Genomic DNA, 576,716 nt, shown 5'->3' on the forward strand with positions numbered 1-576,716 from the left:
CTGCAAAGTCCTCCTCACTAACATCTGGTGCCAAAATTGGGAGAGCAACAGCCTGACATATTCCTACTCACAGAATCATATCTTTCAGCCAATGTCCCAAACTCCTCCATCACCATCCCTGGGTATGTCCTGTCCCACCGACAGGACAGGCCCAACAGAGGTGGCGGCACAGTGGTAAACAGTCAGGAGGGAGTGGCCCTGGGAGTCCTCAATATTGACTCTGGACCCCATGAAGTCTCATGGCTTCAGGTCAAGCATAGGCAAGGAAACCTCCTGCTGATTACCACCTACCGCCCTCCCTCAGCTGATGAATCAGTACTCCTCCATGTTGAACACCACTTGGAAGAAGCACTGAGGGAAGCAAGGGCACAGAATGTACTCTGGGTGGGGGACTTCAATGTCCATCACCAAGAATGGTTCAGTAGCACCACCGCTGGCCGAGTCCTGAAAGACATAGCTGCTAGACTGGGCCTGTGGCAGGTGGTGAGAGAACCAACACGAGGGAAAAACCTACTTGACCTCGTCCTCACCAATCTACCTGTCACAGATACATCTGTCCATGGCAGCATTTTAGTAGTGACCACCGCACAGTCCTTGTGGAGATGTAATCCCGTCTTCACACTGAGGACACTCTCCATTGTGTTGTGTGGCACTACCACTGTGTTAAATGGGATAGATTCAGAACAGATCTAGCAGCTCAAAACTGGGCATCCATGAGATGCTGTGGTCCATCACCAGCAGCAGAATTGTATTCCACCACAATCTGTGACCTCATGGCCTGGCGTATCCTTCACTCTACCATTACCATCAAGCCAGGGGACCAACCCTGGTTCAATAAGGAGTGTAGAAGAGCATGCCAGGAGCAGCACCAGGCGTACCTAAAAATGAGGTGCCAACTTGGGGAAGCTGCAACACAGGACTACATGCATGCTAAAAAGCAGAAGCAGCTTGCTATAGACAGAGCTAAGCGATCCCACAATCAACAGATCAGATCAAAGCTCTGCAGGAGGTTCCTTGAATATCCGCATCCTCAATGATGGCAGAGTCCAGCACGCGAGTGCAAAAGACAAGGCTGAAGCGTGTGCAACCATCTTCAGCCAGAAGTGCTGAGTGGATGATCCATCTTGGCCTCCTCCTGAGGTCCCCACCATCACAGAAGCCAGTCTTCAGCCAATTCGATTCACTCCACATTGTTAAGTCCGTGAATGATTGAGACATGAACTAGCAGGAGTGAAAACAAACAGATCTTTACTGCTGAAAGGTAATAACGAAACTAAACAACAGAGGCTCTCTAGCGCCTTTTATACAGGGGTGGTCACTGCCGGTACTGCAGTCTGAGACCAGTTATTCTCTTAAAGGTACATACACAACAATTCCTCCCGTTTTAGATAAACAGTACATAACATTCATTTAACAACTAAATGATAACGAATTACAATCACAATTACTGTTGCTAGATACATTGGTTAAGTTTAAGCAATTATAAGTTCAGTCTTTGAGGAGGCTTCCTGATTCTGTCTGGATAACGCCTCTTTGGGGTATCAGGTTCTTCTGGCAATGTTGAGTCGGGATCAATGTCGTTGTTTGGTTCATCTGCTTCCAATATTACCGATTCTGCGGTAGCTGCAATTGGAACGTCGATTTCATTACCAGGTGTATCAGATCGTGGTGTGGAGTTGACGTTTTCCAGTGACTCTAGAATCTGGTCAGCATGGCGTCTTACAATGCTCTCCCCAACGTCCACGGTATACATGAGAGGTCCTTGTGTACAAATCGTTCCTTGTTGCCATTTCTCAGTGTGGTAGTCCCGGGTCAAAACTGGTTGACCTATCTTAAAACTCCTGGTCGGCCTTTCATTCATATTCTGAAACTGCCTGTTCTCCACATCTCTTCGGACGTTTGGCTTAACCAAATCCAAGCGACATCGTAGTCTTCGATTGAAGAACATCATGGCTGGAGTTTTGCTGGTAATCGCATGTGTCGCATTCCGGTAGGCAAACAAGAAGTTGTCCACCTTGTGTTGTAGGGGTATATCTTCATTACACATTGCCTTGATAGCCTTCTTGAATGTTTGGACGAACCTCTCGGCCAATCCATTAGTGGCTGGATGATATGGGGCAGATGTGTAATGCTTAACACCATTGTTCTTTAAGAACCTCCGGAACTCTTCAGACACAAACTGTGGTCCATTGTCAGAGCAAATCTGTTCAGGCAGCCCATTCCTAGCGAATATGGTTCGTAAAACTGTGATAATTTTTTCCGTGGTGGCTGAGAACATTTTTATTACCTCTGGCCACTTTGAATGTGCATCCACCGCAATTAAAAACATCGAGTCCATGAAAGGACCAGCAAAATCAATGTGCACCCTTTGCCATGGAGATGAGGGCCACTCCCATGGATGCAGAGGAGCTTGTGGTGGGGCGTTTTGGACCTTCTGGCATCCTGCACAGCTCTTGGTCATCTCTTCGATTTCTCTATCGATTCCCGGCCACCACACAAACGCTCTGGCTAAGCTCTTCATTTTTACCCCACCCAGATGACACTCATGAAGCTCATTGAGCACTCTATCCATCAACTTAGGTGGAATTACTCCTCTGGATCCACACATCAAGGTTCCTCTGCACACTGACAGCTGTTCTCTTCTCGGCGAGAATGCTGGCAGCAGTGGTTCGCCAGGTGCTGGCCATCCCTTCACCGTTGCCAGTGTTAAGTCCGTGAATGATTGAGACACAAACTAGCAGGAGTGAAAACAAACAGATCTTTACTGCTGAAAGGCAATAACGAAACTAAACAACAGAGGCTCTCTAGCGCCTTTTATACAGGGGTGGTCACTGCCGGTACTGCAGTCTGAGACCAGTTATTCTCTTAAAGGTACATACACAACACACATGATATCAAGAAATGGCTGAACGCACTGGATATAGCAAAGGCTATGGGCCCTGACAACATCCCGGCTGTCATGCTGAAGACTTGTGCTCCAGAACTAGCAGCGCCTCTAGCCAGTTCCAGTACAGCTATGACACTGGCATCTACCTGACAATGTGGAAAACTGCCCAGGTATGTCCTGACAACAAAAAACAGGACAAATCCAACCTGGCCAATTACCTCCCCATCAGCCTACTCTCAATCATCAGCAAAGTGTCATCAACAGTGCTATCAAGCGGTACTTACTCACCAATAACATGCTCACCGATGCTCAGTTTGGTTTCCACCAGGACCACTCAGCTCCAGGCCTCATTACAGCCTTGGTCCAAACATGGACAAAAGAGCTGAATTCCAGAGAGTGACTGCCCTTGACATCAATGCAGCATTTGACTGAGTGTGGCAGCAAGGAGCCCTAATAAAATTGAAGTCAATGGGAATCAGGGGGAAAACTGTCCACTAACTGGAGTCATACCTAGCACAAAGAAAGATGGTTGTAGTTGTTGGAGGTCAATCATATCAGCCCCAGGACATCACTGCAGGAGTTCCTCAGGTTAGTGTCCTAGGCCCAACCATCTTCAGCTGCTTCATCAATGACCTTCCTTCCATCATAAGGTCAGAAGTGGGGATGTTCGCTGATGATTGCACAGTGTTCAGTTCCAGTTGCTACTCCTCAGATAATGAAGCAGTACATGCCCGCATGCAGCAAGACCTGGACAACATCCAGGCTTGTGCTGATAAGCGGCAAGTAACATTTGCGCCACAAAAGTGCCAGGCAATGACTATCTCCAACAAGCGAGAGTCTAACCACCACCCCTTGACATTCAACAGCATTACATCATGGAATCCCCCACCATCAACATCCTGGGGGTCACCATTGACCAGAAACTTAATTGGACCAGCCACATAAATACTGTGGCTATGAGAGCAGGTCAGAGGCTGCGGCGAGTATCTCCCCTCCTGATTCCCCAAAGCCTTTCCACCATCTACAAGGCACAAGTCAGGAGTGTGATGGAATACTCTCCACTTGCCTGACTGACTGCAGCTCCAACAACACTCAAGAAACTCAACACCATCCCAGGACAAAGCAGCCCGCTTGATTAGCACCCCATCCACTGCCTTAAACATTCACTCCCCACAACACCGGCACACTGTGGTTGCAGTGTGTACCATCTACAAGATGCACTGCAGCAACTCGCCAAAGCTTCTTCGGCAGCACCTCCGAATCCCGCAACCTTTACCACCTAGAAGGACAAGGGCAGCAGGTGTATGGGAACACCACCACCTCCAAGTTCCCCTCCAAGTTACACACCTTCCTGACCTGGAAATATATCGCCGTTCCTTTATCGTCACTGGGTCAAAATCCTGGAACTCCCTCCCTAACAGCACTGTGGGAGTAACTTCACCACAAGGACTGCAGAGCTTTAAGAAGGCGGCTCACCACCAGCTTCTCAAGGGCAATTAGGGATGGGCAATAAATGCTGGCCTTGCCAGCAACGCCCACATCCCTAATGTGGAATGAATAAAAAAATGTCTTGGATGAGCCACAGTTTCCTCCAATTAAACATTGGGAAGACTAAAACAATCATCTTTGGCTCCTGTCAGATAATCCATACCCTCTGCACCAACTCCATATTCCTTTCCAACCACTGGTTCAGGTTCAATCAGACTGCTTTTAACCTTGGCATCCTTTGAGACCCTGAATTGAGCTCCGACCCCCAAATCCTATTCATATTACAAAGATTGCCTAATTCCACCTCCATAACATCACCCACCTCTGCCCCTACCTCAGCCATCTGCCATTGAAGCCCTCATATATGTCTTTGTCACCTCTAGATTCAATTACTCCAATGCCATTCTGGCCAGCCTCCCATCCTCCATTATTTTCAGCTCATCGAAAATTCTGCTGCCATATCCTATCCTATCCTGCACTAAGTCCTGTTTGCTCATAAACTTTCTTCTCAGTAACCAGTCCACCTCCCCAAATTCAAAATTCTCATCATTCTGTTTAAATCCCTCCATGACCTCACCCCTCCCTATCTCCATAACCTCTTTCCAGCCCTACAATCTCCACCCCACCAACTCTATTCCTCTGAATCTGTCCTCTTGTGTATCCCTTCCCCTCTTCATCTCACCCTTGGTGGACATAACTCCCATGCTCTGGAAGTCTGTCCATCTCCATCTCCCTCTCTTTTAAGACCCTTCTTAAAACCCATCTCTTTGACCAATCTTTTGGTCACCTCTTCTCATCTCGCTTTCTTTGGCTTGGGGCTATTTTCTTCTTATAGCACCTTGGGATGTTTTTTCTGTTTGACATACTACATAAATGCAAGTTGTTATGTTAAATTAGTATGCAGAACTAGGTTATCAACATTTTTCTCCAATGTGAAATGAAATGAGAGGCCTGAATTTTCTGTACCTGGGCAGGTTGAGTACGGGCGGTTGGCGTGGCGGGTCGCGACCCCATTGTGGCTTCCATCCCGCTCCAGAAATTGACTTTGCACTAATGGGGCCTATTAAGGCCGCCCTGCATGTTACCCGGCCCTATTAAATGGTGCAGGTCTGATGATATCATCCATGACGCGTTTTCAGCCGGGATATTTAAAGGAGCCATGGCCACATTGCATTTGAAGGTTCATCTATGAGTTTGCAGGCAACACACTGGACAAATTGACTGCAGCAAACAGTTCCACAGATGATGCACAGATAAAGAGGGCTGCACCAAGGTTCTCCGATGAGTTCCTCCATACGCTTGTGGAGGGAGTCAGAGCATGCAGGGAGGTCCTCTTCCCTTCCAATGGGCGGAAGAGACCTCCCCAGGAGACAAAAAGAGCCTGTCTCCAAATTGCAGAGGAGGTCAACAGGGATGTGTTCAGGAGGACCTGGGTGCAGTGCCGGAAACTTTTCGATGATCTCATGAGATCAGGAAAGGTGAGTACAAAGCCACACTCACCTTCATCCTGCTGTGCCGCTCAACACATCCCCATCACTCTGCCTTCCCAACCCTACCCCTGCCCATCCTTACTCACACCAACATACCTTGCACGTCCACCCATCCCTCTCTCTCTATCTACATTATCACATCTCCATCTGACTAGCCACCCCTCACACTCACTCTCATCCTAATGCAATCATACCAACTAACAACACACAAGGAGGCCACTTGGCATTGGCACCCCACTCCATCATAGTCACCCTCTAAAGATCTAATCAATCCATTCCTTACACTCAATCCATCACTCTCACTCAAACTTCGCTTCTTTCCCTCCTTGCAGGAAAAGAGAGCCTACAATAAGAGGGAGAGAACAGGAGGTGGCCCTCCATCATTTGCAAACCTTACAACAGCAGAGGAGGCTGCTTTAGAAATATCTGGAGTCCCCGAGCAGCTGGAGGTGGGAGACGGAGAGAGGGAGACATCTCAGCAACCTGGTGACAAAATTATCATACAGTTACATGGCATACATCAGTAACTCATATGGGGACTGATGTCATCAGCCATTGAATGGTCATCATGTGCATAATGGTATCTGTACCCATTCTTCACATGACATATCTAACCCATCTCTTTATTCTCCTACAGGTCCATCAAGAGCCCCCCCCCACCCCCCCCCGCCAATGTCCAGGAGGAAGAGGAAGATGACTCCTCAGAGGAGCCTCCAGACACTGAGGGCACACCATCACCAGACATAAGTGCACCCAGCACCAGCACAGAGACTCACACCACGGTGGGTCCCACGCGAGATAGAGTAGTGTTGTCGCCAGGTCCGTCACAAGTCACAAGTGAGCAAGAACAGATGGTGGAGACTCCTCGCTGGAGGGCGCAGGACACTCCCAGCTCTGCTCAGTTACACGCAGACGCAGAGCCTCGGGGGCCATCCTGAAAGAGGGCGATCCTGGAGGTGCAGAAAAAATGCAGGAAGCTTTGACAGGTTTTGTGAGCGCAATGTCTGTAAATGTGCAGAGAATGGAGGAGTCCTTCTCCAACATGAGAACCACCGTGTCGCAGGCGATGACGACTGTAGGCTCTTCCATGGATAGGATGGCCACCTACATGGAGCAGCTAACACTCCACTCATAGGAGCACATGGTACCTATGGAGAATAGATGGCAGAGGCTCATAGACCTCCTCTCTAGGAGGGATGTAAACATAGACTTGGGTCCTCATGGCCCCAGTGTTGTGCAGCAAGGTGCTCTCCAGCTCCTTCCTAGTAGGGAAGTGCGCGTGGTCCATGAGAGGGATGATGGTGAGAGGGGATATGGAAGTGTGGGTCCTCTCAAGGTGCTCACACTTCTCCCCCGTTGCCACCCCCTCAGTCAAAGCCCCAGATGCCTCCTCGGATCGCGGTGGCTGAGTCTGCCCTGCACAGTCGCAGGAGGAGCAGACTATGGCTGGGATATCAGAGGCTCCAAAACTCAAAGGTCTCCGCCAAGAGTGTCTAAGCAGTCGCAGCAGGGAAGTGAGCAGGCTGCCTCTACCTCTGCTGAAGCCATAGGGGTAACACCTCGTAGACGCACGCATAAGAGAAAGATGACACACAAGTAGATTCACAAAGGTAGCCACTTGGGTGTTTTATTCAATGTTTATGTAAAGTTTCCGTTAATGTGGTGTCAAACATAAAAATCTTTATTTTCACCACTTTCCGGTCTTGGACAAATTTATGTGCCCCTTTCGAAGTGTCTTAGTGAGTTGGAGTGAATGGTGAGACATAACGGTACCTCCAGCAATGATGGTCAGTGTGAAAGCAATGGCTTGGTCATTGTAGGAATGTTTTATGGTGTTGCTGTGGGGTGGTGCTAACCTGGCGCAGCATGTGGCAGCCATATGGGTGTACTGCATAAAGTGAAGTAAATCTGGCCATGATGAGCCCATCTCTGGCCTCCTGGGCAGCAATGTGCTCAGGTGCTGGTGGGATCTGGCCCGCCAGTTTCTCCAGCTCCTGCTCCTCCTCCTCTGAAGAGGCTGTGCGCTCAGTGCCTTGCTCCTCATGCGGCGCTAATCCTCGCTGCTACACTATGTTGTGCAGGGCGCAGCAGACCACGACGATTCTGGAGACCCTGGCTGGTGCGTACTGAATGGCTCCTCCAGATCTGGCAAGGCATCTGACGTGCATTTTGAGCAACCCTATTGTCTGCTCTATGATACAGCTGGTGGAAATGTGGCTTTCATTATATCGCTCCTGGGCCTCAGTACTTGGCCTCCTCAAGGGTATCATCATGTGCCATGTCTTCAGTGGATAGCCCTTGTTTCCAAGCAGCCAGCCAGAAAGTCTGTTTGGAGGAGCGAAGAGCTGAGGGAGGGTGGACTGGCTAATGATGAAAGAGTTATGGCAGCTGCCAGGGAATTTGGCGCATACATGCATGATGATCTTCCTATGGTTGCAGATGAGCTGCACATTGAGGGAGTGGAAGCCATTGTGGTTGACAAAGACTCCTGGGTTATGATGGGGTGTCCTGATGGCCACATGTGTGCAGAAAATGATGCCCTGCACCCATGGGAAGCCAGCCAGAGTGGCAAAGCCGAGCGCCCGCTCAGTACCACTGGCTTCATCAGTGGCAAAGTTGAAATAATTGGCTGACTTGTCAAAGAGGGTATCAGTGACCTGTGTGATGCATCTGTGGGCGGCCGATTGCGAGATGCCGCAAATGTCTGCAGCAGATCCCTGGAAGGAGCCTGAGGTGAAGAAGTTGAGGGCGCTGGTGGCTTTAACAGCCACTGGTAAGGCATGTCCACACTCTCCTCTGGGCTGCAGGTCTTGCTCGAGCAATGTGCAAATGTCTATGATGACCTGGCGTGATAGCCGAGCCTCCTTTGGCACTGCTGCTCAGTCATGTCGAGGAAGCTCATCCTATGCCTGTATACCCTGTGTTGAGGGTATTGGCTATGGCACGGTGCAGCCCTGCACTGATGTCCTCTGACCTGTGCAGCATCAGGTGGAAAAGGTTGGTGTTGTTCTTGTTGGTACTGCACTGCTGGTGTGCCTGGTGCTGCTGGTATTAGGGCTCATCGTGGTCCGATTCTGAGGACCAAGCTGAGACAGTATAAACGGCTGATGTAATAATGGCAGGTCAAGTAGAGATGAGAGAAGCAATCTGTCAGTGTTGTGATAGGTTCTACCAATGAGGTGACATAAGAACGTAAGACATAGGAGCAGGAGTAGGTCATTAGGCCCCTCGAGCCTGCTCCGCCATTCAACAAGATCATGGCTGATCTGATCTTAGCCTCAACTCCACTTCTCTGCCCGCTCCCCATAACCCTCAACTCCCTTATCGTTCAAAAATCTGTTTTTTCTCCACCTTAAACATATTCAATGACCCAGCCTCCACAGCTCTCTGGGGAAGAGAATTCCAAAGATTCACAACCCTCTGAGAGAAGAAATTCCTCCTCATTTCTGATTTAAAAGGGTGCCCCCTTATTCTGAAATTATGCCCCCTAGTTCTAGATTCCCCCACTGGATGGCGACTTTGCTGGAAACACTTGCAACCTGTAGAAAGCGAAATCTGTGCTGGAAATGCAGTCAGCTTCTGTCTGAGGAATGTGATTAGCTGTGAGGTGGGAGCTTTTATAGTACATTTCATGTTGTCAACTAATCAGCTGGATCAATGGCCACTCAACATCCAGCTCAGGTTGACAGACGGCAGCTTCCCGACCCGCTCCAACATATTTCAAATTTCCCACCTGAACCGCCTCCGATCGCGGCCACAGAAAATTCCGGCCAGTGTCTTTTCTTCCTACAGTCTGTCATATTGGGACTTGAAATAATTTATCAACATGTGGCTTGCTAACTTTTAATTAAATGCATATCTAAAATATCTTTAGAGATTAATCGGACATTTATGTATAATCTTACCACTGATCCTAAAGAGATACTATGAAACAAAAGATTCCTCAGACAAAGGAGTCTTCTTTTCCCTGTTTTTGGAAACAAGTGAAAACAGCTATTTCACCCAAGTAACATATACCTTATTAACCTTTTGTTTATACTGATGTGTTTGTGCAGGTTTAATTTGTATCTTAATTCTGATGGGGATTGGTGATTGGTCCGATTGCTTGAAGTAATGGTTTAATTTTGATAATTGAAGGTACTTAAAGAAAAGGTTTTTGTCTTCGTAGTTAGAAGGTTATTAGAACAGGAAAAGAGATCAGAAGAAAAAAATCATGAGGAGCAGGATTTTACAATATAGAAAGTATGGCTCCAACTTTAATTTGGAGACGGGGATGGAGTGTGCGAGGGGGGCAGCGGGCGACAAGCCCCCAACGTCGTGTGAAGTGAAGGCCTGTCCGATTTTAATGGCCAGGCCTCATTTAATGAATGCTTCCAGGTTTCTCGGCCAATTCACACGTCTGCAGGTGTGCCGCCCAACCGCATGCCACAATTACCCAGCCACTATTGAAAGCCTCAGCCCACTGCTTCAAGGGCGGCGCAGGGATAGCATCTGTTTTAGAATGTTAAGATAGATGTAGAAGTACATACTGTTATCAAAGAGTAAATTTGATTGTATAAGTTGGTAGAAGCGTGAGACATATCATGTACCTATGTAAACACATGCAAGGTGCAAGAAAAAGGTGATGAAACAAAAAGCTAAAAGATTGCTGACAACTAACTGAAGCGTATCCTGTAGTGAAACCACTACCCAAATCAAAGAGGCTGTATGGGGGCGATTTTTGAGGTGGCCCAGATGGGGTCTTGAGCTGAAACACTGGTTTAGCCTGCACACACTAGGACCGGCCGCCAGGAGGATCGTTAAGGGGCAGGTTGCCAATTTAATTGCCTGCTAGTCATGAACAAGGTTGTAGGGCATTTTGGTGGCTAGTGCTTCAACTAACGCCCCCTCCTAACCGCGACCAGCTGAACAGGAGTAAACAAGTTGTTGCTGAGGATTTCGAGCGCTACTTAAAGCCAAGCTCAGCTTTCACTGTTGGAGGTTTGAAGAGGATTTTTGAGACACATCGGGAGAACTTTCCAGGACAGTTTGTCAAGACTTCACCAACACTCTATCAACATTTATTCTGGAAGTTCCCTGAGGACTTCACCTAAAAAGGGTGAGTGCTGTGCTACTCCACCTTACTGGACACCTCCTAGGAGTCACCAGGTGGAAGGGACTGCTTGGTCATCACCATCTTGCATGGGGTCTCCCTTGGTCTGGAGTAGGAATGGGAGGAGGACATGAGGCCAGTCAGAGCAGCACCAGCTGCTGCAGGAGGAAGGGACATGAGGGTGAGTTGGGTTCTTTCCCCCTGTGGGTACAGGACACCCTCCTCCTCTGGACCTCCTCCACCAGGACCTCCAGTGCCAGGTCCAAGAACCTGTGTGCCCTCTCCCTCCGTCTCTGAGCCATCCTGAAACCTGCCGTTGTGTGTCAGCTAGCGCACTCCACACCTTCAGTGGAAGAGGGTGTGCGGAGCCCACATATACTGCTCCACAAAATGTTATTCTAATCAGCGCTTGAGTGGTAAACCTGCAGGTGCTTGTTTTGGCGCCTCCAGGCAAGCTCAAATGATGGTAATTAGCAATTAGGCCCAAAATTGTGTGCTAAAACCAGACTTTCAAACAGGCCTGTCTTATTAGCACAGCATCCACTTAACGCCTGGTCTCGCCCTTTTACCAAAATAATCCCCTGTATCATTTTGTACTAATTTCATGCAATTATAAACCATGAGTATGATTTCTGCCTGTTACCTTACTATATAAGCTGAAAAACTTTGTCAAGTGTGAATTGCATTTTTCAAAATTGAATTCCAACGTTGCACTATATTACCTCTCTTGACCCTCCACTACCTCTGTGTTGTCAGACTGCTTGTCCGACCTCCAGTCTTGGATGAGCCACAATTTCCTTCAGTTAAACATTGGGAAGAGCAAAGCCATCATTTTCAGTCACCACCTCAAACTCCATACCCTTGCCACTAATTTTAGTCCTCTCCCCAGCCACTGTCTCTGCTTGAACAAGACTGCTCACAACCTTGGTGTCTTACTTGACTCCGAGCTGAGCTTCCAACCCCTCCATCAACAAGACCATCTACTTCCACCGCCATAACATTGCCCATCTTCGCCTTTGCCTCAACTCATCTGTTGCTGAAACCCTCAGTAATGCCGCAGTTGGAATGTTGCAAAGCATGCTACAGCCAATGGATTACTTTGAAGTGTAGTCACTGTTATGTAGGAAAGGAAAAATTAAACTGCATATGGTGCTAGGCACTTGCGAGACTTGGTTGAAGCAGACCACTCTGAATTGAAGACTTACAAACAAAGGATGAGAAAATAGAGACAACTGCATTTTTGGCCATTGAAACAGCCTATGGTAACAACAGGTTGAACCATTTTGTCAAATGCTGTTAGTGCAATGTCTTCTATTGTGATTTTAACAATTTTATTCCTTCATTTATGCAACAGATGCTTAATATAGAAAAAATATATAATAACACTGTCCACAAGCACAAGCAACATGTTGAGACAATTTTGAACAGCAACTATGTTTAATCAGTCTGTGGACTGAAGAGTGATTGTAACTCACTCAGCATCATTAAAAAATGAGATTGCAGTGTGTAGCTAGATATTAAAATGTCACCTGCTTGGGTATCAAGTTAATGAAGTTTCTGTCATTACCAATGAAAGAGAACTCGAATGCAAATCTGAAACCAAAACCATTCACAAAAGATGCAGACAGTTAAGGATCTAACATGGAATAAGGTTGTCTACTGATTGCCTTCATGCTGGATATCCTCGCCCTTAGTTATACTTTGAAACTTCTAAATAAATCCCGTTGCCCTGCATTTATTCTAGTCTTATTTGCATTACTCATCCAGCTCAGGGTGCACTGAAAAGATTTCAAGTGCTTTCCTCCATATAGCTTCTATCCTTTTAAACAAATGTTCTGTCTGCTTGTTCTGGTAGCTCAAGTGGATGTTAGCGATGCTGTGGCAATACAGGAAGAAGAAAAGGGTGTTCCCCAAGTGTACGAGCTAACATTTCTCACTTAACAAATGCCAGCAAAAAAAAAATCATTGGTAACTGAGGTCCCCACCTGAGGTCCCCACCATCACAGAAGCCAGTCTTCAACCAATTCGATTTATGCCACGTGATATCAAGAAATGGCTGAGCGCACTGGATACAGCAAAGGCTATTGGCTCCGACAACATCCTGGCTATAGTGCTGAAAACTCATGCTCCAGAACTAGCCGTGCCTCTAGCCAAGCTGTTCCAGTACAGCTGCAACACTGGCATCTACCTGACAAAGTGGAAAATTGTCCAGGTATGTCTTGTCCACAAAAAGCAGGACAAAGCCAATCCCATCAACCTCATCAGCCTACTCTCAATCATCAGCAAAGCGATGGAAGCGTCGACAGTGCTATTAAGTGGCATTTACTTACCAATAACCTGCTCACCGATGCTCAGTTTGAGTTCCGCCAAGTCCATTTGGATCCAGACATCATTACAGCCTAGGTCCAAACATTGACAAAAGAGTTGAATTCTTGAGATGAAGTGAGAGTGACTGCTGTTGTCATCAAGGCAACATTTGACTGAGTGTGGCATCAAGGAGCCCTAGTAAATTTGAGGTCAATGGGAATCAGGGGGAAAATTCTCAACTGGTTGGAGTCATACCTAGCACAAAGGAAGATGGTTGTGGTTGTTGGAGGCCAATCATCTCAGCCCCAGGACATCGCTGCAGGAGTTCCTCAGGGCAGTGTCCTAGGCCCAACCATCTTCAGCTGCTTCATCAATGACCTTCCCTCCATCATATGGTCAGAAGTGGAGATGTTCGCTGATGATTGCACAGTGTTCAGTTCCATTTGCAACACCTCAGATAATGAAGTGGTCCGTGTCCGCATGCAGCAATACCTAGACAACATTCAGGCTTGGGCTGATAAGTGACAAGTATCATTCGTGCCACATAAGTGTCATGCAATGACCATCTCCAACAAGAGAGATTCTAGACACTTTCCCTTGAAATTCACCAGGAATACCATCGCCGAATCCCCCACCATCAACATCCTGGGGGTCACCATTGACCAGAAACTTAACTGGACCAGCCACAGAAATACTGTGGCTACAAGAGCAAGTCAGAGGCTGGGTATTCTGCAGCGAGCGTCTCACCTCCTGACTCCCCAAAGCCTTTCCACCATCTACAAGGCACAAATCAGGAATGTGATGGAATATTCCCCACTTGCCTGGATGAGTGCAGCTCCAACAACACTCAAGAAGCTCAACACCATCCAGGACAAAGCAGTCCGCTTGATTGGCACCCCATCCACCACCTTAAACATTCACTCCCTCCACCACCGGCACACCATGACTGCAGTGTGTACCATCTACAAGATGCACTGCAGCAACTCGCCAAGGTTTCTTCGACAGCACCTCCCAAACCCGCGACCTCTACCACCTAGAAGGACAAGGGCAGCAGGCGCATGGGAACACTGCCACCACCTGAAAGATCCCCTCTAAGTTACACACCACCCTGACTTGGAAATATATCACCGATCCTTCATCGCCACTGGGTCAAAATCCTGGAACTCCCTCCCTAACAGCACTGTGGGAGTAACTTCAGCTCCCGGACTGCAGCAATTTAAGTAGGAGCCTCACCACCTCCAAGGGCAATTAGGGATGGGCAACAAATGCTGGCCTTGCTAGCGATGCCCACATCCAATGAATGAATAAAAATAAATATGGGATCTTACTATGAACAAAATGCCAGGTCAACAGTGGCAACAAATGTTGTCGGAGGCCGGAGAAGAGGGAGTTGGGAAATTAGGTTAGCGAGTTTGTGAGGGAACGGAGCAGAGTTTTTTCTAAGGATGGCGAGGGAGGGTAGTGGAGTTGGTGAAAGGGAATGGGTTGTGGGTAATAAAGGAGACCAGGACATGGTAAGAAATAGGCATTTATTGGTGATCAGGACCTCAAAGGATGAGAGGCCATGCGAGATGGCAAGGTTGACGGGGTGGCTGTGGCTGTAAAGCGCTTTGGGACATCCTTTTCTTTCATTCTGATATTAGAACTAATTTTCATTTTTTCAATACTCTGAAGGTTTCTTCAAGTTGGATTGTGGCCAAAAAGCTTCTTTTCTTCAACAACATCAAAGTATTTTGCATCACAGAGCTTCATATCCTATTATCAAAACACTGACGAAACTCATTAATTGGTACATCTGCTGTGGGTCTCTTCTGTAACCCAGTGTCAGACGAGCAAGGGGAGGAGAAAGAATGGTATCAAAACTGAATACTACTGAGAAATGCCTACGTTCATTTACAGGCAGTAATTTAGACTTGCGTTAAGGGAGAGACTGGTGAATTCCTCCTGTGTCCCAAGTGGTATGAACCAGAATTTTGTGAAATTTCATTAATGAATACTTCCAAAAGGTTCACAGTCAGTGTACTACAAAGGGACAATTTTAGTTCCTAAGATTTACTTCCAGATAGCTTAAATTTTACAATTCCTTCAAAAGCCTCTTAAAAACCTACATCTTTGACTGTTCATTCTTTTCCTGGCTTAACCTTTCCCATTTCCTGCTCAATATCTTCCTCTCTCTATTTGCAAAGTGCTCTGAGATATTCTTTTATAGGAGAGGTGCTATATAAATACAATTTGTTGCAGTTATTGTTGTATACGGGTAACAGGCAGAAATGATTAAGGAATCTTAGGAAATCATGCTTCAATTTATCTACCGCCTGTGCAACAAAATATGCAACACTGACTGTGGAAAGGCTATAAAACTGGGATGCAAAGAGGGGCATATAAACGAGTTCAAGAACTAACGTAGAATTCACTTTCTGTCTATCCCTAGTAAAGCCCTTATGACTCTCTTGGCCAAATGAATTACAAAAAAAGTTGATTGATTTTTAGATGAAGAACAGAATGGGTTCAGAAAAAATGGGGAGCACAGTAAACGATTTGTTCACCCTCAGGCAATGATCTAAAAATATTATGAAGGGGACAGACCCCTCTATCACAGTTTTGCTGACTTTAGACAAACTTTCAACAGCACTCAGAAAAACAGATTGTGAACAGTACTATAAGGCTACAGACGGTTTGAGAAAATGTGCAAAAGTCCTGGAGAGTTTATGCAATAGAATCTCTCTGACAGTAGAGCCAGAATAAATGGTGGGCTATCTGGTGGGTTTAAAATAGACAAAAAATTAGACAAAGCTCTTCAATGTAATATTGTAGGCAATTATCAAGATCTTGTTAGATGACACAAGCGTAAGCGGAAAATTTAAAAAGCCATTCTGTAAACAACCCAAGATTTTAATGTTAATGTTAGTGCTGAAAGTACAGATCACCTGCAGGTGCTAACACAATCTACAAAGCAAGCTTGGCTTAAATATCAATACAATTAGACAAAAGTCTTAGATGTGTCCAGTAGACTGGAAAACACTAAGATTACCATAAAAATAGAGCAGCTGGATAAATCTATATATCGAAGAGATCTGATTTCTGAAAATGAAGTCCCAGTGGTGAATTCAAAAGAAGAACCCACCCGGCATCTGCTAATCGCTTCAAGTTGATGAAGAGATGGAAAGGAGTGCACCTCTGTGCAAACCAAACTCCGTTTGTATGAAACTTTGACACTACCTGTTTTATTGGACAACTGTAAAATAGCGTGTCTTAAGGCAAAAGACGAAGAAACATTGTTAGTGGCAGAAACGGCTTACCCGAGTTAAAGTGTGTGTTTCATGGTTTCAAAGGCTTAGAAGTAACAGAATATGAAAGGGAGCTAAAGTGAGCAAAACTGTAGTGGACTGAACCACTTAAAGATAGTTCAGACATGCAAACAGAATGAGCACTGACAGAGTAATGAAGACTTATGCATTGCTACTAGAATGACCAAAACTAAAAGGATGATTCTGAAAATGCAGTTTAGATAGTATATTAAGGATATTAGGCCAAACATCGGTTTATGAAAGCGGTACATCTGATAAAAAGGGCTGGCATAATTTTATTTAGTTATGACTCTTCCGTTGATCTGATAGTACAAATCATTTGGCTTCGTCATTGGCTTCTTTTTTTGGACGTTTATGAAATAGTTTTTACCTTATCTAGAAACTTAAGACTTTCTTTTTAACATTTGCTAAAAAGATGAGGCATTAGAAAATGAAGCCCAGAAAATAATTACTGTGTTGAACCTTTTCATTATGATCTCATTTGTATTGTGGCTAAACTCAGCATTTCCCTGAAAACCTATTGTATTACTGCACTGTACTTAAAGCTTGACTGACAAAGCCCAGGTCTGTTTGCCCCACACTGTCCTTCCAGGTCTCTGTAACCAGCAGGTAGCATCCTTCTGGGTGACAATATCAAGTATGCAATGTCCCTCCAGGAATCTACAATCAATGTCCCATGCCTTAATGGGTTTCAATATCCAACATGAAGCGTTCCTCAGGTCTTGGTATCTGACCCTGCAAGACTGTCCAATCAGCATATTGTACCTCTCCAAAGAGGTATCAAATGTGTAAAACCTCCAGGTCTCTGTAACCAATAAATAGTACCAAACTGATTCTATGTAATGAACAGGTAGCCCTAGAATTTCCCCATGGGTTACATTTATCCCATAGATAAATCATTGTGGGAGAATTGGTAGCACTTCAAGCCTCTGTGACCACTACGCAATGCTCATCTGCTAATTATTATATCCTTCCATCATGGTCTCTGTATCCAACAGCAGCATATATTGCCCTTCAGGGTCTCCGTTACCACTACGTACTGCCTCTCAGGGTCTCTGTTACCACACTTGCTGTCCCTTAGAGGCTTTGTAATCAGCATGTATACATTAGTAGATGTAGATGTAGTGTATATGGATTTTCAGAAGGCATTTGATAAGGCTTGTTAAAAATACTAAGGCACATGGTGTAAAACAAAACGTAGCAGCATGGATATAAAGTTAATTGATGGAGAGGAAATGAAAAGTTACAGTAAATGGGTGTTTCTCAGACTGAAGAAGGGTCAGAAGTGGTGTAACTCAGGGGTCAGTGTTGGGTCTGGGCAAACAGTGAGGAGGATTGTGAAAGATGTCAGGAAGATATATAGAGAGTAGCCAAATGGGAAGGCGTCGCAGATACAATTTAATGTGGATAATTCTTAGGAAGCACGTTTTGGAAGAAAAAACAAGGAATGGGAGTATACAGTTAATGATACGACACTGATCAGAGAGACCTAATGGTTCAAATCCTAATTTCCTGAGATGTGAGTGCAGGTAGAGTAAACCATAAAAAAACATAGAATTTGTGGTTTTATAAATAGGGGCATAGAGTACAAGAGTAATTGAACCCTTTAAGCCCGGTATCATTTTGGTGAATCTCCGCTATACCCCCATCAAAGTCAAAAGGGGAGAAATTCATTATAGCCCAAGAATGGGCGGTAACTTTTGAAAAGTTTGAGAATTAGGGCCAGGTGCTAATGTTTCAGATTGCACGCAAAATTCAATCTCAGTGCACAAAGAAAGGATTGGAGCACTAAATCAAGTGCTAATGACCTAGCTCAGTTACATTAAATGTGAAGCACTGACCAAAATAAGTGCAGTCTAATCACAAGTTATCATTGCCACAGGCTCTTTCCAGTTGTTAAAGGGGAGGTTCATTGATGCTGCAGAACCTCATTCTCATCATTGCTGGTTCTGCAGATGTCTCAGCCAGCAGCAGCAGGTCAAGGAGAAGGAGCCTTAATGATGGCAGATCCATGTCCCAGGGAGAGAGCCCATAGATTCTGCGACCATGCATTTGAGGCATTGGTGTTCGCAGTGGAAAGACGGAGGGCGGTGCTCTACCCGGCAAGTGGCAGGAAGCCCTCTTCCGCACCATGTGGAGGGAGATAGCCCAGCATATCTCGGGCAGCACTGTGGTCCCCAGGAAGAAATTTAATGACCTCACTCGGGAGGTCAGGGTGAGTTAATGCTTCAACAAATGCTACATACCACCATCTGAACCACAGTCTGCACACGCTGTCCAAAACACCCACCAACAATCTCCACCTACCAACACTCACACCCACATCTCACACCTTGCACATAATGAAACCTATTCAACTAAGCCAGGCACATCACCCAAACACATTGCTCCACACTCAGTCACACACTTTTGTTTCCCTTGCAGGCCAAGTTGGCTCACAACAGGAGGGAGCAGGAGCGGGGGCAAGCCAATACCCAACCATTGCCTGAGCTACAGACTCAAGTGCTGCAGATTATTGTATGCCAGGTGGTGGGCGCCATGGCCAGCAGCCACGTTGACCCTCTTGGGGACAACAACGGTATGTTCATCCCTACTCCTTCTTCTAACATCCCACTTCCCCCTCACCTCACAAACCTTTCCAGCTAATCATGCTGTATGCATGCATTTCTCCCTTCCTGCCCACTCCCTTTACCCGAATCTTGTGCCTTTATGCTTTCAGATAATGAGCAAGCACCTGAACAGCCTGTCCCCGAGGGTACCGTTGAGAGCGAGGCAGGAGAAGAGGAGGATGAAGAACACACCGCATCACTGCATGTCTCACTTGCACACACCAGCTCAGATACTGGCACTACACGCTCTTTAGAGGCTAGTATATTGGTGGGATCTGCACAGGGCTGCAGCAAGGTCAGGGAAAGGGTAGCTTGAGGGCCAGCTCTCTGGAGGGCGAGTTCGCACGCTGTATTGATTTGTATGTGGGTTCAATGATGACACAATCATGAAAGAGAATGTCTTTCAATCTAAAGCTTGTTCAACAGCATTACAGGAGACACCATCTTAGTGATTCATCTAAAACGAAACCAAAACTAAACTGCTTGTCTCTCACATGCCCTCTGCTGGTCAGGCATAAGTAATCAATCAGGCAAACATGCTGGTAAGGCATCATAATCAAACAGGCAACTACCATCACTATTTGCTGATATCATTACATCTCCCTTTCTTAAAACAAAAGTATTTTACTTTTATCTAACAACATGTTTTCTTTGTATTACTCTGCATTTTAACTGTAACACTTAATGAACTTACATTATCATTATCATGATCAAGGTTTTTTAACCTTGCTTTGTGTGTTCACATGAAATATGTAAATACACTAGAACTTGAAGAAAGAATAAGGTAACATTACTTCCTTCTATAACAATAGTCCTTAAATTTGCTCAATGAGTCTCCCAGGAGGCTTCACGCGTCTTGAGGATTTTCTGATTGATTGTCCTTGAATCTGAGTTGTTGCCTCCGATGATGGTTTCTCAGCTGTGTGATCAGGTTGTTCAACAGTATCAGTCTTTTGACCTGCTGTGTGATCAGGTTGTTCAACAGTATCAGTCTTTTTTTTCTTTTTTGTTTTCAGACACAACATCCACATAGAACTCCTCTATCTCGCTTTCATCTACTGCATGGACCTTGCTTTGTTGCGCTTGGTTCTTGCAGCAACGGGCATAATGGTTGCTTTTGTTGCAACTATTGCATTTCTTACCATATGCTGGACACTTTTTTGGTGGATGCTGTGTACCGCATCGACTACATGACTTTCGATTGCCCCTTTCATTTTCGTTCGCTGGCCACGCCTCTTTTTTCACATTGGCGCTCTTTTTGTTAAACGGTTTATATCCGTTCATTCTCACTGCATCCACGTTGCAGCTACTGTCACTGAACAGCTCCTTTGCCTGCAACTTCACAGTCTCTGTAGCCCTACACAGTGCTATGGCTTTTCCCAGGTCTAGATCTTGCTCTCTTAGCAGTCTTTCCCTTAGACCATTATCTGGAATACCACACACCAGTCTGTCTTTTATCAGCGAGTCTGTCAGTCCCCCAAATTCACATGTTTTGCTTCAGTTTCTCAGTTCAGTCACATACTGATCAATAGTCTCTCCCGTTTTCTGTACACATGTGAAAAATCTGTGCCTCTCAAAAGTCACGTTACGTTTAGGTATGCAGTAGGCCTCAAACTGTTCCATTATTTTATCTAGCTTCATTTTGTCTCCATCAGCAGTGAATGTGAAGTTATTATACACCTCCAGCGCTTCGCCACCCACGACATGTAAGAACACTGATGATTTCTTTTTATCACTTTTCTCGTCAGCTCCGATTGCCGCTAAATACAACCCCACATGTTGTTTGAACCTCCTCCAATTTTCAGCCACATTACCTGTCAACTGAAGCTTCGCCGGTGGGAGTAAACCTTCCATTTTTTCACTTCGTTAGCTATTCTCCAAAGGTAAGTAACGATGTTCTCTTTTGGCTTGCTAATATGTGGAGAGCTGATTTAACTTCAGATTTTTCCTCTTCATCTCTTTCAATCACTTCTGACACCATGTATTGATTTGTATGTGGGTTCAATGACGACACAATCATGAAAGAGAATGTCTTTCAATCTAAAGCTTGTTCAACAGCATTACAGGAGACACCATCTTAGTGATTCATCTAAAACGAAACCAAAACTAAACTGCTTGTCTCTCACATGCCCTCTGCTGGTCAGGCATAAATAATCAATCAGGCAAACATGCTGGTAAGGCATCATAATCAAACAGGCAACTACCATCACTATTTGCTGATATCATTACACATGCAAGTTCTGCTGCACAGGACTCAGATGAGGACCTCGATGGGGAGGCCTTTAGAAGAAGGGTGATGGGTGCAATGGCAAGGGTGCCTGAGAGCCTCTTGGCAATGATAATGAGCGTGGAGGAGTCTGCCTCTAACATTGCACAGAGCTCTGCACACACCATGGGGCCCATCATTTCCAGTCTGCAAAGGATGGTAGATTCCCAGAGAGACCGTGGCGACCCAAACCTGATGCCGCGTGTGATGGGCGATCCAGCAGCTTCCATTGCAGCACAGGCAGAAGTGACGAAATGTCTTAGTGCTGTAATGCAGCCTATGGTTGGTGGCATCCAATCTCAGACTGCTCTCATGCAGTCTCAGCTTGATGCCACACAAATTCTGATTGCTGCCATCATGGCTGGGTCGACCACCGTCCACCGGGGCTTTCACAGTATCGCAGCAGGCCAGCAACCTGTGCTCCAACAGATTGCAAGGGATGCTGAGGTGCTGCCCCGGGGGAGTGGCAGTGGGTCAGTGGAGCAGGAAGCTGCTGTCCTCTCTCATGATGACAGCATTCCTGCTCTCACCACTGCCACTCTACCATTGTCCTTGTCGTGGCGTGTCATCCAGCCAGCCCAGACTACTGCCGCCAATGCTGAGGTGGTGCAGTCTACAGCCAGGCCTTCCAGGCCCAGAACTGGTCGAGGGCATCCTGCAAGGCCATCTGAAGTCTCCCACACGGACACTCAGCAGCCTTCCACCAGCCCTGCTGCAGCCACTGGGCCAACACTTCGTAGGAGCACTAGAGTAGGCAAAGGCACAGTAACGAGGCACTAAGGCATTGCACAAGGGTGAATAGGTAATATTGTTGTTGCTAATATGTGTTCGCAGATTATTGATAAATTTATTCATTCGGTTTGGATGATTTTGTGGTGTCTCTCATTTCAGCTTTGCTCTGTGATATGGCCTGTGACAGGGATGGAATGATGGGAATGTGGTGAGCAACAGGGGTCTGGGGTTTAATTTATTGGAACCGCAGTCTGATGAGGCGGTCACGGACTGCCCTTCCAGAAGGCTGATTGAGTGGCTGCCTCCTCCCTCGCTCCTCCTCCTCCTCGTCCTCCTCTTCCTCCTTCTCCTCCTCCTCTCCCTCTTCCTCCTCCTTTGGTGGTGCCCCAATCCCTGGTGGCAAGGGCTGGGCACTCATGGTGGCCAACTTGTAGAGCATGCAGCAGACCACCACAAAATGGGACACCCGCTCAGCCAAGTACTGGATGGCTCCTCCCGAGCAGTCAAGGCAGTGGGACCGTTGCTTGAGCACTTCAATGATCTGCTCGATGATGTTCCTGGTGGCAGCATGGCTCTCATTATATGAGTGCTGGGCAGAAGTGTTGTGGTTGCAGAGGGGAGTCATGAGCCAGGTGGAGAGCGGATAGCCCGCAAAGCCACATGGGTGCAGTCAATGGCGCCCTGCACCATGAGGAAGCCCACTATGCTGGCAAAGCCACATGCACGTTCATCCTGCTTCTCTCTAGTGATGGGGAAGGAAATGTAGTCCCTTCTCCTACTGTAGAGAGCCTCTGTGACCTTCCGGATGCAGTGATGAACGGCAAACTGTGAGATGTTCACTATATCTCCTGTGGCAGACTGGAAGGATCCGCTGGCGAAGAAATTGAGGGCGACGGTGACCTTGACTGCCACTGAGAGAGCTGTGGTCGACCTGATCTGAGGTTCGAGGTCTGGTTGCAGGAGGTGGCAGAGTTCGGTGACCACATCCTTGCTGAAGCGGAGCCTTCTAATGCACTGCTCCTCGCTTAATTGGAGGTAGGAGAAGTAATCTCGGAATACCCTCGGAGGGTAAGGCCTCCTGTTGAGAGCCCTCATGGCCCTCCTGCTCCCTCTGATCCCATGTTCCAATCTTTCTCGCTGCCTGCGCTCCCTCGTCATAGATCCTGAAGGGCGAGGTCAACTGCCAGTACAGCAAGTGTAGCACTTTGATATGTTGTGAGAATAAATGTAACTAATTATTAGTAGCCACAACACTCCGGAGACTAAACAACCTTTAAATGACTGAATTAAACTGTTGCACAACATCAAACTGAGAAGGAAGCAGTGAAACAGCACTAACATGACAGCTGCGACTCATTACTCATGATCCCTTTAAGTAGCGCCCCTGGAGCCGCCATCCGCCTGCTTGACGAGGGCCGCCTTTCCCTGTCGCTGGCGGGGTGAGGCGTTAAGGCAGGGGGGCGACAATGAATTTTGCAGATCAGGCGCCCAGTGAGCAATGCACGCTAGGCGCTAACTGGAGGCGCTAACCAACTGAATTTTTCCCCCAAAATATCTTTCCTGTGGTGCGGTGGCCAAAACTGAACGCAATACTCCAGCTGGGGTCTGACCAAGGCTCTAAACAACTGAAGCATCACTTCCTCACTCTTGTATTCCAACTCGTAATAGTGAGACACTGCCAATTTAGTGCCAAGTCTGAGGCTAATTTTGTGCTGTGCAGTGACTAGAAAATGAATTGAAACTGCTCAAATGCACGGCAGCTTTTTGAGAGTGAGGACCTTCGTCCTTTCGTCTGCACTGGATCTAAGCCCAGATCCCAGAGGTGAAAGGACAGCTCTTTTAACACACATTGCTGCCGACGTTCCAGACAGCTTTATTTTGACTTTGTTCTGAATTTGAGTCACTCAGCCTTTCTTTGCTTTGGAACAAAATCAGGATCACTTGAGAGGAATGACTGGAATGCTGCTGAATCATTATAGGATGGAGGAGAAAACCATTCTGATTTTTTGGAGCCATGCAGCTTTAATTATGTTTCTTATCATTGGGGTTTATGATTATTTCCACATATCGCCAAATAACCCTTCAACAACAACAACAACAACTACTTGTATTTATATAGCACCTTTAATGTAGTAAAACATCCCAAGGTGCTTCACAGGAGTATTATAAGACAAAACATTTGACACTGAGCCACATTTGGATAAATTAGGGCAGGTGACCAAAAGCTTGGTCAAAGAGGTAGGTTTTAAGGAGTGTCTTAAAGGAGGAAACATGTGGTAGAGAGGCAGAGAGGTTTAGGGAGAGATTTCCAGAGCTTAGGGCCTAGGCAACAGAAGGCACGGCCACCAATGGTTGAGTGATTATAATCAGGGATGCTCAAGAGGGCAGAATTAGAGGAGCGCAGATATCTCAGGAGGTTGTGGGGCTGGAGGAGATTACAGAGATAAGGAGGAGCGAGGCCATGGAGGGATTTGAAAACAAGGATGAGAATTTTGAAATCGAGGCGTTGCTTAACCGGGGTTAGGGGAAGGAAGGGAAGTGGCAGAGGCAGCTGAACGGATGGTGTCAATCTTAGAGACAAAGAAGTCCATGAGCTCCTCACACTTGTTGTCGGAGATGAGGGTGGGGGGGAGGGGTTAAAAAGATCGTTAGCAGTGGAGAATAGAAGCTGGGGTTTATCTTTGCATTCCAGAATGATTCTGGAATAGTGAGCAATTTTGACAGATGAGAGCAGGACCCGATAATGCTTTATGTGGTCCAGCCAGATCTGGCGGCGAATGGATAAACCAGTTGTCCGCCATATCCATTCAAGTCTGCGTCCCTTGGACTTAAGGGAGCAAAGATGAGGGCCATAACAGGGGGAACAGCCAGGGTGAGAGAGAGTAATTGTTTTAATATGGACTAGGGCATGAAAGGTGGTGGTGAGGGTGTGGTTGAGCAGATCGGTAGCTGCAGAAATGTCATGGTGAATGGAGGGCCAAAGGCTGGACAATTGGGATTTCATAAGTGCAGCTGTAAGAGAGTTGGGAGAGAGTTTTTCCAGGGGCAGACACAGAAGGAAGTAGGGTTGGGGGGGTGGAAGGGGGATGTGGGTGGAGAGCGATACGAGGAAGTGGTCAGAGATGGTCTTATCTGTGTTTGACACGATGGGAGTAGTGAGGCCACGAGAGATGACAAGGTTGGGGGGGTGGCCGTGAATATGGGTTGGGGTGTTTACATGGAGGGAGAGATTAAGGGAGGATAGGAGGCTAGTGAACTCAGAGGAGCGAGAGCATGATGAATTGAGAAGGAGGTTGAAATCACCGAGGATGAGAAGTCGTTTGTTGCAGAGGCTGAGGGAGGAAAGCAGTGGAGATATCTCAGTAATACAATTTTTATGGTACTTGGTTGGGCGGTAGAGAATGAATCTTCAAACAAATATCCAAACTGGTAGGGTGATCTTAGATGGACAAGCAGCAGGAAGTGTGTCAATGGTCCATGCTGGTACACTGAATGTTTTTACTAGCTAAATGACAGCACTACTCCTGTGAATACTTGGGTGTCCCAAAATCTTGGCTTTACCAACCTGTACTTAGGTTTTCTGGATTTAATTAACTGGGGAGAGAGTGTGGACTTCATATCAAGCAAGCAGAAACTCACCTCTGCGCATTTCTCCACACAGGTAGAATGTGTTTGCCTGAGGTAAAGAACATTAAACATGGTGATGGATTTTCTTGTGTGTCAGACATTAGCTGACCAGAAATATGATGCATTTTACACTTTTTGGCACAATAAAGCCAGCGTTGGTTGAATCCCTTGCTATCTCCTTTATTCTTATTGGTCTGTACAATTATCACCCAATCAGTGCAAATGACTTTGAGTGATGGATGACCATGGGAATCAATCATTACCTTTCCGTTATCATGCACTTAACAGCATTAGCCAGTGGGATGCTTTAGTATATATGATGCGAAATTGTATCATGCACACATCATAGATGTTGCTGTAACCATTCAGGGTACAGTAAACAAATAACCACCAGCTCATTTGTGCTCCTGCTCTCATATATCAGTGCATGTGCTCTGGTGCATGTACAATCTACCCACTCTATTGTGTCCATCAACAGAGGAGAGATCAGTTGGCTCCAAGAATGCATGACCAGATGTAAGTGGATTGACAGCTTGTAACCGTTATATGCTGCACTTGTGCCTCTCTATCATTGTTAAATGAAGCATCTAGAAGGGAATGGGTTAACATAAAAGAGAAACCAAAGGAAGGTACAAATTTATGTTCACTCATTACTTCTTACAATCCTAAACAAAAGCACAAATAATTCGTCCAAGCAATCTGTTCCCCAATCTGTTCGGTCTGTGAGCCGATTCTGAGTGTTAATATCCTGCGAGTCTAATGAGGAGCAAAGGAATTATTGTGATGTAGAGCTGCTGAATAAATACGGCCTGTCTGTCATCAGGTCATCCAACTTATTAATATCCTGATCAAGTCAAGACGAATAAATATAACAGATCAGAACTGCTGCTACCGTCAAACAAAACCCCAGCGGAAATAAAGCTTTTACTGCAGATAAACATGGCACAGAGATACAGTAAACACACGTGTGTCCACATGCAAAACCAAACACTTGCTTAGGTCGTCTCAATTCAGTTCCTAGTGGGAACAGGCCCAGTACAAAACTGCCCTAATTAGGCTCTAATTGACATTAAATTCACAACCTGAGGCCGCAACATGTCTGGTGCAAGAAAAGGAAACATGCCACAGTAGTACAGTGTGGACAGTTATTTTGAGGTTGGTTCTAAGGCACATCATTGAGGCAACGAGGAACCTTTACTCTGCATATATATATGCCAAGGCTGACCTGGGAGTGCTTGAGGGTGACTCTGGCTGCTCAAAATGAGCAGCACTAATGTTTCTCAACTTTATGAGCACAAAATTTACAAAAAGCAAAACAAATACCACAGCATTTATATGGAAAGGTTATGCCATTCATACTGTACCTATCCTAGGTCCCAGATTATCAATTCCTTCTTCACCAGCATAACACACCATGCTCTTAATTACCGGCTCCCTTGCAATGTTGGGCGCACAGCTTCCCCAGATTACTGCCAACACCTGCAGGCATTGTATGTGAGCTTTACAGTGCTAGATGTGAGTAACTGCTCAACTTTTAACCAATGCAGCTAAGACTACTATAAGGAAATGTATATGGGTAACTCTGACGGGTTTGATTTTTATTCCGTTTTTCTCTCACACTTTTACTCTCCCCCTCCCACAATTTGTCTTTATCTGAACTTATCCAAGTCAAACTGGTATAATGCATGACTGCACAGTTAAATCCACATCTTCACATATTTTTGTTGCGGTATAGGTAATGCAAATCGAATAGGACCAAAACAAATAATTATGTACAAAACCATGCACAGAAAGGACATGTACCTTCCAGTTTCTAATGAAGAAAGATTTCTAAGAACTGATAAAATAAACATATGTCCACTGTAGCCATACTAATTCTGGATGATCTTCCAGTTCTGACAAAAGGTCATCGACCGGAAATGTTAACTCTGTTTCTCTCTTCACAGATGCTGCCTGACCTGCTGAGTGTCTCCAGCGTTTTCTGTTTTTACTCCACTGAAACAGCCTGGTTTAGATAGTGAGGAAGAGCAGTGGGATTTGGGTTCACAGACAATTAAAGGCAGTTTCTCAGGTTGATAAGGCCTTAAATGTGGCTAATGGAATTCCAGGTTTTATCACCTGGAGGTATAGAATATAAGAGCCAAGAGGTCAGTAATGATGAATCTAAATAAAACCTTAGAGTATAAGTATTGGAGTCCACAATATAGGAAGGTTGCTTTGGAGAGAGTATAACACAGATACAGTAGAATGTTGCCTGGTATGCGAAAATGCAAATATGAAGAAAGACTGGAAAAATTGTAGCCTATAAAGTTGGCCAGGTAGCGCCCATTTTTCAGGTGCTAACCAGCCTACTACACCAACAAATATGGCAGGCAGGAAGCATGCGTGTATTTCCAGCTGATGAAGGCAAAGGCTGCATTGTACAAAGCACCATACTACTTCACTGGCATAAATGGTTAGTGTAAAGTCTGTGTGTTCTAGTTGTAATTAATAACACACAGACTACAAGATTAAAGTTTAACAGGTCTTTACTGGTTGGAGGTCAGGACTATATGAAATACAATCTTACTACACAGTGCTTATATAGCGGTGGTCACCACCGGTACTATGTATACAGCAGCCAGAGAAAGTAGTACATCTCTTAAGGTGGAACAGGCTTAAGTTCTCTTAAGGTGGAACAGGTTACATACACCACAATCCTCCCTTTTTAGCTTAATAGTCATAATAATTTTGTATGCGTTCTACATACATAGCCCAATCTTCGATGTCGCTATCAAAGGTATTAATGTTCCCATGTTTAGGCATCGTTGCAATTTAATTTCTTTTTATTTTTATCCAAGATGGCGGCTTCCGCGCTCTTGTCTTCGTCCTCCGCCTACAAAATGGCGGTTTTCCCGCGCTTGGCGGTCTTCACCCTTCCCCCGACGCTGTCTCCGCTTCACCGCGGCTCTCGCGCCTTCAGTTGCCCCCAGACGCTGCGCCTTTTTAGCCCGAATGCGGCCCGGCCCTTATCACCAGCCGCGATCGATGTCCCCGCGCTGCACCTTTCGGCCCGAATGCGGCCCGGCCCTTATCTCCGGTCGCGATCGATCTCACCGCCCTTATTCCTCCGTCTTCCCTCCCCGTCTGTACAGCCAACGCGGCCGATTTTCTGGTCGCGTCGCTGCCCGGCTTACCCACTACCGAGGTAGAAAGAAGATAGCTGACAGCCGCTGATGGAGGCTTCGAGTTCAGGATGTCTTCTGCACTCTGGTTTCTCGATGTCTGCCGCGCGACGTGTCTTCCAGCAGGGTGATGAGGGTGGAAACCTCTCTTCGACGTCCGTTCTGTGGATGAAGCCGCCGTGGATATAACTGCCGCAGGGTAAGAATCCCATCCTCGCCGCCACTGTAAAGTCTGTGTGTTCTAGTTGTAATTAATAACACACAGGCTACAAGATTAAAGTTCAACAGGTCTTTACTGGTTGGAGGTCAGGACTATATGAAATACAATCTTACTACACAGTGCTTATATACCGGTGGTCACCACCGGTACTATGTATACAGCAGCCAGAGAAAGTAGTACATGTCTTAAGGTGGAACAGGCTTAAGTTCTCTTAAGGTGGAACAGGTTACATACACCACAGTTAGCAATTCAATTAGTTTAACAGAGTATAAGAGGGAGGTCATTCTAAATGGCTGGCATGCTTAGTATAGTCTTGAAAGGTGTATCTGGCTCCTATTTCCTTGACTGACCTGGTAAGGCCATTAAAGTTTTTCCTGCACCGAGTGGCTGTGCGTGGAGTTATTGAGTTTGCACTCATTGTTATGGCTACCTCCTTTCATTGGCCCTGGGCAGCTCTGCTGAGCAAACCTCCTCTGCCCGACTTCTTCCGGCAACATTTCCACAGCTGCATCGAGAACCTGGGGACTCTTTTTTTTTGCCAATTTGCCAGACGTTACTTGAAAATCAAGTTTCTGTTGTGCCCCAAGAGTGAATCTGATTGTGCGTTCCTTTTTGAGGTGCTGAAGGCCATTAAATTCTACAGCAGAAATGCTATTTCAAACTCCTACCCCCAATCAGAGGCATTTTTGATGCTTGGAGTTTGCCCAAAACATTCAAATGAATCTGACCCGAGAAATAGCAGTGGGGTCAGCAATGGTTGAAGTCAGGTGGGTTCAATTTTTGCTTCGCTCTAACTCTGATTGGGATTGCACCCCGAGGATCTGGGTTGCCGCTTGCAGTTTGCAACTATTGGACTGCTTGTTGTCAGGAAGGACAACAAATAGCTTCTTTCACTTGTAAGAGGAAAGGAAAGAATATCGGCAAGGAGTCAAACACGCAGAGCAAAAACAGAGGGGCAGAGTTGCCAACTGCAGTAGGATTCAAGGGCGAGGGACCCTCCTGCCCAGTTTAACATTCAAACCCCGGTCGGTCTCACTCTCATTAAATTCGAAGCCTATTGTGACATCAGTCTTGGGTGACCCACATTGAAAACTTTCTCTGTTGAAGTCAATCTGTTGGAGGGGTGCGGGTTAAAGTGTGCCCCTGAGCCCAAGTAAACCGGGATTTGCATTCTATCATTTTCTGTGAGCTTCATTCATTAATAAAATGGGGGATTGAGAAAAAAAATCTTACAACGTGAAGTTTTATAGACGGTGGCTGGCATGACAAAATAGTTCTTAGCTGCCCATCAACGCGTGCTTGATATGAGTCTACAAGCAACCTGCTGTGAATTTGTCACCTACTTGGTACTTGAATCCTAACAGGGGTGTGATAAGTAAAGAGGGATACAACTAACTTCAACTTGTAATTGTAAATCTGAGGGACCAGCTAGAATCAGGACTTGTGTCTGTTTCTGGTTTCCATTAGGAGATAGTTAACCTAGTGAAATTTTCATGTTAACTTTGGTTATTTAAAGGTACAAAATGATTGTAAAAGATTGTGCAAAGCTATCAAAACTTAAAAAAATAAGAGAACGTTAGGGCGAGAAACAGCACAGGCCTAAAACATAGACTGAACAGTCTCAATAAAGGCTGGAAGGGCAAAATTGCACTGTGTGATATTATGCATACAAGCATTTAAATACAATTCCTTTGTGTGCAAATTTAATGGAGACATTAACCCATTTACATTTACATTAAAATAGCAGACAATGGAATTTTATATGAATGCATTCAGTGTTGCACATTAGTGCTGTGCTAAACTTAAATATTTCTACTCGGAGCTCCGACACAGCAAGAGAGCCACAGGTGGGCAGAGGAAACGCTTCAAGGACACCCTCAAAGCCTCCTTGAAAAAGCGCAACATCCCCACCAACACCTGGGAATCCCTGGCCCAAGACCGCACAAAGTGGAGGAGAAGCATTCGGGAAGGCGCCGAACACCTCGAGTCTCTTCGCCGAGAGCAAGCGGAAGCCAAGCGCAAACAGCGGAAGAAGTGCATGTCAAACCCAAGCACCCCACCAGCCCCTTCAACCACCGTCTGCCCCACCTGTGACAAAGACTGTAGGACCCGCATTGGACTCATCAGTCACCTGAGAACTCATTTTTAGTGTAGAAGCAAGTCATCCTCGGTTACAAGGGACTGCCTAAGAAGAAGAAGAAACTTAAATATTCCAAAGCTTCCCCAATGATTTACTGTGCAGTAGCCTTTGAGTTGGTCGACCACACCCTTCTCCTTCAAACCCTCTCCGCCTTTGTCCATTTCAGTAGGATTGTGCTCACTTGGTTTAACTCTTACCTATCCAATCATAGCCAGAGCATCTCCAGCAATGGCTTCTCTTCCTGCCCCTACACTGTTACCTCTGGAATCCCCCAAAGATCTATCCCTGGTTCCCCCTACTCATCCTCAGCTGCATGCTGCCCCTTGGTGCCATCATCCCAAAACATGGAATCAGGTTCCAAATGTACATTGATGGCATCCAACTCTGCCTCCCCACCATCTTTATTGACCCATCCACTGCTTCTGTGTTGTCAGACTGTTTATCCGGTCCTGAATGAGCTACAATTTTCTCCAGTTAAATATTGGGAAGACCAAAGCCATCATCTTGGCCACCTTGCCACTGATTCAATCCCCCTCCCTGGCCACTGCCTCAACCTGAAACCAAACTATGTGCAACCTCAGCATCCCATTTGACCATAAGCTTCCTACCCAATATCCTCTCCATCACAAGAGGACCTACTTGCACATCTTAACATCACCCACCTCAGCTCGTAGCTCAGTCCATCTGCTACCGAAACCTTCATCTGTGCCTTTGTCACCTCCAAGCTCAATTATTCCAATGTTCTCCTGGATGGCTTCCAATCCTTCACCCTCCATAAACTTAAGATCTTCTAAAACTCTGCTGCTCATTGACTATTCCGCAACAAGTCCCGCTCATCCATCGCCTTTATCCTCACTGATCTGCATGGGCTCTCGGTCTCACAAAACACCTCAAATTGAAAATGTCCGTTCTCATGTTTAAATACCTTCATGGCCTCACCCCTCCCTAGCTCTGTAACCTCCACTAGCCCAACAACCCCTACAAACTCTCCATTCCTCTGACTTTAGCCTCTAGTCACGCCCCCCCCCCCTTTCTCCCCACCATTGGTGGGAGGTCCCACACTCTGGAATTCCCTCTCTATACCTCTCTGCCTCTCTACCTCCTTCCTCCTTTAAAACCCTCCATAAAACCCACCTCTTTGAACAAGTTTTTGGTCACCCTCTCCTACTTTCTCCGCATTTGGCTCGGCGCCATTTTTTTGATTATACCTTAGTAAAGCACCTTTGGACATTTTGCGCTTAAAGCCCCTATATAAATGCAAGTTGTTGTTGTAAATGCGCTGGCCATTGTGATACTGAGCCATGTAGGCGTGCGAAGCCAATGTGTTCAGGAGGAACGATGAGGAATTTGGGGGAAGAAAAACAAAATATTCTGAACAAGGCTGAAAGGCTGAAAGAATCTTTTAAAGCTGTGGATTTCTCGATTGTCTATGTACTCAGATAGACAGACCTGGCTGTTTAACATCACTTTAATATCATGCCATTGACACCTGCTCTGCTGCTGCCAGCACATTAAATAACAAGAGGTGAACTCCATGCCTCCAACAGCATCTGGGACCCAGTTGCCCGGCCTTTGGAAACATGAAAAATACAGAGGTGCTTCCTATTGGCCTTCTAAGAGGTCCAGCAGGGACTGGTAGCACACTACTAAATGGAAATGGAGGAGAGCAGCACTTCAGGGTCATACGTCTGCACTTGAGAATAACACCAATATAAAATTGCCTTACGATTTAAATAGAAACGAAAACAACCTACCACGACATCCCAGCTGAACAAAAAAAAATTAATTTCCAGCAACAAGGCCATTTCTCACACTATTGCTGTATTACATCTTCCGGGTGTTTCAAGAAAACTCAACAAGTTTTTTAAAAATTACATAAATTTAGAAAATGTATGTGAAAAGAATAAAATAGATTACCAAGATAAAGTGTATTGAAGATATTCTGGACTTACCCAAGCTGAGTCTTAAGGTAGCTGCAATCATTGTAATATTATCTAGTTGACATTCAGGTCTTGCACATTTTCTGGTATGCACATTAATCTTTTTAAATAGCTTCTTCAAGGTATTCAATCCTCATTTTATTTTGAATAACCATTTGAAACAATATGGGAACTCAAGCAAAAGCTCTGAGCGTCCCTTTTAGTTTTGTGCAGGCAGAGAAATTGATAGAACAAAAAACCCAAGTTGTTTGTACTGTCAGACCTTTAATTCACATATACTTTATTCTTTTAAAAGAACTGTGGAAACCATGTCACAAAATGCGCCCCAGCTAACAGCAGATTCCCAAGGGACTGTCTGTCTGTGCTATTCACTGTACCCTAGCTTTAATCTTCTAGGTTTTTCAATCAAATTAAGTAATTGCTTAAAATATAAAAGAACGTATTGGACGTACATAGAGCATAGTCAGTCCTTACCGTAGTATATACACTGCATCTTAAGAAAGCCATTATTTGCCATTTTCTTAGTGCTATTTACTAATTGCAACACATTGTCTGTACATACGTGACCCTGTGTCTTCTGTGTCAATGCCTGTATGCTGGAGAATTTCATGGCAATGGGTGATTCAATGCAAGGACCTGGAAACTGGGGTGAGAACTCGCCAAGCACTGCAGGGAGTGAGAGCATTTGGGGTACGGCACTGAAGGAGCCTTTAATAGCTACTGAACCAGGAAAATGGAGAGATCATGCCGCTGACAGTGTTTGAGATCTTAAATCTGCTGGAGTAATGAGGCAGGGATCGGGAACAAACCTGTCACAATACACTGAATGAAATCATTTGCAGCATAATTACAGGTCTGCTGCATTACGCACGGGCCATGATCTGAATATCTCTTTTGTCATGTGCACAGCTTCGCATTAACACATCACCAATTTATCTCCATTCTGAAAAGGGGATCACATCGTAGGCTTGTCACATAATCCTTTAGAATCAGACTGACTGCAAGCACATCACCGTGGCTTTACTGGAGAACTATGTGCAAGAAATAGAGAATTTAGTCCAAAAGAATGCAAAGAGGGAGTTCCTTGCCTCAGGTTAATGTTACTAATGCCAGCTAATTAGAGATGAGATCACTCTAGATAGTGAGCTACACACTAATTGTGTGAATACATGGGTACATGACAGAACCGCCCTCAGACTTCATTGTCTTACCTTACTGACTGAGTAGATGGGTACTGATATGGCATGGACTTAAATGTCCGTCCTACCTAGTTTTGGTCGCCTTATCTGAGGAAGGATGTTCTTGCCATGGAGGGAGTGCAGCGAAGATTCACCAGGCTGATACCTGGGATGGCAGAGATGACATATGAGGAGAGATTGGGTCGATTAGGCTTATATTCGCTAGAGTTTAGAAGAATGAAAGGGGATCTCATTGAAACTTATAAAATTCTAACAGGACTAGACAGACTAGATGCAGGAAGGATGTTCCTGATGGCGGAGGAGTCCAGAACCAGGGGTCACAGTCTAAAGGATAAGGGGTAAGCCATTTAGAACTCAGATGAGGAGGAATTTCTTCACCCAGAGAGTGGTGAACCTGTGGAATTCTCTGCCACACAGGGCAGTTGAGGCCAATTCATTAAATATATTCAAGAAGGAGTTGGATATATTTCTTGAGGCTAAAGGGATCAAGGGATATGGGGAGAAAGCAGGGACAGGGTACTGAATTTGGATGATCAGCCATGATCTCATTAAATGGCGAAGCGGGCTCGAAGGGCCGAATGGCCTACTCCTGCTCCTATCTTCTATGTTTCTATGTTTCTATGACGTCCCGTAGCTGGCTTCATTGAGAACTTCTAATATGAAGGCCTATTGCAACAAAGCAGAAAACTCGCCGACTGACAGATCAATTCATGTTGAAAAATGAAGCTCAAATTCCTAACTACAAAACGGCAATAGCGGTTCACTAACCCTTTCCCATATAAAGATTGATTATCTGACTGTACAACAAATTGATGGACACTCCAGAAACTGTCATAAATGGAATTCCGTGAGTTTAGGAATAAATAAAGTCGGTGAGGGGAGGACTGTTAGCGTGGGAATGATGGTGGCTCTTCTCTCATACTGTCAGGTGAAGTTGGTAATTAATGGCTGAAAAACACCCACAGTGCTTCTTGCCTGCCCAAAGATTTGCTACTCACGATTACTCATTCATTCAGAGGGACAGCTTGAACATCTCTGCCTACAGCTGGGATCACACCATCTAACAGTATGGACTGACCAGAATCATATATGACAAGTGAAGTCGAAGCCTGCTGAGGCAACTGGAAAACAGTTAACAGGGAACACATGGGAGATGCCAGACACACACGGATTTGTTTCCCCTTAACGTAAGAGGGATGGATTACGGAATGGTCTGGGAATGGTTTTTCATGTTATGTGTAACATCATTCTCTTATAATATCAAATCAACGCAGGTGATAGTCCTTCACCCATGATACTAACATTTGTTCATTGGCATTCTCAAGATAATAAAATCATTTGAGAAAAAAGCAGAATCAGTAGAATGTCCTTTGGAAATGTTATCATTGTTAAATCAGAAGACTGGCACTTGGTTATTAGCATTTAAAAAAAATAACTATTTACAACTTTACTTTCAAACATCCTAGTAGAACTTGGAAAACTGCCTGCTTTATGACCATTGCATCAAAATTGATACACTGTGCTTTTAACATCTATTTATATATATTTTCACAGATTTTTGTACAATGTAAATATTAAGAAGATTGCACATAATTTCAAATGACTAAAGAAATGGGTGGACATTCTACTCCACTGTTATTACAAAAAATGCTTCTTGCCTTCCAAAACTGCAAATCACCATGTTTTCCCCTTTAAGCTGCAGTGGGCCTTTAAATCCTGCAGCAGCACTAGATTTCCCACCCACGACTGGTCAAGTTTCCAATCATTTTCAACCCTGTGAGCTCACACTATGTTATAGGGTCGACTCTGGAAGTACAGATAAAGTACAGATAAAGTGAGGCAGATGCTGCTCCCTTGCCACCTGACTTCCAGTCAAGCATATACCCGGTCAAAAGTCCTAAGCTATTGGGATTGAAATTGGACCTTGTTGCAACCGTTTTAGGCATTAAACAGCTGCAGCAAAGCCCAATTTTAGGGACCAAGTTCTTGCATCCCAAGGAGGCTTGAAAAAGTGCAATCCGAAATTGGGTTGGGCAAATTTAGGCTGCCTAAAATAGGCGTTTGGTCTCTTACGTATGTAAATGAAGGGCCTAATACCTGTTTGAAGAGTCCTCACAGAGATTGGACAGCAAAGAGTGAGGCACCTTTCTGTGGAGCCAGGAGGAGCAGGAGTGCTCCCCCGACTCCACAGTTGTCCCGATCGCCCCGATGCCCGCTCCAAATCCCCTCCCACGACTTAACTTTGGGCCACAGCTGGCGAGGCAAGTGGCCGATATTCGTCATCTTCAAATGCACGAGCTGCTTATGGTGGCATGACAGGCAAAAATTTCGGCTGGCCTCGGGCTTCCTGGTTGGGACGTGTGCTGCCTGCACAGTGCCCAGTATGGGCCCAGAAAGAAACCGACCCCACTGAAACTCAAGCCACCTGTCAGAAGCACACGTGAATGCTCTCCCCAGCTTCGCACCTTAGCCTTGAGCCGAACCCACTATGAAAACAGAGGCCTGGAAATTAGATCATTCCCGGAATTGGGGACACACTGCATGTGTATAATAAGACCGGGGGCAGAAACACAGCAAATTGGTTGGCTGGCCCCATTCAGATAGTATTGACCAGCTGCGGGTGTGGGTCACAGCGCCAGAGGCAGCTCGAGGGGCCTCAGAGTCTGGAGGGGTGTTAAGGATCACTGGTTAATCAGCATGTAGACTTGATAATCCTGAACACAGGCAGCAGGCGCAACACCTTCTACGTTCAGGGTAAACCAATGTCTGGTTTGGGTCCTAAAACAGGCTTTAGGCCCATTATTAGTATATTCAAGGGGCTTAATGTCTGTTTTAGTTGGAAATCGTGCCATGGAATCTTTTACATCCACCTGAGAGAGTAGATGGGGGCCTCAGTTTAACGTCTCATCCAAAAGGTGGCACCTCCAACAGTGCAGCACTCCCTCAGTACAGCACTGGAGTGTCAGCCTAGATTTTTGGGCTCAAGTATCTGGAATGGGACTTGAACCCACTGGGTTAGCAATCCAGAGGCCTGGATTAATTATCCAGAGACATGAGTTCAAATCCACCACAGCAGCTGGGGAATTTAAATTCAGTTAATTAAATAAATCTGGAATAAAAAGCTAGTATCAGTAATGAGACCATGAAAATATCGGATTGTCATAAAAACCCATCCAGTTCACTAATGTCCTTTAGGGAAGGAAATCTGCCATCCGAACCTGGTCTGGCCTATATGTGACTCCAGACCCACAGCAATGTGGTTAACTCTTAACTGCACTCTGAAATGGCTTAGCAAGCCACTCAGTTGTAACAAACCACTACAAAACCACTACAAAACACAATAATAAGAATAAAACCGGACGGACCACTCGGCATCGACCTCGGCACCAGCTACGGACACAGCAATGGCACACCCAGCTCAGTCGACCCTGCAAAGTCCTCCTCACCAACATCTGGGGACTTGTGCCAAAATTGGGAGAGCTGTCCCACAGACTAGTCAAGCAACAACCTGATATAGTCATACTCACAGAATCATACCTTTCAGCCAATATCCCAAACTCCTCCATCACCATCCCTGGGTATGTCCTGTCCCACCTGTTACGTCCGTGAATAATTGAGACACGGACAGCAGGAGTGAACAAAATAAGTCTTTACTGGTGGAAGTCCATAGTGAAACTAAAAACAGAGAGGCTCACTAGCGCCTTTTATACAGGGGTGGTCACTGCCGGTACTGCAGCCTGAGACCAGTTATTCTCTTAAAGGTACATACACAACAATTCCTCCCCTTTTAGATAAACAGTACATAACATTCATTTAACAACTAAATGATAACTAATTACAATCACAATTACTGTTGCTGATACATTGGTTAAGTTTAAGCAATTATAAGTTCAGTCTTTGAGGAGGCTTCCTGATTCTGTCTGGATAACACCTCTTTGGGGTATCAGGTTCTTCTGGCAATGTTGAGTCGAGATCAATGTCGTTGTTTGGTTCATCTGCTTCCAATATCACCGGTTCTGCGGTAGCTGCAATTGGTACGTCGATTTCATTGCCAGGTGTATCAGATCGTGGTGTGGAGTTGACGTTTTCCAGTGACTCTAGAATCTGGTCAGCATGGCGTCTTACAATGCTCTCTCCAACATCCACGGTATACATGAGAGGTCCTTGCCGTGTACAAATCGTTCCTAGCTGCCATTTCTCAGTGCGGTAGTCCCGGGCCAAAACTGGTTGACCTATTTTAAAACTCCTGGTCGGCCTTTCATTCATATTCTGAAACTGCCTGTTCTCCACATCTCTTTGGACATTTGGCTGAACCAAATCCAAGCGGCATCGTAGTCTTCGATTGAAGAACATCATGGCTGGGGTTTGGTTGGTAACCGCATGTGCAAGAAGTTGTCCGCCTTGTGTTGTAGGGGTATATCTTCATTACACATTGCCTTGATAGCCTTCTTGAATGTTTGAACAAACCTCTCGGCCAATCCATTAGTGGCTGGATGATATGGGGCAGATGTGTAGTGCTTAACACCATTGTTCTTTAAGAACCTCCGGAATTCTTCAGACACAAACTGTGGTCCATTGTCAGAGCAAATCTGTTCAGGCAGCCCATTCCTAGCGAATATGGTTCGTAATTTTTGACCGTGCAGGTAGTGATTGAACTTCTTCACCCCCAACACTAGGCTGAGGGCCTCTCTGTCAATCTGGGCGTAGTTACGCTCGGCAGAAGTTAACGAGCGTGACGCAAAAGCTATCGGCCTCTCTAAACCATCAAGGAATTTATGTGACAGTACCGCCCCAATGCCATAGGGAGACGCATCACACGCCAGTCTGATTGGCAGTGCTGGGTTGTAGTGAGCCAATACTTCCCTTGAAGTGATTAAGTCCTTACTCTTCTGAAAAGCCGCTTACAATCATCGCTCCATTTCCATGCTACCCCCATTCGTAGCAGGGCGTTCAGTGGGTGCAGAATTGTCGACAAATTCGGCAAAAACTTATGATAGTAATTCACCAATCCGAGGAATGACCTCAGTTGTGACACATTTTCAGGCGCTGGGGCCTTAACAACCGCTTCAATTTTGTCAGGGGACTTATGTAACCCCTCTTCATCAATCACGTGGCCACAATACGATATCCGTTTCTTAAAAAATTCGCACTTGGGGCGGTTGGCTCGCAGCCCATGTTCCCGTAGTCTAGTGAGCACCTGTTCTAGGTTGTTAAGGTGTTCACTGTCATCTTCACCTGTTACAAGGATGTCGTCCAAGTAACACTGAGTCCCCGGAATCCCTTGCATGACTTGTTCCATCGCTCTTTGCCATATCGCCGGAGCCGATGCTACTCCGAATACCAATCGATGATACTGGTAAAGACCTTTGTGAGTGTTTATCGTGAGATACTTCCTAGAGGACTCTTCAACCTCCATCTGCAAATATGCTTGTGCTAGGTCAATTTTTGTAAAACGCTTCCCTCCAGACAGTGAGGCGAAGATGTCTTCTATCCTTGGAAGAGGATATTGTACTGTGTGAAGGACTGGGTTCACCATCACCTTGAAATCCCCACAGATGCGAATCTTCCTTGGCTCCCCGGACTTATTGCTTAACGTTTTCTTCATGACAGGAACGATGGGTGTCGCCCACTCACTCCAGTCGACCTTAGACAACACGCCCACCTTCTCCAGATTCTCCAGCTCTGCCTCGACGGCTGGGCGAATTGCATATGGTGCCGGTCTTGCTTTGAAAAACTTGGGAACTGCATTCTCTTCTATTTTTATCGAGGTGGTTACGCCTTTAAGAGTGCCCAGTTCTTGTTGAAATACCTCTTTGGCGTTAGCTAAGATTGTTGACAATCGTCCAGGAGTCACGTCTTCATCTTTTTTACCGTCCACCATCATTGCATGAATGGAATGCCAATCTAAGTTTATCTTCCTGATCCATTCCCGTCCCAATAACGGTGGTCCACCATTTGGCAGTATGTAGAGATACAATTTCCGTATTTTCTTGCCATTGTATTTGACAGGCACCCTTATTTTTCCTCTGGGGTATACTTTTTGCCCCGTATACGTCGTCAAGACGATGGATGTCTCTCTCAAGGGTACGTGTGAAAATAGCCGCTCGTAGTCTCGTCGATTCATGACGGTTAGCGCTGATCCTGTATCCAATTCCATTTTAACTTGGGACCCTGCTATCGTGAGGGTGACCCAAATGGTTCGGTGATCCTCTTTTGCGATTACATTGTGAAGTTTGAGACAGCTTAGTCTCCTGTTCCCGGATTCACTATCGCTCATCTGGTCTTCGGAACTACTGTCCGTCATCTTTTGTACTTTCTTGTACGGTTCCTTAGTAGCCTTTTTGTTGTCGCTGGTCTTCTTCCCAGACCTGCAAACTCGTGCAATGTGTCCCATCTTCCCGCATTGCCTGCATATTTTGTCTTTGGACCAGCAGTCCTTCTGGTCATGGTTAGTTCTGCCGCAGCGATAACATTTTGCAAATCCCCATGTCATTTCGTGGGTGCTGTATTCCTGTGGTTTTTGTTGAATTTCTGCAGCTCCCCTGGCTGCTGCTTCATACGATACTGCCACGCTGAAAGCCTTTGATGTGCCTCAATAATTCCGAGACTCGATGTTAGCGAAACAAAACAAGGCTTTTATTAACTTAGAAGGTAACACGCAGTGGAGAGAGGTATCTTCCATCTGGAGGTCTGCAGTACTGGATATGAGGCCAGACTGAGCTTGCTTACATAGGGGCCAGGTATGGGCGGAGCCCTACACACAATACATTACAATATACAATACAATGGTGAGGAGACGGAACTGAGGTAAGGGAACTGAAACCTGAAACCAACCACAGTCACAGGCAGTGATGAATGGAATATTTCATCACATTCACCCCTTCTATAGATTTAGTCTGCTCGGGGGTTTGATAGTCCTCTGCGACCGACGTGGCTGTTGTGGTATCGCGGGTGTCGGCTGGGTGTCCCCGGTGGCCTCCTGGGTCTCTGCCGGGGGTGCCGCCAGGGTTGTTGAAGGGGTAGTTGGTGGGGGTGCCGTTGGTCGATGTTCTTCCGGGGGTGATGAAAGAGTAGTGGGTGGGTAAGAGTTGCTGTGATCGTTGTTGTTGCTATTGCTGTGGTTGTTGTCGTTACCGGCTGGGGCGACGTCTTTTATGGACACGGTGTCCTCCCTTCCGTCGGCGTGCCGGACATACGCGTATTGGGGGTTGGCGTGGAGTAGGTGCACTGTCTCCACGAGAGGGTCCGTCTTGTGGCCCCTCACATGCCTTCGCACGAATACCGGACCTGGGGTGGAGAGCCATGACGGCATGGATACGCCTGAGGTGGATTTCCGGGGAAAGACAAACATTCGTTCATGAGGCGTGGCATTAGTGGCAGTACACAATAGCGACCGTATCGAATGGAGCACATCTGAGAGGACTTCCTGCCAGCGGGAGATAGGGAGGCCCTTGGTCCTTAGAGCTAGAGTGACTGCTTTCCATACTGTCCCGTTCTCTCGCTCCACTTGACCGTTACCCCGGGGGTTGTAGCTGGTGGTACGGCTCGTGGCGATCCCCCTGGACAGCATGTACTGGCGTAGCTCTTCACTCATGAAGGACGCCCCCCTATCCGTATGGATGTAGCTCGGCATACCGAACAGGCAGAACAGGCTGTTGAGGCATTTAATGACCGTGGCGCTGGTCATGTCTGGGCAGGGGAAGGCGAATGGGAAACGGGAGTATTCGTCCACAATGTTCAGGAAGTAAACATTGCGGTCGACTGACGGGAGGGGGCCCTTGAAATCTAAGCTGAGCCGCTCAAAGGGCCGTGTAGCTTTGATTAAGTGGGCTCTATCTGGGCGGTAGAACCGAGGCTTGCACTCAGCGCAAGTGCGGCAGTTCCTGGTCAGAGACCGAACTTCCTCAATCGAGTAGGGTAAGTTGCGGGACTTTATGAAGTGGAACAGCCGCGTGACCCCTGGGTGGCAGAGGTCGTTGTGGAGGGTCTGTAGCCGATCCCCGGTGGCGCTGGCACACATCCCTCGTGAGAGGGGGTCAGGGGATTCGTTAAGGGCCCCTGGCCGGTAAATGATGTCATACTCGAAGGTGGAGAGCTCGATCCGCCACCTAAGAATCTTATCATTTTTGATCTTCCCCCTCTGTTTATTATTGAACATAAACGCTACCGACCGCTGGTCGGTAAGTAGGGTGAAGCGTTTGCCGGCTAGGTAGTGGCGCCAGTGGCGCACTGCCTCCACGATGGCTTGGGCCTCCTTTTCCACGGAGGAGTGTCTGATCTCGGGCCCTTGGAGGGTCCTCGAGAAGAAAGCTACGGGCCGCCCCGCCTGGTTGAGGGTGGCCGCCAAGGCAAAGTCAGACGCATCACTTTCCACTTGGAATGGAGTGTTCTCGTCCACTGCCTGTAGCGTGGCCCGCTCAATATCCTGCTTAATGCTTTTGAAGGCGGCGTGGGCCTCAGCAGAGAGCGGAAAAGAGGATGCTTTCAAGAGGGGGCGGGCTTTGCCGGAGTAGTTGGGGACCCATTGGGAATAATAAGAAAATAACCCCAGGCACCTTTTCAGGGCTTTGGGAGTGTTGGGCAGGGGCAGCTCCCTTAGGGGGCGCAATCGGTCGGGGTCTGGTCCGATTTCCCCATTCTCCACCACGCTGCCTAGTATGCAGAGGCGCGTGGTGTTGAAAACGCACTTGTCCTCGTTATAGGTGAGGTTGAGTTTTTGTGCGGTTTTCAGGAACCTCTCGAGGTTCGAGTCGTGATCCTGCTGGTTGTGACCGCAGATGGTGACGTTGTCGAGGTAGGGGAAGGTTGCCTGCAAGTGGTGGTCATCGACCATGCGGTCCATCTCCCTCTGGAAGACCGAGACCCCATTCGTCACCCCAAAGGGGACTCTGAGGAATTGGTAGAGGTGTCCGTTCGCCTCGAAGGCGGTGTACGGGCGGTCCTCTGGTCTGATAGGGAGCTGGTGGTATGCTGACTTGAGGTCGATGGTGGAGAACACCCGGTATTGGGCGATTTGGTTCACCATTTCTGATATGCGGGGTAGCGGGTAGGCGTCTAGTAGGGTGTACCTGTTGATCGTTTGGCTATAGTCGATCACCATCCGTTTCTTCTCGCTACCCCTTACCACTACCACTTGGGCGCGCCACGGGCTGTTGTTGCGTTCAATAATGCGCTCTTTTAGGAGCCTGTCTACCTCGGTCGCGATAAACCGCCTGTCCTCCCAGCTGTACCTCCTGCTTTTGGTCGCTATTGGCCGGCAGTTAGGGGTAAGGTTCGCAAATAGCGAAGGCGGCTTTACCTTCAGGGTAGCCAGACCGCACACTGTGAGGGGCGGCTGGGACCCACCGTACTTGAGCGTGATGCTTTGGTGGTTGCACTGGAAATCCAGGCCCAAGATCACACTCACACATAAATTCTTCATGATTAATACTTTAAAATTATCGTATACAGTTCCGTTAACGGACAATTGTACCGTGCAGTAACCCAGAATGGTCGATGTCTGGGTTTTATCAGCCATAGAGATGGTACCCTGAGTAGGGACCACCTTTAGGGAGAGTTGTTGTGCCAGTTCAGGGTGGATAAAACTCTCCGTGCTTCCACTGTCAATTAAACATTTAACCCGGCACCCGTTTACCTCGATGTCCACCATTGATTTGGATAGCGGGTGCGGCCTGGTCTGGTCCACTGTGACCGATGCCACTGTAGGGCCCTGATCGAGACAAGATGGCGTCCACGCTGTCTGCTCATGAGATGGCGGACCCCACGAGGTCGGGCAAGATGGCGTCCAAGATGGCCGCTCCCACGGCGCACACGCGGCGGTGGCGGGTTTTCCGGCGGGGTTCCCTCTGCACACCTTCCCGAAGTGCCCCTTCTTACCGCACTTAAAGCAGGTGGTGCCTTTCGCCGGGCACAGGTTTCTGGTGTGCTTTGGCTGCCCGCAGAAGTAGCAGTTGGGTCCCCGACGCGTCGCGGCTGTCGTAGGGCTTCTGGGGGGAGAGCGGGGCCCCGACGGTGTCGGGCTGCCGGGTGGGGAAGATGCCTTCCAAGATGGCGGCGCCCTTGGTGCACACGTGGCGGCGTGGACGGCGCAGGCTGAAGAGTAGGCGTCCGAGTTTCTCTGGGCCACATCCAGGGATTGCGCGGTGTCCGCAGCCTGTTTCAGGTCCAATCCCGTTTTTTCCAGCAGTCTCTGCCGGATGTAAGTGGAGCTGAGGCCTGTGATAAAGGCATCGCGAACAAGCTCGTCAGTGTACACTGCGGCTTTTACATCTTGGCACTTGCAGTCTTTGCCAAGCATTTTCAGGGTGCCTAGGAACTCCTCCACCGATTCCCCAGGTCGCTGTGCGCGAGTAGCGAGCAGATGCCTAGCATACACCTCATTCGTAGGCTGCTGGTAATGCGCCTTTAAGATGTCGCAGGCGGCCAGGTACGTGTCGGCGTCTTGGATGAGGGGGTAAACCCGGTGGCTTACCCAATTCCGCAGAATTCCGAGTTTCATACTCGCAGCGTCCGTAGCGTCTTTGACGGCTGCGGAATTGTCCAGGAAGAAGTCCATACACATAAACCAGTGTCCGAAGCGTGCCGATGCGTCCGAAGCATGCTGGTCCAAATCCAAACGTTCGGGTTTTAGGAGTTGATCCATTGTGTTGAAAAATAAGTTAATAAAATTGATGTGCCTCAATAATTCCGAGACTCGATGTTAGCGAAACAAAACAAGGCTTTTATTAACTTAGAAGGTAACACGCAGTGGAGAGAGGTATCTTCCATCTGGAGGTCTGCAGTACTGGATATGAGGCCAGACTGAGCTTGCTTACATAGGGGCCAGGTATGGGCGGAGCCCTACACACAATACATTACAATATACAATACAATGGTGAGGAGACGGAACTGAGGTAAGGGAACTGAAACCTGAAACCAACCACAGTCACAGGCAGTGATGAATGGAATATTTCATCACAGCCTTATCTAGCGTCAGCTCTTTCTCTGAGAGTAACTTCTTCTGTGTTCCTTCACTCAGGAGTCCACAGACAAATTTGTCCCGTAGGGTATCTGCCAGTCCTACTCCGAACTGGCAGTGCTTTGATAGCTTGCGTAGTTCTGTAAGATACTCAGCATTGCTCTCATCTTTGTGCTGAGTTCTCCTGTGGAATTTAAATCTTTCTGCTATCAACAGCGGTGCAGGGTTTAAGTGTTCCTGTAGGACAGCAACAATTTCGTTAAAACTCTTCGCCTTCGGTTTGGCTGGAGTAATCAGGTCCCGCAATAGGCCGTACGTTCTAGCGCCCATTAAGTTTAGCAATATCGATGCCTTTTTCCCCTCCGCTATTTCGTTTGCCTCGAAATATACCTCGACTCTTTCCACATACGTGGTCCAGTCTTCTATTGTATTATCAAAAGCAGTGATACAGCCAGTCTTCGGCATCTTGCAAATCTAAAATGGTGCCTCCTGCGCTTTGCCTTCTTCCCCGATTTAACAAAATGGTGCCTCCCGCGCTTTGCCTTCTTCCCCGCTGTTGTTAGCTCTGCTTTCCACGGTTTCTTGCGCATTTAATATTGATTTTTTTTCTTTTATTATTTTCCCGTCGTGGAGCGGACCCTCTGGGACACTTCCCTCCCTCTTCTTAGGTCCGAACGCTGCCCGGCTTCGAAGCACCGGCCGCGCCCTGTGTGCTCCACCCTCTCTCTCTCTCTTTGCTTCCCGACTCGCTGCCCAGCCCCGTTGAAAAGCCACCCGATCGAGCTCTAGCCCGCCGCAGCCCAGGAAGGATCAGTGCACTACCTGCCACCAGCCCGATTAGCTGGGAAACCACAGACCGAGGAACCAAGCCTGGCTCTGGACAGTCTCTCCTGCAAGTTTTCAATCCGACGATTTGGAGGGCAGTTGCCCACAGTCGACGCCCGTTTCTCGAGTTTCTTTCGATTTTATTTATTATTTATTTATATTTTTCTTTCTTCTGGCTTCGACCTTCAATAACGTCGTCTGAGGTGCTGCCGAGTTGCAGGTAAGTTCGTTTCTTACTCGTCGCCAGTGTTACGTCCGTGAATAATTGAGACACGGGCAGCAGGAGTGAACAAAATAAGTCTTTACTGGTGGAAGTCCATAGTGAAACTAAAAACACAGAGGCTCACTAGCGCCTTTTATACAGGGGTGGTCACTGCCGGTACTGCAGTCTGAGACCAGTTATTCTCTTAAAGGTACATACACAACACCATCGGCAGGACAGACCCACCAGGGGTGGCGGCACAGTGGTATACAGCCACGAAGGAGTGGCCCTGGGAGTCCTCAGCATTGACTCCGGAACCCATGAAGTCTCATGGCTTCAGGTCAAGCACGGGCAAGGAAACCTCCTGCTGATTACCACCTACCACCCTCCCTCAGCTGATGAATCCTCCATGTTGAACACCACTTGGAAGAAGCACTGAGAGTAGCAAGGGCACAGAATGTACTCTGGGTGGGGGACTTCAATGTCCATCACCAAGAGTGGCTCAGTAGCACCACTACTGACAGAGCTGGCCATGTCCTGAAGGACATAACTGCCAGTCTGGGCCTGCGACAGGTGGTGAGAGAACCAACACAAGGGGAAAACCTACTTGACCTCATCCTCACCAATCTACCTGTCGCAGATGCATCTGTCTATGACAGTATTGGTAGCAGTGACCACCGCACATTCATTGTGGAGACGAAGACCCGTCTTCACACTGAGGACACCCTCCATCGTGTTGTGTGGCACTACCACCGTGCTAAATGGGATAGATTCAGAATAGATCTAGCAGCTCAAAACTGGGCATCCATGAGGCGCTGTGGGCCATCAGCAGCAGCAGAATTGTATTCCACCACAATCTGTAACCTCATGGCCCAGCATATCCCTCACTCTACCATTACCATCAAGCCAGGGGACCAACCCCAGTTTAATAAGGAGTGTAGACAAGCATGCCAGGAGCAACACCAGGCGTACCTAAAAATGAGGTGTCAACCTGAGGAAGCTGCAACACAGGACTACATGCATGCTAAAAAGCAGAAGCATCATGCCATAGGCAGGGCTAAGCGATCCCACAATCAATGGATCAGATCAAAGCTCTGCAGTCCTGCCACATCCAGTCATGAATGGTGGCGGACCATTAAACAACTAACGGGAGGAAGGGGCTCCATGAATATCCCCATCCTCAATGATGGTGGAGCCTAGCACGTGAGTGCAAAAGACAAGGCTGAAGCAGTTGCAACCATCTTCAGCCAGAAGTGCCGAGTGGAAGATCCATATTGGCCTACTCCTGAGGTCCCCACCATCACAGAGGCCAGTCTTCAGCCAATTTGATTCACTCCACATGATATCAAGAAACGACTGAGTGCACTGGATACAGCAAAAGCTATGGGCCCCGACAACATCCCGGCTATCGTGCTGAAGACTTGTGCTCCAGAACTAGCAAAGCTGTTAGAGTACAGCTACAACACTGGCATTTTTCCAACAATGTGGAAAACTGCCCAGGTATGTCCTGTCCACAAAAAGCAGGACAAATCCAATCAGGCCAATTACCACCCCATTAGTCTACTCTCAATCATCATCAAAGTGATGGAAGGGGTCATCAACAGTGCTATCAAGGGGCACTTACTCACCAATAACCTGCTCACTGATGCCCAGTTTGGGTCCCGCAAAGACCACTCAGCTCCCGACCTCATTACAGCCTTGGTCCAAATTTAGACAAAGGATCTGAATTCCAGAGGTGAGGTGCATTTGACTGAGTGTGGCATCAAAGAGCCCTAGTAAAACTGAAGTTAATGGGAATCGGGAGGGAAAACTCTCCACTGGCTGGAGTCATACCTAGCACAAAGGAAGATGGTTGTGGTGGTTGAAGGTCAATCATCACAGCCCCAGGACATCGCTGCCCGAGTTTCTCAGGGCAGTGTCCTAGGCCCAACCATCTTCAGTTGCTTCATCAATGACCTTCCCTCCAACATAAGGTCAGAAATAGGGATATTCGCTGATGACTGCACAGTGTTCAGTGCCATTCACAACTCCTCAGATAATGAAGCAATCCATACCCGCACGCAACAAGACCTGGACAACATTCAGGCTTGGGCTGATAAGTGGCAGGTAACAATAGTGCCACAGAAGTGCCAGGCAATGACTATCTCCAACAAGCGAGAGTCTAACCACCGCCCCTTGACATTCAACGGCATTACCATCGCCGAATCCCCCACCATCAACATCCTGGGGGTCACCATTGACCAGAAACTTAACTGGACCAGCCACATAAATAATGTGGCAACAAGAGCAGGTCAGAGGCTGGATATTCTGCGGCGAGTGTCTCAACTCCTGACTCCCCAAAGCCTTTCCACCATATACAAGGCACAAGTAAGGAGTGCGATGGAATACTCTCCACTTGCCTGGATGAGTGCAGCTCCGACAACACTCATGAAGCGCGACACCATCCAGGACAAAGCAGCCTGCTTGATTGGCACCCCATCCACCACCTTAAACATTCACTGCCTTCACCACCGGCGTACCGTGGCTGCTGTGTGTACCATCTACAAGATGCACTGCAGCAACTTGCCAAGGCTTCTTTGGCAGTACCTCCCAAGCCCTCCACCTCTTCCACCTGGAAGGACAAGGGCAGCAGACGCATGGGAACACACCATCTCCAAGTTCCCCTCCAAGTCACACACCGCCCTGACTTAGAAATATGTCGCTGGGTCAAAAATGGAACTCCCTCCCTAACAGCACTGTGGGAGTACCTTCACCACACGGACTGCAGCGGTTCAAGAAGGCGGCTCACCACCACCTTCTCAAGGGCAATTAGGGGTGGGCAATAAATGCTGGCCATGCCAGCGATGCCCACATCTCATAAATGAATTAAAAAAAATATCTGACACAGACGCGAGGATGCTACCCACTGATTCACTGGATTTAGTGAATATAAGTCATTAGGGCCAGTCTCACTTATGTAATTAACATTATATCCATCCCATTCCTATCAAGTATCTTCATGCATAATCTAAATATAACTTCAAAGCACCAATTCTATTAGCAATATTGGTACAGGAGTAGGCCATTCGAAAGAGGTCCTACTATTACTGTGCTTGCTTATCAGGTTTCTGCATTATTTATTTGTCCATTGCGCTCTTGTGTATATTACATCCATATTGTTTTCTTACTGACTTTGACCCTGAAAATTTGTGAGCTGCGTTCACACCCACTGGTTCCCTCCAGTGCTGACCTCACTGGAATTTGTGGGGGGGTCATTGTGAGGGCACTTAATTTGCATGTTGCAGGCAGGCTGAAGCCCCACTACTGGCAAAGCTCCACTGCAGCTGAAAAATCTGGCACCTACCCACCATTTGAGAGGGCTTGCCCAGACCCTCCCTGCAGACCCAGGCTATGTCCACCTTCAGCCAAGCCTGGATCCTCGCAGTGGGCCCACCTGTAGGCTGGTACCCCTCATCTCACTGAGCATACCGGCCTCCGGTACTGCACCGTGTCCTGAATCAGCTGGAGAAGTGGGAATTCCTGGTGTACAGAGTCCCCAACAACTGGTACCTGCCCTTCAATGATATTTACCGTGTCAGGGGAGGGCGGAGGTTGTGTGCCTTACAAGGAAGGCCAGAAATCCTGGAAAATACCAGAGACACAGCGCAACCAGATTCCAACTGTTAGATCCGTGTATCTTGATGTTGTGTGTCCTTCAATAACTAGACACGAGACTGCAGGGAACAATCAACAGGTGTTTACTGGATGAGGGTTACTCTAAAACTAAACGTACAGATCCCTGCTCAGGGTTTATATACAGGTGTGGTCACTGCCGGTACTACAGTATACAGGAGCTGTAAAAAGTAGTTCTCCCCTTAAAGGTACATACACTACACCAACATTTTCCGATAGGCTGTGTTACTCTCCCGTTGGGAGTCCCGTGGAACCCCACGCACTTTTTTGCCCAACTATTTATTAATACATTTTATTAAAATCCATATCATTGCTGCTAAAGGTGCAAATTTTGGCCTGTAAAACTGGTAATTTAAACTGAATTAAACAGTGCACCACACACTTTTGACACTTTCTTTATAATGAAGAATAAGCTACACATAGCTTTTTTTGTAAATCCATGCTGTAAGTCAGTGGGCAGTGTGATGTTTTAAAGCGGCTTCTGCATTCTTACCTTTACTGCACAACATTTCTGTTAACTATTTCTTTACGTTGCATTGTATGAAGAAAGAAATGAATGACGTGAAATCCAACATGTTTTTTTTTTAACTAAAATGTTCCACTGCAACAGGAGCAAAGCAACACTATCAGATCGAAATTTAAGGAAAATGTTCCAGATGCCAGTATTAGCCTGGAAACCAATGGGACTGACAGACATACTGATGTGAGGCTTAATCCCTTTAATCCTTTACTACCTCCAATTGGTTCCCAAAATGGAGGAGAGATTAGAACCTGAAATTGCAGAGTCTATAAGGCCACATTACAGCAATCTCCCAATGCGATCTTATCTTCAGCTTCATGAAGACTGGTTATCAGTCAACACATCCTGGTTGGATCACTTTATTTCCTCCTTTGCCCCCAGCTAGCTGCTTCTGTGCTGTTTTCCCCAAGGTACTGTATATTGGCAGCCAGTGTAGTTCTATATTCCTTACGCACTGGAGTCTAGTATTGAGTCTGATTGCCAAGTCAAACACCAGGTTATTGCTGCAGTTACTGAATTACAGTTGTCCCTCAGTTGAACTCCAAAGGATTAAGAAGCCCATGTATGATATATCAGCACAACCCAATGGAAAGCAGAGCATTTTAAAATGACTTCTGCATTCTTAACTTGACCAGAAAGCATCAAGTTCTTACTCACACAGCAAGAAAGAAAGGCAAACAAGTATTGACAATATTTATTTCAGATCAAAATAGGAGGTATTTCAGTCCCCTATTCCAGGCTTAGTATTAGTCTGCATAGGTACATTGAGTTGCCCAGTTTATCAGACGTTGTCAGCAAGACAACAGAGGGACTCAATAGTTAATTTGCATTGCATATATCTGCCTATGTGTGAATGCCCAACACAATTTTTTTCCCTTATAAAAAAAATAGAATTGAAGTGAACAGACTGACCCGAGTAGCTAAACCATGTAGATCAAGAAGGTCCCAAGTTCGATCCATGGTCTGTGCTGAGTTAAGCTGTTCTCAGCCAGAATTAACTAGGATTGTCAACTCGGGCTGGAGGTGTTCTTGGAGGTTTGATCAAGGGACGTCTGACCATGTGACGGCTGACCATGAGACATCTGATCCCGTGACACCTGCAATTGTTACTGCCTGTACCTTATAAAGGTTGGGTCGCTTTTAGTTGGGTAGTTTCGCACCAGCAGGTGTTGTACGAGATGTTCCGAGAACCAGGAGGTTACCTGTGAGCAGGCAAAGAAGAGAAGCCGAGGGTGGGGTAGAGCGGAAAGTGAAGGTGGGGGAGGGATTCGTAGGGGAGAAACCAGAGGTGGCAGGAACTTTGATTCCAACAGTAACGAATAGTACCTGTAAGGTTCTCAAAATTCCCACATTCCTCCAAGGTTATTAATAAAAGGGACCCTGTATGGACAATTTAAAAAGGGTACCCAAAAGATGGCGTCCGCACCTCGTGACCAAAAGCCTGTAAGATTTTTAAAAGCATGGACTCTGTAGCACAAACAGGCCGCTTTGGGAAATCGAAACTTAAAATGCATTTCTGTGAAAAGGACTTTGTGTTTGAGAAAGCCAGACAGCTAGGCAAACACTGAATATGCATTGCGTCAGATCGTAACAGATCAAGCCCAGTTAGGCCTAAGCATAAGGCCATTAGTTTGTCCGCATAAATAATCGGAAACAGCTCAAGGGAGCCACCAAGGCTGGACAGGCCGATTAAAATGCATTAATGACAATACAACCCGGACATCAGGGACATTAGGTGCAATAAATGGCCATCTAAAGCCAGTTAACTTAGATTGGTGTAATCATTTAAAACAGCCCGCCAAAAGTTAAACAATGGACTGACCTGATTTGGTGCGCAGATAGGAGTTGAAGGAACGGGTATAATTGTAGGCCCTCAGTAGCAATCGCTCTCTTCCCTTGACCCTGACCTCTTGTTTGGTCTTGGGCTGCTGCCGCTCGTACTCGTGCCCTGGCCTCGTGGCAGGTTCTCTTCTCGCTCCCCGCACTATTATTATAACAGCCAAGGACATCCATACCAATCGCGGGTGGGAGAACGAGACCCGAATCCAAAGTCATATGGGACACACGGGCCACGAAAAAGGGGCAGATGAAACGAGATGAGACAAGGCGAGACGAAGAAGGTAAAACCCGACAAGAGCAGAGAAGGGCAGTGAAAGACGCATTGGTAAAAAACCAAACGCCTAGTTATAAGCTGGCATTTGGGGAAGAATTTAACAGTGTACGTATGTATTGGCAGTGAGAATAATTTGGCGTTTGAACACTGCGAATAAGCTGGCATTAGACGCGGGTGTCCACGCCACAATGAATATGCTGGCATTTGACGCTTGGGTAGTAAAATCAAACCAGCAGTAAGACCGCCAACCGCCCCATAACTGCAACGTTACCGCCGACGACCGCCCGAGGGGGAAGAAGAAGAGAACCCATCGCGACGGGACGATGACAGTAGCTGAGGAGAGGGAAGGTGTGTCGCAGCAACAGCTCCAGCACCGCGCCCTGAGACCACATGGTGACAGAATACCCCAAAGGACAGAAGACCAAACCTCAAAACTCGCAACTGTTAAAACAACAAGCTTTGGATTGGTGAGCATGAATTCCTGGCCCCTCATAGCTTAATCTAGTTAGGTATAGGGGGGTGGGATAAGGATAAGGGGATTGTTAATGTAGTTGTTTTTCCCTCGATGTGCCGTGTGTTCCCCATTCCCTGTATAAGTATAATCTTTGTTTATGCCTGTATTTTATACCAGTGAGCTTCTCATAAGACTGTGTTTTATTTCTGTTTTAATAAAATCTTGGTTTTCTTACACCAAACCACTTGTCTACTCGATTTTCTGTATCGCTGCCTGTACCTAAGTCTGGTGTCTAGAACCCAGGGGTGTGGGAACGATTCGAACCGCTCACAGGCAGTCAGGGGCATAACTGACTGGGCGCACGCGCCACCCGCCACCCCATACAACCTCACTGAAATCTACTGATAACTAATAGTAAAACTGGGAACACTCAGAATCCCCTCATAAACAACAGTTGTTGGAGTCGCTAGAAATCAACAGGCTCTGAGATTTTTGTTGCAGCAAAGGCAAAACGCGTGTTACTTTATTCACTCTCGATGAGGACTGAGGGGCTCAGCCTCGTTGCAGGGCTATGACATCATCATGCTACCGATGCATGATGTCATCACGCTACCGACGCTCTTAAAGGGACCCTGCCCCGATAACCCAACCAAGTACGTACATATAACAACATTGGCTATACATAGTGAATTGTGTTTAGGTACATATAACAACATTGGCTATACATTGCGTTATTGTCCCTATGTGGTCTCCGCCACATACGTCCCCCCAGAATTCACTAGCACTGGCAATGTCAGTCGTTGGGGGGGCCGGATCACACGGTCAGAACGGCACCTCAATTCCGGGGCAGGGACCGGGGGGTTCATCGGAGGGACCTCGGGCGCTCGGTGGTGGACTGAGGGCGCAGAAACCGGAGGTCGGCCCCACCTCGGGGGCTGTGCCAACTCAATGGGTCGGTCCAGATCCAGGTGGGCCGGCTTAAGACGGTCCACGGAAATGCAGTCTGGCTTACCGCCGACATCCACTATGAAGGTCTTGTCCCCGGTTTTCAGGACGCGGAATGGTCCATCGTAGGGTGGCTGAAGAGGTCCCCGGTGGGCGTCGTGGCGGACGAAAATGTACTCCGCCGCACGAAGGTCGAGCGGAACGTGGGACTGCGGGAGGCCGTGCTGTGACGTGGGCACCGGTGCGAAAACCTTGGCATTGTCCAGAAGGTCGGACCGCTGACGAGCTGCGGACCAAGGTTCCATTGCGTTGGGGACGAAATCCCCGGGAACCCGCAGTGGCTGTCCATAGACGAGCTCGGCGGACGAGGACTGGAGGTCCTCCTTGGGGGCGGTCCTGAGTCCCAGCATGACCCATGGGAGTCTGTCGACCCAACCGTCGTCCCGAAGGCTGGCCCGGAGCGCGGCCTTCATGGAGCGATGAAACCATTCGCACAGTCCGTTAGCCTGAGGGTGTTATGCTGTGGTGCGGTGGAGTCTCAACCCGAGGCCTCGGACGACTGCGTTCCAGAGCTCCGACGTGAACTGGGGCCCCCGGTCGGAGGAAATGTCAGATGGGGCGCTGAACCGGGCGACCCAAGTGCCGATGAACGCCCGAGTCACATCGGCTGACGTCGTTGAAGACAGCGGGACGGCTTCCGGCCATTGGGTGGTTCTGTCAACCATTGTGAGGAGGTGGGTGAACCCGCGGGAGGGCGGTAGGGGCCCCACCAGGTCCACGTTAACATGGTCAAACCGCCTCTCGGGCACCGCGAAAGGCGCCAACGGGGCCTTAGTATGGCGATGCACTTTCGAGCGTTGGCATACCACGCAGGTGCTGGCCCAGTCGCGAACGTCTTTCCTGAGCCCGTGCCAGACGAACTTAGCCGCCACCAGCTTCTGTGATGGCTTCCTGCCCGGGTGGGAAAGATTATGGACGGCGTCGAAAACTTGCCGTCTCCACCCGTCAGGCACGACGGGACGTGGCTGCCCAACGGAAACGTCGCACAGGAGTGTGGTGCCGGCATCGTTGAACGCGACGTCTGCTAGTTGAAGGCCCGTGACTGCCGTCCTGTAGGCCTGGACGGCCGGGTTGGAGGCCTGGTCGGCCGCCATGCGGGTGTAGTCGATGCCGAGGTGTACGGCGCTGGCGACGGCTCGGGAGAGACAGTTGGCGACGGGGTTGTCTTTCCCAGCCACATGCTGGATGTCCGTTGTGAACTCTGAGATGAAGGCCAGCTGGCGTTGCTGACGGGCCGACCACAGCTCGGAAGCTTTGGCCATGGTGAAGGTCAACGGTTTGTGGTCCACGAACGCTGTGAACGGGCGAGCCTCCAGTAGGAAACGGAAGTGTCAGACGGCGAGGTAGAGGCCGAGAAGCTCGCGATCGAAGGTGCTGTACTTCCGCTCGTTGGGGCGGAGCTGCCGGCTGAAGAAGGCGAACGGCTGCCAGGTGCCGTTAGCCCACTGTTCCTGGACAGCGCCGACCGCATAGTCCGAGGCGTCGGTGGTGAGAGCGATCGGCGCATCAGGTAACGGATGCGCCAGCATGGTCGCGTCAGCCAGGGCCCTTTTCGTGTCCGTGAAAGAATTGGCCATCTCCTCGGACCAGTCGACGGCGAGCTTCTCGGGCTTGCCTTCGAGGGCCTCGTAAAGGGGCCGCATAAGCTGGGCTGCTCGGGGGACGAAGCGATGGTAAAAGTTCACCATGCCCAAAAACTCCTGCAGGGCCTTCACGGTGAGGGGTCGCGGGAAGTCCATCACGGCTTCCACTTTCGATGGCAGTGGCACCGCCCCGTCCTTCGTGATGCGGTGCCCGAGAAAGTCGATCGAGTACAGCCCGAACTGGCACTTGGCCGGGTTGACGATTAGGCCGTGCTGGCTGAGGCGTTGGAAGGGAGTCCGAAGGTGCGACACATGCTCCGTCCTGGAGGCGCTGGCGATGAGGATGTCGTCCAGGTATACGAACAGGAATGTCAGGTCCCGTAACACAGTGTCCATTAGGCGTTGAAAAGCCTGTGTGGTGTTTTTGAGGCCGAATGGCATGCGGAGGAATTCGAACAGCCCGAACGGGGTGATCACCGCGGTTTTTGGGACGTCCTGCAGCCGGACAGGGACCTGGTGGTAACCCCGGACGAGGTCCACTTTCAAGAATACCACTTTCCCGGCCAGGCGGGCGGAAAAGTCCTGGATGTGTGGAATCGGGTAGCGGTCGGGGGTCGTAGCGTCGGTGAGGCGCCGGTAATCGCTGCACGGGCGCCACCCGCTGCCTGGTTTCGGAGCAATGTGGAGGGGCGAGGCCCACGGAATGTTCGACCGGCGGATGATGCCGAGGCGCTCCATGGTGTCGAACTCGGCTTTAGCGATGGCGAGTTTCCCCGGGTCGAGGCGCCGAGCGCGGGCATAGACGGGCGGATCGGTGGTCGAGATGTGGTGTTCTACCCCGTGTTTGGTGGCGGCGGACGAGAACGTGGGCTTCGTGAGGTCCGGGAACTCGGCGAGGAGGCAGGAAAACTCGTCGGAGGCTGAGAGTGCGCTTGACAACTTCGTCGTGCTGGACCCGCTGAGGGAGCACGGGAGCGAGCTAAAAGTCTCGGCATTGATGAGACGTCGGTTCTTGACGTCCACCAAAAGGCCATTGGCGCAGAGGAAGCCAGTGCCGAGAAGGGGGGTAGACACTTTTGCCGTGACAAAGTCCCAGGTGAACCGCTGCCCACCAAAACAAAGCGCCACGCTCTGTTTCCCGAAGGTGCGGATGGAACTGCCGTTGGCGGCTTCGAGGACGGGGCCGTGGTTCCCCCCTTGCATGTCTATGGCCGCGGGCAGGACGCTCACCTGGGCACCCGTGTCGCAAAGAAAACGCCGTCCAGAGTCGGTGTCCATAATAAATAACAAACTGCCTGAATGGCCGACAGCCATAGCAGCCAACGAGTGGTCTTTCGTTTGTTTCGACGCGGGAAAACTGCACGGGGGCCGGCACTTCCTGGCCTTGGGGCCGAACTGCGCGTGGTAGAAGCAGAGGCTTGGGGGCTGCCGCCGTTGGGCCGTATCGGTGGGGGCAGGGCTCCACGTGGCCGCGCAGTACTGTTGCCCGGCGGAAAAAAATTTGTCGGCCTCCTTGGCCAGGTCGCGGAAATCGGTACTGGAAGAGTTGGCTAAAGCCGACCGTACCTGACCTGGCAGCTGTTGAAGGAACAGTTCCTTGAAGAGGAAGCACGGCCTGTGTGTGCCCAGGAGGGCCAGCATGTGGTCCATCAGCTCCGAGGGCTTGGAGTCGCCAAGCCCGGTAGAGAGAGAAGCCGGCGTGCGCGCTTGGCTTCGGTGAGTCCAAAAGTTTCTAAGAGGTGCGTTTTCAGCGTTTCGAATTTGTTGAGCTCCGGGGGTTCTCGAGCAGGCTCACGACTCTGGCCGCGGTGGAGCTGCCGAGAGCAGAGACGACGTAGTAGTACCTCGTGTCGTCCGCAGTGATGTCCCGGAGTGCAAATTGAGCCTTGGCCTGGGCGAACCAAGCGGCAGCCTGTCGTTCCCAAAACTCAGGTAATTTGATAGAAACGGCGTTCATCGCCATTTCGGATGAGGTCTTTGGAATCGTCCAAAAGAGCAGCGGGGTCACCAATGTTGGAGTCGCTAGAAATCAACAGGCTCTGAGACTTCTGTTGCAGCAAAGGGAAAACGCGTGTTACTTTATTCACTCTCGATGAGGACTGAGGGGCTCAGCCTCGTTGCAGGGCTATGACGTCATCACGCTACCGACGCATGACGTCATCACGCTACCGATGCTCTTAAAGGGACCCTGCCCCGATAACCCAACCAAGTACGTACATATAACAACATTGGCTATACATAGTGAATTGTGTTTAGGTACATATAACAACATTGGCTATACATTGTGTTATTGTCCCTATGTGGTCTCCGCCACACAGTAATACAATAACCCACTGATACTTTTATTGCTACCAGTTACATATAGACTAACACCCAAATATCCTACCTGTAACTAGTAGTAATCCTATAACCTGCTGATATTCACCCCGTAACTACAGCCAGAATCCTGCTCAAGGTCAGGCTCCCCAGTCAATGCCACTTTGAACAAGATCCTGTGAGGAAATACGCCATATTTCAGAAAGATACACCATACTATGAACAGAATACTGATATTATTAATACATAATGGGCCAGAAATTAGGATCGGGGGCTTGCCGCGCGTGCAAGTCCCCAATGTGCACTCACCCGGCGCGCCAACATCTGAAGCTGGGGCCTGCTTGGAATTCCTGTCACTGGCCCGGTTCAGAGGTCAGCGCGATGTGCTTGCCTGATCCAGCGGCGTAGTTAGTGCGATGTGCCGGCTGGGATCAGGTGAGCACTGTGCAGCCAATCAGGGGAGGAGAAACTTCATTCATGAGTTTGATAGTAAGAACTGTCAAACTCATGAAAAGTACGGGCGCCCAAAAGACTAGTTTAACTTTAAATAAAAATTTTAAAAACATCCCAATAATTAAATAAACTATAAATAACTTTAAAAAACTATTTTAAACAATTAATCAAATTTTTGAAAAAAATATTTTTTTAAGAAATCGTGTCTAAAAATAAACTTACCTTACTGTAAAGTCCTTAAAAACAATAAAGTGGTGCAAAAAATGTTATAATTTTAAATAATAGACCACTTACCTTCAAGAATCAAGTCTTTACGCCTCCTTTTTATATGTCTAAAAAATTCAGGCCCTTGCACACAGGCAAACCTGTCAAAAAGAAGGAAGTTCAACGCGTGTGCGCAGAGTCCTGCGCGCACGCGTTGGACCTCTGAACCCCTTGGAGGAAATGCCGGATTCCTGCGCATGCGCTGTGCATGCTGAAATCCGGCACTTCCAACGGGCCCACGCGTGAGTACACCGTCCGTACTCATGCGTTGGGACCGGAATTACTGGCCCAATATACTGGCCTAGAAATTGGGTATAGCCCCGCTTGAGGCGTTAGAATTGGCGCTGCGCAAAGTTTATAGCCAGATGCAAAGTTTATAGCCAGACGCAACTTATCGCCGCCTGGCGCGATATTGGGTTGCATCGCCCCCAAAGGTGATTGAGGTGCGAATTCAGGCATTGCACGGGGCTCCGAAGGTGCTAAACTTCCGGCGCAACCCAATATCAGCGCGGACGGGCGCAGCGCAGGTGCTCTCAATTACCGATAACCACGAGACTTCCAGGCGCCGGCCGGCTCTTAAAGGGGTGGGTCAGTCAGCCTCAGCTTCCACACTCTGTGCCTTGTAGGCCTCAGAATTGGCGCAGGCCCTTCTCTGGCGCTAAAAACTTGGACCAGATGGAGAAGGTGAGGCAGAGAGCAGAGCGCTTCAGCAATGAGGCTCTGGAGCAATTGGTGGCCGCAGTGGAACGCCGTAGAGATGTTCTGTACCCAGACAATGGCAGGAGGCCGAATCATAAGGACTACCGACGAGCTTGGAGGGATGTATGCCAGAGGGTCAACTCCAGCAACATGGTGACCAGGAGCCCTGTCCAATGCAGAAAGAAATTCAACGACCTCACTCGGGTCGTCAGGATGAGTGTTGTTTCTGCATACTTCTGCATCCCTTCATTTGCACCTGTCTTTATGGCTACAGGGTGGCCTGTGCCCCATAGGCCATCTACCAGCAAGCACCGATGGCCCTTTCTGGGCACACACATCCACATTTGACTCAGGGCATGGGGGGCATGAGGTGATCACTCAGGGCATCATGTAACATAACTTCCCCTCCATTCCCCTGCAGTCCAAGCTGGCGAAGATTCGCAAAGACCAGCTTCGAACCGGTGGAGGACCTCCACAAGTGGTCACTCTCACGGATCTCGAGGAGAGAGTGCACCAGATTCTTGGAGGACGTCTGAGTGGTCCTGTTACCACCGCAGCTGCCGACCCCATTGTCGACAGCGATGGTAAGTTTCTCACCTTTTACAACTGTCTCCTTCCACTTGGCCCCCCCGCCAGCATGCTTTCTCACTGTGGAGCCATGTCATAGCCTTGCCGCAATCTGGCATCCCTTGCTGCCAAGCTGTCCTTTTGCTAAAGCCACTCTTCCACCTCCCTGCTTTCAGATGCTGCATCACCAGCTCAGGATCCGGGCCCTGAAGCTGCCAGTGCCAGTGCCTCCGGAGCCAAGGATCAGGAGGAAGCCGGACCATCCGTTCCAGCCTCAGGGGAGCCTACACATCTGCAGACTGGGGATAGTAGTTCCCTGGAGGGGAGGGGGGTGCTCTGATGAGGAGCCAGTTGCCGGAACAAGCGGCCTGCAGCAACGCAAGGGGGGTAGGCAAGTTCGGGGACCGACTCCCCGGAGGGCAAGGCAGGGCATGATGAATGCTGCACAGAGTGCAGAGGAGGTGCGTAGCCTTGCTGAAATGAGCAACCAGGCCCGGCTCAGGCACACTGAGCTTATGGCTGCAGTGGGGAGGATGCCTCAGTCGATCGACACACTGGCAAAGAGTGTGCTGGACTTTGGGGCAGCAATGGAGAGGACTGTCCAGGGCTTCGAGGCCGCTATGGAAAGGACTGTTCAGAGCTTCGGACAATCCCTGGAAAGGGCTGTCCAGGGCTTGTCCGAGGCAGTGGAACGGACTGCTCCAGCCTTGTCCGGAGCAATGGAAAGAACTGTCCAGGGCTGCTCCGAAGCACCGGCACCTGCCACACAGGTCCTCACTGCTGCCACGCAGTCACTTGCTGGCCTCGTCCACACCCAGATTGAGGCAACGCGAACTCTCACTGCTGCCACCCTATCTGCATCAGCCAGGATCACCCCGGGCCCTTCCAGTACCACAGGAGGCCATGAATCAGTGGAGCAGTCGATTGTGGTGGATGATCCGAACCGGTCACCTCAGAGAGCCAGTGTGTCGTCCGACCATGGTGCAGGTGTCCTCTCTCGGCAGGTGAGCATTGCTCATGCCACCGCTGGAACGTCTGCAGTGCAGCTGCCACCACCTGCAGTGCACACTGCTTCCAGCCATGCCCAGTTCAAGCAGCCAGCTTCCGCGCCCTCCAAGCCCAGAGGTCGTCCAGGCCATCCCTCAGGGGCTTCTGCGCTTCCAGTCAGCAGGCGTCCCCCAGCCTTGACGCCGCCACTGGGGTTCAATTACGTAGGAGCTGCAGTGGGGGAAGGGGCTGACCGCGAAAGAGAAGTCGGTCTCCATCAAGGGGCCAGCAGTAGAGGGAGGTGCTGAGACGTATCTTTCTCCAAATTCAAGGACACCCTCACCTGTTGTGATTATTTGTGATGGTTTGTTTAGTTTTGCGGCTTTGCCAGAGAGTTATCTGTTATTTTGTTAGTTATGGTTTCTGTTGACATGACGTTGTTATGCTGGAAGGAAGCACTTTTTTGACAATAAAGATTTTTTTTTATTTACAATGGTACTCATAACTATTTACAATCATGGTGGCCTTCATAGGCTTTGTACGAGCCGAAGTGCGCGGTACGAATGACACCCATCATTTCGTCAGAGGGGCCTAGAACCGAGTCCTTATGAGCCTCTGACGGATGGCCCTTCCAGTTTCAGGAGCCCTCCCATCTTCCTCCTCCTCCTCCTCCTCCTCCTCGTCCGCATGCTCCTCCTCCTCCTCCTCGTCCGCCTGCTCTTCCTCCTCCTCCTCCTCCTCCTCGTCCGCCTGCTCTGCTGGACCTTGAGGGTCGGCTGGCATTGGCTGGGTTCATCGAATGGCCAAGTTGTGGAGCATGCAGCAGACGACGACGATGCGACCCACTTGCTCCGGCGAGTACTGCAGGGCTCCCCCCAAATGGTCTAGACAGCGGAAATGCTGTTTGAGCACACCAATAGTGTGCTCCACAATGTTCCTGGTCGCCTGATGGCTGCTGTTGTAAAGCTCTTCTGCCGGGGTGGCAGGCAAACGGAGTGGGGTCATGAGCCATGGGCAGAGAGGATAGCCCTTGTCGCCAAGAAGCCAGCTCGTGGGTGAGCCAGGCCCTCAAAAAGGTCAGAAACTGAGGTCAGCCGCAGGATGAATGCATCGTGGCTGCTCCCAGGGAATTGTGCGTTGACTGCCATGATCATCTGCCGGTGGTCACAGACCAGCTGGACATTGAGGGAGTGGAACCCCTTGCGGTTGTGGAACTCCTCAGGATTCTGCAATGGCACCCGCAAAGCCATGTGTGTGCAATCAATGGCACCCTGCACCATGGGGAAGTCCGCAATAGCAGCGAAGCCCTGCGCGCGCTCCCCCTGCTTCTCCAGGGTCACAGGGAAGGTGATTAATTCACGCCTCCTTCTATAGAGGGCAGCTGTCACTTGCTGGATGCAACAATGCACTGCAAATTGTGATATATTCGCGATGTCCCCAGTGGCTGACTGAAAGGATCCGCTGGCGTAAATGTTGAGGGCAATAGTCACTTTGACAGCCACCGACAGAGAGGTCCTGCACCGTAGACGCGGCTGCAGATCTTCAGCAAGCAGTTGGCACAGCTCAGTCACAACCTCCTTACCGAATCTGAGCCTTCGCAGACACTGCTCCTCCGACATGGTAAGGTATGACACCTGCTGCCTGAAAACCCTCGCAGCATATCGTCGGATTGGGCGACCTCCATTGCCCCTCCTCCATCTGGCCAATCCCGGCCCTCTCTCCCGCCGTCTCTGTGCCCCTTCCAAATGTCCGGCCATGAGGACATTCCCCTCCAAAGCAGCTCCCATTGCTATGCCAGACGGGCAAGACGCAGTAATGTCTAGCGCTCCAACTGCTCCGGACAGGGCTGCAGGTCCCAAGTCTCCGAAGACTAAATCAGAAAATTACTGTGCAACAGAAGGTCAGCAACTCTCTCCAGCAACGATCAGAATGAACAGGCTGCAGCTTTTATACTAGAGCTGTCCCCTTTAAATAGCGCCCCCCCGACTCCGAGAAGGGCCAGGTGGAAAGGTTGCGGGCACCACCGAATATCTGGTCAGGGGGGCCAAAAAGGTGTTGCACACTGAAATGACGTCATGATCTGCCTGCGCACGCGGGCGCACGCAAAGAGTTAGCGCAGGCGCTAAAAGGATACTCAATATGGGAGGTGGCGCTATCTTCATTGCGCCCGCCCGAACATTGGGTAATGCCCCAATTCTCGGGCTCTTTAGGCGCTAATCGCTGGCGCAACCAACCGAATTTCTAGGCCACTAAATGGGAATTAGTTAAAAATACTAAAACAGTGAAAGATTGAAGCAAACCATTGGTGCTTCCGAAAGGTTTGCAACCAACACAATGAGAAGACCCAGTTTAAAGGGGGAGAAATTCGGTATCGCCCCATTTGGGGCGCAATTATCGGCCGGGCGCAAAGATTAGCGCCTGGTGCTAATTATCGCCTCCGACTGCAAACTTGGCTTTTATCGCCCCTGGAGGTGATTGGAGCGCTAAATCAGGCGCTTGACATCTGTCTTAAGGCGCAAAGGCCGAGGAGCGAGGCGCTAACTCACAGCGCTGGCGAAGCTCATGTGATGTCAGTCAGCAATGGAACACAGACACACTGGCACCGGCCAATTCTTTAAAGGGAGTTCTGATGAATGGTTATCGACCTGAAATGTTAACTCTGTTTCTCTCTTCACAGATGCTGCTTGACCTGCTGAGTTTCTCCAGCATTTTCTGTTTTTATCTTAAAGGGGAGAGTTTATCTTGGTCTTCATTTACATCCTGTTCATTGCAGCCTTGAGTCTCGGCCTGGAGAGACCTGTACATCAAATCTGCTGGAAAGAACAATGGAGAGACCCAGGGAAAGAGCTCAGAGTGCAGCCCCCACAGTCTCTTCTAAATAGATACAAGGAAGGGCAAATCAAAATGAACCTGCAAAGTGCTGCTCAGTATCCAAAACTCCTTCACACAGTGTAGAATCTCTCCAGAAGTCTCTCTCTCTCTCTCTCTCAGAATGCATGGTGCAAAAATGACACCAACAAAAAAAGGCAGGAAGCGGTCGCCATTAAATAGCACTCCCCCAGTCCCTTCCTGACTGCAAAACACTCCCCTCAACCTGTCGTTGCTAGCGGCAGGCGTTAAGGCAGGGGGCGCCACTCAATTTCCAGTCCGGGGCGCTACCAGGGCGTTGCGCACTTGACTGACGTCACGATCTGCCAGCGCAGGAGATCGTGGCAGTAGTGTTTAGCGCTGCTGCAAAATGTCCGGTCAATTTCGCGAGAGGCGCAGATATCGCCGCGCCCAGGCGCTAGTTGGTATGCGCCCCACTTAGCACCCTCTTAAGGCACTAACGGGTGGCGTTACCAACTGAATTTTCCCCCCAAAGTGTTAAGAGCTAACATGTAAAACAGAAACACAAACATTAAAAGAACCATGTGCCTTTGAAACGATGACATCAAGTAAAAGAAACACCTGCTGGTCAAATAGTTTTTATGTTAAACTTGGAAGACAGGAAACACGATTAAATATGCAACCAATTGAGATAGCTAGAAATGCATGAACCACTCTGGTCAAAGTGTCTTTAATATAGACATAGTAAAAACCATACCAACAAGAAGACTTTGAAGATATGACTTCAATAGATACACCAAGCAATTACATTGTGTTTGTATTGAACTTGGAGCAGTAAGGAGAGTCACAGGGCTGGATTTTCATTGGGCCATGGAGTCGGGATTGGAGGTGTGTGGGGGTTTAAAATCCTGAAATCGGGGGTCCCGACCCCATCCTGCCCCCAACCCGCCTCCATGCCAGTTTCAAAGGAGGCGGGTACCCGCCCCACACTGGGACCCGCCTCCCTGAGGCAGGAAGGGGATTAGTGCCAATTAACTGCCTGTTAACAGGTAGTTAACAGGCAGTTTTTAGCCTAATCCCTATTTTCATTGTTGAAATGTGGGATTTCCGACGGCTCCAAACCACACCAAGTTAGCGAGGCGGGCCGTCGGGATGAAGGGCTTGGAGGGGTCAAGATGTCTGGTGTTCAGGTGAGTGATGGGTACATGAGTGCAGAGGTAAGTGTGTTTGGTCTGTGTAAAGTGTTTAAAGAAGTTCTACTAACCTTTACTTACCTTTACAGCCTTCCTTCCTTCAGGTCTCGGGAGTCCCTCATCTCACCGGCACAGAAAGCAGAATGGCCGCCAGCTGTCAAAATCTGCAGCCTCTGCTTTCTGTTCCAGGGAGATCTCTAAATCATCCTGAGAGGAAGGAATTGACCTGGAGTACAGATCGTCAGTGTTTGACAGCTTCAAGCAGCTGTCAAACACTGATATTTCATCTGTCAAAAGGTCTTGACAGATGAAATTTCAATCTGTTGCTGCGTGGCCCTTAATTGGCCTGATGAGTCTGCTGGGCGGGCTCAACAAGGTCAATCATGTCAAAATCACGTGGGTTTGCTAGATCTCGATGGAGGAGGGACTACAACCCCAAAAGTTGTAGTCCCGCCTCCTACCCACCTCCTCAATGAAAATCCAGCCCACAATGTCTGCTAAAAACCAGTAAAGCTGATATTAAGAATTGAATGAAAGCATTTTGAAAGAATGACATCAAATAAAGTCTACTGTCATTGTTTTTATGATGGTTTTTGGAACACCTAAAGGTAGAGACATAATTATGCATGCAATAGTTGAATTGACAGGAAGAATAGAAAGCATTCGAAAGAGAGAATCAATAAAGACAATTAGCTGACATCAGCAGAGAACTTCAAAGAAGAAACCAATGCAAAAAGAGTATAAAACATAGACCTTTTCAACAGAAAGGCAGAACTCGCTGAATGGGCAAAGCATTTCTCAACTCTTCAGAGGCATCTCTGTAAGTCTTTAACTATGAGTCTCGGGAAGTTAAAGTAATTGATTTTGGTGGATATTCTGGATTTAGAAATAAGTAAGAAATAAGAAATGTAACAAAGTAAAGATTTGAGAATAAGGATCTCTGAGAAATAAGAAATGTAATGAAGTAAAGATTTGAGAATAAGGATCTCTGAGAAATACGAAATGTAAGCTAATTGTATTTTGAATTGTTAATGTTGCGACTAATTCAACAGCTGTTAACTGAATGTCGGCTCTTAAATAAAACAATACATTTCTAGAATTATCTCAAAGAGTAATTCTGTATAAACTCACGAACCCAAATTCTGTACACTCTTTTGTATGGAGTTGCAGAATTCTGAGGGGTATTCCGGACCCTCATAATATCCAGAAGGTTACAGTCTAGTTCAACTTATTAAAAGTACTATCTGGAGGACGGTAACATCTTCAGTCATTCCTTTCCTTTAGGGAGAGATAGCCTGAGCTTTAGACCCATTTAAGCATCTTATGGAATTCAGCTATCTCTAACTTAAGTTGAGGGTGAACGTCTGGGGAATACGTCTGATCTGGGATAGCCCAAAAGGGTTAGGACTGTAATTATCCCTTCGACCCATCTCTCTCTCCCTATCTCCGTGGACTCTGGTTTGAACTTGGGTTCCGTGTGAAGTTGACAACTCTGAAGTTGGAGCTTAAATCAGAGCCAATCTGTACTTGGATTTCACATGTCAAAACCAGCTGGCACAGACCGACCTGAACTAAACGGAGAGATTGCACAAAGGTCAGTGGTCTCGGTGTTTGGGGCATTTACTTTGACCCAGCGATGATGAAGGAGCAGCGATATATGTCCAAATCAGGATGGTGTGTGACTTGGAGGGGAACTTGGAGGTGGTGGTGTTCCCATGCATCTGCTGCCCTTGTCCTTCTAGGTGGTAGAGGTCACGGGTTTGGGAGGTGCTGTTGAAGAAGCCTTGGCGAGTTGGTGCTGTGCATCTTGTAGATGGTACACACTGCAGCCATGGGGCACCAGTGGTGGAGAGAGGGAATGTTTAAGGTGGTGGATGGGATGCCGATCAAGCGGACTGCTTTGTCCTGGGTGACGTTGAACTTCTTGAGTGTTGTTGGAGCTGCACTCATCCAGGCAAGTGGAGAGCATTCCCTCACACTCCTTACTTGTGCCTTGTAGGTGGTGGGAAGGCTTTGGGAAGTCAGGAGGTGAATAACTCACTACAGAATACCCAGCCTCTGACCTGCACTTGTAGCCACAGTATTTATGTGGTTAGTCCTGTTAAGTTTCTGGTCAATGGTGTCTCCCCAGGATGTTGATGGTGGGGGATTTGACAATGATAATGCCATTTGAATGTCAAACGGAGGTGGTTAGAGTAAGTACTGCTTGATAACACTGTCGATGACACTTATCATTTGCTGATAATTGAGTATAGGCTGATGGTACAGTAATTGGGTGGATTGAATTTGTCCTGCTTTTTGTGGACCGGACGTACCTGGGCAATTTTCCGCTTTGTTGGGTAGATGCCAGTGTTGCAGCTGTACTGCAGCTTGGCTAGAGGTGAAGCTAGTTCTGGAACACAAGTGTTCAGCACTACAGCCAGGATGTTGTCGGGGCCCATAGCCTTTGCTGTATCCGAGAAACGCGAGGGTATACGTATCAGGAAAGGATGAACAGGCTGGGTTTCTTTTCTCTTGAAAAAAGAAAGCTGAGGGGTGACGAAGTCTTTAAAGTTATGAAAAATGTTGATAGGGTGGATACAGAGAGAATGTTTCCACTTGTGGGGAAGAGCATAACTAGAGGCCATCAATATAAGATAGTCACCAAGAAATCCAATAGGGAATTCAGAAGAAACTTCTTTACCCAGAGAGTGGTGAGAATGTGGAACTCGCTACCACAGGGAGTGGTTGAAGCGAATAGTATAAATGCATTTAAGGAGAGGCTACACAAGCATATGAGTGAAAAGGGAATAGAGGGTTATGCTGATAGATTTAGATGAGGAAAGACGGGAGGAGTTTCGTGTGGAGCATAAACGCCGGCAGGGACTGGTTGGGCCGAATGGCCTGTTTCTGTGCCGTATATCCTATGTAATCCTAAGTAATCCAGTGTGCTTAGCTGTTTCTGGATATCCCCAAGTCCCAATCCCCTGCCCTCTAGTCCCTGTTCACCCTAGTCCGCACCTCTTCCCACTCTGTCTGTCGCTGCCAGTGCATAGGATAAAACTCTGCTGGTTCTACAGCAGGAGTGCTGTTGCAGCACCAAAAGTTTGAGTGAGGGACCTTAAAGTGACAGAAGCACCCTAAAGATCAGTTGCTAAGACTCACTGAAGACTTCTGTGATGATGGGGGCTTTCAACAGGTAAGTCATCGGGTCAGAATGGAGGCCGCTACGAAGCTCTCTCCTCCATGCGGACACGCAGGGCAGTTACAACCACATCCTGGAGCCCACTGCCCACCGCCACCTTTCACCTTTAAAGGAAATAGGTGAGCACATTGCAGATGCCCTAACTATAATCTTCCAAAGTTCTCTTGATTCAGGAACTGTCCCTTTAATTTGAAAATTGTGGACGTCACTCTGCTTTTTAAGAATGGCGAGAGAGGAAAACCAGGGAATTATAGACCAGTTAGCCTAACATCTGTTGTCGAGAAATTGCTAGAGTCTATAATTAAGGATAGGGTGACTGAACACCTCGGAAATTTTCAGTTGATCAGAGAGAGCCAGCATGGATTTGTGAAAGGTAGGTCATGCCTGACAAACCTGATTGAATTTTTTGAAGCGGTGACTAAAGTAGTGGACGGGGGAATGTCTATGGATGTTATTTATATGGACTTCCAGAAGACATTTGACAAAGTCCCACATAAGAGGCTGTTAACTAAGGTAGAAGCCCATGGAATTGAAGGCAAATTATTGACCTGGTTAGGAAATTGGCTGAGCGGCAGGAGACAGAGAGTAGGGATAATGGATAGGTACTCAAATTGGCAGGATGTGACTAGTGGTGTCCCACAGGGATCTGAGTTGGGGCCTCAACTATTCACAGTATTTATTAATGACTTAGATGATGGCATAGAAAGTCATATATCCAAATTTGCCGATGACACAAAGATAGGCGGCATTGTAGGCAGTGTAGATGAAAGCATAAAATTACAAAGGGATATTGATAGATTAAGTGAATGGGCAAAACTGTGGCAAATGGATTTCAATGTAAGCAAATGTGAGGTCATCCACTTCGGATCTAAAAAGGATAGAACAGGGTACTTTCTAAATGGTGAAAAGCTAAAAACAGTGGAGGTTCAAAGAGACTTGTGGGGTCCAGGTACATAAAACATTAAAATGTCTTGAACAGGTACAGAAAATAATCAAAAAGGCTAATGGAATGCTGGCCTTTATATCTAGAGGACTAGAGTACAAGGGGGTAGAAGTTATGCTGCAGCTGTACAAAACCCTGGTCAGACCACACCTGGAGTACTGTGAGCAGTTCTGGGCACCACACCTTAGGAAGGATATATTGGCCTTGGAGGGAGTGCAGTGTAGGTTTACCAGAATGCTACCCGGACTTCAAGGGTTAAGTTACGAGGAGAGAGTACACAAATTTGAGTTGTATTCCCTAGAATTTAGAAGGTTAAGGGTGATCTGATCAAAGTTTTCAGGATATTAAGGGGATCAGATAGGGTAGATAGAGAGAAACTATTTCTGCTGGTTGGGGATTCTAGGACTAGGGGGCAGAGTCTAAAAATTAGAGCCAGACCTTTCAGGAGTGAAATTAGGAAACACTTCTACACACAAAGGCTGGTAGAAGTTTGGAACTCTCTTCCGCAAACGGCAATTGATGCTAGATTAATTGTTAATTTTAAATCTGAGATTAATAGCTTTTTGTTAACCAAAGGTATTAAGGGATACGGGCCAAAGGCGGGTATATGGAGTTAGATCGCAGATCCGACATGATCTCATTGAATGGCGGAACAGGCTCGAGATGCTGAATATTCTACCCCTGTTCCTATGTTCCCTATGATGCCCCAAGGAAGCAGTGGTAAAATGGGCAGAGAGAAGGAAAGTTTGCTGAGACCTGTGCCCTCCACCACCACTTGCATCTGGCAGATGAGGAGGGAGAGGCAGAGGTGGTCCCGAGGTCGGGGCGGGGATGGTGCGGGGGCCCAATCACTAATTCGAATTCCAGGCAAATATTCCAAATTGGGAGGTTAAAATTATGACACAGGAGTGGATCTCTACTATAGAGCAGGGCCTTGTTGGTGGTCGGAGCACTTTGCAGTGGCTGATTTGAGGGGGTGGTGTGGCGGGGTGGGAGGCGGGGGGGGGGCGGGGGTAATGAAAGCGAGCCCATACTGTAGGCATGTGCAGATCTGATTTAAATAGAATCATTTAAAACCTGTCCTACATCGAATCTCACATCTTCAGGTTAGGCTCCACAGCTTGCTGATATAATATGGCACATGAGGAGAGCTGGAACTTGGCCTGTTCATGTAGGCTTCTTAAAAGTAGACGACAGTTTTAGTTGCTGGTAAAATTGGTTTTTTTTTGTGTGTTTTAGATTATATTTTGAGGCACTTTGCTCCACGCTCCATGGTTTTCCTGCGCAGTCTACCATTTTTACATTTTGGGGGTTTATTTTGGCCAATAATTTCCTTCATTTAAATTGCAGCAAAGTGGTGAGATTAGGTATCCCTTTGGGGGCTCCAAATATGTTGTATGTTTTAGATAAGGAAGAGGTGTTCCTAAGGGACCAATGAGTACTGGTGCAATGACACTCAAGCCGTTTTGGATACCACCTTAGAATCCACATTTATAGACATCTTCACACATACCTGCACATGTCAGAGGAGACCTTTCTTTGCCATCTCTGCTTCACAAGCCTGGCAGTCACAGAGTTCTACCATCTGCTGCAGGATGTCCTTCAGGCAACATCTGGAACAGAGATGACCCTGTTCCAGAGAAGCCAAGGTTACTATATCATTAATATTTCATGCCACTGGATCCTTCAAGTCGTCCCAGAGGACATCTGCTACACCAGGCAGTCTGCAAGGCAATATTTTGTAAAGAAGTTGACAAGTGCTCCATTTGTAAGGGACTACACTTTCATCACTCCCTGTGGATGGTGGGGGTGGGGGAGGGGCGGGTGGCGGCAGGGTGGGGGGGGGGTTTCAACTGGATAGGGAAGGTTCCTTGAAGTGTAAGGTATTGTAGATGGCACTCATGTGAGTATGAGGGCACATCATATTAATTCCGTGGTCTACATGAACAGCATCTTTAACCCTTCCACCCAGAGACAGTGAAGCAAACATTTTTTGATTGGCTCCTGGAAAATAAATAATGTTTTCTTTACCCAAGGCTACTGCATAAAATAAATCTTCAGATAAACAATTGAAGTTTATGAAGTCACATTATAAACATAAAAAGTACACATACTGTAATCAGCTAACCCTGTCTGTCAATCTGACCAATCATCTATGCCAGCCTCTCTGATGTAAAAAATAATCACTTGATAATATTATTACAGCCTGAGGAGTGACGCGCTTCAGATAGCCATTGATAAAAAAAATCTTTATGTAAATAGTCACTAAATATTCTTTATAAACGCAATAAGGCATGGGTGCTCTAGCCATCCTTTCTCTTTTTCTCTCTTCTCTTCTCTCTCCAAAATTCTGATTTAGCTCTGTTTTCTGAATTTGAAATGAGCTGCAAGAAATTTGCATTTAAGAATGTGTGACACTAAAACATGATGATAAGTGCGATGCCTGATAGATGATGAATAAGGAATGGGTGTGAAGCATCATTTTCACAGTACTTTTAAAATGTTGTCACTGTTTGTAGGAAAATGCAACAGCAAATGTAAGCACAGCAAGGTCCCACAAACAGCAATGTGATAATATTGATGATAATCAGGTAATCTGTGTTTTTTAGTGATGTTGGTTGAGGGGTCAATATTGACTAGGGCACCAGGGAGAATGCTGCTGCTCTTGTTCCAATGGTGCCATGGGATTTTTACATTCCCCCTGGTTTAACGCCTCATCCAAAAGACTCCATCAGTGCTGCACAGGAGTGTCAGCTTAGATTGCGTGCGCAGGTCCTTGAGTGGGACTTGAATCCACAAACTTCTCGACTCAGAGGCAACAGTGCTACCACTGAGCCAAGGCTGACACCGCCCCAGGAATATAGCTAACAGTGAGGCAATCCAAGCAGCTGGCTTGATATTTTTTTCTGTACTGTGTTGGCGGGCAGACTGAAGATGACTAAGTAAATAAAATAAACCTTATTGCATGTGAATATTAAAATAATGCATTTTTAACTTAACATACTAAATGGTGCTAACATTTGGGATTGGACTCTACAGGGCAGATTATCCTGGGCCCATTCTCAGATACGTTGGGCAGGATTTTCATTGGGCCGTGGAGGCGGGATTGGAGGCGTGTGGGGGGTTAAAATCTCAAAATCGGGGGGCACGAACCCATCCCACCCCCAACCCGCCTCCATGCCAGTTTCAAAGGAGGCGGATACCCGACCTGTGCTGGGAGCAGCCTCCCCAAGGCGGGAAGGGGATTAGTGCCAATTAACTGCCTGTTAACAGGTAGTTAACAGGCAGTTTTTGGCATAATCCCTATTTTTATTCCTGAAGTGTGGGCTTCCCGACGGCTCCAAACCACGCTAAGTTAGCGAGGCGGACCGTCGGGCTGAAGGGCTTGGAGGGTTCGAGATGTCCGGTGTTCAGGTGAGTGATGGGTGCATGAGTGCAGAGGTAAGTGTGTTTGGTGTGTGTAAAGTGTTTAAAGAAGTTTTACTTACCTTTACTTACCTTTACAGCCTTCCTTCCTTCAGGTCTCAGGAGTCCCTCATCTCACCGGCACAGAAAGCAGAATGGCCGCGAGCTGTCAAAAGTTGCAGCATTCAGCTTTCTGGTCTGGAGAGATCGCTAAATCAGCCTGAGAGGAAGGAATTAACTTAGTGTACAGATTGTCAGTATTTGACAGCTTCAAAGAGCTGTCAAACGCTGATATTTCATCTGTCAAAAGCTCTTGACAGATGAAATGTCAATCTGTGACGTCACCTGTTGTCGGGTGGCCCTTAATTGGCCTGCTGAGCCCGCTGGGTGGGCTCAACAAGGTCAATCAAGTGAAAATTGAGTGGGTTGGCCACAACTCAATGGAGGCGGGACTACAACCCCAAAAATTGTAGTCCTGCCTCCTACACGCCTCCAGTATCAAAATCCAACCCGTTGTGTCACCTGGGCATAGCAAACATTGGAAAATCAAACGTGTCAAAGTGTGCTCCTGTAAAGCAACCAGCCCAGATTTCCTCTGGATAGCTAATTGGATAGCTCTATCAAAGAGCTGGCACAGGCACATTGGGCCAAATGACCTCTTTCTCTGCTGTAAGATTCGATTCTATGATAAGCCCTTAAAAGGCTCAATGGTACACTCATTAGCTCAAAGCTAGTGTGAGTTCTGTTGAGGCCTCAGGAGAGGTCCTCAAAAGGTAGCAAGAGTAAGCTAATTGATCTTGGAGGAAATGTACACTCCTTCAAATAAGATTAATTACCTTATAAATCATTGCCCCGAGCGTTCTCAGGAGCTGAAAAGAAAATGAGTTTAATTTATCTTTGGCCCTTCTTGGGCCACAGGGTTTCCCAACCTAACTGCACTGTGAGAGCGCCTTCACCACATGGACTGGAGCGGTTCAGGAAGGAGCTTCACTACCACCAAGGGCAATTAGGGATGGGCAATAAATGCTGGCCTTGTCAGCGACACCCACATCCCGTGAATGAATTAAAAAAAACAGAATGGCTGTGTGCAACTCCGACTTGCATCAGAGGGAGATGGCGGGTGCCTCTGACGAACCCTTACAGGTCCCTTGCCTTGACTATGTTAATGGGGTCTATAGCAAGTTCCATGGAAAGATGGGAGTTCCACTCGACTGCACATCCACTGGGCAGAGCGGGACTCCTGGAATTATGGCACAAATGTCTGTATTTTGGAGCTACTGTAACAACACAAGCTGGGCCATTTTCTGCAATTTTTAATCCTATATATATTATGGCAGAAAGAAAAAAGCCAATACCTGAATACAGGAAACTTTCGATTAACCGGCCACTAAATAACCGGAAATGTCGGTTAACCGGCAAAATTCAGGAGTCGGTTCAGATAACTTTTTTTACTTTTAGTTACTTTTTTTTACTCATTTCTGGCTGTGCAAGCGTCTAACTGAAGCTGTTTGTAAGCTACAGAGATGCTTGCAAGCTGTGCTGATTGTTTTGAAGCTGTTAAGCAACAGGGTTTGTTGCTTTAGACAGAGCGCTGATCTCCGTATCTTTTAACTATAGCGCTCGATTCTCCGGCATTGTTGATAGACCGGCTCCAGCTTGGTCCCATCCGTGCCAGATACCAGAAAGTTTCCTGTACATTATAAACAGAAATGCTTGACAAAAATCCTTTGTTTTGTCACGGTAGGATTGCATAAAAAGTGCAGACATTCGCTGTTCTTAAATTGAGGCCTAAGTGCAGAATGGCATCCTGTGCACTTTGGATGAGACCTAAGACCTGATCAATTGAGAATACACCCCCATTCGCTCTATCTGTGCCAGTGTTACCACCACACCAAATTGCCTAATCAACCCCTCTATCTTTTAATAGTTTGGTTTTGTATTAGGATAGCTAATTCTGGTCATCCAATTGAAATGATCTAGATTAGCATTACATACTCGAATGGAATAAAACAGAAGTTCTCTGGTTGGGTATTTTGATTTCAAAGAAGTGTTATTTTTTTTTACCTCCATGTTATGCAGCTCCAGGGAATAGGAGCATTAAAAATTATATATATATGTTTGATTTGCTTTCATTCTAGAATAAATACAAATCTCTGTAAACAATGCTAACTTTATTAGTACTTATTCCTGCTGCAAAAATAACACTGCTTATATAAAAAAAATGACAACATACAAATTTGAAAAATCATGCTACAAAAGGCTAATGTCCCAGTTCTCCATCGTGAGGGGTGTACTAACTGCAGACGTGTAATTGCATTCACCAAATATGTGCTTTTAAATTTACAAAGCCAGGTGAATAGAAAGATATATAGGGTACGTCATTGCTAGTCGTGTGATATGGAAAACCTTTTTAAGTAAAGAAGACTGGATAAATCATCAGTGACAAAGACAGGTAGATTATTGACAGCCTCTTAAGTAGAGATATTTATCATAGCATCCTGCAGGCATGATGAGACATTTCCTATTTCTCTGCCTCTGCAGTGTAAAATTTCATTCCGTTTACTTTCTCCTATTCCCACTTTACGAATGATTTTCTTCCACTCCTTAGGTTTCTGACCGAGAGGGAGGTTCAAGTGAACAATTCCCAGGGATCTGTCATTGGTCTTCTTGAACCAACCTCCAGGAAATGCACAAAAATGATGGGGATGGATGTCTTCAAATTTCTGTTCCCTTCCCTGGGGAAAGTGTCTCACCTTGGTGGTCTGGCTCAGATTGTAAACTCATTGTGTTATGAATCACTGAGGAAAGGGGAAAATAGAAACTTGTGTCATATCACACTGACGATGTGAAATGCCGTTATCATTCTTTCATAAGCACTTAGTAGTTCAAACTGATATTTAGATTAATGTTGGCCTGTGAAATGTTACATTCAAACTCTGTTTTGGGGATACCCAGAGAATTCAACTTTAAGTCTAAACAATCAAATCTCAGCTCAAATTCCTATAGTTTTTACTCTCAATGTCAAAATTAGAGTTGAAACTGAACCAGGCTTTGAGGTTACAGGAGCGAGTAGTGCTGAGGCATCTTAGGACACAAACCAAGTCACCACCCAGTCCAAGGCTTTTCCCTCCCCCTGTACCGAATGTCAATGAACGGTTTGAGTTTCCTTCAGCTGAACAGCCAAAATGCTTTGCTTCAGCTTTGTTAACATTCTTGCTGTGTACGCCAAACCTAACCCAATTAGCCCAGAAAGAAAGAGATGAAGATGTCAGCATTAGTGTTAGATTGCCCAAGAAATTAAAGCCATGGTTAATTGCTGTCTAGGCAGATTAATCAAACTGTATTCCAGCAGAACCCCTGATTGTTTTAGTGCAGCAGATAAATAAGAAAAACCACTGCTGCTTTCTAAATGAAACATGAAAGACTAACGTGGTTATACAATGGGTAAGTTATATTAATGGTGCGACAGAAAACAAATACAGATGTTAGCTCCCTCACAGCTAATTGCACCAGAGGCTGTGCCAATTATTCTAGGACTTAACAGACTTACATAGATTTTCTTTAAAAAAAAATTTGTAGCTGCAGTCTATTTGCTCATCACAAGGAAGGGCACTAATGCAGGAGATTTGGCAGTTTGTGCTGAGTGGCAGCATCAAGTACTTGTGGAAACAGATGGTGACACTGATCAGATGGAATGCACAGTTTTTCTTAAGTTCTGTAACCTATCTGCTGGTGTGCTGTGCAGTGATCCAGTTTTCCATCAGCAATGTGGACAGCACCTCCTTGTTAAAGTGCCTTCTGAGTGCCTTTATTGTCAAAAAAAGAAACGGATGATAAGACAGTTTGGGGTGTACAGTGCCACTGTGTGATTCATTGCTCAGAAGTGACTGTGTATCCCCAGCATTCGACAAGCTGGTTTGTATCTGTCATTTTGCTTGGAGGGCTCATTTGATTCAGTAATCTGGCCAAAATGATGGAACTCACCCAACAGAAACAAACAGTTGGACTAAAGGACCACCTTGATTCTCAAATCATTCACATACCACATGGTCTAATTTTGGCAATCATGTGTGTTGTTCCAGAAGCAGATTATGTGGCCTGCAGAAGATTGGCCATAAATGAAACAGCTCATTACCAATGCTTTCAGGTTGCTTTAACTCGTGCAAGTTGCAGATTTAATAAAGGATATCAAAAGTTAGTCATAATTATAACCATTGATTTTTAAATAGGATACCCTTTGTGAAACTCACTCTTTAATGTAGCTACACTTGGTCTTTGGGGCTTTCTAAATGCTGCCTCTCCTATTTATATTCTCCTCAGTTCCTCCCATTGGGTAATTTGATGGGTCATTCTGACTGGCTTGCCTTTTTTCCAATAGACTGCTTCCTGTTTTCTTCCTTGGTTTTTACAACAGCAAAAAGAATACAGGTGAGGGATGTTGACCAAAGCACTTTATTGTCAAATACTCTTACAAGATGACTGAAGAGAATCTTGCTTTACCAGTATCCTCCTGTGGGACATTTTTTTATTGGCATTTAAGTATGTGGGGAAGATCTTTGATATAAGTCAGCCTATTAGATAAAAGGAAATCTGAGAGCTGTTCAAGTGACCCAGAATGAGAGAGGAGAAGATAAAAGTTGCATAGAATGGTTAGATTCTCCAAACTGAAAGGTAAGTGCCGATTTTAACCTGGAGTGAAAATGGAATAGGTGGGGGAGAAGCCCCCCGTCCGCCCCAGGCCCCGCCCCCGCACCCTCCCCTGTCGGCCTCAGTAGCATGAGGCCCAGGCTTTTAACATTCGAGTCTGATTGCATGACTCCAGTCAGCTGCCTGCCTGCAACGGGTGGGAAGAGGCAGCTGGCCGGTGTGCGGGAGCAGAATTACGGGTAGCAGCAGGCCACTGGCTAGAACCACCTCCCTTCCCACTGTCCAGGGCCCCAAACACTCCATCCAGGTGAAACAGCGATTTACTTGTGTTAAGTCCATGAATGATTTAGACACGGACTAGCAGGAGTGAAAACAAACAAATGTTTACTGGTGGAAGTCCATAACGAAACTAAACAACTGAGGCTCTCTAGCGCCTTTTATACAGGGGTGGTCACTGCCGGTACTGCAGTCTGAGACCAGTTATTCTCTTAAAGGTACATACACAACAATTCCTCCCCTTTTAGATAAACAGTACATAACATTCATTTAACAACTAAATGATAACTAATTACAATCACAATTACTGTTGCTAGATACAGTGGTTAAGTTTAAGCAATTATAAGTTCAGTCTTTGAGGAGGCTTCCTGATTCTGTCTGGATAACGCCACTTTGGGGTAACAGGTTCTTCTGGCAATGTTGAGTCGGAATCAATGTCGTTGTTTGGTTCATCTGCTTCCAATATTACCGGTTCTGCGGTAGCTGCAATTGGAACGTCGATTTCATTACCAGGTGTATCAGATCGTGGTGTGGAGTTGACGTTTTCCAGTGACTCTAGAATCTGGTCAGCATGGCGTCTTACAATGCTCTCCCCAACGTCCACGGTATACATGAGAGGTCCTTGTCGTGTACAAATCGTTCCTGGCTGCCATTTCTCAGTGCGGTAGTCCCGGGCCAAAACTGGTTGACCTATCTTAAAACTCCTGGTCGGCCTTTCATTCATATTCTGAAACTGCCTGTTCTCCACAACTCTTCGGACGTTTGGCTTAACCAAATCCAAGTGGCATCGTAGTCTTCGATTGAAGAACATCATGGCTGAAGTTTGGTTGGTAACTGCATGTGTCGCATTCCGGTAGGCAAACAAGAAGTTGTCCACCTTGTGTTGTAGGGGTATATCTTCATTACACATTGCCTTGATAGCCTTCTTGAATGTTTGGACAAACCTCTCGGCCAATCCATTAGTGGCTGGATGATATGGAGCAGATGTGTAATGCTTAACACCATTGTTCTTTAAGAACCTCCGGAACTCTTCAGACACAAACTGTGGTCCATTGTCAGAGCAAATCTGTTCAGGCAGCCCATTCCTGGCGAATATGGTTCGTAAAACTGTGATAGTTTTTTCCGTGGTGGTTGAGGACATTTTTATTACCTCTGGCCACTTTGAATGTGCATCCACCGCAATTAAAAACATCGAGTCCATGAAGGGACCAGCAAAATCAATGTGCACCCTTTGCCATGGAGATGAGGGCCACTCCCATGGATGCAGAGGAGCTTGTGGTGGGGCGTTTTGGACCTTCTGGCATCCTGCACAGCTCTTGGTCATCTCTTCGATTTCTCTATCGATTCCCGGCCGCCACACAAACGCTCTGGCTAAGCTCTTCATTTTTACCCCACCCAGATGACCCTCATGAAGCTCATTGAGCACTCTATCTGTCAACTTAGGTGGAATTACTACTCTGGATCCACACATCAAGGTTCCTCTGCACACTGACAGCTGTTCTCTTCTCGGCGAGAATGCTGGCAGCAGTGGTTCGCCATGTGCTGGCCATTCCTTCATGGTTAAATCATAGACCCGTGATAGTGTCGGGTCATTCCGTGTTTCCCTTTCTATGTTTGCATTCGTCACAGGGAGACATTCGACTATGGTCGAGTGGAATAACTCCATTGGATCCACTGCAAGGTCTTCTTCTTCCACCGTCGGCAACGGTAGACGTGACAATCCATCAGCATTTCCATGCTGTTTAGTTCCTTTGTACTCGATGTCATATTGGTGTGCCCCGAGGAAAAGGGACCATCTCTGCAGCCGTTGTGCTGTCATTATCGGTACGCCCTTCTGAGGGTTGAAAATGGAGACAAGAGGTTGATGATCGGTTAGTAGAGTACATTTTTGACCGTGCAGATAGTGATTGAACTTCTTCACCCCCCACACTAGGCTGAGGGCCTCTCTGTCAATCTGGGCGTAGTTACGCTCGGCAGAAGTTAACGAGCGTGACACAAAAGCTATCGGCCTCTCCAAACCATCAAGGAATTTATGTGACAGTACCGCCCCAATGCCGTAGGGAGACGCATCACACGCCAGCCTGATTGGCAGTGCTGGGTTGTAGTGAGCCAATACTTCCTTCGAAGTGATTAAGTCCTTACTCTTCTGAAAAGCACGCTTACAATCATCGCTCCATTTCCATACTACCCCCGTTCGTAGCAGGGCGTTCAGTGCGTGCAGAATTGTCGACAAATTCGGCAAAAACTTATGATAGTAATTCACCAACCCGAGGAATGACCTCAGTTGCGACACATTTTCAGGCGCTGGGGCCTTAACAACCGCTTCAATTTTGTCAGGGGACTTATGTAACCCCTCTTCATCAATCACGTGGCCACAATACGATATCTGTTTCTTAAAAAATTCGCACTTGGGGCGGTTGGCTCGCAGCCCATGTTCCCGTAGTCTAGTGAGCACCTGTTCTAGGTTGTTAAGGTGTTCACTGTCATCTTCACCTGTTACAAGGATGTCGTCCAAGTAACACTGGGTCTCCGGAATCCCTTGCAGGACTTGTTCCATCGCTCTTTGCCATATCGCCGGAGCCGATGCTACTCCGAATACCAATCGATGATACTGGTAAAGACCTTTGTGAGTGTTTATCGTGAGATACTTCCTAGAGGACTCTTCAACCTCCATCTGCAAATATGCTTGTGTTAGGTCAATTTTTGTAAAACGCTTCCCTCCAGACAGTGAGGCGAAGATGTCTTCTATCCTTGGAAGAGGATATTGTACTGTGTGAAGGACAGGGTTCACCGTCACCTTGAAATCCCCACAGATGCGAATCTTCCTTGGCTCTCCGGACTTATTGCTTAACGTTTTCTTCATGACAGGAACGATGGGTGTCGCCCACTCGCTCCAGTCGACCTTAGACAACACGCCCGCCTTCTCCAGATTCTCCAGCTCTGCCTCGACGGCTGGGCGAATTGCATATGGTACCGGTCTCGCTTTGAAAAACTTGGGAACTGCATTCTCTTCTATTTTTAACAAGGCGGTTACGCCTTTAAGGGTGCCCAGTTCTTGTTGAAATACCTCTTTGGCGTTAGCTAAGATTGTTGACAATCGTCCAGGAGTGACGTCTTCATCCTTTTTACCATCCACCGTCATTGCATGAATGGAATGCCAATCTAAATTTATCTTCCTGATCCATTCCCGTCCCAATAACGGTGGTCCACCATTTGGCAGTATGTAGAGATACAATTTCTGTATTTTCTTGCCATTGTATTCGACAGGCACCCTTATTTTTCCTCTGGGGTATACTTTTTGCCCCGTATACATCGTCAAGACGATGGATGTCTCTCTCAAGGGTATGTGTGAAAATAGCCGCTCGTAGTCTCGTCAATTCATGACGGTTAGCGCTGATCCTGTATCCAATTCCATTTTAACTTGGGACCCTGCTATCGTGAGAGTGACCCAAATGGTTCGGTGATCCTCTTTTGCGATTACATTGTGAAGTTTGAGACAGCTTAGTCTCCTGTTTCCGGATTCACTATCGCTCATCTGGTCTTTGGAACTACTGTCCGTCATCTTTTGTACTTTCCTGTACGGTTCCTTAGTAGCCTTTTTGTTGTCGCTGGTCTTCTTCCCAGACCTACAAACTCGTGCAATGTGTCCAATCTTCCCGCATTGTCTGCATATTTTGTCTTTGGACCAGCAGTCCTTCTGGTCATGGTTAGTTCTGCCGCAGCGATAACATTTTGCAAATCCCCGTGTCATTTCGTGGGTGCCGTATTCCTGTGCTTTTTGTTGAATTTCTGCAGCTCCCCTGGCTGCTGCTTCATACGATACTGCCACGCTGAAAGCCTTATCTAGCGTCAGCTCTTTTTCTGCGAGTAACTTCTTCTGTGTTCCTTCACTCAGGAGTCCACAGACAAATTTGTCCCGTAGGGTATCTGCCAGTCCTGCTCCGAACTGGCAGTGCTTTGATAGCTTGCGTAGTTCCGTAAGATACTCAGCATTGCTCTCATCTTTGTGCTGAGTTCTCCTGTGGAATTTAAATCTTTCTGCTATCAACAGCGGTGCAGGGTTTAAGTGCTCCTGTAGAACAGCAACAATTTCGTTAAAACTCTTCGCCTTCGGTTTGGCTGGAGTAATCAGATCCCGCAATAGGCCGTACGTTCTAGCGCCCATTACGTTTAGCAATATTGATGCCTTTTTCCCCTCCGCTATTTCATTTGCCTCGAAATATACCTCGACTCTTTCCACATACGTGGTCCAGTCCTCTAATGTATTATCAAAAGCAGTGATAAAGCCAGACTTCGGCATCTTGCAAATCTAAAATGGCGCCTCTCGCGCTTTGCCTTCTTCTCCGATTTAACAAAATGGCGCCTCCCGCGCTTTGCCTTCTTCCCCGCTGTTGTTAGCGCTGCTTTCCACGGTTTCTTGCGCGTATTCTTTTTCTTTTATTATTTTCCCGTCGTGGAGCAGACCCTCTGGGACACTTCCCTCCCTCTTCTGAGGTCCGAACGCTGCCCAGCTTCGAAACACTGGCCGCGCCTTGTGTGCTCCACCCTCTCTCTCTCTCTCTGCTTCCCGACTCGCTGCCCGGCCCCGTTGAAAGGCCACCCGATCGAGCTTCAGCCCGCCGCAGCCCAGGAAGGATCAGAGCACTACCTGCCACCAGCCTGATTAGCTGGGAAACCACGGACCGAGGAACCCAGCCTGGCTCTGGAAAGTCGCTCCTGCAAAGCCTTGAACCCGATGATTGACGGCCGACGCCCGTTTCTCGAATTCCAATGGACTCTATTTTTTTTTTTTTTCTTTCTTCTGGCTCCGACCTTCAACAACGTCGTCGGAGCTGCTGCCGAGTTTCAGGTAAGTACGTTTCTTCCTCGTCGCCAGTGTTAAGTCCGTGAATGATTTAGACACGGACTAGCAGGAGTGAAAACAAACAAATGTTTACTGGTGGAAGTCCATAACGAAACTAAACAACCGAGGCTCTCTAGCGCCTTTTATACAGGGGTGGTCACTGCCGGTACTGCAGTCTGAGACCAGTTATTCTCTTAAAGGTACATACACAACAACTTGTACTTCTTGCAATTTAGTATACTGTATTCACTGCTCACGATGCGGTCTCCTCCACATTGGGGAGACCAAACGCAGATTGGGTGATCGTTTTGCGGATCACCTCCATTCAGTCCAAAAGAGTGACCCCAAGCTTCCGGTCGCCTGTCGCTTTAATTCTCAGTTCCACTCCCACTCTGACCTCTCTGTTCTCGACCTCTTACGGTGTTCCAACGAAGCTCAACGTAAGCTCGAGGAATAGCACCTCATCTTTCGATTAGGCACTTTACAGCCTTCTGGACTCAACATCAAGTTCAACAATTTCAGACCATAACCTCTGCCCCTATTTTTTCAGACGGCGGCTGTTGATGATTCTGCCATCCTCATTTGCAACATTTAACCACTCCTGCCTTCCACCCTATCACAGACCGTCCCTTTTGCTCTTTCCTCCCCTCCCCCTCCCCACTACCCCCTACCCCCTACCCCTTACCCCTGCCTCTGCACCTGGTCAAAATCTGCTACATCTCCACGGATGCTGCCTAACCTGCTGAGTGTCTCCAGCATTCGCAAGTGCTCAGGTAAGTCGCAGGGATGGGATTTCGGGAGAGTCTTGTGGGAGGAAACAGGGTAGTGAGGCCTAAACTCCTGCTCCTCCTGGCCCCACAGGAAAGTTAAAAAAACTACCTGTTTGGGCCTCTTCCTGTTCCAGAACCCCTTCCTGCTGTCTTCACTTGGCTGAAAAACTACAACAGCTTTCTGCTCAGGCCACAGATAAAATTGCAGTTGGGCCCGATGATGTCATGTGGCCCCAATCTACATATTTAAAGAAAGACCCCATTGGCTTCAGGCCCAGGTGAGTCCTTTCCCCTTACTCAGAAGAGCAAGTTAAAATTGAAGAATCCATGTGAGACGTCAGCAGGTAAATCACCTGGCCAAGTTTAACTGCCTGCTGGTCTGGTTTGCTGTGGGGTCAGTAGGGTTAAAATTGGCCCTTTAGCTTTTGACTTGTACAGATTCAATACCTGCTAACAATTTAGATATTTTGTCCAGTCATTTTACTTTAATGATGTTTTGTGTCATTTGAGGAGTGAAATTGCATAAAAAGTTGTATCACAAAATCGTAGGTCATCGGCAGGAATTTCCTTAGGGTTCTCACGATTGGCCTTTGGCAGAAGATCGCTGGAAATCCCAATTACATGGCTTATCTGGGATTTACGCTGAAGTTGCGCCGGCTGATATGGACAACCTCTGAGGAAATTCCCAGCATATATCTTTTTCATTAAGAAACCTAGATGAAAGACCATGGGGGAAAAATTGAGTCGCCCCCCCTTTGGGGCGCTAACTTCGCCAGGGCGCTACGTTTAGTGCCCCAAAAAAATTAGCATTCCCGCGGCCGAAATTCACCGGTAGCGCCCCAAGAGGGAGGCGGGCCGCTACTGGAAGCACCCCGCCTCCCTCTTGGGGTGCTGCGAGTGAATACCACAGCGCTACGTGCCGCGGTACTGCAGGCCTTCCTCCCCTTATTAAAGGGGAGGGGCCCAGCGCAGTGTGACCCGGGGCCCAGCTGGGCCACCAGGGATCGGATTGCCGGCAAAGAGCCTAGCACTCAAGAGAAGTGCCGGGCTCACGGAACGCGGCTGGCACTCCGCAGGGGCGGGGGGAGGTTGTTGAACAGGCCGGGCGTGGCAGAGGGGGCAGGTGCTGGCAGGCGGCCAGCAACAAAAATGGCTGCCTGGCACCTCCCCTTTAATTTGCGCCGCCCCGGCTGCAGGTAAGCCCCCCTGACCCCGTCGGATATAGCATCCGGCGGTAAGTCGGAGGCACTACCAAAGATCGTGGCCGGGGTGCGAGCGGGGCGCTACGCACGGCGATGACATAATCGCTGGTGGTGCAGCGCTGCGGGGCGCTAACGGTTACCGTCGCCGCTAACATCCCGCTGAATTTCGCGGGAGGCGTTGGCGGCGCCGCACCCAGGAGCGAGTTGCTTTGTGCCTCTTAGGGCGCTAACAGGAGGCGCAAAGCAACCAAATTTTTAGGCCCATGTCTCAAATACAGGGCACCAGCAAGTTGAATAGAGAAAAATAGATTAATTAGGAAGTCGTGATTAGGGGACACCAACATTGGATTTTAAACCATGTAAACTGTCGGAGGAAGGAAAGACTAATGAAGATAAAAAGTTCCACAGCCTTAAGGTCCTGGGAAAGAATGAGTTGGAGTAGAAGTCTTGAATTCAACAGAAAGAAAGAACTTGCATTTGTATCGTGCCTTTCACAACCTCAGGACATCCCAAAGCGCTTTACAGCCAATTAAGTACTTTTGAAGTGTAGTCACTGTCAGAACGTAAGAAACGCGACAGCCAATTTGCACACAGCAAGGTGCCACAAGCAGCAATGTGATAAAGACCAGATAATCCCCTCTCCCTCCACTGAAATAAAGCCACATTGTGTTGCTCCGGCCACCATTTTTAATTCTGCTTTCACTGAAGCATCATTGCTTCGCGATACAATGCTGCTGTATTTTGTATTTATAAAACGATGTATCCGTTGTGTTCAGAGCTGATCAGTAGGCATAGGAATATAGTGATAGATAAACAAATAGAAAGAAACCATTTGTCCTGCTACATGTTGGTGAATAGCATGCAGCATGAGCTACATTACATGCAAAAAAAAAGTAGATAAACAAAGGTGACACTGTAAAAAGGATGATTTAACACCAGAGCAACATTTATATATAAAACAGAAATAGTGAGTAACTGGTAGAAATTGAGAAAAAATTGACTTGTTTTATCTCTGCTATTTCAAACATTATCTCAATGCTTTTTCTCAAGCTAATTACATTTAAAATAAAGGGAACATTTAGTGTAGCAGTGAGCACTCGGCATGGTGTGTACTCACCCTCATGTAAATCTAAGCAATTACTTTCTTTTTAACTGCTTTTCCGATAATCGTAGGTGATAAGAACTCCTTGTTTATAGACTAACCTCGGCTAGCTTTTTCTCAGTCTTTGCTGCTGTATTTGAGCGACTGTTCTTTAAGGATGGGGATTAAAGCAATCCACAGTAGTGCTATAAACAAACCACGGGCACGTATATACTATCGCCTTCGATGATACCAAGTGGACACATTGCAAAGGAATTCCCTTGTCCTGTGCCGCCCCAGCTTGTCCACTCTTCTGAAACGAGTGAATGCAGGACTTTATTGGAGGGGATTGAGGGAAGGGGAGTGGGCGAGGTTCCTTCTTATACAATTAATAACAAAAAAAACTACAGCCTGGAAATGACTGTAGCTGTGCTAATCAGGAGCTAGCTGTGCTTCTAATAGTTTTCTGGAGAAGACTTGCCTGCCCATTAGCTCCCAGTATTACTATTTGTTTTCTCATCCTGTGCAAATTTTGCAAGCTCATGCCCACATAGAAGGCTGGGCATTGAAGTGTTCACACCTATTAAGCAGCTGAGCAGCTTGTCTTGAGTAGCCATTTACACTGCTGCGCTTGTGCATGGAAGCGTAGGGCAGGGGTTTGTGCTATAAAATCCTGAAGAAATTGGAGCCTGTTGAGCGTGTGCTTCAGTGATGCAGCACAGGTCACACTGATAGGGCAGTGCCATGTGTGATAGAATGGCACCTTCCTTAAAAGTGGCCGGCATAGCAAACCTGGCAGAGGATTACAGAGAGCTAAGGCTGTCTGACTGACCCAAAGGTTTGGGATACAGAGAGGGGCGGACTGACTGTGGAATCATTCACGGTGATTCTTGGGAAACCTCCCAATTTCTCATATGGCTAGTCCACCCCTGGATACAACCCAGAAAGATGACTGATTTGAAAAAGGCTGTTAAGATAAGTCTACAGAATAACTTTCTTTGACAAATACCTGGCCCAAGTATACATGCTACAAAGTGAACCCTCCTAACCTGTAATACAACCAGAAAATGCTGGAAACACTCAGCAGGTCAGGCGGCATCTGTGGAGAGAGAAACAGGGTTAATGGGCTGGATTTTGTCAATGGGGACGTGATGGAGGCGGGACTCCCACTTTTTGGGTTGTAGTCCCGCCTCCATTGATTTGTGGCCAACCCACACGATTTTCCCTTGATTGACCTTGTTGAGCCCGCCCAGCGGGCTCAGCAGGCCAATTAAGGGACACCCGGTTACAGGTGACGTCAGGGATTGACATTTCATCTGTCAAGAGCTTTTGACAGATGAAATATCAGCATTTGACAGCTCTGTGAAGCTGTCAAACACTGACAATCTGACTTCTAACTTGAGTCCTTCTCCACAGACTCAATTAGAAATCTCTCCAGAACAGAAAGCAGAATGCTGCAACTTTTGACAGCTCGCGGCCATTCTGCTTTCTGTGCCGGTGAGATGAGGGACTCACGAGACCTGAAGGAAGGAAGCCTGCATTAGTAAGTAAAGGTAAGTAAAACTTATTAAACACTTTACACACACCAAACACACTTACCTCTGCACTCATGCACCCATCACTCACCTGAACACTGGACATCTCGAACCCTCCAAGCCCTTCAGCCCGACGGTCCGCCTCACTAACTTGGCGTGGTTTGGAGCCGTCGGGCAGCCCACACTTCAGGGCTAAAAATAGGGATTAGGCCAAAAACTGCCTGTTAACTACCTGTTAACAGGCAGTTAATTGGCACTAATCCCCTTCCCGCCTCGGGGAGGCGGCTCCCAGCACAGGTCGGGTACCCGCCTCCTGGGAAACGGGCATGGAGGTGGGTTGGGGGCGGGAAGGGTTCTTGCCCCCCGATTCTGCAATTTTCCCCCCACTCCCGCCTCCAAACCCGCCTTCACGGGGCTTGGCAATTCGAGCCCAGAGTTTCAGGTTGCTTAGATTTCCACTGCTACACTAACCTGTAACTCATTTACTGCTCCCCCATCCTAAGTATTCATACTAGCTTATCATATGCAGTCTTGCCAAGAGATAACTCTTCACCATACTGAGATCCAATAGAGTTAAAACTTAACTAAGCATTTCAGCAGTCATTAACAATAATAGGTGCCTGTTCTTCGGAGGCCGAATTTGTGTCAAAAATTCAGAAACGAAAGGCAATGGCCTAGAAATTCAGTTGCTTGCGCCACCAGTTTGCGCCCAAAGAGGCCACTCAGAGGCTTTAGCGCCACTGGCCACAACCACCGCGATATTTAGCGGGGTGCTAATGGCGGCGTTAGCCTGTAGCGCTGCGCCGCCACCGATGACGTCATCGGTGTGCGCAGCGCCCCACTACCGCCCCGAACGCCATATTAGGTCACGCCCGCCTCTTCCGCGCCGGCCGCAAATAGCGACCGGTACACAGGGGCCAACCTGTGGCGGTAGTGGCGCGAGTTAAGGTGGAGGTGCGGCCGGCCGCTTTTTCGGCGGCCGCCTGCCCGCACCTCCATCCCCGGCCTCCTACTCCCCCCCCCCCCCCGCGGCATTGCCGGCTGTTTCCCGAGAGCCCGGCACTTATCCTTGGTGCCGGGCTCATTTGCCGGCACTCGCGAGCGGGGATCGCGCTGTTGCAGCCACCTCCCCCTTAACAGTGGGAGGAAGGCCTGCAGTACCGCAGCATGCCGTGCCGCAGCGGGTGGCGCTGCGGCACTTTGCGCGCCGATATTCAGTTTCAGCGCCCCAAGCGGGGTGTGGGAAGCCTCGTTTAGCGGCCGGCTTCCATTTGGGGCGCAGAAACTGAATATCCCGATGGCGCAAGTGGCTCCGCGCGCAGCGGTAATTCCGGCGCCCAGGCGAGCTTGGCGCCCCAAACTGAATTTTTAGCCCAATGTTTTTAAAGGATGAGAATTATTTCAACTTACATGTTCAATTTGTTTTTTTCAATGGAGCCTTTTACTGATGTTTAGGAAACACATATCTGGGCATTTAACAGTTATTGTCATAGAACACTGAATGTTCACCATACTGCAGTTCGACACGAATACAAGCAGGAACTTAGAAGTGAAACTTTTGTCAGACAAGATAAGCATTATATGACACAGGTTATGCTTTCTACATCTCAAGGATTGTGAGTGGGAAAAATGGCAGATACTTGGAAGGGGAGAGATTGGAACTGGAGGATATCTCAAACAGTACAAGGCTCTCCCCCTCGTCAACCACAAAAACATTGGCCCGAATTTTCCGGGGCCTATGACCCCATATGCACTCGCAAGTGCCCCGCAAGTATCGGGTTCCCGCACGCGATGCGTGTGCGTGAAAATCTGGAACTTGCGATCTGTCAATCTTCTTGACAGATCCTCCGCATCCCCGGGAAATGGATATTCGCTGGCGGAGAGTTGGGCTATTTGCCCTCCTACTGCCCAGCGAATGTCCATGAAACTCTTATGCCTGGTAAAAGTAGGTGTAGGGCCATCTTTTACCAGGCGTAAGAGTTTAAATAAATATTAAAATAATTTTTTAAAATTATTTAAACATAAAATAACTTTGAAATTCGATATAGGTTATTTTTAGCCCCTTTAAAACATTTAAATAGGTTTTTCAAAAAATTTAATTTTTGTTTTAAATGTTTAAGTTTAAACATGTAATGATTTTTTTTTTATTTCGTAGTTCGGTTCGTAGTTTTATTGCGGTTCGGAGGCATCTGCCCGCAGGAAGCCTCCAACCGCAAATTCAGGCCCATTATGTACAGTATATTGCAGTGCAAGCACGGTTTGGAGGTGCTTCTTGGAGCCAGCATTGCAACATCTTCCTCTTCAATATTTGTAAGCCAAGAAGAGCCAGCATGGCTGGAGTCTTCAATCAAGCCAACACCTCACAGCACCCAGATTCACTCCCCTAACTTTATTAAGCACCAGTACATACCATGGAGGATATAGTTGAGGTGCTTCCATGGATTAACACAGAATGAGCCACAATGTACAGGTGAGGAATAACAAATGGTGGTGGCAGAAAAGGAACATGCACCTCCTGCCCAGAAGATTAGGATGATTGCTTCTTGAGGTGCCAGGTCAATGGATCCTGACCTCAATGGCCCTGCTTATCAAAAGTTAGTGTCTGAGCAAGGTCATCTACAGATGTCATTTGAGTCCATCCAAAAATACTCTTCAAAGTTTTGCTAGTTGTGTGGAGAAGTCTACTAGACACCTAGTTCACTAACATCTGTGAACTCATGGATGAATAGGTATATGCATTGTAGTGGCACCTGCAGCAATCCTTCAGTGGCACAGATCCTAAGCCCAGTCGATGTATGTTCATGAATGTTCAGACTGCAACACGACTTGGACTTCAATACACAAGAGCCTATCTTGTCTGGCTTCAGCGAATCGGTTGGTCAAAGAGCAAGAAGGGGTGGTGTAGAATAAGATAATACAGAAAATGATGGGCTTTGAGGGTAATTGAGGAAATGCAGAGGACAATATTGCAGAAAACACATTGAGCCACTTTCTTGGTTCAATATGGACAGGAAGGTTCTTTAAAGGGGCAGTTCAGTATCTTGGATGAACACTTAGTGCACTAGTCTACCTGGCTGTATTAGTGTTTGTGAAGCTACATACTCTTGGCAAGTGTCTACAACCTGCTCTGGGCTTTATTCCAGGTTGGCCTCAACTTCATCCATGGTTAGGCCTTTTTGTATAGCGAAGTTTTGGAAAATGCAGTAGACAACAGTCATCTTGCAGAACCTGGGAGGTGGGGCCTGTACTGTAAGGCATCCCCTGATCTCCTCATGTTTCAGAAGCACTGCTTCAAAATGCCAATGGTGTGCTCATTAATAATGCAGTATGAGTCTTTGTAGTACTTGGGCATAAGCATTTAAACTGTGTTTTTTGTATTTGAATCCTTATCTTCGCCTTACCAAACTCATCATTGGTAATGCTTCTTTAAGAATGTTCTGAGATCATTACATCCTCTGTAGGTGTTACATAGGTAATCTACATACTTGGCTAAAATACAAAATGGGAGAGTGCAAAAGGCATGGAGTAAAAGATCCAACCTTCACAACTTGCAGCGTCTTTAGTTTCTTTATTAATATGTTTCTATGAAAGACACATGTGTATTACATACACAGACAGTACAGTGTTGGGACAAACAGCACTTGGTAAATAGTTTAACCGGATGCATTTCATATTTAATATCACTTCTGCCTACATATGGGAGTTAATGTGCATAGGTCCCTGAAGGTGGCTGGTTAACAACGCATATGGGACCTTGGGCTTCATAAATAGAGGTATTGAATACAAAAGTAGAGAAGTTATGCTGAACCTTTATAAAGTGCTGGTTAGGCCACAACTGGAGTATTCGGCTCGGCTGCCCATGTCCTAACTCGCAGCAAGTCACGTTCGCCCCCTCCTTATCTCTAATCTCCTTCAGCCCCACAACACCCCGAGGTATCTGCGCTCCTCTAATTCTGACCTCTTGAGCATCCTTGATTATAACTGCTCAACCTTTGGTGGCCGTGCCTTCTGTTGCCTGGGCCCTAAGCTCTGGAATTCCCTGGCTAAACATCTCCGCCTCGCTACCTCTCTTTCCTCCTTTAAGATGCTCCTTAAAACCTACCTCTTTGACCAAGCTTTTGGTCACCTGCCCTAATTTCTCCTTATGTGGATCGGTGTCAAATTTTTTGTCTTAAAATACTCCTGTGCAGCGCCTTGGGACATTTTACTACGTTAAAGGCGCTATATGAATATAAGTTGTTGTTGTTGTTATTGCATCCAGTTCTGGTCACCACACTTTCGGAAGGATGTGAAGGCCCTTGAGAGGGTGCAGAGGTGATTTGCCAGAATGGTTTCGGGGATGGGGGATCTTAGGCACAAGGACAGGTTGGAGAGGTTGGATTTGTTTTCATTAGAGCAAGGTTGAGGGGCGATTTGATAGAGGTGTACAAGATTATGACGGGTTTGGATAGGCTAGACGGAGAAAGGCTGTTCCCACTAGTTGATGGTACAAGGGCTAGGGGACACAGATTTAAGGTTGTGGGCAAGAGATATGGGGGGATGGGAGGAAAAACTTTTTTATGCAGCGAGTGGTGAGGACCTGGAACTCGCTGCCGACGGAAGTGATGGAAGTGGAGACACTCAATGTTTTCAAGGGGAGACTGGATAGGCACTTGAGGGAAATAAACCAGCAGGGCTACAGGGATAGAGCGAGGAATGGGACTGACTGGATTGCTCTACAGAGAGACGGCACGGGCTCAATGGGCCGAATGGCCTCCTTCTGTGCCATTATGACTCTATGGGCTCAATTTTGCCAGGCCCGAGGAGGCGGGTTTGGAGGCGTGTGAGGTGTTAAAATCCCAAAAAATGGCAGGCGGTTCCGATTCCGCCTCCAGCCCGCCTCTGATCAATTTTCCCACAATCGTGGTTTCAGACCCCATTTCCATCCCACCTCCAAGAGGCGGGTTAGGCCATTAAGGCCCTTAACAACCAGTTAAGTGCCTCTATAATCCCATTTTCAGAGGCCTTTCTGAATTTAACACATTTCCCCCATCCTGCACGTCTCCTCTGGAACACGTCAGTTAATCCTGGTGGCCTCACAAGTGGATTGCTTACTAACAGCTGCAGCTCCACCATTAAAAAGGAGTTTTCAGCAATCATCATTTGCAAGTGGCAGAACATTGTTGTCTCAGGCCTGGGGGAACTTTTAGCAGGCCTACTCATTGTTGTGGAAGCATGAAGCCTGAGACCCATCTCCAGTGTGACCTCCTGGGAAACCCCTCTCGCCACTTTGACTGAGCGCTTCCTCAACTGAAGTATATACCAGAAGAATGGGGACCATTTATTTCCTTTCCTCCTGGACATCAGATTCGGACAAAGACCAGCCGTGGCAGCAGCAGAACCCTGAACAACAGCAGCACCAACAGCAGGAGCAACAACAGGAGCACCAAGCTGCTGCTCACCCACCTGAAGCTGCACAGGCCAGAAGGCGCCAGCGCATGGAAGCACATCGTCGCAGGAGATATCCCCAAAACAGGGTTTACAGACAGAGGATCAGCTACCTCAACATGATTGAGCAGCAGTGCCAAAGGAGGCTCTGACTTTCGCGAGAGGTAGCGGGTGACATCTGCGCAATGCTGCAGCAAGACCTGGAGCCCAGAGGAGCGGGTGGACACCCCTTACCTGTGGCCGTCAAAATCACCACCGCACTCAACCTTTTTGCTTCAGGCTCATTCCAGGGATCAACAGCAGACATCAGCGGCATCTCCCAGGCGGCCACACACACTTGCATCACGCAGGTAACCGATGCCCTCTTTGCCATCGCGCACAATTACATCAACTTCTCCAAGGATCAAGCAAGTGTAACCGCGCGTGCGGTTGGGTTTGCGAATCTGGCAGGCTTTCCAAGGGTACAGGGCATCATTGACTGCACACATGTGGCCCTTAAGGTACCCCATCACAATCCAGGTATTTTTGTCAACCACAAGGGATTCCACTCCCTCAACGTACAGCTGGTGTGTGACCACAAGAAGGAAAATTTGCATGTTTGCGCCAAGTACCCTGGCAGTTGCCATGACTCCTTCATCCTGTGGCAGTCTAGTGTGCCTCCGCTCTTCAGTCCGCCAGACCAACTTTTCGGATGGCTACTTGGAGACAAGGGCTATCCCCTGAAGATGTGGCTAATGACGCCATTGAGGATGCCATCCAACGAAGCTGAGGAGTTCTACAACTCCAGCCACGTGTCCGCCAGAGCCACAATTGAGCAAACCATCGGCTTGCTGAAGATGTGATTCAGATGCCTTGATAGATCAAGTGGAGTCCTGCAGTACTCAGCAGCCAGGGTCTCCAGAATCGTCATGGTCTGCTGTGCACTTCACAACATGGCACAGCATTGTGGCTTGCAGCTGGCTGAGGTATAAGTGGCTGATCGCATAGCCTCCTCAGATGAAGAGGAGGAGGAGGAGGAGAAGGAGGAGAGCGACAACGAACAGCTTGCGGAGGCGCATCAACCAGCAGCAGCAGCACGCGAGCACATTGCTGCCCGGGATGCAAGTGGCGCACTCATCTTGGCCAGACTTGCTTAGCCTGCCCAATCAAACACTTTTGCCTCGCACCTTCTTACCAGAGCATCGACAATGGACAAGAACCTACAGATTCCTATCACTCTGACCACCATACTAACAATTGCAAGTCACCCTAAGCCCTCAACATGGAAGTCCCATTTGCTAAATGACACAGGCCACAATTTCAACAGTTTGTCATCAAATTTTTTTATCATCACAATTCACGGATGGCTTTTCAAAAATAAACACAACAGAACACCCAAGTGACTACACTTGTGACTACTTGTGCTTTATCTTCCTCTTACACGTGCTCCTACATAGTGCTTCCCCTGTGGCTTCAGCAGATGTGGAGGCCCCTTGCTCACTTGCTTGCTGTTCCTGCCTTGACACCTTTGGCGGGTGTCCTCTGGGGTTGCGAGCCTGTGAGGGCTCGGCAACAATCTGCTGCTCCTGCGGCTGCGCAGGGGTTGAGACGCCGATCTCAGTTGGGTGGGGACTCTGGTGGGGCTCTGACCGAGGGCTCTGCAGCAACATGGGAGTGTGAGCGCTTGGAGAGGAGCCCCCACTTCCTTGTTGTCTGCCACCAACATCCCTCTCATGGGTCAGCCCCACTTCAGAGCCAGCAAGTGGCTTGACAGCACCTTTCTGCACTTCTCGGGGCCCATGAGGACCTGTTTATACATTGGAAGTCCTACTGCAGAGGACTTCGATGAAGGCCTGGTTTCTCTGCTCATTAGCTGACCATCGCTCCTCAAGAGATGTCAGTCTATTCTGAACAATTACTATGTTTTCAAGACCCTGGCGACTAAGCTCCTCCATGGCCGTAGCCATCCTCTCCTCTACCATAGCCATCCTCTCCTCTACGGTAGCCAGCCTTATCACAGAGATAACCATCTTTTCCACGGAGGTTGCCATCCTTTCCGTGGTGATGCGTTTATGCGCCAATGCCTCCACAAAGGCTCTGCTCATGTAAGCAATGGACTCCTCCATTCGCTCCACACTCGCAGCGACCCTGGAGACAAAACCTGCCAGAGACTCCTGCACCTGTTCCTGGAGTTCAAGCACCGCTCTCCTTCTGGATGGACCCGGAGGCACAGGGCCGACATGCAGCTGAGCCGAGCTGGGAGAGTCCTGCGGCCTCCGACAAGGACTCTCTCCTGCTGTCCCTGTCTCCACAATCTGCTGATGCTCACTTGTGAGCTGTGATACACCAGGTGACAACACTACTCTATCTCGCGAAGGTCCCACCGAGGTGTGAGTTTCTGTGCTGGAGCTGGGTGCGCTAAATTCTGCTGACGCTGCGCCCTCAGAGGTTGCAGCTTCCTCTGAGGAGTCTTCCGGCTCAGGCTGTTCCTCCTGGACAGTGGGGAGGGGGGCTGTCGATGGTCCTGTGGGTCGGTAAAGGAAAGAGTTAGACATGTGAGATAAACGTTGCATGCACATTGAAGCATCATAATCCATATCAGTCACTCATGTAATGTCAATGAGAGAGATGCAAAACTATTCTGTCACCAGCTTGCTGTGATGCACCTGTCTGTCTGTCCCCCACTTGCACATCCTCCTCCACTCCCACGATCTCCAGGGCCACCTCCTCTGCAGAGGTGAGCTGGGCTATTGAGGGTGGCCCTCCTCCTGTCCTCACCCTCTCCCTCTCATTGTGGGCTCTCTTTTCCTGCAATGAGGGACACAAGTGGAGTTTGAGTGAGAATGAAGGAGTGAGTGTAGAGAATCCATAGCATAGATGCTTAGAAGGACACAAAGATGGAGTGAGGTGCCAAGACCAAGGGCCCTCCCTGTGTGTTTTAAGTTGTGGTCATAGCATCACAGTGATAGGGAGTGTGAGGGCTGCATAGTCGAACAGTTAAGTGAATGTGAACGTACAGAGAGAGGGAATGGGTAAGGGTGCAGGGATGTAAGGGTGAGGTGGGATGTGGAGGAGGAGGTTGACAAAGCAGAGTGCTGGGGATGAGAGGCGATGGGGATCAGATTGAGCATCATGGGGATGGAATACTCACTTTTCCTGTGCAGAGAAGGTCATGAAACCTCTTTCGGCATTGCAGCCAGGTTCTGCTGCACATTGAAATCGCATTCACCTCCTGTGCCACTTGCAGCCACACAGCTTTGGTCTGTTGTGGAGGCTTTTTCCTCCCTGAAGAAGGAAAGAGCACTTCCTTATTTGCTCTTGCTCCCTCCACCAGAGCTTGGAGGGAATCCTCATCAAAGTGGGGTGCACACTTTGGTCTGGTGCTGGACATAGTTGCAGTAGGAATTCCTCAGAAGTATGATGCTAAAGTTGAAAGGCTGAAAATGAACCAAGACTACTTGCAGGCCTTAAATGCAGCTGCATAGATGACGTCATCGGAGGTGAGCTTCAGTATCAAAAGACTCATTGGGCCAGGGGTTCCCACACGCTGCAAATCAAGTACCCAATTAGGGCAAAATCGCACTTTTGTCCCGCCTCACATCGGAGGCGGGGTCCTGACACGCCGACCACCTGACACGTCCCCATCCCGCCCCCAATGACAAAACCCAGCCCAGATTTTGCCAGGCCTGAGGAGGCGGGAATGGAGGCGTGTGGGGTGTTAAAATTGCAAAAAGTGGTGGACGGGCCCGACCCCGCCTCCAAGCAATTTTCCCAAATGCGTGGTTTCTGATCCCGTCTCCGTCCCGCCTCCAAGAGGCGGGATAGGCCCTTAAGGCCCTTAACAACCACTAAATTGCCTCTATAATCCCATTTTGAGAGGCCTTTCCGATTTTAACACGTTTCCCACGTGATTCACGTCTCCTCTGAAACACAACGGTGAAACCTAGCAGGAGCACAATTGGATTACTGACTATCAGCTGCAGTTCCAACCATTAAATTGGAGATTTGATCAGTCATCATTTGCAGGTGGAAGGACTTTGTTGTCTCAGGTCTGGGGGAACTTTTAGCAGGCATAACCATAGCTGTGGAAGTTTGGAGCCTGACACCCATCTCCAGTGTGACCTCCTGGGAAACCCCTCGCCCCACCTTGACTGAGCGCTTCCTCAACTGAGGCATATACCAGAAGCAGGGGAGCCATTTATTTCCTTCCCCTCTGGACATCAGATTCGGATGAAGACCAGCCGCGGCAGCAGCAGAACCATGAACAACAGCCACACCAACAGCAGCAGCACCAACAAGAGCGCCAAGCTGCTGCTCACCCACCTGAAGCTGCACAGGTCAGAAGGCGCCAGCCCATGGAAGCCCGTCAGCATAGGAGCTACCCCCCAAACAGGGTCTACAGACAGAGGATCAGCTACCTCAACATGAGTGAGCAGCAGTGCCAAAGGCGGCTCCGACTTTCGCGAGAGGTAGTGGGTGACACCTGCACAATGGTGCAGCAAGACCTGGAGCCCAGAGGAGCAGAATGACACCCCTTACCAGTGGCACTCAACTTTTTTGTTTCAGGCTCATTCCAGGGATCAGCAGCAGACATCAGCGGCATCTCACAGGCGGCTGCACACACTTGCATCATGCAGGTAACTGATGCCCTCTTTGCCATCGCGCACAATCACATCCATTTCTCCAAGGATCAAGCAAGTGTCACGGCGCGTGCAGTTGGATTAGCTCATCTGGCAGGCTTTCCAAGGGTGCAGGGCATTGTTGATTGCACACATGTGGCCCTTAAGGCACCCCATCATAATCCAGGTATTTTTGTCAACCGCAAGGGCTTCCACTCCCTCAACATGCAGCTGGTGTGTGACCACAAAAAAGAAAATTTGCATGTTTGTGCCAAGTACCCTGGCAGATGCCATGACTCCTTCATCCTGTTGCAGTCTAGTGTGCCTCCGCTCTTCAGTCCGCCAGACCAACTTAACTGATGGCTACTTGGAGACAAGGGCTATCCCCTGAAGACGTGGCTAATGATGCCGTTGAGGAGCCCACCCAACGAAGCTGAGGAGAGCTACAACTACAGCCACATTTCCACCAGATGCATAATCAAGCAAACCATCGGCATGCTGAAGATGCACTTCAGATGCCTTGATAGATCAGGTGGAGCCCTGCAGTACTCAGCAGCCAGGGTCTCCAGAATTGTCATGGTTGGCTGTGCACTTCAAAACACATCACAGCATCGTGGCTTGCAGATTTCTGAGGACCAAGTGGCTCCTCACATATCCTCCTCAGATGAGGAGGAGGAGGAGGAGGAGGAGAGCGAAAATGAACATCTTGCAGAGGCCCATCATCCAGCAGCAGCAGTACGTGAGAACATTGCTGCCCAGGATGCAAGGAACGCACTCATCTTGGCCAGATTTGCTTAGCCTAGGCAATCAAGCACTTTTGCCTTGCAGCTTCTTACCAGAGCATCGACAATGGCCAAGAACCAGCGGATTCCTAACACTCTGACCACCATACTGACAATTGCAAGTAATCCTAAGCCCTCAATGTGGAAGTCCCATTTGCGAAATGACACACGCCACAACTGCAACAGTTGCCATCAGAACTTTTACTTACAATAACCAACTGATGGCATTTTAAAACTAAACACAACATTTCACCCAAGTGACTACCCTTGTGACTATTTTTGCAGTATCTTTCTCTTACACGTGCTTTTATGTGGTGCTTCCCCTGTGGCTTCAGCAGATGTGGAGGCCCCTTGCTCACTTTCTTGCTGCTCGTGTTTCGACCCCTTTGGCGGGCGTCCTCTGGGGTTGCGAACCTGTGAGGGCTCTGCAACAGTCTGCTGCTCTTGCGGCTGTGCAGGGGTTGAGACACCGATCTCAGTTGGGTGGAGACTCTGGTGGGGCTCTGACCGAGGACTTGGCAGTGGCATAGAAGTGTGAGTGCTTGGAGAGGAGCCCCCACTTCCTTGTTCTCTGCCACCAACATCTCTCTCATGGGTCAGGTCCATCTCAGCACTTGCAAGAGGCCATGAGAGTACCTTGCTGCACATCGGGGGCCATGGGGACCCGTATCTGCACTGGCAGTCCTACTCAGAAGGACTTCCATGAAGGTCTGGTTTCTGTTCAATAGCTGACCATTGCTCCTCCAGAGATGTCAGTCTATTCTGAACACTCACCATGTTTTCTACACTCTGGCGACTTAGTTCCTCCATGGCCATAGCCATCCCCTCGTCTACTGTAGCCATCCTTTCCACAGAGGTTGCCATCCTTTCTGTGGTGCTGCGTTCATGCGCCAATGACTCCACAAAGGCTCTGCTCATGTTCGCGATGGACTCCTCCATTCACTCCACACTCGCAGCGACCCTGGAGACAAAACCTGCCAGAGACTCGCGCACCTGTTCCTGGAGTTCCAGCACCGCTGTTCTTCTGGATGGACCCAGAGGCAGAGGGTCGACATGCAGCTGAGCCGAGCTGGGAGAGTCCTGCGCTCTCCGACTAGGACTCTCCACTGCTGTCCCTGTCTCCACAATCTGCTGATGCTCACTTGTGAGCTGTGATACACAGGTGACAACAGTACTCTATCTCGTGATGGTCCCACCGAGGTGTGAGTGTCTGCGCTGGTGCTGGGTTGGCTGAATTCTGCTGACGCTGCACCCTCAGAGGTTGCAGCTTCCTCTGAGGAGTCTGGAGGCTCAGGCTGTTCCTTCTGGATAGTGGGGACGGGTGCTTGCGATGGTCCTGTGGGGGAGTAAAGGAAAGAGTCAGAGATGTGAGGCCAAGGTTACATGCACATTGCATATTGCAAATGATCATAAGTCCATCTGTTAGAGCTTCAGAATCATTATCAGTGACTCATGCAATGTCAATGAGAGAGATGAAAAACTATTCTGTCACCAGCTTTCTCTGATGCACCCATCTGTCCGTCCCCCACTTGCGCATCGTCCTCGAGTCCCACTATCTCCAGGACCGCCTCCTCCCAAGGGGTGAGGTGGGCTACTGAGGGTGGCCCTCCTCCTGTCCTCGCTCTTTCCCTCTTATTGTGAGCTCTCTTTTCCTGCAATGAGGGAGACAAGTGGAGTTTGAGTGAGAATGAAGGAGTGAGTGTAGAGAATCCATAGCATAGATGCTGAGAAGGAGACAAAGGTGGAGTGAGTTGGCAAGACCAAGGGCCCTCCCTGTGTTTTGTACGTTGTTTTCATAGCATCACAGTGATAGGGAGTGTGAGGGCTGCATAGTCGAATAGTTAGGTGAATGTGAACATAGAGAGAGAGGGAATGGGTAAGGGTGCAGGGATGTCCATGTCAAGTGAGATGTGGAGGAAGAGGTTGCTAAAGCTGAGTGCTGCTGAGGAGAGGTAATGGGGATCAGATTGAGGATGATGGCAAAGTCATACTCACCTTTCCAGTGCGCAGAAGGTCATGAAACCTCTTCCTGCACTGAAGCCAGATTCTGCAGCTAAGTGATAACCTGCAGATTCTGCAGATAACCTCCTGGGCCACCTGGATCCACACAGCCTTCGTCTGCTGGGGAGGCTTCCTCCTCCCTGAAGAAGGGAAGAGCACCTCCTTACTAGCTCTTTCTCCCTCCACCAAAGCTTGCAGGGCGACGTCATCAAATCTTGGAGCAGACTTAGGTCTCCCGCTGCTCATTCTGCCTCCAGGTCCCTCTCACTGCAAAGGCCAAAAGGTTGGCAGTCTGCAGAAGAAGCAAGGCTTCTTGCAGAATTTAAATCCAGCAGCAATGATGACGTCATCGGAGGCGAGTTTCAGACTGAAAAAACTAATTGGGCTATGGGTTCCCACATGCTGGAACTCAATTGCCCAATTATGTGAAAATCGCATCAATCTCCCACATCGATTTGGAATCGGGTGGATAACACGAAAAGCAGATGACATGACCCCAGCCCGCCCCAATGACAAAATCCAGCCCTATGACTCTATATTGTTAGATTTCTGTCATGGTGATTCTGTCACATCGACAGGGCAGTTCCTTTAAGACACAATGAAGGGACAGTGGAAGAAAAGATGAAGAACTGAAACTTGAGAAGAAAAGTTTTTCAGTGAAAATAAAGCATAATAAAGCTAAGGGGGCTTCTAGGTCTTGCAAACAAAGGGAAACCTAGAGAGATGCAGGAAAGGAAACAAAGAATGAGTTGACAAAACAAAGGATGCCAAACCAATTTTGTCTCTGAACGTACGCAACTTCTGTCACAGCTAATTTCACTGTATAATACAGGTAGACTACCCTTTATCCGGACTTCTGAAAACCGAAACCCTCTAAAAACCGAAGGTTTTTTCGGTCAGCATAAGTCGTGCGCACGACATGACCAGAGTGGCGCACGACTTACAGGCCTAGCCGGATAAGGGATAGTGTAGCATTTTTCCGCACTTCTGAAAACCGAAATCTTTATCCGCACATCCGAAACCAGAAAACCTCTGAAAGCCGAAAGTGGAGCAAAGCATGACTTCTGAAAACCGAAATCTTTATCCACACATCCGAAACCAGAAAACCTCTGAAAGCCGAAAGTGGAGCAAAGCATGACTTCTGAAAACCAAAATGCGCACGACCACGACCCCCGCCGACCCCCACCCCCGACCCCCCGGCCGAACCCGACCCCCACCGACCCCCGACCCCCACCGACCCCCGACCCCCCCGCCGTACCCCACCCCCGCCGAACCCCACCCAATTTCGGATAAGAGATAGTGTACCATCCTTTATCCGCACATCCGAAACCAGAAAACCTCTGAAAGCCGAAAGTGGCGCAAAGCATGACCCGACGCTGCCGATGCTTGACCCACGCAGGTGTTATGCTGCTCTGTGTGATATTTGCTGTTCTCTTAGATATTTGCTGCTCTCTTAGATATTTGCAGCTCTCTTAGATATTTGCAGCTCTCTTAGATATTTGCTGCTCTCTTAGATATTTGCTGGCTTTTAACAATTTGTGAAAATGCTAAAAAGAGCTGCAGATACCCCAATGGGTAACAGTGAGAAGCAGAGAAGGAAGCATCGCTCATTATCGATATCGCAGAAAGTGGAGTTATTGCAGAAGCTTGATCATGGTGTGTCTGTGCGACATCTTACTGAAGAATATGGTGTGGGAAGTACCACCGTATATGACTTAAAGAAACAGAAAGACAAGTTGTTGAAATTTTACACTGACAGTGATGACCATAAACTAATGAAAATTAGGAAAACATTGCATAGGGCAAAAAATGAAGATCTTGACCGTGTGCTGATTGAGTGGATTCGACAACGCAGAGGTGAACGTGTGCCACTGACTGGTTTGATGGTCATGAAGCAAGCTAGAATATACCATGAAGAACTGAACATTGAAGTTGAGTGTGAATATTCAGAAGGTTGGCTGCATAAATTTAAGAAGCATCATGGTATAAGATATCTGAAAATCTGTGGTGAAAAAGCTTCTGCTGATCACGAAGCAGCTGAAAATTACATAGATGAGTTTGCAAAAATAATATCGGATGAAAACCTCGGTCCTGAACAAATTTACAATGCTGATGAAACAGCTCTGTTCTGGCGCTACGTTCCTAGAAAAACATTAGCAACGGCTGATGAGAGTGCACCAGCAGGTTTTAAGGATGCTAAGGACAGGTTGACTGTTCTTGGGTGTGCCAATGCTGCAGGCACACACAAGTTAAAGTTGGTAGTGATTGGAAAAAGCCAACATCCGAGATGTTTGAAAGGTGTATGCAATTTACCTGTGCATTATTATGCGAGCAGGAAAGCATGGGTAACCAGAGGAACATTTTCTCACTGGTTCAATAACCACTTCGTACCAGTGACACGAGCTCATTGCAGGCAAGTTGGACTGGAAGAAAACTGCAAAATGTTATTGTTTCTGGACAACTGCTCCGCACATCCCCCTCCTGAACTTCTTGTGAAAAGTTATGTTTTCGGCATTAACTTTCCCCCTAATGTGATATCTTTAATACAGCCTTGTGACCAAGGAATTTTACGCTCCATGAAGAGCAAGTATAAAGACGTTTTTTTGAACTCTATGCTTGATGCAATCAACAGAGGCGAAGGAATCCAAAGCTTCCTGAAAGAATTCAATGTTAAGGATGCCATTTATGCAGTTGCTAATGCTTGGAACGATGTTGACAAACCAACATTAAAAAATGCTTGGCACAGACTTTGGCCTTCAACGATGTTTCATGAAGATGGACCTGCAGATGACGAGTTTGAAGGATTTCCTGTCAGTCAGGAGAAGATGATGATATCAAACCTCCTCACTTATGCCAAAGGTTTATCATCCGAAAGTGTAAATACGTTAGAGGAAGCTGACATCGAAGAAGTGCTGAACATTGACAATGATGCACCTGTTGTGAATTCGTTGAGTGATGGGGAAATTGCTGAAATGGTGTTAAATAAAGACAAGCATGAGGACAGTAGTGATGATGATGATGACATTGTGAACACAGGTGAAAAAATCCCCATAGATGATATGGTGACAATGTGTGATCAGTTAATTGCTGGCCTTGAAAAACATGCATTTATCAGTGAGCAAGAGATTATGCAAGTTTACTCAATTAAAGAGGGACTGCTTAGACAGAAACCAATGTTAATGAGACAGATGACACTGGAAGAAGTCTTTAAAAAGGCCGTCTGTCGTAGTCATGCTTCATCACTTGCGAATCCTGTTCCTGGCCCATCTTCAGATGTCCAACTCCAACCTGATGACAATGATGCCAACACTGATGTATCCTCTTCTCCAAGATCCTCAAGCCAGATGTAATGCTGCTTCATCACTTGAGAATCCTGTTCCTGGCCCATCTTCAGATGTCCAACTCCAACCTGATGACAATGATGACAACACTGATGTACCATCTTCTCCAAGATCCTCAAGCAAGATGTAATGTACCTTTATTGCATGTTTATGTACAGGTATTTAGCTTAGTTTGTACCTGTACATGTTTGAAGTTTTACTGAATGTTTTCCTTACAAATAAACTGTACTACAGTATTTATCCCTGTAACTACAGTATTTATAGTCGTTATTTTCGGATAAGGGATAGTGTATCCTTTATCCGCACTCCCGAAAACCGAATTACCTCTGAAAACCGAAGTGTTTTCGCGCACCTTCCGAAAACCGAAATTTTCCTAAAACCGAAGCACGGCTGGTCCCGAGGTTTTCTGATAAAGGATAGTCTACCTGTAGTTTGAATTAATGGCATTGAAAAATATAGCAGGGAAGCTGGTAAGCCTTGCTTATAATAATTCTAATTTTATCCTTTTTTAATATTGTAATTCTCAGTATTGTCTTTTATTAAATGCATCTTTTGATGTTGGTAAGTACATAGGATTACAGAGGATATATGGCACAAAAACAGGCCATTCGGCCCAACCCGTCCATGCTGGCGTTTATGCTCCACATGAGCCTCCTCCCGTCTTTCCTCATCTAAATCTATCAGCATAAACCTCTATTCCCTTCTCCCTCAACTCGTCCAGCCTCCCCTTAAATGCATCTACACTATTCACTTCAACCACTCCCTGTGGTAGCGAGTTCCACATTCTCATCACTCTCTGGGTAAAGAAGTTTCTTCTGAATTCCCTATTGGATTTCTTGGTGACTATTTTATATTGATGGCCTCTAGTTATGCTCTTCCCCACAAGTGGAAACATTCTCTCTCTATCCACTCTATCAAAACATTTCATAATTTTAAAGACCTCTATTAGGTCACCCCTCAGCCTTTTTTTTTCAAGCGAAAAGCGACCCAGCCTGTTCATCCTTTCCTGATATGTATACCCTAGCATTTCTGGTATCATCCTTGTAAATCTTCTCTGCACCCACTCCAGTCAGTGCCTCTATATCCTTTTTATAATATGGCAACCAGAACTGTACGCAGTGCTCCAAGTGTGGTCTAACCAGGGTTCGAGACAGGTTTAGCATAACTTCCCTACTGTTCAATTCTATCCCTCTAGTCCAAAGATGTGCGGGTTAGGTTGATTGGCTATGATAAATTGACCCTTAGTGTTAGGGGGATTAAATACGTGGGGTTACGGGGATAGGGTGGGATATGTGTCGGTGCAGGCTCGATGGGCCGAAATGGCCTCTATCTGCACTGTGGGGTTTCTGTGATTCTGTGATAGACGATAATTAATCATTATGTTGCACTTCACAGAATCCTTATATTTGTCTGAACCTCCTTGCTTCATTTTTTTTTACTTAATAGCTTTATTGCACCGATTTCCTACTTTTGAATACAGACAAACCTCACTGGCACAAACTCGCTGGGACAGGCCAAATTGCTCTTGTTAGCACGCGTTCAATTTGACGGAGATTCTAAGAGCTTGTCGTGTACAAATCCCTTCTCTGCAACCTGCTGTGCTTGCAACTAGAATATTGTGCGAAAATGAAAAATATAACTGAAGACCTATGCTCTTTACCAATGCTGATAAATCTGTTGTGTATTTCCAGTACTTCCTGTTCTCATTATTGTGTGAAAGTGTTCACTGTTGGAGTGCATTTTCACCATACACCCAAATACTTTACACCAACTAAGTGACAATCCTGTTCGAAAAGCACTGTGGAGGCATAAATCTAAAACACATCTGCCGTTTCCCTCCCCACACCAGAATGATTCATTTGAGTTAACAATCATCGGTTTCGTTGCAGCCTTATTCTGAAAAGTGCCCTTTAACTTTTAGTTTGTGATACAGTTATTTTCCACTAACAGTCAAGTAGTTTGAAGAATAACAATGAGACTGTGAAAAATACCTTTACCAAGTGCAGTATAAAAAAAAAACATAATTGGGCAGATTAAAAAGCCTTTAGAAAAAAATAATTGCCGCAATTAAATGTTTTAACAGTCATTTTTGATGAGAGATTTTTCAGAACTTCACTCTGTTTTAAGCAGGTGTTTATTTAAATGGTGTTTTAAATATTCATGTGCTGTTTAAACGTCAGTAGTAGCCTCTTGGAAGTGGGAAATAGAACAGTGACCAGCAACCTTGCTTATCCCAGCAGGATGTCAGTATAGTACTATTTATTTCAATTATTTAAAAAAACGAAATATATTTACCAGCATGACTGTAGAATATTTAATATGAACAGAGGATAAAAAAAATGTAGGTCAAATAGAACTAACATTCTTCCCTGAATTACTGTCAGACTCTGTTTGTTGAAAGGAGTCTCTAATGATCTGTGCCTAACAGGCGAACAATCACACACACGTTAATTTTCAGCCTGTTTTGTCCGTTATTGATTGTATACAGAGGGACTCAGATGAGCCCAATCACACATTTGGTAGCTGTGGTATTGTCGAAACAAGGAGGGGTGGCTTCTCCAATTTGCAGCTCTGCTGAAGCTTTGAAAGCAGCAGATTTATTTGATTATGATGTGTGGTTTATACAGCCCTCCAGACACCACTGCGTACCCTCTGTCTAAGAAGTGCTACTGACAGTCGAGCTGCAGAGGACAAATATACTTCCCCTGGGTCCTAGTGTCCAATGCTTCATTATGGTCGTTGGCTGTTACAACATGGACTTCCACAAAGTAGTCTACAACTTCACAGCAAAAAGTACTTGTAGATGATTAGGAATACTGAATATATAGGACTTTCAGTTAAAGGTTTAACATTAAGTATTTTAAATGCACAGAATTGTGGATGCATATCAAATAGTATTCAATAATGTTTGTTATGTAGTAAAAGAGCAGTACCATTTTAACAGGACAGAATAGCGCATGGCTAACTTAGTGAAATACAACAGGAAGGCTGTAATAATTTTCATAATTTTATTTCATGAAGTGATAATATCCCTTCTCTAAGACTAATAATGACATATTGACCTTTACAACAAAAGTCAGTTTGCTCACCATCTTTATCCTGATAGGTGATTCATTCATTGGCACAAAGACAGAGGCTAAATGTAGCTGAGTAATGATGCCTCAGACGGAGGCTGTCTTTACATGATTAGGCAGAGTCAGCATGGTTTTATGAAAGGGAAATCGTGTTTGACAAATTTATTAGAGTTCTTTGAGGATGTAACTAGCAGGGTAGATAAAGGTGAACCAGAGGATGCAGTATATTTCGATTTCCAAAAGGCATTCGATAAGGAGCCACATAAACGATAATTACATAAGATTAGGGCTCATGGGATTGGGAGTAATATAGTTGCATGGATAGAGGATTGGTTAACGGACAGAAAACAGAGAGTAGGGCTAAATGGATCTTTTTCAGGTTGGCAGGCTGTAACTAGTGGGGTGCCGCAAGGATCAGTGTTGAGGCCTCAGCTATTTACAATTTATATTAATGACCTAGATGAAGGGACATAGAAACATAGATGATAGGAGCAGGAGTAGGCCATTCGGCCCCTCGTGCCTGCTCAGCCATTTAATGAGATCATGGCTGATCATCCAAATTCAGTACCCTGTCCCTGCTTTCTCCCCATATCCCTTGATCCCTTTAGCCTTAAGAAATATATCTAACTCCTTCTTGAATATATTTAATGAATTGGCCTCAACTGCCTTTTGTGGTAGAGAATTCCACAGGTTCACCACTCTCTGGGTGAAGAAATTCCGACTCATCTCAGTCCTAAATGGCTTACCCCTTATCTTTAGACTGTGACCCCTGGTTCTGGACTCCCCCACCATTGGGAACATCTTTCCTGCATCTAGTCCATCTAATCCTGTTAGAATTTTATAAGTTTCAATGAGATCCCCTCTCATTCTTCTAAACTCCAGCGAATATAAGCCCAATCGACCCAATCTCTCCTCATACGTCATTCCTGCCATCCCAGGTATCAGTCTGGTGAATCTTCGCTGCTCTCTCTCCATGGCAAGAACATCCTTCCTCAGATAAGGCGAACAAAACTGCACACAATACTCAAGGTGTGGTCTCACCAAGGCCCTGTACAACTGCAGCAAGACATCCTTGCTCCTGTACTCGAATCCTCTCGCTATGAAGGCCAACATACCATTTGCCTTCTTAACCCCGGTCTCGTTGCACTTCCCATCCTCCCAATCTATTGCCGTTCAGATAATAATCTGCCTTCCTGTTTTTGCCACCAAAGTGGATAACCTCACATTTATCCACATTATACTGCATCTGCCATGCATCTGCCCAATCACACAGCCTGTCCAAGTCATACTGGGGTTTCTCTGCATCCTCCTCACAGCACACATGCCATCCCCCCAGCTTTGTGTCATGTGCAAACCTGGAGATATTACATCTAGTTCCCTTGTCTAGATCATTTATATATATTGTGAATAGATGGGGTCCTAGCACCGATCCCTGCGGTACCTCACTAGTCACTGCCTGCCACTCGGAAAAAGGCCCATTTATTCCAACTCTTTGCTGCCTGTCTGCCAACCAGTTCTGTATCCAAGCCAGTACCTTACCCCCAATCCCATGTGCTTTAACTTTACACGCTAATCTCTTATGCGGAACCTTATCGAAAGCCTTCTGAAAGTCCAAATACACCACATCCACTGGTTCTCCCTTATCTATTCTACCAGTTACATCCTCAAAAAAATTCCAGATTAGTCAAGCACGATTTACCTTTTGTAAATCCATGTTGACTTTGTCCGATCCTGTCACTGTTTTCCAAGTGCTCTGCTATTACATCTTTTATAATGGACTCTAGCATTTTCCCCACTACTGATGTCAGGCTTACCGGTCTATAATTCCCCATTTTCTCTCTACCACCTTTTTTAAATAGTGGGGTTACATTAGCTACCCTCCAATCCATGGGTACAGTTCCAGAGTCTATAGAATTTTGGAAGATGACCAGCAATGCATCTACTATTTCTAGGGCCACTTCCTTAAGTACCCTAGGATGTAGATTATCAGGCCCTGGGGATTTATCGGCCTTCAATCCCATCAATTTCTCTAACACCATTTCCCTACAAATACTGATTTCATTCAGTTCCTCCCTCTCATTAGACCCTATGTTCCCCGACATCTCTGGAAGGTTATTTGTGTCCTCCTTTGTGAAGACAGAACCAAAGTATGGATTTAATTGGTCAGCCATTTCTTTGTTCCCCATTATAAATTCCCCTGATTCTGACTGCAAGGGACCTACGCTTGACTTCACCAATCTTTTTCTCTTCACATATCTATAGAAGCTATTACAGTCAGTTTTTATGTTTCCTACAAGCTTACTTTCATACTCTATTTTCCCCTTCTTAATTAATCCTTTTGTCCTCCTTTGCTGAATCCTAAACTGCTCCCAATCGTCAGGTTTGTTGCTTTTTCTGGCCAATTTATATGTCCTCTCCTTGGATCTTATGCTATCCCTAATTTCCCTTGTTAGCCACGGTTGCACCACCCTTTTTGTTTTATTTTTATGCCAGATAGGGATGAACAAATTCTGTAGTTCATCCATGCGATCTTTAAATGTTTGCCATTGCCTATCCACCATCAAACCTTTAAGTAATGTTCCCCAATCCATCCTAGCCAACTCACGCCTCATACCATCGTAGTTTCCTTTATTTAAATTCAGGACCTTAGTCTCTGAGTCAACTACTTCACTCTCCATCTTAATGAAGAATTCTATCATATTATGATCACTCCTCCCCAAGGGGCCTCGCACAACAAGATTGCTAATCAGTCCTTTCTCATTACATAATACCCAGTCTAAGATGGCCTGATCTCTAGTTGGTTCCTTGACATATTGGCCCAGGAAACCATCCCATATACACTCTAGGAATTCCTCCTCCACAGTATTGTTACTAATTTGGTTTGCCCAATCTGTATGTAGATTAAAGTCACCCATGATAACTGCTGTGCCCTTATTGCACACATCTCTAATTTCCTGTTTAATGCCATCCCCAACCTCAGCATTACTGTTTGGCGGTCTGTATACAACTCCCACTAATGTTTTCTGCCCCTTGTTATTTCTCAGCTCTACCCATACAGATTCCACATCATCAGAGCTGATATCCTTCCTTGCTATTGTGTTAATCTCCTCTTTAACCAGCAATGCTACCCCAACTCCTTTTCCTTTCTGCCTGTCCTTCCTGAATATTGAATACCCCTGGATGTTGAATTCCCAGCCTTGGTCACCCTGGAGCCATGTCTCTGTAATCCCAATTATATCATATCCATTTACATCTATTTGGGCAGCTAATTCATCTACCTTATTACGAATGCTCCTCGCGTTAAGACACAAAGGGGGAGAAATTCGGTTGGTAGCGCCAGCGATTAGCGCCTAAAGAGGCCGAGAAGTGGGGCGTTAGCCAATTTTCGGCCGGGTGCAGTGAACCCAGCGCCTCTTGCCATATTGAGTGGCTTTTAGCGTTGGCGCTAAATCTTAGCGGCCGCTCGCGGGCGCAGGCAGATCATGACATCATTTCAGTGTGCAACGCCTTTTTGGCGCCCCGGACCAGAAATTCAGCGGTGCGCCCCTTCGATCCGCCTGGTGCTAATAAGGACAGCTTACTGAAACGTTCCCCAGTCGCTTTTGGGCTTAGGGGGGCGCTCTTTAAAGGGGACTGCACTGGTATAAAAGCGGCAGCCATTTTGGGAACACAACTTCTTTGGGATTTTCACAGAGTTGCAGAGTTGCACTCTGAGAGCCATATCACTAGTGACCCAGTGCTGCCAGAGGACCTTCAGCCTTCAGACCATCACCCTGCTGCTGGTGAGCCTTTACACCCTGTATAATTTCTTGTTACCTATTATTATGGGGGCTGCTTTGGGGGGGAACGTCCTGCTGCTCGACCATCTGGAAAGGGCACAGAGACGGAGGGAGAGAGGGCCAGGAATGGCCAGACGGAGGAGGGCCAACAGACGTCGCCACACCAGACCTTACGCTGCCAGGGTATTCAGGCAGCAGTTCTCTTACCTCAACATATCGGAGGAGCAGTGTCTTAGGAGGCTGCGATTCAGAAAGGAGATGGTGACTGAACTGTGCCACCTGCTTCAGGCAGATCTTCAGCCGCAGATAAGGTGCAGGACCTCTCTGTCGGTGGCTGTCAAGATTACAGTAGCACTGAATTTCTATGCGACCGGCTCCTTCCAGGCAGCAACTGGGGACATTGCCAACATCTCCCAGTTTGCGGTGCATAGCTGCATCCAGCAAGTAACAGATGCCCTGTTTAAAAGGCGGCGGCAGTACATTTCCTTCACTGTGACACCGGAGAGGCAGCGGGAGCGCGCAGAGGGCTTCGCGGCAATAGCGGACATCCCCATGGTGCAGGGCGCTATTGACTGCACGCACGTGGCTTTGCGGGCGCCTGTTTTGAATCCTGAGGACTTCCGCAACCGCAAGGGGCTCCACTCCTTGAATGTGCAGCTGGTCTGTGACCACCGGCAGCTGATCCTCGTGGTCAATGCTCAGTTCCCAGGCAGCAGCCACGACGCATTCATCCTGCACCAGACTTCAGTAGCAGACCTTTTTGAGGCCCCGGCTCACCCAGAAGGCTGGCTTCTCGGTGACAAGGGCTATCCTCTGTGCCCATGGCTGATGACCCCGCTCCGTTCGCCCAGCACCGCTGCAGAAGAGCACTACAACGTCAGCCGTCAGGTGACGAGGAACATTGTGGAGCACACAATCGGCGTGCTGAAGCAGCGGTTCCGCTGTTTGGACCATTCGGGAGGCACCTTGCAGTACTCACCAGAGCGAGTCTCCCACTTCGTCGTTATCTGCTGCATGCTCCATAACCTCGCCACCCTGCGCACCCAGCCAATGCCAGCAGACATTGAAGGACCAGCAGAGGAGGAGGAGGAGGAGGAGCAGGAGGAGGAGCAGGAGGAGGAGCAGGAGGAGGAGGAGGAGGAGGAGGAGGAGGAGGAAGACCAAGACGGGAGTGTCCGAGAAACTGGAAGGGCCGTTTGTCAGAGGCTGATAAGGAGTCGGTGCTAGGCCCCTCTGACGGAATGCTTGGTGCCAATCGAAGACCAGGAATGGAACCATTCGGATAACCCAAAGCCTATGAAGGCCAGTATGAATGTAAAGAGCAGACATGGCCAATGTCAATAAAGTAATTTGTTTATTTTGAAAAATGTGCTTCCTTCCAACATGACAAAGCAATGGCACCAGAAAGCTTAACTAGCAAACTAACACATAAGGGACTCGCACACCCGGGAGACTATCCAAAACATTACTAACATTCAGACCAAGTGGCTCGCACACCCGGGAGACTATCCAAAACATTACTAACATTCAGACCAAGTGACTCGCACACCCGGGAGACTATCCAAAACATTACTAACATTCAGACCAAGTGACTCGCACACCCGGGAGACTATCCAAAACATTACTAACATTCAGACCAAGTGGCTCGCATGCCCGGGAGACTATCCAAAACATTACTAACATTCAGACCAAGTGACTCGCACACCCGGGAGGCTATCCAAAACATTACTAACATTCAGACCAGCATCCACGGCCTTGATTTCTAGACGTCTCAGCAGCACCTTCTACTCTTTCCCCTTTGATGGTGATCTACTTCTCTTGCGAGAACGGCCCCTTCCTTCCCTGCAGCTCCTCCGTAATGGGACCCCAGTGGCTGCATGAAGGCTGGGGGATGCCTGCTGACTGTTCAAAAGCGCAGATGCCCCTGAGGGATGGCCTGGACGGACTCTGGGCTTGGAGGGCCCGGATGCTGACTGCTCCAACTGGGCATGGGTGGAAGTAGTCTGTCCTGCAGGTGATGGCAGCTGCAGTGGAGACGTGCCAGTGGTGGCATCAGGAATGCTGACATCCTGAGAGCGGACACCTGCTCCGTGGTCGGACGACACACTGACACTCTGACGGGGCAGCACCGCAGCATGCAAACCAATCGGCTGGTCCACAGATTGCTGGCCTGCTGTGGTGCTGCAAGGGCCCCGGGTAATCCTGCCTGATCCATCGAGGGTGGCAGCAGTCAGTGCTTGCGTGGCCTCAATCTGCCTCTGCATGAGGCCAGCGAGTGACTGCGTGGCAGGCGCCAGTGCTTCGGTGAAGCCCTGGACAGTCCTTTCCAGTGCTTCAGTCAAGCCCTGGACAGTCCTTTCCAGTGCTTCGGTCAAGCCCTGGACAGTCCTTTCCAGTGATGCACCGAAGCCCTGGACAGTCCTTTCCAGTGATGTACCGAAGCCCTGGGCAATCCTTTCCTGTGCTGCCCCGAAGTCTTGTACACTCCTCTCCTGAGCTGCCCCGAAGTCTTGCACACTCCTTGCCAGTGTCTCGATGGATTCAGGCATCCTTGCCACTGCAGCCATCAGCTCAGTGTGCCTGAGCCGAGCCTGGGCGCTCATTTCTGTGAGGGAACGCACCTCTTCTGCGCTCTGTGCAGCAGTCATCGTGGCCTGATGCGCCCTCCGGGGAGACGGCTCCTGAGCTTCCCTACCCCCCTTGCATTGCTGGAGCCCGCTGGTTCCTGCAACTGGTTCCTCCTCAGAGCCATCCCCCCCGCTCCCCTCCAGGGAAGCACTATCCCCACTCTGCAGATGGGCTGGCTCGCCTGAGGGTGGTACGGATGGTCCGGCTTCCTCCTGCTCGTCGCCTCCGGAGTCAGTGTCCCTGGCAGCTTGATGGCCCGGCTCCCAAGCTGGTGATGCAGCATCTGAAAGCAGGGAGGTTGAAGAGTGGCTTTAGCAAAAGGACAGGGTGGCAGCAAGGGATGCAAGAGTGCTGCAATGCTCTGACATGGGTCCAGAGTGAAAAAGCATGCTGGTGGGGGGAACAAGTGGAAGGAGGCAGTTCAAAAAGGTGATGACCTTACCATCGCTGTGCACAATGGGGTCGGCAGCTCCAGTGGTGACAGGACCACTCATCCGGCCTCCAACAATCTGGTGGACTCTTTCCTCCAGGTCCGTCAGTGTCTGCAGCTGAGGAGGGCCTCCTCCGGTACGAATCTGTTCCCTCCGGTTCCTGGCCAGCTTGGCCTGCAGGAGAAAGGACGGGAAGTGATGAAACATGCTGCCCTGAGTTGTCATCTCATGCCCCCCATGGTGGAACAGCCCTTACAGTATGCCCTGAGTGGTCATCTCGTGCCCCCCATGGTGGAACAGCCCTTACAGTATGCCCTGAGTGGTCATCTCATGCCCCCCATGGTGGAACAGCCCTTACAGTATGCCCTGAGTGGAATGTGTGTGTGTGTTCCCAGAAAGGGACATGGGTGCTGGCTGACAGATGGCCATTGGAGCATCGCGCACCCTCTGGCCATAAAGTCAGGTGCAGATGGAGGGATGAAGAAGATTGCCAAAAAGCCACTCACCCTAACGACCCGAGTGAGATCATTGAACTTATTCCTGCATTGCACAGGAGTCCTAGCCACCACACTGCTGGATTTGACTATTTGCGAAACTTCCCTCCAAGCTCTGCGGTACTCGTTCTGATGAGGCCTCCTGCCATTGTTAGGGTACAGCACTGCTTGCCGGCGCTCCACTGCGCCAACCAAAGCATCCAATGCCCCATTGGTAAAGCACTCCGCTCTCTGCCTCACCCTCTCCATCTGGACAAAGTTTGTAATGCCACAGGATGAACAACGCCGATTTTGAGGCCTACAGGGTGATGAGTGTGGCTGCTGATCCTAAATGACCCACCCCTTTAAGAGCTGGCCGGCGCCAGCATGTCTCGTGGCCATCGATTATTGACAGCACCTGCGCTGCGCCCGGCCGCCCAGATATTGAGTAGCGCCGCCAGGTTAGCGTCTTAGGAGTCCCGTGCAGTGCCTGATTTTACGCCACAATCACCTTTAGGGGCGATGCAACCCAATATCGCTCGAGGTGGCGATGAGTTGCGCCTGGCGATAGATTTTGCGCACCGCCAATTCTAGTGCCCCAAGCGGGGCTATACCCAATTTCACCCCCAAAGCCTTCAGGCTTGTTTTTTTTAACACTCTTAGTCCTTTTAGAATTATTATTTACTGTGGCCCTGTTTAATTTACACACTTGATTTCTCTGGATTCCACTTTTGCTTTTCGCCTTCCTGTCTTTTGCTTCTATCCTTGCTTCCCTTTCCTCTGTCTCCCTGCACAGGTTCCTAACCCCCTGCCATTTTAGTTTAAACCCTCCGAGTGTAATATATCCAAGTTTGCTGATGATACAAAGCTAGGTGGGACAGTAAGCTGTGAGGAGAACACAAAAAATCTGCAAAGAGATATAGATAGACTAAGTGAGTGGGCAGTAAGATTGCAGATGAAGTATCATGTAGGGAAATGTGAGGTTATTCACTGGTAGGAAGAATAGAAAAACAGAATCTTTTTTAAATGGTGAAAAACTTTCAAATGTTAGTGTTCAGAGAGATTTGGGTGTCCTTGTGCAAGAAACACAGAAAGCTAGCATGCAGGTACAGCAAGCAATAAGGAAGGCAAATGGCATGTTGGCCTTTATTGCAAGGGGGTTTGAGTATAGGAGTAAGGAAGTCTTGCTACAATTGTACAGGGCCTTGGTGAGACCACACCTGGAGTACTGTGCACAGTTTTGGTCTTATCTAAGTAATTTGCCTTAGAGGCGGTGCAACAAAGGTTCACTAGATTGATTCCTGGGATGAGAGGGCTGTCCTATGATGAGAGATTGTGTAGAATGGGCCTATACTCTCTGGAGTTTAGAAGAATGAGAGGTGATCTCATTGAAACATACAGGATTCTGAAGAGGATTGACAGGGTAAATGCTGAGAGGTTGTTTCCCCTGGTTGGAGTGTCTTGAACTAGGGGGCATAGTCTCAGGATAAGGGGAAGGCCATTTAAGACTGAGATGAGGAGGAATCTCTTCACTCAGAGGGTTGTGAATCTTTGGAATTCTCTTCCCCAGAGGGCTGTGAATGCTGAGTCTTTGAGTATATTCAAGGCTGAGATAGATTGATTTTTGGACTCTAGGGGAATCAAGGGGTGTGGAGATTGGGCGGGAAAGTGGAGTTGAGGTCGATGATCAGCCATGATATTGAATGGCGGAGCAGGCTTGAGGGGCCGTATGGCCTACTCCTGCTCTTACTTCTTATGTTCTTATGCTCTTTAAACCCATGCAATATTCTTATTCAATGCTAAGGCCCTTGTGCACACTTTCATACATACAGAGATATGTGTATGATTGCTACCAGTATGAAAAGGTTCAATTTATGTCTGCAAATGTTATTAAGTCAGCACTCAGATGTCAACAGAAAGTCATGAATTGCATTTTATGGTAAAGAACAATTCAGTCACCTGTGAGCTTTATTATAATCATAAATTCTTCAGTATGGCTAACTGACCTACAAAAGCAGAAGAGAAATAGCCAGAGAGGAAGGGATAAACCCTATGTGATGTTCAAAATGTATTTGTTCATGGGATGTGGGCATCGCTGGCAAGGCCAGCATTTATTGCCCATCCCTAGTTGCCCTTGAGAAGGGGTGGTGAGCCTCCTTCTTGAACCGCTGCAGTCCTTGTGGTGAAGGTACTCCCACAGTGCTGTTAGGGAGGGGAAGAATGTGAGGAGCTGTGACCTTGAACGCTTCATAAACCTAACTGAAAATGATGCTACTGGCACAGCCATAGACAGGCCCATATGGACAGCTCTGTGAAAGTGGTGTACATGGAGGTATTTCCAATTCACTAGCTGTAATCTGTTAACTATTTGCTTTAATGCAATTAATATACCCCACTTTTTGTTTTCTTTTGCTAATTTTCTGTCTTTTTCTGCTTTTCACGACATCTGCTGGCAAAGTACAAAATGCCAAGTTCTAAGGGGTTTTTTGAAGTTGGAGAGAGGGTCGACAAGAGAAAGAGGACTAGGAAGACAATTCCAGAGGGCAGCGGCATAGCCGCAGCAGGCCGTGCCAACGATAGAGTGAGGGGATCCATGCCGTAAGCCAGAGTCAGGAGAGTGGAGGGTGTGTGCTGGGCTGGAAAGGGTTATAAGATATAGTGGAGCAAGGCCATGGACAGACTTGAAGATAAGGATTTTGAAGTCAATGCTCTGGGGACTGGAAGCTAATGGAGTTCAGCAGGGACAAACGTGAAAGTTGAGCCATCAGGGGAATCTCACTCCTTTTCTTTTAAAACAGACATTTAAATTGATTTATTGTGAAATGTAATACTAGCCAGCTCTTTCATCAAAGGTTGAGAGGAATGAAGAAATCTATTGTCACAGCATCTGTGATGCACTGCAGCAACTCGCCAAGGCTTCTTCGGCAGCACCTCCCAACCCGCAACCTCTTCCACCTAGAAGGACAAGGGCAGCAGGCGCATGGGAACACCACCACCTCCAAGTTCCCCTCCAAGTCACACACCATCCTGACTTAGAAGTATATCGCCGTTCCTTCATCATCGCTGGGTCAAAATCCTGGAACTCCCTACCTAACAGCACTGTGGGAGTACCTTCACCAGATGGACTGCAGCAGTTCAAGAAGGAGGCTCACCACCACCTTCTCAAGGGCAATTAGGGATGGGCAATAAATGCTGGCCTTGCCAGCAACGCCCATATCTCATAAATGAATTTTTAAAAGGGTGTTGATGCCCTTGATTGCTGATTGGCCCAATGCTTAGGTTACTCTGCTCTACTTCCTGTTGTGATTGGTGGGAAAAGAAGTGTTTGTATGAACTAACCTGGAAGTTAAATACCTATTTATAAGTTTGGTAAAAAAATATTTTTATTAGAGACAATATTAGAAGTTGAGGAAATTGAGTCACATGGGGATAAATGTTTTAATAAATCAACATGGCACTCTAAACTTGAACTGATATAGTTAGAAACTCTAATGCAGTTTTTCTAATGTTTGTACTTTAAAAAAATAACATTTACTTATATTACATCTTCCAATCTCTCAGTTTTAAAACCGAAATCAGAATTGCTCGGAATATAGCGAATCTCCACAGTGACCCCCTTGACAAGTTAATCTCTGCAATTGAAAGATAGCATGAACTCCCAATTAACATTGTGCAATGACAGGACTATGATAGGTACAGACTTCTGATGGCCTATTGGGAAAAACCTTTAAACAAGCATCTTATTACAATCAATTCTTGACATCGTGAATCTTGTCACAAACTAAGGAGCTCCATTTGATAGGTTGCAAGAATGCGCTGTTTTTTCACCTTTCGATGTAAACTGGCTCTAATGGCTGGGCAGACTGCTTTAGCCAAAGATCCGAGCTGTACAGTTTGGCCCTCCCAATACCACCACATTGCAGGGCTTTTCCTTTGACCTAATTTAGTTTTTTTTCTCTACTTTAGTCAAATGGCAAACAGAACCAAACCTAGGATTTTTCTATCATTTGAAAGGATATTTTTAAACAAAGAATTTTATGGTGTAGCAACAGACTGACAACATATCTTTTGTTGTATTTTAATAGTGTATGTATACAATTTCTCATGATTCAGCTTGAAAATAAGGAAATAATAACGGCAAGTATTTCACTGAATTATTCTCATTGCTTTCCACCCCCTGCATTGGGTATCTTCTCATCCTCGGTGATTTCAACCTCCATCTGAACTCACCTTTCCCTCTATCCATTCGGCTGGATTTTGTGAATGGAGACGTGCTGGAGGCGGGACTGCTGCTTGTCGGGTCGATGTCCCGCCCCCATCATGTTCTGGCCAACCAAAGGGATTTTCCCCGGGTTCAGCAGGCCAATTAGGGGGAAGTCACTGACAGAGCACGTCAATGTCTGACGTGCCATCTGTCAAGACTTCTTGAAAGAAGAAATGTCAGCGTTTGACAGCTCGGTGAAGCTGTCAAACACTGACATTCTGTGTAGTTTCATGAGTCCTAGTGTTCAGGACTCATCAAGCCTTTCAACTTTGTAGAAAGCAGATGACTGTTGGTTCGGAGGATCCAACAGCCAGTCTATGAAATCTACAATATAGATGTCAGGACTCCGGAACCACCGTGGCTGAAGGCTGTAGGCAGAAACAAAGGTAAGTGAAGATTTTATAACACTTAACACTCACCTCACATACTTACTACTCCACACTTGCACCCATCACTTTACATCTCACTTTCAGGCCCCTCCGACCCCCGCAGATCTCCTACTCGACTCCTCCAACCCGATGGGGTTCTCCGAGGCTGGGAAGCCTTCACCTGAAAAGGTAAAATGGCACTATTCCTTTTTTCTGCCTGTTAACTACCAGTTAAAAGGATTTAATCTCTTTCCCGCCTCGAGGACCCAAAGGAGGACATCTTCCCGCCTCCTGGCAAAAGGGCACGGAGGCGGGATGGGGGTGGATTTGCCATCCGCCCCCACTTTCTGCAACTTTACTGGCTGTCCCGCCTCCATACCCGCCTCCTCGGGGCTGACAAAATCCAACCCTTTGAGTTCACTGCCCCCCTGTCCTCTCTTAACATCTCTCTCCATATAAACTCCTAGCCAAATTCATGGCCACCTCCTCGGCCTCTCTCTTCACAATGTCTCAATCACAGACAAGGTCATCTCTGATCACTCCCTTGTATCCCTCACCACTCACACCCCCCTTCCCCCTTTAAACCCCACTTTCTTCTGTGTCTGTCCCTGGACAGCCTCTTCACCAAGTCACGTACAATGGCACTTTCAAATTCCCAGCTGTTTAACCTTTGGCCCTCCATTCACTACGATACGCTCTGCACAATGTTCCCTTTAAGGGTGGCCGCGCAGCCGGTGAGCCGGCTTTTAAATTGTAAAAAACGTGCATGCGCGGACTTTTGAGTGGGCCACGCAGCTCGTTAAAGGAGTGGCCCCCAAAAAATGACAGGGAACATTGACCCTAACCCTCCATCTTTGACACCTTTGTCCCCAGTAAAACCCTTACTCTCTCCCACTCTGGTCATTCTCTTGGCAGGGCCCATATCTTCACTACCTTAAATCCAAAGGACACAAATTTGAAAGTTTATGGCACACAACTGATATAACCAATCATCGCCAGATCTGGCTGGACCACATCAAGCACTATCGGTCCCTGCTCCCCACTGCAAAAACTGCTCACTACTCCTGGGCCATCCTGGAATGCCAAGGTAGCCCTCTGCTCTCTCCACCCAATCACAACTAAACTAAACTGCTGACCACCTGACTTCCTTACTGCCGCCCATGCTAGCTGTAATATGTTAAAAGGATCCCTCTCCTCAGGTACTGTTTCCCTCCCTTTCAAATCTGCCATTATAACCCCCTTCTCAAAAAACCACCCCTGACCACTCTGTCCTTCCAAACTACAGTATCACCCCCATCTCCAATTTCTCTTTCCTCTTCAAAGCCCTTGAACGTGTTGTCAGCTCCCAAATCATTGCCCATCTTTCCTGCCAATGTTCCCCCAATTTTAAATTTGGGTGCGCAGTCCCTTTAATGGGCTGGGCGGCCCATTCAAAGTTTCGCGCATGCGCAAAATTTCACCTTGAAAGCCGGCCCCGGAATCGTTCTTTCCCGCAATTCCATTTTTTAATCTCTCCGATCAGTTTTCTGCCCCTGCCGTAGTACTGAAAGGGCGCTAATCAAAACCATGAATGATATCCTTTGTGACTGTGCCCATGGTGCACTATCCTTCCTTGTCCTTCTTCACCACTCTGTAGCCTTTGACACTGTTGACCACACCATCCTTCTCCAAAACCTCTTTTCTGTTGACCAGCTGAATGGGATTGTCCTCACCTGCTTCCACCCTTACCTGTCCAGTTGTCCTGCAATGGCTTCTCTTCTCACTGCCACACTATCACCTCTGGAGCCCTGAGAGCTTGTCAACTTCTTGAAGAAAATATATGTATATTTCAAACTATGATGATGCCTTGCATAAAATACAAAGTCCAATAAAAAATAAAATGTGGCTGACAATCTCTCATTTAAATTAGTAGATTTGAACAACTTTCAAATGTTAATTTACAACGAGTAGATCTACTTTATTTGTCAAGGGATAGCCAAGTCTCTGAAACTTTTTGATTAAACAAAGATGTATTAATGAATTCTTTTGAATATATGTAAATAATCTGAAACTGACTAGATGATTTCTGAATAAAACAAACTAGCCTCCCATCCTGAGTTACAAAACATACCAGCGATTCAACAGTCCAATAAAGCAGTACTGTGAAGGGTTGAAGCTTTAAGCAACAAGGACATAGGTATATAACAAATTATTTGCTTTTTTTTTAGTAAGAATTATGTTCATCAAGATGTGAGTGCCGGTATATGGCATATTTTCAGCATTTTTCACCCAGTGTCAGAATTGATAACTCCCAGGTCAGATATAGCCCAGATTAGATACAAGGTAAAAGTCCAACAAGTACAGTAGTGTGTTTTCACCCCAATCTCAGAAGAACAACCTTTACTGCACAGTTAATAGAGGAGTTCATAGTTAGATAAGATAAACCCCTGATAAGACCTTTGGTCTTTGCGAGTTTACAACTTACAAGGTAGGCAAGTCACAGTAAAAAATTCCCATATTAATTTAATAATGATTTTGTGATGAAATTATTCAACTTAAATATTGCTCTCCTCCACTGTTTACCAGAGAGAGTAACCCATTTAAAAATCAATGGGTCAATGCCTCTCTTAAAATAGTGAAAGGACACATTTCATATGAATTATTATGTCAGAAATATAAATTAGGTATGAATCACATAACAGGTTTAGGAAAAAGATGGGCCGAATGGCCTCCTTCTGTGCTGTAAATTTCTATGATTCTATGAATGTGCTAAATGTTTATATACAAGTACCCCACAACATCATTTTAGTGTCAAACATATTTAGAACAATAAAGCAACATTTTGACTAAAAATCAACCAGAAGCTGGGAGCCAAGCTCTCAATACTCTTGACATTATTGTACAGATTATTCTTTGTTTCAAAAACTTTTGTGCAACCCCGTGTGGAAACCTTAAAATGAAAAGAAATAAAAGCTGTAAGATAAAGTTTTGATGAATTATAGATGCAATGCAATGTACAAAAATGGAGTCAGAAAGAAAATCTTCACTTGTTGAGATGATTTGATTTAATTAATGCTTTAATTACAAAAAAAAAGTGTTTTAAGAATCCAAAACATGTTATGTAACCTAATTTATATTTCTGACAGACAATTGTGGCGAGGAACAGAAAGCTATTATTTAAAAAGAAATGTTTTAAACAGTGCACACTTATAATGAAGCACCAACCAGTATCAGAGAAAACTGAAAATGTCCCTTGCTTTTCCCAAGTGGGCTTCATCTGTGGAGAAGGTGAGAGTAAAGAAAGACAGCTCAAGCAGTTTACAAAAAGAATAATAAATACCTTGGAGAGAGTGAGAGCCTTGAAGCCCACTTTTTGAAAATATACTGTTAAAGGTTTGTTTTAAAATACATTGAGAGGGAGAAATTCGGTATCGCCCCGTTTGGGGCGCCATTATCGGCCGGGCGCAAAGATTAGCGCCTGGCGCTAATTATCGCCTCCGGCTGCAAACTTGGCTTTTATCGCCCCTGGAGGTGATTGGAGCGCTAAATCAGGCGCTTCACATCTGTCTTAAGGCGCAAAGGCCAAGGAGCGAGGCGCTACCTCACAGCGCTGGCGATGCTCATGTGATGTCATTCAGCAATGGAACACAGACACACTGGCGCCGGCCAATTCTTAAAGGGGATTTCTGATGAATGGTCATCGACCTGAAACGTTAACTCTGTTTCTCTCTTCACAGATGCTGCTTGACCTGCTGAGTTTCTCCAGCATTTTCTGTTTTTATCTTAAAGGGGAGAGTTTATCTTGGTCTCCATCCACATCCTGTTCATTGCAGCCTTGAGTCTCGGCCTGGAGAGACCTGTACATCAAATCTGCTGGAAAGAACAATGGAGAGACCCAGGGAAAGAGCTCAGAGTGCAGCCCCACAGTCTCTTCTAAATAGATACAAGGAAGGGCAAATCAAAATGAACCTGCAAAGTGCTGCTCAGTACCCAAAACTCCTTCACACAGTGTAGAATCTCTCCAGAAGTCTCTCTCTCTCTCAGAATGTGTGGTGCAAAAATGTCACCAACAAAAAAAGACAGGAAGCGGTCGCCTTTAAATAGCGCTCCCCCAGTCCCTTCCCAACTGCAAAGCGCTCCCCTCAACCTGTCGTTGCTAGTGGCAGGCGTTAAGGCAGGGGGCGCCACTCAATTTCCAGTCCGGGGTGCTACCGAGGCGTTGTGCACTCGACTGACGTCATGATCTGCCGGCGCAGGAGATCGTGACGGTAGTGTTTAGCGACGCCGCAAAATGTCTGGTCAATTTCGCGAGAGGCGCAGATATCGCCGCGCCTGGGCGCTAGTTGGTTTGCGCCCCACTTAGCGCCCTCTTAAGGCGCTAACGGGTGGCGCTACCAACTGAATTTTTCCCCCTGAGTTTCTTGACTGAAATGAGTTATTGTGGCACTGTTTCTGAGCTGTGCACTGGAGAATGGTATATTAGGAAATGCATTCCAATGTTCAGTTATGCAAGCTTCAAAAGATTAAACCAGCAGGCGTAATGTGGCTCTGCTGAAAGGTTGCTTTCTGATAATAGTTTATTGCGTTATAAGTTCTGGCATTCTTGTCTTGAGTATCAATGGTAGATGCACAATTCCCCATTCCCTTCCCATTGATGCTGCTCAAAATATAAAGGACCTCATCTCTGGAGACCCGAAGAAATTGCAGGACCAGATTTTCCTGGGTCTTGGCACTTCTGTCAGATTAGGTACCTGCTATACTGACCCGTTAAACCCATGTAGCAGGTTTCAAGTGCCCGCATGCTTGTATCACCATGCTGTTTCACATCAGGATGCAAGTATGCAGATGCACATAATGAGCTCGGCATCGATTTGTATGTGAGCCCTAATATTTACATGATGATGTCTGTGATCTAGGCTGCTCATCCTCCAGCTGAAGGAGGCTGATCTAAAATTAAATTATTTTATATATTAAATGAAAGAGAGAACACCAGAGATGCAAAAAAAACGAAGTTTGCCAGATATAAAACCTGGAATATAACAACACGAAGAGATACAAAGGAACAGACACGCAAAAGATGCAGGTTCATGTTCGAAAATTAGCCTTCAAACATGCCATGTTTTGGAGCTGTGACTAACTAAGGTAAATAGGAGAAGGAGGCAAAGTGAAGTAAAGCAATTCCATTTGAGCATTGCTCTCCATGACCTCAAATCAAATGTAAAAGTACGTACAGTCTCAAAAGCTCTGTAATTTCACTTCTCAATTACACAAACATTTCCTTATTATGTCCTATTGTGAATCTCATGATAACATTATTCTATAGTGATTAGACCATAATACTCTCCCACAGGTTTCAATCAGCATAATTGTACTGTTATTATTTTATTACTACTGTAATAAATATATAAAAACACAAAAGGTGGATAATGAGTAAATGAATTTTATTATTTGAAAGATGAGCATATGCCACTAGTTCATGGTATGTTTTGAATCTCTCATAAAATTCCAGCCTTCATTTCATGATCTTCAGTCAATAATTTCACAATATATTAGTGGTATATGTTTTACATAAAGTCAAAAGAAAATGGGAAACTGAGACAAATTTTTGCTTTTCTAATGCCATTTACTCTTTGATTTAATACAAATATTCAACATTACAACGTCTAGATTTTTTTTCATTTAAATTTTACGCTTAAACTGTTTGTATTTTGCAATTATGCATCAATAAAATGTTACCATTTGAAGGGATAAATATGGCATTCCAACCTTCTGCACCACACTTTACAGAAATGATATTGTATTTGCAAATTTAGAGAGTTTTTCAAACAGCAGCTACTGCATTCTTCCGATTTGTAGTAAGGATGCTGACGCACTCTTATAGATCAAACTAAAGTACAACAGATTCAGTGGAAGTAGCAGAAGCTTCATGCGTCACACAGGGCACTCTTTCAAAAATAAGAGCCTGCGTGGTTCCAAAAGTTTATGTTACTGACATCTATTAAATTGGTCCATTTAAAGGTCCATTTATCTTGTGCTTGTACTCTTTTCCAATATATTACCAGTTAAATCTACTTCCTTCCAGATTGATTGATTTCAATTATCAAGCGAATGTTATAAAATGCCTGTCCTTATGCATTTCAGATTGCAATCTTTCTAAAAGCAATGTATTTAAATCATTTTGAAGTATTTTAACCAGTTATGTTACAATACATGTACAGTGCCAATATTTCAGATCTCAGTAACTAAGGCTGTAGTCAATTTACTCTAGCTGGTATTATGCTGGGTTGGAAAACAGAGATGCATCAAGTATCAATTAAATGAGTATAAATTCTCAATACCAGAGTGGATCATTCACTACAGTCATACAGGAAATGTTCCCAATTTGACCTTTAACTTTAAATAATTATTTTTGTCATGTTTTTGAATTTCAAAAGGTATTTTAGACTGCTGCATCTTTTGGTTTCCTGTTAACAGTTAAGAATTTGAAATGGGATTCATCCACAGAATGTCACTTTTTTATTCCGTCTTTTTTTATCTTGTTGCTTAAGAACTTAAGATTTGTCCTTCAATCCCAATGTCTTCACTGAGTAATAATTATTGCTAGCCAGTAGCTTAACTATGCATTAGCATGATTCTAATGAATGTTCTGGTGCATTTAATGCTGAAATACAGGATAGTGAGCTGATTAAAGCACAAAGTGCAGCACAGTGCTTTAATCAGCTCCAGATTCCAATTCCAGTATGACAAGCTTAAACATTAATTATTACTTTGAGTCGATGGATAGGGGGAAAGGGAGAAGGGAGACAATAGTGTAAATTTAAGACCTGCTATAGTACCATCTCCTAAATTCCTAAGGATGCGTGCTTTCATCTCCACCACATTAGACAATAGAATTACTTGATTGCAATGACTTATCTACTAATGGCAGGTACAGTCATTCGACTAAGCAACTCACTATTGAAGAGTAAAAGAATGGGCACGGATACACACTAATAACTTATATTCTAAAAGGATAGTAAGTAAAAAGCAAGATTGTTTTGGAAGCATTAACAACAACTTGCATTTATATAGAGCCTTAATGTAGAAAAACATCCCAAGTCGCTTAACAGAGGATTAGCCAGTCAAAGGTGGGCATCAAGCCAAAGAAAGGGAGGTTGGAGATCGTGTAGTAGTTTGCAAGGACTTAGGGGTTGAGGATAGGTTTTGAGGAGGGGTGTGATGACAGTGGATTTGAAAGAGAGGGGGATAGTAATAGCAGAGAAGAAACCATTCACAATGTCTGTTAGCATGAGGGCCAGGAAGGGAAGTTGGGTGGCCAGCAGTTTAGTGGGAATGAGATCAAGGGAGCAGGAGGTACGTCACATGGATAAGATGAGTTCAGAGAGGGCATGAGGAGAGATAGGAGATAAACTAGAGAAAGACATGGGTTCCGGTCTATGGCAGGGGGAGCTTAGGGGGAGGTTTGACTTTGTGGGCATGGGAAAGGGAGGGAAGCAATAGAGACAGCAGAATGGATGGTCGCAACCCTAGTAACATAGAAGTACACAAGTACCTCACTTTTGTTGTTAGAGTTGAGGGTGGAAGGACAGGGTAGATGGGTTTAAAGAAACCATTGGGAGGGTGGCGAAAAGAAGCCGGTGGGTTATCTTTGCTCACCAGAGTGACCCTGGAGTAGTGGGTAGTTTTGACTGAGGAGAGTGAGGCCCAATAGTGCTTGATGTGGTCCAGCCAGATCTGATGATGGACGGTTAACTCAGTTGTGTGTTCAAGTCTGTGCCCTTTGGACTTCAGGGAGCGAAGATGGGGGCCATTGCAAGGGAAAAGACTACAATCGGAGAGAGTAAGGGGGAGAAATTCGGTATCGCCCCATATGGGGCGCCATTACTGGCGGTGCGCAAAGTTTAGCGCCTGGCGCTAATTATCGCCTCCGACAGCAAACTTGGCTTTTATCGCCCCTGGAGGTGATTGGAGCGCTAAATCAGGTGCTACACATCTCTCTTAAGGTGCTAAGGCCGAGGAGCGAGGCGCTACCTCAGAGGGCGGGCGCAGCGCAGGTGCTGTCAGTTAGCGATTGAACACAGACACACTGGCACCGGTCAGTTCTTAAAGGGGAGGGTCGATCTTGCTCTGCAGCCACACCCTGCTCAGTGGAGCCTTGAATCTCGGCCTGGGCAGACCTGTGGCTAAATCTAGCAGCCAGACACTATGGAAAGGGCCAGGGAGCGAGAACAGCGCTTCTGTGAGCAGGCTTTGGAGGCTCTGGTTCGCGGGGTGGAGCGCAGAAGATCCATTCTGTACCCAGAGAGAGGCAGGAGGCCTTTGCCACAAGAGTACAGAAGAGTGTGGAGGGAGTTGGCTCAGAGAGTGTCCTCAAGCAGCATGGTGCCAAATGTTATGTATTGTGTGTTCTCCTCCCACCTGTGGTGGCGCTGTCACAGGAGATAAATGGTTGGGTGTTCTCTGTTAAGTTTTAGCTCTCTTTGTTCGGAACTTGCCAGAACTTCCTTTCCTTCCAATAAAGCACTTCATGTTTGAATCTCTGAGTTCTGAGTCCTAAATTGTGTCTAGGTAGAAAGGTAGCGACACAACAAGTGGCAACGAGGAGCGGATGAATCTGCGTACGTTACGGGTGCAGTGAGTAAACAGAAAATTTAATTTGAAACGTGAGATGGCTACTATATTAGGAAACATCGGTGATTTTGATGAAAATGTGGAGCAATGGAGCGCTTATACAGAACGTTTTGACTATTTTGTATTGGCAAATGCGGTGGCAAATGAAAAGGTCGTGCCTACCTTTTTGAGTGTAATCGGGCCAAAGACTTTCAATTTACTTCGCAGCCTCGTGCAGCCAGATAAGCCAGGAACTAAAACATATAAGCAACTAGTGGAAATTCTTGGAGCACATTTTTCATCAAAACCTCTGGTTATTGCTGAGAGATTTAGATTTCACAAACGGAATCAAGAGGAGTAGGAATCAGTGACGATGTTTATTGCTGCTTTAAAAAGGTTGTCGGAACACTGCCAGTTCAAGGAGGTGCTGAATGACACCATTAGAGACAGACTTGTGTGTGGTCTGCAAAATGCAGCCACACAGAAGCGCCTTCTTACTGAGGACAACCTTACTCTTGAAAAGGCCATTGAAGTTAGTGTCTCCATGGAGATGGCGGAAAAGGAGGCTCACCAGTTGAGTTCAACAGGGAGAGTTCACAAGGTGTCGTCTGAGCCTAAAGGTGCGTGGAACGGCTCATGTTACCGTTGTGGGAAAACGGGCCATCACGCTAATGACTGCTGGTGTACGGAGCTGGAATGCCGAAATTGTGGCAAAAAGGGTCACATTGAACGCGCCTGTAGAGGTAAAAAAAGAACAGACAGAGCTGGGAAGCATGGAAGCAAAATGTCTGTATTTGGACAAGAGAGGAAAAAGAGTGTTCATTCAGTGCAGTATGATGGAACAAGCAAAACAGAGGGGAGCGACACCTCTGAGGAGGAAGAGGTGCACATACTGACGGTTGCAGGTGGTTCAAATGGCTACTGGGTGTCACCACTGGTGGAGGGACAATCAGTGCGGATGGAGGTGGACACAGGCGCGGCTGTGTCCCTTGTTTCAGACACTGTCTACAACAAAATGCTAAAGCATCTTACCCTTCAGCCAACAAACATTGTGCTAAAGACGTATACCGGCGAACCTGTGGCCATGAGAGACGTCATTGAGGTGACAGTTAAATTGAACGGACAGACTGCAAAACTGCCACTATATGTGGTAAAGGGAAATTACCCATCGCTACTGGGACGTGCGTGGCTAGAGAAAATCACGCTGGACTGGCCTGCAGTCCGCATGATGTCAAAAGGGGAGTCAGGTCTGACTGCAGTGTTAAACAAACATGCAGAACTCTTCAATGGGGAACTTGGGAGCATGAAAAAGATCAGCGTGAGACTGGACATTAAACCTGACAGCAAGCCGAAGTTTCACAAAACCCGACCTGTACCCTATGCAATTAGGCCAAAAGTTGAGGCTAACTTGGAGGCCTTAGTCGAGAATGGAGTCCTGGAGCCTGTGAGCGTGAGCAAATGGGCCACACCCATTGTTCCTGTCCTGAAAAAGGATGGATCTGTTCGAATCTGCGGGGATTTTAAAGTGACTATTAACCCGGTGCTGTCTGTGGAACAGTACCCTCTTCCCCTCATTGATGATCGTTTTACGGGCCTGGCCGGAGGGCAAAAGTTCAGCAAAATAGACTTATGCCAGGCTTATCTACAAATGCATGTCGATGACAAATCAAAGGAGCTGCTGACAATTGTGACACACAAGGGGCTATACAGGTACTGCCGCCTTCCGTTTGGAATTACGTCGGCCCCTGCTCTATTCCAAAAGGCAATGGATCAGATTTTGAGTGGACTGCCAGGAGTCCAGTGCTACCTGGACGACATCCTTGTCACTGGGACAAATGAGGAGGATCATCTTCTGAACTTGGATGCGACACTACAACAACTGAAAGAGTACGGACTCAGAGTTCGTAAAGACAAATGTGAATTCTTTCGGTCTTCAGTTGAGTACCTGGGGCATGTGATTGACGCTACTGGCCTGCATAAGGCGCCGCCAAACGTCAAGGCGATCGTGGAGGCCCCAGCACCCCAGAATGTGAGCCAGTTACGTTCATTTCTGGGGCTACTTAACTACTATGGGAAGTTTATTCCAGACTTAGCAACATTGCTGAAGCCGTTACATCAGTTGCTATGTCAAGGCAAAACATGGAAATGGACTGAACTGTGCAACGAAGCTTTCGCCCAAGCAAAGAAAGCATTGCTGAAATCGGAGGTCCTGACACACTTCGACCCAAAGCTACCCGTGCAGCTAGCATGTGATGCATCACCATATGGTGTGGGAGCAGTCATATCCCACATCATGCCTTCGGGTGAAGAGAAACCTATCGCCTTCGCATCACACACCTTGAACAAGGCCGAGAGTAACTATGCGCAGATCGAGCGCGAGGCTTTGGGAATCGTTTGTGGAATTCGAAAATTTCATCAGTACCTGTTTGGGAGAAGGTTCACACTCCTGACGGACCACCGTCCATTGACTTCAATCTTCAGGCCCCACACCAGAATTCCGTCTCTCGCTGCAAGCAGGATGCAAAGGTGGGCTTTACTGTTGTCAGGACACACATACGACATCAAATATCGCAAATCAGACTTGCACGGCAACGCAGACGGTCTCTCGAGGCTACCCTTGCCTGTTACTCCCCCAGAGCCTCATCAGATAGACATCTTCTACTTTAGACAAGTGGAGGGAGCACCTGTCACTGCAGTTCAGGTGCGAAGGTACACCCGCAACGATCCAGTCCTGTCTGAGGTAATGGACGATGTCATTCGAGGGAGAGCGATAGGAGATTCTCCTAGTTTGAAACCTTACGTTTCAAAAAGAAATGAGCTCTCCATCCAGGCAGGTTGTCTTCTTTGGGGATGCCGTGTCATCATTCCGCCACCTCTGAGGGAACCTATACTGCAACAACTTCATACAGGCCACAGTGGGATGGTTCGGATGAAGGAAATGGCAAGAAGCTACTTCTGGTGGCCAGGTCTCGATGGGAATATTGAGGAGAAAGCCAAAACATGTTCCCCATGTCAAAGGGTCCGGAATGTTCCACAGCTGGCAACCCTACACCCCTGGGATTGGCCTGCAGAAGTGTGGCAGCGAGTACATATGGACTTCGCCGGTCCTTTCGAAGTGAAGATGTTTATGGTGGTTGTGGACGCTCGTAGCAAGTGGCCGGAGGTCGCTGTGATGAGGTCTACCACGGCAGAGAAAACAATTGAGAAACTTGGTGAGATGTTCAGCCGTTATGGCTCACCAGAACAACTCGTAAGTGACAACGGTCCACAATTTGTATCACAGGAGTTTGCAACCTTCCTGCATGTGAATGGTGTCCAACACATCAGGTCTGCGCCCTATCATCCCTCTACTAACGGCCAGGCAGAAAGGTTTGTGCAAACTTTGAAGCATGCCTTGAAGGCATCGCAAGGTCAGGGCTCAATCCACCAACGTCTGAACAGCTTCCTGTTGTCCTACAGGAACGAGCCGCATGCCACAACCAAAACTTCCCCTGCTTCGCTCATGATGAAGAGGCAGTTGCGGACAAGTTTTGACTTACTCAAACCTCCAAGGGCAGAACAGGTTGTCCATTGTCAACAACAAGCTCAAGTTGAAAAGAGAGAGAAAAGAGCCAAGGAGAGACGGTTTCATCCGGGAGAGCACGTCCTAGCTCGAAACTACAACACTGGACCGAAATGGGTTCCTGCTACGGTGATCGCGCAGACGGGCCCTGTGTCTTACACGGTTGAGACTGCTGAGGACGTCGTCTGGAGAAGACACACAGATCAACTGTTGCTAGGAGCAGAGACAGCCACAGAGGCTCCAACGGCTGGTTGGCCTGAACTGTTTCCGGATGATACGGCAAACCAGCATCCTTTGCCACAGTGCTCTTCTCCAACACAGGAAGTCAAAGAGACTGTTCCACCTGTGCAAACTCCTGACTTTCAACTGACACAGGCACCTTCTCCATCCAGGCCTGTGTCAATGCCTACTGCTGTGGAAGCCAGCGATGACCGCCGGTATCCTGTCAGAGAGCGGCGGCCTCCAAGACGCTTGGATCTGTAGGCTTAGTGACTTACCCACAAGACTGGGGCAGAATAAACCCCAGGGTAAAGTCAGGGTTTGAGGCAGTCTACCTCTACCCTAGGTTCGTTGAGTGCATTGAAAGTAACTTACCTGTTGAGGAATAATGTGGACCTTCCATTTAAGAGGGGAGGAAATGTTATGTATTGTGTGTTCTCCTCCCACCTGTGGTGGCGCTGTCACAGGAGATAAATGGTTGGGTGTTCTCTGTTAAGTTTTAGCTCTCTTTGTTCGGAACTTGCCAGAACTTCCTTTCCTTCCAATAAAGCACTTCATGTTTGAATCTCTGAGTTCTGAGTCCTAAATTGTGTCTAGGTAGAAAGGTACCGACACAACACCTAGGACCCATCTGCAATGTAGGAAAAAGTTCAACGATCTCACTCGGATCATCAGGGTGAGTGCCTTTTTTTCAAAACATCTTCATCCCTCCATCTCAACCTCACTTTATGGCCAGAGGGTCTTAAAAGCCCCAATGCCCAACACTCATCCAACACCTATGGCCCTTTCATCAAACACACGCGCACATTCCACACTTTGCATACGGTAAGGGCTATTCAACCATGGGAAGCATTTCAGGCAAGATCATGGCTGCATATAGTAAGGGCTATTCAACCATGGGAGGCATTTCAGGCAAGATCATGGCTGCGTACAGTAAGGGCTATTCAACCATGGGAGGCATTTCAGGCAAGACCATGGCTGTATATTTACTCAGACGCCGTCCTTTTTCTTGCAGGCCAAGCTGTTTCATAATAGGAGACAGCAGCAACGGACCGGTGGAGGGCGGCCTCAGCTGCAACCCCTCAGCGATCTTGAGGAGCACGTCCACAGGATTGTGGCAAGCCGGGTGATTGGTCCCGTCGCCACTGGAGATGCTGACCCTGTTCTGGACAGCAATGGTAAGGTCATCACCATTTTGTCCTCTCTCCTTCCACTTGTTCCTCACAATAGCAGCCTTTGACACTTTCAATCCGAATCACTAAATCGCTGCACTCATGCCTCCCTTGCTGCCACCCTGTCCTCACACTAAAACCACTCTTGTACCTCCCTGCTTTCAGATGGTGATTCACTAGGTGAGGAGACGGGCCCTCAAGCTGCCAGTGAGAGTGAAGCTGAAGGCGAGGAGGAAGAGGAAGCCGGACCATCAGCGCCACCCTCTACCGAGGCAGTCCATACCCACACTGGGGACACGCCTTCCCTGGAGGGGAGCAGGGGGGAATGGTCTGATGAGAGTGAAGCTCCAGGACCCAGCGGGCTGCAGCAACACAATGGGGGTAGGGAAGCTCGGGGGCCTTCTCCCCGGAGGGAGAGTATGGCTTCGAGTCCTGCTGCACTGGACGCAGAGGAGGAGCGGGTCCTCGCTGAAATGAGCGCCCAGGTGGAGCACAGGCACACTGAGCTCATGGCTGCAGTGGCAAGGATGCCCAAATCCATTGAATCACTGGCAAGGAGTGTGGAGCACTTCGCTGTAGCACAGGCGGCTGCCATGCAAATGCTAAGTGCTGCAATGCAGTCAGTGGCTGGTCTCATGCAGACGCAGATTGAGGCCACGCGAGCACTGACTGCTGCCACCCTCGCTGGATTGGGCACATTTCCCTGGGGCTCTCACCGCGCCGCAACAGGCCAGCAATCTGTGCTCCATCAGATTGCTCCGGATGCTGAAGTGCTGCCCCATGGGAGTGCCAGTGTGTCGGTCGAGCAGGGAATTGCTGTCATCTCTCAAGATGACAGCATTCCTGCTGCCACCACTGGCACTTCTCCACTGCAGTTGCCACCACCTGTAGGACAGATTGCTGCCACCCATGCAGAGTTGGTGCAGTCAGCAGCCGGGCCCTCCAGGCCCAGAGCTGGTCCAGGCCGTCCCTCAAGGGCATCTGCAGTCTCAGTTTCTGACATTCAGCAGCCTTCTTCCAGCCTTGCTCTAGCCATTGAGGTCCCATTACAGAGGAGCTGCAGGGTGGGAAGGGGGCAATTTTGCAAGGGAAGCAGATCACCCTCGAAGGGCAAAAAGTAGGAGGTGTGGCAAAATGTTTTTCATTGTTTTATTGAAGGCCGAGGGTCATGGTCACATTTTTGTTGCTGTTTTGGACATTGTCTCCAGGTTGAGAGAGCCAGTTATATGAATGACTGCTTTTTTTGTGTTTCTTTCTATTACTTTGTCATGCGGAAATGAGACACACAGAGTTTGTGAAATAAAGAAATGTCTGTATTCAAAATGTACATGTTTGGTCTTTGCACTCATTGTTGCCTTGATTGGCTTAGGGGTTGCGGGATGGTTTCATTCAGGTTGTTTGAATGGCAGAAGCCATTCCCTCAGAGGGGGCCTAGAAGCGACTTGCTATGAGTCTTTGACGGACGGCCCTTCCACTTTGTGCCTCCCTCCCGCCTTGGTGCTGCTGATGATCATCCTCCTCATCTTCCTCCTCCTCCTCCTCTGCTGGTGCTCCAATGCCTGGCGGCATTGACTGGGTCCTGAGGATTGCAAGGTTATGCAGCATGCAGCATGCATGAAGTGGGAGACTCGCTCAGGCGAGTACTGCAGGGCTCCTCCAGAATGGTCCAGACAGTGGAACCATTGCTTGAGCATGCCGATTGTGTGCGCAACGATGTTCCTGGTAGCTTGATGGCTCTTGTTGTATCGTAGCTCAGCAGGGGTGCTGGGCGAACGGAGCGGGGTCATCAGCCAGGTGCACACAGGATATCCCTTGTCCCCAAGAAGCCAACCTCCTGGGTGATGCGGTGCCTGGAAAAGGTCTGCCACAGAAGTCTGGCACAGGATGAAGGCATCGTGGCTGCTGCCTGGAAAGTGGGCATTGACAGCGAGTATCAGCTGTCTGTGGTCACAGACCAACTGGACATTTGGAAGCCCTTTCGGTTATGGAAATCCTCAGCATTCTCTTGCGGCGCCCGCAAAGCCACACGCGTGCAGTCAATGGCGCCCTGCACCATGGGGAAGCCTGCTATCATCGCAAAGCCCATTGCGTGTTCTTGCTGCTTGTCCGTTGTCATGGGGAAAGAGGGAATTTGTGACCTGACGGATGCAGCAATGCACCGCGAACTGGGAGATGTCCCCAGTAGCTGATTGAAATGAGCCAGTGGCATAAAAGTTGAGAGCCACTGTTATCTTCACTGCCACTGACAGAGACGTCCTGCTCCTCAGTTGAGGCTGCAGATCTGGCTGAAGCAGGTGGCAGAGCTCAGGGACCACCTCCTTGCTGAATTGCAGCCTTCGCAAACAGTGCTCCTCAGACATATTAATATAGGAGAACTGTTGGCAAAAAATCCTGGGAGGGTAAGGTCTCCTGTACCGAGGCCTGTTGGCCCTCCTCCGTCTGGCCTTCTGCGTCTCTATGCCCTCCGAATGTGATGGAGAAGGATGACGTTCCCATCCATTGCAGCCCACATAGTATCTGGGCACACACACACACACACCCCACACACACACCCCACACACACACCCCACACACACACCCCACACACACACACCCCACACACACACCACACACACCCCACACACACACACCCCACACACACACACACCCCACACACACACCCCACACACACACCCCACACACACACACCCCACACACACACACCCCACACACACACCCCACACACACACCCCACACACACACCCCACACACACACCCCATACACACACCCCACACACACCCCACACACACCCCACACACACCCCACACACACACCACACACCCCACACACACACCCCACACACACACCCCACACACACCCCACACACACACCCCACACACACACCCCACACACACACCCCACACACACACCCCACACACACACACACCCCACACACACACCCCACACACACAGCCCACACACACACCCCACACACACACCCCACACACACCCCACACACACACACCCCACACACACACACACCCCACACACACACCCCACACACACACCCCACACACACAGCCCACACACACACCCCACACACACACCCCACACACACACCCCACACACACCCCACACACACACACCCCACACACACACCCCACACACACACCCCACACACACACCCCACACACACACCCCACACACACCCCACACACACCCCACACACACACCCCACACACACACCCCACACACACCCCACACACACACCCCACACACACACCCCACACACACACCCCACACACACACCCCACACACACACCCCACACACACACCCCACACACACACCCCACACACACACCCCACACACACCCCACACACACACCCCACACACACACCCCACACACACCCCACACACACCCCACACACACACACCCCACACACACACCCCACACACACACCCCACACACACACCCCACACACCCCACACACCCCACACACACACCCCACACACACCCCACACACACACCACACACACCCCACACACACACCACACACACCCCACACACACCCCACACACACCCCACACACACACCACACACACACACCCCACACACACACCACACACACCCCACACACCCCACACACACACCCCACACACACACCCCACACACACCCCACACACACCCCACACACCCCACACACACACCCCACACACACACCCCACACACACCCCACACACACCCCACACACACACCACACACACACACCCCACACACACACACCACACACACCCCACACACCCCACACACACACCCCACACACACACCCCACACACACCCCACACACACCCCACACACACACCACACACACACACCCCACACACACACACCACACACACCCCACACACCCCACACACACACCCCACACACACACACCACACACACCCCACACATCCCACACACACACCCCACACACACACCCCACACACACACACACCCCACACACACACCCCACACACACCCCACACACACACCCCACACACACACCCCACACACACCCCACACACACACCCCACACACACACCCCACACACACACCCCACACACACACCCCACACACACCCCACACACACACACCCCACACACACACACACCCCACACACACACCCCACACACACACCCACCCCACACACACACAACCCACACACACACCCCACACACACACACCCCACACGCACACCCCACACACACCCCACACACACACCCCACACACACACCCCACACACACACCCCACACACACACCCCACACACACACCCCACACACACACCCCACACACACACACCCCACACACACACACCCCACACACACACCCCACACACACACCCCACACACACACCCCCCACACACACACACCACACACCCCACACACACCCCACACACACACCCCACACACACACCCCACACACAACCCACACACACACCCCACACACACACCCCACACACACACCCCACACACACACCCCACACACAACCCACACACACACCCCACACACACACCCCACACACACACCCCACACACAACCCACACACACCCCACACACACCCCACACACACACCCCAGACACACATACCCCACACACACACCCCACACACACACCACACACACACCCCACACACACACCCCACACACACCCCACACACACCCCACACACACACCCCACACACACCCCACACACACACCCCAGACACACACACCCCACACACACACCCCACACACACCCCACACACACACCCCACACACACACCCCACACACACAACCCACACACACAACCCACACACACACCCCACACACACACCCCACACACACCCCACACACACACCCCACACACACACCCCCCACACAAACACCCCACACACACACCCCACACACACACCCCACACACACACCCCACACACACACCCCACACACACACCCCACACACACACCCCACACACACACACACCCCACACACACACCCCACACACACACCCCACACACACACACACCCCACACACACACCCCACACACACCCCACACACACACCCCACACACACACCCCACACACACACCCCACACACACACCCCACACACACCCCACACACACCCCACACACACACCCCACACACACATCCCACACACACACACCCCACACACACCCCACACACCCCACACACACACACACCCCACACACCCCACACACACACCCCACACACACCCCACACACACCCCACACACACCCCACACACACACCCAACACACACACCCCACACACACACCCCACACACACACACCCCACACACACACACCCCACACACACCCCACACACACCCCACACACACACCCCACACACACACCCCACACACACACCCCACACACACACCCCACACACACACCCCACAAACACACCCCACACACACACCCCACACACACAACCCACACACACACCCCACACACACACCCCACACACACACCCCACACACACACCCCACACACACACCCCACACACACCCCACAAACACACCCCACACACACACCCCACACACACAACCCACACACACACCCCACACACACACCCCACACACACACTCCACACACACACCCCACACACACACCCCACACACACACCCCACACACACCCCACACACACACCCCAGACACACACACCCCACACACACACCCCACACACACACCCCACACACACACCCCACACACACACCCCACACACACACCCCACACACACACCCAACACACACACCCCACACCCAACCCACCCACCACACACACACCCCACACACACCCCACACACACCCCACACACACCCCCCAGACACACACACCCCACACACACATCCCACACACACACACCCCACACACACACCCCACACACACCCCACACACACACCCCACACACACACCCCACACACACCCCACACACACACCCCACACACACCCCACACACACACCCCACACACACACCCCACACACACCCCACACACACACCCCACACACACCCCACACACACACACCCCACACACACACATCCCACACACACACCCCACACACACACCCCACACACACACCCCACACACACCCCACACACACACACCCCACACACACACACCCCACACACACACCCCACACACACCCCACACACACACACCCCACACACACATCCCACACACACCCCACACACACACCCCACACACACACCCCACACACACCCCACACACACCCCACACACACACCCCACACACACACACCCCACACACACATCCCACACACACCCCACACACACACCCCACACACACACCCCACACACCCCACACACACACCCCACACACACACCCCACACACACACCCCACACACACACCCCACACACACACCCCACACACACCCCACACACACCCCACACACACACCCCACACACACCCCACACACACACCCCACACACACACACCCCACACACACACCCCACACACACCCCACACACACACACACCCAACACACACCCCACACACACACACACCCAACACACACACCCCACACACACCCCACACACCCAACACACACCCCACACACACACACACACACCCCACACACACCCAACACACACCCCACACACACACACACCCAACACACACCCCACACACACACACACCCAACACACACCCCACACACACACACCCCACACACACACCCCACACACACACCCCACACACACACCCCACACACACACCCCACACACACACCCCAGACACACACCCCACACACCCCACACACACACCCAACACACACCCCACACACACACACACACACCCCCCACACACACACACACACCCCACACACACCCCACACACACACACACACACCCCCCACACACCCCACACACACCACACACACACCCCACACACACCCCACACACACACACACACCCCACACACACACACACACCCCACACACACCCCACACACACACACACCCCACACACCCCACACACACCACACACACACACCCCACACACACACACACACCCCACACACACCCCACACACACCCCACACACACCCCACACACACACCCCACACACACACACACCCCACACACACCCCACACACACACACCACACACACCCCACACACACACACCCCACACACACACCCCACACACACACCCCCCACACACACACCCCACACACACACACCCCACACACACACCCCACACACACACACACCACACACACCCCACACACACACCCCACACACACACCCCACACACACCCCACACACACCCCACACACACACCCCACACACACACCCCACACACACACACACCACACACACCCCACACACACACCCCACACACACACCCCACACACACCCCACACACACACACCACACACACACCCCACACACACACCCCGCACACACACCCCCCACACACACACACCCCACACACACACCCCACACACACCCCACACACACCCCACACACACACACACACACACCACACACACACACATTATTTTCAGTATAAAGTACCTTAATTGTAATCATATTAAACATTAACAAAGAGAGTGCAAGGGGAGAGGTTTAGAAATGATTAGCTTTGGACCACTGAAAACAAAAAAAAAGATCTATTGACATTGAACTTTTAAATACCCTAACCAGATGGCTTTCTAATATTGGATTGGTGGGCTTTAGGACCCAGTCGCGGCCCTCTGCTGGCAGTAGAAAGGCAGTGCTGACTCCTCCTTATCTGTAGTGTCAAACTTGACATCACCCTGAAAGCTGTGCATGGTAACTTCCACGGCGATCACAGCTCCCTCAGATCATTGCTGGCATGCTTCACAGAGATATGCTCCACTCACAACCGATCACAGCTCCAAAATGGCCTTGGGTTTCCAAATCTGCATTCTCCCTCTGATCCTCTGCTGTGTTATCTGCGCGGCACAATCGATTGGGCATTCTGCAAATGAAGGTAAGCATTAAAAAGCGAGATCTGAACAGTTTTCCTCGCTGAAGTATTAGAGCCGGTCCAGTACACACCGACTGGGTGGCACTGTACAGCAAGAGGCTGCGCTGCCATCATCTTTTAAGGTGGTCAAGGGCGCAATTTAACAACATTAATTTATCAAGCCGAGCACATCAAACAACTTCAGCCACGGTCGTATAATGTTATCACTGTAATATTTAAACGCTATCATAAGTATTATTGCAATGAAATAATCACTAAATAAAATCAATCTACTGGAGAGCCAGAGGTTAAAGAGAGGAGAGAAAGTTTATTTAAGATGGGATTCTAAGGTTAACAAGGCAGGAATGCAGGGAATGATTTTAAACCAGGTTTTTGCCCTCTGTTATTTTGAGAATTGATGCATTGGTACCGTAAGGTGATCGATCCATAGAGGGGGTATAAAGACAGTCACATACAGCAGGAACGCGTAGGCTGGGGAGAAATCTCACCCACACTTCGAAGATGCGAATCAGTAAATAGGGTAGCGACTGTGGCGACAGGGAGAGGTTCTGTTTATATTGTGAAGTGTCTTCTCAAACGACAGATTGAATGATTCATGAATGCTTCCTGGCATCACCTTTCCAAGTATTTCTATTAAAGGCAAGTTGTGAAAGTTTGGCCATTATTTAAATTCTAGCCCATAGTTGATCTCAATGAGGGCTGCGTGAAGCAAATTACAAACCACACAAAGATCAATTTGGGGAGAAACTTTTACAACTGATTGTCTATTGTGTTGTTGGATTTTATTTGTTTTACATTGCTGATTGTTTTTAACTGTCATATAAAGGCAGCTGGCCGGTTAGATGAATATGTGGTCTTGAGATACTCAGCAAATAATTGACATTTTGCCCTGTATTCTTTGTAAATTACAACCCACGATTAAAATCCTCTTCTACTTTTTGAGTTTGAAATGACTTCATTAACTAAAAGACAAACTAACGAGGAAGAAATACAGGAATGCTGAAGTCAATAGAATGACAGGAGAAAATGGAACTTTTTCATACTCGCCTATTTGGGGTTGGGGAGAACTCGGTTTTAATTCACCTTTTATTTAACTATTTACACATATGGACATGTTGACAGTTGGACGAGTACAGACGAATGTATCTCCACAGCTCATTTATAGGGGAAAGGATCTTCCCCACAAATAACAATGATGTCTAACTCAGGCACAGACGTAGTTTCACCTTTCGGGAGTGACAAATATATCATTATTATAAGGAAAAAAGAATCAAGTCCTTCGTAAATATACTTTGTAAAATTCGATGGGTTGGTAAAAATCTGTTGATTGTGGTTGGGAGAGGGAGAAAGAATCTGACTGAAAAACTTATTCCCATATCTCGAATGCAAAGTTACTAGATTAACACAAGTATAAGATACACAGTTATAACATGGCTTTGGGTTTTGGTTTACATTGTAACTATGTATTGGTAACGAGTTAAATTATTGAATATAACTAACAGTGCGGGCTCCCTTAAAATACACTGATAACATTAAACGTGTCTTTTCTATTAAAATGCACCGTTCGAAATAATAATTAAACGAATTGCTCCAAGATTAGATTAAGTGCATTTTCCGTTTGGTTGATCGACATAGTGCATTCGTAGGCACCTAGTTATTGCGAATAAGTAAACTTTTCCGCTCCTTCTTGTTCAGTAAACGTTCTATCCACGCATCAGCGTTACGGCGTAAACTCAAAAGTTTGGGAGGAAATTCTGTGCTGAATTCAATTTCAGCTGACAGTCTGCGGAAACTTGCTGACCATCCACAATCTGCTTCCTGCTTCGTGTTAATTACGCGTGCGAGTTCGGCAGAGTTTTTGGAAGATTTCAGTCTGGTTTCTAGTTCCCTGTACAAAGATTTATTTGTAACAATACATGCGCGCATTCTAGATTTTTTGAAATGTGCATTTATTTCACATTCGATTTTATTCATTTTCAGGCTTTGCGTTTTGCAATACAGGGAGGGTGGGGTGGAATTATATAAACAGGAGCCTGCTTTATTCCATTTAGCATTAGGAGGCAAAAGCTGTGATTATACACACCGTGCAGTAATTATTCAATTAGTCGAAATATCTGGAAATCTGACCAGTGTGGGTCACTGCAGAGCTTTCCTGAGGAAAGGGAGGGGGAGGTCTGGTATCGGAAAACAAGTTTGACACTTTCGAGATAAAACGTTACTGCGTTTTTCTGCGCGATGGGAATCGGTTGGGCTCAAAATCTAACGTCAAAGTCGAATTAAAGGCAGTCGGTCACTGTGGTGGGCGAGGAGGGGGGGATGGTGAATTGAGCGGGATCACAGCGCAACGTTCAGACAAATTTCCCGGCCACTGGATAATTTGAGCAATTGAAGTGTCAATCAATCAAAACATAACTTGAGGCTATTTAACTGAAATGTTTTGTTTAAAGCATATTCCGGATTGTATATGTTGAGGTAAACAAACTCTCACTCAGTATTATGCCGCTGCACTGTTCCATCAATGAAGGTGATCAGCCGGAACTGATAGTGCAAATAGAGATTTTTCCCTCCCTTTAATTTTTACATTTAAATTGGTGAGTGGAAATAATCAAACATTAAATTGAAAATGAAAACAATTATGAATAAAATTATCTTTTTCAAGTGAATGTTCATTTAGTTGTGCGTGGAAGGGAAAGAGCAGCAAAACTTGCGGTCAGTTTTACAAGCATGCCGTTCACTTATTAGCAATTGAAATATTTTGATTTTGTAAAATTGTCAGTGTCAGTTTTCCAGCGCTTGAGCAGTGATCTCATCAGCGACACTCTCTACAAAACACAATCTGAAATTGTGGAACTCCCAAACTATCACAAGCTTTCCCCCCCCCCCCTTCAGCGTGAAGTTCTCTCAGCCAACGCTAAAAAAATAATGCGTTAAAATAACAAGACTGGAGCTTTTGCTGCAATGATTATAACTTTGCCCCCTCCCCCACCAAAAAAAGATCTCCCCTGTTGTCTCTACAGGGATCTCTGCTCGATTCTACTCTCCGACTTCACATCGCTAATGAAGGCGTCGCGCTGTTTGTGTAGATATACAAATATATTTATATTACTCACATATATATACACACCTACACACATATATATATACACATATACATTCACACACATTTATATATACATATATACACATACATATATATACACACATTTATATATACATATACATATACACAGATACATATATGTACATACATATATACACATATACACATTTATATATATATATAATATATACACACATATATAAAATATCCATCGATCAAGATGACTTGGAACTGTCCAGTTAGATGTACTGTCTCTACAAAAGGCTGCCTAGACGATTCCCGTGCGTTTCATCTGTCTATTCAAATATTACACATAATTTACAATCAACAACATTATACAAATATCTGTTCGTTTAAGAATGATAAAAATGAATGCATTAACGTTGTGATTAGTTCTATTTTTACACTCGTATCGCCAATATACGATTAAATGTATTAAATAGTTTGATTTTTAAAGTTGGGATCGGGAAAACAAAAATCCACCGCGTGTTGAAATGTAGGCAAGATCCGCTCAGCCGGCTGCAATTAGATGGAGTTAGTGAAAGTGTTGAATGCGATACCCAGTTTGAGGCGTGCTTGGCGTTTAATATTGAGTTGTTTCGAGCAAAACATCTGTCACTTTCTATTGGGCCAACTTAGTGGGTGTAAATAACAGAAGATGCTGGGGCAGAGTGTCTGCTCGTTCTGCTGAGGAAGAATTCTACCGCACAAAAGAGCGGAATTGACAGTTTGGGACCAAGTTAGGGACCAGCGCTGGGGGCGGACTCTATAGAGATCGGGTACTTTAAAAGGCGACACGTTCCGATCACATTTCTAATAATATGGTCCTGTCTTCCTACCACTTGTATTATTTTAATAGCGACATCCACGACTTTCCCCACAAATTCCCGAGCCGTGCTCCTGGCACAGTGTCTCATTATTCAGCCCTGACCAGACAGCGCATCCGACAGAAGGAGGGCCACTAACTCAGAGAGGCAGGGAGAAGCTTCGCTTTAAACAATGACAGCGGTGTGTCTGAAAGAGACGTTTAGATTGAACTCAACTGATGGTGATTCCCGGATCCAATGGTGCTGGCTCTGGGAAGGAATGATAGCAATATTTGTCCCGGCGGTAGAAGCCGCTTACACGTGTGGTTCCCAGGCAGTGCAAAGAAAGAGCACACGGACTTTTGCAGGGTTCTGTGGTTTTAAGCGATAAATCCGTTTCTATTAAGCTCGGGCTAGAAGACCCAGTCAGTGACAGTCGTGATCGAAGTATTGCTTAAACAGCCCAAACACACACACACACACACACACGGTTATTCTGAGGCTAAATGAACACAGCGATAAGCGGCGAACGTGAGCTTTTGTCCTGGTATGTTGCTCTGGTGCTGTCTGCCATTTATTGGGCTGGCTGCCCTCGGGGAAAGGGATGCGAGGGAGCGGGTGGGAGCAGGCAGGGTAACACCGTCTGCCTGGGGACACGGGCCAGCATCTGACCACCCGCTTATGGCAGCCGAGTCTCGCTAACCCGGCTTCCAACATGAACGGACAGACGTGTGACGAGCATGTTAACCCCACACAACCTGGCAAATGTTGCCGGCGTCGCCAATGTTCGGCAGCGGTGTCAGAAAGCTTTAGTTAAGGTGCTGTTAGGAAGTGAGGCTTTCCATCCCAATTGTTCCTGTGACTCATAATTCGTATTTTATTCAAAAAGCTTCCAGTATCTCCTCGGTTTATTTGTGTGTGATTGGTTTTCTTATATTGTGTGTGTGTGTGTGTGTGTCGGTAATGGTTTAGTAAATTGCCTACTTAATTTACAAAAATTGAAAGTGCGCTGCTGTCTTCGCCTTAGTAAGTGTGCCGGTAGAAATAATAGTCATTTTGTTTTAAATAGAAATGTGTTATGCTTAGTGATGTGTGAATCTATTCAGTAGGATACGAAGAATCAAACTGATTACGAAAGGTTAATGGAACGTGCATTAAAACGGCGGGGTTCCCTGTGTAGGGATCACTGGGGCAACAACTATTAACCATTTCATGCCATTCACAAGTGAAAAATAACAACTGGTATTTATATAGCGCCTTTAAAGAAGTAAAACGTCCCAAGGCGCTTCACAGGAGTGTTATAAGACAAAAAAAATTGACTGGAGCCACACAGGGAGAAATTAGGGTAATGAGGTAGGTTTTAAGGAGCGTCTTAAAGGAGGAAAGAGGCGCAGAGGTTTAGGGAGAGAATTCCGGAGTATAGGGCCTACAAAAATATAAAAATCGGGCTTATTTATAGTACGTCATTAGAATTACAAAGGAATAGTAATGATGCATTATACCTTTATGTGCTGCATTCAAATATCAGTACACACTGTGCTATAAATTGAAACTGACTGTACAGAATTTCAGCGGCTCTTGTTCCTTATTCTAAAAAGTTACTAGTAAGTTTTGACTTTGAAACCTTTTTATACACCTAACTTCATAAAGCTTGTTAGCACACCTATAGTAATAATACAAATGATCTGCCAATCATTGTATAGCTATTCCATACAATAACTAATGTATACATACTGAGCACACAGTCTATGATTAGTGATAAGAGTAATGCCTGTGAAAAATTAGAATATTATCTATCAAGACACAAAAATTAGCCAAATGCCAATTGTAGTCTTAAGGGTGTTCCTTTGAGAGAGAAATCAGCAAGCTGAGAGCCAAGGTTCAATTCACACACCAATTAATTAGTCTGTCTGAAGTATTGGAATTGTCTCTTGTTTCTCAGTGCTACATTATGGCCACAAATTCAAGTTTAAATGCTGCTAGAATTCTCCACAAGCACTCTTCACAATGTAAACTCCACGCGTCACAATTTGATTCAGCTTTGTTGTGGAAATATTAATATTTCTCTACAAGAGTTTGTTCTTTATTATTCCCATTTTGCATTAATACCTCTTTAAAGTGGACACTGTCACTACAAAGTCTAGTTTTCAAAGTTGACAAGATACAAGAGGGGAAAACAGCACCTCTCAAAATATCACTGAATGTATTTGTTTAGGATATTGCGAATAATGTGAATTTAAAACACATCAAAATAAGATATTGTGGGCTTTAGTGGGCAGTGTTGACTGGGTGAAATGGTACTGCTGGGATGGGCTGATTTGACTGGAATGTCATTTTACAAGTGAGCAGTGACACGTTCAGTGAGGTCATCAAGCCAGCAAGCAGTCTGTGCCACACAACGGCATTTTAAAATGTTTTATTAAACATTAGAAGAGAGCCATGAAAACTGTATTACTGTATTTTATATTGCAGTAGGCTTTACATTTTCAGTAGCATGAACTTTCCCAGTGGCCAGCATGGGTGACCTTGGAAGGAAAATTTCACAGCCACTTGGCTGTTCCAGGAATTAAGCGGCAGGAAAATTCTCCATGAAAAAAAAATCAAAACTTTCCCTTTAAAATAATATCTGCTAAAATATCTATGGGCTGATTGTGAAAGGTCCTAACCTGAGTGACCTATCTGTTAGAAGGAACGTGATCAGGCTTTCCCTGATAGATTGGTTAGTTTATCAAGTGGGTGGCTGAGCAATACAGACAGGAAGACCTCAGATATCTGGACCGCTGGTAGGGGAGGTACAATTAGACCAGAGCACCCTGGGGTTCGGAACGAAATAAGCTCCCACTTTTGATTGCAATCCAGTGACTGCAAGTGCATGTGTGTGGACATTGGATAAGGACAGGATTAGAGGTGGCTGTGATGCTTTCATGGTCCAATAGTCTGCTGGCACTCACTGGAAAATGGCCACTTGGGCAAGGTACAAGAGGGTGACCTATGCCCATGGAACCAGACCCCAGCAAGGAAGTCAACACCTTCAGAAAATGAGGGGAGAAAATTGGCAAACAAAAAATTATAAGAAAACAGCATGATCAAGAGAAATAATTCGTTTTACACCAATTAGATGTTAATCTTCTTTGTAGCTAATGAAAATTAAGGTACAGTTTTTTTGGTAGTTAATTTATAGTGTATGCTGAATATTATATTTTTAATTTGGGAGTAATTGTGGTCATTAACTTCTTTTATTTGTTATCATGTAAGAAAACTTGAAATGAGAAAAGGTCAATTGGTCCTTCCCATATATTTGTTCTAAAGGAAATATGTGATTATCTCAATCCTGGAAAGCTGTATAAGATATCAAAAGAAGGGATAACACACATTTAAAATAACAGGTTAACAATATAAAATGCATTCTATTTTATCATTGAGATTTCAAAACTATGTTTATTCAATTTTTTCCTAATTTTTATATATTTTTTTGTCCCGTCACCCAACTAAACTATTTTTTTATTGGACACTGCGGTTCTATTTCTGCTGATTATGTTCACTGACATTTCCTGAATTTTAGGCTATTGAAGAAGTTATAATTGATACTGATGTCTTCCATTTGTCATTTATCTGTTTTTCAAGCCTGCTCTGAAATTTTACAATATGCTGCCATTCTCCACTCCTCTAAATTGTTAGGCTATTTTTTGCACCTAAAGTGCTCATTAACTGCAGTGAAAGGAACAATCAACATATGTTCCTAATCACTTAACAATTACTACCACATTCCGTGGCTCTACACCCATTCTAAACAATGGCCGTAGAATAAATGAAATATTGCAGCCAAATATGTTGCCACATTATTCTTTAACTCACGGAGACCACATTTATTATTCACTCATGCCTGCAGCACTAGTGAGTTCTGTCTTTTAAACACTTGTGAAAAACTGTAACCTCGCTCCATACACACACACACACACACTATCACTGGTGAGATAACCTATATTTCATGCACAGATTGAAATGAGTGAAGAGATTGTCAGAAGAGGGGAGCTGAGTGCCAGCTAGATAATTAAGAGCTGATAGGGCTGGAGATTTGTAATGCCAGCTGTGGACCGGATGATTGATGGCTGTAGTAACCACAGCATTAACACATTGTTAAAGTGGAGCCAGCTCAATCCTATCACTTCGCACTCACTGACTGCAAACTGCTCTGCTGTCTGTCATGTACACAACGTGTTCTGACATTATCTGTGTACCAATTCTGTGGCGTCTGTATTATATTCTCTGATCATAGATTCTGACCAGCGATTTTCAAGGTGTGATACTCCACGCATGTTGACTGCAGTTAAGGACTGAGAACATTAGGAACAGGAATAGGCATTCAACCCCTCGAGCCTATTCCGCCATTCAGTTAGAAAAATTGCAGGAAATTCACGCATAGCGATGTTTCAACGTAAAACTGGTGTAAATCAGTTACGTGCAAATTTTCTTTGAAAAATGCCGTAACGCCGCTCTAAAGCCGAATTGCGCCAAAACTTTCCAGGAAACTCCAGGCCATCATATTTCAATCTGTGGTACACATACATTGCGTTACAGGCAGTAGCACACAGAAGAAATATGAGTGAAACTAGATCATTTTTTTCTCTGTTACACTGATATCCCATTGATATTGCAAATTTGTTTCCAGTGGAAGCCATTGAGCGATGTGGTGCTGAAGTCTTTGTTGCTAAAATGCTCTTTTTGTACAACAGATTCCAAGAGCTGACAGCAAACTTGAACTGCACATTGCACGATAAAGGGCTAGTGACCTTGCCTTTCTGGCTATGCAACTTCCTCAGCATCAGGCTAAGCTATATATACGCCAGCATTGTGAAAACTGTAATGTAAAAAATCACATTTCTGGCTTGTAAATAGGAATGGCTGGGATGTGGTGGAGCTATCGTAGGAACAGCAGTTGCCCATTCAACCCCTCTAGCCTGTTCCACCATTCAATTAGATCATGGCTGATCTGTATGCTATCAGTACAGCCCATCAGCCAGTGCTGGCAGGGGTGGCCTTTGCTGATTGCCACCACCAATGATTTGTCTCAGAGCATCCTTGGTATTCTGTGCCTCCAGTGATATGTTTATATCCTTGTTTATATTGTAGTTCTGCCTTTCGAGGCAGTACTGTAATAAAAAGGAGTATAAAATGTGTTACTCTACTACTTTATAACATGGAATGACTGATGTTATTTTCTATAATCCATACCGTACTTGAGACCTTCTCAATATATCTGTTGACTGCGACAGTTGTTCTGCTTCATGTGGACAACAGGCTCCCGTGGTTGAATCAAGTGCTGGAAACTGAAATGGTGTTGTACTACGCGATTCACATCTAAGTGCAACTGCGCCATGTGATGCGATTCATGCTACAACAATATCACATTTTATTTCATGGCATGTTATAATGAAACAACAGTTCTTCTATGTATATTTGATGCATACAGCTCCTGCCGGGACACTTTAAAGGCGCTATGTTGTCCTGCCAACTGTTTGAGGTGGCTAAGTGTTGCTGGAACATTACTGAAGAAACTTAATAGCTTGTCAGAAGTGAAAGTGCCCAAAAATGCCACTTGCAGCACAAGTACAAAGTGTGCACATTCAGTTGCCAATCTGAAATGTCAACACTTAGTAATGGCAGACTATATCTAACAGGACTAGACAGACTAGATGCAGGGAGGATGTTCCCGATGGCGGGGGAGTCCAGAACCAGGGGCACAGTCTAAGGATAAGGGGTAAGCCATTTAGGACAGAGATGAGGAGGAATTTCTTCACCCAGAGAGTGGTGAACCTGTGGAATTCTCTACCACAGAAGGCAGTAGAGGCCAATTCATTAAATATATCCAAGAAGGAGTTAGATATATTTCTTAAGGCTAAAGGAATCAAGGGATATGGGGAGAAAGCAGGGATCAGGTACTGAATTTGGATGATCAGCCATGATCTCATTAAATGGCGGAACAGGCTCGAGGGGCCAAATGGCCTACTCCTGCTCCTATCTTCTATGTTTCTATGTTCCTATATATACTACAGTTAACTTTGCATTGGTACAATTAGGGTAATAGACAACATAGGGAGGTTTAACCATTTGGTTACTGTATACCTGCGTCTTAGACTATAATTCTCATTGTCAGTCATAGTTTAATTTTTTATAAGGTACAGGGATGCCATTTTATTTATATTCAGTAATTAAGTTGAAAAAAATAAAAACACAAATTAAAATGTTATTAATTTACTGAAAGAAGGGTGAGAGTTGGAAAAAAATCTCATAAATGGTGACTGACAGAGTTAATTTGCAATCATCAACAATATTTTTTAAATGATGGCTTCCTGGAACCTTTTTGTAGCCTCTTTGGTATCGGGCTTCTTTTATAACTCCCCAGGGTGGTCCCCTTATATCCGCATCTATTAGTCTACCCTTTCCGTAATGATACACTCATAATAGTTGGTCAATTCTATAGTAATTTAACCTCAGGGCACCTCTTATATCTTGATCTTTTTGTGATTCTACATAGGAATGCACTGTGAAATATTGTTTTATGTGAGGAGTGTTATATAAAAAGCAAGTTGTTTCTGTTGCATAGTTGGAACTGGACCACATTTTACTTGCTACACTGCAGGCTAAACCATCCAAGAACTCATAGGTTGGAAACATAATAAGAGACACAGATCCCTCTGTGTTAGAGGACTATCCATCAACACATAAACACTTCCTCTCCTCAATTATTTCTCTATTATTATACAAGTACCCAGTTGGTTTTTCTGCATGCTGCTAGGAAGGAAGGTCACTTGCTGCTCGAATATAACATAGCCACATATTGTTATTTCAAAACTGATTGCAACAAAACTGTACTGAACTCTGTGATGATTTTTCCAGGACTTTATTTCATGTACTTGTGAATAAGGAAAAGACTTTCATTGATCTGCATTATCACATTTCTCAGGAACAAGTAAAATTGCTTCATATACAATGACCTACTTTGAATTGACTTGTTATGTAGGGAAATGCTGCAGCCATTTTGTACAGAGCAAGATCCCACAAACCAAATGGCAATGAGATCAATGATAGTTAATCTGTATTTTTTTTTTAATGATGTTGGTTGAAAGAAAACTATTATCCAAAACACCCTATTTGTCTTTGAACAGTGTGACAGGGCCTTTTAACGTTCACGTGAACCACTGGAACAGGCAGACAGGGTCTTGTTTTAACATCTTATGCAAAGGATGGCACATCTGGCAATGCAGAACACCCTCAGTACTGCACTGGAGTGTCAGCCTAGATTGCATGCTCAAGTCCTGGAGTGGCTTGAACCCAGAACCTTTTGACTTGGATCCAAAAGTGCTAACAACTGAACCAATTTGACATGGTGAGGAAATTGTCAGGTCATTGAGATTTATTGCCTGAACTCAAGGTAGGACCTATTGTCACTATATATTTTGGGAAGGGTGAAGTTATATATTTTTTTAAGGAATGTCACTGCTGGGAATGAAACAATTCTCCCATAACAGCACTCGCTTTTAGTTACAGCATGAGCTGATTGCAAGATAAAGCTTCCTGTCCAAATGACACACCTCAATTCCAAACTCAGAAGTGCACTCCCTACTTCATCAGTGTGGCATTTCCATTTCTCACACCACCAATCATTCTAATCCTGATATATGATAACTACTAGCTCTTTAAGATGATAGTGAGCATTTCAACCCATGTGTCAGTTTGCCAGCATTAACAATCAGCATATCACTGGATTAAAAATCACTAGCAGCCAGGGAAGGTGGAGCTAGAGGCTTGTCACAAACAATCTGATCAGTTGGAGGGTGGGATTAAAGGTCATTCAACTTTATTTTCCTTCACTTTTGGTTGTGCATGAATTTGAGACACAAACGTTTTAAGATAAGTTGATGGTTTCTGACAGTTGCAGTTACAAGTGTGTTTATTTAGTGTTTGTCCCTAAAGCAACTTTTCTGGGACCTGCCTAGCTGCTGCCTTAAGTGATGGTTTATTTTCTTCAGGATTGGTTGCAGGTACTTCTTGGAGATGAGGAGAATGTTCCCTGGTGTGAATGCATTAATTGGCCTTCTTTCAGCATTCCAGTCACTGCCCAGAGATTTGCATAAATCTGATTTTACTGAGAGACCCCGCAACATCCATATTACAGCAGTGAACATCCTCCGGGAAATGAGAAGAGTGACATTAATAAACAATAAGCGTATAATAGATTGGAAACCTTAGGCCGTAGGCAATCAGTTAGGCCCACCTAAAAGCAGAAAATTCGGCTCCTATTGTCTGTTCCTGCAAACCATATTTTCCATGCACTTCCGGTTTTTTTAACGATTGTGACATGTAATAATTTTTACTGCTAGTACAAGAAAATAACACTTTTTGACAAGGTCAAAATGGAAATATATTCTAAAAGTTGCTGTTAGTGATGATAGTGGATGGATGCTGATACATTGATATAATATTCCAATGTTTGCTACTTTAAAGCAGGTGTTAACACATTTGTTGTAAACGGGTCAATGTCTCCACTAAAGTAGTGGAGAGGAGAATGTGTTAAACATTTTACCAACAGTAATTTCTAGCCTCATATTTTAAGGTTTTAAAAACAGAAAATGTTTGAAATGTATCTCAAACAAGAAAGGTCAAGATTAATTCTTTCATTTGACCTTTCATGAGAATATGGTTCTAAAGTGTTGTTTCAATGATATTAACTCACCCTTGTCTGTGCTGAAGCTAATTCAATTCAATTCAATTCAATTTTTTTAAATGATTAGTTAAATCAGCATACCCGCAATCCAGGTCCAGCAACGCCTCAAGTTTAAAATCTCATCCTTGTGTTCAAATCCCTCCCAAGCCTCACCCCTCCTTAGCTCTAGAACCTCTTCCAGCTCTACAACCCTCCAAGAAATCTGCTCTAATCCTGACCTCTTGTGCATCCAAAATTTCTTTCACCCCCACCATTGGTGGCCATTCCTTCAGCTGCCAAGGCCCTAAGCTCTGGAATTCCCTCCCTAAACCTCTTTACATCTGTACCTCTCTTTCCTCCTTTAAGACGCTCCTTAAACCTGCCTTTTTCGCCAAGCCTGTCCTAATTTCTCCTTCTGTGGCTCCGTTTCAAATTTTGTCTGCTAATGCTCTTGAGAGGCACCTTGGGACCTATTACTACGTTAAACGCAGTATATAAATACAAGTTGATGTTGTTGGTGTAATCTAGCTTGCCTCTGAATTGATGCAGGTCTCGGGAAGGGACAGATGCAATCGTGAGTCAGTTGTGCATTGTGAATGCAGAATGGACTCCTGGTTGGGATTATTGTGACTGCATGTTGACACGATGAATAAACGTGATACTTCACACACAGAAATCACACAGAAACCCCACAGTGCAGATAGAGGCCATTTCAGCCCATCGAGCCTGCACCGACACATATCCCACCCGATCCCCGTAACCCCTACACCAACACATATCCCACCCTATCCCCGTAACCCCACATATTTTAATCCCCCTAACACTAAGGGTCAATTTATCATAGCCAATCAACCTAACCCGCACATCTTTGGACTGTGGGAGGAAACCGGAGCACCCGGAGAAAACCCACGCAAACACGGGGAGAATGTGCAAACTCCACACAGACAGTCACCCGAGTAGATTCCCAATTTAAGGCTATGGATCAAGTAAAGTTATGTAGGAATCCATGCAATTAATGTTATTTTCCTATTTAGAATACCTATAATACTTCCATGAGAAATTATTGTTGGATTGAAAGGCAACATTGCAGTAGGCTTCACAATTCTATCAAGTGCAGCAAATAAAGTGTTAATAATGAAAACCTTCAGGAGCAATGTCCCCAGGCCTGCTTTAAAAATGAATCTCACACCTTCAACACTCAGACCCACCCCCTCCCCACTGCAATAATTCCTAAGTTTTCCTGCTGCAAGCTGTACTTTTGCATACTTTACGCTTTTTCACCAGCAATAAAAGTGATTAAGTGCTGGCTATTCTTATAGCTTGAGCTGTGGCAGGTGCAAGTCCTGCAGCAATTTCTGTCTAATTCTTTGTGTCATCGAACCTATGTGTCATCGAACCTATATTGAAGGCCATTTTTTAGCAGTCAGCTTTTTGGATGCTGGTGGTTAGATTTTGCTAGATTTTCAGTTTGGTGTGCTTGTGGTCTCTCTGAGTGAATTGGCAATTTAGTGCCAATCTCTGCCAAATTCTAGGCGATATTGTGAGTTCACACGCTTAGTGAGCTTGAAATTGCCTAAAGTGATTTCACATAGAATCCCAACAGCTAGCCAAAACAGATAGACTTTCAATCCATCAATCGGGACCGGATTCAAAACCAGGTCCTAGAGATCATAGAGCTTTATGCCACCCAGTTCTGGAAAATCTCTCCAACAGAGATATTGGCCGATAATTAATTAGCATGTTCATATAACATTTCTCCCTGTACTATTGCAATATTGAATTTAAACTTATTTATTTTACTCAGCTAATTTTAAATGTATTAACATCTCCACTAAAATAAATAGAGGAATGTTGCCCAAGTTCATGAAATGTCAGTCCATTGATATCACCATCTGTAAATTCTATACTTATCCCTTTTGTTGGGTTGCAAAATAAACCAAATCTATACTCAACACAAAAAAAGTTGTTTTTATGTTTTATGTTCATGCTTTATGTATCACTGGGATTATAACGACATGACAACTGGTGACGTCTTGACAATGCAGAAAATTAAAAAAGTAGCAGGTCTGCCCCAGATCATTCTAAGCTGCCAAACGGCAATAAGGTAACACCACGTGTCTGGACCAATTTAAATTACAGGGTTTTAAATTATTTATTTTTGCACTTGGAAAAGAGGCTTCTTTAAGAGCCTGAAATATTGTGTGGAATCAACTGACGCACATATATATATATATATCCTGTCAATCATAATGCTGTGATCCTACAGCTCACATCCCGTGGAGTACCAATTAGTTAAAATGACACCAACCTGAATTATACAATATATACAGAACATGAATGGGAATGATTGCGGTATTTTTGCACGGGATAGCGATGGATAGCCATGGATGATTTGCAGCATTAATTTGATATATGCCATTTATTGATTGCTCTGTTCTAGGGGGTGTCATGTTATGAAAATAATGCTCAGGACTAAATGATCAAATGCCTGTCGATAACAGTATAAACATTAGACGTGAAATTGAATGGCTGCACCATCATCCACCTCCATTCATAGCACATTAGGCTCTGTTCTATGTGCAGGCCTCTGCCTCAAAACATTAAGGCCCGTGAGCTGATGCAAGCTGTACTTTGCATTAACCTTTTTAGGACTACGGTGTATTATAATATTTTCCTATCAAAGCAAACAATTTGGCCTGAATTTTGTGAGTCTGCCCAAGTAGGGAGGGTATACCGCCAGTGTGTATTAGAAACTTCGACAGATGCGCCGGCTGTGATTAACCGCCGAGGTCCCGCTGTCTCCCCGTGAGTTCCTGCTCTTCTGTGTAGGAGAGAGGGAGACTCAGCGGAAGCCAGCAAGGTTCTTGATTAAATATGCAGATCGGGCTCCAATGATGCCAGCGCGACCCGATGGCAATTATAAGAGGACTGCATGCAGAAGCCTTTGTGGCTTTACCGCCAGGCCAACCAAGTGGGAAAAGGAGCCGGGGCCAGAGATGCCCAAAAGAGGTAGGTGGTTTGTCTTTTTTTTTAAACTTTCCTTGTGGGGCCAGAAGGAGCAGGAGTCCTCCTCCGATTTCCCCACAAGGAAAGTTTAGGCCTCCCTTGCCACGGGCTTCCCTCCCAAACCCTCTCCCAACTATTTACTGGAGTGCTGTTGACCGTTCGTTCGGTCCCTGGTGGTGGCCTCTCGCCCTCCGACATTCTGCTTCCTGCTGATTTTGGGTGGGAGACTGACAGATGAGGATCGGGAGTTAAAATCTCCCAGGCCTCACGCTGCTGAGGTTGGGACGGTTTTCCATCTGCCTCCCCATTCACCACCCCCCCCACCCCCGCAAGTCTCCTGTCTTGAGTTTAAATTGGGGCTTTAGTCTTGTCCCGTAAAGTACTGCTCACTGTTGTGTATCATGCTTACGACTCCTCATAAAAACGAGGCCGTTGTAATCTCCTATGAATCAAATAATGCCATACTTCTGTTTTACGAATGTCACAAACTACAGTTTAATGCTTTTGTGAGTTTTGCAGCTTTGCTGTTAACTGCCATTGCAGTTTCCTCACACCCTTCTGCCTACGCATCAGCATAGTAACGTTATGTGTTACTGATTTCATTTGCGCTTCAACATCATAGTTAGCACGCACTATTATATAAAATAACAGCTGCTGTAGAGGGAGTTAAAGACTGTAATTCATTCTCAGCTTCTGCTGATATTCAGAAACAGTTAGTCCTGTACTCCAGCAATTCATGTTGTCCATCTGTATCTCAGTTGAATTGCAGCCAGGAAACCAACACACCAACACACTTTATATACATATATAGAACTGCCACTGAATATTTTAGTTCTGTTAAAGAACAATGCAAATAAATAAATGTCCTCTAGTTTCAGACAGTGTCATCTCGCTGTCTGATAATTAGAAATGTGGAAAGTCCTCTGAGCAGATGTTCCAATCTGCGATGGAGGTAATGATTAACACTTGTGCCTTGGTTTGATTCAGTAAAACCTGTGAAAAGTGCAGTTTGAATAAGGGATGGAGAAGGTGTCAGAATTTAATGAGAAAATTGCAGATTAATGGGTAACACTTAGGAGACTTCAATGTGGTTGTTTTAATTTAAGCGTTTCTAAGGGGGTGGAAATACCATGGGACATCACTGGGGATGAGTATTTGATATTCACAGCACTTACCCCAGTCACTAACTTCGACATTCACACCAGCGACATCCTTACTCCGATCATAGCCACAACCTTTAAGTTGCTCAGTTTGTTGTAACACTCGCACCTCTGCGTCAGAAAGGTCGGGTGGGGGTTAAATCCGTCATGAGCGGTCGTGCCAAATGGGCGATAGCGAATCGGCAGTCCGATTTACATTCCATCCAATATTCATTTCCAAAGAATTCGCTATCACCCATTTTGCACTACTGCCCAAGACAAATCCCCTCCTCCCCACCACCATGGATTCAAGCCCCAGTACAGATTTGAGCACGCAATTTTAACTGGCTCTTCAGTGCAGTACTGAGGAAGTGTTGCATTGTTGGAGGTGATCTTTCAGATAAGATGTTAAACCAAGGCCCTGTCTGCCAACTCAAGTGGCTGTAAAAGATTCCATGACACTATTCAAAGACTGAGCTTTCTTGGTGTCTTGCCCACATCCAACATTGGTGAAAACAGAATAGCTGGTCATTCATTCATTTGTTGTTTGGGGGACCTTGCTGTCTTTGACTACGTAACAACAGTGACTGAACTTCAAAAGTAATCCCTTGATTGTAAAGCGCTGTGGGACTTTGAGGATGTGATAAAGTGTTATATAAATACAAATTCTTTCTTAGCACAATCACAGGCTGATTCACAATACCGTCCCTATTGACAATGGAAGTGCATTCTACTGAATTGTTACATAATCATAAACGTTATAAAGGGATATACCTGTACACAGAATAATGCCTTTTAGTTGTCTCCCATTGTTGGATGTTTATGATTTAAAACTGTTAGCTCCAGGCAGACTGGAGGACTATTTTTGCTTAATTGTCACAATATGTTTCTCTCGTTCTGAACCAAGCACCACATTGCATAACAAATTAATTGTATATTTATCAGGATTCAACTGTAAAGTAAAATTTCAGACAATAAAAGTAATTTAAATATGACAATCACGTACAACAGCCAATCTTAAGGATGGGGCAGGTAAGCAGTTCCGCAGTTGAGGTCCAAGGAAAATCTTGGAGCACGTTACAGCAACAACATTTATAGAGTGCTTTTAACGTAGTAAAACGTCGCAAGATGCTTCACAGGAGCGTTATCAAACAAAATTTGACACCGAGCCACATAAGGAGATATTAGGGCAGAAAAGAGGGAGGAGTCTTAATGGAGGAGTACAAGGTCAAGAGGCGGAGAGACTTAGGGAGGAAACTCCAGACCTTCGTGCCTCGGCAGCTGAAGGCACGGCCGCTGATGGTGCTCAATTAACATGTGCTTGCCTATTCATTTTGAATGTTGTAATTCTCTGGCCTGTACTGTAAAATCTAATACAAAAGTCACACGCTAGTGTCTATGAGTCCTTTGACAGTATTCAATACACAGAGTGTTACAAAATGGGTGTTTTGGAATTAGTTTGCACTGCATTTTGGACTTGAGTTAAATATTGGATCAGTGCTTCTGCATAGGAAAGAATTGGAAGTGAGTTGGTACATTGGGAAATCTGTACTCAGATGTGATGTGCATTTATTTGAAATTGAATGTCCTGACTAACTCACATGAGAGACAACCATTCTGAAGAAGGTGTCTGGTGAAGAAATGTGCGACTTGTTGTTCATTGGCTGTTATTTGTTTCCATAGTTAACCTCCTGGATTCTAAAGCAGTTCAAGGGGAGCTGGGTTGGATATCCTACCCGATACATGGGGTAAGTGCAGAACTGCAGCCTGCAAAATGCTTAAATCTAACTGATGATTTAGATTCCATACAAACAACCCTTGTTCTTGACGTCACTGAAGTACGGGTTGGGCTTCATGGGCTCAGGGTTAAGGCAACAAAAAATGTATATAATCGTGCTGTTTAGAATCATTTTCTTAAATCAAGGTTTAATAATACCGAATGTTTCTCCTTTAAAGCCTTTTATGGTCAAAATATCAGCAGCGTGGTGCTACTGCCCTGTTTCTAAATCTACTCTCTCACTCGAACTTCAGTTGATTCGTTTTTTCTTTCTTGGTAAATATATGTTACAATGACTCATTTGGTTCAATCCCAAACTGAAATCACAAGTAAGCCATTAAAACCATAAGTGTTGTCATCACCCTCAGTCAAACTGAAAATGTGCTGTTTGATCTCAAATAAACAGTCCCACCAGACAGTAAACCTGTTCAGGGGAGTCATTTTAACCATGGACAATGGTGTAAAACAGGCCATATTGAACTAGCCGCCCGTTCTACACCACGCCAATGGAAGGGAAATTCAGGCAGAGTGTATAACGGGCAGCCAATCCGATATCGTTCATTTTACCCATTGCCCGTGGTTATAATCATTCCCCAGGGCTTCCCTAATGCCTGTGAGTAAGTATAAGGGGCAATTTTCTCAATTTGCATCTGTGGCGGGGGAGTCCTGCCTGCTGGAAGCACATATCGTAAATCTGGTGTGCACTGCTTACCACTGGCAGTGCAAAGTCAGGAAATTACCTCTGTAATGTATGGATCACCACTGAGCCTCATCAGACCAGGAAGCTCATGGGTTCAATCCTGTCTGTACTCAATTAGCTGCTCTCAGTCATGGCAATGGGTGCTACAGTGGGCCTCAGGATTTGGCAGGGGAAGGGACAAATCACCAGCGGATCCTGCTGCTGATCATTACCCAATCACCCCTGCTAGAAAGTCTGCTTGTGTAGTTATTGAGTGAGGCCAGAAGCAGGCTTGGCTATATGCTTGTCATGGTCAAATAGCCCACAGATGCACAGTTCATGGTTACGTGTGAAGAATGGGTACGGCAGCAGAGTGGTTATGTCACTGGACTAGTAATCCAGTAGATCTGGACTAGTAATCCAGTAGATCTGGACTAGTAATCCAGTAGATCTGGACCAGTAATCCAGTAGATCTGGACTAGTAATCCAGTAGATCTGGTCTAATGATCCGGAGACAGGAGTTCAAATTCTTCCATGGCAGCTGGGGAATTTAAATTCAATTAAATAAATCTAGTATCAGTGACCGTGAAACTACCGGATTGTTGCAAAAACCCATCTGGTTCACTAATGTCCCTTAGGGAATAAGCCATCCTTACCTGGTCTGGCCTATATGTGAATCCACACCCACAGCAATATTGCCCACAGCAGTATGAATTGATTCTTAGTTGCCCTCTGAAATGGCCTAGCAAGCCACTCAGTTGTGTTCAAGAAGGCGGCTCACCACCACCTTCTCGAGGGCAATTAGGGATGGGCAATAAATGCTGGGCTTGCCAGCAATGTCCACGTCCTGTGAATGGATGTAAAAAAAATGACCACACGCTGCTGTCAGATAGCTTTGCATTCAGAATGAGTCAGCACCTTCAGAAATGGAGAACAGAAACATTGCTGGAAATTTTTTTTTTAACAAACCTGGCCTTCACCTCATTAGCTGTAGGAAACTTAAAGAGAATGCTCCATGAACACAAAAGAGACATGCAGCGATGATAGAAGGGCAAAGTCTACTGTAGCTGAGCAGAAAGCAGCCATGCCTCAGCCTGGAGCTGATTAAATCTTTTACTAAGTGCTTCAAATGAACCTATTTATACTCCCAGTCATTTAGAGATTATGCTGTCTGGGTGTGGATATGTCCTCCATCTGTTCCTTGAGTTTAGTCCTGGTTTAGCTCACGTGGTATCATTTGTCTCCCACATGCATGTATTTCACATACAGATAACTGGCATGCGATGGGCATCATCTGTAACAACCTGTTGTTAATCTCCCTGTTTTGCAGGCCTTGGCAGACTCGCCAGGGAGAGTTTGTACGCTGAAATATGATTTGCATCGAATAACATAATGCCAGTTATAAATATGAAGATTTGTAGCTGTAATATCAAAGTAGTTTGGTCATTAAGAGATGTAATAAAGGTTAAAGGCAACCCAACCATTTCCAGAAACATTACACACAGGCAACTGATCCCAGACAGACTATTGTCCAACCACATTCTGTTTCATCATTGATGAATTTGGGTTTCAACACAGTAAGTCAAAATGTAACACTCACACAGTGTATTTTAAGTTAGAGATAATGGGATTGTAAACTGTTCAATAAATCACAGTATTGACCATTTTTGAAACCACTGTGTAATTACTGACCATTTCTCACACTTGCTGATTTATTTAATCTCACTGAGTTAGAGCAAATATTGACATGGTCGTGGCTGCTAAATTTTGTTTAAAAATATCACAAAAGTTTGAAGATGGAAACCAAATCACACAAAGAGCCCATTTTACATCTCTCCTTTTTTTTAATTTCCATTGAAGTCAATGGAAATAGTTTAGGGTGAATTTTAACCCCCAAAAATAGGTGTGTTGGGGTCGGGTGAGATGTTAAAACTTAAAAAATCTCAAACCCAACTCCAACCAGCCCACTTCCAGGTTTAATGGAGGCGGGACAAGGGGCGGGCAGCCAACCCGCTCCCAGGAAGCAGGCTGGCAATTTAAATATTATAATGAGGCTGGCAGCCTCAGATTTAACCTGCTCTGCAGTTTTAACCCTGGCTGGCCGGGTTGCCCAGGCCTCAGGAAACCTGGCAGCTGAAGGGAGGCGAGGACAGCTTCGGAGAGAAGGTAAGCGCCTTTACAGCACTGCTTGTGGACCAGGAGGAGCAGGAGTGCTTCCATCTGGCCCCCAAGCTTAATCTCTTGCCTTGGATCAGAAACCCCCCCCCCGCAATCAAACACCCCCATACAAAGACTCCTGGGGTCGGGGATCAAATCCCACACCGTCCACCCCTCTCCCCCGCCCCCGGGATCAAACCACTGCCGGGGTCAGGGATCAGACGCCCTCCCACCCCCCATACTCCCAGTAGCAGCTGCAAGCTCCCTACCTGGGGGCTGCGGCCTGCTCTGTGTCTGACTGGAAGCCAAGCCTGTCAATCAGGCTAACATCTGGCGGGGATCCTGGCAAAGAAAACTACGCAGGCTGTGGAGTCATAACTCCACAGCAAGTGAGGTAACCCGGACTTCCAGCTGTCTGAAACTCCACCCCTCACCTACGCAACACACCCCTGTCAAGGTCGGGGCCAAGTGTTCCTGACAACAATGCATTCGTTCAGCTCAGTCTGTGCCTACCTTCATAATTTTCAATCCAGTTCCCAACCTGATTTTACCAGATCCTGTTAGAAAGAGTTAATTGACACAGTATCAACTGCTTTTGATGAAAGTCTATTTCTTTGAGTGGGGGGTGGGGGGGCGGTGGAGAGGTTTCTTCTATTCTTCTGTTTTACCTGAAACTTGTTAATTTTAAACTTGTGTTGTCTGGTTCTGCACACACAGCCCAAGTCAAGTATTCAACTTACAACTGCATATACGACTCTTAGTAATTTAGAGATCTGGATCACCTCCCCCATTAATCTTCTTTGCTCCAATGAAAATACATCTGAAAGTCTCTCTCCTATTATTTTAGATCCTTAAGATTTAGAATCTTCCTGTCCCTCTTCTCCAAACCCTTCTCAAAGCATCAATGATCTTTTGAAGGTAGAGTGTTGAAAACTGCAAACACGATTCCACATGTATCCTCACTAGTGATCAATACAAGGTTAGAATAACCTTGATGGATCCTAGTATTTGATTAGCTTTATTGATTACAGCTTAGCACTGCCCGGAATCTTTCAGTAAATGATCAATAATCATACCCAAATCTTTTTTCTTTATCTTTACTGAAGGACATCTCTTCACTTTGAGGTATTTGGTATTTCCTAATCCAATAACCATTACTTTAACATATTTACTTTAACATCCATTTGTCTTTCCTTATCTCATCCGCTAACTTGGTCTAACTCAGTAATTCTAGTACAGTAGGGGTGAACGGGATGTAGGTTATTATATTAGGATGTTCCGCAAAGAACAGATGTCAAGCAGTAACAGAAGAGTTAGGGGAAGTGACCAAAAGCTTAGCTAAAAAGTTAGATTTTAAGGAGGTTTTGGAAAGCAGAGGGAGAGATAGAGAGGCGGAGGACTTCAGGGAAGAGCTCGAAAGAGGGCAGCATAGGTGATAAAAGGCTCTCTTCACTCCACCCCTCTCCCCCGCCCCCGGGATCGAACCACTGGTGGTGGAGTGACGAGATTGGGATCTGCAGAAGACAAAATCAGAAGCATGTACGACTGGGGCATAGGGCTGGATAAGGTTGCAGCAGTAAGGAGGTGCAAGGCCATGGAGGGATTTATAAATGAGAACAAAGGTCTTGAATTTGATATATTGAGGGATTGGATACAATAGAGGTTGGCAAAGACAGGTGTGCTGGACAAGGTTAATGCTTCAGAGGTCAACAAGGAGGGCCTCAGAGAAATAAATCTGGAGTTAAAAAAAATAAGCATGGATAAGAGTTTCAGTGGAAGTTAAAGTGAGGTAAGGGCAGATGTGGATGTTGCTGAGGCAGAAGTAAAGGATTATGGTGATGGATAGGATGTGGGATTTAAAGCTCCAACTCAGGGTGAAATATTACATTGAGGTTTTGAATTATCTGGTTCAGCTTGTGCGAGCAGCTGGAGAAGGGGATTTGATCAGGAACAAGGATACAGAGTTTTTGCTGGGTGCCAATGAAGAACGTTTTCGCCTTTCTAATGTTCAATTGTAGGAAATTCTGGCTCAATTGTCAGGCAAGCAATATGACTGATGGTTGTGAAGTTGAGATGGTGATGGAGAGGTAGAGCTGAGTATCAACAGCGGACATGTGGAAACTCAATCCATGCCTGCAGACTATGTTGCAGAGGGACAACACATAAATGAGAAACAGAAGGGGGTGGAACCTTAGGGTACTCAGGAGGTGACCTTGTTGAGGCAAGAAGAGAATCCTTGCTAGAGATGAGCGGTGACTTTGGGACAGATAGAAGAGGAACCAAGCCAGGGTAGTCCTATTATGGAGAAACACAGAGGCGAGGTGGTGGCGGAGGATGATGGAGTATTTGATCATGTCAAGGAGAACAAAGAAGGATAATGCATCATGGTCACAGTCACAGAGGATGACATTGGTAACTTTGACCAGGATGGTCTCAGAGCTGGGTGGAAACTTTACTGAAGTGACTTGAAGATGGAAATGTTGGAAAAAAAACCAGGGACAAAACAAAAGGGCCTAGAAATTGGGTTGGGGTGCCAAAGTGGCGCAAAAGTCGTCTGAGCGCAGGATTTAGCGCAGTGTTCGAGGCTTTAGCGATCATCAGATATTCAGTTTCATTGCCCCTCGAGGGACACGGGGCGAGGCTCGAGGCGCTTCGCGTCCCTCTTAGGGCGCTGAAACTGAATATCGCAGCGCAACGTGCCGCAGCGCCACACGCTGCGGCACGGCACGCTGCAGTACTGCAGGCCTTCCTCCCACTGTTAAGGGGGAGGTGCCTGCAACAGCGCGATCCCCGCTCGCGAGTTACGGCAAATGAGCCCGGCACCAAGGAGAAGTGCCGGGCTCTCGGGAAACAGCCGGCAATGCCGCGGGGGGGGGGCTGCTGGTGGGGTTAGGAGGCCGGGGATGGAGGTGCTGGCAGGCGGCCACCGAAAAAGGCGGCCACCCTGCACCTCCACCTTAACGCGCCGCTGCCGGCACAGTAAGGCCCCGTGAACCAGGCGCGGGTAGCGAACGGCGCAACTGCGGTGTTCGCTACCAAATATCGCGAACGGGGCGCGAATGGGGCACTGCGCACACCAATGCCGTCATCAGTGGCGGCGCAGCGCAAATGCCTAACGCCACCATTAGCGCCCCTGCTGAATATCGCGGGAGGCGCAGCCAGTGGCGCTACAGCCACTGACTGCCTCTTTAGGCGCTAACAGGTGGCGCTACTCACCCAATTTCTCCCCCATGGTGTCATAACTTTTATACTTTGGAGCAGAACAATGAGCACTTAAATAAAAGAAACAGATATTCAAACAGTCAAGATTAGACACTTATTTAGTCAGTCTATCTCTCTCTTTCTACTCTCAGATATAATACAGCTCTGCTGTAATCTCAGTTACTACTCTCCCTTCCCTATCTTTCACTTTTTCTCCCTCTTTTCTCCATCTCCAGCATGACTTCCTCGTACACAATTGCAGCCGTACTCACAATGCCAAAAAGACATCCAATGGCACTGATTTTTTTCAAAAGTATTTTACATATCTTCCCAATATCCTACTATCTTTCAAATCAATCATACACTTCTATTTCATGCAGCAGTCACTTGAGAAAGTTACTACCTTGTTTTATCAAGGAATTGTGTCAGTTGTCTGTCTCAATTACGACACAATGCATAGACAGACAGGTTCATTTTAGCAGAGTTCTTTCAAGCCTTAAGATGAACAGTTTTCTACCAATGTGAAAAATACCTCCATTTAGTAAATGCGGCTTTGGACGTTAGCAACTGATTGAAGGCTATCTTTCTTGTGCCAAAGGAAGCCTCTGGTGGTACTTGAAAATGCAGTCATTTAAGCAACAGACGAATGTTAACAATACCTCTATAACTCATTTTACTTCACAGCTTAGTCAGCACAAACTGATGTGTAGTTACACTAGAGTCAAGATGCTAGTGATAGAATGCCGCGGGCTGCAGGGTAGAATTATTTGTAAATCCATTGTTTTCACTTTCAAGTGCTTGCTTCTGATTTGTGCTTTGAAGAACAATTTAAAATAAGCTGCTGATATGACTATTCTTTTATGACGGTAGGTCTAGATTGTTATGGCCGGGCCAAATTATTGTAAGTGATATGCCAGCGGGCACTTCCTATATTAGAGTTTTTAAATTGCTGATGGTAATTACTGTAATAACAAATATAAAATCAATTCTCTAGAAGAAGTATGATGTTATGTCTTATTTAAGACTACAGAATTAGTTTAATGATGGACATCGTTTGGCAGAGTAAAAAGAACAACAAAAAGAAATACTTGCATTTATATAGTGTCTTTCACAATCTCAGGATGCCCCAAAGTGTTTTACAGCCAATGAAGTACCTTTGCAGTCATTGTTGTAATGTGGAAAACACAGCTGCCAATTTATGCACAGCAAGGTTCCATAAACAGCAATAAGATAATGACCAGCTGATCTGTTTTTAGTGATATTGGTTGAGGGATAAATATTGGCCAGAACTCCCCTGCACTTTTTCGGATAATGCTATGGGATCTTTTACGTCTGCCTGGTTTAACGTCTCATCCGAAAGACGGCACCTCTGACTGTGCAGCGTTCCAACAGTACTGCACTGAAGTGTCAGCCTAGAGTAGGGAAATAGTGACTGGTAGTTAATACGATACTTGTGGACTAAGGTGATATTTCACACTAGTGTAAATGGAAATAATAATAAACATGCCTGACCAAATTTTATACTGTAGCTTATTTCTCGATACACTTGCAGTGGGCAGGCCTTAGTCACAAGGGTTCTAGCTGGGTGCTAAAAAATCCAACCTAGAGTAAGTACTTACAGGGCTCCACAAAGGGGTCCTTACAATGTAATCATTTTCTGCTAACATTTTTAGTGAAATATAATAATATGTGGGGAAGACCTAATGGTGAATTCAGAGTGGTCCTGTCAAAATGAGGTGTGGGGAAAGACGATTGCTGCAAACTCTCAGACAGTCAGAAATAATTGTTAATAGTCCGCCGATCGTTCTTGCATCTGAAAGAAAAAAGTGCCTTTAGGGTCAGTTTTTATCTATGGCAGAAGGTGGTAACTCCAGCTGACAGGTGATGTACCGGTGATGGAATAAGATGGATGACATCAGCTTTTCTCTCCTTCTTTGTAGAATCCTGCTGTACTTTGCTTCACAACCCTGTCAGCTCCTGACCAAACCCGTTCTATCTACGCCTGATAGCCTTGAAACTAGAACCCTCGTCAATCTACTTGGGCATCTCCTATAATAGTGGTCAGAGTAGTTGCCTTCTTCCGCCTCTGAGACCTGAGTTCAAATCCATCAGATAGATAGGATGAAATTCTTTTCTCTAACGAAGGCTAAATGTCCTCGGCAAAATTAAAGTCTCAATTCAGTTCCCAGGGGGGATGAGTTCACAGTACAAAACTGCCCATAATTTGGAAATAATTGGACAATCTTACTCAAAAGCACAGTAGGATTGCTGCTCTGGGGATTGGAACTGTTACACTGTTGTAATAGGGAGTGTTCTTCTGAGCTAAGAGTTAAAGAATGCTGTTAGAGCACTCTAGGGGGATTTCCAAATTGTATTAACCTCATGCTATACCTGTTTGGGAATGCTTTATGGAGACGGTGGATTAAGCAAGGAAAAGTGTTTACTTCTCAGCAATGTCAAATTGAAATTAATTAAAAAGACAGAAGCAGGAAACTATAGGCCAGTTAGCCTAAGATCTGTCATTGGGAAAATGCTGGAATCCATTATTAAGGAAGTAACAGCAGGACATTCAGAAAATCATAATACAATCAAGCAGAGTCAACATGGTTTTATGAAAGGGAAATCATGCTTGACAAATTTACTACAGTTCTTTGAGGATGTAACGAGCAGGGTGGATAAAGGGGAACCAGTAGATGTAGTGTATTTGGATTTCCAGAAGGCATTTGATAAGGTGCCGCATCAAAGGTTACTGCACAAGATCAGAGCTCACGGTGTTGGGGGTAATATATTAGACTGGATAGAGGATTGGCTAACTGACAGAAAATAGAGAGTCGGAATAAATGGGTCATTTTCAGGTTGGCAAACTGTAACTAGTAGGGTGCCACAGGGATCAGTGCTAGGGCCTCAACTATTTACAATCTATATTCATGACTTGGATGAAGGGACCGAGTGTACTGTTGCCAAATTTGCTGATGATACAAAGATAGGTGGGAAAGCAAGTTGTGAGGAGTAAGGAGTCTGCAGGGATATAGATAGGTTAAGTGAGTGGGCAAAAATTTGTCAGATGGAGTATAATGTGAGAAAATGTGAGGTTATCCACTTTGGTAGGAAAAATAAAAAAGCAAAATATTATTTAAATGGAGAGAGACTACAGAATCCTGCGGCACAGATGGATCTGGGTGTCCTCGTACATGAAACACAAAAAATTAGCATGCAGGTACAGCAAGTAATTAGGAAGGCAAATGGAATATTGGCCTTTATTGCAAAGGGCATGGAGTATAAAAGTAGGGAAGTCTTGCTACAACTGTATAAAAGTAGGGAAGTCTTGCTACAACTGTACAGGGAGTTGGTGACACCACACCTGGAATACTGCGTACAGTTTTGGTCACCTTATTTAAGGAGGGATATATTTGCATTGGAGGCAGTTCAGAGAAGGTTCACTAGGTTGATTTCTGAGATGAAGGGGTTGTCTTATGAGGAAAGATTGAGCAGGTTGGGCCTATACTCATTGGAGTTTAGAAGAATGAGAGGTGATCTTATTGAAACATAAGATTCTGTGGGGGCTTGACAGGGTAGATGCAGAGAGGATGTTTCCCCTCATGGGGGAATCTAGAACTAGGGGGCATAGTTTCAGAATAAGGGGTCACCCATTTAAAACGGGGATGAGGAGGACTTTCTTCTCTCAGAGGGTCATGAATCTTTGGAATTCTCTACCCAGAGAGCTGTGGAGGCTGAGTCAGTGAATATATTCAAGGTGGAGACAGACAGATTTTTGAAAAACAGGGGAATCAAGGGTTATGGGAAGCGGGCAGGAAAGTGGAGTTGAGGCCAAGATCAGATCAACCATGATCCTATTGAATGGCAGAGCAAGCTCGAGGGGCCGAATGGCCTACTCCTGCTCCTATTTCTTATGTTCTTATATTCTTAAGTATTGGGACCTGCAATTCTCTGCACAGCAAACACTTCATATTGGTCAGGGTCAAGGGAGAGATGCTGAGCAGATGCTAGGTGACGTAAGAAAACTACTAGGCACTTGGTCTAAGCGTTAAACAAAGCTTTAATCAACTGTTTTACAACATGGAGGTCTAGTTGTGTCCTTCACTAGTTCCTGTTAAGAATGTCCTGCACAAGCTGGGCCCATGCCCAAGTATTTATACTCTCCCTGGACAGCGCCACCCGTAGGCCGCTCAGTATTATTTCATAAGTCTTTCTTTCATGAATGACTGATTCATGTCACTAGGTACTTCACCAGAAGATAAAACATGAGGAGGGATAGTCATCCCAGGCTGCTTACGAACTCCTCCTGGAGGCTAGTATTATAGAGCAGTATTGGCAGAGATTTGGGAACAGGTCACCTAGCCGCCAGCTTAGACTTAGAATGCCTGGGCAATCTAAAGAAAGGAGACAAGAAGATGTTTCCATTTATTCTAGCTCTTCGTGCTCCCTGTCAGAGACACACAGCAAATCCTATCACACAAATTATATATTGCCAGTGCACACTGGGTTATTGATATCCCGTGCTCATTAGAAGGAATTGTTGAGTTAGGCACTGATTCATTCCCCATACATTTTACACACTTGCCTAATCGAAGTAGTTGAATACAAGGAAAGCACAACAACAGACGTTTACTCCACTGTGAAAGCTTTAGGAGACTTTCAGCACCCAGAGAGTTGCCAATTAAAGAGACATATCTATTATAAGCAAGGACATTAGAACTAAATCAGACACTGAGGCGTGATTTCAGCAAGCCATAGTGATGGGGTCCATTGCAGTTATAGAGCATACGCATAGCATTGTCTCATTGGATCAGATAAGTTTTAGTTCCGAGCTCTAAGCACTCATTAAACCTCCCCTTCAAGTGTACTGGAATTGTGTCAGTCAGAATAATTGCCGGTTCTCTTCAAGAAAATGGGCCATTTTCCTCAACAAATCATTTTGCTGACTAATGGAAAGCTCACTCATTTTCAACTCAAACTGGAATACTGGGTGACACACATTACCTTTAGTGGAATTACTATTCAGCGTGACATTTATCTCTCCAACGCAGTGCTGTTTCGCATTATTTTTTTAAAAAAAAGCTGCAGTGTCTCAAAAGCAAACTAAGAATGAGTAGGATCCGTATAACTAAATGGAATAAGAACTGAGGGAGAATTCACTGGAAAGTGACAGTTTGATTCAGGAATATCGCCTATGAGTCAAAAGATTGTGGCCTCTAGTTCACCTGCAGGACTTGAGCATGTCATCCAGGCCCTGTGGTACAGAAGGGGGAGCGAAGGCCTCAGGTTTGGGAGGCCTCAACTCTCCTTGTGGGGCTCAGACGAGCACTCCTGATCCTCTGTGTTGAGTCTGTGTGTCCCAGTTATGTTTAGGATCAATCACTGACACAGACAACAAGAATAACTTTTAACAGGTCTTTACTATTCGGAGGTCAGGGCTGAACTGCCCAGCAAATCCTTACACAACACTTATATACTGGTGTGGTCACCACCGGTATTACAGTATACAGCAGCCAAGAGAAAGTAGTACATCTTTTAAAGTAGTTCTCTTAAGGTGGAACAGGTTACATACACCACAATCCTCCCTTTTTAGCTTAACAGTTATATCCCCATTTAACATAACATAATAACATATATACAACTTCATGCAAAACAGTTCAAAGATTCAGTCTCTGAGGAGGCCTCCTGATTCGAGTTGGATAACACCTTTCAGGGGTCTCTGATTCTCATTGTTGGGGTGACTCATCTAGTTGGTCTCTTATGGATTGGACATCATCATCAGGTACATTCACTTCTGAGGTAGATGCTTCAGGTTCACTAACTTCTTCCACGGTTGTCTCTGCTGTAACCATGGGTTCGACCCTTGTTCTCGATTCTACCAGTTGGTCAGCATGACGCCATATTACATTTTCACCAACATCTACCGTGTACATCAGGGGTCCTTGTCTGGCCCGAATTGTTCCAGATTGCCATTTCTCGTTTTTATAATCCCGGGCTAACACTGGTTGTCCTATTTCGAAACTCCGAGTGGTCTTGTTATTTATATGCTGGAACTGTTTGTTTTCAACTTCCCTCTGCACATTTGGTTTTAACAAGTCCAACCTGGACCGCAACTTCCTGTTATAGAACATCATGGCAGGACTTTGGTTTGTCACTGCATGGGTGGCGTTTTGATATGCCAGTAGGAATTTGTCCACCTTGTGTTGTAGTGGAATCTGATCTTCGCTCATGGCCTTTATCGCTTTTTTGAATGTTTGTACAAATCTCTCGGCCAACCCGTTTGTAGCCGGATGATATGGGGCAGAGGTATAATGTTTCACCCCATTCTTCTTCATGAATCTCTGGAATTCTTCTGACACGAACTGCGGTCCGTTGTCTGAATATATTTGTTCTGGCAATCCATTTCTTGCAAATATCGTTCTTAACAACGCGATCGTCTTTTCTGAGGTAGTGGTAGTCATCTTAATCACTTCTGGCCATTTAGAATGTGCGTCCACCGCAATTAAAAACATGGAGTCCATGAAAGGACCAGCAAAGTCAATATGTACACGTTGCCATGGGGTTGAAGGCCATTCCCATGGATGCAGCGGTGCAATCGGAGGTGCATTTTGCACTTTTTGGCACCCTGAGCAGCTTTTCGTCAGCTCCTCTATCTGTTGGTCGATACCCGGCCACCACAGTCTGTCTGTGTGCTCCTGAAGTCTGCTACTCTCCTCTCTGTTTACTACATTTCGGGACGGTTATCTGGACCAATATGTCGAGGAGCCGACTCGAGATCAGGCCATTTTAGACTGGGTATTGTGCAATGAGAAGGGACTTATCAGCAATCTTCTTGTACGAGGCCCCTTGGGTCAGAGCGATCATAATATGATCGAGCTCTCAGTCGAGATGGAGAGTGAGGGAATTATAGACCAGTAAGCCTTACATCGGTTGTGGGCAAAATGCTAGAGTCCATTATTAAGGATAAAATAGCGGAGCACTTGACAAATGGGGAAAGGATCGGACAGAGTCAACATGGATTTACAAAGGGTAAATCGTGTTTGACTAATCTGCTGGAATTTTTTGAGGAAGTAACTGGTAAAATAGATGGGGGAGAGCCAGTGGATGTGGTGTACCTTGACTTCCAGAAAGCCTTCGATAAGGTTCCACACAAAAGATTATCATGCAAAATTAAGGCTCATGGGATTGGGGGCAAAGTATTAACGTGGATAGAGAACTGGCTGGCGGATAGAAAACAGAGAGTTGGAATAAACGGCTCGTTTTCGGAGTGGCAGGCAGTGACCAGCGGGGTGCCGCAAGGATCTGTCCTGGGACCCCAGCTGTTCACAATATATATAAATGATCTGGATCAGGGAATTGGATGCAATATTTCCAAATTCGCTGACGACACTAAACTAGGAGGAGGGGTGGGCTCTGATGAGGATGTCAGGAGGCTACAGTGCGATTTGGACAGGTTGGGGGAATGGGCGGATACGTGGCAGATGCACTATAATGTGGATAAATGCGAGGTTATCCACTTTGGGGGTAAAAACAGGAGGGTAGATTATTATCTAAATGGCAATAGATTGGGAGATGGGGAAGTGCAGAGGGACCTGGGTGTTCTTGTGCACCAGTCACTGAAGGAGAGCATGCAGGTGCAACAGGCGATTAAGAAGGCAAATGGTATGTTGGCCTTCATATCAAGGGGGTTCGAGTATAGGAATAGGGATACCTTACTACAGCTGTACAAGGTGCTGGTGAGACCGCATCTGGAGTATTGTGTACAGTTTTGGTCGCCCCATCTGCGGAAGGATGTTCTTGCCATGGAAAGAGTGCAACGGCGATTCACCAGGCTGATACCTGGAATGGCGGGAATGACCTACGAAGAGAGATTAAATAGTTTGGGCTTGTACTCACTGGAGTTTAGAAGATTGAGAGGGGATCTCATCGAAACATATAAAATTATGGCAGGCCTGGACAGGCTGAATTCAGAGAGAATGTTTCCAATGGCCGGGGAGCACAGAACCAGGGGCCACAGTCTAAAAATAGCGGGCAAATCATTTAAAACAGAGATGAGGAAGAATTTCTTCACTCAAAGAGTGGTGAGCCTGTGGAATTCCCTGCCACAGAGGGCTGTGAAGGCTAATTCAATAAATATTTTCAAGAGAGAATTGGATATATTTCTGAAGGCTAAGGGGATTAAGGGTTACGGAGAAAAGGCGGGGACGGGGTACTGAACTGGTAAGATCAGCTATGATCTCAGACGAAGATCAGCCATGATCTCATTGAATGGCGGAGCAGGCTCGAAGGGCCGAATGGCCTACTCCTGTTCCTATCTCTATGTTTCTATGTTTCTATCATCTCCTGTAACCAGAATATCATCCAGGTAACATTGTGTACCTGGAATTCCCTGTAATACCTGCTCCATGGCCCTCTGCCAAATTGCCGGAGCCGATGCCACTCCAAAAACCAGTCTACTATACCGGTACAAGCCTCTATGCGTGTTGATCGTGAGATACTGGCGTGACTCTTCCTCAACTTCCATCTGTAAGTACGCCTGCGCCAGGTCTATCTTGGTGAAGTGTTTCCCGCCAGACAACGAAGCGAAGATATCCTCAATCCGCGGAAGCGGATACTGCACCGTGTGAAGCACCGGATTAACAGTGATTTTGAAATCTCCACAGATGCGAACCTTCCCCGGTTCCCCCGGCTTGTTGCTCGATGAACGCTTCATGACGGGGACAATGGGCGTGGCCCACTCACTCCAGTCTACCTTAGACAGTACTCCTGAACGTTCTAGCCCTTCCAGCTCAGCTTCCACAGCAGGTCGTATTGCATAAGGTACCGGTCTGGCTTTGAAAAATTTCGGGTTTGCATGTTCTTCAACCTTGATGTTTGCCGTAATTCCTCTCAGTGTTCCCAGTCCCTGTTGGAACACCTCTTTAGCATCGTCCAATATTCTGGACAATCGTTTAGGTTTGACATCTTTTGTACCGGAATCTACCGTTAGTGCTTTTAAGGAATGCCAGTCCATATTCATTTTCCTAATCCACTCCCGTCCCAGTAGTGGTGGACCTCCCTCAGGTAGCACATATAAGTCCATTCCTCGGCTTTCTTTGCCCTTGTGGACCACCTTTACCTCTATCTTCCCGATGGGGTATACTCTTTGCCCCGTGTATGTTTTCAATACAATCTCCGTATCCCGTAGGGGAATATGTGGGAATAACCTTTTGTACTCTTTCTTATTCATGACCATCAATGCCGATCCAGTGTCCAATTCCATCTTCACTTGGACTCCTGCTATCTGAAGTGTGACCCAAATTGTTTGGAGGTCTGCTTCCTTACCAACATTGTGTACTCTTAGACTACCCAGTTCATTACTGCTGGAGTCTGAATCTGACTTCTGTTCGTTCGAACTGTTCTCTGTCACCTTGTGTACCTTTCTGTACTTTTCCTGCGGTGACATTTTGTTGCTGGTCTTCTTTCGTGACCGGCATACTTTAGCTATGTGACCAAGCCTGCCACATTTTCTGCATTCCTGATTTTTGAACCAGCACTGGTTCTGATCGTGCGTTGTCTTTCCACAACGATAACATTTTACTGTACTCAAGACCATTTGATTGGTGCTGAGTTCCGGTGACCGTAGCTGCATTTCCGCCGTGCCTCTCGCTGTGGCTTCGTGCGATGCTGCAATAGTGACAGCTTTATCAAGCGTAAGCTTATTCTCCTCAAGCAGTCGCTTTTGTGTTCCTTCTTTTAACAATCCACACACAAATTTATCTCTCAGCGCATCTGCTAGTCCTGTTCCAAACTGACAGTACTTTGCTAGCTTACGCAGTTCAATTAAAAATTCAGCGTTGCTTTTGTCTTTCAGCTGCGTTCTTCTGTAAAATTTAAATCGTTCCGCTATCATCAGCGGTGTGGGGTTTAAATGATCTTTCAGGACAGTAACAATATTCGTGAAAGTCTGATCCGCCGGTTTATTTGGTGATAGAAGGTGCTTCAATAGCCCGCATGTTTTCGCACCCATTGAGCTTAATAAGGTTAGTGCTTTCTCATCATTTGGTACCTTATTTGCTTTACAATACACTTCCATGCATTCTACATACGTGGTCCAATCTTCGATATCGCTATCAAAGGTATTAATGCTCCCATGTTTAGGCATCCTTGCAATTTAAAAATTTTTTTTTTTTCTTTTTCTCAAAATGGCGGCTTCCCGCGCTTGTCTTCTTCCCCCGCCTACTAAAATGGCGGCTTCCCGCGCTTGGCGGTCTTTCCCGCGCTCGTCTTCTTCCCCCGCCGACTACAATGGCGGATTCCCGCGTTTGCCTTCTTCCCCCGCTGGCTGCAATGGCGATTGCCTTGCTGCTGCCGTTCTCGCCTCCCCAGCGGTTCTCACTGCCTGTCGCTGATGGAGGGCTTCGTGGTCAGAATTCTTTTTCTTTTTAAACCCGGGTTCTCGATGCCTCCCGTGTGATGGTGCTCAGCAGGATGATGAGGGCGGATGCCTCTTCTCGACGCCCGTTCTGAGGACGAAGCTGCCTTGGATGTAAAACTGCCGCAGGGTAAGATCGGACTCGTCGCCACTGTTGAGTCTGTGTGTCCCAGTTATGTTTAGGATCAATCACTGACACAGACAACAAGAATAACTTTTAACAGGTCTTTACTATTCGGAGGTCAGGGCTGAACTGCCCAGCAAATCCTTACACAACACTTATATACCGGTGTGGTCACCACCGGTATTACAGTATACAGCAGCCAAGAGAAAGTAGTACATCTCTTAAAGTAGTTCTCTTAAGGTGGAACAGGTTACATACACCACACTCTGGGCCCCTCAAAGAATGCAAAGAAACTGACCTTGAATGGCCTCTTCTGTTTCTGATCTTTTTCCAACCTGATTTTACCTGGGGGGGGGAAAGCTGCAGACTTCACAGCCGCTCAGTTCACAGTTAAGCCAGCGGTCGGGGCTCGATGATGTCAACACTGATCCACCCTTCAGAAAAAGTATTTTGCAAAAACTCTGGGATTCTGTGGCTTTAAATACACAGGCCAGTTCTTTGAAACGTCTCAAGGACACCTAACCCCTGCTGATGCTGCTTTTTTATTGGATTTCAGGGTACCAACTTCCATGAATTGGGTCACTGCATTTATGCTGCTAATTACAGCTAAAACTGTGTCCCGGGGTCTGCTGTCAGGTTAAGGGAACCAGATTTTGCAGTGTAAATGCGAGGAGCTGGCTTATAGGCTCTGGACTCCCAGAATCTAAATTAAAACAGCATTAATGTAAAAGCAGCTTAAAGTGACTGAAGTAGCAGGAGAACACTCAAAGCTCACTCAGAACACATTCATCTCTAACCATGTCCCTGCGACACACGAGCAAAAACTCAGCGAAATTTTATGGATGCTTTTAAACTATTAGCGTAACAATAGAGACAGACGAGCAAATGTTGCATTGACTTTATTAGGTTTTGCTGCTGTCTTGCAGGGATAATGCGCTGAGTAAATGGCCCAATCATTTTATTGTGTGCTGAAATTATGGGAATTCTTACGATTCGTTGAAGAGACACCTAAGTTGTGATGGTGAATAAACTGAGGGACTTACAGCTTTGAAGCTGTCACTTTGGTCATTTTGAGGTGATTTTCAGAGGTCGCAATGATCTGTGAAGTCCCTAACTTTATTGTCTTCTTTATATTGCAGAGCCAATTGTACCAGTAGTGCCACTGGGAAAACGAGGGGGGGGAGAACACTGGGGGGAGGAGAAGGCGACAAAATTCTGAATTGTAAACAGCACTGTCACTTTAATTGCACTCCCACGCTTATGCGCAGCCTGCGTCAGTCAGGAGGTTGGGCTGTTCCAGTTCACAGGCTGCCAATGCCTTTCTGCAGTCCCTGTACAGGAGGCCTGATTACAACAGGTTTACACTGCAACCTTTGTCACCCCATCCCCAAGCTGGCACCCTCTGCTCTGTGAGATGCTGCATCTAACGGTCTCCTCACAAAGATAGATAAACTTGTCACAACGTCATGGGACTTGAACCCAGGACTTTCTTGTTAAAAATGTTATATGGGATGGCAATTGCTGATCATAAACTCCCCTGACCGCCCCCCCCCCTTTAATTTGGGACATGTGTGCAGAAAATGCTTAGCAAGCAGTGAGCACAAAATGAAGCTCACTCTGCCCAGATCCAGGGCCCTGCTGTTCCTGCATTCTGCTCGGAGCTTGACTTGTGTACACAGATGATGGAAAGCTCCCGCTTCTGATTTTTTTTTTTGTCACTGCCCTCATTTACATGCCAGTAGCTCGCCACATAATACGACGTTGTTATGTTCAAAAACCGTGATGTTTAGTAACAGCTTGTCAGGTCAGGTCAGGAGGGTACGCCGGGAAAGGCGGGCAGGTGGCGGCCAACTGGTTTGAGAAGTGTGCGCGCAGTTTAACCTCGCTCAGCTGCTCAGTGCCACTCAGTCAAAGCCCCCTGACAAAAGCGGCACATGTGTGCGCCGAGGCTCATTATCTCAGTGGACAAAAAGTAACCCCTTTATCACAATAATAATTACAACTCTTTTTCTCTGGGGTTAACCCTGTCCAAAGAAACGTTTGATTAAGATTACCAGTAATTGTCGAGTCAGACAGAAGGGTTGGTGCAAACTGCACAAGGTGCTCACCGGGTGGTTCAGTTCTGCAGTCCTGTTCGTTGCTGGTCCTTTATGGAGACTTCATTGCTATAGCAACCATTTCCAAAATGCTAAAATGTTCTGTTTCTCTAATGGGGAAGGTGTGTAGCAGACAGAGACCAAAAGATTAGAGAAAATATTAAAATAACCCCCCTCCCTCCACAAAAATAGTGTTTTACACTGCTTATAAATCTCCTGAACTATTTAAGGACTTTAGTAACAGAAGTAAAAACAGAGCCAGTTCACAAATTTTCAATTTAACTCCAGAATATTTAAATTTAAAAACTTTTAGGTTGAGGCTTATGTCCTGAACTCGTCGGGAATTAATGTCCCTGTAAATTCCATGGCAATGCGTGCATTGTTTGATACTGCTCTTAGTGCCCACTGCAAAAAGCACGATATCCGCTGCCAGGTGAGCTTTTCAATATGGCTTTCATTCTTTTCTTGTGCTTGAATTTTAAGTAAAATATAATTGTTGCAGCAGAAAAGATGTGCAATAAATGATATGATTGTGTCTTCCCGTACACGTACACACTGGGCCTTTAAGCAATGTTTTTTGGTGTTGCTATTTTTGTAGTTCTGGCTTACAGTGTTAGTTAAAGAAGATCATATTTACATAACTTATACAACAAGCAGTGGGGAGGGGGTGCACTTTTAAAATTAGAGTGATTTTTTTCTAGTGTTTCTTAAGGGTTGAAAGGATCCGGTAAAATTCTGGTAAGACACTCCAGTAGGTCTGTAAATGAAGGACTGGCCAAGACACAGTTGGAACTACAAACTTCTAAAACTTAGATCAAAAGCTCACAGTAAACCCATTCAAAAATAAGCACACTGCCAAAATTTTCCCAGCAACAGATCCAGTAATAACTTACCCCAGAAGTCTGTAGTGAGGTTTGAACAGCATTGTTGGGGCCAGCCTGATTGTTCTGAGGATTGAGCCTGCTCTGAACCTCCCTTATATGGCAATAACACATCTTTGATATACAGAGTTAGTGGTGTCATCACCTTTTTGCCAAGTCCAATAATTGGCAGTGGGAAGCTTGAGGTCTGATGTTTGCTTTGCCGATGCTGAAATGAACATGGTTAATTTTGAACTATAAGGCTGCCACATAGAAGTGGGAAAAGTAGACTTATATTTTGAGAATTCAATTTTTGGTGTCTGGTGTATTCCAGTGTTCAAATGGCTCGACTATACCAATGCTTGCCTGGCCATCCTCTCAACTCCTATCCTCCATAAACTTGGCTGCCTGTATCCTAACTCGTAACGAGTAACCATCATCCCTGTGCTCGCTGACCTACATTGGCTCTCAGTCCACCAATGCCCCGATATTAAAATTCTCATCCTCGTGTTCCAATCCCTCCATGCCCTTGTCTCTCCCTATCTCTGTAACCATCTCCAGCCATAAAACTTTCCAAGAGCTCTGCATTCCTCCAATTCTGGCCTATGCCCATCCTCCACTTCTTCACCCCACCACTGGGGGCCGTGACTTCAGCTGTCTAGGCCCTAAGCTCTGGAATTCCCTCCCTAAACCTCTCCACTTCTCTCTCTTCCTTTAAGACGCTCCTTAAAACCTACCTCTTTGACCAAGCTTGTTCTAATGCCCCCTTCTTTGGCTCAGTGCCAATTATTGGTTGATTACACATCTGTGAAGCACCTTGAGATGTTTTGCTATGTTAATGGTGCTATATAAATAAAAGTTGCTGTTGGTGTATGTTTTAGAAGTTTATGAACAGTTTGGTTCAAAAGTGGATAGGTGATGTCCTAAATGTTATCCCTGTACCCCCAAAGCAGCCAAAAAGCAATTATGAATCCCATTTAAAGGTTGGAAGTGCAGGAAAATTATGCATCAAGTAGTGTTGTCACTGAGAATAAATTCCACCATCATTTCTGTGAGATTTTGATCATGAGATTCTAATGCGACCAATAAAATAAACACCTTGCCATTTTCACATTAAGATTTGGAAACCTTTCTTCAACTGTTAAGTGGCATTTATTCAATAACCATTTCTTCAGGTGCAGATGAACCCATACGCTTGAATTACACTATCAATTATACTTGAGAAAATAGTTTCATCTTATCTATCTATCTGCTCTTTCAGGAGGTTTGCTGTGAAGCATCCAACTAGATATTTACAAAAAGATTCCTTTTCCTGTAACCTACATCAAATTTGCTTTTTCAGGCCCACGAAAATCAAGTCAATGCTGTACTTTTTAAAAAAAAAAAGCTTTTGCCATTGTTGGAATATCATCTTTGTGCCAGCTGGGAAAATAATGGGCCCAGAACTAGGCAAATTATTCAAAGAATGCTGTTTTTCTTTCCTATATTTTTATAGAATAGTGAATGGGACATGTTTCCACTTTTCTGCCCACGGTGCTTGCTCAGTGACAAGCTTGGTATCCATATATGCCAACCCACACACACCTACTCCTCTCTGCAACCTCATTGTGTTGAAATCAAGAGATTGCAATGTCTCCTATTCCAATTCATTCTTTCCCAGATTCTCAAAACTATAGGGGGGTAAAATTTGGTTGCTTTGCGCCTCCCGTTAGTGCCCTAAGAGGGCGCTAATGGGGCACAAAGCAACTAGCACCCGGGCGAGGTGCCACCAACGCCTCCCGCAAAATTCAGTGGGAGGTTAGAGGCGGCGGTAACCGTTAGCACCCCGCGGTGCTGCGCCACCGACGATTACGTCATCGCTGTGCGCAGCGCCCCGGCTCTGATCTTCGGTAGCGCCCCTGACTTACCGCTGGACACTACCTGCGGCTGGGGCGGCGCTAATTAAAGGCGAGATGCCGGGCGGCCATTTTTGTTGCTGGCTGCCTGCCGGCACCTGCCCCTATTGCCGCTCCCGGCCTCCTCTGCAGCCCTCCCCCACCCCCCCGTGGAGTGCCGGCTGCACTCTGTGAGCCCGGCATTTCTCTTGAGTGCCGGGTTCTTTTGCCGACACTCTGATCCCTGCTGGCCCAGCTGGGCCCCAGGTAATGCTGCGATAGGCCCCTCCTCTTTAAGAAGGGGAGGAAGGCCTGCAGTATCGTGGCACGTAGCGGCATGATATTCCCTCGCAGCGCCCCAAGAGGGAGGCGGGGCGCTTCTAGTAGCGCCCTGCTTCCCTCTTGGGGCGCTACCGATGAATTGCAGCCACGGGGGCGCTAAACTTTTCGGGGCACAATTTTTCCCCCTAGAAGTCCTTACCTCCCTCACTCTTCCCTTGATTGTATAATCTGTAGAACCCAGGCTTGGAATTATCTAACAACTGCTTCTAAATTTCTCCCTTCCTTCTTTCCCCCTATTTTTTTCCAACTTGGTGATGTCCTGCACTATGGGCCCCAGCCCTTCTTCTAGGTTTCTTGCTAAAAGAAAATTGACCACTTCCAAGGTTCCTTCTACTCTGCCCAAGCAACTTATATATTAATGTATTAACGTATCCTAACTCACACCAAGTCCCGTTCACCCATCACCCTGTGCTCACTGACCTACATTGGCTCCCACTCCACCAACACCTCAATTTTAAAATTCTCATCCTTGCGTTAAAATCCATGGCCTCGCCCCTCCGTATCTGTGTAACCTCCTCCAGCCCTACAACTCTCCAAGAACTCTGCGTTCCTTCAATTCTGCCCTCTAGTATATGCCCCACTTCAATCGCCCCATCATTGGTGGCCGTGCCTTCAGCCATCCAAGCACTAAGCTCTGGGATTCCCCCCCCAAATCTCTTTGCCGCTCCATAGCTCGCTCCTCCTTTAAGGCGCTCCTTAAAACCTACCTCTTTGACCAAGCATTTGGCCACCTGTCCTAATGACTCCTTCTTTGGCTTGGTGTCTGATTATGCTCCCGTGAGGCGCCTTGAAATGTTTTACTACGTTAAAAGTGCTATATAAATGCAAGTTGTTGTTAATCAAAAAGAATCCAATGTGTCATTCAATTTCTCACACCAATATCCTCAGTATTCTGAGTGAGTACAGCAATCCAGTGCCAAACAGTGTTGAGTTTGAGCAGGTTTGCGCTGTCTTAGGACCCTACAAGCCAACAGAGAGAGGCAGTCTGGGCCAGACTTCAATCTAGTTCTCCGAGGTGAGATGGCTGTTTTCTTACACACTGTGTCACCAAGTCTTCTGGAATAGCATTTAAAAGAATTTAAAAAAAACAATCTTGTGTGGCTGTGGAGGCCAAGTCACTTCTAGACACAAAAGGCATAAAGGGGTATGGGGAGAGAGCGGGAATATGGTATTGAGATAGAGGATCAGCCATGATCATATTGAATGGCGGAGCAGGCTCGAAGGGCCGAATGGCCTACTCCTGCTCCTATTTTTCTATGTTTCTCTCTTTGTTCTTACCCTATTTACAATTCTCAACAGTATTATAGTATTGGATGTCATTCTTATGGAAATTAAAGAGGTGCTGTGATCAGGGTTTGCAAGCCAGAAATTCCTGATCTAATTCTGTTGTCTGCACAATATCTGTTGTGCAGCAGTTTCAAATAACTAAAGCCAATAACCCTAGTTTTGTGCTAATGAAATTGTCTTATTAAAAGGTGTTTTATAGACTCACAGTTCAGTACCATGTAGGATAGTAAAGTCAGTACTTATAGCAGCAGGGCCTGTTATGAGGTGTCATAATTGCTCACCTCACTCTTCTTGGTAGGTCAGGAATGCTCCTTTTAAGGACTGAAGAAACAAGTGACATAATAAAACTCACTACGCACTTGGTTTGAGCATAAAGCAAGGCTTTAATCAACTTGTTTCAGAACATGGAGGTCTAGTTGTACTTCACTAGTTCCTGTCTTACAAAATGTCCTGGGAAAGCTGGGCCCACGCCCGAGTATTTATACTCCTTGGACGGCGCCACCAGCTGGCCATCCAGTGTTATTTCACGAGTAGTTTCTTTATGACGATGAGATTTTTATATAACAATATAAGTGTATGTTCTGTTGAATCCCAGTAAAGTTGAATGCTCTGGGTGCTAACAACTCAAAGTTTCTTAAAATGCAAAAAAAAGAAAGAACTTGCATTTATATAGCACCTTTCATGACCTCAGGAGGTCACAAAGCCACTTTACAACCAATGAAGTACTGTTGAAGTGATATCTTTTACATCCACCTGAGGGGGGGCCTTGGTTTAATGCCGCATCTGAAAGATGACACCTCCAACAGTGCAGCACTCCTTCAGTCCTGCACTGCAGTGCCAGTCTAGATTATGTGCTCAACTCACTGGAGTGGGACTATGAACCCACAGCCTTCTGACTCAGAGGTGGGAGTGCTACCAACTGAACCACAGCTGACACAAGTCTGCAAAGCAATGAAGTTTGTAAAAAATGAAGAAAAAATTGCATGTGACAACACCATGTGTGCACAGGGAACCCCTTCACTTGATTTATTTGCTAATTTTTCAGATTCACAGCAGAGAGAGCCAAGTCCAAAGTACATAGGCCTCATGAAAAACCACTTGAAAAGCAGTTAGAAAGGAAATGAGAGGGCAGAAGATGAACAGGGAGATCAACTGGTGGCAGATTTTATTAATTTCCAGCTGTAAGCTTGCTTGTAGTGCCTATCAGTATTTATAGCAGCAGGCCCTTCAAGGAAGTACAGCCTTAGAAAAGCTAGCAAAAAGAAAACCTACTAAAGAGAAGCTTTTGATCAATTGATCGGATTTTGTTTATCTTGTCATTATATTTTATGTTATCCTGTCGTATTGTGAGTATCCTGATAGGTTTTAGTTCTCCTGAGTGGTGTCACTTTTCCTGACGGAGATCTTGGATATCCTGGTGGGTTTTTGGATGTTCTGGTGGATTTTGACATAACCTGATGCTTCTAAACTCATACGGCCCAGAGTGTTACCAGGGCTACAAGGGTTAGATAGTGAGGAGAGGTTACATAAACTAGGCTTGTATTCCCCAAAATGGAAAAGGTTAAGGGGTGATTTGATTGATGTTTTTAGCATTTGAAAGGAATTGATAGGGTAGAAGAGAGACATTTTTTCTGCTGGTGGGGCAGTGTAGGATAGGGGGACATAACCTTAAAACAGAGCCAGGTTATTCAGGAGAGATGTTAGGAAACACTTCTTCAGGTAAAGGGTGCGAGAAGTGTGGAATTCTCTCCCACAAAAAGCAGTGGCTGCCCGCTCAATTAATAATTTTAAATCTGCGATCGATGGATTTTTGCTGGACAAGGGTATAAAAGGATACGGAGCCAAGGCAGGTGGACGGGGTTAAGATACCGATCGGCCCTGATCTCACTGAATGCAGAACAGCTCGAGGTGCTGAATGGATAGGCTCGAGGGGCTGAATGGCCTACTGCTGTTCCTGTGTTTCAGTAGTCCCCTTTGTGGTGTGCTCGAAGAAGCTGATGTGAGCCCTGGGATCCATTCAGGTCAGGGATTCTGAGGGGGCCATGCAGCAAGGAAAGGCAATCTTGAGAAGTTAAGTCCTACCTTGTTTTGCAGCCTCCCCATAGATCTTTGGGCCTTGAAGCTGTCTGGCTGCTGCTCCACAGCAATAGGTACTGGGTATTGCACCTGTGTTCCCGCCCCGAGCGCTGGCCTGTGCTTGTGCGGGGGTGTAGCAGGATCATGTAAACAATTCCGCCCCGTCCACAAGATTCGGGTGCTTTGAGGCCTAGGCAGATACAACGCTCTTTGGGCTGGGATTTTCATTGAGGAGTCGGGTAGGAGGCGGGACTACAACTTTCGGGGTTGTAGTCCCGCCTCCATCGAGTTCGAGCCAACCCACGCAATTTAGACTTGATTGACCTTGTTGAGCCCGCCCAGTGGGCTCAGCAGGCTAATTAAGGGCCACACGGCAACAGGTGACGTCACAGATTGATATTTCATCTGTCAAGACCTTTTGACAGATGAAATATCAGCATTTCACAGCTGTTTGAAGCTGTTAAACACTGACAATCTGTACTCCAGGTTAATTCCTTCCTCTCAGGATGATTTATAGATCTCCCCGGAACAGAAAGTAGAATGCTGCAATTTTTGACAGCTCGCAGCCATTCTGCTTTCTGTGCTGGTGAGATGAGGGACTCCCGAGACCTGAAGGAAGGAAGACTGTAAAGGTAAGTAAAGGTTAGTAGAACTTCTTTAAACACTTTACACACACCAAACACACTTACCTTTGCACTCATGCACCCATCACTCACCTGAACACCTGAACATCTTGATTCCTCCGCCTCCTCTAACTTGGCGTGGTTTGGAGCCGTCGGGAATCCCACACTTCAACATTAAAAATAGGGATTAGGCTAAAGGCTGCCTGTTAACTACCTACTTGGCACTAATCCCCTTCCCGCCTCGGGGAGGCGGGTCCCAGTGCGGGTCGGGTACCCGCCTCCTTTGAAACTGGCATGGAGGCGGGTTGGGTGCAGGATGGGGTCGGGACCCCTGATTTCGGGATTTTAACCCCCCACATGCCTCCAATCCTGCCTCCACGGCCCAATGAAAATCCTGCCCTTTAAGTCTGCTGTGCCTGTATCGTGCCTGGGCAAAGGAGGGGAAGGAAGAATATTGGGGCCACAATGTTTAGTGAGCCCCCATTGGCCACTATAAATACGGTATCGAGTGACTATGAAATCAAATAAAATACAAAAACACAGTTAACTGACTTATTGAAATATAAAAAAGAATTTCCCCAGTATCATGTCATGAGGAACAAAAGCTATTGAGACTCAATCTATTGGCTTTTAATTGACAGTCTGGGAGGTATCCTCATCCATATAATACCATCAGGCACTCATTAAGGATTCTGGGCTAGAAATTTGGCTCCGCATCGCCCGATTTTTCGATGCTACGGGTGCCGGTTTGTGTCAAAAATGGCGTCTTCGCCACGCACGCACACTTCTGGTGTGTGCCGTGCCAGATGCCATCTTGGTGAGGGCGGTAAGGCGGGCATTAGGAGCGTGCACCTGAAGTATGTAAAGTAGGCAGATCGTGACGTGCAACACTAATTTGATGTCAGCGCTGCCATTTTTGCCTTCAATGCTGGAGCTAATAACCTGTCTTAACCTCGCATAGCTGAACATGCGTTCAGCAGCAGCAAGGACCTCCCACCAACTCTATTTAAAGGGATCTGCAACCATTCTAAGGTTAGTTGCTGATTCATTTCTACTGGTTCTGTGTAGGTTTGTGGAAGTGTTCTAGAGCTGGTTAAAGTTGGTGAGGTGACAAGGAGTGGTGCTGCAAGTGGAGAAGGCCTTGGTTCTGGCATCAAGGGTTCTGGTCAGACCACTTGCTCCCAGTCTTGGGTGCTCCAGTTGTCATCCCCCTTGGCCAGCAGCATAACAGGGAGATGGTGCAGAGGCAGCGAAGAAGAGGACAAGCTGCTCACAGAGGGAGGAGGAGGAAGGGGAAAAGGGCTCTAGGCAGGAGGCCTTGCCCACCTAGGGTCTTCCGAGAGCAATTCTCTCACCTCAGCCTGAGCCAGGAGCAGTGTGTGAGGCATCTGCACTTTCAAAGGAGGTGCTCACAAAACTTTGCCACCTCTTGCAACCAGACCTGCAGCCTCACTCCAGGGCAAGGACAGCACTGCCAGTGGCTGTGAAGGTGACCGTGGCCCTGAATTTCCTCACACTGGGATCCTTCCAGGCTAAAGCAGGTAACATCTGCAACATCTCGCAGTTCACCGTCCACTGCTGCACAAGAGAGGTGACAGATGCTCTTTATGCCAGGAGAGGGGACTTCGTTGTCCTCTCTCAAGGTGTCCTCGTACAGGAAACTCACAGAGTTAGCATGCAGGTACAGCAAGCAATTAGGAAGGCAAATGGCATGCTGGCTTTTATTGCAAGGGGATTGGAGTACAAGAGTAAAAAGTCTTACTACACTTGTGCTTTGCTACTGCTTTGGTGAGACCACACCTGGACAGTTTTGGTCTCCTTATCTGAAGAAGGATATACTTGCCTTAGAGGCAGTGCAACGAAGGTTCACTAGATTGATTCCTGGATGAGAGGGTTGTCCTATGAGGAGAGATTGAGTAGATTAGGCCTATTCCCTCTGGAGTTTAGAAGAGTGAGAGGTGATATCATTGAAACATATAAGATTCTGAGGAGGTAGACAGGGTAGATGCTGAGAGGTTGTTTCCCCTGGCTGGAGTGTCTAGAACTAGGGAGCATAGTCTCAGGATAAGGCATAGGCCATTTAAGACCGAGATGAGGGTTTTGAATCTTTGGAATTCTCTGCCCCAGAGGGCTGTGAATGCTGAGTCTTTGAGTATATTCAAGGCTGAGATAGATAGAGTTTTGGACTCTAGGGGAATCAATGGATATGGGGATCGGGTGGGAAAGTGGAATTGAGGTCAAAGATCAGCCATGATCTTATTGAATGGCAGAGCAGGCTCGAGGGACCATATGGCCTACTCCTGCTCCTATTTCTTTTATGTTCTTATGTTCTCTGACCAGAGAGAAGCAGGTGGAGCGTGCATGTGGCTTTGCCAGTATAGCGGGCTTCCCCATGGTGCAGGGCGCCATCAACTGCACGCACGTGGTTTTGCGGCCGCCAAATCTAAATGCTGAGATGTACCGCAACGGCAAAGGTTACCACTCTCTGAATGTGCAGTTGGTGTGCGACCACGCTCAGCACATCATGATGATGAATCCCCCGGCATCCTAGCAGCAATCATGATGCTTTTATTCTGCGCCAGTCCGCTGTTTCCCTCAGTCTATGAGCCATCACACCAAACCAGAGGGTGGCTACTAGATGACGAGGGCTAGCCGCTGACCACCTGGCTCATGACTCCGCTCTGCAACCCAAGCACATGTGGGCAGCCTACGTACAACAAGAGCCATGCTGCCACACAGGATCCGATACAGCAGACCATTGGCATCCTTAAACAATGCTTTTGCTGCCTGGACCGCTCGGGAGGAGCCCTGCAGTATTCACCAGAGCGTGTCTCAGGATTCCTCGTGGTCTGCTGCATGCTCCACAACCTTGCCATCATGATGCCTCAACTCTTACCACCAGGCATACTTTGACCAGCGGAGGAGGAGGAGGAGGAAATGGAAGAGGAGGAGGAGGAGGCAACCCAGACAGCCCTTTTCTGCCCGGGCTGTCTGTGATTGATTCATCTGACTGCGGTACCAGGGAACACAACCCCAATTCCCCATTCAATAATAGCCCCACACCTTACCTTCCCTCTGTTACTGTCCATCACAGCTTTCTCTTGGCCACGATGCTGAAATAAAAACCACCACAAAAGAAACATAAAATCCAACTTTATACATCAATTCATCTAATTACATAACAAAGCCAACTAATCACCCTTTTGCATTCCCTTCGTGCCTGTCTTCAGCGTGCCTTTGCCTGTCCTAGTGCTCCTATGAAGTGCTACCCCAGTGGCTGCAGCATGGCTGGTGGGAGGCTGCAGATGGCCTTGCAGGACGACCTCAAGCATCTCTGGACCTAGAAGGCCCGGCTGCGGACTGCACCACCTCGGCATGGCGGCAGCAGTCTGGGCTGTCTGGCTGACAGGCAACAGCAAGGGCACTGGTGTAGTTCCAGTGGTGGGAGGACAAATGCTGTCATCCTGAGAGAGGATACAGGGTCGTGCTCCATGGAGCCACTGCCATTCCTGTGGGACAGCGCCTCAGCATTCCTAGTAATCTGATTGCTGGACAGCTGTGACACCCTGCAAGCCTCTTTCCACACTGATAAATGCAGCCACAATGGCAGCAGTCTGAGCTTGCATGAGAACAGTCTGAGCTTGCATGGCAGCAAGGTGAGCCTGCATGAGAGCAGTCCGAGCTTGCGTGACAGAAGTCTGAGCCTCCACTGCAGCGCTCAGATGTTGGGTGGCTTCTTCTTGTGCTGCAATGGAAGCTGAGACATCGGCCATCAGACCCTGCATCATGGTTGGATCCACAAGTGCACTAATGGAGTTGGCCATCACGTCCATGCTTGAACTCATGGGCTCCAAGCTCTGTGTGTAGCCCTGTGCAAGGTTGGTGCCGGACTCCTCCATTCTCCTTGACATTGCACCCAGGCCTCCTGGCAAGCCTGCCAATGCACCAAGCATTTTGTTGTGCATACCCATCAGCATTCTTCTGTAGGCCACCCTATTGAATTCCTCATCTGAGTCCTCTGCAGCAGAACTCGTGTGCGACCTCGCTCTCGGGGGAGCTGGCACCTGCGCTACCCTTTCCCCCTGCCCTGGCTGCAGCCCACTCGTGCCCGGTGACTCACCACATGCAGATCCCGCCTCTAAGCTACCCTCTAAGGTCCGCGCAGTGCCGGTATCTGAGCTGGTGGCTGTGACTGTCAGATCAAGTGACGGTGTTTTTCCTTCATCATCAATCTCCTCTCCCTCTTCTTCTTGCACCACTGGCTGGGCAGGTTGGATTTCTTGGGTCTCTGAAATGAGAAAGGCACAAGGGTAGGGTTGTGATGAGGGGAGGCGGAGAAAGCAAGAGGTGCATGCTTACACCATGCGCAGTTTGTAAATCAGAAGAGATTTTGGGATGGGGGGCAAGTGGGATGTGAGGAGGAGGATTACGTACGAGGATACCGGCATCTTGTATTCTTTCAGCCCCGCCGCTGGCTATGGGCTCAGCGATGCCCCTCCCAAGAATGGCCAGCACCGTCTCCTTCATGGGGATCATGTTATGCAGGCACGCCTGACCCCGCCAGTTAGGTCCTGCTGCCTCCGGTTGTGAGCCACCTTGTCCTGCAAGAGAAAGCGAACAGCATGGTCCAATGTGTTTGGGTGATATGCCTGTCATGGTTGAATAGCTGACAGTGCGTGTAAGCTGTGAGACGTGGGTGTGAGACTTGCAGCAATGGTAAGTGTGTGAGGATGAGGTGAAGCTATGAATGTGAGGTATGAGTCGTGTTTGGTAGAGATTGTTGGTAGGTAAGTGATGGGGGTGTGGTGCATTGAACAGTGTGTGAGGCTGGTGATGCAGATGGTGGGATATGGCATTTAAAGATGAATTCACTGAGCTTGACCACTTGTGTGAAGTAATTCAACTTCTTCCTGCAGCATTCAGGTCCTCGGGGCTAAACTGCTGGCATTCACCACAGCGACTATCTGCTCCCATTGGACTTTAGACTGATTCCTGGAGGGCCTCCTGGTCTTGCGGTGCAGGATACTGAAAGTCTGCATGCTGCTGTCAGCGCTTTGAACGGGCGCGGGGTGACCACGCATCATAATCCCCACGCCCGTTTTTGGGAGCTAACAAATATCTAGGCCTCTTTCCCTTCGATGCTATTTTTAAAGATTGTTGGGGAATTTTGGAGACTGCTTTATTATTTCTGACCCTGTAAAATTACCTCCCAGGGATTTCTGGAACGAAGTCTGAAGAATCCTGTGTGGTTTGGTGTTTTCCTGTCCTGTAGTCAAGCGTGGGAAACAAACTTGTGTCAATACGAGAATCCTCATGTTAGTGGGAATGCTTAGCTGCCACCACGTAAATTTACATTACAAATCAAGTTCATTCTGTAAGGTGTATATTGTAAATATTGGTAGGCTGTATTTTCATTTGTATAAAAAAGAGCAATTATATTTGTGTTGTGTTACATTGGATGTTGTACACTCAAGAAGCTCGACACCATCCAGGATAAAGCAGCCCGCTTGATCGGCACCTTAAACATTCCCTCCCTCCACCACCGGCCTACCATGGCTGCAGTGTGTACCATCTACAAGATGCCCTGCAGCAACTCACCAAGGCTTCTTCGACAGCACCTCCCAAACCCGCGACCTCTACCACCTAGAAAGACAAGAGCAGCAGGCGCATGGGAACACCATCACCTGCAAGTTCCCCTCCAAGTCACACACCATCCTGACTAGGACATATATCGGCCGTTCCTTCATCATTGCTGAGTCAAAATCCTGGAACTCCCTCCCTGACAGCACTGTGAGAGTACCTTCACCACGGGGAATGTACAGTTCAGGAAGGCGGCTCACCACCACCTTCTCAAGGGCAATTAGGGATGGGCAATAAATGCTGGCCTTGCCAGCGATGCCCACATCTCAGGAACAAATTTTTAAAAATCTCAGACTGATGAGAAACCTGATACATTTTTGTATCTAGGCAGCTGAACGCTGCAGGAATTGTTTGTCCCTGCTCTGCTTACTGTACTATTTTTAACAGCAATTAATGGCACCATTCCATGAAGCTTCAGATTATGTTATCATATCAGCAATTGAGAAGTTTATGGGTTGAAATTTGTAGTCTAAGGCCAGCTTGTTGTTAAACTGATGGCTTAATGAGTTTCTCGTGGTTAAGCTAATTATGTCGGAATCTGTTACACTTGGGATGGAAGAACCTAGTTTAAATCAACAATAAAATTTAAGATTTTGTTTCAATTGTCTATGAATGTCCTTTTTATTTCTATTAACCCAACACCTCACAAGGGTATGATATACAGAGGGAGCAGTGGGGAGTTGGGGGTTAGGAGTTAGAAGTTGTGGCAGAGCTCATTAAAAAGAACCATTGTGCAGATCCTACATCTGTGCTTAGGGTGGCACTTCTGGAAAATGTTCAAAAGAAGCATAAAAATCATAAGATCCACTTGTGTGAACCCTGCATATAATTGCTGACACCTGGAAGACCTTCTATTGTGCAATGCTTTCAAATACAACGCCGGCTAAAGCTTTGTTATACAAAAGATGAAAGTCAAGTTTGCTAAGCGATCCACAGTTGAAGAATATGCTCAAAGGACAGCACTCAGGGTTATACAGAATGTAATTACAGCTGTGATATTACTGCAAACAGATTGTTTCATTATTTGTGCTTCAAATACTTTATTTCAATCAAACAATCCTTTCATGTTGGTCTCGCGGAATACAGACTATGAAATATGCATGAAGTAAGCTTGTCTGTGTAATTTGAGAGTCTGGAGACAGTGGTGGAACTCAAGCTTATTAAAGACATGCATGACCCAAAGGGCCGCTTATCTTGAGCAATGAAATAAAAATAATAAAATTAATATAATATACAGTAGTACTTGCCAGACATGCGATCGGAGAAGCACCGATTTATTGATAAAGCCAGGAATTCCCTCCTCCACACTGCTCCTGCTCCACCACCATGACCTACTCAGGCATCCCAGCAGAAACCCCTTTTATGGATGTAAACGGGTTTCCATTGCACGTCTCGCCAAGTTATGGCCGTGGAGCGGGAGCAGCTCCGAGAAAATTCCCAGCCTAGATATTTGCTTCATAACCTGGAAATAATCAACCTGCCTGACACCACCACCCAGAAACAGTCACCATGCTTTAAGTCACCAATGTCCCCATTAAATTGTGGTACATTAATATTGTACAGTATGAATAAAATTACGTGGAACCCCCATCATCTGCCATAATGGAGGGGACCACTTGGTGAATAATAGAAATTGGTACAGGAAACTTCGCGATATCCGGCACCGACGGGACCGAGCTGCTGCCGATCTATCAAAACTTCCGGATAGACCAGCGCTAATGTTGAAGGATACGGAGGTTTTCATCTCCGTATCTGACAACAAACACTGTTGCTTAGCAACAGCTTGTAAACACTCGGCCCGTACCTTGGAAGCGTCTCTGAAGCTGTTGCTAAGCTACAGAGATGCTTTCCAGAGCCTGACTGTTAAAAAAAAATGCGAGGAGAAGAAAAAAAACCTAACCAAAACGGCTGCTGATTTCTGCCGTTAGATCGAGGTTTCCGGACATACAACCTCCGGATAAACCAAAGTTTCCTGTACATAATTGAGGGTCCTCAAATTGTGTGTCTGTGGTGGAGGAGGGGGTGGGAATTTTAACCCTACCTACCTGGCAGAAACTGGGTGGGTGGGCAGTTAAAATTGGCCAAGTAACCGCCCTGAAGCCACCCTGAAGCCACCGGAAACCAATCAAAAGCGATTTTAACCTGCTCAACTGAGCAGGCGGCAAGGACACCCGCCCAAAACCGGTGGGGTCCTTTTTTGCATATGCATGTTGGGTGCCGATGACATCATCGGGACCTGCCTGGAATCTTTACTAGGCGGCCTGAGCAGGAAGTGGTTATGAGTTTCCAGCCAGGCCAACCCAAAGAGGACTTGCATTGCGGCCAGAAGAGGCCCAAAAAGGTAAGTTTTAAATTTTTCCTGAGGCCAGGCTTCCTTAGGCCTCCCCTGCTGCGTCCTGCACCCTGCCTCCCCGCCCCCCACCCCCCGCGCCTCCGATCGTGGGTACCCCATGTGGGACAGCCCAGCAGCCGATCTCACTACTTAACTCCGGTCTCCGGCCCAAGCAATTTTCCTCTGCTTTCTGCCGACTCGGCCTGCGGGATGGAAATGAGGGCAGGCCGTTAAAGTCGGCCAAGTCTCATTCTGCCACGAAGGGGCGGGAAACCAACTCGCCAGCGTGGTTTCCCAGCAGAAACCTGCTGGCGGTTAAAATCCAGTCCCGTGGTCTTACACCTCTGGGACAGCAGTAGGCACCGTGATGAAAACAAATACAATGCAAATAACATAAATTCAATTGAATCTTTCTTGGGCTGTCATGCTCATCTATGTCAGATTGAAGGAGACTGGTGTCGGCAGCTGTGGTTCAGTACTATGCTTATACACCAGAACTGTGAAAATTTGGGTGGTTGGTCAGTAAGCTGAGTCATTGGAATGTAGATGCAAGGCCTGCTGTACCAATTAAGAATTGTAGCAGACAACAAACCAATTCACCGTCTGATGACAGGCATCATATAAACCCATGAATCCTCATTATGTCGTCTCAACACTGCTTGGTGAATTGTTTTCCTGAATCCCACTGCTGGCCATTCCATATGTAATAGTTTGGAACGTGGCAAGAACCCGGACAATTTTTTTTCTTCATTTTATTCCCTGTTTTTCTGGGAATTGCTGACTCAAGGCGGGGATCCGATTCCACAGGCTGTAGCAGCACTCCAGCACCTCGCTCGGGCGCCCATTCTATTTGCGCCAGTGAGCACTGCCCCGCTATTTGACTGTGAGGGTACTGAGCGAAGTTCACTTCCGTCTTCCCCTGATGCCCGTATGCACATTCCAGCAGGTTACACGATCTGGGCGGGAACCCAGGTTAATAGTTTGCCCTCCCTACAACAGTGACTCCACTTCAAAAAGTACTTCATTGGCTGTAAAGCGCTTTGAGACGTCCGGTGGTCGTGAAAGGCGCTACATAAATGCAAGTCTTTCTTTCTTTCCCTACCCCAAGGGAACACGAGAGCAATTGTAACACTCCTACCAGGCGAGGCAGTGTGCTCTCACCCACTGAGCTGTTGTGGAGCCCACAAATACGTTGTTAAATCTAGTGAATTGTTAGCACCTTTCCCACAAGTGGTTATACAAATCATGAGGAGTAACTTCCCTGGTCCAAATAGTACTCATAACTCTCCAAGAACTGGAATGGAGTCCTGATGACACCACTTATTCCAGGGTGCCGGGTAACAAAGAGATGATCGACGTCAAGCTAACTGTTCAGATGGAGGAAACAGACTGTGATATCGGTTTCTTTTCTTTTCAGTGACTGCGATTGCTTTGCAATAGTTCTGATTACACTATCCATTAGGAGTAAGCCGCACTCGCATCTGAACAATGTAACAATAAAAATAATGAAGTGTGTGCTTAAGAGCATTGTGTAAAAGAGCAGCAGTGAGGAACTGACGATGAACGAGTAATGTTAGCGAGCATAAAATAGACGAGGGGTGTTGGCAAAAATTGGGAATTTTGGAAAAATGTAATAGTAAAATGGATGATAAAGAATAGAACCTACTGTATAAAGATGATATGTTGGGAATACTGTGTGCAGTGTATGGGAGAAGCTAACATGGATGGAATTCTAAATACAGGCAGGCAATTCTGGATGCAGTTCCTGGCAACAGCAACACAAAGCCTGGTAATAGCACAGTAAGTGACCTTAATGTGCTGTCAGCTTCCAGCAGTTGCACAGCTTTAGTCAGGGCCCGAAAGGACTTGCACCGTCCTTGTCCATCTGTGCTAGTATTGGAGACTGATAACAGCTGTGATATCTCATTGACACAATGAAGTGTTACATTAATTGAAACAAAAGGGCAAAGTTTGAATTTCAGAGTGTTCTGACACCAGTAACTGTCAAAATAAAATGCTAGATATTGACAACAACCAACAACAACAACTTGTATTTATATAGCGCCTTTAACGTAGTAAAACATCCCAAGGCGCTTCACAAGAGTATTAAAAGACAAAAAATAATTGACACCGAGCCACATAAGGAGAAATTAGGGCAGGTGACCAAAAGCTTGGTCAAAGAGGTAGGTTTTAAGGAGCGTCTTAAAGGAGGAAAGAGAGGTAGCGAGGCGGACAGGTTTAGGCAGGGAAATCCAGAGCTTAGGGTCTTGGCAACAGAAGGCATGGCCACCAAAGGTTGAGCGATTATAATCAGGGATGCTCAAGAGGGCAGAATTAGAGGAGCGCAGAGATCCCGGGGGGTTGACTTGCACTAGCTTCCTGTATTGTATCCCTGGTGCAGCTACCAGGCAACTCCCTGATGTAAATATATTGGCAGCTGTGAATAACCTATTATGGAATCGTTAGCATTGGAATAGGCCTCATCCAGGCAGACCTCTAGACCAAAATAATAATGGGTGATCAATTATGTAATAAGTACATTTGTATCTGATTTTTCAAGGTGCTTTGTTATTGAAGGTACAGTAATCTCAAGTTGTAGAACAGCCAGGAATAGCACTTCACATTATTAGGCTTTCTGATTTGGGGGGTTTCTTTTTTTTAACCTACATGCAGGTGAAAATAATGGGTAAAATCAGTTGTGAGCAAACATGTTTTTTTGGATGGCGGGGGCAGATCAGACTGGTTGTAATTAGAAAACCTAAGGGCCTAGAAATTTGGTGGGCTGCGCCACCAGTTAGCACCTAAAGAGGGCACTCAGTGGCTTTAGCGCCACTGGCCACGCCTCCCGCGATATTTAGCTGGGGCGCTAATGGCGGCATTAGCCTGTTGCGCTGCGCCGCCACCGATGACGTCATCGGTGTGCGCAGCGCCCCGCTACCGCCCCGATCTCGATATTCGGTAGCGCTCACCTCTGTAGCGCCGTTCGCAAATCGTGCCCGGTTCACGGGGCCTTCCTGTGGCGGCAGTGGCGCAAATTAAGGTGGAGGTGCGGGGCAGCCGTTTTTTTTCGGCGCCCGCCTGCCAGCACCTCCGTCCCCGGCCTCCTGAGCTCCCCCCGTGGCAGTGCTGGCTGTTTTCTGAGAGCCCGGCACTTCTCCTCGGTGCCGGGCTCTTTTGCTGGCACTCGCGATCTCCGATCACGCTGGTGCAGGCCCCTCCCCCTTAAGAATGGGAGGAAGGCCTGCAGTACCGCATGGCGCCGTGCCGCAGCGTGTGGCGTTGCGGCACGTTGCGCTGCAATATTCAGTTTCAGCACCCTAAGAGGGACGCGGAGCGCCTCGAGCCTCGCCCCGTGTCCCTCTTGGGGTGTACAAGCTGAATTTCCGGTGGTCGCAACTGCTCCGATCGCTGCGCTAATTCCGGCGCCCAGGCGAGCTTGGCGCCCCGTTTGTGGCCCCACCGAATTTCTCCCCCCTTGGGTTTAATCCGTCTTGGAAGGAACAAGTAAATTGCAACTGTCTTCATTAAGTATAATGCTGAAAGGAGTTAATGTGCATCTTCAGCTGCATCCTCAGTCCCTCCTCCCCCGTGGAACTTTGTTCAGCCAGCTGGAGATGACACAAGGCAAGTGAAGGTGTGCTCTACATCAATGCTGCCCGTCGCTATAGGGAGAACATGACATGCCCCCTGGGCCAAACAGAAAAAGTGTCTGTGAGCATCGCACCAGAACTGCAACATTCTGATGTTGGCATTTCCGGGTTTTATCGAGTTGAACTCTCACCTTGGAATTAATCTTTCCGGGAGCGGGGGGGGCGTAATTATCAGATTTAACTCTAAAATCAGGCTTGCTTATTGTCTCCTGGGGGGGAAAAAACGATTTTAAAAGTTTACACTGTAGCAGAAGGAGCTTCTGCTGTAACAAGGTCTATTTACCAGTTGCTTTTTATCAAAACAAAGGGGATTTCTTTCAATGAATCTAAAACATACAATCATTGACACAATGTTATCATTGCACACATTGCGAGGTTTTCTTGCTGTATGACACAACCCCTCAGGGTCTAAAACTCGTCGTGCTGTTCAATGTTTTGGAAATTTCTATTTATTTGAGGTTGGCAGTGACAGTCCTGAGCAGTTTCTAAATCAGGAGAAAAAGCAGAAGGATTCTGAAAACAAGGGTCCTGCAACTCCACTGTCCAGTTTTTCAGTAGTTGAATTAATTGGCGGGGGATCTTCAACTTCTCCCCCCCCCCATAACGGGCACGAAGTCAGCAGTGCTACCCGCCTGATGTCAGCGTCAGGCGACCTGAACCATTTCTGGCTTGCGCCTCCTTTAAATGCTGCTGGGGAGCTGCGAACGCAGAGTGAGCCCCCCCCCTGCTACTGCCGCCGGTTGCGGGAGGGCAGGAAATGAGCCGGCTCCCACCTTGAGTCAACCGGCTGCTTGGGCCTGGAGGGGAGGAGGGGGATGTGGTCCAGAGAAGGCCTCACATGGGCTGGAGTTTACTTGTTGTTTTTGGAGCACTGCTGCTCCTCCTGGGCCCACCCCCCAAAAAAATTGAGTTCCTCGGCCGTTTTTCTTCCAGCAGTGTCTAGCAGTCCCTTTAAGAGCCGCTGGTTAGCCCACTGAACACCTGCTACACAATGGGCGGCGCATGCGAGTAGTACCCCAATTTGACAACCTTCTGCCTGTTTCACACTGAAATTTGCATCAAGCGGGTCTTCGGCATCATTGGGACGGATGAGGTCACCCCTCCCCCGACGTTCAGCTGTGGCCATCTATTTCTTAGGCAGAAAATGGGCGGCCGGCAGTTGAAAATCATCCCCATCTCCCCCCCCAGGAACCATGGTGAGGAAGGGTGGGGGTTGTGTGTGTGTGGGTGTGGGAGATGGAACCTGGAGCAGTAATAATCTGTTTCTCCGCCTCAAACATGGTGTGGTACAGTATTTACTAAATTGGCTAGTGACAGAACATCAAATTGCACCAATTTTTCTTGGATCTATTTGCAGTCTGTCCAGTTTAGAAGCTTTTGATTCCTTCTATGGGGTTCAGTTGGACACCTGGCTATATGACCAGGACTAACATTCCAGGAAAGTTGTATTGGAAAGCCATCAGGTGGAAAGGGGTCACGTCCCCACACGAATACGATTTAAGTTCAAAATTACTATTTATAATTTTTTTTCCTTTCAGTGGGAAGAAATCAGTGGAGTGGATGAGCACTACATACCAATCCGCACCTACCAGGTATGCAATGTGATGGAACCCAGCCAGAACAACTGGCTGCGGACAAATTGGATTCCACGGAACTCTGCTCAGAAGGTTTATGTCGAACTTAAGTTCACGCTGAGAGACTGCAACAGCATCCCTTTAGTCCTGGGATCCTGTAAAGAAACATTCAACCTCTATTATATGGAGTCTGATGAAGATCACATTGTCAAGTTTAGAGAAAGCCAGTTTGTGAAAATTGACACAATTGCTGCAGACGAGAGTTTCACCCAGATGGACCTGGGGGATCGAATCCTCAAGCTGAACACTGAGGTCCGCGAGGTTGGACCAATCAACAAGAAAGGATTTTATTTGGCCTTTCAGGATGTTGGTGCCTGTGTTGCTTTAGTGTCTGTACGTGTCTTCTTCAAGAAGTGTCCTTTCATCACAAGGAACTTGGCTATGTTCCCGGACACAGTGCCTGGAGTGGACTCTCTGTCCCTTGTGGAGGTGCGTGGTTCCTGTGTCAATCATTCCAAGGAGGAGGACCCACCCAGGATGTATTGCAGCACTGACGGAGAATGGCTGGTGCCAATAGGGAAGTGCCTGTGCAATGCTGGATATGAAGAAAGAGGAAGCACATGCCAAGGTAACAATTAGTTGGGCACGGGTTGGGAAAAACTCCCCGGTCAGCAGTTTGTAAAGTTTTTTGAACTGATTTCAGAAACGTGTTATCAGTTTCAACAGATTTGCAGAATTCTCCTTGTTTACAGGGGAATGTTAACACATTAATCTGCAGAAACTTGCAGCGAAACATGCTGCTTCACCCACACCGGTTTGGAATTCCTCTTTAAAACTGATTGTATTTTAATGCTTCCAACAACTTTTCAGGTCATATTAGTTTTTTTTTTAATCTGTTGACAAAATTCTAGATCCTTCGGGGGGAAAAAATGTAATTCAATTTTGCAATAACATAGCGCAGGTAATTCTAGGTCACACTTAGCATTTTAACAGAATTCCAATTATTCATGTTTGAGATTCGTGGGATCCCAAATGCCATAAGTTCCCACTTGAGTGCACTTGGCAAAAACTACAGGAGTGTTATTGATTCTCAAGAATCGCACAAATTGAGTCCTCATGGTTACCTTGGGACCAACAACATTGCTCTTCATTATATGCTTTGTGGGCTACAAGCGCGACTCACTTGAGGTTATGCTTAGGCCTGGGTAAGTGTTGCATTTCTTTAAAAACTGATTTAGCAAGTTCAAAAGCACAAGTCCATCAAAATGTGTGTTTGATGTATTATCATTATAACAGCATGGACCAAAATACCTGTGATCATAGCTTAAATAAATTTATTAAAACATAGTGAATTCTCAATAAAATAATGACTGTGGTCATTGCCTAGTCCAAAGCCCTGGCACACTAACAAGGCAACAGTATTTTGTTTAAATATCCACATAATGGCACTTCAGATTCATTCAAAGCCTGTCAAAAAACCCATCGAAACCTGACAGATTTTACCCTTGTCCCATTTCCTTAGTACTATCATGAAATGAATGTTCTTTATTGTAAATACACTTGGACAGATGTTCGGAGTGTTAAGTAGAACACATTTAGGTCAAGCTGCTAAGAGTGTTTAAAAGAGGAAGCAAGCATATCATACAAGTACTGTACAGGGTAAGTACCTACCCCACTTACCACTCTCTTGTCATTTTTTTTATAAAACAGTTGCTTTATCAAAATACTTTAATTGCGTGCCTCATTTCTTTTGTTAAGCAAATAATTGAGTGGATGTGCATGGGTGATGTAAACTGAGGGGATATCACCTTTGAGTGTGTTTGCTCCTTTATCACTCCTTATCCTTGGCAGCAGTCTCTTTGGAGATCAACTATGCACTGTCTTTCCTCTCAGTCCCTGCTGAGTGGTTTAATTGAGGCTGAGAACAACATCTCTCAGTCTGACTGATTGGTCCCACTGAAACTGATGTCAACAATCGGGCACACTCCAAGAGTATCTCATTGAACTATTCCACTCCAGTACACCTCCCTCAAAAACGGGAGGGACTAGAGAACTCCGTGAACCCTAGCAATACATTTTTTAAAAGGCGATAGTTTAAAAAAATGGGAGAGAGCTAAGAAAAAAAGACTTGCATATATAGCAATTTAGATCTTAATATAGCAATTTATCACATCTTTTAGAAACATCACCAAGCGCTTGACACACAGTGAATTACTTTGAAGTGTGTGGGTCAGCATAGCAGCCATTTTGCTCACTGCAAGATCCCTCATAAACAGTGAGATAAATGACCGGTTAATCTGATTTTGATAGTATTGGTTGAAGGAGGAATGTCGGCCTGAACTCTTTTTCAAATAGTGCCATGAGGTCTTTAACGTCCACCTGAACCATCATAATAGGCCTCAGTTTAAGGCCTTATCTGAAGAACAGCACCTCCTACAATGTAGCTCTCCCTCAGTACTACAGTAGAAGGTCAGTTTAGATGAGGAGCTCAAGCGCCTGGTATGAGGCTCAAATCCACAATCTTCTGACCCACAAATCACAATGCTTCTAACTTAGCCAAGCTGATGTAAGCACTTACTCCATTGGCCTGCCCATTCCTTTAAAACACTAATGTGTGTTATACTCACAGAACGCCACCTACCAGCAGATGCACGGCAGATGCAGTATAATGTGGATAAATGCAAGGTTATCCACTTTGGTGGCAAAAACAGGAAGGCAGATTATTATCTGAATGGCAATAGATTGGGAGAAGGGGAAGTGCAACGAGACCTGGGTGTCCTTGTGCACCAGTCGCTGAAGGTAAGCATGCAGGTGCAGCAGGCGGTTAAGAAGACAAATGGTATGTTGGCCTTCATAGCGAGAGGATTCGAGTACAGGAGCAAGGATGTCTTGCTGCGGTTGTACAGGGCCTTGGTGAGACCACACCTTGAGTATTGTGTGCAGCTTTGGTCGCTTTATCTGAGGAAGGATGTTCTTGCCATGGAGGGAGTGCAGCGAAGATTCACCAGACTGATACCTGAGATGGCAGGAATGACGTATGAGGAGAGATTGGGTCAATTGGGCTTATATTCACTGGAGTTTAGAAGAATGAGAGGGGATCGCATTTAAACCTATAAAATTCTAACAGGACTTGACAGACTAGATGCAGGGTGTTCCCGATGGCGGGGAGTCCAAAACCAGGGGTCACAGTCTAAGGATAAGGGGTAAGCCATTTAGGACTGAGATGAGGAGGAATTTCTTCACCCAGAGAGTGGTGAACCTGTGGAATTCTCTACCACAGAAGGCAGTTGAGGCCAATTCATTAAATATATTCAAGAACGAGTTAGATATATTTCTTAAGGCTAAAGGGATCAAGGGATATGGGGAGAAAGCAGGGACAGGGTACTGAATTTGGATGATCAGCCATGATCTCATTAAATGGCGGAGCAGGCTCGAGGGGCCGAATGGCCTACTCCTGCTCCTATATTCTATGTTTCTATGTATTATTGGTAGAGAAGGAGGTGAAAACCATGCCAAAAGGAGTGGACAAATGATAATATTTCATGCAATATTTCAAATGTTCTTTTTATTGGTAGAAAATTTGTTAAAGTCATTGGTTTAATTAACTTTAAAAATACACATAGCAATAGGAAAAAATGAATCAAATAAATGATTATATACACACACAAGTGTTAAGTCATTTCCCATGTGACCATAACAAATCTGACAAGGTCCAATATTTTCCTCTACATTGTCTGACAATAATGAGCATGTATTAATTCCAAATTATTTCAATATTCTCCACCCCATTCCTCCTGCCTTTCATTCTATTATTTCTTCCCATCTTCCCATAGCCCATCCTCAAGGCTATTGGAAGATACATGAAGGTGTTGCATGATAAAGCTGTAGACACACCATTAGCTTTATGGGCTCTTAACCACAAGCAACCATTTTAAGGAGAGGCAATTCACAATTCTCTGACCAGTGTTTTGAACTAATTGTTTTGAAATGATTGCACTGGTGTGTCAGTGTTAAAAGTACATAGCGAAAATCACTCTTTTGATTCAGGTCGGACGCACGTTTAAATGATTGAAAAGCGAACAGTCACAGGCAGGTGGAGGGACAGGGAATACATTTCCTCCCCAGGGAGACTGAAAGAACAAGGTCAGTTAAGAGGCCCTGGAGCCGAAGGGTAGTGAAAGGCGGCTGCCATTTTCGCCCTTTGCTGCAATCAGAACAGTTTTCTCAGTTTGAAATTATTTTCTGTAATGCATTCCTTACCTGCCATTTAAAATGCACCGACCCCAGTCTGTAGTAATGCAGTACTTTCTATCTTTTGATTTCCGCTGGCCCCTTAAATGTTATTTTGAGTGGCTGAGCTACAGCAGCGTCTGCTGTGAAGAAAAAAGTGGCACCACTTGTGGGGCAGAATTCTTTCTTGGATGTTTTTGAAGGACCCATTATTGTAGTACTTCTAGAGTGTGCCTAATAGAGGCTAATAATGGATCATCTTACACAGCAGTGACAGCTGAGGCGGTAACCTCTGGCGCTTTCACTGATATGCTTTCCAAAAAAAACAGCAAGGAAATGAAATGGAAAGTCCAAACTTTGTACTTGAACTTTAACTGTAATTTTGTGCAGGCTTCAGTTAATAGAGTGCTGGTGTTTTTTCTATCATGCCTCTTAAATCACTTGAGATCAGCCTGCACTGCACTGCATCATACTCAATCGGCCAGTATATGACAACAACAACGACTTGTATTTATATAGCGCCTTTAACGTCGTAAAAATTCCCAAGGCGCTTCACAGGAGGATTATAAGACAAAATTTTTTTTTGACAGTGAGCCATTAGGGCAGATGACCAAAAGCTTGGTCAAAGAGGTAGGTTTTAAGGAGCGTCTTAAAGAAAGGTAGAGAGGCGGAGAAGTTTAGGAAGGGAATTTCAGAGCTTGGGGCCTAGGCAACAGAAGGCATGGCCACCAAAGGTTGAGTGATTAGAATCAGGGATGCTCAAGAGGGCAGAATTAGAGGAGCGCAGATATCTGGGTCGGGGGGGGGGGGGGCGGGGGAAGATTATAGAGATAAGGAGGGGCAAGGCCATTTTGAAATCGAGGCGTCGCTTAACCGGGAGCCAATGTAGGTCAATGAGCACAGATGACCATAAAGGTGTTAAAAAGTTTAAAATCAAATTGAAGTAGCTGGTGAAAACAATACCATTATGTCGTACACTTTGATCGCTTCTATAGAAACCATCAATATTAAGCTAAACAAAATCGCAACGAGCTCAGAAATTTAAATTTGTTTTCTCATGCATTTTCCCATGAAGTACCACCACCATTTACCATATTTTATGAATATTTTGAAGGGAGGGTTAGGCATCGCTTAATAATATCGATGCATCAGTCAGTCTAAACAATTCAAGACATAATGCTAATCTGAGAAAATGGGTTGCACCTGTCCAGATATTTGCAGCTGTGAAATATTTCAGATTGCAGGAAGATATGACAAAAAATATTATTACTCCGTCAACTCTGAATCTGCGCTTAAGAACATAAAAGAAGTAGGAGCAGGAGTAGGCCATTCGGCCCCTCGAGCCTGCTCCACCATTCAATGAGATCATGGCTGAACTTCTACATCAACTCTACTATCCCCATATCCCTTGATTCTCTTAGTGCCCAAAAAACTATCCATCATAATCTTGAATATACTCATCGACTGAGCATCCATAGCCCTCTGGGGTAGAGAGCCGTGGCATTATAGGTGTGTTTGAAGTCAGAGGGTTAATGCTAAATGTTGGAACTTTGGGGGAATTTTAACCCCCAAAAACGAGCGGGTTTGGGTCGGGTGGGAGGTTAAAGTGTTAAAAATCTGAATCCCGCCTCCAACCTGTCCACTTCCAGTTTTAACGGAGGCGGGACGGGGGGGGAGGATGGGCATCCAACCCACTCCCAGGTTGGCAATTTAAATATTATAATGAGGCGGTGTGCCTCATATTTATCCACCATTTTTACCCAGAGGCTAAAGGGAGGCGAGGACTGGTGGATCCAGGAAGTAACCTAGTGGATCCTGCTTACCCGCTTCACCAACTCCCCGCGATCGGATCCCCCCGCCTCCCACCCGACCCTTCTGATCTCTAGTTGATCTCCCCCACGAGGCCTCTGATCTCCCCCACGAGATCTCTGACCTGCCCCCGATCTCACCCCCAGCTCCAGCCTCCGATCTCTTCCCCTCCGGCCTCCGATCTCTCTGGGTCCAATCTCCCAACTCCCAGCCACCCCCCACCATCCGCCCCCCCCTCGGCCTCCAATCTCTCCAGCCTCCGATCTCCCATTCCCCTCCACCCGACCCTCCGATCTCTGATTTCCCCCACCCACCCTCCCTTCTCTCTGCTCCCCGGCTGTGGCCTGGTGCCGAAGACCTACCTGCCCGACAGCCAGCCAGCCTCGCAATCTGGCTGGCTGCGGCCGGGAAACCGAGACAAAAAATGTTAATCAGGTCCTGCCATTAAATCCAGCAGGGCCTTAGGGAAACCCATTCTTCTAGCCCTCTGCTCCCTCCCAGCCTCCGAGTAAAATCCAGCCCATTGTGTCATTAATGTTATGGCCAAGCAAACCAGTCTTGGGTCAGGCTACCTGAGTGATGTCGATGTGAACTGACTCAAGCTTTTCAAACGCAGATCCAAGTCCTCAAAATTACTGTTTCCTTATTTAAAAAATTAGCACAAATTTAAACTTATTGAAATTCCACTCTTCTGGGAAAAATGGGAATTTTGGCATTATAAAAGAGATCTACAGTCAGTTGAAACTTAACAAAACCAACCAAGTTTAGAACCAGTTTTGTTAAACAGAAGATCTGATTCAGATTAGCATAGATTTAACCCTGTCTAATTGAATGTCTAAATTGATGTAATTTAGATTGGTGACAAAGTCTGTAACTTGTCCCGGTGCAATTGTTTAAGTTGAGGTAACTTAGATTTGGCCCTATTCAGTTGAAAGTCTAAATTAATGTATCTCAGATCTCTGCCCTGATACTGGGCTTTTTAAATTGAATGTCTAAATCAATATAACTCAGGCTGCTTGGCCTAATTTTTTTCCATTTCCTCACTTGAATGTCTGGACTTGTATTACAATAGCATAGGTATCGGGATTTTTTGCATCTCTTATTCAAATAGGCAAAATATTCTACACTGGTCTCATTCAGATTTCAGTCAAAATTCTGAAAGTTCTAACAGGAATCTGAATCCTGCCCTGAATCGGGCAGGTGGGGACCAAGGCAAGCGGCAAATTGTCCTGACATCAGCACCTTGAGGCCTGGGAGATTTTAACTCTCGGGCTTCACCTGCATGCCCGACCGAAACGAGTGGAAATCAGCAGCTGGCCAATGGGTGGACGTGCAATGTCAGGTAGCAGAAGGCTGCCGACGGGATCTGAAGTAACGATTCCTGGCACTAAGGTAAGGCTTAAACTTACCGTGGGGAGCCCAGAGGAGCAAGGAAATTTTAAAAAAGTTAAAAAGACTTACCTCTTTGGGCCTGTTCTGGCAAGACCATGTTGTGCAGCATGTGGTAGACCAGCACAAGCCTTGAAACCCAAGTCCGACTATACTGCAGGACACCCCTAGACTGATCCAGGCACCTGAAGTGGACCTTTAGAATGACAATATGCTCTGTGATGATTCTGGTAGTAATATGGACCTTGTTATCACGGTGCTTAGCTGGAGTCCTGAAAAAGTGCACTACTGTCATCAACATGGCTGCAGAGGATAGCCTTGATCTCCTTGGATCGACTCAGACGATTGCCTTTCAGGTGCGAGGAGAAGTAGAACGATGGACTGCCTTAAAGTAAAGACATTGTGGCAGAGTAAAGTGGCAGCTGCCAGGAAAGCGAGCATTAGTGCGCATGATATAATTTTGGTCAGCAATGAGTCAGAAATTGTGAGTGGAATCCTTTGTTGTTGCAGGTGGAGGTAGAGTGCTTAGGTCTGTACTTCAGGACAAGATGATACTGGCGGGTAGGTGCCATAAGCCTTCTTTGCTGCCTGATCAGCCTGGCTTCCCTGCGTCCCTCCTCATCCCTTTCCAATAATGCAGATAATGGGGTATTTCCAAAGAAAGTCCCATTGTCCTCTGTGTTGAATGGACGAAGGGGTAAAAATGTCTGGCCCACAACAGTGACCAGGAGCAAATCATACAAAAAAAGCGCGAAAAGCAGCTCACAACTGAAGTTCGACAGTATTTTTGCCAGTATCTCCATCAGCCTTTAATTTCACTTCCACCTTTACCTTTGTCACTTAGCAATGAAGAATCTTAGCTGAGGTGAGGAATATGGAGAGTAGGATCCTGATGTCAGGACCTGATTTGCACCTCATTAGCTTGTGCACATCCACGCTTGGGCAGGCACTTCCTGCTACTGTTGGCACTTGCGGTGGAAAATCTTTACGACCAAGAATGTGAGGTTTTGTGCTACCGCTTCGTTTTACTGTAACAGCTAGCTGAAATAGGATGGTAAAACTGGGGATTAACGCTGCGAAAATAATTATAGTTAACACTGAAATGGCCTCGGAGGGAGATAGGTTAGTGTTGCAAAGTAAAAGGTAAAAGGGTTAAACATTCCAATCACTCCATAGCTGAAAGTTTTTAAGTGTTTATGATACAATATAAAAAGAATTTTTCCACAATCTAGTGTTTGTAGATTAGTAACTGACAGCACTGTGTCATCTGACTACCATACAACCATTTCAAAAATCAAGGAGTCAGTGTTAAATTAATACATCTTCCACGAATACCCTCCCTGCTGTTGAAAGGGTTAATGTCTGGGACTATTCACCTTGTGATGAAGTTTGTGTATTCAGATTTGTTTTATTCAGTGAAAGCAATGCTCATGTTCAGTGGGATATGATTGGTGGGATACTACATTTTATAGGCCTACAACATTTTTTAGCCATACACCATAGAGACCATGCAGGTCAGATTGTATCATTACTGTATAGATGAAAGTGAGGATTTGGACTAAAACTTCAATAAAAAGTAATGTGTGCGATGGTGACGATTAGAATGGGCATATGCTCAATTGCTACTGGTGTGACACCACAGCCCATGGGCCCGAATGGGCATCATGTTACTTCCTCACTTTTCCATTATGCATTTAGTGCTGCTGATATACAGCAGTCGCAATGGGTTACTCGCTACTTATGAGAAGAAAGACTTGCATTTATATAGCACCTTTCACAAAGCGCTTTACAGCCAATGAAGTACTTCTTTGAAATAGTGCTGTGGGATCTTTTACGTCCACCTGAGAGCAGACGGGGCCTCGGTTTAATGTCTCATCCTAAAAACTCATACCTCCGACAGTGCCGCACTCCCTCAGTACTGCACTGGAGTGTCAGCCTAGATTTTTGCACTCAAGTCCTGAAGTGGGACTTGAACCCACAATCTTCTGACGCAGAGGCGAGGGTGTTACCCACTGAGCCACAGCCGACAAGCAATGCACTGATAAAATGAGAAAATCTTTAGAACATATGTACCTGTAGAAAATTGGCAGGAATAGACAACTCAAGTACTGGGCAGTGCTAAGGCACAATTGTATTAATTTCTTAACAAGTAAAAATGTTGTGAAATGGGAATTTCAATTATTCCCTCATGTCATGGTCTGCCCTATGTCACCAGTATAGCAACACTCTTGCTTTGGAGATTGTACAAGTCTAATAAATATTATTATTCCTCCTGAGTTTCATGGGCACCTAGAAATCAATATGTGATCCAGTGGAAATGAGTCAAATGTTTCTGTTCAGTATTATAGGAAAAGCTTAATCAACAATCATTGTTGAAAGTATATCATAATCTGCAGCTATCTCTTCATACTGTGCCACTAACCACACTGTATTAAAAACATTCTACAAAACGTTGAAAGAAAGATCCATGGCATAAGATGTGTTTTCGAAGGATGAAAGCCTTTCATAGCTAAAAGCTAAAATGACCAGATTAGTGTGCAGCGGAATACATCGACTATAAGTGGAGATTCATTCACCAGTTTACAGTTTCTTTACAAACTAGCAAACAAATGAATACCATATCATGTTTCTTAAATAATTCCCAACCTGAGCATCTTCATTTTGCGAACTAAAGATAGTGCATCTCATATGATTCCAAAAGACTAACCTTAAATTGGAAGGGTGAGATTGTGATGCTTTCATTATAAAAAAAATACAAAAAGCAAAGCAGTGCAGCTCAAAATAATTTGATTGGTTTAAAAAAAGTTGTAAAACGTAATGCCAAAGTGATCAACCTGATATATTTTTGAATTACTCGTTAATCATGAGAAACTTAAATACAATAACATTCTTAATACATTTAAACTGAAGCCATTTTCTGTTTGTAGTTGTACCAAGCAGGAATATAAAATGTCAGGCTGGCCAATAGAAATAACACCTATGTAATGTGATACTCTATAGACCAGAGATCATTTATGTGATGTCCATATTGAGTAAAAGGTTAACATGAGCAACAAAACTAGTTTTCTTCTTTTCATAACATCAAAGCATTCTTCCTTTGTTGTCACAACTGTTGTTGCCAACTTTGTTCTATCTGTTTCTTGAAAGCAGCGATGTTCGGCTGTGCCTGGGCTGGTGTTTTCCCTTCACATGCTGTTGTTGTGCAATAAAGAATGTAACCTGGGCTCCCCTTTTCAGCATAGGCACTGCTGGTGAGCTATTGACCAAGGACCTGATGTCCAGCGTGGGGTTTGCCAGCAGACAGCAGGACATGTGACTATGATGGATGATTCCCCCTTTCGTCTTGTCAGCAGCAAATGGTAGAGATGTGAATGAGAGAAGGCTTCTATGGCCTATTGGGGTTTCACTGTGTACTTTACTACAATAGGGAATAATTGAAGCCATGTCCTTCTACTGGAGATGAAGAATGCTTCAGAATGTTTGGCACACTCTGATAATGGTAAATAATTGTCTGCAAAAATAAATGAAGAAACTGGGAATATTAAAAAAACATGCTCAAAGGGAATGTGCTGGCTTCAAATAATGGAAAGCAATAATTCTGGGTTACTTCTATGTTAAGCAGTCATTGCTGTATCTGTTATAGAATGATACGTGTTACACAAAACTGACTATTTGCAATGTTCCCCTTTGAACTGCTACTCTGTATAGCCTTAGAGTCGTCCTAGAAATTGGTTCACACCAGCTTGCTGGGAACGATCCCTGCGCCGGAATGGGTGGGCCACACTGGGCTTCGGGCCTCATTTAAATGAGACTGGCGAGCTGCAGATGCATGCTGAGCGTCCCCAGGCAACACGCCGGCGAATCGGCATTGGATTTCGGGCCGCAGCGTCACCAGCGATCGAGGGGTCCGAGCGGAAGTCGGCAACGGTCTTCGGCACTGCAGTGGAGCCAGGAGGAGAACGCCTACTCCTCCCAGCTCCACATTCAGGTAAGTAAGTATTTTTTAACCAACTTTCTTTCTTTTTTGGTGGTGGCCTTCAGCGTTCCCTTTAAGGACCGCTGGTTAGGCCACGTGTAGACCACAATTTCCTGAATGCAGCATACCCAGTGTTGGCTGCGTTCAGGGCAGAACAATTTTGCAAAGGGAGCCTCAAACAGGCATCAGGCCCCCTATTTGCATATGCAAAGGCCTAATGCCTGTTTCCGGCATGGGCCCTGGACACCTCTTTTTCTGCCTTTACCAAAATGGTGTGCGGCGCACTTCCGGTGTGGAATGTCGCACGCACGCCATCCGCTACATTGGACACTGGTGCCCATGTTATGCCTGTAAAACGAGCGTAGCATCAATCAATTCCAATTTTTATTTCAGGGCTGTTGGTACTGCTGCAGCAGATAGCTTGTGATTACATCACTTTTGCAAGGAAAATCATTTTCTCACGTAAAATAATAGTTGTGGGTATCCCAGAAGCAAACTAACCCAAATACGGTTGTGTTTCTACTTTGGACGGAAAATTCTATTTATTAAGCCCCCATTATTGTTGCGATACAAAAACAAACAAAACATTAAACTATTTATAGTTTGAAAAGATCAAGCGAGAAAAGATCAAGCGAGAGAAGGAGGCTTTTGTATATAGTTGATAGTTGTGTAGCGTTAAACACCACAGACTCTAGAGAGCACAGCAGATGAGTGGGACGGTGAATGATATTTTCACTTGTACGATACTGCTTTCGTTTTCCTTGCTGTGAAGTGTCACCAGTAGGGGCAGTGATAATAACAGTTACAGATAAAAATGTTACAAGAGATAAGTATTGGGACCATACCTTTTGTTACTTATTAGTCAGTGCTATATGTAGTCTGGAGGAGTTGTTGCCCTTGTGCATGATAAGGTTCTGGCAGTTTTGACATTTCCAGAAAAGCTATTAGAAAGATGATAACACTGCTCCGAACATATGAAATTGACGGATAGGAAAAGACCCACTGGTCCGTTCAGCCTGTCTCTCGCAGTTAGGATGCCTTATGTAATACTATACAATCATGATGAGGACTGAAGATGTGATGGGGTTGGTCAGATGTGTGTATTGCATGGTACCGGGTGAGCTGCTCCCTCACCTCTGCCAATGCTACTCTGTAACCAACTGCTTGGGAGTGTGAGAGTTGGGTGCAAGTTGACACACTTCTCCTAGCTTGGATGGTGGGATGGTCTTGGGTGTCGGATTAGGTCATAGCCAGTATCATTGTGATCAGCTGAGAGAAAAGGTACACAAGTTGAGGCAGCACTGCTCAAGTTTTCTGCCTCCCTCGCTCTCCCTCTCGATGGAGTGCTTTGCTGACGTACAGTGCTCCAGCTCACCCGATGGTTAAGGCAGTGAGTAGCTGAGTCATACAGACCAGGAAGATTCCCGGCTTGATCCCCACTCTATGCTGAGCTAAGGCGCTTCAATGTAACTCCAGTGCCATTTGGCTCCCTAAGTACGGTTTCAAGACCCACTGAAAACCGATCTTCCTGGCAGTCGGTTTTAGTGAGTCCCAGCAGTTTTAGATTTGTCTTGCAGTAGGCTGTGTGCTTGGGGAATTCGATAGCACTAGCATTAGGGTCCTACAGTATAAATGTACCTTTGTCTCAGCTGGGATAATGATAGAGTGCTATAATTTGCCTCAGCGCCACTGGATTAGGGAAGAGAACAATTGGCCAGGGTTCTGCCTCCTAATTGCTAGCTACAGACCTGTAGACCTTACTAGCTGGGAGTTCAAATGTAAGAACATTGGATAAGGACAGGACTGGGACCAGCTGTGATACCCCCAAAGTTGTTATCCCTGATGAAACTTAAGGTCTAGGCTCATACAGGAAGAATAGTCACTTGGGCAATTCCCAGAGGGGTAACCAGTCCCTGTGGAACCTTATCCCAGTGAAGATTCTTCAGGAGAAGAGAGGGGAGGGGAGAAATTGGCAGAGATAAAGAAAACAATGAATAATTACAAAATAATGTGCAGTTCTCCATATTCGGCTGAGATCTTACCATGATACTATCGAGAGATAAATTTAAATGTCATTTGAGGCCGACAGTGAACTTGAAATTTTGATCCTACGAGTTTGGGATCACTCGTCCACTAGAGATAATATACCTGATGCTGTACTATGGCTGGAGTTTTAATGTAGAGAAAAACATAACCAGCACACGTTGGGTAAAAGATAATAGGGGAGATGTTCCTGGGTCTGCACCCAGGCACACAGGATCACCTGGGCACAGCGAGTATCAGAAAACCTGACGGGTCGCAGTGCACAGTTGTAAAGGAACCCGCTCAGTATTTCAACATTGATTTAAAGAGGAAGAAAATTGAGCGGGTTGCTTTCCAAGCATGCACTCTGACCCACCCAATTTGCAGATAGTCACTGTGCCCAGGCAATCTAGGGCATCCAGGAGACTCTCCCCTGAAAATTCACTCACACATGGTGCTGAGCAGGCTCAACAGCGTTGGTGCCGATATATTTTGATTATCTAGTCAGAGAAAGAATTCTGAATGCTCTTCCAGAGGTTCTGCCAATCTCCTGTCAAAGACCTCCCCCACTCTCCCTCCTTCCCTATGACATTCTAAGCCGTAATAATGATGATGTGACTGCATTACTATTCTTGCTATTTGAGGTACTTGGTTGGTGCATGTCCAAATACTGTAATTTGATATCCCTATAAAGAAGTTTTGAAGGAGGGAGGGGGAGTGTTTTGTCATGATGCTCCAGGCATCATGGTGTGTGGGGGAGGCTTGCTGGACCAGCTGGTCTTTTCCTGTCCGCCAATTTTGCATGTTCATATTAATTTGAGATTGAGAGCCATTGCCAAGCCATCCTTTTTGCCATTGGCTTGATCAATAGCAATCTAGTGCAGTAGTCTGAAGGTGCCTGCTACCCAATTTAGGCAGAATTCTGATCCAGACCTAGAATTCAAATACAAAAAAATACTTCCCAATCATTGCAATTGCAGTGAATTCCAACTAAATACACCTATTCTGATCCACTCGCATTGTATAGAATTATACAGATTAACATCCATTCAGTTTAATTGTATAGAATGCCTCAACTGAGCCATGCACACAAATAGAAAAATTGTGATTCAAACGTAAGATTTTTCCTCATCTCCCACTTTTGAATGCTCACCACACTAAATATAATCGGTTGATTGTTACACTATATCTAGAGATGGATGCACCTTTTAGAAATCTAATCAACTCTGTGATAAGTAGACATTTCCTGTTCTATTTGTTCAGATTGAATTTGAACAGATGAATAAGTGAGCAGCATTACAAGTTTAAAAAAATATATTATTTGAAGTTTATAGAAACCCAGATCCAAGCAGAGTATTTCTTGTGGGTGCCCTGATTCAACTGTGCTTATAAACAAGGCACAATTTACAGTTTGGAGATACCACTGGATATACACGCTGCAAGTGGATTTGGGAACCTCTTAATCCTTACCCTGCTGTCCCATTAGTGACATTCATAAAGCAGGGTCATGTATAGTTAACCAGGAATGAATGACCAGACAGGTTATTTGATAATTATATTAAAAGTGCAGGCAATGTATTAAAAGTGTCAAACTGAAAAGTACATGCAGCACTGAGCTGTAATCTTTTGCAATACTCAGCTTTGGCTTTTGCACAGATGAGTGATGTCGTGCTATTTTAGCAACAAAGGAGAGATTCATCATGTTCATTTTTATGTTGTAAAAATGTAGGCATTCCCTGGTACAGTATATGCTTCTAAAGCTAGAGTCTGAGCCACAGGATTCCTTGCTAGCTGCCGCAGCTTGTTGTCACTGTGCCTTCCAAATGCAAGGGGGGCGGGGGGAAAGGGTTGGAGTCAGAGCCCGGCAGGGGATTCTTGGATCATACTCCTCCAGAAAAGTTTGAACGATTAGATGTTAAGACCCTTTTGACTTTCCATTTAAAAAAATATTCGCTTTTTATATTTTGCAGTGCCACAGCTTTAAAATCTTTAGGAAAAAAAACACGGAAACTGATGCCACATGTGTTGGAATTAATGTTAAAAAAATGACTTGGCTAGTGAGCAGGCATTAATCCACTTGAAAGTACAGCATTTAATTACTAGGATAAAACACTCGATTCACGAGCGAGCAGTTAAATCCAGTGAAGTTGGAAGGGGCCATGTCGGAACTGGGACCTGTGCCCATTTAACAGAATCGTGTTACTGAGGTGGAAACCCGATTAACCCACTGCGTTTAATTACTTTAAGCCGGTGGTAATTAAACTTTATGGCCCGGGAGCACTTATTCAGTCGACATAGGTGGCAAAAAGAATGCACACTGGGTGCTATTAAGCTGCGTTTGAGCATTCATTATTGTTTAATTCGCTCCCCACCAGTTGCATGTTGGGTGGACTTTTATAGACTGAATCCCTTGTAATGACATTAGGGTACAAATTACTGTTCGCAATGTCATCATGCAAGCATTTACTGCACTTATATCAAAATCTTCACTACTTAACGGCAATAGTGGGGAAAAGAATTTGATATGACCATGTTACGCACTCATGCAATAAAACTGGCAATAATTTCCAGGCTAAGATTGCCTCAAGTGGTACTTCTTGACAACATATTAATTTGGCACAAGGGAATGCAGTCTACTCCTTTTGATTCAAAGATGCTTAAATCAAATCATCCGATAACTTTTTTAAGCATTAAATTGCAACTTTGCTGGGTTACTTGTATTGTTTATTTCAAATTATAAATAATAAACGTGGTAAAAGCTGCAGTGAAATTTGGTAAAGTCTGTGGAGAACCTTTTCTGTAATTAGTAACATCTCTGCAAACATATTTTTGCCTACCAAAGCACAGGACAATTGGAAACTTTATTAAGTCCCACCACAGATTTTTTTGATCATCTGGTGCTTGCCACGTATTGAATCCCATCACTATGTTTAAGAATCTCCAAATCACGCTACTCAGAAATCCATACAGGTAAAGTTTCTGTTTGCTGATCTGAAGTGCAAATGTTCCCCCTAAAGACACAACCTACTCATTCAAGTGCAGAATGCTTAGATGCAGATTGGTAAAAGCTAAAGTCTATGACCTCCAAATGTGTACAGGGCACATAGCCTTCTAGTTTAATGTACTGGTAAGATTCCCAGTCTGTTCCCAGCCATGACCACTCTACTCATAAGGGCATAGGCTCACAGGATTATCGGAAGCCATGTGGGAAGGATCTCAGTTCTAGTGACAGATCTACCTCGCCAGGCAACTAAGCTGGCATATCGAGCACCAGCAGTGCCCTGGAATACTGCAAACCTGTCTGGTTCAGGTGCCAAATTACCAGTTCTGCCACAAAGAGTTGACTTGTTTCTTAACTTCCATTGCCAAGCATGCTATCTTGGAGCAATTTCAACCCCAAGGAGTCCTCATTTAGGAAGTCTCTGCACAATCTACTTCCTGTTAGAATACCTCCTGGCCCAGCGCTGTAATGAGTCCCAAGGCACTTCACAGGAGCGTCATCAAACAGATTTGACACCGAGTCACATAAGGAGATATTAGGATAGATGACCAAAAGCTTAGTCAAAGAGGTAGGTTTTAAGGAGCATCTTAAAGGAGGAGAGAGGTAGAGAGGTTTAGGGAGGGAATTCCAGAGCTTAGAGCCTAGGCAGCTGAAGGCACGGCCGCCAATGGTGGAGTGATTAAAATTGGGGATGTCATGGACAAGTTGAGCTTGGAGGCGCATGAGGGGAGATAGGAGAGAAACTAGAGAAAGATGCAAGTTTAGGGCTAGGGCAGTGGGGGGAACCTTAAGGGAAGTTTGGCTTGGTGGGTTAGGGGAAGGGCAGGAAGTGGCAGAGGCAGCTTAACGGCTGGTCTCAATCGTAGTGACAAGTCCATTAGCTCCTCGCACTTGTTGGAGGTACGGGTGGAGGAGGCAGGGGAGACGTGTTTAAAAAGACAGTTTGTAGTGGAGATTATCTTTGTATTCCAGAATGATTCTGGAATAGTGCGCAGTTTTGGCGGAGGAGAGCAGGACCCGAAAATGCTGTATGTGATCCAGCCAGATCTGGCGATGAATGGCTTAACCAGTTGTCCGCCATGAACGTTCAAGTCTGCGTTCCTTGGACTTAAGGGAGCAGAGATGAGGGCCGTACCATACTGGAAGATCTAGGTCTGAAGGCTGAAATTACTCATAAAAGACTGAGAGTTAAGAGAGTAACTAAAGGCTTTTATTAACAAAAGAATGAAGGTCTGCCTCGAGTGGTCGACCGGTCCAGAAATACAAAGGGCTGGGGAGCAGTCACCTTTATACTAGGACTTGTGGGAGGAGTCAGCCGAGGCATGTCCAGGCATGTACACAGTGGAATACAAACAGTGGTTTACCACATTCACCCCTTGTTTAAAATTGAGTCCGGCGGGGTGAAGTGTATTAAAAGTTAGTGTATTGGAGTCTCTCCGGAGGTCTTGTCTGCCGCTGTGATCAGCGTGGCGACGGCAGGGGTAGTGGAGCTTCCGGCGTCGAGTCCTGCGTGGGCTGTGGCACAGGCGTGTCGTCCTCGTAGATGTCGAGCGGGTCGCGGGGCCCAGGCCTGCCGTCTGCTGGGGCTGGATATCGGATCGTGGGGGGGGGTGGTAGTGAGTAGTGGGTTACTGCGGCCCCCGAGGGTGCAAGGTCTCTTATGGAGACTGTGTCCTCCCGCCCGTCCGGGTAGGCAATGTAAGCATACTGGGGGTTGGCGTGGAGGAGGTTGACCCTCTCGACCAGGGGGTCCGTTTTATGGGTCCTCACGTGCCTTCTCAGTAGGACCGGCCCTGGGGACGTCAGCCATGGCGGTAGCGATGTCCCCGATGTGGACTTCCTTGGGAAGACAAACATTTTCTCATGAGGGGTGGCATTAGTGGCAGTGCAGAGCAGTGACCGAATAGAGTGGAGCGCATCGGGGAGCACATCCTGCCAGCGGGAGGTTGGAAGGCCCCTAGACTTTAAGGCTAGCAGGGCGGCCTTCCAAACTGTCGCATTTTCTCTTTCCACCTGTCCGTTCCCCCGGGGGTTGTAACTGGTGGTCCTGCTTGTGGCAATACCCCTAGTTAGCAGGTACTGACGGAGTTCGTCGCTCATAAACGATGAGCCCCGGTCGCTATGGATATAGCTGGGGAAACCGAACAGGGTGAAGAGGTCGTTCAGACATTTAATGACCGTGGCACTGGTCATGTCCGGGCAGGGGATGGCGAACGGGAAACGGGAGTACTCGTCAATAATATTGAGGAAGTACACATTGCGGTCGGAGGAGGGGAGAGGCCCTTTAAAATCAACGCTCAGACGCTCGAAGGGGTGAGTGGCTTTTATCAGGTGGGCCCTGTCTGGTCTATAAAAGTGCGGTTTGCACTCAGCGCAGACTTGGCAGTTCCTGGTCATGGTCCTGACCTCCTCAATAGAGTAAGGCAGGTTGCGGGCCTTGATGAAGTGGAAGAACCTGGTGACCCCCGGGTGGCAGAGGTCATTGTGGAGGGCCCGCAGTCTATCGACCTGCGCGTTGGCGCAGGTGCCACGCGATAGCGCATCCGGGGGTTCATTGAGCTTCCCGGGCCGGTACAAGATCTCGTAATTGTAGGTGGAAAGTTCGATTCTCCACCTCAAGATCTTGTCATTTTTGATTTTGCCCCTCTGCTTGTTGTTAAACATGAAAGCAACTGAACGTTGGTCAGTGAGCAGGGTAAATCGTTTTCCGGCCAGGTAGTGCCTCCAATGACGCACAGCCTCCACAATCGCCTGGGCCTCCTTCTCAACAGCGGAGTGTCTGGTCTCCGGGCCTTGGCGAGTTCGTGAAAAGAAGGCCACGGGTCTCCCCGCCTGATTGAGGGTAGCGGCCAGGGCAAAGTCGGACGCGTCGCTTTCCACCTGGAAGGGGATGGATTCGTCCACTGCGTGCATGTTGGCTTTGGCAATGTCTTCCTTGATACGGTGGAAGGCTAAGCGGGCCTCTGCCGTCAAGGGAAAAGAGGTGGACTTGATCAGTGGATGGGCCTTGTCCGCATAGTAGGGGACCCACTGGGCATAATAGGAGAAAAACCCTAGGCACCTCTTCAGGGCCTTGAGGCAGTGGGGCAGTGGGAGTTCCATAAGGGGACGCCTCCGGTCGGGGTCGGGGCCGATGACTCCGTGTTCCACAACACAGCCAAGGATGGCGAGGCGGTTTGTGCGGAATATGCACTTCTCCTTGTTATATGTCAGGTTCAGGAGTTGGGCGGTGCGGAGGAATTTTTCGAGGTTTGCGTCATGGTCCTGCAAGTCACGGCCGCAGATGGTCACATTGTCCAGATATGGGAAAGTGGCCTGCAACGCATTTTGATCTACCATCCGGTCCATCTCCCTTTGGAAGACGGAGACCCCGTTGGTGACGCCAAAGGGAACCCTAAGGAAGTGGTAGAGGCGGCCGTTTGCCTCAAAGGCAGTATACTGGCGGTCCTCAGGGCGGATAGGGAGCTGGTGGTACGCTGATTTCAGGTCAATGGTCGAGAAGACGCGGTACTGCGCGATCTGGTTGACCATATCAGCTATGCGGGGGAGTGGGTAGGCGTCCAGCAGGGTGTAGCGATTTATTGTCTGGCTGTAGTCGATGACCAGGCGCTGCTTCTCGCCGGTCTTAACGACCACAACCTGGGCTCGCCAGGGGCTGGTGCTGCCCTCAATAATCCCTTCCTTCAGGAGCCGCTCCACTTCAGTAAGGCCTTCGATAAAGTCCCGCACAGGAGACTGGTCAAGAAGGTAAGAGCCCATGGAATCCAGGGTGCCTTGGCACATTGGATACAAAACTGGCTTAGTGGCAGAAGGCAGAGGGTGATGGTCGAAGGTTGTTTTTGTGACTGGAAGCCTGTGGCCAGTGGGGTACCACAGGGATCGGTGCTGGGTCCCTTGCTGTTTGTGGTCTACATTAATGACTTGGATATGAATGTAAAGGGTATGATCAGTAAGTTCGCAGATGATACAAAAATTGGTAGGGTGGTAAATAGCGAGGAGGGTAGCCTCAGTCTGCAGGACGATATAGATGGGTTGGTCAGATGGGCGGAACAGTGGCAAATGGAATTTAACCCGGAAAAGTGCGAGGTGATGCACTTTGGGGGGACTAACAAGGCAAAGGAATACACAATGAATGGAAAGACCCTAGGCAAGACGGAGGGTCAGAGGGATCTGGGTGTGCAAGTACACAGATCCCTGAAGGCGGCGGAACAGGTGGATAAGGTGGTAAAAAAGGCATATGGGATACTTGCCTTCATTAGCCGAGGCATTGAATATAAGAGCAAGGAGGTTATGATGGAGCTGTATAAAACACTGGTTAGGCCACAGCTGGAATATTGTGTGCAGTTCTGGTCGCCACACTACAGGAAGGATGTGATCGCGTTAGAGAGGGTGCAGAGGAGGTTCACCAGGATGTTACCAGGGCTGGAGCGCTTCAGCTATGAAGAGAGACTGGGCAGGTTGGGTTTGTTTTCCTTGGAGCTGAGGAGGCTGAGGGGGGACATGATTGAGGTGTACAAAATTATGAGGGGCATAGATAGGATGGATGCTGAGGAGCTTTTTCCCTTAGTAGAGGGGTCGATAACTAGGGGGCATAGATTCAAGGTAAAGGGCGGGAGGTTTAGAGGGGATTTGAGAAAGAACTTTTTCACCCAGAGGGTGGTTGGAGTCTGGAACTCACTGCCTGAAAGGGTTGTGGAGGCAGAAACCCTCACAACATTTAAGAAGCATTTGGATGTGCACTTGAAATGCCATAGCATACAAGGCTACGGGCCAAATGCTGGAATATGGGATTAGATTAGACAGGGCTTGATGGCCGGCGCGGACACGATGGGCCGAAGGGCCTCTATCCGTGCTGTATTACTCTATGACTCTATGACTTCGGTTTTAATGAAAACCCTGTCCCCGGCACTGTATTGCCTGCTCTTTGTGGCGATGGGCTTACAGTCGGGGGTGAGGTTAGCAAACAGTGGGGGGGGGGGTGACTCTGAGTGTGGAGAGGTTGCACCTGGTGCACGGCGGGCAATTTGGGAGCTGCTGGCTGCGGACTGTGAGTGGGGGTAGGGGTCCACTGTACGCCATCGTAACACTTTTAAGGTGGCACTGAAAATCTAACCCCAGCAGGACGGCAGCGCAGAGGTCGGGCAGGACCAGAAGTTTAAAATGATCGTACACGGTCCCGTCTACTACGAGTGTCACTACGCAGTAGCCGCCGATGTCCGCCGACTGGGACTCGGAGGCCATAGAAATCCGCTGGTGCGCAGGCAGGACTGGGAGAGAGCAACGCCGCACCGTGTCAGGGTGGATGAAGCTCTCCGTGCTCCCAGAGTCAAAAAGGCAGATTGTATCGTGGCCATTTACCTTAATGTCCATTGTGGAACTGGCCAGCTGGTGCGGTCTCGCTTGGTCCAGTGTAACGGATGCCAGCGTAGGGGTCGGTGTGTCGCTGCGGGTATCAGATGAGGCGGTGTTGGGGGCCTGCTGCGTTCTGGCTGTCGTCCAAGATGGCGGCGTCCATGATCCCCATGTGGCTGGAGGCGTCCAAAATGGCTGCTGTACCGGTGGTTCGCACATGGCCGGGGAGGCCCAAGATGGCGGCCCGCATGGCCCACACGCGGCGCTGCTGGGGTTCGGGGTGGCTTTGGCCCTGCAGACGTTAACGTAGTGTCCCTTCTTCCCGCAGCCCGAGCAGATCGCGTTTTTCGCCGGGCAGCGCGCTCTGGGGTGTTTTGCCTGGCCACAGAAGTAGCATTTCTGGCCTTGGGGCACTGCTGTCTGGCCTTGGGACACTGCTGCGGTAGTTGGGCCATTGCTGGGGTGTGGCTGGGGTGGCACGGCGCTATGAGGCGGTCCTACCGTGTCCCAGGCTGTCATTCCCCGCGGCGTCCACGGTGCAGAGGAGTAGGCATCCATGCCCCGGTAGGCTGCATCCAATGATAGTGCGAGTTCAGAGGCCTTGTTGAGGTCGAGGTCACTCTGCTCCAACAGTCGCTGTCGGGTGTAATTGGATCTGTGGCCCGCTACAAAAGCGTCCCGGATAAGTTCCTCTGTGTACACGGCGGCCTTTACATCCTTACAACCACAGGCCCGGCCAAGCACAGACAGTGCCTGAAGGTATTCCACGGTCGATTCACCAGGTTGTTGTTTACGACTCCCCAGAAGGTGCCTGGCGTACACTTCGTTCACTGGGCGCGTGTACTGGTCCTTGAGGAGCTTGATAGCGTCCGCGTACGAGGTCGCGTCTTGGATGACCGAGTACACTCGGTGGTTCACTTTGGAGGTCAGGACATCCAGTTTGTCCTCGTCCGATTTGATTGCTGCGGAGGCGGTCAGGAATTTTTCGAAACACTTAAGCCAGTGAGTAAACTTGGTGGATGAGTCCGCCTCCCGATGAGCTAAGTCCAGGCATGCTGGTGTGAGGATCTTCTCCATTATAAAAATTTTGTTAATAAAATTGATGCGCTATCAATTACTCATAAAAGACTGAGAGTTAAGAGAGTAACTAAAGGCTTTTATTAACAAAAGAATGAAGGTCTGCCTCGAGTGGTCGACCGGTCCAGAAATACAAAGGGCTGGGGAGCAGTCACCTTTATACTAGGACTTGTGGGAGGAGTCAGCCGAGGCATGTCCAGGCATGTACACAGTGGAATACAAACAGTGGTTTACCACAGAGATTATCTTTGTATTCCAGAATGATTCTGGAATAGTGCGCAGTTTTGGCAGAGGAGAGCAGGACCCGATAATGCTGTATGTGATCCAGCCAGATCTGGCGATGAATGGCTTAACCAGTTGTCCGCCATGAACGTGCAAGTCTGCGTTCCTTGGATTTAAGGGAGCAGAGATGAGGGCCGTACCATACTGGAAGATCTAGGTCTGAAGGCTGAAAGTGTAGCTTGGTTCAGTTGATGGCACTCTTACCTCTGGGTCAGAAGGTTACAGGTTCCAGCAACATTCCAGGATTTAAACACATTGGCCTAGAAATGGGAATTGGAATGATCGCTGTGCCAGAATGGTGAGACCCGAGGCACACTCGATATTTCCATGCGACTGGCGAGCTGCAGGCACCTGCTGGGCATCCCCAGGCTGTCCGCCGGCAAAGAGGATTTCAATGTTGTTCAATGTTTCAGGTAGGTCCTGGGAAGGGGCTGAGCAGGAGCGGGCAATGGTCTTCAGCGCTACTGTGGACCTGGGAGTAGCACCTCTGCTCTTGGCTCCACGTTCAAGTCAATATTTTTTTCAACAAATTTGCCTTTTTTGGTGACGACCTTCAGTTGTCCCTTTAAGGTATGTTAGTTAGGCTGCTTGTAGACCACATTTTCCTAAACGCAGCCTGCCTGACATTGGATGTGTTCAGGGCACCCCGATTTTGCAAAGGGGGACTCGATCAACCATTTGCATATGCAAAGGGCTTGATGCCTGTTTCAGGCCTTTACCAATATGGCGTATGGCACATATTCGGCGCGCGGTTCCTTTAGGAAAGGAGGCAAAATGGATTAACCTTCCCCCATTATCACCCCCCCATTTTAATATAATTATACCTGTGCTTCTGATTTTTTAGATGTAAGAATAAATTCCCAATAGCGTTTCAATTTCAAAAATGTCCCTGAAGAAGAAGGTCCCTTAATAGGATGGCTGAGGTCGCTGTTTAATAGTATGTATTATAGTGCATGTTAAAGATAGGGCTTCACTTTTGTGACACATGAAAGCCAGTTTCATGCAGCAACTGCTTTTTATTTCTACGAATCTGGGTCAGTTTGAAGAAATAATTAAAGAAATAAGTCTGTCTGACTAAGAAATAATTACCTAGATTAAAAGAAAATTTTGTGTTGACTTTGCTACAAAAATCAAGTAAAAAAAAAATGAAAATGGTCATTTTTCATTCCTTTAAGTTGCCTGGTATTGGTTTTCGCAGTATTCATCATTCCTCACCACCCCTCCAGTAAAATGATTGACAGGTCAACATCTAATTCAATCTGTTGGAAAGATCCAGGGCTGTGTTCTATGAAACAGAATAGCTGGCGCTTTGAAAACTCCTTAGAATTGTCCATTTTTAGTAATTGAGCTCTATGTATGTCATTTTGAATATAACATGGCATAATGAGGCTTTGATGTGTTGCCAGGTTTCTATCAGCAGTATTAAACTATAAGGATCCGATTCAATTACATTTGGCTTGTGGTAAAATGTGCTTGCATCACACTTTTGTGGTATAAATGCATCTTGTGCAATGAGGCAGACACTGGAATCAATGCAGTGCCCAAATGGTGGCAAAGCTTTACTGTTTTAAAGGTGATGTGGCTACCACATTAATCCAATCCTGACCTCCAGGGAGTTCTGATGGCACATCTATTATTGTTCTTTTATAATGGAATTTCATTGTAAACATGCTATTACCTGAACTTAATGTGTCTAGCATTCAAACAATATTGGCTCCCCTGGGAGAGGAGAGCCAGAGTTCTGTGCAGTGTCACGTAAAACCATTGCCTTTCTGACTCTTTTATGGAAGCCCTGCCTGCTAAACCAAAATCACAGCAAATGCTTTATTCAAGTAAATTGTCAAATGTTTTGAGCAGTTACAGTACTGGAAAAGGAACCTTAATACTAAGCAAAACGATGAAAGCTCAGTGGCCTTCTCTCCTTCCCACCTTCTTTATTTCTTATTAGTCATATTTATGAATTTCCGAGTTGAAAAGAACAGTCTTTTATCTAAAGAAATTTCAATTGGTTCCTGCTTTTAAGCCACGGGTTTCAGTGCATTTATTGAATCGTAGCTCATACAATCTTCCTACAGTTGTCTAGTCTGATGAGCTTATGTAAATTGTGTCATAGTCGACTGCTTTGCCAATAAGCCAGAAAAAGTCAAACCTTTCTGTCACTAATAGTGTTAGTGCTTAATTCTGCATGCAGAAAGCTATTTGATGTGAATTAAAGCCTTTCTCTGCGTTTAGCAGCATTTGTCAGAAGCAATAGAAGTAATTTAAGTGATATTTCAAAATAGGGTTGAGTTAATGTCTATGAGGAATAATTGTCTTTTGTTCGGTAGCAGAGGGACAGATTGTTTAAGCACAGCCTGTGATCTGCCATTTTCCGCCTCAGACATTTAATATCTCCCCAAACATTTAAGCGATCAGCTAACTTGATTTATAACTGTTGAGATAGCGCAAAATTAAAAATTAATTAATTTGAATGAATTTGTAATCAAGTGGACAGGGCTGAGCTATAGTTATGCTAATAGGCCTATTCTGTTCACACTTCAAGCCAGCTGATCCCCCGAATATCTGACAGCTGCGACGTGCACAACTGACAAAAGGAACTCAGCTCAGGGGAAGGGTCAGTAGTAGTTTGTCTGCAGGCCTCCTGGGCCCCAACTTCAAGTGGGATAAAGTCTCATTGACAGTGCCTCGCAGCGAAAATAAAGAGAGATTTTCGACTCTGACTTCCTGACAATGCCAATAGGTCGGAGGCTCAGTCAATAAACTGAAGATGGACCAATTGATTAGAACGGAGGTGAACGGCTTTGACTAAACCGAAATATTGCGTGGGGCCGCTGCTGTCCATACCCGTCAGGAACAATACAGATGGAGCCCTGATCACTGGCGCTGACTGCACTGAAGTGGTACTTCCAGAATCCCAGTGTAGGAACGAAACCCCAGACTTTATAAACTGCTGACTCCTGACAACATGTTCAGAAGGTCTTTTCTGAACATGGTGTCAGGAGCCTGCAAGTCATCTGAAATAATATTTACAACCGTAAGTGCATTTGCCAGAGGGGGGGAAAAGATTGATACTTGAGAGATTATTTAAACATTCCATGTTTTGTTTATTTAATCTCAATATTCTGATGCTCGGTGCTCACGTCTGTTATGCACTTGTTTAAACAAAAACCAACAAAAATCAGATGAAGTCACGTTGAAACAGTAAAGTGCTTTGGTGAGGCCACACCTTAAGTGCTGTGTCCGGTTCTGATCCCTGAGAAACAAGGGAGACTTGCAAGTTCTAGAGACAGATCAGGGAAGAGCCACAAAGATTGATCCCCGAGTGTCAGAGGACGTAGTGATTTTTCAACAACAAAAAAAAGCCTAAAAGTAGGGCAAGAGAACACAGATTCAGACTAGTAAAAGGAAACTTTAGGCTGCCAATGCCACTGTGGCTCTTTTGCATGTCATAGAGTCATAACGGCACAGAAGGAGGCCATTCGGCCCATCGAATCTGTGCTGGCTCTCTGTGGAGCAATCCAGTCAGTCCCATTCCCCCGCTCTATCCCCGTAGCCCTGCAAGTTTATTTCCCTCAAGTGCCTATCCAGTCTCCCCTTGAAAACATTGAGGGGGAAAAATTGGGTGAGTAGCGCCACCTGTTAGTGCCTAAAGAGGCAGTCAGTGGCTGTAGCGCCACTGGCTGCGCCTCCCGCGATATTCAGCAGGGGCGCTAATGGTGGCGTTAGCCTTTTGCGCTGTGCCACCACCGATGACGTCATCGGTGTGCGCAGCGCCCCGATCGCGATATTTGGTAGCGAACGCCGCTGTATCGCCGTTCGCTACCCGCGCCCGGTTCACGGGGCCTTGCTGTGCCGGCAGAGGCACCGGCAGAGGCGCAAGTTAAGGTGGAGGTGCGGGGTGGCCGCTTTTTCGGCGGTCGCCTGCCAGCATCTCCGTCCCCGGCCTCCTGGTCCCCCCCGCCGCGGCATTGCCGGCTGTTTCCCAAGAGCCCGGCACTTCTCCTTGGTGCCGGGCTCTTTTGCCGGCACTTGCGATCGGGGCTCGCGCTGTTGCAGGCACCTCCCCCTTAACAGTGGGAGGAAGGCCTGCAGTGTTAAATCCGTGTATCTTGATGTTGTGTGGCCTTCAATAACTAGACAAGAGACTGCAGAGAACAATCAACAGGTGTTTACTGGATGAGGGTTACTCTAAAACTAACTGTACAGATCCCTACTCAGGGTTATATACAGGTGTGGTCACTGCTGGTACTACAGTATACAGGAGCTGTAAAAAGTAGTTCTCCCCTTAAAGGTACATACACTACAATTCCTCCCCTTTTTAGATTAACAGTACCATAACATTCATTTAACAATTAAATATCAACTAATTACAATTAACACTTTTAACATGCAACAATAACTGAAAATAGTCTTTTTATAAATTCAGTCTTTGGGGAGGCTTTCTGATCCTTTCTGGATAGCGCCTTTCCTGAGTGTCTTGCTCTTGGTGCGGAGGCGATTCTGGCCCCCTGTCGTCGGTTGGTTCATCAGCTTCCGATGCTACTGTTTCTGGGGCAGATGCTACCTGTATGTCGGGTTCATCACCAGGTACGTGAGACATGGGGTTGACTCGTTCCTGTGACTCTAGGATCTGGTCAACATGGCATCTCACAATGTTCTCCCCAACATCCACTGTGTACATTAGTGGGCCCTGCCGTGTGCATATTGTTCCTGGTTGCCATTTCTCTGTTCGGTAGTCGCGGGCCAAGACTGGTTGCCCTACACTGAAGCTCCTTGTCGGCTTCTCATTGATGTGCTGGAATTGCTTATTCTCAACATCTCTTTGTACATTTGGTCTGAGCAAATCCAGACGAGATCTCAACCTTCGGTTAAAGAACATCATGGCTGGGGTCTGGTTGGTGACTGCATGTGTCGCATTTCTGTAGGCTAACAGGAAATTGTCCACCTTATGCTGCAGTGGAATGTCGTCATCGCACATGGCCCTTACTGCTTTTTTAAAGGTTTGTACGAACCTCTCAGCCAATCCATTTGTGGCTGGATGATACATAGATACATAGAAGATAGGAGCAGGAGTAGGCCATTCGGCCCTTCGTGCCTGCTCCGCCATTCAATGAGATCATGGCTGATCCTTTAATTCAGTATCCCGTCCCCGCCTTCTCTCCGTAACCCTTAACCCCTTTTGCCCGTAGAAATATATCTAATTCCCTCTTAAATATATTTAATGAGCTGGCGTACACTGCCCTCTGTGGCAATGAGTTCCACAGGTTCACCACTCTCTGAGTGAAGAAATTCCCCCTCATCTCTGTCCTAAATGGTTTAGCCCTTATCCTTAAATTATGTCCTCTAGTTCTGTTCTCACCCGCCAAGGGAAACATTCCTTCTGCATCCAGTCTGTCTAGACCTGTCAGAATTTTATACACTTCTATGAGGTCCCCTCTCAATCTTCTAAACTCCAGTGTGTACATCCCTAAACTACATAGTCTCTCCTCATAGGTCATTCCCGCCATTCCTGGTATCAGCCTGGTGAATCGCCGCTGCACCCCCTCCATGGCAAGAACATCCTTCCTCAGATGAGGCGACCAAAACTGTACACAGTACTCGAGGTGTGGTCTCACCAGTGCCCTGTACAGCTGCAGCAAGGTATCCCTGTTCCTGTATTCTAACCCTTTTGCTATGAAGGCCAGCATACCGTTTGCCTTCTTGACCGCCTGTTGCACCTGCATGCTCGCCTTCAGTGACTGGTGTACAAGAACACCCAGGTCTCTCTGTACTTCCCCCTCTCCCAATCTATTGCCATTTAAATAATAATTTGCCCTCCCGTTCCTGCACCCAAGGTGGATAACTTCGCACTTGTCCACATTATAGTGCATCTGCCATTTATCCGCCCAATCGCCCAGTCTGTCCAAATCGCTCTGGAGCTTCCTGGTCTCTTCCTCTGAGCCCACCCTCCCTCCTAGTTTAGTGTCGTCTGCAAATTTGGAAATGCTGCATCCGACTCCCTGATCCAGGTCATTAATGTAAATTGTGAACAGCTGGGGGCCCAGGACAGATCCCTGTGGTACCCCACTTGTTACTGCCTGCCATTCAGAAAATGAGCCGTTTATTCCAACTCTCTGTTTTCTATCTGACAGCCAGTTCCCTATCCACGCCAATACTTTCCCCTTTATCCCATGAGCCTCAATTTTCCATGCTAATCTTTTATGTGGGACCTTATCGAAGGCCTTTTGGAAGTCCAGGTACACCACATCTACTGGCTCTCCCCCATCTATTCTACCAGTTACTCCCTCAAAAAATTCCAATAGATTAGTCAAGCACGATTTACCCTTTGTAAATCCATGTTGACTCTGTCCTATCCTGTCCCCATTTGCTAAGTGCTCCGCTATTTCATCCTTAATGATGGACTCCAGCATTTTGCCCACAACTGATGTAAGGCTTACAGGTCTGTAATTACCTGCTTTTTCCCTACCCCCCTTTTTGAATAGTGGGGTAACGTTAGCTACCCTCCAATCCATGGGCACTGTTCCCGAGTCTAATGAATTCTGAAAAATCATCCTTAGTGCATCCGCTATCTCGGGGCGGATGTGTAATGCCTTACCCCATTCCTTTTCATAAATCTTCGAAACTCTTTGGACACAAACTGTGGTCCGTTATCAGAGCAAATCTGCTCTGGCAAGCCGTTCCTGGCAAATATGGTCCATAGGACTGCAATAGTTTTCTCCGTGGTGGTGGAGGACATTTTGATCACCTCAGGCCATTTCGAGTGTGCATCCACGGCTATTAAAAACATTGAGTCCATGAATGGACCAGCAAAATCAATATGCACCCGTTGCCATGGAGATGAGGGCCACTCCCATGGGTGTAGAGGGGTATGTGGTGGTGCATTTTGGACCTTCTGGCATCCTGAGCAGCTCTTTGTCAGGTCCTCGATTTGCTGATCGATCCCCGGCCACCACACATAAGCCCTAGCAAGGCTTTTCATTTTCACCCCTCCCAGATGGCCTTCGTGAAGCTCATTGAGCACTCTCTCCCTTAACTTGGGTGGAATTACCACTCGGGATCCACACATCAAGGTCCCCTGGCATACTGACAGCTGTTCTCTTCTGGATGAGAATGCTGGCAACAGTGAGTCGCCATGTGTTGGCCATCCCTTCACCGTCAAATCATATACCCGAGACAGTGTCGGGTCATTTCGGGTCTCCTCTATATCAGCGTTAGTTACTGGCAAGCGTTCAATTATAGTCGAATAAAATATTTCGACAGTGTCCACTGCTGGTGCTTCCTCTGCAGTAGGCAGTGGCAGGCGTGATAGCCCATCAGCATTTCCATGCTGTTTCGTGCCCTTATACTCGATTTCATATTGGTTCGCCCCTAGAAAAAGGGACCATCTTTGTAGCCGTTGCGCAGTTATCACTGGAATGCCGTTCTTTGGATTAAAGATGGAGCCAAGTGGTTGGTGGTCAGTCAGCAAGGTGAACTTCTGCCCGTGCAGATAGTGGTTGAACTTTTTCACTCCCCACACTAGGCTGAGGGCCTCCCTGTCAATCTGGGCGTAGTTACGCTCGGCTGAGGTTAGTGACCGAGACGCAAAGGCTACTGGCCTCTTCGAGCCGTCCGGGAATTTGTGCGACAGCACCGCTCCAATACCATAGGGTGATGCATCACACACCAACCGAATTGGTAGTGCTGGGTTGAAATGAGCCAACACCTCTTTTGATGTGATCAATTCTTTGCACTTCTGGAAAGCTCGTTTACATTCGTCATTCCACTTCCATGGTACCCCCGTTTGCAGTAGGGTGTTCAGTGGGTGTAGTACTGTAGACAAATTCGGCAAGAAGTTATGGTAGTTGTAGTGTATGTGCCTTTAAGAGCCCCAGGTGTGCTGTAATGCCAGTAGTTGCCACTCGGGCTATATAAGCCTGTATATTGTGTATATCCGTTAGAACCCCCCCCCAGACTTTGCTTAGTAAATACGTATGAACCAACTCCTGTCTTCAGTGTCTTTATCAACACACGGACACTACAGTGGCGACGAAGTGGAAACGGACTTACCTGCAATTCGGCAGCACCTCAAGGACATCGATTCCTCGGGCATCCAGAAGACTCAAGGAAGTGAGAGAAGCTGTGGTTTCACCAGCTGGCCAAGCTGGTGGCAGGTACTGCGCTAATCCTTCCTGGGCGTCAGGCTGGGGCTCCAGCGGCTGGCTCTACAGCTGAGACAGGCAGCGAAATCGGAGGCAAGCAATAACGGACTGGGAGGGAGCACTCGGGAGACGGCCGGCGCGGCTGCAAGCAGGTCGGCGTTCAGACCTACAGAGAGAGTCTGGCGGGAACGAGTCTCCAACTGTAAATAATTTTTTTTTTAAAAGAACGGAAACCGCGGGAAACAACGTTGTCATCGGCAGCAGCGGCGGGAAAGTGCGGGAAGCACCATATCTTTTCTACAGAAAAGAAAGAAAAGCATGGGAAGCGCCATATCTTTTCTAAGATGCCTAATTCTGGCAATATTGATGCTTTTGATAACGAGATAGAGGATTGGACCACATGTGGAAAGAGTGGAGATATATTGCACCGCAAATGGAATAGAAGATGAAAAAAAAGCTTCAGTACTTCTGGATCTAATGGGCGCAAAGACATACAAGCTGTTACGAAACTTAATCACTCCAGCCGAACCGATGGACAAGAATTTTAAGGAGATTGTTGATACCCTACACTGCCAATTTGAGGCAGGACTGGCAGATTCTCTGCGAGACAAATTCGTCTGCGATCCCCTAAGTGTAGAAACACAAAAAAGGCTATTTTCTGAGAAATATTTAACACTGGACAAGGCTATCAGTGCAATAGGAGCTGCAGAGATACAGCAAAGGCCACAGGACTTCGGCACCCATGAAATGACACGGGGTTTCGAGAGATGTTATCGCTGCGGCAGATCCACCCATGACCAGAGGGACTGCTGGTTCAAGGACAAAGCATGCAGGCAATGCGGAAAGATGGGACACATTCCACGTGTGTGCCGATCTGGAAACAAAAAATCCACTAACAGGAAAAGAATCAATAAGGAAAAGCACAGAAAAGGTACAAATGATGACGGACAGTAGCTCCGAAGACCAGAAGAGCGATAGCGACTCCGGGAACAAGAGACTAAGCTCTCTCAAATTACATAATGTAATTGCCAAAGAAGATTACCAGACCATTTGGGTCACCCTCACAATAGCAGGGTCCCCAGTTAAAATGGAGCTAGATACAGGATCAGCTCTGACCGTCATAAATCGATGGGATTACGAGCGGCTATTTCCACATATACCTTTAAAAGACACATCCATTATCTTGAAAACATATACGGGGCAGAAAGTATACCCCAAAGGAAAAATAAGGGTGCCTGTTGTATACAACGGCAAGGAAATACCGATGTTGTATTTATACGTTCTACAAGATGGTGGTCCACCGCTGTTGGGACATGAATGGATCAGAAAAATACGTTTAGACTGGCACTCCATTCAGGCACTGACGGTGACCAGTAAGGAAAAAAATGATGATGGTGTCATACCTGAACGATTAAAAGACATCTTGGCCAACGCCAAGGAAGTGTTTCAAGAGAAACTAGGAACCTTGAAAGGCATCACCGCCTCAATAAAAGTGGAAGATGCAGCAATTCCCAAGTTTTTTAAGGCAAGACCGGTGCCATACGCAATTCGTCCAGCAGTCGAGGCAGAGCTGGAGAATTTGGAAAAGGCAGGCGTATTATCTAAAATAGATTGGAGCGAGTGGGCAACACCCATTGTCCCAGTCATGAAGAAAGCATTGAAGAATGATAAATCTGAAGAACAGAGAAAAATTCGCATCTGTGGAGACTTCAAGGTGACGGTAAACCCGGTCCTTCACACGGTACAGTATCCTCTTCCGAGGATAGAAGATATTTTCGCCTCACTATCCGGAGGGAAACGTTTCACCAAAATTGACTTGGCACAGGCATATCTACAGATGGAGGTTGAAGAGGCCTCTAAAAAATATCTCACGATAAATACACACAAAGGTCTGTGCCAGTACAATCGACTGGTTTTCGGAGTAGCATCCGCTCCAGCTATCTGGCAAAGAGCTATGGAGCAAGTCCTCCAAGGGATTCCGGGGACTCAATGCTACCTAGACGACATCCTTGTAACAGGAGAAAACGACAACGAGCACCTTGCCAATTTAGAGCAGGTGCTCACTAGGCTGAGAGAACGGGGCCTACGAGCAAATCGCCCCAAGTGCGAATTTTTCCAAAATCAAATATCATATTGTGGCCACATAATAAATAAGGAAGGGTTGCATAAGTCACCTGAAAAAATTGAAGTGGTCATAAAAGCCCCAGCACCTGAAAATGTTTCACAATTAAGGTCGTTCCTGGGATTAATAAATTACTATCATAAATTTTTACCGAACTTATCAACTCTTCTCCACCCTCTTAATGAACTGCTACAAACAGGAGTAATTTGGAAATGGAACGAAGACTGCAAACGTGCCTTCCATAAATGCAAAGACTTAATCACATCCAAAGAAGTTTTGGCTCATTACAACCCATCACTGCCAATCAGACTGGCGTGCGATGCATCCCCTTATGGCATAGGAGCAGTATTATTGCATAAATTCCCTGATGGCTCGGAACGGCCGATAGCTTTTGCATCACGCTCATTGAACTCAGCTGAGCGTAACTATGCCCAAATCGACAGGGAAGCACTCAGCCTGGTATGGGGAGTAAAGAAATTCAACCATTACCTACACGGACAAAAATTTACCTTGTTGACAGACCATCAACCCCTCATCTCCATATTCAACCCTAAAAAGGGTGTTCCCATTATGACAGCGCAAAGGCTACAGAGGTGGTCCCTTTTTCTAGGGGCACACCAATACAACATAGAATACAAAGGGTCAAAACAGCATGGGAATGCTGAAGGTTTATCGCACCTACCGTTGCCAACGGTAGAAGAGGCACCTACAGTAGACCCAATGGAGATGTTCCACTCTACCATAGTGGAATGTCTACCAGTAACAAATTCTGCCATTGAAAGGGAAACGAGAAATGACCCGACTCTTTCACGGGTCTACGACTTAACAGTGAAGGGATGGCCAGCACATGGCGAACCACTGTTGCCAGCATTCTCGCAAAGAAGAGAACAGCTGTCAGTGTGCCGAGGAACCTTGATGTGTGGATCCAGAGTGGTGATTCCACCCAAACTCCAGGACAAAGTGCTAAAGGAGCTTCACGAGGGGCATCTGGGTGGAGTGAAAATGAAGAACCTAGCCAGGGCGTTTGTATGGTGGCCAGGTATCAATGGAGACATCGAAAAAATGACCAAGAGCTGCCTAGGATGCCAGAAGGTCCAAAACGCTCCACCACAAACCCCTCTACATCCATGGGAGTGGCCCTCATCTCCCTGGCAAAGGGTGCACATCGACTTTGCTGGTCCATTTATGGACTCAATGTTCTTAATCGCGGTTGATGCACACTCCAAGTGGCCGGAGGTAATAAAGATGTCCTCCACCACCATGGAAAAAACCATCACAGTATTAAGGACCATATTTGCCAGGAATGGGCTGCCGGAACAGATCTGTTCTGATAATGGACCGCAATTTGTGTCCGAAGAATTCAGGAAGTTCTTAAAAAACAATGGGGTTAAGCACTACACGTCCGCCCCATACCATCCCGCCACCAATGGATTGGCTGAAAGGTTTGTCCAGACCTTCAAGAAGGCCATAAAGGCCATGGGTAATGAAGACATAAAACTTCAGCACAAGGTGGATAACTTCTTATTCGCATACAGGAATGCAACACATATGGTTACCAACCAAACTCCCGCCATGATGTTCTTCAATAGAAACCTAAGATGCCGGCTGGATTTGGTCAAGCCCAACATCAGAAGGGACGTGGAGCACCGGCAGTTTCAAGGCATGAATGAAAGGCCAACTAGAACCTTCCAGATAGGTCAACAAGTTTTGGCCCGGGACTACCGTACCGAGAAATGGCAGCCTGGAACTATCTGCACATGACTAGGACCACTGATGTATACCGTGGACATCGGAGAAAGCATAATAAGGCGCCATGCTGACCAAATCATAAAGTCATCCGAAAAGGGACAACCTACACCACAACTCTATACATCTAACGATGAAGTAGAGATACCCATATCTACCTCCGATCCGGTGATACTGGAACCCGATGAACCTGACACTGGCATTCAAGCCGAGTCAGCCTTGCCAGAAGAACCTACTACACCACCAGAAACTACTACACCCCAAGGCGTTATCCGGACCGAGTCAGGAAGCCTCCTGAGAGACTGACTTATAATTAATTAACTACAGCAATGTATATTATTTTGCTTACAACATGTAATTAATAATTACTTAAAAGATGATGTACTGGTTAGCTAAAAGGGGAGGAATTGTAGTGTATGTGCCTTTAAGAGCCCCAGGTGTGCTGTAATGCCGGTAATTGCCACTCGGGCTATATAAGCCTGTATATTGTGTATATCGGTTAGAACCCCCCCCCCCCCCCAGACTTTGCTTAGTAAATACCTATGAACCAACTCCTGTCTTCAGTGTCTTTATCAACACACGGACACTACAGTAGTAGTTCACCAGCCCGAGGAATGACCTCAGTTGTGACACATTTTCCGGTGCTGGAGCCTTGACTACTGCCTCAATCTTTTCAGGGGACTTATGTAACCCCTGTTCATCAATAACGTGGCCACAATACGAGATCTGCTTCTGGAAAAACTCGCATTTGTGGCGATTAGCTCGGAGCCCATATTCCTTCAATATAGTGAGCACCTGCTTCAGGTTGGCGAGGTGATCACTGTCATTTTCGCCCGTGACCAGGATGTCGTCCAAATAACACTGGGTCCCTGGAATCCCTTGCAGGACTTGATCCATTGCCCTTTGCCAAATAGCCGGAGCTGATGCTACCCCGAACACCAGCCGGTTGTATTGGTAGAGACCTTTATGAGTGTTGATCGTGAGGTACTGTTTTGAGGCTTCTTCTACCTCCATTTGCAGGTACGCCTGGGCCAGATCAATCTTAGTGAAGCATTTCCCTCCAAATAGCGAGGCGAAAATATCTTCAATCCGCGGAAGCGGATATTGTACAGTGTGAAGGACTGGGTTCACTGTCACCTTAAAGTCCCCACAGATGCGAACCTTCTTTGGTTCCCCAGGCGTATTACTCAATGACCTCTTCATTACAGGAACGATGGGTGTAGCCCACTCGCTCCAGTCCACTTTGGACAGTACTCCTGAACGTTCCAAACCTTCCAGTTCTGCTTCGACGGCTGGGCGGATCGCATAAGGCCTTAAAAAACTTTGGGCTTGCATTTTCCTCTATTTTGATCGTCGCTGTTATGCCTTTTAGTGTTCCGAGTCCCTCCTGGAACACTTCTTGTGCATCAGTTAGCATTTTTGACAGTCGTCCAGGTGTGATGTCGTCATCCTTTTTGGCATCTACAGTCAGTGCTTGTATGGAATGCCAATCTAGCTGTATCTTCCGGATCCATTCACGTCCTAGTAGTGGTGATCCTCCATCTGGCAATACATATAGGTCCATTTTTGGTGTTTCCTTGCTGTTATATATAACGTTCACCCTTATTTTTCCTTTGGGGTAGACTTTTTGCCCCGTGTACGTCTTCAAGACAATCTCCGTATCTCTCAAGGATATATGTGAGAATAGCCGCTTGTTGTCCCTTAGGTTTATGACTGTTAGGGCTGATCCTGTGTCCAATTCCATTTTCACTTGGACTCCGGCTATCTTGAGCGTGACCCAGATAGTTTGGTGATCCTCCGTTTTGATCACATTATGTAGTTTCAGACAACCCAGCTCCTTGCTTCCGGAGTCTGTATCACTCTTCTGTTCGTCTGAACTACTCTCCGTCACCTTATGTACCTTCTTGTACTTCTCCTGTGGGGATTTCTTGCTGCTGGTTTTCTTTTCCGACCTGCAGACTCTTGCTATGTGTCCTACTTTTCCACACTGTCTGCACACTTGGTCCTTGAACCAGCAATCCTTATGGTCATGTGATGTTCTGCCGCAGCGATAGCACTTCACTGTTCCGTATGACATTTCATTTGTGCCATATTCTTGCGGTCTCCGTTGTATCTCTGCAGCGCCCCGTGCTGCTGCTTCGTGTGATACTGCCATGCTGAAAGCCTTGTCCAGCGTAAGATCCTTTTCTGATAGAAGCCGTTTCTGGGTTCCTTCACTTTGAAGCCCACACACAAACTTGTCCCTTAAAGTATCTGCTAGTCCCGTTCCAAACTGGCAGTGTTTCGATAGCTTGCTCAGTTCCGTTAAAAACTCAGCATTACTTTCATCTTTATGCTGGTTCCTTTTGTGAAACTTAAATCTTTCCGCTATCAGCAGCGGTGTGGGGTCTAAGTGGTCCTGTAGGATTGACACTATGTTTTCAAAATCCTTTTCCGCTAGCTTCTCTGGGGTTACTAGGTTTCGTAGTAAGCCATACGTTTTTGCACCCATTGAATTCAACAATACCAGCGCTTTCCTGTCATCTGGCACTTCTATGTGTTCGACATATGTCGTCCAATCTTCGACTTCATTGTCGAACGCTGTGACACTGCCACTCTTCGGCATCCCTGGGTGTGGTTAGACTGGCTCAAAATGGCGTCTCCCGCGCTCTCCCTTCTTCTCCGCTGCGGCTCAAAATGGCATCTCCCGCGCTCTCCCTTCTCCGCTGCGGCTCAAAATGGCATCTCCCGTGCTTTCCTTTCTTCCCCGCTGACGCTGCTTGCCCCCTGAACACCGCCTCTCTCTCTCGTTGACACCACTCGGTCCTGAACAGCGGCTGCGCCCTGTGCGCTCTACCCTCTCTCTTCTCGCGTCGACGCCGCTCAGTCCTGAACAGCGGCTGCGCCCTGTGCGCTCTACCCTCTCTCTTTTCCTGTCGATGCCGCTCGGTCCTGAACACCGGCTGCGCCCTGTGCGCTCTACTCTCTCTCTTCCGTCGACGCTGCTCGGCCTTTTCCTGTGCCGTCGGTCGGCTCTAGCCGCCGCTGTGCGGGAAGGGTCTGCGCCGTACCTGTTGCCAGCCCTTTTCGCTGGAGTCTCCGTTGGATGGTCGACACCTGTGCTTCTGGAATCGGCCTTCTTCTGTAGAGTTGCAGGTAGGTTCGAATCTGCTCGTTGCCAATGTTAAATCCGTGTATCTTGATGTTGTGTGTCCTTCAATAACTAGACAAGAGACTGCAGAGAACAATCAACAGGTATTTACTGGATGAGGGTTACTCTAAAACTAACTGTACAGATCCCTATGCAGGGTTTTATACAGGTGTGGTCACTGCCGGTACTACATTATACAGGAGCTGTGAAAAGTAGTTCTCCCCTTAAAGGTACTTACACTACATGCAGTACTGCAGCGTGCCGTGCCGCAGCGTGTGGCGCTGCGGCACGTAGCGCTGCGAAATTCACTTTCAGCGCCCTAAGAGGGACGCGGAGCGCCTCGAGCCGCGCCCCATCTCCCTCTAGGGGCATTTGCGGCGATCGCTAATGTGGCGATCGCGGCGCAAATTCCAGCGCACAAGCGAACTTTGCGCTGCTTGGGCGCCTCAGGCCAATTTCTAGGCCTGTGTGTCTTCGCTTCCACCACTTCCATCGGCAGTGAGTTCCAGGTCCTCACAACTCGCTGCATAAAAAAGTTTTTCCCTCACATACCCCTTGTATCTCTTGTCCAAAACCTTAAATCTGTGTCCCCTAGTCCTTGTACCATCAACTAGAGGGAACAGCCTTTCCCCGTCTAGCCTATCCAAACCCATCATAATCCTGTACACCTCTATCAAATCACCCCTCAACCTCCTTTGCTCTAATGAAAACAAATCCAGCTTCTCCAACCTGTCCTTGTAGCTAAGATTCCCCATCCCTGGAACCATTCTGGTAAATCTCCTCTGCACTCTCTCAAGGGCCTTCACATCCTTCCTAAAGTATGGTGACCAGAACTGGATGCAATACTCCAGTTGTGGCCTAACCAGCGCTTTATAAAGGTTCAGCATAACTTCTCTACTTTTGTACTCAATACCTCTATTTATGAAGCCCAAGATCCCACATGCTTTGCTAACCACACTCTCAATATGTGCTGCCACCTTCAGGGACCTATGCACATTAACTCCCAGGTCCCTTGTCCCTGCACACTCTTTAAAACTGTGCCATTAAGTGTATATTGCCTCTCCCTGTGCCTTCTGCCAAAATGTAGACTGTTTTAACATTCCTCCAATTTGCACTGCAACAGTAGTTGCTCTGTGGCCCTGGTGCCTTAATCAACAACACCAACAATAACTTACATTTATAAAGCACCTCTAATATCCCAAGGTGCTTCACAGGAGCATGATCAGACAGAAATTGGCACAGAACGAAAGAAGAAGATCTTAGGAAGGGCGACTAAAAGCTTGGTTAAAGAGGGAGGTTTTCAGGAGGATCTCAAAGGAGGAGAGAGTGGTGGAGAAGCTTAGAGGTTTAGGAAGTGGATTCCAGAGCTTAGGGCTTGGATGTCTGAAAGCACGGCTGCCAATGGGTGGGCGGGGGTGGGGGAGAAGGAAGTGGTGGATGGATAAGAGGCCAGAGTTGGAGGATACTTACAGGGACTCATACTTGAGTTATCACAGGGCAGGTCAGCGTTTGTAAAAACAGCTGTTTCGTTAAATGCAGATCTGTGATAAAATTACAGTGCAACCGACCCAAAGCATGTTTGTCTGAGTGAGATCCTGTTACTTGGCATGAATGCAGCTGAAAATAACTGTGGTGAAGAGTGCTATTCCAATAAATGTTGCAGCTAGGCTGGAGTACAGAGCTGTTAATTAGTGCTGTAAACGAATAATGAGTTGCATTGGAATTTAGTCACACTTAAATGTAATAAGAACAACCAAAGTGTTCTTATTCTTTAATGTAACCAAATTGCTTAGAGCCACTGTAAATGTCCCCGTAAAATTATTCTGTAGGTGTCGAGCTGGTTATTAGCTGTTGTTACATTGCTAAAGCTGAAATGGTGTATAACTAAGTAGAAGATATGCTACAATAAGAGACAGAGAGCTGGTTGAAGCACAAGGCAACAGGCAAGTAATAAGTCAGCTCAAAATACACAAATTCCAGACTGGCACCTACTTTTGTTCTACACTACAGCCTCAGAAATCAGCCCCGTCCCGCCCACAATGCTTTAGTGACACGTGTGTCATTGCCCATTGTGGTACTGAGCCATACAGCCTCAATCACCAGCCTGTGCTGAACTAACTGATCACGGTTGTGGTTGGAATTCAAGTACTTCAATTAGCATCAGAGCACCCCCATCCCCCCGCCCATGCCCACGTCCCAGTCCCCTCCCCGCCGGGTTTGGGGAGGAGGAGGTGTCGATAGATGGAAATCAGTCAATGTCGCTGCTCCTAATCACTATTCAGTGATCCCTTGTGGTAAGTATTAGGTAGATTTTCCCCCCAAGCTGACTTTGGGTGGGTGGCCGGCGGAATGTTCCATGCGGCCGCCCGGTAGTCCCAGAGGGAGGCCCAGTCCATTTTGAGGGCTGGGCCGGGCCTCATTAGCATTGGGATGGCAGGCTGCGGCTGGAGATCGAGTGACCTGAGGCAGCCTGCTGGCTCCGAGCCATCGTGCCATCAGGGCCAACGGGGCAGAAGAAGATAGGTTCATAGGGGGGGGGGGGGTGGGGGCGGCGGGGGGACTTAATCTCGGAGGGAGGGTTGGGGACCAGAGCGACAGTAGGCCAGGCTGAATTTATAGAGCCTGGAGGAGCATCATTGCTCCTCCCGGTCCTACAAAAATAAATAGGTACTTAGCTTTGGGCTGCCAGCTAATACTAGACAGAGCGTGCACAGTGCGGGTTCCACCCAAATCAGTCCAAATATGGAAATCAGGGTCCTCCTAAGTATGTCAAGATCCCGATTAGCATTTTAAATGGGCCCACCGCATGACGAAAGGGGGCCACTCCCACTGCCCAGCGGTAAGTCCAGGGGGAGCATTACCATGGTCACAGCAACAGTGAGAATGGGGTGATGGGCAGCACCGCCTCGATTCCGCCAGGCGGGACACCCGAAAATCCAGCTCTACGTGTGGGGTGGGCACAGGGCTGGCTGTGGCGCACCTGTATGGCCAAGCAGCCCGGCGACATTAAGGGGATTTTATTTCCGAATCTGTGCTGCCGTCAGGGAGCCTCAGCACCCTGCAGTGCAAATCAGAAATCTGGGGCAAGCGCTGCCCCCTGAATTTTGGATTTGCACTGCCAGCGAACAAAGCAGAGCGTTTGGGAGAGAATGCGGGGGGGGGGGGGGGAGCGGTGGGGAAACGGTATTTTCCGCTGACAATTCAAAATGTTAAAATTTGTTCTAGAATTTGACATTCTTTCCTGCCTTTTATTTCAACCCATTAATAATTTAGAATTTAATTTTCAATTCAAATATCAGGAATCAGTGACTGCCAGCCACCCAATGAGAACGCTTTGGCTTGACTTGGCCACTGGCTAACAAGGGTTTACTGAGGGAGAGCGAGCTATTAATTAGGGTTTACCTTGTGTTACCTCATGGGCCAGGTACCACAAACAGAACATTGCGTTGGTCACGGTGCATTTGGGAGAGCACAGCATTATACAACAGCTGACTACTTTCCCTCAAAAGGCTTCAATTCACAATTCACAATTCACAATTCAAATCGCTTTATTGGCATGATAAGGTACATCTTATGTTGCCAAAGCATCAAAATACATTTATGGTTGAACACATAAACACGGTTCTATTCATACAGTTTATAAATATACATTCGCCTTGTTTGTCCCTCTGTTCATGGCAAGCTGTAAGCGTTATCTGACAGATTGTGAACATTAGCATACGAATGCAAACACGCTTTGCAGGACATTAGATTCCCTCTGCAAACCAACAGGGAGGAAATTGTTGATGTTTTTTTACTTCTGTCCATTGAATTGAACGCCTTGAAGGAGCTGGACAAACGATTGGCTGGAAAAGCAGCCAGAAACTTCTACTGGAGTCGAAGGGTGAGTGCTAGGATAGACAGCCTGTCTGCATCTCCATGACAGGGGTGTGGGGAATGCTTCTCAAGTTTAACACCAGATCAATAGGCAAACTACTGGGTATTGAAGAGTATACATGGGACACATTGTCATCTTGTCTTACTGTCTGTTGTACAGTTCCTGCAAATCAAAGCACTCCGCCAGTGTCAACTGATGTTTCTATCCTAATCGACCAGGGATAGAAGTACTATCCTGTTGGGTACGATTGTTTCGCGAAGTGTCCAAGTGGAGTCAAATTTGGTAACAGATATTTCGTGAGTTACAAAAGCGAAATACCGGGGATGCTGGAAATCCGAAATAAAAACAGAAACTGCTGGAAATACTCAGCAGGTCAGGTAGCCTCTGTGGAGAGAGAAACGGAGTTAACATTTCAGGTCGATGACCTTTTGTGAGTTAAGTCGCTATAGGCAAAGGAAGAAAAGAGTTCCCGTATTGGCTGGTGTCAGCCGTGCCTCAGTTGGTAACACACTCATTTCTGAATCAGAAGGTTCAAGTCCCACTCCAGAGACTTGAGCATTAAATCTAGCCTGACATTCCAGTGCAGTACTGAGGGAGTGCGGCACTGCCGGAGGTGCTGTCTTTCAGATGAGATGATAAACCCAGGCCCCGTCTGTCCTCTCAGGTGGACATAAAAGATCCCATGGCACTATTTTGAAGACAAGCAGGGGAGTTATCCCCGGTGTCCTGGCCAATATTTATCCCTCAATCAACATCACTAAAACAAATTATCTGGTCATTATCTCATTGCTGTTTGTGGGAGCTTTCTGTGCACAAATTGGCTTCTGCATTTCCTACATTACAACAGTGACTACAGTTCAAAAGGTACTTCATTGGCTGTAAAGTGCTTTGGGACATCCTGAGGTCGTGCAAGGCACTATATAAATGCAAGTCTTTTTTTCTATTGGTGATGGAGAAAACAAGACAAAATATAATCTTTGGCTTTGAAATGACACGCCACAATAATAGTGTAAAAATGCTTAGCAAATTTCTTTGTATGCTATTTTAACAGAGGTATTAATCTGTTTAAAATAAAGTACAGTGGCTGATGAGTCTTTAAGGTAGTGTGCAGAGGAATTTTCATACAAATGCGTTAAGCATTTGTTAACCACTGTCTCTCAGCATCATTTCAAGGCCATCATGTTTTGTTCAAACTATCTAGCATATCTTTCAAGAACAATACAGATTAATAAATAGGGCTGCGTTATTTGGAGGACTCATTAAATAAATAACAAGCTTATGCTTTGATTTGTACTTTCAAATTCCATTGGGAGGATGAAGTTGAAATAATTTTTCCAAAAGTTGAATATTCTACTAATTCTTCTTAGGCAGTCCCTCGGAACTGAGGATGACTTATTCTACTAATTATTGAAATGATCACACAGTACTATGTGCAAAATAAATGGAGCGCTCTGTAACTTATAAAAACCAGCATCCTTGTAATTTAAGCACTAAAATCCTTGTAATTTACATGCTTTTATAGATATTTACCTATAATTTGTCATCTGGCCTGATATCTCCTTCTGTGGCTCAGTGTCAAAAATGTCAATGTTTTATTGATATCGCTCTTGTTAAGTGCCTTGGGATGTTTGACTACGTTAAATGTGCTATATAAGTGTACGTTGTTGTTGTAATTTTGACCCTAAGATATCAGGCATCCACTGTGCTGTTTCATTTCAAATGGCACTTGATCGCTGCTCTTTACGGCCATTTGCCTTTGCTCGTCAGTTCATCCTGACAGAATACAAGCCATTGTTCAAGAATGGAGCAAAATAGGAAAAACAACACATGTATGTGTAGGGCAAATTAACAGAAAGCCAGGAACAGCACTAATATTGAAGATTATAAACCTACATGGCAGTATGTGCACTTTGCTACAGAATGGTAGAGCATGGGTTAGTGCTACATTTCCACCCACTAGTATTTCTTGAGTAATACCATCAAGGGTAGGCATAAAGTGACTCCCAGGGCAGAAAACCTGCTAGATTTGCCACCCTCGCACACTTTCTAGGGACGGGTTTAAGAATGTCATTGACTTGCTCAGGAACAGGCTGGCCACTGTCCTCTCAGCCAGAGAATGTTACAGGTGTGCTGGGAGACCTCAAGAGCATGGAATCCACCTATAGCACAGCAGGTAAAAACAATTCCAGCCATACAGACTAGGTAAGCTGAAAGTTTAATTCCAGGTCTGTGCTGAATCAGTTGACCTCAGTAAGGGTCTTAAGTATCTCTACAATTAGCCTTCATACCTGTGAGCTTGAGAGGGAAAAAAATCAACCAAGGTGCCTGCTCCAGCTTGCTATTTAGTGACCTGGAAAGCACATGTGTTTGCGATGTCAGTCGAGGAGAAGATGGAGGCCCAGAAATTTGTCTCGGACGGTGCCGCAAAATGGGCGGTATTGGATCGAATTTCTAGCCCAGAGCCTCTTCCCCTTGAGTACCTTGCTGACAGGCAGGGCTATTTCTACTTCGCTGCTTGCCAGCCGCAATTTTCCTTCCATTCACTTCATTTGATGGACTATCATGGCTGGCAAGCACAGAAGCAGGATGCCTGGCCTCACTGTTCTGGTGACTTGGGTGAGGTACAGGAGGGTGGTTGGCACCCATGGATGCACGCCCCAGCGAGAGTTAACACCATCAGAAGCGGGGAGAAAACGGAAAGGCAAATTAGAAGTACAGTAATAATCTAAAACTTTATATCCTATGTATTATAAACATACAAAAGAATCACCCTGGAACTGTTACGACAGGGAAAATAGGTCTAAATTGAAAGACGCAATTGAAATCAGCCCTTGAGAAGGGAAGAAAAATCCTTTGGGGAATGAAAGATCTTCAGCTTTCAAAACACACGATTCTTATCTTTCATCATCTGCAAACATTGTTGCTGGTACAAAAAGGTTTTTTTTAAAGGCTCTTGTATTGTATTTCTCAGCTTTATACAGACAGTGGGTGCTTCTATGAAGAACGAGCTGTATCAATGCATCCATCAAGAGTATTACAATCTGTTCTGTAAGCTCCAGTACAGAAAGGCTGTACATTATATTGTCAGCATGGCCAGGGCTGACTATCTCAATGAAGATAGATAGTGGTAGTGCATTGACATTGTACATTATTAGAGTAAATCTTTTATAGTTGGTTTAGTTCCATGACATTGTGTTAAGTTGAATGCTCCCCTGGTGGTCCAGTGGGCAAAGCCACTGCCTGGGGCAGTGTTAGCTCATACAGACCAGAAGGTCACAGGTTTGTGCTGTTAGTCGATGCTAACTGGAATCCAGCAGGAGTGCTACAATTGATCTCAGCACCACTGGAAAAAACAGCCAGTGTTTGTTCTACCGGTCTCCATCCAGCGACCTCTCTAGGAAGGCCTGTTTGTAGACATCGGGAGTGAAACAGGATCCTATTGGGTGTTTTGCCTGCTGTAGTCAAAAGCCAACCTACACTCACTGTCGAGGCTCATGCATGAAGAATGACCAAAGTACTCATGGAACCGTAACCCAGAATGAGTCAGCCAGCGCACTCAAAGGTAGGAGGGAAAATCAGAAGTAAACAAAGGGTTCGATTTTTCCGAACCTGTCGGGAAGAAGGCGGGACTTCCCCTTTCGGGTTTTTGACCCGCCTACATCGACGTCCGGCCAATCCGCGCGATTTCCCCTTGATTGACCTTGTTGAGCCCACCCAGCGGGCTCAGCAGGCCAATTAAGGGCCACCCGGCAATAGGTGACATCACAGACTGCAATTTCATCTGTCAAGAGTTCGTGACAGATGAAATATCAGTATTTCACAGCTGTTTGAAGCTGTGAAACACTGACACTGAGTTCTAACATGAGTCCTTCTGCACAGACTCAGTTAGAACTCTTACCGGCACTCAAAGCTGAAGGCTGTCACTTTTCACAGATCGCAGCCGTTCAGCTTTAAGTACCGGCTGAGTGATGGGCTCCCGACGGCTACAGGAAGAAAGGCTGTGAAGGTAAGTACAGGTAAGTAAAAGTTCTTTACACACTTTAGACACACCAAACACACTTACCTTTACACTCATGCACCCATCACTCACCTGAGCGCCGACATCACGACCCCTCCAACTCCTTCAACCCGACGGCCCGCCTGCTCTAACCTGGCATGGTTTGGAGCCGTCGGGAATCCCACACGAAACCCCTCAAAATAGGGATTAGGCTAAAAACTGCCCGTTAACTACCTGTTAACAGGCAGTAATTGGCACTAATCCCTTCCCGCCTGGTTTCGGCGGGTCACAGTGCGGGGCGGGTACCCGCCGCCCCTGAAACTTGCGTGGGGCGGGGTTTTGGGCTGGATGGCGTCTGGACCCCCAAATTCAGGATTTCCCCCCCCCCCGCACATGCCTGAAACCCCGCCTGACGGCTCCAGGAAAATCTAGCCCAAAGAGTTGCTGAAAGCCCCATCTGATTGGACTGCTATATATTTCTAAATCTGAGAACATAAAGGAGATTGATAGTAACGTATTGAATCACAGAACATTTTAAATAAAGAAATTTTAATTCTGTTACATATTTGCTTTACTGTGCACCTGGGAACATTTCTTTCCCGAGCACAAAGTAGAGGAAAGCAAAGTTGCAGGCCCGTGACATTGGGTCTGTATTCCTCTTGTATTGCCTTGTACTTCCTGGGTTTTCCCAGAGGGCGGGCCGAGTGTTTTTGGACAACGGCCAGTCGGCCCTGAAGCTGGCAGCCATTGCTGCTATGGGCCTCGGAGGCCTGCACAACTGTTGGTGTTCCTCCCCAGCTTTTAGACGCAGGCTTCTGCCAAGGGGGTGCGCCCGATCACGAGAACGTCAGGCCTGTGGTAATGACACTGAGCCCAGAAATACAAGTGGGTTCAGGTCGGGTCAGGCGGAGGCCATTTTGGGTGCGTTCCACTTGACTTGCACCAAGGTTGTGAGGTGGGTGGCGAGGGTTGGTAAATCAATCCTGTGATTTCACTCATTATGTCATGACACCATTTCGTGTATATAGCCATGGTAAACTATCTTACAAAACACTCTGCCATAGGGAAACTGTGCCTTTAGTAAAAGGCATCAATATCAATCTGTACTTTACATACATTATAAACAAAGCTGTTTTCAGTTTTTAATACAATTCAATATCAAATCCTTAACAAAGATCCAAAAATTGATTTGTAATCAAGATTTTAAAAATATACAGAGGAACCTATTCATATAACTACAGCACCATTTGGGATATTTTATTAGATGTTATGAAAATGTCATATATTTGCTGTAATGTTTGATTCAAATAGAATTGTATAGTACGGCAGCGCCCCTGATGGATAAATCTATATTGTATTAAGTAGTGATGTCTATTGATTGTAATGCAGGATAATGCATTGTAGTTCTATGCGATAGTTATTAAAACAGATGCAGTTTTTACAGTGTAAACCATAGTTCTGATAAAATTGAACATAAACCCTGATTTGCCTGTTTAACACATCTGAATTTGCAGTTTAAGTGCAAAAAATATTGTTTAAAACGCTATACTTTTTGCTAGCTTCATCTCTCTTCTGGAACAGTAATTCCAGGAGAAGCTTCAAGTATTGACAGCAGTTGATAACAGTTAAGAGCCTACGCTTACCTAGGCCCTGCGCCTAATGGCTTTAGTGTGGTACGAAGCATTGTGTGACAGCTTAAAGGCTAGAAGTCAGACATGTGCAACCAAGCAGTGCGTTTTACCAGAGCAAATCATTACCAGGAGATGGTTTAAGATTGTGTCTAACCACCTGACCTTTCTGCTAAATTAATTGGGCGTGAACTCGATTTTTAACTGACCAATGCTCAGGCTGAACCTTATCATTGTCCTGATGGGATCAAATTGGTAGTTCAGGGTCAAAAATTAAATAATGAAGGGCCTGACTGCACTACAAATGACAAGACTCAAACTTTTGTTAGAAAGAAGGCAAAAAAATCTATGAGAGCATCGCAAAATGATTATAGTTCTTACAAATAGTGTATTATTAATGTCAAACGGAGGACATTCTGAAATGCGAGAATTAAAAAATGTCTAATTTACTGTCATTTTACTTAAATGTGTGAAGTACAGTGTGCACTATGTTGGTGAGAAGATGTGGGTAGATCTAGAATTCTATTTGTTGCGCTTTAGGATCCTAATATTGGATTGAAGGAGGCGCAAAGGTTGCTGCAATAATGACATTCTACTCTTTAGCTTGCTAGTGTAATGCAATACAGAAGTATCGAGAAAACATACCAGCAACATATAGTTGCAGGTCATTAATACTCTATCAACCTTTGTTTGTATGTAGTTTTCCCAAACTAAAGATAAAGGGGACGTGCTAGCCACACGGGAGCCACGTTCGTATATTTATTTTTAGGGTGGATTCCGTCACCTGGGAGCCGGCTCCTGGGGTTAATGCTGTTAAATCCTGTTTCTGTGTGCTGGCAAAAGAATTGCAAGGTGTGATTTTCCGACTTTGCGCTGCTGGTGGGGAACCTCGTCTGCAAAAGCATATGAGAGATTCGGGTCTGCGCTGTGCCTGATTTTCCATAAAATAATGATTGGAAGTCGCGCACTGCTGAATTTTTAATGATGTGTTGCTGGCAGCTGAGCCTCCCTGTTGGAAGCACAACGTTGGGAAATGACCCATGTAGAGCCACGACCAAAAGCCTTAGAGTAATTCGTGTTTCAACCTTGTCCTTGCACGTGATCAGGATAATGTTCAAGTAGTAGTGCTTTTGGGATCTAATTACCTCCTCGATTTTAAACTTCTCATCCTCATTCAATGGCCTCGCTGCTCCCTATCTCCATAATCTCCTCCAGCCCTACAACCCTCCACGAACTCTGTGTTTCTCCAATGCTGGCCTCTTTTTTTTATCGCCTGTGGTGTATGTAACCTGTTCCACCTTAAGAGAACTACCTTAAGAGATGTACTACTTTCTCTTGACTGCTGTATACTGTAATACCGGTGGTGACCACACCGGTATATAAGTGTTGTGTAGGGATTTGCTGGGCAGTTCAGCCCTGACCTCCGAATAGTAAAGACCTGTTAAAGTTATTCTTGTGGTCTGTGTCCAGTGATTTATAATAAGCTTAACTGGGACACACAGAATTAACAGTGGCGACGAGTCCAATCTTACCCTGCGGCAGTTTTACATCCAAGGCAGCTTCGTCCTCAGAACGGGCGTCGAGAAGAGGCATCCGCCCTCATCATCCTGCTGAGCACCATCGCACGGGAGGCATCGAGAACCCGCTTTAAAAAGAAAAATTCTGACCACGAAGCCCTCCATCAGCGACAGGCAGTGATCATCCCTTCTACCACGGTGGTGGGTAAGCCGATCAGCGACACGAGCAGAAAGTCGGCCGCGTTGACTGTGGAGTGGGGGAGGGAAAATGGAGGAAAAAGGGCGGAGAACTCGACCACGGCCGGTAAAAAGGGCCGGGCTGCAATCGAGGCCGAGAGGCGCAGCGACTGGGGCAGCTTAAGGCACGAGAGCCGCGGAGAACTCAAACGCAGCCGGTGTAAAGGACCGGGCTGCAAGCGGGGCTGTGAGGCAAAGCAGCATCAGGGAATTGAGAACCGCTGGGGAGGCGAGAACGGCAGCAGCATGGCAATCGCCATTGCAGCCAGCGGGGGAAGAAGGCAAATGCGGGAATCCGCCATTGTAGTCGGCGGGGGAAGAAGACGAGTGCGGGAAAGACCGCCAAGTGTGGGAAGCCGCCATTTTAGTAGGCGGGGGAAGAAGACAAGCGCGGGAAGCCGCCATTTTGAGAAAAAGAAAAATTTAAAAAACTTGCAAGGATGCCTAAACATGGGAACATTAATACCTTTGATAGCGATATCGAAGATTGGACCACGTATGTAGAACGCATGGAAGTTTATTGTAAAGCAAATAAGGTACCAGATGATGAGAAAGCACTAACCTTATTAAGCTCAATGGGGGCGAAGACATACGGGCTATTGAAGCACCTTCTATCACCAAATAAACCGGCGGATCAGACTTTCGCGAATATTGTTACTGTCCTGAAAAATCATTTAAACCCCACGCCACTGTTGATAGCGGAACAATTTAAATTTTACAGAAGAACGCAGCTGAAAGACAAAAGCAACGCTGAATTTTTAATTGAACTGCGTAAGCTATCAAAGCACTGTCAGTTTGGAACAGGACTAGCAGATGCGCTGAGAGATAAATTTGTGTGTGGATTGTTAAAAGAAGGAACACAAAAGCGACTGCTTGAGGAGAATGATCTTACGCTTGATAAAGCTGTCACTATTGCAGCATCGCACGAAGCCGCAGCGAGAGGCACGGCGGAAATGCAGCTACGGTCACCGGAACTCAGCACCAATCAAATGGTCTTGGGTACAGTAAAATGTTATCGTTGTGGAAAGACAACGCACGATCAGAACCAGTGCTGGTTCAAAAATCAGGAATGCAGAAAATGTGGCAGGCTTGGTCACATAGCTAAAGTATGCCAGTCAGGAAAGAAGACCAGCAACAAAAAGTCACCGCAGGAAAAGTACAGAAAGGTACACAAGGTGACAGAGAACAGTTCGAACGAACAGAAGTCAGATTCAGACTCCAGCAGTAATGAACTGGGTAGTCTAAGAGTACACAATGTTGGTAAGGAAGCAGACCTCCAAACAATTTGGGTCACACTTCAGATAGCAGGAGTCCAAGTGAAGATGGAATTGGACACTGGATCGGCATTGATGGTCATGAATAAGCAAGATTACAAAAGGTTATTCCCACATATTCCCCTACGGGATACGGAGATTGTATTGAAAACATACATGGGGCAAAGAGTATACCCCATCGGGAAGATAGAGGTAAAGGTGGTCCACAAGGGCAAAGAAAGACGAGGAATGGACTTATATATGCTACCTGAGGGAGGTCCACCACTACTGGGACGGGAGTGGATTAGGAAAATAAATATGGACTGGCATTCCTTAAAAGCACTAATGGTAGATTCCGGTAAAAAAGATGTCAAACCTAAACGATTGTCCAGAATATTGGATGATGCTAAAGAGGTGTTCCAACAAGGATTGGGAACACTGAGAGGAATTACGGCAAACATCAAGGTTGAAGAACATGCAAACCCGAAATTTTTCAAAGCCAGACCTTATGCGATACGACCTGCTGTGGAAGCTGAGCTGGAAGGGCTAGAACGTTCAGGAGTACTGTCTAAGGTAGACTGGAGTGAGTGGGCCACGCCCATTGTTCCCGTCATGAAGTGTTCATTGAGCAACAAGCCGGGGGAACCGGGGAAGGTTCACATCTGTGGAGATTTCAAGATCACTGTTAATCCGGTGCTTCACACGGTGCAGTATCCACTTCCGCAGATTGAGGATACCTTCGCTTCGTTGTCTGGTGGGAAACACTTCACCAAGATAGACCTGGCGCAGGCGTACTTACAGATGGAAGTTGAGGAAGAGTCACGCCAGTATCTCACGATCAACACGCATAGAGGCTTGTACCGGTATAATAGACTGGTTTTTGGAGTGGCATCGGCTCCAGCAATTTGGTAGAGGGCCATGGAGCAGGTATTACAGGGAATTCCAGGCACACGTTACCTGGACGATATTTTGATTACAGGAGATGATGACGAGGAACACCTTGCAAATTTGGAACTGGTGCTCACCAGATTGAAAGAATATGGACTTCGAGTTAATCGCCAGAAATGTGAGTTCTTTCAGAAGCGGATCTCGTACTGTGGTCACGTCATTGACCAGGAGGGGCTTCATAAGTCTCCTGACAAGATCGAAGCTGTTGTGAAGGCTCCCGCTCCGGATAATGTATCCCAGTTGAGGTCGTTCCTAGGGTTGATTAACTATTACCATAAGTTTCTGCCAAATTTATCCACGGTGCTGCACCCGCTGAACGCTCTTTTGCAGAAGGGAGTACCATGGAAGTGGAGCGAGGACTGTAAGAGGGCCTTTCGCAAAAGCAAGGCATTGATCACCTCAGAGGAAGTGTTGGCTCACTTCAACCCAACGCTGCCTATTCGTTTGGCTTGTGATGCTTCTCCATATGGTATTGGGGCAGTACTCTCACACAAGTTGCCAAATGGCCTGGAGAGGCCAGTCGCGTTCGCATCCAGATCATTGACCTCCGCTGAGCGCAACTATGCTCAGATAGATAGGGAGGCTCTCAGCCTTGTGTGGGAAGTAAAGAACTTTAATCATTACCTGCAGGGCCAAAAGTTTACGCTTCTGACAGACCACCAGCCGTTGGTATCCATTTTTAACCCTAAGAAGGGTGTTTCGGTGATGACAGCACAGAGACTCCAGAGATGGTCCCTTTTCCTAGGGGCACATCAATATCAGATTGAATTCAAAGGTACAAAGCAGCATGGTAATGCTGATGGGCTGTCGCGCCTGCCACTACCTATAGAGGAGGAGGCACCGACGGTTGACCCTGTTGAGTTATTTCACTCGACCATCATCGAATGTTTACCAGTCACCAATGCAAGTATTGAAAGAGAAACCAGGAACGACCCGACACTGTCCCGGGTCTACAAAGTGACAGTGAAGGGATGGCCAGCACATGGTGGTCCACTGTTACCGGCATTCTCAGCAAGACGAGACCAGCTGTCCGTCTGTCAAGGAACATTGATGTATGGAACAAGGGTGATTATTCCTCCTAAGTTAAGAGAGAGAGCTCTAAAGGAACTGCATGAAGGTCATCTGGGGGGAGTCAAGATGAAAAGCCTTGCTAGGGCTTATGTGTGGTGGCCGGGTATCGACCAACAGATAGAGGAGCTGACGAAAAGCTGCTCAGGGTGCCAAAAAGTGCAAAATGCACCTCCGATTGCACCGCTGCATCCATGGGAATGGCTTTCAACCCCATGGCAACGTGTACATATTGACTTTGCTGGTCCATTCATGGACTCCATGTTTTTAATTGCGGTGGACGCACATTCTAAATGGCCAGAAGTGATTAAGATGACTACCACTACCTCGGAAAAGACGATCGCGGTGCTAAGAACGATATTTGCAAGAAATGGATTGCCAGAACAAATATGTTCAGACAACGGACTGCAGTTCGTGTCAGAAGAATTCCAGAAATTCATGAAGAAGAATGGGGTGAAACATCATACCTCTGCCCCATATCATCCGGCTGCAAACAGGTTGGCCGAGAGATTTGTACAAACGTTCAAAAAAGCAATAAAGGCCATGAGCGAAGATCAGATCCCACTACAACACAAGGTGGACAAATTCCTACTGGCATATCGAAACGCCACTCATGCAGTGACAAACCAAAGTCCTGCCATGATGTTCTATAACAGGAGGTTGCAGTCCAGGTTGGACTTGTTAAAATCAAATGTGCAGAGGGAAGTTGAAAACAAACAGTTCCAGCATATAAATAACAAGACCACTCGGAGTTTCGAAATAGGACAACCAGTGTTAGCCCGGGACTATAAAAACAAAAAATGGCAATCTGGAACAATTCGGGCCAGACAAGGACCCCTGATGTACACGGTAGATATTGGTGAAAATGTAATACGGCGTCATGCTGACCAACTGGTAGAATCGAGAACAAGGGTCGAACCTATGGTTACGGCAGAGACAACCGTGGAAGAAGTTAGTGAACCTGAAGCATCTACCTCAGAAGTGAATGTACCTGATGATGATGTCCAATCCAGAAGAGACCAACTAGATGAGTCAACCCAGCAACGAGAATCAGAGACCCCTGAAAGGCGTTATCCAACTCGAATCAGGAGGCCTCCTCAGAGACTGAATCTTTGAACTGTTTTGCACGAAGTTGTATATATATATGTTATTATGTTATGTTAAATGGGGATATAACTGTTAAGCTAAAAAGGGAGGATTGTGGTGTATGTAACCTGTTCCACCTTAAGAGAACTACCTTAAGAGATGTACTACTTTCTCTTGACTGCTGTATACTGTAATACCGGTGGTGACCACACCGGTATATAAGTGTTGTGTAGGGATTTGCTGGGCAGTTCAGCCCTGACCTCCGAATAGTAAAGACCTGTTAAAGTTATTCTTGTGGTCTGTGTCCAGTGATTTATAATAAGCTTAACTGGGACACACAGACTTAACATCGCCCACTTCATTCGCCCCACCATTGATGGCCGTGCCTTCAGTCGTCTAGGATCTAAGCTCTGGAATTCCTTCCCTAAACCTCTCCACCTCTCCCTACTCCTTTAAGACGCTCCTTAAAACCTAGCTCTTTGACCAAGCTTTTAGTCACCTGACCTAATGTCTCCTTCTTTGGCTCAGTGTCAAGGTGTTTGGCTGATTATACTAATGTGAAGCACATGGGATGTTTTACTACATTAAGGGTACCAGATGCATGCAAGTTGTTGTTGTAGTGACTACATTTAAGATTGTCTGACAATCGGAATCAGTACGGTGGTAGGAGAGCTACCAGTGGCCTTACTGCTACTGGAAAGCTCCTGATCCTTATCTAGTCACCCCTGTTGAAGGTGCACGCGGTGAGAATGCTGGTGGGGGCAGGGTCAGGCTCAGGCTCAGGCTCAGCTCTGATACTCCTGCGGTGGTATGGCCTGTCAAAATTCACAATGTTAAGGATCACACATGAATAAGAGACACTTAGCTGAGGGACTGAAGGGAGATCAGAAACCATCCAACTGTATCCCAGCAGTAATGGGTGATTTCGGAGGGAAGAAAGGAAATTGTCTAGAAAGTAAAAACAGCTGAAGGGGTCCCCATACTGAGCGCTGGAAGAGACGTAAAGGCAACCGGCTATTAAATTGAATATGTAATAAAGTGACGATGATTCAAAAATGATCATCCTTTTTGCTTCATTAAAAAATTTGACTTTTTCAGGGAGTCAAATTATCCAAATTTCAGACACTCAAACTGGAATTTTGAAAACATTTGGGTTTCACCAAAACAAACAAAAAATGGACAAATCCTGCAAAGCAACACTTCTAATTGTGCCAGTTCTTGCAGATGCAAAATAAAGGACATTCTGTTTCCCATTCAGCACAAACCTAACAAAACTAGCTTAGAGATTAGAACCTTGCACACGTTCTAGGTTGTCAGAGCAATATTAACATATTGATATTTTGAATATTTAACTATTTCCTATGTCATTCTATAGGGCCAAGAATGAAGGAACCCAAATTAAAGAGTTAGATAATATTCCTTGAAAAACTAATACCACAATATCGTACTCGCTTACGGAGCAGTGCTATTATGCTAAAGCGTTCTTTAAGACACATGTACATCGTAGAGGGTTCAATAATGTTTACAGCAATTCTGTGGTGTGGATTGCATTTGCCATTGCAAGTTTTATTGATATAATAGTTTTAATGAAAATTGAGATCAAATCAAATTGCTGTTCCTGCACTGGGAGTACCTTCACCACACAGACTGCAGCGGTTCAAGAAGGCGGCTCACTACCACCTTCTCAAGGGCAATTAGGGATGGGCAATAAATGCTGGCCTTGCCAGCGACACCCACATCCCATGAACGAATAAAAAAAATGTTTAACGGGCTATTCCCAGCTGTTTCTTGAACTGAAAATACCTGAAAACTCCCCAGCCTAGAACTCTCAGGCATTACCTTTTGAATTTTCCTCATTCACAGTGACTCATGCTTTAGCTATGATTCTATGGGCCTATGTATAGGAGGTTCTATGTAGCCCTCTGATACCTTGGTCAAGAAACAATTCTTCATGTGTATGTCTGGACAGCGAAGGCTGGCAGTGTAGGCAGCTGAGTTGTGATAGTCTGTTCCTGTCCTCATCAAATATCCACACATACAATCAGGGGTCACTGGATAGTAATCAGGATGGATAATTCTGCTTCTTAGCTGAAGGAAATTGGGGCCAATTGTAATGCTCCTACCACTATCCTGGCTGAGTTCACCTAACTCAGTACAGGCAAGAGATCAAATTTGAAATCTCGGTCTGTATAGCTCAGTACTACATCAGGCTACAACTCCTTTGAAATAAATTTGGCAACATTTACTTATTATTTTGCATTAGCAGCGATGCAGTAGTCTGTGGACACAATTTTCTGTGATATCCCTTTTCTGACCTGAGGCACAACTTGTTGTTTATAACTTCCTTATGGATAGAAAATGGCTTATTAAAGAGGGATTTAATGAACAATGTGCCAGAAAATAAATCTCTTTTTTTGTATATTTTTTCACATTTCAGTGCATCCTAATGAAACGAAGATGGCAGCTGGTGTTAAATATTTGCATACATACCAACTGTCAAAACTGAGTAGGACTATCTCATAGCATTGCATCTGTCAAACACCTCACAGCCACACTTTTTCATTCACGCCAAATCTGAAATAGATTTGATTGCAGGTGAAAAGGTACTAATGTGACTTTGCTTGTGATATATGTGTAAAAACAGCAGGCACAAGCATGCATACACAATTGGCTGAATTCAGTGGGGACACCGATAGTGAAGGCATTCTGCGCAGGTCTTAAAACATCAGAGCCTCAGTGAGTGGAACTGCTCCAGACCCAAGTAAAATGACAAGAGATGGGCTTAGCCATAATGCCTCCTTCAATTTGCCTTTGGTGATGCTTTATGTTGGCATCACTCAGATTTTAATTTTAATTGCGGTGCTAATTCATGGTGTCAACTTGGCTCAGTTGGTAGCACATTCACGTCTATGTCTGAAGGTTATCGGTTCCAACTGCACACCGGGACTTGAGTGCTTAAACCAGGTGGGTGTTTTATTGCTGCACTGCTGGAGGTGCTGTCTTTTAGATGTTAAACCAAGGTCTTAATTACCATTTGTGGGATCTTGCAGTGTGCAAATTTGCCAACAAAACAACAGTCACTGCACTTCTTTCAAATAGTTTGAGATGTTTCTGGGGGGCATGATAAATTGCTATATAAATGCAAATGTTTCCTTTCATAAAATTCAGCACATACTGAAGAACATAATTTAAAATGTCTGGCAAGTCATAGTGAACATAACAACATGTTATGCTGCAATAAGGGAAGTTATGTAGATTAAAGTACATGAACACATCTTGTAGCTGCAAGTGGCTCTGATACATTTATATTCCTGAGTAAATCACATTGGACATGTTCAAATATTTATCCTGTTGGCATACTGCCGAGCAAGATTGTGATTGACTGGACATTTGGATTAAAAAAGCAAATCCTAAATTAAAATGCTTTGATTTGCATCGCACCATATCACCTCTCTCAAAAATGTCTTGCAGGCCTTCATGTACAATTAGTTATTTTCCAAGTGTGTTGGTTACTGTTATGTAAATAAACAGAGGAAGCATTTTGCACGCAGGAAGATTTTTTTTTCCCCTTTGTTCTCAGGATGTGAGCGTTACTGGCAAGGTTGCCTTTACTGCCCATCCCCAGGGATGGTGGGCCTTCTCCTTGAACTGCTAGCATTGGTAAACTGCATGCAGGGCGTTCCCCCTCACGTTTAAGTATTTCAATGTAGCTCCTGCTGCTTAGGCAGGCACTCCCTGCCCCTGTTTTCCTTGCGCTAGAAAAATGTGTGCAGCTTATGAACATATGAAAATGACGGGCAGGAAATGATGGTCCATCAAACCTGCCCCACATGGTCATGATGCCCAAAGGATCATGATTAGACACACTAGCAACCATGTAATCTCCTGGGAAAGGCAAAAAAAAAAGATAAAAACCCAAGGCCAATTGGGGAAAAATCCTCTCCGACCCCTGAGGTGAACAAAAACGAGTCCAGGAGACCACATTGACCATGCTTATATTGCCTCGTATTTCACCTACCTTTTATAAGATGTGATGATCATCCACCACCCCACCGCCCCCCCAGCCAGCTATCGTTCTAGCTCTCTTTGGTAGGTTTTCAGAGAGTCAGCACCACACAAGCTGGCAACTTGTTCCATCGGTCTGCTATCCTCTGGGAATAGAAGAACCACCCAACATCTAACCTAGCCTTACCCTTGCATAACTTTACACGCATGATGCCTGGTCTTCCCAATCTATTGAATTGAAATAATCTATCACTAGGAATGCAATCTTATCCTTTAACTATTTTATATACCTCTATCAAGTCATCCCTAGGTCTACACATCTCTAAAGTGAATAGATCCAGCTTTTTAAGCCCTGCTGAGTAACTAAGGCTTTTCGAGCTGGGAATCGTTGGTGTGGCTGAACCTTTTCCAAAGCCTCCATATTGCCCATCATGTGAGGGGACCGAAGTTGGTTGCAGTTTTTTAAATGTAGTCTAACCGAGGTCTTGTACAAGGACAAGATAGAGCACTTTGTTTATATTGAATAGTCCTATTAATACAACCTATTACTCTATTTGCTTTCGCTACGTCTTTTAGTGCATTGGGCATGAACTTATAGTGAATTGTGGACTATAACACAAGATCCTATTTCTCAGCTGATTTCAATTCTGTTCCATGTAAAATGTAAGTGTACTTGGTGTTGCTCCTGCCCAAATGAATAACATTGTACTTACCTATTTAAATAACATTTGCCAAAGTTTGGTCCATTCCCCCAGTGCATCTAAATCCGCTTACAGAGATTCATTCTGTTCCACAGTCCTAACACTCGCACACATTTTCGTGTCATCTGAAATAAAGTGGGCAGAGATTAAATGTATTAGTTTTCCAGTTGGGCTTGCCAGATTCACCCCCGCAAATTAGGCAAACCCAGTTGGGAAATCTAAGCTAAGGTTTCATTTGTTGGACTGTTCCTCTGGCAATGAAGCACTCCCTTAACACTGTGCTGGAGTGTCAATCAGGCTAGATGCTCAAATTCTGGAATGGGCCTACCATTCAGCTAAGCAAAGGCAGATGGTTCTTAAAAACTAGTTCTTAAATAGAAATTAATAACGTTAAATATCTGTTTTAAAAAATAACGTGCCGAAGGTAAATCCCAAATTCTTAACCGTCAACAGATAGGAAGAGAGCAAAACATGTTGGCATGAAATAAATGTCGAATTGGCTCATCTTGGCTCAATCACGTACCAATGCTGATACATTATGACCCAGAGGTTCTCTGTTGGAAAAGTTGGCCTTGAGCTAATTAACTCCCTCAACACTTAGGTTGTGCTTCAATTAGCTTTCTGTCCTCTATCTAGCATGAACCTGTTCACTGCAACTTGAAAATGTCATTTCAAAGTCATCTCTAACATATAATTAAGCATGAATAACTTTATAATCCTACTTTAATTCACAAAAAAAAATACATTTCTCTGCTTAAACATCAACATATACTGTACCTATAGATTACATCTAATATATTTTACTCAATAGTGTCTTTTCCCTGTGATTTTTGACATGAAAGCACCAAAGTGATGATGGGGAATTCTCCCTGGCTCTTTCCTTGTGATTTGCTCACGTACTAGTTTTTGTAAACAATGCTTTTCCATCTTATTTTATGCACTTCTTATTTTGATTTCCCTGGTGATTTCTGCATTAGTATCTGTCCTAACAATCTTTACATGGTGTGGATAAACCAGCTCAAAAGCATTTCCATTCTGCTGCTTGGGTAATCACATTGCTGTGCTTTGTTCTTTTCCATCTCCATACTTAATTGTTTCTGGTATTATTTGGTGAATCTAGTAAAACTGAATTGGAAAGGACATAAAATAGATTTTGGGTGCCTGGAGGGTTCAGATCTGCTGTTCCAAATTTTTATTTTAATCAGGGGGCAGGTAATCTGAACCAAGTTGTCCTCTGCTGGACCAATTCAGTGGAAGCTGTGCTAATAAGATTCACATGTTTTATAGTTTCCAGAAGATAAATAATGTCTAGAAAATGAACACATATCCTTTATATCTTTGGGTTTTAAGGTTCAATTTACTGCAAGTCCAGTTTATGAACTTGATTATTTGCTCTGACAATCCTTGCTAATTCGGGTGCTGCAAGATTCCAAGAGGTTAACCGCAGAGAACCGAGGGTCAAGAGGATTTATATGTACTGTCATTTGTAAACTGGTGCGTTTCCAATTTCCAGTGGACTCTGGTTCACTACTGATACCTTCTTCTCTTCTTCTTAGGCAGTCCCTCGGAGCCGAGGATGACTTGCTTCCACATTAAAAATTAGTTCTCAGGTGACTGATGAGTCCAATGCAGGACCTACAGTCTCTGTCACAGGGGGGGGTAGACGGTGATGGCTGCTACATGATGCACCAGGTTGGCACCACCCCACGCCAACACCATAAAGCATACCTACAATGACCAAGCCATTTCTTTCACACTCATCACCATTGTGGGGGGTACCGTTATGTCTCACCATTCACTACAACTCACTAAGCCAAAGGTGCACACAAATCTGTCCAGGAACGCAAAGTGTTAAATAAAGGTTTCAATGTTTGACCGCACATTAACAGAAACTCTACATGAACATTCGATAAAACACCCAAGTAGCTACCCTTGTGTGTTGTTAGTTGGTATGATTGCACTAGGGTGAGGGTGAATGTAAGGGGTGGCTAGTGAGATGGGGATGTGATAATGTAGATAGGGATGGGTGGAGGTGCAAGGTAAGTTGGTGTGAATAAGGATGTGCAGGAGTAGGGTAGGGAAGGCAGAGTGATGGGGATGTGATGAGAGGCACAGCAGGATGAGGTTGAGTGTGAGTTTGTGCTAATGTTTTTCCTGCATTTAAATTATTAAGAAAAATCAGGCAGGTTTCTATACAGTTGCACGCTCCAACCTGCCCAATTTTGCAGTATTTGTGCCCAGATGATTCAGTGTGTCTGGATGCAGACCCAGGAAAATCTCCTCCATAGTCAGCCGTGACTCAGTTGGTAGCACTCTTGCCTCTGAGTCAGAAGATTATGGGTTCAAGTCCCACTCCAGGGACTTGAGCACAAAAAATCTAGGCTGACACTTCAGCGCAGTACTGAGGGAGTGCTGCACTGTCTGAGGTGCTGTCTTTAGGATGAGACATTAAACTGAGGCCCCGACTGCCCCCTCAGGTGGACGTAAAAGATCCCATGACACTACTTCGAAGAAGAGTAGGGGACATCTCCTCAGTATCCTGGCCAATATTCATCCCTCAACCAACATCACTAAAGCAAATTATTTGGTCATTATCTTGTTGCTGTTTGTTGGGCTTTGCTATGTGGTAATTTGCAGCCGTGTTTCCTACCTTACAAGTGACTACACTTCAAAAGTACTTAATTGGCTGTAAAGCTCTTTGGGATGTTGTGAGGTCGTGAAAGGCACTATACAAATGCAAGTCTTTATTTTCTTTTTATTGTATATAAGAGAGGAGGGAAGAAATTCAGAAGAATGAAGGGAAAACGCTTCATGAATTTGTATATTTGGAAGTATAGCTTTGGAAGAGTTTACCTATGGTTTTACTCCACGACTTTTATTTGCATGAGGGGATTAACTTTTCTTTGAATTTAATGTAAACTTTTTATTAGGACAGCACAGCCTGTATCCCCATGTTTCTGTCAAGTCTGTGTTGTTAACCGGGGTCAGGCATTGTGACAGACAGGATAGTGGACCTATCACATCTGTCCCCACACCACATACTGTCAGGGAAGCAGGGTCAGTCTGCAGGGGGTTAGGGATCCACAGCTGCAGCTTCCTAAGTTGGCTCAGGTTAAAAATAGGAGGCCTGGAAAGAAGGTCAGTGTGTTAGTGCCCATCTGCTTTTCAAACTTTGCAAAAAGAAAAAAGCCCCTTCACTTTATATAACAGTTGTCAGTGAAACCCTTTAATAGAGATATTGTGGGAGTCTCCCTTCACTCAAATACTTCAGCTACGCAAACACACCATTAAAGGTATACAGGCCTTAGTTTGATTGTACCTTGTATGTATCATAGGGCTAATGTTAATAGTCCACCCCACTATGTAATCAGAAGAGGGTAACATCGATTAATTGACTGGGTTTGTTTTATAGCAGAGAAAAGGGTCGCTCGCCCCTTTGAATAAAGGGTCACCCATTTAGAACTGAGATGAGGAGGAATTTCTTCTCTGAGGGTCGCAAATTTGTGGAATTCTCTGCCCCAGAGAGCTGTGGAGGCTGGGTCATTAAATACATTTAAGGTGGAGATAGACAGATTTTTGCAAGATAAGGGAGTGAAGGGTTATTGTGAGTGGGTGGGGAAGTGGCTTTGAGCCCAAGATCAGCCATGATCTTATTGAATGGCGGAGCAGGCTCGAGGGGCCAAGTGGCCTACTCCTGCTCCTATTTCTTATGTTCTTATGCCAAAGCCATTCCCATAATGACTAACATTACTGTCTCCTTCAAAGCTATGGTGGCCAAAAAAATTATGAACGTCCATCTAACTTAATGGGAATTCTTCCAGCCTTTGGGTGGGAAAGGAGTTAAACTACTTCCATCTGCTAGTCTGGTAATGGACTAGTCACAGAGCTACCCAAGAGTCATCTCCATAAATATTCCGTATTTCCAGTAGGATGTGTAGGGAGTTGATCTGTATCAGAGCAAATATTCCTTTTGAAAGAGTGTCCTTGATTCTCAGTCTGTACTAAGTTAGCTAATCTCATCCGGGCCAGCAGCAGGGTGCAACAATTGGCCTCTACACTTGGGTTGTGGAGAGGAAAAATCAACCATGGTTGCCAGTGACTCCTGATACAACGTGTGCATGTGTGAATGTCAGGTGAAGGCAAAGTTAGGCTAGGCTTTGATGCCTTCCAAAGTTGAATAACATACTGATACTGAAGACTGACCACTTGAGTGAGATACTGGAGGGCTCACCATGGTCATGCGACTGTACTCCGGCAAGAATCGGAGCCTCGAGAATAAAGGGTAATCTATTAGTGATTCAACAACTAACAGCTGTATCTGAGCAAGATAGTTTGTCTAATGGAAATACTAGGGTTAAAACTAACGTATAAAATGTTGAATGAGTATCAGTGCTTTTGCCACTTGATTCCTGTCTGTTATCGATGGCGAGGATAGTGAGGCTTTTTTTTTGCTTAGCATCGTTGGAAGGTTTAGTGATTTATGTGACATTCGCATGCAGCTGATGTGATTTATGAACATTTCTGTTCCCTCAGTGAACTTTTTAGATGAGGTCTGATAAATTTTGAGCAGGTTTGGCGATGCTGGCAGATCCTGAGCCTAGATGAATGGTGGTTGGGGTGGGGTGGGTGGTGCGGGAGTGGGGGTGGTGGCGGCCGAACATTAACGAATGTGCTGACATCCCTACTGAGCCGTAGGCATCTGCTATGATTGATTCTCTCAGCCCGTGTGAACACGTGGCATTTCTGGCATCGGATTTTGTTTTTACCATAAAACACAGGAAATGACAGCGGCTGTCACCGATTTCCTCACAAATAAACAAAGCTCCGCTAATTCTTCAGCTGCAAGCAGTGAAAGTTTGAGTCTGCTTCGTTTCGCTCTGGCGTGGATATCTGTCTATATTCGGATTCATCTGTATGTAAGCAAAAATAATTTGTGCTGATTTAAGGGGCAGGGGAGTCTGAAAGAAAATACTTTTGTACAAAGTTCCCTTCTCATCTTAAAATGCGTATATATAAATAAACTTTTAGAAAATATCTTCAACTTTATAGCTTACTGTATCCCACGGAGGATTTTTCTCATCACTGCTTCCTTCCTCAGGAGTTATGAGGATGCCCTGTTTCGGGTTGCCAACCCTGCAGGACTGCCCTGGAATCTCCAGGAATTAAAGATTAATCTCCAGAAGCAATCCTCCAACAACAACAACTTGTATTTAGATATAGGAACATAAGAAATAGGAGCAGGAGTAGGCCATTTGGCCCTTCAAGCCTGCTCCGTTATTCAATAAGGTCATGGCTGATCTTCTACCTCATCTCCACTTTCCTGAACTAGCCTTTAACGTAGTAAACGGTCCCAAGGCGCTGCACAGGAGTATTTTAAGACAAAAAATTTGAGACTGATCCACACAAGGAAAAACTAGGGCAGTTGACCAAAAGCTTGCTCAAACAGGTAAGTTTTAAGGAGCGTCTTAAAGGAGGAAAGAGAGGTAGCGAGCCGAAAGATCATCGTGACATTAAACAAATTGAATGTTTTTTTTCATTTTCTTCGAACACTTTCATTTGTTAGTTATAAAAATATTGGAGCTGGGAACAAAGGCTGTTTGACTGGGCGAGGTGGGAGTTTATGTGATGTAACCTCCAGGAATATGTAAAACCAGAGTTGGCAACCCTATGCCCCATGTATATCCCATAGTGCAGGGGTTCGCAGCCCTTTTGCTTCTGAGGCCCTCCTCCCGTGCTATAAAAATTCCACGGACTCCCTGTAACGCAACGCAAGTATTTTTTCTGTATAAAAATTCTCTCAGTGCCACTCCCACTCACCATGTTACTGCTGCTGCTGCTATCCCGGCACTGCAGAAAATACCGGTCCCCACTCCCGCCCATCCCATTCCCTCTTTCCCTCCACATGAGACCCAATCATCTGACCCCCGGTCTCCATCTTTCCCCCGACTCCCTCACTGACTGTTCTGGGGGTAGAACTGAGAAATACCAAGGGGCAGAAAACGTTAGTGGGAGTGGTATATAGACCTCCAAACAGTAATGCGGAGGTTGGGGATGGCATTAAAAGGGAAATTAAAGAAGCGTGCAATAAGGGCACAGCAGTCATCATGGGTGACTTTAATCTACATATAGATTGGGCTAACCAAATTAGTAACAATACTGTGGAGGAGGAATTCCTGGAGTGTTTACGGGATGGTTTCCTGGACCAATATGTCGAGGAACCAACTAGAGATCAGGCCATCTTAGACTGGATATTATGTAACGAGAAAGGATTAATTAGCAATCTTGTTGTACGAGGCCCCTTGGGTCGGAGCGATCATAATACAGGTAGATATCCTTTATCCGCACTTCCGAAAACCAAAAACCTCTAAAAACCGAAAAAATTTTCGTGGAGCGTAAGTCGTGTGCACGACATGACCCGAGTGGCGCCAAACATGACAGGAGTGGTCCGGGAGCTCTGCCTTTCCCTGTGAGCAGGGCAGAGGGTCACAGAGTTCCCTCCTGGGTAGGAGATTGCAGGCCGAGCCGGGCAGTGTGAAGGAGGTACCGGGAGAGTGAACCCAACAATACAGCGGCCCATCCGATAGCTGCAGCGGCCGGTCTGATAGTCTTTTCTTCCCCCCCCCCGACCTGATTTGCGGGCCAGCTTAGCCTAGGAGTCAGCCGATATCCGGCTTTCCCACAACTGGTGGTGGCAGTCGAGCCCCAGGCCCCCGCTAAGTCAAGGAATTCAGATACGGAGCAGGGGGAGCCGGAAGCCTCGATCTAACGGCAGAAATCAGCAGCCGTTTTGTTAGGTGTTTTTTCTTCCCCTAGCAGTTTTTTTCTTCCCCTAGCATTTTTTTAAACAGTCAGGCTGTGGAAAGAGTCTCTGTAGCTTAGCAACAGCTTCAGAGACGCTTCCAAGGCAGGGCCCGAGTGTTTACAAGCTGTTGCTAAGCAACAGTGTTTGTTGTCAGATACGGAGATGAAAACCGTCTGAAATCCGAAAAATTCCGAAAACCGAAACACAGCTGGTCCCAAGGTTTTCGGATGAAGGATAGTCTACCTGTATGATCAAATTCTTCATTAAGATGGAGAATGAAGTAGTTGACTCAGAGACTAGGGTCCTGAATTTAAATAAAGGAAACTACGATGGTCTGAGGCGCGAGTTGGGTCGGATTGATTGGGGAATGTCACTCAAAGGGTTGACGGTGGATAGGTAATGGCAAACATTCAAAGACTGCATGGATGAACTACAGAATTTGTTCATCCCAGTTTGGCATAAAAATAAAACAAAAAAGGTGACTCAACCATGGCTAACAAGGGAAATTAGGGATAGCATAAGATGCAAGGAGAGGACATATAAATTGGCCAGAAAAAGCAGTAAACCTGAGGATTGGGAGCAGTTTAGGATTCAACAAAGGAGGACAAAGGGATTAATTAAGAAAGGGAAAATAGAATATGAGAGTAAGCTTGCAGGAAACATAAAAACTGACTGTAAAAGCTTCTATAGATATGTGAAGAGAAAAAGATTGGTGAAGTCAAACGTAGGTCCCTTGCAGTCAGAATCAGGGGAATTTATAATGGGGGAACAAAGAAATGGCTGACCAATTAAATACATATTTTGGTTCTGTCTTCACAAGGGAGGACACAAATAACCTCCCAGAGATGTCGGGGAACATAGGGTCTGATGAAAGGGAGGAACTGAAAGGAATCAGTATTTGTAGGGAAATGGTGTTAGGGAAATTGATGGGATTGAAGGCCGATAAATCCCCAGGGCCTGATAATCTACATCCTAGGGTACTTAAGGAAGTGGCCCTAGAAATAGTAGGTGCATTGCTGATCATCTTCCAACATTCGATGGAATCTGGAACAGTACCCATGGATTGGAGGGTAGCTAATGTTATCCCATTATTCAAAAAAGGTGGTAGAGAGAAAATGGGGAATTACAGACCGGTAAGCCTGACATCGGTAGTGGGGAAAATGCTAAAGTCCATTATAAAAGATAAAAAAATAATAGCAGAGCACTTGGAAAACAGTGACAGGATCAGACAAAGTCAACATGGATTTACAAAAGGTAAATCGTGCTTGACTAATCTACTGGAATTTTTTGAGGATGTAACTTGTAAAATAGATAAGGGAGAACCAGTGGATGTGGTGTATTTGGGCTTTCAGAAGGCTTTCGATAAGGTCCCACATAAGAGATTAGCGTGTAAAGTTAAGGCACTTGGGATTGGGGGCAAGGTATTGACTTGGATAGAGAACTGGTTGGCAGACAGAAAGCAAAGAGTTGGAATAAACGGGTCTTTTTCCGAGTGGCAGCCAGTGACTAGTGGGGTACCGCAGGGATCGGTCCTTGGACCCCAGCTATTCACAATATATATTAATGATCTAGAGGAGGGAACTAGATGTAATATCTCCAAATTTGCAGATGACACAAAGCTGGGTGGGCGTGTGTGCTGTGAGGAGGATGCCGAAAAACTCCAGGATGATTTGGACAGGTTGGGTGATTGGGCAGAAGCATGGCAGATGCAATATAATGTGGATAAATGTGAGGTTATCCACTTTGGTGGCAAAAACAGGAAGACAGATTATTATCTGAATGGCAATAGATTGGGAGAAGGGGAAGTGCAACGAGGCCTGGGTGTCCTTGTGCACCAGTCGCTGAAGGTAAGCATGCAGGTGCAGCAGGCGGTTAAGAAGGCAAATGGTATGTTGGCCTTCGTAGCGAGAGGGTTTGAGTACAGGAACAAGGATGTCTTGCTGCAGTTGTACAGGGCCTTGGTGAGACCACATATTGAGTATTGTGTGCAGTTTTGGTCGCCTTATCTGAGGAAGGATGTTCTTGCCATGGAAGGAGTTCAGCGAAGATTCACCAGGCTGATACCTGGGATGGCAGGAATGACGTATAAGGAGAGATTGGGTCGATTGGGCTTGTACTCGCTGGAGTTTAGATGAGAGGTGATCTCATTGAAACTTATAAAATTCTGACAGGACTGGACAGACTAGATGCAGGAAGGATGTTCCCGATGGTTGGGGAGTCCAGAACCAGGGGTCACAGTCTAAGGATAAGGGGTAGGCCATTTAGGACAGAAATGAGGAGGAATTTCTTCACCCAGAGAGTGGCGAATCTGTGGAATTCTCTACCACAGGAGGCAGTAGAGGCCAATACATTAAATATATTCAAGAAGGAGTTGGATATTTTTCTTAAGGCTAATGGGATCAAGGGGTATGGGGAGAAATCCGGGACTGGGTACTGAATTTGGATGATCACCCATGATCGCATTGAATGGTGGAGCAGGCTCGAGGGGTCGAATGGCCTACTCCTGCTCCTATCTTCTATGTTTCCCAGCACATCAGCCGGTCTCTGCTTGATTGTCAGTCAAACAGCATTTCCCCCCCCCCCATCACCACCCCCCCCCTGCCAAATCGCCAATATTTTCATAACTAAAATAAAAGTGTCCAACGAAAATGAAGAAAACACTTTTTTTAAAGCCCACATGATTTTTCTCCCAAATTGCTCACAGCAGTGTCCAGATTAACGTTTTATTCCTGGCGACTGCAGGACAATCCTGGAAGGTGGAAATCCTAGCTGGAGGCCAACACTGGGTGTGAACAAACAGGTCTGCCTGTGATGCCCTCCTTGGTAGAGCATGACTGCTAACACTCAAGGTATAGGCTGGCAGGTGAAGAATGAATGAGGTTAGACACCAAAGGGCAGCCGGCACCCTTGTAACTATAGACAATGCTGGAGATACTCAGCAGGTCCGGCAGCAACTGTGAAGAGAGAAACAGAGTTAACGTTTCAGGTCGATGGCCTTTCTGACAAAAGGTCATCGACCTGAAACGTTGGGCTAGATTTTCGGGGAGCTGTCAGGCGGGGTTTCAGGCATGTGGGGGGGAAAATCCCGAATTTGGGGGTCCCAACACCATCCCGCCCAAAACCCCGCCCTATGTAAGTTTCAGGGGCGGCGGGTACCCGCCCCGCACTGGGACCCGACAAAACCAGGCGGGAAGGGATTAGTGCCAATTAACTGCCTGTTAACTCAGGCAGTTTTTAGCCTAATCCCTATTTTGAGAGGTTTCGTGTGGGTTTCCCGATGGCTCCAAACCATGCCAGGTACAGCAGGCGGGCCGTCGGGTTGAAGGAGTTGGAGGGGTCGAGATGTCGGCGCTCAGGTGAGTGATGGGTGCATGAGTGCAAAGGTAAGTGTGTTTGGTGTCTAAAGTGTGTAAAGAACTTTTACTTACCTGTACTTACCTTAGCAGCCTTTCTCCCTGTAGCCGTCGGGAGCGCAGCACTCAGCCGGAACTGAAAGCTGAACGGCTGCGATCTGTCAAAAGTGACAGCCTTCAGCTTTGAGTGGTGAGAGTTCTAACTGAGTCTGTGCAGAATGACTCAGCTTAGAACTCAGAGTGTCAGTGTTTCACAGCTTCAAACAGCTGTGAGACACTGATATTTCATCTGTCAAGAACTCTGTGACATCACCTGTTCCTCTTTTTGTACAACCAAAACAAGTTAACAAATAAACTAACAAAAATCCAATAACCCTTTAAATAACCCTTCACCAATCAAATTAAAATTTGGTTGTCTAAACTAATTATGCACTCCAGTCCCCGCGGCGCCCACCGGTCACGAAAAAACTCGAGCGCGCCGGCGGACACCGCGTGCTCCATCTCTAGGGCCACCCGGGCGCGAACATGGCCACGGAAGAGGGGGAGGCAATCCGGTCGGACGACCCCCTCGACCGCCCGCTGCCCGGACCAATTAATGGCTTTGTGACATCACCTGTTGCCGGGTGGCCCTTAATTGGCCTGCTGAGCCCACTGGGCAGGCTCAACAAGGTCAATCAAGGGAAAATCGCGCGGATTGGCCCGACGTCAAAGTAGGCGGGTCAAAAACCCGAAAGGGGAAATCCCGCCGCCTTCGGCAAAATCTACTCCATTAACTCTGTTTCTCTCTTCACAGATGCTGCCTGACCTGCTGAGTTTCTCCAGCATTTTCTGTTTTTATTTCAGATTTCCAGCATCTGCAGCATTTTCTTTTTGTACCCTTGTAACTATACTACTCTTGCTAAAACCTATCGGCCAACCGGGAGTTTCCGATATTGCACAGAGTAAGTTAAGGGTGCAGTCGGGACGCTTTTGGTCGTGAGACTAGATGTCGAATTGGTTGGACACGTCGGCGGCGCTCTGCTGTTGGGACTGCAACCAATCGGCCAATCCCGCCCCCCCCGGTATATACCGCGGGTTCTGGTGAGAGGAGAGCGCAGGACGGCGAGCTCGAGCCAAGGGATCTGCACTCCGCGACCAACAACCGCCGTCTCGCTCCCTTCTCAGCGAGTGACGGCTTGGGCGCTGCCGCCGTCATTGCACAGACTTTTGCGAGGGGAGGAAGCAGAGGTCCGAGTCGGGGCCAGATCTCACCTTTACGCGACGGGGTGTATTTTTAAAAAATCCCCGAGGTTATTTATGAAGGATCCCCAAAACCTTCTCGCAGACCCCTCGGGGTTACAGACTCCTGGTTAAGAACCTCCCCCCGCCATAGTGGCTTATTGATTTCATAAGAAGGGATGTTTCAGACCAGATTGGGGGCTGATCCCAGAGCCACCTGACCCGGGAAACCCCTTACCAGCTGAATATGGAACAACACCCAGCCAGCAGCATGTTTCTCCAGGGTCAGGTGGCTCAGGATTGGTCAGCAAGCCAGTCTGAAACACCAACTCTCCTCAAAGTTGAGATGTCAGAGGCCTGTTCCGATAACCTGCGTCACCCATGTGATATTAAGGGGGGGAAGCAGAGGCATAAAATAGCAGCTCTCAAAAATAACTTCAAAAGTCAATACTATAGTTCTTAAAAGTTTATTATATATATATATATCTCTGTACAAAAAAATGCCTCTTCCCCCATAGCTTTAACGACATTTAGAATGGTAGGGAACTGTGTTCTACACTCCATTATTTAAGAAGGGTAGGAGAGATAAACTAGGAAATGATAGGCCTATTAGTCTAATGTCTGTTGTGGGGAAATTGCTAGAATCTGTTATTAGGGACAGAGGCCGGAATTTTACTAACCGTGGCGGGCGATGTCAGTGGTGGGTCCCGACCCCACTGCTGGCTCCATCCCACTCTGTGGAATCAATTTCCCTAGATTGGGCTTGTTTCCTGGCCAATTGGAGGAAGCGGGACTGGTGATGTCATTTGATGATGCGTCATCAGCTGGTTTCCTTAAAGGGACCATGGCCAACTTTATTTTGATAGTTGTGCTGTCAGTGTTCTACTGCACAAAGGCACAGGGCTGCACCCAGGCTCTCCCCTGACTCTCTCCATATGTCAAAGCATACATGGAGGTCCTCTTCCCTTCCCATGGAGATCAACACAGCCTGGTTGCACATTACAGAGGAGGGCACAAGCAGGGATGTGGTCAGGAGGACCTGGGTGCAGTGCAGCAAACATTTCAATGATCTCAGTAGATCATGAAATGTTAGTACAAAGCCATATTCAACCTCATCTTGCTGTGCCTCTCAACACATTTCCATCACTCTGCCTTCCCTACCCTACACCTGCACATCCTTCTCACACCAACTTACCTTGCACCTCTGTATCTATATCACATCCCCATCTCACTAGCCTCCCCTCATACTCACCCTCATCCTAGTGCAATCATACCAACTAACAACACACAAGGTTAGGCACCTGTTTTATGCAATGTTCATGTAAAGTTTCTGTTAATGTGCTGTCAAACATTGAAACCTTTATTTTCAACACTTTGCGTTCTTGGATAGATTTGTGTGCACCTTTGGAAGTGGCTCAGTGAATGGTGAGACATAACGGTACCCCCCCACAATGGTGATGTGTGAAAGGAATGGCTTGGGCATTGTAAAGATGCTTTATGGTGTTGGTGTGGGGTCATGCCAACCTGGTGCATCATGTGGCAGCCACGCTGTACAGTGTCAAGTGAAGTAACTCTGGCCAGGGTGAGGCCATTCCTGGGCAGCAATGTGGTTGGGTGCTGATGCCCTCTGTCCTGTGCAGCATCAGGTGATTGCAGAGAAGATTGGTATTGTTGGTGCTGCTGGTGTTGAGGCTGATCATGGTTGGATTCTGAGGACCAAGTTGAGAGAGTATAAAGGGCATCCATGCTGATGGAATAGATGGCAGGTGAAGTAGAGATGACAGAAGCGACCTATCAATGGCGAGAGGTAATGAGGTCAGACTGAATGGAGACTTGCAGCATGGTGAATCTGTTGTGGAAATGCAGTGAGGAAGAGCTTGTTGCTGAGGGAAGATATCTCTCTAAGGTGCGAGCTTTTACTGTACATTTGAAGCTGTCAACTCAACAGCTGATTCAATGGCCACTGAACTCCCGCCTCAGCTTGACGGACGTGGTCCACAACCAATGTGGACCCTGTGGGCGAGCATGTAAAATCAAAAGGTGAGCTCAAATGTATTCTTAATGATCTTTAAACAAGGTCATAATTACCTGAATTGGGTCCCCCGCCACTGCGTGTTGGGTCTGCTCAGCGCTGACAGACCCAACATTGGGAAAGGCGCGTGGCGGTGGGTTCACAGCGGGGTCCCGACCCGCTGGGAGAAAAGAACACTCCCACCCGACCCGCCACCGATCACGTCCACTGACTCCTGGAAAATCTCAGCCAGAGCAACTGAGCAATTGATCAAATATGAACTCATCAGAGAAAGCCAGCATGGATTCGCAAAGGATAAGTTATGTCTAATGAATCTAGTTACATTTTTGAAGATGTAATAAATGTAGTAGATAAGGGAGCTTCTATGTATGTTATTTATATGGACTTCCAGAAGGTATTCCACATAAGACTTTTTTTTTAAAAAGGGAAAGCATGGAAGGTAACCTATTGATATGGGTAGCGAATTGGTCAGGACGTAGGTGACAGAGTAGGGATAATGGGTAGGTATTCAAATTGGCAGGATGTGACTATTGGTCTGTACTGGGGCCTCCGCTTTTCACTATATATTTATAAATGACTTAGATGAAGGAATAGAGAGCCGTATATCCAAGTTTGCTGATGACACCAAGTTAGGTGGTACAGTAAATAGTGTAGATGGGAGCAGAAAATTTCAAAGGGACATTGATTACTTGAGTGGGCAAGAAAACTGTAGTAGGTGGAGTTCAGTGCGGGGAAGTGTGAGGTCATCCACTTTGGACCTCAGAAAGATAGATCGGTGTATTTTCTAAATGGTGAGAAGCAGGGAACTGTGGAGGAGCCGAGAGAGTTAGGGGTCCAAGTAGAGAAATCACTAAAAGCTAGTGGACAAGTACAAAAATAATTTAGAAGGCTAATGGAATGTTGGCCCTTATAAGGGGGCTGGAATACAAAGGGGTGGAAGTTATGTTAGTTATATAAAGTGTTGGTTAGACCCCATTGAGAGTACTGTGTTCAGTTCTGGGCACCGCACCTCAGGAAGAATATATTAGCCAAGGAAGGGATTCATCACAGAAACAACAACAACTTGTATTTATATACAGTAGTGCCTTTAATGTACTAAAATGTCCCAAGGCACTTCACAGGAGTGTTATAAGACAAAAAATTTGACACCAAGCCACATAAGTAAAAATTAGACAAAGAGATAGGTTTTAAGGAGCATCTTAAAGGAGGAAGGAGAGGTAAAGAGGCAGAAAGATGTAGGCAGGGAATTCAAGAATTAGGGCCTAGGCAACAGAAGGCATGGAATCACCAGAATTATACCAGGACTAAAAGGGTTAAATTATGAGGACAGGTTGCATAGACTAGGATTGTATTCTCTTGGGTATAGAAGATGAAAGGTGATCTAATTGGTGTGTTTAAGATGATTAAAGGAGTTGATAGGGCAGGTAGAGAGAAACTGTTTCCTCTGGTGGGGAGTCCAGAACAAGGGGGCACAACCTTAAAATTAGAGCTCGGCCATTCAGGGGTGATGTCAGGAAGCACTCCTTCACACAAAGGGTAGTGGAAATCTGGAACTCTCTCCCAAAAAAGCTGTTGAGGCTGGGGGTCAATTGAAAATTTTCAAAACTGAGATTGATAGGTTTTCATTCGGCAAGGGCATTAAAGGTTACGGAGACAAGACTGGTAGATGGAGTTAAGATACAGATCAGCCATGATCTAATTGAATGGTAGAACAGGCTCGAGGGGCTGAATGGCCTACCTACTCCTGTTCCTATATTCTTTCCTTCCTTCCTACATCCTTGTTTCTAGTTTGTTGCCATTGTTTTATTAATACTGCTGCAATCATTCTGCAATTAAAGCACAGCTATACATTACATTCATAACATACTAAATATAGTAAACTTTCCATTGTACAGTATGATAGGCAGTAAGCCTGATAGTGGTTTGCAGCTGATTCGGAAGTCTGATTCTGGGCAGTGTTTGTATGCTTAACAATGTGTGCTGGCTGGGCTAATATTTGATCAGATCAGCAGCTTTATGAATTACCAGATTTCTTTGAAATTTCCCCCCCATTGTTATATCTGCCTGCTAGAAGGACCATTCCCCCACTGAAAAGGCTGGGAGTTGTACAAGGAAGTCACGAGTGCAGGGCTCTGGGGAAGGAGAGTAGGACTAATTTGAAAGCTCTTTCAAAGAGCCGGCACAGGCTCGATGGGGCTGTATGGCCTCCATTGGTGCTGTAAGGTTCTCTGGGCTGCAGCATCCTTCCTCCTTTCTTCTGGGGTAAGATCCTCATCTCTACTCGGTGTTGCCCCAGATGTCCACTGTGGGAGAAGTGGCAAGACAAAATAACAAGTAGCTTTCATCTTAGTATGTTACGTCACAGCATGTTAATACACCAGCTCACTGTATCCTGGAGCCATTGATGATTAAAGTTTGTTCAAAGAACAACGATAGACTAAATAGTGGGGTTAAGTTATTTTTATTCACAGTTTTCCTGGAGATCTCCCACAGCTTTCTCAACAAAAGCGACTCTGACAAACTGATTTTCACTTATTTCCCCTGTGGAGACCTTACTTGTGACACATAGAAAAACATATATATAATGGTGTCATTATGAAATCAAGTACAAGGATGAAGAGATCTTAAAAATGGATATAAATTAAAACACAGAATGGGTGTCTGCGGGTCAGGGAAAAAAGGTGTTTTTCTTTGCTAGAAGAATATTTCAGTCAAAAAGTCTGACCTTTTGCCCCCATGCTGGTCTAACTTAAAGAGACAGGGCCTTGCTAGACATTCTATGGTATCCACTGTACATAGGGATGAGTACAATGATACATTGGCCCAGAAATTCGGGTCGGAGGCTTCCCGCAGGTGCAAGCCTCCGACCTGCACTTACCTAGCGCGCCAGTCGTTCTGCTGTGGGCCCGCGTGGGATTCCGATCCTGGGCCTGCTCCAACTGCCGGCGCGCAGTTAGTTCGAAGCGTCCCCTGGATCACGTGGGCCATGGAGAACCAATGGTAGCAGGGAATCTGTATTCATAGATTTGACAGGAAGACCTGTCAAATCTATGAATACAATTCAGCCCCAAAACATAACTAAAACTTCAAATACATTTTTTTTAAACATCACATTTTAAAAATAACTATAAATTACATAAAATAACTATTTTAAACAATAATTTACATTTTTGAAAACATTAATTACAGTTTCTAATGGGGCTAAAAATAAACTTACCTTTTAAAGTATTTAAAAATAATAAACCTGTGGAAAAAATGTTTTAATTTTACTTAATTCACCACTTACCTTGTTCAAAGCAGGCCTTGCGACTGCTTTTTAAAAGCGTAGCTCCTGGAGACTTACCCTCCCGGAAAAACCTGGGGGAAAAAATGGAAGCTCCAGGCGCACGCGTTGCCTCTCCGGTGCACGCGTTCGACCTGTGAACCCCTTCCTTTAAGGGAACGGAAGTTCCGGTTTCCCGCGCATGCGCAGTGCATGCACGAAACCGGCACTTTCATTGGGCCTACGCGTGAGTACCCAGCGCGTACTCACCCATGGGGACCCGAAGTTCTGGCAATTAATATTAAGTTAACAAATAATACAATGAGCCCACATCACCAGTGACATTAATAGGCCCAAATTAATTTTTATTCCTGTTCTAATTAGGTCGAAATACAAAAATTGCATTGATCAAGTTCACACTGCAGCAGATGTAGGGTTCGCTGCAGCACTGACTTGTCACTGTCACCAGTATGGTGGTGTTGGTAATGGAGTCTTTTGGAGAAAGCTGCTCCTGGAACTGAGCCTTCCTGAAAATCCACCAATTGAGCAACCCTGGCCCTTTCTGTAAATAATTTACTCAAAATCAATTGCTTTAAAGTCACTTTGTTTATTAATCAATAACTACATGGTATCTTGCTGTTCAAGCTTTGGTTACAGCAGCAACACTGTGTGTGTGTGTAATGAGATGCTTGGTGAAAGTATTGTCTGTACTTAAAAAAAAAAAGGACACAATGACAAAAAGGCAATTTCGCTCATCAAGCCCATTTGTCCAATGTACAGACTGTCAACTTATTTAATCTCCTGAGGTAAAAGTTCCAAGAAGTGAAAACTATACAAAATGTCTTTCTGATCCCAGAAGGGAGTCAAGCAGAGTTTTAGTCTATATTGTTCAACACTGATTCCTTACATTGCACACATGGCAGCTGCATTGTCCCAGGAAGATTGGAGCCATATTATTCAATTGGGTATTTGATCATCTGTTTCTGCACCAATTTCTTTAACATTCATTTCTATTCTTGACCAGCTATGCAGTCTCTGATAGGCTCTCTATTAGTCAAGAGACCATAAATAGAGCATAGCTTGATTGTTGATTACTGCTACTGTGGTGGTAATGTTACCATAGCACACAGCACAAAACTGCCTTTAATTCAGCATGAATTGGCACTAAATTGGCAATTTTAGAGAAGGCTCAAGTGGGAAATGACCCATTGATGTAGTACGAGGTGTCGCTCTAAGTTTCAGGCTGGGGCACATTGTTAGGGCAGAGTAAAGGGAATTTTACTCTGTATCTAATTATGCTATATTTGACTGGGAGTACTTGAAAGCCTGGATGAACTGAAATTCCCTCCAATTAAATATTGGGTAGACAGGAGCCATTGTCTTCCGCTCCCGCCACAAACTCCATTCCCCAGCCACCTACTTCATCCCCGTACCTGGCCACGGTTTCAGGCTGAACCAGACTGTTTGCAACCTTGGTGTTCTATTTGACCCTGGACTGAGTTTCCGACCTCATGCTCTCCATCGCCAAGATCGTCTATTTCCACCTCTGTAATATTGCCTGTCTCCACCCTGGCTTCAGCCCATCTGCTGCTAAAACAGAAGCCCATGCTTCTGTTACCTCCAAACTCGACTAATCTAATACTCTCTTGGCTGGCTGCCCGTCTTCCACCCCACCCCCCCAACCCCCCATAAACTGGAGCTCATCCAAAACTCTGCTGCCCATATCCTAACTCACACCAAGTCCCTGCATCCATTACCCCTGTGCTCACTGACCTACACTGGCTCCCAGTCCACCAGTACCTCAATTTTAAAATTCTTATCCTCAAGTTCAAATCGCTCCATGGACTTGCCCCTCCCTATCTCTGTAACCTCCTCCAGCCCAACCCTCCGAGATTGCCGTACTCCTCCAACTCTGCCCTCTTGTGCATCCTCCATTTTCTTCGCCCCACCATTGGTGGCTGTGCCTTCAGCTGCCTAGGCTCCAAGTTCTGGAATTCTCTCCCTAATCCTCTCTGTCTCTCTAACTCGCTTTCCTCCTTTAAGACTGTCCTTTAAACCTACCTCTTTGGCTTCTTCTAATATCTCGTTCTTTGGCATGGTGCCAATTTGTGTCTGATAAACACTTTGGAATGTTTTATTACGTTAATGGTGCTATTTAAATGGAAGTTGTTGTTGTTGTATGTATGTCAACAACATTCCCATTCTTTTCCCAGATAAGATCCCCAGAAGGCCAGCACTGTACCTCTTGGGAGAGGGAGCGCTGGTCCAAAGGACAGAATTGCAAGTACTCGACTGGCCTATGCTAAAACCATCTGAAGGAGATGAAAGACTTTGAAGTCAGTTCAGGAGCTCAGGAAAAGGATTAGTTTCATTAAAAGAACAAAGAAACCACCTGGTTCCTGAATTTCTAGCTTTAAATTCTTAGTTCTGATTCTGGCTGTTTTCTGGAACCTGATTAGCTGTAGGTGTGTTTTATGCACATAACTTTTTTTATCCAGAAAGCAGCCAAAATTAGCATTTTTCCCTATTTTCCAAGGTGCACTTATTCTACAGCTACTGGTTACTGACTGGTCACTGTGTTGTGTGATGTCCTCTGGGCAGACAAAACAACTTGCATTTATATAGCACCTTTATGCTCAGAGCTCCGGTCCCTGGAGGGATAATCTTTAATGGAAGAAGAGAGTGGACAGGAATGTTAACTCTATCCTAACATTAAAGCGATACAAAGATAAGTTTATAAAGTTCCCAGGTGGTCCAGTGAAACACCTCGGCACTTTTAAAAGGTGGACTTGCAACAGGCCAGAATGATGCTACATGTAATGCAAAATCAGACGAGTGCCCACTGGAGATGATCCCACATTTTTTATTTTAGTACACCTGGGAGTTAGATTGCTGATCGTACTCCCATGATGGCCCAGAAATTCCGGTCGGAGGCTTCCCGCGGGCGTAAGCCCCCGACCTGCACAAACCAACCGTGCAACCGTAATGCTCTGGGCCGGCATAGAATTCCGTTGATGTGCCTCCTCAAACTGCCGGCGTGCAGGGCACGCGTATCCCAGGGGTGCAGCTAGTTCACAGCGTCCCTGGGATCACGTGGGCCATGGGGAGCCAATTGGAGCAGGGAATCTCCATTCATAGATTTGACAGGAAGGCCTGTCAAATCTATGAATAGAGAGCACCTTCAAAACATAAGTAAAACTTCAAATAATTTTTTTTTAAAAATCACATTTTAAAAATGACTATAAATTACATAAATTAACTATTTTAAACAAATTTAAATTTTTGGAAAAAATAATTAAAGTTTTTAACGGGGCTAAAAATAAACTTACCTTTCTTTAAAGTATTTTAAAATGATAAATAAGTGTTTAAAAAAAAAAAATTCTTTTACTGATACCACCTCTTACCTTGTTAAAAGCAGGCCTTGTGCCTGCTTTTCCAGGCGCAGCTGCTACCGACTTACCCGGACTGCATCAACCTCAAAAAACGGAAGTTCCAGGCGTACACGCTGCCTCTCCGGCGTAGGCGTTTGACCTGCGAACCACTTTCTTCAGAGAACGGAAGTTCCGGTTTCCAGCGCATGCGCAGTGCATGCGTGAAACCGGCACGTCCGTTGGCCCTACGGGTGAGTACACCGCGCGTACACACCCGTAGGGAACGGAATTTCGGGGTCATTATGTTGACACTTTCCTGTTAATGTGCATCCCAAACCACTTCACTTCAGTAGTCAAGCGGCAGTATAATTGTACCCTTAGTTTTCCCACTACAAATCATGCAAGACACTGGGGAAGTTTTCCTTTGTGTGCTATGTGTGACGAGATTGGAAATCCATGTCTTATAAATGTTTTTTTAAGCTTAACCTTTGTCTGATTACGCTCATGTGAAGCATCTTGGGACATTTTTACTACATTATAGGCTCTGTATAAATGCAAGTCGTTGTTTAATATTTACTACACATAGTACACAGAAGAAACCTCAGCCATAGCTAAAATTTTATGCAGCTAGAACAAGGGGTTTTGATACAGGTACTCTGATTTTATCGCTTGAAACTCTTTCCTAATTCAGGTATTTGGCATGTTTTATCAATGCACACAAGGAAAGGTTACTGTGCTGAGTTTTTTGTCTTCTCTCCCTACCAGTTTCTGTTGGCGTATTTGCTGCTCCAATCCAAAGGGGCTGGTTTCTCAGTATCTATACTAGCACGGGGGGGTGGGCCCAATGAATTCAGCCTGACCACAACATAGTTTTGTACCTTGCTAGCTGGCCCAGTCTAAATACGATTTTACCAAGGATACATAGGGGAATTGTCTCCAAACAAAGCTGTCCAGAGATGTAACCCAAGTGGGATATCCTGGCTGCAGGTCACAGGGCATAATTTATTAAGCAGAAAATAATCCCTTGTATTGTAATGTCAATTGTTCTGCACTAGCCCTGAGTTGTGAGGTACAGCTGGCAGCTAATGTGGCCTCTTAGCTGTTGGATTCTCTGTGTTGGTTGGAATGATCAGCATCCCATCCTGCGACCTGTCTGCTGACTGCTGGGACAGCTGCAGGGGATGATACTCAGCTGTCTCCAGAGCAGCTGGAAAAGTCTTTCTGTCTCAAAGGTGAAGAGAAACTTTACCTCACAATCACACTGAGTGAAAATGCTTACTGCAACATAAGTCACCATCCAGGATTTCAATTGTAGGATCGCTACAAAGGCTCAGATATTTAGTGATATTTAATAGATGGATGGGAGGGTGAGTTTTATAAGGAAAGAAGGCTTTTTACAAAGGAGATTTATGTAAAGCTACTTAATACTGGAGCAAAGCAAAGAGGTTATGCTAAACCTTCATAAATCACTGTGCTAGGCCTCAGCTGGAGTATTGTGTTCAATCCTGGGCACCACACTTTAGGAAGGATGTCAGAGCCTTGGAGAGGGTGCAGAAAAGATTTACCAGAATGCTGCCAGGGATGAGGGACTTCAGTTAAGTGGAAAGACGAGAGAAGCTGGGTCTCTGGATAGCAATCAAGAGTTGAGAAGAGGAGGGAGGTATATTCGGTGGGCCAGTTACTCCACAGTGCCCTGGCTGCTGATTCGCTATTGCCCATTTTGCACGACCTCCCAATTTTGTCTTCTTAAGTATAGTGTGGGGTTCAGCACAAGAACCCCTGAACAACACTGTAGCCAAACTCTGCATATTTATCCCTTCAGTGCTGCCAGGCACCATCTAATCATGGAATGTAAGCACCAATAGGAATGCCATCAGGAGAATTGAAAACTATCACAGTATTCATTTAGAGATTGTTAAGAGGCTGGTCTAAAGAGTTTAATGTGCTCAGGTATGTTTAGAATATCACGACTGACTCTGCACTTTAGAGTGGGAAGAAACATTGCCATTTTGTGCAGCCTCTCAGACCAATTTAGATTAATTCACAAGATAATTCATCAGAACAGTCATTTGCATTCACATTCATGAAGCAAACATGTGCTGTTGCTTAAAGGCGCTGTGCTACCCCACAGCCTATTTGGAGGGTTTATGTTGCTATTGAGACAGCCAGGAAGTACTTCCGATAGTGATTGTTTTTGCTGACAACAATTGCTGACAACAATTGCAGTGTTAAAAGGTGATGAAAGGGCCTGATTCATATAAGAGTAAATGTAATATCCCATCAGTCGGTATTGATAGATTAGTGCCTGATATATGGATGCATGTAGCTGAGGTTTGTGATTCTTTTTTCTTCAGGTTTTTCTTTCCTTCTTGAAGAGCTGAGAATCTCAATCCAACTGTAAGCATAATTCTGTTAGCTCTCTACTTTCCCCAGAGAGTTAGGTGTTCAATTTTCAAGTTCTAGTTGTTAAAAGTAAATGGACTATGAGTGAATTAATTAGAGACTTACAGAGAGTGTGCTATTGTCTCTCTGATGGGAATATCTCCTCTCAGAAGTAATTATTTGAACATCTTCATAGCCATCCTGGTTTTAAATGACCTGCCAAAGAACAGAAAGATCTGTATTTAGAACTGGAATTGAGGTTTTATTTTCAGGGTTTCAAGCATTGACTGTTGTGTAACAGCTTCAATCTTTAACCAATTACAAAACAACCCACAATTATTTCCTGGAAGAGTCAAATAGAATATAGTGCTATTCCATTGATTATTGCAGTAAAGTGAGACCAAATGTGATATGGTGCTGAGCCATAAAGGAAGAGCCCAGCTCAATCCTTCTGTGAAGTTAGCTGATCTGATCTGACGCAATGGTGGAGACACTGCAATGGGGCTCAGTGCCAAAGCTAAGGAAGGGAAACAAATTAACTAAGGCTCCTGCTGCTGATTGCTGTCTAGTGACCCCTGCTGCATATCTGCTTGAGATAGGATGATTTTCACTGTGATGCCCCCATAATTAAATATCCTGCTAACATGCACACATGAAGAATGTTCACCTTAGGTATTGGAGGGTTTCAACAGCCCATTAGCTATGAATCATCTTCCCAGAGACAATTGGGGGAAAAAAAACAATTAAAAAAGAGAAACCAAGGATAAAGTGATAGGATTGATTGTGGATAAAAAAAACTCTGGATCTTCTAAGTGCTTTGAAAGTCTATACTTAAAATAGTCTTTAATCAGGCGATTGGTGGTGCGTTTCTACCTAGCACAGACGCATGAGATGGGGTTTTACTGCTTGGTGGCTCTTAAGAGTAAGATAAATTAATCTGGAGAATCTCAGTTTATGTTCCAGTATCCATGAGTCTGCAGCACAAAACCGGCCTCGTGGCATAACTGACACAAAATTGGCAATTTTACCCAGGTGGCTGTACAGGCAGGCAATCTGGGAAATGAAAAATCACATTCATGGAGTGGGAGGACCTCCTCTGAGGTTACTTTATCAGAGACTGTAAGGGTAATGCTGATGGAGGTGAGTGATGTATCACATTTAAACCAAACATAAGAGAACTTAAAATGGATCTGCTCTCTAGTATTATTATCTACACATAGAAAAGACAACTAAAAAGAAATGTGAATAACACCTGGAGTAAGCCTACACAACACAGCTACAATTATTAGTCACTATAATTGTGGAATTGAATCATTTAAAAAAAGGATTTCATCAGGACTATTGTTAAAAATCCAATACTACAAACAGTTTATGGCCTTTTGATTTTTCCGGTCTTGCTGCGTTCAATGAATAAAGCCAATCCAACTTTAGGGGATGCAAACCTCTCTCAAATGTGTTAACAACCCCAATATTTTATATTTTCTTTTGCTTCCAGTAGTTTCTGCTCAAACAGTTTTCAAAATTATTTGAAGAAAGCTAGAGGACAAATTTTAAAAGCTTTACTAAGAACAAGTCATTCCTTTTCTTAAAGGAAGGCTGTGTATATGTGAGAGACACAGAGAGTGTCATAGATTACAGCACAGAAGGAGGCCATTCGGCCTGTCGAGCCCGTGCCGGCTCTCTGCAAGAGCCCTTCAGCTAGTCCCACTCCCCCGCCCTTTCCCCGTAGCCCTGCAATTTTTTTTCCTTCAGTGTTCTGATTACACATCCTTTGTAGTCTTTGTTTTGTATTCTATAAACATTAGAAAGTGAAAGATGGTGAGAAGAAGATAGCGTATTGGCCTTTCTTCATGTAATGTTACTTTGCTTTACAAAAAAAAAATCAGTTGAAATTTGAAACCAGCTAATTACCGTGCCCGTGTTTTGTTGAGTTAATAAAGGGCAATGCTCCTGCGCCTCCTGGCTACACATGAAGATAATTTTTAAAAAAAAGTTACCTGTTTGTTGGTGGCCGCTGGTTGAGCCACAACAAACGCTGTAAAACCAGAGTGGAGCAGGCCCGGCGCCTGCACCTCTCGACGCTGTCCAATTTCTGGAAAGGGTCTTTAAACAAGCATTGGGCCCCTCATTAACATCTGAAAGGGGCCTAACGTCTGTTCAAGGCAGCCTCTCCGGATGCTTGGATACCGTCCATGGTCAATGTGGCGTGGGACATAGATGTGCAAAATTGATCCTTTATGCCCCCGTTTTCCACCCAGAACATTCATTATAATTTGATTTATTTTTTAAAGTAAAAGAAACAAGTTGAATTTTGAAGCACATAAAGCCTCTTTGAGGGGAAAGCTAGGAAAGGAAGGAGGGGAAGGGGAAGGGAGTCAAAGGGAGGAGAGAAACTTGTTAAAGGTGAGGGGAGCCTCTGGCATCACATCACATGCCCTTGGGAGAGCGAGTGGGCGTGGAGGGACTTAATGTAGGGTTAAGGGTAGGGTGAGGTGAGTGATGGCAGAGCAAGAGAGAGGGGGGGGATAAAGGGGTTGAGTGCATAGTTCAAAGGAGAAGAGATAGGGATAGGGCTAGTGATGGGAATGATGATGTGCTAAGAAGGGAAATGGGAAGGTGAAAGGGTAGGGGACACAGTAGGAGTGAGGGTGTTGGGGACATATGAGTGATAGGAAGGGAGCCCATGTGGCCACATTTTCCCCCACAACATCTACCCCAAAAGCAGCCTGCAGCTGCTGGTGGCTCCTTTCCCCTCTGCACTGTGCCATATTGCCCACCAACTCCCACCTGAAAGGAAACAAGGAAAGATGAAAAAAGAGAAAAGCAAAAAGAGTTGAGTGGAGAGAAACGGAAGAAAAGAGACTGAGAGAGACAGAACCAGTAACACAAAGACAGTGGAGACAGGTAATTTGAGAGACAATATTCTCCGACTTACCGTGTGTAAAGCCACGACTAATAATATATTACAAAACTAGGGGAACTGAAGTCTGTGTGTAATTCCTATCAAACTTTTCCATTTTAAATGACTGTATCTATGTTCATAATGAAAACTGCCTATGTAAATTTGTCGTGCTGTAATTACGCCCTCCTTCCAGTAGAGGCACTTTAAATATAAAAATGAGGACAGAATTTAAAATGCAAATATAAAACGAAGGGCAGAATGTATGAATTTAAACAGGGGGATTGAATTTTGTCTGTGCAACCTGGTTCAATTCTCACCGTCTAACCCCTCTTCACCTGAAAACTACACTTGGCCATGATTCGGTGTGCAACACTATGGTAGGCCAGCAGACAGAGCATTTTGGGAAAAAAAGCTATCAGCAAGGGAACTATGTGTGTCATATCAGTGAGGGAGGGGTACGTACATAGCGAGGGGCTACTGTTCTTTAAAAGTTTTCTTTTTAATTACATTGCTTGCTGGGCTGCTGCAGATTTAAAATACATATTGAAATGCTTCACACAATTGTAATTTTTGGACGTTAACTTGCAAAGATATGCAGTGTAAATACCATAGCACATCAAACACAGTCTGGTTTCACAGCGCTGGAAACGTTTTGAGAAACGCATGAAAGAACAGAATGAGACTTGGGTTACTAGATTAAAGTACATCACTGAGGGAGGGGTAGAAAAGGGAATAAAGAAAGAAATCTTCAGTTTCAGATAATACTCGGGCTGTACTGTAATTTCACCACTATCGATGTGTCTTGTATTGACTGGATGAGAAAGTGTAACTGTATTGGTTTGAAAGTACATGATTTGCTGCAGTTGATGTGTTATCAGAGCAGTTATCAAACACAGTAAGCACACAGTTATTAAGCTGTTCAGCTGAAGAGTGCTTGCTGCTCCCGGGGGCAGAACTATCTAATATGTGCATATAATGAATATGCTTACTGGCTATAGTCATTAAACAAAGGGCAGCAAAGAGAGTGCTTCTATTAATTTGTCTGATATGCCATTTCATTTTAAAGACTGATTAGGAAGTGAAGCTGCACATAATGTAAACAACAAAAGTACTGGAGGCAACTGAAAACAGACCAATCCCCAGGAATTAAAGCAGAACCAGGGCACAGCTATATGTAAGAGTTAACACATAAGAAAATTTCTGTTAAATAAAAATAAATCATGTTAATAGTCTACTCATGAATGCAGTTCTTTGCTCAATATCCTGAACCTTGAGCTGGTGAGTCGTGAAGAAATTAGGTATGCAATATTGTATATGACTTCCACGACCATTGAACACCATTGCTTCGCCTTCATGCGATGTAATGTGCGAACTGCGTGGCAGTATAGACATCTTGTAGCCTAGAAGTGCCCTATAAAATGCTCCACAAATCTTCAGCTAATTACAAATCAGCCAGAAGTATCAGTTTTGTTTGCAAGGCAAAGGTTGGCTAAAAATGTTATAGTATAGACGCAAGCTAACTACAGTGAGGCCATCCTTCCCAGAGTGCAGTGCTCAAAAGAGAAGGAAAGGCGGTTGGCCAGGTGATGAACAAATGGTGCTTTACAAGCCCTTTTTCTCCACAACACCTCAGTGCATGTTTCAGGAGATTAGACAAAGAATCATATTGGTGAGTAAGCGACAGCGACAACCATAACTTTAACTTAGAAACACCTCCCCCCACCAAGGTGCCTTACATGGGGAGAGAAGAAAAAACTAGAAATAGATAGAAGGAACAGAAAATAGGGGCAGAGATTAGGATGAAAGGATGGGTTTGAGAAAGTTCTTGAAAGTGAAGAGGTGATGGACCAGTTTAGGGAGCTCTGGAGAATAAGGCTGATAAAGACAATCCAAGTCTCACAAATATTCCATTCAGCACCTCAACAAATGTACTTTATGTTCTCCTTCTCTTGAAGCATAGAATCAGAGGATTTTATAGCAGAGAAGACGGCAGTTTGGCTTCTTGCGCCTGCTTTGGCTCTGAGTCATATTTCCTGCGCTTTCCAAATATGTTTTTAATGTTTATTTTTCAAATATTTAATAGAATTATACAATTTTACAGCACAGAAATAGGCCAACTCTCTCTTTAGGTCTCCCTGTTCATGAGTGGCTCTCCTCCTGACTCCTCAAGGCCTCGTCCCCATCTATTATCCATCCCCTCCACCACCAGTGTACTGTGGCTACAGTAAATACTATCTGTAAGGATACACGATAGCACCTCACCAAGCTTACGTCGACAGCGTCTCTCAGCCCTGACAAGGATAAGAGCAGAAGCGTCATGGGAAAACCATCACCTCCGAGTTCCCCGCCAAGTCACACACCATCCTGACTTGGACATATACCGCTGTTCCTTCATTGTCTCTGGGTCAAAATCCTGCAATTCCCTACTATGCTGCCATTCTCTCATTGTCACTAGGTCAAAATCCCGACGTTCCCTCCGTAACAAGATTGTGGGAGCGCCATCAGCACAAGGACTACATTATTTCAAGAAGGAGGCCCACCACTACCTTTTTAAGGTTATCTAGGGATGGCCAATAAATGTGGCCTTTCCAGTATCTCTCACATCTTGAGAACAACGAAAAAAAAATTATATAATAGCAAAATACTGCAGATGCTGGAAATCTGGAATAACAAAAGACAATGCTGGAAATACTCAGCAGGCCAGGCAGCATCCGTGGAGAGAGAAACAGAGTTAACGTTTCAGGTCTGGGACCCTTCATCAGAACTGGAAAAAGCTGGAAATGTAACAGATATTAAGCAGGTGCAAAGACGGGGGGGTGGGGGGGGGTTTAGGAGGGGAGGAAGGAATTGAAAGAACATGCTGTGAAAATGTTGCAAATGGGAATGGCAAAACCATACTGCATGAAAAATGGGGGCAGGGATTATTATCTGAAATTGTTGAACTCGATGTTGAGTCCGGCAGGCTGCAAAGTGCCCAATCGAAAGATGAGGTGCTGTTCCTCGAGCTTACGTTGAGCTTCGTTAGAACAATATAATAGGCCGAGGACAGAGAGATCAGAGTGGGAGTGAAGTGGAGAATTAAAATGACAGGTGACCGGAAGCTCGGGGTCACCCTTACAGACTGAACGGAGGTGTTCCGCAAAGCGGTCGCCCAAGCTGCGTTTGGTCTCTCCAATGTAGAGGAGACCGCATCGTGAGCAGCGAATACAGTATACTAAATTGCAAGAAGTACAAGTAAATCGCTGTTTCACCTGGAAGGGGTGTTTGGGGCCCTGGACAGTGGGAAGGGAGGAGGTAAAAGGGCATGTGTTGCATCTCCTGCATTTGCAAGGGAAGGTGCCAGGTGAAGGAGAAGGGCTGTTGGGGGTGATTGAGGAGCGGACCCTTCGGAATGCTGAAAGGGGAGGTGAGGGGAAGATGTGTTTGGTGGTGGGATCACGTTGGAGGTGACGGAAATGGCGGAGGATGATCCGTTGAATGTGAAGGCTGGTGGGGTGAAAGGTGAGGACAAGGGGAACCCTATCATGGTTCTGGGAGGGAGGGGAAGGGGTGAGAGCAGAAGTGCGGGAAATAGAACGGACACAGTCAAGGGCCGTGTCAACCACAGTAGAGGAGAATCCTCGGTTGAGGAAAAAGGAAGACACGTCGTAAGCACTAGCATGGAAGGTGGCATCGTCAGAACAGACGCGGCAGAGACGGAGAAACTGGGAGAATGGAATAGAGTCCTTACAGGAAGCGGGGTGGGAGGAAGTGTAGTCCAGGTAGCTGTGGGAGTCGGTGGGCTTGTAGTGGATGTTTGTCGAAAGCCGATCGCCAGAATTGGAGACGGAGAAGTCAAGGAAGGGAAGGGAAGAGTCGGAGATGGACCATGTGAAGGTGAGGGAAGGGTGGAAATTGGAAGTAAAGTGAATGAACTTATCTAGTTCAGGGCGTGAGCAGGAAACGGCACCAATACAGTCATCGATGTACCGGAAAAAGAGGTGAGGGAGGGGTCCTGAGTAGGACTGGAACAAAGAATGTTCCACATATCCCATGAACAGGCAGGCATAGCTAGGGCCCATGCGGGTTCCCATAGCAACACCTTTAATTTGGAGGAAGTGAGTGGAGTCAATGAAGAAGTTGTTCAATGTGAGAACAAGTTCAGCCAGGCGGAGGAGGGTGGTGGTGGATGGGGATTGGTTGGGCCTCTGTTCAAGTAAGAAACGGAGCGCCCTCAGGCCATCCTGGTGGGGGATGGAGGTGTAGAGGGATTGGACGTCCATGGTGACAAAGAGGCGGTTGGGGCCAGGAAACTGGAAACTGTTAAAGTGACGGAGGGCGTCGGAAGAGTCGCGAGTGTAGGTGGGAAGAGACTGGACAAGGGGAGAAAAAGTAGAGTCGAGATAGGAAGCGATAAGTTCCGTGGGGCAAGAACAGGCTGAAACGATGGGTCTACCAGGGCAGTCCTGTTTGTGGATCTTGGGAAGGAGGTAGAAGCGGGCTGTGTGGGGTTGGGGGACTATGAGGTTGGCAGCCATAGAGGGAAGATCTCCAGAGGAAATGAGGTCAGTGACACACTTGGAAACAATGGCTTGATGTTTGCTAGTGGGGTCATGGCCCAGGCGGAGGTAGGAGGAGGTGTTGGAGAGTTGGCGTTCAGCTTCCGCACGGTAGAGGTCGGTTCACCAAACAACAACAGCACCACCCTTATCAGCAGGTTTAATGATAATGTTAGGGTTGGATCGGAGAGAACGGGGTGCTGCAAGTACAGAGGGAGGTAGGTTGGAGTGAGAGAGGGGAACAGAGAAATGGAGACAGTCGATGTCACATCGGCAGTTAGCAATGAAAAGATCTAGAGAGGGTAAGAGGCCAGAGGGAGGGGTCCAAGTAGAGCGAGAATTTAGAAAGCGGGAGAAAGGGTCAGCCACGCGGGGGGAAGACTCCTGGCCAGAGAAGTGGGCACGGAGACGAAGGCGATGGAAGAAGAGCTCAGCATCGTGCCGAGCTCGAAACTCATTCAGATAGGGGCGTAAGGGGATGGAGCTCAGGCCTTTGCTGAGGACTGATTGTTCAGGGTCAGAGAGGGGAAGGTCAGAGGGGATAGTGAAAACACGGCAGGGGGTGAGATTGGAAGAAGGGATGGGATCAGAGGAAAGTAATGGGGAAGAAGGTTCTGGAGAGGCGTTAGTGTCCAAGAGTTGATGAAGCTTGCGACCCTTGACATCAGAAAGGAAGAAAAAAAGTTTTTTGTTGAAGCGTCAGATGCGTCGAAGGGTGAAATGGAACTGTGGACCCGGACAGCTTTGAAATAGAGTGCGTCGGTGCTGCTGAAGAGAGAGGTCGCGGTTGTTCATGTGGCGCCGCATGGCATTGAGCGTGGATCTCAAGATGCGGCGAGAGCAGTAGTTCGAGGAACAATGAATATCGAAGAGATATTTGTAATCCTGGGTGGATCCGAAACATGAAGGGTGGAAGTTCAGTTGGAACCCACGTGGAATAACTCTGAACCGGAGACAGTTACTGAGGAAAGAGATGTGGAAACCGAGTCTTGGCAGATACCTGATCAAACACGAGAAGGGAAACTGAAAGCAAGAAAGATGAACAAGGCTGAATAGACAAACGGAAATCCTGTCGGAGAGAAGAGCAGAACTTCTTCTAGAAGAGAGGTGGCAGTGAACCAAACACTAATATAATAGCAAAATACTGCGGATGCTGGAAATCTGGAATAACAACAGACAATGCTGGAAATACTCAGCAGGCCAGGCAGCATCCGTGGAGAGAGAAACAGGGTTAACGTTTCAGGTCTGGGACCCTTCATCAGAACTGGAAAAAGCTGGAGATGTAACAGATTTTAAGCAGGTGCAGAGACAGTGGGGGGGTGGGCGTGAAAGAACAAGTTCCCAAGGTTTTTAGACCTTTCTGCCAAGAGATTTGCAAGGATAGCTCAGAGTGGCTTGCCATCTGATTTTCCCTCCCACCCTTATATTCCATAGGCTTTCAATTCCTGGGCGGCAACAGAGTGATCCGTTAGCTGATTGCATACAGGCCTAATTTTCCCATCCACATAAATATAGCAAGAAGTGCTAATTGGAGACAATCTGGGTACTATTTATGTGGAAAGTACAGATCATGAACCCGGAGAACATTTTACCACTGTGTATATTGTGATCACAAAATGTGGAACTGAATTAACAAAGCAAAGAGTTGATTTAACTGTATTCATAGAAATTTACAGCACAGAAGGAGGCCAACAAAGAGCTATCCACCCTAATCCCAATTTTCCAGCACTTGGTCTGTAGCCTTGTAGGTTATGGCACTTCAAGTGCATATCCAAATACTTTTTAAGTGTGATGAGGGTTTCTGCCTCTACCACCCTTTCAGGCAGTGAGTTCCAGACCCCCACCACCCACTGGGTGAAAAGATTTCTCTTCAAATCCCCTCTAAACCTCTTACCAATTACTTAAATCTATGCCCCCCTAGTTATTGACCTTTCTGCTAAAGGAAATAGGTCCTTCCTAGCCACTCTATCTAGGCCCCTCATAATTTTATACGCCTCAATTAGGTCTCCCCTCAGCCTCCTCTGTTCCAAAGAAAACAACCCCAGCCTATCCAATCTTTCCTCATAGCTAAAATTCGCCAGCCCAGGCAATATCCTCGTAAATCTCCTCTGCACCCTCTCTAGTGCAATCACATCCTCCCTGTAATGTGGTGACCAGAACTGCACGCAGTATTCTAGCTGCGGCCTAACTAGTGTTTTATACAGTTCAAGCATAACCTCCCTGCACTTATATTCTATGCCTCGGCTAATAAAGGCAAGTATCCCGTATGCTGCCTTAACCACCTTATCTACCTGTCCTGCTACCTTCAGGGATCTGTGGACATGCACATTATTAAGTAGGATTGCAGTCATCTGAAATATCTCTAGGCAAGGTTCAGCTTTTTTATTAAGATTCTTGTAGCTACAACTTTATATAGAACCACTGACAGTGCTTAATTAGTACCTGACTTTGTTACTGCACAAGCTGTTCTGCTTGTTGTGACTTTTAGTTTGATGCACCTGCACAGATTGACGCAGCCAAGAGACGCCCTCCTGATTCTGTCTCTCAACATATGCATCTCTCTTTAACCTGTTTGTTGTGCGGCTCTTTATTTATCTCTGATCTGTTTAGAAGGAAAGATGGCAGATGTAAAAGCAGAAAATTGCCGAAATAACACAGCAGGTCCATCAGCAGTTGTAAAGAGAAAAGGCAGGCTAATTTTTCAGGTGTAGACCCTTCAACAGAACTAGAAACAGTAAGAGAAACATGTTCTTAAATGGCACTGAACAAAATGGGGTAGTGGAGGGGCGGGGGGCAAAGAACAGGTTGAGGTCACGAGTCACAAATGTTGACCACTGCCATTTACAGATAATGGGCTGATGCCCCCCCCCCCAATTTTTATTTTTTTAAAAGCTTGAAAGAAGTGGAAACTGGTGGATTATGTATGAAGATCATCTCCGTCAAGCAATGAAAAGGCAGTAAGAGAATAAAAAAATGGGAAAATATCTAAGTAAGGCAGTGAAGAGGCATGGGAAAGAGACAGACAAAAGCTGCTTCAATACTGGGGCCAGAAGGGTCACCTGAAGAAGCAGCGGAAGAGGATAAACCAGCCAGGGTTCTCACTCCTGATCACAGTCTAGTTATCCCTGCTGAAAAGTGTGCTTATGTGGATCTAGGATGAGAACAGGATCTGGTGTAGTACCGCCCTTCCATGGGTCAATAGCCTGCTGATATTCATTGTCTAAGCCGTGTGTAAAGTACATCACTTGGGGAATGTTACCCTGAAGCCCTACCTCTGCACGAGGCAGTGCATTCAAGAGCGATTGGGAGAAAACTGTGAGGGGGAAGAGCAGAATCGATTCCACATTTCACTGAAATGAATTGATTTGTTAGGAGAAAAAATATATAGGGAAAGAGTTTGCACCTTATCCCCATCTTCTGTCCTGTGCACCAACATATTTTACAAAACCCAACAGAAAGCTGAAATAAACTTGAGGCACCTGGGAAGAATCTCTGAAGGAACACACACAACTCAGTTTTTTACATAAATGTACATAAAAATATTATTTCGTTAGCAAACTTACATGGCGTGTAAGCATTTTAGCTGAACAGTTAGATATAGTGCACCAGTCATCAGAAATAGTCTCTAAACACTTCATCAAGTCACTTTCCTCCGAGTTGCCCATGTGATTAAACATAAAATATTTTGCCAATAAACAACTGGTCTGTTAATATTACAAGGAATTTATATCCCTAAGCAGAAAAGAGATACATTCTTCAAAAAGCACAGTGGAATTCTGAGGTTGTTAAGAGTGGATTCCTGTGGTGGTACTTTGCTCTCCCACTGTGTTGTTAGATTATTTGCATATAGTTTAAAAATGTGATGTCGCACAGTAGAATAACACAGCAAGTTGCCAGTCAGGTAAAAATTGTGTATGTCAGCCATTGACTTTGGGGTCTAAATTTAACACCTATTTGACGGGCCTAAAACGGGCACAACAATAAACGATTTAGCAGGACAGAGGCTCGCTCCCAATTTGCATGGGCATTCGGGCCACTGCTAAATCGGTCAGGGCCTTTTGTTTTAGGCAACTTTGTGGGCAGGCTCTGTGTGCGGGCTTCACTTCAATATTGAAATGAGGCTGCTGCTCCCATTTAGGAGCCGCATTGTTAAATTTGTTTGCCGAAGTCGGAGTTTGCGATGCAGAAGCTCCAACCGGTATATCCTTAAAAGGGCAGGTCAGAAAAAAAATCTAAAACTTCCAGGGTTGAGATACTTGTGGAGTCAGAAGTAGCAAGAGTGCTTCTCCCGGCTCCACAAAACAACTGGGGACCACTGCCTGCCTGTCCTCGCCCCTCACCCACCTCCCAGACATACCTGTGGACCATGGCCTGGGACGAAATTGATAAGTCCCTGTCAGGCAAACTGCATCAAGGCACCCGATTGGTGTCTGCAGTTTACCTAAATGATGATGATGAGACCCAAGGATGAAGTTAGTTCAGTCCTCAGACCTCTCCGTTCCGGCACGCCATCGCTGCGCTCCGCCGGGATTGCGCCAGTTTGGGGCGCTAACTAATTTAGGTCCCTTTGTACCTGAGTTGCTGTCCGTGCCCACAAAGGGAATATGATTGAAATTCTGTTAAAGGTAACCATCCCTGATAAGTGAAGTGGTAAACAAGTTGCTCACTTAACATGAAGCAAAGTTATTGCCTATACTGTAATCACACTGTACAGTGCAATAACACGGGAAGGAAATACTTGTCAGCGCTGTACAGTCCCAGTACTGCATGCATTAATTCGCACAATGCCACCATCCACTTCCATGGCATTAAAAACCTTGGAGCACTGCCTCCATGCTTCTGTTCCATTCATAATGTGAAGAATAGATTTCCTGTAGGAACTTGGAGCAAATCTCAATTTTTAAATAAACAGTTGCATTGAGCTTGTATGTAAACCGGAGCCAGTAGGTCCAGAATAAAGAGGTCAGGAAATCAACTATTTAGCCAATATGGCTTAGATCATTAAGTGTGTTTACAGTGATGTTGGCCTGTTTGCAGAAGCAGGTTTGTATACAGAACAGCCGCTTTATCCCAGAGCTGTTTTAAGGTTAAGATCTCAAATAAATGTAAATTAAACTGAAGGTTCAAAGTATGTGGGCTTGCAGTGTGATTTTGTAAATGAAATATTCACCTATATTATAAAGTGTAACAGTTTGGATTTGCTTTTATTTTTATTGGGTGGTGATGACTGAAAATTGCTAGAGTTGAAGAATAACAAATTTAAGCCAATCTCCCATAGTGCTAATCATGTAAGTCAGAGGATATGCTGCTTTATAAGGACAGAGGTATTATACAACAACAACTTGCATTTCTATAGCACCTTTAATGTAGTAAAACATCCCAATGCGCTTCACAAGAGCATTATCAAACCATTTTTGACACTGTGCCACATGAGATATTAGGATAGATGACCAAAAGCTTGGTCAAAGAGGTAGGTTTTAAGGAGCATCTTAAAGGAGGATAGAGTGGTAGAGAGGCGGAGAGGTTTAGGGAGGGAATTCCAGAGCTTAGGGCCTTGGCAGCTGAAGGCACGGCCACCAATGGTGGAGTGATTATAATCGTGGATGCTCAAGAGGTCAGAATTAGAGGATCACAGATATCTCGGTGGGTTGTGGGGCTGGAGGAGATTACAGAGATAGGGAGGGGTGAGGCCATGAAGGGATTTGAAAACAAGGATGAGAATTTTAAAATCATGGCTTTGCTTATCTAGGAGCCAATGTAGATCAGCGAGCACCGGGGTGATGGGTGAATGAGATTTGGTGCCAGTTAGGATTTGGGCAGCAGAGTTTTGGATGAGCTCAGGTTTATAGAAGGTGAAGGATGGGAGGCCGGCCTGGAGAGCATTGGAATAGTCAAGTCTAGAAGTAACAAAGGCATTGATAAGGGTTTCAGCAGCAGATGAGCTGTCAAGTGATGTTACAAAAGTGGAAGTAGGCGATCTTGATGACGGAGCGGATATGTCAGTCAGAAGCTCATCAAATACAACACCAAGGTTGCAAACAGTCTGGTTCAGCTTCAGACAGTTGCCAGGGAGAGAGATGGAGTCGGTTGCTAGGGAATGGATTTTGTGGTGGGGACTGAAGACAATATTTAGTTGGAGGAAATTTCTGTTTATGCAGTACTGGATATTGGACAAGCAGTGTGACAAATCAGAGACAGTGGGGGGAGGGGGCATTGAAAGAGGTGGCAGTGAGGTAGAGCTAGGTATAAATACCATTTAATGCATAATAGATTATTCTGGAGCTGTGCCCTTTAAGGTATTAAGGTCTAACTATTATACAGTTACACCCTGAGGTTAATTAAAGGCAAGTTGCTGTTACGTACCAGCATGTCAAAGAGGAAACCAGAAATCATATACCAGATCTAGTGAGCCTAACTTAGTATCGGACCTCCATGTGGGAAAACACCTGGGAAACAGTGACCACAATATTATACAGTTTCAATTGGCTGGTAGAACCAAAGGTACTGAAAACCTACAAGTAATTCTATATTTCAAAAGGACTAACTTTAAGAATATGGCAAAGGATTTGGAACCGGTCAATGATCCAAGCCCATTGGATAGGGATGAAACCAATGCAGAATATAAATGGCAAGTTTTTAAGAGCAAACTAAAACACATAGAAGCCATGTACATCCCCAAATTCAAAAGTGGCATCACAACTGTGTGGGACAGGCTGGATGGACCAGTAGGTCTTTTCCTGTCCATTATTTTCACATGTCCTTAAGTAGGACCTGAGGCCGATTAGAAGGTATTCTGTATTAGTGGGGAAGTTTCTCTGAAAGCATATGTGACACTTGAAGTGTTACAGCTGTGTCTTTTATATATACATTTACAATGCTTTTGGAAATTATTATTTTTCTTCTCTTCTCCTTTTGTGGACTTTCCTTCATCACACTAACCATGGTCATTCTGACCAAGAGAGTGGGGATGCAATCTCCTCCCAGGCCTCTGCTAATATCATTCTATGACCAGGTGCCAAGGAGTGCATAAGAGCAGCCTGGAATAAATCCTCCACCAATGGCCAATTTTTTCTGTGGGACTTGATGCTTTCCCAAGATAATATGGCTGAGATCAGCAACATTTTGAATTGCAGACATAAACCCATTAGTTACACAAGTCGCACTTGACCATATGACCTAGGGAGATTCTTAGCCGCTCCAGCATAAGAAAGAAAGACTTGCATTTATATAGCGCCTTTCATGACCACCGGACGTCCCAAAGCGTTTTACAGCCAATGAAATACTTTTTGAAGTGTAGTCACTGTTGTAATGTAGGAAACGCGGCAGCCAATTTGCACACAGCAAGCTCCCACAAACAGCAATGTGATAATGACCAGATAATCTTTTTTAGATGGTGACTGAGGGATTGGCTAGGACATTGGGGATAACTCCCCTGCTCTTCTTCAAAATAGTGCCGTAGGCTCTTTTACGTCCACCAGACAGGGCCTCGGTTTAATGTCTCATCCGAAAGACGGCACTTCCGACAGTCCATCGCTCCCTCAGCACTGCACTAGAGTGTCAGCCTATATTTTTGTGCTCAAGTCTCTGGAGTGGGACTTGAACCCACAACCTTCTGACCCAAAGGCGAGAGTGCTACCCACTGATCCACAGCTGACACAGCATATTCCCTTTGGAATGAGCACTGAACTAACCCAAAGTCGTCCAAATGTTGGGATTTTATTTGAACTCAAGCCAACACAAACCATAGCCTGTCATAATGTAAAAAAAATGACTGCACATATCCAAGGGCACCATTGAATGCAAGCCCTTTCCCCAGCCCAAAAACAAAGATCACAATTGTGTGTGCCCCCACTGTGATGTTGGACACTTAAAAATCTACTCCCCACAAGGCTAGATATCACTTCCATCTCCTCCAATTAAACTGCCAGAGGCTGCACACAGATAGGAGCAACTTTAATTTTTTTAAATTCCCTTCTTGCTATGGTTTCAGTTGCTGATGTTCAGTTTTCTATGCCACGATCAAGGCAAACTCATGGATCCCCAGTCCTCAGTACAGAGAAATGTCGCAAAGCTCTTTAAGTCAGCCATGACTCAGTTGGTAGCACTCTCGCCTCTGAGTCAGAAGGTTGTGGGTTTAAGTCCCAATCCAGAGACTTGAACAGAAAAATCTAGGCTGACGCTCCAATGCAGTGCTGAGGGAGTGCTGCCGGAGATGCAGGGCTGGATTTTGTCAATGGGGAGCTTTTGGAGGCGGGACTCCCACTTGTTGGGTTTTAGTCCCACCTCCATCGACTTGTGGCCAACCCACGCTATTTTCCCTTGATTGACCTTGTAGTGTATGTGCCTTTAAGAGCCCCCTGTGTACTGTAATGCCGGTAATGGCCACTCGGACTATATAAGCCTGTATATTGTGTTGTATCAGTTAGTTCCCCTCCAGACTTTGTTCAGTAAACACCTGTGAAACCAACTCCTGTCTTCAGTGTCTCTATTAACACACGGACACAACAGTGGCGACGAATTGGAAACGGACTTACCTGCAATTCGGCAGCACCTCAAGGACATCGATTCCTCTGACGTCCAAAGTCGAAGCAAGAAAAAGAAAAAGCTGTGGTTTCACCAGCTAGCCGAGCTGGTGGCAGGTACTGCAATAATCCTTCCTGGGCATCGGGCTGGGGCTCCAGCGGCTGGCTCTGCAGCGAGGCCAAGCAGCGAAGGCGGAGGCAAGCAGTAACAGACGGGGAGGGAGCACTCGGGAGACGGCCGGCGCTGCAAGCAGGTCGGCATTCAGACCTAGCAGAGAGAGTCCGGCGGGAACGAGTCTCCACCTGCAAATAAATTTAAAAAAACAACAACAAAAAAACGCAGAAAACAGCGTTGTCATCGGCAGCAGCAGCGGGGAAGCGCGGGAAGCGCCATATCTTTTCTGCAGAAAAGAAAGAAAAGCGCGGGAAGCGCCATTTTTTTTCCAGGATGCCTAAGGCTGGCAATATTGATGCTTTTGATAACGATATAGAGGATTGGACCACATATGTGGAAAGAGTGGAGGTATATTGTACCGCAAATGGAATAGAAAATGATAAAAAAGCGTCAGTACTTCTAAATCTAATGGGCGCAAAGACATACGGGCTGTTACGAAACTTAATCACTCCAGCCAAACCAAAGGACAAGAATTTTAAAGAAATTGTTGATACCCTACAGGAGCACTTAAACCCAACACCGCTGCTGATAGCGGAACGATTCAAATTCTTCAAGAGGAATCAACACAAAAATGAAAGTAACGCTGATTACCTCACCGAATTAAGAAAGCTATCAAAGCACTGCCAATTCGGGGCAGGACTAGCAGATTATCTTCGAGACAAATTCGTCTGCGGTCTCCTAAGTGAAGGAACACAGAAAAGGCTGCTTTCTGAGAAAGATTTAACACTGGACAACGCTTTCAGTATGACTGTATCATACGAAGCAGCCGCAAGAGGAGCTGCAGAAATACAACAAAAGACACAAGACTTCGGCACCCATGAAATGACACAGGGCTTCGAGAGATGTTATCGCTGCGGCAGATCCACCCATGACCAGAGGGACTGCTGGTTCAAGGACAAAGCATGCAGGCAATGCGGAAAGATTGGACACATTGCACGGGTATGCCGATCTGGACAAAAAAAATCCACGGACAGGAAGAAAAAAATCAATAAAGAAAAGTACAGAAAGGTACAAATGATGACGGACAGTAGCTCCGAAGACCAGAAGAGCGATAGCGACTCCGAAAACAAGAGACTAAGCTGTCACAAATTACATAATGTAATTGCCAAAGAAGATTACCAGACCATTTGGGTTACCCTCGCGATAGCAGGGTCCCCAGTTAAATTGGAGCTAGATACAGGATCAGCTCTGACCGTCATAAATCGACGGGATTACGAGCGGCTATTTCCGCATATACCTTTAAAAGACACATCCATTATCTTGAAAACATATACGGGGCAGAAAGTATACCCCAAAGAAAAAATAAGGGTGCCTGTTGTATACAACGGCAAGGAAATACAAAAGTTGTATTTATACGTTCTACAAGATGGTGGCCCACCGCTATTGGGACGTGAATGGATCAGGAAAATACGTTTAGACTGGCACTCCATTCAAGCACTGACGGTGACCAGTAAGGAAAAAAATGATGATAACGTCATACCTGAACGATTAAAAGACATCTTGGCCAACGCCAAAGAAGTGTTTCAAGAGAAACTAGGAACCTTGAAAGGCATCACCGCCTCATTAAAAGTGGAAGATGCGGCAATTCCCAAGTTTTTTAAGGCAAGACCGGTGCCATACGCAATTCGTCCAGCAGTCGAGGCAGAGCCGGAGAATTTGGAAAAGGCAGGCGTATTATCCAAAATAGATTGGAGCGAGTGGGCAACACCCATCGTCCCAGTCATGAAGAAAACGTTGAATAATGATAAATCTGAAGAACAGAGAAAAATTCGCATCTGTGGAGACTTCAAGGTGACTGTAAACCCGGTCCTTCACACAGTACAGTATCCTCTTCCGAGGATAGAAGATATTTTCGCCTCACTATCCGGAGGGAAACGTTTCACCAAAATTGACTTGGCACAGGCATATCTACAGATGGAGGTTGAAGAGGCCTCTAAAAAGTATCTCACGATAAATACACACAAAGGCCTGTACCAGTACAATCGACTGGTTTTCGGAGAAGCATCCGCTCCAGCTATCTGGCAAAGAGCTATGGAGCAAGTCCTCCAAGGGATTCCGGGGACTCAATACTACCTAGACGACATCCTTGTAACAGGAGAAAATGACAACGAGCACCTTGCCAATTTGGAGCAGGTGCTCACTAGGCTGAGAGAACGGGGCCTACGAGCAAATCGCCCCAAGTGCGAATTTTTCCAGAATCAAATATCATATTGTGGCCACATTATTAATAAGGAAGGGTTGCATAAGTCACCTGAAAAAATTGAAGCGGTCATAAAAGCCCCAGCACCTGAAAATGTTTCACAATTAAGGTCGTTCCTGGGATTAATAAATTACTATCATAAATTTTTACCGAACTTATCAACTTTTCTGCACCCTCTTAATGAACTGCTGCAAACAGGAGTAATTTGGAAATGGAGCGAAGACTGTAAACGTGCCTTCCATAAATGCAAAGACTTAATCACGTCCAAAAAAAGTTTTGGCTCATTACAACCCATCACTGCCAATCAGACTGGCGTGCGATGCATCCCCTTACAGCGTAGGAGCGGTATTATCGCATAAATTCCCTGATGGCTCGGAACGGCCGATAGCTTTTGCGTCACGCTCATTGAACTCAGCTGAGCGTAACTATGCCCAAATCGACAGGGAAGCACTCAGCCTGGTATGGGGAGTGAAGAAATTCAACCATTACCTACACGGACAAAAATTTACCTTGTTGACTGACCATCAACCCCTCATCTCCATATTCAACCCTAAAAAGGGTGTTCCCATTATGACAGCGCAAAGGCTACAGAGGTGGTCCCTTTTTCTAGGGGCACACCAATATAACATAGAATACAAAGGATCAAAACAGCATGGGAATGCTGACGGTTTATCGCGCCTACCGTTGCCAACGGTAGAAGAGGCACCTACCGTAGACCCAGTGGAAATTTTCCACTCTACCATAGTCGAATGTCTACCAGTAACAAATTCTGTCATTGAAAGGGAAACTAGAAATGACCCGACTCTCTCACGAGTCTACGATTTAACAGTGAAGGGATGGCCAGCACATGGCGAACCACTGTTGCCAGCATTCTCGCAAAGAAGAGAACAGCTGTCAGTGTGCCGAGGAACCTTGATGTGTGGATCCAGAGTGATGATTCCACCCAAACTCCAGGATAAAGTTCTAAAGGAGCTTCACGAGGGGCATCTGGGTGGAGTGAAAATGAAGAACCTAGCCAGGGCGTTTGTATGGTGGCCAGGTATCGATGGAGACATCGAAGAAATGACCAAGAGCTGCCTAGGATGCCAGAAGGTCCAAAACGCTCCACCACAAGCCCCTCTACATCCATGGGAGTGGCCCTCATCTCCATGGCAAAGGGTACACATCGACTTTGCTGGTCCATTTATGGACTCAATGTTCTTAATCGCGGTTGATGCACACTCCAAGTGGCCGGAGGTAATAAAGATGTCCTCCACCACCACGGAAAAAACCATCACAGTATTAAGGACCATATTTGCCAGGAATGGGCTGCCTGAACAGATCTGTTCTGATAATGGACCGCAATTTGTGTCCGAAGAATTCAGGAAGCTCTTAAAAAACAATGGGGTTAAGCACTACACGTCCGCCCCATACCATCCCGCCACCAATGGATTGGCTGAAAGGTTTGTCCAGACCTTCAAGAAGGCCATAAAGGCCATGGGTAATGAAGACATAAAACTTCAGCATAAGGTGGATAACTTCTTGTTTGCGTACAGGAATGCAACACGTGGTTACAAACCAAACTCCCGCCATGATGTTCTTCAATAGAAGCCTAAGATGCCGGCTGGATTTGATCAAGCCAAACATCAGAAGGGACGTGGAGAACCGGCAATTTCAAGGCATGAATGAAAGGCCAACTAGAACCTTCCAGATAGGTCAACAAGTTTTGGCCCGGGACTACCGTACCGAGAAATGGCAGCCTGGAACTATCTGCACACGACTAGGACCGCTGATGTATACCGTGGACATTGGAGAAAGCATAATAAGGCGCCATGCTGACCAAATCATAGAGTCATCCGAAAAGGGACAACCTACACCACAACTCTATACGCCTAATGATGAAGTAGAGATACCCATAGTGTCTACCTCCGATCCGGTGATACTGGAACCCGATGAACCCGACACTGGCATTCAAGCCGAATCAGCCTTGCCAAAAGAACCTACTACACCACCAGAAACTACTACACCACCGAGGCGTTATCTGGACCGAGTCAGGAAGCCTCCAGAGAGACTGACTTACAATTGATTAACTGCAGCAATGTGTAGATTATTTTTCTTGTACATGTAATTAATGATTACATAAAATATTATGTACTGGTTGGCTAAAAGGGGAGGAATTGTAGTGTATGTGCCTTTAAGAGCCCCCTGTGTACTGTAATGCTGGTAATGGCCACTCGGGCTATATAAGCCTGTATATTGTGTTGTATCAGTTAGTTCCCCTCCAGACTTTGTTCAGTAAACACCTGTGAAACCAACTCCTGTCTTCAGTGCCTCTATTAACACACGGACACAACAGACCTTGTTAAGCCCGCCCAGCGGGCTTTGCAGGCCAATTAAGGGACACCTGGTTACTGGTGATGTCAGCGATTGACATTTCATCTGTCAAGAGCCTTTGACAGATGAAATGTCATCGTTTGACGGCTCTGTGAAGCCGTCAAACACCGACAATCTGCCTTCTAAGTTGTGTCTTTACTCAAGACTCAATTAGAAAGCCTTCCTGACCAGAAAGCAGAAGGCTGCAGCTTTTGACAGTTCAGCGGCCGTTCTGCTTTCTGTGCCGGTGAGCTGAGGGACTCCCGAGACCTGAAGGGAGGACGCCTGCAGGAAGAAGTAAAGGTAAGTAAAACTTATTAAAACACTTTACACACACCTCACACACTTACCTCTGCACTCATGCACCCATGACTCACCTGCACACCGGACATCTCGGCCCCTCCGACACCTGCAGACCGACGGCCCGCCTTGCTGACCCTGGCGAGGTTCAGAGCCGTCGGGAATCCCACACTTCAGGGCTCAAAATAGGGATTAGTCAAAAAACTGCCTGTTAATTACCTGTTAACAGGCAGTTACTTGGCATTAATCCCCTTCCCGCCTCGAGGAGACGGGACCTGGCGCGGGTCGGCTACCCGCCTCCTGGCAAGATGGCATGGCGGCGGGTTGGGCACCCACCCCCAAATTCTTGTCATTTTCCCGGCAGTCCCACCTCCAAACCCGCCTCCCCAGGGCTGGCAAAATCCAGCCCGCAGTCTTTCAGATGAGATGTTAAATGGAGGCCCCATCTGCCATCTCAGGTGCACGTAAAAGATCCCATGGCACTATTTCGAAGAAGAGCAGTGGAGTTATCCCTGGTGTCCTGGCCAATATTTATCCCTCAATCAACATCACATAAACAGATTATCTGGTCATTATCATACTGCTGTTTGTGGGATCTTGCTGTGTGAAAATTGGCTGCCACGTGTCCTACATTAAAACAGTGACTACACTTCAAAAAGTACTTCATTGGCTGTAAAGTGCTTTGGGACGTCCAGAGGTCGTGAAAGACGCTATATATATGCAAGTCTTTTTTCTTTCACATGAATATTTTTTGACGTGGTCGTTGTTACACAGACACACTGGTTGTTCCCTTTTCTACTGTCACCTGCTTAATGACCAATAGAAATTGCATTTCTGCAGTGTGGGCCAGGTCCTGGCAGTCTTTCATTCGATTGGACGTAGGCCTTCGTTAACATGCCATCCAGCAGTTCAGCTTTGAGTTTATCAAAGGCACCGTTGGTAGATTTAAATGGCAGTTCTGAATGGCATTCAAACTTTTGACCCTACAAATGAAGAATCCCAAACTACCCAACAACTCACATCAAAGTCATCAGCTTATTATCACATTATTACTCATCTTTATAACTGTACTGAACACCGTTCTTGTATCTGTTAGGTGATGGAAAACAGATTTGTGCTTTGCAAAGTGTTCGGGAAATTCAATGCTCAAAGGGATAATCAATCTCATAATACATCTTGTGTCTTTGCTTTCTGTACTGGTAGTATAAGCAAAGCTTGCTTACGCAAACCTGATTGTGTCAAAGGTCATGGAGGAAAGTATGCATGCCACTTAGAAACTCAAAAGTTAGTTTCCTCCATTTAAATGAAAATCCAAACTAGTTCCATTTGATTCAGATCAAATATGAGTGAATGGATGGATGAATGGCACTTCTTCTTGTAATTAGGGTAAACAACATAGCTTCTGGTAGTTCTAATCTGCCAGAGTTACAGAGGGTTACTCTGTTATGTAATTAGTACAAGGTTATTATCAGTGTGAGGTCAGAACCTGCCTGTTACCAGTCTGTCACAATCTATTTGGGCAATAATTCCAGGTAATGATTAGAGCTTTGATTATAGCTTTCCTTGCAAGCCCGACTGGCTGTAAGATTACACCAGGTCAAACACTGTCATGGAGGTCTTTGTATGTGTGTTCTATCTTTCATCGAAAGCATGTGATACATCACTCAAGATACGAGGTTATAGAAAGCACCAATATGATATTAGATCAGGAACTAACTGTCTCTGAGTCATCAGCCAAAGATTTGCTTGTCCATACAACTATTCTAGTTGGCAAGTAATTACACTTTTATTCATGTTGTGATGCTGTATTTGGAAAACAGAATTTGCAGTTGACCGAATTCCTATTTAGAAAGATAGTTTTAAAGTCATATAATATTGCTTTCCATTAACTTTATCGCAAACTATTGGATAAAGAGATGCTTCCTGCGAGTGATAATTCAATGTGAAACACAACAAGGAGTTTAATATCCTCTGTGTGCTAAACTTAGCCCACCTGCTAATATGGTTCTGTAAATTCCTGTCTCCGCTAGCTGTTAACCCATTTAATAAATATGTTAACCTTGTACAGACGGGAATTTACACAAACACATTAACTGCTGCACCAAAAATAATGTACATAGAAATTAAACATGAGTTGAGTGTGTGTTTAATTTTCACAGTGAGGCTGCTGACTGACTTTACCAGTCGTGATCTGGAAATAATGAAGCCCAGTTTTAATGTCCCTGCAGCCATCTTGGCTGAAATCAGTTAACTCTACACAAACTATGAATCGAACCTGGGATCTTCCTAATGTGAATAGCTCAATATCACAAAGGAAGTACATTTACCCAATATGCGATCAAGAGCAGCCCGTAACAGTGCTTTTTGTGAATACAAATGACAGAGTACTTCTTTCTAAATTATTTTATAATTCTTGCTCTTATAAATTTTTATGCACTTCAAAAAAAAGTCCCTCCAATTTTTTCCCCTTCTCATCTAAAGGCACTATGGTATTCTATAGACACCAAGATGCCCTCCTGCATATTTCCCAAGTGTGACCCTTGACAGTAAATGTTGTCACACAGCCATGGTGGGGAAGGGGGGTGGGCTTCACATTCAATCTCAATCCCAACCTCACCTGACTTCCACCCATATACATTTTATAGCAAAGATCACTGGAGCAGTGGAAACTCTGACAGTTTTGCCCTCTGTAGTCCAATGCTTCTATGCCCATTTGTAGTGCTCCAGTGTTACACAAGTTGAGATCAGCTATCTCAGCACTGAATTCGGGCAGTTGGGCAGGGGGGTGGGGGGGGGGGGTTGAGGGAGATCATACTTCATTCCTTTTGGTCTGTATTCCTTAGTTACAGACTCTTGTTACCAACTCAGACATTTAGGGAGTGACGTTTATGTATCTGAAGGGATTATCACCTAGTAAATCATCCCACACCAGCATTAATCAGGTTTGTCCACAGAGGACTAGCACGGTGAGCAACATCATGATGTCATTGCATTACTAATGATGCCTGGCGGCAATCCTGTTTTAAAGCTTCCTGTTTATAATTGGGACCAAGAAACCCTGCACAAAAGGTTGGTGCTGCATTGCCTGCCTACAAGGCGGCAACATTCCCTCATTTGAGTGGAGTTTGACAGAGACAGACTTTTCACCAGCAGAGATGTGACCAAAGACGCTTCAATAACGTAGCATCTCCACTATAAGAAAAAGGAAATATAAAATGAAACTACTGCTTGGAATTGAACGCATTAAAACATTTTAAGGTATCATTGAGGTCCTTCTGGTTCATTCCTAATAAGAACGTTTCCAATATTATCCAGTGTATGAGCTTAAATGATGGTCCAAGCTGAGGAAAAGAAATGATTGGGGTCCCACGGCGGGATGGTGGGGTCCTGAATAACTCATTTTCAGCATCACTTAGAGCTGTAACAGCTGAGGGAAGTGAAGTGAGTGTGAAGCCAATCACAAAGCCTCTCCCTGGAGAAAAGAGCAATCTGAGCTCTTTATTCCTCCTCGGAATGCTTTCTGCTCTTTCTTGTTTAATTTTTTTTCCCCTTTTATTTTTTTTCTCCACACAGCACACAGAAAATAACACCACCTGGTCTCTTGTCAGCTGCTGTGCTAAGACTCGTGATCAGGGCCTCTTGAGTATTAAAGCTGATATAAAACTATTGCTTTCTGCTATATCCTGGAGGGTTTCTGTGCTGTCATTTCAGGAGAGCAACCCTCAGCTGCACTCTTGTCAGTGTTTGATCAAGAAAACTTAAGATGCAAGATTTCTGTGGAAAAATGCATTCGCTAAACCCTCAATTTCGTATAGGGAGGACCAAGTGTTTTTGTCACAATGGTGTCACACACAAATAACATAACAAAAACATTTCAGTAGGATTTCCTTTATTGCATTCAGCTTTTGCAAAAAAAACTATTAAAGAATTGCAAGCACCTTTTTCATGAAGACAGTGTGCTTTTAAGCATTGAGTGCAACCAACCATATGCTGAACTCAGAGGCTCAGTTACCACGACAACGCTTTGCCCACCTACACCACCTCAGGGCCTACAATGAGCAGCAGGCAGGTAGAGTTTTGCCACCAAATGTGTTGTATCTGGTGCTGACTGGATAGGGTGGCAGCAGGAGTCCCCCATCTGTGCTCAATCACTGCTTGGCTTAGTTTGGTGCTTTTTGAAATTCAGATCAAGGACAAAATAGTATTTTTTTAAAAAGCATAGAGCACCATTTCATAATTAACCTTTACACCTGCCAATTCTGGAAAGATAGAAGTTTTTCCACAATGCAGCTGCATTCTGGCTGTTGGGAAGTCATTTCCAGATTTTGTTTTTTTTTTACATTTATTTCTGCCAATTTTCTTCTTTCCCCCCCACATTTTTTGCTTGAATTCTTATTGAACTGTAACTGCATCTGTTTCATTCAGAATAAAATCACATGATTGGGGGGGGGGTCGGCGGGAGAGACTTCCGCTAAAGACATTGGCCCAGGAAGTAAATCGCGCCTGAAAATGGATGTGCAGGGACTGGGGCGCTTGCTGCGTTCACCTGTTCACGTGGTCCCATTATTGGGATCGTAAGATCAAAATTTCGATTCATTGGACCCCATCCCCCACCCAGGCTGAGACAATAACAGAGACTGATATTAATTAAAGACTGATATCAATTAAAGACTGATATTAATTAATTAATTAATTATTGGCTGTCATTCGACAATATAAACAGTTAAAAGTGGTGCTCACCTCTGCGGAGCATGGTCCAGAACACAGGGTGATCAAGCAGTTGTCCTGGGAGAATCGGAGTGACTATCTTGGTGCGTCATCATCCTCTTCACCTTTGTGTTGCTGGTTGATAGTTCCCAGCACTAGGTGGTTAGCTAGTCCTCTACAGTGCCCTTTCGTCCCCCTCTTCTTCACTTGCAGTATCTTTTATACTTTCCAGTGGGTTGTTGTGTATTTTGCCATACATAGATTCTCCTTCTGACATGGTTAGCAGTTGTGGTTGATACAATTAACATAGATTAGTTGTGGTTGATATAATTAACGCAGTTCGATCATCAGCACTTTAGCTGACGATGCGTAATAAACAAATCCATATAAGTCCATCATGCTCTGCACCAGCCATTCTGTGTTGGTCACAGAGACTTCTGGTTCTTACACCAGACACCATGGGGGTGATTTTATCAATGGGGACGTGATGGAGGCGGGACTGCTGCTTGTCGGGTTTTAGTCCCGCCTCCCACGCTATTTTCCCTTGATTGACCTTGTTAAGGCCGCCCAGCAGGCTTAGCAGGCCAATTAAGGGAAAGCCGGTGACAGAGAATGTCAACGTATGACGTTTCATCTGTCAAAAACTTTTGACAGATGAATTGTCATCGTTTGACAGCTTTAAGAAGCTGTCAAACACTGACAATCTCTGTTCTTTGGTGAGTCCTTGTACTCAAGATGCACCAAACCTCTTTCCTGAGCAGAAATCAGACGGCTGTTGCATCGGAGAATGCAGCAGCCATTCTGTCATCTCTGCCGTGGAGATGAGGCAGGTCCGCAGCCTAAAGGGATGAAGCCTGGAGGAAGAAGCAAAGGTAAGTAATCTTATTAAAACACTTTAGAATCACCTCACACACTTACCTCTCCACACTTACACTCATCACTCACCTGCACACCGGACATTTCGGCCCCTCCGACCCCCGCTGACCCTGGCGAGGTTTGGAGCCGTCGGGAAGCCCACACTTTAGAGCTCAAAATAGGGATGCTCCAAAAAACTGCCTGTGAACTACCTGTTCACAGGCAGTTAATTGTCAATAATCCCCTTCCCGTCTCGAGGAGATGGGACCCGGCACGGGTCGGGTACCCGCCTCCTGGGAAGATGGCACGGAGGCGGGTTGGGGGTGGGATGAGTACCCGCTCCCAGATTCTGCCATTTTCCCGGCAGTCCTGGCTCCATACCAGCCTCCCCAGGGCTGGGAAAATTGTCCCCATGTGCGGGAGGGGGGCTGTAAAATTGGGCATCTCTGATGCCACTTAAAGGCAGCCAGCACTTCTTAAAAGGGAGGTGCACTCTGGCTGCAGACAACAGGGAAACTTCCCACATTGAAGAAAATGGCTGGAAGAAGTCCAGACAGGACACCCGGGATCTCCATTGCTGCGCTGGAGGCCAAGAGGAGGGAGATCCTGCTCCCCCCAGGGATCAGAAAGCTGTCCAGGCAACACCTCTGCCACCAGTAGGAAGAGGTCGCTGAGAAGCTCGCACACAACTCCAAAACTGAAGGAGGCCGAGCCTGCCTGCATACCCTCTCCCTTGTGGGTGAAAACATGCTGGCCATCAGGGGCAGACTCATGGGCATCGTGAGTGGCTATGCTGGAGGAGATGTTGTGCAAGGTTTCTTCATACCTTATCATCTTTTTACCTTCTTCTATCTCACCCTACACACTCTGCACAACACACTACAACTGTTTGCCCCAGTCACTTCTACCTCTGCTCTGCCTTCACACTTAAAGTTAACCTTCGCCCCTCTCTTTAATTTCAGGTGCTGAAGACATGGACATACCTCTATCACTTCAGGAAGAGGAGGCCAGCCTTCCTGAAGATGCACCTTCAATCAATTTGGCCCTAGTAAGCACTAGTTCAGAGACTGCCACCATGCATACTTTAGAGGCTAGACTAGAGGAGGGGTCTTCACGTGGTAAATAACCGGGCACAAGTGTTCTGGAGCTTGGGCAGGGGTATAGGATGCCACAAGTGCCAGCTTGTGGAGGGCAAGATCACATACTAGGTAGCGAAGAAAGCTGGTGGGCGTATGTCAGGAAAGGATAGGTGCAATGGGCAGCCTGCCAGCAAGTTTGTGCACAATGTCACAGAGCATGGAGGAGTCCAGCTACAACTTATGTCAAGGCTTCACACAGAGCACGGAGACCATTCTGTCCACATGAACACGAGAGTGGTGCCCACCATGATGGAGTATCTACTGAAAGCTCTGACAGCTTGTACAGCAGTTAACACTGCTGCCATGGAAGCTCAGACAGCTGCCAACTTGGTTCTGGGGGTCACTGTCAACATGGGATTACAGAGCATCACATCACTCCTGCACTCTGTTCTCACGCAGAGCTGTAGCAGTGCTAAGGAGCAGTCCTGAGAGATTAGCCGTGGCTCCATTGGAGAGGCACCTACTGTCCTCTCTCAGGATGGCAACATGCCTTCTCCCCGGCTACCAATTACGGCAGTGCCTTTGTTAATACCACAGGCTGCCCCACCTCACGCTGAGATGCTGCAGACTGCTGCCGAACCCTCAAGCTCCAGAACTGCTCAAGGTCACCCACCAGGGCCATCTGAAGAGTCCTCAATGGAAGCTCAGCAGCCTTGTACCTCCAATGCTGTAGCCACTGGTGAAACACTTCGTAGTAGCACTATGCTAAGTAACCTAGAACAGAAGGCAGGCACTAAGGGCTTGCAGAAGGGTGTTTCTTCAGTATTTCTGTTAACTATTGGATACAGATGGAATTGAGTTGTTGGATAAATTTGTTTATTGCTCAGCTCTGTCGGTGTTCCTGGGTTCCTGGCAAGAGTCATGAGGCAAATAATGGCACCTATGCCATCTCCGTTAAACAGTGGAGAGAACAGATTTTGGTGATGTACGCAGAGCAAGATCCATTTAGAGTGGAGGGCTCAATTATTGTGTGCGTGCCTTATCATCAGTGTTAGCATGATCAGACTGATCGCAAAGCATCTCTGCTAAAGTTTGGCATGATGCTAAGATATTAAACTGGATAATTTACTGAATAAATATTATAGCAGTGGCTTTTCATTTTAACTGTGCTGCTCACACTCCAGCCTGTCAGGCATTCTGTTATTGCGCTGCATGTTTTTTGAAAACCAAGTGTAGATCACACATTCTTCATTGATCCCGCGGTCCCTGTGAATGTGATTCACGCTGCAGTTCTTTTCCAGCACTGCCGGTGAAGGAAGCCCCACCTCTGGATGCCACGACGTAATGTAAATGAGGTGGCACTTGTACCTCTGGTGGCACAGTGACCCACTGCAGGAGATGGTTTATTCCCTGCACGCCCAGAGATGCAGCACCATCGGCGATGCCACTTTCTTGTTCTGGTGACAGGATGCTGAGTTCTCGGCCATCGCTTTTAGACCATCAGTACAGCTTTTGATTTTCTGGGCTGGACTGAATTTCCCACCAACATCACCAGACAAGATCCACAGTGGAAGCCTCTGAATAATTCCAGATGAGTAACTCTGCAAAAACCTAATACAAAAAAACCCCGACAGTGAAAGGATTACAGGCCCATCTATCAAGATGAATCAAACTCCCATACAAATCAGATTAAATTCAATAGCTCCACTTGTCAATCAATGCATTAAATATAGAGATGTGATTACACAAAGGGAACTGTGTCAAATTCAAGACTGCCATTTTAAATTTTACCAAAGCTGATGAATGGTCAAGATAGCAGCCTCACATATCCTGAAGTAAGCAGGCTTCAACAAAAGTGACAAGTTTCAAATCATGGAGAATCTTTTTAAAATTCTTTTTTAAAATTCATTCACGGGGGCGTCGCTGGCAAGGTTAGGATTTATTGCCCATCCCTAATTGCCCTTGAGAAGGTGGTGGTGAGCCTTCTTCTTGAACCGCTGCAGTCCGTGTGGTGAAGGTACTCCCACAGTGCTGTTAGGTAGGGAGTTCCAGGATTTTGACCCAGCGACGATGAAGGAATGGCGATATATTTCCAAGTCAGGATGTTGTGTGACTTGGAGGGAAACTTGGAGGTGGTGGTGTTCCCATGCGCCTGCTGCCCTTGTCCTTCTAGGTAGTAGAGGTTGTGCGTTTGGAAGGTACTGCCGAAGAAGCCTTGGCAATTTGCTGCAGTGCATCTTGTAGATGGTACACACTCCAGACATGGTGCACCGGTGGTGGAGGGAGTGAATGTTTAAGCTGGTGGATGGGGTGCCGATCAAACGGGCTGCTTTGTCCTGGATTGTGTCGAGCTTCTTGAGTGTTGTTGGAGCTGCACTCATGCAGACAAGTGGAGAGTATTCCATCACATTCCTGACTTGTGCCTTGTAGATGGTGGAAAGGCTTTGGGGAGTCAGGAGGTGAGACACTCCCCGCAGAATATCCAGCCTCTGACCTACTCTTGTATCCACAGTATTTATGTGGCTGGTCCAGTTAAGTTTCTGGTCAATGGTGACCCCCAGGATGTTGATGGTGGGGGATTCAATGATGGTAATGTCAAGGGAAGGTGGTTAAACTCTTGTTGGAGATGGTCATTGCCTGACACTTGTGTGGCAGGAATGTTACTTGGCACTATCAGCCCAAACCTGAATGTTGTCCAGGTCTTGCTGCATGTGGGCATGAACTGCTTCATTATCTGAGGAGTTGCAAATGGAACTGAACATTGTATACATAGGAATAATGTCAAACTACTTATTCACTTAATGCTGACTTATACACTTAATACAAAAGCAAAATACTGCGGATGCTGTACACACTAATATCTGAGATATCTGCACTCCTCTAATTCTGCCCTCTTGAGCATCCCTGATTATAATTGCTGAACCATTGGTGGCCGTGCCTTCTGTTGCATAGGCCCTAAGCTCTGGAATTCCCTACCTAAACCTCTCCGCCTCGCTACCTCTTTCCTCCTTTAAGACGCTCCTTAAAACCTACCTCTTTGACCAAGCTTTTGGTCACCTGCCCTAATTTCTCCTTATGTGGCTCGGAGTCAATTTTTTTTTGTCTTAAAATACTCCTCTGCAGCGCCTTGGGACGTATTACTACATTAAAGGCGCTATAAAAATACACGTTGTTTTTGTTGTTTGGTAATTAAACCACAAGTCTACCTTAGAAAATGTAGAGGGCATGCAGACTTTCTATTAATAAGGGAGCAAAAGTATTGTATATCAATATACAAAGATGCAATATAAAGGACAGATCAGTTCCAATGAGTGACGGTAGATATCTTCAACAGTACAAATTAAGAACATTCTATAATTATGGGGCTGTTTTGGTTAGCTGTGGTAATCGGGCGGGTAATGGGGGTTGTGATGGCGCCTCCTCTCTGATCACAGCAGTGAGGGGCCTAAACCATCTTGGTGGTCGGGGCTTGCCAGAATGAGGCCAGGTGCTTCGAGACAGCTCACTGGCCTGGGCGGGGGTGGGGTGGGGGGTGGGGAGACCGTCCAGCTTCTCACCCTCCTCACCCCACAAAAATGAAAGAACATTTTATTTTGTCTGTAGTGGAGCATCCTATAGTGATCCCTTTAAGAACTGCTAATTCGGACACTCCACGACAGGGACCAATGGGCAGGGCACATGTGTTTCACTCCCCGCCCATTAGTACACAAAAATCACATCAGGGTTCTACAACAGGCACAAGACCCTGATTTAAATAACTGAACAAAGCTCGCACTTGTTTCGGGCAGGAGTGCTGGACACCCATTTCGAGGGTCGCTCTTGGGTCAGGCAGGGCTTGGCTAGCCAGTGGGTGAGCCATTTTTTCCTCAAATTACGTTGGTCTACCACCCAATTTTCCAGCGTAAATGAGGCGGTCGACATACAAAAAAATTGGCCCCTATATGAGAATACTCAGTGACGTAAGAAAACTACTAGGCACTTGGTCTAAGCGTTAAACAAAGCTTTAATCAACTGTTTTACAACATGGAGGTCTAGTTGTGTCCTTCACTAGTTCCTGTTAAGAATGTCCTGCGCAAGCTGGGCCCGTGCCTGAGTATTTATACTCTCCCTGGACAGTGCCACCCGCAGGCCGCTCTGTATTATTTCATAAGTTTTTCTTTCATGAATGGCTGATTCATGTCACTCAGTGCATCAAAACTTTCCTCGATATCATATTGCGCTGGCCCTGAAATTTCACAGGGGTTCTCCCTGACTACCACCATAACTCCAGTGGTAGATTGGCATAATCCCCTCAACCCCCAACCACACCCTTCCCCGAGATACAGCAGGAGACCAGGAAATCCCCATAGAAATCTCAGGACCTCTATCTTGGAGCCTTATTACTACAACACTCAATTCTATGAACGTCTTGCTAGAACAAATATTTTCACATGTTTCAGCAGAGGCTCCAGTATGGAGGAACTCAATTCAAATGTTCATCAAAACTCATCATGTTGTTCTGTACTCATTCTTTCCAAGGACAACAGGACTGTGGAACATCTCGCCGCACCGCATCATCCTAATTTACCTTGTCTTCTCTCCTAATCTTTTTAGCCTTGGTATTGTCCTGCACCATGAGCCTTGTCCCTTTACCTGGGTTTCTCAATAGCAAAATACAGTTAAAAAGAATTGCTTTCCCAGTGATCGATGAGCTACATTTTACTGCAAGGTCTTACATGCATAGTATGCAATATTAACCTAAACCCATTTTTCTTTTCCCATCAGCCTGCAAACCTGGGTTCTACAAAGCCTTTGCTGGAAATGTTAAATGTGCCAAGTGCCCTCCTCACAGCCATGTTCAAGAAGAAGGTTCTGTGCATTGCAACTGTGACAGGAATTACTTCAGGGCAGTCAAAGACCCCGTCTCCATGGCTTGCACTAGTGAGTACTACTCGTTCTCTCTGGTTTTGTTTCTGTGTTACATTATCTGTCCCAGCACTTTCTGGCAGTGACCATACAGGAATAGCAATCAGTTTTAGCGACACCCCAGCCTTACTGTGATATTGAAATCAATACTTGCATTGTGTTTCCTGGATGAGAGATGGTTTTTGTAGCATTTTAATCATTAGCATTAAGAAGCTTATTACAGGGTTATGGATCTCTATAATCAAAAAGTTAAGTTTCCACATGGTGATGGGGATTGTTGATTGTAGTGGACAGTAAAAGAAAGACTTCTAATTATATAGTGCTTTATCATGTCTCGCAAATATCTCAAAGCACTTCATAGAATCATAGACATTTACAGCACGGAAAGAAGCCATTTATCCCATTGTGTTTGTACTGGCTGTTTGCTGGAGTAATCCAAAACTAATCCCACTGCTTTTCTCTCTCTCTCTCTATAACTCTGCATCTTCCTCTGTTTCAAATAGTTAACTAGTTTTCTCTTAAAAGATGCAATGGTCTCTGCCTCAGCCACTCCCTGTGACAAATTACGCCAATGCTCCTAACCTCTCTCCATACTCTGTTAGTGACAATTTTAAATTGATGACCCCTTGTAACTGACTCCACAGCCAGAGGAAATAGTTCCTCCCTGTGCACCCTGGCAAAACTGTCATGGTTCTAAAAATCTCTGTTAAACAGCCTCAGCCCTCTCTGCTCCAGTGGAAATAGACCAGTTTCTCAAGTTTCTCCTCTGATGAAATTAACATCTTCCCATTCTGTTGGGCTTGGAGTTTGGACTGTCACAATCCAGTTCCCAGTGGATACAACCTGCCGTTGAAAATGACTTGTGACACAATTCGGCACTAAATTGGAAAACTTCAAGTTTGTAGAAAGGCTGGTTTGAGAAGTTGAAATACTTGCACCAGTACAGTAAGGGGTTTTCTTCTGAGATTGGGGCAGTATAAAGGGAGCTTTACTGTTGACGTGGGTGTACACTACACCTGACCTTGGAAAGCATAGATGCTGACACTGAGTGACAAATATGAAAAAGTGTTGCACTCCCCATCTCTCACCCTGATCAGTACCTGAATTCACTCCCAGCACCAACCCCCTCCATCAAGATAACCCAAATCTTTAAACCGGGATCTGTACTACCCGTAATAAAATAAATAGGAGCACTGGAATTATGCTCTGCTGATGAAATTTGATGGCAGCTTCTGGCCAATCATTGTCCCCATTAAATGTACAGATTTTAACAGCCTGTAATGGAATTCTGTGAAGTCTGTTCAGCTAAATGGACAAGGGAAGTCTATAGGGTGCGTTACTTGTTGAAATGACTCCCCATTTTATAGCAGTAAATAGACTGAGCAGACTTTTTTGCAATTTTAGTGCAAATGTTGTTCCTTACTGGCATCATTGGCGGGGAGCAGTGACTCTGACCTGCCCAAGAATCTCTCTGGCGTGCCCTACCCCGGGAAACCGACAGTACAGGCTGGGAAATCTACCATCTAAAGAAAGAAAAATATCTAGGAATGTGTTCCAAGGCAATAACACACCGATAAACCCATCAAACTTTCTTTATGAATTGGTTTGTATAACGAAAGGTCATGACCAAAGACAACTGTAACATGACAGATGTCTCATAAATTGAAGCCCGCTGGTTGCAATGGATTATGATGTAAATTGAATTCCTCAATGTGTTACTGTTTTGTAGCAGACTGCACATTTCATTCTATCTGTTATCATGCATGTTAACCTAAACATAACATTTTGTACCTAATACTTCACATCTTGTTGTATTTAGCCAATGTCATATTTTACATCTCTCCTAAAAGCTCTTTATTGCTTGCCCTGCGGTCGCAATGGGTGTTTCATCTATTAGCACAACAAGTGCTGTGATTAGCTCTTATTGAATGCAGCCCTTCAGTGCAATATATCACCAGGGCCAACAGGGGCCTGGCAGTAATGGAGGCGGGGTTCAGATGCAATAAACGGCTCTGTGATTGTAAGCAACATTACGAAAGTGAAAGAATTCACAGGCTAGTGGGTCAAGTGATTTGGGGCAGCACAACATCCCATGACATAGAAACATAAAAATATAGAAGAGAGGAGTAGGCCATTCGGCCCCTCGAGCCTGCTCCGCAATTCAATGAGATCATGGCTGATCATCCAAATTCAGTACCCTGTCCCTGCCTTCTCTCCATATCCCTTGATCCCTTTAGCCTTAAGAAATATATCTAACTCCTTCTTGAATATATTTAATGAATTGGCCTCTACTGCCTTCTGTGGTAGAGAATTCCACAGGTTCACCACTCTCTGGGTGAAGAAATTCCTCCTCATCTCTGTCCTAAATGGCTTACCCCTTATCCTTAGACTGTGACCCCTGGTTCTGGACTCCCCGGCCATCAGGAACATCCTTCTTGCATCTAGTCTGTCTAGTCCTGTTAGAATTTTATAAGTTTCAATAAGATCCCCTCTCATTCTTCTAAACTCCAGCGAGTATAAGCCCAATCGACCCAATCTCTCCTCATACGTCATTCCTGCCATCCCAGGTATCAGCCTGTGACAAACCGTGTGAATTTCTGCACTAACCACATGTATGGCAATTTTATACAAAATGTCTCAGAAGCAATGAAAATGTGATTTCTAAGTGGATCTGAGCAATAACAAATACATTTGTCCTACTGGTGATTGCTGAAACTTGCATTAGTACGTAGGTTGGAGTAAATTCTCCATCCTGACATTATTAGGAGTTCAGTTACAGGCTATCAGACAATCCTTTCTTCTTCTATCTCGAATGTTTCTGGTTTTGTTATCTAATGAATAGTTAGGTGAGGCGCGTGGTGGGATTGAGCACTAACGTCGAGTGTCACAGAGCAAGGACTGATGTCGGTTTGAATCGTGCTAAACTCCCGTTTCCAAGCTGCACTGCATTAAGAGCTGAGGTCGCATGGAAAGAACATTGGAGGAGAGAATCATAGCGAGGGAGTTCTTGACAACCCCTGACAAGTCAGCTATAGGGGAGTATTGACAGTGCTTTGAGTGCTGACAATGCACCCACCCTGCAGGCCGCAAGCTGTGGAGTTGAAGAAAGGAGTTCAAAAATACAAAAATGAAACTTACTCAATATCTTTGATAAGAGTGAAAAAAAGAGTTAGGTGGAATTTTCCACCATGTTCATATACGTAGTCGGGTGAGGGCATTATTTTTCGTTTAATAATCTTATTTTTCTGATTTTATATTATGATAAGATACGTCTGAATTCATCATATGTGCTATTTGTATGGAAGATTTAAGGTATTCACATTGACTTTCTCTATCTATTATTTACTGAGGTGTTAACCCATTTCAGGCCTTTTTTAAAATAGCAGGCCGAGGAATTTCATACAAATACGTTGACACATCAGTTTCTAATATCACACAGCATAGTTTCAACAATAAGATATAATTACCATCAAAGGAAAAATTGGAAACACTGTGGAGTGCTTCAGGTAAACTCTTAAGCATAGGAAATGCAAGGCGAATCGCGCTGGCTACTTGTTAGGCTGATTGAATTCACCAGTCCCAAACTGCATGTAGACAAAGTATAAAATCTCTTTAAGTGTGGCAGTGCGGAGCCAGCAGTGTGATATGACTTAGTGGAACGGAGGGGCAGGAAAAAATGTGACGGCTTTGTACCCATGCTTCTAGGGGAACTGATCCCAGACCTGACTTGTCACACATCAAAGTAAACCAAGCCCAAAGGAGTTATCGGATAACGGTTTATTATCTCGCCTTGCAAATATAATAGAAATAAGAAGTATTAGTTGAAAAAAAATTCAATAAAGTATCTGCGTACTTCATAATTCTGTGGGTTAATCATTGATCTATTGGGCTTCTGATACTTAACAACTCATTGGAGAAGGATTAATAGTTCATTTTACTTTAAAATGAAGTGCGACTATGAATCCCTTTCGCGTGTCGTATTTTCTTCTGCTAATAAAGTCAGACATCAGTTACATTTTTTCAGCAAGGGCTGAGGGCTCAAAGGATTAAGCTGAAATTATGATAAGCCAAATTTAATTAAAATGTTATTGCGCTCTGAAAAGTCATGTGGTCGTACTGGTTCCACCCCCACCCCCCCACCTCTCACCCCAGCTTAAAACTAAATGGGTTTGTTGTAAAACAATAAGTTGTGATGGCCGAGCGGCAGTAACATTTCTCCTGCCTTTTTTTTCCCGCTTGCCCCCTTTGGTCGCAGGGCCTCCTTCCATCCCGAGGAACGTGTTTTCCAATATCAATGAGACGTCGGTCATTTTGGACTGGAGCTGGCCGACCGACGCGGGAGGCCGCAAGGACGTCACCTTCAGCGTCGTCTGTAAGAAGTGCGCCGGCGGGCCGAGGCAGTGCGAGCCGTGCTTGAGCAATGTTCACTTCGTGCCTCGGCAGACGGGTCTGGCCAACACCACGGTGACGGTGGTCGACCTGCTGGCGCACACCAACTACACCTTTGAGATTGAGGCCTTGAACGGGGTGTCCGGATTGAGCTCGGTGCCGCGGCAGTTTGCTGCGGTCTCCATCACCACCAATCAGGCGGGTAAGTCACTGGGTTTGCTCCTTATTTGATGGGACAAAACGAATCAAAAGGACAAGATGATGAAGGGCATTTGATCGAGTAAGTAAGGAGAAACTGTTTCCACCTGAAAGGGTGGTGAAAGCAGATTCAATAGTAACTTTCAAAAGGGAATTGGATATTTACTTAAAAAGGAAATATTTGCAGGGCTATGGGGAAAGATCAGGGGAGTGAGCCTAATTGGTAGCTCTTTCAGAGAGCCAGCACAGACACAATGGGCAGAATGGCCTCCTTCTGTAATGTTTGATTTTTATGAACCTTTTCTTTCGGTCTGTCGATTTTGGCTGATTTTACAAATATTTTGTTTTAAACAGTGTGTGCTGAGGACGTTATTGGGCACTGACTCAGAAAGGCTTCTGAAACCAATGGATGTGAGGAAACTTTATGATGCCCTAATTATTTTGCACTTTTAGGGCCAGGGCCAGCCCCACAATATCAATGATGCCCATGCCATCCTACAAAATGCAATGTAATTCTGTTGGTACTGACCCAACCTCAGTGAGATCGCCTCCATGAAGCATAGGGAGGCGCGCGAGGTGAACGCAATTGTGTATACATTTATTTTTCAGACAAATCAATTGGAGGGATTGGATTGTTCTTATTCTTAGCCTGATGATGCCCGTTTGTTTCTTAAAACTGATCGAAAAGAAAGAATGTAGAACGTACAACAAGGTTGCTATATGCATTCAAGTTACAGGGTCACTATAGTTTGGAGGGTGAAAGGATGACACCAGACAGCTGTTGTGTGCGCATTCATCGAATTACTGGCTTGTCTTCAGAATTAACCCTGTGACTTGTGCTAGCATTCAGTTTCCTTCTGGTTGAACAGAACTGCCTGACTCCTGCTGTACACTGCATTTTATAGAATGGCATGAGTGTGTTTGAGTGAAAATATGCAGAGCTACATCATTCCTACCCTTCGTAGTGGTGTAGCCTGGGGCAATGCAACTCAGCCCCCTCTGCTAGACTAATACTGTGTTGGTAACGCAGGTATAATGAGGATATTAAGTCAGTCGCTCCTGAATCGTCCACTGGTTTCTGACTGTATTTGTATTGACGTTAATTCCAGTCTGTAACAGTTAGCCTCAGTAACATATTGAAGTCAGCACTCCAGTTACGTATATCATTAGCATTCATTGAATTCAAAAATAGATAGAGATGGGACAAAACACACCAAAAGGATCTTACCATTAATCATAAACATTATCCCATAGTTGCTACCTCACAGTGGCTTAGTGATACTTACTCTGCTTTCCCACTTTAAAAGAAAGAAACAAAAAATAATGAAATGCAAAAGAGTGTCAGAAACAGAACACTCACCATCTTCACTGAAGGATACTTTCTATTTACTTTACTTTTTGGCATCTTTTCCCAATCATTACTCCTGTAGATGCTGATCCATGTTGGGTAGTGAGTACCGGCAGCTCTCCAGTACCTCATTCAAGTGGTCATTCTTCTGCTGTAAGCCTAGTCTCTGAGCGGTGATGCCCCTTCAAACATGAGCAGTTATCACAGCAGGAGTCACTGGACAGTGATCACAAGTGGGAACACTGGCTAACTTCTTCCCTCTTCTCCCAGGAGCAGCGAGACTAATTGTAGCATTCCCAACTGTTGCCTCAGCCGAGATCAGCTGAAATCATAGGCAGGGGATCAAACTTGGAATCCCCCTTGTCTGTATGGCTCAGCACCATAACTGGATGGCTCACTTAGCCACTAAACAACTGCGGCATGCAAAAGATGTTTCGGTGTCCACTCATGTCGTCACTTGTAACACTGGTGTTTTCAGTTATTAAAGTCAGCTTCACTTATGGAATAAGAGCAAAAAAATATTTTCACAGAGATCTATTAAGTAACCTCTGTTTATTGAACAAGCATAAGATAATACAATAGAAAGCGTAAATCATGTATCAATTTAACATAAATATAGGTTTGCACAAATGAAAAGAACAGATGAGTTTATTGTTTTTAATTATTTAACGTGCTTGTGCTAAAAGACTGATATAAAAGCAGCAAATGTTTAACTTGGAGAGGTCTCCCCCAGTGTTGGCCGGAAGCCCCTGATCAGTATCTTTCTTGATGGAAGAATGTAGGGAATTTAAATGCACTGTATCCTGTGCCTTTATATTTGCAGGATTCAAATATAGCCAGCAGTGTTTGTGGTCAGTACAATAACTCCTACAAAATACATTGACACGCATAGTCTAAAATGATGCATAATATATACCACAGTACACAAAGTGAATAATGGGAGTGCTTACAAGCCAGGGACTGAATGAATGGGGGTGATGTATATGTCACAACCATCCTGTCTGTGCTCAGAAATGAAGGAAGCTATCTTCAGCAAGAATTAAGGGTTCCTTAGTTTCAGTCCGAGAAAGCTGAATGAAGGTGAAGGAGATATTTTTATGGAAGTCACTTGTGTGTTTGAGCCTTATGGTTTCCAGATTTAATGTATTTGCTGCTGTAGGTCCTGCACACGAGATGCCTGCTGCTCTAAAGTGCTGCATGTTTCCATTCCTGACGCTCATTCCCCTTGCCTTTAAGGTGCCGCTGCAGCCCCTTTGCATTTGGCTGTCCCCCCTCCAGGTCATCGAGCGATCGGGGAGAGTGTTTTACATTGGCAGCTCACCAGCAACATTATAATGAGGACCCAGCACCAAATTGGATCGGGTCCCATGCTGATTCGTACGGGTGGCCACCTGCCTGGTGCCCGTCTGAATTCGCTCAAATCCAAATTGCCCCCAATGGGTTCAGATGGATCCATAAATCGCGAGAGCGCAACTTGAATGATTTATAAACATTTACCTAAATCTTGAGATTCAGCTACTACGAAATCTCCTCAAAGCAAGATATAGGATGGTTTTATTCCGACTTTGTTTAGTTTTTATGCCAGCACTGGCTATCAGCATGGACTCCGACTGTCTCCATGCTCCGTGGCTGCTGATGCACAATGACACCAAAAGGTTGACAATTGTGACATTGTTTACGCAAGTTTATATCAAGATAATTTGCAGCCAATAACTGGTAAGTTCTGCAGCTAGTTTATGTTATATGGAGAACGCAAACTATAGAGTGATTTCAAGGTCTGTTTTATCAAGAGATTTCCCATGAGAGCTCAAGAATTCCCAGCGAGAGACCCCTTTGCCTGATTGTTGCGGCCATGGTGTGCTCTCAGACATGGTTTACATCTCGGCCAAGGTAACAGTATATGATTGGGAAACTTCTAATTAAGTGTTAACTAAAATCAAACTGTCCACAATGGAATTTTATACTATTGGTGGAATTAGCAATGTTGATTAATATTTGAATCATGTTAAAACTAGAAATGATAATTTGAACAAATAAATTAACATTTATTCAATGCCATTCCCTTCTTGTTACTGAAGTAGTTGTTGAGTGTCTGATTTTGATTGAAGGACATGCAATGCAGGGAGGGCTGGGAAAAGAGGCAAATGTTCTATATAAAGGTTGTCACTTTTCACCAAGTCCAAAGCCCAAACAGCAGAGTATAGAGTGAGATCTTGGGCTGTGTTCAGATGATTTCTTTGCTGATGATGAAAATTCATTGAGATCCTGATTAGCCTGAATAACAAACACCTCTAGATCAAGTAAGTGAAGAGAAAAATCAGACTTCTACTCCAGCAATAGACTTTTGGGAGGAAGATTTGAAAGAAGGATATAACTTGCAGCAGTAAAGTGCCTTTCACAACCTCATTTTGTCTCAAAGCATTTCACAGCCAATGAAGTACTTTAGAAGTATAGTCACTGTTGTTATTCAGGCAAACACACACAGTAAGTTTCCACTGACAACAATAAGATAAATGGCCCGATAAAGTCTTCTAATGATGTTAGTTGAGGCCTGTGTGTTGACCAGAACATCGAGAGAATTCCCCTGCTCTTCTTCAAATAGTGCCATGAGATCTTTTACGTCCAGCTGAAAAGGCAGTCGGGGCCTCAGTTTAACGTCTCATCTGAAAGACAGCACCTCTGACGGTGCGGCACTCTCTCAGTACTGCACTTAAGTGTCAACCTAGATTATGTGCTCAAGTCCTGATGGGAGGCTCTATGATCTGTGTGCAGTAGGTGTAGCGAAACTGTAAATGTGTTTATAAAGAACAGGTTCACAATTATATGACAGTCAGAGAGGTCCTGACTATGTGGGACATTGACTGGAAGGTGCAACCATCATATAAACAAGCAGCATGGGAAAATTAGAAAATACTCAAATAAAATGTCGAACTAAAAATCAAAACACCTTTAGGGCATGGTTAATTAGCGATAATAGGCATAGTGGTTTTTTTTTATTCATTGATGGGATGTGGGCGTCGCTGGCTAGGCCTGCATTTAGTGCCCATCCCTAATTGCCCTTGAGAAGATGGTGGTGAGCCGCCTTCTTGAACTGCTGCAGTCCATATGGTGTAGGTACACCCACAATGCTGTTAGGAAGGGAGTTCCAGGATTTTGGCCCAGCGACAGTGAAGGAACGGCGATACAGGTCCAAGTCAGGATGGTGTGTGGCTTGGAGGGGAACTTGTAGGTGGTGATATTCCCATGCGTCTGCTGCCCTTGTCCTTCTAAGTGGTAGAGGTCGCGGGTTTGGAAGGTGCTGTTGAAGGAGCTTTGTCGAGTTGCTGCAGTGCATCTTGTAGATGGTACACACTGCAGCCACAGTGCGCTGGTGGTGGAGGGAGTGAATGTTGAAGGTGGATGGAGTGCCAATCAAGCGGGCTGCTTTATCCTGAATAGTGTCGAGCTTCTTGAGGATTGTTGGAGCTGCACTCATCCAGGCAAGTGGAGAGTATTCCATCACAGTCCTGACTTGTGCCTTGTAGATGGTGGAAAGCCTTTGGGGAGTCAGGAGGTGAGTCACTCACCACAGAATACCCAGCCTCTGACCTGCTGTTGTAGCCACAGTATTTATATGGCTGGTCCAGTTCAGTTTCTGATCAATGGTAACCCCCAGGATGTTGATAGTGGGGGATTCAGCGATGGTAATGCCATTGAATGTCAAGGGGAGATGGTTAGAGTCTCGCTTGTTGGAGATGGTCATTGCCTGGCACTTGTGTGGTGCGAATGTTACTTGTCACTTGTCAGCCCAAGTCTGAATGTTGTCCAGATCTTGCTGCATATGGACACGGACTGTGTCAGTATCTGACGAGTCTCGAATGGTGCTGAACAGTGTGCAATCATCAGCGAACATCCCCACTTCTGACCTTCTGATGGAGGGAAGGTCATTGATGAAACAGCTGAAGATGGTTGGGCCTAGTAGGGTATAATTGGGGAGAGGCATGTTGATTGATAGGTGAGACGATAGATCTCCTCTTCAATCAGGCTTAATATCTTCAATTATCAGTTGCTGCATTCCCAGTTGTCCATTATTGTTTACATGATTGGCAGCAGAACAGGGTGCTCCACTGTTGATTTATAGAAGTGTTTAAGGAGGCAGAGGTCCAATTAGTTCCCACCCAGATATTGTGTTGAGGATTTGGCACAAGGGTAGTAATGGATTATGAGTGAAAAAATTCACAGGTCAGCACTAAACCTCTTAAAGAATTACCAGTTCCAGAGGAAATAATGGCATCAGTACTGACTGTTTTAGTGTACTTAATATGACATTTTTCCGTCCCAGACATTTTGATAGGAGTAAACTTCTATTTTAATAGCACCAATCTATATGAAAGAGTACTGAAAAGAAAATTGTTGGATGGTCACCATGAGATTAATAATGAATTATATCACGTTGGAGAAAAGCGTAATATTCTGCCATCATGTGCCCTTAGAATAGGTGGTACAGACATTTGTATTTGTGATTTTTGTGAGTTATGGTTTTGCAAACTCTTAAAACAGCTGCTATACACTGCCAGCTATCCTGTCTGCATCCTGCTTCCCTCTAACATACAGTTGAGATAAAACCAAAGGGTGAAATTCCTCCTGTTGACAATTTTACTGAAAAAGTTGATGTAAATTTAAGACTGAATTTTTTGTTTTGTATTCACACCAACATTTTTGCGGGATTCAAACTGCCTCGATAAGCTTATATTTAGCAGATAAAATAACACTGTATTTAACACCTCTCAGGTTAAGATGAAATTTTGCTCAGACCCTCATGCTTTATAATACCATTTGAACCCCTCGATGTGTTGCTGCCTTGTAAAACACACCTGCTTGTGGGTTATCTTATAGGGATGTATTCATGTTTAGTCTGACAATTTTTAATACCTAATTTTTAATGTCCAGTGTGGGATTGTTACTGTTATAATGTTCTGAATTAAGTTTATTTTGCATTGTAGCTTAACAATCGGTTCCAACCAAAGACAAATTTTCTGAAGGCAAATACTGAATGACATTGATTCTGGTGACGGCGGGAAATTTGTGCTGAGATGCTAACAGAAAAGCCCAAAGTACATTGTTGGTCTCATGCACATCGCAGCAACCTTGGTCAAATTGGTATTGCTACTTCTTGGTTCCAGCTGGCCTTTCATAGCAGTATATGATGCTCTTGCACAGAATGTCTGAGAGTTTAATAATGAATACTCAGTGCATGCAAAAGTCCTGCCCAACATTAATTCTGCCCATTCAAAGTGGACATTTAAGGCAAGGTGAGCTCATAAGGGAAAATTAGGGGGTGAATTTGGACTTAGGCCTGAACGCAAAACAGGCTGAATCGCGTTTGCCACGCGTTATACAACACACCCAATGTTCAGTTCAATTAAAGTCAATAATGATGGAATTGGGCCCAAGAAGTAGCAATACCAATTTGACCAAGGTTGCTGCGATGTGCATGAGACTGAAAATAATGATGGAATTTTCTTTGAAAGTTCCACTAAACCCAGTTTTGAATGCTTTAAGTGATAGAAACAAAATAAGGCACACCAGCAAGATCAGCTCGCACCAGAGCCAGACTGCCTGCACCTGCCATTATGCCATCAAGCATATTTACAGGTCCTGGCACACACTTATCTGGCAATGATAGGGAACCCGAACTCCAAAGGCTCCAAGTTAGCGCAGAGGTAATTACACAGCTATGCGATCAACTATAAGGATATTTACAGAGCACCTCCGCCACATTGACTTCTTCCCTCCACTATTATTGCTCCACCTCTTTCCAGGCCTGTATAGGAATCTACGGCCAATTGTCAGACTACTTGTCCGACATTCACTAATAGATGAGCAGAAATTTCCTCCAACTAAGTATTGGGAAGACCCGCCACAAATTCTGTTCCCTAGCCACCGACTGTATCCCTCTCCATGGCAACTGTCTGAGGTTGAACCAGACTGTTTGCAATCTTGGTGTTGTATTTGACCCCGAGATGAACTTCCGACCACATATCCACACCATCACTAAGACTGCCTACTTCCACCTCCATAACATCGCCCGACTCCGCCCTTGCCTCAGCTCACCTGCTGCTGAAACCCTCATCCATGCCTTTGTTACCTCTAGATTTGACTTTACCAATGCACTCCTGGTCAGATTCCCATCTTCCACCCTCCATAAACTTAAGCTCATCCAAAACTCTGCTGCCTGTATCCTAACTCGCGCCAAGTCCCGGTCACCCATCACCCCTGTGCTCGCTGCCGTACATTGGCTCCCAGTTGAGCTACACCCAATTTTAAAATTCTCATCCTTGTTTTCAAATCCCTCAATGGCCTCACCTCTCCCCATATCTGTAACCTCCTCCAGCCCTACAACCCTCCAAGATATCTGCGCTCCTCCAATTCTGGCCTCTTGCGCATCCCCAATGTTAATTGCTCCACCATTGGTGGCCGTGCCTTCAGCTGCTGAGGACCTAAGCTCTGGAATTCCCTCCCTAAACCTCTCCGACTCTATACCTCTCTTTCCTCCTTAAAGATGCTCCTTAAAACCTACCTTTTTGCCCTAATATCTCCTTCTGTGGCTCGGTGTCAAATTGTGTTTGATAACGCTCCTGTGAAGCACCTTGGGATGCTATATAAATGCAAGTTGTTGTTGTAACCAGTTTGTTGCTGACATGCATTAACCAAGTGGCTCATTATTTGTTCAGCAGGGTTACCACTCCATCTCCTTTCACATTGAGTATCAACAGTAACATAACATGAAATAAGAACAGAAAATGCTGGAGATACTCAGCAGGTCAGGCAGCATCTGTGAAGAGAGAAACAGATTTAACGTTTCAGGTCGATAACCTTTCATCAGTTCTGACAAAAGGTCATCGACCTGAAACGTTAACTCTTGTTTCTCTCTTCACAGATGCTGCCTGACCTGCTGAGTATCTCCAGCATTTTCTGTTTTTATTTCAGATTTCCAACATCTGCAGTATTTTCTTTTTGTAGTAACATAACATGGCTGCCCAACTTCTGATGTATATTGTGGCTAGGGTGTGTTACAAGGATTTGTTATGTGAAGACTTCAGTGCTACAGCAGTTCCTTATGCAAATAATATCCTGTATTGTGCAATTCTATATATTGTACATGCATGACAAGTATTGAAAGGGATGTAAGGCTTTGGAGGAGCGAGCAGTACAAGGACAGTAGATTTTGAGGGCACGCTTTGTGGCATCATACCCAGGACAGATACTTCATGTAGGAATCTTCTGGGTAGCATTAACATAGAAACATAGACGATAGGAGCAGGAGTAGGCCATTCGGCCCCTCAAGCCTGCTCCGCCATTCAATGAGATCATGGCTGATCATCCAAATTCAGTACCCTGTCCCTGCTTTCTCCCCATACCCCTTGATCCCTTTAGCCTTAAGAAATATATCCAACTCCTTCCTGAATATATTTAATGAATTGGCCTCTACTGCCTTCTGTGGTAGAGAATTCCACAGGTTCACCACACTCTGGGTGAAGTAATTCCTCCTCATCTCTGTCCTAACTGGCTTACCCCTTATCCTTAGACTGTGACCCCTGGTTCTGGACTCCCCGACCATCGGGAACATCCTGCCTGCATCTAGTCTGTCTAGTCCTGTTAGAATTTTATAAGTTTCAATGAGATCCCCTCTCATTCTTCTAAACTCCAGCGAGTATAAGCCCAATCGACCCAATTTCTCCTCATACGTTATTCCTGCCATCCCAGGTATCAGCCTGGTGAATCTTCGCTGCACTCCCTCCATGGCAAGAACATCCTTCCTCAGATAAGGTGACCAAAACTGCACACAATACTCAATATGTGGTCTCACCAAGGCCCTGTACAACTGCAGCAAGACATCCTTGTTCCTGTACTCAAACCCTCTCGCTACGAAGGCCAACATACCATTTGCCTTCTTAACCGCCTCAGCTCTGCCACCTACTTTCACAGTTGCAGCCAGGTCGACATGGCGTTGCAGAGATCATAAGCCCTGCCAGCTATTTCTTGCTAGGTGTTCTGAAGGGCTCTTCTCTGTGGAGGCTGCTCTTGGATGCCAAGGAGGAAAACCCTGCTATTTGTCTTATTGACTGCATTAGCACTGCAAGGGTACCATCTACTAAATAGCCAGAGTTTGTTCAGGAACTTACCATTGATGAGAAATAGTGTGCATCTTTAAACCCCTTCCCTTTAGCTCATCTGAAATAGGAACATCGGTCATGTGCGTCATTGATTTTCATTACAAATTTCTTTAATCAATGTATTTTATTTGTTGCTCATCGGGGTAAGCTTTAAATAACAGCTTTACTGCAGTTTGCTCACCACGGACTTTGCAGCCAATTAGGGTTCTTTTTGAGGGAATTTCCCCATCTCACAATTTTTAAAAAAAGTAATTGAAAAATGTTGAGCATCATTACAAAACAAAATGCAGTAATTCACTTGGTTTGTAACCTTGTGATTTTTCACTCAGGTTAAAAAAAATAAACTGCTCAATCACCTTCCTTGCCAGTGCACACTCTTTGCAACTGTACATAACTGTACAAATTCCCCCCACCCACCTCACTCACTTCTAGGACAGTAATTATTGATAGGAACAACATTTTTACAAGTTGTCCCTTGCACTGTGCGTACATCCCAGAGAGTCACTGTAACGTTTCATTTCTTTTTACCCTACATCCATTCCTTATTAACATTGCAATCCAAGGGGAAAATTTCGGTATCGACCATTTTGGGGCGCTAACTTCGCCTGGGCGCTAACTTCAGCGCCTGGTGCTAATTAGCGCCGGTGACCACGAAATTCAGTTTTAGCGCCCCAAAAGGGAATTGGAGCGCTAAATCAAGCACTTCACTTCCTTCTTAGAGCGCTAACTCCGAATATGGGGCTGGTGCGTTCTGCAGCACTGGGCCACATAACGCTGCCGCATGGAAGGGCTCCTCCCCTCATTAAAGGGGAGGGCCCAAGTCCACAACTCTGCGGGGCCCTACCTGGACCGCCGAGAAGCGGGGTGCCGTGCCAGCAGCCCGGCATGCAAGAGGAGTGCTGGGTGCCAGATTGCAGCACGGACCCCGCGTTGAAAGAGGCAACGGGCCGCAACAAGTAAGTCGGGCGCTTTTTTTCCCCGCCCGCCACCTTCCCTTTACTTAGCGCCCCGCGAGCCTCCTGCCGCTGCGTTCCCACCCCCTGAATCGGTCGCTGTCATCGCCTGGCGCAGATTCAGGGGGCGCGGGCCAATTTTACAGGCGGGGCAAAAACAGGGCACTGCGCACGGTGATGTCGTCATCACCTGCACAGCGGATCGGGGCGCTACCAGTTACTGCTGCCGCTAAATTCCCTCTGAATGTAGTGGGAGTTGGTAGCGGTGCCGCGCCCGGGCAAAAAGTCGTTTGCGCCCCATTAGCACCGGGGACGCTAACGAGAGGCGCAAATGCATCAAATTTCTAGCCCCAAGTACCTAATGTTAGTTTTCAAATGCTGCATACACATTTCCATGGCTGGATAACAATCCTATTAGTTTCCATTCCCAAGCACTTCTTTGCTTTTGTAATTTTGCGTAGTAATCTTTCACTTTAGTATGGAGGGGAGAAGAAAAAGTGACCACTTTAAACGGCTCAACCCTTTAAGAGCCCACGCCAATCTAGGAAACCTCACCTCTCAGTGTGTGAGCTTCCTGCACTCGGCCGATGAGCAAGTGGAGGTTGCATGGAATGCACAATGATGCCTGATCCCGGGAGTTTCGGCAGGATTGGCCATGCAGAAGCAGTCAGTCCGCATGGCCGGCTGTACCTGCCCTAGGAGCGTTTTAACTGGGAAATCCACTCTTTTGTGTTTGGATCACCACATCTAAGAGCAGCACTTTTTGTCTGTGGAGAACTGTACAAGAAAAAGGCAGAGTAATTTTTAATTTTTTTAATTTATTAATTCACGGGATGTGGGCGTCGCTGGCAAGGCCAGCATTTATTGCCCATCCCTAATTGCCTTTCTCAAGGTGGTGGTGAGCGCCTTCTTGAAACGCTGCAGTCCGTGTGGTGAAGGTGCTCCCATATGTGGAGACCTTTTGAAAATCGACTTTTACAAATTGCCGCTGATAAATTCCCAGATTTTTCTAGGTTGCTGGATTGGTGACAACATATTTCCGCCCATTCTCACCTTTAAAAAAAACCCCAGACTTTCCCCTGCTCCCAGTCAATCCTGAGATGAGAGTGACGTTATCACAAACGTTATTGAAAATAAATAAAAAGGCCCTTCAGAATACAGGGGGATGGTTTTCTTTGTTAGCTACTGCGGATAAATCATAACAACATGTCCACAGGTTCAGATCAATAGTCACCAGAGAAAAGAAAGACGTGCATTTCTATAGTGACTTTCATAACATCAGGACACCCCAAAGCGCTTTACAGCCAATGAAGTACTTTTTGGAGTGTAGTCACTGTTGTAATGTAGGAAACGCGGCAGCCAATTTGTGCACAGCAAGCTCCCATAAACAGCAATGTGATAATGACCAGATAATTTGTTTTAGTGATGTTGATTGAGGGACAAATATTGGCCGGGACACTGGGGATAACTTGCCTGCTCTTTTTCAAAATAGTCCCATGGGATCTTTTACATCCACCTGAGAGAGCAGACGGCGTCCCAATTTAATGTCTCATCCGAAAGAGGACATCCTCCCACGTGGAGCTTAGCCACTGATTGGGCAGGGTGAGGGTATAAGATGTCTACCCTACATTGACTAGTGATTGTACAGGATCGGATTACGATGCTTATTAATCCCATCAATTTGCCCAGTAAGACTTGCTAAAAATATTGGCCCAGAATTTGCTGGAGCGGGGAATCTCGCGGCGTGCCCCATTAGTTAGACTTCTTCCCTCATCCCATTTGACATCTGCAAATCTGAGCAATAAAGCACTGAACTACTGCTTTTATTTATATTATTGCTACCAGAGATGTTATTGTTCACTGTGGCCTTCCCTTCTCATGCAGTCCAGAAGCATGAAAGCTTTCAGTGTACGGCACATATTGGTGTGGTCTGAATTAGAAAAGGTTGACAGTTCCTGATTATTTTGTTCCTATTCAAAAGCATTCCTGGGAAGCTGAATCTTCACTTTAATCTACACGACCAAAGAGAAGTTTATTGCCTGATATGGATTGTTCCCCCTACAGGTGCTCGTGAAAAATATCACAAATTATTAAAAGCCATTTAACGACATGATATAGTAAGTCTGTGCTTCACTTACTATTATTACAGCTGCGGCCTGTTTCAGTTCAAGATCTAGACGTGCTCCCTTTAAAAGGACATATATCTTTTGACAATCAAACAGCCCTGCTATAAATAAAAATGTAACATTTCAGATCTGTTGTACTATTCAGCTGGGGCAAGGCAAAGGATTGTTATTTCTTAAGATATTGTGGAATCCTGGCAGACTGACTGTTTCTTGATTAATATAACAGTCTGCTAAACATGTATGCAAAATCTGAGGTAGAACAGGAATAATAAATGCTGGTTCGGAAGCTGATCTGAATAATAACCGACACGCTAAATCTTCCTTTCCAATGTGCACGATCTCTTGTTCATTTTATTCCTGAACTGTATCAAAGTTCATGGCACTGGCTCTATGTGAGTTTTACCCACGCAGATTGAGAATAAACAAAAGTCCGTAAAATAACATGGGTTGCCTTCAGGGCAATTGGAGAACACTACTAAGTTTACAAGGCCTGCATCAACATGTAAACTATCGGCCTACTTAGATGACAGTTCCACGTCAGTGTTCCCTCATGAGCATTTGTCAAAAGTATTAGCAAAGAGTTCCTGATCTAAACTGTACCACCAGGGGGAGCTGTAGAGCAACAACCAGGGGAGCGTGGGAAAAATGGAAAGGGAGGCATCTCTCGACCCACTCTCAGACCTGCTCGAGGTAGAGGATCTAGGAACCGGTTATCTGTCCTTTTGTCCAGTGTGTGGCCGAGGGAGACCTAAGGGAATGGGCAAAGTCTCTTGAAGAAAACATCAGTGCATTGAAATCCTGAAGTAGGGTGGATATATGTTTTAACAATGGCAGAGGTGTTGGCTACTCCTATGCTGTCGATATCTGTGAATGTGTCTGAATTTCAGGAGTGAGTTCTTCCTCACACTTTCAAGGATTTCACCGGCGTTTTCAAGCCTGGATTTTTTTTCTACCCCTCTTGTAAAACACCCTGAGGGTGATATTCTTACTCGTGGTGGATGGATGTTAAAAATAGCAGTGGCGCTGCAAAATAGATTTCCCCCTTGTCCTGAGAGCTGGAGCAATATGCTTGGGATGTAATCTTGTTTATTTTATTATTTCAAAACATTTTAGTTATTTTTTGATTGCAAGTGTCAGCCGAAGCTCAATGGGTAGTGCCCTCGCCTCTGAGTCAGAAGGTTGTGGGTTCAAGTCCCACTCCAGAGACTTGAGCACATAAAGCTAGGCTGACACTCCAGTGCAGTGCTGAGGAAATGCTGCGCTGTCGGAGGTGCCGTCTTTCGGATGAGACGTTAAACCGAAGCCCCGTCTGCTCGCTCGGGGATGTAAAAGATCCCATGGCACTATTTCGAAGAAGAGCAGGGGAGTTATCCCCGGTGTCCTGGCCAATCTTTATCCCTGAACCAACATAACAAAAAAACAGATTATCTGGTCATTATCACATTGCTGTTTGTGGGAGCTTGCTGTGCGCAAATTGGCTGCTGCGTTTCCTACATTACAACAGTAACTACACTCCAAAAAGTACTTCATTGACTGTAAAGCGCATTGGGACATCCGGTGGTCGTGAAAGGTGCTATATAAATGCAAGTCTTCTTTTTTCATGCTGCTGTGGGAAAGTACATTGGTAAATTGCACGTGTATGTGTTGGGAGTAATGTATGTTTAAGGGTTGCAGCAATTCATTCGGTCTTAGTTCCTGTTTGGGCTGCTTTCGAAGGGAACAGGCTGGCAATACTATTTCCCCCTTTTGTGGTGAATGCTTTTGGTGGTGCAGATAAGGCTGGTGGGAGCTTGCCTAACCCCTGTTGTTATAGCTATCATCAGCCCCCTGGGTGCCCTTCATTGATTAATACGGCCCCAGTGAATACAGTTGGACTTGAGCCACAAAATGTTAGAAAAAAAAGAACGTCCCCTACCGACTCTCTGCAATGGCAGCCACTGTACAAAAAGTCTTCTTGGGGAATTATTGATCATTTAAGTTTATGGTCTGCTATATATCCAGGATTAAAAAAAACTGTAGGTTCGCGATGGAGAATGTCAGAAAATTCACACAGTGAGGCCTACCGCTGCCTCACTGGGATTTCCCTCACCTCCCCCTCCCCTCAGGAACCTCGATGCCAGCTCCAACCCCGCCCTCCTCATGCAGAGGTGGCAGTAGGCCCCGGGAAGCTGCGTTAAATACCCAAATGGAAGGAGAGGACCTTGTAGTGACCTTATTTTCCTCCAGGTGGCTCCAGGGATTTACCCGCTGAAGGACTGGGTCTTGCCCGAGGTGAATGGGAGGTGTCGTTCCAATCTTTGGGGCGCTTCTGCCCCTTTAAATCCCTTGTTGGATCTCCGGGTGCTGCGCAACGCCAGAGATTCCTGGCTTGCGCTGGCGGGCTCCTCTTGACAGCAGGAATCCCAACAGGAGCCCGCTGTGCATGTCTAATGAGTGCTGATGAAGGAAAATGGGTTGGGGCTGGGGCAGACCTGCAGGGAGGGACCGCCCACTAAAACTGTGCCTTAAAGAGGAAAATCCAGGGCCTAATGTCTGGAAATAGTCAGGATTCTATCAGAGTCACTAACAGTAGGGTTGCTATCAGAGTCACTAACAGTAACTCCTCCAGGAATTGCTTGTGATAAAGCCCTTCTTTTTGCATTGCAGTATTTACAGGGAATCTGAAAAATCTGACGTGTTAATATATTGTGAGATAAATCTTGTCACATGCATGTCAGGTGATGTTTGGTGGAAATCTGGAACTCTCCCTCCCAAAAAGCTGTTGAGGCTGGGGGTCAATTGAAAATTTCAAAATTGAGATTGATGGATTTTTGTTAGGCAAGGCAGATAGATGGAGTTAAGATACAGATCAGCCATGATCTAATTGAATGGCGGAACAGGCTCGAGGAGTTGAATGGCCTACTCCTGTTGCTATGTTCCCATGTTCCTACATAACATGATCAAAATGTTAAATGTGTAGCGATTGACATCAATGTCACAGAAATAGACTGAATAAGCCATGCTTCATTGGTTGGAAAATATTTAGGAATAAGAAAGGACCTTGTGAAAAAGCATGCTTGATGAGACCCAAGAACTTACTTCTCTGGGTTTACTTCCTCCTGAAGATGTTCCATTATTTCGTCAGTAAACTTTGGAATTGTTGAATTTGACCAATAAGTTCTTCATTTCACTGTTACTTCACTAGTAATTGAAACAGTTAACCTCGTGTCTTTCACTGACCTGCGTCAGAGAAGGATTCTTATTTAAAATCCATTTCTTATTAAAAATGTTTCCTTTGGGATAATCGCTGTGCGAGCTGTCAGACAGCTCGAGTGCCCTTGGTTTTACTGGGGAATATCCCGCCGTACCAGTGAGAAATCGTTGTTTAATACCCGAGCCTGCTGCCCTTAAACTGCTGCCTGCGATTTGCAACATTGCTGATGTCCTAGGAGGATTGCCCTTTAAATCTAAACTTCCTTATCTCCCTGGAGACTTGGGGTGGGGGGGTGAAAGGCCGTACCAGGAAACTATAAAATAGAAAAAATGTGACAAACACGTTATTAGTTATTGATGAAATGCAATATAGTTCAAAGCACGAAGGTGAAATGAGTAAAAACGAACCTAGCGGTAATATAAAGGTGTGGAAACTGCCTTTGCCCCTCAGTCAGGCACACACCAGCATGAAAGCACTTTGTGCCTCCTTCTACCTAAAAGCAAATGAATTTTTTTTAATGGTTTTAAATTCTATAAATTCCATTGCTGTCAGCTCATTTTACTATTAAAAGAAAATAAAAGCCGCAAGGGTTGATGAATCGCGAGTCTGTATCCTTCTTCCCCAGACAATAACAAGCCCCTTTGCTCAAGACAGTGTTCGCCTCCCTTCCTGATTGCAGACTCCCACAGCACTTGTGGCAGCCCCGTTCAAATGTTAATGCCTCACAGATGTGTTGCAAGGATCCCCATGGCTACAGGTGTGAAACCATATTTGTACAAGTGGAACTTACCACATAACATGCAGCATATTCATCGCTCCTATGTATGTCTTGTCTGATCCTTGATTTTAACAAACAGACCATACTGGCCAGGACAGAAGTATTTGCCTCAGCACCCATATGTTACGGAGGGTAAAAGTTACTATCCAGTGACCCCTGCGTGAAGTGAGAACAGGATTGGTCTCCGCTGTGATGCCTTACACAGTTGAATAGCCGGTTGCCACTCACTGTCTAGCCTCATACATGAAGTGGTGAGGTACCATAGGGCTCCTATGTGGAACTGTACCCCAGAAAGAATCAGCCGCTGTAGGTGGAAGAAAATTTTAAAAAATGGGATGCCTTCTTTCGAAGAAGAGCAACCACAAAAACAACTTGTATTTATATAGTGCCTTTAACATAGTAAAACGTCCCAAGGTGCTTCACAGGAGTATTAAAAGACAAAAAATTTGACACCGAGCCACAAAAGGATAAATTAGGGCAGGTGACCAAAAGCTTGGTCAAAGAGGTAGGTTTTAAGGAGCGTCTTAAAGGAGGAAAGAGAGGTAGCGAGGCGGACAGGTTTAGGCAGGGAATTCCAGAGCTTAGGTCCTAGGCAACAGAAGGCACGGCCACCAATGGTTGAGCGATTAAAATTAGGGATGCTCAAGAGGGCAGAATTAGAGGAGCGCAGATATCTTGGGGGTTTGTGGGGTTGAAGGAGAATACAGAGATAGGGAGGGGCGAGGCCATGGAGAGACTTGAAAACAAGGATGAGAATTTTGAAATCAAAGCGCTGCTTAACCGGGAGTTCTCTCCGGTATCCTGGCCAATATTTATCCCTCAACCAACAGTGTTTAAAAAAAAACACATTATCTGGTCAATTATTTCACTACTGTTTGTGGGAGCTTGCTGTGCGCAACTTGGCTGCTGCGTTTCCCTACATTATAACAGTAACTACACTCTAAAGTTCTTTGGGACGTCCTGAGGTCGTAAAAAGCGTTGTATAAATACAAGATTCTTCGTTTTGAGGAAGTTTTTTAACAACATGGATGCAGAATGTAACAGTGCGATGTGCTGTTATTGTGAACATTGTGAAGATTTATGGTTGACTCTCAGCGACAGAGATAAGAGAGGACAATGCCTCCTCACCTCCATTTCTGGATCAGTGCTCCCAGTTTATTCTTAACCTTTGACATTTTAAACTGTCGTAGAGAGCTTCCTGTTCTCAGTGAGCTTCCTTTTCCCAGTTCTCTAATTCCCCACTTTCTAGTTCCGGCAATCACCTATAAAAATTGTAGGTTAGCTGAAAGGTCACAGAGGTATTAAGGCTCCATTAATAATATCCCAGGCCAAGGGAAGCCTTATATAACAAAAAAAGACAAGTAATATTTTGCATGATGACAATGGGGGAAATCTTGCTTAATTTACTGACATTGGAAGAATATTTTAAAAGTAATAAATCCAAAGTGCATTTCACAGTGAAAAGCAATTGATTGGGAAAAAATGCTGTCTTGCATTTACAATGAAGAGACGGCATCAGACTGCCTAAAGATCTTTTAAACATCTATGAACTTAACAGAGGGTTCAACTTAACAAAGGTGTTAGGTTTATAGAGGGATAGGTTCAATAGGCATATACTTACAACAACAACAACTTGTATTTATATAGCGCCTTTAAAATAGTAAAACATCCCAAGGCGCTGCACAGGAGTATTATAAGACAAAGAAATTTGACACCGATCCACATAAGGATAAGTCAGGGCAGGTGACCAAAAGCTTGGTCAAAGATGTAGGTTTTAAGGAGCATCTTAAAGGAGGAAAGAGAGGTAGCGAGGCGGACAGGTTTAGGCAGGGAATTCCAGAGCTAAGGGCCTAGGCAACAGGGGGCACAGCCACCAAAGGTTGAACGATTATAATCAGGGATGCTCAAGAGGGCAGAATTAGAGGAGCGCAGATATCTCGGGAGGGGGGAGGGGGGGTTTGTGGGGCTGAAGGAGATTACAGAGATAGGAAGGGGGCGAGGCCATATTACTTAGATAAAGGATAGAGAATAACAGAGGAGAAGCTCAATATAAGAAAGCTTGATAGGAGTATAAGCTTAACAGGCATCTAATTAATGAAGGGAGAGGCTTAACAGAGGGATAAGTTTAACATTAGGCCACCCATAGTATTTTTTTATGATAGCACAAAGAGGTTAATCCTTTCCGTTTTGAGAGAATTTACTGCATTTGAAAACTTGTGTTTTCTTTAGTCATCTGCCCTCCCTAAGTGTTAATTCTTTAAATATGACCCTTTACTTTCACCAGACACTATACTTTTTCACCCAAGAGAGACGACTATATGAATACAAGAAAGTAAAGACAAGGAAGGGCTGTAATCACATCGAATGCATCCTGTCATTTTTGTTCAAACACAGCACCCTCGGTGACCATTTGAAAGAATAAATAAGCAGCTTTGCTCAAAATAATTCAAATGCCCAAATTATGAGGTAAATTACTTTTCTGTGGATCAAATAGGCTAACTCTATCATGCAATTTGTGCCGTGCAAACTAGTTTCAGCTTCTCATCAATGTAAACTGTATAATATACTCTGGCACAAATGGGGGGAAGTTGGTCCCCATGGCACCTGTTTTTTGAGTGCAAAATGGACATTGAGGGGAGCAATTTCCAGACACAATCTCCTGTGCTCAAACCATCCCCGGAGTGCACCGGGTGCCAAATTGACAGCCAGTGACTATCGAGGGCCCGGGCTGCCTGCCTGAAACAGGCGTTGGGCTCCTTGAATATGCTAATCAGGAGCCTAACCATTGTTTCAAGACCCGGATGCCAATTTTGGCAAAAACTGGGCAGAATATGCGTTGAGCACGCTCCGCTCAGTTTTTCTTCGTCTACGCCGGCCTAATTAGTGCTCCTTAAAATGACCACTGGAGGCCGCTGAAGATCAGGTCAGTTTTTCGGTTTTCATTTACCTCAATGTGGAGCTCCCCTCAATGCCCATTTTGCGTTCAAAAAACAGGTGCGTCGGGAACCAATTTCCCGCCTCCCCACCTCCAACACCCTGCCCCCCCCCTCATTTGTACCAGAGTACATGATACAGTTTATATTGATGATGAGAAGCTGAAACTAAAGAGGATTGCTCCTCCTGGCTCCTCAGCAATACTGCAGGCTGCTGCCAGCTTGTGCTCGCCTCCATCCCATCCGCCTACCCTCCCCGCTTCCAGGATTTACTTGCGGGCTGGCTTGGCGTCTGAGCCAGCTGATTTTGGGACCATCCGGACCGGCGAGCTGCATTGGGATGTCTGATTGGCGTCTGCAGCTCACTGGAATTACGGCGATGAGGACCAAGGACCAATTTAGAGTGGGCTTCAGGCCTCCGACTTCGGGAGCCCCTTTTTAATGCGTCACCGATTTTGGTCCCTGGCGATAACCAGGTTAAGAGGACCGCTCCTTCTGGTTCCAAAAAAAAATACTGCAGGCCGATGGCGGCTCAGTCTTGCCTCGCCTCGGCTTGGCCTGGCCTCCCTCCAAGGACCTAGCTCTGGGCCTCTGCCTGTGTCCCAGCCGGCCGACACTCTGAAGACTTGTAAGCTGCATTGGGATGCCCGTTTGGCGTCCACAGCTTGCTACTGAATTCAAACGAAGTCGAGACCTCAATCGCGGCGGTCTCTTCACCGTGCCTTCAGCTGCCAAGGCCCTAAGCTCTGGAAACCCCTCCCTAAATCCCTCCACCTCTCCTCCTTTGAGACGCTCCTTAAAACCTACCTCTTTGTCCAAGCATTTGGTCACCTGTCCTAATATCTCCTTATGTGGCTCGGTGTCAAAATTTTGTTCGGTAACGCTCCTGTGAAGCACCTTGGGACGTTTTACTATGTTAAAAGTGCTATATAAATGCAAGTTGCTGTTGTTGTCTTGTCGGTTGCCCAAAAGTCAAAATGGCCCTGACTGTGTACCGTTTTTAAGGCACCTATTATAGAATGGATGTTAAAGTCATCGAGAAAATACTGTGTAGATTCACCAGGATGCAGCCATGAATAAAAAACTATAGTGATGGGGGTAGACTTGAAGTAATGAGTATATTTCCACTGAGGCAGAAAAGGTCGAGGAGATGTAACAGAGTGAGTGATGAGGGGTTGGCAATATAAAGTTAGCACTAAGAGAATGAGGAGAGAGGCTAGGAGAAATTTCATTTTTGCAGAGAATAGTTGGAGAATAGAATGCTTCGCCACAGGGAGTCGAGGAGACAGAGACCAACCATCGTTAAAGGGAAGAAACACTTAAAGGGGAGGAAGATGGACGGCTGTGGGAGAGAGTGGGGTAGTTTTGGATTGCTATACGAAACAGTCAGCACAGACATGATGGGCCAAATGGCTTCCTTCTGTGCTGTGTGCGGCTCTGTGGGTTGAAAGCACATTGTATTAAACACTACTATTTTAACAAAGGCATGAACCTCTTTGTTTTACTTCCTATGTTAACAAGAGACATTTCAAATGCACGTGCTTACACATTCATTACTAATACAGTATCACAAAGTGTAGTTACAACCACATAGAAATACAACAGTAGGTAGATATAGGAATATATACATACTTGAAGGACAAGTTTGATGGTCTGAGTGGCCTTTCCTGTTCTTGATTTTTTCTTATGTTTTTAGATAGATTTTTTTTAACCAAAATGGCATCTGTAAAAAAGGGGTGTGATTTATACGCTTTCTAATCTGGATTTCACCCTTGCACTTTTAGAGTTGTGCTCGTAACCTTAAGACTGTTGGCAGTTGTGTTAAGCGCGCCCATTGCAGGTTTTCTCCCCTACCTCCCATTTCCTCACCAAATGTAATTAGAGAACTAAACGCAGGAAAACCAGATTTCCCCCCCCAAAATTTTTTATCACTTTTTTCCTGCGTGTTGGAGTGAAATGTACCACTTCCTGAAACAGGGGATACGCTCTGAAAGCAAACATCATTACTGATGTTTTAACATCTTCATAGAGGGGGCTTGTTAGCTTGACAAATAAAAACTAACATATATTACAGTTTATTTGTGTTAGAACTAAGCAGGGTAGAAATACCAGTCATGGACAAGGTTTTGCCAGTGTACAGTCCATCAGACAAATAGTTGAATATACTTGCTGCATTCTATCTAGTAGGCTGTCCTTCAAGATTTGATAAAAATTAAACAATTCAGTGTTAAAATTCTGAAGAAAACTGCCGCAAATTTCAAAGTTCAAATATAACCAAATACATTTTTTAATGAGATATCGTCATGGCGATGTTGTGCTGAGGGAATTGTTTCAATGAGCGAGTTCTGTCCGTTAAGTGTGTTTACTGTGGAAAAAATGTCTGGAAAGGATTGCATGCTGTACACTAGTATCAAGGAATAACAAACCACTATCACTGCAGTCAGCATGTTCCTGGACAATGAAAATATCACTTACTTGTATAGAATACATTGAGAAAACTTTGATCATGTTTTCTCAATTGAGCAGTTCATGTTTTCTCAATTACTTCCACAACTATCGGGCAATTATTGCAGAATGCAAGTATTTAATTCTGTAGCAACGGATTCCAACAATAACTCATTCGTACTTTATAAGACTGAGCGCTGCAGACAAATAGAAACTTTACCAATTAAACCTACATCCTTGTTTTGATTGGCAAATGTTGAGAAAAGAATAATATTTTGCTGGCCTTTTGAAGTAACCTCTAATCATATCTGTCTATTCAGGCAACTTACATGAGAAGACAAAACCATTAATCTTTCAGGATTATCCATTCTACACGTGCTCAAAGCCTTTCATTTTTCAATGATTCTTCCGAAAGGACTCTTGCTTGAAGGTTTGCTCATATGTCGATGTTTAAACTTTGTCACAGTGCTATGATTGAAACATTGCCCTCTATTGGAGGTGATGCTCAATGATGACACCATGTGGTTCTGTTTATCCACATATTGCTGTTAAATTAGTAAATCGTGCAAGAAACACTATATTAATGTGTTGTGACTTGAAGAAATATGCTACAAATCTCCAAAACTTCTGTTCAGGATTAGCAACTCATTTCATGCCACATTTCTAGTGATCCAGATGGGCTTCATGTGCAAGTCATCTATTTGTTTTGAAGCTTTGGGGTTGGAGTGGGGTGGCGAAGAGATCCTGGTTGCTATGAGAGCTCACACGAGGCAGATTTAGGAGGTCCCCCTCCCCAGATTTTAGTGCCTTCAAAATGTCAAACACCAGGGCAGAGTTTCTTGTTCCCAGCTTCGTTTGGAGTAAAATTCCAAACTCCAGGTGTCGCATAGCCAAACGCAAAGTACTATTCACAGCAATCTGTCTCAAGTCCTCGACCCAATTCTGCCCCAAGGAAAACACATGCGTTAATCAGGTTCTAATACATAACTGCTACAAGCTGACAATTCACTCACATCTGGTTTGTCTCAGAGTTATGTACACTGCAAAGTGTGCACGTACATTTACTGTAACACAAGAGTCGAGATCTGAGAACAGGGCTAGCTAGCTGTGCTGGTGGTGGAAGCATCAGTATTTATTGATCTGGTATCAGAAATGAATACAACCGCTTTAGAAAAGATATAAATCTCTACGCAAAATATATTCATTCTCAACTTTTGCATGATGCATACTTGGAGTGCGTCAGGCCCACTAACTTAATGTAGATGTGAGTGTAACGTTAAGTCATGGTATTGATTCGGGAGTAACTTGATTGGGATTTCCTGGTGTAATAATTAACAGCCTAAAGGTATCTCTGGAAAGAGATGCTTGTGTTTACTACCTTGTGTCTCCTGTACTTATACTGACAGTGACTAAGTTGCTATTTATTCTGAAAGCAGGGGCAAACAAACAGTTCTCTGCATATTTGGAATGTGCTGACAAGGCTGTAACAGGGCTGGGCTGTACAGAGTCCGCTCCACTTAGATGAATATTCCTGTTTGGCGAATGGAAACCAAAAACTCCAAACTATTTTCTGCATCTACCCCTTATATTCCGTTCTGTTGCCCTGCAAGATGAAACAATGGTGCTTGTTTCATGATTTCTGTTGCACCATTAACCAACCATGATACAGCAAGTTACAGGAGCAATATTGTCATGGTAGTGTTACTTATAAGGCACTTTGTTCTTTTACATACAAAGAAGGATAAAAAACAATAACCTACAAATCTGTTAGCTTTAATTTCCAACGTCAGGCTTCCAGCAGGGAGTCTCGCCAACTGCTCACTCATATCCAAAACTTGGGTGCACGCTATTAATGATTTTCCAAGCAGGATAGAAAGGTTGTCGTCTTAGAGGATTCGATAATTAAGGTTATAAAGGGTGACCTCGGCTGTCGCAATTGAGAGTCCAAGAGGGTCTGTTGCCCACCCAGTGCCAGGCTCAGGGATATTTCGAAGCGGCTGGAAAAGTACTTGGAAGGGGAGGGAGAAGAACTAGTTGTCATGGTCCATGTCAGAACCAAAGATATATGAAAGAACAGGGAGCTGACCCTGCTAAGGGAGTGCCCGGAGCTAGGATGTAAATTAAAAAGTTAAAAGATTTACAAGGATATTACTGGAATTAATGGGTGCAACTATGAGAAAAGATTGAATAGGCTGGGGCTCGTTGGTCTGGAAAAGTGAAGACTAAAAAGAGACCTGATAGAGGCCTTTAAAATTATGAAGGAGTTTGATAGGGTGGATGTGGAGAAACCTGTGTGTGAGTCCAGAACAAAGGGACATTAATACAAGATAGGCATTCACCAACCAAATACAGAATTTAGGAGGAATTTCTTTACACCGAGTGGTGAGAATGTGGAACTTGCTGCCTCATGGAGTGGTTGAAGGAGAAAGCATTGCTGCATTTGAGGGGAGGCTTGATGCATACCTGAGGGAGAAGGGAATAGAAGGATCTCGGGGCAGGATGGGAAGAGGTAATTAGAGTGGGAGGAGGCTCGTGTGGAGTATAAACACCAGCCTAGACCAGTTGGGCTGGATGACCTGGTTCTGTGCTGTAGATTCTGTGTAATTCCGTGTAATGGTTGGAAAATCGTGTGCCGCGTGCGCTGGTATTTCTAGATACGCGTTGCCAGTGGGCGAGGCTTTCCACCAGGAGCAGAGCACTGGAAGATTATCGGGTTATTTTAGTTTTAAGAAAAGCTAAAAGAAAAATATAAAGACTGCATTGAAAATGTTTGTCTTGGGGCTCCACTGGTGGTTCAGTGGGGAAATGCACTGCATGCATGTGTACTGATCCATTCAAGTCAGAACGCTCTCGGGTTTGATCCCTGCTCTTTTCTGAGTTAGCTGATCTCAGCCATTGCAGCAATCGGATTGGCTCAGTGTTCCCAGACTAGGGAAGGGAAAAAGCAATCAAAGTCCCTGCGGTTGATCAGCAACCAGCAATTCCTCGCATGAAGTGTGAATGTTGGATGAAGAAATGATTGGGTCCCATACTTGATTAGCCTGCCAATAGTCACAAAGGAAGAACATTACACTTGGGCAAGGTAACAGACTCAGGAAACTATAACCCAGCATGATCTACTGCCTTCAGCGGAAGAAAGATGAACATTAAATTTTTTTTCAATGTTTTAAAAATGATGCTAGGGTAGATTTGACATCTGCTGAAATATAAACCTGGCACATCCTCCATCAGTGCAGTTTTCAGAGCAGGCTCGTGCTGCTTATTGCAAGAATTCAGCCTGGATATCAATCCCTTTAATAACTAAGAAACACTTTACATTAAATGCAGTTGTGGAATAAGATTAAAAGTGTGGATGAGTCTGTGCAACAATGTTTTACCGTAATTTCAAGATTCAGTATTGTTAAATGTCGACTATTTGCTTAATAGGGATGGACTGCAATTTAAAAACATTTGTGACTGACTTTGGCAAAGCTTTAGGCTGACATATGCAATACCTGTGTATTTCTCTATTCAGATACACACCAGTCACTTGGTTAAGGATTGTGACAGATTGCTCACCGTTGTGGCAGTCTCCACTTGAAGGAATCTGAACATTGTGAAGTTCACAAATCCTTTGTTAACGTTATCATTTCAAAAATGTGTTCAAAGACAGCGTCTCCAGTTGTTCAGTCTTGCCACAGGGACAACATTAATTACAGATTGTTTTGGATGGAAATGATTCCACTTGGCACAGGCTTACGCAAAATGTTCGTTAACTGTATTTTGCTCTTTCTCAGCTCCGTCTCTGGTCACTGTCATTAAGAAGGACCGGACATCCCGAAACAGCATTGCTCTATCTTGGCAAGAACCAGAACATCCTAACGGGATCATATTAGACTACGAGGTCAAATTCTATGAGAAGGTGGGAAAATGAATAAAAAGCGGAGTGTTTAACAAACCTAAAAAAAATCCACATTACTGAAAACAGTGTTGGAAATGATCTCTCAACACTTCAAGGGGCAGTCATTTCTTCTCGAGTTCCTGTGGCTAATTTGTCTCATGTATGTAGACGTACTTTAAAGCCAGAGCTACACTTTGGTTTTGATCAGCTTTCGCTAAGAACGCTTTGGTTTGAAATGCTCGGTCTGATTTCACAAAATGTTCTTAAGATGAGGCAGTGAAACTCGAATGTGGGTGTTGAGGATAAGGAATCGGTGGGAAGGAATGAATTGGGCCTGCTTCTAGTACCAGTCAGCTAGACTCAAATGGGGGAGGATTTCCTCTGTATGCCGTGTGAAGCCAAATCATAGATGCGTACTTTAGAAATGCATGTACAGGAAACTTCGCTATATCCGGCACCAACGGGACCGAGCTGCTGCTGATCTATCAAAACTTCCAGATAGACCAGCGCTAATGTTGAAGGATACGGAGGTTTTCATCTCCGTATCTGACAACAAACACTGTTGCTTAGCAACAGCTTGTAAACACTCGGCCCGTACCTTGGAAGCGTCTCTGAAGCTGTTGCTAAGCTACAGAGACGCTTTCCAGAGCCTGACTGTTAAAAAAAAATGCTAGGAGAAGAAAAAAAACCTTACCAAAACGGCTGCTGATTTCTGCCGTTAGATCGAGGTTTCAGGACATACAACCTCCGGATAAACCAAAGTTTCCTGTACAATTTTGCTACACGTAGAACACAGAGGAAATGGTTCTTTAATAGCTTGATGAATCCAATTACCTTACTTTGCTGCTCCCGCTCTCCTGCTCTTAGAGAACACACTAAATAGACTGCTTCCTTTTTAATTTACACAGGTTGTGTCTTGTTTTAAGGATTCAGTACCAAGCTTCAGATCTCAAGGGTAGCATTTTACCATGGAATTTGAGTAGCAATGTAATTAGAAGGTAATAACTTTGCTTGTAGTTTCACAATTAATAATGTAATGCAAATAAAAAGGGATAACTAGTAATTACAGGAACTGCAATTAAACAGTGTGCAGTATAAAGGTTAGTCAGTCACCATAACTAAGCTGCCCATTGATGCCATAAGACCTCACGATTGTGTTCTTCCTTCTATCCGCTCCCCCGCAGCTGTCTATCCATTGTCACACTTCTGTTCAGCTCTTCCTGTACACAGTCCTACCATTTCAGCTTTCGCCTTCAACATACTCTTTTCCCAACTGAGAGACATTCTACGATCTTGTGCAGATACCAATATTCAGCCATAGAGTACACAATGTTTCTGCCATTACTGCACTTGTCATTCCTCCCCAGCTTAGTGTGTCACTCTGTCCCACCAGCTAATGCCTAATATCTCGAGCACAGTGCATTTGAAAAACATCTCGTCAGGAAGCAAACTATCAATAAGGGGGATTCTGGAATATTGTAACTATAGATTAATTGCTTAGCAATTATATTGGACTATATAGAAATACTATATAAATATGAGTTCTGCTGAACATTAACCTGTCTTTTTCTCTTTATAGATGCTGACAAAGGTTTTTAATTTCAGTCTTCCTGTTTTATTTTAAAAACGCTATCATTTGTTTTGTTTCTTGACACTGCTACAACCCAAAAGTAAATGTTGTAAAGCCTTCTAACACCTGATTTTAGAAGAGCGAGCATTGCTATGCAAATTCCTTGCTCAACTGTCACTAACAGAAATACTAGAAATACTCGCAGAGGGGAAAATTTCCTCTGCGTGCCATTTTAGCAACATCATAAACACTGTAGGAAGGTTCCATCTGCTCACCAGTTCTAACAGAATCATAAAAGTATCCATTTATCATATCACTAGAAATAGTGAACATAGAAGTAGAGGTCGATAAAGTGATGTAAAATGGCTGCACTTGCTTATGTGGTCTGGCAGCAGACTACTTTTATGTAAATTACGGTTCCTTCCCACAATGCGGCTAAATTTCCTAAGTAGCGCATTAGACACACGGCGCTCATTCGTAACAGGCACTTCAGAAGAGGCCAGCAATCAAATTCATGTTCTACTTTGCTAGCTGGCCTTTTTTCCCTTCGTGGCAGGGCCTCATTCTCCATTACCTCCAATGCCCAATCAGAGAATCTTCCCCTAGCAACATTTTGAGTGGAAAAAAAAAAATCACACACTGATCTAAGAGTTGCCAGCAGCCCCTTCACCTTTCTGGTACCTGATATCTTGCCCCACGGTCTCTGCGCTCTGCCAACGCATCTCAACTGGGAGCACTGGCAAAACTATGCTAATAAACTGGCCTCGCTTTATGGGGTGATGGCAGCTCTGTGGGGCACAGGCATACCTAGGGTTACCAACTCTGGTCAGACCCATTCCTGGAGGTTACATGATAAGACCTCCCACCTCCCACCTCCAACTGCCCAGCCCAGTCAAACGGCCTTTTTTCCCATCGCCAATATTTTTACAGCTAATAAACGAAAGTGTTCAAAGAAAATGAAAACAAACCACGCCACCATTTTAATGCCCCTATTGTCTTCCTCCTGGATCACTTGCAGCAATGAATTATTTAATTCCTGGAGACTCCAGGACAATACTAGTCACACCTCGGGTGTGAGGAGCAGCATCAGGGCTTTTTAAAAATTTGTTCCGGGGATGTGGGCATCACTGGCAAGGCCAGCATTTATTGCCCATCCCTAATTGCCCTTGAGAAGGTGGTGGTGAGCCGCCGCCTTGAACCGCTGCAATCCGTGTGGTGAAGGTACTCCCACAGTGCTGTTAGGGAGGGAGTTCCAGGATTTTGACCCAGTGACGATGAAGGAACGGCGATATACTTCCAAGTCAAGATGGTGTGTGACTTGGAGGGGAACTTGGAGGTGGTGGTGTTCCCATGCGCCTGCTGCCCTTGTCCTTCTAGGTGGTAGAGGTCGCGGGTTTGGGAGGTGCTGCCGAAGAAGCCTTGGCGAGTTGCTGCAGTGCATCTTATAGATGGTACACACTGCAGCCACGGTACGCCGGTGGTGGAGGGAGTGAATGTTTAAGGTGGTGGATGGGGTGCCGGTCAAGCGGGCTGCTTTGTCCTGGATGGTGTTGGGCTTCTTAAGTGTTGTTGGAGCTGCACTCATCCAGGCAAGTGGAGAGTATTACATCACACTCCTGACTTGTGCCTTGTGGAAAGGCTTTGGGGAGTCAGTATCGACTGCATCTTTTCCCCCCTCAGAATTATTTAATTATTATTAAACAGTGTTACAAAACCATTCTTAAAAAGTGTTTTATTCTGGCATTGCTACTATTTACGGCATCATGAAATTTCTCCCACCAAGACCAACACGGGAGCCCAAGGCCCAGGATAGAAATGACAAGAATTTCCAAATAAATTGCCTATGTTCATTAAAAACTAAACACACATGCAAGATTGTTGCGGAATCTGTGGGTTCTGATTAGGTTTATACATACTTGCTCTCATGTTTAATGGTGTCGGAAGCCCTCAGTGCATTCTCTTAAGATCAAATGTTACTGTTTGTTATTTCTGGACTCTAAAGTAAAGTGCTACCATCTAAAGATACAAAGTGCAGTTTACAGAAGCTGCAAATTGTGATGTTTATGTTAAACCCCAAATAGTCACAATAGCTAAAACATATCACAAATCGTGGCAAGTACCATATGGCAGCTACCCGTGGAACATTTTAAACATATATGATGACTAAACTGAATGGGGAGCTTCCACACACTTTGGGCTATAAGAAAGAAAGCATTTTCATTGATAAGGCACCTTATGATGCCCTCAGGATATCTGAAAGTGCTTCACTGCCAATAAATTACTGAAATGCAGTCACGATTTTAATGTAGGCAAATACAGCAACAAATTGCGCACAAACTACATATGAGATAATACCAGTTAATCTGCTTTTTCTTAACAGGAATGTTGTCCAGAGCGCTGGGAGAACTCCCTGCTCTTCTTTGAATAGTACTATGGGATCTTATACACCCACCTGAATGGGCAGACAGGGATTTCACCTCGGGCAGCACTTCTGACTATGCAAGAATCCTTCAGTAATGCACTGACATGTCAGCCTAGATTATGTGCTGAGGTCTTAGAGTAAGACTTGAATGGAGCTAACCTGGTACTATACTATGTCCTCAACATATTCATGCAACTATTATCGTTTGTGACAGTTCATTTTAGAATGACCCAATGAAGAGATTTTATCTGAAATCCTTTAGGAGTTTTTGCGAGGGTTGTTTTGTATTCATTAGGGTGAGGAATGTCAATCCTAGGGAATGGAATACTGTTTTGGCTAAGGACGGCACATGATTCAAATAAGGTCCCTGACCAATCTAGACTTGGCAACAGAAAAATGTCCTTATTTTTTCACAGCCCCTGATTGAATATAGCCTTTAGTACCTATCATCATTGACTGTGAACTGGGGAACTGCACTATCAACAATAGGCCATTCTAAAGCTTGTCAATGTACATTAATTCTCATCCTTGTTTTCAAATCCCTCCATGGCCTCGCCCCTCCCTATCTCTGTAATCTCCTCCAGCCCCACAACCCCCTGAGATATCTGCGCTCCTCTAATTCTGCCCTCTTGAGGATCCCTAATTCTAATCGCTTAACCTTTGGTGGCTGTGCCTTCTGTTGCCTAGGCCCTAAGCTCTGAAATTCCCTCTCTAAACCTCTCCGCCTCTCAACCTCTCTTTCCTCCTTTAAGACGCTCCTTAAAACCTACCTCTTTGGTCACCTGCCCTAATTTATCCAAATGTAGATCGGTGTCAAATTTCTTTGTCTTAAAATACTCCTGTGCAGCGCCTTGGGACATTTTACTACTTTAAAGGTGCTATGTAAATACAAGTTGTTGTTGTTGTTATTATTAGTTTGAAAACTTTTAGAATCATAGAAATTACTGCAAAGAATGAGATCACCTGGCTCATCGTGCCTGCGATTATGCTAGCTCTTCACCTAGCTTTATCTAAAGAAAGATGTGCATTTATATAGCACCGTTCATGTCCTCAGGGAGTCTCAAAGTACTTTACAGCCAGTGAACTACTTTTGAAGTGTAGTCACCGATGTATTGTAGGAATCTACACCATTGTAATCTACTCAATTTCATTTAGGTCACTTCAAAGTCTCTTGTTGAGGGAGAAGCTCAATTTCCTTAAACTCTCTTCACCAGTTAAACTCCTGATACCAGTAATTACCTTAGTTGATGGCCTCTGTACCACCTCAGGACAATAATACCTTTCTTTTGAAAGGGTGGCCAGAACTGCATACATAAAGTCAAGAACAGAAAAAAAATACTGCTCAGCATATCAAAGCTCATTTCCCTCATGTACTGACTTTTCCATCATGGCATCCAATTGCATTTTGACTAACTTCAAAGTTTGGTAGCTTTTCCAAACATCTTATAGTTTAGGCAGCTCTGACAATAGGGGGCGATCCAGTTGGCCTCAATGTCCCCAAGGCCTTGAAGAGGAAAGTTCATCCAGAAATCCAGCTCCTGATCATTGTTCACCAATACCTGGTGAAGTGCACACGTGTGGCATTGGGTGAAGACAGGTCAGGCCAGGCTGTGGTGGGCCACATGGTCAAATCGCCCCCCTCCCTAAACCTTCCCTAAATCCCTGCACCTTGCCGGCTTCCTCTCCTTTAAGACCCTCCTCAAAATCCATCTCTTTGACCAAGCTTTCTGTCACCTTCTTTGGCTCAGCATCCATTTTTGGAATACACCTCTGTGAAGCGTTTTGGGGTGTTTTCCGATGTTGAAAGCGTTATATAAATGCAAGTTGCCGTTTTTAACATTTACGTGTCTGAAGCTGATGCATGAAGAATAGCCATGTGGCCAAAGCATTGGAGGTCCACCAGCACATGTGGAGCCAGAGTTCAGTATGAAACAATTTCTTCGGGAATGGAGGAGCAAGTGGAAATAAAATAAGAGGGGGGAAAAAAAATCCAAATTCAAACGTGATGTCTCACTTTGATGATGAAAACAATCGTGTCTCAAACAGGAATGAGCTTTAAAGGAAGAACTAAATCGTAATGAGTGATGTGCTTTTTCTTGTTTGTCTTAAAGCAGGAGCAGGAGACCAGTTACACTATCATGAGGTCAAAGGGCACCAATGTCACCATCACTGGGCTGAAACCTGAAACCACCTACCTGTTCCAGATTAGGGCACGCACCGCGGCTGGTTACGGGGCCAGCAGCCGCAAGTTTGAATTTGAGACCAGTCCAGACTGTAAGTGAAAATTAGTTTTATTGAACTTAAAAACACTCCATTATTTAAGAAGGGAGCGAGAGGGAAGCCAGGTCATTGCAGACCCATCCGTTTTGGTCGCCTTATCTGAGGAAGGATGTTCTTGCCGTGGAGGGAGTGCAGCGTATCTGAGGAAGGATGTTCTTGCCGTGGAGGGAGTGCAGCGAAGATTCACCAGACTGATACCTGGGATGGCAGGAATAATGTATGAAGAGAGATTGGGTCGATTAGGCTTATATTCGCTAGAGTTTAGAAGAATGAGAGGGGATCTCATTGAAACTTATAAAATTCTAACAGGACTAGACAGACTAGGTGCAGGAAGGCTGTTCCCGATGGCGGGGGAGTCCAGAACCAGGGGTCACAGTCTAAGGATAAGGGGTAAGCCATTTAGGACTGAGATGAGGAGGAATTTCTTCACCCAGAGAGTGGTGAACCTGTGGAATTCTCTACCACAGAAGACAGTTGAGGCCAATTCATTAAATATATTCAAGAAGGAGTTAGATATATTTCTTAAGGCTAAGGGGATTAAGGGATATGGGGAGAAAGCAGGGACAGGGTACTGAATTTGGATGATCAGCCATGATCGCATCGAATGGCGGAGCAGGCTCGAAGGGCCGAATGGCCTACTCCTGCTCCTATCTTCTATGTTTCTATGTTTAACATCAGTTTTGGGAAAGTTGCTGGAATCTTACCAGCAGAGAAAGTGACTGAGCACTTGGAAACATATGGGCTTAGGGAATGCTTACATTGCTGTAATTTCGTCACAGTGTTCAGCTCATGATTTATGCTGTCGCACTTCATGATATCGTCTGCTCTCCTTAATACCTTGTCATTTTCCCAGCTAGCCACTCTCCATGCTAACAATGAATTTGCGTTGTTTCTGATCTGCCTCAATGCCATCCCAAGAACAAGGTTTTTTTCTTTTGCTTTCAGCCTTCTCCATCGCTGGTGAGAATAGCCAGGTCGTCATGATTGCCATATCAGCAGCTGTAGCCATCGTCCTCCTCACAGTGGTGATGTACATCATAATCGGGAGGTCAGTCCTACGCTGTGGTCTATGTTAAAACTACCATTTCCCATGTAATTTTACTGTGAGAGGCAATTTACCACAGCTTAAATAGTTTTCTTAGAAATTGAAGGGTCATGATTCTTTGTACAATACCAACAGATTAATTAACCAGAAAAATGTATATACTTTATTTATTGGAATAGTTACATTAGTATTACATTATAATGCCAAACTCAGTTATTAATATTTATACTATATTAACAAGTTGCCTTGGCGATGAATTCATCTTCAATGTGAACTATAGTGAGTGATTATCAGACTGACTGATCTTCCAATTCCTATACCCCGATTTTAACTTGGTGCAGGAGTCATGCGGGCAGGAACTGAGGTGGACGGCAAACTGTCTGGACCTTGGGAGCGTGAGGCTCAGGAGAATTCCGGGAGGGATGAATGTTGGCCAGGACACCAGGAGAACTCCCTGCCCTTCTTCAAATAGTACCATGGGATCTTATACCTCCATCTAAACAGAGCCTTGGTATAACATCTCATACGAAGTATAGAACCTCTGACAATGCATCGCTCCCTCAGTACTGCACTGAAGTGTTAACCTAGATTGTGCACTCAGTTCCCTGGAGTGGAGCTTGAACCCACAACCTTCTGACCAATAAGCACTACCAACTTAACCACGTTGGCATTGTGAGCCTATAATAAGCTAACTTCCATCCGCCCCAAACAAAGTCACCCCCATCGGAAGTTTTGTGGCATGGGGGAGGGGACTCCCAGAACTTGTGTTTCCTCGGTCCTGGCCTGGCAAAAACAGCAGTGCCTGGTGTGCCCAGTGAAAGGAGGTATACCAGCCACTGCAGGGGCACAAATGGGACCCACCTGGGGATCCAAGTCTGGGTGTCAGGGTCCCAGCTACACGTTCCTCTGCTGGCCGCCAGAGGGCGGTTTAGGAGGCCTCAGTACACTGCTGCCATGTCTCTGTACCTCTCTCCTCACCTATGTCTCATTAGAGTAATTGTCGCATCAGGGTAATCAGGCCTGTTATTTAAGCTGACTATTTCCAGCCCCAGTCACTCAGTCTTGAGTTCTCATGCCTGCAAGTCACAGGTTAGTTTCTAGTCCTTGCCCTGCATTTTGTATACTCGCTTTTGTTTCTTTGAATTGTTACTTTGATCTTTTTGTTTGAAGAATTCTCTGTACGTCCTGTATTTGAAGAGCCTTCTAGTAAAGCATCTTTTGAGTTTTACTCCATCTCAAGTCTCTGGCTGTCTGTCTGCATTTGGGTCCACTACCACACCCGTAACACTGGGTTCTGGGTTATGGCCTGGATTCCCTAAACAGATGTTTTTCTGCTGTGACTTTTCTCGGCCTCCCTACAAAGGGAGCCAATGGGCAACCTTGTGTAATGTTTCCAGGTATTGTTCCCAGTACTCCACCAAACCCTGCCACCACCACCCCCACCTCCCCCATGCAGTGGACAGCCTCTGTCACATGTTGTGGCCTTCACTCTCTGGAGGACACCATAGCTGAGCTTCCAGTGGTGAGGGCACCCACTGGCAATATTTGAATGAAGTTACCTTTCCCTGACTCCACGTACTCTGATGGGTCAGAAGCAGAGATCACCGGTGGGCACATCCAAGCACTTATGCTGGGATGTCGGCCCCATTGATTTTCAGCCCAATATAGCCGCCCAGATGTCTTAAATAAGTGAGCACAGCCAGAGGGATAAGAAACATTCAATAACATTAAATAAAAGGAGAGTAGAATAAGTAATGCAGTGAAAAGTATAGTATTACTTCCCTACCTTGTCTTAGCTCACTAATGAAGTCAAAACATGTTGCCTTAGACCTACAATCAATCACAGTTAGATCTTGTTGCAGATCTATAGATTCATGGTGTAATAATCACCAGAAGTAATGAGATAAACCAAGAGGGGAGTTTCAAGAGCAATTGTGAAAGTACTTGGAATTACATTGACATTTCGGAGTATGCTAAGAGCTTTTTTGCATTTCTGTAAAAGGAACACTTGTCAATAAAATATTTGACATTTATGGAAGTAAAATAATCTTTCAGTGCAGTGAAATATTGTAATGCTTGAGTATTAAGAGTGTTTGATTATGTTTTGATTTTTGTGCAGATTCTGTGGGTATAACAAATCAAAGCATATTTCTGATGACAAAAGAATGTATTACCCAAATGGTCACAGTAAGTATTGAACTGCAAACACTTTGCAATTAACGATAAAAAGAATGCTGAAAATACACAGCAGGTCAGGCAGCATCTCATTTATCTCATTGCTGTTTGTGGGATCTTGCTGTGCACAGATTGGTTGCTGCATTTGCTTACATTGCAACAGTGACAACACTTCAAAAACATTTCGTTGGCTGTGTAGTGTTTTGGGACATCCTGAGGATGTGAAAGGAGCTATATAAATGAAAGCACTTTTTTTTTCCTTTTAAAGGAATGCCATACAAACGTGCTAAGCATTCGTCCACTAATATCATGAGTGTACAATACTTCCATCACCCACCTTGATTACATTCAGAGTATTTGTTTCAGGGCTCACTCGGAACACCATTTCATTTTATTTTCCGGCAGTGATATAAGGGAGGAATTCCCCACTGGTGTGCTCAGACAGCTCACTACAGCAGTGTGAGTTTGAACTTTTGGGGGGACTGTTCACACAGGAGCTTCTGCATTATCTTGAAGCAATACTTTCTTCTGTTGTTTGCAAAAGACTCCTTTAGGATAGACCTTTACTACAGAACTGTTGCAGACAGTAATTAACTGTGCTCAGCTTTGGAATTCAATTGCACCTGCCGATGGATTTGGAAGAGGAAGAGGAGTTTAGGCAGAGGGAACAAAGGCAGGTTTGTTGTACCACAGTCAGCTTGGGCCCACTTGGCCTTGGCCCAGGAACCAAGGGGTTTAACTCAACCTGCCTGACAGAAATAGGGTAGGGTGAGGTCTGGCCCCCGTTTTACATCCTGCCTGATTTTACTTTCCATGGAAGTCAGTAGAGCGTAAATTTCTTTTGGGGGGGGTGGTGTAAAATGAGCGTCTGACCCGAACCCGCCCTTTTACTGCCGGGTTGGTTAGGTTAAAATCAGGGCTCAAGTCTTCAGACTTAGATACACCCTCAATAGCAAAATACTGCGGATGCTGAAAATCCGAAATAACAACAGAAAACACTGGAAAAACTCAGCAGGCCGGGCAACATCCGCGGAGAGAGAAACAGAGTTAACGTTTCAGGTCGAAACCTTCTGAAGAAGGGTTTCGACCTGAAACATTAACTCTGTTTCTCTCTCCACAGATGTTGCCTGGCCTGCTGAGCTTTTCCGGTGTTTTCTGTTGTTATTTTAGATACGCCCTCCCTGTGGATGTCTGAAGATATTTGCCTTTGCTGTATACGCCTTGTGAAGGAGGCTGTCACAAGAGTTACACCGTGTCTTCAAGCCCAACCTCAAGACAATATCTACCACAACGAAAGCCCTGCCCATTGCTGTGAGGGTAACCACAGCATTGAATCTTTATACAACTGAATCATTCCAGGCCACCATTGGCAATACACATTGCATTAGTCAGTCTTCGGTCCACTAATAACGGAAGACTTGTTTATCTGAGAAACACTCTTATCATTTTCTCCATGGAAAGGAGACAACAGGAAAAGACTGAGCAGTCTTTGCAAAAGTACAGGGCCTCATTAATGGTGCACAGGTAGCCATCAACATCGAAACATAGAAACATAGAAGATAGGAGCAGGAGTAGGCCATTCGGCTCCTCGAGCCTGCTCCGCCATTCAATGAGATCATGGCTGATCATCCAAATTCAGTACCCTGTTCCTGCCTTCTCTCCATATCCCTTGATCCCTTTAGCCTTAAGAAATATATCCAACTCCTTCTTGAATATATTTAATGAATTGGTCTCTACTGCCTTCTTTGGCAGAGAATTCCACAGGTTCACCACTCTCTGGGTGAAGAAATTCCTCCTCATCTCTGTCCTAAATGGCTTACCCTTTATCCTTAGACTGTGACCCCTGGTTCTGGACTCCCCGACCATCGGGAACATCCTTCCAGCATCTAGTCTGTCTAGTCCTGTTAGAATTGTATAAGTTTCAATGAGATCAAGGTCTAGGGTGTATATCAATAGACAAAGCTTTCATTCCATCAGTGTGCAAGTATGTGTTGGACCACAGGAACAGAATAATGCAAATCAATCACAAGATAATTATGCATGAGGATAGCTGTTAAGCCTACCTTAGGTCATCCATCCAGAAAAGGTACTCCATTATGGCATCCAGTTGATCATTAAATGATTCCAACACCCCAACCACAGCCCTCCCCCCCCCCCCCCCCCCACACTGTCCTCACTACCCGACATGGGAGTCCATTCCATGTATTGTGTGAAGTAGAACTTCCTGATAATCAGTCCTTGCCTTTAACTACTTTGAACGTGTACCCCATGTCCAACTATTGCAATTTAGTTTAAAGTAATTTTCCAAATTAGCCTTTGCCATACCATTTACTATTTTATAGACCTCTATAAAATGATCTCTCTCAGACCCCCTTTCAAAGCAAAAATGCCCAAGTTTCTCCAGTCTTTCCTCATTGTGCTGACCTCTAACATTATGGATCAGCATACTGCCTGGCAGCAGTCACAATGCCTTAATTTTGCAGTTGTCCACCATGCCAGCATTATTTGAAGGAGCAGGCAGACTGGTTGGTTAGTTGCAATAGAACCAAAACTACCCCCTGGACACCAATGAAAGATTCCCTAAACAGAAATACAGTGAAGCTCATGCCTCCACCCAAATTCTGGTAGAACATACAATTGGCCTACTGAAGCAGAGATTCTGCTGTCTGGACAGATCGGGGGCTTACTGCTCTACAGCAGGTGTCAAAAATGATCTAGGTCTGCAGTTCTTTGATAAATATGCTATTCAGAGAGGGGAACCCTTCAGAACAAAAACCAGGAGAATCAGTCTGAATCCTTGATGGAGGAGGAGGAAGAAGAAATGGGCGAGGGTGATGTGCAACTAGGAAGACCTTTACATCAATTGAACTTTTATTTAAATCTCTAAATTGGGTCCAACATGAACCATCTTATGATCTTCATCATAATATACAGGCTCCAACAACAACAACAACAACTAAAACGTCCCAAGGTGCTGCACAGGAGTATTTTAAGATGAAAAACATGCCCTGCCTAATCACTACTGCCTGTGTTACCATACGTGCCTATATCCTAGAGAGGTGATACACTGAGACAAGGTGCTTTTGTAGAGGGAGGGAGGATGAGTGAGTTATCCCAGTCTGCCCTTATATATCTTAGATTAGATGGACTGGCTAGAGAGTGATATTGGCAGGGATCCAGTTGCAGCTTGGCAGCCAAGTTCTCACTTGGTAGAGGATGGAGAAAGTGGAAAAGGGAAAAAAAAAACTGGGAACAACAAATCATTTAAAAAAAATTCAGTAACACCACTGAATCTGAAATGTTTGAGGCAGCTGGATTAATTATCAACATCTCTTGTATCTGTTCTCTCCACAGTGATTATCTGTGGAAGTCATAGTGTTGGGAATATTGTTAAGTCGTGTTAATGTCATGGGTGTGTGTGATGTTTCTCAACTTTTGTGTTAACAGTTAAACTTCCAGGTCTACGAACATATGTGGACCCACACACATATGAGGACCCCAGCCAAGCTGTCCATGAGTTTGCCAAGGAGCTAGATTCTTCCTCCATATCTATTGATAAAGTTGTTGGTGCAGGTACTAAATTCTACATATGATTATTATATGACTGCAGATTACTGATACCAGGTAATTGAAGGTTACTTCAATACTGTCCAGGCACTGCATTGATCTGCGCACAAAATAGAGGACCTCCATGGACAATGTGAGGTCAGCTCATTTACATCATTCTCTGGCACTCGGGGCTTATTGCTCCTGAGGCACTTTCAGCACCAAGTCTGGAATTTTGGGTGCCAATGGCCAGTGGATATCTGCCTGCCCATTCTGTGACAGGGCATGAGGTGAGAGGACACAAGAAATCACGAGGCATAGGGGAAAGATTTGATTTTTAAGGATGACCTCCTTTTCAGTGGTCACTGTTCGGGCATTCCAGCTGCATTATGGAGTAACCCCTAATTTGAATAGAAGTCGAGGGCCTCATAAAACATGGGCACAGCTTGGGTGCAGGCTCCTTCTGCCATTTACACTGGCTACCCACACTGGGCCTCAAATGCCACCTTAGGTACTTTGCAGGAGTGCCATCAAGCACCTAACATTGGATTATTGGTCCCATTAAATTTTAAAACTGGATCAAAATATCTCTTTCCAAACACAACCATAATTTGAGGAAACATGACGAATTTACCACAGAAGGCAGTTGAGGCCAATTCATTAAATATATTCAAGAAGGAGTTAGATATATTTCTTAAGGCTAAAGGGATCAAGGGATATGGGGAGAAAGCAGGGACAGGGTACTGAATTTAGATGATCAGCCATGATCTCATTAAATGGCGGAACAGGCCTGAGGGGCTGAATGGCCTACTCCTGCTCCTATCTTCTATGTTTCTATTTTTGACTTGAGTAATTCTTACATGTGATGCAAAATTGATGGGATGTAGAGCTGATTTTGAAACTACAGACAGAATCATTGTTTTTTATACTACAGGAGAATTTGGAGAAGTGTGCAGTGGACGTCTGAAGCTGCCCTCCAAAAAGGAGATCTCGGTAGCCATCAAAACCCTCAAAGTTGGTTATACCGAAAAACAAAGGCGGGATTTCCTGAGTGAAGCAAGCATCATGGGACAATTTGACCATCCAAACATCATTCATCTGGAAGGAGTGGTCACAAAAAGTAAGGGACCTGCCTTAATATAACCAGTGTTTTTATTAATGTTCTCCATATATCCTCCATTGGAAAGGAAAGTGAGCAAATGAACTTCCCTACAGTTTCTAAAGAAAGTTTGGAATATGGAATGGAGGATGACAGAACTTTTAATATAAACTTGCTGCTTGATGTGCGATATACAAACCACGATATACTATTAGTACTGTCTACTGATCTGTTTTTACAACTGCCAATGTGATTAGATTTAAAACAAAAGGATGTCCTCCCAGACCTCGGAAACTGGTCTCTTGTTCTTCTTCTACAAACTTATCTGGGTTTTTTTTGTCCAAGTGTTACCTCCCCTTCTACATTGTCCTTAGTAGGGTTTTGATTTGCGAGTTCATCTTTCCTTAGCTGTTCCATATCCACCGTGTTTGCAAACACAAGACTAGTGTCAACAGGTGAAGACTAGTGTCAACCGGTGAAGCCGGTGTCAAATCATCGAATTCAATTCAACTAAATTACTATTCTATTCAGCTGGATGTAAGCGATTACTAAACACTTGTATAAAGTGAATTTGCACACATGGAGAAAAATCCCAAGTGTCAACACAGGGAGCATTACACTTGTGGATTTCAAAATATGTATTTGAAGATTGAGACGGTATTTTGCAGCTCTTTAATACCAAGATGACAAAAAAGAAACTTGGATCGGATTTTCCTGTTCCAGCTCCTGGGGCTATTGGATCACCTGAGTGCAGCAAATACAGGAAAATCGTTTGGGGAGGAGCACGTGCCTTTTAAGGGAGCCTTCCTCATTTTTTCATCCAATTCAATTAATGGTTGGTAAGTAGGGGCAGGTTCTGTTAGGCGCTCACGGCATGTGCTCATTCCTTCCCGGTTTTTCTATAATCACTGCGCCCAAGCAATTCAACAGTACCAGAAGCAATAGGAAAATCTGCCCTCAGAGTTTAGACATGGAAAAATTTGAATCAGTGTGCTTCGTTTGACATAGTCTCCTTCTCCCGCCCACTGCCAAATTCAAGTAAAACCATATCTCAAGTATGGGAGTATTGATCTGTGTTCATCCCTCAGTATGCTGTGAGGGAGCCACAGGCACTAAGGGATGAGCACAGACCAATACTCCCAGATAGCCAGGGGATGTGAGCCTAGAGCTCTAATGTTGTCATCTGCTGCCATTCAAAGATAGCAGACCTGCATTCCTTCATTTGTTGCTTTTTTTCTTAAAGACACTTTTTAAGTGAAAAAGACAAAACACACTTGGTGATTACTTAGTGTTACTGTTCGAACCACAGTAACAGCCACTCTACCATCAACACAGAGCTTAAGCAGGATAATGCTTTTCAATTCCAGTTTATATCATGTTACGTTATGCTTGCGATTGCGACTTTGCTTTCTCTCTTTAGGTAAGCCTGTCATGATTGTTACAGAATACATGGAAAACGGTTCCTTGGACAGTTTTCTCAGGGTAAGCATTCCGATGATACACCAAGCGCAGCAGTTCAAATAAACATCCCGTTTGTTGGCTTTAGACTGGACACAAAAACTTCATCCATTCTCTTTCAGAAACATGATGCCCAGTTCACAGTCATCCAGCTGGTCGGCATGCTTCGGGGGATAGCTTCAGGCATGAAATACCTGTCCGACATGGGCTATGTGCATCGGGACCTGGCTGCTCGCAATATCCTCGTCAACAGCAACTTGGTGTGTAAAGTGTCTGACTTTGGACTCTCCAGGGTCCTTGAAGATGACCCTGAAGCTGCGTACACAACACGGGTAAGAAATTGTCCTTCTGCCCAGATTATGCCATCAATCCCGTCTCTTGTTATGTATCAGTATAGTATTCAATATCTGGGATAAATAATCCAAGACTTACAGCGGGTCGAAGCTGACGGTTCACTCGAGCGATGTGGCCCTACACGGTTGTGTTTTTGACCTGTGCTGTAAGGTCGTTAGATTACAGGCCAGCCTTAAAAGCGCAACTGATACTTGAGATCAAGTCCAAAAAAAAGCCCGTCTTCCTTCTGCAATGCCTCTCTCACCTCTAGCCCCAACCCCTCTCCCTGTATATTGTAACCTCTCCTGTCCCTTGTACTTTATTGATACCATTAAGGCCAGTGCTTCCTGAGCTTTCTTCTGTGGCTCCTCCTAAGCTGCAAATGCATTACAGTCTCTTCCTGCTCCCTGCATCACACGGTTCAAATCAAGACTCATTGCACCACCTACTCCTCTCATTTTTTCTCAGAGTGAAAGAAAATGAAAAAAAGGACTTGCATTTATATAGCGGCTTTAACGACCTCAGGTTGTCCCAAAACAATTTACAGGAAACTTTGTGCTATCCGGCACCGACGGGACCGAGCTGTTGCCGTTCCCTCAAAACTGCCGGACACACCAGCGCTAATGTTGAAGCATACGGATCTTTTCATCTCCGTATCTGACAACAAACACTGTTGCTTAGCAACAGCTTCTAAACAGTCGGCCCGTACCTTGGAAGCATCTCTGTAGCTTAGCAACAGCTTCAGAGAGACTTTCCAGAGCCTGACTGTTGAAAAAAAAGCCACGAGAAGAAAAAAAAGCCACGAGAAGAAAAAAAACCTAACAAAACGGCTCCTGATATTTGCCGGTGGCTCGAGCTTGCCGGGCACTTAGCCTCCGGATAACACAAAGTTTCCTGTATAGCCAACGAAGTACTTTTGAAGAGTAATCATTGTTGTAATGTAGGAAACACAGTAGCCAATTTGCACACAGCAAGCTCCCACGAATAGCAATGAAATCAATGACCAGATCATCTGTTTCAGAAATAAAAACAAAATGCTGGAAATACTCAGCAGGCCAGGCAGCATCTGTAGAGAGAGAAACAGAGTTAACGTTTCAGGTCGATGACTGCTTTTGCATCTGTTTCAGATGTTGGTTGAGGGATAAATGTTGGCCAGGACACCAGGAAGAACTCCCTTGCTCTTCTTCGAATAGTGCCACGGGATCTTTTACATCCTTGGTTGGTTTAGCGTCTCATCTGAAGGATGGCACCTCCGACAGTGCAGCACTTCCCTCAGTACTGCACTGAAGTACCAGCCTAGATTATATGCTTGGCAACTCAACACTGTTGAACTCGTGAGCTCCTCAGCCTTTCCTTTCTTTTACAACTGCCAGGCTTTTAAAACCCAAAGCTGGCATTACCCAGCACCATTTCTTGATTTACCTTGCGCCATTTACAGGCTTGGTGGAGCACTGCACCATAGAGCTGGCCCTTCACTTAAGTTCGTCAATCAAAAGACGTGTGCTGTATTAGTAATAGAGGAGCTAGTATTCATTTAGTAAGATCTTGGCTAGATATTTAAATGGTGTGCCTCTCTATTACAAATAATGAAAATTTCCTGCACATATGACACGTGTTTGCAGCACGATAGCAGGCTAGTATCCTATATTATATAATACATATCATAATTCTTATTACGGGATTGAATTCCACTGTTCTAGTCCCATTTGATTATCTTATGCAAATGTACATTATTGTTGGATGAATCCTTTATTATTTGGAATTCAACTGATCAAGAGGTAATAGGCTTTACAACATACAGCCTATTCCCTTAAAGCACAAAGGTGATCTTTTATAACTTAATAATATTTCCTGTATTTCCCTGTGTGCGTGGGTCAGCATGGATTACAACTTTCAGTGCAATTACTTCCTTCATGAACATTTTCAATCCACACAGATATAAACCCATTAATTGCTTCCTCCACTTTCACCAGAATATGACAAGAACAATGTCTCTTGATGCTTCACCTCAAGCCCACACACACAGTTAACATGGTGCATAATACTGTACCACCAATTAGCCTCTTGTGTTAGCCATAGGAAGGCTCAGGTGCATGAACGTCAACCTGAGAAAATCACTTGAACGCCATTAACTCCACTTGCTTATACAGCCGTCCGACAATTATCTGGGTGAAAAAAGTAGATCTCTATTAATGAACATTGCTTTGCTTTGCTAACTCTGGTGTGCTAACCTCATGGCACATAAACACCTGCTTGTACACTATTATCTAAATAATTCATCTTAACATTATTAGTGCTGATTCTGCAGTACTCAGAAAACACAGTAAAAGTTTGGAATTCTCCACTATCTTTTGTGAAATGACAGTTTTATGGCTGGAATATTTAATCATAAAATCCTAGAAATTCCAGTTTACAGTATTATTAGCCCACTAGCACTCAATGTGTTCATGTGACATTCCTTTTGTTCACTATTTGAGTGGAAGCATTAACCCATTTAAAATAGACTGGTTATAATAACAAAGGAATGCCATACAAACATGTTAAGCCACTAATAGTACCGGCAGTAATTACCATCCCCGTCTCATTGCTCCACCCAGACAGTCCCCACATGGTAGAATGAGAAGGACTGCAGGTGGAGCTTTTTTCAAATCACAAATTTGAAACAGTTCACAATCATTATTATTATAAAAAATACAACAGACTGGATGCATCCAATTTGACCCCATTTGAAGAAGATTCCTCTGAGAATTTGATGTAGCAAAGTCTTAAAGATGTTTGTAAAGACCGAGCGCACAGATGGAACCTTCCCAGAGGAGTTTTTTTTATCTTGCAGGAAAGTTTTGCAGTCTCTTTAAAATCATTATGTAGGCTTTTGGATAAGATGCTGAATAGAATTTGCCGCACATTTATACAAGGTATACAGCACTATCATCCTGAGAATTTAGCACAGCCATTTTGTTGCCTGTATCTATAAGAGTCAGCAAATAATACAGTTCAGGATGCAAAATTTGTTAATTGGCTTTGTGTAAAACACCAGTATCATCTCACTCAATTCTACAATTTGTCTGCGTCTCTTGGCAGGTGACTATGTTGTGCTTGGTCTGGTCCCAATGTTGGATCAATGGCTTAGAGCATAATTCCCGATTAAGTACACAAGAATCTAAAGGAAAACAGTCACTTAACCAACCACTCATCTACCTAGAGAAGAGATCTCTGAGGTTGCCACCTGCTCGCTTGCAATATTAAATATGCCAGTATAACAAAAATGACTATATTAATACTATAGCAAGCCATTACGTTGCTGCGTAACTATAGCTTGCGTGTCTGATTTAAAAGAAGCCTTCTGATATTTTCGTATCCTATCGCTCCTCCATATGGAGGATAACTCTGTCAGAATTACACATGGGAACAAAAAGAACTGTCAAGAGGGCAATAGATCTTGCAGTCATTTGGGTGTTTTCATAATATATAGAAGACCCCAAAACAGTGCAGATAGTTTAGCATCAATGGAAAAACTTGTAGAAGATGCATACGTAGGCCAGATTCAAAGTCCACTATTGTCATATTTGCTGCATCTAATTTTCTGATAAAATAACTTCCCGCTGCTGTAAAAAGCAAACGGAAAGACTGAAGCTTCTGGATAAGCTAGAGTGATGCACACTGCTCCAACCTGTAATTTAAATACAAGCTGATCAGACACTTAACCAATCATCGCTCCATTTGGACAAAGAGCACAGCAAGGAGTCAATAGTATCACACGCACAACACCTCCAAATGTTCTTAGCAGCCACCAAGATCACATTTTCGAGCCGTCTGTCTGCCTCTAGCTGCACCTTTGTGCTATGCCACTCCGGAGTTGAAATCCCTCTGTGATATTAGTAATAAATACTTTAATTCCAGTAGAATCTCTTGTGCTTGCTATTTAATAAAGATGCTAACCTGTTTTTAGAACAGTGGTCAATGAATTTTCATTACTAGTATTTGACACAGAATTTCAAACTATTAATGTACAAAACAAAGTTATAGTGAAACAAAAAAAATTCTAAATAGAAGTAAGATGGCATCTGGGATATAGTTTGTGCTGATGAAGGTGATAACAATAATTGGCACTTTGATTTATTTCTGTAGTGTTGACTCCTTTTTATTTATTTCTCTTGCGCTAATGTCATTCTAAAGTCATTTTTCTCCCCCAGTTCAGCTCAACCCTTACCACATATGAATTTACTTGACTGGGTGTAATTATGGTCTGGGTGACTAATGAGTTTACTCATCTGTCAAATCACTTCTTGATTTTGATGAACTTTTACACTTTAAGATTGAGCTGATCACATTATCGTCATCATCAGACCAATCTTCGGACTTCTGAGCTTTTGATTAGCTGTGGAAAAGTCTTTCGGAGCAGGTTTTAAGCACTTGAAACCTAGATTTTTTTTTTTACCACTTCCGAAATGGAAGGTGGGAGCCAGATGAAAGAGGAAAACAAATAAGGGAGAAACATTTCTCATTTTTAATCTGACTGAAAAAAGTCCAGAGTAAAGAGTGGCAGGATGTTGGAGAAAGCAATACTCAATGAATCATCCTGTTTAATGTTGCTGTCAGCATTCCCGCCCCTCAACAACAGGAGTAGGAAAGGCTGGGGAAAAAGTGAAAATGAAAGGGCAAGTTAACTTATTAAGAGCATAATTGTTCAGTATTCTATAGCTGTGGAGTTCATGTCAAAATGTAGGCTTATACTCCCATGTCAGACCTGAAGTTAGGTCGGAGTCACAGCAAAGAAGCTTTCCTAATATCACCAGAGCAGTAAGAGAATTGAATAATACAAAGGAGTTTTCTGTTTGAGAGCATGGGTGTAGTGGCCAGTTGCAGTGGAGCAGGAGGAGGAGAGGACGGTAGCACAGAGGGCATAGGGTGCACAAGACCAATAACAGTTACATAGGCATTGTAGAGGAGCGGTGCGTGAGGAGATGCAGGCTCACCAGGAACGCACTGGGAAATGGCCATAGATATCTGGGTGTTAAACTCCTCCACACTATCCAGGGTACCTTCCAATAATGAGTGTAAGCAGGTCAGTGATTGGTCAGTAAGATGCTACTTTTGTACTAGCTGCCAGTTCAAAGCAGCCCCATGCAACCCTGTAGGTGCACCCAGCAGGTTGGGACCCCCGCTCTGTACGAATGAGCCACTCATCAACTTATCCCTACTATTACTCCTTCCTCACTAGTGTTCATGGCCTCACCCTGTGGATCATCATCAATATCACTATTGCAATATCCTATAGTTTGTGTTTCTGATTTGCTCACAGCTTCAAGTAGGGATGGGAATGGTCAGTGTTCAGGTGGCTGGTTGTCCATCAGTTCTGTTTGTTTTGTTACATTATGAGCATGCTTGTCCATTGGGTTTGTATTGTCATTTACCTGCACTTTTTGTGCTTGTCCACAATCAGTGTGTGCATTTTGATGTAACATATTGTGCAAATCATAGAATATATGGTTAACATAGCACATACCACTAGCGCTACCCTCTTATCCAAATGCCACAGCCCCAAAGACTCCTAAACTCTCAAGTGTTTTGATGTCTGGGGATTCACTTGATGTACGCTGTTACACTTAACATTTTTGCTTTGAAACATAAGAGTAATGGAGATTGAGACACGGTGATTTGGCCCATGGAAATTGCTTTGTCTAGTACATTCTCTCTGCCATCATGGCATCCATAATGTAACTAGCATAACGCTACTATTTAGTCATAGAGTCATAGAGTAATACAGCACGGATAGAGGCCCTTCGGCCCATCGTGACCGCGCCGGCCATCAAGCCCTGTCTAATCTAATCCCATATTCCAGCATTTTGCCCGTAGCCTTGTATGCTATGGCATTTCAAGTGCACATCCAAATGCTTCTTAAATGTTGTGAGGGTTTCTGCCTCCACAACCCTTTCAGGCAGAGAGTTCCAGACTCCAACCACCCTCTGGGTGAAAAAGTTCTTTCTCAAATCCCCTCTAAACCTCCCGCCCTTTACCTTGAATCTATGCCCCCTAGTTATTGACCCCTCTACTAAGGGAAAAAGCTCCTCAGCATCCATCCTATCTATGCCCCTCATAATTTTGTACACCTCAATCATGTCCCCCCTCAGCCTCCTCAGCTCCAAGGAAAACAAACCCAACCTGCCCAGTCTCTCTTCATAGCTGAAGCGCTCCAGCCCTGGTAACATCCTGGTGAACCTCCTCTGCACCCTCTCTAACGCGATCACATCCTTCCTGTAGTGTGGCGACCAGAACTGCACACAATATTCCAGCTGTGGCCTAACCAGTGTTTTATACAGCTCCATCATAACCACCTTGCTCTTATATTCAATGCCTCGGCTAATGAAGGCAAGTATCCCATATGCCTTTTTTACCACCTTATCCACCTGTTCCGCCGCCTTCAGGGATCTGTGTACTTGCACACCCAGATCCCTCTGCACCTCCGTCTTGCCTAGGGTCTTCCCATTCATTGTGTATTCCTTTGCCTTGTTAGTCCCCCCAAAGTGCATCACCTCGCACTTTTCCGGGTTAAATTCCATTTGCCACTGTTCCGCCCATCTGACCAACCCATCTATATCGTCCTGCAGACTGAGGCTACCCTCCTCGCTATTTACCACCCTACCAATTTTTGTATCATCCGCGAACTTACTGATCATACCCTTTACATTCATATCCAAGTCATTAATGTAGACCACAAACAGCAAGGGACCCAGCACCGATCCCTCAACACTTTACTTACCACATCCTTGTTTGCATCTGACTGTAGCACTACAGAATTTTTTCCAATATATCTTTTATAACAGCTGCTACCTCTGGGTATGTCCTGCGCTCCGAAAATAAAGTCATATTTCTGCACCTTCTTCCAGACCTCCCGCCAAAGTGGTGAGATGGTGATGACCATGCCTGCGATGAACTGCCATGCTCCTTGCCTTCTTTGCATGCTAAGGGGCTGTCCTCTTCCACCAAAAATATATTTGCATCAATCCATTACTGTGCTCGCCAGCACTTACAGGACCTTGCCACTAAATTGTTTTTTTTTCTCACTTCCTTACTGGTCAGACACGTTCTCCGACAATCCATACTTCACAGCTGGATTATTGAGGTTTTTGACATTTACTGTGGTTAGGAGCCTCATTAGCTGCTTGAGAAGCGTTAAAGGATCGTTATTGCAGATGTGCGTGATCCAAAACCGCTACTTTGTTGCTGCTAATGAAATCCCATTCTCGCAGATCGTATGTTTCCGAGCTGCACTGCCCTGTGATGTTCTTACCGTTTCATCACGACTTAGGAGAGACGAGCTTTTCTCCTGCTTTGAATGAAATGGCAAATTTTTGGCTATGATTTTGGGAGGGGAAAAAGGGGCTAGAAAAATAGGTTCAATTAGGACAAAAAAGAACAAAGTTAAAATAATAACAAATAGGAGAGAAAGAATGGGGGGAGGAAGGAAACTAGGAAATGCTTAAGAAGTGCTTAGTTTCTTTAATTAACTTTTATTGAAATTGTTCAAAGCATTTATTTTTAGAGCTCAGGGCTCAGGTTACAGTAATAAATCTACTCCTGGCACTTGAACACCTTCCTTACAACAATGTTTGTTTTAGCCTAATAATGTACAAACTAATAGCTTTAAAAAATGTTCGGCCCAATGAACAGATCATGTCTTTGGACCGGCACTCTAAGGGTTAAAACAAAGCAACCTGCTGATTATAACATTCTGATTTAAATATTGCCTTGCATGTAATTAGTATGTAAAATAGCGGTTCCGTTTAAAATATACTGAAATCATTTGAGGAGCAATAATATAAAGACATAAACTGCTTCTGAAGGAGAAATAAATAGGTGACAGATCTGTAAAATATTCAAATTAATTTAGTCAGTTTAACATCCAGCTGTGTTTTTCTCAGCCTACAGCGGTTTTATCTTCTACAATCGAGAGCTGGCAGAGGATTCTCTGCACAAGTACCATGCTGTGGTGTTTGCTCCAGCAGGATTTAAATACACTAATTCATTCTTTCCTAGGATCACGAATCTGTGAAACTCCTCACCTACCCCTCGTCATCTCTACCTCCATCAATCGACAGGCTTTAAAGCCCAACTTTGGCTTCACTTGATCGTCACTTTCTGATTCATCTGACCGCCAGTTCTTCTCTAGGATTTAAATCGGGTTGTATTAGGTATTAGTGTCAGCATGCTGGATGAAAATCCGCCGCCTGCTATTTTAATGAATGTATTGACCTGTTTAAAGAGTAGATGGGTTAACACCGACATTAAAACAGCAGAAAAAGTAATCATGTTCTCAGCCTGAGTTTGCAGCACTTTTGGCTTTGGTCCTTCCGCTGAATTTGAAAAACCAGAGAATTTCAGAAAGACCGAGGACTTGAAACAGGTCCACTTTAAACAAAAGAGCTCAGACATCAGGGCTCCGAAATTCTGTTCTGGTCCTGGCACTTCTCTGGCAGAACTGACAAGCAGGGACTGGAAAACAGAGTGTAACCCAGTTACACCAGGATTCTGTCCCAGGAATTCCACCCAGTGCATCCTTATAAGGTCTCGACTGAACTCTTGCCAGCTGAGACCTGGTGAGAGATCCATCGAGTTCCTTGGAAGGAGCCCAGAATGTTTGCAGACAAAGGTCCTGGAGAGGATGGATAACTCTTGTTCTGCCAGCAAATAGGAGCTGAAGATTTTGTGAAACCTAACTCAATCTTCGGCCTGGGAATGGCCTCGGGGTCCCTGTGGCAGATGGCTGGAGGCAGCTCTGAGTTACAATGGTGGTCTAGGATGGGTGTCGGTGATGTGCCCTTACCAGTGTGGAACGTCATGTGGACTATACCGATGGCCCTGCCGCCACACTTTGGGGTGGGGCTCACAGCAACTGATCTCGGTGTGCTCATGGCCCACACACCGCACTTCTGCTGGCGGAGCAGGTCGATCTGAATTTCAGCCGCTGTGACCTTTATGATCTCACAAAGCTTAATCTATGGCAGCTCCTGTATCTGCCACAGCACAAGCTGGCATTGCAGTTCTCTGTATTTGTTTGTATTTTGATTAATTTTAAAAAATTAAACTTCACATAAATAAAAGTTTTAATGAGGCACAACATCATCAGTGACACCGTGACATACCTCTTTAATATTTCCCTCAATCTAAATGATTTAGCCCCTCAAACAGAACTGAAATAGTTTTATAATTCCCCATAAAGGTAGTTACCCAATTGTTGGATAACCTGGAGCATATTAAGAAACTCCGTGGGGGGGGGGAATTTTAACCCACAAAAACGGGCGGGTTTGGGTCGGGTGAGATGTGAAAATTTTTTTAAACCTCAAACCCGAACCAAACCCGCTCACTTCTGGTTTTAACAGAGGTGGGATGGGGTGTGGGGGGGGGCGGGCAACCAACCCGCTCCCAGGAGGCGGGTTGTTCATTTAAATATTATAATGAGGCTGCATGCCTCATATTTAACCTATCTTCCAGGTTTAACCCTGGCCGGCCAAGTTTCCCTGGTCTTGGGAGGCGATTACTGCTTTATGGAAGAGGTAAGTGCCTTTACAGCACTGCTTGTGGGCTAAGAGGAGCAGGAGTGCTTCCTCCCCGCCCATCAAGCTTAACTGCTTCCCTGCCCGCCATCGGAACCGCCCCAGATCCAAAGCCTGTGCCCTCTCCCCCCCCCCCCCCGCCATCACCGACCCCTCCCGCGATCAGTTCAACCGCACGGGATCGGACAACCCCCCCCGGGATCGGCAACCACCGCCCCTCGCACCCCCAGGATCAGAGCCCCCTCAAGATCTGGACCCCCTCCCATGCGACAAATAAACCCAGCTACAGGCTCCCAACCTGCTCCTGGCCTGAGGCCTCTTTCGGAGCTGCTGGGAAAAAAAGACGCACGCTGTGACGTTAAAACTGCACAGTATGCGGGGAAACCCGAACCCCGACCAAAAGTCCTCCCCCTCCCCCACCGCTCACAAAACCCGCCCCAGTCAAGATCAAGAGGATGTATACGAACATCAATAAATCTCAGCTGTTTTATTGTGAGATTGCAACAATTTAATTTAAAAACATGGCAGTACATCACCATTGGTTTCATTGACCTCTTGAGATTAAAATTAAGATAGATTTACATCTATTTAAGATAGGTTTAGATCTATTTAACATGGTTTGCTCCAGTATTTGCTGAACGTGCAATTATCCTTCAAACACATAATCTGGTTTCAAGTTACTCAATAATTACGTTTTATTCCATTTGAAAAAAATGTTTGTCTAGATCCCCGTTACTTAGTCCTCTCCCACTATTTTCCATTGCTGCTCTCCACCATTGTGCTTCTTCTTTTAGATGAAGTGGGTGGACCAAGAACTGGGAAAAACTCACCTTACTAAAGCGGGCTGGTGAGATGATCCCTCAGAACTTAGATTTGAGCTCATGACCCATGAAATTAAAGTGCTTCCCAATTGCATATTGCAACTCATGAAAGCTAGCCTGCTGTATGGTTGTACGTGTTTTAACGAGTCTCTGCAACAGACACCAGAGACACTGTGAAACTGATGTACTTTAGGCAACATTGGATTTATACAGAATACTACTGAGTGGAAAAATAAGGAACTTCTATATTTGATGATCTACTAAAGCGGGGTTTTTACACTTTTGCTACCTCACTTGTTTTTCACCCTGGCAGAAAATTTTGCCAATTGTGGAAAATCTGTATTAACAAATTGCATGTGACAATAGATTTAAGATCAGCAAAAGTTTTGGTTTATGGTAATAAGCTTAGTGGAATCAAAATAAGGAGAAGAACTGTCTTCAAACAGTTAGATTGAAATCATGCTGTCTAATATTAGTAACAAGTGCATTTCTAATTTCTCATCTGGATTAATGCCTTGGTTAAGTTTGTAGACAAAGGAACGTATTTTGTTTAATTTTAACCCAAATGTCTTGCTTTCATCTATAAATAAGCTTTACTTTTCCTTCAAGGTCACACAAGGATGTGCTCACGTATATGACGTCAGCTGAGGCTCAGTTGGTAGCACACTTGCCTCTGAGTCTACGTCCCCCTCCAGGGACTTGAACACATAAAGCTAGGCTGACACTCCAGTGCAGTGCTGAGGGAGTGTTGCACTGTCGGAGGTGCCGTCTTTCAGAAGAGTCGTTAAACCGAGGCCCCATCTGCTCTCTCAGGTGGATGTAAAATATCCCATGGTGCTATTTCAAAGAAGAGTAGGTATTACGTCCGTGAACGATTGAGACACGGACAGCAGGAGTTGAACAAAACACGTCTTTACTGATGGAAGTCAATAGTGAAACTGAAAACAACAGAGGCTCACTAGCGCCTTTTATACAGGGGTGGTCACTGCCGGTACTGCAGTCTGAGACCAGTTATTCTCTTAAAGGTACATACACAACAGTAGGGGAGTTATCCCCGGTGTCCTGGCCAATATTTGTCCCGCAACCAACATAACAAAAACAGATTATTTGGTCATTATCACATTTGCTGTTTGTGGGACCTTGCTGTGCGCAAATTGGCTGCCGCGTTTCCCACATTACAACAGTGACTACATGCAAAAAGTACTTCATTGGCTGTAAAGCGCTTTGAGATGTCCGGTGGTTGTGAAAGGTGCTATATAAATGCAAGTCTTTCTTTCTTATAATCATTTAAAAAAAAATCTTTCTCAGGGTGGAAAAATCCCCATTCGATGGACTGCGCCGGAAGCCATAGCGTACCGCAAGTTCACCTCAGCTAGTGACGTGTGGAGTTACGGGATTGTTCTGTGGGAGGTGATGTCATACGGAGAGAGGCCTTACTGGGAAATGTCCAATCAGGATGTGAGTATCTTCTGTGAATTGTTCTTTCGAAAATGTGTCAAGCTGGGTGAGGAAGTCAAGCATGGGAATGCCAGGTGGCCACGCATCTCTGTCATTGAGAGCAACAGAGATGGCGTGGAAAGAAAATTTTCAGTGCTGAGGAGTAGTTTAAGCATCTTATTAGTACAGACACTTTTAATAAATGAAAAACGCCAAATGTAAATTGGGAAAAAAAGTGTGATAATTCACCGGAGTAACCAAGGACTAGGAAAAAAATTATTACACTATATGAAAAGCAAATCGGGAAACTATGCTTGCTCTGACTGTTTGAGAAAATCTATAATTTGTTCACAGTAATCCCTTAAAAACAGTTAGCACTAGCCCTAGCACTAACTTTGCTAGTGTTACCAGTGAACAGTGTATCCTATAGGGAGTAGGGTGTGCAGAGCTCATGTCTACTAATGCAGCACACCACAAGTTTATTCCTATAATTCCTCACGTCATGCATTCCTAGTCTCAAGTTGTTGGGCAAAAGATGTAGAGTGGGGATACACTTCTGTGTCAAAGTAGCTTTTAATTTTTTTTCTGGATTGCAGATATTAAAAAAAAAAAAAAGTTCTCTTGATTTTGACTGGGGTGTAAAGGCCTCTGATTTGTGCTGACCCATGCAGGCCATTTCCTCCTGGGTATCCCAGTAGAATTCCAATATATCAATATGAAAGCATCATGCAAATTAATATTCAGCAGCTTTAACTGTCGCTTTGCGCCATCAAATAAATATGAGGTGCATTTTCCCACCTGGTTAATGCCTGCATTGAAAAAGTACATCGAAGAATTCAGTACGAATGCATTATGCAGTTGTACAGGAACAGCACGGGTTGGAAAATATACACCCAAGTGACAACACATCAAGGCCCTGTGGTACAGCAAAGCATACATCAAAATCAGAATTCTGTTTAACATCATAAATTGTGTACATGAAGCTAATGTCTGCCTCTCACAGGATGTAGGATGTGTATTTCAGTATGTGATGCATGTATATGTCATTATAATGCATACAAGAAGCAACATTCCACTGTAACATACGGGGAAACAGAACCTGGAGATCATTGCTGTTCAAACCATGTGATAATTTCAGGAACCTGGGATCTGTCACAGTCCACCATGACATCCTTTGCTAACAAAAAAAATACTGTTTGAAAGCAGATTAAAACAATCTTTAGTTGCTCTGCCTTTTAAAACAATCTTTAGATGCTCTGCCTTTTAAATTGCAAGAACTTGGTCTCCAACATTCTTCATTTTTTTTTTGCAGCTCTGCCTCGTCTCCTTTTCCCATCCCCATCGTGACAGCCTTGTCTCCTCTTCTTCTTCCAACTCTGTTCCCTCCTAGTTTCCTCTCTCCTTTATCCTCTCAGTGTGGCCCTACTTGATCTTTCTCTCTTTCTCTCATGTTGTGACTCTGCCTTAATTCCTTTCACCGTTTCCTATTGTGACCTTGCCTTGTCACCTCCTCTTAATCCCACAGTGACCCTTTCTGGTCTCCTCTCTATTTCCCCCCCCCCCCCCCATATCAACCCTCCCTGGTTTCCTCTTCCTCCTCACACTCTGACTCTGTTTACTTCTCTCTATTCCTTCTGCCAGTCTCATCCCATTATTGCCCTGCTCAAACTTCTTCTCCCCACCACTACTGCGTAATTTGGCCTTTTATGTTTTAATAAAATTTCAGTAACCCAGTTTTTTGAAAACAAAATGCATTGTATGAATTCACATGGCCGCAGCTATAATCCTATCATGCAGTCTAAAAATCTTATCGTGCAGTCTAATTGTGAGAAAATGTGTCTCCAACTCATCCTTATTCTACTGACCAATTTGCAAAGGTCTTGGAAGCTGTCCCAAAACTCCCCAGTGCAGTATCCCTTTAATAAACAGTAACCAAAAATATTGTTAATGTAATAGTCATCTCAAATGCTCCATTTACACTGTACCTTCTCCACCCACCCACACACACACACACAGATAACATTCGGTTCACATCAAGATGACCTGAGCTGAATGCGACCTGTGTGTTTATGCTGTGAGCTGGCCAGATTCAGTGTGTGCACCAGTCGTATTGAATTACCCGCCCCGCAGCACCAGCTGAATTTCATTTTCCACAGAAAACAGTAGGAGATTCACATCAGGCATTTACATCAGTCTAGCGCCACTCCCCTCCTTCACTGCTGTGAGAGCAGCTCAGAGCTCAAGAGATGGATAGAGATGGGCTCTAAAGTCTCTTCTGAACTAAACCTGGCTTAGTTTAAATTCATCTGTATGTTTTCCAAGTGCAGTCAGCTCAGAAATATCCAGACTCAGGATTATATGAATTGAAAGATCAAACTTGGAACTGAATCCCAGGCGTCAGGTGCAGCCCCTCTGAGCTGTTTTACGCCCAATCCAAATTAAGCACAAATGTTAATTCTCATAGGGTTTATTCTACATTATGATCAGAGTGAATAGGGGCAATTTTTGACTTTGTGCAATAGTATAAAATGGGTGATAACGAATGGGCAGCCAGTTTTGGATCTCTCCTGATTTTTATTTCCATTGAAGTCAATCGAGAGACTTGTAAAATGGGCTGCCGATTCGCTTTCACCCGATTTACACTATCACACAAAGCCCAAATTACCCCTACTGAGTCTGCACCAGGTAGTTCTATTTAGCTGCAAATTTGCAGCTCCTGTATAAGGAGGGTTTTAAAATGTACATTTATCTGGATTTAAACACACCAGCCCTTGTTTCAGCAGTGCCCGAGCCTTGCTTTGTGCCAAAAGAGTCCCTACTGCATTAAAATCCATGATAAACACACGCTTTCTCTTTCATTATTGCTTAATTTGACCATATTCCTCAGAGGAGTAGTGTTTTATTGTGATACAGCGATTCACTGAAGTTGTCCTCTATTGAATCTTCATTCAGGTAATTAAAGCGGTTGATGAAGGATATCGACTGCCGCCCCCCATGGACTGCCCAGCTGCCCTGTATCAGCTGATGCTGGACTGTTGGCAGAAGGATAGGAACAACAGGCCCAAGTTTGAACAGATTGTCAGCATCCTGGACAAGTTGATTCGGAATCCCAGCAGCCTGAAGATCATCGCCAATACTGCAGCAAGGTGACACAAACCATTGGTTCTTTTATTTGAAAAATAATGTTTTCAATATGTATATGACTCCGTTTAAAAAAAAAACACAAACTGAAGAGTCAGGACTCGGGAGCTGAGTGTTGACGCACGCGACCAGTTAAGTTAAGGCAATTATCTTTTGGGTGAACAGTGCTGGCCACTCACAGACGACAGGGATGTGAGAGGCCTTTAAAAATGTTACCCAGAGTAAGGTGCACTCGATTTACTCGCTCATTCTCTGAATCAGTGGCAACATGTACCAGCTCATGCTTTCTCCTCCACCATCGCAATTCATTCTGAGAGAGAAGAGGCCTACTCACGACCCACTCAACCGTGGGGCTGGCGAGGGCGGGTGGCAATGAGAGGAGTCCAAACCCACCTAAATTTTTTTTTTTAGCATGGACTAGGTCTCTTCTGTCCTCCTCTACATTCCAGAGCTGTCTTTGTTGCTCCTCCACTTCTACCAATTGTGATGGGGTATATTCATTTCATCCACAAAATGCCATACTCTGTTTAAACAACATTTATATGTTATAAAAAAATATTAAGCCTCAAATCCCAAACCGCATATTGGGCCCCTGCTCCACTATTACTTTTTTTTGTAAAATGTGTAATTTGAATAAAATGATTTAAGGATTATAGAGTATACATAAATGAAGCTGATTTTAAGTGGGCTCCCTTGGGTGTGTAAGCAGTCTGTTGGTATGGTAATACATCAGTTATTATGCAGTATAATGCTATGCGGCTTTGTGCCGGAGGCTCAGTTTTGATCAAACATGATCATTCATTTGAATGTAGCTCATTTTGTAAAATATAAACCACTAACAAAAGGCTACTGCTTCTCCAGCCACGTGTGTGGCATTCGGAATGGGGTTGAAATCAGCACCTCCTGACTCTCAAGAAGTTATTAATTTTTATTTATTTTAGTGCATCTAGGGAAGTTATACAACAATTAGGGATGAATGGCCCTTGTTGCTGGTGGTGAATTATTACATAGTGACCCACTCATTCTGGTTCGGAGTCTTAAATTGGGTGGGCACTCCAAACTGCTGACCAATATGTCGGACAAGTCTCACCAATCCTCGATTGGAACGTCTAAGTGGGGTATCTTATTCATTGGAAGCAAACCTCAAACAAAGACCCACCTTCTTTCGAACCTACTAAAAAATTAGAATAATATAAATTTAGTAAAGGTGATAACATTTGAGTTGTACTCTTCAAAATGGACTGCCACCAATGAAATTTTTTAAGCATAGTATCCAAATAAATTACATGTGCGCCAGTGTTTTTTATTAAAAAATTTCTGGAAACCCTTGCATTTTCTTTATTTCTCTACTCTAAAGGTCTCAGTTTACGTCCTGTTCATCTTTGATTAACACAGAGTAACAGTCTGACCCACGGACTTTCCCATGCCCTTTGCCAATACCACTGAATGCCAATAGATGCACATTCTGTGGGGTGGGACAAGTCTTCCTCCGTACTTTTTTTTTCTCCCCCCAGCGGTCCCCACGCATTGCAGGGTCTGCGCAAGGTATTCCGCCAGTGACCCAGCAAAACTCCGCCAGAACGGCCAGCTGAATTCAAGAGATGGTTGAAGGTGGGGTTTCAACTAGAGCCATATAAACGGGGCTGTAAAATCAGAAATCAGCTACAGTCACTGGTTTCTCAGGATCTGCCTCAATACCAGAGCCAGATTCTGTTGGCTTACTTGTAGTGCTGGACTACACGCGACAGTTAGCACAGAGGATTCACTTTAGGTGTCACAAAGGGAGCAGATGGAGAGTAAATGGTGAGCAATTGAAGGCTCTTACAAAGATTATCTGCAGGGCTGCTATTTTCATTACTGGGAGCTGTACCACAGTTTTTAAGCTTAGTTTTTATGAAGTTTGATATTCAAAATAAAGACTGTGCTCGTTAAACCCTTTCACTTTTAACATCTTACAGATTTACTCAGGTAGTCACTGCGATTTCTTTTAGAGAAAATTTGTTCATGTTCCCCCCGCCCCCACAGAAACGAAGCATTGGTGATTTATGTAAGGCATTAACGGCCTGGTAGGAAACAGCAGGACGGCAACTCGGCTTGTAAGAGAGAGTAAAACACACCTAATTTGTCTGTTCCTGTATGAATTAATAGGATGCATGACCCGGCCAATAAATTGCATGGTCCAGGCCACAGACAGGCATCTGGGTCACATGCTGATGCATGCAACTGTTCCGGAATACCACCGTTCCCCGGGTCTCGCATTGAGACATCACAGACTCTTCACAGTCAGATCCAAATTCCTTTAGATTACTAAATTGTCCAGATGTCCTCCCTGAGGAGGATAAGAACAGCCTGTATCTTTGCAATCACTGGGCAGAGGGGGTGGGGGGTGGGGCGGTGGGCTCTCTCCGAATATGCTAGTGCTGGTAATTTTAGATTTCATTCACAAGTTTAATCGACTTCAGCGTGAGCCAAAGACCACTTGCAGTAATCAATAGCATCATCATTTAGGTAGTTGTATACTTTGTAATGTTGCTTAGTTTCCTCCTATCAGTTACCAGATTAAAAAAAGCTGTATTTAAAAAAAAAAAAAAAAAAAATCAAATTGACTTATTGGATTTGACTTGTATATTTTTACATTGGATTACATAGGATATATGGCACAGAAACAGGCCATTTGGCCCAACCAGCCCATGCCGGCGTTTATGCTCCACTCGAGCCTCCTCCCGCCTTTCCTCATCTAAGTCTATCAGCGTAAGCCTCTAATCCCTTCTCCCTCATATGCTTGTCCAGCCTCCCCTTAAATGCATCTATACTATTCACTTCAACCACTCCCTGTGGTAGTGAGTTCCACATTCTCACCACTCTGGGTAAAGAAGTTTCTTCTGAATTCCCTCTTGGATTTCTTGGTGACTATCTTATATTGATGGCCTCTAGTTATGCTCTTCCCCACAAATGGAAACATTCTCTCTCTATCCACTCTATCAAAACCTTTCATAATTTTAAAGACCACTATTAGGTCACCCCTCAGCCTTTTTTCAAGAGAAAAGAGACCCAGCCTGTTCATCCTTTCCTGATATGTATACCCTCGCATTTCTGGTATCATCCTTGTAAATCTTCTCGGCTCCCTCTCCAGTGCCTCTATATCCTTTTTATAATATGGCGACCATAATTGTATGCAGTACTCTTGAGTGTGGTCTAACCAAGGTTCGATACAGGTTTAGCATAACTTCCCTACTTTTTAATTCTATATCTCTAGAAATAAACCCTAGGGCTTGGTTTGCTTTGTTTATGGCCTTGTTAACCTGTGTTGCAACTTTTAGTGATTTGTATATTTGTACTCCGAGATCCCTTTGTTCCTCTACCCCACCTAGACTTGCACCCTCCAAGTAATAAGTGACCTCCCTATTCTTCCTACCAAAATATAATATTATCTGTGTTGAACTTCATTTGCCAATTATTTGCCCATTCTGCAAGTTTATTAATGTCCTCCTGTAATTTGTTGCAGTCCTCCTCAGTATTGACTATCCCTTCAAATTTGGTGTCATCCGCAAATTTAGAAATTGTTTTCTTGATTCCAAAGTCTAAATCGTTAATGTAAATTGTGAACAGCAGTGGTCCCAGCACTGATCCTTGTGGAACACCACTACCCACCTTCTGCCACTGTGAATAGCAACCCTTTACTCCCACTCTCTGCTTCTGTCTTGAAGCCAGCTAGCTATCCATTCTGCTACTTGTCCCCTGACTCTGCATTCTCTGACCTTGTTCATCAGTCTATTATGGGGTATCTTACTGAAGGCCTTTTGAAAATCTAGATAAATTACATCTACTGCATTACCATTGTCTACTTTCTCTGTTACCTCTTCAAAAAATCCAGTGAGGTTGGTCAAACAAGACTTTCCCTTTTGAAATCCATGCTGACTATTCCTTATTATATTTTTGGTTTCTAGATGTTCTTCTATTTTCTCCTTTAGTAGGGATTCCATTATTTTTCCTACCAGCGATATTAAGCTGACTGGTCTATAATTCCCTGGACATGTTCTATCCCCCTTCTTAAATATAGGTATTACATTAGCTATCTGCCAGTCCTCTGGCACTACACCTTTTTCTAACGAATTATTAAACATGTTTAGTAATGCCTCTGCTATTTTTTCCCTAAATTCTTTTAAAATGCGTGGATGCAATCTATCCGGACCAGGGGTTTTATCCTCTTTGAGTTTGATTAGTTTATTTAATATATACCCTCTTTTTATTTTAAATGCACTTATCTCATTACTAATCTCATCATCCAATGTCATGTCTACCTGTTCTATCTCTCTGGTAAATACTGAAGCAAAATAATGATTTAATATTTCTGCCATCTCTCTATCATTACCTGTGGTATTATCCTGTCTAGCCCTTAATGGCCCTATTTCCATCCCAACCTTCCTTTTTTATTGATGTGCCTGTAACATATTTTACTATTTTGTTTTATGTTCCTTGATAATTTAATTTCATAGTTCTTCTTTGCCTTCCTAATTGTTTTTTGACATCTCTCCCAATCTCTTCCTATTCTCCCTGAGAGTCACAGCTCCTTTTGTCCCCACCGCTCTCGCTAGTCCCGCTCTCACATCATTTATAAATATTTAAATTTTCATCCATTTTCCTGTTTTCAACAGTAAGGGGTAAAAATTAAAGGGTGCTACCTTCGCCGGGGTGCTAATTTTAGCGCCCCGAAAAAGTTAGCGCCCCCGCGGCCGATTTTCCAAGGTAGCACCCCGAGAGGGAGGTGCCGAGGTACTGCAGGCCTTCCTCCCCTTATTAAAGGGGAGGGGCCTGGCGCAGCACGTCCCAGCGCCCAGCTGGGCCACCAGGGATCGGGAGTGCCGGCAAACGAGCCCGGCACTCAAGAGGAGTGCCGGGCTCACGGAGAGCAGCCGGCACCCCATGGGGGGGCGTCACGGGGGCGGGGACAGCAACGGGGGCAGGTGCTGGCAGGCGGCCAGCAACAAAAATGGCCGCCCACCACCTCCCGTTTAACTAGCACTGCCCCGGCCGCAGGTAGGCCCCCCTGACCCCGGCGGACATAGCATCTGGTGGTAAGTCAGGGGGCACCACCCAATATTACAGCCGGGGTGCTGCGCACGATGATGATATCATCGCCGGCGGCGCTGCCGCTAACCTCCCACTGAATTTCGCGGGAGGCGTTAGCGGCGCTGCGCCCAGGCGCTAGTTGATTTGCGCCCTCTTTAACGGGAGGCGCAAATCAGCTGAATTTAGCCCCCTAAATGTTGGAAATGACAATCGGCAATTTTATCATGCAAACCCATGGCACACTCGTATCGAATTCCCCTCTCTGCTGTTAACGGGTTAATAGTGGTTAGAGGCATTTGCTGTAAGTGCATGAATGTGGATAACACTGCTGACCAGGCTTAAATGTGCAAAGTTAAATAAATTTAAATTGGACTGGAGCAGCAGCAGTTTCTTTTTAGTGTTAAAACAGCAACATCACTCGCCCTGTGAATAATCAAATAAGTTCAATTTTCCTATTGCGGGAAGGAGGGCCCAGTATTCATGTTACAGGTAAAATTCTTTGAGAAGAAACCAAGCATGACTCAGACCAGGGTTTTCCTTGGATATTGATATTACTGCTCCATTTTGCTAAGTGTTGAGTTAGGTCTCTGTCTCTCCCAGGTTAAACCCATTTCCACTCCAGTTTAAGAGATTTTCTTTTTTAAAACGCTGCAAATACAAGAAAACTGAAATGATCCACTGAAATTTGCTGGAGAGACACATCTTCAATTTATTTCTAAAAAGTTGCAAAATGACTGCAGCGGGGTTTCCAAGCTTTTACCACTCGCACAGGGCGAAATCTCTTGTGAACTATACCATTAATTGGTTGAAATCACACCCTGCAGTATTAATGGTGAGTGCGTTAATGTGTTTCTGCTAAAATTCCATTAAAATAAATGGGCAAATTGCAAGCAAAACATACGGTGATCTATACAACCTCAACTTTTCATTACCGATAGGGCACTTGGAGATACGTTAAGATAGCTGAGAAAGGAATTTCATATTGCACAGTATGATTTTAACCCCTAAATCTGGTTCAGGATGGTTCCAGCAGTACAGGAGTTTCCTTGGGGGTTCTCCTGATTGGTGCAAGATCAGCGGAGACCCTGGCTACACCGCGTGAATGGAGTTTCTGCCGATCTGCCAAAGTTATAGCAACCAACCGGGAGAACTCCCGGTATGCATCTACATCATGATTAATCCTTGCCCTGCTGAACAAATGATACTCATACAGCTGGCAGACAAAAAAAAATGGAAAAGTTGATGACCTAAGTTCAGTTACACATCAAATAAATCATACATGACAATAAGATTATGTTCCAAAATGTGCTACGTTTAATATATGTTAAACAGAACAACCTAAACTTTGTCTAGCTTATAGGCCACTTGCAGATACATTAAGCCATCATTAAGATTCAATCAACTGATGTTATCATAGCTATATCTCTTTAAGTAATAACCTTGAATTATTAACTTATAATGCATATCTATATATAAAATATATGTGTGTTTGTGTGCGTATATTGTATATAAACCGATCTGGAACAAATGTGAAGAAGGTTCTTGTTGCATGGACTGAAATTAAGAATGAACTACTTCACCTTTTTGTGAAATACATAAAGAAACAGATGGTTGCTGACTAAACAGATACCAGCACTGGCAGAAGTTACATGGGAGCTGAGTGTGCTAGTCAGGGAGCTGTAGGCCCATATGTGAGTCTCACTTGAATATAATTTCTACAAGCTGTGGGAACCATCAAAAACATGCCCTACATTCTAACATTGGTGTGTTGTAGCACTTAAGGTACAGCTCATTGGAGACATTTGATGAATTGAGTAGGCCTTTAGTTCTGTAGGAAGAAGAGAGAAAAATCTCTTAATACAATGGGCCATCATTTAATTACCTAAGATTTTTATCATCCACATAAATGTGAAACACAATCTCCGCTGTAACATGCTTATGTGAAAATTATCAGAGCAGATTTTCTGGCCCCCACCCCTGCGCCGGACAGGAACAGCACACCTCAAAAGAGCATTGCTCCTGTCCAGGCCCAGGAGCGCTAGCATATCCTGTCACAGGCCATCAACATGGCACAATAGCAACCCTGTTGCAGGTCATCAGGCCGTAGTTTTGACAGAAGGGAGAAAAGTTTGAGGTAAGATCAGGCCTGCAGCTATGTATCAAGTCTCCAAAATCAGGCCTGCTGATTGAGATCGACAGCCAGAAGGCCCCGATTGTATGTAAACATCCTGGGAGCAGTCAAGACCAGCATTTAATCATCTCTATTCTGCAATTATCCTTATAACAACCAATCCGCATTAACTGACATAACATTATAAGTAAATAATTACAGTAAAACTACTTCATAGCAGTTCAAGAAGGTGGCTCACCACCATCTTCTCAAGGGCAATTAGGGATGGGCAATAAATGCTGGCCTTGCCAGTGGCGCCCACATCCCATGAACGAATAAAAAAAACTTGAACTTTTTAAAAAACCATTAAACGTTAACTACAAAAACATGAATGGCTATTGACGGGTGTTTTTCAGAATCTCACTACAGGTTTCGGATCTAGCCAGTAAGCTCTGGTTCTTTGTTTTAAGTATTAGGTTGCTAAGGATACCCGAGGGCAGGAACCTTTCAGTTGTATTGATAAAGTTTATTAATTTACTCCACACAACACAGTTTATTACTATTTCTTTGGACCTTTTTGCCTTGATTGGAATTGGATAATCAATACTTCAGAGCAGGTTGGCAAACCTCTGAGGTACGAATTGACCAGTGTTTAATCTGCGCATTGATTTTTATCATCATTTCCTAGTCCTGGTCCACGGTCTGCAGGGAATATTAACCAACTCTCCAAAAATTTGCAGTAATGTTAGGCCGTGTAATGAGGTTAATATTGATTAACCCCAAAATCTCAATGCTGCAGAAAGCCAAGGAAAGAATGCAATCCCCAAATGAGATGCATCCTCTGGCCTTTATGATCTTTTTACCGACACAGACCTGTTTAACTTTCTGTCGCCAGACAATATACAGATAATTCCTCATTTGCAGCAGGCTCAGTTTGTTAAGGAGAAACTTCTTTTTGTGAGTAATTGCTGTTACCAGCGATGTCTTCTACTATTACTGCGGTAGAACCTCACAAGCCGACCACCCCTCCATCTCAGTCAATCTAAGCCTACTAGTTTTTCCAATGCCCTTTCTGAAATCGACATTAGTGCTTCCTGTAGGCCTTGCACTTACTTCCTGTCACACTTTAGCCATCGCAGTTGAATAGTGCTAAACAGCCTCGTAGCCAATCGCTTTTCTTTTCCGTTGAAGTCAATGAAAAAATCGCACATGGTATAAAACAAGTTGTTGATTCGCTGTTGCCCGTTTCCGAGCTACCGCTGAAGACCATTTTCACCCCTCCCTCTTCAGTGTCTGCTCTGACTCACTATGAGCAATGCCATGGGAGACCTGTTAGTCCATGTAAAAGTTTTGGAAGGGTCCATCACACTCCAGATGTCACAGCTCACAGTGTCAAAAGTAGGAAACAAAAGAGAAAGATAGGCAGCTGCTTCTTGCTTATGTCAGTTATGTTATGTCTGACATTGGTGATAGGTACTCGATTGCCTTGGCCTGAGCACATGGAGTTTGATAGTGCTGTTATCATGGTATTGTGTATAGGTATTCGATTGCTTTTGCCTGGGAGTGTGTGTGGAGCAGCCATTAAAAAAGCAACATGAACTGAACTCTGCTTACGGTCTCTGGATTATCTTTGCAAACGCAACATTTGGCAACAAGGATGGCTGAAATCTCTCTTCCACCACCTCCTCCTTTCCTTGCACTACCCGGTGAGCCGCTGATCCCATGGGTTCGCTGGTTACAGTCCTTTGAAACCTATCTCATTGCTCTTGGACTAGAAAATGTGAGTACATCACGGAAAAAGGCACTGTTATCCCATTGCTTGGGAGCGGAGGGCCAGCGTGTTCTTGGGACATTATGCACAGCAGACTCAATTCAAACATATGATGAGGCTGTGGCTCTGTTAAGCACACACTTCTCTGCCCCACAAAGTGCCCTCCTGCGGCGATTCATTTTTAGACAGCGTCACCAACTCCCCGGCGAGTCTGTGCATCAATACGTGGCTAATTTGAGGGGGTTAGCTAGCTCGTGTAAGTTCAGTGCACTACAAGACGAGATGGTGCGTGATCAACTAATAGAGCACACCAACAATGTGAGAGTGCGTGAAAGACTGTTACTCGAGTCCGACGATCTGTCGTTGTCACAGGCAGTCAACATTGCCTTTCAAGTGGAGTCTGCAGCCGAATGTGCAGCAAAACTAGCACACACACCCAGTGACAGCGCCCTCGGCCCCGACAGCTCTGACACGGTAATGCTCGCGCGACGGCAGCAACGTGCACTACCGCGGCAACAGTGTGGAAACTGCGGATCTCGTTCACAAGCTACCAGAGCGCAGAATTGCCCCACGCGCGGCCAAGCCTGTCGCAATTGTGGAAAACAAAATCACTTTGCCAATGTCTACCGCTCTGCCCCGGTTGCTACAAATGAATAATCTCAGTCCTCAAGCACTATAATTCACAACGTGAGCTCTGGGCCAGTAGTGGCTTTCAAGTCATGCACAATTAACCTGAATGATGTGTGCATTCCGCTGTTGTTGGATACCGGTGCCAGCGTCTCACTGCTGAATGTGGACACATTCAAATGCTTTTTCAGCTCCCTGCCACTCTCTGCGCCCTCCACTGCCCTTTGCGGGTATGGTAATTCGAAAATTGGACTAGTGGGCTCAGTCAACCTCACTGTAAGCTATGGAACAAAAGTTTTGCCAGATTTTTGTTTTCATGTGGCATGCCAAGGAGCTAACCTGATGGGACTGGATCTTTTCACTGACCTGGGTTTTTCTCTCTTGGACACCGGCGGGTCTGCGATTCTGCACGTCGCCTCACCTTGGCGCCAAACATGGCCAGCACTCTTCGAGGGTCTGGGCTGCCTGACTGCCTTCACCCACCAGCCCATGGTTGACTCCACCGTTACCCCCGTCATTCAGCCACTGCGCCGCATCCTGCTTGCTCTCCGTGACGGGGTCACAGCTGAACTAAAGCAGCTACTGGAAGCTGGCATCATCGAGCCAGTTGATGCCTCCCCATGGGTCTCCAACCTGGTGGTCGCAATGAAAAAGTCAGGTGGTCTACACGTCTGTGTCGATCTTCGAGCAGTGAATAAGGCCGTAATCCCTGACAAATATCCACTGCCCACGTCAGAGGAACTCACAGCGCAGTTCTATGGTTCCATCCTGTTCTCGAAACTGGACCTTTGACAGGGCTATCTACAGGTTCCCCTCCACCCCAGCAGCAGGGACCTCACTGCTTTTGTGACACATGCTGGCATCTTTCGGTACACCAGGATGCCATTTGGACTTAGCTCTGCACCCAGCTGCTTCCAAAAGGTGATGTCATCTGTGCTCGCGGGCATTCCTGGGGTGGCCATCTACCTGGATGACATCGTCGTGCATGGGCCCTCGACCTCCACTCACGACGAACGCCTTCACAGAGTTTTCATGGCTCTAACAAAACACAAGCTCACACTGAATGGCAAAAAGTGTGTCTTTGCTGTTTCAGATATCGAATTTGTGGGGTTTCGGTTGTCGGCTGACAGTATATCCCCACTCCAGTCAAACGTGGATGCCATTCACAGCATCCCAGAACCCAGCTCTGCAGCACAGGTTGCCTCATTCCTTGGCATGATTGGGTACTACCTGAAGTTTTTGCCCTAGTACTCAGCCACCACAGCCCCACTGCGCCAGCTCCTGCGAAAGGATGAGCCCTGGGTGTGGTCACAAGCCTGTACGGAAGCTGTTCACTTCCTCAAATCGCAGCTCACGTCGCCTCCAGTGTTGGCTCACTTTGACGTCGCCAGCCCCACCCTCGTCACCTGCAATGCGTCCGCTGCAGCTGTGGGGGCGGTGTTATCACATACAGAATGGAGTGGAGAAACCAATCGCCTTTGCCTCCCGAGCCCTTAGCCCCACCGAACAGAAGTACTCAGTAGGCGAGCGTGAGGCGCTGGCGTGCGTCTGGGCATGTGAGCGGTGGCACCTGTACACGTATGGCCGTGCCTTCACCCTGCGAACCGATCACCAGGCTCTCACTGCCCTGCTGTCAACATCCGGCACGGGCCACAGGCCACTGCGTCTACACCGCTGGTCTGACCGCCTCCGCCAATACAATTTCAGTCTCCAGTTCACTCCAGGACGTGACAATGTTGTTGCAGATCTGCTCTCCCGCACTGTCTCTGCCCCAGCCCCACTCGTCGGGTCTGACCATGTGGAACAGGATATCATCCAGATGCTGCACACGCCTCTCCAAACCACAGTCTCTCTCCAGGAGCTCAAAGAGGCCTCTGAACAGGATCCGGCCCTCTCCCAGCTGTGCACCTTCATCAGAGATGGTTGGCCTTGCAAGGTGCCCGAGGAACTGTCTGCCTACTCCAGAGTTAAAGAGGAGCTCTCCTGCTGGAATGACTCCTGTGTTGCACGTGGGCTCTGCACTGTGGTCCCAAGTGCCCTTCGTGTGCGTGTTTTATCCATGGCGCACGAGGGCCACTTGGGCATAGTGAAGCTCAAACAACGATGCCGAGACCTAGTGTGGTGGCCGGGTATCGACAGGGAAATCGAGGCCCTGGTCAAGGACTGTGCAGCCTGCCTTGTAAGTGGCAAGACTGGCCACCAAGCTCCTCCACCCTTACAACCCCTTGCCTGGCCCTCTCAGCCCTGGGAGCACCTGCAGCTGGACATCTGCGGGGAGATCCATGGTGTCCCCCACCATCAACGGTTCCTAGTGGTGACCTATGACCTGCACTCAAAATGGCCAGAAGTCACTGCCGTGGGCTCCGTCACCTCTCGGGTCATCATTGATATCCTTGAGTCCCTCTTCTCCCGCTGGGGGCATCCAAAGGCCATCACCACAGACAATGGCCCCCAAATGGTCTCTTCGGAACTCTCCTCTTACCTTGAGAGCAAGGGCATCTGTCACATACGCTACCACCCCGAGTCAAATGGGGTGGTGGAGCGTTTTAACCAGACACTGAAAAATGGCCTCAGAGCACACCTATCCCAGGGGTGTGCGTTTGACAAGGCCCTCCTCCACACACTGCTGCACTACAGAGCCCCCCAGCATTCCACTACAGGGGTCTCACCCGCATCCCTCATGGTAGGCCGTGAGCTCATGCAGCCCCTTGGCAGGCTCCGCCCCTCGCTAGCTCAGAGCCCTGCTCCACCGGCTCAAGCCACAGTCGCTAGACAGCAGGAGAAGATGAAACTCCGCTTCGACCAGTCGAAGAGGGCCAAGGCGCCCAACATCTCAGTCTCCGATTGGGTCAGAGTCCGCAGGCCTCACCGCAACAATAAGATGGCGTCATTCTGGTCCTCCCCTCTCCAAATCAGCCGCCAACTTGGACCAGCCACTTTCTGCCTCACTGACAGCTCTCGGTGGCATGCCAGCCGCCTTCGGAAGGTGCCAGCACCCCCTGATGCGGGATTATACGGACCTAATCCCCAAGCCTTACCCCCAGAGTGGCCGGATGCACATGTGGCTCAGCCAGCCAACCCTCAAGCAGATATTGTGCCTCAGCCTGCTCCTCACCAGCCCCCACTTCGGCCTGCTCTTCACCAGTCCGCACCTCGGCCTGTTCGTACACGTTCTCGCCCTGGCCACCTACAGGACTTTGTCACTACATTTCATGTTTGAAATTCTGTGAGGGGGGAGGAAATGTTATGTCTGACATTGGTGATAGGTACTCGATTGCCTTGGCCTGAGCACATGGAGTTTGATAGTGCTGTTATCATGGTATTGTGTATAGGTATTCGATTGCTTTTGCCTGGGAGTGTGTGTGTGGAGCAGCCATTAAAAAAGCAACATAAACTGAACTCTGCTTACGGTCTCTGGATTATCTTTGCAAACGCAACAAGTTAGCTTCATTGATTTTGTTGAGATACGTCTGCATAATGACCGGGAGCCAAATAGTTACAAGCACCGGCAATCTGCAAACTTCCTTCACCACAGGAATTAATCTGCAATTATCCCAAGGATGTTTACTGCAAGTGGCTTTTATGGTCTTCAAGGGACAGCCCACATTTAACACAGCTCTACTTTAGCAGCAGAATAATACAGTACATTGAAAATTGAATGATATAAACTCCTGTCATTATAATACAGCTCACCATCCAACCTACCATGAGCCGGGTCACAGGAGACCCAGTAATAAGAATAAATTGCTTTGTGATCCCATGTTGTTAAGTGGTGAATGTTATGAAAAGGTAGCTCAGTGAGTTTCAAAAATCTGCAGCCCGATTTATTAGGAATTCACAGTTAGTTACTTAATTCAGATAATCCTAGCTTCCTTATCATCTCCGAATTTGCATTGGAACTGAATAAAAAAATATTTACATGAGGAATAAATTTGATGCATGAGAAATTCTGTCCCAATTTATTTTCAGCAAATACTAAATAGGCAAACTTTTAATACACAGCAAAATAAATTAAAATTCTCCCAGGGCACCACCATTTGGGTTTATTTTTATTTAAAGCAAAATGTCGTTGATTTTTTATGGAACGCAGCATCTTGTAAAGCTAAAGTTTACCAGACTGGTTAGCCAGGAACCTCACAGGCTACTGCACTATGTCGTAAGCTGGGAGACCTAGGCACGGATTTAAACTCCCGGGTGGAAGTCGTGCAGTTGAGGGCCGAGACAGACGGGAAACCACCTGGCCCTCCGCAGCGTGAGGCAGGAGAGATTTTAACTCCCGGGCCTTATCTGCACAGGCCCAGTCTTTCTCCCGCCCACACATGGTGGGAAATGCTATCTGGTCAGTGAGCAGGAGCAGGATTTTGGGAGGCAGGAGGCAGTTAGGTAAGTGCTCAGGCGGGCATTGCGGTTAGAGGGGGAGGCGATGCCCAAGATTTCCTTGTGGGTCCTGGAGGAGCACTTCTGCTCCTTTGGCCCACAAGGAAAGAAAAAAAAAATAAACTTTGGTGGACCTCTTCTGGCCTCAGATGGAAGGCATCAGAGCCCTACTTTAAATAAGCAGGAGGAGCTCTGATTACATCATCGGGGCCTGACTGCAATTTTAACCTGAGGCTTGAGCGGAGAAGCCAAAATGGAGTCAGGCCCCGATGATGTAATCGGAGCTACTCCTGCTTATTTAAAATAGGACTCTGCTGCCTTCTATTGGGTGTCCCACTCACCTGCTCAAAAGAGCAAATCCAAACCACAACCCATTCAAAGATTGGAGCAGATAAGTCGCTGTGTCAATTTTAACTGCCCGTCTGTCTGGTTTCCACCAGGTGGGCAGGGTTAAAATCGGCGCTCTGCAGCCCAGTCTTGAATTCCAGTCTCAGTTGACCAGGTCAGTTGGACTTGTCAGGTAGGTTCTCAATGACGTCATGCAGCAGAGGTGAGGGGCCTAGTCAACGGCAAACAAATTGGCAACGGGGCACCACCTCAGGCTGGGTTTCACACCCCTACTAGTTGTTCACAGTAGGCAGCGCGGAGGCCATGGATAATTCCATGGGCAGGGCCACGCCATCCTCTTGCATAGAGTCCAGTTATGCCTGGTAGGAGGCAATAACTAGACAAAAACATATATTTTTCAAATTCACACCCTCCTCAGGCATTGTTAATATCCTCATTTGGAACCTTTACTTCAGTCGAATACAGGCATAAACTGGCTAGTTTCAAACCTGATGATTGCACAGTGGTTGGTCAATGCCATAATCTGACAGTTTGAACAGATGAAGCCACAGTGACAGATAAATTCCATGGCCGTGCTGAAACGCTGCGTGCAGCCTGGAAGCCCCTGCTGTTACTAGTTGTTGCTTTCACACACAATGCTCTGTACTTACTCCTGGCTTCCTGATTTCCTTCCAATTAGGCCATCAAATCTGCTGCTTGACCGGAGCAACACAGACGTTACAGCTTTCCGCTCCGTGGGTGACTGGCTTGACGGTGTCCGGATGGGACAATACAAGGACAGCTTCACGGGGGCAGGGTACAGTGCCTGCGACATGGTGGCAAAATTGTCCTCAGAGTAAGATAATCTTTTGTTTTCGATGGCGGTACAACATTTTGAAGAAGGTACACAAGCTGCAAAAATAAGTGCTAGGGTCCAGAAGTGACATTAGCACTAGAATGTGTGCATCCGACAGCTAGTGTCATTATTAACCTTGGATTCACAAGCATCTCATAGCACTAACACCGAGATAATTATATCTTATTTCACCATAGAGGCTTCCTATCTGGCTTAAATAATTGGTTTGCCTCTGTAGTATTTCAATGTCAATGCTTTAGGTTGCGCAGTGCTGGAACAAATTGGAGTCACTTGGTGCTTTGCTCATGCAACATCCTTTAAAAACGCCCGCTCAGGTTTCCTGATCATTCAGCAGGTAAATGAACTGTTTGAGGCAGCACTGAGTCGTACAAAAAGGAAGATTTCAGGTTTGATCGATTGTCTGTACTAAGTCTAAAAACCTGAGTCAGAGAGCACTGGGGGTGCTACAATTGGCCTTAGTGTTGTCAGGTTAGGGAAAGGAGTAACTGGTCAGGGTTCCTGCTCCTAATAAATCAGCACTGGTCGGTTCTAGATGAACACCAAGTTGGCTTCGGCTGTGATTTCTCACCCCTTGCATCCAAAAATGGACAGCGCATTAGCGCACGCTGTCCAGCCTGACATCTGAACAGTGGCCGCTTGGGTGAAGATTGGAGATCTACTGTCACCTGTGGAGCTTCTTTGAGAATGTTAAGAAGATAAAGTAGATGATGGAGATCTCAATGATGTACGTTATTTGGAATTCGGAAAGCTTTTGTCAAGGTTCCACATGAAAGACTTCTAATTAAACTATTTGCCACAGGAATCCAGGGTAGAACTGGAAGAGAAACAATAGGAAGTAGAAAGTACTTGTACTGGGCGAGTCATTGAGTGAAATCACAAGGGGCCCAGTGGTTGGATTCCCACTGGAGGAAAAATTGGGTTGCTTTGCAGCTCTCGTTAGTGCCCTAAGAGGGCGCTAACAGGGCACAAAGCAACTATCGCCCGGGTGCGGTGCCACCCACGCCTCCCGCAAAATTCAGTGGGAGGTTAGCGGCGGTGCTAACCGGTAGCGCCCTGCAGCGCTGCGCCGCCGGCGATGACGTCATCGCCGGCAGCGCTGCGCCGCCGGCGATGACGTCATCGCCATGCGCAGCGCCCTGGCCTCTATCTTCGGGAGCGCCCCCTGACTTACTGCCGGACGCTATGTCTGACGGGGTCAGGAGGGCTTACCTGCGGTCGGGGCGGCGCTATTTAAAGGCGAGGTGCAGGGCGGCCATTTTTGTTGCTGGCCGCCTGCCAGCACCTGCCTGCGCTCCCGTCCCCGGCCTCCTGAACACCTCCCCCCCCCCGCCCCCCCATGGAGTGCCGGCTGCGCTCCAAGAGCCCGCCGCTTCTCTTGAGTGCCGGGCTCTTTTGCCGGCACTCCGATCCCCGGGGCCCCAGCTGGGCCCCGGGTCGCACTGCACAAGTCCCCTCCCCTTTAAGAAGGGGCGAAAGGCCTGCAATACCACGGCACGTAGTGCCGCGATATTCACTCGCAGCGCCCCAAGAGGGATGCGGGACGCTTCCAGTAGCACTCTGCTTCCCTCTTGGGACACAACCACTCAATTTCCGACGCGGGGGCGCTAATTATTCCGGGGTGCTAAAAGCAGTGCCGCGGCGAAGTTGGCGCTCCAAATGGGGCGCTACTCAATTTTTAGCCCATTGTTTCTAATCTGTATAAATAATTTGAATATTGAAACCAACCGTGATCTGGTCAAATTAACCGATAACACTAAAATAGACAGAAAAGTAAAGATAGAAGACCGAATTTAACTATAGGCAGAGAACAGTCAGGCGATGGGTAGAGCCTGCCTGCTGCCTGCCCATTCTTGCTGGCATTTGGCCTGAAGCAGTTTAAGGCCCAGACCTCACTCACTTGCCACTGGAGTCTTGCAAGCACCAAGCGACGCCCCACAGCAGCTCGCCAGTTGTTGGAGGGCCAAAAATCGTCTGGCTCCCATGCTGAGCTTTCCGACAGTCAGAACCTGAAGGGGGGAGCAATTTTATCGGCGGGGGGGGGGGGGGGGGGGCGGGCGGCGGCGGCCTCAGAAAGCCTGGCAGTAGGTCAGAGTTCTTTTTGTGAGCACACCAAAAAAGAGAAATTAGGCATTTTCTGGGCTGTTTTCTGAGTGGTCCTCAGTGGTCCTGTTAAGGACCATTGGTTAGGCTGCTCACTATGTGGTACAAATGGGCAGAGTATGCACAGCACCAGCAGAAAAGCATTCTTCCAACTCAAAATGAGACATCTTGCAGGATAAAGAGGCTATTTTAACCTACTTACTGCCATTTTGGTCCAGGACTGTAAGGGTCCAGAAGGCATTTTTTTTAAAGCTGTGTAACTGTTCGCTTCACAGAAGATAATACATAGAAACATAGAAGATAGGAGCAGGAGTAGGCTATTCGGCCCCTCAAGCCTGCTCCGCCATTCAATGAGATCATGGCTGATCATCCAAATTCAGTACCCTGTCCCTGCTTTCTCCCCGTATCCCTTGATCCCTTTAGCCTTAAGAAATATATCTAACTCTTTCTTGAATATATTTAATGAATTGGCCTCAACTGTCTTCTGTGGCAGAGAATTCCACAGGTTCCCCACACTCTGGGTGAAGAAATTCCTCCTCATCTCAGTCCTAAATGGCTTACCCCTTATCCTTAGACTGTGACCTCTGGTTCTGGACTCCCCCGCCATCAGGAACATCCTTTCTGCATCTAGTCTGTCTAGTCCTGTTAGAATTTTATAAGTTTCAATGAGATCCCCTCTCATTATTCTAAACTCTCGCGAATATAAGCCGAATCGACCCAATCTCTCTTCATACGTTATTCCTGCCGTCCCAGGTATCAGTCTGGTGAATCTTCGCTGCACTCCCTCCATGGCAAGAACATCCATCCTCAGATAAGGCGACCAAAGCTGCACATGATACTCGAGGTGTGGTCTCACCAAGGCCCTGTACAACTGCAGCAAGACATCCTTGCTCCTGTACTCAAATCCTCTTGCTATGAAGGCCAACATACCATTTGCCTTCTTAACCGCCTGCTGCACCTGCATGCTTACCTTCAGCGACTGGTGCACAAAGACACCCAGGTCTCGTTGCATGTCCCCTTTTCCCAATCTACTGCCGTTCAGATAATAATCTGTCTTCCTGTTTTTGCCACCAAAGTGGATAACCTCGCATTTATTCACATTATACTGCATCTGCCATGCATCTGCCCAATCACCCAACCTGTCCAAATCATACTGGAGTTTCTCTGCATCCTCCTCACAGCATACACGCCCACCCAGCTTTGTGTCATCTGCAAACTTGGAGATATTACATCGAGTTCCCTCATCTAGATCATTAATATATATTGTGAATAGCTGGGGTCCTAGCACTGATCCCTGCGGTACCCCACTAGTCACTGCCTGCCACTTGGAAAAAGACCCGTTTATTCCAACTCTTTGCTTCCTGTCTGCCAACCAGTTCTCTATCCAAGTCAGTACCTTACCCCCAATCCCATGTGCTTTAACTTTGCACGCTAATCTCTTATGCGGGACTTTATCAAAAGCCTGCTGAAAGTCCAAATACACCACATCCACTGGTTCTCCCTTATCTATTCTACCAGTTACATCCTCAAAAAATTCCAGTAGATTAGTCAAGCATGATTTACCTTTTGTAAATCCATGTTGACTTTGTCTGATCCTGTCACTGTTTTCCAAGTGCTCTGCTATTACATCTTTTACAATGGACTCTAGCATTTTCCCCACTACCGATGTCAGGCTTACCGGTCTATAATTCCCCATTTTCTCTCGACCACCTTTTTCAAATAGTGGGGTTACATTAGCTACCCTTCAATCCATGGGAACTGTTCCAGAGTCTATGGAATTTTGGAAGATGACCAGCAATGCATCTACTATTTCTAGGGCCACTTCCTTAAGTACCCTAGGATGTAAATTATCAGGCCCTGGGGATTTATTGGCCTTCAATCCCATTATTTTCCCTAATACCATTTCCCTACAAATACTGATTTCATTCAGTTCCTCTCATTAGACCCTATGTTCCCTGACATCTCTGGGAGGTTATTTGTGTCCTCCTTTATGAAGACAGAACCAAAGTATGTATTTAATTGGTCTGCCATTTCTTTGTTCCCCATTATAAATTCCCCTGATTCTGACTGCAAGGGACCTATGCTTGACTTCACCAATCTTTTTCTCTTCACATATCTATAGAAGCTTTTACAGTCAGTTTTTATGTTCCCTGCAAGCTTACTCTCATATTCTATTTTCCCCCTCTTAATTAATCCCTTTGTCCTCCTTTGCTGAATCCTAAACTGCTCCCAGTCCTCAGGTTTGCTGCTTTTTCTGGCCAATTTATATGTCCTCTCCTTGGATCTTATGCTATCCCTAATTTCCCTTGTTAGCCATGGTTGAGTCACCATTTTTGTTTTATTTTTATGCCAAACAGGGATGAACAAATTCTGTAGTTCATCCATGCGATCTTTAAATGTTTGCCATTGCCTATCCACCGTCAACCCTTTAAGTAACGTTCCCCAAACCATCCTAGCCAACTCGCACCTCATACCATCGTAGTTTCCTTTATTTAAATTCAGGACCCTAGTCTCTGAGTCAACTACTTCACTCTCCATCTTAATGAAGAATTCCAACATATTATAATCGCTCCGACCCAAGGGGCCTCGCACAACAAGATTGCTAATTAATCCTTTCTCATTACATAATACCCAGTCTAAGATGGCCTGATCTCTAGCTGGTTCCTCGACATATTGATCCAGGAAACCATCCCGTATACACTGTAGGAATTCCTCCTCCACAGTATTATTACTAATTTGGTTTGCCCAATCTATATGTAGATTAAAGTCACCCATGATAACTGCTGTGCCCTTATTGCATGTGTCTCTAATTTCCTGTTTAATGCCATCCCCAACCTCAGCATTACTGTTTGGGGGTCTGTATACAACTCCCACTAACGTTTTCTGCCCCATGGTATTTCTCAGCTCTACCCATACAGATTCCACATCATCAGAGCTAATATCCTTCCTTACTATTGTGTTTATCTCCTCTTTAACCAGCAATGCTACCCCACCTCCTTTTCCTTTTTGCCTGTCCTTCCTGAATATTGAATACCCCTGGATGTTGAATTCCCAGCCTTGGTCACCCTGGAGCCATTTCTCCATAATCCCAATTATATCATATCCGTTTACATCTATTTGCACAGCTAATTCATCCACCTTATTATGAATGCTCCTCGCATTAAGACACAAAGCCTTCAGGCTTGTTTTTTAACACTCTTAGTCCTTTTAGATTTATTATTTACTGTAGTCCTGTTTGATTTACACCCTTGGTTTCTCTGCCTTCCACTTTTGCTTTTCTCCTTCCTGTCTTTTGTTTCTATCCTTGCTTCCCTTTCCTCTGTCTCCCTGCACATGTTCCCAACCCCCTGCCATTTTAGTTTAAACCCTCCCCAACAGCACTAGTAAACACTCCCCCTAGGACATCGGTCCCGGTCCTGCCCAGATGCAAACCATCCAGTTTGTACTGGTCCCACCTCCCCCAGAACCGGTTCCAATGTCCCAGGAATTTGAATCCCTCCCTCTTGCACCATTGCTCTAGCCACGTATTCATCTGAAATATCCTTCTATTTCTACCCTGACTAGCATGTGGCACTGCTACATGCTACATGCATTGAATGCTGAAAATTCATAACTGGGATAACTTTAAATCTACTTTGAATTTCAGTGCAATGTTTTCACTGTACATATTTGTAGAAGAGCTATTTCAGCCTTTGTGGTAAAACGTTGCCTTAGCTGAGGCTATGTTTAAAGCTGTGTGCTCTTGTACATGCTATTTGTCTAATTTTATGAATCCCTCATTATTGTATTGCTCCTGTTTTATATGCACCTGATTCAATTTGTACCAGGCTGACTTTAGGTTTCATGAATACCTTGAGTGCAAATATAGCATAAATGGGAATACTTGGAAGTACTTTGAAGTGATGAGCAACCAACGCATGATTTCCACGTATGCCCAGAATCTGTGCAATACATTTTGTTCCACTTTTGCAATACATTTTGTTCCACTTTTGCAATATCCCTAACTGTAATTGTATTACCTTTTGACAGACTGGCTTCAGCTTTGAATTTCACTCTCTTACTCCAATGTGTTGTTCTACCGAATGGCATGAGCTCATGAATTCCCAGTCTCAGCCCTACCTTTGGGCCAGGTGCAGAGTGGACCTCAGGCACTTCCCAGCAGTGAAGGGAGCAAATCCCAGGCAGATCGGCCCAAACTACTCGTGTATATCTCCAACAGCCAGGTACAGGGTGGTATTGGCCTGTTCTCTTGCATTCCCTCTTGGTTGGGGATGACATTTACCATATTTACCTACAGAGGGGGCATTTTGGCAGCAAGCTATTGGATACAGCCCCTGATACTATGACACTGCTCAATCAAAAACCTGAAGGACTGTAACTTTTATAGGAGTGGGGGATGATTAAATAGATAAAGAAAGACTTACATTGATATAGTGCCTTCCACGGCCTCAGGAGGTCCCAAAGCGCTTTGCAGCCAATGAAGTACTTTTGAAGTGCAGTCACTGTTGTTTTGTAAGTACATAAACACACACACAGAATTGCTATTCTACAGGTGTGCTGTAGAATCTTCCCTTTATTAGCTCTGCCTCTCATTGTTTCTTCACTGATACAATCAGAGGGCCAGGCAACTGTTCAGACCCACGGAGGTATATAGATGGTGTCCAGGCAGTCACGGTCAGTCAGCTCATGGTACTGGACCCCAGGGCTTTGTAACTCTGAAAAGAAACCCCAAAACGGCACACTTCACACAGCCACCACTGTGAAAAGCATTAACCAACTGAACAATATGCCTCAGTGATAAATATAAACTGAAGTAGAGAAGCCAGTGTTCTTAACCGAACATAAAGCTCCCTCGCCTTTGTGAGTTTGGGCTGTCTTAGCCTGCTGATGCATTCTTTTTGCATCTTTGATTTTCTTACCATTTTCTTTAAAAGCATTCTGCTTCCCTGGCATCTTAATCTGCCAATAAATCTGCCTTGCAAACCATCTGACTTGATTTTACCATAAATGTCGATAAATTCATTAGTAAAAGCCAACCCTCTAGGTACTGACAGCAGCTTTCAAAGACAATATTTTTAACGTAACATTTGATTAGCCTTTTCTCTGTCCATTTTGAGGGCTGAGCATCATTAACAGAGGACTGGTGGCCTGTGAGCGGACAATGAATGTCCTTAGACAGCCCGTCGGCTCTGGGCCACCACAATATTGAACGGCCTGGCCAGTATCCAGGTCTAGAAAAGGTAGGTTCTGGGATGGAGGGGGGTGTCCACTCTGGAGAAGGAGAAGTGGAGGGGAAGAAACCAGTGTGGCAGAAGCCCATCTGTTGAGCCTGGAGGACCACTCTTGCTACTCCCAACCCCACCAAAAAAATAAATTTAAAAACTTACTTTGTGGCCTCCCCTTTGGTTGGTCCGCCAGCTGAAACCGTATGGCGTGTGCATGGCCCATGCTCTGCCCAGTTGAGTCCTACAATGACCGGTAGGGCCCCAGGTATGTCATAGGACCCCAATTTGCATATTTAAAGGGCCTACCACCTGACTCAGGTGGGCACTCCAACATACCAGCAGGAGACCCTTGAGAATACAGTTGGGCCTCACCGTTGACAGGAATGGGGCAGTCAATTGTATCCCACCATTTTCAGGGCAATACTATCCTGTTTCCGCCGGGAGGGAGGCCTCAAAATCTCCCCCATTTGCGTCGGATGTAGAAGCCCCCGTGAGCCGGTTTTCCCAAAGGTGCCATCAACACTGCCGCTGCTTAAGAAAGTTCTAAATAAGTCCATCATTTTATCTTTCTCTTTTGTTTCTCCTCGAGAGGCCAATGGCATCAGATTAAAACCAGGAGATCTGACGAGCAAAGCAAAACCAGCTTAACAAATGGAACAAAAAAATTAACATTACTAAATTATACAGTGGATTCTAGATAATCATGTATTCAATTCTAACATAAGTTGCAGTGTATTGAACCATTGCCCAGTGTCTCCCTCTGCACCCAAATACGGATCCAAGCATAAGGTTTAATAGATAATCTCAAGCCAGCCATGAAATGTTTCCTATTTTTAATACTCAGTAGACAGGAGATAGTTAATCCACTACCAGACTTCACTCGAATCCATTTCAGAATTCTAATCATCTTTGCGTACTTTTTTGAGTTTACATTTGTTGAATTTGTTTGGACTGAGTTGCCGCACAAATGCTGAAAAACGGCTGTGGTAGAATTTGCGAATGAGCTATTTTTCTCTATAGATTCGAGATATCCAAATCCATGGATCAGATTTCTTGGTGAACTGATGACATTGTTTATCAGGATCCCGAGGTATGAGGAAATGGTAGGTTTTATTATATGTACGGAACATCAGATATCAATGAAATAGAATCACTTGCTAAGTGCAAGTCATAAAAACTGCCTAACATTTAGTGCTGACTGCTTAATGGAATCACTCAGTTAAGAGATTTAAATTGGCTCTAAGTCCAGACAATTCTCTTACAATAAATCATCTCACCAACATTCGTCAAATACTATGACATTTCAAAAGTCACTTGTTGAATCATAAGGGGGTTTGTAACCAGGTTCTCGGGGCAGGAACGGGTGAGGTGGGCGGTTAAAATTGCTGTAGAGGATTTACTGCTCCATTCCCGCTGCCATCCCACCAGCCACCATCTTAAGTTTTTTTTAGTCGGCTGAAGTTTCCACCAGAGGATAATGGGGACCTCACAAATCCAGGTCTTGTGAGGCAATTGGGATCCCAACATGATTTTAACACAAAATCCCAGTAGTCCCATCCAGCGCCCAATCTGCCAGTAATACCTAACGGGATTGGTCTCTGAGGCACTGAAGCAGTATTTAAAGGGCCACTCAACTGCAGTTAATTGGATCACAGGATCTGTGTGCCATTGTGCTGTTTGGATTCCAGTTTCCAGCTCCCAGATTTTTTTTTTATTCGTTCCTGGGATGTGTGTGTCGCTGGCAAGACCAGCATTTATTGACCTTCCCTAATTGCCCTTGAGAAGGTACTGGTGAGCCGCCTTCTTCAACTGCTGGTGAAGGTACTCCCACAGTGCTGTTAAGCAGGGAGTGCCAGGATTTTGACCCAGCGGCGAAGGAACGGCGATATATTTCCAAGTCAGGATAGTGTGTAACTTGGAGGGGAACTTGCAGGTGATGGTGTTCTCATGCGCCTGCTGCCCTTGTCCGTCTAGGTGGTAGAGGTCTTAGGTTTGGGAGGTGCTGTCGAAGAAGCCTTGGCAAGTTGCTGCCATGCATCTTCTAGATGGTACACACTGCAGACACAGTGCGCCAGTGGTAGAGGGAGTGAATGTTTAAGGTGGTGGATGGGGTGCCAATCAAGCGGGCTGCTTTGTCCTGGATGGTGTTGAGCTTCTTGAGTATTGTTGGAGCTGCACTCATCCAGGCAAGTGGAGAGTATTCCATCACACTCCTGACTTGTGCCTTGTAGATGGTGGAAAGGCTTTGGGGAGTCAGGAGGTGAGATACTCGCCACAGAACACCCAGTATCTGACCTGCTCTTGTAGCCACAGTATTTATGTGGCTGTTCCAGTTAAGTTTCTGATCAATGGTGACCCCCCCCAGGATGTTGATGGCAAGGGACTTGGTGATGGTAATGCTGTTGAATGTCAAGGGGCGGTGGTTAGACTCTCGCTTGCTGGAGATAGTCATTGGCCCAGAAATTCGGGTCGGGGGCTTCCCGCGGGTGCAAGCCCCCGACCTGCACTTACCTAGCGCACCGGCCGTTGAGCTGTGGGCCCCCGTGGAATTCCAACCCTGGGCCTTCTCCAACTGCCAGCGCGCAGTGCTTGCGTATCTCAGGGGCGCAGTTAGTTCGATGAGTCCCCTGGGATCACGTGGGCCATGGGGAGCCAATGGTAGCAGGGAATGCTTCATTCATAAGTTTGACAGGAACCTGTCAAACCTATAAATACTACAAGCCCCAAAACATCACTAAATCTTCAAATACATTTTTTTTTAAATCACAATTTTAAAATAAACTATAAATTACATGAAATAACTATTTTAAACAATTTAAATTTTTGAAAAAAATAATTTTATTTTATAACGGGGCTAAAAATAAACTTACCTTTCTTTAAAGTATTTAAAAATAATAAACCTGTGGAAAAAATGTTTTAATTTTAATTAATTCACCACTTACCATGTAAAAAGCAGGTCTTGTGACTGCTTTTTACATGTCTAACTTCTGGAGACTTACCTTCCCGGGAAAACCTGCAAAAAAAATGTAAGTTCGATGCGCACGCGCTGCCTCTCCTGCGCACACGTTCAAACTCTGAACCCCTTCTTTCAGGGGAACGGAAGTGCTGGTTTCCTGCGCATGCGCAGTGCATGCACGAAACCGGCACTTCCATTGGGCTTACGGGTGAGTACCCCGTGCGTACTCACCCGTGGAGACCCGAATTTCTGGGCCATTGTCTGGCACTTGTGCGGCGCAGATGTTACTTGCCACTCATCAGCGCAAGCCTGAATGTTGTCTAGGTCTTGCTGCATGCGGGCATGTCTGCTTCATTATCTGGGGAGTTACGAATGGAACTGAACACTGTGCAGTCATCAGCGAACATTCCTACTTCTGACCTTATGATGGAGGGAAGGTCATTGATGAAGCAGCTGAAGATGTTTGGGCCTAGGACACTGCCCTGAGGGACTCCTGCAGCGATGTCCTGGGGCTGTGATGATTGACCTCCAACAACTACAACTATCTTCCTTTGTGCTAGGTATGGCTCCAGCCATTGGAGAGTTTTCCCCCTGATTCCCATTGACTTCAATTTTACTAGGGTTCCTTGATGCCACACTCGGTCAAATGTTGCCTTGATGTCAAAGACAGTCACTCTCACCTCACCTCTGGAATTCAGCTCTTTTGACAAATGTTTGATGAGGTCTGGAGTCGAGTGGTCCTGGCCAAACCCAAACTGAGCATCGGTGAGCAGGTTATTGGTGAGTAAGTGCCGCTTGATAGCACTGTCGATGACACCTTCCATCACTTTGCTGATGATTGAGAGTAGACTGATGGGGCGGTAATTGGCTGGATTGGATTTGTCCTGTTTTTTGTGGACAGGACATACCTGGGCAGTTTTCCACATTGTCGGGTAGATGCCAGCGTTTTAGCTGTACTGGAACAGCTTGGCTAGGGGCGCGGTTAGTTCTGGAGCGCAAGTCTTCAGCACGACAGCCGGGATGCTGTCGGGGCCCATATCATTTGCTGTATCCAGTGCGCTCAGCCGTTTCTTGATATCACGTGGAGTGAATCAAATTGGCTGAAGAATGGCTTCTGTGATTGTGGGGACGTCAGGAGAAGGCTGATATGGATCATCCATTCGGCAATTCTGGATGAAGATGGTTGCAAATGCTTCAGCTTTGTCTTTTGCACTCGCGTGCTGGGCTCCACCTTCATTGAGGATGGGGATATTCTTCGAGCCTCCTCCTCCTGTTAGTTGTTTAATTGTCCACCACCATTCGCGACTGGATGTGGCTGGACTGCAAAACTTTGATCTGATCCATTGAATGTGGGATCGCTTAGCTCTGTCTATAACATGCTGCTTTCACTGTTTAGAATACATGTAGTCCTGTGTTGCAGCTTCCCCAGGTTGGCACCTCATTTTTAGGTAGACCCGGCATGCTCTGCTGCACTCCTCATTGAACCAGGGTTAGTCCCCTGGTTTGATGGTAATGGTAGAGTGAGGGATATGCTGGGCAATGATGTTACAGATTGTGGTGGAATACAATTCTGCTGCTGCTGATGGCCCACAGCGCCTCATGGATGCGCAGTTTTGAGCTGCTAGATCTGTTCTGAGTCTATCCCATTTAACACAGTGGTAGTTCCACACAGCACGATGGAGGGTGTCCTCAGTGTGAACACGGGATTTCATCTCCACAAGGACTGTGCGGTGGTCACTGCTACCAATGTTGTCATGGACAGATGGATCTGCAACAGTTAGCTTGGTGAGGACGAGGTCAAGTAGGTTTTTCCCTCGTGTTGTTTCTCTCACCTCCTGCCGCAGGCCCAGTCTGGCAACGAAGCCCTTCAGGACTCGGCCAGTAGTGGTGCTACCGAGCCACTCTTGGTGATTGACACTGAGGTCCCCCACCCAGAGTACATTCTGTGCTCTTGCTATCCTCAGTGCTTCTTCCAAGTGGTGCTCAACATGGAGGAGTACTGATTCATCAGCTGAGGGAGGCCGGTAGGTGGTAATCAGCAGGCGGTTTCCTTGCCCATGTTTGACCTGAAGCCATGAGACTTCATTGGGTCCAGAGTCAATGTTGAGGACTTCCAGGGCCACACCCTCCCAACTGTATACCACTGTGCCGCCACCTCTGGTGGGTCTGTCCTACCGGTGGGTCAGGACATACCGAGGGACGGTGATGGAGGAGTCTGAGACATTGGCGGAAAGGTATGATTCTGTGAGTATGAGTATGTCGGGCTGTTGCTTGACTAGTCTGTGGGACAGCTCTCCCAATTTTGGCACAAGTCCCCAGATGTTAGTGAGGAGAACTTTGCAGGGTCGACTGGGCTGGTTGTGCCGTTGTCGTGTCCAAAATCGGTGCCGAGGTCGATGCCGGGTGATCCATCCGGTTTTATTCTTATTATTGTTTTCTGTAGTGGTTTGTTACAACTTGCTCGGCCATTTCAGAGGGCAGTTAAGAGTCAACCACATTGCTGTGGGTCTGGAGTCACGTATAGGCCAGACCACTTCTTTCTCACATTTCTTTGCCATACTTACCCTCAGTAATCTCTATCTGCTTATCATGAGTGATATTATTGCCAGTTCCATTTGGATGGAGGAACACTTGGAGGAAGAGGAGCAGCAGCAGCTTCAGCAACCAGCACCAATAGCAGTTGCGCCCATCAGAACACAGCAAGTGAGGGGGCTGCTTCTCGGAAGCTATACCCAGCATACAGTGTGTACAGGCCAAGAGTTAGTTTCTTAGTGAGCAATTCATCAAGAGGCTGTGCTTCTCCAGGCAGCTTGTTGTAGACCTCTCTCTAGCCTCCTGCAGCAGCACCTGCTGTCTGCTGGACCAGGAGTTCATGCTTTGCCAGTGACTGTCAAAATCACCACAGCCCTTAACATCTTTACTATTGGCTCCTGCCACTCTGCTACATGGGACATCTCCTGCATCTCCCAGTTGGCAGTACACAGCTGTATTAAGCAGGTCACCAATGCCCTGTTCTCCTGAACTGACCAGTATTTATCAGCTTACCCATTGACCTCAACAGTGAACACGATAAAGTTTGGGGATTTGCACCACTGGCTAACTTCCCTCATGTACACAGCCTCATAGATTGTGCACATGTTGCAATTAGGGCACCACATTACCAGTCAGCAACATTTGCCAATGGGAAAGATTATCATTCCATTAATGCCCAGCTGGTCTCTGATCACAGAAACAGGATCCTGCGATACGCAACCATCGCCCCGATATTCAACCCTTCCATCAACATGAGGATAGCTGCTGGGGGGACAATGGAGGCCCCTGCACACGTGGCTCATAAGAACATAAGAAATAGGAGCAGGAGTAGGCCATTCGGCCCTTCGAGCCTGCTCCGCCATTCAATAAGATCATGGCTGATCTTCTACCTCAACTCCACTTTCCTGCACTACGCCATATCCCTTGATTCCCTTAATATCCAAAAATCTGTCGATCTCTGTCTTGAATATACTCAGTGACTGAGCCTCCACAGCCCTCTGGGGTAGAGAATTCCAAAGATTCACCACCCTCTGAGTGAAGAAATTTCTCCTCATCTCAGTCCTAAATGGCCGACCCCTTATTCTGAGACTGTGACCCCTGGTTCTAGACTCCCCAGCCAGGGGAAACATCCTCCCTGCATCTACCATGTCAAGCCCTGTAAGAATTTTGTATGTTTCAATGAGATCATCTCTCATTCTTCTAAACTCCAGAGAATATAGGCCTAGTCTACTCAATCCCTACTCATAAGACAGTCCCTCCATCCCAGGAATCAGTCTGGTGAACCTTTGTTGTACTCCCTCTATGGCAAGTATATCCTTCCTTAGGTAAGGAGACCAAAACTGTACACAATACTCCAGGTGTGGTCTCACCAGGGCCCTATATAATTGCAGTGAGATGTCTTTACTCTTATACTCAAATCCTCTTGTAATAAAGGCCAACATACCATTTGCTTTCCTAATTGCTTGCTGTACCTGCATGTTAACTTTCAGTGATTTGTGTACAAGGACACCCAGGTCCCTCTCAACACCAACATTTTCCAATCTCTCACCATTTAAAAAATGCTCTGCTTTTCTATTTTTCCTACCAAAGTGGATAACTTCACATTATCCACATTATATTCCATTTGCCATGTTCTTGCCCACTCACTTAGCTTGTCTATATCCCCTTGAAGCCTCCTTGCATCCTCCTCACAACTTACATTCCCACCCAGCTTTGTATGACACTCCTCACCATGCCTGAACAACACAGGTATAACCAAAGCCTCCAGGACAATTATTGTGCATACCTTAGGGCTGCTGAAGCAGAGGTTCGGGTGCCTGGACAGGTCTGGGGGGTCCTTACACTGTGCCCCACAAAGAGTTCCACCTCATAGTGGTGTGCTGCATTCTGCACAACCTCACCATACAGAGAGGCCTGTGGTTGGATGAGGCAGCAGTAATTCTCATCAGACTAGGAAGACCAGGGGAAGGCAAGGAAGGAGGAGGAAGGCCATCTCAACAACTTGGAGCAAGAGGTGTGAGGAATGTTAATTGCTCAGCGATTCGGGTAACTTGCTCACACACCAGTTCTGACAGCTTGTATAAAGCCCCCTCTGCATTAACAGTCATTGTCACATCCTTCACCCCACTCTTAATCCTGCATTAAAGAACATGAAAACCATTCAGCCAATTTCTAAAACAATGACGCATGACCAATCCCGATCAGAAGCTGCTACAAAACCACACTGCAGACCAAATGCGGTAAAGGTGATGAATTTAACTCCCAAACATAATAATTGCCTTCCATTCATTTCTCATCCTTTTGTCAACTCATGTGCCTTTCTTCTAAGAAGGTTTCCTAACTCTGCTGCTCCTACGAGGTGCTCCCCAAGTGGCTTCAGCAAATTTGCTGGAAGGCTGCTGCTGCTGCTCATGATGGGACCTCCGAGATGGTCGTGGCCGGTGAATTCTGGAAGCTCACGCCTGTGAGGGTCCAGTTACAGATTGCTGCACCTTGGCTGCTGCTGCCAGGGCAGTCTGGCTCAGCTGACTTGTTGGCACCATGCTGGGCATTTGTTGATGGGGTGGCTGGGGCTCATCGCTTCCTCAGATCTGTGGATCTAAAGTAAATCTTTGAAAGAGCCTATCTATTCGGTTGAAGGTGGACACATGTCTCTCCAAGGTGGAGCCCAGAGCCTGTATAGCAACTGCAAAGGGCTATGACACTGACTCCTGTTGGGAGGGCCTGACTGCAGCGTCCCTGGAGGTGGCTGCACTCTCCAAGGTAGACGGCAGAGTGCCGATGCTGTGTGAGATAACACCACACAGGCTGGGAGCTCACTTCTCCGTACTTTCAGCCATCGTGCTGAACACCCTTGGCAGGCCTTGGAATACCCGCTATAATTCCCTTGTGAGAGGCAAGCACTTTTCTTTTTGCAGCTGGGTTTCTGAAGTCCTCATTTCCGTCCAGCTGAGCAGATCTGGGAGGGGATCACACCCTCCAGCTCTCTCTCTCCTGGGCTGTCCCTGCCACTGTTACCCGCTGTTGCTCACTCATACTGGGCTTCGCCAGGTGCTGCAGCCCATCAATCATATTAAAATGAGGCCCGAGTGTTAAAATCACCTGGGCCTCATGCTAGCAACATCATGGGGGCTTCCATTCACCCCACCCCCCTGTCTGATTCCGGCCCAGAGTTAAAATCGGAGCTATAGATTTGAACAGTTTGAAATTCTGACTCGAACTTTTGTATTTTTATTGATCGCCATGGCAGGTTGCTTGTCTGAGACCTTGTGCCATCAGTAGAGGTTTGTTCATAGGTGAAATTTGGTGCAAACTGAAGACACGTATTAAGGTGCTAAAACATTGAATATTAAAATGTTATAAACAGCACCGTGGCTAGAATGACTGATTCTTCCCAATTGCATTAAAACAGGCTGCTTTCAGGCGCTTTACAGTAGCATTGCTGTACTGGCCTGTTGTACAGAATCAAAAATAGTTTATTTGTCTTCAATAATACAGGCAACAGCAAATTTAAACAAAGAGATTATGCTTTTGTGTTTTCACTGAATGAGGTGGCTTCTTACAAGCTCTTTGGCCCACTGAGGAAATAGTACGGGCAACTCAGTGAATTGAAGGCTTAATTCCCATTTTGGGGATTTTCAAAATGGTTCTGGAGATGGATTTGTGCAGCAACTCATGTAATAGGGATTATTGAAGTACCCACTAGATAACTACCACATTCATACTGACTGAATACACACACACGCTGAGATACTAACCTTTTCTTGCGATAAGCCGAATCAAAAACTAGTCATAAAATAAAATATGATAAGCACAAAATATTCACCGATTGAATGTTTTAAAGTTCAGTGTCAGATTTGTTTGAATAGGCAAGTGATAGATTTAGTTTCCAAAACTACAGCCGTGGGACAAATAAATGTCGGTAAGGATCTCCTAGGGGTACAAAAATGGTAAACCTGGTTTAAAAAAATGAAGAGCAAATCTTCACCTTTAAAAAAAAAACTATTGCAGATTAATCTTTCTTGATGGTAAAAAAAAAGTTTCTGAACACCGAACAATTTAATCATCTAACCAATAAAGAGGAAAAAAAGGCAAATCGGTCTTGACCAAGCATGTTCAAAACAGGAAGTGCCTGCTACTGTACCTAACAACTTCTGATTGAGGGCTAGCAGCTCACAAAGGGACTCCTGGGAGTTTACTGCAGTGCCAAATGTTCCCCTTGGCAGGAATAAACACTGCTGTTGGAAATTAAGAATTATAAACAGAGATGGAAATCAGAAACTTGTCTCTTTGGGCCAAGAATGAACAGTTTGAGTTTTGTCCCTGTCTGCGACCAGGCAACAACAGGCTCATATCAACTGCTCCAAGCTGCAGTATATTAAAAGGAAGCAATCCTTTCCAATCTGGCTAAAACTGCAGAATTTGTTTTTAATAAAGAATCCAATTACAGTATTAGCAAAAGGGAAGTCATGCAAGAAGCATACATACCTTGTGAAATTACCAGGACAAGTCCGTTTTGAAAAATGATGACAATTATTATTTTTTCTGCTTATTTGCAAGAAGGTTCCTTTTGTCTCTTTTTTCTTGTTTTTCATTCTTTTATAATTTTATTATGCTCATCATTTTCAGAGAATGGCATTCCTCCCGTTTCAGGCACACAGTACCAGCACTCCCAGGTTAGGTAAAGTGCCACCAAATACAGAGTAAACCTACATCTACTCTGCCCCAGCAATGTGCCTCAGCCTCAACCTCAAAAAGAACATCTCTAATGCACCCGTGGGATATTTTTTCCTTTCCCACACCAGCCATTCTATGGCCTTTCTAAGTGAGATTGTCAATTAGTGCTGAATTCGAGACAGTATTGTGCTGTCGGCCCGTGCCCACTGGGTTTTGAGACGGCCCAAACTCATTTCACACAGGACGCTTATAGCCAACAGAGGAGACTTTCATCCCATCCATCTCAGTCCCAGAGATGAAAGACCATTATTTCACCCGTTGTGCCACTTAGTACCACCTCCCCTTTTCATTTTTTAACATCAGATATTTCACCTGAACTGCTGACCCATATCACACAAAGATGGTTAAGTTCTTGTCAACTGCTTTAAGTGCTCTAATGATGTATTTTCCTAAATATTCTAAACCTGGACAGAGAGCAGTTCAGAACTGTTTAGTTGGAATTTGTTAGACACATGTCAGAGATGTTCTGAAACCTACTTGATCAACTGGGCATTCCGAGAAATTGCCCATTGGCTCATGGTGGATACATTTCTTGGTGTGGTGCTGAGTCTACAGACAAGGAAGTTCCCAGTTTGACCACTGGTCTCTACTGAGTTATCTGAACTCAGCCAGAGGTGGAGACACTACAATTGGTCTCAGTATCCCATGACTAGCGCAGGAGTCCTGCCCCTGATTGTTAACCATTGACTCCTGCTGAAATGGCATGGTATGTGGATATTTGGTAAGGCCAGGATCAGGCTAAGCTGTGATGGCCGCCCCACAATCAACGATCCTGCTGACACTGCCGAGGTTCATACGTGAAGAGTAGCCACTTAGGTGTATCCACAGTCCCTTCATATCCCGCCAGGTATCTATGAAAACAAAAGACAATTAACCATTTTGCTTCCAATGTGTCCAGCAGTTGAAAATGGCAGTGAAACCACGGCCGCCCCAGGGGTGTCCAAGACCTGCCTGATGTGATTTTCAGGTTGGCCTGTAAATGGGCGTCTAGCAGTCCCACCTGAAACAGGCGCAAAGCTATTTGCCAATACAAGTCAGGATCCTACAGAGCTGTAGGAGCCCGTTAGCAATTTTCAAGTTCAAATGGAGTGAGTGCGCACTGGATTGCTAGGGGCTGCTCCAAAAACTGTGTCAACATTTTTTTTTGGGGGGGGGGGGGATTTTTCTGGGGCCAGGAGGAGCAGGTATGTGCCTTTAAATTGGTCAATCCTACCATGCTGTAAAAGCGTTGAAATAATTGTCATATCTTACAGCCATGTGTATGTGTGAAATCAAACCAAGATGATTGGCTTTTTCACTCTCCATACTTTCCCAGGTACTGTAGTTGTCTTCTATGTGTACCTCAATCTATGATGTGTGTTTTTCTATTGGATCAAAATGCTGAAGGGGAGTCCCCACATGCCTTTGCTATTGGCTTCCAATATCACAAAGTACAACTGCTCCTCAAATGGGTCAGCATTTGTGATTTCAAAAAGAAATACATTTAACAGGGAGATGTAATAAAACAAATAATTTCAATTTTCATTTGTCTGCTCTTCTGTGTCAGTAGATGGCAGGCTGTGGACAGTAGAATAGGACAAAAACACAGGAAGAAATCTGCTCCGGTTCATTTAGGCTGAACTCAAACTGACATGAAATGACTTGCTAAAGGAAAACTCACAGCTCCTGCTTTTACTGCGTGTTATTCTCTGGAGTTATACTGCCACTTTTGTGTTTGTGTGCCCCTGAAACCTCTTTGTCTCAACAAGACAGTGGCAATAGAACTGGACCCTTAGGATAGTGCTATGAAGACAGAGGATGTTTGAAATGGATGGAATGTATACAGCGACAGACTTGTATCTTTTGTTTGAGTTGTGGATTTAGCAATTCTGAGAAAAAAGGAACAATGTTTTAAAACAAATCATTATTGTTGTGTCTTTTTCAGTGATATAATGAAGCTGGGAGTTACTCTTTCTGGACATCAGAAAAAGATAGTGAGCAGCATTAAGCAACTGGAAACACACACAAAGAATGGTCCGGTTCCAGTGTAAACTTCAAGCCACGTCTTTGTGCATCAGACTGCAGTGCAAGAGGGATTTGACCAATGAAAATGACACAGCAGTGATATGGTGACTGACAGTACTATGGAGGCCACGTAGAAATGGGAAACCCGGTTTGGTCAGTTGATGTGGTGCGTGAAAGACTTTCAAACTCTAAATGTAAATGCCTTAAAAAAAAAGGAATGATGGCTCGGTTTTCTACCTTTTTTATATATTTAAAAAAAGGTGATATGTTTAAGTATTATTTATGACGGTAAGGAAATGAAAACCTCAAAACCTTTCAGCGTGCAGGCATCAGAAGAAAATCTAGTTAAAATCTGCCATGGGAAAGAAAGGAATTCATTTTTGTTTTAAGTAAAAGAAACATATTATAGTTAGGGAGATAAATGAACTTTTGGACAGTGGTAAGCCGATCTATGAGTTAGAAGCAACAGAAATGTGCAAGAGTGAGTGTGGCTTTCAGTTTTTAAATTGGTTAAATTATTTCCTAAAATGAGCCCAATAAAATTTGGTTTCTCACAGTGAATGGAAAGTTTAATGAATATCTTACAGCATTATGTCTTAAACAATTTAGAGACCATATTTTAGACTTTGCTGTCAGTGACTCCCCACCCCACCCACTTTTCCTATTGTTCTGCCATGTTGGAGTGTGCACAGATGATCATTAAACATTAGCCTATACAAGGTAACCCAATTTCACGTGTTAAAATGTTAATTCATTTTTCAAAAATGATCTGTTCCCCCCCCCACAGTATTGAAAATTTTGTGAAATATGTATTATCTACATTAAATTTTTTATCTATTTTTGTCACAACATCTTGCCATTGCTCTTGTATTGTGATGTCTACATTACTAACACACACATGCACATCACAGTATGGCAGCTGAAGTGTTTGAATATTTACCCGATAAATGTAGTCTATATAACTGACAGTTTAATTTCTTAGGCTTGGAGTGGTAGGCTCATACACAAAAGTTCATTGCATACTTGTGCACCTCTTTCTACTAATCCTCTTTGGACTGAGGGAGTATTTATTTTGTACCGGGTCCAAAAATAATACAAGATTAGAAGTTTCCAATTCCTTCCGTGTGTGCCATAATTGCAGACCTAGTCCATGTGTTCTACACATTGTTCCATTAGAGCCAGCATTTGGATTTTACAGAATGTCACTTCAGGGTGAAGAAAGGGATGGATTTCCAAGCAGAAGAAAAGGTCCCTCAGTCCTCAAAGGATCACGATGTGGACTGGATCCAAGTTTCAATATGTACAACTCGAAAAGAACATTTAATCCCAGTCAGGCAGCACTGTAATATCTCCTGAGACTGACAGTGCCATCCCTATTTAAATCATGTACAGATTCTAGCTTATCCCTGCTGCTGTTTTTGTCATTATGGCTTGCTCAGAAGGGGTATATTTGTGTGAAATTTAGAAATTCTCAGCAATTTCTGCAAAGTTTTTACAAATCAGGGGCCTTAATATCCATTAATGGGATGTTTATTTCAGTGTGATATGCTTGCATATGTAACATCTAGCGACAGTGAATGCAGTTCCAGCTAAAAAAACAATAATGGATGGCTCAAGATATATTATAAAGCTCATAAATCCAGAGGGAAGCCCAGCACCAACAAGTTAGCCTGTGCAACTTGCAAGCTCCAATCCTTTATAGCTTATACAGGTTATTATTTATAGGCCTTCTTCCTGGGCCTTTTCACCAGTGTACAGTGGAAGTGGATTTAGAAGGACCTTAACCAGAAAACAGTGTGAATGTCAGTTCAGATCACGTGTCAGTTCAGATAACTCCGTTTTCTAAATATTGGCAATTTACCATCCCAGAGCTGATGTCTGGATCTCTGGGGAATGATGGTAGCAAGGTTTTTTCCATGAGTAAGTTCATGAGCATGCTGTAGCCTCATGCACCATTTACTACAGCAGGTCAATATTTATGTAAAGAAAATGTCAGAAGGCAAATGTGATTGGAAAACAAAGGAAAGCATTTTAAAAATAGAAAGGGGGCGCGGAAGAGAGAAGCATCTTAAACAGAATTCCCGCTGCCACTTTTGCCTCTGGGTCAGAGAACCATAGGTTCAAGGCTCGTACCTGGACTTGAATGCACGATGTGGCTGGCACTCCAGTGCAGTATTGAGGGGGTATTGCATCGTTGCAGGTGCTGTCCTTATTTGAGACTCTAAACCAAGGTCTTCTATCTGCCTGTTCAGCTGAATATTTGCGATCCCTGACAATATTTGAACAAAAGCCAGGATGTATCCAGGAAAACATTCCTCTCTCAGCCAACATCAAAAACATGTAAACTGATTATCTGTCTCACGGCACTTAATAGGCGGTTCTATGTACCTATGTAACTACAGTCACTGCTCTTCAAAGGCATTTCTTATGTGAAGCTTACAGATATTGAAATGAGACGACACTATATAGATGCAAGAATTATTGTAGATGTTTCCGTCTCCAACAAGTAAGGAAATAGCCCATTGAACCTGCAATAACAATAGCATGAGCACTTATAACTTGGCAGGTGTGTGAACTAAAAACTGTTAAGAGTGACCTGATCAAGCTGGAGCACAGTGGATATGAAATGAACAGTGGGCATTAGACGTGGAAATAATTAAAACAAAATAACGGTAGACGTGCTGTTATCAGAACATGCAAAATACAAGATTCATTAAGAAATACAGATTCAGTACTTCACTTAGAATGACCAGAATCTTTTTTTTTTTTTTTTTTAAAAAGAGAGTAATGAATGAGAATGGGGCGCATATGTTTTAGTGCACTGGGGTTCATTTTGAAACAAGATAAAACCAGTTAAAATGGACTTTGGTGTGTTACAATCTAGATTAAAAACTCACTTTTATTTGATTCTTGATATTAGAGTTGTTGCTCAGTGAGAGGTACTGGACTCTGAATTTCCTGGTAATTGATTTTTTTTAAATTCACTCCTGGGATGTGGGTGTCACTGGCAAGGCCAGGATTTATTGCCCATCCCTAATTGCCCTTGAGCTGCCTTCTTGAACCGCTGCAGTCCATGTGGTGAAGGTACTCCCACAGTGCTGTTAGAGAGGGAGTTCCAGGAGTTTGACCCAGTGACGATGAAGGAACGGCGATATATTTCCAAGTCAGGATGGTGTGTAACCTGGAGGGGAACTTGCTGGTGGTGGTGTTCCCATGCACCTGCTGCCCTTGTCCTTCTAGGTGGTAGAGGTCATGGGTTTGGGAGCTGCTGTCGAAGAAGCCTTGGCGAGTTGCTGCAGTGCATCTTGTAGATGGTACACACTGCAGCCACTGTGCACCGGTGGTGGAGGGAGTGAATAGTTAAGGTGGTGACTGCAAATGATCTCTTGCTAAACATGCAACAGTTGTGTCACAATCATTGATTCTTTACCAGGAACTTTACCATCTCTCAGTGACCTGGAACATAATGGAAGTCAGTGACTGCACTGTATACAGCCTTTTTCACCAACTAAAGAAAGAACTTGCATTTATATAGTGACTTTCACGCCCTCAAGACGCCCCAAAGCGCTTTACAGCCAATGAAGTAGTTTAAGAAGTGTAGTCACTGTAGTAATGTAGGAAATGCAGCAGCCAATTTACCCACAGCAAGGTCCCACAAATAGCAATAAAATAATGACCAGATAATCTGCATTAGTGATGTCGGTTGAAGGATAAATATTGGCCAAGCCACTGCAGAGATCTTCCCTGCTCTTCTTCGAAATAGTGCCCTTCCACCCGAGAGGACAGACATGGCCTTGGATTAACATCTCATCTGAAAGATGGCACCTCTGACAGTGCAGTGCTCCCTCATTTTGTGCCCAAATCTCTGGAGTGGGGTTTGAACCCACAACCTTCTGACTCAGAGACAAGAGTGCTACCACGAGCCACGACTGACACCTCCATGAACCACTGGCGACCATTCCACCAGTGTGGTGACAAGCCCGCCAACTACTGATCATTCCCAATGTTATGTCTTCTACAGATCAATTTGAAAACAAGAGTTTTGCCCCAAACAACGTGCATCTCTCCTCATGAGTTACAGAACAGCATTTGAAGCTCATATGGGGTATGTTAGGCTGCAGTTATTACCAGTCCAGAACCTGTGGCTGTTGAATGCAAAGCACAGCAGGCAACACTTGGGCTGTGAATCAGACTTTGTCCACCAGGAGAGAACAGAGTTCAATGTTATGGAGCGTGAAGGTGGGAGCATCCACTTTTTTCCCCCCAGAATATTAGAAAGATGCTGCAATAAGTTTCTAAAGCACTCGGGAGACCTCTCAGGCGCACAAGCTCTTTTTAAACCTGACTTCACACCATACTAGAGTTAGTCATGATACAGGACTGAGCCCAAGTGGTGTGAGGCAGCCTCCTGGAGGGGGCCTCCCACCAGTTGGCTTTAGTGCATTCTAGATTTAAGAGATTGGGACCTGACTCTGGTATTATGCTGCCACTTTCTCATCGATCCACTCCAAAAACTGCTTCACTTCAATGCCAAAGTGGTAGTAAAACTGCAGCTCCAGATCTTTCCATTGATACTAAGTGCTGTGTATGGAACAGTTTACATTTAGTAATCGCTTTGGTATAAACATAACAATGTACTACATAGCAGGCACCAGAATTAGACAGAAACTATTTTATTATTTAAACATGAAATCGAAGGAGCTATTAAATATTATTATAATGTGACTGCCAAAATAAATCCAAGAAAGTATTACATTTCATTTGGATTAGCTAGTCTACTTTGTATTGGTATACAATTATTCGGATCACTTAAGAAAAATAAAATGGGAGTTTTTGAGGGTCCGACCAGTTAGAGGACAGTGGGGTCGATTTTAATTGCCTTCGCTCGGTAACAGCCTCAAAATGGGGCCGGTAGCCTTACTGCCCCATTAAAGCCAGCAATGTGGCCGGCTCCATTTTGGAAGGGACATACTGCCAGGCCTGCAAAGCGCCCGCTATTTCAGGCGCTAGGCCCTTTCATTTGGAAATAGGTGTCCTGTGATGCAAATAGGACTCGGATTGCCATTTTAGATAGAAACTGGTCAGTCCAACCAGTTCCACGGGCGATGGAAGAGACGAGGCCCTCTAAGGGTAGGCGCTCTTTTGGGGCCCACAAAAATAATCTGGGTCGCTGATTTCTTGGGGCTCTCCCCCTCCACAATTTAGCTTGCTGGCAGTAGCTTTCTTCAGGCCCAATTTTCAGGCTTCAATCTGGCGGGCTGCGTCGGGATGCCTGCGGAATTTCAACGAGGCCCGCGCCTCAAAATGACAGGGGGCTTCTTTGCCGCCGAAATGGACAGCTGACCAGCACTCTGCCGGTTGGACGGCCAAAAGTTAAAATCTATCCCAATATTTCCAAAGAAGGTTGCGAAAACAGGGGGGGGGAAAGGTTAGTCTTGCAATAAATTGCTTAAATTTGATTAGTCTCTTACTTTATAAAACTTGAAGGAATTATATTTCATCAGAACATATAGAAATGAGTTGACTGATTATGCAGTCTGAGGAACATTTCTGAATAGAATCTAATTTCCCCCCCCACAATTATTTTGAAAATCGAGTGCTGTTTAGTTAAATTATTTGACATCAGCTGCCACAGTTTCCATTTCCTATTGAAATCATGATATAAATTCTTAGCCACAGATCTGGTATCAACGACCATAATTAAAATACTTCTCTAATAACAATTCAGGACTTTTGTCACTTGACTCCAAACTGTATTTTCTGCATTGTTGTCACTGGGTCTTTAGTGTCATGGTAGGTGCAAGAAATGTGCACATAGCCACACTATCGGTGTTTTTATCACCAGGATTTCAGTACAGTGCAATGGTGGGTGTGTGAAAATTTTCATATGATAGCTACTTGAGCTGTGGGAAATAAACACCCACCCAGCTGCACAATTAGATCACAGATCTTTTCCTAGACTTGGCTTGTGTCTGCAGACAGTGGCCCAGACTTTCTGGGAGCCCTTCTCAGTCATTGGAAGTGTACCCACCCAAGTCTAATCTTTCCAAAAATGTTTGGTATTATCGCAGTTATTTATTTTTTAAAACTCATTCACGGGATGTGGGTGTCGCTGGCTAGGCCAGCATTTATTGCCCATCCCTAATTGCCCTTGAGAAGGTGGCGGCAAGCCACCTTCTTGAACCGCTGCAGTGAAGGTACTCCCACAGTGCTGTTGGGAAGGGAGTTCCAGGATTTTGACCCAGCGACAATGAAGGAACGGCGACATATTTCCAAGTCAAGTTGGTGTGTGACTTGGTGGGGAACTTGGAGGTGGTGGTGTTCCCATGTGCTTGCTGCCCTTGTCCTTTATAGGTGGGAGAGATTGCAGGTTTGGGAGGTGCTGTCGAAGAAGCCTTGGCGAGTTGCTGCAGTGCATCTTGTAGACGGTACACACTGCAGCCACTTTGGAGGGAGTAACTGTTTAAGGTGGGATAATATTATAGTATACTATAATAATATTTAATTTTATTATGTCTCAATCATATCTGCTTTAAAAAATGTATACTTCTGGCGAATTTCTGTCTTACTCATTACCGCTGGAGAATAGAATGCTTTTAGTTTGGACATCCATCATTAGCATAATTTCCAATTGGCAGGATAGGTGAATGAAATTCTGCATTATTTTAACACTGCCATTAACACATTTATTTTAAATGGGTTCACAGTGGGGTTAAAATAAAAGCTACAGTAATTGGAAAATCTAGGCAATTGTTTGGACAAAGTAGAGGAAACATTATTTTGCATCTGGCCATGGTGTACCTGAACTTTAGCGTGTTTGATGTTGCCACTGGCTGCCCAATTTAAAAAAAAAGTGCTTCATTCCAAACTCTGCTAACCCTTGCATTGAGGAGTGCAAAAATTCACTGAAAGATAGCAGGCACAGACTCACACTATGGCTCTTCAAAGCATTTCAACCAACCTTGTTAGCTTGAGAGACTGCCTTTAATCGCTACCACATGGAGTGGTTGAGGCGATTAGCACAGGTACATTTAGGAGATGACAGTCAAGTACTTGAGGGAGAAAGGAATAGAAGTTTATGCGGATAGAGTTAGATGAAATAAGGTGAGAGAGGGTTGTGTGGAGCATAAACACCAGCATGAAGCTGTTGGGTTGAATGACCTGTTTCTGTGCTGTAATATTCAGTGTAATGGCAGACTCACTATTCTGCTGCTGGCGACAGGACTCACAATTGCAAAGGACCACTGGAGGTATTGCAGACCCAAAGTTTCATGAGACACGCATTTTGGCACTTCCTCTACCAGCTAAATGCATGGAGCCAGTCCCATGTGTCTGCGTGCTTGAATCGTGATGCAATTCACTGATGACCTGAGTGCACTGACGCACGTAACTGGCTCCACAACAGTTCCCAAGCCCCGTCACTTATACAGTGCTACAGATTTAGAAAGTGAACTTTGTATCAAGTTACAGCGATAGAAGAAAGGTGGGGAGGTTGGGTGAAGAGTTCATTCTGCAGCGCTTTCACTAACAAAATGAACCCTAGACACAGCAATTTCATGATATCAGCTCCACTGCCACCCCATCAGACATGCGCAATTGTCACAATTTTGCCGCCTGTAACTCCTTTCCTGCCCACCAGCCAGCTGGGCAGGAAAGTGGAGATGAGGTCGATGATCAGCCACGATCTTATTGAATGGCGGAGCAGGCTCAAAGGGCCAAATGGACGACTCCTGCTCCTATTTCTTATGTACTTATGTTTTCCGCCATTTTTGGGCAGGCAGCAGTCGAAATACCCCGGGCTTCAGACTTAGCGAGTTTTTGCACTCATACCAATCCCCCCCATCTGCCCAAACCCACCAGGGGTGAAAATTTTCATCATGATTCATTTTCCTCTCTTTTATCAAAAATAACACTTTTTCTGAATTCTGTTTAAAATAGTCCATTACTAGGAGTAGGAATAGTATTTTGTTGTGAAGTTACAAGCACCTACAGTGATTGAGCTAATACACATCCTTCTGTATTGGTGATCATTGTATACAAGCTGGATGGTCATCTTTAGCTGGACAGTAGCAAAGGGGCAATATTGAAGTTGAACGCACAAAAGAGTAACAATAGGCAATTGTAGACTGAAAGCGAAAGATAGATTTACAGAAAGAGCACCTGTAAATGAAACTATTCGAGACGGACCTCACTAACAATCCAGCTCATTCGTAATGCTTGGCTTCCCACATCAGTCTTTGCTACCGCAGAATAGAAAGTGAATTATAAGCAATTTAAGCCGAGGCAACTCTGTGGTGCAGTTAATCTCCAAGGACTAAAATCTCCAAGGTCTAAAATGTGGTCAGGAAAGTCAGAGTCTTGAATCAAGGCCTAAGTCAGTGCTGGAGCACAGGGGATTCCACAAGATTTCAATGCACTCTTGAGTGATTTAAGAACATAAGGCGAGACATTATCTCACTGAAATGCCTGCTACAATAGGAATGGGAGCAAATGAAATCTCCGTGATTCCCGTTCTTGTCTTTTGTAAATGCTAATCACTCAGTCATTTCTTAAATAGGTAAACATGACTCCTCATTCACTCACTACAAGAATTGAATCCAGCAAGAATCAACACTACACTTCTAAATTCTTTAAACTGTACTAGAATTCTAAATATAAAGCATTTATATTAAAACAATTTGTGTATTACACCATACCTTACTCCTGTTAAGTGTAAATGCCAATGTAAGTTTGGGGCTGCACAGTTATAATAAACTTATTTTTCATTTAAAGCCTGTGACAAATATCATTAAAAAAGTAACAAAACATGGAAACTGCCTATGTAAATTTGTCAAACTGTAATGTCACCCTTCTTCCAGTGGTGGCACTGCAATGCCACTACTGACAGATGGATGTAATTGCAATGTGACACATTTACATAGGAAGGTGAAATTTAGCTTCGACAGTGGCACAATATAGGTCATCGTGGATCGGACGCCCATTATTCACCCTGCCAGATTTTCCTTTCTATTGACTTCAATCGGATTTGTTGTATTGGCCCTATTCTCAGTAACACTTATAATTGCATAGAATACTTGCTTTGAGAAGCATATCCTACAGCTAACAGGTGGATAGTAAGCATGACAAAACCTGTGAAGCTGAAAGTCTATCTCATCACCATCCTCTCTTCTACTTTGTGGCGTAGAATTTTTAATCAACACTGTTCTCTCGCTGGCATTAACCCATTTAAAATCTAAAAGTAGAACAATTTGAATGATGTCAGTTTTCAGTGTCCAGAGTACAATGTATTGCAGTATTATCTTTCCTTTTGCAAATATCAGTCGCATATTAGTCTACATAAACAGGTGAATTTAATTCCTTGTTCATTTGCTACAAGAATTTAGTCAAGCCAGCATCAATACTACAATTCTAAATGTTTTAAACTCCACTATAATTGTACAACTGAAGGACATATCCGGAAACCTACAAGAGCTTGAACATGTTTGCGCCTGATCCAAAAACTGTCTTTTAACTTCTATAAAGAGTCACTTATCTAAGGTGGACGGACAATCGGCACACAGAAGGTTAAATAGAAGTTATATAGTCACAACTGTAACTTAGCTGTAACTACTTGAAGAGTGGAATTGGCAGAGGCCTTTCCACCAATGAGATACCCTCTTAGCAGGAAACCATGCTTACCGGAATGGGACATAGACAGTGGGAGAAAAGATTTGTCAAACAGAATTTTGAGAGAATCAATCAGATATATTTCAGGAGACAGAAAGGATTGAGGGTCATGTTGAGAAAGTGGATAGGTAGAATTGGTCAATCAAAAGTGATGGGCCTGTTGACGAAATGTGCCTTTTGTGTTCCTAAAATTCCCATGTTCTAACTTGTACGTTCACGAATTTGTTGAAAAATTCATTGTGGAAAAGATCAACAAAATAGTGAAAGGCCTTGGGAGTGGGTGGATTATTGGGTAAATCTTTAGCATACTCCACAAACTCTTTAACTAAAAATGAAATGTTGGGGTTTAGATGATTATCGCCTGCTGGTGTATCTCATGTTCTGATGTATGAAGTTCTGTCTCTACAAAATGTTGAATCTTTGACAAGTTTGAACAGAATATATACCATCACCATAGTGGGGTAGAATTTAACTAGGGGCGGACTTCACGGACTAGCCCATGCTCGGCCCATTGGTACCTAAACATTGTGCCAGGGTCCTATATATGTCATGGGGCCTCAATTAGCATATTAGAATGAGTTTTGTGCCTGAGTTTTGTGCCTGAAAGAGCCAGGCGCCAGGCCCACCCATGTAGAGACCCCCAGGAAAATGATGGCAGGTAGGAGTGTAGCGGGAAGAGGGTGATAAGTCCAGCAACTCGATTTTTAAGCTGTTACTGCCCCAATCCTACACAGCGGCCCGACTTAAGATCAGACCCAGTGGCTTTATTTAAACTGTAACAGATTATTAACCCTTCATATAAACAGTGCCAGAGAATTTACAAAATGAGGAAAATATTCTCACCACTTCTTTGATCCAAGTCGTCTGAAGAAAACATGCATTCCTGAAAATGTTAAAATATATAAACACTGAACAATGATATGTACATGGCTTGAAGTAAATTGCAGTTGCCAATCCAAACCTGCATTTTGAATTATTCTTAATGTGCGAGATACTTGATTAATAGATCCTGTGGGGTGGTGACTGGTGGCACTGAATTGCTTCAAATGAGTTTAATGTATTTTCTTTCCTCCAAGAAAGCTGAATTCTTCCCATGGTGTGATATTGAGCCTTGTAAACAGAACATTCCAGGTTTGTCCCCTTTCCTGTGTGGCTCTTAGCCAGGGCAGTAATTGGAGTGCTATAATTGGCCCTAGAATCCATGGACTAGGAAAGGGAGAGAAAACCAGCTGGGGTTCTCTTCCTGCTGTTATTTAATATGTAGTAGCCTCCCTCCTCCCCAGTTGGAAAGTATGTGTGTGTGTGTGTGTGTGTGGGGACAACAGGCAAGAGCGGGATTGGGCTCCGCTATGATACCTTCCAATAGGCTGTAGGTTCACATGTGAAGAATGGACAATTGGGTGGACTACCAGAGGCCACTGAACCAGACTCCAGTATTAGCCGGCACGGGCTCGACAGGCCAAATGGCCTCCTTCTGTGCTGTAACCATTCTATGATTCTATGAAACAGACCCTTCAAAAGGGGAGACAAAGATGAGGGGGGGAGTGCGGAAGCGCTGCAAAAGAGAGTGTAAACTGTACTGCATTCACTCATACTACAGTTACTATACACATAAACACAAACATTTGTATGGAAGCCTTGCAGCATCAATTATGAACTAGAATTGTGTAATTATAACTTACAGCTTGCTTGCTGCTCTTACACATCATCCATTTCACAAATCTATCTTGCCACACCTTCATTATTTTTCTTTATTTCTGAGGATGTTGCACAGAAAAATGGAAAAAAGTATATATCATTGAAAATTTAAAAAAAGTGTTGCTTGTAATTTCTTTTCTATCTACAAATGGTGTAATTGGAATTTGCTACAGTATTTCGCTGTACATATGTACAGATAGTGTAAGTATTTTACTGTGCAGTAGAGGTACTGGAATAATGTGGGCCATCTGTTTGTACATGATATATGGCATTACAGTGTGTAACTGATTAGTTAACTAAGCTTGATCTGGACAAATACCACAATTATATATATATCATATTATGTTTTCATCATAATACGCAAGTATTATTTATTTCGGTTGACATTATACAGTACAAGTATTTGTTTCTTTGTGTTTAAATTCAGTGTTTAGGATACAATGGAGTTAAGAAACTGTAATGTATAGAAACCCACTATAATTGCTAATATCTATTTGTTTTAATATGTACTTTTTTTTACAATGTTTCCCCCCATCACATAGTGTTCATTGTGTGCAATTGTAGATGGCCTGTTACTAATGTAAAACAATTTGTAGTGGAAACATTTATATTTTTATAATAAACACGGTGAAAGTATTTTTTACAGAAGAGAATTGCGAGTTTGATTGCTTTGAACCGACGCTTTCACATGGGAAAGATGGACGCGCCAGTCTCCATGATGGCAGTGTTTTGCTCGCACTTGAAATGATAAGAGCATCATGCCGACCACCTAGCTGTGCCACATGTGACATGTACTTAATTTTATAGCATAGCCTATTAAGCATAAAATGTTCTCTACCCAGAACAAGGAGTAGGCGGATATCAATGTTAAACTGGGCTCCAAATTAAGTCACAAGACTGTAACGCATACAAACCTTTTATGATGACTGCACTGCTTATACTATGGCACTGAGACTCACACACCTTGAGATCACACTGTGTGCTATTAGTCATAAAATCATAACGGCACAGAAGGAGGCCATTCGGACCATCGAGTCCGTGCCGGCTCTCTGTAGAGCAATCCAGTCAGTCCCATTCCCCCGCTCTATCCCCGTAGCTCTGCAAGTTTATTTCCCTCAAATGCCTATCCAGTCTCCCCTTGAAAACATTGAGTGTCTCCGCTTCCACCACTTCCGTCGGCAGCAAATTCCAGGTCATCGCCACTCGCTGCGTAAAAAAGTTTTTCCTCACGTCCCCTCTGTATCTCTTGCCCAAAACCTTAAATCTGTGCCCCCTAGTCCTTGTACCATCAACTAGTGGGAACAGCCTTTCCCCGTCTAGCCTATCCAAACCCATCATAATCTTGTACACCTCTATCAAATCACCCCTTTGCTCTAATGAAAAGAAATCCAGCTTCTCCAACCTGTCCTTGTAGCTAAGATCCCCCATCCCCGGAACCATTCTGGTAAGTATTAGTATGAACACTTAGCATGTTCTTCTCAAATTCTTTTGTCGAGTACTCAGTGGCCGTCTTAATCTATTTGTCCAGCTGCCTCTGATAAAATAGTAGACAGAAGAATTCCCTATGAATCGCTGAAAATGATTTCAAGAGCAAAGCCTGTTATCAGTGTGATTTCACACTTTCCACTTGAATGCCCGAATTGGAAAAAAAAACAAGCAAGAATTTACAATGTGAATTGTTCTAGCAAGTTTCAAAAATTATATCACACTTGAGTGCCAACAGGAACTCATCACATAGAAAATATCAAAACATAAGTGTTTAATTTTATTTATATTTTCCAAGAAAGCCCAGTAAGCATGAAATCTGGTTTACAATGGGTTGCTGCCTTATTCTCACTGATATATGAAGAAAGACCAATGGCATTGATAGCTGTGATTCGTCAGGATTATTGATTCAGTGCTGAGGCTGGATTGTCCACCAATAGGTGAACATTTGATTGTCTGATGACAGCTGTGGCATGAGAGTCTGGTATTTGACATTTGAGTATTTGCACGATGTCACCATGATGCTCAGATTTTGTTTTTTTTTAAAAAGCAAAAAAAAGCCATGCAAAACAAATCATCTGCTGCTCTGAACATTCTTCCCTCTAAGAATAATGCATTGATGAGCTAGAGCACAAAAATTAACAGTTTTTGCCTGTTAAATTCACTAATGAGGAACTCATCCCACAACTGCACAGCCAGGTTGAAAAGTGAATAAATTCCAGGTCAGATCAGGTGCTGGTGAGTTCAAAGAACAAAGGCCGATAAATTGGTTTATGGCCCAATTTCAAGCTTCGCTTGTTTTTGCTTGTTAACCTCTGGAGGGAAAAATTTCACAGTCGTATTGGAAATTTTGCTTAAGGTCATTTGCCTCGTTCAGTAAGAAAGAAAGACTTGCATTTATACAACGCCTTTCATGACCTCAGAACATCCCAAAGCGCTTTACAGCCAATGAGCTACCCTTGAAGTGCAGTCACTGTTGTAATGTAGGAAATGCGGCAGCCAATTTGCGCACAGGAAGGTCCCACAAACAGCAATGTGATAATGACCAGATAATTTGTTTTTAAGTGTTGGCTGAGAGATAAATATTGGCCAGGACGCTGGGGAGAACTCATCTGCTCTTTTTCAAAATAGTTCCATGGAATCTTTTACATCTACCTGAGAGAGCAGACGGGGCCTCAGTTTAACGCCTCATCCAAAAGATGGCACCTCTGGCAGTGCAGCACTCCCTCGGTACTGCCTAGATTTTGTGCTCAAGTCCATGGAGTGGGACTTGAACCCCTGACCGTCTGACTCGGGCAAGAATACTACCAACTGAGCCATGGCTGACACCTAGATGAAGAGGTTGATATTTTCCACCCCCCTGGCTGGGCACTGGCCAGATGCAATGCACCTGAAGTGTACTGCGCCCGATTAGGCCAACCTGCTTCTAGATTTGGTGCCAGACCATTCACACTCCTGGCACAGATCCACCTGGCAGAGCATTGCATCAGGAAACAGGAAGGAAAGAGTTGCACAGCTGGGGTGGTGGGAGGGCCTTGCTTCCTTCCTTGGAGCCTTCTGACTGCTGTTGAAGAACAGGAGCAAAAGAGCCTCAGGGCTCGAAGATTAACGTGCTACTGCTTAAAAAAAAGGAAGCCACTTAACTTCCAACCTTTCTTCGCCTTGCTGCCTAGGCACCTCTAATTCTCCGATCTGAAGGATCCAGGTGCAGGGCCCACCACCAGGTTTGGACAGGTTGGGTGATTGGGCAGAAGCATGGCAGATGCATATAACGTGGATAAATGCAAGGTTATCCACTTTGGTGTCAAAAACAAGAAGTCAGATTATTATCTGAATGGCAATAGATTGGTAGAAGGGGAAGTGCAACAAGACCTGGGCGTCCTTGTGCACCAGTCGCTGAAGGTAAGCATGCAGGTGCAGCAGGCAGTTAAGAAGGCAAATGGTATGTTGGCCTTCGTAGCGAGAGGGTTTGAGTACAGGAACAAGGATGTCCTGCTGCAGTTGTACAGGGCCTTGGTGAGACCACACCTTGAGTATTGTGTGCAGTTTTGGTCGCCTTATCTGAGGAAGAATGTTCTTGCCATGGAGGGAGTGCAGCGAAGATTCACCAGGCTGATACCTGGAATGGCAGGAATGACGTATGAGGAGAGATTGGGTCGATTGGGCTTCCACTCGCTGGAGTTTAGAAGAATGAGAGGGGATCTCATTGAAACTTATAAAATTCTAACAGGACTAGACAGACTAGATGCAGGAAGGATGTTCCCGATGGTCGGGGAGTCCAGAACCAGGGGTCACAGTCTAAGGATAAGGGGTAAGCCATTTAGGACAGAGATGAGGAGGAATTTCTTCAGCCAGAGAGTGGTGAACCTGTGGAATTCTCTACCACAAAAGGCAGTAGAGGCCAATTCATTAAATATATTCAAGAAGGAGTTGGATATATTTATTAAGGCTAAAGGGATCAAGGGATATGGGGAGAAAGCAGGGACAGGGTACTGAATTTGGATGATCAGCCATGATCACATTGAATGGTGGAGCAGGCTCGAGGGGCCGAATGGCCTACTCCTGCTCCTATCTTCTATGTTTCTATGTTTCTATGTTTCTCGATTGACGTTGGAAATGGGCACCTCGCAGACCCCTTGGGAAAGCCCCAGAAATTCTAAGACAATGTAAAGGAAGCAGAGATGCAGCATAATGGGTCTCTGGCCCCTTTCTCCTGACCTCTGGGCCTGGGAAATAGGTGTTCCTTGGGGGGGGGAAAAGAGTCAAGAAAATGAGCCCCTAACTAAATTGGTGAGAGTTAGATGTCTCTGCTTGTCAACGCCTCAGATGAGAAGCACAACTTTCCAAAGCAGTGAAAATGGCCACTGCCTCAAACTAAGGTGATCTTTGTTGCATTAGTCAGGTAGCAGCCCACGACTGTATAAAGGTCATGATAACCCACTGAGGCAGAAACCTCACGGTTCATTACCTTCTCAATGGAACCTGCCAAACAAAGAATGCAAACAGTCCAATTCTATAGACTGGCAGGGTTCCTGCAGGTATTGGAAGTAATTGATGGAATCCATGTGGCTTTGAAAGCCACATATGACAACCTCCTCAATTTCATTAATAGGAAAGGGTTTCATTCTATCAACATCCAACAAGACTGTGATGCCAATTACCATATCTAACATATTAATACCCAGTACCCAGGAAACTGCTACAATGCTTTTATCATGCAACAATATCAGTCCCGTTGACTCAAAACCATGCATCAGAAAGGTTGTTTGGTGATCAGGGATATTCTCTGCAGTAATGGCTAATGACTCCAGTATATCATCCACAGACAGAAGTGGAGAACAAATATAATGATTTCTCTGTATTGGCAGGCAGAGATGGGGCCAATGGTAGGAAATGTACTAATCCCAAAAACATGCAGGTTGGAGACCCCAGCAGCTATGCCAGGACTGTGCCTGCTGGACATCTCTGCCATTGACTTCCACTGGAGTATGCGGATTCCAGAGAAGTCACCCAATTTAAATACAAGTGGCGAGCGCCTGTGCCACTCAGGCTACCCACCCACAAAAGAGGCCAGAAAATATGGCCTTGGTGATTGGGCTGGGGGAGTGTGGAAGGAACTGAACTAGTGCTGCCAAGTGGCTCCCTCTGTAAAGGGTGCCATATAAAATTTAAAAAAAAATTCTGATCTTCAGGGGTCCAGGGTATGGTCCTTGGCCTGGACCCCCATGGTGAACCCTACAACTGACATGTCTCAGTCCGCCTGGTGCACTGAAGATGTGCTAGGCTTCTGAGAAGTCAGAGATGCAGAAACTCTCAGCGTATGGAGTTCCCGCCCCACCCTGGTCCCACCTCTTCCACAGCAATGACCTTGTTTGGAGTAGGCAGACGTTCTGTCCCAAAACGAAGGCCTCAGGAATCGAGGATGCAAGGCTGGGACTGGTGTAGCTGGGTCCCAGCCTGATTTCCGGCCATTCAACTGCACTCCCGTTGAAGAAATTACAGGTGTGCGCCGGAAGAGCCAAGGAATTTCGGCCCAGGCTGAAATTTTTTCCATCCTAGATATTTGGAGGAGATGGGAGAGCTTTTCACAAAGACCGAATGTTTTATTACATGCCCAAATTTGTCCAATGCCTGTTCCATTTAAAATACTGCAATAAGGAATTTATTAAAGGATATAAATTTAAATTCCACACCACCATTTGAGCTATACTAATTGTTTATCATCTGGCTAGTGTAATAATCTCAATTCAATTTCTTTAAACAGTTCCAAAATATATTGTTACCGTAAATGTAAAACAGTCTTCCCAATAAATTATTTCTGTCCTACAACTTACCATAACTACCTTTAAGATGCCTGTTTTACTGATGATGCCATGTGTTTAGGTAATTAAGTTTTCAAAAGCACTTAACAAGGCAACAATGTTATGTCTGGAAGACAAACAGATAATGAATTGTTTTTGAGTATCAGAGTCTCAAGTCATAGCTTTCTCTAATAAAAATATTCCCATAGGGCTGCAAGACTGATTGTTCCGATATATTGAAACTACAGTTCTACATGCCAGCTGTATAATGTCAGTTCAAAGAATGCTTTTATGCTATAATTTTAACTTGTCTTTTGGTAAATACGCAAGCATGTTTGCACAGAAAATCGCCATTTGTTATTTCTACTTTCATCGTGGGTGCCGTCATCTTTGTATGACAACTTTTCAATTTGTCCTATATGCATTTCTCTCGTTCCGGTTTTGCCTTCTAATTTTCCTCATTCTTCTCCTCCAGTACCTCACCCAAATGGCCATTCTTTACATGCCTCGGCAATGATTGTCAACAGGCTATTTTGGCTACAGGAGGCATCACCATCTAGCCTAATCCAAAGTATATGTTCTGGGCTCAGGGCCCATCCTCGCAATTATATTTTCATTGAGCGGAGAATGGCATACCAACATATTACAAAAACATCTCGGTTTATTTTTACAATACTGCCCTTGAGAATATCCTTAGTGAAATATATCTAACATAGCTATCTATTTTCTTGTCATGTGGAATGGTGAAGATTTATAACAGTGAAATACAAATGTATCAGTTCCATAATGTCCTTCAGCACCATTCTAAGACAGTCTGAACATTAAATAATGCCTACAAAATGCTCACAATACTGTGCCAGGGCTGCTGATTTACCGTTGTTCTTGCAGTTAGGATATACCGTATATCCTTATGATAACAGCCGCAGTGAGTTACGGATTTCCAGGCTCTCCTGGCTAGCCTCCCACCTTCCACACTCCGTAAAATTCAGCTCATCCAAAACTCAGCTGCCCATATTTTAGCTCCTGTTCACCCTTTTCCTGCTGACCTACATTGGCTCCCTTCAGCCGTCTAGGCCCCATGTTCTGGGATTCCATCCCTAAACCTCTCCGCCTCTCTTTCCTCCTTTAAGACCCTCCTTAAAACCTACCTCTTTGACCAAGCTTTTGGTCCGCTGTCCTAATATCACCTTATGTGGCTCGGTGTCAAATTTTGTTTGATTACGCCCCGGTGAAGCGGATTGGGATGTTTTACTACAGGAAATGTTGTGATATCCGGCACCGACGGGACCGAGCTGTTGCCGTTAGATCAAAACTGCCGGACATGTTGAAACATACGGAGATTTTCAGCTCCGTGTGAATCAACAAACCCTGTTGCTTAGCAACAGTTTCAAAACAGTCGGCTGCAGCTTAAAAGCGTCTCTAGCTGAAGCTGTTGCTTAGCTACAGACCTTGCAGAGCCTGACTGGGAAAAAAAAAGCAACGAGAAGTAAAAATATTTATAGGAAACGGCTCCTGAATTTTGCCGGTAGATAGAGCTTTCCGGACTTTTAACCTCCGGATAAACCAAAGTTTCCTGTACTTTAAAGGCGCTAAATGAATGCGAGTTGTTGTTCTCAAATTCTTGAAAAGCAAGTGCTGAGAAACATGCCACTATTACCGATGCACTACTCTATGAATGTTCTTAGATTATAGTTAGCTATTAAGTGTAACATGTGCACTGTTGGTTCCCACTCTGTGCGGACAGGTAGTCATTACGAACATTTCATGTGCAATCCTGTATATGTTGACACATCAACACTTTTATTGATTACGTGAGTCCATTAAAATAAGTCATGGTCCTTTGGCACCACAGTCACAGTTGGATCCCAACTGTAACTCTTTGCTAAAATGCTCGATATCCTCCCCATGCTGTCACTTCTTATTTTTTCAAACTGAAATCGAACAGATAATTTGCCTTTGCTTCACCCCCTCCCCTCCACCAGTTCCACAGATCTGACAAAGCAATCTCTAAAGAAGTCTCAAAGGGCATATTTACGTAATGGTACAATAAGAATTTCCAGACAAGTGGCTCAATGAACTAAATAATTTCACATGGCCAAATGTATACAATCGGCGGTTTTAATGTTCTAACATTCACTCACTTATTAAAACTAGAAACCACGGCCAAACTCCCACCGCAAATAGCCTAGTGGGATAGAAGAAAATATTGGCAGTTTTGAACGGGTTTCAAGAAAATGATTACATGCAGTAGCTGAACAGTACAGTTACTTTGGTTCATCAATGTTAGCAAATTCAGATCTTAGTGAATAGTTAGATGTTACAGGGAGTTAAATCCACCATTTTGATGGGGAATTCTACTCTGTTGAAGAGAAACTTTTCAACAGTTTACTCACAAATTGAACAGAGCTATCTGTTTACTGTCGTATTGTGGAGTATTTCAGCTGGCTCAAATTTTATTTCTCCTCTCTTTCTTTGTTCCACGTTGCATTCTGAGAAGATGTCACCACTTCTATGCCAGATGTCCTAGGTTCGCAACCTTGGTGTCATATTTGACCCCGAGATGAGGTAGAATGGGATCAAATGAGAAGAAATAAAATTTGAGCCAGCTGAAATACTCCACAATACACTGGAATATGGCAGAAAACATAATTCTGTTCAATTTGTGAGTAAACTGTTAAAAAGTTTCTCAAACAAAGTAGAATTCCCCATCAAAATGGTGACTTTAATTCCCTGTAACATCTAACTATTCATTAAGACCGCCATCACTAAGACCGCCTGTTTTCACCTCTGTAACATCGCCCGACTTTGCCCCTGTCTCAGCTCATCTGCTGCTGAAACCCTCATCCATGTCTTTGTTACCTCTAGACTCAACTATTCCAACACACCCCTGGCCGGCCTTCCACGTTCTACCCTCCGTAAATTTGAGGTCATCCAAAACTCGGCTGCCCGTGTCCTAACTCTCACCAAGTCCCATTCACCCATCACCCCTGCGTTTACTGACCTACATTGGCTCCTGATTGATCAACACCTCAATTTTAAAATTCTCATCCTTGTTTTCAAATCCCTCTGTGGCCTCGCCCCTCCCTATCTCTGTAATCTCCTCCAGCCCTTACAATCTACTGAGATATCTGCGCTCCTCCAATTTTGGCCTCTTGAGCATCCCTGATTTTAAAATCGCTCCACCATTGGTGGCCGTTGTATTGATATCAGCAAATAGTGATGTTATTTGCCTGTTTGATTATGATGCCTTACCAGCATGTTTGCATGTATTGATTACTTATGCCTGACCAGCAGAGGGCATGTGACCGAGACAAGCAAGGCAGTTTAGTTTTAGTTTCAGTTTCGTTCTAGATGCATCACTAGCATGATGTCTCCTGTAAATGCTGTTAAAAGAGTTGAACAAGCTTTAGATTAAAAGACATTCTCTTTCATAAATGTCTCGTCATTGAACCCACAAAGAAATCAATACATGGTGTCAGAAGTGATTGAAAGAGATGAAGAGGAAAAATCTGAAGTTAAATCAGCTCTCCACAGATTAGCAAGCCAAAAGAGAACATCGTTACTTACCATTAGAGAATAGCTAACGAAGTGAAAAAATGGAAGGATTACACCCACTGGCGACGCTTCAGTTGACAGGTAATGTGGCTGAAAATTGGAGGAGATTCAAACAACGTTTAGGGTTGTATTTATCAGCAATCGGAGCTGATGAGAAAAGTAATAAAAGGAAATTGTCACTGTTCTTACATGTCGTGGGTGATGAAGCGTTGGAGGTGTATAATAACTTCACATTCACTGCTGATGGAGACAAAATGAAGCTAGATAAAATAATGGAACAGTTTGAGGCCTACTGCATACCTAAACGTAATGTGACGTTTGAGAGGCACAGATTTTTCACATGTGTACAGAAAACGGGTGAGACTATTGATCAGTATGTGACTGAACTGAGAAACCGAAGCAAAACATGTGAATTTGGAGGACTGACAGACTCGCTGATAAAAGACAGACTGGTGTGTGGTATTCCAGATAATGGTCTAAGGGAAAGACTGCTAAGAGAGCAAGATCTAGACCTGGGAAAAGCCATAGCACTGTGTAGGGCTACAGAGACTGTGAAGTTGCAGGCAAAGGAGCTGTTCAGTGACAGTAGCTGCAACGTGGATGCAGTGAGAATGAACGGATACAAACCGTTTAACAAAAAGAGCGCCAATGTGAAAAAAGAGGCGTGGCCAGCGAGCAAAAATGAAAGGGGCAATCGAAAGTCATGTAGTCGATGCGGTACACAGCATCCACCAAAAAAGTGTCCAGCATATGGTAAAACATGCAATAGTTGCAACAAGAACAACCATTATGCCCGTTGCTGCAAGAACCAAGTGCAACAAAGCAAGGTCCATGCAGTAGATGAAAGCGAGATAGAGGAGTTCTATGTAGATGTTGTGTCTGAAAACAAAAAAGAAGAAAGAGACTGGATGTTGACACTAAAAGTGAATGACATACACATTCCATTTAAATTAGATACTGGAGCACAAGTTAATGTGATATCAGAGACTGATTTTAAGAAAATTAGACCCAGACCAAAGATACATGGAATAAAAGTGAAAGTGACAGGATACTCAGGTACTGATATACCAGTGAAAGGAAGATGCATTGTCAAAGTAACACACAAGGACAGAGAGCACACGCTAGCATTAATCGTGGTGCCAAAGGATGTGCAAGCCATACTAGGTTTAAAAGCCTGTGAGAGACTGAACCTGGTAAAGAGAGTCCTCGTTGTGGAAAGCGAAGGAGAGACAGTCTATGATGAACTCATGAAAGAGTACAAAGACCTATTTAAGGGTCTAGGCCGCCTGCCAGGAGAACACACGATCAGAGTAGATAAAAGTATGCCAACGGTCATACATCCATGCAGAAAAGTTCCGTTTGCTCTTCAAAAGCAACTGAAGGCAGAGTTGGAAAGGATGGAAAGCCTGAACGTGATTCAGAAGATAGATGAGCCAACTGAGTGGGTGAGTTCCCTCGTCGTTGTGGACAAAAAGAATGGAAAGCTCAGAATTTGCCTGGATCCAAGAGATCTAAACAGAGCAATAAAGAGAGAGCACTTCAAGCTTCCTACACGTGAGGAAATCATTTCACAGTTTTACAATGCAAGTTTCCGACACTTTGCCAAAGAGTGGGACTTTGTCCACACAACGTCAAGTCCTCACTATCCACAGTCCAATGGACTAGTGGAAAAATCGGTCCAGGCAGTGAAAAGACTGATGTACAAGGCAAAAGACAGTGGAACTGACTTCTACCAGAGCATGCTTGTATACCGCACAACGCCGCTCGAGTGTGGTAAGTCACCAGCCCAACTCCTGATGGGACGTCGGCTAAGGTCAAACCTACCCATCCCGGAGAACCTCCTGAAAACAAAAGAGGGGGAGAAAGTGAGGAAGTTCAAAGAACAACAGAAAGAAAAGCAAAAGTACTACTATGACAGAGGAACACAAAACCTACCTGAACTCCACACTGGTGACCAAGTAAGGTTCAAAGACAAAACAAACATATGGACTCAGAAGGGAACTGTCCTGAGTGAAGTTCAACCAAGATCATACACCATTCAGACAGATGAGGGTGCTGTTCTGAGAAGAAATCGTCGAGATCTTCTCATGGGACCAGCCACAGCAAGTCAAAAGACTGATACTGTTGAACAACCTGATCACACAGCAGGTCAAAAGACTGATACTGTTGAACAACCTGATCACACAGCTGAGAAATCATCATCTGAGGCAACAACTCAGATTCAAGGACAATCAATCAGAAAATCCTCAAGACACGTGAAGCCTCCTGAGAGACTCATTGAGCAAATTTAAGGACTATTGTTATAGAAGGAAGTAATGTTATCTTATTCTTTCTTCAAGTTCTAGTATAGTTACATATTTCATGTGAACACACAAAGCAAGGTTAAAAAACCTTGATCATGATAATGATAATGTAAGTTCATTAAGTGTTACAGTTAAAATGCAGATTAATACAAAGAAAACATGTTGTTAGTTAAAAGTAAAATACTTTTGTTTTAAGAAAGGGAGATGTAATTTGCCTGTTTGATTATGATGCCTTACCAGCATGTTTGCATGTATTGATTACTTATGCCTGACCAGCAGAGGGCATGTGACCGAGACAAGCAAGGCAGTTTAGTTTTAGTTTCAGTTTCGTTCTAGATGCATCACTAGCATGATGTCTCCTGTAAATGCTGTTAAAAGAGTTGAACAAGCTTTAGATTAAAAGACATTCTCTTTCATAAATGTCTCGTCATTGAACCCACAAAGAAATCAATACAGCCGTGCTTTCAGCTGCCGAGGCCCTAAGCTCTGGAATTCCCTCCACCTCTCTTCCTCTCTTTCCTCCTTTAGGACGCTCTTTAAAACCTACCTCTTTGACCAAGCTTCTGTCCTAATATCTCCTTATGTAGCTCGGTGTCAAATTTTGTTTGACAACGCTCCTGTGAAGCACCTTGGGACGTTTTACTGCATTGAAGGTGCTATATAAGTACAAGTTGTTATTGTTCATAATTTTTCTATTGCCACTTTTCTGCACCTCTCCCAAAGCTGTTGACTTTCTGCTGGCTCCGCCCAATAGAGTGCATTCTGATGCCTCACCCAAATGACCATCGTTCATATGTGACCCTTGACAGTGAGTATCAATGGACTATTCAATCACAGGGGAGCATCGAGCCGGCTCGCGTTCTCACCCAACACCCTATATGTGCACATTCAACCGGGGTCATTGGATAGCAAACAGGAGTGGGAATCCTGGTAAATATTTTCCTTTTCCAACCCAGGGGCAGAGTCAAATTGCAATGGCCTTACATAAGAAATAGGAGCAGGAATAGGCCACTCGGCCCCTCGAGCCTGCTCTGCCATTCAATAAGATCATGGCTGATCTTGGGCTCAAAGCCACTTCCCCACCCGCTCCCCATAACCCTTCACTCCCTTATCTTGCAAAAATTTGTCTTGCAAAAATTTGTCTATCTTCACCTTAAATGTATTTAATGACCCAGCCTCCACAGCTCTCTGGGGCAGAGAATTCCACAGATTTATGACCCTCAGAGAAGAAATTCCTCCTCATCTCAGTTCTAAAAGGGCGACCCTTTATTCTAAAACTGTACCCCTGCGTTCTAGATTTCCCCACGAGGGGAAACTTCCTCTCTGCATCTACCTTGTCGAGCCCCCTCAGTATCTTATATGTTTCAATAAGATCACTTCTCATTCTTCTAAATTCCAATGAGTATAGGCCCAGCCTGCTCAACCTCCTCATCTCTGGAATTAACCTAGTGAATCGTCTCTGAACTGCCTCCAATGCAAGTATATCCTTCCTTAAATAAGGAGACCAAAACTGTACGCAGTACTCAAGGTGTGGTCTCACCAATACCCTGTACAGTTGTAGCAGGACCTCCCTGCTTTTATACTCCAACCCTTTTGAAATAAAGGCCAACATTCCATTTACTGCCACATTCACTGAGCTCAACTAACTCAACATAGACTGGCGACCGAGTGTCTGCAGCCGTGCTGATCTGCACGTCTCAGCTACTCACTGAATAACCTTAAGAGCCCGTAATTTACGGTCAGCAATTGTCACTGACCTCGAAGAAAGCTGCCAACAGAGATCTCACGATCTCTGTGGCGAAAACTTTAGGTTTCCTCGACGTCTAACTGATTGTAGTGCTGTCAATAGAAGATTCCTAGCGTAGTACAGCAGTGATGTCATCAAGCTGTCGAAGCAGCCAATCACATTGAAGAATTTTCACAGACAGCAAACCAGGAAATGAAAAGCACTGATTAGCTGCACAAATAACGATTGGGACACATACATGGGGTTAAGGTAGAAGCTGAAATATCATGAACAAGCTTAAAATACGATTTTTTAAAAATTGTAATTTTTATCAATATGGAGAAATTTGACACTCAACAAATATAACAATGAATTTTTCAGGGCCGGTTAAAACACCAATTATACCTATTTTAACAAGGCTTAAAATTTGATGGGGTATTTCATAACGATATTACAGAAAAGCTCAAGTTTTCGTCAGTTCCACTGAATTCACCGAGTGCCGGCTGTGGAGGGGGATCCGCAGCGTAGCCTGTGTCGGAGCAGTGAACGATTGACCGCAACTTCAGGATTTCCGCGTTCAAAGGCGCATGCTCTGCATCCTGAAGTTACGGTCAGTTTCAGAGGGGTAACGATGGCAAACGCTGAAAGTTCACCATCATTACCCACCACAAAATCCGGACCAATGAGTCAGAGAGTAGTTCTTTTTTTGTCTGACATCACTGGCCCGAATTGCTGCAGCTTTGCTGTTAACATAATTTTGGCTCAGGTACAAAAACATTTCTTTTAATTCTTAGTGAATTTCTGTGCTCGTCAAAATGGGAGGTCTTAGCACTAAGAAATAGAACACTGCCCATTCCGGGCACTTAGTGTTAGGTGCAGTGCCCCACATCTCTGTCCCAACAATCTGTTTCAACACCAGAACAGCAGGCGATATTTTTTTGAATTCTTGGCAACAATCTTCTGTGACCTCTCCGAGTGACATTTAGGGGTCTGTTTTGTGCTGTCATTCAATAGCCAATGGGAACTGGGTGAGAATGCTCACACTCATTTCACATAGGACCCTTCCAGGCAGCCGACAGGCGACTTTCATCCCACCAGTTACAGGTACAGCGGGTCAAATAGTTTCCTTCTGAAATGTCTATGAATCTATCATTCCACGATTAGGTTAGGTAATGGTATATTCTCCACTTTGCAGCATTATTTGCTTTTTTAAGTGCAGTATAAATTGCCTTATACATCTCAAAGCATCATCTTCCGCTCATCTGCTCAATTGCTCTGCCTCTGCATATCCGTTTGAATTTAAATCTCTTGAAGTAAATTGGTCCTGTAAATGACAATTCACATCCATCAATTCTATTCCTGTCTTAAGCTATTCACACTTCAGCAACTCACAAGATTCTACGGAGTTGAATTTCCACAGGGATTCTCCCGATTATCCGCTGTAACTTTGGCTGAAGATCCGTGGAAACCTTGGAGAAATTACGTAAACCCTGTTTACGTTGTTTCGCCGGGTTTTCAGCAGATCTTTCACCAAACATATGGTAGATGATCGGACAAACCACCGCCGCGTGGAAATAAATACCACAAGCATTTTTCTTTTACAATAGGACTAGTACGTCCTTGGCCTTGATTCTTCTCCTGTTGGCAGGTTCATCATGGGGCGGAACTTCCACCAGCCTGTGTGATTCCATCACTGTCCACTGAATTCTCCTCCCAGGGTCGTATTATACATGCAGGGTGACGTAAGAAAACTACTAGGCACTTGGTCTAAGCGTTAAACAAAGCTTTAATCAACTGTTTTACAACATGGAGGGCTAGTTGTGTCCTTCACTAGTTCCTGTTAAGAATGTCCTGTGCAAGCTGGGCCCGTGCCCGAGTATTTATAGTCTCCCTGGACAGCGCCACCCACAGGCCGCTCAGTATTATTTCATAAGTCTTTCTTTCATGAATGACTGATTCATGTCACAGGGCAGATTAGGAGCAGTAATACTGCTTTCCATTGTTTGACCTTGCTGGGAGGGAGGGAGTGTTGGTGCACATCTTTATAAGGCAAGTTAAAGGGCAAAATTTCTTTTCGGATGGTAGAATGGAAGAATGGTTTCGATGGAAATAAAAATCAGGAGAGATGTAAACTGGGCTGCTGACGCATTATCGCCTGTTTTACATCTATCGCACAAAGCCAAGAACTATCCCTGTGAATTCATGTCTAAAATCTTAATATTTATGAAAATATATACTTTTTCTAAGCCATGGGATATTTTCTTACATATATTTTATAAATATAATATACTATTTCATAAAAGCATCTGTTTTTTATGACCTACTTAGAGAAGCCTACTTGTTGAAATAGAGATGTTTTCACCCTTTATTACAAAAAGTGAAAAATAATGCCTGCCGTAACTATTCCATACTTAGAGTATTTCTATAACCCATCTGGTTACAGCGACTCGGTTTTTACAGCTTTATATTTCACAACATTAACCCTGTTAATTCCACATTATATTATCCAGTTATGGCATTATTGTTTAGTGGGACCAAGTCCCTGTCTGCCTGTTCCATAATTTAAAGATATCACGGCACTATTTTGATAAAGTTCTCCCGGTGTTGTGGCCAACGTTCTTCCCTCGACCAACACCTTAACTGGTTAATCATTGAATTGCCATTTGTGAGACCACGCTGTAAATAAAATGGCTGTCACATTTGCCGACAGAACTCACTACATTTCAAAGTAATTCATTGTTCCCATTGACAGAAGGGTCGAGAACCAGAGGACACAGATTTAAGGTGATTGGCAAAAGAACCAAAGGCGACGTAAGAAAAAACTTTTTTACGCAGCGAGTGGTTAGGATCTGGAATGCACTGCCTGAAAGGGTGGTGGAGGCAGACTCAATCTTATCTTTCAAAAGGGAGTTGGATAAGTATCTGAAGGAAAAAAAATTTGCAGGGCTACGGGGAAAGGGCGGAGGAGTAGGACTAGCTGAGAGTCGGTATGGGCTCGATGGGCCGAATGGCCTTCTTCCGTGCTGTAATTCATGATTCTACGATTGTATGTGAAGCAATTGATATGTTTCTAAGAGTGTTATAAGGCTCTCTATCAATACGAGTCTTTCTTTTCTTTAATGGCTTTTTGATTATGCGGGGACAAAGTATTGAATATAATTTTGTTGCTTTATTGCCATTTGCACAATGTATTCAGGTGTGCTGAATGCACTATGTTCCTACTTCTCTCAGTCTCAGAAACTGCCTGAGCTAATACTCCGCAAACAGCTCATTACAATTTATAAAAGTCCAGATTATAATACATTTGCTGTAGTATTCAACTTTCGTCTATTACCATATTTTTTACCAGCCTATTTTCTTCCCTCCTCTGCTGAAGATATTGTTCCACGTGTGCTGTTCACCCTCCTGCACCATGCCCAAATGATCATTCGTCATGTGTGAGCCTAGTCAGTGTGGTTCAGCAGGCTATTTGATCATGGTGGGCATCACAGCACAGCCAGAGTCTGTCCTCAGTTGATATCCAGATGTGCATGCTTGCAGCTGGGGGTGATTGTATAGTGATCAGGATTGGCTGATTGCCCCATCCCTAATCCCAAAGCACTGAAGCCAACTGTGGTGCCTCTATTGTTGCCTGGCTCAGCATGGCTAACTCAGCACTGATTGGAGGTGGACATTCCTGGTGTGTATGGCTCAACTATTTACTGAAGAAGATGCTGAGCCATCAGGGAAGCTCAATTTCATGTGTTAATGATGGGGTAAGCCCAATATTCAATGGTAAACAAGAATATGGAATTTATTGCACTTATGAGCAAAATCTAAGCAACTCCCTCAGGGAGAATTATATTCAGCTTAACACCAATCAATGCTTTTACTTCAAGACATAATGGCCTAGAAATTCAGTATCGCCACGTTTGGGGCGTTATAGTCGAGCGGGCGCGAAATTTAGCGCCCGGCGCAAATTATCGCCACCTTCAGCTAAATTGACCTGCTTCGCCCCAAGAGGTGCTTGGAGTGCTAAAGCAGGCGCTGCACGACTGTCCTAAGGCGCTAAGCCAGAGAAGCGAAGCACTACCACCGAGGGCGGGCGCAGCGCAGGTGCGGCCAGTTAGCAATTGCAGGCAGACACGCTGGCGCCAGTCAGCTCTTAAAGGGGAGGGTCGATCTTGGATTGCAGCCACACCCTGCACATCGGAGTCCTGATTCTCGGCCTGGACAGAGCTGCTGCCACATTCTAATGCCTAGGACCATGGAGAGGGCCAGGGAGCGAGCGCAGCGGGTCAGTGAGGGGGCCCTGCAGGCTCTGGTTGGTGCAGTGGAGCGCAGGCGATCTATCCTGTTTCCGGACAGTGGCAGGAGGCCGCTGCCCACCGACTACCGCAAAGCTTGGAGGGAGGTGACTCACAGAGTGACCTCCAGCAGCATAGCACCTAGGACCCCTGTGCAATGCAGGAAGAAGTTCAACGACCTCACTCGGGTCGTCAGGGTGAGTACCCTTTTCAGTATGCTCTTCATCCCTGCATGTGCACCTCACTTTATGGCCAAAGGGTCCTGAAAGCCCCACTGGCCAGCCCTCATCCAACACCTATGGGCCTTTCATGAAACTCACATGCACATTCAGCACTTTACACACTAAGGCCTAGAAATTGAGTGCCCTTAGCGCCGATTTTGCGGCGCTAGAGGGCCTAGCGCTGCATTTGGCGCCGGCGCCGAAATTGCCTGGGGCCCTTACGCCGCGGTAGACCGGTAGCGCTGCGCCGGCTCCGATGACGTCATCGGTGTGCGCAGCGTCCCGGTTGCCATGCCGACGGGCCCCAGCGCCGAAATTCAGTTGCGGCCGCCTCGCCCGTGGCAGCCGCAACTAAGACTCTGGCAACCGAGTCTTCCCCGAGTTAGCGCCGGCGCATTAAGGTCGCGCGGCGGCCGGCCGCTTTCCCGTCGGCTGCCTGCCCGCACCTCCCTCCCCGGACTCCTCCACCCCCCCCCCGCGGAACAGATGCGTCTGGCCTGCAAGCCCGGCACTTGTCCGAGGTGCCGGGCTCATTTTTTCAATAATTGAACGGACAGCGGGCGGGTGCAGGCAGCTCCTCCTTAACTGAAGGAGGAGGCCTGCACTTCCCCAGCCTGCCGCACCGCATCGGGTCCCGCAGCGCCGGATTAGCGCCGCAATTCGGCACTCAGCGCCCATTGGGAGGCGCTCACGCCCGCCAGTAGCGCCGGCAGCCGTCTGGGCGCGGCGCTACTGAATTTTTGGCGCGCGCAAGGGAATTAGCGCCGGCGCTAAATTTCCGGCGCTAAAGCCCTGGCGCGGCGTCAACTCAATTTCTAGGCCTAAGGGCTATTCAATCATAGGAGGCAGTGCAGCCAAGATCAGGGCTTCACACTGTAATGGCTATTCCACCATGGGCGGCAGTGCAGCCAAGATCAGGGCTTCACACTGTAATGGCTATTCCACCATGGGAGGCAGTGCAGCCAAGATCAGGGCTTCACACTGTTAAGGCTATTCCACCATGGGAGGCAGTGCAGCCAAGATCAGGGCTTCAAACTGTACTCAGTGCCCGTCCTTTCTCTTGCAGGGCAATCTGGCCCATAACAGGAGGCAGCAGCAACGGACCGGGGGAGGCCTCAGTGATCTGGAGCAGCAAGTCCAGCGCATTATGGTAGGCTGGATGATTGGCCCCATCGCCACTGGAGATGCCAACCCCGTTCTGGACAGCAATGGTAAGGTCATCACCTTTTGACCTCTCTCCTTCCACTTGTGCCTCACACCAGCACCCTTTGCCACTATTGAACCAATACAGTGCATTGCAGCACTCATGCCTCCCTCGCTGCCGCCCTGTCCTCACGCTAAAGCAACTCTTGTACCTCCCTGCTTTCAGATGGTGAATCGCCAGGTGAGAAGGCGGGCCCGCAAGCTGCCACTGTGAGTGATTCTGAAGGCGAGGAGGAAGAGGAAGCCGGACCATCAGTGCCACCCTCAGCCGAGGCAGCCCATGGCCATAATGGGGACACGTCTTCCCTGGAGGGGAGCATGGGGGAAGGGTCTGAGGAGGGTGAAGCTCCAGGACTTTGGTGCAGCACAGGCAAGGAGTCTGCAGGACTTCGGTGCAGCACTGGCAAGGAGTCTGCAGGACTTCAGTGCAGCACAGGCAGCACAGGCGGCTTCCACGCAAATGCTTAGTGGTGCAATGCAGCCAGTGGCTGGTCTGATGCAGACACAGACTGCTGCCACCCTCGCTGCATCGGGCACAAATCGCCGGGGCCCTCGTCGCGCTGCAGAAGGCCAGCAGTCTGTGCTTCAGCAGATTGCTCCGCATGCTGCAGTGCTACCCCATGGGAGTGCCAGTGTGTCGTCCGACCAGGGAGTGCCTGTCCTCTGTCAGAATGGCAGCATTCCTGCTGCCAACACTGTCACTTCTCCACTGCAGCTGCCACCACCCGTAGGACAGACTGCTGCCGCCCATGCAGAGTTGGAGCAGTTAGTAGCCGGGCCCTCCAGGCCCAGAGCTGGTCCAGGCCGTCTCCCAAGGGCATCTGCCGACTCAGTTTCTGACACTCAGCAGCCTTCCCCCAGGCTTGCTGCAGCCACTGGGGTCCCATTGCGGAGGAGCTGCAGGGTGGGAAAGGGCCAATCTCGCAAGTAAAGCAGATCACCTTCGAAGGGCAAAAAGTAGGAGGTGTGGCAAAATGCTGTTAATTTTTTTAGTGAAGGCCGAGGATCGTGGTCATTTTTTGTTAACTCTTTCATTCAATGTCTCCAGGTTGTGAGAGCCAGTTATGTGTCTGACTGCTTTTTTGGGGGTTTCTCTCTATTACTTTGTCATGCGGGAAGGGCACACAGTTTGTTAAATAAAGAATTGTCTTTATTCAGATTGTGCATGTTTGCTCTTTGAACTACTTGTTGCCTTGACCGGCTCAGGGTTTGCGGAACCGTTCCATTCATGTTCTTTTAATGGCACAAGCCATTCCCTCAGAGGGGGCCTAGAACCGACTTGCAATAAGCCGCTGACGGACGGCCCTTGCACTTTGTGCCTCCCTCCAGTCTTGGTGCTCCTCCTCCTCCTCCTCTGGTGGTGCTCCAATGTCTGCTGGCAGTGGCTGAGTCCTGAGGATTGCCAGGTTATGCAGCATGCAGCACACTACAATGAAATGGGAGACTTGCTCAGGCGAGTACTGAAGGGCTCCCCGGAATGGTCCAGACAGCGGAACCATTGCTTTAACATGCCGATTGTGTGCTCAATGATGTTCCTGGTCGCTTGATGGCTCTCATTGTATCGTTCTTCAGCAGGGGTGCTGGGCGCACAGAGCGGGGTCATCAGCCAGGTGCACAGAGGATAGCCCTTGTCCCCGAGAAGCCAGCCTCCTGGGTGAGCCGGGGCTTCGAAAAGGTCTTCCACAGAAGTCTGGCACAGGATGAAGGCGTCGTGGCTGCTGCCTGGAAAGCGGGCATTGACAGCTAATATCAGCTGTCTGTGGTCACACACCAACTGCACGTTCAATGAATGGAACCCCTTCCAGTTGCGGTAATCCTCGGGATTCTCTTGTGGCGCCCGCAAAGCCACATGCGTGCAGTCAATGGCGCCCTGGACCATGGGGAAGCCCGCTATTCGTGCAAATCCCATTGTGCGCTCTTGCTGCTTGTCCAGGGTCATGGGGAAGGAAATGTACTGACGTCTCCTTTTAAAGAGGGCATTCGTGACTTGGCAGATGCAGCAATGCACCGTGAACTGGGAGACATTGGCAATGTCCCCAGTAGCGGATTGGAAGGAGCTGGTGGCATAGAAGTTGAGAGCCACTGTCAGCTTCACTGCCACCGACAGAGACATCCTGCTCCTCAGTTGAGGCTGCTGATCTGGCAGAAGCAGGTGGCAGAGCTCAGTGACCACCTCCCTACTGAATCGAAGCCTCCGAATACACTGCTCCTCAGACATGTTGAGGTAGGTATTTTGTCCGTGTATAATTGAGACACGGACTGCAGGAGTTGATTATAACAAGTCTTTACTGAATGGAGACAACCTGGAAACTGAAACTACAGAAGCCTGCTAGGGCCTTTTATACAGGGGTGGTCACTGCCGGTACTGCAGTCTGAGACCAGTTATTCCCTTAAAAAGGTACATACACAACAATTCCTCCCCTTTTAGATAAACAGTACATAACATTCATTTAACAACTAAATAATAACTAATTACAATTACAATTACGGTTGCTAGATACGTTGGTTGAAGTTAAGCAATTATAAGTTCAGTCTTTGAGGAGGCTTCCTGATTCTGTCTGGATAACGCCTCTTTGGGATATCAGGTTCTTCTGGCAAGGTTGAGTCGCGATCAATGCCGTTGTTTGGTTCGTCTGCTTCCAATATCACCGATTCTGCGGTAGATGCAATTGGTACTTCGGTTTCATCGTCAGGTGTATCAGATCGTGGTGTGGAGTTGACGTTTTCCAGTGACTCTAGAATCTGGTCAGCATGGCGTCTTACAATGCTCTCCCCAACATCCACGGTATACAATAGAGGTCCTTGCCATGTACAGGTCGTTCCTGGCTGCCATTTCTCTGTGCGGTAGTCCCGGGCCAAAACTGGTTGACCTATCTTAAAACTCCTGGTCGGCCTTTCATTCATATTCTGAAACTGCCTGTTCTCCACATCACTTCTGACGTTTGGCTTAACCAAATCCAAGCGGCATCGTAGTCTTCGATTGAAGAACATCATGGCTGGAGTTTGGTTGGTAACCGCATGTGTCGCATTCCGGTAGGCAAACAAGAAGTTATCCACCTTGTGTTGTAGGGGTATATCTTCATTACACATTGCCTTGATAGCCTTCTTGAATGTTTGAACAAACCTCTCGGCCAATCCCTTAGTGGCTGGATGATATGGGGCAGATGTGTAATGCTTAACACCATTGTTCCTTAAGAACCTCCGGAACTCTTCAGACACAAACTGTGGTCCATTGTCAGAGCAAATCTGTTCAGGCAGCCCATTCCTGGCGAATATGGTTCGTAAAACTGTGATCGTTTTTTCCGTGGTGGTTGAGGACATTTTTATTACCTCTGGCCACTTTGAATGTGCATCCACCGCAATTAAAAACATCGAGTCCATAAAGGGACCAGCAAAATCAATGTGCACCCTTTGCCATGGAGATGAGGGCCACTCCCATGGATGTAGAGGGGCTTGTGGTGGGGCGTTTTGGACCTTCTGGCATCCTGTATAGCTCTTGGTCATCTCTTCGATTTCTCTATCGATTCCCGGCCACCACACAAACTAAGTTCTTCATTTTTACCCCTCCCAGATGACCCTCATGAAGCTCGTTGAGCACTCTATCCTTCAATTTGGGTGGAATTACTACTCTGGATCCACACATCAAGGTTCCTCTGCACACTGACAGCTGTTCTCTTCTCGGCGAGAATGCTGGCAGCAGTGGTTCGCCATGTGCTGGCCATCCCTTCACCGTTTAATCATAGACCCAGGAGAGTGTCGGGTCATTTCGTGATTCCTTTCCTATGTTTGCATTCGTCACAGGGAGACATTCGACTATAGTCGAGTGGAATAACTCCACTGGATCCACTGCCAGTTCTTCTTCCACCGTCGGCAACGGTAGGCGCGACAATCCATCAGCATTCTCATGCTGTTTAGTTCCTTTGTACTCGATGTCATATTGGTGAGCCCCTAGGAAAAGGGACCACCTCTGTAGCCGTTGTGCCGTCATTATGGGTACGCCCTTCTGAGGGTTGAAAATGGAGACGAGAGGTTGATGATCAGTTAGTAGAGTAAATTTCTGACCGTGCAGGTAGTGATTGAACTTCTTCACCCCCCACACCAGGCTGAGGGCCTCTCTGTCAATCTGGGCATAGTTACGCTCGGCTGAAGTTAACGAGCGTGACGCAAAAGCTATCGGTCTCTCTGAACCATCAAGGAATTTATGTGACAGTACCGCCCCAATGCCGTAGGGAGACGCATCACACGCCAGTCTTATCGGCAGTGATGGGTTGTAGTGAGCCAATACTTCTCTTGAAGTGATTAGGTCCTTACTCTTCTGAAAGGCCCACTTGCATTCATCGCTCCATTTCCATGCTACTTCCGTTCGTAGTAGGGCGTTCAGTGGATGCAGAATTGTGGACAAATTCGGCAAAAACTTATGGTAGTAATTCACCAATCCGAGGAATGACCTCAGTTGCGACACATTTTCAGGCGCTGAAGCCTTAACTACCGCTTCAATTTTGTCAGGGGACTTATGCAACCCCTCTTCATCAATCACGTGGCCACAATACGATATCTGTTTCTTAAAAAACTCGCACTTGGGGCAATTGGCTCGTAGCCCATGTTCACGTAGTCTAGTGAGCACCTGCTCTAGGTTGGCAAGGTGTTCACTGTCATCTTCACCTGTCACTAGGATGTCGTCCAAGTAACACTGAGTCCCCGGAATCCCTTGCAGGACTTGTTCCATCGCTCTTTGCCATATCGCCGGAGCTGATGCTACTCCGAATACCAGTCGATTATACTGGTAAAGACCTTTGTGAGTGTTTATCATGAGATACTTCCTAGAGGATTCTTCAACCTCCATCTGCAAATATGCTTGTGCTAGGTCAATTTTTGTAAAACGCTTCCCTCCAGATAGTGAGGCGAAGATATCTTCTATCCTTGGAAGAGGATATTGTACTGTGTGAAGGACTGGGTTCACCGTCACCTTGAAGTCCCCACAGATGCGAACCTTCCTTGGCTCCTCAGACTTATTGTTTAACGTTTTCTTCATGACAGGAACGATGGGTGTCACCCACTCGCTCCAGTCTACCTTAGATAACACGCTTGCATTCTCCAGATTCTCCAGCTCTGCCTCGACGGCTGGGTGAATTGCATATGGTACCGGTCTTGCTTTGAAAAACTTGGGAATTGCATTCTCCTCTATTTTTATCGAGGCGGTTACGCCTTTAAGAGTGCCCAGTTCTTGTTGAAATACCTCTTTGGCGTCAGCTAAGATTGTTGGCAATCGTCCAGGGGTGACGTCGTCATCCTTTTTACCAGCCACCGTCAGTGCCTGAATGGAGTGCCAGTCTAAACTTATCTTTCTGATCCATTCACGTCCCAATAACGGTGGTCCACCATCTTGCAGAATGTAGAGATACAATTTCCGTATCTTCTTGCCATTGTATTCGACAGGCACCCTTATTTTTTCTCTGGGGTATATTTTTTGCCCCGTGTACATCCTCAAGACAATGGATGTCTCTCTCAAGGGTATGTGTGAGAATAGCCGCTCATAGTCTCGTCGATTTATGACGGTTAGAGCTGATCCTGTATCCAATTCAATTTTGACTTGGGACCCTGCTATCGTGAGGGTGACCCAAATGGTTCAGTGATCCTCTTTTGCGATTACGTTGTGAAGTTTGAGACAGCTTAGCCTCTTGTTCCCGGATTCACTATCGCTCATCTGGTCTTCGGAACTACTGTCCGTCATCTTTTGTACTTTCCTGTACGGTTCCTTAGTAGCCTTTTTGTTGTCGTTGGTCTTCTTCCCAGACCTGCAAACTCGTGCAATGTGTCCCATCTTTCCGCATTGCCTGCATATTTTGTCCTTGGACCAGCAGTCCTTCTGGTCATGGTTTGTTCTGCCGCAGCGATAACATTTTGCAAATCCCCGTGTCATTTCGTGGGTGCCGTATTCCTGTGGCTTTTGTTGTATTTCCACAGCTCCCCTGGCTGCTGCTTCGTACGATACTGCCACGCTGAAAGCCTTATCTAGCGTCAGCTCTTTCTCTGAGAGTAACCTCTTCTGGGTTCCTTCACTCAGGAGTCCACAGACAAATTTGTCCCATAAGGTATCTGCCAGTCCTGCTCTGAACTGGCAGTGCTTTGATAGCTTGCGTAGTTCCGTAAGGTAATCAGCATTGCTCTCATTTTTATGCTGATTTATCCTGTGGAATTTAAATCTTTCTGCTATCAGCAGCGGTGTAGGATTTAGGTGTTCCTGTAGGATAGCAACAATTTCATTAAAACTCTTCGCCTTCGGTTTGGCTGGAGTAATCAGGTCCCGCAATAGGCCGTACATTCTTGCGCCCATTAAATTTAGCAATATCGATGCCTTTTTCTCATCGGCTATTTCGTTTGCCTCGCAATATACCTCAACTCTTTCCACATACGTGGTCCAGTCTTCTATTGCATTATCGAAGGCAGAGATATCGGCAGTCTTTGGCATCTTGAAAATCTAAGGTGGCGCCTCCCGCGCTTTTCCTTCTTCCCCGCCGAGTTAAGATGGCGCCTCCCGCGCTTTCCCGCCGCTGCCGCTGCTGCCAACGCTGTTGCTGGCAATTATATTTATTTTACTATCCTGTAATGGCGACGCTCTATGGTCTTCGCGCCTCCCCGATCGCTGCTGCCAACGCCGCTCTCCGCGGTATTTTTATTTTTCTATCGCGCTTCAATATTTGCTCCGTTAATTGAAGAACCGTTCCCGTCATGGAGCGGACCCTCTGGGACACTTCCCTCCCTCTTCTTAGGTCCGAACGCTGCCCGGCTTCGAAGCACCGGCCGCGCCCTATGTGCTCCACCCTCTCTCTCTCTCTTTGCTTCCCGACTCGCTGCCCGGCCCCGTTGCAGAGCCACCCGATCGAGCTCTAGCCCACTGCAGCCCAGGAAGGACCAGTGCACTACCTGCCACCAGCCCGATTAGCTGGGAAACCACAGACTGGAGAACCAAGCCTGGCTCTCGACAGTCTCTCCTGCAATTTTTCAATTCGATGATTTGGAGGGCGGTTGCCCACGGTTGACGCCCGTTTCTCGAGTTTCTTTGGATTATTTTTTTTTCTTTCTTCTGGCTCCGACCTTCAATAACGTCGTCTGAGGTGCTGCCGAGTTGCAGGTAAGTTCGTTTCTTACTCGTCGCCAGTATTATGTCCGTGTATAATTGAGACACAGACTGCAGGAGTTGATTATAACAAGTCTTTACTGAATGGAGACAACCTGGAAACTGAAACTACAGAAGCCTGCTAGGGCCTTTTATACAGGGGTGGTCACTGCCGGTACTGCAGTCTGAGACCAGTTATTCCCTTAAAGGTACATACACAACAGTAGGGGAACTGTTGGCGGAATACCCTGGGAGGGTAAGGCCTCCTCTGCCGACGCCTGTTGGCCCTCCTCCGTCTGGCCATGATTGGCACTCTCTCTCGGTGTCTCTGAGCCCTCTCAATGCAATGGAGAGACCCAACTTTTCCACCCATCGCAGCCCCCATAGTATGTGGCCACTCAAGGTTATGGCACTGAAAAATCAATCCAACTGCAAAGTTCTGGGCCGAAGCCAGAAGTACCTGTGTGAGCGCTGACTCAATGCAGAAAGCTCTCTCCCTTTGTCTCTCTGCAAATCTCTCTCTCTCTCACAGAAGGAGTGGTCCAAAAATGGCTACCACTAAGCAGCCAGGAAGAGCCCCCTTTAAATAGCGCCCCCCCCCAGCCCCACAGCGACTGGGAACCGTTCCAGTCAACCAGTCGCTGGGAGCGCCAGGCGGAAAGGAGGGGGCGGCGCCACTGGATTTCCGGTTCGGGACGCCCCAAGTACGTTGCACCATGAAATGACGTCAGGATCTGCGCGTGCAGCTGAGCGGGCATTGCGGTTTTGCGCCGCCGCTAAATGTCCGCTCAATGTCGCGAGAGGCGCAGATCTCGTCGTGCCCGGGCGCTAGCCGCTTCGCGCCCCACTTATCGCCCTCTTAAGGCGCTAACGGGTGGCGCAAACAACTGAATTTCTCCCCCAATGAATGTCAGGTGGCTCAGCGTGAGTTCCTGCTGCATACAAAGGATGTGAATGGCATTCTGCATCTTTATTGGAGACATGAGTTATGAAAGTTTCTGAACCCCAAAGAAAGGAAAAGGATAGGAAAATATTTGGCCATAATTTGCTGTGACAGGGCATCTAACAGTGTTTGCCTTTAGTTAGACTTGCCCTTGCATGTTTAAATGTTTCAATTTTTTGCGTGGCAAATAGCTGAAAGTGTGAGCTGATAACGGCGCACCGAGGGAAACCGAGCATCCTGGACCTGAGTGAACCGGTAAGCAACTGTGCATCTCCTTAATCAATCAGATTGAAAAATTGTGAAGTTAACAGCGCAAGGGCTGAGCAGGAAGTGTAGATTAGAGTGGATGAATTCAATGCCAAATCAGGTAGAGAAAGAGAAATAGAGAGGGGAAAAAAAGTGTAGATTAAAAGAGAGTGAGAAAAAAAGGAATAATAAAGAAAATTAAATTTGGCTTTTTAAAAAATCTCCAACAATTAAAATTGAAGGAATGAGACTCCACACTTGTAATAGTTAATTTTCAGTGTCAGAGAGGTTGTTTGGCAGTAATTAACAGTTCTTTTATTCGTTTATGGGATGTGGGCGTCGCTGGCAAGGCCAGCATTTATTGCCCATCCCTAATTGCCCTTGAGAAGGTGGTGGTGAGCTGCCTTCTTGAACCGCTGCAGTCCTTGTGGTGAAGGTACTCCCACAGTGCTGTTAGGGAGGGAGTTCCAGGATTTTGACCCAGCGCCAATGAAGGATTGACGATATACTTCCAAGTCAGGATGGTGTATGACTTGGAGGGGAACATGGAGGTGGTGGTGTTCCCATGCACCTGCTGCCCTTGTACTTCTAGCTAGTAGAGGTCAGGGGTTTGGGAGGTGCTGCCGAAGAAGCTTTGGTGAGTTGCTGCAGTGCATCTTGTAGATGGTACACACTGCAGCCATGATACACCGGTGGTGGAGGGAGTGAATGTTTAAGGTGGTGGATAGGGTGCCAATCAAGCAGGCTGCTTTGTCTTGGATGGAGTCAAGCTTCTTGAGTGTTGTTGGAGCTGCACTCATCCAGGCAAGTGGAGAGTATTCCATCACACTCCTGACTTGTGCCTTGTAGATGGTGGAAAGCCTTTGGGGAGTCAGGAGGTGAGACACTCACCGCAGAATACCCAGCCCCTGACCTGTTCTTGTTGCCACAGTATTTATGTGGCTGGTCCAGTTAAGTTTCTGGTCAATGGTGACCCCCAGGATGTTGACAGTGGGGGATTCAGCAATGGTAATGCCATTGAATGTCAACTGGCGGTGGTTAGACGCTCGCTGAGGGCATGGACTGCTTCATTATCTGAGGAGTTGTGAATGGCACTGAACACTGTGCAGTCATTAGCGAACATTCCCACTTCTGACCTTATGTTGGAGGGAAGGTCATTGATGAAGCAGCTGAAGATGGTTGGGCCTAGGACACTGCCCTGAGGAAGCTTGTGCTGTGATGTCCTGGGGCTGTGATGATTGACCTCCAACCACCACAACCATTTGTGCTAGGTATGACTCCAGCCAGTCGAGAGTTTTCCCCCCGATTCGCGTTGACTTCAGTTTTACTAGGGCTCCTTGATAACACACTTGGTCAAATGCTGCCTTGATGTCAAAAGCAGTCACTCTCACCTCACCTCTGGAATTCAGCTCTTTTGTCCGTGTTTGGACCAAGGCTGTAATGAGGTCTGGAGCTGCATGGTCCTGGTGGAACCCAAACTGGGCATCAGTGAGCAGTTATTAGTGAGTAAGTGCTGCTTGATAGCACTGTCGATGACACCTTCCATCACTTTGTTGATGATTGAGAGTAGACTGATGCGGCGGCAATTGGCTGGATTGGATTTGTCCTGCTTTTTGTGGACAGGACATAGCTGGGCAGTTTTCCACATTGTCGGATAGATGCCAGTGTTGTTGCTGTACTGGAACAGCTTGGCTAGAGGCACGGCTAGTTTTGGAACACAAGTCTTCAGCACGACAGCCGGGATGTTGTCGGGGCCCATAGCCTTTGCTGTATCTAGTGCGCTCAGCCGTTTCTTGATATCACATAGAGTGAATCGAATAGGCTGAAGACTGGCTTCTGTGATGGTGGGGACCTCAGGAGGAGGCCAATATGGATCATCCACTCGGCACTTCTGGCTGAAGATAGTTGCAAACGCTTCAGCTTTGTCTTTTGCACTCATGCTGGGCTCCACCATCATTGAGGATGGGGATATTCATGGAGCCTCCTACTCCCATTAGTTGTTTAATGGTCCACCACCATCCACGACTGGATGTGGCAGGACTGCAGAGCTTTGATCTGATCCGTTGATTGTGGGATCACTTAGCTGTGTCTATAGCATGCTACATTTATTATATTGTTAAACGGGTACTTAGACTGAAATGGACAAGACTTAACTTTCTGTGGTTAGAGTTTCGTTCGTATCTACCATGCAAATACAGCAACTTCAAACCGGTCAATGGTGAGCTATGATTATGATTTTAGTCAAAGATTGTGATATTGTTAAATGACAGGAAGAAATGTATTTATTTTCTAGTCTTGTAAGACTAGAAATTACACTCTGGATTTAACACTTAACCTATTCCTATACATTCCAATCTCCACTATTTTAACACAAGAATATGTCATTTATTTGAACTAAGTTAATACCTCAGTTAAAAGAGCAGAGAGAAGAAAGTTCTGCAAATATGTTAAGTGTTCATATGCTAACATTACAAATTGTAATTTCTAGACAATATATTATCTTCCATATATAAACAATGGGCCGTATTTTCCGATCAGAGGCTTCCTCTGATCTGGAAAAATCTACGGACTTACCTGAGGGCTCCCAAGGTCCGGACACTTCTGCCCCTGGGCCTCTCCAACTCGAAATGTGCAGGGCCCACGTATCCCAGGGGCGCATGAGGTTCGCAAGCGTCCCTGGGATCACGTGGGCCATGGGGAGCCAATCAAAGAAGGGAATCTCCCTTCGTATACTTGACAGATAGACCTGTCAAATATATGAATGGAGATCACCCCCAAAACACTAAAACATTCAATAATTTTTTTAAATCACATTTTTATAATTAGTTGAAATTACAATAAATTAAATATTTTAAACAAAAATTTAATTTTTTGAAAAAAATAATTAAAGTTTTTAATGGGGCTAAAAATAAACTTAACTTTTTAAAAGTATTTTTAAATGATAAATGAGTGGAAAAAAAAATGCCTTTTTTCAAATCTTATGCTGGTAAAAGCAGGCCTTATGCCTGCTATTACCAGGCGTAAGATTTCTAAGGGTTTTGTGCGGGTGGAGGTTCTCCAGAAAGCGGAACTATCCGCCCGCAGAGGCCCTTCTCCAGGGCAGGCGTCCGATCTGTCAAGAACATTCTTGACAGATCGGAAATGCCGGTTTTCAGCGTATGCGCTGTGCGTGCCTGAAACCGGCATTTCCGATGTCCCTACAGGCACACCCGTAGGGATCGGAATATCCGGCCCATTATAAGAACATTTTTAATCTATGATCTTTAGTTTAAATCTGAGGGCTGAATGCATCTTTAGGTTTAGTTAATCCATATTTAGAGTGTTACCTTGACTCAGTTGGTAGCTCTCTCACCCCTGAGTCACAAGGTTGTAAGATCACATAATTTAAGAGATAATCTGAGCACATGATCTGAGGTGACTGACTCTCCAGTGCAGTACTGAGGGTGTGCTACATTCTCGGAGGTGTCACCCTTCAGATGAGATGTTAACTTGAAGACCCATTTGCCTGTTCTGGTGGTTCAGGCAGGCATTAAGGATCCAGGGCACTATTTGAAGAAAAGCAGGGAGGTCTCCTGGTAACCTGCGCAACACATTTTTCTCATCCCACAGACAAAAAGCAGATAACTAATCATTCATTTTATTGCTGTTTGTGAGGTCTTACTTTGTACAAAATGGCTGCCTAGGTTGCCTGCATAAGAACATTACAGCACTTTAAATTTATTATGTGTGAAGCATTTTAACCCATTTCATGGTTACATTTATATAGTAAGCTGCTATATAAATTCAGTATTTCTTTCTTTGATTACACAATGTAGACTCATGTCTGCTTATTAACAAATAACCAGAACATGCCAAAATATCACAAACAGCATTCGTTTATTTTTCCTGTTGATTTTTAATTATGATTACACATTCTCTCTAATTAACTTTCCTAGTTCCCCCTGAGTTTTATAACACATGACAAGTTAGTTAAAAATTGTAATATAACAATGCAAGAAAGAAGGTTTTTTTCCCCCGAACAGCAAGGGTTATCACATAAGCCGCTATAACTGGCCTTCTCCAAAGAAGTCACTTAATGCAATAATTTCTCCAAAGCATAAATTTCTCTAATCCAATCCAATTTCTAATTTGACTGGTTTAGAATTGTTGGCTGGAATGTACATATACCTACGGAGCAGAGCAAGATATTGATTGACATGCAACATTAGCCAAAGGTCAACACTAATTACAACTCTTAATTTGCATGTGTTTTTTTGAAGGCCAGATCCTAAACCGACTGTGGCATTTTCAGCTGGCAAATTACCTGGGCACAGGCTCGAACGACAATCGAATGTCACTGTTCATCAAGAGTGATGCATTGCAAGTCTGTTTCTGGTGCAATTAACAGGAAACATGCCCAGCCTTCGGGGTATATGTTTTTATGAGTAATTAGATGTCACTGTAGCAGAGAGAAGTGCTCACCGTTCAACTTCATGTTTATGAAGGATAAGTCAATGCTAATTATCGCAGAATTGCTACTTGAAGACTATTGCCTATGAATCTTAGACAGTCATGCAGGAAGAAACTCTGGGATGTATTCTACTCGCTTAGCGAAAAATGGATTGACATGATTGATGAAGCAGTGACCTCTTCGGATCACCGACTGCATTTGCTCTGATTTTCTTGCATGTGGCAGTTTATTGGTTCATGTATGTGTTGGAGAATGAAACACCTTCTCGTTTTGAATATGTACATACAGGCACTCCTAAATCAGGTACAGCACCGGCAACTGCAACATGAACTTACTTTTAATCCCAATAACATGTCACAATGGGAGAACTTTGTTTATATTTTGCCATGGGCCATTTAACATCCACCTAAACCACTGGAACAAGCAGATGGGGTCTCAGCTAAAGGGCAGGACCTCGGACAATGCAGTACTTTCTCAGTACTTTACTGTAGTGAGAGTCTAGATTTCTGCTTTAGTCCTAGAATGAGATTTGAACTCATAACCATTTGACTCAGAGGCAAGAGTACTATTAACTGAGCCAAACTGACACTTGACTGATTCGGGGTAGTTTTGTGCTCTGGATTGATATTTGGAGACACCCAAGCGATGGGAGCACTGCAAGGACTTCTGTGTTACAACAGTGACTCCACTCTAAAAGTACTTCATTGGCTGTAAAGCGCTTTGAGACATCCGGTGGTCATGAAAGGTGCTATATAAATGCAAGTCTTTCTTTCTTTTCTTTCTTGTATGTGTTATTTTAGCTGCATAAAGGCTCTGCAGACTTGCTGTTCATTATCCAACAAGGCTGGAACTAATTAATTAAATATATTGATTCTGTTGTTAGTCTGCAGATTATACTGATGTTCAACCATTTCACCAGTCAGTATGGGGACATTGCCACTCAGGGCTATATAGACTCATCTGATAGTGGAATTGAAGGCAGACCCTTCAGTGACCCTGCAAGGAACCACTTTACTCTGAAACTAAACCTGTGGTTAAAAAAATACATAGGCTCCAAATTTGTCCAGTTGTTTCAGAAGAATCCCGCCATAATTCTGGTAGGAGTCTTCCAGAATGGTTGTAAACACCACTGGGACCCAGATGGGTCAGGTGCTGGCCTTAAATGGGAGATTCCAGTGGCCTCACCCATCATAAACATGACTACTGGCACAGAGGGGGCAGAAGCTCCACATGTTGGGAGTTCCTGCTTCCTCAGTCTCAATGAGCCCTTGTGTATGTCTAGTGAGAAGGCTCATGCTGACCTCCTGAAGGGTGCAAATGGGCTCCACCAGGGTGGGTGGGGCAGAGGTTGGACTGGGGCCAAGCGTTGACCCCAGCATTTCCAGGGGGTCTTCATTGGGGCGGGGTGGGGGGGGATGCCACAGATATGTCTGCCACACTGTCAAAGGTCTGCTCCTGCAGACTCCTCACCTTGCTCCTGTAAACTTCAGCGGCAGAGTTCAACAGTGAGTGTGATCAACACACAACTGCCAGGATTACAAACCTGCAGAATTTAGGAGCCATATTGTTAGTGCTAATGAGGAGGAAGATAGGAGGAAGTTATATTTCTATTTGCTCAATTTATTAATTGGCAAAAAAAATGGACACCAAATAGAAAATAAAGGAGGGTGAAGAACATGCTTTGCAAATTTCAATAGGCAGACTCAATCTATTTCCTAGTGTACCATCCAGTGTCCATAGTATCCTTCAACTTTAGCCTAATAAACACAGATTTGCTCAGGAAGGTCAGAAGTAGTTTGAGAATGAAAATATCAGTCTTGGGGAAGGGGGAAAACTGTTCAGATGTTGGAGTTGTATGAACATCATAGATGAACTCAGCTGTAAGACACCCGCCATACCCTCGTGTTTGATGAGGTCGCCGAATGAAGAGGGAAAGGAAGGAATTAAATTTCCCAATCATTATCTTTATCTTTGATACACGTACCTACACAAATAAACAGAACAGAACAGAACAGAAACCCCACAGTGCAGATAGAGGCCATTTCGGCCCATCGAGCCTGCACCGACACATATCCCACCGCAACCCCACGTATTTAATCCCCCTAACACTAAGGGTCAATTTATCATAGCCAATCAACCTAACCCGCACATCTTTGGACTGGTCACTGGTGCCTCTGTCTACCTGAAGAGCATTTGGTCCCTGGAACAACATTTCATTCATAAAAAACAGTGTTTGAGAAGTTTCTGCACATTGCCACGGCTGGGTGGGCAGAGGGGGGATGGCAGCCGAATTAAATATTTCAAACAATATACATGTCACAAATCCCATTACAAGTAAAAATGACCTCGCTTCCTTTTATGGAAGATTCACTTTAGTGGGAGACTATGCAAAACACTTCGGGCAGGATTTTCATTGAGCCGTGGAGGCAGGATTGGAGGCGTGCGGCGGGTTAAAATTGCAAAAACTGGCATGCGGCACCCCCCACCCCCCCGCCTGGTTGCCGACTCTGAGCAATTTTAACTCAGGCGTGGCTGATGGTCCCAACTCCGACCCGCATCCAACAGGCGGGACTGGTCGTTAAGGCCCTTAACAACCACTAAATGGCCTCTATAATCCTATTTTAAAAGGCCCTTGCAAATTTAACCCTTTTCCCATGTGAAACATGCCTGGTGGGAAACACGAATGTGAAACCTGGCGGGAGCACTATTGGATTGCTGACTATCAACTGCAGGTCAACCTTTAAGGAGGAGATTTGATCAGCCATCATTTGCAGGTGGCAGGACTTAGTGGTCTCAGATCTGGGGCAACTTTTAGAAGGCTTAACCACACCTGTGGAAGGTTGGAGCCTCACACCCATCTCCAGTGTGACCTCCTGGGAAACCCCTCTCGCCACCTTCACTCAGCACTTCCTCAACGGAGGCATATACCAGAAGCATGGGAGCCATTTATTTCCTTTCCATCTGGGCATTAGAGGAGCTCGAGCACCAGCCGAGGCACCAGCAGAACCAGGAACAACAGCAGCACCAGCAACAGCAGCAGCAACAGGAGCGCCAGGCTGCTGCTCACCCACCTGAAGCTGCACAGGCCAGAAGGGGCTAGCGCCTGGAAGCCCATCGGCACAGGAGATACCCCCCAAACAGGGTCTACAGACGCAGGGTCAGCTATCTCAACATGTCTGAGCAGCAGTGCCAAAGGCGGCTCCGACTTTCGCAAAAGGTAGTGACTGACATCTGCACAATGCTACAGCAAGACCTGCTGCCCAGAGGACCAGGTGGACAAGCATTACCAGTGGCCGTCAAAGTCACCACCGCACTCAACTTTTTTGCCTCAGGCTCATTCCAGGGATCAGCAGCAGACATCAGCGGCATCTCCCCGGCGGCCGCACGCACTTGCATCACTCAGGTAACCGATGCCCTCTTTGCCCTCGTGCCCAATCACATCCATTTCACCAAGGATCGAGCAAGTGTCACGGTGCAAGCGCTTGGATTAGCTCACCTGGCAGGCTTTCCAAGGGTGCAGGGCATCGTTGACTGCACACGTGGCCCTTAAGGCACCCCATCGCAATCCAGGTATTTTTGTCAACCGCAAGGGCTTCCACTCTCTTAATGTTCAGGCTGGTGTGTGACCACAAGAAGGAAATTTTGCATGTTTGTGCCATGTACCTTGGCAGTTGCCATGACTCCTTCATACTGCACCAGTCTAGTGTGCCTCCGCTATTCAGTCCACCAGACCAACTTAACGGATGGCTACTTGGAGACAAGGGCTATCCCCTGAGGATGTGGCTAATGACGCCTTTGAGGAGACCATCCAACGAGGCTGAGGAGAGCTACAACTCCAGCCACATGTCCACCAGATCCATAATCGAGCAAACCATCGGTTTGCTGAAGATGCGCTTCAGATGCCTGGATAGATCAGGTGGAGCCCTGCAGTACTCAGCAGCCAGGGTCTCCAGAATCGTCGTGGTTTGCTGTGCACTTCACAACGTGGCACAGCGTCGAGGCTTGCAGATTCCTGAGGACCAAGTGGCTCCTCACATATCCTCCTCAGATGATGAGGAGGAGTAGGGCAAAAACGAACATCCTGCAGAGGCCCATCAACCAGCGGCAGCATTACGCGAGAACATTGCTGCCCGGGATGCAAGGAACGCACTCATCCTGGCCAGATTTGCTTAGCCTAGTCAAACAAATACTTTTGCCTCGCAGCTTCTTACCAGAGCATTGGCAATGGCCAAGAACCAGAGGATTCCTAGCACTCTGACCACCATACTAACAGTTGCAAGTATGCCTAAGCCCTCAATGTGGAAGTCCCACTAGCGAAATGACAGACGATACAACTGCAACATTTGCCATCAGAAATTTTATGTACATTAACGAAGTGATGGCATTTTTGCAGTAAACACAATATTGCACCCAAGTGACTACCCTTGAGACTATTTGTGCAGAATTTTCCTCTTACGTGTGCTCCTACGTGGTGCCTCCCCTGTGGCTTCAGCAGATGTGGAGGCCCCTTGCTCACTTTGCTGCTGCTCCTGTCTCGACACCTTTAGCGGGTGTCCTCTGGGGTGGTGAGCCTGTGAGGGCTCGTCAACAGTCTGCTGCTCCTACGGCTATGCAGGGGTTCAGACGCCTATCTCACTTGGGTGTGGACTCCGGTGGGGCTCTGATCGAGGGCTCTGCAGTGGCATGGAATGTGAGCGCTTGGAGAGGAGCCCCCACTTCCTTGAGGTCTGCCACCAACCTGCCTCTCATGGGTCAGGTCCCCTTCAGCACCTGCAAGTGGCTGGAGAGCACATTGCTGCACATCAGGGGGGCCATGGGGACCCGTATCTGCAATGGCAGTCCTACTCAGAAGGACTTCCATGAAGGTCTGGTTTCTCTGTTCAATAGATGCTCATCGCTCCTCAAGCGATGTCATTCTATTCTGAACAATGACCATGTTTTCCATACCCTGGCGACTAAGCTCCTCCATGGCCGTAGCCATCCTCTCCTCTACCGTAGCCATCCTCTCCTCTACAGTAGCCATCCTTTCCACGGAGGTTGCCATCCTTTCCATGGTGATGCGTTCATGCGCCAATGACTCCACAAAGGCTCTGGTCATGGTCGCTATGGACTCCTCCATTCGCTCCACACTCGCAGCGACCCTACGCTCCACACTCGCAGTGACCATAGAGACAAAACCTGCCAGAGACTCCTGCATCTGTTCCTGGAGTTCCATCACCGCTGATCTCATGGATGGACCCAGAGGCAGAGGGTCGACATGCTGCTGAGCCGAGCTGGCAGAGTCCTGCGCCCTCCAACTAGGACTCTCCACTGCTGTCCCTGTCTCCACAATCTGCTTATGCTCACTTGTGAGCTGTGATACACCAGGTGACAACACTAATCTATGTCCCGAAGGTCCGACCGAGGTGTGAGTGTCTGCACTGGTGCTGGGTGCGCAGATTTCTGGTGATGCTGCAACCTCAGAGGTTGCAGCTTCCTCTGAGGAGTCTGGCTGCTCAGCCTCTTCTTCCTGGCTAGGGGGGACGGATGCTTGTGATGGTCCTGTGGGGGAGTAAAGGAAAGAGTCAGAGATGTGATGCCAAGGCTACATGCACATTGCTTTTTGCAGATTCTCATAAGTACATCTGTTACAGCTTCACAATCATTATCAGCGACTCATGCAATGTCAAAGAGAGAGATGGGAAACTTTTCTGTCACCAGCTTGCTGTGTTGCACCCGTCTGTCCGTCCCCCACATGCGCATCATCCTCCAGTCCCACTATTTCGAGTGTCGCCTCCTCCCAGGGGGTCAGGTGGACTATAGAGGCTGTCCCTCCTCCTGTCCTCGCTCGCTCTCTTTTGTTGTGAGCTCTCTTTTCCTGCAATGAGGGAGACAAGTGGAGGTTGAGTGAGAATGAAGGAGTGAGTGTAGAGATTGCATAGCATACATACTTAGAAGAAGACAAAGCTGGAGTGAGGTGGCTGTAATGTATATACCTTTAAGGGGGGAACTATCTTTTACAGCTCATGTATACTGCAGTACCGGCAGTGACCACACCTGTATATAACACTGAGTAGTAATCTGTACAGATCAGTTCCAGTGTGAGCCACGTTGAGTAAACACCTGTTGTACCGTTCTCCTGCAGTCTGTGTCTTATTATACATGGACACAACATTGACGACAAGGCAAGTTCGAACCTACCTGCAACTCTGCATCACCTCCCGGGGATTCGTTGCTGGAGACCAGTGGATTGGAGGTCAAGGCCAGAGACTCGGGCGTCGACCATGGGCAACCGCCCAGTCATCCAGCAGAGACTCGAGAATTGCGGGGGAGGCTGTCGAGAGCCAGGCTTGGCTTTCCAGTCGAGGTGGTCCAGCGAAACGGGCTGGCAACAGGTAGTGCGCAGACCCTTCCCGGACAGCGGCGGGCTAGAGCCCGACCGAGCGGCACAGCAAAGGGCCGAGCAGCGTCGATGGGGGAGAGAGGGCAGAGCGCACAGGGCGCAGCCGGTGTTCAGGGGCCGAGCAGCGCCAAAGAGAGGGAGAGAGAGACGCGCAGAAACCCGCGAGGCGCCACCATTGCCACGAGGACCGCCGGGAGCGGCGTTGGCAGCAGCGGGGGAGGAAGGAAAGCGCGGGAGACGCCATTTTAAACCACACCCAAATTGCCGAAGAGTGGCAGTATCACCGCATTTGACAATGAAGTCGAAGATTGGACTACATATGTCGAACGAATAGAGGTATACTGCAAGACAAATGAGGTGTCAGATGACAAGAAAGCATCGGTATTGTTAAATTTAATGGGTGCAAAGACATATGGTTTATTACAAAATCTAGTAACCCCAACGAAGCCAATGGAAAAGAGTTTTGAAGACATAGTAACGATACTACAGGAACATTTAAACCCCACACCGCTGCTGATAGCAGAAAGATTCAAGTTTCACAAACGGAACCAGCATAAGGATGAAAGCAATGCTGATTATTTAACAGAACTGCGCAAACTATCAAAACACTGCCAGTTTGGAGCGGGACAGGCAGATACCTTAAGGGACAAGTTTGTGTGTGGGCTTCAAAGTGAAGGAACCCAGAAACGGCTTTTATCTGAAAAGGACCTTACGCTGGAAAAGGCTTTCAGCATTGTGGTATCATATGAAGCAGCAGCACGGGGCGCTGCAGAGATACAACAGAGACCGCAAGAATATGGCACAAACGAAATGTCATATAGAACAGAGAAGTGCTATCGCTGCGGCAGAACAACACACGACCAGAATGATTGCTGGTTCAAAGACAAAGTGTGCAAACAGTGTGGAAAAGTAGGACACATAGCACGAGTCTGCAGGTCGGGAAAGTAAACCAGCAATAAGAAACCTACCAAAGAAAAGTACAAGAAGGTACATAAGATGACGGAGAATAGTTCAGATGAACAAAAGAGTGATAACGACTCCGAAAGCAGGGAACTGAGTTGTCTGAAACTACATAATGTGATCACAACGGAGGATCACCGAACCATTTGGGTCACTCTCAAGATAGCAGGAGACCAGGTAAAGATGGAATTGGACACAGGATCAGCCCTAACTGTCATAAACCGACGGGACGATGAGCGGCTATTCTCACACATACCCTTGAGAGACACAAAAATTATTTTGAAGACGTACACGGGGCAAAAAGTCTACCCCAAAAGAAAAATAAGGGTGACCGTTATATATAACGGTAAGGAAACACCAAAACTAGACCTGTATGTATTGCAAGATGGAGGACCACCATTACTGGGACGTGAATGGATCCGGAAAATACAACTGGATTGGCATTCCATACAGGCACTGACTGTGGCTGACAAAAAGGATGACGACGTCACACCTGGGCGACTGTCAAAGATCCTAACTGACGCGAAAGAAGTGTTCCAGCAAGGACTTGGAACACTAAAAGGCATGACAGCGACGATTAAAATTGAAGAAAACGCAAGCCCAAAATTTTTAAGGCTAGACCTTATGCGATCCGCCCAGCCGTCGAAGCAGAGCTGGAGAGTCTGGAACGTTCAGGTGTACTGTCCAAGGTAGACTGGAGCAAGTGGGCTACACCCATCGTCCCTGTGATGAAAAAGTCGTTGAGCAGCACGCCTGGGGAACCAAGAAAGGTCCGCATCTGTGGGGACTTTAAGGTAACAGTGAACCCGGTCCTTCACACTGTACAATATCCACTTCCGCGGATTGAAGATATTTTCGCCTCGCTATCTGGAGGGAAACGCTTCACTAAGATTGATCTGGCCCAGGCGTATCTGCAAATGGAGGTAGAAGAAGCATCAAAAAAATACCTCACAATCAACACCCATAAAGGTCTCTACCAATACAACCGGCTGGTATTCGGGGTAGCATCAGCTCCGGCTATTTGGCAGAGGGCAATGGAACAAGTCCTGCAAGGGATCCCAGCGACCTAGTGTTATTTGGATGACATCCTGGTCACGGGCAAAAATGACAGTGATCACCTTGCCAACCTGGAGCAGGTGCTCACTAGATTGCAGGAATATGGGCTCCGAGCTAACCGCCCCAAATGTGAGTTTTTTAGAAAACAGATCTCGTATTGTGGCCACGTTATCGATAAAGAGGGGTTACATAAGTCCCTAGAGAAGATTGAGGCAGTGGTCAAGGCTCCAGCACCGGAAAATGTGTCACAACTGAGGTCGTTCCTCGGGCTGGTAAACTACTACCATAAGTTCTTGCCAAATTTGTCTACAATACTACACCCACTGAACACCCTACTGCAAACTGGGGTGCCATGGAAGTGGAGTGACGAATGTAGACGAGCTTTCCTAAAGAGCAAAACACTAATCACATCAAAAGAGGTATTGGCCCATTACAACCCGGCATTACCAATTCGGTTGGCATGTGACGCGTCACCCTACGGCATTGGAGCGGTGCTATCGCACAAATTCTCGGACGGCTCAGAGAGGCCAAAAGCCTTTGCGTCACGATCACTAACCTCAGCCGAGCGTAACTACGCCCAGATTGACAGGGAGGCCCTCAGCCTAGTGTGGGGAGTGAAAAAGTTCAATCACTATCTGCACGGGCAGAAATTCACCTTGCTGACTGATCACCAGCCTCTTGTCTCCATTTTTAATCCGAAGAAGGGCGTTCCGGTGATGATTGCGCAACGACTACAAAGATGGTCACTTTTTCTAGGGGCGCACCACTATGAGATTGAATATAAGGGCACGAAACAGCATGGAAATGCTGATGGGCTATCATGCCTGCCACTGCCTACTGCGGAGGAAGCACCAGCACTGGATCCTGTCGAAATATTCCATTCGACTATACTTGAATACCTACCGGTAACTAACGCTTGTATCGAAAAGGAAACCCGAAATGACCCGACACTGTCTCGGGTATATGATTTGATGGTGATGGGATGGCCAGCACATGGTGACTCACTGTTGCCAGCATTCTTGACAAGGAGAGAACAGCTGTCAGTGTGCCGGGGGACCTTGATGTGTGAATCCCAAGTGGTAATTCCACCCAAGTTAAGGGATAGAGTGCTCAATGAGCTTCATGAGGGTCATCTGGGAGGGGTAAAAATGAAAAGCCTAGCCAGGGCTTATGTGTGGTGGCCGGGAATCGATAAACAAATCGAGGACCTGACCAAGAGCTGCTCAGGATGCCAGAAAGTCCAAAATGCACCACCACAGGCCCCTCTACACCCATGGGAGTGGCCCTCATCTCCATGGCAATGGGTGCATATTGATTTTGCTGGTCCATTCATGGACTCAATGTTTTTAATAGCCGTGGATGTGCACTCGAAATGGCCTGAGGTCATCAAAATGTCCTCCACCACCACGGAGAAAACTATTGCAGTCCTACAGACCATTTTTGCCAGGAATGGCTTGCCAGAACAGATTTGCTCCGACAATGGACCACAGTTTGTGTCCGAAGAGTTCCGGAGGTTCTTGAAAAAGAATGGGGTAAGGCATTACACATCCGCCCCGTATCATCCAGCCACAAATGGATTGGCTGAGAGGTTCGTACCAACCTTTAAGAAGGCAATAAAGGCTATGTACAATGACAACATTCCACTGCAGCACAAGGTGGACAATTTTCTGTTCGCCTACCAGAATGCGACACATGCAGTCACCAACCAGGCCCCAGCCATGATGTTCTTTAACCGAAGGTTAAGATCTCGCCTGGATTTGCTCAGACCAAACGTACGAAGAGATGTTGAGAGTAAGCAATTCCAGCACATCCATGAGAAGCCAACAAGGGGCTTCAATGTAGGGCAACCAGTCTTGGCCCGCGACTACCGAACAGAAAAATGGCAGCCAGGAACAATATGCACACGGCAGGGCCCACTAATGTACACAGTGGATGTTGGGGAGAGCATCGTGAGATGCCATGCTGACCAGATCCTAGAGTCACAGGAACAAGTCAATCCCATGCCTCGCCCATACGTACCTGGTGATGAACCCGACGTACAGGTCGCATCTACCGCAGAAACAGTAGCATCGGAAGCTGATGAACCAACCAACGACAGGGGGCCAGAATCGCCTCCGCACCAAGAGCAAGACACTCGGGAAAGGCGCTATCCAGAAAGGATCAGGAAGCCTCCCCAAAGACTGAATTTATAAATAGACTATTTTCAGCTAATGTTGCATGTTAAAAGTGTTAATTGTAATTAGTTTGATATTTAATTGTAAAATGAGTGTTATGGTACTGTTAATCTAAAAGGGGAGGAATTGTAATGTATATACCTTTAAGGGGGGAACTATCTTTTACAGCTCATGTATACTGCAGTACCGGCAGTGACCACACCTGTATATAACACTGAGTAGTAATCTGTACAGATCAGTTCCAGTGTGAGCCACGTTGAGTAAACACCTGTTGTACCGTTCTCCTGCAGTCTGTGTCTTATTATACACGGACACAACAGTGGCAAGACCAAGGGCCCTCCCTGTGTGTTGTCAGTTGTTTTCATAGCATCAGAGTGATAGGGAGTGTGAGGGCTGCATAGACGAATAGTTATGTGAATGTGAGCATAGAGAGAGAGGGAATGGGTAAGGATGCATGGATGTCAGTGTCAAGTGGGATGTGGAGGAAGAGATTGCTAAAGCTGAATCCTGGTGAGGAAAGGCAATGGGGGTCAGATTGAGGGTGATGGGAAATTCATACTCACTTTTCCAGTGCGCTGAAGATCATGAAATCTTTTCTGGCACTGAATCCAGGTTCGCCGTGTGACTCCCAAGGAGTTGACCTCCTCAGCCACCTGCATCCACACTGCCTTAGTCTGCTTGGGAGGCCTCTTCCTCCCTGAGGAAGGGAAGAGCACCTCCCTGTTGGTCCTAGCCCCATCCACCAATGCCTGCAGGGCCACCTCGTCGAAACGAGCAGCTGATCTGGGCCTCCCACTTGTCATCTTCCCTGCAGGTCCCTCTGACACCAAATGGAGAAAGCTTGGAAGCCTGCAGAAGAAGCAAGGCTTGCTGTGGACCTTAAATGCAGCAGCAATGATGACGTCATCGGAGGGGACTTTCAGTCATGAAAAACCCATTTGCAAAAGCTTCCCACACGTTGGACATCAATTGGCCACTTAAGTTAAAATTGCATTAATCTCCCACATCCATTTAGATTCGTGTGGGAAAACGAAATTCGGATAACACGACACCATCCCGCACCTGAGTTAAAATCCTGCCCTTCCTATCTGAACACTCATATTACAGGGGACTTACCTTATTTAAAAAAGGCAGCGACCGCTGCCAATGAAGTTGAAGTAGTTGCGCGTGCGCAGTTTCAGTGTTTTTTTGGTTGTTCGCTAACTGAAAAGAAAATATTGTCACCATCACAGAGAAAACGCTCCCAGGGAGAAAGGAGGGGAGGGGGGATGGCGAAAAAGATCGCTACTGCCGAACACAGCTGCATCAGGAAAAGAAAATCTGTGGCAGCTACTCAGCAAGCGTCCGTTTTTATTAATTTTCTTCTCCTTTCCCTTCACACGGAGCTCGCGCGCCAAACAAATAAATCTCCGCAACTCCCCCCCGCGAAAATATTATACATTAATACTTAAACCAACCCACGATATTATACATTGTTAATAAACCAACCCAGAGGTCCACAGATTTATGCGATATTATGATATTATTATACATTAATACTTAAACCAACCCACAATATTATGCATTATAATTAATAATCCAACCCAGACGTCCATAGATTTATGCAATATTATGATATTATTATACATTACTACTTAGACCAACCCACGATATTATACATTATTAATAAACCAATCCAGAGGTCCACAGATTTATGCGATATTACGATATTATTATACATTAATACTTAAACCAACCCATGATATTATACATTATAATTAATAATCCAACCGAGGTCCACAGATTTATGCGATATTACAATATTGTTATACATTAATATTTAAACCAACCCACAATATTATACATTATCTATATATATAAAGCGGCTCTTCTGTCTGTCTGTCCCGATGTCTGTCTGTCTGTCCGTTCTCTATACGTTTGAAAGTTACAGAGCGTACCGACGCGCGCATCACCTCAAAAGAAAGCTTGCGATTCCGGACCGGTCATAGGCATATTTACGTTTCGGCCGGACAAAAACCGCGCCCGCGGTATCCGAAAAACGTTCAGCCTTCCGCTCATTAGCATCTCATTAGCGACCGTGTGACGTCGAGGTCGACCAATCGGACGGCGGGTTCCTTCCTACAGTTGAGTGTCAAGTGACTCGACGATTGACCAATCCTACGCTTCGGTGACCTGACCGGTCGACCAATCGGTGCGTGTGTGGGCAGGCCTTATCCTTCTGAACTGAGGTGAGTGGCCGCCATCTTGATGTTTCACGATTTTTTCCCCACACTTTCAGTGTGTTAGGGAAGTAAGGTAAATATTTGAATTATGTGTTGGGGAATTAATTAACAATTTATTTGAGTTTTATATTGTGTTTAGCAACCCCCCCCCCCTCCTCCTCACCCTCGCGCAGGGGGGACTCGGGGCCTGAAGCTCAAAAAATTTCTCTCTCTCTCTCTCTCTTTCTTCCCTCTCTCTCTCTCCTTCTCCTCTTCCCTCTCTCTCCTTCTCCTCTTCCCTCTCTCCTCTTCCCTCTCTCTCCTTCTCCTCTTCCCTCTCTGTCTGTCTCTACTTCCCCCTCTCAGGTTTCACGGTGTCGCGGACGGAGCGCGGGCGGGCCGCCCGAAGTTTCCCGCTCGCTAATGGCCGCCAAGCCGCCCTTGCCTGCTCCCCGCGGGCCGCCTCGCGCCGCCCGCACTGACCGCGCATGCGCCGCCCACACTGACCGCGCATGCGCCGCCCGCCCGCAGCGGCCGTCCATCAGCCGCGCCATACGCGGGGGACCTCAGCTCCGGTCCGTCCCGGCCTCAGAACCGGACCTCAGGCGCTAGGCAGGGGCAGGGGCCGGAGAGAGGGACAGAGGGGAGTGGGGGAGGGGAGGGGGTGGGCGAGGGGAGGGGTGGGGGAGGGTAGGTGTGGGGGTGGGGTGGGGGAGGGGAGGGAGGGATGGAGGGAGACAGGGGAGGGGAGGGAGGGAGACAGGGGAGGGGAGGGAGGGAGACACGGGAGGGGAGGGAGGGAGAGGAGGGGACGGGAGGGAGAGGAGGGGAGGGAGAGAGGGGAGGGGAGGGAGGGATAGGACAGGGAGAGGACATGACAGGGAGAGGGGGGACACACAGGGGCAGGGAGACCAAGCGCCCCAAAATTGCCCTCGCAACGCGGGGCTCCCCAGCTAGTTATTAATAAACCAACCCAGAGGGCCACAGATTTTTGTGATATCACGATATTATTATACATTAATATTTAAACCACCACAGATCTATGCACAGAACGCTTCTGCGCAGTTCCTATTCGTTGGCAGTAGCCACTCGGTTTTAAAAAATATAGCTTCCCGGCTGAGTTGGCTGATCTCATTTGGTGCAATATTAGGGACACTACAATTGGCCTCATTGCTGTTGGACTGCTGAAGGGAACAATTAACAAAGACTTCTACTTTTGATCATTATTCAGTGTCCCATGTGAGAGAGAGTGTACGTGAGGACAAGATGAGGGCAAGAAAAGATGCGAATAAAATCTGGGTCTTATAGTTCGGGTCTTTTTCTCAACCCTTGACTCTTGTGGTCACAGTTTCTATAAGCAGACTAATTCACTTATGAACCTAAACCGGCGCTTCATTGACTGTCTTGTACAGATTAAAGTGCCTGGGATGCACAATTAGCTCCTAATCACAGAAAATTGATCACTACAGAAATGCATGGGATGCCCACCATGTTTTTCCATCACATCTGAAGGCATTAGGTAAAAAAATGCTGTCAGGCAAACTAATTGTTCAGACTTATTTATGGATGAAATAATATACAGAGCACAGCAAGGCACTAAAACAGCACGCCACTTAAACAACAGAACTAGAATCAATACACAGCAGGTTAATGTACTCTTTTTCATTAAGTCTATACTTGTGGTCTATGTGGAATACAGCAGCAGATGGGCTGAAATAGGAGCGGAGTTTGGCGACTTTATGGAGGTGGAAGTTGGTGGGCTCTGTGATGGAAAGAATATGGGGTTGGAAGCTCAGCTTGGATTGAATGGAACGTCAAGGTTGAGAACAGTCGGGTTCAGCCTGAGACAGGACAGGGAGATGAATTCAGTGGCAGGGTTATGGAATTTGTGACAGGGGCTGAAGTCTTCTAATGTTCAACTGGAGGAAATTGCGGCTCATCCAATACTCGACATTGGACAAGACAGGTACGAAAGAGATAGAGCTGGGTGTCAGAGTATATGTGGAAAAGGTAATGCCAAGTTACACTTTCGCACAGTTCTAATAGGCTCAGTGACCTTATGAAATACAAAAACAAAGCATTGGTAGCATTATACTAGCAAGCTCCATCAAATACTGATTAACTATTTCCATTCTGGCTGATTACATTCATCCAAAGTTATTACCCAACACATCACACCCATCCTGTCACCACAAGGCAGTGGTCCTGGGCAAAAGCCTATAATCAGGGCCATCTGAGAGTTGTTGGTTGTTATTTGAATTGTCAACTTTTTGGGGGTTGTCAGCTTTAGTGAATTTTCTAGGATGGCATGTACAACAACAACTTCCACTTATATACGCAGAAACCGCTTGGCAGCAATGCAAAAGTGACAGCATCACTGCAGCCCATTTCAGAGTTCACAGCTTTTATGAAATAAATTACTGATTATGTTTTCCTGTAAGGAGGCTGAGCTCATGAATTGTAATTACCATTTTCCCTGTAATCCCCTATCTCTGAACAAGCTGAGGGAGTCTGGGAGCATCTCAGAACCTACCCCCAATGCTCAACCTAACTGCTTGTGTGATTTGGAGGAGGGTGGGGAGCGGGGAAATAGGTCGATCTGGTAAAAAGAATTAGGCTTTTTAGGTCCGCTGACCTTTTGCTGTTCCTAAAAATTCTCATTCTCATGTTTTTATGCACGTGTTCTTTGTAACATCTTTTCAACAATTAGGACATGGGCCAGGTTTAAAATTATTTTAAGTGCTTTAAAATTGAATTGGGATTATCAGTTTTATAGGTGCAGTTAAAACAATTATACAGTGAAAAGATTTTGGCCGGAATTTTCATTACCTGGGCGGGTCGGGTGTGTGCGGTCGGCGTGGCGGGTTGGAACCACGTTCTTCTCATCATCCCGCTCCTCAGAGAGACTTTCCGTTAATGGCCCCATTAAGGTAGGCCTGTGCATTTCCCAGCCCTATTAAATGGTGCAGGTCTGATGACGTCATCGATGACTCATTTCCAGCAGGGATATTTAAAGCAGCCTCGGCCACGTTGCATTTAAAGGTTCATCTAGGAGTGTGTAGGGAGGATATTGCATGATCTTCTTATTGCTCAGACTTGCACAGATGGCTTCACAAAGACAGAGGGCTGCACCCAGGTTTCAGATGACTCCCCATATATTCTTGTGGAGGGAGTCAGAGCACGCGGGGAGGTCCTCTTCCCCACTGATGGGCGGAAGAGACCTCCCCAGGAGACAAAGAGAGCCTGGCTCCAAATTGCAGAGGAGGTAAACAGCAGGGATGTTGTCAGGAGGACCTGGGTGCAGTGCCACAATGATCTCATGAGATCAGGAAAGGCGAGTACAAGCCACACTCACCTTCATCCTGCTGTGCCTGTCACCACATCCCCATCACTCGGCCTTCCCAAGCCTGCTCCTGCACATCATTACTCACACCAACATACCTTGCATGTCCATGCATCCCTCTCTCTCTATATACATACTCATATCCCCCTCCGACTAACCACCCCTTACACTCACCCTCATCCTAATGCAATCATGCCAACTTATTACCACCAAGGAGGCCATTTGGCATTGGCACTTTGGCACTGGCACCACACTCCCTCATAGTCACCCTTTAAAGATATAACCTAGACATTCCTTACACTCATGCCTTCACTCTCACTCAAGCTTCTCTTCTTTCCCTCCTTGCAGGGGAAATGAGTGCACAATAACAGGGAGAGGGAGAGAACAGGAGGTGGCCCTCCATCCTTTGCCACTTTGACAGCAGCAGATGAGGTTACCATGGAGATGTCAGGAGTTGCAGAGCAGCTGGAGGTGGGAGACGGAGAGAGGGGAACCTCTCGGCAACCTGGTGACAGAATCACATTTCATACAGCCACATGGCATACAGCAGTCACTCATGGGGACTGATGTCAGCAGCCAGTGAATATTCATCATGTGCTGATGTGCCAAATAACTGCCCGAATCCGTGAAGTTAAAGCTTAAGACTGAAGCCTTTTATTAAGTAAGAATCATGGCAGAGTTAACAGAGTTCATCATCGACCGAGCCCTTGGTAGAACATACCAGAAGAGGGGCGGGACCAGGGAGGAGCATTAGTGGTTCCCCCCGGTGGAACATTCCAGACATTACAAGTACAAGTACAAATATCAGAACACAGTTATTTCATCACATTCACCCCCTGCTATAGATTCAGTCTGTCAGGAGGTCTGATAATCCTCTGGGAACGACGTAACTCTTGCTGAGGCTCCTCCCGGAGTACTGACTCCGGTTCATTCGAATTCCCAGAATCATCAGTATTTTCCACACTGAGGGTTTGTGTCTCTGAAGGTCCAATACCACAATTGAAAACTCTACTCTCAGAGTCGAACTCTTTTCGAGCTCCAGCAGGTGCAAGATCTTTAATAGAGACCGTATCCTCTCGCCCATCCGAATATTGAATATACGCATACTGGGGATTAGCATGGAGGAGTTGTACTTCCTCCACCAGTGGATCAGTCTTGTGGCCTCTCACATGTCTGCGCAACAACACAGGGCCCATGGTCGTCAACCATGTGGGTAACGATACTCCATTAGTAGCTTTTCTTGGAAAACTAAACATCCTTTCATGAGGGGTGGCATTCGTCGCTGTACACAAAAGAGACCTTATGGCATGCAGCACGTCTGGCAGGACATCCTGCCAGCGAGAGGTCGGCAGGCCTCGTGACTTCAGAGACAGTGCGATAGCCTTCCACACTGTCGCATTTTCATTCTCGACCTGCCCATTACCACGAGGGTTATAGCTGGTAGTTCTACTCGTTGCAATCCCCTTCGATAGCAAAAACTGTCGTAATTCTTCGCTCATAAAGGAAGAACCCCTATCACTATGTATATAGTTAGGCATGCCGAACAAAGAAAACAGTTGGCAGAGGCATTTAATTACAACAGCACTAGTCACATCCAGACAGGGGATAACAAAAGGGAACCGAGAGTACTCGTCTATAATATTAAGAAAATAGACATTACGGTCGCTCGATGGAAGGGGACCTTTAAAATCGAGACTCAAACGCTCAAATGGTCGAGTTGCTTTAATAAGATGAGCTGGCTCGGACGGCTTATAGAAGCGGGGTTTGCATTCAGCACAAACATGACAGGTTCTGGTCATTGTCCGGACCTCCTCAATAGAGTAGGGTAGATTGTGAGACTTAATGAAGTGGTTCATTCTGGTAACCCCAGGGTGGCAGAGTGCGTCGTGGAGACTTTGAAGCTTATCTGTACCTAGACTAGCACATACTCCTTGTGACAAAGCATCCGATGGCTCATTAAATACTCCAGGCCTGTACTGAATATCATAGTCATATGTTGACAGTTCTATTCGCCATCTTAAAATCTTATCATTTTTGATCTTGCCTCTCTGCTTAGTGTTGAACATAAAGGCCACAGATCGCTGGTCAGTAATGAGCGTAAAACGTTGGCCAGCGAGATAATGTTTCCAATACCTGACTGCTTCAATAATTGCCTGTGCCTCCTTTCCACTGAAGAATGTCGAACTTCTGGTCCTTGCAATGTACGAGAGAAGAAAGCTACTGGTCTACCAGCTTGGTTAAGAGTTGCTGCCAACGTAAAATCAGATGCATCACTTTCCACTTGAAATGGGATCTTCTCATCCACGGCACATACCACTGCCTTCTCAATGTCCCGTTTGATATTAAGGAAAGCCTCCTGAGTTTCCGCCAATAGCGGAAAAGACGTCGACTTAATAAGAGGTCGGACTTTATCTGAGTAGCTAGCCACCCACTGGGCATAGTACGAGAAGAATCCCAGACACCTTCTTAAAGCTTTTACAGTGTGAGGTAAAGGTAATTCCTTAAGTGGGCGTAATCTTTCAGGGTCTGGCCCGATTACCCCATTCTCCACAACACAACCAAGAATACACAATCGTGTAGTATTGAAGGTACACTTGTTTTCGTTGTAGGTCAGGTTTAACCTCTTTGCAGTCTCTAGGAACTTCGCGAGATTTTGATCATGCTCCCGTTGGTCACGCCCACAGATGGTAACATTGTCCAGTTACGGGAATGTTGCTTCCTATGCGTATTCATCCACCATACGATCCATCTCCCGTTGGAAGACGGATACCCCATTCGTCACTCCAAAGGGCACCCGAAGGAATTGGTACAGGCGCCCATTAGCTTCAAAGGCCGTATAAGGTCGGTCTTCTATTTTGATGGGGAGTTGATGGTAGGCAGACTTTAAATCAATGGTGGAGAACACGCGGTACTGAGCTATCTGGTTCACCATCTCAGAAATACGAGGCAAAGGATAGGCGTCTAATTGGGTATACAAGTTTATAGTCTGGCTATAATCGACCACAAGTCTTTTCTTCTCATTCGTTTTAACCGCCACCTGGGCACGCCACGGGCTACCACTGTGTTCGATGATTCCCTCCCGTTGAAGCCTTTCCACTTCCTCTTTTATAAATGTTTTATCTTCTGAACTATACCGTCGACTCTTAGTCGCTATAGGTCTACAATTAGGAGCAAGGTTCGCAAACAAAGAAGGCGGACTTACGTTTAAAGTAGAAAGGCCGCAGACTGTGAGTGGAGGCTGAGATCCACCATACTTAAGGGTAACGCTCTCATGCTGACACTGGAAGTCCAAGCCTAATATTAAGTTCACACACAACTGAGGTAATATGAGGAGTTTAAAGTCCTTATACTCCGTATCCTTAATGGTCAATGTGACTTTACAATATCCAGTTACCTCCGAAGTAAGGGATTTGGACGCCATCACAATTTCACTTCGAGTAGGATACACCTTCAATGAACAGGAGTTAACAAGGTTGGGGTGTATAAAACTTTCAGTACTGCCACAGTCTATCAAACACCCAGTAGGACGACCATTAATCTTAATGTCCATCATAGATTTTGACAAGGAACACGGTATGGTCTGGTCAACCGTAGCCGAGGCTAGAGTAAAACGATAGGCGGCAGCAGAGAAGACATCGGGTACAGGATTACCCTTACACACTTTACTAAAATGTCCCCGTTTCTTACATTTAAAACAGGTAGCCTCTCTGGCTGGGCAACTTTGCCTGGGGTGTTTAGATTGGCCACAAAAATAACACTTAGACCCATGGGGCACAGCTGCAACAATAGGATTAAGTGGGGGCTCCATTGGTGTTATGGATGCCTCCATACTTGAAACACACGAGGCTGAGAGAGATGCATGGGCTGATGCATACACTTCTGAATTCTTCTGGGCTACATCTAATGATCGAGCAGCAGCGACGATCGTTTTTAAAACTAACGAGTCGTTCTCGAGGCGTCTCTGTCCAATATAATTAGATCGGAGGCCAGATATGAAAGAATCGCGGATGGCTTCTTCCTGATACACTATGGCAGAGACAGCCTTGTAGTTGCAACCCTTAGCCAAAGCCTTAAGGTCCTGCAGGAAATCGTCCAGAGATTCCTCGGGTAATTGCCTGCGAGTAGACAGGAAATACCTGGCGTATACTTCGTTAACCGACTTAAGGTACTGGGCTTTAAGAGCTGCGAGGGCCTCTTCATATGTAGTAATATCTTCAATTATAGAGTAAGTTTGATGACTTACCAAGTTGGTTAGAAGACCCAACTTGTTAACCGTCGGATCGGTCGATGATGCGATGAAGTGTTCAAAACATCGGAGCCAATGCGTAAATTTCTTCGACGCATCTGCCGAATGGGGTTCGATATCCAGACGCTCTGGTTTCAAAAATCGATCCATCTTCCAAAAGTTGTTACTTAATAAAATTGATGTGCCAAATAACTGCCCGAATCCGTGAAGTTAATAAAAGGCTTCAGTCTTAAGCTTTAAGTAAGAATCATGGCAGAGTTAACAGAGTTCATCATCGACCGAGCCCTTGGTAGAACATACCAGAAGAGGGGCGGGGCCAGGGAGGAGCATTAGTGGTTCCCCCTGGTGGAACATTCCAGACATTACAAGTACAAATACCCATTCTTAATATAACATTTCTAAATCATCTCCCACAGGTCCATCAAGAGCACCCCCCCCCCCGTCACACTGTCCAGCTGGAAGAGGAAGATGACTCCTCAGAGGAGCCTCCAGCCTCCAGACCCAAGCACACCCAGCACCAGTGCAGATACGCACACCTCGGTGGGTCCTAAGTGACAGAGTAGACTTCACACCTGGTGTCTCATAAGTCACAAGTGAGCAAGAGGAGATGGTGGAGACAGGGATAGCAGTGGAGACTCCTCGCCTGAGGGCGCAGGATGCTCCCAGCTTTGCTCAGCTGCTTGCAGACACTCAGCCTCGGGGGCCATCGAGAAAGAGGGTGATCCTGGAGGCGTAGGAAGAAGTGCAGGAGGCTTTGACAGGTTTTATGGCCGCGATGTCTACAAATGTGCAGAGAAGCTCATCTCCAACATGAGCACCACCGTGTCGCAGGCCATGGGGATGTTATGCTCTTCCATGGAAAGGATGGCCACATACATGGTGCAGCTAATGCACCACTCACATGAGCACATGCTCTCTATGGAGAACAGAGGGCAGAGGCTCATAGACCTCCTCTCTAGGAGGGATGTCAATGTAGACTTGGGTCCTCACAGCCCCACTGCTGTGCGGCAAGTTGCTCTCCAGCTCCTTGCTAGCAGGGAAGTGTGGGTGGCCCATGAGAGGGATGATGGTGAGAGGGGAGAGGGAAGTGTGGGCTCCTCTCAAAGCACTCACACTTCTCCCCCATTGCCACCCCCTCAGTCAGAGCCCCAGATGGCTCCTCAGATCGCGATGGCCGAGTCTGCCCCAGTGCAGCAAACTTTGGTGGGGCCATCACAGGCTCCAAAACCCAGAGGACATCCGCCAAAAGTGTCTATGCAGTCGCAGCAGGGAAGTGAGTTGGCTGCCTCTGCCTCTGCTGAAGCCACAGGGGTTGCACCTCATAGAAGCACACGTAAACAAAAAATGACACAGAAGTAGATGCACAAGGGTAAGCATATGGGTGTTTAAAGAAGTGTTTTTGTTAAGGTTCTGTTACTGTTATGTCACATATAAAAATATTTATTTTCACCACTTTCCCGGTCATACCCATTTTTGTATACTACTTTGGAAGTAGCTTCGTGAGTTGGAGTGAATGGTCAGGCATAACATTACCTCCAGTAATGGGGGTCAGTGTGAAAGGCCTGGCTTGGTCATTGTAGGGATTCTTTATGGTGTTTTTGGAGAGGGGAGGGGAACCTGGCACAGCATATGGAAGCCATATGGGCGTAATGCAGGAAGTTAACTAAATCTGGCCATGATGAGGCCATCCCTGGCGTCCCGGGCTGCAATGTGCTCGGGTGCTGCTGTCATCTGGACCTCAGGATCCTCCTGCTCCTCCTCCTCGTCTTCCAGCTGATGCTCCTCCTCCTCCTCCTCTGAAGAGGCTGTGCGCTCTGTGCCTTGCTCCTCATGCAGCGTTAATCCTCGTTGCTGCGCTATGTTGTGCAGGGCACAGCAGACGACGATGATTCTAGAGATCCTGGCTGGTGCATACTGAAGGGCTCCTCCAGATCTGGCAAGGCATCTGAAGCGTATTTTCAGCATGCCTATTGTTTGCTCTCTGACACATCTGGTGGAAATGTGGCTTTCATTATATTGCTCCTGGGCCTCAGTACTTGGCCACCTCAAGGGTGTCATGAGCCACGTCTTCAGTATATAGCCCTTGTCTCCAAGCAGCCAGCCGGTAACTCTGTTTGGTGGTGCGAAGAGCTGAGGGAGGGTGGACGAGCGCAGGATGAAAGAGTCATGACAGCTGCCAGGGAATTTGGCGCACACATGCATGATGATCTTCCTATGGTTGCAGACGAGCTGCACATTGAGGGAGTGGAATCCCTTGCAGTTCACAAACACTCCTGGGTGATGATGGGGTGCCCTGATGACCACGTGTGCAGTCGATGGCACTCTGCACCCATAGAAAGCCAGCCAGAGCAGCAAAGCTGAGCGCACGCTCACTAACACTGGCTTCATCAGTGGCAAAGTTGACATAATTGGCGACTTGCCAACCAGGGCATCGGTGACCTGGGTGATCCGTCTGTGGGTGGCCGACTGCGAGATGCCGCAAATGTCTGCTGCAGATCCTTGGAAGGAGCCTGAGGTGAAGAAGTTAAGGGAGCTGGTGACTTTGACAGCCACTGGTAAGGCGTGTCCACCAGGTCCTCTGGGCTGCAGGTCTCTGCAAATGTCTGTGACGACCTGGCGCCATTTGGCATTGCAGCTCAGTCATGTTGAGGAAGCTCATCCTCTGCCTGTGTACCCTGTGTTGCGGGTATCTCCTCTGGTGCGGTGCAGCCCTGCGCTGATGCCCTCTGTCCTGTGGAGCATCAGATCATTGGTGTTGTTGCTGCTGCTGGTGTGCCTGGTGTGCCTGGTGTTGGAGCTCACCCTCGTCCGATTCTGAAAACCAAGGTGAGACAGTATAAATGGCACCCCATGCTGATGTAATAGATGGCAGGTCAAGTAGAGATCAGAGCACCAATCGGTTAATGGTGTAATAGTTAGCAGCAATGAGGTGAGAGTGGCTTCTGAAGTTGCAGAAAAGACTTGCAAACTGTAGACACCTAAATCTGTGCTGATAATACACTCAGCCAGAGCCTTTCCCTTAGGCAAGTAAGCAGGTGTCATGTGGGAGTATTTATTGTGCTTTCCATGCTCTGCAGTAATGACCTCGATCAATGGCCACTAAGCTTCCGCCTTCAGCTTGAAAGACGTGGTTTCTGAGCTGCGTGATTCCCATGGTCATCCAGTGAAATTCAAAAGCACCGTTAAGGGTCTGATAACGAGCTACTAATAAGCTAAATTAGATTACCCGCCTCTGCCGTTCGGGTCCGTGCCGCTCTGGCAAATGCATCCGAGTTAAAGGTGTGAGGAGATGGGATGATGATGGATTTCCAACGTGTTCCCATTTTTCGTGACTTTTACCCCCGCCTCCAATCCCACACGCACGGCAGCGGAAAAATTCCAGCCCTTGTCTAAATACTGCTACTACATGGTTTAATCCATCTGGTGTTTAATTCTTTGAAACTGCAATATTTTATTTAATTGCTAAGCTTTGATATTACCAGTTTGAATTCTGACAAATTTAGCATTCGATTGATCCCATTTGTAACTATTAGGCAGTCAGAAGTGGCCAAAATCATTTGTATAAGAACATAAGAAATAGGAGCTGGAGTAGGCCATTCAGCCCCTCGAGCCTCATGGCTGATCTTCTACCTCAACTCCACTTTCCTGCACTATCTCAATATCCCTTGATTCCCTTAATAATATCCAAAAATCTATCGATCTCTGTCTTGAATATACTCAATGACTGAGCCTCCACAGCCCTCTGGGGTAGAGAATTCCAAAGATTCACCACCCTCTGAGTGGAGAAATTTCTCCTCATCAGAGTCCTAAATGGCCGACCCCTTATTCTGAGACTGTGACCCCTGGTTCTAGACTCCCCAGCCAGGGGAGACATCCTCCCTGCATCTACACTCTATGGCAAGTATGTCCTTCCTTAGGTAAGGAGGCCAAAACTGTTAAGTCTGTGTGTTATAGTGAGAATTACTACACAGACCACAAGAGTAAATTTTAACAGGTCTTTACTAGTCGAAGGTCAGGGCTGAACTGCCCAATAAATCATTACACAGCACTTATATACCGGTGTGGTCACCACCGGTATTACAGTATACAGCAGCCAAGATAAAGTAGTGCATCTCTTAAAATAGTTCTCTTAAAGGTGGAACAGTTACATACACCACAATCCTCCCTTTTTAGCTTAACAGTATATATTCCCCATTAACATAACATAATAACATATATACACAACTTCATGTAAAAACAGTTCACAGATTCAGTCTCTGAGGAGGCCTCCTGATCCGAGACGGATAACGCCTTTCAGGGGTCTCTGGTTCTCGTTGCTGGGGTGACTCATCTAATAGTCCTTCACTGGATTTAACAGCTTGAACTTTCGTAACTTCAGAACCAGCATTGTTGACTTATAAAGGCTCGAGTGCCTTGAGAATTTTTTCTGCTTCCAGACTGATTTGGCTCAGTTCGGAGGGACCACGTGCATGACCTGGTAGGGGTGATAATGGTTCAGATGAGTCATCATCTTCTGCTTCCTCTCTATTGTCTTCTATTTTCTCCATCACTTCAGCTTTTGCCTCTGCCACCAATTCCCTGAGTGGCTTATTACTGCTGACACTGCTCACAAAAGGGTGCTCTTTCTTCTTAGCTTTCAACTGATCGATGAATTTGACATATTCCCTTTCTTGCTCAGCTTTGATTCATTTGGCCTCATCGCGCAGACGGTCTGTGTGTTCCTGTTCCATTTTCTCAATCAGCTGCTTCTGCTGTCTTTCCAGATTCTCCAACTCTGTGTCAAAGAACTTTTTCTTTGCATTCATCTCTTGCTCAAAACGGCGAATCATTTGTTCTAATTGCTGTTGTAGTTTGAAATTGAGTTGAGTTCGAGCCCAGTGTTCCTCCTTCTGAAGCAACCGCAACTCTCGCAGCTCCTGCCGCCTTAGGAATCGCATTTCCTCAGCTTTCTTCTCATCCTCACCAATAATCTTTGAAGTAGTGACACCCACTTCCACTCCATCGACAACAAATTTTCTAGTTCGTTTCAGAGTTTTGTTGTATGCTTGGTTACCCCGTATTGATAGAGAGCCACTTTCCTTGTTTAAAGAGAGATCACCTGAAAGGGAAATGTTCAAGTCAACGCTATCAGATGCAGATATGCTACCCGAATCAGAATTTCTTTTTGACTTTCTATTGGTAGAATCTACTGCTCCATTGAGAGTTAATGAATCCGGGACCAGAGTGACTTGTTTATCAGATTTACTTTCCTTTTCATTTCTGGTTAGCAATTCTTTTTCATTCTTTGAATCAGCAGTGCCCTCAGAAATGTGCATGTCTGTAGACTGGGCAGACTCAAAATTCTCTGTCAAACTATGTTGTTGTTGTTCAGTGGAATTCTGTTCTGATACTTTGTTCTCTTCTGAAGCATTTATGCACTCCTTCGTTTTTCCATCATTAGTCTGCAAGTCCATTTTAGACTTGTCTTTTGCACATGGGCTGGTCTTACCATCATCAGTTCCAGAGTCTGAGCTGATTGTCTTCACCGAGTTCTCACTCTCTGCTTTGTCACTGTCACTGCTGCATATGCCCTCATCCAATATTCTGGACAATCGTTCAGGTTTGACATTTTTTTTTTTTCCGGAATCTACTGTTATTGCTTTTAGGGAGTGCCAGTCCATATTTATTTTCCTGATCCACTCCCGTCCCAGAAGTGGTGGACCTCCCTCAGGTAGTACATATAAGTCCATTCCTTGGTGTTCTTTGCCCTTGTGTACCACCTTGACTTTTATCTTTCCGATGGGGTATACTCTTTGCCCCGTGTATGTCTACAATACTATCTCCGTACCCCGTAGGGGAATATGTGTGAATAACCTTTTGTAATCTTGCTTATTCATGACCGTCAACGCCGATCCGGTGTCCAATTCCATCTTCACTTGGACTCCTGCTATCTGAAGTGTGACCCAGATAGTTTGTAGGTCAGCTTCCTTACTCACATTGTGAATTCTCAGACTACCCAGTTCCTTGCTGTTGGAGTCTGAATCCGAATTCTGTTCATCCGAACTCTTCTCAGCCACCTTATGTACCTTTCTGCACTTTTCCTGCGGTGACTTTTTGTTGCTGGTCTTCTTTCCTGACCGGCATACCTTAGCTATGTGACCAAGCTTGCCACATTTTCTACATTCCTGATTTTTAAACCAGCATTGGTTCTGATCGTGTGTTGTCTTTCCACAACGATAACATTTCGCTGTACCCAAAGCCATTTGATCTACGCTGAGTACCGCTGCCTTCAGCTGCATTTCCGCAGTGCCTCTCGCTGCGGCTTCGTGCGATGCTGCAATAGTGACAGCCTTATCAAGTGTAAGATCATTCTCTTCAAGCAGCCGCTTTTGTGTTCCTTCTTTCGACAATCCACACACGAATTTGTCTCTCAGTGCCTCTGTCAGTCTTTCCCCAAACTAACAGTATTTCGCTAGCTTACGCAGTTCAATTAAATACTCCGCGTTGCTTTCCTCTTTCAGTTGCGTTCTCGCATAAAATTTAAATCGTTCCGCTAACATCAGCGGTGTGGGGTTCAAATGATTTCTCAGGACAGCAACAATCTTAGCGAAAGTCTGATCCGTCGGTTTAGCTAGTGATAGAAGATGCTTCAATAGCCCGTATGTCTTCGCACCCATTGAGTTTAGTAAGGTTAGTGCTTTATCTTCATCTGATATTTTATTTGCCTTACAATAAATCTCTATGCGTTCTACATACGTGGCCCAATCTTCAACATCGGGATCGAAATCGTTGATGTTACCACGCTTAGGCATCCTCGCAATCTTCTTGAGAAACAAAAAGAAATTTTCCTTTTATTTTTTTTTTTTAAATGGCGGTTTCCCGCGCTTGTCTTCTTCCCCCGCCTACGAAAATGGCAGCTTCCCGCGTTTGCCTTTCTCCCCCGCTGGCTGTAATGGCAATTGCCGTATTGCTGCGTTCGCCCTCCCCAGTGGTTCTCAAATCGTGCCTCCCAGCCCCTCTTGCAGTCTGGTCCTTTCCCCCGGCTGCGGCTGAGTTCTCCGCGTTTTTTTTAATTTTCTCCCGCGCCTTACGCTGTCCCGGTTGCTGCGCCTCGCGGCCTCGGTAGCTGCCCGGCCTTTTTTTCACCGGTCGCGGTCGAGCTCTCTCTCGATGCTGTTGCGTCTCCCAGCCCGCTTGCAGCCCGGTCTTTTACACCGGCTGCGTTTGCATTCACCGCGGCTCCCGTGCCTTACGCTGCCCCAGTCTCAGCGCCTCTGGCCCCGACTTCTGTCCGGCTCTTTTCCCCAGCCGTGGTCGAGTTCTCCGCCCTTATATCCTCCGTTTTTCCCTCCCCTACTTCACAGCCAACGTGGCCGACTTGCTGCTCGTCGCTGATCGGCTTACCCACCACCGTGATAGAAGGGATGATCACTGCCTGTTGCTGATGGAAGGCTTCGTGTCAGGATTCTTCCTTTGCTCTTCAGACCCGTGTCTTTTCTCAGCAGGATGATGAGGGCGGATGCCTCCTCTCAATGCCCGTTAAACTGCCTTGGATGTATCTCTGCCGCGGGGTAAGATCGTACTCGTCGCCACTGTTAAGTCTGTGTGTTATAGTGAGAATTAATACACAGACCACAAGAGTAAATTTTAACAGGTCTTTACTAGTCGAAGGTCAGGGCTGAACTGCCCAATAAATCATTACACAGCACTTATATACCGGTGTGGTCACCACCGGTATTACAGTATACAGCAGCCAAGATAAAGTAGTGCATCTCTTAAAATAGTTCTCTTAAAGGTGGAACGGTTACATACACCACAAAAACTGTACACAATACTCCAGGTGTGGTCTGACCAGGACCCTATATAATTGCAGTAAGACATCTTTACCCTTATACTCAAATCCTCTCGTAATAAAGACCAACATACCATTTGCTTTCCTAATTGCTTGCTGTACTTGCATGTTAACTTTCAGTGATTCGTGTACAAGGACACACAGGTCCATCTGAACACCAACATTTCCAATCTCTCACCATTTAAAAAATACTCTGCTTTTCTATTTTTCCTACCAAAGTGAATAACTTCACATTTCTCCACTTTATATTCCATTTGCCATGTTCTTGCCCACTCACTTAGCCTGTCTCTATCCCTTTGAAGCCTCTATGCATCCTCCTCACAACTTACATTCCCACCTAGCTTTGTATCATCAGCAAACTTGGATATATTACATTTGGTCAACTCATCCAAATCATTGATATAGATTGTGAATAGCTGAGGCCCAAGCATTGATCCTTGCAGTACCCCACTAGTTACAGCCTGCCAACCCCAAAATGATCCGTTTATTCCTACTCTCTGTTTTCTGTCCGTTAACCAATCCTCAATATATTACCCCCAATCCCATGAGTCCTAATTTTGTTTATTAACCTCTTGTGTGGCACCTTATCAAATGCCATCGGAAAATCGAAATACACCACACAAGTACCAGGCAATGGCTGTCTCCAACAAGCGAGAGTCTAACCACCGCCCTTGATATTCAACGGCATTACCATCGCCGAATCTCCCACCATCAACATACTGGGGGTCACCATTGACCCAAAACTTAACTGGACCAGCTACAAGAGCAGGTCAGAGGCTGGGTATTCTGCGGCAAGTATCTCACCTCCTGACTCCCCAAAGCCTTTCCACCATCTTCAATGCACAAGTCAGGAGTGTGATGGAATACTCTCCGCTTGCCTGGATGAGTGCAGCTCCAACAACACTCAAGAAGCTCGACACCATCCAGGACAAAGCAGCTCGCTTCATTGGCACCCCATCCACCACCTTAAACATTCACTCCCTCCACCAGCGACATACCGTGGCTGCAGTGTGTACCATCTACAAGATGCTCTGCAGCAACACGCCAAGGCTTCTTCGGCAGCACCTCCCAAACCCGCGACCTCTACCATCTAGAAGGACAAGGGCAGCAGGCGCATGGGAACACCACTACCTCCAAGTTCCCCTCTAAGTCACAGACCCCCCCCGACTTGAAAAAACATCGCCGATCCTTCAACGTCGCTGGATCAAAATTCTGGAACTGCCTACCTAACAGCAATGTGGGAGTACCTTCACCACGCGGACTGTAGCTGTTCAAGAAGGCGGCTGACCACCACCTTCTCAATGGCAATTAGGGATGGGCAATAAATGCTGGCCTTGCCAGCGACACCCACATCCCATGAACAAATTAAAAAAAAACCCCATCCACTGGTTCCTCCTTATCTATTCTGCTAGTTACAACCTCAAAAAACTCTAACAGATTTCTCAAACACCATTTCCCTTTCATAAATCCGTGTTGACTCTGCCCAGCCTATTATTATTTTCTAAGTGCCCTGTTACCACGTCCTTAATGATAGCTTGACATCAATAGTAGGGAAAATGCTAGAATCTAACTGGTCTGTATTTCCCTGTTTTTTCTCAGCCTCCTTTCTTCAATAGTGGGGTTACATTTGCTACCTTCCAATCCATGAGAACTGTTCTAGAATTTATGGAATTTTGAAAGATGACAACCAATGCATCCACTATCTCTACAGCCACCTCTTTCAAAACCCTAGGACATAGACCATCAGGTCCTGGGGATTTATCGGCTTTCAGTCCCATTAATTTCTCCAGTATTATTTTATTTACTAATACTAATTTCTTTCAGTTCCTCATTCTCCACTATTTCCGAGAAGTTTTTTGCATCTTCTTCTGTGAAGACAGACACAAAGGCCGCGAATTTAATTAAGGAGGCGGGATGGGGGCAGGAAAGCTGTTTTCCAGGTTCCGGTCCCGCTCCCAGCTGCCTCCGCTCTGCAGACATGATTTTACCTTGATTGGCCTTGTTAACCGGCCAATTGACGGGAAGCGGATCTGATGACGTCATTTGATGACACATCATCAGCTGGTTTCCTTAAAGGGACCACATCCACATGGAGTTTGGCAGTTGTTCTTTCAGTGTTTGACAGCATTGTCGTGCTGCAAACACTGACAATCACTGCACAAAGGTGAACGCTTGCACCCAGGCTCTCCAATGACTCCCTCCATATGCTTATGGAGGGAGTCACTGTACGCAGGGGGGTTCTCTTCCCTTCCAAGGGCAGAAGAGACCTCCCCAGGACATCAACTTACCTTGCACCTCCACCCAACCCTCTGTATCTACTTTATCACTTCCCCATCTCATTAGCCACCCCTCACACTCACCCTCATCCTACTGCAAGCATACCAACTAACAACACACAAGGGTGGGCACTTGAGAGGTTTAGCCAATGTCCATGTGAAGTTTCTGGTAATGTGTTGTCATACAGTGAAATCTCTTCTTCAAAAAGTGCCCCTTATTGGACAGATCTGAGTGCACCTTGAGAAGTGTCTTACTGAGTTCCAGTGATTATATCCCTGCTATAGTGATGAGTGTGCATGAAATGGCTTGGACATTAAAGGGATGCTTCACGGTGCTGGTGTGGGATGGTGTCAACCTGGTGCATCATGCGGTAGCCAGGGTTTACAGCCTCCCGGCCAGCAATTTTGTCAAGGGCTGATGCCCTGTGTCCAGTGCAGCATCAGGCGATGGTGGAGAAGGTTGATGATGAGGTTGGTGATGTTGGTGTTGGGGCTGATCGTGGAAGGATTCGGAGGACTGATTGTTTCATTGGCTCCGATGTTGCTGGAATAGATGGCAGCTGCAGGTGAGATGACAGAAGCGATCTGTCACTGGTGAGAGAGGTTCTCCCAATGAGGTGGCACTGGACATATAGTTGGATCTAAAAACTTGTAAGTGAAAGAAATCTCTATATGCATTAAAAATGCAGTAACCAACATTTCCTGTGCTCTGAAACTCACCATCCACAACATGGCATTCTTTACACCACTTCTGCAGCTGTCAGCTTTTCACAAACATCAGAGCAGACTCAAAACACGGCAGGTTGAGCTGGAGTGTTCCCCAAACAGCAGGTAACCAGTGGGGGAGAAGGTAAAATTACAAGTAAGCCTCAAAATACTCTTAAATTGGCTCTTAACGAGCCATTTAAGTAGCTGAATTGTCTCCCCTGCCGTTTGGTGTCGGGTCAGTTCTGCGCTGACTGACCCGACACCTGGGAGACTCGCATGGAGGCGGGTTGACAGCGGGTTTCCTACCCATTATCAATCTTTGCGATTTTGACAGCAGACCCGCCTCCAAACCTGCCCCCTCAGCGCGATTAAACTCGTGGCCAAAGTATTTGTTTAATTTCTCTGTCATTTCCTTATTCCCCATTATAATTTCTCCTGTCTCAGCCTGTAAGGGACCCACATTTACTTTCGCTAATCTTTTCCTTTTTACATACCTGTAGAAGCTTTTACAGTCTGTTTTTATGTCTGTTTGATATAATGCTATAGTTTTATCATTACTGAGTGTATAATCATCATGAGTATAATTGCTGAGTCATATTGAAACAGTTGGCCTGAATTGATATGTAAGTTGGAACTAAGACAACCTAGTGCAAGGATCAGTGATCCTGGTATCAATGATTCTAGTATGAGCCAGTGATAAAGGCTGTTTAGGGACCAGCATCAACCTCGACATGAAGGTATAGTTCACCTGACCCCTGGGTAGAGAAAGGGTACATTAAATGGAACAGTTGTATTACATGCTCTATTTGGCACAGATTTTTCAAACCGTTGCAGTTACATTACTGTACAAAGAGTTGCTATGTATAGCTACAATGTAATCATGTTCATTTTGAATCAATTTGCAAGGTCACTGCACATAGTGGGTAATTTTCAACTTTGCATCCTGGGCCAGCGAATTGCATGCCCATTGTAGAACGCACTCGATTTACGTTCCCATTGCAAGCAGGACATCACTTCTGGTGGAAATCCTTCTCCCCTGATTTTCCTCCCCCACTCACTGAGATTAATGTAACTGAAAAGGAAAATCTGTCCCAAAGGGTCTATGATTCTGTCACATGTAACGAAAATGGGGGGTGGGATTTCTCTTGTTTAGTGCATTTCTATCTGCAAAGTGACATAAGGGAGAGAGAGAGATGCCCCCTCTGTAGCCTGTGTAAGTGTGCCAAAATGTATGTAAAAAGAAAATTGCCTCCTCTTCAACGGACCAGGCTATGAACGAGGCCGAGACCGCTAAGTGGGTCTCACTTCTGCTGTTTGGTGACTGGTATGCCTGGTGTCACCCGACGTGCTGCCTGTCAAAGATCTGACTGGCTACTGAGGATGTGGGCACTCCTGGCGTTGGGAGCTCCTGACCGTGGTCCAACCTGCTCCAATGCTGATTAGCTTGTTTGAAGTGGGCAGAGGTTTTGCCCATTATAAGGCCATTAAGAAATCCCTTGAGTCACGATGCGAGAGTGTCTGAAAGGCTATGGATTCCACCCCGCCCCCACCCCTTATTATCTAACGAAATAATTTCCAGGTCAAAATTTAACACATTTGGAAAGAACTATTTCACTACACATGAACATGTAAAGGAAATCCTAACCTTGCCTCCTTCGCCCCGACCTACCTGTGGGCTGGCTCAGCATCAGAGATGGCCAGTTTTCCCGAGGCCCTGACCGACAAGCTGCATCAGGACGCCAAATTGCCGTTCACAGTTCACCCGTTTCATGCAGATGAGGCCCAAGGCCCAATTTCCAGCAAGCCTTGGGTCGATGTCTTTGGGAGCACATTCCAGTTATGAGCACATTCCAGTTATGACCCCCATTTTGCGCTGCTTTTCAACAATCTCTTGGCCTATGGCTTTCAATTTAATTCCTTGCTTGGGCAACTGTACTAACAAAGTCACTACAGCTTTATTACACTGATAATACTGTATTCATTATATTCATTTACAACTGAAAACAGCATCAGGATTTGAATTAGTTCAAGTATTAGATTCTTAACTTAACAATCAGGAACAATTGCTGTAGTCATTGTATAGCAAAATTGTAAACCCAGGGGGAGAAATTCGCTTTAGCCAGTAAAGTTGCCGGTGTCACTGGCAACTGGAGTTAACAGCCGCTAAAAATGGCCTCAACACTAATGGAGCAAAATTCATCCGGGGGGATGGAGATTGTTGGCGCGGCGCTTACCTGCCATGCAACGCTGTCCGTTTGACGTTGCTGGAGGGACCCCACCCGAAGTTCGTGTGCAGGTGCGGCGTTGCAGCTTCCCTCAGCCTCTGGAAATGAGGCTGTGGAGCTGGCAAGGAATTGTGGACAATGAAGAGGTCTGAAAATTAAAGGGGCCCTGCACACTAAAGCAATACAAATTAAACTGAAGTGAAAAAATGCAGTTTTCAGCCCTTTCTGCCTTTTAAATTAAAAAGAAGTCCCAAATGGGAATATTCATCTCTTAAAGCTGAATTCTCTTCCTAACCACAAAAAATGGGAAAACGACCTCAGCACTAACACAAATGGCTCAGCAAGCCAGAGAAGGGGCACCCAGGGTCTCATGCATAGCACTCCAGCTTTGTGCAGGGGGTCAATGTAGTGTATGTGCTTTAAGTCAGAACTACTTTTTACAGCTCCTGTATACTGTAGTAGCGGCAGTAACCACTGTGCGCATGCCTCTGTACTCCAGTCTAGAGATGACCCTCCTCCAGTAAAGACCTGTTGTTTGTTTATGTACAGCATCCGTGTAATTCTTTATCCACTGAACCACGGATCTAACAGTAGCGACGAGTGTTGATGCGAATCTACCTGCAACATTAAACAAAAAAAACAAAAACAAAAAAATAGTCGAGTCCAGGAACACGGGCGTCGACCGCGAGCAACCGCCCAGCAGTCAGGCAGAGATCCAACTTCACTGGGGAGGCTGTGGAGAGCCGGGCTTGGTTCCCCAGCCACAACGAGCAGTAAGAGACCGACGACAGGTCCTGAGCAGACCCTTCCCGAGCAGCGGTGGCTGGAGCCGACCGACGGCAGAGAGAGAGAGCCGGGCAGCATCGACGGGGTAAGAAAGAGGGTGAAGAAAGCAGGGCGCAGCCGGGGATTGATCACCGAGCGGCGTCGAGGAAAAATACTGCAAACCGGAGAGAGAGAGGGTAAGAAACAGCCGGGTTCTAGACTGAGCGGCGTCGACAAATATCAAAAGAACGTGCAGAGCACAGCCAGGGATCACGGGCTGATCAGGGTCCGCGGGGCGAAGCAAGGGGAGACGCCATTGAGCCGCGGAGAAGCAGGGAGAGCGCGGGAGGCGCCATTGAGCCGCAGAGAAGCAGGGAGAGCGCGGGAGGCGCCATTGAGCCGCGGAGAAGAAGGAAGAGCGTGGGAGACGCCATTTTGTGAAGCCGCAGCGGAGAAGATGGGCGAGCGCGGGAAGGAAGGAAAGCGCGGGAAACGCCATTTTGTGCCAGCGGAGAAGAAGGGGAAGCGCGGGAGGCGCCATTGGGGATAGTTAACGCACAACCAAGGATGCCGAAGAGTGGCAGTATCTCTATGTTCGACAATGAAGTCGAAGATTGGGCGACATATGTGGAACGTATTGAGGTGTACTGCAGGGCGAATGAAGTGCCAGATGCTAATAAAGCACTGGTTCTGTTAAATTCCATGGGTGCAAAAACTTATGGGTTACTGCGAAATCTAATAACCCCAGAGAAGCCGGTAAACAAAGATTTTGGAAGCATAGTAGAAATCCTACAGGACCACTTAAGCCCCACACCACTGCTGATAGCAGAACGATTTAAGTTCTATAAAAGGAACCAACACAAAGACGAAAGCAATGCTGAGTACCTAACGGAACTGCGCAAGCTATCGAAATACTGCCAGTTTGGAGCGGGACTAGCAGACACGTTAAGGGACAAGTTTGTGTGTGGGCTACAAAGTGAAGGAACCCAGAAACGGCTTCTATCAGAAAAGGACCTTACGCTGGACAAAGCTTTCAATATGGCAGTATCACATGAAGCAGCCGCAAGGGGCGCTGCAGAGATACAACGGAGACCGCAAGAATACGGCACCAACGAAATGACCTATGGAACAGGGAAGTGCTATCGCTGCGGCAGAACAACACATGACCAGAAAGATTGTTGGTTCAAGGACCAAGTGTGCAGACAGTGTGGGAAAGCAGGACACATAGCAAGAGTCTGCAGGTCTGGGAAGAAAACCAACAGTAAGAAATCTCCACAGGAGAAGTACAAAAAGGTACACCAGGTGATGGACAGTGGTTCAGACGAACAGAAAAGTGACACAGACTCCGGAAGCAAGGAGCTGGGTTGTCTGAAACTACATAATGTAACCAAAATAGAGGATCACCAGACTATCTGGGTTACACTCAAGATAGACGGAGTCCAAGTGGAAATGGAATTGGACACAGGGTCAGCTCTAACAGTCATAAATCAAAGAGACTACAAGCGGCTATTTTCACACATACCCTTGAAAGCTACAGAGATTGTCTTGAAGACGTATACGGGGCAAAAAGTCTACCCCAAAGGAAAAATAAGGGTGAAAGTGACATATAAAGGTCAGGAAGTACCTAAAATGGATATATATGTATTGCCAAATGGAGGACCACCACTGCTAGGACGTGAGTGGATCCGGAAGATACATTTAGATTGGCATTCCATACAGGCACTGAAGGTGGAGGCCAAAAAGGATGACGACGCCACACCTGGACGACTGTCAAAAATGCTAACTGATGCAAAAGAAGTGTTCCAGGAGGGACTAGGAACACTAAAAGGAATAACAGCAACAATTAAAATAGAGGATAATGCAAGCCCAAAGTTTCTGAAGGCCAGACCAGTGCCTTATGCGATCAGTCCAGCGGTTGAAGCAGAGCTGGAAGGGTTGGAACATTCAGGAGTACTGTCCAAAGTGGACTGGAGCGAGTGGGCTACACCCATCGTCCCTGTAATGAAGAGGTCGTTGAGTAATACACCTGGGGAACCAAAGAAGGTCCGCATCTGTGGGGATTTTAAGGTGACAGTGAACCCAGTCCTTCACACGGTGCAATATCCGCTTCCACGAATTGAGGATATTTTCGCCTCGCTATCTGGTGGTAAACGCTTCACCAAAATTGATCTAGCCCAGGCGTACTTGCAAATGGAGCTAGAAGAAGCTTCGAAACATTACCTTACGATCAACACCCATAAAGGTCTCTATCAATACAATCGGCTGGTGTTTGGAGTAGCCTCGGCTCCGGCTATCTGGCAAAGGGCGATGGATCAGGTCCTGCAAGGGATTCCAGGGACCCAGTGTTATTTGGACGACATCTTGGTCACGGGCGAAAATGACGGTGATCACCTCGCTAACTTGGAGAAGGTGCTCGCCAGATTAAAGGAATATGGGCTACGAGCTAATCGCCACAAGTGCGAGTTTTTCCAGAAACAGATCTCGTATTGCGGCCACGTCATCGATGAAGAGGGGTTACATAAGTCCCCTGACAAGGGAGTAGTCAAGGCTCCAGCACCGGAAAATGTGTCACAACTGAGGTCGTTCCTCGGGCTGGTAAACTATTACCACAAGTTCTTACCAAATTTGTCTACGGTACTACACCCGCTGAACACCCTACTGCAAACAGGGGTACCATGGAAGTGGGATGACGAACGTAGACGAGCTTTCGAGAAGTGTAAAGAATTGATCACATCAAAAGAGGTGTTGGCCCATTTCAACCCAGCACTACCAATTCGTTTGGCATGTAATGCATCACCCTATGGCATTGGAGCGGTGCTGTCGCACAAATTCCCAGACGGGTTGGAGAGGCCAGTGGCCTTTGCGTCTCGGTCACTAACCTCAGCCGAGCGCAACTACGCCCAGATTGACAGGGAGGCCCTCAGCCTAGTATGGGGAGTAAAAAAATTCAACCATTATCTGCATGGGCAGAAGTTCACCTTGCTGACTGACCACCAACCACTTCTCTCCATCTTTAATCCTAAGAAGGGCGTGCCAGTAATGACTGCACAGCGGTTACAAAGATGGTCCCTGTTTCTAGGGGCGAATCAATATGAAATAGAATATAAAGGCACAAAACAGCATGGGAACGCTGATGGGCTATCGCGCCTGCCACTGTCTACGGTGGAGGAAGCACCAGCAGTGGGCCCTATCGAGATATTTTATTCGTCGATAATTGAACGATTGCCAGTAACAAACGCGGATATAAAGAAGGAGACCTGCAATGATCCGACGCTGTCACGGGTATATGAATTGACGGTGAGGGGATGGCCAACACATGGCGACTCACTGTTGCCAGCATTCTCATCCAGAAGAGAACAGCTGTCAGTATGCCAGGGGACAGTGATGTGTGGATCCAGAGTGGTGATTCCACCCAAGTTAAGGGAGAGAGTGCTAAAGGAGCTACATGAAGGTCATCTGGGGGGAGTGAAAATGAAAAGCCTTGCTAGGGCTTATGTGTGGTGGCCGGGAATCGATCAACAAATCGAAGACCTAACTAAGAGCTGCTTAGGATGCCAGAAGGTCCAAAATGCACCACCACATGCCCCTCTACACCCATGGGAGTGGCCCTCCTCTCCATGGCAACGGGTGCACATTGATTTCGCTGGTCCATTCATGGACTCAATGTTCTTAATAGCAGTGGATGCTCATTCAAAGTGGCCTGAGGTGATAAAGATGTCTTCAACCACTACAGAGAAAACGATTGCAGTCCTACGGACCATCTTTGCCAGAAACGGTTTGCCAGAGCAGATCTGCTCTGATAATGGACCACAGTTTGTGTCCGCCGAGTTCCAAAAATTCATGAAAAGGAATGGGGTAAGGCATTACACATCCGCCCCGTATCATCCAGCCACCAATGGATTGGCTGAGAGGTTCGTACAAACCTTTAAGAAGGCGATAAAGGCCATGTGCGCCGAGGAAATTCCACTGCAGCATAAGATGGACAATTTCTTATTAGCCTACCGAAACGCGACACATGCAGTTACCAACCAGACCCCAGCCATGATGTTCTTTAACCGAAGGTTGAGATCTCGTCTGGACTTGCTCAGACCAAATGTGCGAAGAAATGTTGAGGACAAACAATTCCAGCACATCAACGAGAAGCCGACAAGGAGCTTCAATGTAGGGCAACCAGTCTTGGCCCGTGACTATCGAACAGAGAAGTGGCAACCCGGAACGATATGTACAAGGCAGGGGCCATTAATGTACACAGTGGGTGTCGGGGAGAACATTGTGAGACGCCACGTCGATCAGATCTTAGCGTCACAGGAAGGCATCAACCCCATGTCTCGAGTACCTGGGGATGAACCCGACATACCGGTAGCATCTACTTCAGACCCAGTAGCAGTGGAACCCGATGAACTACCCGATGAAAAGGGGTCAGAATCGCCTCTGCACCAAGAACAAGAACCTCCGGAAAGGCGCTATCCCGAAAGGGTCAGGAAGCCGCCCCAAAGACTGAATCTATAAATGGACTTCTTGTTATTGAATGTACATGTAAAAATGTAATTGTTATTTGAATATTAAGGGGGTATTATTAATCTAAAAAGGGAGGAATTGTAGTGTATGTGCTTTAAGTCAGAACTACTTTTTACAGCTCCTGTATACTGTAGTACCGGCAGTAACCACACCGGTATATAAGCTGTGCGCATGCCTCTGTACTCCAGTCTAGAGATGACCCTCCTCCAGTAAAGACCTGTTGTTTGTTTATGTACAGCATCCGTGTAATTCTTTATCCACTGAACCACGGATCTAACAGTCAACACTGCAAGAGAGGCCCTCTACCCACAGGGGCCAGGAGGCCCTCCAGAAAGAAGGATGTGGGAGTATATCACCGAGTCCGTTACTGCCAGCAGTGTCGCCCCCACCACCTGGCTCCAGTGCCCAAAGAAGCTTCATGACCTCAGACTGGTCAGGGTCAGTGAACGTATCTCCAAAAGCCATCTCCTACCAACTGCACCACTAGCCTCAGACACTGCTCAATGCACGACCCCCACCCCCAATCACTCACCTACCAACAATCTGCACCAATCATGAGGCACATCTCCAAATCCGAGTCTCACCTCATTCCCTTGGAGGAGACGGTGCAGGCCATTCTTGTCGGGAGCATGGCTGAGCCCTTGGCTAGTGGTAGGGCTGAAAGGATACAACATGCTCATATCCTCATATGTTATCCTCCTTCTGGCATGCACCTCTTGCTTTCCCGTCCTCCCATCACCACAACTCCACCCTTGTGCCTTCCTCATTTCACACACCCAAGAAATGCAGCCTGCCCAACCAGTGGGAGACCAAGAAGAGGGAGAGGAGAGTGAAGAAGAACAAGAAGAAGATGATTGATTTGACACTCCCAGCCACCAGCTTCTCAAGGTCCACCAGCAAGGGCATTTGCAGTGTTCCCCACTGAAAGTCAGCTCTGATTAAAAATGCTTATTTTCTGTGTTAAACCCATTTTCAGCTGTATTAATAAAACTGCACCAGGTTACCACTTTTAAATATATCATGGACTATTTAATACAATTTTTAAAATAAAAATTATGTACTAAAACACTGCCCAATTGTGCTGGTTCATGGAAGATTTTACGTTCGGGAATATGCAAATGAGTTTGAGCGGAAACTTGAGCCAAAAAAAACACTACTTAAAACTAGCGCAATTTTGATCGCAATTTGCGTCCGGATCAGCGATTGCGCCCTAAGCGGAAACTCTTGGCCCATGTCTTTAATCACTAATAATTTGCATTAAAATTTCTTCCAGAATTCATTTCCAAATCAGCACATTGGGTTTGGAAAGGGCAGAATAGACTATTTCCACTGGGAGTGGCTAGGATTTGGGATTCAACCCAGTCAAAGTAGCTTTTAAATTCCAGCCGGGAGAGGCCGGGAATGGGGGCCGCAGGTTGGGGTGGATTCTGTCTCAATCAGTGTGTCTGGCAGAGTTCTCCGGCTAAGGTGGGAAATGGCGCCCATTTTGCCTTTAATGTCTCAGGGACACTCACGCCAATGGAGGTCTGAGGGCCTTGTGAAAACCCCAAACTGTTACTAAAGAACGGTAATCAATCCCAGAAGGCACTGATTGCCTTCTCCAAGAGTCATGCTCCATTGACAGCAAGATTGTCGTCAAGCGCTTCCAGGACCAACCCCCTCCACTGTTGGAGCAGCAAGTTGTCGCTCTGACGATCCACCCAACGGATTTGGATCGCTGCCGCGGAAGCGTCCTTGCATTTCATCCCCGCAATCTGTCATGGGGTCTGTGTCTACGAGGATGGGCGTACAGAGGTTCCTGTCCACCATACTTGCGCTGGTGGAGAGGACCCCAGGAATATCAGGGCTATCAACCCTTACCACAATTGACACTTTTTGTAGAATTAAGCAAATTGAAAGCAAATGGCTACTTTTATTTTACTGAACATAAATTGAAAGGGACAGTGTATAAAAGGCAGTTATTCTGCAGGGATGAGGAGAGCACAAAGCGTGCTTGTTCTTCCTATACCCTTGACATTAGATCAGAGCAGAATATGAAGCATTAATCACAGAATTTTACACAACATAACTCTGTGACCTCTCTCAAGAATGAAACATTAGACTAAAACTGCTTGGTTAGCACATTTTACTCTTTAAGGGCATTCTCCCCTGTAAGAGTTTCTGAGCATTAATTGCTCAGAAGTTACTGTCAATGATACTATGGTATGAATACTTAATGCACTCACATTAAATTAATTTTAAATGGGTTAACACCTCCATCAAAATTGCAGACAGCAACTTGATACAAATGTGATAACATTACCAGCAGTAATTTCTAGTCTAATATCTCAACTGAACGGAAAAAGTAGTCGAAAAATTGTTATCACAATATTGGGTACAGTCAGCAAACAATACAGGAAACTCTTTTTTATCTGGCACCGATGGGACCGGCGTGGTGCCGGTTGATCAAAAAGTCCGGATTACAGAGAGGTATAGTTACCAAGGTACGAGAGCCCCGTACACGGCCACAGATCCAGGCGGCCCTGTTGCATGGCAACAGGTGCAGGAACCCCGGTTACACGGCCACAGATCCAGGAACCCCGGTTACACGGCCACTAATATGAAGTAAAACTTACCTGAACCTACTCCTGAATTTTGCTGGTTAAGAGAGATTTCAGGTTATTTAGGTGTCGGTAAAAGAGTTTCCTTATAACTAAAAATGAGCTTGTTCAATACAGAAGGTCTGATTCCCTGCACCCCCACCCCCCCTTCACCCACCCCCTCTTGTTGTCTCTGGCATGTGGGGTGAAGGGTGTGAGGCTCTAACCTCTGCTTCTTCTGGCTAATGTGTCACTTCCTATCCTACAGATTGATCAGTTGAGGTCCTGTGCCTTTTCAGAGGTGGCTTCCTCACATTGAGGCCACTGTGCTTTTGTTTGTTCCTGGGATGTTAGTGCTTCTAAATTTTCAGACTCACTGCTTTCCTCCTCAGAATCCTCTTCTTCCTGCCCATTCAAAACCACAAGAGCTTCACTTCCAGAAGAGAAGAGTCATTGCTGTCTTGGGATGTGCGTGAATCATCTTGTGAAGATGCAAACATTAAATAATGAATTTATGACTTTTGGAGGATCATCATCTGCAAACCTATTTTTGTTTTCAGACAACTACATTTGACCCCAAGATCAATTTTTCCACTCAAATTTATGAACTGTGAGAGGTCAATGAACATTAGTAAGCTTTATAAAAGAGATTGTCGTCCATATGAATTTACCTTGCATTGCACATGTTTTATATCTGGATATACTGAGTGCGATGTTATTATATGTGTATTGGAAATGCATTTACCAGGCACAGAAGTCAGATGTTTTAGCTTCCTCGTCCAAGCAATGTGGAAGACAAGAGGAATCTTCATTTAATCAACTATAAAAGGTATTTTTCTGAGTGAGTCACAGCATCACTCTTCTTGTTGGCAGGGTAGCACCTGCAGTTGAATCATCCTTTAAGTCATTGAACAATGCTTTTTTTAAAGGCTTCATGGAACATTTTGCTTTGTTGAGTATATCCAGGTTTTTTGATGCCTAGGCATAATCATCAAAAAAAATTGTAAAGAGACCTAACAATGTCCTAAAAGAATTCTTGAAAACCTTTTCAACTTTGCTAACCCCACCGTTTTTTTTTTTTTGCTGTTAAGTGAGACATAGGATCAAGAGAAGACCATTCAGACCCTCGAGCCTGTTCCGTCTTTCATTGAGATCATGGCTGATCTGTATCTGAACTCCGCCTTGGTTCTGTAACCCTTAATACCCTTGCATAACAAAAATCTAGCAATCTCAATTTTGAAATTTTCAATTGACCCCCAGCCTCAACAGCTTTTTGGGGAGAGAATTATAGATTGTCACTATCCTTTGTGTAACAAAGTGCCCTCTGACATCACCCCTGAACAGCCTAGCTCTCATTTTAAGGTTATGCCCCCTTGTTCTGGACTCTCCCGCCAGAGGAAATCATTTCTCTCTAACTACCTATCAAATCTTTTAATCATCTTAAACACCTTATTTAGATCACTCCTTCATCTTCTATATTCAAGGGAATATCTCTCTCTTAGGCAGATCCTCGGAACCGAGGATGACTTGCTTCCACATTAAAAATGAGTTCTCAGATGACTGATGAGTCCAATGTAGGACCTACAGTCTCTGTCACAGGTGGGGCAGACGGTGGTTGAAGGGGTGGGTGGGTGAGGTGCTTGGGTTGATGTGCGCTCCTTGTGCTGGGCTTCCGCTTGCTCCTGGCGAAGAGACTCGAGGTGTTCGGCGCCTTCCCGGATGCTTCTCCTCCACTTTGTGCGATCTTGGGCCAGGGATTCCCAGGTGTCGGAGGGAATGTAACACTTTTTCAAGGAGGCTTTGAGGGTGTCCTTGAAGCGTTTCCTCTGCCCACCTGGGGCTCTCTTGCCGTGTCGGAGCTCCGAGTAGAGCGCTTGTTTTGGGAATATTTGCTTTCAAGGGAATATAAGCCTAGTCTATGCAACTTGTCCTCATAATTTAACCCTTTTAGCCACGGTATCATTCTGGTGAATCTGCGCTGCATCCCCTCCAAGGCCAATATATGTTTCCTAAGGTGCGGTGCCCAGAACTGAATGTAATACTCCAGATGGGGTCTCCCCAGAGCTCTGTACATAACTTCCACCCCTTTGTATTTCACCCCTCTTGAGATAAAGACCAACATCCATTAGCATTTTTAATTACTTTTTATACCTAATACCTGAGACTCATTAACAAAGTCAAGTCCTTCATTAACACTTGTTAAGGTGTTGAATTAGCATAAAATACTTAAAGCAGCAAGGTCCAACTCTGGCTTGAGAGTATCTTTTGTCCAGCCCACACTTCTTCTCATAGTAAATGCACAAAGCCATTTGAACTAAATTTAGCTTCACAGGGAGCTGAAATGAAGGATAGTTGAAATTGGCTTTGTGATTTTAATATGAGATGATTGATCTAAATCTAACAATCAGAAAGCAGCTTTTTTTGCATCAATTGGTCCTTCAGCCCATGGAGTTCAATGAGCTGAGGTTGAATCTCCCCAATTTTCATGGTTTGGGGAGAAGGATGGGAGTGAGGATAGTGGGTAGAAGGGGAGGGCTTGAATAGATTTGTGTGTTTGGGATTTTGCGTTTTTCTGTGTTGAGTGGGCGTCTGGCTTTTTGTGTGTTTTGGGAGTCTGGCTTTTGTTTGTGAATGGGGGAAATGTGATGGTGTGAATGGGAGATTTGGTTTTGTGTGTTTCTGGTGACCCTTTTTTGTGTATGGAATCTTCTAAATTTTGTGTATCGGGCTTGAATTTTCTGTGCATTAGGGATCGCATTTCTGCAAAATCATGGCCAGGTTGGTCACTGACTCTGGATTTACACGGCAAATTTAAATTTGACATGAAGCTGAAATTGCTCTGTACTGATGTTAAACGTGCAGTGTAAATGCACCCTTTCTGGGGCCATGACATTAGGGATCACTTTATATTACAGGTGTCACACCTCCAGACTGAGGTGGCTAGCAGGCCAATGCATGTAACACAAAACCTGCTCATCACAAGATTAATGGTGCCAGCTTTTATGTCAGCAATGATTCTCAAATTATTAAGATAATAATTAGAATACTAAAATGTATCCGCTCAATAAAAATCAACTGTGCTGGCCTCCGACTCCCGCTTCTCTTTTGACGCATTAACCTTCACTTTAGATGGAGCCAAAAGGGAATTTTATAACCCAGTTGCCAAAACCTTAATAAACTGTAACAAACCTGCATCCTCCATGACTGAATTGAATTGATCTGGAGCTGTCAACTCTTCTGTTAAAAGTATAACTTTGCCCATAGCTGGTGCTCTTTCTGCAAGATGATACCTGTAGGCGAGCCTTCCTTGTACTAGATTTTGTTTTTTTTGGCCCTATGCTCCAATAATGTTGGAGGAGTGCATGGATATTCTTGATGGATGTAATAACTTTGGAAGGTGAAAAAGAGGACATGCCTATGGATTATGCTCCTGAATAGGGATCAACAACTTTGATGGTATTCCTTTGTCTGACACTAACTCCATGTTCACCTATAGAGATGACCAACGACATTATGCAACTCCAGCCCTCTTTTCCTTTTCCGGCCAGCTGAATTGATTGGGAGGCAACTGAGCCCCAGCATGAGTAACCATGGAGGAGGAGAAAAAAGGGAGAAGACCAAAAGAAATAAAAGCTTTTATTCCAAAATATATCCCCTGTCTACCCTGACTGATGGCAATTAGGAAGACCAATGGCATGTTGGCCTTTATTGCAAGGGGATTGGAGTACAAGAGTAAGGAAGTCTTGCTGCAATTGTAAAGGGTTTTGGTGAGACCACACCTGGAGTACTGTACACAGTTTTGGTCTCCTTATCTGAGGAAGGACATACTTGCCTTAGTGGCAGTGCAACAAATGTTCACTAGATTGTTGCCAGGGATGAGAGGATTGTCCTATGAGGAGAGATTGGGTAGATTGGGCCTATACTCTCTGGACTTTAGAAGATTGAGAGGTCTACTCCTGCTCCATTCTTACATTCTTATTTGCAGTGAAGGCAAATGCTTTGCAATTGTGAAAACATTCATGGGAACAATACCTTGGCAACGTGCTAGGAAGCTTTACACCAACACCATTTATAAAAGAAAATAAACTAATAAAACATGATTGAAAATTCAACAGTAAGACAGGCAGCAGAAATAACCACACTGAGAGAATAATTCAAATCCTACTTGGATGTACTTTTAGCCATTACTATTGTTTGAAAATTGCTCTGACTGGAGAATGATGAGTTCTGAGAGGAGTGTAGTGAGGGATTTAGCACACCCTAGACTGTTTTACCACTTACTTAAGTGAAGTCCTAAAAACAATGAAAAAGCTGGTAACCCCTTGTGATTTGTTACTGCCATTAGATTTTCAGTCCATGTATGTATTGATTGTTTTTAGAAATACTTTGAAAATTATATTTCCTGTTAATATCATGTTCCTCCTGACTCACAACAGCAGCAATTTTGACACAGATCAATAACGGGTTCTGTGGTTGAGTAATGTTCTAATGCAGCTACATTGTGTGGTTTTTACAGTGGTTCTCATTCAGTAGGATCCTACTTTAAATCTACATGTAACCCAAGATGTGGCCCCCGCTCCGATTTCTGCTGTTTCTATTTTAAGGCATGCACAGCACAAGCACGATCTCACTTTCAATGTCAGTTTATTGATATTGTCTTCTGAGAATGGTAGCTGGAAAGAGATGAATTGCAACTGTGTTTAGCAAATTAAAAGTAAAAGAAGGTCTTGTGAAACTTTCTTCAAAACAATTAAAGCTATCAGTGCAACAGAGATCTGATTCTAATAAGAAACAAGCAGAGGTCTAGTATACTGTAGTATTGACGTGGTTGACTGCTTTTAAGTGGTTTGTTGAATTAACTCACTCTTTTGAACTCTCATTTAATTTTAACCGAACGTGCAAATTCAAGTGTCGGTAATGCTTTATCGATAGGGAAATGTTGTTTTTACAATGGGCTGACAGCAATTACCAGTGTTAGGGTGGCGCTATGATCTGCAAGAGCTGCACTGTTGCAAAGCTTGAAATTGATCAGATGTTTCTCATATTACATTTACCGGACTATGATGAGTGTGTGTTTTACAAAGTTTGCACTTTTATCCTTATCAAGAAAGGGAGCTTGGGGCCAGTAGGCCTTGTACTGATAACCAAGCTGAGCAGGTAGGAAGTGAGCTGAACGTATTGAGTGCTCTGATTTGGTCGAAACAAAATTTCAGAGGCAACCAAAGTGCTGGTCGATATAATATGGTGATTTAGTTTAATGCTGCCTCATTTGAGTGACACCAGCGCTGCAAAAGAAAATTTAGAAATAGCAGTTTACTTCATTTCTGGCAGTTGGAGGCAGTTCGGAGACGATTCACACGGTTGATTCCTGAGATGAGGAATTATGAAGAATGGTTGAGCAGGTTGGGCCTATACTCATTGGAATTTAGAAGAATGAGAGGTGATCTTATTGAAACATATAAGATACTGAGGGGGCTCGACAAGGTAGATGCAGAGAGGATGTTTCCCCTCGTGGGGAAATCTAGAACTCGAGGGCATAGTTTCAGAATAAAGGGTCGCCCTTTTAGAACTGAGATGAGGAGGAATTTCTTCTCTCAGAGGGTCGTAAATCTGTGGAATTCTCTGCCCCAGAGAATGGTGGAGGCTGGGTCATTAAATACATTTAAGGTGGAGATAGACAAATTTTTGCAAGATAAGGGAGTGAAGGGTTATGGGGAGCAGGCAGGGAAGGCTTTGAGCCCAAGATCAGCCATGATCTTATTGAATGGCGGAGCAGGCTCGAGGGGTCAAGTGGCCTACTCCTGCTCCTATTTCTTATGTTCTTATTGTTCTCATCTGTATCCTCATAGTTATTGCTGTATCTCCCACTGACGCTCCTGTCGCATTTACATCAGATTCTTCATAACCATTAGCTATACCAGCACTGCCGAGGGTGATTGACTCCACCATTGATCCAGCCTGCTCCTCTGCTCCAATAGCTGATTACAAATATTCCAGAGGAATGGATAGATGGCACCTAGTCTAACCCATCAATCACAAAGATGCACAACACTCGGTCTGAGCTACCGTAATAGTTACATTGATGGTCAAGTAGTTTTTGCAATATTTTTAATTCCTGTGTTTCACCCTCTTTTCGATCTTTGCACACAGATTTGATGTCATTTCCCAATCTGAGAGGGCATCATGTGGCCTTCTGCTAGACCTTTGCCAATGCAGCTCAAGCCAGCTGCTAAGAAACATAAGACCAACCCAGGTGATTCTCTGCAATAAAAACTTAAACAAGGAATCCAGTGATCCCTATTGCTGAGTATTAACTCTGGGAAAACCCTGGGATAAGTCTTTTCCATTATTATTAACAAAACTACTTCTTCTTAATCATCCTGACCCTGAGGTCTGTCTCTGAGCCGTACAAGCTAGGAAGATCCCAAATTCACTCCAAGGTCTGTGCTGAGTTAACTAACCTCAATCAAAGCAGCAGTGTGGGTACGGCAGAGGAGAGTGGGACAAACTGCTGAGGATAATAAATAAACAAGTACCTCATGTTTACTTTTTCTTAAGTTAAAGGTTTAAAAAGATATCATCCACCCCCCAATGCATGGCTTCTGACTGCAGTCATCATCTTTGCGGTACTTGAAAATAATTAAGGTGGAGAGATGGAGGATATTTCTGGATGATGAGGTTGCAAGCCTTATTCTGGTGTATTTATTTAAAGAAGCACAGTTAGGCAAGGTCTGATGCAGATGTATGTAATAGTCTTCACTGTGGCAGATTACCAGCTAGCCCCCAATAATACAATTTACCAAACTTGTTTGGATACCGGCTTTGCCATTGTAGGGACAAAGGAACATCACAAAACAGTGCAACCTGATTTTCTTGAGCAATTTAAAAAAAACTACAAAAATATTTATTAAAAATCCTTTATAAGTTATACTACTGGTGTTATAAATAGAATATGTCATGGGTAGCTGTGCAATATGACAAACATTTCTACTGGCGAGGTACCTGTTATCGACCAGTGTGTTGGTAACTCATGAGTCACCCAGTCAGGTTGACTGCTGGAGATATTTCAGTTCATATTGCTGGCAATGACATACCCTCTATGTCCTTTTATGACTTGCAGTTAAATATTCACTGCAGACACACAAAGTGATCACTCACTTCTGGGAATGGGCTCCAGCTGTCCTTCCCTCCAGCAGATTCACTGTGAAGGAATTAAAGTGCTTTATAATACTGTGTGAAAAAATGTCAGCAGAAATCAAAATCAAATTTCCCCTGGTATGACATTGTAATGTAAAAATAACATTGCAAAGCAGTTTTCAATTGATTTTGTCGGGCTACAAAAGCTACAGTTCTCCTTCATGGTTTAGAGGTTGGAGGCATTTCACTAACCCATGTAAAAGATCCAGGACAAACTACACTGTGAAGTGGATTTGTGACAAAAAGGGGGAACTATTGCAGGGAGGGTGAGCACAGAGAGAGCACCAACCTATTTCTGTACACTGTGTGGGGTGGGAATAGTGACACAATGGGCTCATCTTTGCCAAAGCCTTTCACCTTGATTAAGCAGCTGGTAATCAGTAAGCCTCAGATGAGGCATTGCATTTTGACATATTAAAAAAAAAGTGGCTGTCAGTCACATATTGCCTTGGGTAGGTCCTTCCACTATGCTGAAGTCCATTGTATAGTTGATGGGGAAACACTGAGGGGGTGATTTTGCCAATGGGGGCGCATTGGAGGCGGGACTGCTGCTTGGTGGGTCGATGTCCCGCCTCCATCGATTTGTGGCCAACCCATGCTATTTTCCATTGATTGACCTTGTTAAGCCTGCCCAGCGGGCTTAGCAGGCCAATTAAAGGAAAGCCGGTTTCAGAGAACGTCAACGTATGACGTTTCATTTTTGGCAGATGAATTGTCATCGTTTGACAGCTCTGTGAAGCTGTCAAACACTGACATTCTCTGTAGTTTGATGAGTTCTTGAATTCAAGACTCATCAAACATCATTCTTTTGCAGAAATTAGATGGTTGTTGCATTGGAGAATGCAGCAGCTATCTGCCATCTCTGCCGTGGAGGTGCGAGACTCTCCACATACACACCGACTGAAGCCTGCAGGAAGAAACAAAGGTAAGTACACTTTTAACTACCTGTTAACACGCAGATAAGTGGCACTAATCCCCTTCCTGCCTCCAAGGAGACGGAGCCCGGCGCGGGTCAGTTACCCGCCTCCTGGGAAGATGGCACGGAGGCGGTTTGGGCACCCGCCCCCAGATTCTGCCATTTTCCCGGCAGTCCCGCCTCCCCAGGGCTGGCAAGATCGTGCCCTGAGATTCGGTTAACAGCTGATGATGGGTGTTACCTGGAGGTCGGATATGAGAGCATATGTTTGTATATCCAGACACACACCATACTCCATTGAACAGTGGTTTCATATTGGGGTGAGGTGCTGGTGCTTGTGCCAGCTCTTTTGATAGATTCATAACTTTAAATCCCTCTATTAAATCTCCTCTTAGAATTCTCTGTTCTAGTGGAAATATTCCCAGCATGTAAATTTTTTCCTTATACTATATGGTCTGAATGGCTTTGATGTCATTTCGATAATGGAGCATCCAAAGCTACACACAGTACTCTAACTATAATCTAAGCATTGTTTGTACAATGATTTATAGTTATAAAATTCAAAATACTATTGACATTTTATGGCTTTATCTATGTGTACTCATACTTTCCCTTTCAGGGAATTTTCCATTTGAACTCCTCAGTCTTTCTGTTCATCCATACCCTTCAACATCTTTCCAGTGAGTGCGTGCTCTTATCCCTTCTTTTTTCTCCTAAAATATATTACTTCACACTTCCCCACATTAAATTGTATCTGCCACCTGCCTGCCCATTCCACTAACTAGAAGGTTCGAAATTCCAACCTGAAGTCTTTAACAGTCCTTCTTGATTTTTGCCAACCTCTCTACATTTGTGTCATCAACAAATTTCGATACTGCTATGTCCAAGTCCAAATTAGTTCTATGTACCAAGGACAAACATGACCCCTGGGATACGTGACTTCCATCCCTTCCTGGAGCTAACCCCAGGAACACAGCGTAAATGACTTTCAATTCTTCCAATTTTCTGACAATGTTATGGTGGGAGATCGGGAGAACCCCTGTGGAAATTCTGAATGAATGTAATTGGAATCAGTCCACAATAGATTAAAATATCCCTTTTTAGAACTTACTTCTTACGGAGTCAGTAAGTGGCAATACTTTTGGATGTAACAGCCTGGCTTGTCTTTTCGTAGATCTTCCAGATGTAATATTGTAGGTAGATACAAGAAATCAAAGTTCAGCCAGAGTTGAAGATTTGCTGCTGGAATGATATATTATGGAGAATTTCCCAGTACTTATTCAGTCTAAAGACCTCTGAAATCAGGTTTGTCAATCTTCCATGCTCAAAGCCACAACAGCAGAAATCATTGCATAGATTATTAATGAGCAGGTGCACAAGTTGTCAGAGTTCTAAGCGTATACAATTCAATTTTCACTGGAACAAAGCCCATGCATCCTAATTTCTAGATTAATCAACCCGGCCTGGTTGCTGCGGACAACTTGAGGTCAAATTTCCTCTCAATGCATGCTATTAAAAACATCATAGCCTAGGCAGGCAGAGATGGGAAATCAGGTGGGAATCTGTTCCACTCACTCCTCACCTCTTGAGTTCACTTCTGTCATTTTCCATTGAAAATGATGTTGGCGTATAATACGTCACTGTAAGATACCATAGTCGTGTATACGTTGGGTTAGGATTTGGTTTAATCTCATGTAATTTAAGGTTTTGGTTTCTTTTTACTTATAGATTGCTTGTAGATTTGTACCATATCTAGAAATAATGAAATTGTGGTGTATGTAACCTGTTCCACCTTAAGAGATGTACTACTTTCTCTTGGCTGCTGTATACTGTAATACCGGTGGTGACCACACCAGTATATAAGTGTTGTGTAGGGATTTGCTGGGCAGTTCAGCCCTGACCTCCGAATAGTAAAGACCTGTTAAAAGTTATTCTTGTTGTCTGTGTCCAGTGATTGATCCTAAGCATAACTGGGACACACAGACTCAACAGTGGCGACGAGTCCGATCTTACCCTGCGGCAGTTTTACATCCAAGGCAGCTTCGTCCTCAGAACGGGTGTCGAGAAGAGGCATCCGCCCTCATCATCCTGCTGAGCACCATCGCACGGGAGGCATCGAGAACCCGGGTTAAAAAGAAAAATTCTGACCACGAAGCCCTCCATCAGCGACAGGCAGTGATCATCCCTTCTACCACGGTGGTGGGTAAGCCGATCAGCGACACAAGCAGAAAGTTGGCCGCGTTGGCTGTGGAGTAGGGGAGGGAAAACGGAGGAATAAGGGCGGAGAACTCGACCACGGCTGGTAAAAAGGGCCGGGCTGCAATCGAGGCCGAGAGGCGCAGCGACTGGGGCAGCTTAAGGCACGAGAGCCGCGGAGAAATCAAACGCAGCCGGTGTAAAGGACCGGGCTGCAAGCGGGGCTGCGAGGCAAAGCAGCGTCGGGGAATTGAGAACCGCTGGGGAGGCGAGAATGGCAGCAGCATGGCAATCGCCATTGCAGCCAGCGGGGGAAGAAGGCAAACACGGGAATCTGCCATTGTAGTTGGCGGGGGAAGAAGACGAGCGCGGGAAAGACCGCTAAGCGCAGGAAGCCGCCATTTTAGTAGGCGGGGGAAGAAGACAAGCGCGGGAAGCCGCCATTTTGAGAAAAAGAAAAATTTAAAAACTTGCAAGGATGCCTAAACATGGGAGCATTAATACCTTTGATAGCAATATCGAAGATTGGACCACGTATGTAGAACGCATGGAAGTTTATTGTAAAGCAAATAAGGTACCAGATGATGAGAAAGCACTAACCTTATTAAGCTCAATGGGTGCGAAGACATACGGGCTATTGAAGCACCTTCTATCACCAAATAAACCGGCGGATCAGACTTTCGCGAATATTGTTACTGTCCTGAAAAATCATTTAAACCCCACGCCGCTGATGATAGCGGAACGATTTAAATTTTACAGAAGAATGCAGCTGAAAGACGAAAGCAACGCTGAATTTTTAATTGAACTGCGTAAGCTATCGAAGTACTGTCAGTTTGGAACAGGACTAGCAGATGCGCTGAGAGATAAATTTGTGTGTGGATTGTTAAAAGAAGGAACACAAAAGCGACTGCTTGAGGAGAATGATCTTACGCTTGATAAAGCTGTCACTATTGCAGCATCGCAAGAAGCCGCAGCGAGAGGCACGGCGGAAATGCAGCTATGGTCACCAGAACTCAGCACCAATCAAATGGTCTTGGGTACAGTAAAATGTTATCGTTGTGGAAAGACAACGCATGATCAGAACCAGTGCTGGTTCAAAAAATCAGGAATGCAGAAAATGTGGCAGGCTTGGTCACATAGCTAAAGTATGCCGGTCAGGAAAGAAGACCAGCAACAAAAAGTCACTGCAGGAAAAGTACAGAAAGGTACACAAGGTGACAGAGAACAGTTCGAACGAACAGAAGTCAGATTCAGACTCCAGCAGTAATGAACTGGGTAGTCTAAGAGTACACAATGTTGGTAAGGAAGCAGACCTCCAAACAATTTGGGTCACACTTCAGATAGCAGGAGTCCAAGTGAAGATGGAATTGGACACTGGATCGGCATTGACGGTCATGAATAAGCAAGATTACAAAAGGTTATTCCCACATATTCCCCTACGGGATACGGAGATTGTATTGAAAACATACACGGGGCAAAGAGTATACCCCATCGGGAAGATAGAGGTAAAGGTGGTCCACAAGGGCAAAGAAAGCCGAGGAATGGACTTATATGTGCTACCTGAGAGAGGTCCACCACTACTGGGACGGGAGTGGATTAGGAAAATAAATATGGACTGGCATTCCTTAAAAGCACTAACGGTAGATTCCGGTAAAAAAGATGTCAAACCTAAACGATTGTCCAGAATATTGGACGATGCTAAAGGGGTGTTTCAACAGGGACTGGGAACACTGAGAGGAATTACGGCAAACATCAAGGTTGAAGAACATGCAAACCCGAAATTTTTCAAAGCCAGACCGGTACCTTATGCGATACGACCTGCTGTGGAAGCTGAGCTGGAAGGGCTAGAACGTTCAGGAGTACTGTCTAAGGTAGACTGGAGTGAGTGGGCCACGCCCATTGTTCCCGTCATGAAGCGTTCATCGAGCAACAAGCCGGGGGAACCGGGGAAGGTTCGCATCTGTGGAGATTTCAAGATCACTGTTAATCCGGTGCTTCACACGGTGCAGTATCCGCTTCCGCGGGTTGAGGATATCTTCGCTTCGTTGTCTGGCGGGAAACACTTCACCAAGATAGACCTGGCGCAGGCATACTTACAGATGGAAATTGAGGAAGAGTCACACCAGTATCTCACGATCAACACGCATAGAGGCTTGTACCGATATAATAGACTGGTTTTTGGAGTGGCATCGGCTCCAGCAATTTGGCAGAGGGCCATGGAGCAGGTATTACAGGGAATTCCAGGCACACAATGTTACCTGGACGATATTCTGATTACAGGAGATGATGACGAGGAACACCTTGCAAATTTGGAACTGGTGCTCACCAGATTGAAAGAATATGGACTTCGAGTTAATCGCCAGAAATGTGAATTCTTTCAGAAGCGGATCTCGTACTGTGGTCATGTCATTGACCAGGAGGGGCTTCATAAGTCTCCTGACAAGATCGAAGCTGTTGTGAAGGCTCCCGCTCCGGATAATGTATCCCAGTTGAGGTCGTTCCTAGGGTTGATTAACTATTACCATAAGTTTCTGCCAAATTTATCCACGGTGCTGCACCCGCTGAACGCTCTTTTGCAGAATGGAGTACCATGGAAGTGGAGCGAGGACTGTAAGAGGGCCTTTCGCAAAAGCAAGGCATTGATCACCTCAGAGGAAGTGTTGGTTCACTTCAACCCAACGCTGCCTATTCGTTTGGCTTGTGATGCTTCTCCATATGGTATTGGGGCAGTACTCTCACACAAGTTGCCAAATGGCCTGGAGAGGCCAGTTGCGTTCGCATCCAGATCATTGACCTCCGCTGAGCGCAACTATGCTCAGATAGATAGGGAGGCTCTCAGCCTTGTGTGGGGAGTAAAGAAGTTTAATCATTACCTGCAGGGCCAAAAGTTCACGCTTCTGACAGACCACCAGCCGTTGGTATCCATTTTTAACCCTAAGAAGGGTGTTTCGGTGATGACAGCACAGAGACTCCAGAGATGGTCCCTTTTCCTAGGGGCACATCAATATCAGATTGAATTCAAAGGTACAAAGCAGCATGGTAATGCTGATGGGCTGTTGCGCCTGCCACTACCTACAGAGGAGGAGGCACCGACGGTTGACCCTGTTGAGTTATTTCACTCGACCATCATCGAATGTTTACCAGTCACCAATGCAAGTATTGAAAGAGAAACCAGGAACGACCCGACACTGTCCCGGGTCTACGGAGTGACAGTGAAGGGATGGCCAGCACATGGTGATCCACTGTTACCGGCATTCTCAGCAAGACGAGAACAGCTGTCCGTCTGTCAAGGAACATTGATGTATGGAACAAGGGTGATTATTCCTCCTAAGTTAAGAGAGAGAGTTCTAAAGGAACTGCATGAAGGTCATCTGGGGGGAGTCAAGATGAAAAGTCTTGCTAGGGCTTATGTGTGGTGGTCGGGTATCGACCAACAGATAGAGGATCTGACGAAAAGCTGCTCAGGGTGCCAAAAAGTGCAAAATGCACCTCCGATTGCACCGCTGCATCCATGGGAATGGCCTTCAACCCCATGGCAACGTGTACATATTGACTTTGCTGGTCCATTCATGGACTCCATGTTTTTAATTGCGGTGGACGCACATTCTAAATGGCCAGAAGTGATTAAGATGACTACCACTACCTCGGAAAAGACGATCGCGGTGCTGAGAACGATATTCGCAAGAAATGGATTGCCAGAACAAATATGTTCAGACAACGGACCGCAGTTCGTGTCAGAAGAATTCCAGAAATTCATGAAGAAGAATGGGGTGAAACATTATACCTCTGCCCCACATCATCCGGCTACAAACGGGTTGGCCGAGAGATTTGTACAAACGTTCAAAAAAGCAATAAAGGCCATGAGCGAAGATCAGATTCCACTACAACACAAGGTGGACAAATTCCTACTGGCATATTGAAACGCCACTCATGCAGTGACAAACCAAAGTCCTGCCATGATGTTCTATAACAGGAGGTTGTGGTCCAGGTTGGACTTGTTAAAACCAAATGTGCGGAGGGAAGTTGAAAACAAACAGTTCCAGCATATAAATAACAAGACCACTCAGAGTTTCGAAATAGGACAACCAGTGTTAGCCCGGGACTATAAAAATGAGAAATGGCAATCTGGAACAATTCGGGCCAGACAAGGACCCCTGATGTACACGGTAGATATTGGTGAAAATGTAGTACGGCATCATGCTGACCAACTGGTAGAATCGAGAACAAGGGTCGAACCCATGGTTACGGCAGAGACAACCGTGGAAGAAGTTAGTGAACCTGAAGCATCTACCTCAGAAGTGAATGTACCTGATGATGATGTCCAATCCATAAGAGACCAACTAGATGAGTCACCCCAGCAACGAGAACCAGAGACCCCTGAAAGGCGTTATCCAACTCGAATCAGGAGGCCTCCTCAGAGACTGAATCTTTGAACTGTTTTGCATGAAGTTGTATATATATATATGTTATTATGTTATGTTAAATGGGGATATAACTGTTAAGCTAAAAAGGGAGGATTGTGGTGTATGTAACCTGTTCCACCTTAAGAGAACTACCTTAAGAGATGTACTACTTTCTCTTGGCTGCTGTATACTGTAATACCGGTGGTGACCACACCGGTATATAAGTGTTGTGTAGGGATTTGCTGGGCAGTTCAGCCCTGACCTCCGAATAGTAAAGACCTGTTAAAAGTTATTCTTGTTGTCTGTGTCCAGTGATTATCCTAAGCATAACTGGGACACACAGACTCAACAGAAATGGTTAAAAGTTGTTCATTCCCAAGCAACAGGAAGCTCAGATCATGCTTGTGGACTGAACGGAGGTGTTCTGCAAAGCGGTCACCCAATCTGCGTTTGGTCTGCCCAGTGTAGAGGAGACTGCATTGTGAGCAGCGAATACAGTATACCAAATTCAAAGAAGTACAAGTAAATCGAGCTGAGCTTCCAGTCACTTGTCACTTTAATTCTCCGCCCCACTCCCACGCTGACCTCTCTGTCCTTGGCCTCCTACATTGTTTTAATGAAGCTCAACGGAAGCTCGAGTAACAGCACCTCATCTTTCGATTCGGCACTTTACAGTCTTCCAGACTCAACATGGAGTTCAACGATTTCAGACCATAACCACTGTTCCCATTTTTTCAGACAGCAGTTGTTGGTAATGATTCTGCTTTTGTCATTTTCAGCTCCTCCAGACCCACCTTATGTTTATTTTATTGTCCCATTACCACCCTCTTTTGCCTTGCACTAACATCCCTTTTGTCACTTAATCTCTCCTGTCCTCCACCCTATCACAGACCTTCCCTTTAGTTCTTTCCTCTCCACCCCACTTTCCCTGCCTCTGTACTTGCTTAAAACCTGTTACATCTGTAACTTTTTCCACTTCTGATGAAGGGTCACAGACCTGAAACGTTAACACTGTTTCTCTCGCCACAGATGCTACCTGACCTGCTGAGTACTTCCAGTATTTTCTGCTTATATTTCAGATTTCCAGCATCAGTAGTCTTTTGCTTTATGGTTTAATCTGCCAGAGTACAATTTAGCTGATACTGTTGTTTAGTTGTTTCTGAAATTGCAGGATGTATGATTCATGCCTTCACTTATTTTTGTGGCCACATTGTGGAATGGGATAGCCAAGACAGTCTTGGGATAGGAAGTGAGACAATAGGACAGGATGGAAAACATGTTGGTATCTGTTGTTTTGAAGGAACTATTTCCTTTCTGCGGCCTTGTTCACAATAAGACTTGTCATGCCATAATGAATCAGCAATGACAGTGTTGGTGAGAGTCGGCCTATAAAGATCTTAAGCTTTTCTGAACAAGTTGTAGAGAGAGTCGGGTTTGAAAAGGATCAACAGGGTTACCTGTCTACCTGGGGAAAATGCAGTAATATTGTTTATTTCTCTGTAGGTCTACTGCTTAAAGACATTGGCCAGGATTTTCCGATTGCTGAACGTGCGGATTTGGGAGCAGGTCGGCAATTAAAAGCACGGAAACTGACAGCGGGTCAGGAACCTGCCGTCATCCCGCCGACTTCCGCCTTTAACTCGGGCGCGTTTCGAGGCGCGCCATGAAGCCACTCAGGGGAGGCGGGCGACCTCATTGAAGTACTTAACTGCTCGTTGAGAGACCCATAACTGCCTTTTTAACATCAGGTTTGGGCTTTAACTAGTTGCGCACGGGATTCACGCACCTCGGGAACCTCGCCTGTGAAGGGGAGGCGGAAGCTCAGTGGCCATTGTGCGGGTCCATTAAGTGACAGCTGGAAAAAACATATAAATACTCTCACCTTACACCTGCTTCCTTGCCTGATGGAAAGGCTCTTGCTGACACCATTTTGTGCAGAGATTTTGATTTCAGGAGTTTGCAGGTGATTTCTGCAACCTCGGAATCCACTCTCATCACATTTCTAGTAACTATCAGAACATTGAAGGATTGACCCTCTGATCTCCACTTTACCTGCCACCTATTACACCAGCATGGGTGCCGCTTATGCTGTCTCACCTTGGACCTCATAATCGGACCAAAATGAGCCCCACCACCAACAACACCAACCACACCAGCAGCAACAGCCACAATACCAGCAGCAGCAACCACAACAACAGCCTTTTCCTCAGTGACCTGCTCCACAGGAGAGAGGGGGTCAGGACAGGGGTGCACCGTGCCGGAGGTGATACCCCCAACACAAGGTATACAGGCAGCGGATGAGCTTCCTGGACATGACTGAGCAGCAGTGCTTCAGGAGGCTCAGGCTATCGCGCCAGGTCGTCGCAGACATTTGCAGCTTGCTGGAACAAGACCTGCAGCCCAGAAGAGAGGGTGGACACGTCTTACCAGTGGCTGTCAAAGTCACCATCGCCCTCAACTTCTTCACCTCAGGCTCCTTTCAGGGATCTGCAGCAGACATTTGCGGGATCTCACAATCGGCCGCCCACAGATGCATCGCCTAGGTGACTGATGCCATATTTCACAATTCAGGCAATTATGTTAACCTTGCCACTGATGAAGCCAGTGTTACTGAGCGGGTGCTCAGCTTTGCAGCTCTGGCTGGCTTCACACAGGTGCAGGGTGTCATCGACTTCACACTTGTGGCCATCAAGGCACCCCCACATCACCCAGGACTGTTTGTGAACCACAAGGGCTTCCACTCCCTCAATGTGCAGCTTGTCTGTAACCATAGGAAGATCATCACACATGTGTGCACCAAATTCCCTGGCAGCTGTCATGACTCTTTCGTGCTGCGCCAGTCCACCCTCCCTCAGCTCTTCGCACCGCCAAACCGCTGCTTGGAGACAAGGGCTATCCACTGAAGACATGGTTCATGACACCCTTGAGGAGGCCAAGCAATGAGGCCGAGGAGCATTATAATGAAAGACACATGTCCACCAGATGTCTCATAGAGCAAACAATAGGGATGCTGAAGATGTGCTTCAGATGCCTTGACAGATCTGGAGGAGCCCTTCAGTATGCGCCAGCCAGGGTCTCCAGAATCATCGTCATTTGCTGCGCGCTGCTCAACAGAGCACAGCAGCAAGGATTGGAGCTGCAGGAGGAGCAAGGCGTGTGTCTGGACTTGGTCGAATACAATAAACGGAGAAACATTGCAAACCTATATTTGGTGTCGGAATTGAACGCTTACATCACCTAAATGAGTAAGCACATTATAATGAAGGCTAAATAATGGAAATACTTCATACAATGTATTCCCCATTTTTGTCCCTGAGCAACACTCTACACAAGGGATGCCTCTGCACTGCTGGTGTTCAGCATTGCTAAGGGACTGGGAGAAGAATTAAAAATTTAACAGGGGAACCAGTGGATGTGGTGTATTTGGATTTTCAGAAGGCTTTCGATAAGGTGCCACACAAGAGGTTATTAAACAAAATTAGGGCTCATGGGATTGAGGGTAATATACGAGCATGGATTGAGGATTGGTTAACGGACAGAAAATGGAGAGCAGGAATAAATGGGTCATTTTCGGGTTGACAGGCTGTAACTAGTGGGGTACCACAAGGATCAGTGCTTGGGCCTCAGCTATTCACAATCTATATCAATGATTTGGATAAGGGGACCAAATGTAATATATCCAAGTTTGCTGATGATACAAAGCTAGGTGGGAATGTAAGTTGTGAGGAGGATGCAAAGAGGCTTCAAGGGGATATAGACTGACTAAGTGAGTGGGCAAGAACATGGCAAATGGAATATAATGTGGAGAAATGTGAAGTTTCCCACTTTGGTAGGGAAAATAGAAAAGCAGGGTATTTTTTAAATAGTGAGAAATTGGAAATGTTGGTGTTCAGAGGGAACTGGGTGTCCTTGTACACAAATCACTTAACGTTAACATGCAGGTACAGCAAGCAATTAGGAAAGCAAATGGTATGCTGTCCTTTATTACAAGAGGTTTTGAGTATAAGGTAAAGATGTCTTACTGTAGTTTTATAGGGCCCTGGTGAGATCGCACCTGGATTACAGTTTTGGTCTCCTTACCTAAGGAAAGATATACATGTCATAGAGGGAGTGCAATGAAGGTTCACCAGACTGGTTCCTGGGATGGGGAAATTGTCCTATGAGGAGAGATTGAGTAGACTAGGCCTATATTCTCTAGAGTGTAGAAGAATGAGAGGTGATCTCATTGAAACATACAAAATTCTTACAGGGCTTGACAGGGTAGATGCAGGGAGGATGTTTTCCCTGGCTGGGGAGTCTAGAACCAGGGGTCACAGTCTCAGAATAAGGGGTCGGCCATTTAGGACTGAGATGAGGAGAAATTTCTTCACTCATAGGGTGGTGAATCTTTGGAATTCTCTACCCCAGAGGGCTGTGGAGGCTCAGTTTTTGAGTATATTCAAGACAGAGATCGATAGATTTTTGGATATTAAGGGAATCAAGCGATATGGAGATAATGCAGGAAAGTGGAGATGAGGTAGAAGATCAGCCATGATCTTATTGAATGGCGGAGCAGGCTCGAGGGGCCAAATGGCCTACTCTTGCTCCTATTTCTTATATTCTTATATACCAATTTAAGATGAGTGATGTCAGTACTAGGGAATGGAACACTTTTCCGCTTTAGACATCTCATCTCGGCATCAACTACTGGCACGTCAGTTATAGCCCAACCAGCAGCAGAGTGACGCTGCCTTTACTTTTCACTATTGATATGTTCACCCCCAACCTCAGATGAGCATCCAATGCATTGCTGTGTCATTTTCATTCCTTACATAAGCCAACCTTATTCTGTCTGCGATTGCTAACCTGGGGTTGATTTGCATGGAGTTGAGGGCATGTTTCTGCTGTGAGATTTGGATTGAAGCTGCCTAACTCATTTCATGTAGGAAACATTACAACTAGCAAAGCGAGACCATCCCATAAGTCTAATTCAAGCTCGGGTTCCAGGGGTGATAAGATAACGTGCTGACCAAGTGGCACACAATTCCCCTGACTACAATATTTTTTACCATATACACTTTGGCTGAGCTGCAGCTGACCTGGCAGTAGTTTCTGACATCGAGTGCCATATTGATGGTAGATTTGCAAAGGATTATTTCTTAAGTTGCCATCTGTCACTCCTAAAAGTACGCAATGCAGTGCACACTTGTTCATAATCAATGCTGGCTGTCATTTAAGCTGACCTCGCTTGTGATAACTATAAACAATGGAGGGCAGCATTCTTGTGCTTAGCCAGTCGGAGAACTGTCACATGAACCATGAACCATGAACCATGAGCTCTACCGACCTTAAGCCTTCGCGAATGGAAAGCGTGGTCGCAGAACACAAAATGAAAAATAATAGACTTAAGCATAAACAGAAATGATCAAAAGGGATATTACTTCAGTGTTTAATGTTCAAGCTGAAAATATTCTGACATATTTCCAAAATTAAATTGACTGTGATCCAGAAGAGCTGGAATAAATATTATTCCCAGAAACAGAAGCTCTCCAGCAACAAGAACCATAGGGAACAGATAAATTACAAATTCCAGAAAAGACAGACAATCTTCGAACAGTGAAAACAATTCAACAGATACAGCAAATCCTTTGAGATACTCAGAGCCAGTTAATAAATCCCATAGTATTAGACAAAACTCAACACAACAAATGCAAGAGAGCTTGTCAACCCTACAGGTCAACGTTGCCACTATCACGTAAACACATCACCACAACAAGCATTAAGTTCAAGCACGAGCAGAACATAGCAATAAAAAAGCTTCCTCAATGGTTCAGTTGGTAAATGCACAGTCCAGTGTGAATCTAAGCCATACAGGCCTAGAAGGTTCTATGTTTGATTGCGATCTGTGTGCACTTAGCTGATCTAGGTGAGATGACCAATGGTGACTTTTTCCAGTTCTGACGAAGGGTCATCGTCCTGAAACGTTAACTCTGTTTCTCTCTCCACAGATGTTGCCTGACCTGCTGAGTGTTTCCAGCATTTTCTGTTTTTATTTCAGATTTCCAGCATCCACAGTATTTTGCTTGTATAGGTGAGATGGTAGTTGGGTCCATAATTGTCCTCACATCCCCCAAGCTAGGGAGAGGAGAAATCAGTCAAGTTCCTTGCTCCTGATCGCTATATAGTATCCCCTACTAGAAAGTGAGATGTGTGTATCTCAGGTGAGGACAGAATTGGGCATGTGATGCCTCCCATTGGTCATCTATCCCACTAACATTCACTGTCTAGGCTCACACATGAATAATGTCTACTTGTGCAAGGGCAAGGTATCAGAGGGTATGTAACTATGCATCCGTACAAGACTGCATTCTAGAGAAGAAAAAATTCCCTGCTCAGGCCCCAGTTAAAATGCAACCAGGGTTCTTTTGACACAATAGGACCCTGATTTGCATAAACTCATGAGACTCCCACCTGCTTTAGGTGGCAACTTATCCGCCTGCAGAACTCTGCAGGTTAAAATCAGCAACTGCGGAAAATATTTGAGTTTCGAGCGGGTAAGTAACCCCCTCATTTTTAACTGCGCAGCTACCCAATATCAGCTAGGGTTAAAATTGACTTCTAACTTGCAACAGCATGACCTCTGACCTACTTTGAGCAATGCAGTGGAAGATCTGCAACCACATATAAAAGTTTAACGTAATGGTAGGTTAATTTAAAAGAAGGGAGTTATAGAGACTCCCAATCAACCAATAAATTAAAAAAAGTAGGGCTGGACTTTCCTTAAGCTGTCGGGAAGGAGGCGGGACTACAACTTTCGGGTTTTAGTCCTGCCTCCATCGACGTCCGGCCAATCGACGTGATTTGCCCTTGATTGACCTTGTTGAGCCCGCCCAGCGGGTTCAGCAGGCCAATTAAGGGTCACCCGGCAACAGGTGATGTCACAGACTGAAATTTCATCTGTCAAGAGTTTTTGACAGATGAAATATCAGTGTTTCACAGCTGTTTGAAGCTGTCAAACACTGACAGTCTGACTTCTGACCTGAGTCCTTCTACGCAGACTCAGTTAGAACTGTCACCGGCAATGAAAGCTGAAGGCTGTCACTTTTGACAGATCGCAGCCGTTCAACTTTCAGTTCCGCCTGAGTGATGGACTCCCGACGCCTAGAGGAAGAAAGGCTGTTAAGGTAAGTACAGATAAGTAAAACTTCTTTACACACTTTAGACACACCAAACACACTTACCTTTGCACTCATGCACCCATCACTCACCTAAACACCGACATCGCGACCCCTCCAAGTCCTTCAACCCGACGGCCCGCCTGCTCTAACCTGGCGTGGTTTGGAGCCGTCGGAAATCCCATACGACACCCCTCAAAATAGCGATTAGGCTAAAAACTGCCTGTTAACTACCTGTTAACAGGCAGTTAATTGGCACTAATCCCTTCCCGCCTCGGGTCGGCGGGTCCCAGTACGGGGCGGGTACCCGCCTCCCTTGAAACTTACGTGGAGGCGGGTTTTGGGCGGGATGGTGTCGGGACCCCCAAATTCAGGATTTTTGCCCCCCGCCCGCCTGAAAGCCCGCCTCACGGCACACTGAAAATCTGGCCCGTAATGTTTTAAATTACACAATTGAACTCTGGGAAAACCTAAGGCCTAGAAATTCAGTGGGCTGCGCCACCCATTAGCGCCCAATGAGGGCACTTAGTGGGTTTTACGCCACTGGTCACGCCTCCCGTTAAATTTAGCGGTACGCTAATGGCGGCACTAGCCGTTAGCGCTGCGCCGCTACCGATGACGTCATCGGTGTGCACAATGCCCCGCTACCACCCCGATCGCGAAATTTGGTAGCGCCCCCTGCTTTAACGCCGGTCGCAATTTGCGACCAGTTCAGGGGGGCCTACCTGCGGCGGTAGAGGCGCGGAGGTGCGGGGTGGCCATTTTTTTGCTGGCTGCCTGCCAGCACCTCTTCGCGCCGCCGTCCCCGGCCTCCTGAGCCCCCACCCCCGCATTGTGCCGGCTGTGTCCCAGGAGCCCGGCACTTCTCCTCGGTGCCGGGCTCTTTTGCCGGCACTCGGGATCGCCGATCGCGCTGCAGCAGGCCCCTCCCCTTTAAGAAGGGGAGGAAGGCCTGCAGTACTGCAGCGCGCCGTGCCGCAGCGTGTGGCACTGCAGCACGTTGCGCTGCGATTTGCAGTTGCAGCACCCCAAGAGGGATGCGGGGCGCCTCGAGTAGCGCTGTGCTTCCGACTGGGGCGCTGAAACTGAATTTCCGGCGGGCGTTCGCGACTCCTTCCGGGGCAGTACTTCCGGCGCCCTGGCGAGACTGGCGCCCCAAACAGGGTGCCAGTGAATTTCTAGGCCAAAGTGTTAATGCTAATAATTTTGGGAAGTTCTGACAGCACCCATGAGAACAAAGGATGCTTAGGGGGAAAAATTGAGTCGCGCCCCCTTTGGGGCGCTAACTTCACCGGAGCGCTACTTTTAGCGCCCCGAAAAAATTAGCGTCCCCGTGGCCGATTTTCCCAGGTAGCATGCTGAGAGGGAGGAGGAACGCTACTAGAAGTGCCCCGCATCCCTCTTGGGGCACTGCAAGGCAATATCGCGGTGCTACGTGCCGCGGTACTGCAGGCCTTCCTCCTCTTATTAAAGGGGAGGGGCCTGGCACAGCGCGTCCCGGCACCCAGCTGGGCCACCAGGGATCGGGAGTGCCGGCAAATGAGCCCGGCACTTAAGAGGAGTGCCGGGCTCATGGAGAGCAGCCGGCACCCCGCGGGGGCCGGGGACAGCAACGGAGGCAGGTGCTGGCAGGCAGCCAGCAACAAAAATGGCCGTGCGCCACCTCACATTTAACTAGCGCCGCCCCGGCTGCAGGTAGGCCCCCTGACCACGGTGGACATAGCGTCCGGCGCTAAGTCAGGGGGCGCTACCGAAGATCGTGGCCGGGGCGCTGTACACAGCGATGACATCATCGCCGGCGGCACAGCGCCGCAGGGCGCTAACAGTTACCGCTGCCGCTAACCTCCCGCTGAATTTTGCGGCTTCTTAGGACGCTAACGGGAGGCGCAAAGCAACTGAATTTTCCCCCCTTAGGCTTTACAAATATTTCTAGACCAGATTGCCACAGTCACTTAATGAATAGGCTATGTTGTCTGAAGAGATATGTAATACTTGGGAGTATTCCTGAAGAAGATAAGTCGTGGCTGAAATTATCCTGTGTGTTCAGCGATAAAAAGAGTGTGTTAAATAACTTCCCAATGGCTTGACCTTCATCAACGAGTTGAAATTCACCTATGACTAGTCCCTAACATGATTGTTAATAGTGAATTACACATAAAATTGAACCCATGTTACAAGAAGTAACTTACAGTACCTTGATTGATCCACCTAACACATCAGTGGGAAGAGAGACTCTTAGCTTTCTGTGATCAAAGTATAAAAGCTTAAAAGCAAAATACTGCGGATGCTGGAAATCTGAAATAGAAACAGAAAATGCTGGAAATACTCCACAGAATGCTGCCTGACCTGCTGAGTATTTCCAGCATTTTCTGTTTCTATATAAAACATTATACTTTTGATAACCAAGGTATGGAAGGTTTTGGGAATAAGGCTAAGAAAACAAAAGTTTCAAAAAGGCTTTATTTGGAAGGTTGAGTCCACTTAGTCTCATATGCACAGGAAATTCCTCGGGGAGTTATTCGATCGACCGCCTTAACTTCGGAGGAAGATCGGCAGAAATGGGGTTCCCGCTGATCTTCTGTCAAAGTTACGACAGCCGATCGGGAGAACCCCTGAGGAAATTACTGGTGACAGAGCCAGCGTTTAAAGTGTATCCTATTTTATGTAACTGGTCAAGTTTCTAAGAACAGAGAGACAGAAATTAGAACTTGTTCATAGTTTAGAGATAACACAATGAGCAAGGCTGGATATACCAGGAGGAAAGGCAACCCAAAAGGGGATGGTTGCCCCAACTATGGAGAGAAATTAACTTACCGATGTTCTAGAGATCATAAAATCTTACAACACAGGAGGCCATTCGGCTAATTGTGCCTGTGCCGGCTCTTTGAAAGAGCTATCCAATTAGACCTACTCCCCTGCTCTTTCCCCATAGCCCTGCAAATGTTTCTTTGTCAAGTATATATCCAATTCCCCTTTGAAAATTACTATTGAATCTGCTTCCACCTCCTTTTCAGGCATTGCATTCCAGATCAGAACAAAAAGAATTCTCCTCTTCTCCCCTCTGGTTCTTATGACAAGTATCTTAAATCTGTGTCCTCTGGTTACTGACCATCCTGCCAGTGGAGACAGTTCCTCCTTATTTACTCTATCAAAACCCTTCATAATTTTGAACACCTCTATGAAGTCTCTCCTTAACTTTCTCTGCCCTATGGAGAACAATCCCAGCCTCTCTAGTCTCTCCACCATAATTGAAGTCCCTCATCCCTATAGGATGAATGAGTTTTCCAGAGTGAGGCAGATCCAACAAATTCTACCACAATCAGCCCAGAGGGATATGCTTTTATGATGCTAGTAGATAATCAGCAAATTGCTCAAATAGATTTTGAAATTCCGGTCTTGGCCAAGGTGGAATCTTGGAAGATCTCCAGATTGGGTGTACTGGCCTCGCTAGATGAGCTCCTATCTAGTTATCCAGCAAGTTAAACACTTATTCAAATAATTCCTCGTGAAGCCGTTTCGCTGTTTGAAGCTTTACTTGAACAAATTTGTGAAACTGTAAACAAAGACAAAGTATGTTTTGTACATAAACTGAGTACTATACATTCGATATTACATAAGATATAAACATATTTACAACAGTAGAATAGACTAATTGTATAACTTACTAACATTTGGACTGTACTTCTGTAAATATCAACTATTACTTCTTATAAACATAGTATTGTCAAAATACTACACTGACAAAGTTGCTATTATGCTAACAAACAAAGATACTCACAGATATTGTACCTGGCCTAACATATGAGATCAGATTGGATTGAAGATCCTCCATTACTCAGTTAGGTTCTTCCTGGAATTCTACTTCCTGGGTCAAACAGGAAGAAAGGTAGAAAGGTCAAATGACCTCTGCTGCATACAAACACTGCTAACACAATAACCACCACCAGAGGGTGCTATCTGCATGTAAAATGTCCATAATGTCCATAAGTCCAAAACATTGGGAAAAACCCTTTTCTTCTGGATTGCCATTTTCCAGTGGGGAAGGTCATGAGCTTCCCATACTACCCCATGAATTCCACCCTTTATGTCCTTAAAAAGCCTCCGTGGAACTTTTACGAACTGACAGCTGGCATGAGTCCCTTTGAAGCCTTCTGAAAATCCCAAGCCTTACCTAGGCTACTGTAATAACTCCTTCGGGGGAGTGATTATCTTCTGTCTTGAGGAAAAATGGTCCAGAAGAACCTCAGGGCATCTCAGGCAAATGACTGTGGATTACTCCATCTTACAAGTGGATCACCGTGACAATGCAAACAACCTAATCTCCGCAACTTGGGATGGGGTTAATGGTCAAGGATGTGGAGGGTTTTCTACTCCACCATTCTTCTGTCAGCAGGAAGGCCCTCATGGAATTTGAATATGCCTAAACATATGTGTCATTCAAAGCTTTGAATTCCAAATTGAACGTGACTTTCACTCCCACAGCATTAATTCTGCGTTAAGGGAGAATACTGCAGAGAATATTCAGCATAGAGTGTTCTCACTTCTCTTTACGCCCACCCGTTTACGATTTCAGGAAGAAGAATTCAGCATGATTGTACCTTGTTTCTGTTTCCAATTTGTACACTTTTGTAGGGTAGAGTGAAATAACAATTTCAAGTAACAACCATATTGTACCATGTTAAGAAGGAGCAACTCAGGTGTGACCCCTGGTTTGTGCTGAGTTAGCAGCTTTCCGCTGATGCAGCAGTGGAGGTGCTATAACTGGCCTCAATATTCCTGGCTGCTGTTCAGTGACTCATTCTCTAAAAGATGCACATGGGAATGTCAAGTGAGGACAAGATCAGGCTGAGGTGTGTTGGCCCACAGGCAAATTGCCCACCTGCAGTAACTATCCAAACTCATGTATAAAGAACACACACTTAGGTCAGGCACTGGAGGACTGCCAGAACCAGTAGAACTGTAGAATTATAAACAATTTTCAGTCATTGAGTTTTGGAAATATATATTCTATTTTTAAAAAACCATCGAATAAAAACAATCAGCTATTTACACCCTATGTTTTATGCCTTGTTTTGCAGTACATTACTTTCACCACAGGGCTTGACTTAATGGCCCTATTGGATTTGGTGTAACTGGGGTTTTAACAGCATATTGGTTGCTAAACAAATGTTATGGCCCTGAAAAATGAATTTTAATTTTGTGGAGTGCCAAATTTATCCATTTTAATAAAAGTAATGGTCCAAAGATTGCAGTCGTTGTTGTAGCTACAGAGTACGCTGCTGACCTATGAAAAGAATATGAATTTACCTTGTGCGACACCCAGAACGGAGACTTTCTCTTCCGCACTGCAGAGTTCTGCTCAGCGTATTATATCACGGAGGCCAGGAGTGCAACGTACAGCCAATGCGTAAGGGAAGACATGCCCATAAAACCTGTCAAACCGAAGCCATGCCCACAGAAACTTCTCTCAGTCTCTTCCATTGAAATTACGGCTGGAATTTTGCCAGTCCTCAGAGTGCGGGATTGGAGGCGGGACCGCTGTCAAAATCGCAAAGATTGACAGCGGGTGGAAACCCGCTGTCAACCCGCCTCCAATCAATCTTTCCAAGTGTCGGTTCCCCGATTTGCGCATGGACCCGACACCTAGCGGCGGGAAGAGGATTATAGCCACTTACCTGGCTGTTAACAGGTACTTGATACTTGTTAACAGGCTCTTTTTCAATTTTGACGCTTCTGCCTCAGGTTCCCTGGTGTCTGGACACCACACCAGGTAAGTGTGGTGTGTTGTGAGTCTGCTGTAATGTTTCTGCATTGATGACAGCTGCAGAAGTTGTGTGAAGGATCCAATGGTGCACTGGTGAGTTTCAGAGGTAAGAAAATGTTGGGAAAATCATTTTTAATGCATTTACACTTTTCTGTAGGTAACAAGTTTTGATTTGGCTGTCTAGTGCCACCTCATTGGGAGAACCTCTCTCACCACTGATAGATCACTTCTGTAACCTCACCTGCAGCTGCCATCTGTTCTAGCCTATGGAGAGAGTCATTGGAGAGCCTGGGTGAAAGAGCTCACCTTTGTACAGTGATAGTCAGTGTTTGCAGCACCTCAATGCTGTCAAACACTGAGAAATGAGCTGTCAAAGAAAAATTGTGCGTGGTCCCTTTAAGAAAACAGGCAGCTGACGCGTCATCAAATGACGTCATCTGACCGGCTTCCTCTTAATTGGCCAGCAAGCCCACAGGGCGGGCTTAACAAGGCCAATCAATGTAAAATCACATCCGTGGGCCGGATGCAGTTGGGGGCGGGACTGGAAGCCGGAAACCAGCTGACCCACTCCCAAGCCGTATCCATTTGCAAAATCGCGGCCTACAGTCTAAAAACTTTTATAAACTTCTAAAAACTTTTAATTAAACTGGTACTTGGACTTATTTCATATATCAGCATTTTGTTTTATGTTTTTCATCCAAACTCACAATTTATTAGTCCTTATGTATACAACTTCCTGTTTTGATACTCAGTAAAGGTCTAACAATGTTTTATATCTCCTATAAGTAATGTTGTTGAACTTCAGAAAGAGATTCCCAGCCATATATTGAATGTTCATTTTCAGGATTAAAATATTCAGGCCTAAGAACATAAGAACATAAGAAATAGGAGCAGGAGTAGGCCAATCGGCCCCTCGAGCCTGCTCCGCCATTCAATAAGATCATGGCTGATCTGATCCTAACCGCCAATCTACTATCACAGAACCATCTCCTGAATCTAACAGAATTAGACACACGAAATAGCAGCAGGATCAGGCTACACGGCCCCTGGGCCCGCTCCGCTACTCACAGGGCCATGTCCGATCCGAACCTAGACTCATGTCCAAATTCCTGCCCGCTCCCCGTAACCCTTAATTCCCTTTACTTCTAGGAAACTGTCTATTTCTGTTTTAAATTTATGTAATGATGTAGCTTCTACAGCTTTTTGGGGCAGCATATTCCATGGACCTACCACCCTCTGAGTGAAGTAGTTCCTCCTCATCTCAGTTTTGAAAGAGCAGCCCCTTATTCTAAGACTATACCCCCTAGTTCTAGTTTCACCCATCATCGGGAACATCCTCCCCGCATCCACCCGATCCAACCCCCTCATAATCTTATATGTTTCAATAAGATCGCCTCTCATTCTTCTGAACTCCAATGAGTAGAGTCCCAATCTACTCAACCTCTCCTCATATGTCCATCCCCTCATCCCCGGGATTAACTGAGTGAACCTTCTTTGTACTGACTCGAGAGCAAGTATGTCTTTTCTTAAGTATGGACACCAAAACTGTATGCAGTATTCCAGGTGCGGTCTCACCAATACCTTGTACAACTGAAGCAATACCTCCCTATTTTTATATTTTATCCCCCTAGCAATGAAAGCCAACATTCCATTGGCCTTCTTAATCACTTGCTGCACCTGCATACTAACCTTTTGAGTTTCGTGCACCAGGACCCCCAGATCCCTTTGTACTTCGGTACTTTCCAGTTTCTTTCTTGCCATTAAGATAATAACTTGCTCTACGATTTTTCCTGCCAAAGTGCATAACCTCACACTTTCCAGTGTTGTATTCCATCTGCCAAATCTCTGCCCTTTGTCTATGTCCCCTTGCAGGTTTTTTATGTCCTCCTCACTCACTACTTTCCCTCCCATCTTAGTATCATCTGCAAACTTTGATATGTTACACTCGGTCCCCTCCTCCAAATCGTTAATATAGATTGTAAAGAGTTGGGGACCCAGCACTGACCCCTGCGGAACACCACTAGTTACTGATTGCCAGTCTGAGAATGAACCATTTATCCCAACTCTCTGCCTTCTGTTAGATAGCCAATCCTCTATCCATGCCAGAATATTACCCCCAATCCCGTGATTTTTTATCTTAAGCAATAATCTTTTGTGTGGCACCTTGTCAAATGCCTTTTGGAAGTCTAAATACACTACGTCCACTGGTTCCCCTTTATCCACCCTATATGTTACTTCCTCAAAGAACTCCAGCAAATTTGTCAAACATGACTTCCCCTTCATAAAACCATGCTGACTTTGTCCTATTAAATTATGATTATCCAAATGTCCTGTTACTGTCTCCTTAATAATGGACTCCAAAATTTTACCTACCACAGATGTTAGGCTAACCGGTCGATAGTTTCCAGCCTTCTGTCTACTGCCCTTTTTAAATAAGGGTGTTACATTAGCAGTTTTCCAGTCTGGCGGGACCTTTGCTGAGTCCAGGGAGTTTTGGAAAATTATTACCAATGCATCCACAATCCCTACCGCCACTTCCCTCAAGACCCTAGGATGTAAGCCATCAGGTCCAGGTGATTTATCCGCCTTGAGTCCCATTATTTTACCGAGTACCACTTCCTTAGTGATTTTGATTGTGTTTAGCTCCAACCCCCTATAGCCCCCTGTTTGTCCAGTGTTGGGATATTCTTAGTGTCTTCCACTGTAAAGACTGATACAAAATATTCATTCAGTGTTTTTGCCATCTCCATATTTCCCACCATTAATTTCCCGGTCTCATCCTCTAAGGGACCAACATTTACTTTAGCCACCCTTTTTCTTTTTATATGACTATAAAAACTCTTACTATCTGTTTTTATATTTTTTGCTAATTTACTTTCATAATCTATCTTCCCTTTCTTAATCAATCTTTTTGTTATTTTTTGCTGTCTTTTAAAGTTTTCCCAATCCTCTATCCTCCCACTAGATTTGGCTACCTTATATGCCCTTGTTTTTAGTCGAATACTATCCTTAATTTCTTTACTTAGCCACGGATGGCTGTCTTTTCTTTTACACCCTTTTCTTCTCAGTGGAATATATACTTTTTGGAAGTTGTAAAATAACTCCTTAAATGTACACCACTGATCATGTATCGTCTTACCCTTTAATCTATTTCCCCAATCCACTCTACTCAATTCCGCTCTCATACCTTCATAGTCTCCTTTATTCAAGCTTAGCATGCTTGTTTGAGATCCAACCTTCTCACCCTCTAATTGAATATGGAATTCAACCATGTTATGGTCACTCATTCCAAGGGGATCCTTTACTAGGACATTTTTAATTAATCCTGTCTCGTTACACAGGACCAGATCTAAGGTTGCTTGCCCCCTGGTCGGTTCAGTTACATACTGCTCAAGAAACCCATCCCTAATACACTCAATGAACTCACCCTCAAGGCAGCCCTGCCCAATTTGATTTGTCCAATTAATATGATAGTTAAAATCCCCCATAATTATAGATGTTCCCTTATTACAAGCCTCAACTATTTCCTGATTGATACTCTGTCCAACAAAGTTGCAACTGTTCGGAGGCCTATAGACTACGCCCACTAGTGTTTTTTTCCCCTTATTATTCCTTACCTCCACCCAAACTGTTTCATTATCCTGATCTTTTGACCCAATATCATTTCTCTGTATTACAGTGATTCCTTCCTTTATTAACATAGCCACCCCACCTCCCCTTCCTTCCTGCCTGTCCTTCCTGATCGTTAAATAACCTGGTATGTTTAATTCCCAGGCATTGTCACCCTGCAGCCATGTTTCTGTAATGGCCACAAGATCATACCCATATGTAGTTATTTGTGCCATTAACTCATCTATTTTGTTACGAATGCTACGTGCATTCAGATAGAGAACTTTCAAATATGTTTTGTGACACTTAGTTCCTGCTTTTGCCCTTTTTAGTACTTTACCTTTTACTCCATACCTTCTGCCCCTTCCTGACATGCTCTGGTTTTTAATTTCCCCACTGCTACCTAAGTCTATGACCTTCTCTGTTGTCATTTTTATTATTTGCTCTCTAGGAACCTCCCCCCCACTAGTTAGTTTAAAGCCCTCTCTACAGCCCTAGTTATATGATCCGCCAGGACTCTAGTCCCAGCACTGGCCAAGTGAAGCCCGTCCCAACGGAACAGCTCCCTCCTGCCCCAGTACTGGTGCCAGTGTCCCAGGAAGCAAAACCCATTTCTCCCACACCAGTCTTTGAGCCACGCATTTAACTCTCTAATTTTATTTGTCCTAGCCAAATTCGCTCATGGCTCAGGTAATAATCCAGAGATTATTACCCTTGAGGTTCTGTTTTTTAATTTGACCCCTAGCTGTTCATACTCCTTTAACAGAACCAGCTTCCTAGTCCTATCTACGTCGTTTGTACCAACATGGACCACGACAACTGGATCCACCCCCTCCCACTGCAAGTTTCTTTCCAGCCCAGAGGAGATGTCCTTAACCCTGGCACCGGGTAGGCAACACAGCCTTCGGGACTCTCGCTCTCGGCCTCATTTAGACTGGTTACAGATAAATCTATTTTTCTTGTTATAGATGCACTATATTGTTTGTTATGTTGTTCATTTTTGAGTTGAATTGGTCACTGAAATCTGATAGATGTTCACTTTATTTAACTTTCTTATTCAGCTTCCCAAGTAATTAAAATGAAAGTCGACCAACAAAAAGATTTTCCGCCACCAAAACGTACACAATATGCATACAGAGATTTTCTTTTACGATGTGAAACAGGCTCCTGCGCCTGCTTTCACTAACCGTAAGAAAAATGCCTGTAATTGCTGGGCAGTTGGTGGGTAAGTAGCCCAACTCCGCGCCAGCAATTGGGATTCCCAAGGTGGTGTGGATCATCTGTCAAGGCGTACCTTGACAGATCGCAAGTTCAGGATTTAGCGCAAGGCATGTGGAAATCCCGAACTTGCGGTACATTTCAAAGGCAGCATGACGGCATACTCTCAGATTACGCCATCATACCCACCGCAAAATCCAGGCCAACGATTTTTAAGAAACTTAAAAATGTTTTTTATTTTTTTAAAGTTTGTTCATCTTTATTTCAGGTTTACCTTTTCCCCATGTGAGAGCCCCCAATCTTTGTTTTGCTCTCTATAACATTTTTTAAAAGTTAAAATAAAAGGAGCTTTTCACTTCCTCGTCCTCGGTCTGTGAGAATTCTGCATTGTGATTGGCTGCTTAGACAGCTTGTTGACGTCACAGCAGCTCGCGTTAGGGATTCACCATTAACTTACACTGATCTCAACTGAACGTTGGAAAAGCCGAACTTCTCGCCACTGAGATTGCGAGATCTTTGTGGGAAACTTACTTCACCGCTGAGCGCAAAGTACAGGCCATTATTATTTGCCACAAAGACTTAAGTCAGGGAATTGACATAGGGGACTTTATTTTCATTCAGTGTGATATTTGGGTGGACTTATTTCAACCTTCATCTTATCTTGAGAGAAGCCCAGGAGCCCTGTTGCTGCTGTCAAATGTTCTCCAAGCAAAACTTTCCTCAAGAGGATTTCCTCCTGGACTTCATCTTCCTTCGCACATCATGAAAATAGGATATTTAAAGTGATAAGTCTATCTATACAAGTAAAAATCTTGCACCAAATACATGTCAATAATGTTAAACTTTTCAGTCATATTACTCTGTGTTACATGTCCCTTGGCTCAAATAACTTATCTGTTCGGTTGCCAATCGAGTATCTGATTCACTAAAGGTAAATGAATCAAAAGTAGTGAAAAGTGCCAATGAGTAATTAGCAAAAAAAAAACAAGCAATCAAATTCTTATTTTTCTTTTCAAAGCCGCCATTCACAAACAATATCACAAAGCCAAACAATCAAATTGCTCAAACAATTTATACCAAAATACTTTTGGTGGCCTTGGCTTTTGGTAAGCCAGCCAACTATATAAACTGATAAAAATACAATTTTCATCGCGACAAAACATTAAAACCAAAATGACTCAAAATAAACTTATCCATACATGGTGTTACAAATCCTCGCAACAATACTTATTTCCAATCCCTGTGTTAAAGGTGTGAGACTTGTGTTTCAGTGCTTCCCTGTCTTTCATTGGTTAGCTAGGCTTTCAATTGAATATTATTTGCTTCCTTTTATTTCGGTCATTCAGTCATTGGTGGGCTTCTTTTTTGTTAGTTCTTTGTGTTTTAGAGCTTTTTCTTTCCCTGAAAATTATTTATGTGCATGCCAGATGACCATTCATCCGGCCTACCTCTCCAGGGGTATTTATACGTGTCATAAAATAACTCATCCTCCAATTTACCATGAGCAATGCTACAAGACATACATCAGCTAAAGTGAAACTGGAAGTTTTTTGTGATCAGTGGCCAGAACAGCAACACTTCCTTGTTTGGATGTGATTTTTTTACATCATAGATGTGACCAAGTCTTTGCTTCACATCTTGGGCTTTCAATTGGCTGGGAGCCACCCTTTGAAGATGATTTGTTGCAGACGCTGACAACCCTTTTTTATAAAAGTTGCTTCCAACCCCAGAGCTGGAGGACAGAGAAAGTAAAGGGGAGATAAGTACCTTAGATTTTCAAAAGTAGGAGGGAAAGGCAAATAGGAAACCAAATAGAGCAGAAATGAGTAAGATTAAATTTAAACTAAAAGAGTGGGTGAGAAAAGTGGGAACAGATGAGATGGTGAAAGTTGTCGATGAACGTGTGACAATGAAGATGCCAAAGATGTAAAACAGAGAAAGCCAGTCCCAGCCATTTCATGAAGGTGCATTCTGACCTGAAAAGACAAATTTATATAATCTGTCAATCTGCAAACTTCCCTCACCAATGACAGTGAGAATAGGTAAAGGAAGAGCTTGCATTTGTATAACCCTTTCATGGAGCACCAGCACAATTCACAGCTAATGAAGTACTTTTGATTGCAGTCACTGCTGTGATATAGGAAATGGAGCAGCCATTTCTGCACAGCAAGGTTCCAGATGATTTTCTTTTAGTGGTGTTGGTTGTGGGATAAATGTTGGCCAGGACACTGGGAGAACTCTCTATTCTTTGAATAGTGCCATGGGGGTTTTTTTATGTCCACTTGAGAGGACAGAGGAAACCTCAGTCTTATTCAAAAGACAGCATCTCCAACAGTGCAGTACTTCCTTAGCACTGAAGTGTCAGCCTAGATTATGTGCTCAAGTCTCTGAACTAGGATTTGAACTCATAACATTCATGGGCCCAGAAATTCGGGTCGGAGGCTTCCCGCGGGTGCAAGCCTCCGACCTGCACTTACCTAGCGCGCCGGCCGTTGTGCTGTGGGCCCGCGTGGTATTCCGATCCTGGGCCTCCTCCAACTGCCGGCGCAGTACTTGCGTATCCCAGGGGCGCAGTTAGTTCGAAGCGTCCCCTGGGATCACGTGGGCCATGGAGAGTCAATGGTAGCAGGGAATGCCCATTCATAAATTTGACAGGAAGAGCTGTCAAAACTATAAATACAAATCAGCCCCAAAACATAACTAAAACTTCAAATAAATTTTAAAAAATCACATTTTTAAAATAACTATAAATTACATAAAATAACTATTTTAAATAATAATTTAAATTTTTGAAAAAATTAATTACAGTTTCTAACAGGGCTAAAAATAAACTTACCTTTCTTTAAAGTATTTAAAATAATAAACCGGTGGAAAAAATGTTTTAATTTTACTTAATTCACCAATTATCTTGTTAAAAGCAGGCCTTGCGACTGCTTTTTAAAAGTGTAACTCCTGGAGAATTACCCTCCTGGAGAAACCGGCAAAAAAAACGTAAGTTCCAGGCGCACGCGCTGCTTCTCCGGTGCATGCGTTCGACCTGTGAACCCCTTCCTTTAAGGGAACGGAAGTTCCGGTTTCCCGCACATGCGCAGTGCATGCACGAAACCGGCACTTTCGTTGGGCCTATGCGTGAGTACCCAGCACGTACTCACCCGTGGAGACCCGAATTTCTGGGCCATGCATCTTCTTCTTCCTGTTCCCTTTCGGGAACAGTGTGAAGTAGTAGAAGGATTCACAAGCTGATTAACAGTTTGTCTGACCACAATACCACTCCTTCCATGGCCATAATCAGCTGACAGGGTGGTCAGTCCGATACGGCAGGAGGGTTTTATGGGCTCCCACAAACCATATGATGAGAGGGGGGGCTACCCACACCCACCAGATGTGAGTATCCCGCTGCATGTCAACCCAGACTTTGAAGCATGAAGCTCCGACTCCGCTCGTCGAGACCGTCTGGAGTGGGGTTTGAATCCTGCATTGTCAGGCCCAGAGCTGGGAATGCTACCATAGCGCCAAAGGCTCACTCAGCATTCTGATTCAAAGCTGAAAGTGTTACTCTCTAAGCCAAGGCTTAAAGTACAGTGTTAAATTATTATATTTAGCAAATATGCTTTGCTACAGGGAATGGTTGATGCAGAGACTATTGCAGCTTTTAATGGAAATTTAAGAGAGAGCAGGACACTGGGATTAGTTTTGGACTGTCCTAGCGAAGAGCCAGCACAGAGCACAATGGGCCTCCTTCTGTGTTGCAAACTTCTATGGTTCTTCAAAAGTTCTAACAGTAATGGTAATTGGGTTGGGGAGACAGAAACGTCCCTGCTGGACGGTTAAGGATTTACAGAAGAGGGAGACCATTTGGCCTGTGTAGCTCATCTTTCCATCGAAACATATGCTCGCCCCGTCACAACATCTAATTACCTCTTGAATGACTCTAATCTGACAAACTTGCATTAAGTTTTTTAATTCAGGTCATTGTCGTGATTTAGAAACAATAGTAACCCCGCAGGGTCAATGTGCATCTGTTGATTGATGGTAGTGCTGTGCATATTTAGAACTTTTTCTTAATGCCCAATATGCAATTGTGTCAGTTCCTGGCAGGAGCAGGAGACCTTGATCTGGCTCGCTCCGTGTCCCTGCTTCTAACACAAAATTAGTGTAATCACTGACTGTGACCACAGCAAACTGTAACTGGTATGTCTGTGGTAGTTTATAATCTTGATTCTCAGCTACAAGCAGAGAATGGCTATACAAGAATAATATTAATTTAGCAATTGCAGATTTCTAGCTCATTGCTTCTCAATTATAATCAAAGCACACTGATAATTACAAAATAAACTTCCTAACACTGAAATATTTGTTTAATTGTGACCACTAACTAGAAAATACCCACTGACTAGACTAGCCAACTGATTAAGGGGCAGATATCTGATTTTGCATTGTAGAATGTTAAAGTAATTGAATAAGCTCAACAACAATGGGACAATCAGTTGTTTATTGGCATAAGGCTTCATACATTTTACATGGATTTCCTTGATGTTATTAGTGGTGAATAAGATGGTATTTGTTAATCAAACAAACAAGGACTCCTGGATTGGGGACTGAGATGTAAATCGTTCATTATTTAATTGAGACTCATGCCATGATTAATTGTCTTTGTTGTAATCTGCTCATCACTCCTCCATGTGCTCTTGTCTGTTTAATTGCTGGGCTGAATATCTCTCCTTCAACCTGAGGTGTGCTCCTTTCTCCATTCTCACTGTCTCCTGCAAGCTTGTCTAATTACGACTGAGCTTCTTTCCCTACCAGACAATTGAATGTGATCCTTTAAAATGTCTTTTTATGTAAGGGGCCACGATACCCATGGTCCATGGAGAGGCCATAGGTTTGATTACATGGGGAATTGAGGCATGTGTCGTGACATCCATAACTTTGTTTTAAGTGACCTATTACCTTACTTAGTATACAGACTAACTTTTCAGCCTGCCTGATTATTTGTTACGTAATTTGGCTATACATCACATTCCTTCGCCAATCTGGATGTAATATCCATGACTTAACGCTGGTGTAGGGTAGTACTAAGTCAATGAGCCGTGTCTCCTACTTGCTTGAGAGTAAAATCAGCTACGTGTCTGTCAATATGTGTCAGAGCTAATCCTAAGGAGGATTTTGTTATTAATTTAAATGATACTCATATTTTTCAGTGTTTTCAATGGTCCTGTGTCTGTATATGCCCTGTGTAACTCATTGTGGCAATCTCATGGTGTTATTCCACACATCCAAACAGTTTGATGCCTAAGTATGCAGATACTTCTACTCCAGCTACTCCAGCTAATTCATATTGTACAATTTCATATGTTTTGGTTAAAAGATCTTGGGGGAGAAATTGGGTATCGCCCCGTTTGGGGCGCTAGAATTGTCGCGGCGCAAATTTTATCGCCAGGCGCAACTTATCGCCACCTCGAGTGATATTGGGTTGCTGCGCCCCTAAAGGTGATTGCGGCGTTGATTCAGGCGCTGCACGGGAGTCTTAAGGCGCTAACCCGGCGGCGCTACTCAATATGTCGGCGGCCAGGCGCAGCGCAGGTGCTGTCAATAATCGATTACCCCGAGACATTCTGGTGCCAGCCAGCTTTTAAAGGGGTGGGTCAATTAGGAGCAGCAGCCACACTCTGCGCCTTGTAGGCCTCAAAATCGGCGCTTGCTTTCTGTGGCGTTCCAGACTTTGAACATATGGAGAGGGTGAGGCAGAGAGCGGAGCGCTTTACCAATGGGGCATTGGATGCTTTGGTTGGCAAAGTGGAGCGCCGGCGAGCAGTGCTGTACACTGACAATGGCAGGAGGCCTCATCAGAGCGAGTACCACAGGGCTTGGAGGGAAGTTTGTCAAAGAGCCACCTCAAGCAGCGTGGTGCCCAGGACTCCTGTGCAATGCAGGAAGAAGTTCAATGACCTCACTCAGGTCGTTAGGGTGAGTACCTTTTTCGCCATCTTCTTCATCCCTCCATCTGCACCTGACATTATGGCCAGAGGGTGCGCGAAACCCCAATGGCCATCTGTCAGCCAGCACCCATGGCCCTTTCTGGAAACACACACGCACATTCAGCTCAATGCATAATGGAAGGGCTATTCTACCATGGGGGGCATGTGATGTCAGCTCAATGCATAATGGAAGGGCTATTCTACCATGGGGGGCATGTGATGTCAGCTCAGGCCAGCATGTTTCATCACTTCCCATCCTTTCTCCTGCAGGCCAAGCTGGCCAGGAACTGGAGGGAGCAGCTTCGTACCGGAGGAGGCCCTCCTCAGCTGCAGACACTGACGGACCTGGAGGAACGAGTCCACCAGATTGTTGGAGGCCGGATGATTGGTCCTGTCACCACTGGAGCTGCCGACCCCATTGTGCACAGCGGTGGTGAGGTCATCACCTTTTTGAACTCTCCCCTTCCACTTGTTCCCCCCACCAGCATGCTTTTTCACTCTGGACCCATGTCAGAGCATTGCAGCACTCATGCATCCCTTGCTGCCACCCTGTCCTTTCGCTAAAGCCACTCTTCAACCTCCCTGCTTTCAGATGCTGCATCACCAGCTCGGGAGCCGGGCCCTCAAGCTGCCACTGCCACTGACTCCAGAGGCGACGAGCAGGAGGAAGCCGGACCATCCCTGCCACGTTCAGGCGAGCCAGCCCCTCTGCAGACTGGGGAGACTACTTCCCTGGAGGGGAGCGGGGGGGGAATGCTCTGAGGAGGAAGCAGTTCCAGGAACCAGCGGGCTGCAGCAACGCAAGGGGGGTAGGAAAGCTCGGGGACCGTCTCCCCGGAGGGCGAGTCAGGCCGTGAGTACTGCTGCACAGAGTGCAGAAGAGGTGCGTTCCCTCGCAGAAATGAGCGCCCAGGCTCGGCTCAGGCACACTGAGCTCATGGCTGCAGTGGCAAGGATGCCTGAATCCATCGAGACACTGGCAAGGAGTGCGCAGGACTTCGGGGCAGCACAGGCAAGGACTGTCCAGGACTTTGGGGCAACACTGGAAAGGACTGTCCAGGACTTCGAGGCAGCACTGGAAAGGACTGTCCAGGGCATCGGGACATCACTGGAAAGGACTGTCCACGGCTTCGGGACAGCACTGGAAAGGACTGTCCAGGGCTTCACCGAAGCACTGGCACCTGCCACGCAAGTGCTGAGTGCTGCCACGCAGTCACTCGCTGGTCTCATGCAGATGCATATTGAGGCCACGCGACCAATGACTGCTGCCACCCTCGCTGGATCAGGCGGGATTGCCCGGGGCCCTTGCAGCACCACAGCAGGGCATCAATCTGTGGACCAGCCGATTGGTGCGCATGCTGCGGTGCTGCCCCGTCAGAGTGCCAGTGTGTCGGTCGACCACGGAGCAGGTGTCCGCTCTCAGGATGTCAGCATTCCTGATGCCACCACTGGCACGTCTCCACTGCAGCTGCCACCACCTGCAGGACAGACTGCTTCCACCCATGCACAGTTGGAGCAGTCAGCATCCGGGCCCTCCAAGGCCAGAGGTCGTCCAGGACGTCCCTCAGGGGCATCTGCACTTTCGGACAGCCAGCAGGCCTCCCCCAGCCTTGATGCAGCCACTGGGGTCCCATTACGGAGGAGCTGCAGGGAGGGAAGGGGCCGACCTCGCAAGAGAAGTAGATCACCATCAAGGGGGAAAGAGTAGAAGGTGCAGCTGAGACGTCTTATTTGTAGAAATCAAGGCCGTGGATGCTGGTCTGAATGTTAGTAATGTTTTGGATAGTCTCCTGGGTGTGCGAGTCACTTATGTGTTAGTGTGTTAGTTTTGCTTTCTGTAGCCATTGCTTTGTCATGTTGGAAGGAAGCACATTTTGCAAAATAAACAACTTTTTTTATTTACATTGGCCATGTCTGCTATTTACATTCACTGCCCTTCATAGGCTTTGGGTTATCCGGACGGTTCCATTCCTGCTCTTCGAATGGCTCCAAGCATTCCATCAGAGGGGCCTAGAAGCGGCTTGTTATCAGCCTCTGACGGACGGCCCTTCCGGTTTGTACCTCTCTCCCGCCTTGGTCCTCCTCCTCCTCCTCCTCCTCCACTGGTGCTTCAATGTCTGGTGGCATTGGTTGGGTGCGTAGGATGGCGAGGTTATGCAGCATGCAACAGACAACCACGAAGTGGGAGACTCGCTCTGGTGAGTACTGCAAGGCGCCTCCGGGATGGTTGAGACAGCGGAACCGCTGCTTCAGCACACCGATTGTGTGCTCCACAATGTTCCTCGTCACCTGACGGCTCACATTGAAGCGCTCTTCAGCAGGAGTGCTGGGCGAACGGAGCGGGGTCATCAGCCATGGGCACAGAGGATAGCCCTTGTCACCGAGAAGCCAGCCTCCTGGGTGAGCCGGGGCCTCGAATAGGTCTGCAACTGAAGTCTGGCGCAGGATGAAGGCGTCGTGGCTGCTGCCAGGGAACTGCGCATTGACTGCGAGGATCAGCTGTCTGTGGTCACAGACCAGCTGAACATTCAAGGAATGGAACCCCTTGCGGTTGCGGAACTCCTCCAGATTCAAAACAGGCGCCCGCAAAGCCACATGCGTGCAGTCAATGGCGCCCTGCACCATGGGGAAGCCCGCTATTGCTGTGAAGCCCTCTGCGCACTCCCGCTGCTTCTCCAGTGTCACAGGGAAGGAGATGTACTGCCGCCTCCTTTTAAATAGGGCATCTGTTACTTGACGGATGCAGCAATGCACCGCAAACTGCGATATGTTGGCGATGTCCCCAGTTGCGGCCTGAAAGGAGCCGCTCGCATAGAAATTCAGGGCAACAGTCATCTTGACAGCCATCTGAGGCTGCAGATCTGGCTGAAGCAGGTGGCACAGCTCAGTCACCACCTCCTTTCTGAAGCGCAGCCTTCTAAGACACTGCTCCTCTGACATGTTCAAGTAAGAGAACTGCTGCCGGAAAACCCTGGCAGCGTAAGGTCTGGTGTGGCGACGTCTGTTGGCCCTCCTCCGTCTGGCCATTCCTGCCCCTCTCTCCTTGCGTCTCTGTGCCCTTTCCAGATGGTTCAGCAGCAGGACGTTCTCCTCCAATGCAGCCCCCATAATAATAGCGCACAAGAAATTGTTAACGTTGTAAATGCTCACCAGCAGCAAGGTGATGGTCAGAAGGCTGAAGTTCAACTGGCCAGCACTGGCTCACTGGTGCAATGGCTCTCAGAGTGCAGCTCAGCAACTCTGTGAAAGTCTCGAGGAAGTTGTTCTCCCAAAATGGCTGCCGCTTTTATACCAGTACAGTCCCCTTTAAAGAGCGCCCCCCCAGCCCGAGAGCGACTGGGGAATGTTCCAGGTAAGCAGTCCTTATTAGCGCCAGGCGGAACGAAGGGGCGCAACACTGAATTTCCGGTCCGGGGCGCCCAAAAGGCGTTGCACACTGAAATGACGCCATGATCTGCCTGCGCCCACGAGCGGGCGCTAAGGTTTAGGCGCAAAATGCCCACTCAATATGGGAGGAGGCGCTGGGTTCACAGAGCCCGGCCGAAAATTGGCTAACGCCCCACTTCTCGGCCTCTTTAGGCGCTAATTGGAGGCGCTGCCAACCGAATTTCTCCCCCCTTGTCTTAACTTATATCAGAAACTCTCTGTTACATGTAATAAATGGGAGCGTCGTGCGTGTTACAGAAACTGCTGCCAGAGGAACTAACAATGGAGATTACAAGTTTTAAACTGATATTAAAACTAGCTTTCTTTTCCATTTAAATCCTTATTGTCAGTCCACTCGCCGTGGCTTTTTGGTGGAATGGAATATGACAAGGAAAGTGCAAAATGTTTAAATTAATGAATAAAGCATGTTTTTCTGGAGCAAGTGAAACATTCGTCTACACTGGTGCCTTAAATACATTGCACAATGACACATTCTACTTCCACTGAAGCCCCCATCATAGGAGCACATTATCCATCACGCTCTATATGGCTGATGTTAAAATAAATTTCCCATCTTTTAATACAATGAGCTGTATACCAGACTTTCTAATGTACAACATGTATTAATATTTCAATCAATCTGACTTCTTTTAAAAAAAATGAGTAATCCTGATGAGAATAAATTATTCATGAAACAGATGTTGGTTAAATTCTTTGTCAGCCCTCCTGTTTGAAATAAGAACTCGTGGCCCCACAGGTCTCCTCAAAAGTAATAATTTATGGATTAAAGGTGGGATTGTCTTTTCAGAGAATTGTAGTCTTGTTTCGAGAATAGAATCCATGTAATAACAAATTTGAAACACTAAAATGTCAAAGGGGACTCAGGAAGCATTTCAAATGGTGATCAGGCCTAAAAATGAATCATATTAGGATATAATAATGGCCAAAGAGTATATGAGTATATGTTGAAATTTCGCAACATTCCGCATGCATAATAATGGCCCGGATTTTTCAGTAAAAATAATGATGAGGCTATCAGCGTCACTGTTATTAAAGAGTAAATCGGACAGCAACTTCCACCGACCGCACATGCGCAGTTAAACGTGGAAATCAGGAAGCGCTGTCTGAGTTGCTCTGCTCCTCCATAAGATTCACAATACTGGTATTTCACTGAGAGACTCGGTATTGAAACACATGGAAGGGTGAGAAGTTGCTGTAGTTACAGATAGATACTCACTAAACGCACCAGAAAAAGGCAGGGCCTGTCCATTCCAATGTAAGTACATTTTTAACGAACGGCGTGATAAGTCTTAATTACTGCCAAGAAACCTCTCTGGCACTGAAAATGAAATTTTAGATGTGTGGAGTCTCATTCCTTCAGATTTTAATTATAGTTGGAGAATCTTTTTAAAACTTTTTCTCTCTCTTTTTTTTATCTCTCTCTTAATCCCATCTTTTTTTCCCTTTCTTTATTTTGCTTATGTACATGAATTGGCATTGAATTAACTAGTCTGACTTTTACTTCCTGGTTCAGACTGCGCGCCTCATTAATAATTCTTCAATTTGATTGGTTAAGAAGATACACCGTTGCTTGTCCTGTTCACACAGGTCCCAGATCCCCTGTAGAGGGCGCCGCACTGAAATGGATTCCAAATCACCACAAGTTGCAGTGCAAAAGCCCATTGAAAGTCTGTGGGTGGAAGTGTAATAAACTGCTGGCACGTTTGTTTGCGGCTGACCGTAAAACCTGAGCCATTGGGCTTGAAATTGCGATTGGAGGCTTCCTGTGGGCGGATGCCTCCGACCTGCAAAATACCTACAAATGTACCCGGTGGCCCAGGAGATATGGAGGATTACGATCCGGGGCCTCTCCGGGTCCGCGCGGGCAGAGGTCCCCGTATCGCAGGGGCACAGGCGGTTCGTAGGCACCCCTGGGATCACATGGGCCGGTCCAACCAATAGAAGGAGGGAATCCCCATTCATACTTATTGGAGTTCAGTGCGTACGGAGCTCCAATAATTATGAATGGGGATCGCTTAAAAAATACACCAACACATGAAATAAATTGAAAAAAAATTACATACTTAAAATTAATTAAAATGTCATTTAATTAAATATTTTAAACAAAAATTTAATTTTTTGAAAAAGTAAGTTATGTTTTTACAGGGCTAAAAATAAACTGACCTTATTGAAGAGTATTTTTAATTTATAAATGAGTAATAACATTTGATTTTTCTATTTTTTAAAACTCCTATGCTGGTAAAAGCAGGCCTTACACCTGCTTTTACCAGGCGTAAGAATTTGACAGGCATTCAGCGGGCGGAAGTTGTGCAAATAGCGCAACTCTCCACCCGCAGAGGCCCATCTCCTGGGGATCCGGAGGATCGCGAGTGCCAGGATTTAGCGCATGCGCTTCGCATGCCTAAACCCGGAACCTGCGCAGCCGCTACGGGCCCGTACACACCTCGTACACACCCACAGGGGTCGCAAAATACGGCTCATTATCTTTTTACCATCACTTGGATTCTGAGGGCAGGATAATGGGTGTTCTAGAAACAATCCTCTTCTCCTATTCTCAATCACATGAGATTAGCATGCTCCATAACTGGAGAGAAGGTAAGAATTGGTAATTAATGAACACACCAAATCCTGGCATATGTAACTTTGCTGTTAAATAGTCCTTGGATTGGTCATCTTGTAAGTAACATATCATTAGTTTTTTTAAACAAAATGAATAATTTATAGTTAGGCTCCTCTTCCCAATGGGACAGGATAGCAGAACGTTGTAACTTTACTGTCCATTTGAAAAAGAAATCATAATTAGTGACTAACAGCCCAGGAACTATCAGCACTGTTTACAGCCTACATTCCCTGACACATGGCATCGTGACATGTCAGCAGGTTGGAAATACATCTATTCTATATTAAATTCGCACCTGCATGCACTTCCTGTTATGCTAACAATTACTTCCTGTCACGTCACACTTTTGCCATCATATTTTTAAGACTTTTAATGTATAATAAATGCATTTCCAGCTCACTGATTTTTCAGGTCGTTCATTTTTATAAGTCCTTCATAGTTGCTCCTTGGTCATTTTCCAGCCATTTCCTCACATTTGATTTGTTTGTTCACAATCTCTTTGGTTCTGATTTGCTACTGTCTTGCAACAAAAACTTGTACAGGAAACTCTTTGGTATCCGGCACCGACGGGACCGGGATGGTGCCGGTTGATCAAAAATTCCGGATGACGGAGAGGGTTATCTACCAAGCTATTTTTAACAAAGAAAAATAAAAAAATCAAGAAATGTGTAGTATACAGTAACTGGGTATTCACCTACAGAATGTTGTGTTAAATGGATGGTGGAAGATGCTTGATTAAGTACAGTACTGCCAGTTGAGGGTAATGCAATGCAATGACTACCAGCAGCGTGGGAGACACACAGTACCCCTGTAAAATGGTGGATCAGAAGAGACTACCGGTAGTGCGGGAGAGTCAGACTCCTGTTACAGGGGTATTGAGGTGTTCCGACTCCCGACAGCGCCAAGAAGCCGAGTAGTGGCAGTTTGGAGAACTACCCCCATTGACTAACTTGGCCACTGCGGGAGACTCAGACTCGGCAACATTGCCAGTTATTGAGGTGTTGTTTTCGGAGTGAGAATTTTGCCGGTTAATAGAGAATTCCAAATATTTAGGTGCCGTTTAAATGAGAGTTTCCTGTATTTATACAGCGCTTTTAACATAGTAAAACTTCCCAAGGCATTTTACAGTAGCATTATCAAACAAAATTTGACACTGAGCCACATAAGGAGGTATTAGGACAGGTGACCAAAAGCTTGGTCAAAGAGGTAGGCTTTAAGGAGCGTCTTAAAGGAGGAACGAGAGGTAGTGAGGTCTAGGGAGGGAATTCTGCAGCTTCGGGCCTTGGCAGCTGAAAGCACGGCCGGCAATGGTGGAGCTATTACTTTGAACTAATTAGCAAAGTGTAACAGTGAAAGTTGTCGACGGACGTGTGGCAGCAAAAGTGTCAAAGATGTAAAAGAGAGAAATCCAGTCCCAGTCATTTCATGATAGTTTATTTTGACCTGGAACTACAAATTTATATCACCTCTCAATCTGCAAACGTCCCTCACCAATTTCATTTCATTTCTAATTGACTTCCGGATGGGCTAATTGCAATAATTAGACTTTGTTGACTTCGCAAGGTAGTTGCAAATACAATTTGGCCCATGTTAGCTCACCCACCCAGAAAGAGCTGACAGTTTCCCCATCATGATAACCAACTGCTTCTCAAATGATTCCAGTAACTCACACTTCAATGAATTATGGAAACAAAATGGATGACTTTGAGAATGTGCAGTCCCAGCGGGGAGATTCACTTAACAGCTGCACTATTGGGAAATCATGAGTGTACTGTACACACATTAATGAATGGATAATTATGGGCAGCACACCCAAGACATGCATGGTTGACTAACGATAGTGCGTATTGTTAAAATCAGCCGGAATCTTGCATGTGGAGAGCATGCTTAGACCCTGCTCACATATTATGTGCAGTGCTCATTATTTCCTCCAAATTTATTTAAAGGGGACACCTCCCAATAATGCAATTGAGAGGTAGGTGCCGGGTGCGATTGGCTGAGCGCCTCTTTAAATCACTGCTCGGGAAGCCTGCTCCCTTCGGTATGGTCCTTATTATTCAATGGACGGTGCTGTATTTCTGTACCATTTTGGTCTTCTGGCACAAAGTAAATGATTGAAACGTGTTGGAGCCTCATTGACAGCTACTTAAAGCTGTGCTGCAATTTTTGTCAGTGAATGTTTGCACAGCTGCAGTTGTTAGAGAGCTCATTACTTTCCATATATGGGTAGTCCTATGGGCATACCACTATTTGTAGTTTCCGAGAAGGAGAACAAAGATCACAGGAGGCATGAAAGACAGGTGAGATTGCACCTTAAATGCTCCATGTGGACACATGCTTACACTGACCCTAGGGCCTCTTATTTGGATCTGTGTGAAGAGACTTGCCAGTATAGATTACTGAATCAAGCCATCACTCAACTCTACACCCTGCTGCTGCCAGACTTGGGGACCAGTTCCAGCAGAGGGACAGCTCTATCCAGCAGGGTCTTACCAAACAAGTGCAGAGATCCCGGTGACTCTCCCAAACCATCAGTCCACAATTGTATCACGTGGGTAACCAAAGTATTGTTCATCAAGGATTTCATCGCATTTCCACTTCTGCCACGTAAAGCTGCATACCGCATAAAGCTTTCCCGCCATTAGGCTTGACATCCACACAAACAGTGTCAGCTGTGGCTCAGTGGGTAGCAACCCTCGCCTCTGAGTCAGGAGGTTGTAGGTTCAAGTCCCACTCCAGAGACTTGAGCACAGAAATCTAGGCTGACACTCCAGTGCAGTGCTGAGGGAGTGCTGCACTGTTGGAGGTGCCGTCTTTTGGACGAGGCATTAAACCAGGGCTCGTCTGCTCTCTCAGATGGATGTAAAAGATCCCATGGCACTATTTCGAAGAAGAGCAGGGCAATACTTATCCCTCAATCAATATCACTAAAACAGATTACCTGGTCATTATCACACTGCTGTTTGTGGGAGCTTGCTGTGCGCACATTGGCAGCTATGTTTCCTACATTACAACAGTAACTACACTTCAAAAAGTACTTCATTGGCTGTAAAGTGCTTTGGGAGGTCCGGTGGTCATGAAAGGTGCTTTATAAATGCAAATTTTCTTTCTTTTTCTTTTCTTTTCAAGTGGCGCAGTATGTTCAAAAAGAAAGGAAAAAAAGGATGGCCTATAGTACAGAAAAGGAGTGTGAATCACCATGCTCTCAATACAGGCTACTGGTGGAGGTTTAGAGAGCACCATTGACTGAGGCTTCGCAAAGGGTTGGGCATCCAATGATAACTGCAGCAGGGATGTCTAACAAATGTGAGAGGCCATAACAAAATGGCGGGCATGGGGAACAAATAGTATAACAAGTATAATAGATGTGATCAAAATAATCAGCAGCAGGTAATTAATCTACCTGAAGGAAGCCAGCTGGCTATATGAGCTGGGAGTAATGATACTTTCATACGCCATCCTCCTGCTCCTAGTAAGCACCACACTCACAGCTCCAAGAACATCCCAGCTATGTACTTATATCATTTGTCATGGAGGTGGTTTAAATTTCTAGCTCCATACTCCAATGGGACTACAGTTATTTAAAGAAATTATTACATTTTTATGTTGTAGCCTTGCTGTTAATAAGGAGATAATCCCCACTACATTCCACGTACAACTGTCAGGGCCAAGACAGTACAATGGTGATTTTAAAAAGTAGTCTCTACACATGGGAGTGCGGGGGCGGTGGGGGGGGATCAGCTCTGGGCTTTAGTGAGACTGTAAGTCTCACTAAAGCAGGGAGCTATTTTTTTCAACTGGTTTTGATTGAATCAGGTGAAATTCCTCGATCCACTATTTTAATGAAGCTGCTAACCCATTTAAAATAAGTGACTTAACAACAACAGCTTGCATTTATATAGCAACCCTACAACACCCCCGAGAACTCTGGGTTCCTTCAACAGTGGCCTCTTGACCATCCCCCCACTTCCTTCGCCCTTCCATTGGCAGCCATGCCTTCAGCTGTCTAGGGCCTAAGCTCTGAAATTCCCTTCCTAAACATCTCTGCCTCTCCACATCTCTCTCCTCCCTTAAGATCTTCCTTAAAACCTACCCCATTGACCAAGCTTTTGGTCACGTGTCCTAATGTCTCCTTCTTTGGCTCAGTGTCAATTTTTGTCCGATTACACTCCTGTGAAGCAGCTTGGGATGTTTTACTATTGTTAAAGGTGTTATATAAGTACAAGTTGTTGTTGTTGTAGAAGAGTGAACAACAGAAGCTGCCACTATAACTGAAGATTACAAGTAAATGGAGTAAATTGGAGACCTGATTGGATAACAGGGGTGAAATTCAACTTCAGCTGGGGCGCCTATCGGGTAATCCTTGGACGTGTTGCTGTAGGAAGTGCAGTGAAGGAGGTTAGTCCTGTTTGGTGGCCATTCCCCATTCCGCGTCTGCCTGTTTTGGCTCCCCCCCGCAACCAAAGTTGAACTTCTCTCCCAACAACTCTTTGTCTATCTGCGTTTCCCCACAATCTCTGTCCTCCCATCTGTGTGTCCCTGTCTCCCCCACAGGCTGCCTTAAGTGCTAACTAGGCACCACGGCCTAAACAATGAAAAATGAAGGCTGGGAGAGTGGAAATGAGAAGACCAAAGGCGGCAAGAAGGTAAGTCAAATTAAAGTCAAAATTAAAAATAATTAAAAAATAACACTGAAGTTTAAAACTTAGCTGCACAGAAAGCAAGATGGCAACAGAGTTAGGAGAAAGACTTCAGAGAGTTGTTCCACAGAGCCACCTAGTGGGCAGAGTGTACAATTACACATGAAGGTTAACAATGCAAAATTGAATGGGAAATGTTGACATGTTAGTTTACAATGGGAAAAGTTGGCACAAAAGTGTGACCAAAAATCACAACAGGAAGTAAGGTTTGTGGACTGAAAATGTGTGCAAGATGTTCAATATGGATGGAGGGTTTTCATGGTCTTGGGAAGTAGGTATCTATGGGGGGTTTTTTAAACTGAGAAACCTAGGTGAATGGTCAAGATCCATAGTATGGGACATCACAGTTGCAAACAATAAGAGATGACAAAATAAATGAAGTAGTGGTTCAGTGACTGCAAGCTTGTGTTTTACAAATTTGTGGATTTTGAGGTCTTAAAAGAGCTACTTTTATAATGGCACCTTTCCTATCCTCAGGGTGTCCCAAAGTGAGTTACAGATAATGGATTGCTTCTGAAGTGCAAGCTCTATTATTATATAGGTGAATGTTGCACACAACAAACAGAAAATGAATGAATGATCAGATAATTTGTTTTTCATTGTGTTAGTTAAGGGAAGAACGTTGGCCAAGGCAACTCCCAGTTATACTTCAAATACTGCCACGGGATCTTTTGCATTCACTGGAGTAGGCAGCTGGAACCCTAGTTTAAAATCTCATTGGAAAGATGGCACCTCTGAAAATGCAGCACTCCCTCAGTTACGTATTGAATTGCCAGCCTAGATTTTTGCGCTCACGTTTACGGTAAGGCTTTACCCGGACCTTCTGACTTCAGAGACAAGAGTATTAGCAATTGAGCCAGACTGACACTTAAGTGAGTCAGGGTAGATGATGATTTGTATTTATAAAGTCAAAATTTTCATCAACACAGGGACAAAGATAATCATGGCATATGTTATCATCCAAGAAGGCAGTGACTACCAAACATCTGGTCATGGTCCAAGCAGACAACAATAGTGAGCTTAGCAGCATCTAAATATGTTCAAATGCTATAGATGCGAGACACTTCCATCTGGCAAATCGTTCAGAATGTGTGCAAGCAGCTAAGACATGGAGTGAGCCTTCCTGTAGGATAACAGTTCAGTCTCAGGGCTCAGCGAGTGGGCATTTAACTGATAGTAAAGTTTCCTGTTCTATGAAGTTACTTAAGACTCCTATTCATTCCTGTTACATAAATCAGAAGCCCACTGTTAGAAGAGATGTTCTTTTCTGTAATTTTTCCTCTCTGTTTATTTTCTCAGGCCATTACCTCATGGATAAGAAATATACAAAAAACACTGAAGAGTGGAAATAGATAAAGTGGGGAGAAGAATTCAGGCCAGGCTTGAAGCAATGGGGAGATGTGAGAGCCAATATTTAATGTAGTTCAATCTCTCAACTCTTGAAAAAAAAATAGATTTAAAAGATCCTTTTTCTTTATTTCTGTTTTTTCTCCCCCACTGATGCTTCACACCCGCAGACAGCAAATGTCTCAAGTGGAAAAGAATACTTAAAGGCCGGTGATTCAGAATTCAGTTAAAGATGCCCTTAAGGGTCTATCAGGAGCTGGGAGCCATAAAGTAAACAGAATCATATCTCACCAGTGACGGTGCTTTCCAGGTGGTTTTTCGCTCCATCTCGGCTGACTAGCGCATGCGGTGCTGATGAGTTATGACCCTTTCACATTCAGCGGAGGACTGCCACAGCTCATCCTCTGCACTTCAATAGCCCCTATTTATTCAACAACAACAACAACAAAAACCCCACACACATTAACAAAAGCTCTGCAGTACCTTTCTGTGAATCCAATTAACGTCACATTCAGAAGAGCAAATTTACAAGAAACAATCGTTTTGCAGATGCTGCGATGCACAGCGTTCGAGCTGTAAAAAGCCAGGGCTGGACAGCTTGCCATCATTTGCATTCTGTGACTGATTCTCATTCAAAATAGCTGACCGACTTTGGAATTCCCACAGAAAATTAGAAAGCTTCCACAATCCTAACTGAACCAGTTTGTAATCGCTCCCTCTTTCATTTCTTCCGTTAGCCTTTGGTTTATGCCCCATGTTGTACTGCTGTCTTCTGATTGTGGTTACTATTATATATTTTATAATAATATATGTACAATAGTGATTGCAGGCAGGAAATTGCTTGCCCAACATTGCATGCCCCAGAATGATGGTCACCTTAGCAACAGGTTTAGTCCTGTGTGATCATTTTACTCAGTAAAATATAGACTCGAGTTCTGGGTGTCTTTGCTTTAAATCATAATTATGCTATTTCCAAATGGCCATTCAAAACCCATAATGCTATTTAAATGAACTCTTTGAAAGGTGGCTCATTACGCTACTACAAAGAAATAAACAAACACGCCAATAATGACTGTTTGATAGCCCTCAGCAGGTTCATGGAGGATTGTGTATGGAAATATGCACTTTAAAATATATACACATTTAGTATGACACACCCCCTAATTTGCAAATTCATTATTTTATGTCTTTTTCCACTCTTGGCAGAAAGCAGAAGTGACATGGCAACTGAAACAGGGCTGGATTTTGTCATTGGGGGCGGCCTGGGGACGTGTCAGGTGGTCGGCGGGTCAGGACCCCGCCTCCGATGTGAGGCGGGACAAAAGTGCGATTTTGCCCTAATTGGGCACTTGATTTCCAGCGTGTGGGAACCCCTGGCCCAATGAGCCTTTTGACACTGAAACTTGCCTCCGATGATGTCATCTATGCAGCTGCATTTAAGGCCTGCAAGCAGCCTTTGTTCTTTTTCAGCCTTTCAACTTTAGCATCATACTTCTGAGGAATTCCGACTGCAATTATATCCAGCACCAGACCAAAGTGTGCACCCCGATTCAATGAGAACTCCCTCCAAGCTCTGGTGGAGGGAGCAAGAGCAAATAAGAAAGTGCTCTTTCGTTCTTCAGGGAGGAAAAAGCCTCCACAACAGACCAAAGCTGTGTGGCTGCAAGTGGCCCAGGAGGTGAATGCGATTTCAATGTGCAGCAGAACCTGGCTGCAGTGCAGGAAGAGGTTTCCTGACTTTCTCCACACAGGAAAAGTGAGTATTCCATCCCCATGACCCTCAATCTGATCCCCATCACCTCTCATCACCAGCACTCTGCTTTGTCAACCTCCTCCTCCACATCCCACTTGACCCTTACATCCCTGAACCCTTACCCATTCCCTCTTTCTGTATGTTCACATTCACTAAACTATTCAACTATGCAGCCCTCACACTCGCTATCACTGTTATGCAATGACAACAACTTACAACACACAGGGAGGGCCCTTGGTCTTGGCACCTCACTCCATCTTTATATCCTTCTAAGCATCTATGCTATGGATTCTCTACACTCACTCCTTTATTCTCACTCAAACTCCACTTGTCTCTCTCATTGCAGGAAAAGAGAGCCCACAATAAGAGGGAGAGGGCAAGGACAGGAGGAGGGCCACCCTCAATAGCCCAGCTCACAACTGCGGAGGAGGCGGCCCTGGAGATCGTGGGAGTGGAGGAGGATGCACAAGTGGGGGACGGACAGACGGGCGCATCAGAGCAAGCTGGTGACAGAATAGTTTTTCATCTCTCTCATTGACATTGCATGAGTGACTGATATTGATTCTAATGCTCTAACAGATTGATTTATGATGATCTGCACAATTCAGTGTGCATGCAACGTTTATCTCACATGTCTAACTCTTTCCTTTACTCGCTCACAGAACCATCGACAGCCCCCCTCCCCACTGTCCAGGAGGAACAGCGTGAGCTTCCAGACTCCTCAGAGGAAGCTGCAACCTCTGAGGGCGCAGCGTCAGCAAAATTAAGCGTACCCAGCACCAGCGCAGACACTCACACCTCGGTGGGACCTTCGGGAGATAGAGTAGAGTTGTGACCTGGTGTATCACAGCTCACAAGTGAGCATCAGCAGATGGTGGAGACAGGGACAGCAGTGGAGATTCCTCGTCGGAGGGCACAGGACTCTCCCAGCTCGGCTCTGCTGCATGTCGACCCTGTGCCTCCAGCTCTATCCAGAAGGAGAGCGGTGCTGGAACTCCAGGAACAGGTGCAGGAGTCTCTGGCAGGTTTAGTCTCCAGGGTCGCTGCGAGTGTGGAGCGAATGGAGGAGTCCATCGCTAACATGAGCAGAGCCTTTGTGGAGGCATTGGCGCATGAACGCATCACCACGGAAAGGATGGCTACCTCCGTGGTCAGGCTGGCTACTGTAGTGGAGAGGATGGCTATGGTAGAGCAGAGCATGGCTACGGCCATGGAGGAGCTTAGTCGCCAGGGTCTTGAAAACACGGTCATTGTTTAGAAAAGACTGACATCTCTTGAGGAGCGATGGTCAGCTATTGAGCAGAGAAACCAGACCTTCATGGAAGTCCTCTGGAGTAGGACTTCCAGTGCAGAGACAGGTCCTCATGGCCCCCCTGAAGTGCAGAAAGGTGCTATCAAGCCACTTGCTAGCTCTGAAGTGGGGCTGATCCATGAGAGGGATGTTGGTGGCAGAGAACAAGGAAGTGGGGGCTCCTCTTCAAGCGCTCACATGACCATGCCACTGCAGAGCCCTCGGTCAGAGCCCCACCAGAGTCCTCACCCAACTGAGATCGGCGTCTCAGCCCCTGCACAGCTGCAGGAGCAGCAGACTGTTGCCGAGCCCTCACAGGCTCGCAACCCCAGAGGATGCCCACCAAAGGTGTGGAGGCAGGAGCAGCAAGAAAGTGAGCAAGGGGCCTCCACATCTGCTGAAGCCACAGGGGAAGCACCACGTAGGAGCACGTGTAAGAGGGAGATAAAGCACAAGTAGTCACAAGGGTAGTCACTTGTGTGTTCTGTTATGTTTATTTTTGAAAAGCTATCCATGATTTCATGTGATAAAGAAACTTGATGGCAAACTGTTGAAGTTGTGGCCTGTGTCATTTTGCAAATGGGACTTCCACATTGAGGGCTTAGAGCGACTTGCAATTGTCAGTATGGTGGTCAGAGTGATAGGAATCCGCAGGTTCTTGGCCATTGTCGATGCTTTGGTAAGAAGGTGTGAGGCAAAAGTGTTTGATTGAGTAGGCTAAGCAAATCTGGCCAAGATGAGTGCGTCCCTTGCATTTCGGGCAGCAATGTGCTCACGTGCTACTGTTGCTGGTTGATGCTCCTCCGCAAGCTGTTCATTGTAGATCTCCTCCTCCACCTCCTCCTCATCTGAGGAGGCTATGCAATGAGCCACTTGTACCTCAGCCAGCTGCAAGCCACGAAGCTGTGCCATGTTGTGAAGTGCACAGCAGACCATGATGATTCCGGAGACCCTGGCTGCTGAGTACTGCAGGGTTCCACCTGATCTATCAAGGCACCTGAATTGCATCTTCAGCAAGCCAATGGTTTGCTCGATTATGGATCTGGTGGAAATGTGACTGGAGTTGTAGCGCTCCTCAGCTTCGTTGGATGGGCTCCTCAACGGCGTCATTAGTCACGTCTTCAGTGGGTAGCCCTCGTCTCCAAGTAGCCATCCGAAAAGTTGGTCTGGCGGACTGAAGAGCGGAGGCATACTAGACTGCTGCAGAATGAAGGAGTCATGGCATTGGCTTGCTGAAGATGCAATTCAGATGCCTTGATAGATCAGGTGGAACCCTGCAGTACTCAGCAGCCAGGGTCTCCGGAATCATCATGGTCTGCTGTGCACTTCACAACATGGCACAGCTTCATGGCTTGCAGCTGGCTGAGGTACAAGTGGCTCATTGCATAGCCTCCTCAGATGAGGAGGAGGTGGAGGAGGAGATCTACAACGAACAGCTTGCGGAGGAGCATCAACCAGCAACAGTAGTACGCGAGCACATTGCTGCCCGAAATGCAAGGGACGCACTCATCTTGGCCAGATTTGCTTAGCCTGCTCAATCAAACACTTTTGCCTCACACCTTCTTACCAACATGCAAAATTTCCTTCTTGTGGTCACACACCAGCTGCACATTGAGGGAGTAGAAGCCCTTGCAGTTGACAAAAATACCTGGATTGCGATGGGGTGCCTTAAGGGCCACATGTGTGCAGTCAATGACGCCCTGCACCCTTGGAAAGCCTGCCAGATTAGCTAATCCAACCGCACACGCCGTGACACTTGCTTGATCCTTGGAGAAATTGATGTAATTGTGCGCGATGTCAAAGAGGGCATCGGTTACCTGCGTGATGCAAGTGTGTGCAGCCGCCTGGGAGACACCGCTGATGTCTGCTGTTGATCCCTGGAATGAGCCTGAAGTAAAAAAGTTGAGTGCGGTGGTGACTTTGACAGCCACTGGTAAGGGGTGTCCACCTGCTCCTCTGGGCTCCAGCTCTTGCTGCAGCATTGCGCAGATGTCACCTCTTGAGAAAGTCTGAGCCTCCTTTGGCACTGCTGCTCAGTCATGTTGAGGTAGCTCATCCTCTGTCTGTAGACCCTGTTTCGGGGGTATCTCCTGCGGCGACGTGCTTCCATGCGCTGGCGCCTTCTGGTTGTGCAGTTTCAGGTGGGTGAGCAGCAGCTTGGCACTCCTGTTGTTGCTCCTGCTGTTGGTCCTGCTGTTGTTCAGGGTTCTGCTGCTGCCGCGGCTGGTCTTCCTCCAAATCTGATGTCCAGGAGGAAAGGAAATAAATGGTTCCCATTCTTCTGGTATATACTTCAGTTGAGGAAGCGCTCAGTCAAGGTGGGGAGAGGGGTTTCCCAGGAGGTCACACTGGAGATGGGTGTCAGTCTCCAAACTTCCAGAACAATGAGTAGGCCTGCTAAAAGTTCCCCCGGACATGAGACAACAAAGTCCTGCCACCTGCAAATGATGATTGCTGAAAATTCCTTTTTAATGGTGGAGCTGCAGCTGTTAGTAAGCAATCCACTTGTGAGCCCGCCAGGATTAACTGCCGTGTTCCAGAGGAGACGTGCAGCATGAGGGAAATGTGTTAAATTCAGAAAGGCCTCACAAAATGGGATTATACAGGCCCTTAACTGGTTGTTAAGGGCCTTAAGGTCCTATCCCACCTCTTGGAGGTGGGATGAAACGGGATCTGAAACCCTGATTCTGGGAAAATTGCTTGGAGGCGGGCTGGAGGCGGAATCGGATCTGCCTGCCATTTTGTGCGATTTTAGCACCTCACATGCCTCCAATCCCGCCTCCTTGGGCCTGGCAAAATCGAGCCCATGATGTCTTTAATGAATACACTGGCCACATTGTTATTGGATTGCATGTTTAAAGGGAGTGCTGTCTGGGGAAAGGCGGGGGAGGCGCGTGGGTTCGGGAAAAAACACACAGATTTTGCCCTTGCCCAACATTGCATGCCCCAGAATGATGGTCACCTTAGCAATAGGTTTTGCTGTTCGTGTGCTAGCACAGAATGGAGGCATCCCAGCCTGAGCCTGGGCCTGAGCCTGAGCCTTACTCATCATCCAGAAACTAAAGGAAAGGGGCATTGTCCATTCCCTCAGAATGTCCAAGTAAAATGTTCTCCCGTCATCCATGGGCAAACTCTATTCATGCATAAGGCTGCGTACGCTGCTGGGAAAATCTGAAGAAATTTGAAATTATAACAAGTGGATTCAAGTCTCTGCAGGGACATCAGCCTTCATGGTTGATTTGCCCAAGCAAATACTTTAGAACATTTCGAAACGTGTAAGAAACGGGATACTTGCCCTGATCCAAATGCATGTCTGGGCCAATGAAAACTCCAAAATAGATCCAAAAGAAGTATTCAGAGCTGTTCAAATTGGTTGTGTATAAATGTATGAGCCTCTGATACATGCAGAGGAAAATATAGCACATTTTATGGAAGCTCACCATTGCACACAAATATTTCCATGACTTTGTGCATGGCAGATTAAAGGTCTCTCTTTTGAGATTTGTGAACTTCACAGCAAAGCTTTTTTCAATAAATACTTTTTGAAATACAAATACTCCGTATGGGGAGGACAGCATTTAAAGGCAATAAATGTAAAATTTGATCAGTTTCTTGCTTTAAGAAATTAATATATCAAAATGTCATATTAGAGACACATTATAGCCTGCACTAAATCAGCACTAATAACAAAATTCATTATAACATTCATTATTGCTTGTAGCAAGGTTCCCAAAATTCTTTTGAAACAAAATACAGACAACTTGGTGGAGTCTTGTAACAGGAGCCTTCCCTGGATAAAGGCCTTACATTGACCTTAAACAGACCGCATTATCAGATCACAGAGACTGGAAGGTGGAGTTCCCTCCTGACGCTGGAGGAGGCTCAGGGTGGGATTTCCATTCATCACCCCAACCCTCTTGATCCCGACCCATCTCTCTGGGTCATGGCTCAATTATCTTTGCACAGTGGGCTCTCAGCAAAACGCTGCCACCAAGAAGCGGCTTGCTATTGCCAACGAGAAAACCGAGGGCATCGCTACAGCGGGGCCACCGATGTTGCGGTAGAAGAGGAGAGGACCATCTTAACCGGGGTGGAGCAACTCTGGAAAGGCCTACAAAAGCTATTGGGTCATGAGGAGAGGGAGCGGTGCCCATTACTGTTCACTCTCCCTCCAAAAAAGGGTTTCAGCCAACTTGTCGCCGCTGCCCTGGGACTACTGGCATCCTTTGCCTGCGTCAGTGGGATCAGCAGCGGAAAGCAGGGAAATCAGCCCATTTGCCAGGCCCTTCCTTCTCACTGGCAGTGGTGAAGGGGTGAGCAGTGGAGGGGAAGAAAATTTACATCGGATTACATAGGATATACGGCGCAGAAACAGGCCATTCGGCCCAACCAGTCCATGCCGGCGTTTATGCTCCACTCAAGCCTCCTCCTGTCTTTCCTCAGCATAACCCTCTATTCCCTTCTCCCTCAAATGCTTATCTAACCGCCACTTAAATGCATCTATACTATTCACTTCAACCACTCCCTGTGGTAGCGAGTTCCACATTTGGGTTGGGGTAAGGATTCAGCGGCAGGCCTCTTCTTCAGATTTTCCTGCATTTTCTACCGCTATACCACTTGATTTGGGATGATATGGCTGAGGAAAATCCTTGCCTCTATCTCAATAGTTAATTATAACATTAATCAGGGCCAGAGTGCTCACTTGGACTAGTTTGCAATGTTGGAGAGGAATTTTCCAGTTTTTGGTTCCCTAATTTGCCTGGGTTTTTAATCTGTTTTTTCGCCTCTCCCAGGAGATTATATGGCTTTCAGGTGGGATGGGGAGTGTATATATTGTGATACACGAGGCATTGTGCTTGTGTGGGGCAGGCTGGATGGACCAGTGGGTCTTTTCTTGTCTGTCCTTGTCGTATGTTCACAGTACCAACCCAATAAGAGGTATAATTCAAAGAAGGATTCTTGGACAGAACTGTTTATTAGTTGAATCCTATGAGGCACATTCCTGTGAATTGGGAGAGTTTTAGTAAGATCAAGCAGAGATATAGCAGGATTAATGACTTTTAATGGAATTGTTTGAGAAGCTATCTGATCTGGAAATGTCTTGAACTAATGGAGGATTTACGAGTTCTTTTCATTTACTTTGGGAAAATCATATGGTAGATTTTTGCAGCTGGTTGGAAAAGTGTGACCAGAATCAAAAAGGATTATCGCTGTATTAACAGTAATACCTACTTGCAGACCACTTCTTGTAAAATTCTTTGAGAATGAGGAGGCAGCTGGGTTGTTAAAGCGGCACAAACTTCTCAAAGGTTTGCACAGTGGGCCCTGGCAGAGATCGAGACCAGCAAAGAACGTTGAGTGGGAGTCAGAATGGAGGGAGAAACGGTCACTGTAAAACCCTCTCCTTCCATGGGGGAAGGGTGGGGGGTGAAACAGAACATAGGGACATTACCAGCACTTCTGGGGCCGACTTCCATCTTCCCCATGGCAGCCCTGAGAAGCAACATTAACATGGGCAGACCGGAGGGAAATCCACCGGTGACCCGGCCCTGCCCTCACACTGCCATGTGTGGTAGGCGGGGAAGGAACAGCCAGTGGTCCCATCAGGGGCGGGGAGGAAATTGCAGGTCAGGCGATGAGATGGCGGGAAGCCTCACCACCCAAATTTTCTTTCATTCTCTGTTGCTATTCTGTCTGATTTCAGGCGGGATTGCACAACACAATCCCAGCCCTCACTGTCTCGGCTTCCACATGAAGAATGACCACGTGGACAAGTTATCAGGAGGCTGCCAGCATCTCTGCAATTGAACTTCGGCATGTGGCACTGACTTTAAGAACAGATTGAAATTGCAAAAATAAAACAGGAACAAACTTTCTTGCTCTTGAATGAGTCCACAGTTATTTAATGGATAAATGTGGTGTACTTTTTTAAAATTCGTTTATGGGATGTGGGCGTCGCTGGCAAGGCCAGCATTTATTGCCCATCCCTAATTGCCCTTGAGAAGGTGGTGGTTATTATGTCCGTGTATAATTGAGACACGGACTGCAGGAGTTGATTAAACAAGTCTTTACTGAATGGAGACAACCTGGAAACTGAAACTACAGAAGCCTGCTAGGGCCTTTTATACAGGGGTGGTCACTGCCGGTACTGCAGTCTGAGACCAGTTATTCCCTTAAAGGTACATACACAACAATTCCTCCCCTTTTAGATAAACAGTACATAACATTCATTTAACAACTAAATAATAACTAATTACAATTACAATTACGGTTGCTAGATACATTGAAGTTAAGCAATTATAAGTTCAGTCTTTGAGGAGGCTTCCTGATTCTGTCTGGATAACGCCTCTTTGGGATATCAGGTTCTTCTGGCAAGGTTGAGTCGCGATCAATGTCGTTGTTTGGTTCGTCTGCTTCCAATATCACCGATTCTGCGGTAGATGCAATTGGTACTTCGGTTTCATCGTCAGGTGTATCAGATCGCGGTGTGGAGTTGATGTTTTCCAGTGACTCTAGAATCTGGTCAGCATGGCATCTTACAATGCTCTCCCCAACGTCCACGGTATACATTAGAGGTCCTTGCCGTGTACAGATCGTTCCTGGCTGCCATTTCTCTGTGCGGTAGTCCCGGGCCAAAACTGGTTGACCTATCTTAAAACTCCTGGTCGGCCTTTCATTCATATTCTGAAACTGTCTGTTCTCCACATCTCTTCTGACGTTTGGCTTAACCAAATCCAAGCGGCATCGTAGTCTTCGATTGAAGAACATCATGGCTGGAGTTTGGTTGGTAACCGCATGTGTCGCAAACAAGAAGTTATCCACCTTGTGTTGTAGGGGTATATCTTCATTACACATTGCCTTGATAGCCTTCTTGAATGTTTGAACAAACCTCTCGGCCAATCCATTAGTGGCTGGATGATATGGGGCGGATGTGTAATGCTTAACACCATTGTTCTTTAAGAACCTCCAGAACTCTTCAGACACAAACTGTGGTCCATTGTCAGAGCAAATCTGTTCAGGCAGCCCATTCCTGGTGAATATGGTTCGTAAGACTGTGATAGTTTTTTCTGTGGTGGTTGAGGACATTTTTATTACGTCTGGCCACTTTGAATGTGCATCCACCGCAATTAAAAACATCGAGTCCATAAAGGGACCAGCAAAATCAATGTGCGCCCTTTGCCATGGAGATGAGGGTCACTCCCATGGATGTAGAGGGGCTTGTGGTGGGGCGATTTGGACCTTCTGGCATCCTGTACAGCTCTTGGTCATCTCTTCAATTTCTCTATCGATTCCCGGCCACCACACAAGTGCTCTGGCTAAGTTCTTCATTTTTACCCCTCCCAGATGACCCTCATGAAGCTCATTGAGCACTCTATCCTTCAGTTTGGGTGGAATTACTACTCTGGATCCACACATCAAGGTTCCTCTGCACACTGACAGCTGTTCTCTTCTCGGCGAGAATGCTGGCAGCAGTGGTTCGCCATGTGCTGGCCATCCCTTCACCGTTAAATCATAGACCCAGGAGAGTGTCGGGTCATTTCGTGTTTCCTTTTCTATGTTTGCATTCGTCACAGGGAGATATTCGACTATAGTCGAGTGGAATAACTCCACTGGATCCACGGCCAGTTCTTCTTCCACCGTCGCCAACGGTAGGCGCGACAATCCATCAGCATTCCCATGCTGTTTAGTTCCTTTGTACTCGATGTCATATTGGTGAGCCCCTAGGAAAAGGGACCACCTCTGTAGCCGTTGTGCCGTCATTATCGGTATGCCCTTCTGAGGGTTGAAAATGGAGACGAGAGGTTGATGATCAGTTAGTAGAGTAAATTTCTGACCGTGCAGGTAGTGATTGAACTTCTTCACCCCCCACACCAGGCTGAGGGCCTCTCTGTCAATCTGGGCGTAGTTACGCTCGGCTGAAGTTAACGAGCGTGACGCAAAAGCTATCGGCCTCTCTGAACCATCAAGGAATTTACGTGACAGTACCGCCCCAATGCCGTAGGGAGACGCATCACATGCCAGTCTTATTGGTAGTGATGGGTTGTAGTGAGCCAATACTTCTCTTGAAGTGATTAGGTCCTTACTCTTCTGAAAGGCCCGCTTGCATTCATCGCTCCATTTCCATGCTACTTCCGTTCGTAGTAGGGCGTTCAGTGGATGCAGAATTGTGGACAAATTCGGCAAAAACTTATGGTAGTAATTCACCAATCCGAGGAATTATCTCAGTTGCGACACATTTTCAGGCGCTGGAGCCTTAACTACTGCTTCAATTTTGTCAGGGGACTTTTGCAACCCCTCTTCATCAATCATGTGGCCACAATACGATATCTGTTTCTTAAAAAAACTCGCACTTGAGGCGATTGGCTCGTAGCCCATGTTCACGTAGTCTAGTGAGCACCTGCTCTAGGTTGGCAAGGTGTTCACTGTCATCTTCACCTGTCACTAGGATGTCGTCCAAGTAACACTGAGTCCCCGGAATCCCTTGCAGGACTTGTTCCATCGCTCTTTGCCATATCGTCGGAGCTGATGCTACTCCGAATACCAGTCGATTATACTGGTAAAGACCTTTGTGAGTGTTTATCGTGAGATACTTCCTAGAGGATTCTTCAACCTCCATCTGCAAATATGCTTGTGTTAGGTCAATTTTTGTAAAACGCTTCCCTCCAGATAGTGAGGCGAAGATATCTTCTATCCTTGGAAGAGGATATTGTACTGTGTGAAGGACTGGGTTCACCGTCACCTTGAAGTCCCCACAGATGCGAACCTTCCTTGGCTCCTCAGACTTATTGTTTAACGTTTTTTTCATGACAGGAAACATGGGTGTCGCCCACTCGCTCCAGTCTACCTTAGATAACACGCCTGCCTTCTCCAGATTCTCCAGCTCTGCCTCGACGGCTGGGCGAATTGCATATGGTACCGGTCTTGCTTTGAAAAACTTGGGAATTGCATTCTCCTCTATTTTTATCGAGGCGGTTACGCCTTTAAGAGTGCCCAGTTCTTGTTGAAATACCTCTTTGGCGTCAGCTAAGATTGTTGACAATCGTCCAGGAGTGACGTCGTCATCCTTTTTACCAGCCACCGTCAGTGCCTGAATGGAGCGCCAGTCTAAACTTATCTTTCTGATCCATTCACGTCCCAATAACGGTGGTCCACCATCTTGCAGAATGTAGAGATACAATTTCCGTATCTTCTTGCTGTTGTATTCGACAGGCACCCTTATTTTTCCTCTGGGGTATACTTTTTGCCCCGTATACGTCCTCAAGACAATGGATGTCTCTCTCAAGGGTATGTGTGAGAATAGCCGCTCGCAGTCTCGTTGATTCATGACGGTTAGAGCTGATCCTGTATCCAATTCCATTTTGATTTGGGACCCTGCTATCGTGAGGGTGACCCAAATGGTTCGGTGATCCTCTTTTGTGATTACATTGTGAAGTTTGAGACAGCTTAGTCTCTTGTTCCCGGATTCACTATCGCTCATCTGGTCTTCGGAACTACTGTCCGTCATCTTTTGTACTTTCCTGTACGGTTCCTTAGTAGCCTTTTTGTTGGCATTGGTCTTCTTCGCAGACCTGCAAACTCACGCAATGTGTCCCATCTTTCCGCATTGCCTGCATATTTTGTCCTTGGACCAGCAGTCCTTCTGGTCATGGTTTGTTCTGCCGCAGCGATAACATTTTGCAAATCCCCGTGTCATTTCGTGGGTGCCGTATTCCTGTGGCTTTTGTTGTATTTCCACAGCTCCCCTTGCTGCTGCTTCGTACGATACTGCCACGCTGAAAGCCTTATCTAGCGTCAGCTCTTTCTCTGAGAGTAACCTCTTCTGTGTTCCTTCACTCAGGAGTCCACAGACAAATTTGTCCCGTAAGGTATCTGCCAGTCCTGCTCCGAACTGGCAGTGCTTTGATAGCTTGCGTAGTTCTGTAAGGTAATCAGCATTGCTCTCATTTTATGCTGATTTCTCCTGTGGAATTTAAATCTTTCTGCTATCAGCAGCGGTGTAGGATTTAGGTGTTCCTGTAGGATAGCAACAATTTCGTTAAAACTCTTCGCCTTCGGTTTGGCTGGAGTAATCAGGTCCCGCAATAGGCCGTACGTTCTTGCGCCCATTAAATTTAGCAATACCGATGCCTTTTTCTCATCGGCTATTTCGTTTGCCTCGCAATACACCTCGACTCTTTCCACATACGTGGTCCAGTCTTCTATTGCATTATCGAAGGCAGTGACATCGCCAGTCTTTGGCATCTTGAAAATCTAAGATGGCGCCTCCCGCGCTTTTCCTTCTTCCCCGCCGAGTTAAGATGGCGCCTCCCATGCTTTCCCGCCGCTGCCGCTGCTGCCAACGCTGTTGCTGGCGATTATATTTATTTTACTATCCTGTAATGGCGACGCCCTATGGTCTTCGCGCCTCCCCGATCGCGGCTGCCAACGCCGCTCTCCGCGGTATTTTTATTTTTCTATCGCACTTCAATATTTGCTCCGTTAATTGAAGAACCGTTCCCGTCGTGGAGCGGACCCTCTGGGACACTTCCCTCCCTCTTCTTAGGTCTGAACGCTGCCCGGCTTCAAAGCACCGGCCGTGCCCTGAGTGCTCCACCCTCTCTCTCTCTCTTTGCTTCCCGACTCGCTGCCCGGCCCCGTTGCAGAGCCACCTGATCGAGCTCTAGCCCGCCGCAGCCCAGGAAGGATCAGTGCACTACCTGCCACCAGCCCGATTAGCTGGGAAACCACAGACTGGAGAACCAAGCCTGGCTCTCGACAGTCTCTCCTGCAATTTTTCAATTCGATGATTTGGAGGGCAGTTGCCCACAGTCGACGCCCGTTTCTCGAGTTTTTTTTTCTTTCTTCTGGCTCCGACCTTCAATAACATCGTCTGAGGTGCTGCCGAGTTGCAGGTAAGTACGTTTCTTACTCGTTGCCAGTATTATGTCCGTGTATAATTGAGACACGGACTGCAGGAGTTGATTATAACAAGTCTTTACTGAATGGAGACAACCTGGAAACTGAAACTACAGAAGCCTGCTAGGGCCTTTTATACAGGGGTGGTCACTGCCGGTACTGCAGTCTGAGACCAGTTATTCCCTTAAAGGTACATACACAACAGTGGTGAGCCGCCTTCTTGAACCGCTGCCGTCTGTGTGGTGAAGGTACTCCCATAGTGCTGTTAGGAAGGGAGTTCCAGGATTTTGACCCAGCGACGATGAAGGATCGGCGATATACTTCTAAGTCAGGATGGTGTGTGACTTGGAAGGGAACTTGGAGGTGGTGGTGTTCCCATGCGCCTGCTGCCCTTGTCCTTCTAGGTAGAGGAGGTTGTGGGATTGGAAGGTGCTGCCGAAGAAGCCTTGGCGAGTTGCTGCAGTACATCTTGTAGATGGTACACACTGCAGCCATGGTGCACCGGTGGTGGAGGGAGTGAATGTTTAAGGTGGTGGATGGGGTGCCAATCAGCACCATTAGGACATCAATAGAGTTGACTGCCACTGACTTGCATCAAAGCTTCCACATAGCTGCACAGTGCTAGAAGTAGATCTACAAAGGATTGATAGGTGGATGAAAAATAAGTTTAGTATTTGGAGAACAGAAATTCTGCTGGTAGTTAGAATTTGAATCCGATCCCGAGCACCATATTTTTTCAATGGATACTGGCTTAATTCCAAAGTCAATATCAAAATCTTGGACTAAGAGTTCACAAATTCCCCCTGATTTAACTGCCCTGTCAACAATCAGTAAACTACAGTAAGGGAAAGCGAGCTTTGTACAGAGAATTCATTCCATCAACCTTGTTGAAAATGATCTAACTGTCGTCTACTCCAGGTCACACTACAGTCGCATTGTTCATCTTCCTGCTCACCACAGCTCTCCTCTTTTTTGTCAGGGAATACTCTGCTTTATGATAACAGGACCGTTAGATCATAAACTTTCACTTTAACCTGCGGCATATTTTAAAAAGCCTGCTTCCAGCTGCTTACTATAATATGGGTATTTTAAAACAGGCCGTTGATCATAATTGGGTTTGTTTCTAACTCTCCCTCGATCTGTCTCTCTTCTTGTCAGCTTCGGTCTTGGGTAAGGGCAGGCACGGACTCCACTTCATTTACACTGGCGAAACAGAACCCCAGGAATATCCAAGCCATTGTTTTCCTTAAGTGCTGCTGCACAAAATATTCTCTATCTCTGGAAGAGTAAAGACAATAAACATACATATCACATATAAACAGTCCTGACACAAACAACAGCTGAGGAAAATAAATATTTCTGATTAACTCAAAATTTAATAGCTGAAACTTGATTCATTTTCTGCAAACTGTAACTCTCATCATGAATCTCTCTCTCACACACATTAACATACAAATTGTGGTTCCCGCTAATATAACACCGACATTTAGCCATAACAGAAAATATAACTGTGAAATTTTCCAACAGGAATGGAAGATGACCATGCGGTGGCCAATTTCCTGCTCTCTGCATACTCACATCCCAGCAGCACTGGTAACTGCCAGGCAGGAAATTTGCCCCAAAATAAGGTGCATGAAAGAGTGAGTGTGTTGGATAGTACAAGGGAAGAAAGTAGTACTAGAGGTGGAAGTAGTACCATATTAGATAGGAGCAGACTAAGAAAGAGAACGAAAAATTAAAAAATGGGTTTAGAATGTCTGTACGTAAACGCACAAAGTGTGGTGAATAAGGTTGGTGAGCTACAAGCAAAATTAGCCGTGTGTCAATATGATGTTATGGCAGTAACGGAAACGTGGATTAAAAACGGTGAGGACTGGGCACTTAATATTCAAGGGTACAAGATGTTCAGAAAAGATAGGGAAGGTAAAAAAGGGAGGTGGGGTGGCAGTGTTGATTAAGGAAGACATTGTCGTGTTAGAAAGGGAGGATGTTCTTGAGGGGACAAGGACAGAATCCATTTGGTTAGAATTGAGGAGCAAAAAAGGTATGATCACGCTATTAGGGGGTATTCTACAGGCCTCCAAATAGTGAGAGGGAGGTGGAGGAGCAAATCTGCAGGGAAATTGCAGAGATATGCAAGAGCTATAGAGTGGTGATATTGGGGGACTTTAATTACCCAAATATCGATTGGGATAATGCCAGGGTAAAGGGAAAGGAGGGGGAGGAATTTCTGAAATGTGTTCAGGAGAATTTCCTTGACCAGTATGTTCTTGGCCCAACTAGGAAGGAGGCATTGCTGGATCTGGTGCTGGGGAATGAGGTGGGCCAGGTCGACCAAGTGTCTGTGGGAGAACACTTGGGTACGAGTGATCATCGTATCATAAGATTTAGATTAGCAATGGAGAGGAGCAAGGAACAATCTAGAGTGGAACTTCTAAACTGGAATAGGGCTAACTTCAATGGGATGCGAAAGGATCCAGCCAGGGTAAAATGGAACCAAAGACTGACAGGAAAAACTGTAACGGAACAATGGGTGATCTTGCAGGAGGAGATGTTCCAAGTACAGGCTAGGTACATTCCAACAAGAGGGATGGGTAAGGGAACTAAAGCAAGGGCTCCTTGTATGACGAGGGGGATAGAGAAGATGATGAAACAAAAGAAGAGGGTGTGTGATGCATGTCAGGTGAATTCTTCAAGGGAGAACCAGACCAAATACAATAAGTTGAGAAGGGAAGTGAAGATGAAAATAAGATTGACAAAGAGAGAATATGAGAGTAGAATGGCGGTTAACATAAAAGGGAACCCAAAAATATTCTACCGGCATGTAAACAGTAAGCGGGTAATAAGAGGCAGGGTGGGGCCTATTAGAGACAAAGAAGGTGCTTAGAGGCACAGGGCAAGGCTAGAATACTCAATGAGTACTTTGTATCGGTGTTTACTAAGGAGGTGAATGCTGATAAAATATCGGTAGAAGTGGAAAAGGTAGAAGCAATGGAAGGGGTGAAAATTGCTAGACAGGATGTACTAGAAAGGCTGGGTATGCTTAGAGTGGATAAGTCGCCTGGTCCAGATGGCTTGCATCCCAGGTTGCTAAGGGAATTGGGGAAGGAGATAGCAGAAGGGCTTGCCATAATTTTCCAATCTTCCCTAGATGCGGGGGAGGTGCCTGAGCATTGGAAAGTGGCAAATGTGACACCATTGTTCAAGAAAGGGTGTAAGGACAATCCTAGTAACTACAGGCCAGTCAGTTTAACATCCGTGGTGGGTAAAGTTTTAGAAACAATAATCAAGGAAAAAATTAACGGGCACTTGGAGAGGCTTAAGCTAATTAAGGAGAGCCAACACAAATTTGTAAAAGGCAGATCCTGTTTGACAAATCTAATTGAATTTTTTGATGAAGTAACAGGGATGATCGATGAAGGGAATGCAATGGATGTTGTCTACATGGATTTTAGGAAGGCATTTGACAAAGTACCACTTAGAAGGCTGGTTAACAAAATTGAGGCTCATGGAATAGGTGGGTCAGTGGCAGCTTGAATAAGGAATTGGCTTAAGGACAGAAAACAGCGAGTTGTGGTAAATGGCTGTTTTTCAAACAGGAGGATGGTAGACAGTGGTGTTCCCCAAGGGTCAGTGCTGGGGCCATTGCTTTTTTTGATATTATATATATAAATGACCTGGATATTGAAATACAAAGTAGAATTTCTAAATTTGCCGATGACACCAAACCTGCGGGTATGGCAAACAGTGAGGATGATACCAATCGACTGCAACAGGCCATAGAAAGGCTAGCAGAATGGGCAGACAAGTGGCAGATGGAATTTAATACAGAGAAGTGTGAGGTGATGCATTTTGGCAGAAGGAACAGGAAGAGGCAATATACACTTAATGGCACAGTTTTAAAGAACGTGCAGGGACAGAAGGACTTGGGAGTTAATGTGCATAGGTCTCTGAAGGTGGCAGGACATATTGAGAGAGTGGTTAGCAAAGGATATGGGATCTTGGGTTTCATAAATAGAAGTATTGAGTACAAAAGTAGAGAAGTTATGCTGAATCTTTATAAAGTGCTGGTTAGGCCACAACTGGAGTATTGCGACCAGTTCTGGTCACCACACTTTAGGAAGGATGTGAAGGCCCTTGAGAGGGTGCAGAGGAGATTTACCAGAATGGTTCCAGGGATGGAGGATCTTAGCTACAAGGACAGGTTGGAGAAGCTGGATTTCTTTTCATTAGAGCAAAGGAGGTTGAGGGGTGATTTGATAGAGATGTACAAGATTATGACGGGTTTGGATAGGCTAGACGGTGAAAGGCTGTTCCCACTAGTTGATGGTACAAGGACTAGGGGACACAGATTTAAGGTTTTGGGTAAGAGATACAGGGGGGATGTGAGGAAAAACTTTTTTACGTGCGAGTGGTGAGGACCCGGGACTCGCTGCCAACGGAAGTGGTGGAAGCGGAGACACTCAATGTTTTCAAGGGGAGACTGGATAGGCACTTGAGGGAAATAAACTTGCAGGGCTACGGGGATGGAGCGGGGGAATGGGACTGACTGGATTGCTCTGCAGAGAGCTGGCACAGACTTGATGGGCTGAATGGCCTCCTTCTGTGCCGTTATGACTCTAAATGTAACCAAACGTCATATCACGCTGCCATATTATGACTGCACTTTATTCGGAGTGCAAGATTAGAGCCTCTTAATGCCCCCAGTCTGTTACCAGATAATCAGACACTGCAAATAACCCTCAGAAAATAGACTATATCTCACACTGAAGTATAAAGAAAAAATGAGCTTGATATTTTCTAATCAGTTATACTTTAGTTTCTCCCGGAGGATATAGCGTGGCAGCAGAGGGGTCAAGTCCACTAATCAAACTTTTTCGCCTGGCCCCACAGTGAATAGTCAGCTTTTTAGATATTCTAACACCGTGACAATGGTAGGTGCAAGTTCATTTTCAAAACCAATTAATCCACATAGCCTGAAACTACTTGTCTGTATCAAAGTAAGTGGAACTCATGTAACCTGAGACAATAGAAGGACACTATATCATTGATTTCCCTCACCTCCAGTGCACCTCATTGCTCATTAATACCTTTATTTAAAAAAGAACATTTACACAATGGTGAAGTGTCTGAGAGAACATGTGTAAGGGTTAATTTGAACACTCCAAAAATGAACATTGTAAAGTAATGCATTTCCTATCATTTTAGTATTTATATTCTACAAAAGGCATTGAATAAAGCAGGACACTGTACCTTGAGTATACCTTGCGTATTGTGTACAGTTTTGGTTGCCTTATCTGAGGAAGGATGTTCTTACCATGGAGCGAGTGCAGCGAAGGTTCACCAGACTGATTCCTGGGATGGCAGGAATGACGTATGAGGAGAGATTGGGTCGATTGGGCTTATACTCACTGGAGTTTAGAAGAATGAGAGGGGATCTCATTGAAACTTATTGGGTTAGATTTTTGGGGAGCCGTCAGGCGGGGTTTCAGGCGTGTGGGGGGGGGGGAACATCCCGAATTTGGGGGTCCCGACACCATCCCGCCCAAAACCCGCCCCACGTAAGTTTCAGGGGCGGTGGGTACCCGCCCCGCACTGGGACCCGCCGAAACCAGGCAGGAAGGGATTAGTGCCAATTAACTGCCTGTTAACAGGTAGTTAACAGGCAGTTTTTAGCCTAATCCCTATTTTGAGGGGTTTTGTGTGGGTTTCCCGACGGCTCCAAACCACGCCAGGTAGAGCAGGTGGGCTGTCGGGTTGATGGAGTTGGAGGGGTCGCGATGTCGGCGCTCAGGTGAGTGATGGGTGCATGAGTGCAAAGGTAAGTGTGTTTGGTGTGTCTAAAGTGTGTAAAGAACTTTTACTTACCTGTACTTACCTTCACAGCCTTTCTTCCTGTAGCCGTCGGGAGTGCATCACTCAGCTGGAACTCAAAGCTGAACGGCTGCGATCTGTCAAAAGTGACAGCCTTCAGCTTTGAGTGCCGGTGTGAGTTCTAACTGAGTCTGTGCAGAATGACTCATGTCAGAACTCAGACTGTCAGTGTTTCACAGCTTCAAACAGCTGTCAAACACTGAAATTTCAGTCTGTGACGTCACCTGTTGCCGGGTGGCCCTTAATTGGCCTGCTGAGCCCGCTGGGCGGGCTCAACAAGGTCAATCAAGGGAAAATCGCGCGGATTGGCCGGACGTCAAAGTAGGCGAGTCAAAAACCCGAAAGGGGAAGTCCCGCCTTCTTCCCGACAGGTTTGGCAAAATCTACCCCATTAAATTCTAACAGGACTAGACAGACTAGATGCAGGAAGAATGTTCCTGATGGCGGGGGAGTCCAGAACCAGGGGTCACAGTGTAAAGATAAGGGGTGAGCCATTTAGGACAAAGATGAGGAGGAATTTCTTCACCCAGAGAGTGGTGAACCTGTGGAATTCTCTACCACAGAAGGCAATTGAGGCCAGTTCATTAAATATATTCAAGAAGGAGTTAGATATATTTCTTAAGGCTAAAGGGATCAAGGGATATGAGGAGAAGGCAGGGTCAGGGTACTGAGTTTGGATTATCAGCCATGATCTCATTAAATGGCGGAGCAGGCTCGAGGGGCCGAATGGCCTACTCCTGCTCCTATCTTCTATGTTTCTATGTTTCTATGACGCTTCTTTCTGAACAAACTAGGTCCTGCTGTAAAACAAATTACAGCCAGTAGAGAATCTGAGTGGAGCAGGCCCAGCTCAATTTCCTGAAGCGGTCCCAAAACAGGCATCAGGCCCCTCATTAACATATGTAAAGGCCTAATGCCTGTTTTAGGCGGCCGCCAGGGAAGCCTGAAATTCGCCCGATCCAATATGGGGATCGGACGTGTTTCATGCGTGAGGCACAGCCTCGCAAAATTGGTCCCTTTTTTCTCCCCATTTCCTGCCTGGAAAATGAGTGTAAAGAGGTCCAATTTCTACACCTACACATTTCTCAGTTTCTGCAACATGCATCATTTTATAACAATGGTCATTAGGAATATGTAGAAAATCATTTTGAAAGCAGAAAAATCTTTCAATACTCAATGAGTTAAATGACCATTCCCATTTTTTACACCACATATCTCAGTGCGAAATCCTTAAAATGATCTGTCACACAGGGCATGGTAGTGTCATGGTTATGGTACTGGACTAGCAACCCAGAGGTGATGAGTTCAAATCTCAAGTTGTGGAATTGAATTCAATAAATCTAGTAATTTGTGGGCTAGCACCTGAAAACAATGACCATGAAAGGTGTAGGATTGTCCTAAAAAACACAACTGTTTGCCATGCCTACCCAGCCTGGCCTACATATGACTCCAGTTCACATGTTTGACTGTTAATGCCCTCAGGGCATTTAGGCATGGCTAATAAATGTGGCCTTGTAAGTGTTGTTCACATCCCAAGAAAAAATATTGGCCCATAACTTGCAGCCCCTACGGGCGCGTACAGGGTACATATGTGCCCCTGAGGGCCGCACAAGTTCCGGGATTTTGCACGCGAAGCACATGCGCAAAAACCCAGAACTTGCGCTCTGTCGAGAATCTTCTTGACAGAGCCTCTGCATCCCTGGGAAACGGGCATCCGTGGGCGGAGACTTCTGCCCAGCGAATGCCCGTGAAATTCTTACACCTGGTAAAAGCAGACATAGGGCCTGCTCTTATCAGCGTAAGAGTTTAAATGAACATAAAAATATTTTTTTTCCCATTATTTAAACATGAAAAAACCTGTAAAATAAGATAAAGTTACTTTTAGCCCCTTTAAAACATTTACATTTATTTTTCAAAAAATAAAATTTTTGTTTTAAATATTTAATTAAATGGCATTTTAATTAATTTTAAATATGTAATTTTTAAAATTTATTTGATGTGTAGATTTATCTTTTGGGGGTAATCCCATTCATGCTTATGGGGTTTCCGTACATATGGAATCCCCACAAGTATGAATGGGGATCCTCTTTTATTCGTTGGGCCGGCCCACGTGATCCCAGGGGCGCTCGCGAACCACTTGTGCCCCGGGATGCATGGGCCTCTACCTGCGGGCACCCGCAGAGGCCCAGCACCGCGAGTCTCCGTACCACCAGGTACGCGGGCATTTTATTTGCGGATCCGAGGCATTTCCCCGCAGGAAGCCTCCAACCGCAAATTCAGGATCACAGCTGTTTATCAGTGCTTTAAGTGGTTACTTATGAGATGATCCTCTGCCACTCTCACAGTGTTAAGAGGAAATGAATCATGGTATCTTCTAGTAGCAGTGGAAAAGGATCATAATATGAACATTTTTAGAGCAGGAAAAGGCTCTGAAGCCCAAAATCCACATCCATAATGAAAAGTCAACCCCACCTTCTCATCAAATCCCTTCTCTCTCCAGAAATACAGCTAATTGCTTCTTGAGCCCATTTATATTGTCTGCTTCAGTGGTCTGGATTAACTTTGCCAATTCCCTTTGTAATCTTGAAAACTTCAATTAGATCGCCTCAAAGTGAATAGAGGCCCAATTTCGCGAACCTTTCCTCAGAACTTAAATTTCCCTCAGCGGAATCATTTTTGTTGCTTGCCTCGATACCTTCCTAAGAGCAATAATGTATTTCCTATAATTAGATGACCAGAATTGCACACAGTACTCCAGATGGGGGTCTGACCAGTGCTTTATTCAGCAACAATACAACCTCTTTGGATTTGTACAGCCTCTTTTGATCGAATTCCAGATATCCACAAGTTCTAAAAGACAGCTGAACCTCATTATTAGAAACTCATGTGGATCAGAACTGTACTGCTGAGTATAATCGAGGCTTCACTCGGATCAGGAAGAATGCTTGTTTAATGAAAGGTTTATAACACTGCAACAAATCCCATTGCACAGTATATGGTTTAACTTAATTTAAGCAGCAACTTTCTTCAATCCACAGCTTCCCCTTACCAAAAATCTTATTGATTTCAGACTGTGCAACTTTCTTCAATCCACAGCTTCCCCTTACCAAAAATCTTATTGATTTCAGACTGTGCTTCCACTTTCATTGTATAACTTCAAAATACAAGGGGCTGACTACTATTTGGACAGCTTCAGGTTAGCAGAATAGAGCGAGGTTTTATTACTGATGAAAAAAATGCTGCAATTGAGGAGAGTTAATAATATTTAATGTTTAACTCCACGTTGTCCAAGGCCTTGTCGTGGATTTTGATAATCGGGGGGCAGTACTGTGTGGCGGGGGCAGGTTGGTAGAGGACCTTTGTCTTACGGATGTTTAGTGTAAGGCCCATGCTCTCATACGCTTTGGTGAAGGTGTTGACAATGGTTTGGAGTTCGACCTCCGAGTGTGCGCAGATGCAAGTGTCATCTGCGTACTGTAATTCGGTGACAGAAGATGGGACGACCTTGGATCTGGACTGGAGGCGCCAGAGGTTGAACCTTTGGTCTGTAAATTAGCTCCACCCCAGCGGGGAGCTTACTGAGAGTGAGATGGAGCATTGCAGCCAGGAAGATCGAAAAGAGCGTTGGTGCGATGACACAGCCTTGCTTGACCCCGATCCGTACATGTATTGGGTCTGTGGTGGAGCCGTTGGTCAGGATCACGGCTTGCATGTTGTCGTGAAGCAGGGGAAGGATGGTGACAAACTTTTGAGGGCAGCCGAATTTGAGGAGGACACTCCATAATCCCTCACGGTTGACAGTGTCGATGGCTTTTGTGAGGTCAAAGAAGGCCATGTACAACGGTTGGTGCTGTTCCCTGCATTTCTCTTGTAGTTGACGCACGGTGAAGATCATGTCCATTGTGCCCCTTAGTGGGCGGAATCGCATTGCAACTCTGGGAGGAGCTCTTCAGCCACTGGGAGAAGGCGATTGAGGAGGGTTCTTCCGATGCCCGATCATCCGTATGCCTGATACGAGACTCCCAAAACAAGCACCCTACTCAGAGCTCCGACATGGCAAGAGAGCCCCAGGTGGGCAGCGAAAATTCTTCAAGGACACCCTCAAAGCCTCCTTGAAAAAGTGCAACATCCCCACCAACACCTGGGAATCCCTGGCCCAAGACCGCACAAGGTGGAGGAGAAGCATCCGGGAAGGCGCCGAACACCTCGAGTCTCTTCGCCGTGAGCAAGCGGAAGCCAAGTGCAAGGAGCGCACATCAACCCAAGCACCCCACCCACCCGCCCCTTCAACCACCGTCTGCCCCACCTGTGACAGAGACTGTGGGCTGGATTTTCCTAAGCCCCTGGAGTCGGGTTGGAGGCGTGCGGGCGATAAAAATTGGAGATCCGGGGGTCCCGACCCCATCCCGCCTCCAACCCGCCTCCATGTCAATTTCATAGGAGTCGGGTTGCCGAATGTGGTAAACCACTTTTATCGTTCACTATCGTTACACTATGGTTATCACTGTTTATATCGTTACACTATGGTTATCACTGTTTACACTGTTGTATCACTACACAAGGTCACCTCTTGTCACGCTGTTATACCTGGGCTGACCACAGCTGACTCCGCCCATGGTTCCGCCTGCTTGCCCAGGTATAAAGGTGGTCGACTGGCTGGTATTCCTCCTTGTTGGATCCGATCACCCACGAGGGTGGGCTCTGTTATTTAGCCAATAAAAACCTATAGTTACTAACTTAACTCGTCGCTTTTCATGAACTGAATTGATAGGTATATCAATTTTATTGGCTAAATTTTGAAATGTCTTCAACGGAGCAGCCAAACGACTAGTCAGACGTACAGCCTCAGCCAAACGGCCATCTACAACAGCCACAGCAGCTGGCCTGGCTGCGAGCCCTCCGACCGCCGTACCTGGATCTAAACCCACAGGCAGCGAACTCAGCCCTCAACTTCGAACACTGGCTGAGCTGTTTCGAATCCTACCTGGGAGAATCCGGCGTGCCTCCGGGATCCAAACTAAGCGTTCTGACCGCCCAGGTGAGCCCTAAAGTATTTGCATTCATCCGGGACCTTGCTACATACGAGGACGCCCTCAACCTGCTGAAAGAGCAGTACCGGAGCCCTGTAAATTCTATGTATGCCAGACATCTCCTAAGATCCCGCTCGCAACAGCCAGGAGAGTCTGTGGATGAATTTTTACGGGCGCTACAAACACTCAGCAGGGACTGTGACTTTAAAGCTGTAACGGCTGCAGAAAATACTGAAGGGAATATCCGCGATGCCTTCGTGAAAGGCCTTCGGTCCGACTACTCACGGCAAAGACTGCTCGAATCAAAGGACCTTGACCTGAATACAACTGCAGCCCTCGCTCGCTCTCTGGAAGTGGCCCATCGGGACCTCGAGGCGTACTCCAGGTACTGTGCTGCGCGACCCTGGGACTCGGGCCCGACCCCGGCCGCAATACCCCTCGCACCGCCGCCTCTGGGACCTACCTCAGCGTCGGCGTCCCGGAACTGATCGGGACCGCCACCCCCGGTACCGGCTGCGACATCGGAGCCCCGCGATCGGGCCGCCGGCTGCTTCTTCTGTGGCCAGGCGAAACACCCGAGGGCGCGCTGCCCTGCAAGAAACGCGACCTGCTCCGACTGCCACAAGAAAGGCCACTTCGCGAAGGCCTGCAGGGGGAGAGCCACAGACGCCAGCAGTGCCTCATGCGAGTTGTGGGGGCGGCCACCTTTCATCAAGGCCACAGATGCCAGTATCCCCTCGTGTGAGTTGTGGGGGCGGCCATCTTCTCCGCCATTTTATTCAATGTCGTGGGCACCGCCATTTTGTTCACCACACTCGACCGCCACCTTGTCTCCAGACCCGACCACTGCCTCACCCGCAGACTACAGCAGCTCGCTCAGCCATACACTAGCCTCCGTCACACTTGACCAAGCTCGCCCGCATCACCTGTCCAAGTCCATGATGGACATCAAAGTAAACGGCCACGCCACGACCTGCCTGATCGACAGCGGAAGCACGGAGAGTTTCATCCATCCAGACACGGTGAGCCACTACTCCCTCACTGTCCGGCCAACGCGCAACCGGATCTCGATGGCGTCGAGGTCCCATTCTACAGACATCAGCGGCTACTGTGTTGTGACCCTGTCGGTTAGGGGCACGGAGTATAAAAATTTTAAACGTCTCGTCCTGCCCCAGCTCTGCGCTGCCGTCCTACTAGGGCTGGACTTCCAATCCCACCTTCAAAGTGTCACTTTGGCATACGGTGGACCCCTCCCCCCCCTCACAGTCGACAACCAGCAGCTTTTAAACCGCCCACCGCGTACCACCTGCGGCCTATCCACCCTCAAGGTCCCGCCCCCCTCCCTGTTCGCCAACCTCACCCGCGACTGTAAACCCGTCGCTACCAAGAGCAGGCGGTACAGCGCCGGGGACAGAGCTTTTATTAGCTCTGAGGTGCAGCGTCTCCTGAAGGAGGGCATCATCGAGAGGAGCAACAGCCCCTGGCGTGCCCAGGTCGTAGTCGTTAAGACCGGCGATAAAAACCGCCTGGTCATCGACTACAGCCAAACCATAAACCGGTACACCCAGCTGGACGCATACCCCCTTCCCCGCATATCTGATATGGTCAATCAGATTGCACAGTACCAGGTATTCTCTACCATCGACCTTAAGTCGGCCTACCACCAACTCCCTATCCGCCCTGAGGACCGCCAGTATACCACCTTCGAGGCGAATGGCCGCCTCTACCACTTCCTTAGGGTTCCCTTCGGCGTCACCAACGGGGTTTCGGTCTTCCAAAGGGAGATGGACCGGATGGTTGACCAGAACGGGCTGCATGGCACGTTCCCTTATCTAGATAACGTCACCATCTGCGGCCGCGACCGGCAGGACCATGATGTTAATCTGGAGAGATTCCTCCGTACGGCCCAACGGCTGAACCTCACCTACAATAAGGAGAAATGTGTGTTTAACACCTCGCGTCTTGCCATCCTCGGCTGCGTAGTAGAGAACGGAGTCATCGGCCCCGACCCCGAAAGAATGCGCCCCCTCATGGAGCTTCCCCTCCCCCACTGTCCAAAGGCGCTGAAGAGAACCCTGGGGCTCTTCGCCTACTATGCCCAATGGGTGCCCAATTATGCGGACAAAGCCAGACCCCTCATGAAGTCCACCTCCTTCCCCCTGACGGCAGAAGCATGCGCAGCCTTCTCCCTCATAAAGGGAGACATTGCTAAGGCCACAATGCACGCGGTGGATGAGTCTATCCCTTTCCAAGTGGAGAGCGATGCATCTGACTTCGCCCTAGCTGCAACCCTTAACCAGGAGGGGAGACCTGTGGCCTTCTTCTCAAGGACCCTCCAGGGCCCTGAGATCCGACACTCTTCGGTCGAGAAGGAGGCCCAGGCGATCGTGGAGGCAGTACGACGCTGGAGGCATTACCTGGCAGGCAAACGATTTACCCTCCTCACCGACCAGCGTTCGGTCGCTTTTATGTTTAATAACAAGCTGAGGGGCAAAATCAAGAACGACAAGATCTTGAGGTGGAGAATCGAGCTCTCCACCTATGATTATGATATCTTGTACCGGCCTGGTAAACTGAACGAACCCCCAGATGCTCTATCACGAAGTACATGCGCCAACGCGCAAATTGATAGACTGCAGACCCTCCACAACGACCTCTGCCACCCCGGGGTCACCAGACTTTATCACTTCATTAAGGCCCATAACCTGCCCTACTCCATCGAGGAGGTCAGGACTATGACCAGGAACTGCCAAACCTGTGCCGAATGCAAACCGCATTTCTTTAGGCCGGACAGAGCAAGCCTGATCAAGGCCACCCGCCCCTTCGAGCGCTTGAGCATCGATTTTAAGGGGCCCCTCCCGTCCTCTGACCGTAACGTGTACTTCCTCAACATTATTGATGAGTACTCCCGTTTCCCCTTTGCCTTCCCCTGCCCAGACATGACCAGTACCACGGTCATCAAATGCCTGAACGACCTCTTCGCCTTGTTCGGGTTCCCGAACTATATACATAGCGACCGGGGCTCATCCTTCATGAGCGAGGAACTTCGCCAGTTCCTACTAGCGAGAGGTATTGCTGCAAGCAGGACCACCAGCTACAACCCCCGAGGGAACGGCCAGGTGGAAAGAGAGAACGCGACTGTCTGGAAGGCCGTTCTCTTAGCCTTAAAGTCTAAGGGCCTCCCAACCTCTCGCTGGCAGGAAGTCCTCCTGGCAGTGCTGCATTCCATCCGGTCACTGCTTTGCACTGCCATTAACGCCACCCCCCATGAACGAATGTTTGTTTTCCCCAGGAAGTCGACTACGGGAACCTCGCTACCAACATGGCTGACTTCTCCGGGGCCTGTCTTGCTGCGAAAGCACGTGAGGGCCCATAAAATGGACCCCCTGGTCGAGAGGGTGGACCTCCTGCACGCCAACCCCCAGTACGCCTATGTGGCACACCCAGACGGGCGGGAGGACACAGTCTCCTTACGAGACCTCGCACCCTCGGGCATCCCTGAGACACCACCGATACCCCCCACCACCCCCCCAAATCCAGCCCAGGTAGACGGCATGCCGGAACCCCACGAGCCTTCGCCGACCACGCAGACACCAGCATTAACATCGGATACTGCATCACCGCCGCCGCTGCTGCGCCGATCAGAAAGGCTTACGAGGCCTCCGGACAGACTGACATACCCGAACTGGTAGTACACTTCACCCCGCCGGACTCAAATTTAAACAAGGGGTGAATGTGGTAAACCACTTTTATCGTTCACTATCGTTACACTATGGTTATCACTGTTTATATCGTTACACTATGGTTATCACTGTTTACACTGTTGTATCACTACACAAGGTCACCTCTTGTCACGCTGTTATACCTGGGCTGACCACAGCTGACTCCGCCCATGGCTCCGCCTGCTTGCCCAGGTATAAAGGTGGTCGACTGGCTGGTATTCCTCCTTGTTGGATCCGATCACCCACGAGGGTGGGCTCTGTTATTTAGCCAATAAAAACCTATAGTTACTAACTTAACTCATCGTTTTTCATGAACTGAATTGATAGGTATATCACCGACAAGTGCTGGAACCCGACTCCCAGAGGCGGGAAGGGATTAAAGGCAATTAAACTGCCTGTTAACAGGTAGTTAACAGGTAGTTTTTTGCCTATTCGCGATTTTTATTGCTGGTTTGTGGGCTTCCCGACAGCTCCAAACCATGAAAAGTTTTTGAGGCGGGACGTGGGTCTGAGGTCTTGGAGGGGTCGAGATGCCCAGTGTTCAGGTGAGTGAGGGGTGCAGGAGTGCAAAGGTAAGTGTTTTGCAAGTGTTTAAAGTGTTTAAATAAGTTTAACTTACTTTTACTTACCTTTACAGGAGTCCTGCATTCCGGTGTCGGGAGTCGGCTGCAAGAACCACAGAAGCTCCGATTTTTAAAAAAAAATCAGCTTCTTGGTTTCTGCAGCAAAATGATTTTAAAGTTATCCTGAGAAAGGACTGAGGCTGAATTAGCAGTTTTTCAGTGAAACACTGATCTTTCATCTGCCAAAAGCTTTTGACAGATGAAATGTCAATCTCTGACGTCACCTGTTGCCGGGTGGCCCTTAATTGGCCTGCTGAGCCCACAGGGTGGGCTCAACAAGGTCAACCAGAGGAAAATCCAGTGGGTTGGCCACATCTCCATGGAGGCGGGACAACAAGCCCAAATGTGGGTTTCCCACCTCCAACCCGCCCCCGTAGCAAAATCCAGCCCTGTATGTCCCGCATTGGACTCATCAGTCACCTGAGAACTCATTTTTAATGTGGAAGCATGTCATTCTCGGTTCCGAGGGACTGCCTAAGAGAAGAGAGAATGTTTAACTGCAATACAATGCTGAATAACTGAATAGCATGCTCCAAAAAAGGTAATTAATACCCAAGTGTGAGTCCGGCTCTTATATTCATGCCAAAATTTGGGGCCGGTTAGACCACGGCCACACTATAAATTCAGGTCACCCCAACATTTGCTGCCACTTGTCAGATTATCATGTCTCATTAATTTTCTTAACCACATTCATTGTCACCATGAGCAAAGTTGCAAGCAGATAATTCTTGTATAAAGCCAATACAATAGGTTTAAATATTAACAAGGTATGCTATGCTCTCGAGGTTTACAATGTTATTTTAACCCTGGCTGCGTTGTGGACCTGTAACACACTCCTAGGTATCTAGTAGTTTAAGGGCTCGATTTTTATAGAGGAGGCAGGTTGAGGGCGGACCCGCTGCTCGGCAGCTTTCAGACCCGCTCCCGGATGCCACCGGCCCGCAGTTCCAATTTTTGCTTCATTGGCCTCGTTACGGCCGACGTGCGGGTCCCTCCAGGCAATTGCTTGGCGCATGTCAGTTTCTCGCGTCTGATGACGCGTTTCTGGAGTAAGACTTTAAAGGGGCCATGTCCCCTTTGCAAAAAATGTAACTGGAATGGCTTAGTGCTGTATTATCTAGAAAGGGGAGTTGACAGCGGCTGGTGTGAACACAAGTAATTGATTGAAATTGCTGGCCATATAATTCCAGAAAGACATTTATATTTTTTTTCTATCAACGTAGTATGTGACTAAGAAATGAAAAATATGCCAGATGTGTTCCAATCATTGGCTTAGTAAAATTAATGCTTTTTTCTCTTAAAGGTGCTGGCTGCTGCAGGAATGGCAGCCCCAAAAACTAAGGCTGCAGCCAGGTTCAATGAGGGCTCCCTCCATGCTCTTATGGAGGGAGTTAGAGGACATCAGGAGGTCCTCTTCCTTGGAAATGGAAGGAGGAGGCCTCCTCAGCAAACCAAGGCAGCTTGGCTGCAAATTGCTGAGGAGGTGATTTTGAGATCTGTGTGCAGACACACATGGGTTCAGTGTGGAAAAAGGTTTAATGATCTGCTGCGATCACCTAAAGTGTGGCCTCTGTGTTCTGGGAAATGGAAGTTCAAGAGTGAGGGCTCAGGGCGAATGCCATGTAGAATGTTGGTGGTGATACTGAGCGCTTTAGTAAACAGATGATGCCTGGGGTTTTGAGGATGTTGGACTTATATTCATCTCCATGTGCCAGCCACCTGTGGCTGAAGCGTAAGCTTATGCGAATCTGGCATGGATGAGTGCATCCCTTGTCTGACGGCCAGCAATGTGTTCGCCTGCTGCTGGATTGGCCACATCTGGCCCCACAAAGCATTGCTCCCTGTCCTCCTCCTCATCCTCTTCCACCGAGGAGGCTGTGTACTGAGCCACTGTTCTTCCAGCGGCACTAAGCCACGCTGCTGTGCGATGTTGTGCAGGGCACAGCAGACCACCATGATTCTGGACACCCTGGCTGGTGCACATTGCAAGACTCTACCAGATCTGTCTAGGCATCGGAAGCGCATTTTGAGCAAGCCGATGGTTTGCTTGATGATGCTTCTGGTGGATATGTGGCTCAAATTGTAGCGCTCCTCAGCATCGTTTGATGGCCTCCTCATCAGAGTCATAAGCCACTTTTTCAAGAAGTCATCCAGAAAGTTGGTTTGGCGGATGGAAAAGCTGAGGCACAGTAGACTGGTGCAGGATGAAGGATGAATGGCAACTGCCAGGGTACTTTGCACAAACATGCATGATGATCTTCCTGTGGTTACACACCAGCTGGACGTTCAGGGAGTGGAATCCCTTGCAGTTGACAAATACAGCTGGGTTGTGATGGGGGGCCCTAATGGCTACTTGTGTGCAGTCAATGATGCCCTGCACCATTGCCAAGCCTGCCATATTGGCAAAGCCAATAGCACGCGCCACCATACTTGGGCCATCCGTGGAGAAGTGGATATAATTGTAGGCCTTGCAAAGAGGGCATCGGTGGCCTGCGTGATGCAGGTGTGTGCGGCTGACTAGGAGATGTAGCTTATGTCTGCAGCTGATCCCTGGAAGGGGTCGATTTTCCTGAAGCTGTTGGGAAGAAGGCAGGACTACAACTTTCAGCTTTTAGACCCGCCTACTTCGACGTCCGGCCAATCCGCGCGATTTTCCCTTGATTGACCTTGTTGAGCCCGCCCAACGGGCTCAGCAGGCCAATTAAGGGCCACCCAGCAATAGGTGACGTCACAGACTGCAATTTCTTCTGTCAAGAGTTCTTGACAGATGAAATATCAGTGTTTCCCAGCTGTTTGAAGCTGTGAAACACTGACAGTCTGAGTTCTAACATGAGTCCTTCTGCACAGACTCCGTTAGAACTCTCAGCAGCACTCAAAGCTGAAGGCTGTCACTTTTCACAGATCGCAGCCGTTCAGCTTTAAGTTCCGGCTGAGTGATGGGCTCCTGACGGCTACAGGAAGAAAGGCTGTTAAGGTAAGTAAAAGTTCTTTACACACTTTAGACACACCAAACACACTTACCTTTGCACTCATGCACCCATCACTCACCTGAGCACCAACTTCGCGACCCCTCCAACTCCTTCAACCCGACGGCCTGCCTGCTGTAACCTGGCGTGGTTTGGAGCCATCGGGAATCCCACACGAAACCCCTCAAAATAGGGATTAGGCTAAAAACTGCCTGTTAACAGGCAGTTAATTGGCACTAATCCCTTCCCGCCTGGTTTCGGCGGGTCCCAGTGCGGGGCGGGTACCCGCCGCCCCTGAAACTTGCGTGGAGCGGGGTTTTGGGCGGGATGGTGTCGGGACCCCCAAATTTGGGACTTTCGCCCCCCACATGCCTGAAACCCTGCCTGACGGCTCCAGGAAAATCGACCCCATTGAGTGCGGTGGTGACTTTGATAGCCACTGGTAAGGGGTGTCCACCTGCTCCTCTGGGCTCCAGGTGTTGGTGCAGCATTGCGCAGATGTCTGCGACTATGTCTCTCGAAAGCCTCAGCCTCCTTTGGTACTGCTGCTCAGTCATGCTGAGGAAGCTCATCCTCTGCCTGTAAACCCTGTGTTGGGGGTATCTCCTGTGGCGAGGTGCAGCCCTGTGCTGAGGCCCTCTGCCCTGTGCATCATCAGGTGGGTGAGGAGGAGGTTAGCGCTCCTGGTGCTGGTGCTGCTGTTGTGGCTGGTTGTGGTGCTGCCGCGGCTGCTCTTCCTCCAAATCTGACGACCAGGATGAGAGGATGTAAATGGTTCCCATCCCGTACCTATAGATTTCACTTGAGGCAAGAAGCTTGCAAGCGCACACTCAAAGTGGCCTGAAATTATTCCTATCAGGTCACACTGCAGATGGCTGTCAGCTTGAACAGACAAGGTCAGTAGATTTGCAAAATCTTATCCCAAACCTCGAACAACAATGTTGTTGCATTTGAATGTCAGCCATGTTACAGGAGCACTTTTAAAGTGCTGCACCAATAACGACAATACAAGTCCTTGAGAAACTCATCTCTTTGCAGCTGGCCTGTTTCTGACAAGACGGGAAACAGGAGCCAGAAGCACAAAAATGGGAACCCTCTATCAAAATAGGATTATCAAGGCAGTTAACAGGCTCTTAACTGCTTTAACTACCTGTCCCACCAGTTCCAGTTGGGTCAGTTTGGGAGCGGCTGGACAGACTATCATGAAAATCGCGTGGGGGCGAGATGGAGGCGGGTTGGGTGTCTGAAGCCATTTTTTCCGAATTTCCCTGCCGGACTGCCTCCAAACCCACCTCCTCAGGGCTATTAAAATCGAGCCCCAAGTATATGTAGATTCTTTTTCTAAGACTGCCTGCTTTGGTTTTTGGGCTACCCACTGCTTGCAAGCAGCCTCAGTTGTGAAAGTTTTGTTAATACCTATAAAGTTCGGAGGAGATGAGATTTACCATTTAAGGTGAATAGAACGGTTAACATAATCTGAATCTTGTTTCAATCATGCCTCCTGCTAGCAAACCGCTGATGGGGTTTGCAGAAGCATCAGTGGCCCTCAACCTCCTGGCTGGAAGAAGCTGAATGGATGGCAAAGGAAGAAAAAGAACAAAGATTTATGTGCTTAGCATTTGTGTTTTACTGTTTATGATCTGAAAAAGCAACAGTTCTGGAAATAAAAGTGTCCAACTCTTATGTAAAAAAAAAGTAACAAAATCCAGAAAGCTCCAGACGGCACAGCCCCTAAGGGTTACTGGCGCTGTTTTAAACAAGCTGTCTTTTGTTTGACATAAGCAAAAACAAACTTAAAATCAATTTGAATTTGCTATCATTAATGTCACATGAGACATAAAAGAGAACGTGGGACAGGAAAATGATAGTGTTTGCTTATGGCTTTAGTGATATTGCTGGGCTTAAGAGCTCTGTTTGTTCAGGATATAAATTTATTTCTCAATAAGAGCTACAGTTTGCAGAAGCACTTTAAAGAGAGGCTCTTACTTTAGGCCCCTTTAACTTAAAAGCTGAAGTAATTTGCTAAAGGAAGTACAGTAGTAATTTGCAACCATTAAGATGTACTTGGGAGGATCATGTTCACTGGTAAGGCATACAAAAACATTTTTGTAACCCAAGATATTTACAGAAGTATGTAAAAATTGTAAATCCAGTGTGGTTTTTATGAAAGATCAGCAAACCTGATTTTGAACCAGAAATGGCATTGAGTTGTTGAGCTCTAAGATGTTTCCTAAGAACTACTTCCTGACCAGCTTAGTGTCAGATATCTGATTCAACTTAGAGCAAGACATCACATGTTATTCTTGGATCAATAAATGGGCAATTAGGTTTTTTAATGACTGAATATTGGATTTAGCCCAAGTCTCCCTAAGACTTATAAACAAAAGTACTACCATTAAAAAGATGTTAAATAAGGCTCACAACAAAGATACAATGCAAATGCTAAGTCCTTCCAATAACCAGCCTAATCCCAATTCCCTACAAGTGCAAGTTACTATTATTCAATTATAACTTTTTCTGTTATTTTGAGGAGAATGCCAGTGAGTACAGTCAAGCACTTCCTCGTTTCTTGTTTGTAAATAACACTGTATCAGTTCCAGCAAGGGCATTCTCAATCTTGTCAAGCTATCCTTAATCGAGTTTACAGGCTGGTGGGAAGCCAAGCAGAACATGGCATTGCCTACAGGTATCAGTGAATTTAATTTAAAGTATAGACTGTTTACGAAATCCTTGTTCTCAAGTTTTATACAATTTCCCTCTGATATATTTCAAACTAGTAGCTGAATAAAAAGAAACAGATTTTGGAGAAGAACAGAAACCATAAAATCTGAAGTAATTTCTTTGAACAA

General features: G+C 45.8%; 2 protein-coding genes and 1 long non-coding RNA gene across 4 annotated transcripts; 1 reads left to right on the forward strand and 2 right to left on the reverse strand.

Moving 5' to 3' along the window:
- Window positions 1-139,478: 139,478 nt before the first annotated feature.
- Window positions 139,479-407,548, forward strand: epha3 (eph receptor A3). Of its 2 annotated transcripts, none has more exons than XM_086007038.1 (17): window positions 139,479-139,702; window positions 158,138-158,202; window positions 197,122-197,785; window positions 310,566-310,721; window positions 314,962-315,297; window positions 341,002-341,126; window positions 347,209-347,371; window positions 348,323-348,425; window positions 350,542-350,609; window positions 354,045-354,170; window positions 355,078-355,263; window positions 356,663-356,724; window positions 356,823-357,032; window positions 368,717-368,866; window positions 371,798-371,991; window positions 386,969-387,124; window positions 406,620-407,548. In XM_086007038.1, exons 1-17 carry the CDS (start codon window positions 139,519-139,521, stop codon window positions 406,723-406,725), a joined length of 3,054 nt encoding a protein of 1,017 aa, XP_085863164.1. In that variant the 5' UTR covers window positions 139,479-139,518; the 3' UTR covers window positions 406,726-407,548. The 2 variants fall into 2 exon arrangements, with proteins under 2 accessions (XP_085863164.1, XP_085863165.1); XM_086007039.1 differs by having other exon boundaries at window positions 347,212-347,371.
- Window positions 162,100-197,260, reverse strand: LOC147107757 (uncharacterized). Its single transcript, XM_086007373.1, has 3 exons — window positions 197,173-197,260; window positions 173,239-177,009; window positions 162,100-162,206 (listed from the first exon to the last, which is right to left on the reverse strand). Exons 2-3 carry the CDS (start codon window positions 174,407-174,409, stop codon window positions 162,100-162,102), a joined length of 1,278 nt encoding a protein of 425 aa, XP_085863499.1. The 5' UTR covers window positions 174,410-177,009; window positions 197,173-197,260.
- Window positions 403,291-465,604, reverse strand: LOC147107758 (uncharacterized). Its single transcript, XR_015080861.1, has 2 exons — window positions 465,502-465,604; window positions 403,291-405,546 (listed from the first exon to the last, which is right to left on the reverse strand). It is a non-coding gene; the product is annotated as an uncharacterized LOC147107758 (long non-coding RNA).
- Window positions 465,605-576,716: the final 111,112 nt, after the last annotated feature.

The sequence above is a fragment of the Somniosus microcephalus genome, chromosome 14 (genome assembly GCF_052327205.1).
Source record: "Somniosus microcephalus isolate GS21.2 chromosome 14, FLI_Smic_1.0, whole genome shotgun sequence".
Classification (NCBI taxonomy): domain Eukaryota; kingdom Metazoa; phylum Chordata; class Chondrichthyes; order Squaliformes; family Somniosidae; genus Somniosus; species Somniosus microcephalus.

What these genes read in the sequence shown, in the direction of transcription:
- epha3 (XM_086007038.1), top strand. Translation starts at nt 139,519, where the DNA reads ATGGTAACTTCCACGGCGATCACAGCTCCCTCAGATCATTGCTGGCAT. An exon ending in TGATAAAGTTGTTGGTGCAG is followed by an intron (nt 354,171 to 355,077) that starts GTACTAAATTCT and finishes TTTATACTACAG; the next exon opens with GAGAATTTGGAGAAGTGTGC. An exon ending in CCTTGGACAGTTTTCTCAGG is followed by an intron (nt 356,725 to 356,822) that starts GTAAGCATTCCG and finishes ATTCTCTTTCAG; the next exon opens with AAACATGATGCCCAGTTCAC.
- LOC147107757 (XM_086007373.1), bottom strand. Translation starts at nt 174,409, where the DNA reads ATGCCTAAACATGGGAGCATTAATACCTTTGATAGCGATATCGAAGAT. An exon ending in AGCACTAACGGTAGATTCCG is followed by an intron (nt 162,207 to 173,238) that starts GTACAAAAGATG and finishes TTATTGGATTAG; the next exon opens with GAAATACCAAATACCTCAAA.